This window comes from Felis catus, chromosome B1, assembly GCF_018350175.1.
Source record: "Felis catus isolate Fca126 chromosome B1, F.catus_Fca126_mat1.0, whole genome shotgun sequence".
Classification (NCBI taxonomy): Eukaryota; Metazoa; Chordata; class Mammalia; order Carnivora; family Felidae; genus Felis; species Felis catus.
Window position 1 is genome coordinate 40858121 of NC_058371.1, and position 565972 is coordinate 41424092.

Below are 565972 nucleotides of genomic sequence, written 5' to 3' on the forward strand. Positions count from 1 at the left end.
CCTTTGGAGTTTTTAGGGGAAATTCCATTGAAACCTATAGGGACTGTAATTCATTTAAGCAAAGAGAGGAAATATGGTCGCAATAACAAGTAGCTCCTAGAACTGGAACAAAGCTGTTTTTTCTCAGCTTACCTGATTATGATATAATCGAGGAAGATTTTGCCAGAAGCCAGGGTCTTGAACATTTATGATCTTCTCTGATGTTTTCCAAGCTGTTGTACTTGCCTCTCTTCATTTAGAATTTTGGATAGAAGGCAGACTCCAGAAACTTGGATTTGGCTTTGAGAAACTGATAGCTGGGGGTAGGGAGGTAAGGCGCAAGTTTTAGCTGCGACTCTTTGCTGAGTGAGGAATTCATGAAGTGTCCATGAACAGTACCTATAGCAGACATTTGTTCTTGATCTTAATGCCATTTAAGTTTATAGTTCTGTCATCTCCAGAAAAGAAATGATTTGTTTCCCTTGATTTCTTTGCCTGCTGAAGTAACTATAATTTGGACCCATTGCTGGCACTTGTACTATGCAATCATTAGTGGATTGTCTCCAAAACAAGCTTCTTTGTTCCTGCAGACTACCTGTTGTAAGTGAATTCAACAATACAGCGAGTCTGATTTTTTTACAAAGGAGATGTGACCACAGAATGTATTCTAGATTTTTTAAAGTGCTAACACTCCCACTATATTTAAATTACATTTAAATTATAATTTGAATAATACTACATTTATAGCCAACCCATGAATGATCTCACTAGAAGGAGGTACTCTGGTTTCTTTATGGTCCACCTTCTGACCTTTTCACTCTACATCAAAAGATAGATGTGGGAGGAAAATGATAATACACTTAATTCATGTATATTGCTGAGAGCCTTGGCCTACCAGTGTTAGACTCTATGGCCTTGCATTCAGTAACTAGGGTTCCAGGAAATCTATTCCTTTTGGGCCTCTCTGAGCATCTCAGGTAGTGCCTAGCTTCCTTTGTAGCATAGTGACAACTGTGGGTATTCCCTGAACTCCAGGGCCTGTCAGGTAGACAAGTCTAGCTCTTTAGGTGACCATTATTGTTTCAGATTCTTCATGTTACAACTGGGGCAGTGTATAGTGGGGTTTTGTCCTTCCTCTTAATGTGCAAGACGTACGTCAATGATGATGGAAAGGGAAAGGCATAGTGAAAAGAAATAAGGAAGAACTGTCCTTGGCAGAACAGAAGAAGCAAGATCATTATGACAGGTGGTGGGGAAACAAACTCCATATTCTCGGTGTGACTTTAAAGAAATCTAAAAATTCAAGTGGCCCATTTCTGTAAATGAACTCAGAAGACCACATAGAGTTAACATTTCTTAGGTTGGCAAATGTCTGGAATTCTTGAACGCAGTCATCCCAACAAAGCTGACAATCCCCAAAGTAAAACTCAACTCGTTTGTTAATAAATTTCTGGTAAGGGACAGGGTGGGTTTGTTACGTAAGCTGGTGTGGTCACCTAATGCAGTACAGACCAATGGATTTTTTTGCCAAAGTGACAGCTACAAATTGGGCTTAATGAGATTCCTTGCTGTATTAATAAGGAGACTAAATATTAGTATTGGTACCAATTACATAAATCCTCAAAAAGGTGGCAGATGTAATTTCTGCCCGGAATAAGGAAAACCCTGGGGCATCATGATGGGCTTTGGTGTTTTGAGATCTTTTAAAACACTAGGCAGAGACGTTCTCAGTGAATTGTTTTCTGGTGATTTTTCATGAATAAACTTTTAAGTGTGAGATAATATATTCTTGTCATCAAGAAAAAAACATTCCAACATTTAACTCTACTACACAGACATCTCTGAAAGCCACATTTAAGCGACATTCAAAAAAAAATGTTTAACATTCTCTGAGATGACATTTTTTTAACCAACCATTTTTAGTGTATATGTGTACAGAGATGAGCAAACAAAGACAAGTGGATAAACTGACATCAACTGGTCACCTGTACTTTAAAGCATGGAATGAGGGTCTGCTCATTGGCATTTCTGTGAATACACACTGAAAAACTGACATCTGGTTCATGTTGAAAGACACAAGCTGTTCAGATCACTTCTCAAGTTATTTAAGTTGGCCTTAGCTTTTTGAACCCCAGAATCTTCTTTTTTGAGAAATTTCGTATAAAACCTTTAAATTGGTTTCCCAAGATTAAAGTCTCTTATGAACAAAGTAAAGAAAAACATTCATACATAGAACTTCTATGCTAGGACTCAGGCTCTGCCCATGTACAAGTTCAAACTGTTTAATTGGTGTATTACATTTAATAAAGTTGACTGGCTCAATTTTCTTTAGAGGAAAATCAGAAAAGCAGTTGTAGTCAATTATGTCAAAATGATTGAATTTGATCCTAGTTTTCCAGAGAAAATGAAAACAGCAATATATTGAGTAGGAGGCAGCAAGGGTGGCTTTACTAAATGCAATGACCTCTTGGAAAATAGAATAATTACCCCATTTTTAAAAAAGTTTGTCTAGCTCCTATTTAAGAAAAATAACTAGAGTTGACCAGAACTCCTAACTTGACAGCCTCAAAGGACTCTTGATTGAAAGTTTTAAATCTGAAAACTGAGGAACGTGGAATATTGAAAGAACAACTTTATAGGGCCAAGGAAGTAATTCTGTTAAAGTTACAAAGGAAAACAAAGCAGACCCAAACCAGCCACTACAGTCTATCTTTGCTGAGTTACTTCGCTGGGGCTCCCAGGCTGTGGAATGGCGTTCATCAATTTGCTGCATCCTCCTTAGTGCAGCCACTTGGTCTTCAGCTGTCCTCCAGCTGCCTCCTGCACGGTTCCAGGCGTCCCATGGAAAGGTGAATATGCCCAGAGAAGAAGAGTGACTTGGTGGTTCTGTCTTCTTATGCCTGTTTTTATTGTGAAAATAGAGTCTACACAGAGTCCATTAAACACAGCTTCATGCGTCTGTTTAAAGTGAATAGCTTTGTACAACTAAATCTGTTCGAAAAGTAGAACAGCCGCCCAGAAATGTGAGGGCCCTTGTCTAATTGTAATCTTCTCTCCCAACCAAAGATAAGCACCAGACATATGTGTAAATACGTCTTTAATTTTTAAAAAAATTTTTGCAACTTAGGTGTGCACTTTTTTTTAATGTTTATTTTGAGAGAGTGTGGGGGGGGGGAAGGGCAGAGGGAGAGGGAGAGAGACAATCCCAAGCAGGCTCTGAGCTGTCAGCATAGAGCCAGATGCACCACTCCATCTCACAAACTGTGAGATCATGAGATGAAATCAAGAGTTGGACACTTAACTGACTGAGCCACCAGGTGCCCCTGGGTATGCATTCTGAAACACCGTAGTTTCATTTTGCCTGGTTTTGAACTTTATAAAAATGGAATCATGTAAAGCATAGGGAATATAGTCAATAATATTGGAACAATGTTGTTTGTATGGTGACCCATAGTGACTACACTCACGATGGTGAGCACTGCATAATGTATAGAATTGTCAAATCACTATGTTGTACATCTAAAACTAATGTAAAATTGTGTGTCAACTATACTTTGATAATGAATTTTTTAAAATGTTTATGTATTTTGAGAGAGAGAGGGTGCACATGAGCGGAGGAGAGGCAGAGAGAACCTCAAGCAGGCTCTGAGCTGTCAGTGCAGAGCCCGACCTGGGGCTCAGTTTCATGAACCATTGGATTGACCTGAGCCAAAGTCAAGAGTAGGATGTTTAACCAACTTGAGCCACTCAGGTGTTCCAATTTTTTTTTTTTTTAAAGAACACATTTTCACTCTAAGTTTATGGTACCTAAAATTTTAATTAAGACATCATACCCATCTCCTGAAGTTCAAAAATCTGTTTCAGAAATAAAATTGGGGGCCCCTGGGTGGCTTAGTCAGTTAAGCCTCTGACTCTTGATTTCAGCTCAGGTCATGATCTGGGGGGTTGAGGACTTGAGTCTCACATCTGGCTCCACACGCTGAGGGAGATTCTTCCTGTCCCTCTCTTTCTTCCCCTCTCTTGTGCATGCACACAGCAATGCACTTTCTCAAAACTAAAAGTAAACATTAAAAAAAAAAAAGAAAATTGGATAGTGAATTTTCAAAAAGCCTGTAACGCTGAAATGGAATAATTTACTAGAAGTTGAGATGGTTTAAAAATATTTGACAATTTTACAAACCTAAAAATGCATGTAATAAATCTTCAAAAAATGGAATTCTGCAGTTTGCATCTGGTTTCCCTCAAAATATTTGTGAGATTTGTTCCTGATGTTGCATGTCACTATAATTCTTTTATTTTCATGGCTGTATAATATTCTATTATAGAACTATACAAAATGTATTTATACATTTTAAGTTGACATAGATTTAGGTTGTTTCTGTTCTGGGTTATTACTGTGATATGGCTATGTTTAATCCTGTGTACGTCTCCTGCACACATTTGCAGACATTTCTCTTAGTATTCTCCTAGAAGGGGAATTGCTAGATGATAGGACGTAACTTCTGTACTAGACACTGCCAAAGAGTTCTCAAAAATAGCCATAATATTTCTTTTTGCTCCCATCAGCAGTATATGAGTGAGAGCTCCTGTTATACACATTCTCTCCAGTATTTGATATTTTCAATTATTTTATATTTTTGTCAACCCACAAGATATGTAGTGGAATCTCTTTGTGGTTATATTTTGCATTTTACTGAATTATTAATTAGATTGAGTACCTTTTCATATGCTTATTGGCTATTTGAAAACCCTCTTTTGTGAAGTGTCTGTTCAAGTCTTTTCCCTGTAATACTATTGAGTTGTCTTTTTCTTATTGACTTGTAGGAGTAGTTTATGCATTGTTGATGTCTTTCCGCCAGGTACATGTATTACAGATATCTTCTCCCATTCTGTAACTTGCCTCTCACTTTCTTAATGGTGTCATTTGATGAACTGAGTTCTTAATGTGATCCAGTTCAATAATATCTTCCTTTATGGGTAATTACTTTTTCTGCCTGGATTAAGAAGTCTTTTCCTACCCTATGATTATAATAGTATTCTCTGTAGAGTAACTTCTAATACCTTCACTGTTTTGCTTACAAAGTTAATTCTTTAATATCTCTAGAGTGATTTTTGTTTTTTAGCATGAGTTAGGGGAACAGTTTCACTTTCTTCCCATATAGATGTACAATTCCAGCACCACTTGCTTGTCCCTTCACCGCCGCTCTACATCAAGTGTCTATATGCATAGGTCTATTTATTGTTTCATTGGTCTGTATATCCATCCTGTCTTAATTACTGTAGCTTTATGAGAAGTCTTGACAGCATGTAAAGCAAGTCCTCCTAAGTTGTTTTTCTTCTTCCAGAGTGATTAACCCCTTCTAGATTTTTTGTATGTCCATATATTTTTAGAATTTGTTTACCAGATTCCTAAAAAGTTCCTACTGACATTTGATTGTGATTTCACTGATCCTCAAAATCATTTTGGCAAAAATTGACATCTTAACAGTATTAATAGTCCCACTCATTGAACATGATACATTTGTGTAAGACTTTAATTTTTTCTTTCTTTCTTTCTTTCTTTCTTTCTTTCTTTCTTTCTTTCTTTCTTTCTTTCTTTCTTTCTTTCTTTCTCTCTCTCTCTCTCTCTCTCTCTCTCTCTCTCTCTCTCTCTCTCTCTCTCTCTCTCTCTCTCTCTTTCTTGTTAGGACTGCCACTTTTTTTCTCAGAAAAATCCCAGGTATTTTTTTTCTTTTTTTAAAAATTTTATTTATTGGGGCACCTGGCTGGTTCAGTTGGTTGAGTCCACCTTCGGCTCAGGTCATGATCTCATGATTTGTGAGTTCGAGCCCCGCATCGGGCTCCGTACTGATAGCTTAGAGCCTGGAGCCCACTTTGGATTCTGTGTCTTCTTCTGTCTCTGCTCCTCCCTTGCTTGCACTCTGTCTCTCTCTCAAAAATAAACAAACATTAAAAATTATTTATTTATTCTAATTTACATCCAAGTTAGTTAGCATATAGTGCAATAATGCTTTCAGGAGTAGATTCCAGTGATTCAACCCCTATGTAGAACACCCAGTGCTCATCCCAACAAGTGTCTTCCTTAATGCTCCTTACCCATTTAGCCCATGCCCCCACCCACAACCCTTCTAGCAACCCTCAGTTTGTTCTCTGTATTTAAGAGTCTCATGTTTTGTCCCCCTCATTTTTATATTATTTTTTCTTCCCTTGCCTTGTGCTCATCTCTTTTGTATCTTAAATTCCACATATGAGTGAAGTCATATGATATTTGTCTTTCTCTGACTAATTTCACTTAACATAAGACCCTCTAGTTCCATCCATGTAGTTCCAAATAGCAAGATTTCATTCTTTTTGATTGCTGAGTAATACACCATTGTATATATATACCACTTCTTTATCATCTGTCGACAGACTTTTGGGTTCTTTCCATACTTTAGCTATTGTCAATAGTGCTGCTATAAACATGGGGTGCATGTGCCCCCTTTGAAACAGCACACCTGTATCCCTTGGTTAAATACCTAGTAGTGCAATTTCTGGGTCATAGGGTAGTTCTATTTTTAATTTTTTGAAGAACCTCCATACTGTTTTCCAGAGTGGCTGCACCAGTTTGCATCAGTGCAGAAGAGATCCTCTTTCTCTGCATCTTTGCCAACATCTGTTGTTGCCTGAATTGTTAATTTTAGCCATTCTGACTGGTGTGAGGTGATATCTCATTGTAGTTTTAATCTGTATTTCCTGTATGATGAGTGATGGTGAGCATTTTTTCATGTGTCGGTTTGCCACCTAGATGTCTTCTTTGGAAAAGTGTCTATTCATGTCTTTTGCCCATTTCTTCACTGGATTATTTGTTCTTTGGGTGTTGAGTTGGTAAGTTCTTTATAGATTTTGGATACTGACCCTTTATCTGATATGTCATTTGCAAATATCTTCTCCCATTCCATTGGTTGCCTTTTAGTTTTTCTGATTTTTCCTTTGCTGTGCAGCAGCTTTTTATCTTGATGAGGTTCCAATAGTTCATTTTTGCTTTTGTTTCCCTTGCTTCTGGAGACATGTTCAGTAAGAAGCTGCTGTGGCCAAGGTCAAAGAGGTTTTTGCCTGCTTTCTCCTTGAGGATTTTGATGGCTTCCTGTCTTATGTTTAGGTCTTTCGTGCATTTTGAGTTTATTTTTGTGTATGGTGTAAAAATGCATTCTTCTGCATGTTGCTGTCCAGTTTTCCCACCACCATTTGTTGAAGAGACTGTCTTTATTTCATTGGATATTCTTTCCTGTTCTGTCAAAGATTATTTCGCCATATGTTTGTGGGTCCATTTCTGGGTTCTCTATTCTGTTCCATTGATCTGAGTGTTTGTATTTGTGCCAGTGCCATACTGTTTTGATGATTAAATCTTTGTAATACATCTTGAAGTGTGGGATTGTGATGCCTCCAGCTTTGGTTTTCTTTTTCAGGATTGCTTTGACTATTCGGGGTCTTCTGTGGTTCCATACAAATTTTAGGATCATTTGTTCTAACTCTGTGAAGAATGCTTGTGTTATTTTGGTAAGGATTGCAAAACTTTAATTTCTAACAAAATTTTTATTGATTTCTGCAGAGGTTCTGTGCTTTGTTACTTTATTCTTGGGTGTTTATTATTTTTGAAACTATTAAAAATATTAACTTTAAAAAATTTATTTTCTGGGGTGCCTGGGTAGCTCAGTCAGTTAAGCGTCCAACTCTTGGTTTTGGCTCAGATCACAATCTCATGGTTTCATGAGTTTGAGCCCCTCATCGGGCTCCATGCTGATGGTGCAGAGCCTGCGTGGGATTTTCTGTCCCCTTCTCTCTCTGTCCCTCCCCTACTTGTGCTGTCTCTGTCTCTCTCAAAATAAATAAATTTATCAATTATTTCTTTCATGCTTTATGCCTTTAGGGTTGTATCTAAAAAGTCATAGCTGTACCCACAGTCATGTAGATTTCTTTTATGGTATCTTCTAGGAGTTTTAGTTTTACATCTTACATTTAGGTTTATGATGCATTTTGAGTTAATCCTTGTAAAAAGTTTAAGATCTGTGCCCAGAGTCATCTTTTTGAAATGTGAATGTCCAATTGTTGGAACATCATTTACTGAAAAGATAATATTTTCTTCATTATATTGCCTTTGCTTCTTTGTCAAAGATTAGTTGTCTATATTCATGTGGTACTATTTCTGGACTTTCTATTCTGTTCCATTACTCTATTTTTTTTTTACTTTTGTTTGTTTTTGGTTTTGTTTTTGCCAGTAGCATGCTGTCTTAAGTACTTTTTAGTTTTATAGTAAGTCTTGAAACTAGGTAGTGTCAGTCCTCTGATTTTGTTCTTCAGTATTGAGTTGACTTCTCTGCGTTGGTTTTTTTGTTTGTTTGTTTTTGTTTTTGTTTTGCTTCTCCATATAAACTTTAGAATGATTTTGTTGTAACTCACAAAATAACTTGCTGAAATTTTGATTTTTATTGCACTGACTCTATGGATCAAGTTGGGAAGAACTGACACGTTAAAGTATTGAGACTTATCTATGAACATGGAATATCTCTTCATGTATTTGGTTGTCCTTCCTATCTTTTATCAGAATTTTATAGTTTTATTAATATAAATCTACATATCTTGTTGGATTTATACATAGGTATTTAATTTGGGGGCAGCTAATGTAAATGGTAGTGTATGTTTAATTTTAAGTTCTACTTGTTCATTGTTGATAATATAGGAAAGCTCAGAGTGGGAGATTTTAAAAGACTTTTTAAAGTGAATGATGTAACTAGCAGATAGAAACCAGGCATGATATAAAGTAATTGAACAAGATTAACAAATTGTCCTCACGAACACATATAAAACACAGCATGCAAGAATAACAGAATATACATTTTTTTTAATTGCACATACTAAGCAATAAAGCATGGTTCAACAAATACTAAAGGACTGAAATCATACCAAGGAAGTCTTCTGACTGCTATATGATTATGCTAGAAGTCTGTAACAACAACAACAAAATAGAAAATCCCCATATGTTTAGATATTAATAAATATGCTTTTATATGGAGCTCCTGGGTGGCTCAGTTAAGTGTCCAACTCTATTTAAAAAAAATTTTTTTTTAACATTTATTTATTTTTGAGAGACAGAGAAGAAGTGGGAGAGGGGCAGAGAGAGAAGGAGACACAGAATCCAAAACAGGTTCCAGGCTCTGAGCTGTCAGCACAGAGCCCAATGCAGGGCTCAAACCCATGAACCATGAGATCATGACCTGAGCCGAAGTTGGACACTCAACCCATGAGCCACCCAGGCGCTCCATGTGTCCAACTCTTGATTTTAGCTCAGGTCATGATCTCATGGTCATGGGATCAAGCCCTACTTGGGTTTCGTGCTGAACGTGGAGCCTGCTTGGGATTCTCTCTCTCTCCCTTTCTCTCTCAAGCCCCTCTCCCACTTGAGCTTTCTCTCTCTCTTTCTCTCAAAACAAATAAGTCAACATTAAAACAATAACTTATTAAAGGGGCACCTGGGTGGCTCAGTGGTTAAGCATCTGACTTTGGCCAGGTCATGGTGTCACGGTTTGTGGGTTGAAGCCCCACATCGGGCTCCACGCTGGTAGTGTGGAGCCTGCTTGGGATTATCTCTCTCCCTCTCTTTGCCCCTTCCCCACTCATGCTTTCTCTCTATCAAAATAAATAAATACACTTAAAAAAAATTATTGGGTGGCTCAGTCGGTTGTGTCCGACTTTGGCTCAGGTTATGATCTCATGGCTCATGAGTTTGATCCCCACATTGGGCTCTGTGCTGACAGCTCAGAGCCTGAAGTCTGATTCAGATTCTGTGTCTCCCTCTCTCTCTGCCCCTCCCCCATTCATGCTCTGTCTCTCAAAAATAAGTAAACATTAACAATTTTTTAAATAAAAATTAAAAGATTATTAAAAAAAGAAATGCTTTTATAAAATTCATGGTCCAAGTTAGAAAGTATTTTCAGCTGAATTATTTGCAATCCATATGAAATAGAGGATCTAAACAAAGATCACCAAATGCTGCTAGCATCACAAAAAGAGAGACATCCAGGACATCATATGTTTTCACACTACCTATGAAAATATTCTTACCAAAAAATCAACCTGATTCTAAATAAACCTCAATCTGTCAGTTTACAGAAAATGTAAGGGATAGAAGAACATGTTAAACACCACTACAGGGATGCAACCAAAAAAACCTAGAATATGAGAAACATTACTGGATGAATGACCCAAATTTTCTCAACAGATAAATTGCAAGGAATAATAAAAGACTGGAGGTGAGGGAAAAAGTAATGTGGTGGTAATTTACAGATAAAGAGATTTAAGAGACATGTAAATGAAATGCTATGTGTGGACTTTGTTTGAATCCTGATTCTAAGCAATTAACTTAGAAATGTATTTATAACATATGAAAATTCAAACACTGCATATTTGATGATACTGGGAATTTCCTATTATTTAAGTGTGTTATACTATATATATATATATATATATGTATATATATACATATATATATAATTGTATATCTATACATACATATGTATATTTATTGTATATATATACATATATAATATATATATAATTGTATATATTATTGTATATATAATTGTATATATATACATACATATGTATATATGTATATATGTATATATTATATGTATATGTATATATGTATGTATTATATGTATGTATTATATGTATATGTATATATGTATATATGTATATATGTATATATTATATGTGTATACATGTATATATATATAATTTTTGGGTGCCTGGGTAGCTTAGTCGTGTAAGCATCCGACTTCAGCTCAGGTCATGATCTCACAGTTCCCAAGTTCAAACCCCACATCGGGCTTTGTGCTGACAGCTCAGAGCCTGGAGCCTGCTTCAGATTCTGTGTCTCACTCTCTTTCTGCCCCTCCCCCACTTGCTCTCCATCTCTGTCTCTGAAATTAAATAAATGTTAAAAAAATTTTTTAAAGATCACTTTCTTCTAGAGTTAAATGTTAAAGTATGTATAGATGAAAGAATATGCTGTTTGGAATTTGCTTCAAAACAATCCAGCACTAATGTGAATAAAATAATATTAGCAATGAGCTGACAATTGTTGAAACTGGCTAATGAGTACACGGAAGTTCATGATACTCTTCACATTTGAATACATTTAAAATTTTTCATGATAAAAGTGTCTTTAAAAATCACCACATGCAAATAAAGAAGTATTTTGTGAGGAATGTATGGCCTTAATTGAAATACATATATTTAAAAACAAGGGCTCATTCTAATCACTAAGTCTTTTTTATGTTCCTGTCTGTAGCTACTCCCAGAAGCTTGTAACCTAAAATTTCACTGTCAGTTCCGTGTTGTGGATCTTTTTTCACTCGTCTTGCTGGAGGTTTGATAACCCTTTAAACCTGCAAATTCATGTCCTTCTGTACCTGGTTTTTGGTTATTTTGTGGATGATCTCTCTCCCTCCCCCCGCACATTTTCTCTCTCCTTTTTTTTTGGAAGACCTGTTGTTCAAATATTGAACATTAGAGTGGTCTTTTAAATTTCCTATATTACCTCTCCTATTTTTAATCTCTCTGTCTTGTCTTTTTCTCTACTTTTTGGAATTTGCCCTCAACTTCATCGTCCAAGTGATATAAAGAATTTTCCATCGCCCTTCTCATTCTTTTAACTACAAGAGCTCTCTTTCTCTTTTTAACTTTTTTTTTTTTTTACAGCACATGATCATGTTTATTCCAGTTGTTTTTCTCTGTGTTTATTTTTGTCTTTATCTTTTGTCTTTAAGGATTTTCTTGATATTTCATAATTCTTGGCTATGATACTTTTTTTCTCAAATTTTTACTTAAATTCGAGTTAGTTAACATACAGTGCAATATTGGTTTTATTTGCTTATATTTTCAAATGAGAGGTTAAAACATTTTAAAAACTTGTCATTTGGGTGATGCTTGTCAACTTGAGATTTACTATATAGTAAAAATGGACCATAAGTAAACTGACTGAGGCATTTATTGAGAGAAATCAAAATATAACTTTTTAATTATTCTCATGAGGGTTTGTCATATTTCCTAGAGAAAAATATTCTAATATTCTGCTAAGAGGGAGGTTTGGGGGTTAGGAAGTTGTCTTTTTGCCTCATTTTCTTTGAGAATTGTTCTCTCTTTTGAAAAAAAATTTTTTTTTTACTTTAGATTGCATAAAGGTCAGGAGAGTGTAAAATTAAAGTGTTCTATTGTTGGGGTGCCTGGGTGGTACAGTCTGTGAAGGCTCCGATCTCAGGGTCATGAGTTCAAGCCCTGCGTTGGGCTCTGCACTGGGTGTGAAGCTACTTAAAAAAAAAAGGAAAGAAAAAAAAGTGTTCTATTATTATTTGTCTTCATATGTCCTTTTATTCACTCAACAAATAATTATTTGTTGTCCTACATATTAATATTGTTCTGGATGCTGAGGATACAGTGGTGAGAAAGGAAGACAGGACCATTGCCCTTATGGAGCCTATTTACATAAATAGGTTGTTACTGGGAAGAGATAAATAATAAAAAGTAAATAAATTTAAAAAAAGAAAAAAAAGAAAGGCTAAAAATGAATGATCACAATGTACTCACCAGATTGGTAAACATGAAAAGGATAAAAAATATATATAAACTATTGATGAGAATGTGAAGTACCTGGAACTCATAAACCACAGGTGGGAGTGTAAATTAGTTCAACTACTTTTAGAAACGTCTTGGTATTTTGTAGTACAGTTGAATTTTTTTTTTCAACGTTTATTTATTTTTGGGACAGAGAGAGACAGTGCATGAACGGGGGAGGGGCAGAGAGAGAGGGAGACACAGAATCGGAAACAGGCTCTAGGCTCTGAGCCATCAGCCCAGAGCCCGACGCGGGGCTCGAACTCACGGACCGCGAGATCGTGACCTGGCTGAAGTCGGACGCTTAACCGACTGCGCCACCCAGGCACCCCAAGTACAGTTGAATTTATATAGATCCTCTCACCCAGCAATTCCACTCTGTTGTAAACCTAGACAAGTACATGCACCTATGCCCTGGGATACACATACAAGAGTTTTCACAGCAGTAAAATTTGTAATGGCCAAGAACAATCCACATTTCCTCAACAATAAGATGGACATATTTTGAAGTATGTGCGTACAAAGGAATTCTATACACTACTGAAAATGAAAGGACTACAGTTACATGCAGTGAATGAATCTTAAGAGTAATGATGACCAAAGGAAGGCAAACAAAAAAATACTTAGGACCACAAAGACATGAACCATAAAATAAAATAATTGATAAATTGGATTTTATCAAAATAAAAATCTTCTCTTCAAAAGACACCATTAAGGGACTCCTGGATGGCTCAGTTGGTTGAGCATCCAGCTCTTGATTTCGGCTCAGGTCGTGATCTCAGCATGGAGCCTGCCTGAGATTCTCTGTCACCCCCTGCCCCTCCCCTGCTCATATGTGCTCGCTCGCTCTCTCTCTCTCTCAAAAAAAAAAAAAAAAAAAAAAAAAAAAAAGACACCATTAAAGTTTGGTCACAGGCCAGGAGATATATCTATTTGCAATGCATATACCTGACAAAGGATTTGTACCCAGAATATATAAACAATACTTATAAGTCAATAATAAGCAACCCAATTCTTAAAAACTAGGCAAGATACTTGAACAAACGCTTCGACAAGGAAGATATACAAATGACCAATAATGTGTGAATAGATGTTCAACATTGTTAGTTATCAAGGAGATGTAAATTGAAACCACAGTGAGATACCACCTCACACAACTGGAATGGACCTCACCACTAGAATGACCTTACCACGTGTTGATAAAGTTGTGCAGTGATTTAAGCTCTTGTACCCTGCTAGTGGGAATGGAAAATGATACAACCACTTTGAAAAAACAGTATGACAGTTTCTTATAAAGTTAAACACAAACTTACCACATACTTCTTCCACAAGCACACTAGGTATTTACCCAAGAGAAATGGAAGCTTCTGTCCCCCCAGGGATCTGTACATAACTATTTGGAGCAGCTTAAATCACAAATGCCCAATACTGGAAAGAACCCAGTGTTCATCAACTGCTGAATGGGTGAACAAACTTAGTATAGCTGTTCAATGGGATACTTGTTTTGCAATAAGGGAAAAACTAGTGACATATTATTGATAACATAGATGAATCTCAAAAACACGATGCTGAACAAGCCAGATTCAAAAGAGTGCTTTTTGTATCATTCCATGTATAAATAAAAGTAAAAAATTAACCTGTAGTGACAGAAAGCGGATCAGTGGTTGCCTACGGGTGGGGGAGGGACTGACTGCCCAGAGTCACAAGGGACTTCTTGAGGTGATGGAAATGTTCCATATCTAGACAGCACTGATCAAACTGCACATGTAAAATGGGTAAATTTTGTTGTATATAAATTATACCTTATTAAATCTGACTTAAAAACAAAAGGTATTTGTACATGTATGTTTATAGCAGCATTATTCACAATCGCTAAAAAGTTGAAGCAACCCAAGTGCCCACTGATGGATGAATGGATACACAAGTGTGCTACACACACACACACAATGTAAAACTGCTCAGCCTTAAGAAGGAAGAAACTGCTACAACACGGAGAAGACGTGAGGACATTACCCTGAGTGAAGTAAGCCAAACACAAAAGGACGAATGTTATATGATTCCACTCAAATGAGGTACTTCTAGTGGCCAAATTCATAGAAACAAAGAGTAGAATGGAGACTACCAGAGGCTGGGGGGACCGGGGAATGGGACGTTATTGTTTAATGGGTGCAGATGAAAACGTTCTGGAGATGGATGATGGTGATAGCTTCACAACAGTGTGAGTATACTTAATGCCACTGTATGTTTAAAATGCTTAACATGGTAAAATTCTGTTATAGGTATGTTATCACAATTTAAAAAGAGAGGGAGAAAGGAAAGAGCCAACAAAGGAGAGCCAGGAACCAATTTTTCTTCATGGGTCTTCTGAGAGATTGCCTTGAGTGTAAGTCTGGGGCTGTCACAAGGACCTGTGTGCCAGCAGGAAAGAGGGTCCACCACCTGGCACAGTGGCACCAAACGATGGACGGGAGAAGAGTTGGGAAGCCACTGACAGGCTCACGGGAAAGATGAATATGGAACAACGAGAAAGAAATAGAGCCATCTTAACCAGATTTACGCTGGCCCAGACATAAGTCCTTCATCTGGACTTCATCTGCCAGGAGATGACTGACGAGACAGATGCAGGGAAAATCCAGAGCAACCAAAGAACAGCCTAAAAATGCTGGTCTTAGCAGCAATTAACCACTAATTAATAGTAAAGAAAGTGGGGCACCTGGGTGGCTCAGTCGGTTAAGCGTCCGACTTCGGCTCAGGTCAGGATCTCACAGTTTGTGAGTTCGAGCCCCGCATCGGGCTCTGTGCTGACAGCTCAGGGCCTGGAGCCTGCTTCACATTCTGTGTCTCCCTCTCTCTCTGCCCCTTCCCTGCTCATGCTGTGTCTCTCTCTGTCTCAAAAGTAAATAAACATAAAAAAAATAGTAAAGAAAGTAAGACATCCACACGTTAAAGAATTAAAACTGCATAAAAGGGTATCCATGCGGTGAAAAGCTAAACCCCCCCTCTCCTCCCCAATTTCTTGTTCCCTTCCCCAAAGGCAGCCTTGTGAAGAATTCCCCTGTGTCTTTCAAGACACTTTCTCTGCATGTCTAAGCATAGATAGATATATTTGTCTGCAAATAAGCATGGGGCTCTCTCAAATAGCTCTACTCTTCTTCTTTTATTATCCAGGTAAACTGCTACCACCACTGCTGTTTTTCATCTTATTTTTATTTCACTTGCTGTATCTTGGAGAGATTTTGTGTATATTTCACTACCTTGAATGACCTCCTCCTTTTTAGTGGCTGCATAGTTTTCCATTGTGTAGCAACGTTCCATTACACCTATGGGCTAACTCACACTGCTTCTCACTTTTTCCTGTGGCCTGTAGGGTTTTCCTACTCAGTGGTCCAGCTGGAGTACAAGTGCTCAATGCCACAGACCTTTCCTCTGCACGGGGCTGTGCCACAGACATGCTCAGTACGAACTTGAATGAAGGGACCTCTGTGTGTGAAATCTCTTAAATTCCTGGGCCCTGAAAACCTCCCTGCCCTTCACTTTTGCTTTCATTCTGCTCCTTCTCACTTGTGTTTTTCCTCTTGTTCATTTTCTCTTTCTTTCACCCTACTCTGCTGCCTATGCACCCCAAGGGCCTTTCACCTTTTGCTGGATTCAAAACAAAATCAAACCTGTGTTTAGAGGTTAAAAAGAATCCTCAGCAGCTTGTGTTTAGACATCTTTGAAACTCTTCATGTTGATACATATGTTTCTATACATGTCTACTTTTAAAGTACTGGGCAGCTACATTTGGTCCTAGTAGATGAGAAAGTGATTTTTCATTTGTACAACTTTCTGGAAGCTGAGAACGTTCGAGGTGGAAGGGACCTTGCAGAGCGTCTCGTTTTAGAGATGAGGATGCTAAAACCCAGAGAGGTTAGGGGGTTTGCCTGTGGTCACACAACCTGATTGTCATTTTGAAGCTCTGTGGGATTGTGTATAGGGAAATACGTCTCACTCCTTTACTCAACAAGCATTTACTAAGTTCTATGCCAGACACCGGATTAGGCTGAAGGCAGAGCAGTGAAGGGACCAGAAAGACAGAATGAGCCACGCTCACACTTGCTGAGCCTCAGTGAGTCACAGAGCAGGTCCTTGGGCAGTGTGATGAGGAAACAGCTATTCTGAGTTGCTGCCTTGGCACTTGACAGTGTGACAGCCCTGCTGATGTTCCGAGTCTGGACATTTAGATGGGACCTGGGCTCAGGATTCACCCCCAAGTTCCCTCTGTGCTTTTCCCGGGGCCACCTTTACAATAACCACCTAGAGTTGAACCCATGAAAAGTTAGTGACCTTTGCCCCAACCACCTCCTAAGTAGTGGGTGCTTGCTTCTCTGCTCTCTGTCCCTTGCTCGCTGGTGACCCGGGATGGAAGACTGGCCTACCCTTGCTCACGGCCCACCCATCCTGCCAGGTTTCTAGAATCTGTTCGCCATAAATCTGGGACTTGACTTCCTTTGTGTGAGTGAATTGGAACTGTGCCTTCAATCGAAATGACCCTGGGGTTTTCACTTCCCCAAAGTGGGAGCTCAGATGCTGAGGGGGCTTACCATCCGACCCTACGGGGGTGGCTCATGCCTGCAGGCAGCAGATTATAATCTGCATGTTCTTTTTTTTTTTTTTAACTTAAAAAAATGTTTATTTATTTGAGAGAGAGAGAGAGCACAAGTGGGGGAAGGGGCAGCGAGAGAGCGAGAGAGAGAATCCCAAACAGGCTCTTCATTGTCAGCACAGAGCCCGACTTGGGGCTCGATCCCAGGAACCGTGAGATCATGACCTGAGCCGAAATCAGGAGTCAGATGCTTCACCAACAGAGCCACCCAGGTGCCCGCATTATCTGCATGTTCTTAATTTATTACACCAGCTCCAAGCCCCCCACGCAGGGTCACAGCCTCTCCCTCGGGACTCAGCCTGACCTGGGCAGGGTGCTCCCCTCTGCTCACTCACTGTGCCAGTGCTTTCACTCCTCATCCTTCCCCCGTGCTGGGGCCATCTCTAGTGCCCTTGACCAGGCCCCCTTGCAACCTCTGTCCTTCTCTGTTTCAGGCCAGGCCTTGTGCTGGAGCACCTAGTGAGGTGCACCCCAGCTGAGCTAAAAGTGCCTGTCAGCCATCAAACAACACACACTCTGGGCTGCATCCAGAGGTCTGTCTCCTCCCTTGAGCGTCACTCTCTGGAGACGCCAGCCCAGGATGTCTCAGGGAAACCTGGCCCTCCCTCCTGGTCCCTCAGGGCATCCCCTGGTGGCCTTGGGCAAGTCACACCCCCTCCCTGTGCCTCCGTTTCCTCCTCTGCAGGATGAGGGTGGGGGGACCTGAGAGGTGCCTTTTGGCTCTGACATCCAGTGATGCCATCAGGGGTTCTGGAGGTGGCCCTCCTTCATGACTTTGAAAACCTGATGGATAAGGGAGACTGTCTCTGAAATCTTGAAATCCCAGTCTGTGATTGCCTTTCCCCTGGGTCATAGGTGATATCAGAGGAGGCTGTGAGTGATATCCGGGCTGGGAGCAGTCGTGTGAAGCTGGTTTCCCTGCCCAGACTCCTCCACATGGCCCCATATCACCCTCCTGCTGCCCTGTTCTCACACAAGCCCTGATCCCAACACTGGGAGCCCAGAGCAGCCATTTAGAAATTCTAGGGAGAAGGAATAAAAAGGTTAAGAAAAGGTCTTTACCCCCAAAATGGCAGGACAGCTATATCTAACTCGATGCTGTACTGGTGCTCAAACTCGTTCTGTAGGAATGAAAATGTGTAAGCCTATCCACGTTTGGAAAGCACAGAGGAGAACCATCATTAAGGACATGCAAACTGAATCCTTAAAAGGAAAATAATTTTTTAAAAAAGAATCTTTTACTAAGGCATTGCCCCCTCCTTAAGTTTTGGCATCTTAAACTTTTCGTATATTGGGTCTTCTTAAAGCAGGGCCCCCAATTACAGAAAATTCACTGAAGGAAAAAAAGCTGCATTTATGCCTCTCAGAGTGTGTTTTTAAATACCAAACAGAAGGGCAAGAGGGAACAAAATTATAAGCTTTCTGGTTCCAAAAAGAGGTTAAGAACCAAAAAGGCTTTTTACAGTTGGATTGAGGGAAATGGTACCAGGGAGAAAACAGTCTGCTAATAAATGGGCAAGAGCATGTCATTAATGATGATGACAAATGTTTTAGATGAGAGTCCGTTTTCAAAGCTCATTTAAAAATCTTTAATAAAAATAATCAAAGAAAGAAATACGAGCGCCAGGATGCTCTAGAGGCCTTGCAAAAACAGTTGTGGCTTTAGTGAATTAAATATGTGAATTATGTTGTACTAGCATAGTACTTGCTGTATACCAGGCTCTGTGAGAGGCACTGCAGATAATGCAGTGAACAAAACAAAGTCCCCTGCCCACTCGGAGCTCATACCCCAGTGGAGGCGAGAGATGAGAACACACCATTACAACACATAGTGTGACAGATCAGTAAGTGCTGATGAGCAAAATACGAACAGGAGAAATGTAACGTGTGGGGTGGAAGGGGATGAAATTTTAGTAAAATGGTTGGGGAAGACTGTTACAGGCTGAATTTTGCATCATCCCCACCCCGTTCATATGTCGACATTTTAACCCTCAGCACCTCAGAGTATGACTATATTTGGAGATTGGGTCTTTAACAGTTCATTAAGTTAGGGGCGGTTGGGTGGCTCAGTCGGTTGAGCATCTGACTTTGGCTCAGGTCATGATCTCACAGTTCCTGAGTTCGAGCCCTGTGTTGGGCTCTGTGCTGACAGCTCAGAGCCTGGAGCTTGCTTTGGATTCTGTGTCTCCCTTTCTTTCTGCACCTCCCCCAATCATGCTCTGTCTCTCTGTCTCTGTCTCTCTCTCTCTCTCAAAGAATAAATAAACATTAAAAAAAAAGAGGTCATTAAGTTAAAATGAGATGATTATGGTGGGCCATAATCCCGTAGGACTGGTGACCTTAAAGAAGAGATTAGGACACAGGCAGAGGGAAGGCCATCTACAAGCCTAGGAGAGAGGGCTCAGAAGGAGTCAGCCCTGCAGACACCTTATTCTTGGACTTCCAGCCTCCAGAAGTATATTTCTCCAGAAAATAAATTTCTATTGTTGGAGTCACCCAGTCTTGGTACTTTGTTATGGCCATCTTAGCTAACACAAAGACCTCACTTTTTATTTTATTTTTTTATTTTTGTTAAAAAAATTTTTTTTAACGTTTATTTATTTTTGAGACAGAGAGAGACAGAGCATGAACGGGGGAGGGTCAGAGAGAGGGAGACACAGAATCTGAAACAGGCTCCAGGCTCTGAGCTGTCAGCACAGAGACCAACGTGGGGCTCGAACTCACGGACCGCGAGATCATGACCTGAGCTGAAGTCGGCCGCTCAACTGTCTGAGCCACCCAGGCACCCCTCACTTTTTATTTTTTGAATTTTAGAGAAAGAGTGGAAGCAAGGGACAAGGGCAGAGGGAGAAAGAGAGAGAGAGAGAGAGAGAGAGAGAGAGAGAGAGAGAGAATCTTAAGCAGACTCCATGCTCAGCATGGGCTGGATGGGGGGGGGGGGGGCGGGGCTGGATTCCATGGCTGTGGGATCACGACCTGAGCCAAAATTGAGAGTAGGACACTCAACCGAGTCACCCAGGCACCCGACTGAAAAAGAACTTTTGAGTAGAGATCAGAAGTGAGCCAAAGGATGAGCCAAGCAGGTAGGTGTTAAGGGGATGACGTGGACAGTGGGTACAGAAGCCTGATGCAGCGATGTGCCCTGTGTGTCTGGAACAGAGTAACGGGAGGTCAGGGAGGTGACAGAGTGTGTGAGAAAATGGGGGGTAGCGTTGGCTTTTCCTCTGAGATGGGAAACTGTTAGAGGGTTTTGAACAGAGAAGTGTGACACGATCTGACCTATATTTTGACAGAAGCATTCTGGCTGCTGACTTGAAAATAGATGTCAGACAAGGGAGCAGGGAAACCAGTGGAGAGACTTGGGTAGTGCTTCAGATGAGAGCTGATGGCGACTTGAACAAGGGTGAGGCAGAGGAGTGGGTAAAACGTGGTTGAATCCTGGATGTCTTTTGAAGGCAGAGCTGGTAGGAACAGCTGACAAATCATATGTGGAATGTTATGGAAAGAGGAGTCAAGAGAACTTCAGTGTTTTTATTCTGAGCATCTGGAGGAATGGAGTTGCCATGAAGTGGGACGAGCAAGCCAGTAGGAGGAGCAGGGAGTGGGGGAAATGTCAGGGGTTCCGCTCTGGGCATGTTAGAAGCCTCTGGGCTCAGAGCATCATGTTAGAAATCCAAAAGGAGATGTCGTGTCCAAAGCTGGACGCCGGACCTGCATTCAGGAGAGGGTGCAGCCTGAAGAAGTAAGAGTGGGAGCCATTGGCAGACACAGGTGGCTAAACCCACGAGACCATCGGGCGCCAGAGTGTGGGCAGATGAGCAGAGTGGCCCATGGAGAGAGTCCTGGGCCATCCAATAAGCAAAGGCAGGGAGGCGAGAGGGAGTGGCCAGAAAGGTCAGCGGGGAGGTGGCCGGCAGGTGCCCTGGGAGCCAAGGGTATTCCGTGACTGCGGAGGCAGGAGAGATCAGCTGTGTGGAATATCCCTGCTGGGGAAGGTCAGGTGGGACCAAGGGCTGCTCTGGAGCAGGGGTGGGGGGGGCGGTGGGATGAAGGTCAGGAGAGAGAAGGGGAGAGGAGCTGCAGATGGCAAAGGCTGAAAATTAGTGCAAGGAATGTCGAAAATCTGCAAAGGTCTTAAAATAGGGAAGGGCCCTAGATGTGAGTGGCGGTAAAGAGCTTGGCTTCTTTCTCTCCTTCACTCCCTGCTTCATCTGTCTTCATTCAGCAGACACTGACACGGGTTTCGGCCCAACACTGTGTGAGGTGCTCGGGTTGTGTGCATGAACAAGGCCCACTGGCAGTCCCTCCTGATTCCCAGCCCAACGTCCCTCACCTTCTACTGAGCCACTGGACCTAGTTCTGGTGATCGGGTCGCCTTCGCTCCTCAGGGCCATTCTTTCTTATCTCTTTTGCTGACTCATCTCCCTCTATCCATCTCCCTGTATCTCCAGGATCTTCTCCCTCTCTCACACCAGTCTCTTACCCCCTGCAATTGTATACAAAAAGATTTGTAGTGACACAGACAAACCACCAGGGTCCAGTTCTGGTGTCACTCAGGGTGAGGCAGGGACCAGTCTATCTGTGCTCTACACCACAATACCCCGGAGTGGCTGTGAGGATCCAGTGAGACAATGAACATGGCTCAGCACAGTGGCCGGTGCCCAGCAGGTGGTTAGTCTTTGCTTGAGGGTGAATAGGATGGGGTGAAGGTGTACTTGAGCTGAACTGAGAGTGGCCAGTAGGATGGAGGGACATGAACAGGTAGGGACAAAGTTTTGTGATTAGTCTTAACAGCAGTGTGCATAGAACCTGATGGAGCCTTCTGGGAAGGCTCTTCCAGGCCCACACCTGGATGGATGGCTGGAATTGTGTGAACAGAGGGAATGCCAGAAAGGAAAAGAAGGGCAGGACCATCCAGGCAGAGGGAAGCCAATTAGTGCCAACACAGAGCTGTGAGATTAGGGGATACTTTCCTCTGCTGGGGTCAGAATGAAGGGATGTGGAAGAATGGACTGGATGCCAAGGAGGGACCAAGCCAAGGGGAGCCCTGAGAGTCATCCTGAGGGAGCCTTTTCTTCATTTGGCAGGTGATAAGAAGGCAGCTGCTAAAGATTTTTAATAAAGGAATGAAGCGAGTGTTATGGGTTGAATTGTGTTTCCTAAAAAATGTTGCAGTCCTAATGCTCAGTACCCGTGAATGGGACCTTGAGGCTAGTCACTTAGCTGTGTGTGTAACATGTGACTATGTTATTTGGAAAAACGGTGGTTGCCAATGATTGAGTTAAGATGAGATCATTAGAAAAGTACAGCATAGAAAATATAGTCAATAATATAGTAATAATGTGTGGTGGCAGATGGTGACCACACTTACCTGGTGAGCATGTGCAGTGTATAGACTTGTCAAATCAGTATGCTGTGTACACCTGAAACTAATATTACCTTTATGTCAAGTGTATTTCAATTTTAAAAAGGAAGAAAGCAAGCCAGCCACACTGGCAAGACATGACATTTGATCTAATATCTGAAGCATAAGCATGGGTTAAACTGTTAAAAGAAGAAGAGGGAAGGATGACCTTTGTTCTGTCCTCTAAACTGTTCTAAATAGATTTGTTCTCCCTTCCACATGAAAGCCCCCAAATGCTACGCACATTTATCATTTAAAAAAAGATGAGGTCATTAGGGTGGACCCTAATCTGATATGACTAGTATCTTTATGAAAAGGGGAAATTGGGGCACAGGGGAAAGACAGTGTGAAGACACAAGGAGATCGCCATCTCCAGGCCGGGCAATGCATGAGCTTCAAAAACAGGAGACAGGGCTGGAACACTTCTCTCGAACGGTCCTCAGAAGGAAGCACCCCGGTGGGCACCTTCATCTCAGACCTCCAGTGATACATCTCTGTGGTGTAGGTGGCCCTGTCCACAGCACCTTGTTCCAGAAGCCCTCGGAAACACCAGCGTATGTGAGGAGGTGCTCTGCTCTCTCGCTGGAAAGGTTACACCCAAAACCCATGACAACGCCAAGTGCTGGTGAGGATGTGGACCAACCACAATTCTCTTACGTTGCTGGTGGGAACGTACATTGGTATATCTACTCTGGAGAAGCAAAGTATACGTATGCCGACTGACCCAGCAACTTCACTCCTGGGTATATACCCAATGCAGATGAGGGCTTCTGTCTCCCAGAAGAAATGTGATGGGTGCTACGTGCACACTGGCTTTATTCATGGTAGCCTCAGAGTGGAAACAAGCCACGTCCATCAACATGAGAAGAGATATGCAGTAACTGTGTTACTGAACAGTTTTCAGTAACAGAAAAGAACAAACGGCTGAAATACACAACACCATGGGTAAATCTCATAGACATAATGTTGAGTGAAAGAAGCCCTATATAGAGGGGTATGTGTTGTATGATTCCATCCATATGAAGTTAATCCAGGCAAAGTTAGTCTAAGGTGACAGAGGTCAGAAAAGTGCCTAACTCTGGGGGGCGAGGGGTGGGCACTGAGAGGGAGGAGGCAAGAAGGAGCACACTGGGGGCCAAAAGCATTGCCTGTCTCAGTGTAAGTGGTGATACACAGGGTGTATATATTGAAGTTGCTGTGTGCAGGGTGGGGCAGAGAATAGGGGCCATTGTTGCGAGCCATCCGTACCTACTGTACAAAAATATACATTTTAATAAGATCTCTAGGTGATTTGAATGCACATTCAAATTGAGCAGTAGTCTTTGAGAAAGACTGGAATCTAGTGGGTTGGGTGTGTAAAGGGAAGGAAGGGGGGAGCTTCATGGGACCCTGGGATTCTGGCTCAGGAGAACGGGTGAACGGTAATGCCATTAACTGGGAATAGAGATGCCAAGAGGGGTGATGATGGCTGTGACGTCTGATGGTGCTGTCTAGGAGGCCTTGTGTCTCAGTCATAGGAGAGAGGTCGAAGCTGGGTTAGAGGTTTGGCATCATTGTCAGGTGGGTGCTAGTTGAAGCCAAGCTGAGACCATGGAGGGAGAAGTGATAAATGGAAAAAGGGCCAGGCTGTAAATGTTTACTAATGAGCCCTGAAAAGAACATTCAGGAGATAGGAAAACGAGGGGCAGGGTCCCAGAAACTAGGGAAGTATGCAACCAGATCAAATGCTCCAGGGAGTTAAATTCAAGATGGGAATGAGACTATGGGTTCTGCAATGTGGGGACAGAATTCAGGGTGAGGAGTGAGTGGGGTAGAGGGGAAGCACTGATGTCTCCTTCTGGCATCCTGGCTGTGGAGGGAAGGGAGAGGGTCATAACAGTCATGATTTGTGGAGAGTCCACGGGCCGAGTGGAAGGAGCTGGTGGAGAGACATGTAATGAAGATTTGGGAGGGAAGGGATAATTCCTGGCCACATTTTCTGAAGAGGTGAGGGAGGATGAGATCCAGAGGATAAACCAAAGGAAAAGCATTGTCAAGAGGGTTGGTGTAGACAGGTACGAATGATGAGGATGGGGAGGAAGCTAAGGACAGTCAGCCTGGTTGCTTCCGTTTCTTCTGGGAAGTGGAAGACAACGGCCTCTGTTGAGAGTGACAAAGGACAGATGAGGGGGACATGTTTGAGGTGTAGTAAAGCAGACAGGAGAATAGCAGATGGGGTTACTGAATGAGACTGAGGGCCCAGGTCAGGTTGAGTGGATAAATGAATTTTATTCCAGCATTTTCCAAGAATCCAAATGTAAAATATCTTCCTATTTTTCCGTTTTCTCTGAACACCTTGGCTTAGAGCCTCTTTTATCTTTTCAAATTCCACCCTTGAAAATGCAATGATTAAAACAATATGTTGCCTTTATTTGTAAATTTTGGACAGGAAATCGGAATTCTTGAGCCCAATGTTCACCTTCGCTATGAACTCCTGACATTATTTTGGACAAGTATTATAGGGAAGAAGTGAAAGCTCTCCTCAAATATTTGAAGGGATATCACACAGAAGAAAGGTTTAAATAATTTCTGCGTCTTGACAGAGGGCAGAGCAGAGGTTAATGTCTATACGTTCTGGGAACATGGTTTGGACCCCCATGTGGAGCAGAGAAGCAGCCCTTTGGGGCAGGCTGCCTGGGGGGAGTGATTTGGTCTGGGAATGTGAGAGCAGCCGGAGGAATCCAGTTCTCCTATTGGCTGGGCAATGGAAACACCATTTCTTCAGATCCTGAGATTCTCATATCTTCCACTTGCCTCTTTGTTCCACCTTCAACATCCGTGCCTCATGGATGACATTTTCTGGTTCAACCTTGAGTTGAATGCCTGCAATGGCATTGTGCTGGGTGGTTGGGATCCACAGGTGAATGGGACAGCCGCTGTCCACAGAGGGCTCAGGCCTTGGTAGACACTTCCTGGCTCCTTCTTTCCTAAAAGGAATTATGGGTGCAGAGACAGAATAGGAGGGGCCTTCAAGGCCCAACCTCGACCTAGGACGGGAGCTCTAGCAGTGTAGTAAAAGCAGAGACTCTGAGATTCACTTTTTGGTTCAATCCTACGTCCCATGGCTAGTAAGTCTTGAAGAAGTTATTTTTTTTCTCTCAGCACCTCGGTTTCTTCATCTATAAAATAGTGATAATGATAATGGCATCTAACTCATAAAGTTGTTATTAGGGTTAAATAAGCTCAGAAGAATGTCTGGTGCATTCAGTGTGTTTTAGCTATTTATATTATTTAGTGCAGGAGGCAGCTTTTATCTTGGGAAGCTTTATTAATTATTAATAATGTTTCTTTTAAGAACACAAATCAGTCTAGTTGCATAAACACATAATAACAGAATGGGGTTGAGGGAACCAGTTGGAAATCTCAGGGAAGAAAGCAAAAATATAAAAATGGATCCCTCTCCTTTTACTTAACAGCTGAAGGGAGTAATACTCGTCACCAGGGAGAAAGAAAGAAGAGGAGCTTCTAGAGATTGTCTCCTGTGCTAGGGTTTCTGCTCACTTCCCACAGCCACATCTGAGCCCCACAGATGCCTGGTTGTCCCTCGGCTGCTTTCCCATACATCTGAGCGAGCAGCCGGTCCTCAGTGTGAGTGCACGCGGGATGCTGGGGCGCCAGAAGAAAAGGCAAGAAGGGCCTGAGGAGGGGGGTCACAGCTCTGTCATCAGCAGTTGTGTCAGTGACCACAGAGGGGCAGTCTCTGGTTGCTGCCCAGAGCATTTTGTTTCTACAACATCAGGAATAGGTTGGCCCTTCGGTTGCCTGCCTGGGGATATTATTGCATGCATCTAACTCAAGTAATTACTATTACTTCTGCACTGCAGGAGACCCCGCTGAGTCACTGGCAAAACCAGTCACCTAAGGTCAGACTTGGAGTTAGCTTGGGTCTGAATTCTGATTCCGCCCCATTAGACGTGTGACCTGGGAGTGGGGTGGGGTGGGGAGTCAGGTAAACACATTCAGCCTCTGCTTCCTCCTGTGGGAAGTAGGGGTGACAAGGCTTTTGTTATGAGAAAGAAATATTATGTAAACGACTTGCAGTGCCTTGGGCATAGCAACCTGTCCATAAATGGTGATCATTATTATTGTCTATGACATGAGGTCTGTAGATGCCCAACATTGTCTGTCCTCTGACTGGGAGGAAGGAAGGCCCTCCAGCTGATCAGATGTTCTGTCCCATGTCATCTGCTGTAGGAGCGCAGTGTGGTTGTGGCCCCCTCACCCCTCTGCCCTCATCCAGATCAGCCTGTGGGAGCAAATGCCTTCAGACAGCACAGTCCCATTTTCTCCTTCTTAGTCTGCAGTCGCTTAACATATACTAGGATCCAAGGGGACTACCTTACAAGTGAACCCTGACACGGACACATCTTTTTCCCTAATGGGTTTTTGGAAATTCAGGGCCAGGACTGCCACCATTAGGGGTGATTTGGGCCAGGGCCTTTGTACTCACCCCTCACTGTTCATTAATGATAAGGTTTCCCCTTTGTGTCTCAGAATTTCTTTTCTTTTTTTTTTTTCTTTTTTCTTTTCTTTTTTTTTTTTTTATCTTCAAAAGCTTCCCATGAGGATTTTGATATATAAGAGAAGTTGGGATTCTGGAGCTGAGAGGTAGCTTGGACACCAACTTGTCCAGTCTTGCATTCCTTGCTTTAAGAAAACTAAATCTCACAAAAAGTTAAAAATAAAAATACCGTATGATCTAGCAATTTCACTGCTGGTTATTTACCCAGAGAAAATGAAAACACGAATTTGGAAAGATAGATGCACTCTCATGTTTATTGCAGCATTGTTTATAGCCAAGATATGGTAGCAGCCCAAGTGCCCATCCACAGATGAATGGATAAAGAAGATGTGGTGTATACATACAAGGGAACATTAGCCATAAAGAAGAATGAGATCCTGTCATTTGAAACAATGTGGATAGACGGAGAGGGTGCTATGCCAAGTGAAATAAGTCAGGCAGAGAAAGACAAATACCATATGATTTCACTTATATGTGGAATCCATAAATGGAAACAAATGAATAAACAAACAAACAGACTCATAAATGCAGAGAACAAACTGGTGGTTGAGGGGCAGGGGGAGATGGGCAAAATGGATGAAGGGGAGTGAGAGACACAGGCTTCCAGATAAGGAAGGAATAATCATCAAGGCTGAAAGGCACAGTAGAGGACAGCCAGTGGTGTTGTAAAGTGCTGTATGGTGATAGATGGTAGCTATGCTTGTGGTGAGCACAGCATAACCTATAGGGCTGCTGAATCACCATGTTGTGCATTAATGTTGTGTGTCAACTATACTTCAATTAAAAAAAAAAGGAAACTGAAGCTCGATACAGCACTTTATGTTTTACCGAATCATTTCACATTCACTCTCTCCCCAGTTCCTCCCAAAAATCCTTTAAGGGAGGTACTACCAGTATCCTTGTTTGTAGGTAAGGAAATTACATAATTTAGTACAGCATAATGGTAAGAGTATGTGCTCCTGAGCCAGATGGGCAGGGTCAAATTCTGGCTCCACTGTTGACTAGCTTTGTGACCTTGAGGAAGTTACGTAACTTCCTTGTGCCCCATTTTCCCCATCTGTAAAGTGGAGACAGTGCCTGGTGCAATGGCAATGCTGGATACGTGTCAGCTAGTCTTATTGTCATTCCCCAAGCCAGTACACAGCAGACTAGTTGGTCCTTCCACGCGTGTTTACTGATCCCCTGCTATGTGCCAGTCACCGTGAAAGGTACCGAAGATACAAGGGTGAGCCGAACCAGACACTATCCCTTCCCTTATGGAGTTTAAAGTCTAGTAAGGGAGACATGCATCAATCAAAACGAACACACTAATGTAAAATTGTACTGACAGCAGGTGGCTGTGAAGGAGGCACAGATGGTGTTATAATGAGATGGTAGAGCTCATCTGGGGCTCCAGAAGAACCTCCTTGACGAAGTGAAGACCACCTTGATGTGGATGAGTGAGTTGGAATTAGCCAGATTGGGGACTGGTTGAGAGGACAGTTAGAATGGGGCAGAGCAGTCTGGGCAGGGGCAGTGAGGACAAAGTGGAGGGACAGCACTGACACGTTGAGCTGGAGCACTGAACCAGGGCACACCTGGGGTAAGGCCAGCAGGTAGTAGGAAAAGCCTGATCATTTGGGGCCTCGTAGGCCATGTAGAAGATTCTGATCTTTGTCCTAGAAGCCAAAAAGAAGGATGGTAAGCTGAGAAGTGACAATGATCAGATCTGTGTTTTGAAAAGATTAGTATGACTGCAGAGTGGGGATATAGATTGGCCTGTGGCAAGAAGGGATGCAGGCATGACAGGTAGGAGGCCTCGGGTGACAGGGACATGGGCCCACATGCAGAGGAGAGGTCTGTGCCAGAGGTAAAATGTGTATCTCCTTGGCAGGCTGATTATAGCCATGGCCATGGGTGAGCTGGCCTGGGGGGGTGGGGTGGGGAGACAGTCTAGAGCTGTGCCTTCCAATACAGGAACCACGAGTCACATACACCTCTTAAGCCACTAAAATGTGCCTGGTCTGAATTGACATGTGCTGTAAGTATAAAATACGCACTGAATTCTGAAGTATAAAATAATGTGAAATACCTCATTAATAATTTTCTATCGGTTGCATGTTGAAATGATAATATTTTGGATACATTGAATAAAATAAAATAAATAATTAAAAGTAATTTTACCAGTGTCTTTTAACTTTTTTTATGTAGCTACTTGAAAATGACATAGGGGACTTGTGGTTTCCAGTAAGGGGGAATTTGTGGTTCCCAGTAAGCTTCAGTTGGACAATGTTGATGTAGAGTCAGAAAGGAAGAGGGTCCAGAACCCAGTCCCAGGCAAAGAAGATGGTCAGCCAGCCCCTTAATTATTGACCACATCTAGGTGGAGCGGATTGCAGGGGGACTGGGGGCAGATAGGGAAATGGAGGGGGAGTAGGAGGTTGAGGGAGGAAAGGTTCCAGTAAGGGGAAAAAGCATGGAGTCTGGAGAGCAGGTGGGTGATTCAACCACTCCCCAAGTTTGTACCCTATGAGGTGGCTCAGCACAAAGCCGTTTGAGAGACATTTTGCCGTAGTACAGACGAGATTCCTACTTGCCAGGCTCGGCTCTGTGCTTGGTTAAATGTCTGCATCAAGCTCTCAGCTTAGGGCCGAAGGAAGCAGACTATTTCATAATAACTTGACTAATTCTTAAATATTATTTCCCACAAATCCACCTTTATCTTTATGTGGGCAAAAAGGTCCGTCCCACCTGATGGGGAAGGAGCGGCACCAGACCGACCAGGCAGTGGTTTCGAAGTTGGGGTCTTAGTTTTCGCACCCGTCAAGCGACGAGTGGGTAGATGAGCTTAAGGCCCCTCCCCCTCCCGCAGCCTGGGTTTGCGGCTGCGTGACCTAAACAGCTAGGTGTGTGGTTCTTTACAGCTGAACACGGGGAAAGGCGGCGTTGCCGAGTGAGGTTGTGTGTGTGAGAGTGTTGAGAATGGGGGTGAGGGTGGGGGTGGGCGGTGCCCGGTGCAAAAACCTAGTTCCACTCCCGTCAAAAGGAAATTCAAGGGAAAACTGCTCACTTCATCTTGGACACGTTTTCCAGCTATAATTGGGAAATATGCAAATGAAGGGCCCACACGGTCTGAAAGGGGCAAATCGCTATAAGCGAGGGACATGGGGAAACGGGGCTCTCCCCCGGGGAGCCTTGGCACCGCGCGCGCCCTTAAGTGGACACCCTCGGAGGAAAGGCAGCGGAGGCTGGGCGCCGGTGCGTCCCGGCCCCGCCGCGGCCACCGCCCGGGGGCGCCCCGAGGCCCGGCCCCCGCCCCGCCCCCGCCCCACCCCCACCCTTGCCGTGCGGTCGGGGGCTCAGCGACCCAGGGTGCTGTCTCTTCCGCCGCCGCCTCCAGGCGCGCTGGTCTGCGGGGTCTCCTCCGAGCGGGGCCCGCCGCCCGCCGCAGCCTCCCTTAGTCCCCTGGCGCTGCGAGGTGGCCCGCAGCAGTGTCCCCCAAGGCGCCCCAGTAGGTCGGGGTAGAGCGGCCGGCTTTGTTCCCTGAGACCCGACGGCACGGGGGCCCGTGCGTCTGGCGGCCGCGGCGGCGGCACTGCAGTGGTGGAAGCCCCGCCGGCCCGCCCGCCCGGAGCCGGGCGCTCGCAATGCACCAGCTCGGGCGCCGAGCGCGCCGAGCCTCGTCGGGCCGGCCAGGCCCCCTGGCCGAGAGCGTCCCCCGCGCCCTCCTGCGTTAACTGCTGGAGTCCGCCTCCTCCCCGGCCCGCTCGCCGCTCGCCGCAGTACAAGCCGCCTCCCCGCCCCCGCCCCCCGCGCCGCCGCCGCCGCCGCCGCAGGAGAGGGAGGGAGGGACGGAGGGAGGGAGGGAGGGAAGGAGGCGGCGGGGCCGAGCCCAGAGCCCGTCCCGGGCGCTGGTGAGCGAGCTCCGGCCGCGGCGGGAGGCGCCATCCGGGGGCCGCCGGGCAGCCGCGGCGCGCCTCGCCCTCTGATCGTCTCGCAGCTGCCTCCCCCGCCGACCCGGCCGCATCCTTCCCGCGGTGGGGAAAGAAGCTCCCCCCCCCCCCCCCCCACTCCGCGGAACAGAGACTCATTTTTTTTTCCTCCTCGGGAGGGTGTCGCCACCTGGATTGCCAAGTGTGAGGGGTCCGGGAGGCGGGGACCGGAGCACCGTGACCCGCCATGGCTCAAGCGGCTAAACAGCTGAAGAAAATCAAAGACATCGAGGCGCAGGCCCTCCAGGAGCAGAAGGAGAAGGAGGAATCCAACAGGAAGCGGAGGAACCGCTCCCGTGACCGAAAGAAGAAGGTAAGAGGGGGGCGGCGGCGACAGCCCAGCGGCAGAGGCGCCCTGGAGGTGGCCGCTGCGGGAAGGGGCTCGGCAGACCTAAGAACATGGTGGGGGCCCGGGGGCCCGGGCGCCGGCGGAGTTGATGCCGCTCGAGAGTGGAGGGCGCGGGGTGGGAGAGGAGGAGGGAAGAGGCTTCGGTGCGGCGGGGCAGAGGACAGGGCAAGAGGCTGGAAGGGCAGAGCGGGCGGCCAGGAGGCTGAGGGCGCGCAGAAGCCGGCCCTCCCGCCGGCCGCGAAGACCTTTCAGCACCTTGGACAGATGCCGGCAAGCTCGCCGCGCTCTGGGAGGAACTTTTCCGGCCTCCCGGCGGCGGGCGAGGGTGACTGGCTGCTCCGCTCCGTCTCGCCGCCTCTCCTGGTTTTGCAAGGAAGCTGGTGTAGGGAAATGCGGCTCTGGGCTCCGGAGGCTGCCCTGCCCGGCGCCTTCCCCGGTGATCCACACTCTGACAAGGAGAGCTTCGTTCCCAGATCTCTGAACGAGGGGTACTCCAGTCCTTCCTCGACCCTTCTCGAGCCTAGGAAGCGCCTTTCCTAACCCTCTAGGTCCGGCGGCTGAAGGCATGTCCCCGGGGCATTTGGCAACATCTTGTGTTCCGGTCACTCAAGATGAGCGACTGATGGCCAGGAGGGGAAGTTCCTTTGGAAGCCAGACACGGGTGCTGTCCAGCTTGGCCCAAGGGCCTGGTCAGAGAACAGGTCTGCCTTTTGTGAAGGAGTGCCACACAAGATATCTCCATGACCCAGACCCCTTAGGTCAACTGTCCGTGCGTTGAGCACTTCCCTTCTGGGTCTGGGGTCTCCCTACCCCTGACTCAAAGCACCTTTAGAAACACCTTTGGTGAGAAACACCTCTTAGTCTGAAACACCTTTGATTGTGAAGGGAGGGTGCATTTAACTGGGCAGAGGGCTCTGGCCCCCCTGAGAGGTGTTTTAGAGCCCCCCATATAGGAGGCCCAGAGTACACGGATGCAGTTCTGGGAACTGGAAGTAGGGCTGAACTCCAGTGTCAGGAGAGCCATTTTAACCCGAAGGAGTTGATGTGGGGCACAGCCTACAAGCCTCCTCACCAGGGAATGGGGCCCCCAGGGTTCCGGGGGCAGAAGCATTGGTCTTGATTGAGAAGGAAACATATTTTTTTTTCTTTCTTTTTGAAATTGTCTCACTCTGAGAAAGAAGTTTGGAGCCTTGGTTGACAGCAGAGTGTGGAGAACAGACTGCTTGTGGGTCACACTCCGCTTACCAGTTGGTCAGCAAGACGAACATGCAGCCTTTTTCCTAGAGAGGAGACACAGGGCCAGAGATGTTCTTGATTGTAACCAAAGTAACCATCCCACTCTAGGCGTCCCTGCACCCCTTCAAAAGCCAGCCCCTCTTCCCTCAAGGGATTTCCATCGTGTGTGTAAATAGTAGTTTCACAAAGGCACCACCCCTTTAGCAGGACCGAAAAAGAGGCCTTCCCCAAACCTATGGTGAATCAGAGTTTGGGTTGGTGCCACTTGGAGAATCTCAAGTCCTTCTGCTAGGGTCTGAAATACCAGAGCCCATCCTGTGAGTCAGGCAGGGGGAAGTCTGGTTATATCTGACAGTGTTCACCCACTTTCTTGGCATGAATGTAAACTTCTTGTTAGGAAAGCGTGCTCTCTATTTCCACTCCTGCCTATCGCTTTAGGAGCCAAGCCGATCCTCTCCCAAACTGCTCACTCAGTGTTTTTATCTCACTTCTTCCTCTGGAGCTTCTTCCTTGATGCTCCTGATACCTTAACTATTTTTTTTTTTTTGAGCAGTAGTCAAAAAAGAACTCTCCCTTCTTCTCTTCTTTGGTTCCTTTCCATCCTATGAAGCTCCCATCAATATAAGTCTGAATCCCGACTGTATATAATACACTCTCATAAAAGTGGCAAGGTCAATATTCTTTTTACTTCTTTGGTCCTAATCTTCATATTCTTATAAACTTTATGTCCATTTTGAGTGCTAGACGAAAGCATATTTCCCTCCTCCTGAGTTGTGTTGTTTTTACTAGCTGGTTGTAGCATACTGCGTCAGTGAGCATTCAGAAATCTTCCATACAGATATTCATTATTGTATGCAGCACCTTGGATGCTAGGATTGATACAACAATAATAAGGAAATCTTAATTTAATGTGATCGTGATGACATATGCTCTGAGAGCTGGTCTTTTGGGTGAGGATATGGCATGGGGTGAGCTGTGGGGTGCTTCATTTGTATTTTGTAACGATTGTGAGTACTCTGAGCTATTGGTGTGGTCTTGAGAGCCATCTCAGAGAATAGAGTTAAAATTTCTAGCAAAATACAAAATCACAAGAAGGTGGAAGGCCCTCAAGGGAAAGGTGAGGGAGGCAGGGCGATGCAGAAAGAGAGATTTAGAGAAGGCAGAGGAAGCTCCTGCAGGGGCTGGGAAGCAGATGGCCAGGGTTGAAGGTTCATATAAGGTGAAGTCCAACTTAGGCCCAATTTTTACAAATGAGGTGACGCTTTAAGGGAGGGATTCTTAAAACCAAGCAGCTGAGGACTTTACAGTTGGTCACCACACACTGGGGCTGCTGTGGAAATCATCCTTATCATCAGCACCAAAAGAGAACTTCATAAATGCAAGTGAACATTTTATTCCCGTGAACTGGTAATTCCTATGAATATACAGCTGAGCCAGGGGCATTCAGAATTTACTAAAAGGAAAGGTGTTTGTCCAGTGGGTAACCTACTTAGCAGGGACTGACTGAGCAGCACCAAATCCCTCCCCATTTGTAGAAATAATTGTGGTTGTAACTTCAACAGTGGTTGCAGTTTTTACAGTTGATGATATTGTGTGGGAAGGCACTTGCTGAGGGGTGCTGTGCAACGGTGGATGGAGGCTGATGTTGTGACGCACTGACTGACACAGATAGAAACCACCTCGACACAGGGAATTGAGCTAAAACTCTGGAGCTCTAAAAATGCCTGCATTCTTCTGGAGCTTCATTCAGTTTTCTGTTTGTGTCGCACGCATCCTTGTCAGATGCTGGCTGTTGGAGCTGCAGCTTTAAAAAAAAATCCAGAATTTATGACATTTACTGATAAGTCCCCCTGCTTCTGAAGGTTGGGATGGAAATAAATAAATCACAAAGCATGTGTAAAGTAGGCATTTGCATTGAGAATGAAAGGTTTCTAAGGCTGAGGATGCCTTGGGCACAAGAATGTGTGTGCTTTTTATGTTTACCCAGAGCTTGAGGTTAGGGGAGGAGGACAGGGAGGTTGGAGAGAGAGTGAGGCCCAGGATGGGTGAGGAGGAAGAGGGTCAGAATGAAATAAAGGAAGAGAGGATGAAGGGGGCTGGGGAATGGATGCGAAGAGAGGGGGGTGGGCATCTCAGCCCCACCGTAAGGGGTTACACTAATCCTGCTACCTGAATACTTGTGAGTTTGCTGGGATAGTGTTTACTGAGCTCTCTCCTTGTCCCTGGTCTGTCCACCTACTTCATCCTCTGGTTTTGGTAAGGAAAAGATCACACCCTATTATTCCTAGCTGTGTGCCCAGTACCTGACGCACATGGTCGCGCAGTAAATGTGTATGGGATGACTGATGGAACAAGCAGATTAATGCATTTGTCTCTGCTTGCCTTGGTGTTGTCTTGGTCATAGGTATGTGTTCAGGGGAACACTACACTCTTTGACGGTCTTTTGGGGGCATCTGAAGAAAGCCTGCTATTTCTTTCTTTTTTTTTCTAATCATTTGTAAAGCAATAGAGAGTCATAGGCAGGCGGTGGAACGATCTAATTTTTTGGTGCAGTGAATTCTACCACTGAGCATGGAGTTAGTTCCTTGCAGGGTCTTTGCTGCACTAAATGTCAAGTGGTTTTAGCCATTTGGAACAACAGTGGTTTGTACAGGGCCTCGAGAAGCCAAGAAGAAGGGGGCAGAAAAAAACTAAGCAAGCAGAGGAGTGGAAAGTGGCCTTCACCGCTTCACTGTGCAGCAGGGCCTGTCCATCCTTCCAGACTATGCAAGGCTCCCGAAGAGTGCTTGGCCTCCCTAGCACAGCAGGGCAAGCCCTAGCTCCTGGACTGCAGAGGTGTCTTTGTTTGGTCCTGCCATGGGACTTGCAGGGGACACCTGGGGTGACCTGCATGAATCTGAAGTGGTGAGGAAGGTGGGGGAGGGGTGAGCAAGAGTGGGATGAAGGGAAGGAAGATAAGCAGGAAGGTCTTGCCTCCTAATTGTCAGGAGCTTGAATGTAAATTTTTGTTGTTATCTGCAGGTGACTTTATACATTCAATCTGTGATAGAGCGGACAGGATCCAGAGAGACTGGTGTTCATCACATTATCTTGAAACCTAGGTTCTGATGCCACACCATATCGCTAGTCTATGTTGCAGTATGAATTGATATTTGTTTATAAAATTTCTATTTGGCTTTGGAATAGCATAATGATGGTACATTGCACGTTAATTATTAAACGTGCTAGAATATTAGTTGTGAGGCTTGAAAATACACCCCAACTTTGGTAACCCTGCTTTGGCAACTCTTCTTCTTTTAGTACCTCAGGACCCTCAAAAAAATGGAAGTAGCCTTGCCCTTCTAGAGCTCTGGGAGGTGCTGGCAGTGGCTGACGGTGTGGAAACTTTCCCAGCCTGCTCTATGTTCATCTCCAACCCAGCGCTTCCCTCCCTTTGCAAGGGCGATGGCGGCTGGAGCTGTTCCCTGTGTGGTCCTGTCACCCCTCAGCCATGTACTAGACTAGGAGAGCAGGATCTTGTGAGCACAGACACTATACCCTCAGTTATGTCCAGCATTATATGGTTTTCACATCTGTAAAAAAATTTTTTAATGTTTATTTATTAACATTAATGAGAGAGAGAGAGAGAGACAGAGTGTGAGTGGGGGAGGGGCAGAGAGAGAGGGAGACAGAATCAGAAGCAGGCTCCAGGCGCTGAGCTGTCAGCACAGAGCCTGATGTGGGGCTTGAACCCACGGACTGCAAGATCATGACCTGAGCCGAAGTCGGTTGCTTAAACGACTGAGCCACCCAGGTGCCCCTATGTTTTGCATGTCTTTTGCTCCTCACAGCCACTGCTCAAAGCAGGGGGGGCAGCAGACGAAATTCAGAGCCTGAACACAAATGGCTTCCCTGTGAAGGGGACCATGAGTTGGCCCGTGCGACCTGTCTCTCCTCTTGTTCACCCTAGCAAACTGCTTGCTCACTACTTCTGCTTGTCTCCTCTCAGTATGGCTTTTTCTTAAACTCAGTCCAAGGTTTCTTCCCTTTCCTTCCAATAAAAATGAATAGGCGTTAGCGAATGGTCACTATGTGCCAGGCACTTTGCATGTATGTTAACTCATCTCCGTGCTTTGCCTCCGTAATGCCTTTGTACAGGTGTGCCTCTCATGCATTTCTTCCTCCTTCAATGTCAAAGCCCATCACTGCATTCTTCAAGAAACCCTTCCTGAATGCCCCCTCCTCACCTCACCTCCATTAGTCTTTCTCTACCTTAAGTCGGCCTTTGTTCTGGGGTGTGTGTGTGTGTGTGTGTGTGTGCGTGCGCGTGTGTATGGCATGCATTCTTGTTTTAGCCTTTCAACTAAACTGTAAGCTCCTTGAAGCCAAAGCCTGAGTCTTTGGACATAACCATCCAATAAATATTTATGGCTTGAATTGATTCAGAAGCTACATTGAACTGGTCCAGATATTGTTTCTTGGTCTTTCTATTTGATTTTGGAAGAGTTGGCCCTGTAGAATTGGAACAAAGTAAGTCTATTTTTTCCCTGAATTATTCTGACTAAAGCAAAGTCATCAATGTTTGGTTTTTGAAAAAGGCAAATAAGCTTTGCTTGGCTCCGTATCTCCATCTCTGTTCCCGAAAACAGCTCAAAAGCCTCCCTCTGACAGAGTGCTAGGCTAGGAGTCAGATGCCTGGATCACACTTTCAGCTACACGTGCATGAATAAGCCTCTGAATTTCTCTGTGCCTCAGTTTGCTCATCTGTAAAATAGGGATGAGAATCGTGTGAGTGAGCTTTGTGAACTTTAAAACTCCCGTAATATTTAAAGGGTTATAGTTAATAACGTAATGATTATTAATTAAATTATTCTTTCTAATGCATCCAATGCCACAGCTTGCCTGGCCTTCCTGTGGTGGTGTGAAAGTTGGTGTGTGCCTGGGAAGGCCAGCACATTATTATTTCAGTGCTGGTACGTGAGAAAAGGGTGCTTTAAATCATATCTTCATTTCATTTTCAGGAAAGGAATGAATTTCCTATTTTGACAAGATTTATTATTGCAGACTTAGTTATCTCCATGGGTCCAGCCTCAAATTTTGAGATGGGCTTTATTAAAGTCCCACATGGCCATGGTAGCTGTATATCAAAAGGGGGAACATAAAAGTGGTTCCTAAATTTTCTGGGAATACCATCACTGATAGGGCCATAGCCGATAAATCTGGGGTGTGGAATATCACAGATAATGGAACACATGGTGTTACCGGCAGGCCAGACTCCTCCGGAGGGACTCTGCATCTTAGGAGCAGAACACATCCACCAAGAAAGGAGAATTTGCATTATGGCCATTCAAAGCTAAAGCAAAGATGATTTAATGGCCAGCCAATTAAACACACACACACACACACACACACACACACACACACACACATAAACTTTTTTTTCATTTGCTTAAATGTGACCAGAGGCTTCCCTTCAAAGAACATTTCTCTGTGTCTTTGCTAAGGTGATAATACATTTTCTGTTTCAGTTCGTACATTTTTGTCCATTTCAGAGCATCATTGACACTGATACTGCAACGCAAGCTGCTTTGTTTATCAAAGGAGGGGTCTGTATTCATTGAGAGCCTACACACCCTACAGGCGTTATCTCACTGGAGCCTTGCAGAGCGGGGCTCAGACCCCAGCCTGGCTTCAGAGCTTATTCACAGACCTCGGCACTACACTGCCTTTTTAGGTATTTGATGTACCCTCCGGATATTCAATTTGAGGCGGTGTGAGGCACTGAGAGGGGAGGCAGAGCTGATGATATTCCCCCTGCCTTCACAGGAAGGACTTGCAAATTAGTGGGAAAGCTGCCAGAGGAGGAAGTTAGCCCAGGCAGAATGGAGGCAGGTGATTTGGGCTTAGGACGGAAGTGCTGGCAGCCAGATTCCAGTTGGAACATGTGTGTCCGGAGGCCCCTCTGTAGGTCTCAGGAGCAGCACGTGTGATGGTAAGGAGTCTGCCCAGGCATTTGGATTAAGACAACAGGCCAAATAAAAGAGTGGATGAAAATCGAATCCTGGGGATTACCTGCTCTATTTCTGGCTCTTCTGCCTCACAAAATGGTTATTTGCCCTTTATTTTCTATTTTGGAGATTTCTCTACCTATCATATAATCAGCATCTTCTCTGTATCATGGCCTAATAATGTGTAGCTACAGAGTGCCCATATTTATGCCATTATCGTCTATTCTTTTCTTCCTATCTGGGACTTTTGCTAGTTATGTGGAGGAATCCCTGGACCTCTGGGGCCCTGGGCCTTCACATAAAGTGCTTGCCAGCAACTGGACTTGGTGTTAGGGGTGTGAGGCACAGTGGGGACAGGAGGTGAGCATGGCTTGGCTCTTGCCTGGAGTTCTCCCATCCACCCATCGCCAGGATGCCCATGGTTTCATTTGCTGCCCTGAAGAAGTCAAGTGGGTTAAGTAAGGCCCAGGGAGCAGAATGCAGTCAGGAAGAAGAGAGGCACAGGAGGTTAGAAGGCACCGAATGTCATTAAAGTAGCACTGGGAGAGGTGAGGGTGGTGCAAGAGGAAGCAATACAGGAAAAAGAAAGACGCTCCTAAAATCAGTTCTGAGATTGAAAGGACAGCCCCCAAACACTCAAGATGAGACCCACAGGAAAAGAGAGAAGAGATCGTGGGTCCAGTGACCCCTCAACTTTGCTAGTATCAGAACCAGCTAGGGGAGAGGCCTTCTTACACGCAGCTCCACCTGCAGAGTCTGACACTGGATGTGGGCGGGGCCAGGCACTTGTGGCCAGCGAGCTCCCCTCAGACAATGCTGGATGCTCATGCTCGAGTGGAGCAGACCCAGAGAGCCTTCATTCTGGTAGAGCCATAGGCTTACCTCTCCACAGCACTGACCACATGCTCAAGTCAACCCTTTACTTGCCCAGTTCCTTTGGGGAATTAGATACAGAATAAAATAATAAGTCAGTTCAAATCCTCCACTCCTTGCTTCTTTCCTTCGTCTCCTGGTTTGATCTTCCCTTAGTCTTGTCACAAACCATCATCTTGTTTCTGTAGCTCTCCTAGAACAAAGGGTCTCCGGTGTGCTTTTGGCAAGCTTCACCTGAGCGGGGGCTTGCAGGTGCCTGGTCCCACCCCACACCCACATCTGTCTCCAGTTCCCCATAAGAAGCAGGCAGGTAGAAGGTAGGCTTTAGCACTGTGCCCAGTCCGATGGGAGAAGTAAGCCTGGCCAGGGCCAGAGATGGGCTCGGGAAGAGGCCTGGGAGGCTTCCAGGGGTAGAGGCTGGGTCTTCAGTGGGGCAGGACATTCAGGTGAGATGATAGCAAGTGTGGAAGGTGAGCAAGAGAGTCTGGAGGGGGAGGTGGTCTGGGGACTGTGGGCCCAATAGCAGAAGCAGAGAAAGCAGCATGAGGGAGCCTTGGAAGAGGCTGCAGAGAAAAACTGAGGCAGGGCCCCAGGGTGTCCAAAGGGCAGAGGAGACCCTGAGGGGCTCCAGGCAGAAGTCCGAAAGGCTCCTGTGCCTTCACACAGAAACTCTGTGACATGCTGAGGTATAATTGAGCTGAAGGACAGGCCGGTTGGAGCTGGGGCAGCTCTTAGGGATGGAGAACATGTGGCAAGTGAGCTATTTGAGTGGTGGAGAAAGTTGGCCTTTGTGAGTAATAGAGTGGGTGCGAATACATAGTCAAGGATGATCTGTAGTAGGTTTCCTTTGACATATGTTAACGTATTTGCATATGTGTGTGATTAAATGTCCACGAGACCTCATTTCTGACTTGATGTTGGGGTAGTCAGTTGGTGATGCCTTTCACTGAGCTAGGAAAGAGGAGGGGAACAGGTTAGGAGGGAAATGATGGTCCTTCTGGGGACCTATCTTGCTTCCTGGAGCTCTCGGTTGATAGAAGGAGAGAGCTCACAGAAAAGGTTCTTAAATATCAGGGAGTCTGTCAGGCTGGTGGTGGAAAAGAGAGGTGTCAGTTCCAATCTGCGCTCTCCAGCAAGGCCCTGGAGTGCAGATCTTCTGAGTGATTTCTTTAACCAGGGCACATGCATGTGACAAAGCCTACTGGCCATGTAAAACTAAGAGATCTGACTGTGGGTACTAATGGGGGTGGGGTAGGGGGGAAAAGCAAGTCCCAGAGGTTGGGGCGGGCTGTAGGGAGGCAGCACTAACGTACTTTTCTACAAAGGACTTGAGCACCATCACCTATATAGCAAAATGCTAGGCATTCACTAAAAAATGATGCTTAAAAAGAATTTGTTTTTAAGAATATGTTTCTAATGAAGAAAGTGGGAATAGGTTTAAGATGTAACGTAATTAAAAATGCAATGTAATGAAATTAAAAGAAAAGACAGAGAATGCCCTGCTTGTCAGAAAGGGTAGCCGGCCTTCTCTGCCCATGTGTCTGGGATTTATAGATGACGTCACACTCCCAATGAAGAATTCCAAGGTGATGTGGACTAGAGCCAAGTAGGTAACAGAATGTACTGGCTCAAAATGGAGCTGGAGCGTGGTCCCAAAAGTCTGGGCAGTTGGGTCTTGGCATGTGAAGCCATCCATTGTAAACCAACTTGAAAATGTGTGTGTGTTGGGTCTAATCCTCCATTTTGCAGCCAGAGCGATCTTCCAAAAATGCAAATCAGATTTCGACACTCCTCCTTTAAGTCCTTCAGTGGCTTCCTAATTGCCCTTAGCATAAAGTCCAGGCTCATTACTCTGGGCTCCCTAGACTCCCTCCCCCCTCCATCTAGCCCATCACTGCTTTTTTCATTTCATCTCTTTTTTTTCTACATGCTGCACTCTGCTGGACTCTGAGCTTCTTCTAGGACTTTGGATATGTGTGCTTTCTCTGCCTTTAGATCTTGCCATCTGTTGAGTCTTCTTTCTTTAAGTAAGTTCTGCACCCAATGTGGGGCTTGAACTCCTGACCCCAAGATCAAGAATCACATGCTCTGCCTACTGAGCCAGCCAGATGCCCCTGTCTGCTGAGTGATTTGCCCCACACACTAATGCTAGCTCCTCTGTTAGAATTCAGTGTGAGAATTGCCTCCCTAGCCCTAGATGAGGTTAGGCTACCCTGCCGGGTAGTACTCCAGTATGCTCATGTGCAGGGTGACCAGAAGATGAAAAGGACTTCAGTGCATGTCAGGAAGTCATGTTTGATGGTGATATTGAAGCAGTGATGAAGACATGTGAGCTTTGGAATGAGATGGATTCTGAAGGTCCTATGTTGGTGTTCTGGCTCAGACGTGGACTGGCTAGGTGACTTTGGGCAAGTTGCTCAGTTACACTCCTTGAGTCTCACTTTTGCCATGTATAAGGTGGAGAAAATAATACGTACCACTAAACCATGCAGGGTTTATTGGGAGGATTGAATGAGTTAATATATATAAAGCACCCTGGGATATAGAAAGGACTCAATAATAAATGCCTGCTCCAAAGTCTGGTCCCACTTAGCAAAACTCTCACCTTGTATATAAATATGGTGAGTTCCTTTCCAGAGATGGCCGTCAAGATTACATCCCAGTGTTGGTAGTACTCATCTAGTATTGCTGCTGATTTCTTAAATGAATTAGGAAAGACTGTGGAGAAATGTGAAACTGATCTAAAAACTCCAATTAAAGCGAAGAAGAATCAGAAACAGCTCAAGTCAGAAAGGCTTCAAAGTCTGCAATGTCCGTAGAATTGTATTGAACTGATGGATGTGCTAGATCCTCCTGTGGCACATATTTTTGGCAAATTCACTTGAATGCCATTTGAAAGAGCAGCTTGGGTCTCTGCCACTCTGGAAACCAGCACGCTGCCCTGTTGGTCTTCAGTTCAGTGGTGCTGGTGGGCAGGGCAGGCCCCTTGCTCAGCTACCCCTGCCTTGGGGTGCCATGGGTGGGGCCAGCCCATGACAGATTCAGTCCCTGAGTCTTCTCTGCTTCGGGACAGCTGGAAGGGACCCAGTCCTATCTACTGACATTGAACAGTGTCTTTGGCACCAAGATGCTATGGCAGGGCTCTTGGGCAGGTGTGTTTCACTATCCTCTTTAGGTAGAACAAATCAAAGTCAAAGTTTGTCTTCTAACATCATCTTCTTGCTTGTCACCTGTGCCTTAGCCTTTGACCTTGTTCTTGAGCAGACCTGCATTTGAGGGACGTCCGGTCTACAAGCCACGTGGATGAGTCTTAGCACTTTAACCCCACATCAGTATCACCTCCGCACACGACAGAACTTAAAAAGGCAGCTGGAAAAAACGTTATGATTCTGTACTAAGGTAAAGCTATACCATCATTAGATTCTTCAGGAAGAACTTTTAAGGATGTTACCCATGAATCCTCCTTTCTCTGCCCTGTCTGTATCTCCACTGCTCTTGAGCACTTATCATTCCTACAATAACCTCCTCTAGTCTTGCCTTTCCGGTCTGGTCTTGACCTTAGAGCAAGAGTCATGCTTTTACAAAGACCATTTGCTAGCCGACACTCCCCTTCATGAGGACCTTTCAGTTACTTCCTGTTGCCATTAGGGTAAAGTCAAACTCTCTCCCACAGCTCCTGAAGCCATTCTTGATCTGCCTGCCACTGGGTCTTATCCCTCATCGCCTCCCAAGCTGCGCTCCTGGGGCTGGTGGTGCCTCTGCACCTTCACACGCCCTTCCCTCTCTGGAGGTCAGCCTACTCCCTACTCTACCTCAAGGGTCAGCTTCTCTTCCTGCGGGCAGCTCTCCTGAATCTGGGTCAGAGTTGCTATGGAAGGCGTGCCAGCCCTGAAAGGAGGCTGCTGAGGTGGTGGCCAGGATCCCTTCCCATTCAGCCACGATGTGTGGGTCCAGGGAGTTTCGCAAGCCTTTTAAAACTATTGACACTTTCAACTAAATCCTAGGACAACATGGGATTATGGACCCAGGCAGGAAATGAAACTGAATCATCACTTTGCATTTCTCAATTAATGGAGCCTCTCCTTCCTTCCATACCAGGCCTCTGATTTGGGAGCATTAACTATGTGTGGCTGTGGATGGAAAGAAGAGACCCTGGAGTTAAGAGAGCTGAATTCTACTTCTTTCCACTTTCTTATGTAGCTTTAGATGCCTCTTTGGGTCTCAGTTTCCCTTCCTCTAAAATAAGGGAAATGGGGTGCCTGCCTGGGTGGCTCAGTCAGTTGGGCATCCGACTTTGGCTCAGGTCATGGTCTCACGGCTCAGCCTGTGAGTTCACCCCTGCATCAGGCTCTCTGCTGTCAGCACAGAGCTGGCTTTGGATTCTTTGTCCAACTCCCCCCCCTCCCCCTCCCCAACCCTCTGTGCCCTCCCCTGCTCATGCATTCTCTCTCTCTCTAAATAAACATAATACAGTACAATACAATACAATACAATACAATACAATACAATACAATACAATAAGATGATTGATATAGAGATCTTCTAAAACTCTTCAGGGGGTATCTGCGATTCAGAGATTATGTGAATTTATGAGACCACAAGGCAAAATGGTTCCTAGATGCCTGCTGGCCTACCCTGGCCTAAGGTGTCCTGGCAGAGAAATCTGGCTGGAGGAGGCTGTCTTGTGTTGTGGTCCAGCTCTAATGGATACCAGACTGCAGGGCGTAGGAATGTTAGCAAAAGTGTGAAAGACCACTCAGCATAGGGTTCTGGTTCTCCTGGTTGATACTTGTCCCTTCCAGTCTATTATTTCTGACACTATTGTGGGCAGGTCAAGGAGAGAAGGGTGTGCTGATAAAGTGTGAGAGCCACTTGGGCTGTTGGAAGGTCGCCATGCTCAAGGTTAGCAGATCTGGTCCTTTGGGTGTATGTTTTTGGAGAGCCTATATAATCAGATTCCCCTGTGACTCTATAAACCTCACCCTGAGGCCAGTAAGGTAACTTCTTCTATGTTTGCAACAAAGAGTAACCTCTGAGAGAGCAGAGAGTACCTACCGCAGGTGAACAGAGAATTCAGGAGGCAGAGAGCCTTCTATTTTCAGTGCAAGGTGACTGGATCTGTCACACACCGAGTTGTTCTCAAGGTCATGCGCGAAGTGAGCCTCCTCCTCCCGTGGAGCTTGGAGGAGCCCAGGAGGCCCTGACTCCAATGGGGGAGGGGCTCTAGGAGCCTTGCTGCCTGTGTTTTCCTGGAAAGCAGACTCAGGCAAACCCATGGTCCGAAGAACAGGCAGTTCGCTGTTGGATACACCATGTGGTTTGCCAGACAATCATGGCTTTTTAGAGACTCCCTTTTAGAGATGAATTGCACATTTTTGGAAAATCCCAGCTTCATCACTGACTGAGTTTCCAAGGAGTCAGTATTATCAGGAGGGGTCAGTACTCCAGTTCAGCCCTAACTGAAGTCCTTTTTCGATTTCAGGTTGTGCCCCAGTGGCCCTGTCCTTCTCTGGAATGCAGGGCTCACGGGTTTTAATGGAAGCCCCCAGTACTGAAAACCTGTCACATTTTCTTCAGTGTCTGCTCGGCGGGGGCTGGGGACAGGCAGGAGAGGACTGTCTCCGGAAGGCGATGTCCAGTCCAGGCTATTGTTGAGCTAGAACCTTCTGCAGAGGTCGCATCTTTTGGGAGATGAGCCCCTCAATATTCAGGCCTCTGAGAGCCCTGGGAGCAGGGGAGCCAGTGCCTTGGGGACAGCGGCCGTTAGTACTCAGAGCATCCAGCACATTATTTCACTTGTGGAGAAGCAGGTAGCAGTTCTCCCATTTCACACAGGAGCAAAGAGAGGCTAAGGAAGATTACGTGTGTCACACAGTGCTAGTAGGTGCTGAGGCTGGGGCTGAAAGTCCTGGTTTTCCCTAATAAGCAGGCGGTAGCAGATGTGGGGGCGTGTGGATCGAGTCATGTCATTTTCTGTTTTTTTCCGTCTATCCATTGCCTGCCCAGCTACCAGTAGGAAAACAGTGAGGCCCAGCCATTGGTGGCTGGTGTTCGTCTGCTGAAGGAGAGAAGGGAAGGCAAGGGACCCCTCTGACCGGCCGCTCCTTACTCTTGTTCTGAGTGGAAATGGCCCCACAAGTAAAGGCAGCACAACAAGAACATGCAGAGATTGGATGTGCACTTTGGCACTGTGGGCCGAGGGGCTGCATTATTCAAGACCCACTGGATGCCCCTGCCAGGAGGAAGCTGCAGGGAGCCACCTTTGGGAGCAAAAGCCTGAGCCCTCTCTGGGCCTGGTGGAAGGAGAGGTGCCCCGGATAGATTATTCCAAACTGGTCCTCGTCCCACTGGCCTACTTAGCGTGCTTTGGTGCCGCGTGCTGCTCTGGGTGTGTTCAGGGCCTGATGCGCCGGCAGCCACGGTCTGGTGGGAACACCTGGTTTGTTCTGTGCATCTCCGGCCTTCGAGACACATTCGTCAATTCAACCTGCTCATTCTACAGATGGGACTTGAGGCCTGGCTGTGTGGAGTTACCTCCTCAAGGTGCATGGCTGAGCAGGGCCTAAGCCTGAGCCTTCTGAGTACTATTTGGATGCACGGTCTCGTTGCTCTTGAGTTAGCAAGTCTGCCTGTCTGTCTGTCTATCTAGGTATCTAGATACCTAGGTATCTATCTATCTATCTATCTATCTATCTATCTATCAGTGACTCCTCTACCTTAGTTACCTACTGTTTCACTGCTTCTTTCTTGAGGAAAGAGAGAATAAGTAAAGCTCCTTTGCAGGTACACTGAGCTCTTGATACTTGGCCTAAGCCTATCTTTTCAGCTTTATCTTTTCCCCTCCTTCTCCTCCTGTAAATAATGTGTGGGTCATTTCCTACATGCTGTCACGGCCCCCTCAGGCCTTGTTCATACTGGCGATGCTGAACACAAAGTCTGAGACTCCTCTCTGCCTGGCTACAAAATGAACTCCTATTGATCTTTCAAACCCAGAAGAAATGTCACCCCTTCCAGGAAGCCTTCTCTGATTTTACTGAGCAGAAATACCTCCTTTGTGTCCTGTTAGCACACTAATCTCAGTGTAACAGCCACTGGTGGCTGAAGTTAACTAATTGTTTTGTTTGTTAAAATCAGTGGCGGGCAAAATTTTACTGTAAAAGACCAGAGAGTAAATATTTTTTGGTCTCTCTTGCATGTATTCACCTCTGCCACTGTGGCACAGAAGCAGCCATAGCACGAACACATCAATGGACAAGCAATGGCTATATTCCAATAAAACTTGATTTATGGACACTGAAATTTGAATGTCATTTTATTTCCACAAGTCACAAAATACCATTCTTTCTCTCTCCCCCACCACTTAAAAATGTAAAAATCATTCTCAGCGTGTGGGGCTGTACACAAACTGGCAGCAGGCTGGACTGCCCGTTGGGTACAGCTTGCCCACCCCTGGGCTAAATGCTTGTTTTCCTTGTGAGACTGTGCACAGAGTTGTAGCTCGGTCGTCTCTGCCTCCCCAGAACCTATTGGTTGAATGAATGAATCTGGTGACGTACAGGAAACACACAGGATAACAATCCTTAACTTCTCTGACAACTCCTTGAGGGAGGGAGGCCAGTCAGGCATTACCCCTCCTATTTTACAGGCAGGACCACTGAGACTGTGGGACCCAGTGCACTGGGAGAGTCCCAGGGCTTCTGCTAACCGCTCCCGCAGGGGCATCCCTGTGTCTTTGGTCCTGGTGGGGAGGGGCTGCCTTGACTGCTGAGCCCTGCCTGTTTGCCGAGGGAAGGAAGCCTGAGGAGCTGGGCCAGCAGGATGCTCAGCTGCTGGGTGCAACAGAAACCAACCCGGGAGCGCGTCTTTCGGCTGTGAAAATAGAAACAATCTGGTGCCTGCCTGGGTAAGAGGCCGGTGTCAGAATGCTCTGGTTTCCTTCCTGCATCTCTCTGGCATTGCGCTCCTGGATGAGAGGCAGCAGTGTCTGTTCTGGTGAGGGGGAATTGTTACGCATAGCTAAAATTAGATGTTTTGTTTGAATTATGTTAATTTGACTTAATTGCTGGGGAATGTCAATGTTCTTCAGAAAGCCAAGTGCTCTGCCGGTCTTGGTGAATACTCCTTATGCTCCTGAAGTGTCTCACCATCCCCTGCGCCTCCACCTATGGTTGCTCACGGCGGCAGACCCGGGAGGGCAGCAGCCCCAGAGGACGCGATCCCCTGGACAAGGAGGCTGAGGCTCGGGGTGATGAAGTTCCATTCCCCAGGTCACACCAGGTCACATGCAGGTCTGACTTCTAGGTGGCTTCCATTCTGCTAGTGCTATAGCTTAAAAACTTTGTACACCCCCTCCCCCGCCGTATTTTTGAGGCTGGCTTCTTCCTGCGCAGGTAAGTAGTGCGCAGGAGGGCCCTATGCTTGCTTTAATGCCCTGCTGTGGCCATTTTGAAATGGCTCACTTTTTAACCTCACTTTCACTTTGCAGTGGGCTCTGCAAATTCCGTAGCCAGTCCTGGCCATAAGTTTGTCTTCAAGGGCTAGCACTTGTATTTGTCTATCTAATTAACCTTGGGTGTGATTTCATCTGGGCCGTGGCAGCTGGGATATCCGGATGTGCTTTTATTTTTTTTTCTTTTTACGTTTATTTGTTTTGAGAGAGAGAGAGAGGGCATGCACACGCATGTGTATGGGTGGAGGAGGCGCAGAGAGAGACAGAGAGAGGGAGAGAGAGAATCACAAGCAGGCTCCATGCTATCAGCTTGGAGCCCAACTCGGGGCTCAGTCTCATGAACCGTGAAATCATGACCTTAGCCCAAATCAAGAGTCAGATGCTTAACGGACTGAGCCACCCAGATGACCCCAGAGGTGCTTCTTTTTATATAAATAACTCCCCTAAACCTGTCTGAAGGTGAGATTCTGTGTGGCCTCTGTGAAGAAGGCCAGCAGGTCAGCCTCCAACCCCTCTTCCTTCCACCTTTGCCTCCAGGCTGTGGGGCAGGTGTGTGTATGTGTGCATGCCGGGGTTGGTTCTCACATCAGAGGTGAGGGTGAAGTGGCAAGAAGTGCCATTCTGTGGCCATTCTGTGGCTGGAACACCAGGCTAGATGGAGAATCAGTCTTTGGGTAGCATTTCCCCAGCAAGATTCAGAATTCAGAGCCACTCCTACGCCCTGGGTCTAGCGCAGGCTAAATCCTTTATTAGTTTTTGTCATTGCTGCGGATGGCATTCGGGATTATTTTATAGGTCTCATAATGGGTTTGAGGGGAGTGGGGGTCTGGTACCGCCATTGGACTCCACATCTTCCAGAATGCTAGTTTATGTGCTTCTTGTGGGTTGTGTTCTACGAGGAGTATTGATAGCCACGGGTCACTGACTACTGGCTGGCTGCAGGGCTGGGTGCCCTGGCCTCTCCGGTCTCGGTCCTCTCCTGCATGTGACTGTGGCAGCTGGCCTGGCCTGGCCTGTGTTCTGTCCTCAGACACACCTAACTTGTCTCACTCAGGGACCCTGCGCTTCAAGTTAGCTGTCCTCACTGCTCTGTCCAGGGCTAGCTAGCTTCTTTTCATCTGTCTCTGCTCACCCTTTACCTACATAACCCTGCATTCAGCTGCCCACCCACCACTCTGTCACCTCATTCTGTTTGTCTTTTTTTTTTTTTTAATTTTGTTTTTCAACATTTATTTATTTTTGGGACAGAGAGAGACAGAGCATGAACGGGGGAGGGGCAGAGAGAGAGGGAGACACAGAATTGGAAACAGGCTCCAGGCTCCGAGCCATCAGCCCAGAGCCTGACGCGGGGCTCGAACTCACAGACCGCGAGATCGTGACCTGGCTGAAGTCGGACGCTTAACCGACTGCGCCACCCAGGCGCCCCTCTGTTTGTCTTTATTATCTGGAACTATCCTATGTCTGGTTTATTACCCATCTCCCCCTGTCTGCATTCAAAAATACATTCTATGGGAACCTTGTCTGTTTCACTCACTACTCTATTTCCAGCATCTAGAAGAATCCCTGGCACACCGTGGGTGCTTAGTAGATCTATGTTGAACAAAATGATGCATCCTCACCACACTAGGCACCGGTAGCCTCATTTTATTGATGGGGAGACTGAGACCTTAGAGCAATTCAGTGACTTGCACAAAGTCTTGCAGCTTAGCAAGGAGGGATTTTGCTGGCTCTGCAGCATAGGTGTGCCACCAGGAACTCTCCTGCCTCTCCTGCCTCTCCTGCCTCTCTGCTCCTTGCCCCAGCCTGGAGTTCACTGGTCAGGAGGGTGTGTGTGCTTTGAACAGCGGTCTGGTGCCTGGTGATTCCTTTCCTGGGGTCCTTCTATAATAATGTGAAGTTCCACACGGTATCTTCGTTTATCTAAAAACTGGACACAGAAATGATTTTGATTTGCAATTTTTAAAAAAAGTTTATTTAGGGGCGCCTGGGTGGCGCAGTCGGTTAAGCGTCCGACTTCAGCCAGGTCACAATCTCGCGGTCCGTGAGTTCGAGCCCCGCATCAGGCTCTGGGCTGATGGCTCAGGGCCTGGAGCCTGTTTCCGATTCTGTGTCTCCCTCTCTCTCTGCCCCTCCCCCGTTCATGCTCTGTCTCTCTCTGTCCCCAAAATAAATAAACGTTGAAAAAAAAAATTTAAAAAAAAAGTTTATTTATTTTGAGAGAGAGAGAGAGAGAAAGAGAGAGAGAGAGACAGCATAAGCAGGGGAGGGACAGAGAGAGAGGGAGTGAGAATCCCAAGCAGGCTCCACGCTGTCAGCACAGAACCCAATGTGGGGTTTGAACCCATGAACCTTGAGATCATGACCTGAGCCAAAATCAAGAGTTGGACACTTAACCAACTGAGTGAGCCACCTAGGCGCCCCCTTGATTTGCAAATTTTTAAACACGACTCTTTCCACTAAATCACATTTAGTTTTACTAAATTTATCAATCAAGTGGCCTTTATTGAAAAGAAAAAAATCCGTGAAATTTGTCTGAACCCCCCATAGATTGTTACCAGAAACATGAGATGTCCTGTGCAAAACTACTTGGAAAGGTTAAGAATTGTACAGAAATGTGAGGAATTACCACCACCCAACAAATATTCCATCTTTGTTTTGTCATAAAATCACTCAATCCAATGAGGATTGGGTAGGGAATTTTAGCAGGTTCCCTTTGCATTCTTCAGCGTTCAGGTGGAGAGTCAAACCTTCTCCCCCATAAAGGAAAGAGCAGAGGTTTTGGTGTTAGGCCTCGGCTCAGATCTGAGTCTGCTTTCTTACCTGTAACACTGCTCACCAGTCTCTCTGCCACCTGTCTGGGTGGCAGCCAGGTTGAAAGGAAATGTTAAATGAGCCCCCTCCCCAGGTGCACGCACCACAGCAGCCCCTTTCCCAGGTCCGGGGCGAGGGCCATGGCCGCGGCAGGTGGCGCTGCGCAGCCAAAACAAGGCGTGAAGAGGGGGACGGCTGGCTGGGGTTGGGGGACAGGGGATCAGGGAAAGGAGTGTGTGTGTGGGGGGGGTTGGGTGCGCGTCCCCGCCTTGATGGCAGCGGCGTCGAGGACCCTCACAGGCAGGCCCCCGGCCATGCATTGCCGCACCCGCCCCTTGCGGGTGAGATCAGAATCCAGAATCTTCCCCAGGATCCCGCGGACAGTTGGAGGCCCTGGGCTGGGGCAGCTGGGCGCCGCATCTGTTGCGGGTGGAGGCGGCAGGGGTGGGGAGGGGAGGTTCCTGTCTGGTGGGAAAGACCCCGGAGGGCGCCAGGGCTACAGGCGGGCCAGGGAAGCGAACCTGCCTGCAAAGGCCTATCCTGGTGGCACCCGCCCCCCGGGGAGCTTTGAGAAAATGCCCTGGAGGTGTGCTTGAGCCTCGCTTTGCCCGGCTGCCTCCCAGCCGCTGGGACTTGCATTATCACCTGATCAAAAAGCAAAGCAAAAAGAACAAAAAAAGATGTTGCTGTCCCTCTGAGGGAGAGGGCGCCCTCGAGCTGGTGATGTGTGGGAATCAGCCCCAGCACCCTGGAAGGTATGTGTGTGCTTTTCTGCCTGGGGCTGCACTCCCCACGTGATTAGGAAGCAAGGCCAGTGGACTGATGGTAGGCAGTTATTGAAGATCTGGCCCAACACGGTGAACAAGAAGCGTCTGCTACTGTGTGTGCAGAGGTGTCTGACTATGGAGCCTTGGGGGTGAAGCTGAGTGGCCCCTTGGAAAGAGCTGGGGTTGGATGGATCTGGAGTCCAGGCTAGGCTCCACCCACCCAGGTCATTGTAGCTTTTCTCTTCTCACTTTGTTGGTTCTCCAGCGTCAGCACCTAGGCCATGCATCTAAGGCGTTTGTTTATTTTTGAGACAGAGGGAGACAGAGCGCGAGTGGGGGAGGGGCAGAGAGAGAGGGAAACACAGAATCCAAAACAGGCTCCAGGCTCTGAGCTGTCAGCACAGAGCCCGATGCGGGGCTCGAACGCACGAACCGTGAGATCATGACCCAAGCCAAAGTCGGACGCTCAACCGACTGAACCACCCAAGCACCCCGAGAAATGAGAAGTTTAAAAGCAGGAAGTTGTGACAGCAAACGGAAAGCCGAGTGGGATGAGAACAGAGCCAGAAAGCAAAATTCTGTTTTTCTTTCCTTTTTTTCCCCCCAAATATTTATGTATTTTCAGAGAGAGAGAGAGAGAGAGAGAGAGAGAGAGAGAGAGAGAAAGAGAGAGAACGTGAGCAGGGGAGAGGCAGAGAGAGAGGGAGACAAAAATCCCAAGCAGGCTCTGTGCTGTCACAGAGCCCCACACAGGGCTTGAATTCATGAACCTGTGAGATCATGACCTGAGCTGAAACCAAGCGTTGGATGCTCAACCGACTGAGCCACCCAGGTGCCCCCAAATTCTGGTTTTCTTTGCTGGGGCTAAAGAGAGGGGCAGCTGTGACAGAGGTACTCTAGGACTTTCTTGGCTATAGACCAGTCAGGGAGGGCTGAAGGCCTTGTTGTCACCTCCTTGTTAGCACACCCAGAGACAAAGAGAAAGGCAAAGGACCCCCCTTCTCCCCCGTACCTCATGACCCCTCTCCAGTACAGTCTGGGAGAGATGGGCACTCATCCACCTCCACAGAAGTCCTGGTGGGCCCGTGGCCCAGGTGTGCTGCAGAGGTGGGCAGCTGGACTTTGGGAAACTATTACTTTGCTAAACAATTCTTACCCTACCTTGTTGGCCTTTTCCTGGGCTCCGTGCCGCCTCTCAAATTAAATTTAGGAGAAACAAATTATGATGGCTGTGAGAAAAAACAAGACCTGAAACAGTGGCATTTCCAAGTTTCTGGCCGTTGATGAGGGCCAGTGGGCCTTTCTCTGAAAGCGGCCACGAAATGCTGTATTTCTGCAGGAGCTGCAGTTTAATGAAGGTGTTCCCTGACAGTTCAGGGTACAGTCCCCATGACTCGTCCACCGGAGCGTGCCCCTGCCCTACCACTTATGCAAGAGATGTCTAAATATCTGGGCTGTTCAAGACTCCACTCCTCCCTGCTTTGTGTCAAAAGGGTTAGCTTTTAGTATGTACAAGTGTGTGCGTGTGCGTATGTGTGCGTGTGTGCGTGCGTGTGTGTGTGTGTGTGTAGGGGGAGGGTAATGATGTTGAATTTGGCTAGGTCTCCTTGGCTCCTGGATGCACATGTCCAGCCAAGGTCTCTGGCCATGTTCTTTCCACCACCCTTTGGCTCAGCATATGAGTCAGAGGTGTTGCTGCTGTGCTGGTGGCCTATTTCCCCAAGAAAGACATGAGGTGCTTAAGGAAGAGGTGGCTGCCGTGTCCAGGGCCTCAGAGGTCCAGCACTGCTCAGCTTGCAGCAGGCAAGGCACAAGGCTCTACTCTACAGCTGCCTGATCTCGGAGGAGCCCCTCCCCACTCCTAGAACTATCACGAACCAACGATGTCTGCCAGTACAAAGATCTGAGCTATTTTATTTAATCTAGTCCCCTCTGGGTGCATCGTGATTCCAGCTCGGGTTTTGGAGTGAGGCTAGCTTGGATACAAATCCTGGCTCTACCGCTTGTAACCTCTTTAAACCGCCAGTTAACCTCTTTAAACCTCAGTTTCTTATCTGCAAAATGGGGATGAGACTAATAATGCCTGTCTTATTGGGTTACTGTGGAGATTAAGTGAGATCATGAATGTAACATGTCTGGTTCGTGGAAAACACTGAAGGTATAACTCCTGGACTTGATATTATCATCCTAATTTTACAAATGGGAAAATGAGCCCTGAAAGGAGAAGTTATCCCAAAGAGAAAGTGGCATCGCCAGGATTTGATGGCTCAAATATGATTTAAAAAACTGTTCTTATGAGGAGGCGCCCAAAACATGGTCAGAAATAATGATATTAAATGAAACTTTGAGGCAACGGGGAAGAAAACTTAGTCATTTATTTCTTTTTAAATTTTATTTTTATTATTTTTTAAAATCTTTAAGTAGTCCAAGCTCTGTGTCCAATGTGGGGCTTGAACTCATGACCCTGAGATCAAGAGTCAACCCCAAGATCAAGAGTCCCATGCTCTACTGAGCTAGCCAGGTGCCCCTAGTCATTCTTTCTTTACAGACAAAATCAATCAACTCTTTTAAATAGAATAGTGATTTTTTTTCCCCAAAAGGAAATGAAATACAATAGAGTAAGGAAGTCCTCAGGTAGAATGAACAGTCTCATAAAGCAAAGCCTTTTCCACATTGATAGCTTCAGGCTTCGACCCTGTGGAAGTGTGCACGCTTGGGGATCTTTCTTCCGGAGAAACAGATTGGTTTTGTGTTACCTGTGGTTCTGGCACAAAATCCCTGCCTTTGTCACCAGAGATGTGGGCCCTAAGAGTCCCCCATTATTGGGGGTAGATCATGGGGGAGGTGTGCCCTGAGACTTGGGGTCTTGGTGTTTCTAAGGTCAGGATAGTGGGGGGCCCTGCGGGAAGGGAGGGCCTCAGCTAGTCTCTTAAATACATTGCAGAGAAAGTCCTGGGGAAACCTCCTGTCTCTTAGAGGCCTTTCTGCAGGCATTTTACCTTTTTTTTTTAAGCCTTGAACTCCCCATTGTCAGTGCAGTGCCCGATGCAGGGCTTGAACCCACAAACCATGAGATCATGACCTGAGCTGAAATCAAGAGTCAGACGCTCAATTGACTGAGCCACCCAGGCACCCCTTCAACTCCCTTTCTAATCCAGGCTGAGGATTATGAAGCGAGTGCCCCCATCCTTCTTGGTACACATCCCAGTTGCACTGATCACGCATCCACAGCTGGATGCTCTCAGGTCTGTTGCTCTCTGGACCCTGGACCCTGGACCGTTGCTCTCACTGTCCCCTTTACCTGGAATGACTTCCAGAAATATGGCTTAGTTAGCAGGGAAATAGAATTCATCTGTTTGGAATTGGAGGTAGATTAGAATCCTGGCTTCAGATCACTCCCTGTGTGGCACGTTGTTGAACTTCTTCGGACCTGAGTTTCTTTATGTCTGAAATGGGGGAATAGCAGCATTGGTGAAGTCGATGGGATACTGTGTGCACAGAGGAATTGGTCCAGTGCCTGGCACAGAACAGCGGTGGCAGCATAGGCCGGGGCCTGGAGGGGCCGTGCGTGAGCTCAAAGAGGCCATGCTGCTCTTGACTCCTGTGTCTGGGCTCTGCTTGGAGGCACTGAACCCCCAGGGGGTCAGCTTCCCCCTACCCTCCCCGTGTTTAGCTTGAAGTCATCTTGCAGCCTCCTTTTGGGGGAAGGGTTTGTATGACTAAGACTACGAATCAGCTTGGGCAATGAATGCTGGGCTTGTCTGTTTCTGAAATATTAAAAACTCTTTCAAGTGAGTTAGACCAAAGTGATGATAGAAGCTTATAAATAATCAAGCCAGCCTGGGCTGCTGCAGCCCTGTCGTCTGGAACACAGAGCCCTCTCCTCCCAAGCCAGGATCCTTGGGAGGGGCTCCTGGGGTGCTCGTGCTGGCTTTACCAGGCCTCTGCCCTCTGCTCCATGGCAGGGGCCATGCGACTTCAGATTTCAAACACGCGTTTCTAGCCGGGCCCTTGAATGCATGGTGTGTTAGCTTGCGAGGACTGCCCAGAGCAGGGGACTTCAACAACAGAAACGGATTATCTCGCAGTTCTGGGGGCTGGAAGTCTGAGATCAGTGTGTCTCATGAGGGTTCCAAGGGATAATCCATTCCTATTCCAGTCCTCTTGGCTGGCTTCTGGTGGTTTTTTTTTTTCTTCTCCTGCAACCTTTCATGTTCCCTGGTTTCCAGATGCTTCACCCCAATCTCTGCCTTTGTGTTTACATGGTATTTTCCCTGTGTGCGTCTCTGGGTCTCGAGTGTCCCTTTGTGTAAGGACACCAGTCATATTGGGTTAGAGCCCACCCTAATGACCTCATTTTAACTTGATTACCTTTGTAAAGACCCTATTTCCAAATAAGGTCACATTCCATGGTACTGGGGGTTAGGACGCCAACATCTCTTTTTGTGGGGGACAAACAATTCAACCCAAAACCCATGAGTAGGTTGTGCCAAACTTGTGTGCCTGGAGGTGAGAAGCCGTGGACGGTGTCACCTAGAAACCCTTGACCATCCTTAGAGTCAGGTTCTGGCTCTGGAATCTCTGGACTCTCAGAGCTGTTAGGCACCTCCTCTCATCTACCAAGGAGGAAACACTCTCTGAAAAGGGGGAGCCCCTGCGGCAGACCACAAACCGTCTGAATCCCAGCCCATTGTGCTTGCCCTCACTCTCCGTGCCTCCCCTGGAAACTGGGGTGGGTCCATGTACTTCCTGGACTAGAGGAAAGGAAGGGAAGGGAAGGGGGAAGGAAACATTCAGTGTGTGCCAGATACTGTCACATCTTGTTTAATTTTTATGAGAACATCTATACTGGATATGACCATTCCCAGTTTTTTTCTTTTCTTTTTTTTTTTTTTTTGTTGTGGTAAAATACACGTAACATCAAAATTACTATCTTCATGATTTTTTAAAGTTTATTTATTTATTTTGAGAGATGGAGAGAGAGAGAGAGAGAGAGAGAGAGAAAATCCCAAGCAGGGGCACCATCTGTGGGATCATGACCTGAGCTAAAATCAAGAATCAGACCCTCAACCAACTGAGCCACCCAGGTACTCCTGTCTTCACAATTAAAAAAATTGTTTTTGAATGTTTATTTATTTTTGAGACAGAGAGAGACAGAGCATGAGCAGGGTGAGGGGCAGAGAGAGAGAGAGACACAGAATCCGAAGCAGGCTCTAGGCTCTGAACTGTCAGCACAGAGCCTGACGCAGGGCTTGAACCCACAAACCACGAGATCATGACCTGAGCTGAAGTTGGCCACTTAACCAACTGAGCCACCCAGCCGCCCCATGTCTTCACAATTTTTAAGTGTACAGGTTAAGTACCTTCTTGTTATGAAGCCATCACCACCATCATCCACAGAACTCTTGACATCTTACAAAGCTGAACTCTGTAGCCATTAAACAGTAATGCCCCATCCTCCTTCCAGCCCCTGGCAAAAACCATTCTTCTGTCTCTCTGTGGACTTGACTACTCCAGTTACCTCAGAAGTGGAATCCTACACTAAATTTGTCTTTTGTGTCTGACTTATTCCACTTAGTATAAGGTCTTCAAGGTTCATCCATGTTGGGGCATATGTCAGAATCTCCTTCTTTTCTAAGGCTGATTAGTAATCCATCGTATGTATCCACCACATCTTGTTTATTCATTCTTCCGTTGAATACACGTGGGTTGATTCCACATTTTGGCTGTTGCGAACATAATGTTGCTATATAATGGTGTACAAACACCTATTCAAGTCCTTGCTTTCAATTCCTTTATGTACACAGAGATGGAATTGCTGAATCATAGGGTAGTTCTATCCTTAAGTTTTAAAAATATTTATTTATTTATTTTTGAACGAGAAAGAGAGTGCACACAAGTGGGGGAGGGGTAGAGACAGTGGGAGACACAGAATCCAAGGCAGGCTTCAGGCTCCAAGCTGTGAGCACAGAGCCCGACGCGGGGCTCGAGCCCACAAACCATGAGATCAATGGCCTGAGCTGAAGCTGGAAGCTCAGCCAAGCACCTGGGCCACCCAGGTGCCCCTTAATTTTTTGAGGAAGTGCTATGCTGTTTTTCACAGTGGCTGCACCATTCCTGCCAGCAGTGCACAAGGGTTCCAAGTTTTCCACATCCTGGCCAATACTTGTTGTTTTCTGCTTTTTGGATAGAAGCCACCTGAAAGGGTGTGAGGTGGTATTTCATTGTACTTTCGATTTGCATTTCCCTAATAATTACTGATGTTGAACATCTTTTCATGCGCTTATTGGCCATATTTGGAGAAATGTCTATTCAAGTCCTTTGCTTATTTTTGAATTGGGTTCTTTGTTTTTTGTTTTTGAGTTTCCATCCTTATTTTAATGATAAGAAAATCAAGGCTCTGAGAAATCAGGTAACTGGTCAAAGATGGCACCACACGGGTAGTGGTAGAGCTGGAGTTAGGACCCCAGTCAGTCTACATAAAGTTCCCTCTCTTTCCACTTCCCACTGTGTGCTGCCTTAGAAGTGACTGCTTGTATCCAATGATTGGTTGGAAAGGGGAAGAGGAGCAAGTCAAATCAATAAGGATTTGCTGAAGTACCTACTGTGGACCTAGTTGTGCCTACATTCCATGGGGAGGTCAAGAAAGCATATCCATAGCCATGTCCTTCAGTGGCTTCCAGTTTCACTGGGGAGAGCAGAGCCAGATTCGTAAGTGAACCCGAGAACAATACAAAAGTTATGTTAAGGTCCATAGTGGTCTGAGTGGGCAAGTAATAGGCTCGATGGGGGTTCCTGGGGAGAGGGTGATGTCTGCAGGGGGCCCCCAAAGACTGGTGCCCTGTCTGGTGGGAGGGGCTGGTGTGTGTTCTGGGAGGAGAGAGATGGCCAGGGGGGCTGCAGAGAGATCCGCTTCTTGAGGACAGTGACTACATGGAACATGAGTTTGGAGGGCAATGAGAGAAAAGGATGGGAAAGGACAAATAATCATGATCACACAAGAGCTAGGAGGGCTAGGGAAGCAGCTTGTCCTCGATTCTGAAAGGGGCTTTTACCAAGCAGAGGCACTGACCCACTGCCCCCAGCTGTACCCATTTCCATGTGTTCACTGGGATGCGGAAACAGGTGCCCAGATCAGCTGATCGCCAACGCAAACAGAAGCTCTGTGGGTCTGAGCTTGGGCTGCCGCTGCTGGAGCCTGGGGATCCAGTTGGTGTGTGTGGCCAGCCCACCCCTGCCCGTCTCTTCCAGCTCACCTCAGGGTGGGCTCAGAATCTATTTATTTTGTTCTCTCTCTCTAGAACTGGTGTCTGCTCATCATCCCAAGAAATAGGCCTCTAAGCAGTGCTTTTGCTCAAGGCCACATGCTTCTTTGGCCCCCAGCAGCCTTGTTGAGGACCTTTCTTGTGCAGCTCTTTCCAAGACCCATGGAGCTAGGGGTTAGTGAGAGGCCACTGATATTGTGGGGTCAAGAATCCTTGAGTAACAGCAGTGAAGGCACAGGGAACTCTTCAGGATGGGAATGACACTTGTGTCTCCTGGGCCCAGCAGGGTGCAAGGCATGCAATTGGAACTCAGTACATGTGATTTGAATGAATAAAGCTGAGTCAGTGGTGGAGTAGTCTTGGGAAGGGACTGAGGGCACATTTCCATAAAGAGTGTGCCCATCAAAATCTATTTTGTTAGCAGACATTTTCTTCTTCCTCGTCTTCATTCACATAATCTCAGTGTCATTTGGTAACCTGGTCTCACAGGGTTGGGGTGACTCTCCATCTGGCTGGATTTCTCAGCCTCCCCCTTTCACAAAGGGCACAAAGAGATGGCCCTCTTATGTGGCTGTGCTGTATTTCTTACAGTGTGGTCTTTGGACAACTGCAAAGTTGTCTAGAGCTCTGTAAATACAGGGTCCTGCCCTCCTCAGTCGACCGGGTTGGATTCTTTAGGGGTAGACTTCAAGAAACTTTTGTGTTTTGGATCCTCTCTTCTTAGGTAAGCCTTATGTATGCTGAAGTTTGGGAGCTACTGCCCTAGGAGACCAACATTATTGCAAGATTATTGAACGTTGGAACTTGTGACAATATGGAGAATACACGTAACTCCTAGTTATGAGTTTGACTGAACACCAGCTTTTATGGGGTATGATGTCACCAAATTGAAATCTTGTGTGAGCTGCCTGGTACCTACACAGCTCCAGGTGTTAGAAGGTCTCCCCCCCACCCCCCCAGGCCTCTGTGGCTGCAGCCTCTGCGAGTTCTCAGGCTGCTTTTCCTACATAGCGCAGCACCTCTCAGCAGGGGCCTTCTTGTACCTCGGTCAGTGTGCAGGGCCCTTGGTAAACAGTGCAGCATCTGGGGCCTGCCTCAGAATGACTGAATTATGATCTCTGGGGGTGGGGTCCTTAGATCTGCATTTTGAGCAAGATCCCTGATGATTCTTCTGCTCAGTAAAGTTCAAGAACAACAGCCTTCACCCTTCTGCCTGAGACCTCAAAGATGCCATGGGCGTTCTGGAGGCTCCTGCTGTTCTTGAGATATGGAAGGGACTGTGGGAATAGTCTTGTCCAACCACACACTTTTCAAGATTAGGAACAATTCATTTCCTGATCTCTCCCACTCTGGATCTGTGATTCTTTGCCCGCATCCTCGGCACAGGAAGACTCACAAAGGAAACCATCGGGTATGGAGCTTCCCCTGTGTGCCATGCACTTTGCTAAGTACTTTGCTCCTGTCACTCGTTTAATGTCTCTACAGAACATGAAAGGTTCTTAGCCAATATCCCCCTGCCCCTTTGGATCAGGACGTGCTTTCACTTGGGTGCTAGAGTCCTGGCCATTCCTGTTCTTTCTCCCTTCTCTCAGCTGCAGCTGCCTCACCCCTCTGCCTTCTGTTAAATAGGGCTTGGGTGAAATTCCTTCCATCTGAATGTTTGAAGGGTCGTTATCAACTTTTGTTCCAGGGACTTGGCTCCCCTCCCTGCCAAACTTCCTAAGCTCTTTAAAAATTATTTTGAACATGGGGCGTCTGTGTGGCTCAGTCGGTTAAGCATCTGACTTCAGGTCATGATCTCACAGTTCGTATATTCGAGCCCCACATCGGGCTCTCTGCTGTCAGCACAGAGCCTGCTTGGGATCCTCTGTCTCCTTCTCTCTGTGCCCCTCTCCTTCTCACGCTCTCTCTCTCTCTCTCAAAAATAATAAATAAACATTAAAAAAATCTAAAACTTACTTTCAACAGAACGGTTTTGATGCTGCATTTCCTCACCTCAGGCTTTTGTGGTTTGTAAATAATGAATCAGACCAGGGTCGATATCTTATAGCAAGTGATTTAAGATTCCTACCAGATGATCTGGTGGAAGAGGTTCCCAGGTGCATTTCTTAATTATTCACAAGATGTATAAAGTTATAAATCATTCACGAGATGATAATAAATGTTGTGAATATTTCTGATGAGGTTTCTTACATTCTCTGGAATCTGCATTCAGGCCTTACACTTTCCAAAGTTCCCTGAGCGGACATACCTTACCTAAGTCATTGTGCATCATCTTGGTGTGGTGGCTGTGAATGGGGTTTCCCCTGCCCACCCACCAGGGGCTGATTGGCTAAGTCTAGAAACATTTAGGTTGCAACTGGCAGGAGGTCTGCTCCTGGCATCCGGTGGGTGGGGGTGGGTGGGGGAAGGTGGGAGCAGGGGCCGCTAGGCCTCCTGCAGTGCGCAGGCCAGTCCCCATGAGGAAGACTTCGCTGGCCCCAGTGTGAGTAGTGGCAAGGTTGAGGGGCCCTCTCTCAGTACTCTGGCCACTGCTGTGGCCATTGAAACGTGCTTTAGAGGGTGCCTGGGTGGCTCAGGAGGTGAGGCTTCTGATTTTGGCTCAGATCATGATCTCGCAGTTGGTGGGTTCTAGCCCCATGTCGGGGCTCTCTGCTGTTAGTGAGGAGTCTGCTTGGGATCCTGTCTCCCTCTCTCTCTGCCTCTCCCCGGCTCTCATGCGCACATGCCCTCTCTCTCTCTCAAAAATAAACAAACATTGAAAAAAAACTATATAAAGAAAACCTGCTTTAGAAATACCATTCACCCGTCCGGAAGTACCTGCAGAGCTTCAACTGTGGGATGGCAAACACTGGCGTTTAATAAAGGCAGACATAGTAGAGCAGGATGATGAAAAAGAAAACCAAGCAGCGCCCTGATGCAGACGTGGCGAGCTGCTTGGGGCATTAGAGGAGGCTGTAACCTAGCCGGGAGGGCCAGGAAGGCTTCCCTGAGGAAGTGGCACTTGAATGGAATCCTCCAGCAGAAGCAAGAGATCGATGGGTGGCTGCAGGGTGTGTGTGTGTGGGGGGTGCCCCAGGCAGGGGGAACAGCACATGCAAAGGCCTGGAGGGAGGGCGGGGCCTGTTTGGGGGCTGCAAGGCTGTTGCTGTGGTTGGAATGGAGAGCACTGGGGGTGGGGCATTGCTGCACCCAGAACCCCCCTTTTCAGAAGCTTTGTTCCTTAGGCCTGGCTTTTAGCATTTCAAGAGATTTTTATGGATGTTATGAAACCAGCTGGACACCATGGGAAAACAGCTCACACAGCTTCCACTCAGCTCTCCAGTGGCTTATTACGAGAAAAGTCTTCTCCCTTTGCAGTAGTTCATGGATGCTTCCCAGATGCTACCCCTTCAACAGGAACCAGCGCATCATAAGACAAGAAGACAGAGGAACATGATCGGACGTGTGGGGCTGGGCTGGCACTCACCCTTCTCTCAGAGACTCTTGTCCTCTGAGGTCTCTTTCTAGGGCCTCTTAATGAGCTGTTAGCAGCTCGCACCTGAGCTGCCTCTCCCAGGGCTGGGGTCTGTCCTCCCTCATGCTTGCAATCAGTGGTGGAAATGGATGTAAAATCGACATTAGGATGAAAAACAGTATGGTGGTCCCACAAAAGCTTAAATAGAGGGGCGCCTGGGTGGCTCAGTTGGGTTAAGTGTCTGACTTTTGATTTTGGCTCAGGTCATGATCTCACAGTTCGTGAGTTCAAGCCCTGTGTTAGGTTCTGTGCTGACAGCATGGAGCCTGCTTGGGATTCCCTCTGTCCCTCTCGCTCTGCCCCTCCCCTGTTTGCTCTCTCTTTCTCTCAAAATAAATAAGTAAACCTAAAAAAAAAAAAAAAAAGCTTAAATGGAATTACTGTAGGATCCAGCATTTCTGCTCCTGGTACACACCCAAAAGAATTGAAAACAGGAATTCAGGCAGATGTCCGTCCACCCATGTGCATAGCCAAAACAAGTCAAGTCAAGCGTTCATCAGTGGATGAGTGGATACATGAAATGTGGTACATCCATACAATAGAATTGTATTCAGCCTTAAAAAGGAAGGAAATTCTGACCCTACAGAATTGTTACAACTGGATGAACACGAGGACATTGTGTTAAGTGAAATAAGCCAGACACAAAAGGACAAATACTGTATGATTCCACTTATATGAGGTACCTAGAGTCGTTAAATTCATAGAAAGTGGAATGGTGGTTGCCAGGAGCTGGGGGGAGGGAGGAATGGGGAGTTACTGCAACGACCCTTGCAGACGCATCCAGCCTGAGGTGCCCGGGTCATTGGCTGTGGGAGCCAGTAGGGTATGGATTTGGCACCCAGGAGAAAGGACCTGGCCAGAGACATGGTTTTGGGAGACGTGGAAGCACAGATAATAGCTGGAGCAGTAAGGAATGAGGAAGCCATTCATTTATCCATTCAGTAAGAATTTGCTGAGCCCCAACTCGGAGTTGAACACATGCTGGGTGCAGCAGGGTGCAAACTTTCACTTCGAATGTGCCCACATGAGATTTGTTGAGTGCCTTGTACGGACCAGGCACCTCACTGGGAATAACAATGGAGGAAGGCTCAGCCCCAGCAGGCCCTGCAAACACAATTTGCTTCAAGAAAACCATCAACTTGGGGGCTCTTGGGTGGCTCAGTCGATTGGGTGTCCAACTTTGACTCGGGTCATGATCTCACAGTCCGTGGGTTCCAGCCCCACATCAGGCTCTGTGTTGGCGGCTCGGAGCTTGGAGCCTGCTTCAGATTCTGTGTCTCCCTCTCTCTCTGCCCCTCCCCCACTCACGCTCTGTCTCTCTCTCTCAAACAAAAATAAACATTAAATTTTTTTTTTTTTTTAAAAAAAGACCATCAACTTGACACAGTTGCTTAAAGTCCCTCCTGAGACTTGCTCAGACAAGGTAGGCCTGAGCTACTTGCGGAGTCAACAAAGCCCTTGAAAATGTGGGGTATATGGCAACTCCTTTTAGTGGCTCCTTCAGAATATACGATATTTTTCCTATAAAAGAGCAAAATTCTACGGGGCTCTTGGCCAAGTTTGTAATGTTTTAATCTACGGGAGTGAAATCTGCTAACCCTCCCAAGCATGGTGGCGTTCAGTTGCCTCGTGAGTTGGGCCTTTTTGCCAAGACTAAAATGGAAAGTTTGCTGCAGCTAACGCTAACTCAGCCGTTCGTGCACATGAAGCCATGCTGGATGCATCAGGCTGTCTGTGCCCATCGGTCTCAAACTTGGGAAGTCTTTGGGAGGCCAGAGGATCTTAGGAATACAGATCACGATTGCAGCCCCTCACGCTCGGAGACCTCAGGGTCGGCCACAGTTGGGTTGGCAGCTGTGGGACGATATTCTGGGTCCCTGAGGGGCCAAGCCTTCCAAAAGAGCTTGTGGATGAGGGAGGATTCTCTCCCTGTCTTCCTGTTACCGCGCTGATTCACACTCCACGCAGGAGATGCACCTTTCCTGGCAGGAGAAGCCGAGCTGCTGCAGCTGTGGAACGTTCACACAGAAACACTTTCTAAAACTCCAGGTATTGGGTTGCTGTGCACGCGGCTGGGCTCAGGGGAGCCGTGGGGCCCTGGAAGGAGGCGGAGAGATGGTGCACAGGTCGCCAGTCCTAGACTGTTCTGCACACACTTCTCAACCCAGGCGCTCCCTGACCTACCATAGTTATGCTGATGAAGTGGTCTGAGGGATCAGTTTCCCCTTTTGCTTCACCTTCTCTGTGCTAATCTCTCTTCAGGGCTCTGCGTTGCTTAAATTGTCCTGTTTATGTTATTTATGATGTGATAACTGTGGCAGAAACAGTTGCGGTTTGCTGTTGCTTACAACGCAGGCCGAGCGTGGTTACCAGGCGGTAAATCCTGTGCTCTCATGTGGGGCGATCTCACATGCAGCTGGGAGATATGGGCGGAGGAGGGCTGTGGAGGCTTAGGCAGGTTCCTTCAGAGCCACTGGAGCTAACCGGCTCCAATAGATCTCCCTGCACAGACGCTCGCATCTGTCCTCTGCTGAAGAGACTGTCCACGGCCCCATATGGCCACTGACAAGTGTCCCAGGCATTTAAATAAGGAAACCCTAGTTTAGGTTTTTCCATACATAATCCAATAGGAGAAATAATGTTCCATCTGGCTTGTGGAGGAAATGGTATCCTTACATTTAAAAGAAGCACTTAACACAAAGCTAACTCATTCTTTGTACCTAATGTTATTGTAATAAGAACCAAATACAACTGACTTTTAGAGCTTCTTCAGTCCCAGGACTCATAGGAACAGTCTGAAAGAAAGATTATTTGCTATTCCAGGAGGTAGGAGGCCTCAGCTCTGGGCCCCAGTTCACCTTTTACAACTTGTACGACATTTGTAAGGTGCCTTTCTGGACCTCCATTGCTTTATCTGCAAAATGGGCTAATAATACCTCATTGACAAAGGTGATGTTCAGAATAGTTATCAACTAGTAGTCTAGCCAGGGCCTTAACCCCCAAAAGCTAAGATTCTGTGAATATTATCAAAAGCAACCACTGTTAATGTCCATTTTATATTAATATGCATAATAAAATGCATGTGTTAATATGCATTAATAAAACAAATTACCAAGCAGTATATATTGTATCATGTCATTTTGATCAGAAAATAAATATTTACACACCAAAAATGCCTGGCAGGACAGTAACCAAGTTGTACATAGTTTTGAAATTACCTTTAGCTGGTGAGATTGTGATGGTTTCTAAGAAGCCTTGCTAATAAAGTAAAATACGAGTTTCCTTTAAGATTTAGCAAGGAGGGGCACCTGGGTGGCTCAGTCAGTTGAGTGTCCAACTTCGGCTCAGGTCATGATCTCACAGTTCATGAGTTTGAGCCCTACGTTGGGCTCTGTGCTGACAACTCAGAGCCTGGAGCCTGCTTTGGATTCTGTGTGTCTCCCTCTCTCTCTGTGCCTCCCCTGCTCATGTTCTGTCTCTCTGCCCCTCCCGCACTTTTGCTCTGTCTCTCTCACTCCAAAAAATAAATAAACATTAAAAAAAAAAAAAGATTTAGCAAGGAAAGCAGTAACCCTGGAAGAGGCCAGAAGCCTTATATCCCTCCAGCCCTTCTAAATGCCAGTTCTGGAGCATCTCCTCTGCATGGCTATGTGTCCAGAGGGCTTGGGTTTGCTCTGCATTCCTTTGTGCCATAGCGTCTGGCATAGGCTTGGCTGTCTCCAACAGACTCATGGTAGACCATGAACATGGAGTCCTGGAGACCAGAAAAGAAAAGCACTGAATTAACAGCTGAGTTAGCAGCAGAGTGGGGACTCCCAACCAGGCTTCTGCTATGGCAGAGCTCTCAACTGATATTACCAAAGTGCGTTCCGTGGTGTTCTACCAAAAAACAAAACAGTTCCATGCTCAAACAGGTTTGGCATTTCTTTACTACAGGGCTTGGTGCCTTTACTCTGTGCATTGCAAATGTACAATAGGGTTTATATTCCGCAGTGCCCCAAACACTTTGACCATGGAACCCTTTAATAGTGGAGCATGTTGTAGTACTAGTTTCCACGGAATATGCTTTGGGGATTGCTAATTTCTGGGATTATGGGAAAGGCTCTGTCAAACTCTGCATTCTGTAAAACATGATCGTCAGTTACTGCCTCACTGGAAGGAGAGCTTTATCCAGTGCACGTCATTGTCGTGCTTCTTGAGAACTAATTCCAGCCGAGGGTTGGTATCTGTCAGTCTGTCTCTTCCAGGAATACGTAGTAGCCCAGACAACCCTCTTCCTTGGCCGTGCCCAAGACCCTAGCTCCTGCTGATGTTTCCACTAAGCCGTGGTTTAAGGGATCTTGCTAGTATTTTGGTCACCCCTGACAGTGTTTCTAGGATGAAGCATTTGGAGGTTGTTAAAATGGCAGAGGGGTTTTCTGGAATCAGCATTTGCTCTGTCTGCAAACTGCTTGAGAATATTTGCCTCAGTTTACATAGCTTTTGTAGGCATCCTTGCAGCCTGGTTTTGGAAATCTGTTCTTTTGACCTTCGATGTTGCTCTAGGCACGTCAGAAGAGGGGCTCCAGGGGCCTGATCCGTCCCTTCCACAGCAACCCTAAGAGGGGTTCTCCACCTCCTGGAGACTGTTCTCACTTGTGGACTCCTCCACTTCCTTTATTTTCCCCATATTTGGGAGAGCATGCCTACCTGAAAAGCAACAATTCCTCTTGAATGCTTATTCAGTTCCAGACACTGTCCTGTGAATGTTCCCAGTATTAATCCTCACAATAGTCTTATGAAGTAGGTACTTTTATTACTCCCATTTTGCAGATGAGGAACCTGAGGTTCAGAGAAGTTAAGTAACCCTACTCATGTCACACAGCTAGAGTTCCCACCACAACTGGTGGCCTTAAGTAAGGCCCTTAGCATCTGAGTGTCTCATGAATGAACTCTTAGGGGTTCAGTGTTTTGTCTCGGCTACGCTTTCACAAACGATGTTAGATTTGGCCTTGACTCTTCCTTGACTGACCCATTTCCTTGGATAAGGTTGATGTGGCCCCTTTATAAATTGGGATGCTTTTTCCTGTGAACCCCAGCAATGGAGCTGGTCAAAGCCCTGTGAGAGTGCACTGCTCACTCAGGGACAGCATCCAGGCAGAGCAGCGCTATCCAGCGTGGAGCATAAATCTTGAGCTATTCTTGGCACACAAAGACAAGATTTTAATGATCTGGCTCCTCTGGGCTTTGGACTTAGCAGAATGTTAAAGCATCCATCTAGAATTTAGGCTTTCCTCCCCCCCTCCCCTGTCCCAGTTTGTCTCCTCCCTCTTTTATGTCATAAATGTTTGAGCAGATTCTGTCTGTATCTGTCTTGTCTTATTTTCTGATGGGAGGTGTCAGGAGGGAGGTGTCCTTGCTCCAGATCCTTCTGTCTGACCAACTCTACCTCCTCATTTCCCCTTGTTTATGAGATGAAGTCCTTGGTGGCAGAGGTCACTCAGAGGCATGGCAGTTTTCTAGAGAATCTGGGCTGTGGACACATCTATTCATCTAGTTGTTTGGGGCCAGAGTCACCTGTGAGGCTGCCTTTTTGTTGTTTCAGCCACCACTGAGCCCCTGCTTGGACTTGTGATGTTCTAGATCCTTAGAGGTAGGGAGACAGGCAGGCAGTTCATAACCCTGTGCTTGAAACACTGCACAAATAGTTTCATTCCTGGCAACATTAGCCAAGGAAGAAATCAATCAATCAATACGTGTTTATCGAGCACATGGTCTGTAACTGTCAAAAAAGTAGCCACTAAAGCAATATAGATTTAAGAAACTCAACTCTTGTCGGACGGCCAAGCCCCAAGAAAATTCCTGTAGGTGCTACTGGAATCCATTGTCTTCCTACCGCCCAGCCCCAGGGAGCTTACTTTCCAGCTGTGTACGCATGCCTACTCCTTGATTCTAGGTTCTATCGGTGCGTTTTGGGCCCTCAGCAAGCTCCATGTGGGACCACCTAGTCCTGCCCTCTTTGGATGGATAATTGATTCCCTTGGTTCCCTGTTCAAGGTCCTTCTCCTCTGGAGCACCATCTCTGAACATGGTGTCAGTGATGACAATGGGTGAGGTTGATAGGACCCTCTCTGCTCCTATTTCTGCTCTTCCTCCCTCTCTTCCTTCTTGTCCTGAATTCTCTCCATTCTTCATTGCCCATTATCACCCTCCTCTGGAAGCCCCCACACCCCATGCAAGTCATGAGAATGGCCTTAATTCATTCAATGCTCTACAATTTGCATCCTATGCTAGGCATTTTACATAAGCATGTCATTTCATCCACATAGCAACCCTATAAAGCAGGTTTTATTGTGGCTGTTCTTTGTTTTTTTGTTTTTTTTCAGACAAAGAGATGAACTAAATGAACTTGCCCTGTATTTCATAGGTGATATGTAGAAGGACCAGAATTTGAAGCTAGATCTGCCTGACATCTGATCCCGGGCTCTGGATCATCAGACTCTCAACGTCTACCCTCATTGTCTGAACGGCTGCCCTGGCACTCAGTATCCACGACCTGTGTCTTACTGTCTTTTTGTGGGATTACACTCATTTCTCCAGCGGGACCCCAAACAACTTGAGGAACATCCCCCAGTACCTCCCTGGTGGCTCACACATGGAATGAAGTGCTAAGCAAATGTTCCTTGACAGATAATGTAGGTGTTACCCCTGTTGGCTAGGTGGGTTTTTAACAGAGCCCATCAGTGTCTTAGCACAAAGGAATGAGTCACAGAGGAGATTCAAAGTATTGTGGGGTAAGAAGCTTTCTTGGGGAGTCTGTCCATTTTCATTAAGGGAAAGGAAAAAAGAGGGAAGGACAATAAAATAATATTAAACAATAAGGCATAATACATAGTAATCACTTTTCTGATTGTCTGAAAACCCCATGAAGTAGTATTATCATTCCTGTCTCCCAGGTAAGAAAATGATACTCAGAGAGATTGAGTGGCTTTGTCAAGGGCACAGCTATTAAATGAAGAATTGGGACAAATCCAGGTTCTTCTGATCATAACTCATGTGGTTTCCACTCTGCATAAAGCCTCTCTTCTCTGATTTCTAAGGCACATTTAGGCAAAAGAGTGAAAACAGCTCTTGGTGGTGGTAACACTAGATGAGGTGCAGTCATGTTTAGAAAACCAGAGCAAAAGGCTTAAAGCTGGCATTTTTATCAGAGATTATTAACCTAGAATTTCTGGACCTTAGAGACTCTATGAATAGCTCTCAAGAAGTTCCCTTGAAATCGAAAGCAAAAAGTGTGTTTATGTATGTTTTCCCTGAAAGTGGGGAGGGACTGTAGCTTTCATCAGTTTCCAAAAGGTGTCCATTGACTCTGAAAAAGGTTAAGGGCTTTCAATTTAGAGGTACAGAAAAGAGACTCCCATAGGAAATTTCATTCATGGACTTCTCATGGAGGAGGCTTTGTCCTGAGTTGTTGACATTAGAATTTCACATGCGTTCAGGAGGGAATCAGAGTCAAAAGACGTCTCAAAGTCCCTTTGAAGCTCTAGGTTTAGAATGTCCTGGCTCTAAATCCACAGAGAATGCAGTCCCCAGGCCTGTCCTCTAGTAGGTGATGAATTGGATGTGATAGAAGGTGGGCGGTACGGGAGCCAGGAGCTGGAGGACTTTTCACTTGGCAAGGGCAGGTTCTGAGTGAAGCTCTGCCCTCTTGGGTTAATGCATTCCAGCATTCTTGCTGATGCCAGGGGAAAGGAGGAGAAGGATATGTCCAGGCTGCAGAATGCACTCACAGCAAAGTCTAGATTCAGATAATCCAAAGTGTTGTCGTGTTCACTTTTATAAAAAGAGAGAGTCGGTTATCTTGGGTAGGCAGAGATCTTCCTCTGACTTCCTTAACTCAGAATGATTTGATTTCCAAATGGTTGAAAAACAAATGCATCACAGTAATCTGTTGGCTCCTCCATACATAAAGTAGCTTCCTTCATTGAATTGGAGTGTGAAAAATACTCTCAAAACATGACCCAGTGATTTGAAATGTTCACCACAGGAGGATGGATGGCTTCTGTTCTGGGGGTTGGCGGGGGTGGGGGGGGGCTGTTATATATCTTCCTCCACTCAAGTACATTCTAAAAGGGACTCATCAGGGTTTGCAGCCACTTTCTTCACCTTGAAATTTAAAAAGGGAAAGTGAATGAGCCTAAGGATGATGTGGATTCTAGTTGGTCCATATCTTTGTGACTTTGATCACTTAACATTTTTGTGTTTTATCACAATGCATCTCATTTATTTATTCAATTATTCATCTATCTATCATCTATCTACCTATCACCTATCATCTGTCATCTGTTCAACTAACATTTCTTGAGTATCAGCTGCTAACCAGCACTGCAATTTGGAAATACAGAGATGAACAACCCATAGTCTCTGAGTTCTAGATATTAGAGCAGTGCCCCTCAATGTTAATGTGCTCACGGATACCTGGGGATTTTGTTAAAATACAAATTCTGACTTGTAGGTCTAGGGTAGGGCTCAGAGTTCTCCATTTTCAAAACGCTCCAGGCAGTGCTGATGCTGCTGGCCCAAAAACCACATTTTAAGGAGGAAGTGACTCCAAGGTTCTTGCCACGTGTCCCCATCTTCTCAGCATTGTTGTGAGGATCCAGTGGGTGAATGTATATAAAGACACTTTAGGAAAGCAGAAGGTACTTGTCACACAGAATGCTTGTTTTTGCGATGTATCCTTTATGGGTCTCCAGACAATTAGGTAACATAGATAGTTTCTGCTGGAGTGTTATTTAGACTCCTGACTGGATCAGTGGAATTGGGGGCCAAGCTGAGTTAGAAGGATACCAGAAGAATCAGAGTTAGATCATGCAGTTATTTAAGCTAGGTCCCCTCTCCCTTCCTTCCTTTTCCTCCATTTCATGTGAACTTTTCTATGAACGATATTCTCTTTCTCCTGAGATTGCTCGGAGCCTGGCCTGGCCCAGTGGGGGAGCAGTGACCCTCTGTAGGGAGATGTGTTTTTGCCATTTAACTAATTGGCAAGATTGGAAGCCATAATAAATAGCCAAGTATTTAACCCAAGCTTAATTTCTAAATAAATACTATGAACCTGATAAGAGGAAAGCATTTCTTCCCTTTATGTGAAAGGGCCATGTTGTGTATTATGCCTGGGATGAGCATAGTAGCCTTTAATTGGCCAATACAACCCAAGGGAAGGTAACCTTGCATTTCGCGAATGCCCATCCTCTATAAGCGACTGTTACGAGGTGGTGGGGTGAGAGGGGATTGAATTTAGAGAAGGCAAGAAGCAGTTTACTCTAGTTTCATCATTTGGCCATCTCTAAGATATAAAAATTAAAATAAATTCGATTTTTAGAAAGAATGGTACATCGATATAACTTAGAACAAAATCAATAATAAAATTTCAAGTTGAAAAATGACCCAGGAGAAGAAAAACATTAAGTGTGCAGTCCCCAGAAGAAGGTAAAGTCTAAAATATATTTCATTGATCTTGTCAGAGCATTTTTAAGTTTGCTGGTTTTCCCTCCCTATTTTGCCTTTGCGATGCAGAAATTCCAAAAGTTTATTTGAACATTGCACTAAAGAGACATTGTAAGCAAAGTTGCCAGAACATTTTTATAGAGTAAATCATTTTTTAGCAAACCCTGACTCTCTTTGGCATGTCAGTACCAGGAGGAAAGCCAGGAAAGAGAACTGTTTTGTTCTCTTCTAAATTGACAATAGTCATGTTCCTGAAAAGTTGAGTGTCAAATGAATTTTGTAAATTGAGTCTTATTTTTGAATGTACTAAGGGAATCCCATAAAAACAAAGAAGACTTTTGGTTAAGCGAATGCTTTCTCTCTCTTCCGTTTCACAATTTTAAAGATTTTTTTCTAAGTCTGGATTTTTGTATACTTAGTCTGCTTAAAGCAGGGACCACCTGCTGACCAAGAGAAGGGAAGGAAGGATAATTAGTCCCGATCACAGACTGCAGGGTTCAGGCTGAGGGCTGGGAGAACATTTCTGAGACTTGGGCCAAGTGTGGGGAAGCCTTAGAACGTCCTTCTTGATAGACCTTCAGGAGCAGGAAAAATCCACGTGCTGCAATGGCCAGGGCATGAGGAAAGGAAAGATGGATGCTTTGGGCCCAGACTGACCTGGGTTGGGCTCCCAGTTCCCTACCCCCACCGGACACGCTTCTGCTGTAAGTCATTGGACCTCAGCGTGTAGCCATTCCTCTGCTCTGTGATAAGGCTGAGGCTGTTCCCCTAGAAAGTGCTTGAGGAATGAAACAAGATTGTGCCGGGGAAATGGGAGCTGCTCAATAAAGAGTAGCCACAGTGTGGAGTTGGGGGCTTTTGGTGCAGAGCCCTTTGATCAAACTGGAACATCCTGTGTGTGGTTTTTCTGTGTTTCCCATTCCTGACCCTATATTGGGATGCTCTCATAGACTACTACAGGTGATATTTTTTCCAATTAACTGTAGAGAACGCCATGACCAATTAGCAAGTGGTGACACCTAAATGTCACAGCTGCCATCTAGTTTTCATACCAAGCTACTGCCCCATGGTCCCTGCCACCAAACACCCAGACAAGGGCAGAATCTCAGGGTGGGCTGTTCCCTTGTACTGATCCATTTTCTGTTTCTTGGCTAATGACTTCAACAGCCCCTGGCCTCCTTGTGTAGTTCTGCCTCCTCCCTTCTACCCTAGAAGCCTCCCCAAGGCACCCTGTGCCTTTCTGCTTCCCCTTTAAGGCTCAGAACCCCTAACTTTGTCTTCTTCCCCCCACCCGAATTTTTGCTCCCAGGTAGGTGGCCAGGGCTCAACCACCTACTAGCTGTATGATCTTTAGACACTGCTTTTCATCCTAAAGCCTCTGTTTCCTTAGCTATAAAATGGGGATGATGATATCTGACTGAAAAAGTTTTGGTGATCAAGGATAATGTGCAGAAAGCCCCTTGTCATAGGTTACTATTGTGAAGTTTGAATGTAGGATTGGGGGCCAATGGCAGAAGAATGGAATAGCAGAGCCAGTTAACACATTTGCAGTTTAGCAGGTGTTTTGGGTATTTGCATGTGAAGGAGGCATCTCCAGAGGCAGAGCAGTGCTGAGGAAAGCTCTGGCCGGCAGGCAGGAGGGCAGGAGGGAATGAATGTTATCCAGCGCCTACTCTGTGCCAGGCACTGTGCGAGACCCTTTGTGTTGAGAACACTTTCCCTGCCTCTGGTTCCCCTGGGTCTAGATCTAGATCCAGTGGTGGCATGGTGGGCTCTGGCTTTCCAGCTGACCCCGCAGTATGCCATGGCTCCACCTCTCCCATGTTCTCTGCTATTCCCGGGCCTGGCGAAACTTTTGAGTGAGAATGAGAAAGGAAGAGAGAGGGAGTGAGAGAAAGAGAAGCAGCTGAGTAAGCTGCTGGCCACGCTGTGCTGTCCATATTGATCAAGATTTCATCAATTTCTCTCTGTGAACTCTGAAGCCCCAGTATTGATCTCTAAGCACTGAAATTGAATAGGAAGGCATCGTACTGTCAGAAACCAGGTGTCCTGGCCAGCTCAGATACTGGAGTGCATTTAGTGGGAGGACACAGGCAAAATTTCTGTAGAGGAATGTCTCTTCCAGAGACCATTGAAATCCCTTTAATGGGATTCCCTTGTGGTGGTGATTCATTACGCCTCCTTAAGAAAGAGGGTAAGGCAATGTGGCATGGCCATAGGCGCGTGGGCTGTGAAATGAGGCATACTGGGTTCAGTGGCATGGCCATAGGTGCGTGGGCTGTGAAATGAGGCATATTGGGTTCAGCCACTGACTTTACTAGCTGTGTAAAAAATGGTTATTGTTTTTCATTCAATAACCATTGAACACCTACCTATGAATGAGTTACAGCCGGAAGCTGTTTTGATAAAAGTTTTTTTGTTGTTGTTGCTTGAAGTAACTGTTTATTTTAAATGTTTAAGAAACATGTCAAATACACACAGAAGAAGGGTTTTCACTAAGCCCCAACTTAACCATCACTCAGTTTCAATAATTATGAAGCATTTCAAGAAGTTGCTGTGAGATCTCAAATAAGTTACTCAACCTCTCTAAGCTTCAGTTTCTTCAGCTGCAAAATGCATTTTTCCAATGCATTTACCTTATAGAACAGTATAGAGGATTAAATGATGTACTTCTTGTAGTGTGCTTCAGACAGTGCCCGCAAGATGGTGAAGACCTCAGACATGTGAGCAGTCATAGGGCTGTTAGGAGGATTCAATGAGAGAATTTCTGGGGAGCCTGTGGTGTGGGATGGTGATGGTGTGATGGAAACAGTAAGATGGGAACATGAGGATCATTGTTGTTATACTGGGTGCTTATAGCAAGTGTCTGGCCAGTAGTAGACACTTGCTAGATGACGACGATGATGATGGTGATGATGGTGATGATGGTGGTGGTGATGATAATGACAACGATGATGATGGTGATAATGGTAATGGTTATGATGATGATGGTGGTGGTGGTGGTGATGATAAGGGTGGTGGTGATGATAAAGGTGATGGTGGTGGTGGTGATGGTGATGAAGATGATGGTGATGGTGATGATGATAATGATGCTGATGGTAGTGATGGTCATGATGATGGTGATGATGGTGATGAAGATGATGATGGTGATGAAGCAAGTTTCTCATAAGTTTCACAGTTGGTGAAAAAGAGTTAAGAGCCTATAAGAACAAATTGTGATTGATGTGTGCTAATGAAAGGATATGAGATTATTTAGAAATCACATTATCCTGTTAGGTGAACATAAGAAAGTATTGAATATGAAAGTATTAAAATGCTGAAATGATATATGTCCCCTAGAGTGTGTTGAGCACTTTCTGTGTGTAAAACATTCGGCAGAGTTCTGTGGGGCTCACGGTCATGGTCAGGATCCTGCCTTTGCCTTCAAGGAGATTATCCTCTATTTGGGGATATGGGATAGAAACTCCTGATAAATTATGAAAGCAAATTATTTGAATAACAGCCCAGTGCCAAAGAAGAGTTGGCACAAGGTGAAGCTGATTGATTGATCCATTAATTGTACAGACATTAAGTGCTTGAGAGTTCAGATCACTTCAAGTGAAGACATCAGAACAACCTCACCTAGAAGTTGGGGTTTCCATTAGGTCTTTGAGGATGGGTAGGAGATATAAAGCAGGTCCCTACAAATGTAATTCAGAGATCAATAAAATAATGTTGAAGCTTGGTTCAAAGTTCATACAGTTGAGTGATTTTTGGATCATTTTTAGGTTTGGTTCAAATCCCTGGTGCCCTGTCTGGCACTAGAAAGTAGAAGCTTAATAAATAAAATCATGGGTTTTAGGGGCTTAAGGACAGGCCCCACTCAGGGTAATGGCCCTAGACTTGAGAAGGTGGGGTCTTGGGCAAGTGAAGGAATGGCTTGCATGCCGACCTTGATCAGTCTACCTCCCCACTTTGGACTTGAGGTATCCAACTGCGGAGTGTGGAACTAATATTTCTTCACAGCATTCCTCATACATCAATTATCAGGATTACATGAGATACCCTTAGGGTACAGTATATTCAACTATCCAGACTCAGGCTGTTTTCAAGTTGCTTTCATCTAGTCCCACTTTCAAAAAGGGTGGGTTTTTTCTTCACCCTCAGAAATCCATTCCCTCAGCCCCCAATATCCTTGGTGATTTGGTGAGAAATTGTCAACATCAGACAGAGTCTTAGGGTATAGATGAGCATGTCCTCAAACTGGGCAATAGGCCAAGGGCTGGCTGTTGGAGAAGAGAAGGCATCAGCCGTGTGCATAGTCTTTGTGCATCTGGCTCTAAGAGACCAACGATGTTGATCTAAGGTGCAAATGACCATTAGTGCCTCATAATTTACACTGGCCTTGTGAGGTATCTGAATTTTAGCCAAGACCTTCTAGAGACACTACCATATTCCAAAAGAATTATTCTCTGGTGGAAATCTGGGAGGCTGTATGATCTGGTGGAAAAAACACCAGATGTTTATAGGAGGTATGTGTTTGATTTTGTTGCATTGCTATGTATATAATACAGTTCTTTTTAAAGAAAATGATAAGTCAATTGGATAATCACTGTGGGTACATACATGCATATAAATGCATGTACAAAAAGATCCAGAAGGATACACATCAAACTGATAACAATGCTGAATTTGGGAGGGATCTGGGGTGGGAGATAGGATGGCCAAAAGGGATTATAATTTTCTCTATGTTCATCTTTGTCCAAGGAGAATGTATTCATATGTCAGAACAGGGGATTTGGACTCAGGGCTTTGGATTCTCTGAATCTCCTCATGCGAGAAAAGATGAGTGATATTCATTGGCTGTGTCATGGCGATTGAACGAAATGATTATATAGCTGCTGGTGCACTGCTCACCACATGGAACTCTGTGGATAAGAGTTAGTATCACTGTCCCCTCTGTGGCAGAAAGTGATTGGATGCCCCCTGTCCATTTCTTCTTCCTGGACCCACAGAAAGCCGACATCCCCCAGGCTCCCCTACCGTTAGCAGTCCCATGGCTAGTTCTGGCCAGTGAACTGTGTGCAAAAGTGATGTGTACCATCATTGGCCTCGCCATAGGTCCACCTGTGTCCTCCTCCTCACATTTGCCTCCCCAGGTAAATGTAGAAACAGAGGTGTCCCAGGATGGAAGGAATCTCCATCCCTGAGTGTCCCCTTGGAGGACAGCCACCCAGAAAGCCACCCAAGCTCACATGAGACTGTGATATGAGCAAGAGGTGATCATGTCAAGGCACTGAGATTTAGGGGTTATTGGTTGTCAACGCTGAGTGTCCTAATTATCTGAATGTATCTTCTCTCTCGGTTCTGAATCTGCAACTCTGTTCTACTCTCTAAATCTCAGTTTCTTCACTGTAAGGTGGAAAAAGTAACTTTTTTCTTTTCCTTTCTCGCCTGCCTCGGAGGGTGTGTAGAAAACCTGATGACAGATGGGTGGTGAAAGTGCTCTGTGGCTGCAACGGGCTGTGGCAGATGGGGATGGGGGGCTTAGGAGCTGTTGTGTTCTGGAGCCTTTGGGCATGTGGCACAGACCAGGCTAGCGGGTGAGGCCCCCAGGAAGGCAGGCCTGGCCTCGGACCACCTGAAGGGCTGGGATAAGTGGGGTCCAGGCAGAGCAGGTGGAAGAGGAGCAGCTGCAGAGAGGAGCCTTGTGGCTGGGGGTGGCTGTGGCAGCTTCTCCAGTTACAGTAGAATCCATGGGTCAGACAAGGATCAATTCCCAGGATCAATTCACTGCAGGTTGATAAGAGACTCAATGTGTTTTGGGGGATTGGCCATTGTCCAGGCCAGAGCAAAAACTTGCACCGTAAGCAGTAATTAAGAAGCGATTTGCCCTTGGCCTCTGTTCCTGGGACAAATGCCAGTCCCTGAGAGCCTTCGGAGCTGCTGGCTTCAGGAGCAGGCTCAGATGGGGACAGGTGACACATGCCTGCTCGCACCGAGGCCCATGGAGGCCTTGGTGGAACTCTGTCCGAGCTCCAGGCCCGGCTTATCTGGTGCTCCTCTTCTGTGGGTGAATACTGCCAGATAGGGGCTTTTAGGGCACAAAGGTGACTCTGCCTAATCTGCCAGTTTGCCAGTATAATGCATCAACGTGGTCTTGTGCAAGGAGCTCTGGACTCTGGTGAGGGCTTTGGTGGTATCCACAGCAAGCTGCATGAACCCAGTCACGCCACAGCCATGCCATCGCCTCAGTTTCCTCCTTTCTACAATGGTCAAGGGGGTCTTGTCTGTCCAGCCATAGACACATAAAACACGCTACCCTCAGTCTGCTTCACCACTCACATGCCCTTTTGGTTCAAAAATTCTTTGATTCTGTGGACAATGAACACAGAAATCTGAAGCATTCCATTTTGCAGAGAAGGCAGTGAAAATGATTTTGTGGATGAGGTGGGGGGAAACGGGAAAGGAAGCAGGACTTCTGGGTGACCCCAATGTGTAAGCATTCTGCAAATCTCTGTGTAATATATGCAGTGACGTGTACTTTTTGCTTGTGAAAGCTTAAAATCGTTTGGTATGTTTAAGAAAGTAGTGAGAGGGGAAGAAGAAAAACAGATGGGGAAGAGGAACAGAAAGGCACATTTCCTTTTGCCTTTACGCATACGCAGATTATTTCATAGGAAGGCATAGCTTCTGTACATGGATGCAAATGATCATGCAAATGAGCTTGCTTCCTAGAGTTAAATGCATCTCCTTTCCTCACTCACGAAATGAGTGGGGCCATAGCCCATAGCGGGAAGGGAGTGACTCACTGTTTCACCATCGAAACACCCCCAGGTCTCAAAGCCCTCACTCCTTTCCATCAGCTTCCCCTCCACCTCCTGGAGAGAACTTTGCAGGCATAGGCACCAGCTGGGAGGCCAATAAAGAAAGAGAGAGGAAGGGAATGAGGGGCTTAGGAATGACATCCTTGTAGGACCACACCGGCTGCCCAACTGTTTGGGGGGTGGGGTATCTCTGGAAAAATAAAAAACCAACTGTGTCAGTTAGCTGAGTAAAGACAACTTTTTCCTTCCTTGCATCCTGTGGCTGGTGCAGATTGAAACTTCGGGTTCTAGTCCCACCTGAGGCAGGTCCAGAAAGTTCTTCCCAGGGGACACTGTCGAGGCTCTTGCTTCTGACCTTTTCTCTTCCTACTCTGGACCTGCCCCCAATCACTCCTTCTTATTTCCTTGCATGAGGAAATCAGATTTTATATACAGCTGGCCCTTGCACAGCATGGATTTGACCTGCATGGGTCAGCTTGTACATGGATTTTTTTGATGAATATGGTACGGCACTGTAAGTGTATTTTCTCTTCCTTCTTTTATTTATTTTTTTAAATGTTTATTTACTTTTGAGAGAGAGAGAGACAGAGCACAAGCGGGGAAGGGGCAGAGAGAGAGGGAGACACAGAATCTGAAGCAGGCTCCGGGCTCTGAGCTGTCAGTACAGAGCCTGACGCAGGGCTCAAACCCACAAGCTGTGAGATCATGACCTGAGCTGAAGTCAGACGCTTAACTGGGCTGAGCCACCAGGCGCCCCACTCTTCCTTCTTTTCTTAATAAAATTTTCTTTTCTCTTGCTTCAATTACTGTAAGAATACAGTGTGTAAGACATATGACATAAAAATATGTTGTCATCAACTATTTATGTTTATCAGTAAGACTTCCAATCAAGGCCATTGGTAGTTACATTTGGGGGAGTCAGAAGTTATTTGTGGATTTTTGACTGTGCAGGAGGGTTGGTGCCCATAACCCCCTTGTTCAAGGGTCAGCTGTAACCTAAAGCACCACCGACCACTTAGTTAATAACAATAACAGCTCACAATTTCATAAACTGGTTTGCAATTTATATAGCTCTTTCACAGACTTGTTGTCTCCCGTCTGTCTTTGCCATAGCTCTCTGGAGGTAGGTCTGTGCGTATTGTTGTGGAAGCCTCAGATCAGGGATGTTAAATAGCGAGGCCGGGTCATTACTGACAGCTGGTGAGGCTGGAGCCCAGAGCCTCTAAATTATTCTGTGTTTGCCCCTCCACGGGAGTGTGTGTACATGTGTGCACATGTGTGTGTGTGTGTGTGGGTGGGATGCGGGGTGTTTGTAGTGGGGTGTGTCTGTGTGTGTTGGGGTGAGGCAAGGGGTGTTGCCCTGCTGATGAAGGTGGGGGAGACTCACCTGTACCGGCTCGTCCTGGGCCAGCAGGTGCAGAGGCCTATGGACCTGTCCATCGACTTTCCTGACCTGGGTCTGCCCGTGTAGCACAGCTTCAAAGCTGCGCCTGTGTCTGGCCATCCTTATTAGACCAGGTCACATATGGCTGTCCCTAGGTGGTACCAAGGTCTGGCAGAAAGAGGTTTGACAAGGTCAGGGCACAGCTGCCTTTTAAGGCTTCAACTTCAAATGGCCTCAGACGCTCCCAAGCCTCCTGGGCTCCTCTCAGTGGCAAATATATGGTTTCATGATATGAGATTTATGGCAGCCCTTCCTGACCTCCCTTGCTATGATTTCTAGCCTGCACCATATCTTGGCTTAGCAAGCTCCATACACTTATAAGCTGCTGTCAATTTGTTCTCAGATGGCCTGCAAACTTCAAGGGAGATCTGCTTGCTGTGGTGTGCTAAGGCTTGGTAAAATTAGTGTCCATCAGTCTCACTCGTTGAGATTTTCTGGACTCCCATCGTCGTCCCTTCAGTCTTCCCAGGAAGCCCCAGGGAATGCCTTGAGCGACAGATAGAATCTTCTGACTCTCAGGTCAGAGTACAGTTTGCACTCTTTGCTGTGCGCTCTGACACAGGGCTGAGAGCTTTACCTGCACGATCGCAATAAACATTTGAAATAAACATTTTTTTTGAAAGAGAGAGAAAGAGGAGTTCTAGTGGGGGAGGAGAAGAGAGAGAGAGAGAGAGAGAGAGAGAGAAAGAATCCCAAGCCGGCTCTGCACTGTCAGTACAGAGCCAGATGCGGGGCTCAAACTCACAAACCTTGAGATCATGACCTGAGCCGAACCCATGAGTCAGATGCTTAACCGACTGAGCCACTCACACGCCCTGCATGATCTCACTTTTAAACATGTTTTCCGTTATTCTATCCCAGTAATGGATGCACATGGTTAAATAAAAGCAACAATCCCTCCCCTCGTCCTTTCCAACCCCTGTCCCCAATCCCAAACACAGCTACTTTAGCTGTTTCTCCGTTTAGGTCTTTGAGTAGTTACCTTCATATCTAAATATTAACACATGTTTTCATTTCATCTTGACAGCAATCACAGGAGGTAGGTGTCTTATTATGTCCACTTTACAGTTGAAGAAACTGAGTCTTAAAGGGGACATGTGGTTTGCCCGCGGTCACTTGAGCTGGGAAAGGGTCAAGCTGGGCTTGACTGCAGACTTTACTTGGAAGCTGCAGCTCTGTGCAAGAAGTGACGCTGTGCTTGTCCGCTCCCACGTCCCCTGGAGCTCCCCCCTCCCACCAGATCATCACCTCCAATGTCATTCTCTGGCCTCCAGGGTAGTCTTGCTAGTGACTGGCACAGTGCCTTCTAGTTTCCTCCCAGCTCAGAGAACAGCTTCCTACCTGCTGAAAGGAGGCTGTCCCAGTCCAGCACCATCCCTGGCTTTGAACAAACCACTTGTAGCCTCAGCTCTGGGAACACAAAGGTATTTCTTCTGGAAGTGATGCTCCCGGTAAGACAGGGCTGGACTGACTGGAGGAGTCCTGAGCCCAGGGATGTGTGCTGCCCCTGTCTCACAGGATGGGCCTCCCTGTACCTGTGTGGGGTACAGGGGCCCTGGGTGTGGCAGGAAGGATCCCATTCTCTTTCTCCCTTTTTTCTTTCTTTCACAGTTTTACGGAAGCATAGTCAATATACAAAACATTACACACATTTGGTGTATATAATTAGATGAATTTAGGCTTAGGTATATACCCATGATAGTATCACCACAATCATGGCCATAAACATATCCATTGCCTCCAAAAGTTCTCTTGTGTCCTTTTGTGGTTTTGTTGTTGTTGTTGTGACTTTTGCTTCTGTTTTTTTTTTTTTTTGGTTTGTTTTGATTTTGTGGTAAGAACATTAACGTGACATCTACCTTCCTAAACTAAAAAAATTTTTTTTACTTTTTTTTATTTTTGAGAGAGACAGAGACAGAGCACGGCAGGGGAGGGGCAGAGAGAGGGAGAAACAGAATCCAAAGTAGGCTCCAGGTTCTGAGATGTCAGCACAGAGCCCGATGCGGGGCTCGAACCCACGAACCGCGAGATCATGACCTGAGCTGAAGTCGGACGCTTAACCAAATGAGTCACCCAGGTGCCCCGGTTCTTTATCAAATTTTTAAGTGCACGGTACTGTGTTGTTAACTATAGGCACAAAGTTGTACAGCAGAGCCTTGGAATGTACTTATCTGGTATAACCATAACTCTATACCCATCAAACAACACTCGCTCACTCCCCTTTCCCCTTAGCCCCTGGTAACTACCATTCTAGCATCTGCTTCTATAAGTTTGACTGTTTCAGATACTCCATATAAGTGGAATCATGCAGTATTTGTCCTTCTATGACTGACTTATTTCACATAACAGCATGTCTTCTGGATTGTCCATGTGGTCACAAATGGCAGGATATCTTTTTTGAAGGCTGAATATATTTCATTGTATATATACACCACATTTTCTCTATCCATTCATCTGTCAATGGGTTTCAGGCTGTTTCCATACTTTGGCTATTTTGGATACTGCTGCAAGGAACAAGGGAGTGCCAATAACTCCCTGTGATCCCAGTTTCAGTTTTTCTAGAGAGATACCTAGAAGTAGATTGCTGGATCCTAAGATAGTTCTATTTTTAATTTTTTGAAGAAACCCCACACTGTTTTCCAAAGCAGCTGTACCATTTTACATGCCTACCAACAGTGTCTAAGGATTCCACATCCTCACCACTATCTGTTGGTGCTTTTGCTTTTTGATGATAGCTACCCTGACAAGTGCGAGGTGATAGGAAGGAATACTTTAATTTTGAGTGGACTGCTTTTGTGGGGGGTGGAGGGGCATTCATACACTGTTGTTGAATTCAGCTGTGCTATGGACTGAGTGTGCCCTTCCAGAATCTATATATTGAAGCCATAACCCCTAATGTAATGGTGTTAGGAAGTGAGGCTCTGGGGAGGTGAATAGGTTTAGAACAGGTGGGGCTTTCGTTATGGGATTTGTGCCCTTGTACGCAGAAGAAAGGATACTAAAGATTATCAGTCATATTGAAGACGCAGCAGCAAGAAGGTAGCTGTCTGAAAGCCAGGAAGAGGGCCCTCATCAAGAATCAAATTTGCTGGCACCTTGATCTTGGACTTTATACCCTTTAGAACTGTAAGAAATAAATGTCTGGGGGCGCCTGGGTGGCTCAGTCGGTTGAGCGCCGACTTCGGCTCAGGTCACGATCTCACGGTTGGTGAGTTCGAGCCCCGCATCAGGCCCCTGTGCTGACTGCTCAGAGCCCGGAGCCTGTTTCAGATTCTGTGTCTCCCTCTCACTGACCCTCCCCTGTTCATGCTCTGTCTCTCTCTGTCTCAAAAATAAATAAATAAACGTTTAAAAAAAATTAAAAAAAAAAAGAAATAAATGTCTGTTTTTTAAGCCACCTGATTTTTGAGATTTTGTTATAAGCCAAGCTGACCGAGACAAATTGAAATGTGAAAAAGTAGTCACAGCTGTAAAATTAAGTAGTATCATTAATGAGTATATATTTTTTATGATACGCTTTTATTTTTAGAACAGCTTTAGATTTATAGAAAAATTACAGAGATAGTATAGAGAGTTCCCATATACCCCACATCCAGGTTCCCCTATAATTACCATCTTACATTAGTATGGTACATTAATGACCCAGTGTTGATAGTTTTATTAACTAAAAGTTTGTACTTTATTAAGATTTCCTTAGTCTGTTCCTAATGTCCTTTGTTCCAGGATGCCATCCAGGATGCCATACTACAATTCACCATCATGTGACTTTAGGCTCCTCTTGGCTGTGACAGTGTCCCAGGCCCCTTGCTTCCAATGACCTTGACAGTGCTGGGATCCCCTGGTTTTCTAGGGTTTCATTTTGGCTAATTTGGATATTATCAGTCGTTAGCAAAGGCAAGGCCCCGATCAAGGGTGCCCAAATATTATGTTGGGGAGGTCCTGCAGTGGATGAGAATATGGGGTGAAATACACCCCTTTCCTGGGCAATATTTAATCAAAGAATTCTCATTCCACTCATCTGTGCAAACCAGAGATGTAAAGCTTTCTCCGGGACCAGGGGGGAACCGAGGCAATTGTCTGCTGAGCACTGTTCACTTAATAGTCGTCTGGGGAGAAGGGTCCCAGCGCAGCTCAAGGAGGGAGCATACTGAGCTGTGCACAGAGGCTCTGGAACCCCAGAGCCTGGGTTTGCGTCCAGCTCAGCCACCTACAGCCCAGGTAACCCCGGCCAAGTGACCCTGTTTCCTCCAAGTGAGGGTAACAGTAGTACCCATTTAATTAATGTCTGCAAAGTGCTTAGAGCATTCCTGGCCCAGAGTCAGCACTAGTATTATATATAAAAGCACCAATTATAACTCGGGAAATCACTGACACATGGAGAAGACAGGTGAGTTCCTCAGCCACAGCGCCGTTCCTAGCTGACGCAGGTGGGACGGATGTTGTTATACTTTTGAGATTGCTTTAAGACACAGTGCAGAAGTGTGTGGCACGTAGTGCGTAACACACAGCAGCTGCTATTAGGATCGTTTGTAGCACCAGCACTCACTGCCTTGCCCAGACCCACCCTAGAGATTCAGGTCATTTACCCAGTGGTGAACCTGTGGGCTCTGCAGTCAGATGGACTAGCGTTCAAATCCTGGATGCTCTCACTGCCAGCTGTGTGATCTTGGGCAATTTACCAAAACTTTCTGTGCCTCGTCTTCCCCATCTGTAAGATGGGGATGACAATAGTGCCTCCCTATAGGCTTGCAGCGAGAATTTAGTGAGATTCTGGGTGTCAGCATATAGCAAGTGCTCTATCAAGGGGAGTGATTAACGTTATTAACATATCCATGGGCACTGCCTTTGTGGAAGGCATTGTTTAGGGGCTCAGGGAGGACCAATGGCAGAAGGGGGTGGATGTATGAAGGAGTCAACATCTGACTTCCCAGACCTGTTCCCTGGGGACTCAAGTTACCTGAGCTTTCCCTGAAGCCTCAATCTTTTTTTTTTTTTTTTTTATGTTTATTTACTTTAGAGAGAGAGAGAGAGACAGAGCATGAGATGGGGGGCGGGAAGCAGAGAGTGGAGACACAGGATCAGAAGTAGGCTCCAGGCTCTGAGCTGTCAGCACAGAGCCCGACCCAAGGCTTGAACCCACGAGCTGAGCTGTGAGATCATGAGCTGAGTCAAAGTCCGACACTTAACTGACTGAACCACCCAGGCGCCCCCTACAGCTTAAAAAAATTACCGTTTTTTTAAGATGAATGTGCTTTTGCTTCCTTACTATGTTTATCAGGGTGTCATCTGATTAACATTTTTAAGGTCTACCATTTGCCGTAGACCATGCTAAGTGCTTTCTTTCATGCACATTATTTCGTTCAATTTTCACAAACATTATCCCATTTTCCGGGTAAATAAATGATGACTGAGGTCATGAGACTGTTAACATTGGAATAGGAAGCCCCCGGGTTAATATGTTTGCTCCCTGCCTCTTCAGCACAACGATCCTGGCCTCGAGTAATAAAAACACGTCATCTTTATTAATGAAAAGTTACTTAAATCTCCATCAGGGTTGGGGCACCTGGGTGGCTCAGTCGGTTGGGCGTCCGATTTTGGCTCAGGTCATGATCTCCTGGTGTGTGAGTTTAAGCCCTGCGTCGGGCTCTGTGCTGACAGAGCCTGGAGGCTGCTTCAGATTCTGTGTCTTCCTCTCTCTCTGCCCCTCCCTGTCTTGCACTCTGTATCTCTCTCTCAAAAATAAATAAACATTAAAAACAAACAAACAAACAAACTCCATGAGGGCAAGGACTGCTTCTTGTCCCCTTGCACCCATGAACCTAGTCCACGAAGCAGCACCTAGAATGTGTTTAAGAAATGTTTGCTGAGTGACTGCATGACCATAGAGATTTATAGCTGTATGGCTCCACTGCCTCCTTTGTCTCATCTGAGCCTTGAAACTAACCTGTGAGAAAGGAGCTGGTGATGTGTCCTCCATGTTGGGGGGGTCAAAGAAATGTAAGGAAAATGAACATTCATTGAGGGCGTTCTGCAGGCAGACATTTTGCCAGGGCTATTTCATTGCATCCGTGTATAGAGTCTTGGAGGACTTGACACACAGCTGCTGAAGCCAGAGTCAGGACAGTGAGTGGCCCCCACACACTACCCGTGGCTCCTGCTACCTCTTACTCTCCTTTTCGGAGGCTTCGGCCTTCGTGGCCCCTAGAACAGGCCAAGTGGTCTCCAAGCACAGAGAACAGAGCTTGGCCTAGCACACCATGATACTTCAGGCTCCCGGGACCACCGCTACCGCTGTAAAGGCAGCAACCCTGCCCTCCCTGCTGACATCATGTTGGTAGAGGGCCTGGCATGTGAGGTGTGCTCACAGTGTGGTGACTCTTGTCATCAGGCATTCTTGTTCTTCAGTCACATGGTACCTGCTGTGGGAGACAGGAGACAGAGCAAGAAATTACCAGAGGGTGAAAATCTTGCTTCATTTATTTATGTTACGAATGACTTCCTCTCCTCTGAGAAGGAGCAGGAACTAAGGATTTTTTTTTTCTTCTTCGTTTTTTTTTTTTTTTTTTAATTTTGGTTAACAAAAGAACTGAACCGTCAGCAGGTTTTCCTTGTTGAGAAGGGATTTGCAGCATGAAAGGAGGTCATTTTGACAAGTCCTATGAGTTGCACTGGGCACAGGGGAACTTTCTGGCAAATCAGGGCCTACCAGAACTGCTGAAGTATTTTTCTCAGGCCTCAGAGAGTCATGTAATCCCTGACAAAGTTCCAAGGGGGAGCGTCAGCCCCCCTGTAAAACAGCTGTGCCAGCACAGGCCCAGAGAGAGCCTTGGGAATCAGCACATTTGAGCCGAACTGCTCTCCTTCTGCCTCCTTCTGACTCTCACTGACCCTTGGCAGACTGTGGGTCCTGTCCTCTCTCCCTGGTGGGGGCTATGAGGAGGCCGGCTGGGTCTTGTGCTGGATGTGAGGGTCCCCGGGGCTCAGGCAAGGCTTTCGTCTGAGGGACTTGGGGACGGCGTGACCCCCGATCAGCATCTCAGCGTGGAGAGACTTCCACTGCTGTCCAGTCCAGGAGTTGGCAAACTTCTGTAAAAGGCCAGATAGTGGATATTTTAGATTTTTGCAGACCATATGGTTTCTGTCACAACTCTTATTCTTCCTTTGATTTTTTTTCCCAACCATTTTAAAATATAAAAATCATTCTTTGCTTGTGAGCCGTACATAAACAGTCTGGCTGGATTTGGCTCGCGGGCCACAGCAGCCCACTTCGGGTCTAGTCTGTGCTCCCCGCCCTTGCCTCCAAGCCTCCCCATGACATGCTGGTTCTCTGGCCCCAGCCTGAACAGCTCTGCAACCGCACATCACCCATCACTCCTGCCACTGGATGTGCGGACTCACTGGTAGCGGGCCCTGCAGTCTCTAGAGCATCTCCTTCATTCTGGCTAATACCCCTGTGGCTGCGCTGACCCAGTTCCTAACCGCATTCTCTCTGCCTTCAGTTCAGACGTTCGGGTGTTGGGAATGAGCACCCCTCCCCGCCCTGGGGGGTCCTAGGTCCCGGCCCTGTCCTGGGAGAGTCCTCTGCGGAGTGGAGGTGTTCACTGGCGCTAAATGAGTGTAATGTCAGGATGAGAACAGTAGGCGGCAGCACTGAGCTGTATATACTCAGTTTCAACCTCCACAGGATCTTAGACCCAAGAGGACTGTGGCCTTTGCATGCTCATTAGTGGACAGCAAGGATGCGGAGCTCCAGAGGGCGGGGGCAGGTTACGGACTCCTTCTCAGGGGCTCCATTCCCCTCATTGCTTCCTCTATGATGGAGCCATATTCTTGTACTTTGGTTGACATCTTTGATGCCTTCAGGACATCATCATGGTGGCCACTAAAAGTCCACACGGGACCCTGATAACCTGTTTGTGCAGATAGATATGGGCCCAGCCACATCCATGAAACTAAGGCTGAAATGGTCAGGGAGAGGTTGGAATAGGCGGCAGATTGGAGAGCTGTGTTTGTAAGAACTTGTGTCATGGGGTTTGGGGATGGGGCTTGATTGGTCTGAGCAGGGAGCCTGGAGGTGTGCCTGGTTTGCTAGAACAAAACCACAGTGCTGCACCCTGGTGTCAAAATTCAGGTCATTTAAGTGATCATCGCCGGGTGACTGGTGTTTTGAACCTGAAGAACCATGGAATCCAGAAACCCAGAATTCACCTTCCTCTGCCTCCACCTCAACCTCCCACGTCCCATTAATCTCCACATCTGCTGATACATGGCCTCCTAAGTGCTTTTCAAATCTGCCTCCTGCTCCGTACTCCTACTGCCCTGGCCTGCTCCAGACATTGGTACCCCAACCCTGGATGTACCTGGAGTAGCCTTTGTGAGATGCTCCTTGGACATGGTCCCCTGACATGTTAAAAGCCCTCATGTCTGCTCAGGATAGAGTGAAAACCCCTGAACTTGTCATGCCAGCGCCCCCACCCCCACCCCCAGGCCCTCCATTCCTATCTCTTGCCCCTGATTTCCTGGCCCAGCATACTGTTGAATACACCCTGTGTGCTCTCAGCTTCTTGCCTCTGTGCCTTTGTCCCAGCCTCTGCTTGGAGTGCTATCTCTCTCCAATCTCCAAGCTGTGCCCCTCCTTTTTTGAGACCCAGCTCCAACCTGATCTCCAGAAAACCCAGCCCACAGGCCTGCTGCTGCCCCTCTGTGCCCCCATCACCCCCACATTCAGCTCTATTATCCTCTTGGCCTGTTGTGGTGGCGGTTGCCCCCAGAACGTGAGCTCCTGGAGTGCCAGCGCTGTTTTGTATCTTTGTAACCACAGCACTAGCACAGTGCCTGGAACGCAGAGGTGTTCAAGAAATGTTTGGTAACTGTGTGGACGGTGGACGGTGGGACCAGATGAGGACTTGAGACACCATCTGGACCCCTGCTGAGAATGCTAACCCATGTTTTAGACACCCAGGAACAGGGGACGATCCGCACCCACCTTTAGCTGTCTTTCTTCTCATGACTTGCCTCCTGATAGCTGATCTCACCCAAAGCCCTGGCACTTCAGCCTCACACCTGGAGAGTGGCTGCTGAGCACCTGCTGGAGCTTCTAACATAAATTCTGAAGAGATGTTTCCTTTGTGCTCCCAGAAAGGCAGCGCCACCTGCTTTTGTGGGGGGGGGGAGGCTGTGGGTGGCACCTCCCCCAGGCACCTGCTATAACCGCAGGGCTTTGGAAAGTGTAAAGACCGCTGTGAGTTGTCCAGGGGTGACTGCGGAAGACCCACAGGTGGGCTGTTTGCAGAGTCCGTCTGTGGGAGTCTTCTGGGGGTGAGCTGTGATATCCTTTGAGAGGATCTGATGTGTATGGGGGGGGGAGGCCTGGGAGGGCTTGGGTGCCCTCCCTCCAGCCCACTCATGAATAGATTCTCAGGCTAGGTTTGCCTTTTCCCTTTTGACCTTGGGGTCCAGTTTCTGGGAGGCAGTAGAAGTTGGAAAGGGTGTGCTATTTGCCTGGCCTTCCCTCCCCTTCCTTAGCACCTCTGTCTGCTTTGGGGCCAGGTTTCTAGAGAGATCTGCCTGACAGAGCTAGGTCTCTAAATCCCCAGGGGATGTGCTAGGAGATGAACAATATGGGTGTGTGAATCTAAATTGATGGAAGCGTAACAAATTTCCTTCTGATGTGTGGTAGGTGAGGCCACACCCCGGTGGACGGAGGACAGGATTGTCAGATTGAATAAATCAAAATACACACAAATATTGCACTGTACTTCTATCAGAACAGTCTTCTTTGTTTATTTGAAATTCAACTTTATTGGGCATCTCATATTTTCTCCAGCAGCCCTGGTGGAGAAGTCTCCCTTGAAGGAGGTGGGCATTTCTGATGTCAATCAGTCAAGAAGAATGGGCTCATTCAAGAGATTGGGCTGGGAAACTGGGCCTTTGTACCAATGTCGCTCCTCTTGGTTTTGCTTTCTTGAGTCTACAGGTCTTTGGCCAGCCTGGTAGTAGGAGAAGTGGCCTCTGGCTCAGTGACGTGGAACGGGAACCAGGCAGGTAGCCAGTGAATTGGGCATTACTCTCTGGGTTTATTTCCCCTTTCTTGGCCCTGAGACTTTAGACAAATTACATGACATGCTCTGGTCTGGTGTCTGATGGGCTGGAGCGTTGAAACAAGGGCATGGTTGGTACATGGGCAGCAGTGCCCAGTAAAGCCAATGGGAAGGGCGTAGGTGGCTCCTGGGAAACTGGAGTTGACATTGGGGTCACTTCTCTTTTTCCGTCTCTCTGTCTCTTCACTGGGGAGTTTTCCTCTCTTTTCAGACTTGGAGGATCTGGGCTTGAGTTTTAAAATGATTTTTAATATTTATTTTTTGAATTTAATTACAGTGAAGTTCACTCCTTATTTTGTTCCGTCCTGTGCGTCATGATGAATGCCTAGAATCATGTACTGCCACAATCAAGATACAAAACGATCCTATCACCCTCCTCCCAAATTCTCTTGTGCCGCCCTTTTGTAGTCAAGTTCTCCCCCACCCCCTCCCTGCAACTACAGTTCTGTTCTCCATCCTTATAGTTTTGCCTTTTCCAGAATATCATTTAAGGGATCGTGCAGTATGTAGCCTTTGTTTCTGGCTTCTGCTTAGCATAATGCATTTGAAATCCCTTCATGTTGTTGGGGCACCTGGGTGGCTCAGTCGGTTAAGTGTCCTACTCTTGATTTTGGCTCATGATCTTATGATCATGATCATGATTTCAGGTCATGATCTCACAGTTTGTGATTTGAGCCCCAGGTCAGGCTCTGTGCTGACAGCGTGGAGCCTGCTTGGGACTCTCCCTCTCCCTCTCCCTCTGTCTCTCCTCTGCTCATGTTCTCTCTTTCCCTCTCTACATAAATAAATAAACATTAAAACATTTAAAAGAAAAGAAATCCATTCATGTTGTTGTATCAATGGTTCGTTCCTGAGTGGTGATCCCACTGTATGGATGTGTCAATGTTAATTCACTCACCCACCAAGGATATTTGAGTTGATTCCAGTTTGGGGCATTTATAAATAAAGCTGTTATAAATATTTGCATACAGGTTTTTGTGCGAACATAGATTTTCATTTATCTTGGTTGTATACCGAGCTGTGGGATTGCCGGGTTGTGTGCTATGTATATGTTAAATGTTATAAGAAACTCTGGGCTTGACTGTTATCAGAGGGAACTGATGGGTTCCCACAGCCTCCCACACTTTTCAAATGAGAGCTGTTTGGATTTTTTATAGATGGGAAAATGGAGATCCAGAGGGATGATGGAGATCCAAATGACTTGTCCAGAGTTTCAAAGAGAGTCAATGTCAGGTTCCAAGCCAGAACCTGGGTGTCCTGCCTCTCAGATCCCTGTTTTGTATCTACAATTTCCTTCAGCAGCTTTTGATGCAACTTTATTTTCTTGGGAGACCCTTTCTGGGACACTCTGGGCACCACTACTGAGCTTCTCCATCCACTGATGAGGAATGTGACCAAAAGGATTGATCCATTTGGTGAAGAAAAACAAGTATGTAAGCACAGCTGTATCGATGAGCTGAATTACTCTTCAGGTGTTATGAGAGTACTTCAGACACAGGCCTTGCCTTGGTTATTTGACATGATGGAGTCGTTTGCAACCTTATTCTTGTCTGATTCATCTACAAAATTATTCTTCTGAGATCTTTTCAAGCAGAACGGACACACACTGGTTTTCTGTGTTTTTCCTTGGACACCGGATACTGTTTGCTTTGTCTTGTTCAGTTCTGACTACATCTGCCTTGCACCTGCCATTTGGGATTTCTGTCCTATCCCTGGAAGTTCTGATCTCAGAGAGGCCTTCCTTTATCTGCTCCAAGTTTACAGTCAAGACACCGGGTCCTGAGACTCCCTGGGAATCTTGGCTTTACCACAATCCCAGCTTTTGAGCATTTCAGTGGAGGATTGTTATTTGTGCTGTCATTGTTATGTAGGTCACTTTTTCTTTGGAGCCAGTTGATGGGGTTTTATTATCTGTGGAAAGCAGCCATATAGAATGGAGAATACTTCTGATTGTTGATTTTGCTTTAAAATAGTTTCCTATTTTAATAAGCCTCATCAGGAGCAAATGACCCCAGGGAGGAACTGCATGCTTATCTGCTAACCTATGTACTTTGTAGAAGTTTGTGTATTTTGAAGAAAAAGAGAGGGGTCTTTAGATGCCTGGTATGGGGGCATATATTGGGCTGTCCCAGCTTGACAGGCACATGACTGGAGATGAGTTGGGCAATGGCTGAGTGGATGTTTTCGGTTGGATTCGTAGAGGCACAAAATTAGAATCAACAAATATTTAGTACCCAGGGTGTGCCAGGCAAAATGCACTAGATACTTTCATTTATATCGCCTGGGGAATCTCTAGACAAAGAGAGGGAAACCTCACTTATAAAAGCAAAATAATTTGCCACATCAGATTTTTCTTGTAAAAAACCACTTAGGCGACGGCAGTCTTTTAAATGATCAGGTCCTCCAGGGCACATTGAACTGAGAATCCAAAAAGAGAATCTGAATTTTGGAAGACTATTTACTCTATCCTAGGGAACTGGAAGTGGCAGATCTTGTAGAATGGGGTGGACAAGGAGAAAGTAGAGCTTCATGGTGAAGATTGGGACTCCAGAGTCAAATGCCAGGGTTCAAATCCAGCTCTAGTCACTGCAGTGAAACCTCGAGCAAGTAACACTTAGCCTCTCTGAGCCTCAGTTTCTGCATCTGCCAAATGGGGGTAGTGCTAGCTTCACTCATGAGGTTGTAATGAGGATTAGGTGATGTATCTGTAGCCCCTCAGAAACACTGGCTAAGATCACAAAGCCACAAGAAGAAACCTCAGATTTATTTTTCTAGGAAATGAGACAGTTGAGGTTTTCCCTTGAAGCCTTGTGGAGGAAGCTTCTGAAAACCGACTCACAGATCCAGGAAGGTGCTTCCTCAAATGCCCCTGATGTGTAAACGGTGGTTCCCATAGAAAGTGAAGGAGGGTTCGGAGGTGACATCAGCAAGACAGTGGCAAGCTATGCAGTGAGCAGGGCTCACTCCCCACCACAACCCCTCACTAACTGTTCTAAATTTGGGTCAGAATATAATTTATTCTATTTTATTTTAAACACTGAGTTGCCCCAGCTTTTTGGTCACTGGGACCCAGATGGTCCAGTAGTCGCCAGGGGGCATTCTGGGGAGGGCAGGCAGAGTCGGGGTGAGCGGGGGCTCTGCCCTTGGACCAGAGAAGGGAAGGAGTGTCCCTGTGGGTCTCGGCAGGTAGCCAAGCCAATAGGGCTTCTGCTGGAGCCTGTCCTTGCCTGCTGTCTTCAGGGTTCCCCAGGGGATTAGCAGCCTGCCAGCACCTTCCCTCCCCCGCACTGATTTTATAGTGTCCACTGATGCTCTTATGCATGGTTTTCTCCAACCTTTTGTGGAACAACTTCAGGGAAATGAAAAGTAACTCCCCCAGCAAAGATGTAAAGGACTGTGAAGCGTGCAGGAGAAACAATGCCTATTTTTGTTACAAGTGCCCTCTCCCCGGCTCTGTCACTGCAGTGTGAGCAGGAATAATCCAATTAATGGTGGCACCCAAGGGCATACTGTGCTACTGTTTCAAGGACACAAGTGCCCTCTGTATCAGACTCACCACAGAGGAATAGACAAAATGTACTTGGAGCACAGAGGAGAAGACTCATTTATCTGGTGGTGTTGATGCTGATGCTGATGAGAATTACAAGGAAAGACAGGCTTCATGGAAGAAGTGACGCCAGGGCTGTTTAAGAGAAGGGAGGTCAGGCAGGAAATAGAGGCTGATGGCCGCACAGATGGAACCTGCCATCCCCCACCCCCATCGCACACCTTAGATTGGAACTTTCAAATTTGGAATATGGAGATGGTGAAGGTTAAGAAGGTATTTCACAGAATGTTGGACCGTGAGCTAAAAGGAGGCCACAGTGCATGTGCAAATGAGGAAAAGTGGCCCAGAGAGGTAAAGTGACTTGTCAAAGTCACATAGCTAAGCAAGTGCAGGGTCAGGGCTGGGGAGCAGTTTGCCGGGGGGGGGGGGGATGGTGGGGGCTCTGGAAGGAAGAGGGAGAGGGAGAGGCATCCAGACTTCCTGTCCCCTCTTCCTCCTCCAGCACCACAGCCTTTGATATGCAGTGAAGCATTAAACAGGAGGTGACAGAGGACTGGTAACTCCAAATGGATGGCCAGGGGCTGGGATTGGAATGTCCCCAGCAAGAGAGGGAGAAAGTGTCCTTTTCAGTTTCTGGGACCTTGGGACTGAACTGGATTCGTGAATGATCTCACTAAGCTATTAATAATAATAGGAAGCCACTCTTTCTTACTCCAGCTGGTGTGTGTGTGTGGGGGGGGGGTTTGTGTGTATGTGTGTGTGAGTGCATGTGTGTGCGTGTGTGTGAGTGTGTGTGTGTGTGTGTGTGTGCATTTATGTTTGGGAGCAGAGGGAATCGCCTTTGTAAAATGGGGCCAGAAAAATGCCACTTTAATGCTAGAAAATAACTGTCATGAATTTGCAATCTTTTCTAACCTACATTTTCTTTTAAAGACCTTTTAATTTTATTTATTTTTAAGTTGTGAAGGGTGTGAGGAGAGTTTGCCTCTTATTACTTCTTTTATTGACTCTCGAATCCTTCAGCTCCAGGGTGGCCCAGCCATGATACAAGTCCAGCCCGGGTCCAGGGCGGTTCTGGCCTTCCATCAATGCTCTTTAGGGAACCACACTATGTCTACACTAGCCAAGGGAAGGGTTGAATTATGAAGTTACAAGATGTGAGACTCATGTTTTTCTAGGAAGCACTTGACAAAAGTGCACCATGAGCTTGGTCTTTATTCCAGCTTCTGGCGGTTCTGAGAATTTCCACTTTTGCATAGAAACACCAACACCAAAGGGTGGGGGTGTGGGGGTGGAGGGTTGTGGGGGCGGGGGGAGGTCATGGACTCTGCAAAATAAGAAATGATCTGAAAATCAGCAAGTACCGTGTGAGACATGGTTGCTGACCTTTAGGGGCTTCCATTAATTCTAGGGACATAAGACCAATTCTCCAAGTTATTAGAAAAGACAAGACAATATATCAAGCACCGAATTATGCAATCTGTATAACGAAGGCTGAACATATTGACAGGAACAAAATTAGTACAGACTGAGATTATTAAGCAAGGCTATCAGGACAGGGAATTGAGGGTGGGGGGAAGGTTTAGGTGGTAGAGAGGACGGAACGATATGAGAAGAATGGCATGCCTGAGATACAGAAACGAGAATAAGAGGGATGTGTTTACTGTTGTAGTGAGGCTTGAAAAAAATGACAGAATACACACTATTATACATGGTGTAAATCCAATTTTGAAAAAATATGTTTTATTCATATGCCACGAAAAAAGACTGTAAGCAAATGTATCAAAATATAAATAATGTTTATCACATGGTGGAAGGATTTACGGGTAATTTTCAGTTTTCTTTTTGCTTGGTATCTTCTGTTTCCAGTGAAATGATTTATTAGTATAATGACAAAAAAAAAACCAAAGCCATTGCTCATTATTAAGAAAGGGGCGGGCTCGGGTGCCGGTGGAGCAGTGAGTACGCAGCCGCCCTGGGGAGGGTGTGCCTGGGGAGATACTCAGCCCAGCACCGGGCACTTCGGGGCCTGGAAAGGCCAGCTGCAGACAGCGGGAAGATAGGCCAGTGGGCGGGTGGGTTCCTTGGTGGAGCCCTGTCCAGCACTAGTGAGCAGGGAGAGCTGGGGAGGAAAGGGCTTGCTCCGAGGCTCTGACAAGAGTGAATGGTTCAGACTCCAGGGTGGGGCTCCAACCCTGGGCCCCAGCAGGGTCACAGATGGTAAGATGGGACAGAGAAACCTGCCTGGAAAACTAGGACAATCTCACAGGCAGGAAAGGGAGGATAAAGAATCTACCAAGGGACATATCAGGGGCCCTGAGAGGCCCTGAAATGACCTTTCCTATCTCTAGGATTGGATGCCCTCATCAGCACGCAGTTCTCAAGTTGGCAGGTTTCTTTGGATTGGGACTTCGAGGGATGAGCTGGTGATCTCCTGTGTATACTCACTAGTGGATAGGATAAGGGGTGAGGTGAGATCCCATTGCCCTGTCTAAAATCTCCACCTGTAAAGGTGGGGTTGTTCTCTAGTGCTGAGCATGTGCCTAGTGGCTCTCTGGGAAACTTGCCTCGGCCGACAGGAGCTAGTTCTCAGGGCAGCTGCCACACCGTGACACTGGGCATGGGGGCTGCATCCAGAGAGGGCCCTCTTGGGCATCGCATGGCTATTTCCAGGTATGAAAGAGGTACCACGGCCACATTTTGCTTAGGACAGAATCAGTACTAACACCACTGCTCACCTGACTGGGACACGTTTGCTCTACCAAGATGCATCCATCTAAAGGCCTAATAAAACACTGCATTTTAACAGGTAAAAATCACTCTGACCCATGTACAGTGGGTGCTGAAGGGTGGTTCTCCCACCCAGAATGGAGGCTCGATCAATGAGCATCACTGTCATGAGCATGATCAACGGGAAGGCGTGACCCAGAGGCTAATTCTAGGGGAAGGGCAGAGGCTGAGGGAGCTCCACAACTTACCAGCAGCTGCAATGAAAGAATAATGAAGTATTGATCATTCATATTCATAGAAGTGTTTTTATTTACCTAATCCAAAGGACAAGAACACCGTGAACTGGAAAATCTTTTTAGCCAGAAGCCTGTGTGACAGAAAATTGGAATGGCTGAAATGTCACATTGGGTTACTCTGCCTGTAATTTGTGAAATTTGCCTCACTTTCTTGCTGCACCCACCATAATCAGTGGGCAGCAAGAAGCCCTCACCCTTGAGTAGACAGCCTGCGTGGGGAACGCAGGCCCTGGAGCCAGATGGAGCGGTCTGAAGCCAGCCTTCCCCGCCAGCGGCTGTGTGTGGACAGAAACGTGAAGGCTTGCGGTCTCTTTAGCATGAACTCCTACGCGGATGCCTCCATAACTAAACTCCCTTGGATGGGACTCAAGGGCTCTGTTCTGAACGCTGTTGTCTAGAAAATAAGACCTATGAAGGTGGTGTTGAACTTCCCGCCTTTCCAACACATTCCATCCGCGGTCTCTGGGGAGAACTCAGGCGTTCGTGACTATGCCCCCACTCTGGAATCACAGTATCTGTCATTGCTGTGCCTCCTAACAGCTCAGTGAGTTTTCAGTGGAAATAGTGAAATGAAAGCAGTAAGAATTTGCAAGTCTGAAAACAATTCTGCAAAGGAATCATTTTTCATGTAGTTTGTGCTGACATCTTTCGAGGACTGGGAAGTGAGGGGATTTTCTTTTATATTACAATTAATCACTGCGCAGAAAGCATTGTATGTGTTTTATAAATACATGTTGCATGGATGAGTTAATGAACCAAAGTGATAATAGTTATGTAATAACATGACACAGTTTTTAAGTTTAAAAATACTCAAAATGAGAGCTTTCTGGGTGGCTCAGTCAGTTAAGTGTCTGACTTCAGCTCAGGTCATGATCTTGAGGTTTGTGAGTTCGAGTGCCGTGTTGGGCTCTGTGCTGACAGCTCAGAGCCTGGGTCCTGCTTCAGATTCTATGTCTCCCTCTCTCTGTGTCCCTCCCCCACTCATGCTCTGTCTCTCTCTCTCAAAAATAAATAAACATTAAAATAATTTAATAAAAAATACTCAAAATGATAATTTATTCTGCTTAGGGATACGTTATATACATATGTTATAAAGGTGTATAGAAGGGTGTGGAGTGATAAATACACAATATAATTGGGTGGGGAGGGAGGTGCAGAAGGCAGATTTAACAGTTTGCAATGTTTTATTTCTTGAGCTGAGTGCTAGCTACATAGCTGTGTATTGTATTTTTCTTTGTCCTTTTCTGTATGTCTTAAATATTGCATGATACATTTTAAATATAAATAAAACTACATTTAAAAATATCTCAAATATAAAGATCGCTTCACTGTAGGAAAAAGTGGAGGGCGGAAAAGTTAATATGTCTGTTTCTTCCCTAAGTTGGATGCTTTTTTTCTCATCTTGCTCATTAACGCCCACTCCCTTTCTTATCTATACCAACCATTCTCTCTCCCTAGATTGTCCCTTCCAGCGTTTCTAAGTAATTATATCTTCAACTACCTGCTAGAAGAAAAATACTTCCATGCATCAATATGGAGGCTCTTGATGAGATCCAAGTGGCGTTATTTCATGTAGTCACCATCTTCTAAGTAAAAGAGAAGGCACCCTACGGGAGAGGAGACGGACGTTGGTTGGGCACCAGTTCTGTGCCTCATTACACTCATTACACATATCACCTCATGTAATCCTCATAACGGCCTGAGATATAGGTATCAGGTTTCCTATTTTATATGAGCAATGGAGGCTCTGCAGTGCTCAGCAACTTGCCCAGGATTGGGTGCCCGTGGGAGGGGGATCCCCAATCACAGTCTATGGCAGAAAGGGGCTCACACCCAGATGGCCCTGTCCTCCCATGCTCTTTCTCTGTGCTTCTGATAAATGTGTGACCAGTGGCACACATTTGAGAGGTGTCTGGGGAGCTAAAGATACAAGCCCATGGTGGTTCCGTGTAGGGGAATTGGCTCATTACCCTGATGGTAAGCTTTGGTCCTGTGGTCTCCAAAGTGGGATCCATGTACCCCAGCGGTGTGCAAGAAGAGGTAGCAAGATGATATCTCATCTTTTTAAGATTTTCTATTTCATCATATGCTTTATAATGTACATAATATGTTCACAGTATTACTTGTATATGATTTATAGATAAATAATGCATATATTGAAGGTATATGCTCAAAAATATTTTTATTGATGGGAGTGTGCAGTTTAAAAAAAGTTTGGAGATTTTGCAGACTCCGCTCAGCTGAACTGATCCACCTTGTTTCAGACCAGCCATTGTGTTAGTACACAAGTGTTGAATGGGCTCAGGTCTCCTTGTCCAGACCATGTCCTTCCCGGTGCCTGGTAAACTTGGGCACGTGGCTGCAGAGACACTCTTGGAACTATTGGCAAAGTCCTAAAGAACTGCTGAGGAGATTGGAAGCAGGTTAGGTGTCTCTTCAAGAAAGCGGATTTCACAATGCCAAATTCCTGACAAAAATTTAGAATGGATTATTAAACAGATGGTCTCTGGCACCTAGCATGGGTTCACCAGGAATGAGTCATGCCAAAATAAACTCATTTGCTTTATAATGCCTGACAATAATTTATTGAGAGAAATCATTCATTCATTCATTTTTTGGGTGTGCATGCATACATTCATGGTCCACTTGACCAGTAATTACTGAGGATCTATTATGCTTAGAGCCCTGTGCTTGGATGACATCTAGCGATGAACGTATCGCAGTCTCTGTCTCCAAAGAGCTCTCCTTTTAATAAAGGAGACAAACATGTACACAGATAACAATAAAATAAAGTATTTCTTAAGTGCCACATGGTGGTTATATTATAAACAGAGTGACTATATTACAAACAAATGGCCCAGCATTCAGCAAAAGGAGACTACTGTAGGGACAGGGACTCCTGACAGCACTACCGTCCATTTAGCAAGGAAAGAAAACACGAGAGCTCTACTTATAGTTATCTTTTATATAAAATTTTGATTTTCTATTTTTTATATGTCTTATATTGGCAGAGTCTCTCATAATGTCTTTGTAGACAACATGAAAAAGAAGTTGAAGACATTTGGGTTGGGCGATAATAGTTAAGTGACTTGAACAACTAACTAGTTGGACACCTATACCCACAGTGGTGCATGGGCCCGTATCAACCCACAGAGGGTTCCAGTAATGTGCTGCTGGGCCCCTCTGCAGCCATGGACTAGTTAACCTTCCAGTTTACTGCTTGCTTGCAGACACAGCATATTTATTTAACTATGTGTGTGGGGGTAGAACATTAAATGTATTCAGACACGGAGATCATAACTGTGTTCTATCTGGTGTTAGCACGTATCTGGAGTGTTGCATCAGGATGTCCAGATGAAAGACCATGAGAAATGTGGACACGCTAAAAGTCTGCTTGGAGAAATGAGAATAGATAATAAAGACAGCCAGGTTTACTGAGCACATACTATGTGCAGGCACCATGGTGAGCACTGTCCATGCATGATCTCCTTTCGTCCTCCAGGTGGGAATACCCACCCTGGGCAGGGCCTGGGTTCTTGGTCTGTAAGGGAGGCCGTCTGAGGGATGTGGGGCAGCCACCGCCCTCTGTGGGGATTGAAGCCAAGAGGAAGGTGGTGGTGGGCAGAACCGGGACCAAAGGGAGGGAGCTCTTGTGTGCGAGGAAGGACCTTTTGAGCCTCTGGGACAATGTTGTTCTGGAAGGTCAAGGGGAGGCAGCCCCACTACCCGCCAGGGATGTCAGAAGGACTCCGGCACTAGATGACCTTTGAGGTCCGTTCCCACTTTGAGTTCTATGATCCTGTGTGAAACGAAGGGCCTGTAGTCCGTTTGCATGCAGACGGCGGGTTTGAGGGCCATTAGAGGGACACTGATCTGGCTTCAGGGTGGCCTCTGTGGAGGAGCTACAGATGGCTTCGCTGTGGAAAGCCAGTTCCTTTCCAGAGAGGCCAGGTCCGCGCCCCGAGGGAAGGGCGGAGCAAGTCTGAGCGGCTACAGCCTGGGACTTACCTTTCAGAGGAGAATAAAAACCAGCCTTCCACCTTCATACCTTCTAACGTGAAACTTTAGATTCGTTGATTATTCAGCTGAATTTTGAACAATCAGCATTTGTCCGGATGGCTGACTTCCTCCCCAAACACTGCCTCGTTTAGGAAATGCCAGACTATAAATAATCAGACTATCTGTGCCGCATCTGAAAGCATAAGCTGAAGAGTTTAAGAGTCTAAAATGCCTTCTGGGCTGCAGAATGACCCTGAGACAGAGTATTCAACTTTTAACATTATCATTAAATTTTGGGATTTTTTTTCTACATTTTATTTATTTTAGAGAGAGAGAGAGAGCACAAGTGGGGGAGAGGCAGAGAGGGAGACACAGAATCCGAAGCAGGCTCCAGGCCCTGAGCTGTCAGCACAGAGCCAACGCAGGGCTCGAACTCACAAACTGTGAGATCCTGACCTGAGCCGAAGTCGGACGCTCAACTGACTGAGCCACCCAGGGGCCCCAAACATTATTATCAGATAGGCAGTAAAGCTAGAATTTTAGGAAACCCAAAGCAAAATTCTCTCTCCCTCTCCCTCTCTCTGTTTCCCTCTTTCTCCTCCTCTTCTCTTCCAACCATCACCCCTCTACCCACATATCCATCAGATACCCAGTAGGAGAACTCTAGTGATCAATTCACCCTCAATAACATGGTTAATTTATGTTCACAAAGTGGCATGAGAATCTAGGATTTAGTCAGAAGAACAGACTCCAGCTTTAGTCATGGGCAACTCAGTACGATTTTCTGAGTTGCAGTTTCTCCCTTTGTAAAACAGAAATAATAATAAATATTTTAATTTTACTCATTTTTGAGAGAGAGAGAGAGAGAGAGAGAGAGCATGAGCAAGTGGGGGGAGGGGCAGAGAGAGAGGGAGATACAGAATCTGAAGCAGGCTCCAGGCTCTGAGCTGTCAGCACAGAGACTGATCCAGGGCTCGAACCTGTGAACTGTGAGATCATGACCTGAGCCGAAGTTGGATGCTTAACCGACTGAGCCACCCAGGTACCCCAGAAATAATAATTTTTAATGATAATAAAAATCCCAGGATTGTTTTGAGTATTACACATATAGTGTATGTCATTATGTTTGCAAGTTGCAAATTGCTCTACAAATGTACATTATTACCATGATTATCATAAGACGGAAACCTCCTGCTGGTTTGAAGGTTTTTTTACCGAGGTGCGTATTTGGTGTAAATGCACTGTTTGTTTTATGGATCCTCGAAGGACTGGGATAATTAGGTAAATAAATCTCTGCTAAGCCAGCATATGGAACGACCAAACCAGGTGGTCGTGTCTTTAACTCTCAATATGCACAAAGAAGATATAAGCTGTAAGGGAGGAGATCACAGTGGGGACTAAGAACTACTGTCCAGCTAAGGACAGTTCTTGAAAGGGTGTCATCAGGGGAGTGCAGGCCCCGGATGGAGCCACGTTGAGGTGGTCTGATGTCAGGCCCCCAGACCGCCAAGGCAGGAGACTCACAGGACAGGCCTAGCTGGGTGAGTGGTGTGGTATGGTAATCCTACAGTAAAAAGTCTGCTTATCAAAGAGTTAAAAAAATAATAATAACAAATACCCATGGCTAGCCAGGTGCGGGAAGTTGTATTTTTCTGGAGGAAAATCTGAAGTGCCCATGAAACCTCAAAAATGTTTATGAACTTGGATGTTAGCCAGTCTAGAAAAGTATCTGGGAAAGAACCTAAAGAAATAATAACAATATTAATAACATTAATGTTATTAATAATATTAATAATTACAATATTAACATTTACAATATTAATTGTAACATTATTCAAATCAGCCCCCCAAAATTGGGAAGAAACTAAGTGTTTAGCGATAGGGAACAGGTTAAATGAAATAGCAAACACCCTCAGGACGCCTTCTGCAGGCACTAAGAGATGTCACAGATGTGAATTTTTCTCAAGTGAAAAAACATGATATGCTGTTAACAAAAGCAGGTTATAAAATGTCATGACTCCTATTTTTGAAACCATAGGTATTCTTATGTGTATTATGTATGCATTTTTAAAAGTCTGCAGAGATAATCACTAGAAAAATAACAGCAGCTAACACTTCCTGAGCACTTGTTGTGGGGCAGGGCTTTACACATGTGTTACCCCCAGTTACTCCTCCCGCCCCCCCCCAACTCCCACATCTCCCACTGGAGGGAGCATTCATACTCTCTCTGGGACTGAGAGAAATTAGTAAGGTGCCCCAAGGTCATGTAGCTGCTAAGTGGCAGAACACAGGTCTGTCTGACTCCAAAGCCTGGGTTCATGACCCTGCTTCGATATAATCTTCCATTTGCAATAGTGGTTATATTCAGACAGTAAGATGACGAGTTATTTTATCATTTTTCCAAACTATCTGATTTAAAAAAAAACAAACCCTTTTATCTTATGATAAATTCCCATTTCCTGTGTATTTAAAGAAATAAGTGTGTTCCCCCCAATTGGCTAGGTTGGGGAAGTCAACCTGGGGAAATCCATGGATGCCCAAGGAGGTGAGTGGGCATGAGAGGCTACTGCAATTTTGGACACTGCCAGAAAAGCCCCCATCTTCGTGAAGTGTCAGGAACAAGGGAATACATAAATTAGGTCATTTGTCACTTTTGGCATATATTATCTAGAAGCATGATTATGGTGTAGGTTGATGATGGTAATAAAGTGCGTTTAGATGGAGCACTTATTGAGATCCTCACAAATATCCCGGGCAGCAGGCAGAGAAGGTATTTTTGTACCATTTTACGGATGAGGTGGACTGAGGCCCAGAAAGAGTAAGCAGCAGGTTCCGGGTTCTGTAGCCTGAGGTAACAAAGGCTCAGTTCAAATTGAGACGGTCTGACTCCTAGTCCAGTGTTTTCTTCATGACAAGGGGCTTTCAGGAAAGTTGTTCCAGCACTGAAACGACCCCATGGGAGTTTGGGTGGGACTGGAAGGTGCAGGGTGCAGGGTGGGTGGGTAGCAGAGAGCCACAGAGCACTGTGCTCAGAGCAGGCACTGATCCTCCCCTGCACTCATCCTCCCCTGCACTGATCCTCCCCTGCAGAAAACCCTTTATGGTCTGGCCTCAGGGTAGATGCTGCTGACCTGGGAAGCGGCCCCAACAAGCTCCTTCTCCAGAAAAGGGCTCCATTCCCCCTCCCTCCTTCTTCTCTCCCCCTCTCCTTTCCCCTCCTTTCTCCACCTTCTCCCCTTTCACTCCACCCCACCTTCTCCTAGAAAGAGAACCAGTGCTCCCTTTTTTCTCCTCCCCCTTGTAGAGAAGGAAATCTAATGATGCAAATCTGACTTTCCTTGGCTAGGGCCCTTGGAAGACCAGTGTTTTACCCTCAAATTTAAATATAAGAGGAAGTTAATGTCCTTAGATTTCCACCTCTTACCTCAGAGTCTTTTAGAGATGATCAGAGATGTTACTGGCCCTTCCCCTCCCCCAGGCTGTCATTGTCCTCATCACCATCGCCACCATCACCACTCGACCAGGTCTAGCACACAGCTGGCTCTAACCTGCCATTCCTGTCAAGTTGTGTAGCCACGTCCTGGCTCTTGGATGTAAGGTTACAGTGTTGGGTTAGGGGTTCAGGGAAGGAAGGTGAGAGAGTCAAAAGGGGTGGCGCAATAATGACTCAGTCTTCCATGCTGGACTCCAGGAGGCATAAATTCAGACAAACTACCAGTGGCTCACAGCCATTCTGGAGGCAATATACTATTGTGCTTACAGGGAACAGCTGCAGAGTTAGACCCAGATTCATTCACTAGCTCTGTGACCTCGGTAAGCACCGCTTCTGCCTCAGTGACTTCATCACTAAAATGGGCATTCTGACAGTGCCTACCACACCTATTGTTGGATTAATAAGTGAATAATGGATGTGAAGTGTTTGGACTGTGTCTGTTTTCTCTACCATTGTGTACGTTGTAACATGCCTGGCACATAACAGGTACTTGGTGAGTAGTGAAGGAAAGAAAGAAAGAAGAAAGAAAGGGAAGGAGGGAGGAAGGGAGGGAGGAAGGAAGGAGAGAGAGAGAGAAGGAGGGGAGAGACTAAAGAGGGAAGAAGGAAAGAAATAAAGAGTGAATGAATGAATGCATACACAAGTGCGTAGTAAGTGCTTAATAAATGCTATTATTATTATGGTCAAGTATTTAATTCTTCCAGCCCTCCTCTTAAAAGGATAAGAAGTACAGTTTTATTGATTTGAATTCGATGGCTTTTTCTCATGTCTCTTGGTGGTGGGACTGTCCGACTAAGACAAAGGTCAAATGCAGGCATAAACAAGGGACTTCTGAGGCAAAGAAGGGCCTGGAAGAGCCATCAGTTGGATCACCAGCACATAAAACCATCAGAAGTGGAGTCAGTGGTGGTCTGCTACCTTAGAACATTGACTTGCTGCTCTTCCTCTTCCTTTTCTTGATCTTCCTTCTGGTTTTTCCCCCTGTAGTGGAAAGAGCAGGGGACTCAAGGAACGTTGCTCTGCAACAACCCTGGACAAATCCCATTCTGTCGGGGGCTGCAGTTTCCCTTCCACAATGAGGACACAGGAGTCCTCGTCCAGTCTCTCATCCTCTGGGGCCGTGAGTCTCAGCATCAGAGAATATTTGAGTGCCGAAATCTGCAGTTTCAAAGGACTCAGGGAGCACCCCCAGGTCTTTCCAGAGGTCCTGAGGCTAAGATTGTCCTCACTCTTACTAAGATGTCATTTGGCCTCTCCCGTTCATTCTCTCATGGTGGAAAGAACATAAAAAGTTCAGTCGGTTAAGTGTCCAACTGGCTCGGGTCATGAACTCACAGTTCCTGAGATCAAGCCCCATGTGGGTCTCTGTGCTGAGAGCATGGAGCCTGCTTGGGATTCTCTCTCTCTCCCTCTTTCTCTACCCCTCCCCTGATTTGTGTGCATGTGTGCGTGCGTACTCTCTCTCTCTCCCTCTGAAAATAAATAAACTTTAAAAAAAAGTTCATTGATATTCGATGCGATTCACATTGCAACTAACCTTAAGAGAAGACTGACTGAGTTTTGGTGTACTAACAAGAATGTACACGATTAATAGAAAACACTGTGAAAACACCCTGCCCTTCCCTGACTACATATCTGAGTGAGGCCAGGTCCTTCCAGTACCTCAACCAAAACAACATATTGCAACACCTTAAATGCAGAAGCAGATATGAGAATTTAGCTGTCTTTTCTTAAGGTAGGCATTAAACAGATTTGCAAAAATGTAAGGCAATAATCCCCTTCTTAGTAAATTTCTGTTTTGCTTTGGAAAATGTAGTTTTTTTCATAAAAATTTTATCTATGTTAATGTGAAATGGGCTATGTGAAATGCTATGTCCAAATGAATTAGTAAATATTAGTTTTTAAAACTCTCAATTTTAACTTCTTTATATCTATATATCTTTGTAATGTTTATTTTGAGAGAGAGAGAGAGAGAGAGAGAGAGAGAGAGAGAGAGCACATGCACATGTGGGCAGGGGAGGGGCAGAGAGAGAGAGGGAGAGAGAATCCCAAGCACTGACAGTGCAGAGTCTGACATGGGGCTTGATCCCATGAACTGTGAGATCACGACCTGAACTGAAACAGAGTCAGACACTCAACCCACTGAGCCACCCAGGCACCCCAAAAGAGTGGTTCTTTTTTTTTTTTTAAGTAGGCTCCATGTCCCACATGGGGCTCGAATTCACTATCCTAAGATCAAGAGTCCTGTGTTCTACCCACTGAGCCAGCCAGCTGCCTGCCCATTTTAATTTCTAATATAGTAAATATTGATAAACATAGCCCACATTTACAAAAAGCTCTGTGGGGTCCTCAATTAAAGGGCTCCTAAGACCAAAACATTTGAGAGCTACTATCCTAAATTTACCAGAATAGGTGGGAGTCTACCATTGGGTTATCTTTTATTAACTAAGTGCTTATTATTTAACCTCTTTCACCTTTCAATTCCCCCAACTCTTCATCCTGAAGTGCTTGTTTAAAATAATGAGGTTGCTTCTCTATTTTACATTTTGCCTGAATGTGAGAATTTTCAGCACTTTAGGCCAGTGCTGAGTACATAAAGATGTGTGAGGTTTAAGAGAGTGAGAACAAAGTTTTCCTAGTCTGGAATATGTTCCCCAGATATCGATCTCTTAACAAGCTTGTAGCCTGAATACATGTATAACATTAAATCCAGCAAATCAGCAACCTCCCTCCCCGATAGTCACTATCTCTTTGAAAAAGACATGAGAACTAGATGATTTTGTAGGCAGCAATGAACGCCTCTCCTAGACAAACCATTGCAGAGGACACAAAAGAAAGAAAAGCTCCCCACCCCCAGCTCATTTATGAGTTTAGTGTAGATGGTAAGACAACTTAAGACAATATAAGAAAATAAAATAATAGGCCAATGTCATAGTTTTAAAATACGTCCACAAATTCTTTGATCTGCTTCCTTTGACCAATGCCCATGCCCTCAAGTGTGGGCTGGATTTTAGTGATTTGCTTCTAGGAAATAGAATATGGTAGAAGTGATGATGTGTGATGGCTTCCAGACTAGATCATCAATAGGCTTGTGGCTTCTGTCGTGCTCTCTTGAATCACTCTGGGGGAGGCCAGCTGCCATGTTATGAAGACACGTAAGTAGCCCTATGGATAGGTCCACGAGATGAGGAATTGAAGCTTTTTGCCAATAGCCATTTGAGTGAGCCACCTGAGGACTGTGGAAGTGGAGTCTGCAGTCCCAGTGAAGCGAGCAGATGACCGCAACCCTAGCTACAGGTTGACTGCAATTTCGTGAAAGACTCAGATAAGCTGGTCCTGAATTGCTGACCCCCAGAAGCTGTGAAGTAGGAAATTTGTGTGATTTTACATTTCTAAAAGATTGGAGTAATTTGTCATGCAGCAGTACCAAATTAATACAACCAGTATGATTTATGAATGCAAAAATCCTATATAAAAGTCACAACTCGGGGCGCCTGGGTGGCTCAGTCGGTTAAGCGTCCGACTTCAGCTCAGGTCATGATCTTGCGGTCCGTGAGTTCGAGCCCCGCGTCAGGCTCTGGGCTGATGGCTCAGAGCCTGGAGCCTGTTTCCGATTCTGTGTCTCCCTCTCTCTCTGCCCCTCCCCCATTCATGCTCTGTCTCTCTCTGTCCCAAAAATAAATAAACGTTAAAAAAAATTAAAAAAAAAAATAAAAGTCACAACTCTAATCAGTGGTGCTATATTAAAAGTAATATATTATGGCCAAGAGGAGTTTAACTCAGGAATACAAGGATAGTTTAGCATTAGAAAAATCTATTAATGCAATGCAACACCTTCACAGGAAAGGAAAACAAAAACTTTAATTTCAACATTCAATCCTGATTAAAAGCTTTTAATAAATTGGAACTAGAAAGTACCCTCCTTAACTAATAAATGGTATCCACAAAAACCTACACATCATCATGCTTAATGGTGAAGCTTTAAAAGCAGCCACATTTAAGTCAGTGACTAGATAAATATGCTGCCATCACTGCTTCTGTTCAACAGTGTACTGGATGTCTTACCCAATGTAATAAGACAAGAAAAGAAAATAAGGGGTATAAAAAGAGCAAAAGGGACCAAAATGTCCTCATTTATGAATAATAACTGTCTACAGAGAAAAATCAAAGAGAATTATGGACAGAAACTATTAGAACTAATAAAAGAACTCAACAAAACTGCTGGTTACAAGTTCAAGATACAAATTGATAATATTCCTATACACTGTAATAATAAAATAAAAATAGAATAAGAGATCTCACTTTTAACAGCATTAAAATGACCAGATCCCAGGGAATAAACCTAAAAAAATGGGAAAGATATTTTATGGAGAAAATTATAAGACATTAAAGACTTGAATGTGTATATAGATACACAGTATACAGAATTGAAAGATTCAATATCATAAAGTCACTTCTCTTGACATTGATAAACAAATTCTATGTAGTTGGAGTCAAAATCCCTAGAGAGTCTGTGTGTGTGTGTGTGTGTGTGTGTGTGTGTGTGGCATTTTCCTAAATGTATGTAGAAGAGCAAAGGGCCAAGAGAAGCTTTGATACTTTTAAAGAGGACTAAAGCAAGATGACATTAAGACTTATTACGAACAATATTAAACTTAAGATAAAGCAATAGCAATGAAGACAGCATGATACTGGCAATGAGATAGATGCACAGGCCAGAGGGTAATAGGAGAGAGCCCCCAACAGACCCGTGTACGTGGAGACACCACCATAATGGGCATGGTGCTGCACTTCAGTGGAGAAAGGACAGGTTATTCAATAAACGGTGCTAGGATAATCAAGGCTCTATAGGGAAAAAATAGAACTCTTAATTCATATTATGCACAAAAATAAGCCATGTGAGGGACGCCTGGGTGGCTCAGTTGGTTAAGCGTCCAACTTCCGCTCAGGCCATGATCTCATGGTTTGTGAGTTCAAGCCCTGCATGGGGCTCTGTGCTGACAGCTCAGAGCCTGGAGTCTGGTTCGGATTCTGTGTCTCCCTCTCTCTCGGCCCCTCCCCTGCTCGTGCTCTGTCTCTCAAAAATAAGTAAATGTTAAAATTTTTTTTTAAAAAAATAAGCCATGTGGATTGAAAGATCTAAATGTAACAATCAAAACTATAAAATATTTGCAATACAGGAAAATGTGCTTATGAGCTCAGGTTCGGGATGGAGTTCTCTCTCTCTCTCTTTTTAAATGTTTATTTATTTTTGAGAGAGAGAGCACAAGCCGGGGAGGGGCAGAGAGAGAGGGGGGCAGAAGATCCAAAGCAGGCCCTGTGCCGATGGCAGAGCACGATGCGGGGCTCCAACTCACGAACTGTGAGATTGTGACCTGAGTTGAAGTCGGACACTCAACATGACTGAGCCACTTAGCTGCCCCTAGGGTTGGATTTCTTAAACATGACAGAAAAAGCACCAGTCACAAAGGAAATGATTGTTATATTTAATTACATTAAAATTGACAACTTCTGTTCATTAAAAGATACTATTTTAAAAAGTAAAAAGATGAGCCACACACTGGGAGAAGATATTTGTATGCATGTGATTAATAAATGATTCCTATCCAGACTATAGAAAGAACTCCTCCACGTCAATAAGAGAAAGACAAACAACAGAACAGAAAAATGGGCAAAGGGCTGCTTAATAGTAATTTTGCAGAAGAGGAAAATTAGTGGCCAATACACATGTGCAAAGCTGCCCAACCACCTTAGTAATTAGGGAAATGCAAATTAAAACTGTAACGACATACCATTTTACACCTGCCAGTTTCACAAAAGTTTAAAAGTCTGACAAACTTTAGGAGCAACGGCACCACCTGCTATTAGGAGTACAAATTGAGCAGCCAGTTTCAAAAACAGCTCGGCGTTATCCAGTAAAAGTGAAGATGTATGTACATTACAGGGAAGGGATTCTGCTCCCGCCCATGTGCGCACTAGACAAATCTTGCACATGTGCAGCACGAAGCTCTTACAAGGATGCTTGTGGCGGTAATGTTTTAATAGCGAAAAGCTGAAGACAGTTCAGATTCCATTAGCAGTAAAATGGATAAATAATTCCTGGTGTTTGCATACAATGGAATACTGTACAGCAGTGAAAATTAATAAACCACTCCTGGCTGAATCTCAGGAACATCATGTTGCATAAGAAATGAAAATAGCTGGAGAAGCTATTCCATAATTCCACTTATTCAAAGTCAGAAAACATGCAAAATTAAACAATACATTGTTCAGAAGGATACATACAGAGGTGGCAAAACTAGAAAGAGGAGCAAGGGACTGATGAACACAAAGTTTGGGATGGTGTTGACAACTGTCTGGGGAGTGGTGGGGACATGAAGTAAAAGGAACCAGATGAAAGACTGTATGTTTTTCAATGAGGATGTCTTATTGGTTTCATAATAAAAACCTATTAAAACCTTTTTCTATTGACTTATTTATCATCTTTGAAAAATAGAACACCAACACAAGAAGGGCGCCTGGGTCGCTCAGTCGGTTGAACATCCTACTTTGTTTGGCTCAGGTCGTGAGCTCACGGTTCGTGTTTTCGAGCCCTGCCTCAGGCTTTGCCCTAACAGCGCAGAGACTGCTTAGGATTTCTCAGTCTCTCTCTGCCCCTGCCCTGCTCTTGCATTCTCTCTCTCTCAAAAATAAACATTACAGGGGAGCCTGGGTGGCTCAGTCGGTTGGGCGTCCGACTTCGGCTCAGGTCATGATCTCACAGTTCGTGGGTTAGAGCCCCGCGTCGGACTCTGTGCCGACAGCTCAGAGCCTGGAACCTGTTTCAGATTCTGTGTCTCCCTCTCTCTCTGCCCGTCCCCTGTTCACGCTCTGTTTCTGTCTCAAGAATAAATACACATTTTTAAAAAACTTAAAAAAAATAAACATTAAAAAATACTTGCAAAACAACAATACTTGCAACATTCAACAGTTGTTGAATTTTTATAGTATATACTTATTAGTAATGGAATGAATATATTAGTATTAAGAAAAATTAATTAATTGATAATTAATGAATAAAACATATTAATATTGATTAGTATGAAGGAAAATGGATTGGCAAACCATGAACAAAATTAAAGTGTTGATCCTAAAGCACAATAACCCAGTTGGTCTCCAGACCTTACATTCAGACTGCCTGGGCTGGAAGCTGGCTCTGCCTGTTCTTAAGTGGGTTTTTTGATTGCTCCATGCCTCAGTTTCCTCATCTATAAACTGGGCCTACTGATAGTAAATAATTCTTCACAAATGAATTGTAAGAATTATGTAAATGAATGTCAAGTGCTTGGAACAGTGCCTGCCACACAGTAAGCACTGGATATAAAGTCGTATGTAAATATATAAACCAAACAAAGAGAAGAGGGGCTTGTGAAAGACCTGGGGTGGTGGGGGGGGGAGGGCGGTGCTGAATTTTCAAGGCATCCTCCCAATCTCGAAATAGCCTGGGCTTGCACATCACGCGCTGGGACAGCTTTGTGGCTCCCTTTGAGAGACTGAAGAAAGAAAAAGGTATTACATGGCAGAGAGCTTGTGACAGTTCTTGAGAGAAGTCTGCTGACAAGGGAGTGACAATGTCACTTCAGCCCATATCACAAAAAGCACCCATCCCTGCCTGACTGACCCAGGGAACGCTGTTCCAGGTATGAATTCGGGGGGATCACGCATGTCGTGGCTCCACTTCTTTGAGACCCAGCTGCTGGTGTGGCGGGTCCTGATTCCTTGAGCCTGTTGTTAGTTTGCCCCACATGTGCCTGGCCTTCCCCCCAGCCCTTGGGGTATCCACGAGAGAAGAACCTTGGGTTGCCTGGGGGGGATGTGGTTCTGGGATTAAATTCTGAGGTGCCCCAGCTCCCCGAGTCACTCAGCTGCTGGAGCGTAGGGCTCAGAGACCTGTGGGGGACTGTCTTGCCACAGGAAGTACCACACGAGGACTTCACACAAAGCATCAAGCCTGCCTGACGGTCTACCCTTGCCAAAGATTTGACATTCGTTTCTACTTACAGGGCATTTTCTAAATTGTGTTATACTCCATGCTTCCTTGCTGGCCTTTTTTCCTCAGGGACTGGAAACTCTGAAGAGAAAAACAGTCTTTCCTCTTCTCTGGATGGTGAAATGGCTTCTTGCTCTTATCATGCTGCTGGTGACAACCATGGATTAATTCCAGAAACATTTACTGAGAATGTGCAATGTACCAATCCACACACGATCGATTCCAAACCCATTCCTACACCTAAGTGAGGTGCAGGGCAACACTCTGCATGGTGGACTAGGCTAGCCCAATATTTGTTGGCAAGTAAGACCATTTGTCCTGTGGTAGAGTTGGTTGAAGTCATGCCTAACATGACCGGCTTCTTTCACATCTTTTAGGCTTCTGGGCCCCTTAAAAAACAAAAGCCATTGTTTCTTATTATATGCTTCAAAAGACATCTGTAAGGACTTGTTCTATAATGATTGTGGTGGTTATTTTTAGTCAAAATGTGGCCCAGAACCTGCTCTGCCCTCCCCACACCACGTCAGGTGCTGGTCTGCTTGGAGACCAGCCTGCACTGGGGTGCTTTCCAGCTGCTGTGGAAAACAGAGGGTCATGGAGTGGCCCTCGGTCACGTTTTCCACGGCAGCTGTGCCCTCACAACAGGACCGTTTGGATCTGCAGAAAAGCTCCTAAGCCAGATGGTTGCCTGTCAGGGGACCTGGACCAGCCTCAGTCTAGTGGGAGGCTGAGAGGCATGTGAGCGAGGACAGAGTGAGCCTTCCTGGGCAGGACGACCACAGAGGTGTCAATATGCTTTTGAGAGGAAAACCAGGATACATCTCACATACATGGCAGCCCCATCTAGGTGAAGCCACTCCCAGGCCCCAGGGAAACTGCCATTCTCCAGGCCTTACAGCTCAGCTCCGATCCTTTGGGTCATCTGTCCCCTCTACCAGCCACCAACTACTACTCCAGGGCACAGTGTTCTCACGAATAAAGCCACTCTGGGACGATGCCACCTCATCCCACTGTGTGATGGACGGATGCTGCAAAAGAAGCCTTCCGAAGCGTCGCCTGCAGCAGCTTGGCCTGAGATGGGCCCGGCACCGGCTCTGTGGGCAGACCCCACCTCTTGGAAGCTGTGGTGTGGGGAGCTGCCTTGGCCCCCCTTCCCTCTAAGCGGCTGTTTGTGGTGACTCACCTCTGGTTCCCAGGAACCTTGTTATTTTGGGCCCTGATATTATTAAGGTTGTGCCCAGATTCCCTGCAAATCAGCAATTCAGGAACACAGGGGCCGTCCAGTGAAAGCATGTTAAAAACAGAGGGCCACAGCCGCAGGCTGCCCACCAGGGGCTGGTTAGCACAGAAGGCCAGCGGCTCCCCCAAAGTCTTCTGCCCATGCACGGAACGCTGCCCCCTCCTGGGGTCTTTGTCTCCTGGAGCCTCCTCTGGGAGGCCTTGCCTCTGGAGGACCCGCGCGGCCCGCCGGCCGGCCCGTGAGGGAGAGGTGGCGAGCAGATCCTCCCTTCGCCTCCTCCCTCCGGCGCACCTTTCGGAAGGGGGTGGCCGTCCCCGCTCGCGGCCTGGTGAGTTGGGCCTGGCGCCCAGGGTGGGGGAGCGGGAGCCGGCGAGGGTGCTGCCGTAATCTCCGAGCCCCAGGCGGGCTCCTCCCCTCTGCCCGAGAGCTGAGCTCCGGGGCAGCCCGATAGGGAGCCTCTGCTGCCGATAAGGCCGTCGGAGGGCCGCGCTCTGCGGCCACCTGGCTCCAGACGGCCCAGGCCCGGCACAGGCACGGCGCGTCCCGTCCCGAAGCCCCAGCTGTTCCCACAGCCGACCGCGACGGACCCCCGGAGGGATCCTGGTTAGGGACCGGCATGTCCTTAACGAGAGGCTTCCTCAAAGTGAGTGCCGCAGCTCGAAAGGGAGGAGTGGTGCTCGGGAAGGGCGAGGAGCCGGCCAGGGGGTGCCAGAGAGCAGAGCCGTCTGTGTGCTCATCTACGGGCACCCCCTGGGCTCCAGGCTTTGTAAGAGCGTCAGCACTCATTTGCTTGGTTGCTGATGGTGTCAGGTGGCCTCTGCTTGACTCAGTTAGTCCAGTTCATATGTTTTACAGCCCGAGGTTTGCTGTCAAATTGAGTTCCACCTACCTGGTTCTCTGAATTATGTTCTGCCCGCATTAGGGGTTGGGAAGAATAATCTTCAGATTATATTCCTTCTTTGGTCTATTGAGATTCTAGAAGCTTTCCTTTGACTCTGCTGAGCAGTGTATCTTTCAGGTGTGTTTTCACAGGCTGGTGGCCCTGAAGGACAATAGGGGCACCTGAGAATGTGGGCTGCTCTGAGGGAAGTGGGGGTGGGGGTTGGGTCACCCTCCTTGGGAAGGGGGCTTGCTTGTTTTCCTCAGTGACTCACAGAAGCCAGTCACCTCATTGTCACACGTTTATTGTTCTTGAAACACTGAACTTTGGATTTGTGTTGTTAACTTACTAGAGGGAGAAAAGCCTAAGAAAGAGGGGCAAAAGTCTTCAGAGTGGTTCTGGGAGCTAAGGTCTGATAGATACTCTTTAAACGGCAACGGAGCATTACAGGGAGCTATTCCCCCCCACCTCCAATTCTCCCTGTAGTGATAGGACATATCACCATCTAACAGCATGGCAGGTCTGCTGTCTTTAACGTGTCCTGTGTCACAGTGAGGTTGTTGGTTTTAGTGGGGGATTCAGAGGCCAGAGTTGGACCCTAGGCCACATCCTCAGAGGGAGCCCAGTATAATCGTCTGGGAGAACATGTCCCCTTCTAACTTGTGTAAGAGTCTTTGGGTACAGGGAAAACCATATTAAGTGGGAATATGTTTTTAGTGGTTGAGCATCTTTACAATTTGCCTTCCTGATGATAGATTTCCTTCCCCAGGAAGGGGAGGGTCTGTGGGGAACCAGGGGACTCCCACTTAGCCTCACCAGCAGCAAGAAGGAGCCAGGCTCAGTGCACCTGAGTCTTTTCCTTTCACTGGGCAACCCTAGACCACAGTTTCAAAGTGAGTCTTGGAGGCTGTTCCATAACAGACCTCAGAGCTTGGGGAGGTGACGGTGAGTGGCACATGAGCCGCAGGAACTGTCTTCAGACCCAAATGCGAGCACGGCGTCTTGCAGAATTAAGGAATGGGTTATGAACAAATGTTTGAAGGGAGCATGACTGCTTTCACCAACCAAATAGCCTTGGGAGAGCCACATTTTTTGTGTGTGTCAGTTTCTTTCTGGCTACTGGGTGGGCTGGGCAGCTGAATGTGAAAGCAGTAGGAAAGGAAACAAAAGCCTTGAGGGTTGTTTTTATAAGCAGGGTCACATAAACTCAGCTGACCCTGGACTTCAGTGGTCAATTATAATTAGTTTCTAAACCCAGGTTGTCACCCCTTACCCCAAAATGATGTGGCCAGTGTCTTTGCAAAATCAGCTGACTTATTCTGAGTTTCATCTAAGTGAAGCGTATTTAGAAAGGCAGGGTTTTTTTTTGTTTTGTTTTTTGGGGTTTTTTGGGGGTTGTTGTTGTTGCTGTTACCAAAAAAATAAAAGAGAAAGTAAGAAAGACAATAGGGTGCTTCCTAAAGGTAAAGTAACTGAAAATCTTTGTCCTCAAGGTCTGTTCAACATTTAATAAGCATTCATCAAGTACCTGCTTCTGTCAGGTGCTGTTGTCGGCACTGGGAATATAGCAGGGAACAGAATAGACACAAATCCCTGCCTTGTGGAGCTTACATTCCAGCCGCACAAGGAGACAGACTGAAAACAAAATAAATGAGTACTCCTTTACTGAAAGATGAGGAGTGCATGGGACAGGAACATGCAAGGGGATAGGAAGCCTGGGGAATTCTGCTGTGTAAATAAGGTGCTCAGAGAAAGTCTCAGTGAGGTTCACTTTGGCTGTTATGTTTCAAACTTAGATTCCACGTGGCCATTAATAAGGATTCTAGTTTGATGTCAAGAATCTTAAATACTAAACTTTGTTGATTATGAGAAGCTACAAATTTTTGAGTTAACATTCTCACTGTTGAGACAAATTACCTGTAGAATCCAAGAGAATTCATGATACTTGGGTATGCAGTTATCTGTGTCAGATTCTTATGGTATTGAGTTGGACACTTTTCTTTCTGGCTGGCCAAGTTGGTTTGATGACATTTGAATCAGACCTCTGCTGTTTGTGTGGCCAGCATTTCTTTTGTCAAACTGCTGATGATTGTATTTGTCCATTATGATTTGGGGGGGGGGAACTTTTGTAAAATGGCTAGTTAAATGTGTTATGGGCACTGACAAACATGATACTCTTGGCTAGCAGCATTCTTGAAAATAAAAAAAATATTGTTTTTTGTATGTCCTTAAAAAAAATGCCACTTGACCAAAGAATTGAAGGAGGTGGGGGAGAGAGAGCCATTCACAACTCTGGGGGAAATAGTAAATGCAAAGGTCCTGAGGCAGGCGTGTGCCATGGGAAGAACCAGGAGACCAGTGTGGCTGGGGCAGAGGGAGGAGGGCACTCTGAAGGAGTGAGGTCAGAGAGGTGATAGGAGGGAGAGATTAGTGAGGGGGCAGGGGTGCAGAACACCTAGGGTCTTGTATACATTGTAAGGACCTTGTTTTTACTTTGAGACAAGAAGCATTACACAATCTTGGGGGTAGACAAACAGTATGATTTGACTTCTTCCCCTACCTGTGACTTCCTAACGCCTTTGAAACCAAACTCCCAGGAATGGACTATGAAACAGAACTAGAGTGTGGCAGCGGAGTTATCACTGACCTCTAGTGCACTTGTTCTCAGCCTTTTTTCCTCTGGGATACACAGGACTGCTTGTTGACATAGTTACACATGATATATTTTACAGCCATACCTGGGTATTGATAATCCCCTTCTCCCTTACACTCTCCAATTTAATGAGAAAATAAATAGTGCCACAGATGCTCTTTACTTAAAAAATTGCCATGGGTAAAATTAAATAGAAAATGGAAGCCTCTACAAAATCACAATTCATACGCGGTACAGTAATTTGTAATCACAGCTGCTGATCCTTCCCTGTTTCCTTTGGACCTCCACACGGATAAAGCAGACGGTGGTTCTGGAACACTAGCTGTCAGGAAAGCTTATCGGGTGTGAGCATGTTGAAAGCAGAGTAGCCACAGAGGGGGAAGTTTGCATTTGCTCTAAGTTTTAAGAAGTGTGAATGAGGGACGCCTAGGTGACTCAGTTGGTTAAGCATCTCACTCTTGATTTCAGCTCAGGTCATGATCTCACGGTTTGTGAGATGGAGCCCCGAGTCGGGCTCTGCGCTAGCAGTGCTTGGGATTCTCTCTCTCCCCCTCTCTCTGCCCCTACCCCGCTGGTGCTCACCCGCACACGCTCTATCAAAATAAATAAATAAACATTTAAAAAATAAAAATTAGGGGCGCCTGGGTGGCTCAGTCGGGTGAGCGTCTGACTTCGGCTCAGGTCATGATCTCACAGTCTGTGAGTTCGAGCCCCACATCAGGCTCTGTGCTGATGGCTCAGAGCCTGGAGCCTGCTGCCGATTCTGTGTCTCCCTCTTTCTCTGCCCCTTCCCTGCTCATGCTCTGTCTCTCTCTGTCTCAAAAATAAATAAAAACATTAAGAAAAAAAATTTTTCTTAAAAAAAATAAAAATTAAAAAAAGTACAAATGGTCTTCCTCCAGGGGGTCTTGCCCTCCAGGACCCACCATTTTTTTTTTTTAATTTTTATTTATTTTTTTAAGTTTCAATTTAATTTCTTAAATTTTTAAAAAATTTTTTTCGGGGCCCACCCTTTACACACAACCTAGGTGATTTTGTAGAAAGGCAAATATCATCGCGTCACTCCCCTGCTTTAAATCTTCAGGGGCTTCGTGGTTTTTGGGATAGAATCCAGACTCCTTCATGACACCCCTCCTGTCTTGGCCTGCCCATCTTTGCCACTCTGCTTCCTACCTCTGACTCCATGAGAATTGCTCCAGGCACACCAAACAGGCTGCATGTGGAAATTTTCACATGATGTTCGTAAGCTTCTCCTGAGGGGACTTGCATTTGTCTTGTTCACTGTCGCATCCTCGGCAGGTTGCACAGCACCTGGCAAGTAGTAGGTGCTCATTAAATGTTGGTTACATTTAATTACTTGCAAAACCCCTCACAGCTGAGTCCTTCCTACTAGTGTGGTTGGTCACAAACCTGCAATCCCAAATCACTGCCCTAGTCGTTTCTGTATTGACCTTAAAAAAAATCCACAAGATCGTTTCTCCTTCCTCAGAACTCTCCTTGCACTTTCTTGGAACCTCCCTTAAGGCCCTTCTCATTTTCTCTCTCTTTACGCTTATTTACCTCTCATCCCCTACAAGTGGGGCTGCCAGGAGAGGAGGAGCAGCCCCAGCTGAGTCATGTTTGAGTCACATCTCCGACTTTCCCTGGCATCAACCATGGCCTTGAACATGGGGCTGAACTTGTCCAAACCACGAGTATCGACTGTTAGGAATATGTTGGGTCATTTATTTGGAAAACAAATCTCCAACAGGCCCTGTGAGAAGTCGGCAGCCCCAGCCTAATGCCCCAGCTGGCCAAGCGTCCCACTTCCTGGGACTGGCCCAGTGGGGACGGAGGCCCGTGTGAATCTGCTCAGGCCACATTTGGAGTTTGTCATCATTTTCTGACAGGCAGTGACAACCAATTAGAGATCTAGTGAGAACCAGAATTGTTTTCTCCCCTGCCTCCTGCTCACCCTTGACCACATCACCCCTCTGCGGCTTGCTCTCTGGGTAGAGGCTGATTTATCTCCCAAATTGACTGTCACGGCACAGGAAGGAAGGCATGTTAAGGGCGGAAGCGGTCCCACAGCTAATGGGCCTGGCCAACCAGCTGCTGAAATGAGCTTGGAGTGGAAAGTGGTCAGGGAAGGAGGCAGCAGGGATTGCTAGAAGGGAGGACTTGCTTAAGGACAGATTAGTACAAACAGAACAAGTAAACAACCCCACTCTCCCGCCTGGGGCTGGAACCCGAGCCCTCTCCTGAGAAAGCTGCAGGCACCAGTTGTCACTAGGACACGGAGGAGGCGGGGAATGGGGGTGGGGGGAGCCGGTCTCGCTCTCCCCAGGATGATCGAGGTCGGAAAACCACCCAGCCCTTTCCAGGAGCGGATTGTGAAGCATTATTTTGTAAGAGAGAGCACCTGGTTTCAATTTCCTTTGGGAAATTGCAAGTAAAAGCTGAAAAGAAACTGGCTTTGGTCCAGTCCTGTCCTCTGATGGCCCAGCCATTGATCAAGGGTGATGATGATTTGCAGACAATGGAGTGGATTTCAGCTCCTCGGAAAAGCCTCCTGGGGCCCCACGCTCTAGCCCATTCTAGCCACCTCTCCTCCCAGTGGGATGGGGTAAGGTGGGGTCATGCACCTGTGGTTTTCCTTTTCTCCAAGGGTGGGGGAGGGCTAGGGGTGTGTCACCTGCAAGCTGCACCTTGGGGCAGGTGAATGTTTCTGTCTGGTGGTATGACCCGAAGGTACCAGCAGAATACCTGTCTTCTAACACCATCACCCCAGGTCTGCAGTGAAGCCTGAAGTTCCAGCACTGGAGATTATTCGTTAGGTTCTTAAAAGGGGTTTTGAGCTCTACACCTTTTGTGTTAATTGCATACACTTAAGCCTTTGTAATAGGATCTTGAATGGTACAGATGCAGGGGAATAATTCTTATTTTCATGGGATTAGTTGAGGATTTAGGCAACAGCAAGGAGTGGGATTGAGGGCAGGCTCATGGAACAGGGGCCTGGAGAGGGGTGAGGTGCTGGAGGAGGGGGCATGAAGGAAGAAAAAGCTCACTCTCTTGCCTAGGACAGTGACTGGGCCCTAAGATTCCTTCCTAGGTATTTGTCTATCCCAAGATCTGGATCCAGGCAAGCTGCCCGTCACAATGTGGAGTGTGCGAGTTGATGAGTGCTGTCGGGCTGAAAGTGGCCGTAGGCACTGGTGATGGAGTTGCCAGATGTGAATACCTTTCTCGTGCACGCGCCATCCAGGTGGCAATGGGGTCAGCCTGGGAGCTGGCCAGGCTTCTTGGAACCGGTGCCAGGGCTGATAAAACTGTGCCCTTCCCCTCGACTTTTCAAACACTGTGTGGAATTGATGCCAAATGTGGCTGGTGAGCTCTCTAAGCAATAGAAATCGACGAGAGGCCAAAGGAGAGTTCCAGACAAGGTTTTATTGGGGTCTGTGCACAAGGGAGGGACACAAAATGTCCTCAGGCCGACTCCCCGAGGCAAGGTCAGGGAGAGTTTCTTAAACTTAGATGGGGAAAGGATGGTGTTGAAGCATGTAGAGGTGGGGTTTTTCTTGGCACTGGCGTATGTTAGAGATCATGCTTGTCCATGTATGTCTCGTTAGCATGTTAAGTCTCCACCCTGGGCATGAACTTTAGCATTTCAATAAGGGAAAGGTAACTTGAGGGTACTCCTGGCGGTCACTGTGCATACTGTAATGCCAGCTTCTGGGTCCATCTGCTGCAGACTGGTTTGATCTGGATCTCACTAGTTCTTTTGGGCGACTGGCTCCCTCTTTTAAGTTGATGTCCTGCTTTCTGCATTCCTATAGGATTTATTGCTCAAGAAACACAGATTCATGAGTTTACTTTTAAGGGAGTTTTTTCTTTATGGCATAGTCGCATTGCATTAGGGTTTGGGGAGAGGGCCCTGAGTCCTGTCCCTTTTCTCTCTCAGAATAATACCATTTTACAATATACCAAGTATAGCACTTTCTTTACATACTTTGTCTTAATGTGATATGCACATATATTTTTAAGATTATTCATTTTGAGAGAGCGAGAGAGAGAGCACATGTACCTGCTAGTGAGTAGAGCAGGGGCAGAGAGAGAGAGAGAGAGAGAGAGAAAATCTAAAGCAGGCTTCATGCTGGCAGCATGAGGGCTCAACATGAGGCTTGATCCTGGGAACCGTGAGATCATGACCTGAACCGAAATCAAGAGTTGGACTGAGCCACCCAGGTGCCCCTTAATGTGATGTTGAAGTTACCCTGCAAAGTAGGCATTATTATTGTCACTTTCCAGATGAGAAAACAGAGGCTGAGCAGCAAATTAACTGGTCCAAGCATCACAGCTGGGTTCCCAACTTTTGTCTGTCCCCTAACACTCTGTAGGTGGATGCTGACAGGTGCACATCTTTCTCACCTCAAGGACTGGTCACACTGAAATTATTGTTTTATGTGCCTGTTTCTCCCCCCACCACCCCCTAATCTGTATTCCCAGTGACCAACCTACATGGTGTAGGTGGTCTCACTCAAGCAGTGCTGAAGGCCTGTGGGCTCTACAGCCAGACCACCTAGGTTTGAATCCCTATTCTGCCACTTTCTAGCTGGTCCAAGGAGGCCAGCTATGGACCCTAATGCAACATGCTAAAAACTCTGGATATTTCTAGCTGGTCCAAGGAGGCCAGCTATGGTCCTTAATGCAACATGCTAAGAACTTCCTACCTTCAACACAGCTTCAATTCAGGTCAATAGAGTTTACAGAGTAGGAAACAGGAAAGGGTAAGTGCTCATTAGTGGATACTGGAATGGGGAAGAATTAATTCTGTTTGTCAGTTGAACAAGGGAGCTTGTCATGGAAACTTCGTAGAGGGAGAGGACTTTGAATGGCCTTGAAAAATCTGTAGAATTTCACAAAGCAGGGTTTGGGAGGATGTTGGCTGCAGAGAAAGCATGGCCAAAAGTATGGAAGGTATGGAGGTACCACGTGTGTCTGGGAAAGGTGCGTGGTCCAGGTGTTCAGAGACAGGTGGGTGGTGGGAGAAGAGGATGAAAGGTGGGCAGGGGCTAGACTGAGTTTCTGAACATCAGCCTGAGACTTTGGATTTTATTCTGCAGATGTTGGGGAATCAGCAAAGGGTTTTGAGCAGGAAAGTATCATGATCAGAACACTCCCTGTGGCAGGGTTCAGGAAGACGGGTCATTGGAGTGGCAGGGAGTGGAAACCAATTAGGAAAATACTGCTGCTCTCCAGGTGAGAATTGATGACATCCTAATTAAGGGGAGTGGCAGACAATTCACATTATCGAGTAGCTTCTGTGTACCAATCACCCTGCTATATTGTTTACACCCCTCCGCTCATTTAATGCTCACAGAAGCCACGTAGGAATTACCACCCATGTTACAGATAAGGAAACTGAGTCTTGTTGCAGTCAGGAGAAGAAATAAGGTTGTTGTCTGGGGGTGTCGACAGGCTGCTCATATGTGTGCCCCTGTGGTTTGGGACCTGGTCCTCAGCTTGTAGGCCGGGTTACTTGACTTTGAGGCACAGAGAGGCGGGTTTGGGAACTGACTTAATGCCAGTCCGACTCGTAGGACTTTGGTGTTGACGTCAGCCTGCCAGCTTTACAACTGGAGGTATGACGTCTCTGGTCCTCTGGTGTTCTTGTGTTCTTCTTTGCGTTCTCTGGTCAGTGAACTGCATCCCATTAAGAAATTCTACCCGGCAAGTCAGTTATAACAGTATTCTGGTAAGCACCAGAGAAATCAGCTGGGGGTGGGGTGTGGGGGGGGGGATGATCTTGAAGAATAGGTCATCAAGACTGTGTTAAGGCCTGATGAGCCATTCATACCCCACAGCCGAGAGCATCACGTTTGTTATAAATTGCTCATTAAACAACATAGGAATAGAAAATGAGTCTCGTTGCCTGTGTCGACACACCAGTGATTGGAAGCAGCTGCCTGAAATGCTGTATTCAGAAAGATTCTGAAGCCACTTGTAGGCTGATGGGCAAGAGTGTGATACATTAGCAGCCTCTGCCAGGGCGCCAAGTTGGGGGGAGGGCTGGTGTATTAGTGGGAGTGTTATTGTAGCCAGTATTGTTTGTCTTCTTTCTGTCTCTCTCTCTCTCTCTCTTTTTTTTTTCCACTTGAACTGCAATCAGATAAACTATGTTCTAATAGTTATTTGAGGGATACCCAGTCTTTCAAGGCTTCTGAAGCTAACTAGTGCTCTGCATTATGTGTTGATTTTGCTGGCTATCCCTCAGAAGGTAATATAGTATTACATATTAGAAAGTTCCTGGGGCGCCTGGGTGGCTCAGTCGATTAAGTGTGACTCTTGAGTTTGGCTCAGGTCATGATCTCATGCTTTGTGAGTTCGAGCCCCACGTCAGTGTGGAACCTGCTTGAGATTCTCTCTCCCCTCTCTCTGCCCCTCCTCTTCTTGCATGCATGTGCTGTCTCTCTCTCTCTCTCAAAATAAATAAATAAACTTAAAAAAAAAAGGAAGTTCCCCATCTCTCCTAGCTACCACTCTCAGGTTCTAGGGGGTTAAATTCAGGTCAGTGGCAGTGTGTACATTCAGACCTAGACTTGGAGGAGTGCAGCTCCTCCCCTCACACTGAAGCAGAGGCATTGTTGCTCTTTTCTTGGCCTAATGAGTGTGAATTGCTACTCGGTATCACCTGTTGGACTGCAGCTTCCCAGCCCAACTTGTCCAAGCTTTTAATCGAATCACCAACAAACCAGGACTGTGTGCCCCTCAGGCCGGACCTGCCCCTCCATCCCTATCTCTCTGTGCCAATCCAAACACCACCCCTCCTTTGGGCCAGAGAAGGCCCACTGTCCTCTGCAGGTGTTGGTTCCCTCTGCCCTTGGCACCCCTTAAAGTCATGACCCTTATCTAGCAGTTGGTCTATCTCTCCTTCACAATGTCTCTGGCACTAAATAAATACTGTGGAGTTAAAACAAAAAAAAAAAGAATGACCATTGAACTCTGACTTGTGTGTGTGTGTGTGTGTGTGTGTGTGTTGAAACGTGGAAATGTGGCAAGGTTGTTGCTTTGAATGATGGGTTAAATGGATTCTGCTCCAGCCCTGCCTTTATTCTTTTCCTTATGAAATCCCTTATAGAAACAGCAGTTTTTCTCAGTTTTTCTCAGATTTGGTTAAAACACATTTGCAGATGGAGTGATGAGCTGACTGGTTGGGAGGTTTGGATATTCAGTCTCCATCTAAATTGTCTTCCTTTGGGGTTTTGAAAAATCACTTGTGAATGCCCTTGCTTCTCTACCTGAAAAAATGCAGACAGTAGTACTTAACACTGGCGACCACAAGGAGTTTGGTGTTGGGTGCTGAGTTAGTATTAGCAGGTTGTTCTGAATGCCTCAGGCACGACTTGTTATTTAAACAGGTGTTCCAGGATTAGGACAACTGTGGTACCCAGTCCTGTTTCCCTAACTACATTCATTTGCTGCATGGCTGTTAGGAATTTTGTTTCTAGCCTTTGAATAGATGGGATTTTTGGAGCAAGAAGTGCATGGTGCAGAAAAAAAAAAAATGCATGGTGCAGCTTTAATTTGTTAATTAAGAGTCTTTGTTTGAATCTAATTTTGTTTGCATAAAATAAAAATGCATACAGATTAGGACCATCGCCTGATAACTGAACTGGGGGCGGGTTCCTGGAAGCTCTTTCAGGGCCCAGGGGCAGCAGGAGGGCTGCTTGAAGATCCCTTCCATGTTGCCTTTCACACAGGGAGGCCTTCCTCTGAAATGTTCCTAATTCCTTTAATCCCATCATGACTTGCTTTCACTCCTGTTCCTTCAGAGTCATGCCCCAGAGCATTCTCCAAGCTGATAAGTAATTACTGAGCACCTGAGATAGGATGGTCCTGTGGGGATGCAGACGTGAAATGAATGGGCTGTGGTGGCTGCCCTTAAAGCCCTCTCAGCTGGGAAGTAGGACACAAACCACTGTGATCCCAAGGAAGAAAGGAATCTACCGTCAGGGGTACAATGCTGTGGACATTCTAGGAGAGAATATTGCAAGCAGAGGCAATCGAGGGGAGGTCCATGAACATAGTGCCTTCAAGTGGGATGTAAGGGACAGATTTGATGCAGACAGTGGAGAATGGAGGAAGAGGGGAACGTGGAAGGGCGCCCCAGAGGGAGAAGCCACCGTGGGGAAAGATCCTGAGCGGTCAGTGGGTTTTTCTGTTAACCTGGGTAGAGAAAGAAGACAGGTATGAGATCAGGCTGGGAAGTTAGCTGGAAAGTAGATGAAGAAGGGCCCGCCAGGGTGTTCAAAGGACCTGGAGAACAGTGGGGAGGAGCGGAAGTGTTCTGAGCCGCAGGATCCTGGCTGTGGTTCAGGAAGCCGGCTCTTGCAGTACCGTGTAAAGTGGATGGGAGGGAGCCTGGCGGGGCGTGCTGAGTCGTCCAGGTGAGACATAGTGAAGTTCTGGTCTCAGTTTATTAAAATGGAAAGCCACGGATGGATGGGAGAGAGCAAACTGAGGGAAGGAAAACAAAAGAGACTCCTGAGCCCTGTGCCGGGTCCTGTTCTAAGAACCACACAGGTATTCACTCATTTAATCACTGTGGTGGCCCCCTATGAATTGTTGCGTGTCATAGGTCAGGAAACTGAGGCACGGAGGGATTTAATTTGCTCAGGGCTACGTAGCTAGGAAGTGTTGGAACTGTGATATGAAGCCAAGAAAGCTGGCCCTCAGATCCTGACTCCTTAACCCGTCCCTTTTTCTGCTCTCATATGAGGAGACTCAGGAAGAAAAGTGGAGGCTGGCTTCTCTCTTCCCTGACCACATGGTGGCATCTCATGTGGGACTCCCAGGAGCGCACTCCCCAGATGCTTCACTCGGGGGTGTATTTGGCCCTGTGGCAGGATCGTGGCAGACCCACGATCCTTCATATCATTCTACCACTCTCCCCATTCCTTCAACAAAGCCTCACCGTTCTCAGGCTCTCCCTTGTACTTTAAAAAGTACAAAGTAGAACTATGTCAGTAAGTGTGCAGACATCTAGACCCCAAAACAGACGCATCGCAGGATGTTTAATTTACAAAATTAAAATTAAAACCATTGGGTTCTGGGGGCGCCTGGGTGGCTCAGTAGGTTGAGCGTCCAGCTGTTGATTTTGGCTCAGGTCTTGATCTTGCAGGTTCGAGCGCCACTTCGGGCTCCACACTGACAGTGCAGAGCCTGCTTGGGATCCTCTCTCTCACCCTCTCTCTCTGCCCCTCCCCCCCCCAATAAATAAATAAACTTAAAAAAAAAGCGGGTCTTACTGAAGAGGTGAAACTGTAACATACCAAAGTTCACATGTACAAAACAGGAAAATTATGGAACTGGTTAATTATATCCCTAAAAGGTATCTTTCTTTAAGAAGGAATTCACTAACTACAGTTAGCTATTGCACTGAAGTTCTTCATGGGGTGAAAAAGAGTGGAGCAGAAAACTGTGAGGAAGTCTGGAAGGCTGAACTAGCTGGAGAGCAGTCAGAGTGAGAAAGACCAGCCTGTCCTGACGTGCTGTGTGGGAAAATAAAGAATTTTAGGGTCAGATACCACTGGGTCAGATATTAGTTGGTCAGGTTTTCTCCAAGGCTGTTCAGAGCTCTAACACGATCCCTTGTTTTGAAACCCTCTAAGGATAGAATTTGTGTTTCCTTGCCCAGAGCACCCTTTGCTCAGGGCTGGGGGGGGGGGTGGTGACATTGCACAGGGCTGGTGGTTCTGGGAACACACTTTGGGAGATGTAGAATCAGGCTACATTGAGAGGGTGGTGTTCAGATTGTCATTTTAGGGGAGACCCTTGGTAATTGGAGCACATTATATAGGCAGGCAATCACCAAGGAAAAGAGTCTGGAATGGTGTCTGGGAAGCCTTGAAGGAACAAGGAACAGAAAAGAACAGAGACTGGAAGAAAGTCCCTAATTGTCACGGGTGCCACTGGCAAGAGCAGAGACTCACCCCATGGTGTTTGCAAGGTCATTACCAGGTGAAAGGTGGGGTAGAGCCACAGGAAAGCAGATTCCAATCTTCCGTGAGGAAGGACTTACCAACAGTTGGAATTCTCCAGGGAGGGAAGTGATCAGAGGCCCGTCAAAATTTTCCAAGGAAGGACAGTGGTGTGGACGAGGAATAGGGTTTAGATGTCCTTGGAAAGGATAGCCTTGAATGATGTGACTGCAAGACAAACCACACAAAGAGGAAATGGGGTTTGGTGAACTGAATGTGTTGTATTCACTTCGATGCACAGTTACTTTTCTGAGGGTTGACTTACCTAAACGTTGTCTAGTTTCTTTCTCCTCCTGAGTCTGTGGGGCCTTAATAATTTGCATGGTTGGTTTAATAGCTCTCTGTGGAAATGAGAAAATGATTCAATCAGGCGAAATGGATTCTGGATGAGCAAAGGAGCTTTTTCTGGTGTAGATATTTTGGGAATGCCTATACTGTTTAGTACATACAACAGAAATCTTGGGACTTTCTGATCAGCTGGTGTCTAATGGTCAAGGCAATGAAATACTTGAAATTTTATAGGCTGAATAGGATGGAATTCTTTCGTAATTTGGGACCCAGATTTGCATCTTGTTTACTTAGATTTGCATAGGTGATTAGAGATGCCCTAACTCTAAATGTGTCAGATGGAATAAGAATTAATATATGCAATGTACTCTATTTTGATTCAAATAAAAGGCTTATTGTCTGATTCACCAAGAATCCAAGACCACCTGAGATGGTTCTCATAGGTGTCAGGAAATACCTGGGGAGCAGTGGGGCCTTACAGATATTTAGAGACAGGCCTACAGGATACTGAACTGACTCACTCAGTACGATGCCCCCACTGGATATACGGTCTCATTTTGTGGAGGTGGAAACTGGTGAACGGGATGTTAGGTGACTTGCTTGCAATCACTCACTGGTTGGTGGCAAACAGCTAGAGATTGGCAGAGGAAGCCTGAAGAAAAAAGCAGCCTTTTTTTCTCCCAGTTGGAAAAATTTACCCAAGACATGGCGGGCACATCCTCAGCCGGCACAGATGAGCTTCCCTACAACACACCCAATTCCTTTTTGGCCCTACGTCTTGGCTTTGCAAGTTTGCATGTTTGATTTCACAGCTGTCTATGGAAATATTCCTTCTTCTGGTGGGCAGTCCCATAGCAGGGGTACACAGTCCCAGAACTGGGGTGCGCTGGGGGACAAAACATTGGAAAGAAGAGGGCAGGACAGGCAGGTCCCCTTGCTGAAGGGTTCCTGTACCCTTAGGCTGGTGCTGGGGGGAGGGGTGGGGAGAAGGATGGGTAGGCAGGCATATGAACAGTCCAATCTCTCTAAACTCAAGAGAGTTTAAGGTCTCAGCAAGTAGTTACTAAGCTCCTGTTTTGTACCTAGCCGTATAAAATCCTGTTGATTTAAATCCTTGGGTTTACTAGCTGTATTCCTAGTTTGGCCAGGGGTTGTTTTGACTGCTCTGCCCTTGGCCTTAATTTAGATGGAGCCAGCCACCAGCTGGCAGCGTCAGGGAGGGAGTTGCAAACAGCCATGGATCCTTCCGCCCCTACTGAATTAGCTCCTTCACCCTCAGCACTTGTTCTCACCTCCCTAACCCTGGGCTCTGAGGTCAGACTTGAAGTTGACATCTGCCTCATGGCCTTGGAGACCTTCCGCCCTCCCCTGGCCCTCCACTTTCCTTCCTCCATTGGTTCTTGCCGTCTGTGTCCAGTAGGGGCAGGGAGAAGAGGCCACCCAAGCAGACTCCAGGGATGAGCTTGCGGAATATGCTGGACTAGAAGACAGAGGACTGGTCTGTGATTCTACCTCTGCCATGACCTATAACCCTGAGCCAGCCACTTCATCCTTCCAGACCTGGAGATGAGGGGTTGTTCCCAGGCCCTGAAGTCTGTGCCTTTCTGGCTGTACTCAGAGCACACAGCTCTGAGTTCAGTTTCTGATTTCAATTTCTGTTGGGTTTGGGAATGACTGCATGCTTCTTCTTTTGCAGAAGACAGCAGCAGTGTATGAGGGGAAATTGGAAGTGGACAGAGAGGTAGGAAGGGTGGTGAGATCAGTGTCTGAGCACCCAGGGCTCAGAGAGCCTGGGAAGGTGGGCCCTACTGAGCCCTCCACACCTGTGACCCATGGGATGTGGCACCCGAGCAGAAGGCACCTTGCACAGCTGCTGTCTGGGGGTGGCTCCTATGGGATCCATCTGAAAAGGGTCCCTCTGATTGCACAACACAGTGCCTTTTCAAGTAGGGGAGAGCCATGAGGCAGGGGTCTGCGGATGGTCCAAAGCTTGCTGACCATCTAGGAAAACTGCAGACGGCAGGGAAGGTTGAGGTGGCCGAGGAGATTTAGGGGTGAGGTACGAGGTCAGATGAATCCCCCTCCTCGTCACTGACAAAACATCTGACTGGTTTTCACTTCCTGTCTCACGCTTTCCAAATAGAGCCTCCAGTTCAGACCCAAAGTGGTGACTTTTTATTCCCAAAGAGGGAGACTTTCCACAAGAAGCAGAGGGCAGAGACAGTTCCCTTTAGCCTTTCTGGTTAAGGACTTCACCGGTTTCTTAGTGAGGCATGATTACAAGTTCAATGTCAAACCACTCTGGATTTTTTTTGTATGTGGCGTATTCTCTCCCCTCCCCCAACTGCCTGCACCCTCTTTAAGTACTCTGTCTGGTAAACTAGAATGTACCTGCTGGGGCACCTGGGTGGCTCAGTTGTTTGAGTGTCTGACTTCCGCTCAGGTCATGATCTCAAAGTTCATGAATTTGAGCCCCACATCAGGCTCTTTGCTGTCAACACAGAGCCTGCTTGGGATCCACTGTTCTCCTCTCTCTGTCCCTCACCTGCTCTCTCTCTCTCTCTCTCTCTCTGTCTCTCTCTCTGAAAAATAAACAACAACAACAAAATAGAATACACCATCCTGCAGAAAAAACAGTGCCCTCAGCTGTCCCCTGCCCTCCTAACCATCCTCTCTCCTCCCCCGCCTCCAGCCCCAGAGTCTAATGCCCTTGTGTCCATTGTTTGTCTCAGTGTCTGAAGCTGCCCACACAGGGACTGTCCATGTGCACACACACACACACGCACACACACACACACAGGCTCCCTCAGAGTGACCTGGGCGAGTTCTGAAGCCAACCAGGCTTTGGGCTCCAGGAAAACCATTACCCTGTGAGCCCGACAAGCATCAATCCGCTTGGGTGGTAAGAATCTAGAAGGAGAGGAGTCTGCTCCTCTCCCCTCCCCACTGGGTGGGGTGTAGGAGGATGTCTCATCCCCCAGGAAGAGAGGAGAATAAGCTGAATGCTATAATAATGAGTCACTCAGGTTAACTCAACAAACTCCTACAGGCATTTGAAAAATGTTAATGCTATTTATGAATTCAGTCAGAGTCCAAGAGGAAATAATTGAAAGTTACTGGTTAAAAATCGAGAGGAGGTGAACTTGGGCCTCCTATCCGGTCTGATTAGCCAGCTGTACTCCAGGGCATCCCCAGGGAGGCCCCCGGGGTCTGTTTCAGCTGTCTGTGGCTTCAGCTTCCCTGATTGGCCTCGGCACAGGGGAGGCACTTAGCAAATGCTAAATAATAATTAGAGTAAGTGGCCTGGACAAAGCACCGCTGTGGAATGCACCTCGCTGCCATTATAGAACAGAGACCTTCCCTGGCTTTCTCTCCTCTCTCTCTCAGCCAGAACTGACGTCTCGTTTATTTATGGCTTCCTCAGAGTTCCTGGGCTTTTCTATCCTTCCACAGTCTCATTGTCCACTAAAGCAGATTGCTTGCAAGAACAGGTTTGGCTCCAAATTGCTGAGTTCAAATCCTGACCCTACCACTTATATGCTGTGTGACCTTGGGCAAGTTTGTTAACCTCTCTGTGCTTCTGTTTTCCACTCATAAAATAAGGCCAGTTAGAGCATATACCTTCTAAAGTTGCTGTGAGGATTAAATGAGCTAGCACTTGTAAGATACTTAGAACAATGCTTACCACATAGTAAGCACCCCCAAATGTTACCTGTTACTGTTTCTTTCTTTTGGTTCTTCTACCAGTGAATGCTTCGAACTTCTTGTCCCATGGGTGTCAAAAGATGCATAGAATCTGTTGGTATAGAACAGGGCACTCCAGACCCAGCAAGAGGCGTGCCTCGGTGGTGGCAGAGACTCGGGTAGAGCACTAGAATATTCCTTGACTGTGTCAAGTGGACCTCTCACAACCTTTGCATTTCCAGATGCCACACACTCCATCTCTGTCTGCATTCAGGCCTCTGCTCCAGCATCACCTTCTCAGAGAGGCCTCCTGTGTCTAACACTGTATCCCATCTTACTCTCTGTCCGTTTCCTTGTGTGATTGTCCTTTGTGGCCCTTATCACTTCCCTGTAGGATCAATATCTCATTGCTTGTCCATCCACTTGCTCTCTCTCCAGTTAGAAAGTAAGATCGTCGAGGGCAGGACATTTGTCTCTCTGTTCAATGCTGTATCCTAAAGAGTGTCTGGCATCTAACAATCAAACAGATATATACGTTTCTTTAAATAAGCTCTACACCCAATGTGGGGCTTGAACTCACAACTCCGAGATCAAGAGTCACGCACTCTACTGACTGAGCCAGTCAGGTACCCCGATACAGATATTTAAAAAAATTTTTTTTAAGTTTATTTATTCATTTTGAGAGGGAGAGAGAGAGCACAAGTGGGGACGAGGCAGAGAGAGAGGGAGAGACAGAACCCCAAGCAAATTCTGCACCACCAGTACAGAACCCGATGTAGGGTTCAAGCTCACAAACCGTGAGATCATGACCTGAGCCAAAGTCGGATGCTTAACTGAATGAGTCACCCGGGTGCCCCTAGATGTTTTTCAAACGAATGAGTCCAATAACCATCATCTCATTTTCATGTTTGCATAAAACCTTTGTGAGAGATGGCAGCTCCCTTCAACCTCATGACAAGAGATGTTTAAAACGTTAAAAGCTGTACTATCATTTGGAATTAATTATTCTTTTACGTAATATTCATAGAGTTCCCCAGAGTACGCATATTTATTTTGTTGCCTTACTTATATATTTATATTTACAAATGTTTGTTTCTGGATCTGTGTGTTCTGTCTTCTATAACCAAACACCTGGGGCACAGGCTCCAAATTGAAATTGATCCCCATGACTTTCTAAAAACCGGCTGTCCTTATGTTTGGTTCAAGTCTCACTGCTGGACAAAAGGTTGCCCTGAGTGCTGTGGCCTCCTCTGACCTCAGCCTCTCCTTTGAACTCCTGGCATTTCTTGTTGGAACCTCTTGTTTGGTTTTAACCGTGCCATGGGGGCATCTCTTACTGAATCTTTACCCCTTTTGTTGTTCTATTTATTTTCTATATAACTATATCTTTATCTCTACTAGTTTGCCATCTTCCCAAGGGTAGCAACCATGGAATATACTTAATGTATGTCTTCCATTGGGTTCTTGGATTGCACGTGGCAATTCAACAGTTCATATCTGAATGGAAGAATAAAGGAATGAGAAGCAGACCTATCGGCACCACCAAGTCTTTTGTTGATCATTTATCTCTGTTAGCCTCACCCTAAAAGCATTTTAGGGACCAAAGGCTGATATGGATATTGGCAATGATTTTCCTCTGGGTGTGTTGATTGTCATCTTTGTATCTCATTTCAGAAATCCTGGAAATGTCTCTCTCTCTCTTTCTTTCTCTAAGAGGCTAAGAACTAGCTCAGTCATTACAGAAATGATAATGGGTTTTTTAGTGATACTTGGTTCACTGCCCATTTCTCTTATTCTTTCTCCAATACCTAATGTACCTTTATTTAGCAGTTCAAGGTCAGGGGTGCTGAGAAAGGTCATCTTGAAAAGCAGTTAATAGAAGAAGAAGTCAAGGTTGATTTTAGACTAGAAGTAGGGTATTCATAAAGTCATAAAATTTTAGATATGGAAAGCACATTAATGCTTCTATAACATTTTATTTCTTTAAAAAGATATGAAGCCAAAGTTTAGAAAAGGGACCATCTAGACATGCTTCATCACTGTACAGATTAGAAATGTCCAAACGAGTGACCTACCTTGGGATTCACCTACTGTAGGTGGGGATTTCTGCAGATAAGAGAGACAGAGAGAAATGCAGATGTGGCTGATGATTTGTAACTTATTTCCTCCCCTTTTATTTAAGTAATTATAAAGGGAGTGATATAAATACTGTATGAAAATATATCTCACAGAGAAGCCAGCCAGAATTCGCAAGAGGATTAAATAGAAAGATAATGGTCTCTATTCAATTATTAAGAATAATATGATGAGCCCCGTGTGAAATACTATGTGTGGCACCTGCTCTTATTGCCTTGGTAGGAGAGAGAAAAGAGGCCCCGGGAAGTAGAAGGCAGATACCAAGGTGTTCTTCAGTGTTAACTTGTAAGTGTCCTGTTGTGAAAGGAGCTTAAGAAGATCTTGCAGGAAGCTGTCGGGTTGTGAGGAATGGCAAAATTCAGGGGATGGTAGGCAGGCCAGGCACTGGTTTAATTGGGCTTAATTGCTTTGAAGTGTTTTGGCTCTAGGAAGAGAGAAGAAACTTCTTCAGTCAGCATTTGGCCAGCTGGGTCTGCCCCTGACCATCAGCGCCCTAAGGAAGGGGAAAGAAGTCAGTGCTACAGCAGGGGGTCCCTAAGGACTCCACCATCTCATTATCCCTCCCCAGGGCTAGCTGCAGAGGCTGTTTGCACCTGCTTCCTGGTGCTGCTTGCACCTGGTTCCAAGGGGGGTATTCCTGAAGTTACTGTGATAATTCTAGAGAACTCAGTGGGAGTAGACTGGGATTGTTTCAAGACTCTCCATTTCCCCAACCTTCTGGGAGAGACCATCTTGGCTCAGTCACCTGTCATTAATCCCTTTAGGGCCTAGGTCCTGTAAACATTTCTGCATTGAACGTGCCTCTGATCGGTGGCTGGCCTCCCTTCTGACCAGCGGGAATGTCCAAAATAATAAAGAGGCTCTTGGTTGCACTCAAATTTCCAAGACTGAGCCATTCTTCCTGGAGAATACTGAATTTCACTTTTTTATCTACCCTAAAAATCCCTTAGCTCATATAATCAAGCAAAAACCAGAGTGACTCTCTTCCCTCGGCTTCATGCATGGCCCAAAGCATGTGGTGCTCTTGGGTGACTTTGGGCAAATTACTAAATGTTTTTGTGCCATACCTTGCCTTCTGTGAGATGGGAATACTTCCATGGCAGCTTCTTTCTAGGGTAGTTGTGAGGATTCAATGTGTAGACATCTAACATACTTAGAACAGCACCTAGCTCTTAAATATGAACTGTTATTATTTTCAGATTCTTTCCCCCTCCTGCTCTTTTCTCTGTACCTCATTGTCACCAGAGTGAAGTATGATGGGCCAGAGGGCAGGGAAGCAGGGTCACAGGGCGTGATCTTCCCAGGCTCCAGTTCCTAGTGGAATCAACTCTGCCTCCCCCAAGCTGGGGAATCCTTGCTCCAGAGGCCAGGCAAAGTTTGGGGAGCACAGGCCCCTCTGGAATTCTTTAGGCAGGTCAGGCTGGTGACAGGCTACCCATTCTGGCTTTCTCTCCTTGGGGAGAATTGTTCAAATAAGGGAAAGGCCTGAGCAGATCTACCGGTCAGCCATGTAGGGCTCTCTGAACGGGCACTTGGACATCCCTTGGAAACTGAGCCATGGGGTTCGCTGCCAATAGCCAAGCCCATGTGAGCACGTCCAAATGTGAAGTGAGTTTCTTCTCCTAAGCAGCGGGCTGCAGAGGAAGGTTTCCATAACGTGTGGGAGCACTGGACAGAGTGCAGTAAACCAGGCCATTCTGGCAGCGTGTCTCGTACGTGTTTTCCAAAATGTGTGTAATTTCCGCCCTGAGTCTGGGCTCCCCAGTCAGCAGCCAGGCAATATGTTCTGAAGTGTCGGTTCTGAGCACAGCCAGAGCCCCGCACGGTGGCAAAAATGAACCATGGCAACGGGACATGGGCCAGCACACTTGATGAGGGCGATGCCTTTAGAATTATATTCATGGACCCCATGACCTGTCAACACCCTCTCACCCACAGCAGAGAGATGGGATCTGTTAAGGACCTATCTGCATGACCGCCTTGGGAGTGAGGAAGCCAACTTGCTTGTTCGGCCTGAGCTGGTAGTTTTGTGCTAATGGAAATTGGGGGGGAAAGCCTGGAGGTGCACACTGGGGTGCAGGATCCTTTCCTCCTGCACAACCCAGGGCTCTTCCCCGCCTATGAAGTGACTGGTTCCAAGGCTGTTTCCACAGGGGCCATGACAGCATGTGGGGAAATGAACAATTTGGCCAACAGCTTAGAACATCTGATTTTTTTTTTCATGGATGTGACTCATTTTAAAATCTGAATTGAATGAATTTCTTTGGATTCCAGTTGAGCTAATGTTTCCTGAGCCTCTGGTGTGTGGTCTGTATCATGCTAACACTCATGTATGTTGTTTTGACCCAGCCATTTGGCCCACTTGAGGAACATAATCCTGTTCCACTCGAGAGACATGTATTCGTGCTGCTTTGTGCTGGGTGTAGAGATGCTGAGATGTACAAATGTGAGGGGACCCCTCATCTCATACTTTTTTCCCTGCCTGGGTAGCCCTGAGTGGGTCCAGAACTGCTCGGCAGACAAAAGCCATTTGCTTATTTTTGAGGCATTGAGTTGTTTAGGAATTCCAGTTCTATTTCTTATCCAAAAACAGAAATGGATACTGAAGTTGAAATTTGTTATTGTACATAAAACATTCTGCTCTCTTCATCTGGTTATTGGCTGAGAGACAGTGACGTTTGGATGCCTGTTTGCTTCTTACTATTGGGAAAATAATCCTGTCCCTTGTAGACTTGCCACCGGGTCCGCTCCCCTCTTTTCCCTCCAGCACAGGGGCAGGGTTTCTGGGGCACTGGGCACAGAGACCACTGGGGAGGTCGGGCTTTGTTGGTCCTTCCCTTTGGCAAACTTGGCTTTGAGCTTGTCCATGTCGGGGGGGGGGGGGGGGGGGGGGGAGGAGTGCTCCAGAGCACATGATTTGAAAATCAGAGAGGGAGATAACAAATATATACTCAAAAGCACGTTGGTTTTTTTTTTTTCCACACCAGGAGTGGGGATATACCCAAAAAATCTCAATACTGAAAAAGCAACCCAGAGTGTAAAACCGTTTTCCAAGTTGAGGGTTCGTGAGGAGTCCGGTTCCACCGAGGCCGTGTCAGAGTGGGCTTACAGCTAAAAAGATCCCTTTGGAAGGACAGCCATTATCCAGTCCCAGGAATGAGGGGAACCCCTGTGGGTATATGAAGAGAAAATCCTAGATTCAGCTTTGCTGTCCCCCGCCTCCCCTGCAGTGATCTCGGGTTTAATGCTGGCCCTCTCTGGATTCCCTGTAGCACCTTTCTCATGGGTTTAAAAATAGACTCCGGGCCTGCCAACCCTCTTAAAAGGAACATGATAGAGATCAGTGCCAGTGCTATGGGACCTGATACCCAGCTCTGATCACCTCCCTAAATAGACCCCACACTTGGGATCCCTTGCTCCAGTGAGGGGGGGCGCCCAGGGCTATCCAGCTGGCCACTGGGTGCTCTCCACACAAAATTAAATAGCAAAACAACCCAGACTGTCTTTTCTCCTTTCCCTTTCTTCTCTCACTATTGAAAAGCTTAAGAAGGAATTACAAGGTCTGAGAGGAGTCAGACTGGACTTCTCAGTCCACCCAGTGTAATAGCTGCAGCCCATATTCTGTAAAGTTCCTTCCCAATTAATCAGTAGGTGGAGGGGGTGGGGCTAGTGCAGGGGGGTGCAATAGTGTCTGGATGAGGAATAACATTTTCCCAGCAGTGATGCTCTTGATGGTTTACACAGTCCCCGGGGTGGTTGATGGCTGGCTCTAGCAGCGATAAACGAGCCTGCCTTTCTCAGTAAAGGGTGGAGCTCCTGCTAGGCACCCTTATCCTCTGTTCCCAGAGTCTCCAGGAGCTGGGGCACCTCCCTGCGTGCATGAGGGGCTGGACAGATAGAAGAATGGTCGAGAGCAGAGTTGTACTTGTCAGCAGGCCGTGCTGCAGCCAGCAGCTGGGAAGCCGCAGGGGGAGCTGTCAGACCTGAGACTCGGCTGTACACACGACTCGAGACTCGTTTCTTCACTGCATTGAAATGGTGCATCAGAAGCCCAACTCCAGTCGTTGTAGCAGAGTGCTGGGGGCTCTTGGGGTCCTGTTCACAGCTGTGAATGTTTGACCTTGGCTAAGCTGTAACAAGGCTCTAATTTTCCAGAATAGAAACAAGATCAGCAACACTCTGGGCGGTGGGAAGGGTTAACCATTGACGGAAGCTTTAGTTGAGAAGAAGGGGAGGGGAGGAGGAAAAGAAGGGATGTTAGTTGTCACTTGTTGAGTACCTGCTGTGTGTCCTTAGTGGTGCTAGGCATTTACATTATTATTTTATTTTATTATATTATTGTTATTTTTTATTTTGAGAGAGGAGAGAGAGAGAGAGAGAGAGAGAGAGTACATGCAAGCAGGGGAGGGGCAGAGGGACAGGGAGGGAGAGAATCTTAAGCAGACTTCATCCTCAGCTCAGAGCCTGATGTGGGGTTTGATCCCATGACCCTGGGATCATGCCCTGAGCTGAAGTCAAGACTTGGACGTTTAACCAACTGAGCCACCCAGGTGCCCCTACATTATTTTCATAATACCTGGAGACGTGAGTCAAGTTATTTTTATTTTACTGATGAAGAAACCAATACTCAGAAAAGTTAATTCCCTTATCAAAATTTACACAGTGCAACTGCAGAGCAGCGGGCCTACTAACTTTGAGTGTTTGAAGGCTGCCCAGAGAAGCAAATAGTGCCATTGTTACTAAGTTAGTTCCATGTCTGAGTTGGAGGGGGATTAGACCAGAGGAGCAGGAGGGGCACATCTGTCCTTGAGTTAATTGAAGGGGGAGAGCAGTAGCTGCTGCCCAGGGCGTGAGGTGACAGGAGGCCTTTCTCTGGAATCCCAGGTCTGCCCTGAATGTCAGCTCTCACATTCCTTTAGACGGGAGCCAGCTTGTGTCCTGGCTGGCCACTGCCTGAAGCTGCCTGTTCCTGTCCCCCAAAACATTCTGGGGGAGGCACAGTCATCTGAGAATCCCATGCACCTTGGATCCTTTGCTCCAGGCTTTTGAGCAAAGAGACGTGTTCTCCCAGTTTGTGGAAGAGCTAGATTCTTGGAGGAATTCACTGCAGGGTCCCCATAGACTGTCCTGGGCTCCCACTCCACTCAGGGATTTTCTGTATTATACAATGAATTGCTTCCCTTTCTTCTCCTGCACTGTCTCCTCCTGACATAGCTGGATGTGGCCTAGAGGACAGGCTCCACAGCGGAAGCGTCTAGCATCTCATTATGCTCATCTGCCTAGGGAACTGCAGAGACAGTTGGTAAAGTATTTAGCAAGATTGGAAAAAAACATGTAGACCCTATGAACCTATAGGATGGAACAAGTGGTCTTATGTCCTTCCTGAGAACCTCTGGTTTTTTCTTTAGCTAATCAGTTCCTTTCTGTTGCTTTACTTCGGTTTCAGTGACTGTCACTGGCAGATCTCCTGATACATTCAATACCTGCAATAAAAAGTGCAGCCTTGGGGTGGCTCGGTCAGTTAAGCGTCTGACTTCGGCTCAGGTCATGATCTCATGGTTCATGGGTTCGAGCCCCACATTGGGCTCTGTGCTGACAGCTCAGAGCCTGGAGCCTGCTTCCTGCTTCCGATTCTGTGTCTCCCTCTCTCTTTGCCCCTCCCCCGCTCATGTCCTGTCTCTGTCTCTCAAAAATGAATGGAAACGTTAAAAAGAATTAAAAAAAAAAAGTGCAGCCTTCAGGTATGGAAAAAAAAGGAAACTGGCAGGGAGCAGGATGGTTATTTGTCATCTAAAGGTGTGGTGGTGATGGAGGGTGGAGAAGGGACAGTCAGCTCATGGAGAAAATAATAATCCCTTATCTTTCTGAATGCCTAGAGCCCAAAGACACCATGACAAGTCATTTAGTTTATCCTGCTTCTATATGCCATATCAAATGGTGAGTTATCTGTCTCTGCTATCCTGAAGGATTCCCAGCAAATATTCAGCCCTTTCTGAATAATGAGTTCTATTAAGTCATATCCCCAACAGCTGGAAAGTTCTTCCTGTCTAATGCCTAATGTAAATCTTCTCTACCTCAGTTTTCAACCCCATGACTTACCCTTTCCTTATGACGGTGGGTTTGCCCTTTGCAAACATTGGTAAGCAAGCATTTATTGGGCACCACTGCCCAGCACTGTGCTAATCACACAGGGGAGCAGATGGGGAAGGCGAGGGGAAGGGATTGGGAATACAGAACATTTGAACCAAGCTGCCTCTGCCTGTGAGAAGCTTATAATGGAATCATGGTCACCTGGCTACCACACTTGAGAGAGGCACCATATCATTAGGCCTGTGCTGAGATTCTAGTGTCAGAAGGAGGACTTTACATCTGAAGGGCCAAATCCTTTATTCTCCTTAGTGCCAGTCACCTCAGCTCCTTCATGTCTGACATTGTTTCCTTTCTTCTCCTCTTGGGCCTTGCCTCTTTGCATATTTAAGTTGTAAAGCCTCAACCTTAATGAGGTCATAGGTAACATCAAGAATTTGTAACAATCCTGGGGCACCTGGATGGCTCAGTCGGTTGAGCGTCCGACTTTGGCTCAGGTCACAATCTTGCCGTCCATGAGTTTGAATGCTGCATGGGGCTCTGTGCTGACAGCTCAGAGCCTGGAGCCTGCTTCCGATTTGTGTCTCCTTCTCTCTCTGCCCCTCCCCTGCTCGCACTCTGTCTCTCTCTCTCAAAATTAAATAAACATTTAAAAAAATATTTTTAAAGAATTCTTGCCAGTCCTGATCAGTTCCTCTGATAGTACCTCAGCATCTTTCTCATTACTCTCACAATGCTATGGATTGTATTCAGCTTCTGGTCCACTATAACTATCTCGTCCTTTTTCTTTGTGGTTGTGTAAAACCCATAGCATTGGACGGTACAAGGAACACGGGACTTAGGAGCTCTAATATCTGGGTACCAAAATTAGACTGGGGGTGTTTTCCTATTTTAACTTTGAATATTTCACTTTACTTGCAAGGTCTTAGTTTATCTCACTTTTAAAACAGATATTCTGGGTGCGCCTGGGTGGCTCAGTCGGTTAAGCGTGCGACTTCAACTCAGGTCATGATCTCACAGTTTGTGGGTTTGAACCCCATGTCAGGCTCTGCGCTGACAGCTTGGAGCCTGGAGCCTGCTTCCAATTTTGTGTCTCCCTCTCTCTTTGCTCCTCCCCCACTTGTGCTAACCCAGAAATAAAAAAAAAAATAAATAGTTACTCTGTATATAAAGAACTGTCAAAACTCAATAATAAAACAACCTGACTTAGAAATGGGCAAAAGGTTTGAACAGATATGATACCAAAGAAGATATGTGGATGGCAAGTAATCCTCTGAAAAGATGTTTAACACCATTAGCTATTAGACGAGTACAAATGAAAGCCACAGTGAAATACTACTGCACATCTACTAGGATTTCTAAATTAAGATTGGCCATACCAAGTATTGGCAGGGATGTGGACCTACTGGCACAAGGGAGGGATCATGATGTAGGAGGAAATTTTTGGAGGTGATTCTGGAGGTTCGTTATCATGACTGTATCATGATGGTTTTATGGGGGTATACATATACCAAAACTTACCAAATTGTACATTTTAAATACACTGTTTATGGTATGGTAATCAAACCTTAATATAGCTGCTAAAAAAGTGGTCTGTGTTTCATGGTGCAGTCAGTTGTATCGGTTTTTGAAAGTAGTCTGCATATTCTTTATCTTCCATTTGAGTAGGGCGTTTTCTCTCTCTCTAAATATTAATGTTGAGTGGTGCTTTAGAATCCCTTGAGATACTACACTGGGCTATGATCAGGGCTGTTCCAGTAACCATAATTTATTAATTGAAGCTCTCTATGTAGAGGATTTTAGCATATCTGAGAGACAGTTTTAAGAGGCACGGGACAAGAGACCTGTAGGGACCTGTGTGTTAACAACGTGTACATGGGGAGAGAAGGGCTGGGGTGACTTCCTATACTCAGACACCTTGCCCTTTGGTACAGCAGTGCAGGTGTTTTCCACCCCCCTTTCAGAGGTGGCCTATCCTGAGTTCATCCTCTAATGATGTTGAGGGCCTCAGACCTAGAAAGTTCTGATGCTGCAGTCTTCAAATACCAGTTTTTTTTCCCACTCACATGGAGAGGATTTGGTTGCATTATACACTTCAGATCCCTCTGTTTTGACAACATATGGACCTTTTCTCTTGATCTTTATTTATCCCACTTGTTTGGGACTTTTCTTTAATTGTTGAATGGCTTTGAAGAGCACTTTACTTTGGAAAACACTCTCAGAGTTTTTTCTAACCTTCAGGAGCATGCTGCACATTATCTATTCCTGGCCCTGAGTACACTTTTGTTAGGAATCTTGCCAGTGCTGTTAATGGAAGGGCTTTGGGTCAGCTGCACCCTCCATTTACTAGTGGGGACCATGGTCCTGACTCTACCTGTCTGGGCTCAGTTCCTTTATAAGCTAAAAGCATCGTCTACCTTATGGGGTGGCTGTGAGGATTAATTAAGGTAAGGCAATATGTCCATCACCTAATAGGTGCTCAGCGTGTTAATTCCTCACCAACACACACAGCTCGGCCATACCTATGTGTCAGGGCAGGAGGGGTGGAAAAAGAGCATTTAGTGTTATTTGAAGAGAACATGAAGCCGGGCTCATGATATAAAACATCCATGGTCTGAACAAGCAATCTTGCCCCGGGGGGCCAATTACCTGGCATTGCTTTTGCTGACCACTTCTAGTCACCTGTTCTTAATAATCTGCCGTAGCCCCCAAGGCTTGGCCACCTCCCCTCCCCGCCCCCCCCCCCCCACAGATGTTTTTGACATCTGCCCCTGAAATGACCTCAGGAAAAGGTGAAGATGGTCCCGGAACAGAAAACTGGGAGCTTACTCCAGCCGATGTTTCATTAACACCAGCAGACTTGAGGGATGAGGGAGATAGTAATAACAGATCTGTGTACTGCCTCTCAGCTTCATTTCGCATCGCGGCTCTCTGGCAGAATCTGGAATAGGCTGATTAACTGGTATCTCAGGACACGATGTAAGAGCTCAAAACATGCAAATTGGTTATGGGGCATAAATAGACTTTGCTGAGCTCACCCTGGCCGTCTTTGCAGGCTCCGGGACCCGTTCACTAGGGCAGTCGGGGCGGCAGGAGGCAGGGCGGGAGCGCCATGCAGCTTGGAGCTCCTCACCTCCATTGGACGTGTGTGCCTCCCTTCTGCAGCGGCAGGACGCTCGCTCCCCGCCCGGCCGGGCGGCACCTGCAGCTCGGGCCGCACCCCCACCCGCACCCTCCACGCACCCCCTCCTCCCGGCTTGGCAGCAGGTGCCTTCTCTCCGGAGATCGCTTCGCATTAACTTTCCCACCGGACATAATAATGGAGAGAAAATGAAGAGATCCCATTAGCGGCTGGCTGGCTGGCTGGAGGGCGGCCGGGCGGCCGGGCGCAGGGTCCGGGCGCCCGAGCCCGAGCCCGAGCCCGAACCCGAATCGAGCGGAGGGAGCCTGTATTTTTAGCCAGATGCCGCGTAACTTGCTGGCGCTCCCAGCGCCGCCGAGCAGATAACGGGGGAGGGGGAGCAGGGAGCCGGGCTCGGATTTCAGCGCGGGCGCCGGACGATGGCAGCGAGACAGGGCAGGTCCGGTCCAGACCCTGCGGTGAGTGGACGGCCTGCTCGCGGCCGCTCGGGCGGGGAGCTCGGCGCGCGTTGGGCGGCCGCCGTGCGGGGTCCGGGCCGCAGCGCCCCTGGCCGCCGGCTGCGGGTCCTGCCCGGCTCGGCGGGCGCCAACTTTCGGGCGGGTGCGGGGACGCGCCCCGGTGGCCCTTCTGCTGCCTCACGCCAGCCGGGCGCCGAGGCTTCTAGCAGGATCCAGAGGAAAATTCCTTTGGCCTGGAGGCTGCCGCCGCGCAGGGGCCGGTGGCGGGAGGCGGCCCCGACCTGTAGCCGGCCGGGGCGAGACGGCGCACGCGGGAGCACGGGGAGGAGACCGGGGCGCGCGGGGCCCTCGCCGATACCGTGTCCCCTCGCCCCGGAGGACCGTCCCGCCCAGCGGGTTCTGCTGCGGGGGGCTCCTCGCTGCCCCTCGCGGGGACCCACCCGCACCCGTGGGGATGCCACGGCCCTGGCCTCGGCTGGAGAAGCGGCCCCCTCGCCCTCCACACATCTGACCCCTCAACCTTAGAAACACTAGTGCCCAGAGGTCCAGAGACAGCGGGAAATGAATGGGGACGAGAGCGATGTTGTGTGCTGGGGAGCCCCTGCTTTCCCTGTACCCTGTCATCCTCCGGCCTCCCGGGCGGCTGTGTAACATCCTTGTTTTGGCAATGGGGAAACTGAGGTCTGGGAACTTGTGTGAGGCATAGCATCAAGTGGCAGAGTGAGGCTCACGCCAGGTCTTCCTAACATCAGGGTCCACTCTGGCTGCTCACACATCACTGCATCACCCAGGCTGTAAGGTCGGCCTTAGGAAGTGCCCAGGAATGGGCAGGGTTCTTCCCAAGGCCTGGCAGTTGTGTTGGGAGATTATAAGGGAACCAGGAGCCCCTGCTTGCACATTTTATTTCCTTAATGACACCTTTAATATGTTCATTCTATCTTTGCCAATGGCAGTCTATCTGACTGGGGCTCCTGGAGACAGTTTGTGAGGCTTTACCAGCACAACTTTTTGGAAAGAAAAATGAAAAACTTAATGAAAACACGCACTGTGGTCCAGGGTTCACTTCTGATGCTCCTAGTCAGGCCCAGGGTTCACATCTGATGCTCTGTAGTCAGTGGGATAAAGGCAGGGGCCACACAGGTGTGCGCACTGGCTGGTGCTGCCTTTTCTTCCTGAGAGGCCTAACAGGGGCCTGGGACTAGCCAGGTGCTGAGTAAGAAAGAACTGTCAGATGTGGAGGGCACTCCCCGAATATGAGCAGACAGTTCTGCATCTGGAACTTGGCCTCCCTTAGTCTTCTGGATGTGCTGCAGCAACCCCAGGAAGGGATCTAGAATCTGTTCCCAGGAGTCCTGACAGTGGCCTTGTTAAAAAACTGCATTTTGCTCAAACAAAACCCCTGGGGAACGATCCGTTATCTATATTATCTTATCAATGTTTACTGATAGTAGCTCAGTTTCCATTCATCTTTTTAGACATGAATGTTGCACTAAAAGGCCTTGAGAAAGTAATTCGTGATTTGTTCTGGGGAACCTTGGGCCACCTCCAGCCCCAGGGAAGGTATAAAGAGGCCCTGGGACTCTCTTACTTAACCTGAAACTCCACTTTGCTTGGCCTCTGGTGTTTTTGAAGCCCTCACTGCTCATGTGTTACAGGCATGCTGACATTTAGCAGTCTGCTTCCGGCCTCTCCCTCCCAGGACACTGGAGCCCCCTCGGCTACTTATCTATTGCTATATTCGTATCACCCCACTCAGGAAGTGCAAGTTTAATAATAGTCTCGGTGTCTCAGGTAACCAAGGGTTCACCTCCCTTTTCCGAGCAGCCCTTGATGAGAACTCGAGTCCCTTCCTTTCCCCTCCATTACTTCCTCTGAAGTGAGGGCCAAAGTGGGCTCTGAGTGCAGGTGGAAGGCTTCTTTCCTCCAAAGCTGAACTTGAGAGGAACATTATGAGCACTAAAAATGATTGGCCCATGAGGCAGTATAGCACAGGGGTGAAGAGAAAGACCTTAGAGTGTGGCTACTTGGATTCAACCCCTGGCCAAGCCATGTATTAACTGTGTGACTCTGGGTAAGTTACTTAACTTCTCTGTGACTCAATCACCTCACCTGTGCAAAGGAGACAATAAGTATACCTGCCTCATGGGATTATTGGGAGGAGCAAATGAATTAGTTTATGTAAAGTGTCTAAAATGTAGTAAGGCCTTTAGAAAGGTAAACTTACTTTGTTATGAAAGGAAGTTCAGGGACATCACATGGATTAACCAGCATGGATGTGGGCTGAGGGCACAACAAAAACCCCTTCCTGCCCTCAATGCAGGCATGAGCAATTTTCTCACAGGTAAAATTAGCTTGAAATGAAACTCAAGATGAGGAAGGGGTGAAGACACAAGCAGGCAGGCTTAGCGGGGTGCCCAGAGTTCCTCGGTGGTGATGCTGGGTTCAGGGCCCTTGTGGACTGGTTTTCTGGAACACGGTGAACAGCTTCTGCTAGGTCCTGTATCTAGTTCCCTCGAACAGAGAGGTCTCTCCGAGGCTGCCCCACATCCCAGGGACAGGTGGGACTTGGGGAGAGCCAGGAATTGTGCTCCAATTTATCAGAGCTCAGAGACAGTCTGGTTAGTATTCGGTCATTATCGCCATCATTATTTTCCTGGTTAGTATTTACACTGGTAAACATTCTAAATGGATCGTGTTGGATTCATTTGACTCTCTTTTCTGCCCTATTGGATTACACACACTGTTCCTGGATGCACCAGGAAATTGCACCTGGGACAGGTCATTGAATTGGAGGTAATTGAATTAGATGGATGAGCAGCGTGGGCTCAGAAGAACAAGATGGTGAGAATGGGCCTCATATTCCAACCCAGGGTCATTTGCTCTATAGGTTAAATATTCTCTGGCACCTGGGAAGTGTTCACTGAATGCTAGTGGAATGAATTAGTGAGTACGTGCATGCATGCATGAATGACCCCTTTATAACTCTGTCATTTGTTTTTCAAATCATGAAGGCAGGGACCTATATTCTTATTTTTTATTCTATTTCTCTTTGCCCTAGCAGAATCCTGGACTTGAAATAGGACCTCAGCAAATATATTGTACAATTAAACTGAGTGATACACAGAGGGAGTGACACCATTATCTATAATTCACCTGTAAGATACCCTGAGGATCCTGCTAATGTCCTGACTACTCTATGCCAGAGAAGACCAAACAGAAAATGAAAAGGCCTTAGCAATTGAACTTCACCTCTAACTGTATAGGTGACTTTAGCCAGTCACTTTATTCTCACCTTTGGTTTTATTATCCCCAAAAGGAAGGACTGGGACTAGATGATCCCATCCTAGAGGCCTGTCTTGGCCTTGACACAGCCCTCAGGGTTAGAGCTGGGGCCTGCCTGGGACCCTTCCCCTGCCATGGATTAACTGTTTGATTGGCCAAGGCATGTGGTTCCTTCCAGCCCCTACAATCTGTCAGGGCTGCCTGGACACCCCTTAGGCTTGAGATTGCTGAGAGTGCATCTCGGGATCAAGGGCAGTGGAAGGGTGTGGGCTTTCATCAGGGAGTCCTGGGCTGAATCCCCGACAGTTAATTGCAGAACTTGGGCAAGTTATTAACCTTTCCAAACCTCAGCTTCATTACCTCTTAAATGGGGATGATAATTATACATACCTCACCGGTTGTGATAAGGATGGAAAGATACCCTGTTGATAAGACGCCAGCTCAATGACTGGTGTTAATGCTATAATTTCACTATTATGTCACACAAGCTATACAAACTACTTCACCTTCCTCAGCCTCGTCTGGATTGGGCTTCCCTTCCCCTCTATTTATCTGCTTCTCTGTCTGTAATAAATATTCTGCCTCACTTCCCAGAGACAGTACTCTGAACAAACAGTGTCATTAGTGATATTGCATTGCTCTTACCCATCATGCTCAGGTTTTCATCCAAAGTCCTGTTATTCTGCTGCAGAAGATAGTTTGGGGAGGTGGGCTAGGTGGGAGACGTGTCTCTCAAACATTCTCATTCTTAGGGAGTAATTTAGTATTTTTCCTAATAGTTGAATCCAGACAGACTTTCTGATTCAGCAGGCACAAGTAGACTTCTCTCTGAGCTATTAAACCTTGAGTCTGATTTCTCTGGGAATCCAGCTTATGGGGAACCAACAGAACGATCCTCACTTCTGAAATATTTCCCCTACCACAGACGCCTAGCCGAGGAACCCTGGGGACATTAGGTGCCTTGTGTTTTAGGCCAAGGGAGATCTTGGCCTAGTAGACCATGCTTTGAAGGATTTCCAGAGAGGTATAAGATTTGGTCCCTGTCCCCAAGAAGCAAAAAATTTGGCTGGGGAGACAGAGAAAGATATATTTAAAATACATTTTTAAAATACAAAACCAAACTCCTGGGGCACTTGGGTGGCCCAGTTGGTTAAACGTCTGACCTCAGCTCACATCACGATCTCAGTTTGTGAGTTTGAGCCCCACATTGGGCTATCTGCTGTCAGCACAGAGCCCGCCTCAGATCCTCTGCCCACCACTGCCCCCCTCCCCCCGTCTCTCTCTCTCTCTCTCAAAAATAAATAAACAAAATTTTTTTTTTAAATCAAGCTTCTATTTCTAGATTTAAAGATGGTAAATATTGAGCATCCAAAGACAGCATCATAGAGGAGATAGGAGCTGATTTGGACCTGAATTGGAATTAGCAAACAAGAGTGTCAAAGGGCTTCAGGGTCCCATGAATAATCTGGGTGTGGGCCTGGAAGCTGACAGACTGGGAATGCCATGGGAAGACAGAGGAGAGAAGAGCAAGGGGCTCTTCTGCTGGCTATGTTGGGGGACTGTGAAATCCAAGCGTGTGTATGTTGTGAGTAGGTGAACACAGAACTTGGGTTTGAGCTTATATAAGGGGGTAGGGTGGGGGCATGTGGGGTCCTGGAATGTGGGAGGGTTGGCAGGAAATGGCGAGGCAGGGGTGGAGTGGGGTTGGCTGAGGGTCAGAGAAAGGAAGCAAGTCCTGGAGGCCTGAGGAGGCAAGATGGGAGGGACGGGGACAATCCCCCAGGGTGGAGGACCAGACCTATGGTGAAGGTAGTGTCTGTAAGGGTGGAGAGTCTTTTCTGCCATGGGTGAACTGTTTAATTGGCTAAGACATAGAGCCCTGATTTGGGGAGATGATCAAGGTTTCATTGTAGAATATTGTGTGAGATCGTATTTAGGGTGAGCTTCAGTAGTGTGTGTATCAGTGCGCTGTGGCTGCTGTAACAAATCACCGTAGACTTGCTGGCTTGAGACAGGTATTTCTTCTCTGGAAGCAAGAAGTCTGAAGTCAAGCTGACACAAGGCCATCCTCCTTCTGGAAACTTTCGGGGGAAATTGCCTCTTCCAGCTTCTGCCCGTTGGTGGCTTCCTTGGCTTGTGGCCACACCATTCTGACATCTGCTTCAGTCTTTCCATCAAATTTTCTTGTGGGCGTGTGCGTCTCCTCTTGTATCTTTTAGAAGGATACTTGTCAGTAGATTTAGGGCCAACCTAGGTAATCTAGAACAGTCTTATCTCAAGACCCATAACTTCATTGCATCTTCATAGCCTCTTTTTCCAAATAAGGTGACATTGCCAGGTTCCAGGGATTAGGGCACAGACATATCTGTTGGGGCCACCGTTCAATCCACTACAGCATGTGCTCTGAGGAGGGAGCATGAAGGAAGGAGACAGAGTACCCCCAAAGGAGAGGAAACCATGAGGTATGGGTGGGTCTCCTGGAGGACTGGCACCACGTGCTTCATGGATGGCCTGTCATGTGACAACACTTACACAATAAACTTGACCTGAGTGTGCACCGTGTGCCAAGCACAGAGCTCAGCACTTGTGCTGATGGGATAATTATAATAATCTATAATAATACATATTATTTCCTTTCAGCTTCACAGCAAAGGTATGAGAGAGGCTGTTGGGCTCCTGCTCTGAGCCAGCCTCTCACCCCGACAGAGCTCTTGCTCTGCACTTGTTTGCACTCACTGACTTTATTTGATTGTCCTCACCTCTCATGCTCTCTGGCTGTCATTCACCTTTAACACAAACAAATGTCCTGGTGGCGGGGTCTTGATGTGTGTGGGGTAGGTGGCTGGGCGACGGCTATGGCGGGGAACTGCTGTACTCTCACGCAGGAGAGCTCCTGAGAGACACCTGACAGCTAAAGCCCACGTTAAGTTGACAGCAGAAAAGGAGGTCGAGCTCATAGATTTCAGAGCCAGGCTGTGCTTCTTACCTGTCGTGTGACTTGGCCCAAGTCACTTCCGCTCTCTGTGCCTCGGTTCCTCGTCTGTAAAATGGGGACCACAATACCCGTTACTTCTTGGGGTTTTCAAAAATGATGATTAAATGCATGTCGATGTGGGTATGTAAACATATATTAAGTGTGAAGTGCTGGGAGTGGTTCTTAGTGCAGGGTAAGTAAGTGCTATGTGCTGTATACTTAACCAAAACCACAGAAGAGTGCCGAAATGCATGTGTTAGGTTCCTGTGATGCCAGCATCTGTGGCTCCCTGGGGTCAGGTGCTATATGATACAGGTTCCTCTGTGAGGACGAGGAGCCCTTGGGAACACTGACACAGGCAGTGCTGAGCCTTCGATGTTGGAACCGGGTCTCTCTCAAAGACTGGTCTGTCCTAGGTCCTAGCCAGGAGTGCTTGCTTGTAAGGATACCAAAGAGAAGGGACGGTCGCCTCGAAGGCAGCCTCACGTTCCAGATCTGAGAGCATTCCAGACAGGGACTCTAGGCCCATCTTACAGCTGGGTGCCATGGTGGGCACCAGGGTGCCGTAACAGGAGGGTGCAGTGACCTGGGCCCTTCTCGCAGCCCTGGGCTTGAATGGGATCTTCAGGTTGTTACCACAGAGCATGCTCACAGCCGGCTGTTTTTCCTCACAGGCCGATGCGGCTACCAGCTTTCTGAGAGCAGCAAGATCGGGTAACTTGGACAAAGCTTTGGATCACCTGCGGAATGGCGTAGACATTAACACCTGTAACCAGGTAAGTGGGATGGGGGCAAGCACGTGGTCTCTGGAGAGAGGCTCTTGTCTGATGCCATTTTCTGACAGCTTTAATCTGCCTCTATTAACCTTTTCCCAGTGGCCATAAAATTCCCCAAGGGCTTCGCCTGCTGAAGGCCCTGACCTTGGTGTTCACATCCCAGACGCAGTCCAGGGCCCTGCAGAGAAGGACCTGATGCCTGAACAGTGTGGGCCGGGCCCAGCCTCCATCCCCTGCTGCCTCTTCCCTCAGAAGTTGCCTTGGTCCCTGCTGTGGTCTTAGAATATGTGGCCTTTGAAAAGGGGCAGGAGGAAGGGCCTTTGAAGGATGTTGTATCAGTGGTGACATTCAATCTCCTTTGTCCACTAGCGGCCTTTGTGGGTTCTCGCTGAGCTTAGAAGGAAATAGTGATGACGCCTCCCTTGCTCTGTCAGGTGTTGATAAAAGCGAGTCTGGCTCAGGCTGAGAGCCAACGTGGCTTGAATGGATTCTCTGGAGGTTCCCAGTGCTATGCAATCGGTTCGGTTTCAGGACGGGGTAGTATGGAAACTTAATGTATTCAGGACAGATTGGAGGGCCAAAAATCAGGTTTTGGGCCAAATATTTAGGAATTGACTGAACAGAGAAGAAAGTATGGTCTAGAAAGAGAACAGGGGTACAGCTTGGTGTGTGGATTGGATGACTTTGGTGTGGTTTGTCTGGTTTGGCCAGCCAATTAAGTTGTTGGGGTACATGTGCTAATTCAGTTTCTAATGTAGAATAAATATATCAGTTATATATATATATATATATGTATATATATATATATATATTACCATTTTAACCATTAAATTGTTTTTAATTGTGGTGAAATACACGTAACATAGAATTGACCATCTTAACCATTTTTAAATGTACAGTTCAGTGGAACTGAGTGCGTTCACCTTGTGGTACAACCATGACCACCATCCATCCCCAGAACTCTCTTCATCTTGCAGAACAGAAACTCTGTATCTGTTAAACAGTAGCTTCCCATCCCTGCCTCCCCCAGACCCTCGCAGCCATGAATCTACCTTCTGTTTCTGTGAATCTGACTGCTCTAGGTCCCCCATGGAAGTGGCATCATGTGGTATTTGTCCTTTCATGACTGGTTCGTTTGGTTAGCGTCTTCGAGGCTCATCGTGTTGTAGGGGGCTAGATATGGCTTTTACAGGCCAGCAGGGCCAATTCCCAGGAGGCAGGTTAACTTTCCCAGGCAACGTGCCCCTCTCCCCCTGCCTTCTCAGCCGCTCTTCCCTGTCCCCTCCACCCTGCTTAAAATGCCATGTACCCCTTGCTCTTTCTCTCAGGGCAAGACCCCATTTGGATTCAGTTGGTTTTCTGTGATATAAATTCATTAGCCACAAGATCGGAGGGGATGCAGCAGGTGGTGTGTGATGGGAAGTAAAAATAGGTGTGATATGGGGCGCCTGGGTGGCTCGATCGGATGAGTGGCCGACTTTGGTTCAGGTCATGACCTCACTGTTCATGAGTTCAAGCCCCGCATTGGGCTCTCTGCTGTTAGCACAGACCCCACTTCGGATCCTCTGTCCCCCACCCTTTCCCCGCTAGTTCTCTCTCTATCTCAAAATAAATAATCAAACAAACAAAACAGTAGGTGTGATATGAAGCCCATGGCAGTGAACTTCAGAGGGGAGAGGAGCATGTGCCCTGGACTTGAGTCTGTGGATGGGGGAGGGGCAGCAAGCCCTCCCCCTCTTCTCCCATCCCTCCACCAGAGTGTACTGGCACACACTGAGGACATCGGCGGTGACTCTAACCAAACACACAGAGCCCAGGCTTGGCCTTTGGAAAACAGACTGAAACTGCGAACCCATTTCTTTCAAGGGAAGAGGATGTAGGTACAAAAGTGTGGGGGCAGGGAGCACATCCTGGGATCAGAGTGGCTCAGGAGAGGGGGCCCCTGTTTCAACACCACACCCTGGAAACAGCTGTAGCTGTGTTGCCCCAGCCCCTCCCCTCCCCTCCCATGGCCGAGGGGATTGCTCTCTCTCCCCACCTGGAAAGTTCTGAGGCTTTCTCTGTTCTGGCTACAGCAGCAGAAACACAGAGGAGGGTTTCTCCGCAGTGCAGTCCTGCCTGAGGAGCACCAAACCTTCAGAGACCTTCCAAGGGTTAAGATGCCAGCTCTCAGAGGAATCTAGCTAGCAGAAATGGGGACAACTGGATGCTCATCAGCCTTGAGCCAGGGCTCATTTTCGGTGTGAAATTGGAAGATTTTGATGACACCCAGGAAATGGCTTTGTCCTGATTGGTCTGCTGGTGAGGCCCTGGGCGTAACTGGCCTGTGCCCCTGCCGTCTCTTCTCAGAGTGCCTCCTGGGTTCATCTTGGGCTCGGAGAGCAGCCGGCCCTGAGGCATTGCACTTTACGGACACTATTTCAGATGGGCTCAGTGCCAGTGACAGGTAGCGCTTAGCCCCGTGAGGACTGAAGAGAAGGTCTAGTCTCAGACTGGTGTCTGCAGTCCTGGCTGTGCCCAGCCTCCCTGTTTCAAAGAGGAACCGGCTGCAGGCATGGAAGTGAATGTCAGAGAGGAGAAAAGGGGAGGATTCGAGGTCCTGCAAAGCCCCTCTTGGCTGGCTTGTCCCCAGGGCTCCTTTCCTCACTGCCCACATCCTGGACCCAGTAGGTCTTTGTCTCCTGCTGTGTGGCTGCTGCAGAGGCAGGAGGTGCAGACAGTGGTCTCTGGGAAGTGCCTGTGCTGCCAGCCTCGTTCTGGCTTTAGCAGGCAGTTCGGCCTGTGCTCCTGAGTAAAGGACAGGGAGTGGGGGAAGGATAATAGTGGCCGAACTGCCACCCTCATTAAACACATTAGTACAGCTATGGGGACAGTGCTGTTGCTTTATATTGTGCACAGGGACAGCGTCGTGATGGGACTAGAGCATTCTTCTCCTCGAAACATGCATTCATTGTTTTGAAATGATAAAACAGGCTCTTGTCCTGGGGTCATGGCTTGAGGATATGCTTTTGCTTGAATCTTTTGAGCCGGTGGACTGTGATAGCAGTAATTCATCCAATGCTAATTCTTATATAAGTAACACACTTTCAAACAGTATGTTTTGTGGAAAGAAGTGCTGCTCGCCATAATAGGAAGTAATTACGCTAAGTAGTGTAAAAAGAGGAACTGGCTTATGTAAGAGACATCTGAGTATTCAGGGCAGTTTCCTTAATGCATGGATTACATCTCCTAATTTGTATCATCATCATCATTATATTTCTAGAAAAGAACAAATTCACACGTAAGGGCACTCATGTGTGCACACACACATCAGTATCTTGAGATGAAGGCCTGATTCTTTCACTTATCCAAGCATTTAGACCCACGTGGCCAGTGTCTTCCTGTACCTCTCTACATGTGTACAGGAGTGCCAGGCTTTAGAGATTTAATAGTACAAAAAAAAAAAAAAGCCCTAGTCCTCATTTTCTCTGAATTGTAGTCTACTGGTAGTGAGAGCTATTAATCAAACAATCACATAAATAGACAGGTGTGTTCAGAACTGTGGAGGAATAGGATTTTTTTGAGAATATTTGAGACTAGACCTAAAGTTGGAAGTCAGAGAAGACTACCATGAGGAAGAAAAAGTTGAGCTAAGGGATGAGTAGAAGTTAATGATGTGAAGGATCGTAGTGCTCCTCTGTAGAGAACAGCCTGTGCAAAGTCCCTGAGGCAGGAAAAAACGTGGAAAGTTTAAGGAAGGCCAGAGTGGCTGCAGCGCAGAGGCAGGAGGGTCCAGATGAGGCTGGAGAGGTGACATTGGGATTGTGGTGGACCTTATAGGCAGGGGCAATAATCATAATAGCCAACAACTGGGACAGCGTGTCCCAGGGCCGGAGCAGTGTGTGTGTGTGTGTGTGTGTGTGTGTGTGTGTGTGTGTGTGTTAGCCTGCTGTGCCATGCTATAGTTGCTGATTGAGGAGAAGAATCTGGGGGAAGGGACAGAGTGGCCAGAGCAGCAGTGGTGGGAGGTACTTAAGAGCTTGAGACAATGGCTAGTGGAGGTATTTCAGCTAGTTGAGAGGAATGGAGGTATTTCAGCTTTTTAACAACTGGACAGCTGTTTCTGCACGTCCCGGGAGAATGTCCACCCTGCTTACAGAAGCCATGTTAAGGATTCTGATATTTATCCCAAGAGCAGAGGGAAGCGAGCCACAGATTCAAGCACAGGGGTGACGTGATCAGAGGTGTGCTTTGAAGGATCACACTGACTACTGTACAGAAGACAGATGGAAGGGCCCAGGGATGGAGTGGGGAGGCCGGTCATGAGACTGTCACACCCTTCTGGGAGAGAAATGTGAGTAGTTGCGATAAGGGTCAGGGCTGCGGAGACGGAACAAAGTGAGCAGGCCTGGGCAGTGAATGGTGTGGGCGAAAGCAGGGAAGGAGACTTGGAAAATGACCCTCAGATGTCTGCCTTGTGCAGGGGCTGAAGGGCGGCCCTGCTCACGGAGACCAGGAACACTGGGGTGGCCTCAGTGCATGGAAATAGGGCGAGGACACAAGGTCAGGGCTGTGCGGAGATCCTGCTGAGGAGTCTTTAAGGAATCTGAGTGAAGATATATAGTAAGCAATTGGATATTTAAGCCTGGAGCTCAGATAAGAGATCCAACCCAAAGATAGATATTTGGAAGTCATTCAGCCTTCGAGGAAGTCAAATTCTGGCGTTGGCTGATGTAAACAGGGACAGGGAGACATGTTGAATATAATCCCACCAGAGTCTTTGTGGGGGTTATTCCATGTGTGTTTGTTAAACACCTACTTTGTTCCAGGTGCTATTCTAGGCACTTGAACACGATAGACAAACTAGACAAAGTCTGTGCTCTTGTGACATTTAGATGCTGGTTAAAAAGAGTCACTAAGCAAGAAAATGAACAAATGCAGAATGTCTGCTAATGAGAGGTACCATGGAGGAGAAAAGTAAAGGTGCCTGTTTTAGATGGGGTCGTTAAGGAAGGCCTCGCTGAGGAGATGATTTTTGAGAGATTTAAAAGAAGGAGGAGAGAGTCACGTGGTTTCTGGGAAGAGCAGTCCTGGAAGAGGGGCAAAGAGGTACAAAGGCCCTGGGGGCAAGAGTAAGCTTGGTGTCTGGGGAACAGCAAAGACTGAATCTTGAAGGGCTTGAGGCCATCGTGAGGACTTGGATTTTCCTCCAAGGATGATGGGAAGCCATTGGAAGCTATTACATGAGAGACCCTCAATCCGATTTAGGTTTTTAAATGATCACCCTGGCTCCTGGGTGGAGTATAGACTTGAGGCACAGAGACCAAAGCAGGGAGGCTGGCCGGGAGTCCCATGCAATGGACCAGGTGGATCCACATGGTGGCTTGGAATAAGGGGAAGACAGGGGAGGTGTTGAAGCCAGAGGACTTGCCTCCCTAGCCTTGTGGAGTGTGGTTGCCCTGGTTTGTGGTCTCAGCGCATCAGCACAGGGGCCTGTAAGAGCCAAGGCCCACCTGCTCAGCCTAGGATCACGTGCCAATGTCAGTTTCATATGTCCAATTTCCAGAATTATTACTTACAGCAAGTCAAAACATTTTATTATAGAGGCCATAGCAATTACAAAACATCTTTTCTGGAATGAACTAATTGACTTTACATATTTACCAGTTAGCCAAATAAAAAGAAAACAAGAGGAGAGCGAGTCAGAGTCTGTGTTCTCCTGAATTCCTAGAATTGTTGGGTGAACATAGATGTACCACTGGGAACCACAAGCTGTAATTCCATAGGCAAAAAGCCTCACTGTTTGAGTTTTCTCTTCTGTTCTTATAACTCTAACAAACACTGGCTCCGTTGGCCTTCCTGATAGGAGAGAAAGTTACATGAGACCACAGGAGAAAGTTTCACACCCAAAAGAGAAGCCTTCTTGTCCACAGCACTGGCATAAGACAGCAAAGAGAGGTTTCCGGGAGCATTAGAGACAGCCTCTGTCCCCTTGACCTGTTTTATTTATCCCTGCGGTACTTAGTAACACCAGACTTACTATGCATCTACATGTCTCTTCATTTTTCCCTGTTTTCTCCACTAAAATGTAGGTACTCAAGGGGAGAGGACTTTGATTTACTTGGTGCTCCTTATCAAGATTCTGCCTGGAGTATAGTATGTGCTCTATAAATTCAGCCAGTAGATGTTAAATCTGCTGTATCCAGCAATGATTCAACCTATATATATATATTTTTTCAACATTTATTTATTTTTGGGACAGAGAGAGACAGAGCATGAACGGGGGAGGGGCAGAGAGAGAGGGAGACACAGAATCGGAAACAGGCTCCAGGCTCTGAGCCATCAGCCCAGAGCCCGACGTGGGGCTCGAACCCACAGACCGCGAGATCGTGACCTGGCTGAAGTCGGACGCTTAACCGACTGCGCCACCCAGGCGCCCCCAACCTATATATTTGACACTTAGCCCATCTGACTGCTGTCACTTTTAAGAGCATTGTGAAATAGTCGTGCTTAGGGATAATGACTCCCTTGCACGATGATGATTCAGATGCTGGCACCAGCCTCAACAGTTAAGTATGTGGTGATATTTGTTGAAGGATCAGAAGCAAGACCGTCTGAATGATCACGAAAACATAAACAAGTTCTAGTTCCCAAACACAGCCAACAAAAGCATGTGAAAATCTGCTAGTTCCATTGGTGTTCTCTGAATTTCCACATGTACCTTCCACATGTACAAGGCGATGTCCCATCGCTGCCGGGTACTGGTTTATCATGAAGGTAAAGGGTTTTAGGCGTTTCAAATAAATAGAGCACCTATACCAATAGTTTCTGCTACAGAGTGATCGTTTCTACAGTAGCCACATGCCAAGTCTTTTGATCAGGATTTGTTGGACTCTGGTGATCGTGGTGATTACTACCTTTCTAAATTAAAGGGCCTTAGAGCTAGAAGGAGGTCATGGCATTCAGCTCTCATTTTGTAACTCAGAAAGCTGGGGTCCAGAGGTTACCTGGAACATCTTCTGGGCTTTATGAGTTTTGATTCGGTGAGTTGGTGGTAAGAAGACAACCTGAAGTTTCTCTGCAACTTCATTGATTCCACAAACATGTATTGAGCACTTACAATGAGCCAAGTTCCTTGCTGGAGGCTAAATTCATTCATCCCCTTCTGTCGAAGAACTCAGAGGCAGGTAAAGAAGTCCAGCTTGTAAATAGAAGGTTATGAATTCAGGGTCCTAGGTGCCAGCCAGAACAAGCACAGGATGTTTTCATTGTTATTCATGCACTGAACAAACCTTTATTGAGCTTCTCTAACATGCCAGGTGCTGGCTTCTCAAAGGTGAGTGAGTCCCTGTGACTGCTGTCATTGTTGCCTCTGGTCTGGGGCAGAGACTAAAGTGCCAATGAGTTGGGGTGCCTGGGTGGCTCAGTCGGTTGTGTCCAACTCTTGATTTCGTCTCAGGCCATGATCTCACAGGTTTGTGAGATCAAGCCCCGCGTCAGGCTGTGCACTGACTGTGCAGAGACTGCTTGGGACTCCCTCTCCCTCTCTCTCTGCCCCTTCCCCACTTGTACTTTCTCACTTTTTCTCAAAATAAATAAATAAACTTAAGACCAATGAGTGAAAGAAAGACTTCGAAGAAAGAGTAGGAGTTTGCCAGGTAGAGAAGTGGAACGGGCAGTTGCAGTGTGAAGGAACAGCCAGGCAGCAGCAGGAGCGGTGGGGGGCACAGGGCAGCAGGGAGATCGGTGATGTTGGGGTAAATGAAATGGAAGAAGGTGAGGGTGGTGGTCGATCAGGCCAAGGGGGTTACGTCTAGATCAGTGTAGATACAGAGTCTGTTACTTTTCTCTGTCATCTTTTTCTTGCATTCAACTCCACAGTCCCCTAATGCTATGAGTAATCACCCCCAGTTCACACAGAGAGCCTTCCCATATGATGGTATGGGAATATCCAGCCTCTTAAAACTTGCCGCCAGGTTGCGGCTCTGGAATAGCAATGAAGAAACGAAGAGAATATATGATCACAGCCCCCACATGGGGAAGTGGTGTTCCGCAGTGTGTGGTTGAGCAAGAGAAGCAACCTGATTCCCCTATTCCTTCTAGAAAAGGCATTCGTGAAAGACAGGACTTGAAAACCCCACTCTCTGAGTTAATTTAAACAGCTCAATTCCCTTTGCATCTCAGCAGAAAGAAGCTATTTGATGTGCATCTGGGTAATTCTAATGACTAATTTGTAGTTTTAAAGTCAGTTGATTATCTGTCATGAGTCAGAGTGACCTACAGTGTTTAATAATCCCGGATCCCAGCTCTGCTGTGTCTTTGCTTTCCCTAGCCCTTTCCAACCCATGACCTCACTTCTCCCTTGTGGGGTGGGCAGAGAGACAAAGAGGTGGAGAGTCTTCCTGGACTAGGGCCAGGGTCTCCCAGCTCCCAGCCCCAGTATCTGCCCTTGCGCTCCCCATGTAGAGCTGAGCCGTTCAGCAGGGCTGGTTACTCCTCTGGGGAGACCTTCCCTGTGCTGGTTTCATTTTTAGTTTTCCTTTAGTTAAGGAAGAGTTAACCGACCAGTGACATTAACAGGTATATCTCTGGGATCCTAGAGACTAGGAAAAAGGTGAATGGCATCATTAAGAATGATCTAGAATGTATTTTAAGGAAAGTACACCCCCAAGCTCCACTTTAGACTTTGATTGCCGTAGATTTATGACGTGAAAAACAGTTGCAATATTCTTAGTCTTGAGAAACTGAGAGAAAAATGACAGCTCTGTGTGTGTGTCAGGTTGCATGAAGGGGCGTTCGATTCCACAAACCCTACGGAGCACACGCAATGGCCAAGGCCCCATGCTGGGACCTGTGGTCCAAAGGCAGGGAAACATCAGACCTCAGAATGTCCCACTTTGAGAGACACAGACACAAGAGCAGATGAAGGCAATTCCATGGGATGAGGGCTTTGATAGATTATTGTCCAGTGCCTTAGGAACATGGCTTATTGAACAATTCACTTCTGAAGGGTTGGAAACAGGGCATGGTGTGGCAAAGAGAAAGGGACAGGGTAAGTCACAGAGAAAAATAACATTTGATCTGGGCCTCGAAGGAGGATTTGCCTCTCTGGTTATTACAGGAAATGCTAAATACAATCCCAGTTCTTTCTCATTGGAATAGACTATGCATGTGAATTTGCCTGGGATTATTCTCCTTTGATTATGAACTTTTTACTATAAATGTTTATGTTGTTTTTGACAACTCGTATCCCTGATTTTCGTTGTGGTGTGATTTTTAATTTAGCAATACAATGAGTTCAGGGTAGCTGTTTCAAAATTTATGCTATACAGAAATATGTGAAGCCTTCTGTGAGGCTCCCCCCCCCCCCCGCCATTTCCCCACCTCCCCCCCAATCACTGTGAACAATTAGGTGTGAATCCTGTCATTCCTTTCTCTGTGCATCTCCCTACATGCATATCTTAACTGTTTTCTGATAGCTGTTACATTGTTTTACTGCAGAATTGTGAGTTAAGAGGAAGCCAGGGCATCAGAGCAATTCTACCATTTTGAAAATATGTAGACTGAGGCCTGAGAAGTGAGGTGACACACCAGGAGGACAGTTAAGGGCTTCAACTCCTTCTTCAGTGCTCTGTCCTCTGACCTTCCCACCTGCCCTGCCTCCCCCCCCCCCCCCCACTGCCCTTTTTTGGAAGGTCTGGCTCTTTTTAACTTTTTAAAGGAATGCCAAGGTCTCTGGCATAGAAATTCTTTCTAGTCCACAGTAGATATTCTTAGCTACTGAGCTGAATTGCAGAGTCCCTTTCTCTCATTAACTTGAGCTCACACTTCCTCCTCCAGGCTCCCAGAGGGCCTTCAGCCCCTGCAGCGGATCTGCTGCGGAGCCACAGGGCTGCTCAGCGCGGGGGCTGTTTGCCTTGTGTCCCGGGAGTAGAGAGAAGGTGATCTGGGTTGACTCATCTCCTTGCAAGGCTCTGAGTAGTGTGGGTTTCTTTCTTTTCTTTTTCTTTCCATTTTTTTTTTAAGATAATGAAAACCATTCAAGTGTTTTCCCTCCTCATGAATACCTATTTCACTGGATCACAGCTACCTGGGAGGAGAGCTAAATCTAGGCTGTAATGAAGCAGAGGAGGGGAAAGTGCTCAGAGCCAGTCTTGTTCCTTCCCATCTGTGCCACCTCTTTCTGAGTGTGCACCAGCCCTCAGTTTCTACTCCTAGTCTATCTTCCCTGTCCCAGGGACAAGGACAGGTTGACAAAGGACATGGGAGTGATTTTCTACCAGGCTTATGGCAGTTGCTTCAGCCCTCTTTGGCTTCTGATTGATTACATTCCAGGATCCTATATTTTTAGCAGACCTTTCCCACCAAGCAGTCTCTTGGGAGCCATTCAATATCTGGGTTAGACAGAGGCATCAGGTGGGGTGGCCCTGCCGGAGGTGATGCCTGCTCTCCGGAAGAGGCTTCCCCATCAGCTGGTTCCCATGTGGGGTTGCCATGGTTTGGCAGCACTCTGGGACTTCCATCTTGGAGTAATCTCAGACCTCCAGTAAAACTTGCACCTCTTGGGTTCTTTAGAAACAGGAGGGTGTGTGCACTCAGCTTCTAATGCGCCCGCCACCCTCTCCCACCATGGCCAGAGCCCAGAGTTCCCACTGCGCTGGTCCCTCCTCCCACAGCCTTTTTTTCTACCACTACTCCCTCCTACCTCCTGCTTTTCTTTCTGAAATTTTAAATGCTTTTGAACCTGTAAAAAAAAGTTACAAGAACAATACAAAGAACTCTCACATCTCTCTCACCTAGACTCTCTATTACCATTTTACTGCATTTGTTCTTCTTGTCTGTGTCTATCTATAGTATCTACTATATATGACATAATTCGCCATCATCCTAAACATTCCAGTGTGTGCCACCCAATAGTAAGGACACTTTCCCACATAACCACCCTCCAGGCCTTCAAATCAGGAAATCAGCATGGATGCCACACAACCATCTACAGACTCCATTAAAATTTTGCTGACTGCCCTGATAAGGAGAAATTGTTTTCCCTTTCCCTCACTCTTTTTCTCGCCCTCCTCCCCGCTGCCTTCCTTCCTGACTTTCCCCCAGTCTTCTTCTTTCTCTCCTTCCCTTCCCGCCTGCCCCCAGTCTTCCCCCTCTCTTTCTCTTTCTCTGTTCTAAGAGTCTTTCCAGACTGTATTTAGATGTCATTTCTCACCAGCCTCCTTCAGTCTGGAATGCTTCTCAAGTCCTTGCCTGTCTTGCATGTTTTCGACAGTTTCCATTCTGTAGTTTGAACCTGTGTCTGCTGGTGTTTCCTTATGGCCAGACCAGGGTGACGCATTGTTGGCAGGAGTACCATAGAAATCATCCTCCCTTTCCATCCCTGGTGATATTAACCTTGGTCATCTCTTGGTGTCATTGATTTTTCTGTTTGCAGTTGATCAGTATTTTGTGTGTGTGTGTGGGGGGGGGGAGGGATATTCTGATATAATGCCAATATCCTGTTCTTCATCAAACTTCCAGCCACCAACCTTGGCATACATTGATACCTTCTACTTGTATCAGCTACCACTATGATGGTTCCAGAGAGTGCTTCTCCATCTCTATCATTTCTTCTACATTGATTAGCTGGTATTCTACTAAAGGTTAAGCTTTTCCTCCTCCCCTACTCCCTCACTGATTCTTTCCATTCTTTTATACCTGTTCATACTCATGGGCTCCTATTTTATTTGATGGGTTATATGCCGATACTCTCATGGTTTACTTTGATGTTCAAATCTAAATGAGGCCAGTAGGAGTGCTTTCAATAGGCTGGCTTCTTTGTTCTTTAACATGTCCTCATCATGTCCTTCCTTTCTGGCACCTGTTTGTCCCAGGGTGATTTTGTACTTCCCCTGCCCCAACCTTGGATCAGCCATTTTTCCAAGGTTCCTTTTAGTGGAGGATGGTATTTAGACACCAAAATCTGGTCACTTGATGCACTCATTGCTACTGGTTGTCATGTGTCTGTACCTATACATCTATTTCTAGTTCTGCATCTATCTATGTATATATATTTTTAAATCCATGAGATCACATCAGTACTTCCAGGTTTAGTCCAACACCTCAGACTTCTATCTAGCCCTTCCTCTTCCCATGTTTGTAAATCCCTTCAGACAGTCAGGAACATGACTGCCACTAATTCCCATCATCCTCAGTCTGTTCACTTGTTTGCTCAGTGTAACAATCTTCCAATCACTCTAGCAGCCCCCTCCTCTTTCTCAGAGCAGACATGCTGCTATCAGCACATCTGTAAGGCACCCTTCTGGTTCACTGCCCTGCTTCCTCAGACAATGACATCTCTGAGCTGGGAGGGGAGGGAAGGGAAGAGGAAGAGAAGGGAAGGTAAGAAAACTCCCATTCACTTTTGATCTCATTTCTGTTTTGGCTGAAAATTTAATGCAGGCACTTTGGGGAAAGGAATCAAAATTTATAGTGTTCTAGTGATCTTTTTTTGCCAGCAGCTTAATTCATTTCCTCATATAGTCAGACTATAGCAATAGTCACTCCCTCTTTCCCATTCTACCACCTCTTTTTGGTCCTCATTGTCTCTGCCTTTGGTCTCCATAGTCTGCCTTTCTTTCTTCCCTTACTTGCTTTCTTGTCAGTCTCAGGATTTGGAGTAGAAATGGCAACCATTTCAATCCTTTTTTCTTTCCACAAGCCCTGTTTAGATTCTTATTTCCTGTTCTGTTTCAGGGCGGCAGACTTGCAAATATATAATGTCAGTTATCTTGCTCCACAAATGGGGACCAATAATAGAGCAAAGAGTACAGGCTTGGTGTTATTTGGAGATTTAAACTTCTGTGACATAGAGTCTGATCCTAATCTCCTCTGGACAGATGTAGCAAAATCATGGAGAACCCAGACTGAATAGGACAGTGGGACATTAAGTATAAAAACCTAAGTGTATGACCTTCTACGTATATATCCTTGCCCTTATGGGCAAGATCTTCTGATTAGTTCCTCACTGACCACAAGAGTAAAGTGGAGTGTTACAGGAAGGCAATGTTACATAGAATCCCCTCTCGCCTACCTCTCTTTTTGTTCTGGGGCCCTCAGACTTCTTGCCTTTCTCTGCCACTGCTCTTGGCTTGTTCTTCCCAAGATTCCAGTCCTTTCCTTCGCCATCAAAACTTTCCCTGGCCAGTGCTCCATTGCCTCTGGGCCTGGCTGGATGGCAGCTAAGTAATCTGATGAGCTGAACTAGTAGGTGTTCATGAATTAAAAAAAAAATCATGCTTCCTGGATACTATACATTAGCAGTTAGCTTAAGTCCTCTAGAAACACACTGCTTGGCTCAAAGAAAGAGGATGGGGGACTGAAACAGTAAGTTTCAGAACACATGGTGGGGTGGTGGGGGAGGTGGGCCTCAAAGTCCTCAGGACACAACTTGGGGCTGCCTGCTCTGGAGGGGCAGGGTCTAGCTATGTCTGTGGGTAAAATAAACAGCTGTGAGAAAAGGAGGTAGAAGGGTTGTGTGTCCACATGGGATAGTAAGCAGCCACTTTTGAGATGTTCTTGCAGTTTTAAAGAGATACAAGATCTCAGGACCCCACAGCTTTTCTATTTGAAACCACCTTCTGCATTGGACAGGATAAGAGTTAAATTTCTTGTGACATGTCAACTGTATTTGTACATTTAGAAATCAATTAGTGTAATTGGGGCAATCAGAGATGCTAAACAGAGGAACAGTTTACTGAGAACAAATGTCTGGAATTGTGTATTTTGCCAATGGAATTTCTCACAGTTGGTAAAAGAAAAATACTCCAAATTAAATCATTCAAGCTCAATGTGACTTTTTTTCCCCCTTTTTCTTCTTGTTAAAAATGTTAAAAGAAACACAGCCTGGCTGAGATCTCCTCTCCCTCCTGTTGGACAGATTGCCTCTCAGAAAAATCCTCTAAGTTGACATTTTACCTGAAAAAGAGCAAAGGCACATGAAAAACTCCAGGTGTGTGTGCTTGGCATGAATATTTTTTACCAAACAGGATCATAAAAGGGTTGTCTGCTCTATTAGGACCATGTGAAATGAGATCATATGGGGCCGGGTAGTCTTAGAGACTTAGTAAAGGGAGTATGTAGGATGTAAAAAGCTTCAAAAAACATTGTTCCTACTCCTACAATGAGATAAGCCTGGATAATATACAAAATTATAATTTGTCCTGAGCCCATCAGAGGGCTGAGACCACACTGTGCAACCAAGTTAACTGAATTCCAAAGAGGGATAAGCCCCTCCAAGGAAAGGGCCACCATTTTAGCTGCGGCAGAGTACGGGAGAAAGAAGCAGCACTGTACAAGCCAAATGTTAACAAATTCTTAAAGGTCAGTGTGAACTGCAGTGGGTCTGGAACCACATGCCTCCAATGGGTGCTCATGAGAAATATTGGGGAAAGTCAGGAGACCAGAGAGAGTCTCCCTCAGTGACACAGGAATACAGGAGACACTAGGTGGCTCTGGAGGCAGGGGTAGAGGCAGGAACAGACAGGTAGAGGCAGGAACAGACAGGCAGGGGTAGAGGCAGGAACAGACAGGGGTAGAGGCAGGAACAGACACCTTCCCTCAGGTGAAGCAAAAACAAACCCTCTCATCTTCAGATAATGGGCAAAAATCCATTCGTTGTGCAGAGGAATTGAAACAAACGACCTCTGCTCCTGGGGAGAGGTAAGAATATTTCCTACATCACAGACCCAGTGGTGCCACAGGAAAGGTAGAGCCCAAACCCCTGTACTCCTGGGGGGAGGGCAGGAGACCATCATCCTGGCCCAGTAACTGTCATGTGCCAATAATGAACAGAGAGGTCTATTACTGCTGAAGGAGGAGCAAGAGACTCCCACCCAAGCCCAAGTATAAAGATATGGTGTGTCTTGCTGCCACAGACAGGAGGGGAAAGAGTACTTACTTAAAACAAGAATCCTACCTTTGAGATCCAGGTGCAAGAGCTTTTGAGGTATTGGTTATAAGACTGGGGCTGGGCCAAGATGAAGGAGAACTTCCCTGCTGCCTCCCTGCCCCATGACAAGGAAAAGCATATTTTTGCTGGGAGGGGGGGCAGGAGCATGGAGAGAGACTCCAGCTGAGGTGCAGGCATGCAGGGCTGGCTGAGAGCTGAAGGGAAATCAGGAACTCAGGAATCCCTCCAACACCCCAGCTTCTACTCTAAGCTTAAGGTGACAGCAGCCTCCATCTAGAGGAATTTGAAGGCTGTGGTGCCCTGAAGGTAACAAGACTCAGACCTAAGTCAACTTCTGACTGATTGGCTCAGATCTCCCCACCCCATACTAACAACTTCACAGTAGAGGTAGGTCCACTTGAGGACCTTGAGGCATAAATGCTATTTACTTGAGCCTCTATTGCCTTTCTACACATAATGTCTGGCATTCAATTAAAAATTGCAACACACACACACACACACACACACACACACACACACACACAAGAAAGAAAGAAAGCCATTGTCAAGAGGCAAAGCAATAAACAGAACCAGACTCAGAGATGATCAGATGGCCTTTACAATAACTGTGATTAATGTGTTAAAGGATCTCATAGGGAAAGTGGATAGCATTCATGAAAAGATGAGGAATTAGAGAGATGGAAACTATAAGAAAGAATCAAATGAAATGCTAGAAATTTTAAAAGCCCCAGTGTTTTTGGCAGTAAGGCATTTCTTTAATAGAGTCATCAGTAGATTGGGCACAGATGAGGAAGGAATCAAAGAACTTGAAGATAAGTCCATAGAAATGATCAAAATAGACACAGAGAAAAAGGCAAAGAAAAAAAAGAACTGAGCAGCCAAGAGCTGTGGGAGAATCTCAGTTAATCGAATGTACATGTAATTGGAGACCAAGAAGGAGGAATCTAAGAAGAGGAGTATGGCAAGCTGGTGTTTTCCCAAGGAAGGCATGTGGTTCAAAAATGGCCACAAGATGGGGCACCTGGGTGGCTCAGTCGGTTGAGCATCTGACTTTGGCACAGGTCATGATCTCACAGTTTGTGAGTTCAAGCCCCCTGTTGGGCTCTGTGCTGACAGCTCAGAGCCTGGAGCCTGCTTTGGATTCTGTGTCTCCCTCTCTCTCTGCCCCTCCTCCACTCATGCTCTGTCTCTCTCTCTGTGTCAAAAATAAATAAACATTAAAAAAAGTTTTTTTTAATGGCCACAAGAAGTTATTGCTTTTGCAATCCAGCTTCTAATTTAATTGAGGCATTTATTCTCATACTCTTCTACCCCCTTCTTGCTTATCTTCTACACCCAGTTACTTGGAGTATGAGATACACGTTTTTCTCCATCATCCCCCTCAGCAGTCTGTCTGCCATTCTGCGTCAAGAGGAGGGGTGTAGCTAAAGTAGTGAAAAGATACAAGGCAAGATATAGCAGCCTGCCTTTTCCTTTTAGGAAACAACTTACACTTGATGTAACTAAAATAAAACACATGGATCCTGGTTTTGAAGAGCTGGTAGATTATGGCTCATCTCTGTCCATAGTTCTAGCTACGAACAAATAGCTCACATAATTTGTACCCCTACCCCTTTTGCATTTGAGCAATAAAAATAAATCTCTTTAAAGACCAAGAGTGTGTTGAGGCGCCTGGTGACTCAGTCAGCTAAGCATCCGACTCTTGATTAGGCTCAGGTCATGATCTCACAGTTTGTGGGTTCAAACCTGAGTCAGGGTGTGTACTGACAGCACAGAGTCTGCTTGGGATTTTCTCTTTCCCCTCTCTCCGCCCTCCCCACTTGCATGAGCTCTCTATCAAAATAAATAAAGCTAATAAAAAAAAGTGTTAAATATAGTATTTATCCAGGAAACACTCTTTTGAAATACTGGACGTGATCTATATTAGCTAGTAATGTATTTAATAAGACAGTTATACAATTCCTTAGTGTTTATGTGCCATAATTTAGTTTTCAAGCATTCAGTGACTTCAGCTGCTAGATGGTGACCAGCTATCCACCTGCTAAGGCCAGTTGCTGGAGAAAGCTTGCCTCTGTGGGTCTGGGTGTTTGTGCATCTCTTGAATTCAGTGCTTCCTGGAAGATGGAGGAAGGCGCTTGATGAGAAGGGCTGGGAGCATAGTCTCTAAAATGTTAGCTCCTGTGTTTAAAATGTAAATTCAGAGACAGCTTCTCATCTTGCCATTGTCGATGAACTTGTCACCCTGCCTGTGCACAGGCTGCCTTGCAAAGGCCTTTGGGAAGGCCTCATGACCCTCTTGGCAGAGCAACTTCTTTCTCCTCTGTGCTACTTCTAATCTCATGCCTGCCGTTTGGGGCATTTTCACATTATTTTGCATTTATTTTTTAGGCATCTATTTCCTCTAGTAAATTGAGATCTTCAAGGATAAGTGTCTGTGTCTTATTCATCTCTAGTGTGGTGCCAGGTACAGAATAGGTTCCCAGTAAATTTTTCCCAATTGGATTAAGTCAATGCTTGCATTAGGTAACTGCCGTGACTCTTATGTGTACTTGAGACAAATGTTTGGTCCAACCATGTTCCATATGTGATCTTGTTCTGTGATCAATGCTGGGCCTTCTTGCACATCATATGTGCATGCCGTAGGCACCTTGCACGTGACAGCTAGGCAAAGTGGGGCTAGGTTCTGTGGCTCTGATGAGGGCTTTGAGTTCAGATCACCACAATGATAGACTTGGACATAACTTAGGGTGATTATGTTGAAAGCAAACAAACAAAGTAAAAATAGAGTCAGAAAGCTACAAAGCCATAAAGAAGAAAGAGAACATTGAACCAGGATCTGGGGTAGAATCTAAGTAAACCAATTCAAGATACAGATCTATTCAGATGATCCCTTTTATGTGGTCACCTTCTGCCAAGAGTGTAGCTTTTGGGGGGGGGGGGCTATGATGCAGGGAGGGAAGCAGAGGGACTTGTATGGACCAGGGCAATGAATAAAATCCTGGATATCAAAATATAGTGGCCATGACCAGACCCTTATGGGTGATTGTGACTATTAGCTCTAAGCTGCCCGGTAATCAAAAAAAAAGGGGGAAATGGGGACAGCTGTTAAGTGTCCTGCTCTTGATTTTGGCTCAGGTTATGATCTCATGGTTCATGGGATTGAGCCCCACACTGGGTTCTGTGCTGACAGTGTGGAGCCTGCTTGGGATTCTTTCTCTCTCTCTCTCTGCCCCTCCCCTGCTCATGCTCTTTCTCTCTCTCTCAAAATAAATAAACATTTTTTTTTTAAAAAAAGGAGAAATGTACTTTATCATCTGATAAAAAGAAACATACTAGTTCCTAGGGGCAAAAAGAACAAAACAAAACCCAAATCCTTTTTTGGTGGCGGGGGCAAGGGAGGAATCCAGATTTGTTCTATATGTGGCTGTGCCCTAGAAAGGTTGTGTGACTCTAGCTAGTCATTTGACTACTCTGGACCTTGATTTCCTCAGCATTCGGGGATCTCTGACATCCTTTTCCACTCCAGCATTCCCCGGGCAGACAGTACTTCTAGAATCTCTCTGGATTGCGGTCCTGACACTGGGTCCAAAGGGCAGGGACAGCCACCCCAGAGCATTAGCAATAAACTTACGTGTTTTCCTTGTAGACTTGCCAACTTCCCAGCTTTGAGGTGTTCAGGATCAACGAATGCTCACGGAAAGGTACTTTGCTGCCCAAGTCAGCACTAAAGCCACAGCGATCATCACCGTGCTACCCTGGCTGCTGTCACAGCCGAGTCCCCTGCGGAAAGCTGACTGCAGCAGCTGCTGAGATTCCCACAGCCGCAAACACCATCACAGTTCCCGAGTGATCACTCGGGGAACCTTCCAGACACTGCTGGGTTTTTGGGAGGGGATTGCAGACCCCAGTGCTCCGGGAGGGAGGAGGGTGCAGACCTGCCCCAGGGCAGAGCTGAGGACACGGAGCTGAAGGGCGTGGCTCCAGGCTTCCAGAGCCCCAGTCACTGGACGAATTGCTTTTTAGTGAATTTGTGTTTTGTACATTGATTTGAGGGGAACTGGTTTACTGCCACCCAGTGTTCTTCTCCCTCCCCCAGGTTCCTGTTCTAACAGATTGCTGTCTCCCTTTCTGTTATCAAAACTGACTGGGACCCAGTCTTTATCTGATAAGCCCATTCACACCGGGGTGTGAATAATTAACACCACTCTGGACTCTGCATTTAATGGTGTACAAAATCTGCAAGAGGAAAGCATCCAACGGTGATTTCTAGGCATTTGCATGGGGAAATGTTTCGTGAAAGGGCCCTCCCATCACCCCCCACCCACACACACAGCTTGCCAAGGCTGGCAGTGCTAACGTGCAAAGATTTGGCCTACTTTGCTCTGCATGTCTGGGGTGCGGGGAGGGTCTGATTGAATGGAGATTAGGCAAAGTTCCCTTTGGAGCCCACTTTCTCTTTTTTTTCTGAGGCCTCGGGTACCTCTTGTATTTTCCCTGTTCAAGGCTCTGATGTAGAGTTTTAGATACCTTCCATTCTCCCATCATGAGATACCTGTCTTATGTCTCATTATTCCAGTATTTCCGCCTACTGCCTCTGCTAGTTTGAGCAACGCCAACAGAACTCACCTGTTAAGGATTAATGTGCTACCACTCCCAGATGGGATATTTGTATTTTTAATAGGAATCTCCTGATACTGACTGCGGGGACTCTGGTGCTAACGTGAGCAGCTGTGTCTTTTCCGTGAACATTCGCTGGTCCTGGATGCCCTGACACACAGGGAGAGTGGGGGTTTTGGAGACCCATGGTGGAGCTGTAGAGGTGTTTGGGGAGAAGTCACACCTTCAGGGGCCAAGTGCCTCCATCATGGTGGCAAGGGTCTTTTTTTATTAGCTAAAGTCTGCAGTGGCTCTGGGGCATCCCCTGAAAGGGAACATGCTAGAACAGAGTTGACTGAAACAGGAGACAGGAAGGAATGGGACAAGAGGGAGGGGTTGCGGGTGGGCAAGGAGGAAGAGAGAAAGAGAACACAAAAGTAGGGCATGGGGAGTGCTGATTGACTAACATCATTTTCCATATGGAGCCAAGATCTGCTCATCACCAGAAGTGAAATGAGTTCCATCATATTGTCAGAATTATTTGTGGTTCTAAGTAGTGCTCTTTGAAGTCAGCTTTTGCCAAAAAGTACTCAGGCATCCAAGTGCAAGGATCGGAAGACAGGATGTGCAAGAATGCAAAGTAAAACCTGAGCTAGGCAGCTTTCTCTCAAAGCTCACCAGGTACAGCGTAAACTTTCTGTGGTTGGTGAGAGATCTGCTTCCGTGGACGGATGATTGGGCATGGACAGTGTTGGTTCTTTTATTTTGTTTTTCCCCTACAATTGAACTGTCAGACCAGCTTTGGCCACATTTGAAATGGCAAGGTGGCCATGGGGCTATTTTACTACTGATTCTGATGTCGAACTCTTCTAGCTGGGTGACTGGCAGTATTTAGTTCTCAGAAGACCTCATTTCAGAGTTTGTTATTCTACCAAATATGTGTCTATCCTTACAAATGTCTAGGATGTACTGGTGTTGCCTCTTTGCCTTTACTGATTGCTGCCATGAAAATTAGCTGCATTGGGGGTTGAAGCTATATCACTTCAAGGAAGTGATTGCCTAAAGCCTGGCCAAGATCTAAACTTCAAGTAAGGTCACCCACTGGCTCTGTGAGAGTGTCTCCACACTTAATATGGATATGAATCTGGGGAGTGGTGGTCTCGCTCTTGCCCTGTTGTTCTGTCATCTGATGCTTCTATAGAAAAGTGCCCGGAGAGGCTGGGCCAGCCCCGCTCAGGGCCACCCCTTTTCTTCCCTTCTGGCTCTTCACACATCTCTTCACAGGGAAGGGGTGTCTGGAACAGAATGCATAGTCTCCTAACCACACTCTTCCTGCCTCTCTGCTCTTTACAGAATGGGCTGAACGGCTTGCACCTGGCCTCTAAAGAAGGCCATGTGAAGATGGTGGTTGAACTTCTGCACAAAGAAATCATTCTAGAAACGACAACCAAGGTACGTCTCTTAGGGAACGGGGAGCTTTTCATTGATAATTAAAATGTTCAGGTCCCTCGTGTATCATTCCAGACCCTGACATGGAAACCAGCCCTTTGTGAGAGAAAGCCAAGTGTGTTTCTGAATTTCTCTTGTGTTTCCAATCACTTCCTAGTTCTCTGAGTCCCCAAAGTCACCTGAAAGGCAGAGGACCCTGTTTCCACAAAAGTCAGTGGGCTTTTACTTTATTTTCATCATTAGGTTATAAATCTAGAAAGAGAACCCTTTTCGCTATGGCTTTATGTTTTCTTAGGGTCCTTGACTTGAGTGCAGGGTCTGAGAGCTCTAGCAGTTCTACAGTCAGGTGCCTTGGGTCCGGCTCCCAGCGGACGCAATGCACTCCGTATCTGAACAAGTTAGTTGGTGAGAACTCTCCATTTCCTCATCTGTAAAATGGGGACTGTAATACTTGGTTTCAGGATTCGTATGAAAACGAACTGAGATCGTGCGTGTCAAATGCCTGGCGCGAAGGAAGGAATTGGTAAATGTCGGTGACCGTGTTGCTATTGAGGCGTAGAGAAGAGAGCCAGACCCCTCTCATTTATCCTTCCCCAGTGAGTCTTCCTTGGTCAGCCGCACACTTACCTCCTCTCCTTACCAATTACCTTGAACAGCCTTCTCTTCTCCGAGGAGGCATTTGGCCAAGGCTGACGTCACACCTCCCACGCCAGCATGCTCTTCCCATAGCCATAGATTAGAAGTGCCAGTGACTTAAGTCCAGAAACCACAGTCATGAAATTATGCATCTGTAGGTTGTAAAATCAATTTTAATTCTTACATACATCCGCCTTGTTTATTTATTGAACAAGGTGTTGCCAGCATTTCAAAACAAAACTAAACCAAAAAACTCACCTCTCTCTACTAACTTGAGCACAGCGTTCTCTTCTCTTCCTTCCTGGTTACTTCCCATGGTTTTCCTCTTGGCTCTGTCTCTCCGGCCTCTTTCTTTTCGTTTGCTGTTTATTCAGCATGGTCTTATACCCAGCCTCGATTTCAGTTCTGTGCTGCAAACATTGGGCCTCCTCTCCAGCGGAGAACCAGAAGAACAATAAGTAGAGATATAATATGTAGTTGTGAAGTGCATTACCAAAATATTATGAAGGGACAATCATCCCTTGAGGTAAAATTCTGTAATTTTCATGTCACTTCCCGAAGGTGAAAAGATCTTGCTGGTAAAATAGACTGAGTTGCTCTTTCTGAATGTATGTGGGGCATTTTTTTCCCCTAACCCCATGACGAGTACCAGTGGTTTCCACCCTTCTTTGTGGATGAAGGGGATGCAATTATTTTTCCTTCTTGTGCTCTCACATACCTGGCTGCAAGCAGTGCGCCATCTGACAGGCTCCGTGTGGGCTGGGGTGGCTTTTCTTCCCCTGGCGCGTCCTCAAGAGCTGTGCAAACATGACGCTTCAGCATTTTTGCGCTCTCCGCATTTCCCCCTTTGATTGTTATTTTGTAAGCGAATGCTTGGTGTGTCTTTGTTATTTATAGACGTTTTATAAGCCAGCGTGGTTCCTGAATGCTGTACAGAGGGAGGAAAAAAGGTGAAGCAGAAACCGTGGGCTGAGCAACAGTCATAGCAGATTGGGGAATTATAATGGGTCTTGCGAGCATGAGAAAGATTAAAAAAAGAAAAGAGTAAAAAGCCAAAACCAGTAGAGTTTCCTAAATGTGCTTAAATGTTTTTAAAGCACAAAACAAAAGCATCTGTCCCCATCCTCCCTTCTCTGCCTCTTAGAGGCCTGTGATCAGCATCAATGCAGGTAGTGAGGGAGAAAGCCCTAATCTCTCTGCTTGCATCTACCGGGCTCCTGCTTCAATGAAGCCCCCTCCCCCTGCTTCCAGGAGCTCTAGGACTCCCTGCAAATTGGAGAAGGTGGGTCTTTGTGGATCAGATGTAGCTAAGAAATTTTTCTTGCTTCTTCCAGGCCATGTTCTTTCATGCAGAGGGAGGGGTAGAAAAAATAGAGGCCCCAGCTCCTTGCCCTGTGCCCCTGACCCAAGGCCAGAGGCCTTGAAGTTCGCAGCGTGTGCACGTGTGTCTAGGTGTGTGTGTTGGGGGGAGCGGTCTGGCTACCAGGGTCTCCCCTTTGCTCTTACCCCTCACCAGTGCTGCCCTCAGCCCAGATGCAGAAGGTGGCTTGGGCCAGGATCCACAGCCAGGGTTCCGCATGGGTCCAGCTGCCCCCCAATGCATTTCTATGGGGGAGAGCTCTGATGGAGTGTGATTTCGAGCAGAAAGAGGCAGATGGAAAGAAACAGTTGACGTTGCTTCTTGAGGTCAAGGAGCCCGAGTCTCAATCATCTCTGTACTCCCGTGCCGGGGCTGGTGCCTGACACACGTGTGCTCAGTGTGTAACAAACAAACGCATGAATGGGCACAGCACACTTGCTTCTAAATAGGGAGACTTGGAGTTCTGAGTCCTGATTTCTAGAGAAGGTTCTGTTGCCAACAGCCATGTTCCACTTAGTACAGTGAGTGAGTCGGACCCAGGTGCCAAGGCCTCTAAATGTAAGCTCTTTGGACTTCTATGAAAAATGATTAATTAGCCTCTATACATTCATTTCTGGCACTTATTCTCTGATGGATACTGGAGGAAGAACCCTTTTGTTTATCAGATGGGACTTCAGGAGAAATCAAAAAGACAACTTGGGAGGCAAGAAGCAGGTTACTCCTGCCTGATACGGGCCACACTTTGGAAACAGAGACCTGAACCCCCTGAAGCCCCCAGGAGCTTTCAGTGGGGCTTCCTCACCCACCTGTGGGTGCTTGGGACAGTGGTGGCTGGGGGGCCCAGAGCTCGGTGCCCGTGCTGCTCAGTTCCGCCTGGGTGAGGACACTTTTCTCCCAGTGACAGATGGCCCCAGTGCATAGATGGAGTTTGAAGTCCTGACTTGTTGGGGCTTGAGTTGTCTGAGATGGATTAGCAAGTGTTTCTGTAGTTTAGGTAAATTATATACCATATGAACTGCAAAAATACTGAGTTCATTTGAGGTCTGTGCTCCTTAAGTAGCAGGGGGGACAGATGGGCCCACATGGGTCCTGTTTTCTCCCACCTGCCCTATTTGACTGAAGCTGGCAGGTGGGGCCTGTCCTGCCTGCCACTCACTGAGCTGGGGGGCCAGTGGGGTCACGTAGGTAAGTCAGAGAATGTGCCTGTGTTCCAGCCCCAGGATATCCGGGAGGCAGGAAGGAGCCTGGCAGGAAGGCCGGCATCCTGAACAGAAGAAGCCTGCTAGACCTGAACCCCATCTAGCAATTGTTAAATACCTGGAATGAATCTGGACAAAGAAACCTCAGTATTCCAGTCACCTCCTCACAACCTGCCTGGTTTCTTAGTCCCTATTAAGGGTTTTAGCTTTGAAAAAGTTTACTTTACAATTTTTTTAATGTTTATTTTTATTGAGAGAGAGAGAGACAGAACACGAGCAGGGCCAGGGCAGAGAGAGAGGGAGACAGAGAATCTGAAGCAGGCTCCAGGCTCTGAGCTGTCAGCACAGAGCCCGACACGGGGCTCAAACTCACGAACCCTAAGATCATGACTTGGGCCAAAGTCGGATGCTTAACCGACTGAGCCATCCAGGTGCCCAAAAAAGTTGACTTTAAAACAATTGTGTACTATTCTCTCTCGCTTTTGTCTCCTCTCTAATCTGGAGAAGCCCTGGCTCATATGTATTTTACTGATTAATATGTCAAATAGTCTTTTTTTGTTTTTGTTTTTTTGTAGTAAGAATTCATTCCTATTTATTTTCCCCCTTTTAATTCCATATTCTTCTTCCCTTCCCTAGATGCATTATATACTTCATTTTATTACCCCCCCCCCCTTTACATACTGCTACCCTTAAATCTCTTTGCCTCTCCTCCCTCCGTCCCCAGGTTAAGGGTGCTGAGTCCACAGGTCCTGCTGGCCTCCTTCCCCAGAGCTCCAGGCCTCACGGCAGGGGGCTCTGTGTCATCCTGCAGAGTTACAGCTGGATGTGAGGAGCTGGAAGTCTGAGGAGGCCGGCTCGCCTGGCAAATCTGTCAGTGTGTGTCCTGAGGAATGCTGACGGGTCTGTCAGCTGATGACAGAATGCTACGTCTGCATGCAGCAGATTAGGTGTTGAGAAGTGGTTTTTTTATCCGTTAGCGTGAGGTGTTTTTTTTTTTTTGTTTTTTGTTTTTGTTTTTGGAGAGCAAGAATTTTCCTCCTTGGGCTTTCAGTACCATTTCAAGGTGTATAATGGGTCAGGCACACTCATGTGTGTTGTCTACCCATTTTGGGTCTAAAGAAAGCCCACTGTCCCCCACCCCAACCAGCACCCTTGTTAGTATACCTTTAACAGCGACTTTACCTTTGATGGTCACAATATTGTTGGCAGCCTGGTGGGAAATCTCTGCTTCCTCTCCCCATGTGTTTCAGAAAGGGAACACAGCTCTGCACATCGCCGCCCTCGCAGGTCAGGATGAGGTGGTCCGGGAGCTGGTCAACTATGGCGCCAATGTCAACGCCCAGTCGCAGGTGATGGCTCTCTCCCGGGTCCTGGGCCAGAGGGCATTGCCCTTCTTTTCCACCTGTATTTCTATTATGTAGTGGGTGCACTGAATAGCTTAATCGGCAATGTGTCTCTAAGCAATAACAAAGGCATCCCTTACTATTTGTTCATGCTTCTGTTATGCATTCTAAGCACGATGTGGTTGATCATGTGGACCCCATCTCTGTTCAGTGAAACCAGCCAAATAATATATCTAGCTATGGCTCCTTTGGGGAGAGAGACTGTGTTTAGGGGTGGGTAGGACATGGGACATAGGGGGTTCACAAAGAAGGGAGTGAAAATAGAGGGGGAGTGTGTTTGTAAGAGGCTGACTTCCATAGAGTGTCAACCCCCAGTTTGGTGCCCTTTTGTAATAAATTCCGCTAAGCCATTTCTTTTTATTTTTTTTAAATTTTTTAAATGTTTGTTTGTTTGTTTATTTTAAAAACATTTTTATTTTTTATTTTTGAGAGACAGAGACAGACAGAGCATGAGTGGGATGGGGCAGAGAGAGAGGAAGACACAGGATGGGAAGCATGCTCCAGGCTCTGAGCTGTCAGCACAGAGCCTGGCGCAGGGCTTGAACTCGGGAACCTCGAGATCATGACCTGAGCGGAAGTCGGACACTTAGCCTACTGAGCCACCCAGGCACCCCATAAATGTTTATTTATTTTTGAGAGAGAGAGAGAGACAGACAGACAGAACATGAGCAGGGTGTGGGCAGAGAGAGAGGGAGACACAGAATCTGAAGCAGGCTCCAGGCTCCAAGCTGTCAGCACAGAGCCTGATGTGGGGCTTGAATCAAGGACCGTGATATCATGACCTGAGCCGAGGTCGGTTGCTTGACTAAGTGAGCCACCCAGGCTCAATGCCCCCCTTCCCACCAACTAAGTCGTTTCAAAGTGTCCGTGAGTTTTTACAACAGGAGATACTGGTGGGGACATGGCCCTGTGAGCTAGCTGAAAATACAATGAAGAGAGAGTTGTCCTCCAGTTATGAGGATTTTGCCCCAGTTTTAGCATGTCTCCCTAATTTTGTGGGTAAATTCTAATGATGTTTTCTCTTGGTTTACAGAAAGGCTTTACACCTTTGTACATGGCAGCACAAGAGAATCACTTGGAAGTGGTTAAGTTTTTACTGGAAAATGGAGCTAATCAGAATGTAGCCACAGAAGTAAGTACCTTGGGCAAATGGCCTCACTGTGGGACATCTCCAGAGACAGGATGTTGCCGGGGGCGTGCATTCCTCGGACAAGGCTTAAGATGCTTCCTCAGTCACGATCCGCGTAAAGTGTCACAGAGTGCTCTCTGCCTTCTGATCACTGCACTCATCCTGGGTGCCATCGGGCTCTTCAAGGGAATGAGGGACAAAGTCATGGGTCTTGAGGAATGCCCAGACACATACCAGAGAAATGACATCAGAGTCAAGCTTGTCCTTCCCACATTAAGCACCACTGAAGGCTGGACCTTAATGAGAAAGGATCCTGCCATAAACCATGAGTCATTTCAGCTCTGATCCTGAGTTTTGTCATTGATGAAGTGATGAAATTGAACTAGATAGAGCCAACAATTACATGACTTTGTTCTCATTCTGCTTTGCCAGTCCACAGGGTCCTGTGCCCCTTAGCACACAACTGAGGGGATTAATGACAGTAGCTCACAATCAAATCCTCAGTGCCTGGCATAGTTTCTAGCATTTGGTAGGTGTTAATAATACTCATGAAATGAATAAATGAGTGATCTTCTGCCATGTTGAAGGCACTGGCCTGGCACCAGTGGATCGGGTGACAGAAAGGGTAGGCAGAGAAACAGAGGGCAGTGAAAAGCCCTCGGAGCATGCAGTGAGACTGGGAGCGAGTTACAAAGGAAAATTAGTGGCTGTAGGCTCTGTGGGATTACGGAGAAAGAAAGTGGGGCCAAGAAAGGCTTTAGGGACCAGGTGGCATTTAAACTGAGCTTGACAGATGAAGAGGGCTTTGAGTTGTAAGAAAGTCGTTTCAGGCTGAGGGCCCGTCATGAGCAAGAGCCCTGAGGTGTGAAAGCATGGGTCCTGGCTTGAGGACAGCAAGTGGTCAGATACGGTCAGAGCAAATGCATCTTTCCTCCTTTCCTTTGGCCAGGACGGCTTCACTCCTCTAGCCGTGGCTCTGCAGCAGGGCCATGAGAACGTGGTGGCACACCTCATCAACTACGGGACAAAGGGCAAGGTGCGCCTCCCTGCCCTGCACATCGCAGCCCGTAATGATGACACCCGGACAGCTGCGGTGCTTCTGCAGAATGACCCCAACCCGGACGTGCTTTCCAAGGTGAGGGCAGCCAGGCCCAGGAGGACCAGGAGAATTCTAGCACCTGGACCACGGAGCCGTATGGGTTACAGAGGCACTGTTAACTCCCAACAGCTCCCCAAGAATGAGCCGAGGCCAGAGGTGGTACCAGCCATGCACACTGAACACCAGCTCCCACAGGGCCTTCAGATTCCTGCTGGGACCCGTAGGAGCTACAGTGGACAGCCTCACTTTAAACCCCTGGTGAACACCAGGAGAGATGTGCTTGGTGTGGAGCAGGAATGGTTCTTGTTGCTCTAGGTCATCCAGAGGAGTCTCCAGGGCAGCTTGGGTCTCTGGCCGGAGTGAAACTTGGCAATCTAGTGGGTGGTGTTCTAGAATTATACCCCTCTTTTCCTGGTTGGCCCCTAGTGGAGGAAGGGAAGTGTCCACACATGGGGAGATGAGGACTGGGAGGGCTCCCCAGGGGCCTGGACAGCTAGCTGTCTGATGTTTTGAGGCACTACTGATCCACTATCTGTAAGTTTGGGCTGTTAATTACTTCTCTTGCAGTGGGAGTAGATTGCACTGAGCTATTCACATGGTCCCTCCAGCCCACGGTCACTGAGTTTTGTCTGAAAACTGCTGACCGGATTAGGCATGGTCTCAGGTTATAGGACAGAATAATGACAATGACCCGGAAGGGGTCCAAGGGCCGCCTTTGGCCAGCAGCTGAGTCACAACACCCCTTTAGAGGGCTGAAACAATCTTTAGAACTCAGATCATGGACCCCAGAGCACTTTTCATTCATTCATTCAAATCTCTTTGTAAATAACCATTCACGTGAGTGGGCCCTGCAGAGTTGCAGGTCATGCTAGTGCATGGTTTGTCCATGTGAACCACAGTACAAAGAACGTGGGTCCCTCAGAGGTAGGACCTAGCTTTGAATATGACTTGCCAGAAAGCATTCCTTGATCCCTTCAGCAAATGTTCTCATCAGTCAAAATCTTTCCACATCGGGTCCTCTGGCCCTGCCAACATTTCCAGAATCCCTGTGCTGATTCTGAGATGGAAAATGACAGTGCGAGGCTTGTGACAAGTTGTTTCCCCCTCTGTCGTGCTTCAGACGGGATTCACCCCCCTCCACATCGCAGCTCACTACGAGAACCTCAACGTGGCCCAGTTACTCCTCAACAGGGGCGCCAGTGTCAACTTCACGCCACAGGTAAGGTGTTCCGGCAGACCCCGCACTCAGGCCAGGGGTTTGTTTGGGCTTGTCTGGCCTCTGGGCTTCTGCCTCTCGCTTTGACGCCATGGATTTCCTCCTTATGGCACAAGTGACCATGGGTGGGACCACCTGGTGTTTATTGAGGCTGCTCATTGATGGGTTTCTTTTTTTTTAATGTTTATTTATTTATTTTTGAGAGAGAAAGAGAGGCAGAGAGGGGGAGAGACAGAGGATCCCAAGCAAGCTCCCCACTGTCAGCATGGGGCCCATTGCGGGGCTTGATCTCACAAACTGTGAGATCAGGACCTGAGCCGAAATCCAGAGTCGGACGCTTAACCCACTGAGTCACCCAGGTGCCCCTCATGGATGGGTTTCTGAGCACCTGCATATCAGTTTCTGTTTGCCCATTCTTGAGGTGGCAAGCCTGGAGGGCAGGGCTTTCTTCCAATCTGTTACAATGACTCTGGGAGACATAGCTCAGTCAGATTGGTGAGATTAACCACCATGCTGTCACATCCTCATAGATTTTGAAACCTTTCTTAGGTGAGAAATGGACTAATGGTAGGCTTAGCATGGCCTCTTATGTTGCTGCCGCTGTCGGGCTGAGGCTGGGATCCAGGGGGAGTGGGGAGCATAGCAGCGGCATTAGAGGGGGAGGTGCCAAACCCTCACTGGTTCCTGTTCCTCCCTTCCAGAACGGCATCACGCCACTGCACATCGCCTCCCGCAGGGGGAACGTGATCATGGTGCGGCTCCTGCTAGACCGCGGGGCCCAGATAGAAACAAGGACCAAGGTGGGTGCCAGCGAGCTCCGTGGCAAGGCCCAGGGATGGAGTTCTGCCTTCCAGAGTCACAGCTGGAGTGGTGGCTCTCAGGGACCAGCTAGTGATGGGCCTCCAGCATCCTGGACTAGCTCGCAGTGGGAGCCAGGATGCAGCAGGAGACATAGTGAGATGTGCTGAAGTTGAGGTGGTCTTTCAGGAAGCATCCCCGCTTCTGTGGCTGCAGTGATACTGCGGGCAGTTTTCCCTCCGGTGGCTCTGATAGGTGCCTTTGGGGCTTTCTCTTTTGGACCCTGTCTTTTAAAGGATGAATTGACACCTCTCCACTGTGCAGCTCGGAATGGGCACGTGCGAATCTCAGAGATCCTGCTGGACCACGGGGCACCCATCCAAGCTAAAACCAAGGTTTGTGCTTCCCTGCTTCCCTCCCATGAGGAACATCTTTTCCCCAGGGATCCAGATCAGGGGGACCCAGGATCAAATCCCACCTCTGAAAAACAGAGATGCTAATACTACTCGCAGAACCAGTGATGTGTGATGTGTACCCTGATGCCTGTCACACAGGAGACACTCAGTATAGCTCTAATTATTTTTTTAATGTTTATTTGATTTTATTTTTGAGAGAGAAAGCATGAGCCAGGGAGGGGCAGAGGGGAAAAGACAGAGGGAATCCCAAGCACGCTCCACATCACCAGCACAGAGCCCGATGTGGGGGTGGAACTCACAACTGTTGAGATCATAACCTGAGCCGAAATCAAGAATCGGACGCTTAAGTGACTGAGCCACCCAGGAGCCCCAGTATAGCTCTAACTATTATCTATTTCAGGCACGGCAAACTTTTTCCCTAAAGGGCCAGATAGACTTTGCAAGCCATGGTCTCTGTTGCAATGATTCCACTCCGCCATTGTTGTAGGAAAGCAGCCATGGATAATATGCAAACTAGCAGTCATGTTCCAATAAAACTTTATTTACAAAGACAGGCAGCAGACCAGATTTGACCCACGGACTGTCATTTGCCTGCTACAGCTCTAGATTAACCCTTGTGTCTTTTATCTTGGCTCCAAGAAAAGACAGACTCTAAGCACCCCAAGAAGTCTTTAGAGCCAGACTGAAGTGAAGTTAAAAAAGAAAACAGAATAGCTCCTCTCAAGGTCCACGAAGGGCCAGAGCAAAGGCCCCTCCTTCAGCTCTTGAGTCTTCTTGGGGCTAAAGCTGTCAGACCGCCTCGTACTGCTTATACCTCCCCTAGGCCTTCTGCCCACTTCGTTGGGGTGAATTTGGAAGGGTGTCAGAATAGAACAAGGGAGAAACCAGGCCCATTCACAGCCTCCCCAGAGGTCTTGTGTGGGCAGTTGCAGATAGCCCATAACCATGAAAGCCGTCCGTTCCGTGACAGATCATCATGGGAGTCTTTCTACACAGCTACCTGTAATTTGGGTCATGACCCACAACACCAAGCTGGCTTTGTGTGTGTACGTGTGTGTATTGGTCGGGGGCTGGGGGTGAGGCAGGATGTATCCTCTCCTAAACCAGTTTATTTCTCGTTTAAACCTCCATCCACGGCTGAGTTGCTGTGTGACTTTGAGTGTGTCCCTTAGTCTGTCTCTGCCTCTGTTTCCTCATCTGTAGAGCTCTACCCGTCTCTAGAGTCGTTGGGATGATCACATGAGATAATATAAAAGTAAAAATCCTCGGGTAAGTGAAGGTAGAACTGCTACCACCGATTCTGTTGTCAGATCAGGAAATTCTCAGCGTTTTCCCACAGGGGTCTTGTGTTTAAACTTACATAAAGGTTCCTAAGTTGGTAATGATTTTATATTACCCAGATTATGAGGATGGGGCTTAAAAAGGCAGTCATGAAAATTCTTCACTGAGAACTTCTGACTCTTCAACTGGGAAATAAGTTAGGACCTCCGTAAAACTCACTAAGTGGCAACGAGCTGTGTTGGTTTGCTGTCACAAAGTGCCACACGCTAGGTGGCCTGAACAACAGAGGCCCATCGCCTGACAGTTCTGGAAGCTGGAAATCTGAGATCAGTGTCAGCAGGGCTGGTACCTTTGGGAGCTGTGAAGGGGAATCTGTTCCAGGCCTGTCTCCTGGCTTCCCGTGGTTGCTCACAGTCTTTGACATTCCTTGGCTTGTAGATGCATCGCCCTGACCTCTGCCTTCAGAGGCATTCTCTCACTGTGTGAGGGGCCGTGTGCAAATTTCCCCCTTTTAGGAGGACACCAGTCATACTGGATCAGGGCCCACACTAACGACCTTATCTTAACTAACTACATCTGCAATGACCCAATTTCCAAATAAGATCATGTTCTGAGCTCCTGGGGTTAGGACTTCAACATATGGATTTTTCTTTTCTTTTCTTTTCTTTTCTTTTCTTTTCTTTTCTTTTCTTTTCTTTTCTTTTCTTTTTCTTTTCTTTTCTTTTCTTTCTTTCTTTCTTTCTTTCTTTCTTTCTTTCTTTCTTTCTTTCTCTCTTTCTCTCTTTCTCTCTTTCTCTCTTTCTCTCTTTCTTTCAGTTTATTTGTTTTGAGAGAGAGAGAGAGAGAGAGAGAGAGAGAGAGAGAATCCCAAGCCGATTCCACGCTCAGCATAGGGCCCAACACAGAACTCAATCTCACAAATGTGATATCATGAACTGAGCTGAAATCAAGAGTTGGCCATTCAACCAACTGAGCCACCCTGGCGCCACCAACATGTGGATTTTGAGGTGACACAGGGCAACCTAGTACACAAATACAAGCTGTCCTGCAGCCTGATTGTGTATCTCCCTTGCTGAAAATCCTCTTCTTAGAACTCACATCCCAGCTCCTGAGCTCATGGATTGTCATGATCCAGCTCCTGCCTGCCCCCCACCCAGCTCCAAGCCCCCATCACACTTTGTCCTCCTTTGGGATTTAACTGCATTGAGCTCCCTGAGTTCCCCAAGGATGGCTGCCTCTGTGGTATAGCTCACACTGCTCCCTTCACTGGCGGATTCTTCCCCTTTTGTCTTCCTGGCCAAGTCCTAGCTCAGGACCACCTCCTCCTGAAAGCCGTCTCTCCCCATCCTCCCTGCTGTGGACCTCTGTGCTTTGATCTTGCCTTTCCTGATGTTACCACACTGAACAGCAACAATGTATCTGTTTCCACTCTTTTACCTGACAGACTATAAGCTTCTTTAGGCCAGGGATTATGTCTGTTCTCTTTTGTTTCCTTGTCACTTAACCCATACCTGGTGCTCATTGATCGCTTAATAAATATTTGTTGAATTAATCTGTGAGTGAATGAGTGAAGAGACTCCTCTGTCTTTAATGTTTTTTAAAATAGATTGCCACCTAAGAAACCATGAGAGTCCTTAACAAAGTTTTTTAAGTGATACAGGTTTGTTAGGGGCAAAGAACAGAGGGATTTAGATGTGAGTTCCATGTTTGGCTCACTCATTCATTCATTCATTCATAACCACGTGAATTAAGGATCACTATGTGTGTTACATGCATATATGAGGATTGTGGGGCATATGAGAGATATGAAGCATAGTCACTGGTCTTAAGAGGCTGATAAGTAAGGAGAGAAGATACACACACCTGATAAGTTAGTTATAGATACAATTCAGCATATCTATGAGTAAGGTCTGAGTGACAGGTAAGAAAAGCCCACGGAAGTCTAGGGTAGTCAAGGAAGGCTTCCTGGGAGAGGTGGGCCTAGCTGGAGCTGGCTTGGAGGATTTGATGAGGTAGAAAGGAGAGTGTAGTCAGAGACCAGCATGACCACAGGGGACAGAGTGAACCAAACTCACTTAGGAGCTGCCTGGAAGCATCGTGTAGGGAAGAAGTAGGAAATGAGGTTGGAATTATCTCCTTGAATTTCTGTGTTCATTTCCTTTACAACTACTTCTCTTCCCTCTTCTCCTAGAATGGCCTGTCTCCAATTCACATGGCGGCTCAGGGAGACCACCTTGACTGTGTCCGACTTCTGTTGCAATACAACGCAGAGATAGACGACATCACCCTGGACCACCTGACCCCGCTCCACGTGGCAGCCCACTGCGGCCATCACAGAGTAGCCAAGGTCCTTTTGGATAAAGGAGCCAAACCAAATTCCAGAGCCCTGGTGAGTGGGAGCCTATTGGAGAAGGTGCCAGAGGGTCAAAGGCTGAGGGAGGTGGGACTGAGCTGTGTGGCTGAGCTTGGTGGGAAGGGCACCAGTTGGTGCCTGGAGGTACCCCCGAGATTCGGGGTCTGGATAGTGGCAGTGCCTGCTAGGACCCAGGAGGCAGGATGGTAACCCCCACACTCCCTGCCACATTCAGCTGGGTATCGCCTTCTGCACCCCGATGACCATGGCCCTGGTGACAGGCTGAGGTCAGGGGGTGGGTTTGGGTCCTGGAGATCTGACTAAGAAGCCGTGTCCATGGTATGTATGTGGGTTGGGGGAGCCACTCCATCTGAGACAGCCCAATGCTGAAGAACAGTGACTGCCTATAGACTGCCTGCTTTGGGTGGGGGGTGAGTGCAATGGGCTGTGCTAAGCATCCTTCCTCTGCTGACGGACTTAGAGTTTTCACAGTGCTGGTGAAAGTTCTCGCCTAAAGCCAATTGCCCCCTGGGACTATGGCTCCTCTTCCTCTTTCCCCAGGCCTGGCACTTTGAGGACACAGCATCAGGGATCTGGTGGGGCCAGAGCTCTGCACAGAGCATGGCCTTGACCACCATGTCCTCTCTGCCCACTCCCAGAGGGGAGAATTTAGAAGGCAGGAGAGCTTCCAGTCTGACAAGGATGGCTCCTTCATTCATTCAGAAAGCTTTCATGGAGCTTTTACCACATGCCAGGGACTATTTGGGGGTACTTGAGGGATTTCTGTGCTTCAGCACTATTGACATTCTGGGTCTGATATTCCTTGTTGTGGGGGGCTGGCTTGTGCCTGGTAGGATGTTTGGCAGTGTCCTTGGCCCCCACCCTCTACGTGCTAATATCCTCCTCTGGTTGTGACAACAGCAGTGTCTCCAGATGTTGCCAAGTGTCCCTGGGGTGGGTGGGACAAAGTCCCCTCCCCTCCCCTTACTTTGAGAACCACTGCCTAATAGAATAAAGCACTGGAAAAACAAACAAAAATAAACAAATAAAAATCCGTGCCCCTGTGGAATTTACATCTACAGCGGAGTTGCTATATGGAGATCCACTTTACTAAAAATGATTGGTGGTTTCAGGGGAGAGGGAACATGATTTGTTTCACAAAAGTACTCTTTATTGTCAGTCTCCCCTTAAGGAAATGTTAAACAGCAGGCTCTTTTTGTGCATTCAAAAATATGATTAAAATTTTTAAAAGGGTTGATAGACAACTTGTTCAGGAACATACATGGTGCAGAAGGCGAGAGCCGCCTGCCTCTTGCATGGTTCACAGTCACCGACGGTCTGGCCACTGGGAATCACTGATGGGTGGTCTGGGTGCTCCTTGGGCCAGTGTTGTAAGTTCCTGCTTGTCTGTCTCCCTATGTGCGGGGCTGCAGAATGGCTTTACCCCCTTGCACATCGCCTGCAAGAAGAACCACATCCGTGTCATGGAGCTGCTGCTGAAGACGGGAGCTTCCATTGATGCTGTCACCGAGGTAGGAGAATTCTGCAGATGGGCACATGGTCTCTGCCCCTGGTCTTCATCCAGAAGCTGTCTTGAGACTCGTTGTTCTTAGCCACATGTGTGTACAAGCCTGGGCTTCTTGAAGGGATCAGTTGGGTGACCAAATAAGAGAACATGTGTAGAGTTTCAGGGACCTTTCCCAGATCAGATGCAATTTTTTTTTTTTTTGAGTTGTAAAGCAGACAGAATGACCCTGCAGTGATTTTTTCTTCTGCCAGTCATTTTCCTGGAAGCAAACCCATCTCATTTAACTCCCCTTTCTTGGAAAACCATTCTGGAGCACCTAAAAGCAAGAAAGCATTAGATTCATCTGGCTCTCTTCTTTATAGGAGCAGAAAAGGCTCCTCTGTTCTCATTCCTCTCTTGTGTGTTCCAGTCTGGCTTGACACCTCTCCACGTGGCCTCCTTCATGGGGCACCTGCCCATCGTGAAGAACCTCTTGCAGCGGGGGGCATCACCCAACGTCTCCAACGTGGTAAGCCCGTGGGGAGGGCAAGGGCTCTTTCCTCTGGACCGAGAGCTCAGAGAGGAGCTTAGCTAGTGATCCTAAGATCTCCTCTCTGATGACAGAGCTAGAATTCTCAGAATAGGAGAGACTTCAGATTTGGGAAGAACATGTGTGTATATTGATGCGTTCCCAATTAAATTTATCACACATCTGTAAGTCCTAGGAGTTTTATGTTAGGCAGTAATTTTGGAACTTCCGTGTTATCTGGAAATACATTTATAATTTTTAACATTCATTAGCTCTGGGGTTTACCTTCAATTATACCTAGAAAACACACACACACACACACACACACACACACACACACACACACCAGTCATCAGCAGGCTAAAGGCCAACGGAGCTGCTTGCTGGGGCAACTCCACCTTTGGACAAAAGGCCACCAAGTTACTCCAGGCTGGCATTTTGGAACCGTGCATGTGTCCTTTTGGAAAGTCAGCACATATGAACATTTCTATAACTCTGTTATTTTACAGAAAGTGGAGACCCCACTGCACATGGCAGCCAGAGCTGGGCACACGGAAGTGGCCAAATATTTGCTCCAGAACAAAGCCAAAGTCAATGCCAAGGCCAAGGTGAGTTTTGGAGGTGGGAAGGATTCTGGAATGTAAGTAATTCAAGTGCATTGAAGAGAAATCCATCCTTGTTAGAGGCCTGGCTGTACTGCTTGTGGCACAAAGACTCCTTGTCATTCCCACATTGTCTGTGCTAACTGTTCAGATTCTGCTTTGCAGGGGTTCTGAGAAGACCAGACCTATGTTTCTTTTTCTTTTTAAAAAAAATGTTTTTTTTTGTTTTTTTTTTAAATGTTTATTTATTTATTTTGAGAGAAAGAAAGAGAGGGAGTGCGTGGAGGGGCAGAGAGAGGGAGAGAGAGGGAGAGAGAATCCCAAGCAGGATCTACACACAGAGCCCGACACGGGGCTTGATCCCACAAACTATGAGATCATGACCTGAGCTGAAATCAAGAATCAGACTCTCAACCGACTGAACCAGATCTATGTTTTTTTAGGATAATGAAAGTCTAAAGAACATGGCTAGGTTGCAGAGTTTTTTGAGCTGAAAGAGTTTCATGTTGGTGACAGTTGTGGCGTAAGAAAAGAAACAACTTTTTAAAAATGTTTACTTATTTAATTTTGAGAGAGAGAGAGAGAGAGAGAGAGAGAGAGAGAGAGAGAGAGAGCACAAGTGGGGGAGGGGCAGAGAGAGAGGGAGACACAGAATCCGAATCAGGCTCCAGGCTCCAAGCTGTCAGCGCAGAGCCCAGCTCAAACTCTCCCAAACCATGAGATCATGACCTGAGCTGAAGTCGGACACTTAACCGACTGAACCACCCAGGCACCCCGAGAAGCAACTTTTTGGAGACTATGTTGCCAATAAAAATCAGTCGGGAATTACTTGATCTAAAAATGGAAGATTCCCCCTTGTTGTAAAAGGTATTGTCAAGGAATCAGCTGAATGAGAGAAAGAATTGCTACTGAATTTGCAAGGTGATTGGCTTTGACCGAGATGGGGCTTGCCTACATCCCAGAAGACAGCGCCTGTGTTTACAGTTGGAACAGTGGTTTGTGCTTGGGCCACACGAGGAGTCTCCCAAATGGGCCCAAGAGCATAGAGACCTCACCCTTGAACCCCTTCAGTATCAGGGGAGGAGGAGGAACAGGGGTGGGAAAAGAAAGTCATCTTTCCCCTTCAGCCATTTAGACTTTCCCATGACCCCTTTCAAACAGAAAGGCAAACATCCACTCAGACATGACTTGGAAGACGGTAAGAACAAGTACAACATACTGAGTGCGTGTTTTGTGCCAAACACTGTGCAAAACATTTTCTAGGCACTACCTGCTTGATCCTCGCCATAGCCCAAGAGGTAGATATTACTGTTCCCATTTTACAGATGGGAAGGCTGAGCCTTTGGGCAATTCAGTAGAAATAACAGCTAAGTTGAAGGGTAGTTGTGAGGAGTCCACAAGAGAGCATATTTATTTCTGTAACTCAGAGACTTGATTTGAATCCCAGCTCTTCATCATACTAGCTGTGTGGCCTTGAGAAAGTCACTTACCCCCTCTGGGTCTCACCTTCCTTCTCTGTAAGGTGAGAAGTTGGATTAAGAAGCCTTCCCTGTTCTTTGGTTTCACTTTGGGTTCCAGGATGACCAGACCCCACTTCACTGTGCAGCTCGCATTGGCCACACAAACATGGTGAAGCTCCTGCTGGAAAATAACGCCAATCCCAACCTGGCCACGACCGCTGGGCACACCCCCCTGCACATCGCAGCCCGAGAGGGCCATGTGGAGACGGTCCTGGCCCTCCTGGAAAAGGAAGCGTCCCAGGCATGCATGACCAAGGTACAGCCTTCCTCCTCCTGTTCTCTGGAGGCAGCTGGCTACGGCGGGCCTGGGGTGTGGGCTGGGCGTTCCCTCCTGTTCCTCTGTGTTGCCTTGATAATGCTGAAAGCAGCCGGGAGGACCAGCACCCCCAGCCTGGCTGCCATCTGTGAGCCTGATGTGTCATCCTTCCCCAGAAAGGTGGTAAACTGTAGTTTCTCATCCACCCACCCAGCCTTCATCCCTTTATCATGAAATAGCTGTTTGGTCTGGACAAGTCTGGTTCTAGAATACAAGAAGGGCTAAGGCTCAACCGCTGCCCTCAACTTGCTAGTAGTCGAATAACAACAGCACAAGGTGGTTTTATGCTCCATCACGAGAGATGCAGGTGCAATCAGAGGAAGCCTGCTAATTTCTGGGGCCTTGGCCTCTTGAAAGGATCAGAAATTGCTGTGTCCTTTATTTGATCAGCGTTTCCACTTAAGGCGGGATACCTCCTTTGCCATCGGCCCTTTCTCTGGAGGGTGGGGGGGAGACAGCTCTGATGCCCCCTGGTTCGGACAGCCTGTGTTTCTCCTCAGAAAGGATTTACCCCTCTCCATGTGGCTGCCAAGTATGGGAAGGTTAGGGTGGCCGAGGTGCTGCTGGAACGGGACGCACATCCAAATGCTGCTGGAAAAGTGAGTTTGAACTCCACCACCACGCCCCCCCCCCCCCGCCCCTCTCTCACCTGAGAGGCCAGAGCAAAGGATAAACTTTGCTACTTGGGAATGACCTCTCTTACCCATGCCTATTGTGTCCCTCTTTTGAATGGGCCGCCATCTTGGGGGAAGGGGTTTTGGAAAGACTGTCTTTCTGACAAAGGCCTTGTCCCCTCAGGAAAACCTGGTGGCCTCCTCTGAGTGAGTGCGTTAATTGTGCTGCCCACCAGGCCCTGCAGGAACAGGGGGGAGGGTAGGAGGGAGGGAGGGGTAGCCCCGGGTCTGGCTGGTCTCTCGGGTGACTTCAGATCAAGACTGGCTTTGGAATGACTTTTTAACCAGATTGTAACTCTGTAAAAGAAGTGATACACATCCCAAAATGGTACCTCCTGTAGCTAAAGGGATCACTAGTAGAAAGCCAGTTGAGTGAAGGCTGTTCTCTTTATCCATCTTGCCCCCAGCAGAATGGCTTGACCCCTCTGCACGTGGCCGTCCATCACAACCACCTGGACATCGTCAGGCTGCTGCTTCCCCGGGGCGGCTCCCCACACAGCCCCGCTTGGGTAAGCCTGTCCGGGTCCGTATACTGGGCCCTGGCCCCGGACCTCCTCAGAGCCTGGGCCTCTGGAAGGCAGGCTGCCTGCCTCTCCTTCAGGAAGGGCTGTTCCAGGAGCAGCTGGAGGGTTTTCGTGTTTTGCTTTTATTTTTACCTCTGAAATCTCACCTCACTTACACAAATGTTACCTGCGGTAATTGCTACTATTTGGAGATCAGGAGTGGGGTGGAAAATGGGTAACACTTCTCAGCCACAGGTTCCCTCACAGAGGTGGGATTCGTTTTACACAACAAATGTGTTCCCCAAAGTGCTGTGTGTCAACTGAGTTTTGTCAGCTGGTGGTCACAAGTCAGCATGTCCAGGAATCTCCAGGAGCTGTGAGCCTTGTCAGGTTCTCACTCCATTTGGTGCTGGCAGCACAATGGCCACACCTGGCAAAATATTCAGGGCTGAGGGTGAAGCTTCCATAACCTTGAAGGAAGGGACCTGTTTCGGACGTGAATAGTCATCCCCAAATGTATTTCTCTCAGGAGTTCAGACTTGGAGATGGTGGTGTTTTAACAAGGCACAACCAGGTATGTTACGTGGTAGACATAAGTCCAGAGTGCCGGCCCCTGAAACATGCTGCTCAGAGTGGCAGGTTCACGGCCTCTCAAGGGAACCAAGTGAGGGACGCTGAGCGGGCTCTCTTATGTAAGATCAGACTGGGGGTGGGGGCAGGCAGTGCAAGGTGAAGGGATCAAGCTAGAAGTGAGGATCATTTTCGGGGACAGGCTGCCTGGTGTGGGACCAGAGGGTGCACAGTGTTTGTCTGTGAGGGGAGGGGGCTGATGGCCACGCAGGGGAGGAGGGGAGACGAGTGGGGGGAGGGGCAGGGCTCTGCTACAAAGGACAAACAAACCTATCAGGTTGCTCACTGATAGGGCAGCCAGGACTCGGAAAACAGGACCGTTTCTGAGAGAGCACACCCCGCCCGCCCGCCCGATGCTCAGCCACCCGGCAGGAGGCTCAGCGCTGCCACGGTGGAGGGAGCCACGGCAGAGGGAGCCACCAGGGCGGGTTGGTGTGTGATTATAGCTGACACCTGCTGACTGCAGCGGGAACAGAGCCGAGTCCGGGAAAATCCGTGCGGGCCTCAGTTTGTCTTTCCTCCTCAGAATGGATGCTCATCTGAATTTTACAGCCTCCCTTCCCTGGAGACACAGCGTCTCCCAGACACCTCTGTCTCCTTGGGCTCCTGTCCCTGCCGCTGTTGTAGCGAGCCCACGTCACTGTGCAGACGGAGCATGCGGCCCCGCTAAGATGTGACTTACTCCTGCCTCTAAAAATAAAAAGCTGGACTCCCCGCCTCCTCACTCCCCTCCTTATATAAAAGAAATTGGAGCCAGGTTCATGGTATTTAAAGAGAGCCTTATCCAAGCACAAACCTTGTACAGATGGGGTTTGTTTCCATGGCAAAAAATAGTTTCCCAAGTAGTCTGGCAATTTTGTAGAATTTCACATGCAAATCTCTCTGCACCCAAACCAAACCCTCCCCCTTCTCATTTTGATGCTAATGTTGTTTTAACATTTAGGCAGATTTCTCTCCAGTGTGCATTCTTTTGGATGAGCTCATTTCCTTGGGAAAAAAAGACCTTTCCGTGGCACATACCCCTCCCTAAACACTCCACCTAGCTGCCCCTTGTCCTTGTCACCTACAGAAGGTCATTCATCCCCCTTAGTCCTGCTTTCTGGGAAGCCCAGAGGGGTAGTCTCTGTTCCGAGACTGCCAGCTGCCCTTGTACGTCGGGTTGAACCAGGGATCACCTGGCCTGAGCTGCTGCCACAGTACGTGTGCCCTTTGAGAGGACAGGGTGCTGTGTTTGCCAGTATGGATGTGCCCAGCTGCCCAGGTGACCCGTACTCCTGATTAGACTGCCATGAGTATACTTCGACTTCCCTGGTACTGTCCTTTACCTATTGGAATTCCTAATAATCGTTGCTTTCCTGCTGTGAATACCTGCTATGGCCCGGGCCCTGGCTGGGTGCTCAGTTAGGTCATCCCACCCATCCTGGGGACAGCACTGAGAAGCAGACGTTCTCTGAGGCTCCCCTTACAGAGAGCCATCTCCTGTGGGGATAGCTCCAGATCCCAAGCTCCATCTAGCAAACCACACCTCTTTCTTTGCTTTCTGTTGATACAACACAAAAAGAGTTTTGTTTAATTAATATTATAATAAAAGTGTTGATCTTGTTGTGGGAACACAACCTAAAGCGGATGTATTCTCATAACATATTTTTTAAAAAAGGAACCCAGAAGTGAATTATCTTACATAATTATTCAATTGAATTGAATCTTTTTATTCAATTTAATTCTCTGGGTAAATTACAACTTCTCATTTTCCCCACGATATCCACCTTCCTAATGGCTCTTTCCCTGTCCTCCAATGTTAAGACCCTGGAATGTTACTATATTGCCAGCCCCCTTTTTTCCTCTTTCCTTTTCCTGATCAGTGATCCTGGCAGAATCAGAAATGTTGGTTTCCACAGTAAGGCAGTGGCTGGCGGGGAGGTTCAGATCTCTGGGAGAGACAGAGGAATGCTGGCCAAGGTGGGGAAACCGTATGTCTTATGCCATCTGCTCTGGGACTGGCGGGCATGTGCTAGGAAGTCATGGGTCCTGCTCAGAGGCCCTGAGGCCTGGCATCTCTTTTAGTCCTGAATGTGTGGAGGCCTTGCTACTCAAAGTGTGGTCCCTGGACCAGCAGCATCAGCATCATCTGGAAACTTGTTAGAAATGCAGAATCTGGGGCCTGCCAAGAACTTCTGAGTCAGAGTATACATTTTAACAAGATCCCGAGTGCTTTGTGTACACACCGTGGTTTGAGAAGCAATGTTCCAGATGAAAGGACCTGGGATCTGGAGTCTGAAGGCCAGCTTGGGTTATCTGTTGTTCATTTACTAGGTGACATTAGATAAGGCCCTTAACCTTGCCGAGAATTAACTTCTTTAAGCCACAAAATGAGACAATAATAAAAATGCCTGCCTTGTTTCCTGTACAAGGGATCATGTAGGTGAAAGTTGTTTCTAACAGTGATGACCAAAGTAAGCTGTCAGCTGTCTGCAGCACGATAAGGCACTTGCTCCATCCAACAGCTGTGAGAAAAGAACAAGTTAGATGTTATTATCCACTTTAAACAGCTTCAAAAAATATAAAAGGATGTCTCACAGACATTGAATATCTTGCCCTCAGTCACACAGCTAGTTCATGTGGAAAGAGGACTTGCCTCCCTGTCCTCAAGTTCCTTGCTGGGCTTGACCCTTCTTCCACCCCCTGCCTCAGCCCACAAGCCCGGGGAGGGTGGGGGTAACAGACAGGAGCCTTTCATTTATTTACCTAGCTTTCTAGTTCTTCTGTGAGCTGCTGGCTTTTGTGGTGACAGAGCACCTCCAGCAGAGCACTTTGTCATGCTGGCTGGGGGTGGGGGTGGGGGCTCCAAATCAAAGGGATTTGGTTTGTTTGTTTGTTGACTTAAATCACTCTCCTTGGTGACACCAGCTCTTCTCACTGAGTGTCGCTGAGTGTCCGGCAGGCCAAGAACCTGGCCTAACTCTCCCTCAGAGGATTTAAAATCTAAGGCATGTGTTCATATTGTCAACTCAGCATTCTTGTAACCGGGCTCCGGGTGGCTTCTTCTGTTTCAGAATGGCTACACCCCTCTGCACATTGCTGCCAAGCAGAACCAGATTGAGGTGGCCCGCAGCCTGCTGCAGTACGGGGGGTCAGCAAATGCAGAGTCGGTGCAAGGTGTGACACCCCTTCACCTGGCCGCCCAAGAGGGTCACGCAGAGATGGTGGCTCTGCTACTTTCGAAACAAGCCAATGGCAATCTGGGGAACAAGGTAAATATGGCTTCTCCAGATTTGCCCTGTAGTCGCGGTAATGTTTTAGTGGTAACTACGTAGATATTCTATCTGAATATGGAGTGCCTGCTGGGTGCTCAGGCACTGAGTTTAGGTGTGTGTGTGTGTGTGTGTGTGTGTGTGTGTGTGCACGTGCCCATGTGTGAGCATGTAATCCTTGCCACAGCCCTGTGTAGGTTTTATCTCAGTTTTATAAATGAATAAACAGATTCAGAAAAGTTGCTTGTTCCCAGGGTTGCATGACCCTGAGCCTACCTGACGCCAAAGCCTTTTCTAGATAGATTAGCTCAAAAATCTGCAAAAAGATCAATATTAAAATCCACAGTACACTTTCCCAAATATAGGCCAGTGGGTCTACATTCAGGAATGTAGTAAGTAATTTGGTACTAAACATTTGTTTTCTGTGGCAGAATATTTTTAAATGCCCACCCGTACGTTAAACTAGCAGTTCTCCATCCCGACTATTGGTGGAAGAATCTGGGTCCTTCCAAGATTGTAGACAGCATTTTGAGAGGATGGGCATATGAGTGTATTTCTAGGTGAAGTCTTCATAGTTCTCAAAGGAGCTTCTCAAAAGGAACACATGACCCAAGAAAGACCAAGAATCACTTATTTTTAAAAAATCATAGTTTTATTGAAATACAATTTACATACAATAAAATTCAGCCTTTTGAACTGTACTATTCAGTGGTTGTTAGTATATGTACAGAATTGGGCCACCATCACCACTATCTAATTTCCAGAACATTCTTATCACCTCAAAAGAAGCCTCATACCCATTAATGGCCACTTCCCATTTCCCCCAAATATCTCAGTCCCTGGCAATCACTAATCTACGGTCTCTGAATTTGCATATTCTGGATGTTTCATATAGTGAAATCAATACAAAGAGCCACTCCTTTAGATGATAAAGGAACAGTTTCAGAAAGGCAAGCATTTTAAGGATAAACAGATTTGTTAAAAGATTCATTGGTTCTTTTTTGCACAGGTGTGGACAAGTGATCCCCAGGAGGGACCTGTTAGGGCAGGACCATTATACTGAGTGGATTCTTGGTTTCTGCCTTGTGCCATTTCAAGCAGGCTCTGTGAGGAGCCATAGGGTGGTGGTGATTCTCAGTACTGGAGTCATCCTCACTCATCCCACATGGCACTACATGGGGCAAATTACTGTGTTATCCTAAGAATCAGGCGAGCGCCTGTGACGGACGTAGGACCTCTCCATGTCACAGCCTGTACTCGCCACCGCCCCACCCGCCCACCTGCTCAGGCCTTGCTGCGAGGGTTACTGCTCCTGGGCCTCTGGGCAGCCTGCCAGGAAGTGCAGAAGGCAGAGGAGGACAAGTGGAGTCCCTGGAGAGGGGACAGGCCCTGCCCCCCTGCCTCTGGCTGCAGAGGAATCACAGCTCTGTGGGTCCCACAGTTAGCAAAGCATATTGAGTAGGGGAGAGGGGAGAGAAGACTTTCCTGGCATTTTTGTGTGAGTGTGCACATATGAGATGACCCCTCCAGCGCATCACTGTCCTGAGAAAGCTGTGCTGAGAACTCCAAGAATATGGTGCTTTCGGACCCTGAAGGATCATCCATCCTTCGACAGTGCGGCACGGGCTGTGAGGTGCTAATAACATGCTACACTGAAGTGGCACGTCATGCTTTCCAGCGTGTTTTCATCAGTGTTTTCTCAACCTTACTTTGCCCTCAAGATATGTCAGTGGTAACCCCTATTTTCCAGATAAGGAAACCAGATAGGTTTAGGGTCTAGATAGGTCTAGATAAGGACTCTGAAGCTTGTCCCAAATTATGGAAATAATTTGGAATGTTATAAGTGGAAAGTTCCATAAAGTTTCTCTAGTTCACAGGTCAGCAAACTACGGCCCATGGGCCAAAACCGGCCCACCACTTGTTGGTGTAAATTAAGTTTTGTTGGAACATAGCCATGTCCGTTTGTTTCCATGTTGGCCATAGTTGCTTTCTCATTATAACTGACAGAGTTGGGAAGCTGTGACAGAGACATAAGCCTAAAATACTGACTGTCTGGCCCTTAGCAGAAAACATTGTTAACCTCTACTTTAGTTAAGCCACCTCATTTTTCAGATAAGGATAGAGGCCCAGAGCTGGAAGAGCTTTGTCCAAGGTCACACACCTGTTCGGTGGCTACAGAGCTAGGTTGGGCTCCCAAACCCCAGTGCTCTTTCTCTGTGGCTTGAAAATCTTTATTGGCTACAAGATGATGAACTTCTGTTTCCTTCCAGAGCGGACTCACCCCCCTCCATCTGGTAGCACAAGAAGGCCACGTTCCAGTGGCAGATGTGCTGATCAAACACGGTGTCATGGTGGATGCCACCACCCGGGTAAGGCAGGCAGTTAGTTTGTGCTTCTGCCCATGTGTGCTTCCCCACCCTTCTCCCCTATGTGCACCCCTAGCCCTGCCCCGAAGCCCTGCTGCTTACCCATTCTCACCTCTTGCTTTTCAGATGGGTTATACCCCACTCCACGTGGCCAGTCATTATGGAAATATCAAGCTGGTAAAGTTTCTGCTACAGCACCAGGCAGACGTCAATGCCAAGACGAAGGTACAGGAACACTTGAGAGCTGACTTCTATACTGTCACTTCTTAGGTGCCAAATTAGGGTGCAGTCAGAGTTAACCCTGGGGCACTTGGGGCTGTGCCACAATTTTAAGCTTTGACCCTAGAGGCGGAAATGGGGAAAATGCCTTTTTTGTCTTGCACATAGAAGCCAGGCTCTATAATATGTGGGCAGTTCTCTCTCTCTCATAGCTAGTTAATCCTGCCAAAATGTTACCTTGCTTTACAGCAAGGATACAGTCCCTTGCACCAGGCGGCCCAACAGGGACATACAGACATCGTGACACTGCTTCTCAAAAATGGTGCTTCCCCAAACGAGGTCAGCTCGGTAAGTACCCACCAGTTTCCCAATTTCGGAGAAGTGGTCCCAATGGGCAGTCCCGTGAGACCCCTATTCACCACAGAGGCTTGGTCTACCCTTGCTGCACATCCGGGGCCTGGACCATAAAGTCACAGCTGCGTCAGTAGCCCAGGGCATGGGTGCTGTGATTGATTTCTCTTTCTGGTGAACTCTAGGTTATCCTCTAAATGTCATTTACCCTCCCTCTTTACCTTTGTTTAAATAGTGCTGTTGAAACTCTCTCTGTGCATGTGTGACACCCCTTTTAGTAATAGTACAAGTAGCAAACCAAATGTCTTGCGTGGTTCATGATGTTTCAGGGCTTCGGGGTTGTCTTGAGCAATATGCTCAATCCTGAATAGGGGCTTCCTCATTTGACGATGGGCAGGTTTTCCTAGATTTTCTCCATGGCTGCTTCCAGCTCTGAAGGCATCTAGACCTTCGTAGATGTGGCTGCTAAACCTATAACTGGTTGGAGCTGAATGTGTATGGGGCCCAGAACACATCCCTGGGACTGGAGAACTTAAAAGAAAATAAAGCCTCAATATCACTCTACTTACACTTAGCTCTGTCTCTTCAAATCAAAGTAGAAAATATGCCCCTCCCCTGTTTCTGGTGGTGATTTGTGATTTCTAATTGGCCTAAACAGTTAACTGAAGTATGTATACATTATTTTGATTATTTTAGCACTCAGTAACGGATACCCAAAAGAACTGGTGTTGGGAGCAGTGAGCAGCACTGCCCTCCACTTTCCTATTCCAAAATTGCATATGGTGCCTTCCTGACCCATTCCTTCCAGTTGGTTTGGTTCCCTCTTGGCAGTTCTTGACTTGTCCTGGCAAGATTTCCCCTGTTCTCATTTCAAAACTCCCACATTCGGTGCTACAGACTTAAAGTATCACTGCCCTCCTCTCTCCCATACCCCATCTTTGCAAGCATTGTTCCTAACACCTGTCTGGGCTCACAAGTGTGCGGGGGTCTTGCTCTGGACTCTGAGGTGCAGTGTGCCCACCTACACTCTTCTAAACAATTAGAATGTGAGCTTGGTCTACATAAAGGGGGCAGTGCTTTCCCCCCAGACGCCATTCCCTTATCTGATCTCACTCTGTCTCTGCTAATTTTCCCAGAATGGAACCACACCTCTGGCAATAGCCAAGCGCTTAGGCTACATCTCTGTAACAGACGTGCTCAAGGTTGTCACGGATGAAACCAGTTTTGTGGTATGTCGGCTTCTCCGCTGCACCATCCACCCCAGATACACACAGACTGACAGGTTTGGCCCCTGTGGGTTACTCTGGGAAGAGGAGCACATTCTGGGATGGGATAGGAAGCACAGCACCAGTGGCCGGCTGGGGCCACAGGAAGAGGGTGTTCTCCTCTATCAGGCGGAGTTGTACTGCCACCTAGTGGTGAAAAGAGTTAGGGCTGTGACCAGACCTAAGGGGGCAAATAGCAAGCTGGGTGCTAGGCGGAGACATGGCAATAGGAAGCTGGCATTTCCTGTTTATCCCCTTGCCAGACAGCTTTCAGGCGGAAGGGCCTCTCAGCTTTGATTCTCTTCCTTTAAGACAAACCTCCTTTCCCACCTCCTTCCTGCTGAATCTGTGAAAGGGCCTACTGTTCTATTTGGGTTGAATTCTCTGCTTTTTCTTTTAGTTAGCCAGTGACAAGCACCGGTTGAGTTTCCCTGAGACGGTAGATGAGATCCTGGATGTCTCTGAAGATGAAGGTAATGTATGGGATTAACAAAAAGTCTGGGGAAAGTCAGTCCGAAGGGAGCACACCTGGGAGCCCTCTGTCCCTGGGTGCCTCCTGGCACCTGCCATAGTGCATTCAAGGGCCCTTCTTGCACACAGACACACACATGCACACACGTGTTCTGCGGGCCTGTATCAAAGTCAGAGAGAACTGCTTTTTAATGATGTTTTCCGTTATCAAAAATATTCCTTTAGTGTAATTTTAGGAGCAGGAAAAAAACCTACGTCTCAGAGTTAAAATACAAAATGCCTTGAACTTTCCTAAATATATGTGTGTTTGTCCTTTATACATGGAGTATGATTCTACTCAGATCAACTCTCAGAGCTGTTGAGAACTGCAATAAAATTCTGCCTGATACTTTCCTGTGCTTTGAACAAGTAACAAGCTGTTTATTTAAAATCTGTAAGAATTCTTTTTTTAATTAAGCTACTCTTTTGACCACATAGTGGGTCAGTAAGTTTGGGGGTGCAACCATTATTATGAAATCACTATAGTTTCAACTTCTGTGAGCCAGGGAGTGTTTGTAGTATATTTCCTGCCCCACATAAGCCTGTTTCCTCACTTAGGTCTGAGGGGAGCCCTTGTGATGTAAAATCACGGGGTTGGTCTGGATTATCTCTCTAGTTTCTGGTGTCTTAACCATGTCAGCGAGGTGATTAAAGCTCCTTTGTGTCCCCGTTAATAATATGCCTCTTGCATTAACTGACTTCAGTCCTGCCCTTTCTTTTTTTTTTTTTTTAATGTTTATTTATTTTTGAGAGAGACAGAGACAGAATGTGAGTGGGTTAGGGGCAGAGAGAGAGGAAGACACAGAATCCGAAGCAGGCTCCAGGCTCTGAGCTGTCAGCACAGAGCCCAATGTGGGGCTCAAACTCACAAGCTGTGAGAACATGACCTGAGCCTAAGTCAGATGCTCAACTGACTGAGCCACCCAGGTGCCCCTAAATAAGTGTTTGGTTTTTTTCTTTAAATTTATCCTTCCCTTTCTTAAACTTGGCTCTTCTTTGCTTTCCAGGAACTGCTCATATAACTATCATGGGTATGAAACACTTTCTGTTCCCTGTGGTCCTTTCTCACGAGTGCATTTCACCCTAAGCAATCCCAGCTCTCACTAATCCATTCCTGCTTTCCACCCTCCTCCAATGGCTAACAATCTGGAGCCAGGAGCTTCACTATAACAGGAGATTTACACCCATAAGATCCACGCCTGGGCAGGTAGCTCCTGCCTGTCCATTTCCGTGTCTGTGCCCATGCCACTGTGTTTGTGATCATAACTGCATGAGCTGTTGTTATTCCATTCTGTCAGCTCCAGATCACAGAGCCAGGATGCTCACTGCTAAGTGACAGTAAATGACACCGCAAGGTCGAGGGCTCCCGCTCGGTTCAAGCAAGGAAAGAGAAACAAAGAGGCAGTCGGGGCTGCAGACAGTTTGAACCACTTTGTAATGGACTTAGGAAATAATAAGGTTTCAGCTGCAATGATTATAAAAAAACGCTAGAGCCCTTCAAAATGAATGGGCTCAGTCCCATTGTAGTTTACTCTTCCATAGTGTGTGGTGTGGCAAAGGACAGAAACAACTCTTTTCTTTGGCGTCTGCGTCCCCAGCAAGAGCTGTTTTGAAGTGGAGCTTCTTCAGGCCAAAGAAGTCTCTTCTGGCTGTATTTTTTGTCTTCTGCAAAGACTGGTATAGACTAAGCTGTTGGGAGCTGGCTGGCTTGCTCTGTGCCACCAGGCTGGAGGAACGGAACGGGGCTGGCCCAAGACATTGTTAGTGGTCCCCTTGGAGCAGCAAGGGCCTTGCTCTGCCCCTCGGGGGCCAGCATTGAGAGGAGGAGCAGGAAAGCACTTTTTAAATAGAAAGAGGAAATCTCCATCCTGTCACTCATGTAGACTTGTGTGGTTTCAGGGGAAGAACTCGTCTCCAAGGCTGAGAAGCAGGATTCCAGGGATATCGATGAAGAGAAGGAGCTGCTGGATTTTGTGCCGAAGCTAGACCAAGTGTAAGGAGCATGCACACCGCGCATGGGCAGGCGGGCCCTGGAGCTCGGGGTGGAGGGGTTCCCCAGCAAGGAAAAGTCACAAGAAGGCCAGGCAGAGCGGGTGCTGCGGACAGGGAGAGAATGCTGGTTGGCTGGATTGTGCGCCCGGTACTTTAGGATCAGTGAGCCCTGTCCCCTGACCACCAGGCGGGGTCACGGGGGCCTCTCTCTGCCTCTGCCAGTGTCCCTGCTCCCTCTCTGTCTCCTCCTCACAGCCCCTCCCTCTCCTGCACTCCCAGCTTATCACCAGAAAAGTCCACTGAGGAAGATTCACATTAACAACTGTTGCCAAGCTGAGCTCATGCACTGACCATGGCTGTCTGCCAGCACGGCACCTTAGAGAAACCCACAAAGGGTTTGTGTCTGCCTGCAACACATTCCTCCCCCCACCACCTTGGGGTGCTGTGAATTATTCCCATGTGGGTACATCAGCACACAGAGAGATTTGGTGAATAAATCTAAACGTGACAATTGTAGAAACACCTAGTCCTCAGGGTTTCTGAAAAGACAAACATATGCCATCTTAGTCCCAGGGCTCATTCAAAACAGGGCAGTGGAACAGCAGGAAGTGAAGGCCCAAGGGTATTTCACCAGTGAGTATTCACTGTGTAAGATATGAATCTCCAAACTCAAAATCATTACTATTTACTGCATAGCAGTTAGAAAGAAGTACAAGACTTGGCCCCTCATGAAGAACCTACCAATTTATTTGGTGGGATCAAAACATACTCCAGGGGGTACCTGGGTGGCTCAGTCAGTTAGCATCCAACTTTGGCTCAGGTCATGATCTCATCGTTCCTGAGTTTGAGCCCCGTGTAGGGCTCTGTGCTGACAACTCAGAGCCTGGAGCCTGTTTCAGATTTTATGTCTCCCTCTCTTTCTCTCTCTCTCTCTGCTCCTCCCCCCCCCCCCCATACTCTCTATGTCTCTCTCTGTCTCTCTGTCTCAAAGATACATAAACATTTAAAACAATTAAAACACACACACACACACACACACACACACACACACACACCAAGAGGTCACAGAGCAGTGCAGGATAAGATGTTAAGGCCAGAGCGAGGATCCTATCAACAAGGGCTCCGAGGCTGAGAAGCGGGTGGTAAGTGTGAGGGAAGGCTTCATGTGGGAGGCAGCCCCTTCATCTGGCTTGTGAAGGACAGCTGGGCCCGAGGAAAGGCTTTGAGGTGAGGGGAAGAGGCTGGTCAGTGTGTGATGCTGAATTGTATTGCTTGTGTGATGTGCATGTCGGGTTGTGGCAAGGGGGGCAGGTGGGTTAGGTTATTATGGGGGTACGGAGGTGTTTCATTAGGCCTCCCATGGCAGCCAGGGGCTATTTAGAAGAATCATCCCTCTGATTTCCCCATGTTCTGGGTGTCTAGGGTGGAATCTCCAGCCATCCCGAGGATCCCATGTGTCACACCTGAGACAGTGGTGATTAGATCTGAGGAGCCAGAACAGGTAAGAAGCACCTTTTGTTTTTTTGTTCCCATCTGCAGAGAGTGGGTACCCCTGGGACAATGATGGTTTTGAAATGATCCACGGTATGATAGGAACTAAGAATTAAATGCCTGTAGCATTTACCAAGCCCTTCAATCCAGGCTTCCACGTGTACTTTGCAGTCCCCTGTGCTGCCAGAGTTCTTATTATCCCAGATATTAATGATACAAGTCTCAGAGAGCCCAAGGGTGTGTGAAATACCATTATGCTAGTCCGTCCAGTCACAAATGAGGCTGAGAACTGACGCCATAAATTCTGGCCCCAAAGCCCGTGTCCTCATGCCTCATGGCCACACTCCCTGTGCACAGGCTCTCTGCGTGCCCGGGACAGTGGGTCACAGTGCTGGAGAGGGAGCTGAGGTTGAGCTGCGGGCCCAGTCACCGAACTCCTTTATTTCACATCCATTAGAGAGGGGGACAGTTTCTGCCTCCCCTTCCTCCAGGGATTATCGAGAAGTTAAAATACCAACACAGAAAGGGATGTCAGAGAGAGCTGTTCCCAGGCGGCACTCTTGCTCATCATAGTCCCCTATTTTGTGGCTTCCCTGGGTGCCATCTGAATTTGTCCCCAAAAAAACGGTGAGATGGTTTCAAACAAGTTAATTCTCCTTAATTTAATTTTATGCTATCTGGCACCCCCCCCACCACTACCGCCACCAAGGGAAGGAGATTTTCTAGGATAAAAAGCAGTGTGATGTTTGGAGGTTGGAAATGATTGCCCTGAGGCCTGATAACTGAACTGGGCCTGGCCTGTTTTCCAGCTAAGGCTGGTCTTTTCCTCTGCCACCAAAGGGCTAGATGTCTGAAAGCAGCAGCCATAGCCCTGGACCCCAAGGGTGGCATGCAGGGACAAGCCAGCTGTGAAGTTGTCCAATCAGCCATCCATGCTAGTGCTGTGATACTGGAGTCACTCACTGGGAAGCCTTTGGGAGATATGGTGAAATATGGTCCTGGTACAGATGTGGCATATTCCCTGGATGCTGCCAACAACAATGAGAAAGTCACCGTGTCAACCTGTGTCCTGTTGTTCCTTGACCAACCCATTCTCTTCAGCTCCTTGCTTAAGTCATGCACTCAAGACACTGGGTTCTTACTGTGAGCCCTGTAGGAGGACTGTGAGACCCAAGCCTGACCCCTAAGAGCAGACGGACCAGCTGGGAAGGGTGGGCTCAGATATGTGAAGCCAGTTCTCACAGATTGCGGAAAGAATCAATGTCCCCCATGCCAGATCATGCTGTGTGAAGCCTTCTGGATTAGAGTAGTGGGAAAGCTTCATGTAGGAGGCAAGGTGTGATGGTGGGTGGAGCAGGCCAGTGAAGGAGAAGGACAGGGGTGTGAGGACCCATGGGAGCAAGAGGGGACTTGGGAGTAAACCCAGATTCAGACCCTGCTGGCTTTCATGGGTGCTTGTGATATGCAACGCCCCATGGGAGGCAGCCCCATGGCTCCGCAGCTATAGTGTCACTGAGGGGCAAGGACCATCCCTTTTGCAGATGAGGAAGGAAGTCCCCCAAGGTTAGGGTGTGCCCCGTTCACCTCCTGTACCTCAGATACCTGCAGGACGAGTTGCTGGCCCAGAGCTAAGCAGCTAGTAGGTGATGGTGCAGGGTTCCAGTACCAAGTCTGCGAAAACTGAGCTCCCTAGAGCAGAGGTTTCACACTGGAGAGGGGCTGGAGGAAAGAGCGGGTAGGTCTGCAGTTTGTGCGGTGGATGTTGGACCTAAAAGGAGCCAAGGAGCAGCCATGATGGTAGGAAGAAGTCTATGCCTCCTTTTAGACTCCAGAAAAGCCTTGTCCAGAAAGGGTCAGTAGTGAGTGTGCAGGATTTGGGTCACTTGCTTTCTGGCAACGAGACGCTCCTGAGCCTCCCCAGCCCAGAACGACACCAACCTGGCCAAGACTAGCTCCTGTGGCCCAGGAAGTGCTGGGACAGTTGGCCTTTCTCTCCTCCTCAGGCGTCTAAGGAGTATGATGAAGACTCACTCATCCCCAGCAGCCCGGCCACAGAGACCTCAGACAACATCAGCCCAGTGGCCAGCCCCGTCCACACAGGGTGAGTGACCCTGTGACTCATGGGTTATGGGCATGAGTCTCACTCTCCCTGTCTCAGAGAAGGCGTATAGAAGCCCAACATGGATCTGTCTGTGCCTTAGGTTTTTGGTGAGCTTCATGGTGGATGCCCGGGGAGGCTCCATGAGGGGGAGCCGTCACAATGGCCTGAGGGTGGTGATCCCGCCCCGGACATGTGCCGCCCCTACTCGTATCACCTGCCGCCTGGTCAAGCCCCAGAAGCTGAGCACGCCGCCCCCACTGGCCGAGGAGGAGGGCCTTGCCAGCAGGATCATCGCGCTGGGACCCGCCGGAGCCCAGTTCTTAAGGTGAGAAGTCACTCACATGGGATGCGACACATGTCCTTAACCTGCCCCTGCCCCTGCCCTGCCCCTGCCCCCATTGCTGCCACCTCAGCATCAACCACCCAGAACCACCCCAGCCACAGGGAAGAGGAAATGCCAAGTCCCAGAGCCCCATGCAATCTTGTTTGTCTGCTGTCCTGACAGAGTAACAGAACCAGGAACTTTTAGTCCCTGTCTCCCAGATACACTGAGGAGTCCACAGCCCCAGGGTGGAGCTTACTCCTCTCAAATCTTGTATGATACTAGAGAAGGGGACTGAAAAGACTGGGCTGGCTACCTTGGGGCCTTCAAGGGCTGAATTATTTAAACTTTAAGATGGTATTTCTAAAAGACAGCCCTACAGCATTGCCCCCAAGGACAAGATTGGTGGGCTTGAGAGTGAAGCAGAGTGGGGTTCTACCTGAGCTTTGTTGGGACAGGTGTGTCCAGGGAGGCCCGGCCTTCTTGCCTTTGTCCCCTGCCTGTCCCCACCTCTGAGCTTCCATCCACCCCTGGAAAGCAGCCTGCAGAGTGCTTTTGTGTTGCTTTTCCTTTTTTTTTTTTTTTAATTTTTTAACGTTTATTCATTTTTGAGAGACAGAGAGAGATGGAGCATGAGTGGGGGAGGGGCAGAGAGAGAGGAAGACAGAATCCAAAGCAGGCTCCAGGCTCTGAGCTGTCAGCACAGAGCCCAATGCGGGGCTTGAACTCACGAACCGCAAGATCATGACCTGAGCTGAAGTCGGACGCTCAACCGACTGAGCCACCCAGGCGCCCCGATTTTCCTTTTTAAATGTAGTCATCAAAGCCTCCCTCTGAAGGAAGTGGCTTTATCACCATTGGATAGAGGAGAAAGCTAAGGCTTGGTCCCCTGCCTAGGGATATCTAGGAATGGCTGGCAGGTTCTCGGGATCAGGTCCAAGGGCTGGGTTACTCAGCTGAGCGTCCACTACATGGCCATGGCAGGAGATCCCCCTGTGAGGTGAGATTGGGTCCTGTGCTTACTGTTCCTCCGGGGCCTGGCAGTGAGTGAGGGATGCTCGGAGCGTCTCAGGAACTCAAGGAGGGTCTGTTCCCCATCCGGACCTGCCCCAAGGTGGGGCCTCGCTCTGGCTGCAGGATCCCATCTTTCTCCAAGCAGGGACCGACTGCCCCCCCTTTCCCTGTTCTTTCCTCCCTGTGCACAGCCACCCGCCCACAGGCACCCATGCCCACATCTACACACCTTGCCCACCATCTGCTTTGTCCCCTCAGCCCTGTGATCGTGGAGATCCCCCACTTTGCCTCCCAAGGCCGTGGGGACCGTGAACTCGTGGTGCTGCGCAGTGAAAACGGCTCCGTGTGGAAGGAACACAAGAGCCGCTATGGAGAAAGCTACCTGGATCAGATCCTCAACGGGATGGACGAAGGTAACTGAGCCCCAGGGATCCCAGAGCAGGGTGCCCTCCTTCTGGAAGCTGGGACTTGAGCTTGCAATTTTGGGGTGGGTTGTTAGGACCGCCTGGAGTTTGGGAAGGCCAGAGAGACCGGGGATGGCCCCATCAGGTCCAGTCCCAGGTGCCTGGGGCACCTGAGGGGTGCTGCTAGGTGACTGGGGAGGGGACAAACATCGGGAGCCAGGGATGAGGAGGTTCTGGGGACACAGTGGTTGAGCCTGCATCTGGCACGACAGCATGACCGGGGTGGGTGGCATCGTACCATGTGATTACAGAGCTGGGGAGTCTGGAGGAGCTGGAGAAGAAGAGGGTCTGCCGCATCATCACCACCGACTTCCCCTTGTACTTTGTGATCATGTCACGGCTCTGCCAGGACTACGACACCATCGGCCCTGAAGGGGGCTTTCTGAAGAGCAAGCTGGTCCCCCTGGTGCAGGCAACGTTCCCAGAAAATGCTGTCACCAAGAGAGTGAAGCTGGCTCTGCAGGTGACACAGCCCTCCCTCCTCACCAGTTGCCCCCCCCCCACCCCGCCGTCCAACTCAGAGTTTATGGAAGGTGGGAGGAATTCAAGGCCCCCAGGAAGACTTCCCCAGCACATCCCCCACTTTTGTCCAATGCCTTAAAATCCCAGTTAGAGATGTGACCTTAAAGCTCAGAAGTCAGGTGAGTGGGGTAGGGCAGGCGCTCCCTGGTAAGTTGCAGAAAGCCCCAGATTACGCATTAAACCACGATGCCAGCATGCTCGCGTGCTCGACGTGAGAGAATTCCACAGGGCATCCTGGAGAGGTAACTAATGGTGAGCAAGGGTGGTGCCATCCACGGAATGGGAGCAGCAGGAGAGGGGGAGAAAGGGCTCCGGAAAGAGAGCTGAGCAGTGATATCAGCCCCAGGATGGGCTCCATGCCCAGCAAAACAGATCTGTGTGGTGCAACAGTGGAAGGACCGCTGCACCCCCTGGGAGCTTTGCCCTCTGTATAAACAGCCTGCTCTCCCTCTGGGGATGTGCTGGCCCTCATGAACAAGTCCCCCCTGCTGCTGGAGGCTCAGTGCCTGCCTTTGCTACCTTGCAGGCCCAGCCTGTACCAGATGAACTTGTCACCAAACTCCTGGGCAACCAGGCCACATTCAGCCCCATCGTCACCGTGGAGCCACGGCGCCGGAAGTTCTATCGCCCCATTGGCCTTCGGATCCCACTCCCTCCTTCCTGGACGGACAACCCGAGGGACAGCGGGGAGGGGGACACCACCAGTCTGCGCCTACTCTGCAGTGTCACTGGTGAGAGGTGCCCCTGTCCCATCTTCTGGGCAGCAGCAGCTCCTTCTGGCCACATGAAGGAGAGACAGAAGGGGAAGCCGGCCATCACCTTGCTTCGGCTTCCCTAGGCGATGTGCTCTTTGAAGGGAGGGAGGGGCAGTCCATCTGACTAGAGCCTCCATGGAATAGCTCGAGGAGGGGGAGGGCGTGAGAGAAGAGATGTGCTCAGGGCCACATAGATGTGCCCATCTCCGCCCTTTCATGCTCAGCCCTTGGCAGCTCGGCAAGCCGTGTGTGTGCCACCTGAACACTGTCCCCCAGCCCACCTGTGTTCCTGTTGCAGGAGGAACAGACCAAGCCCAGTGGGAAGACATAACGGGGACGACCAAACTCGTGTATGCCAACGAGTGTGCCGCCTTCACCACCAACGTCTCTGCCAGGTGAGCCCAGAAACCCCGGGCCCTGCACCGAGTGGTCAGCGCTGCCCTGATCATGGCTTATCCCCAGGCCTTGACCTGCCCACCCCGTGCTTAGGGCCCCCCGTTTCCCCTTTCCACACAGAAGCCCCCACCCTGACCACCAGGCTTTCTAGAGCAGCCATCCCCATGGCTTATGGGCTCCTTCTGTTTGCACAGGCATGAAGTGCTCCATCTGGCCCATAGAAACGTGCTTATAATCAGCCCTCTCTTTTTAGGTTTTGGCTGTCAGACTGTCCTCGCACTGCTGAAGCTGTGAACTTCGCCACCCTGCTGTACAAGGAGCTCACTGCGGTGCCCTACATGGCCAAGTTCGTCATTTTTGCCAAGATGAATGACCCCCGGGAAGGGCGTCTGCGCTGCTACTGCATGACAGACGATAAAGTGGACAAGACCCTGGAGCAGCATGAGAACTTCATTGAGGTGGCTCGGAGCAGGGACATAGAGGTACCGTGGCTGGATGTAGTGTGAAAGTGCTTGACTAGCATCATCTCCCTTGATCCTCATACCCGCGTGTGCTTTTATCATCCCCAGTTTACAGATGTGGGCACTGAGGCTGAGAGAGGTTAAGTAGTCTGCCCAAGGTCACATGACTAAGTAGAGGGTAGAGAAAAGATTTGTCCAAGTAGTCTGACACCAGAGCCCACAGTTTTACCCACTATGCCAGGGTTCTGGGAACGCCCTGATGCGGCAGGGAGGGCGGCTGGACAAATGAGGTGAGGAACAGGGACTAGATTTGAACCTATTACTGACCCTAGGAGACTCATCATGTTAAGACAAGTAAGAAGCCAGGACCTTTCCAAAAGTCTGGCCTTGGAGTCTGTTCTGAGCCTTCTTGGGGGGCTGAGGGCCCAGAAGGAAAAGCACAAGGCCGGAACTATGGAGCCCTACCCCTAATCCTGATTCAAGGACAAACTAGACAAAGGACTTACTCTCTTTGGGCCTCAATTTCCTTACCTATCAAATGGGGTCATGATAACTTCTCAGTCGAAAGCATTATATACACAATAGGGATTCTTATAATAATGGGTGAGATTATGCTATAACATGGTCCTTCCAACACTTCTCATAAACTAAACGTTGCAGAACAAGTGTGAAAAGAGATTCAGCTTTTGGGGGGAAGCCATATTTTGATACTTCAGTGGAGTTCTAGAGTACTCTGATAGCAACCCTGATCAGCCACCCAGGGATAGGTAAAGATTCCTGCTTGTTGTAAAATCCTCTGAAGTAAGGGGGCACCTGGGTGGCTCAGTTGGTTTGAGTGTCCAACTTTGGGTCAGGTCATGATCTCTCAGTCCATGAGTTCAATCCCCACGTCGGGCTCTGTGCTGACAGCTCAGAGCCTGGACCCTGCTTCGGATTCTGTGTCTCTCTGCCCCTCCCCCGCTCATGCTCTGCCTCTCTCTCTCTCTCTCTCTCTCTCTCTCTCTCTCTCTCTCAAAAATAAACATTTAAAAAAATTCCTCTGATGTAAGGAAGCATGCCTCCCTCATTTCAGCCTTGGGAACAAAACCTTTTTCAAAACAAATGGCGGGTTGTGTCTCATGCTGTAGAATGAGTATGATCTGGCAAAGAGATAACTAAAGCTGAAGGCAGGACATGACATTTGCTTTTCTCCTACAGGTTTTGGAAGGAATGCCCCTTTTCGCGGAACTCTTTGGGAACCTGGTGCCCGTCAAAAAAGCTGCCCAGCAACGGAGTTTCCTCTTCCAGTCGTTTCGGGAGAACCGTTTGGCCATACCTGTAAAGGTGCCAATCTCTCCTCTGGGTCTACAAGGTTCTGGGAGGCAGAAGTCTCTAAGCCAACCAGCCTGGTGGCCTCTGGAACAGCACCCCCCCGAATCTTGCTTTTGTGTGATTGAATTTAGGTGAGGGACAGCAGTCGAGAACCAGCAGGGTCCTTGTCATTTCTGCGCAAGGCGATGAAGTATGAGGACACCCAGCACATTCTCTGTCACCTGAACATCACCATGCCCCCCTGTACCAAGGTGAGCTGCCCTCCAATGAGGACCCTCGCCAGAGATGGGGTTCCCTGAGGAGGTCCTGAAACAGACGCAAGGTCGCGTGCTTCCCAAGGACCTCTTACCATCACAAAGCAGCCTTTGAAGGCTCTTTGCCGTCTTCTGGACAGTTGACGGTGGCCTGGCAGGGAGAGTGTGCCCTGGCCCTTTCTGCAAAGCTAGGACCAGATGCCAGTGTCAGACAGTGGTCTGCATGTTCTTACTGTGGGCCTTGAGCCCTCTAGGATGTTCCTTCTCAAAGGCTAGAAGGAGCCCAAAAGATGTCTACCTGAGCACCCCTCGTCTGGGCTCTCTGAGGCTTAGAACTGGGTGTCACATTGCTCAAGGTGACCCAGCTGTTTGATAGGCTTTTTCAGGCCTCCTTTTCATATACTTGCTTATCTTCCCCAGGGTGCCAGGCCCTCAGAGAAGGGAGCCCTGGTGTCTCAGCCACTGCAAACACCCAGATTTTTGAGCTCAGCAAAAGCGTCTTGACCAAGTATGTTGATTTATCCATACCTGTAAGAGCATCCGAGTCACCACTGCGCAAGGGACTTTGGAGGGATCATATGTCTCCATGTTCTTGTTGGTGTCGTTTGGCTGCTGCCATCGTTGTAATTGTCAGCCTTCCGTGCCCAACTAGGGAGAAAGCAAGGTTACATCCATATGTCGTGGCTCGATTTCTCTTTACTGTCTGGGGAGAGTATGAGTGCACTTCTCTTTCAAAAGAGGATTTCCTGCACCCAGAGCTAGCATCTGGGTGCTTCTCTGTAGGGCTGGAGTGCTAAGCCTCGGACTAGTGCCAAAAATAGGTCTTTTGAGTATAAAGGAACCCAGAAAGAAACACTGGTTTTTAAGTTCAAACCCCAGCTCCGCCACTCATTAGCTGAGCTGCCTTGGGCAAGTTACTTAACCCCTCTAGGCCTCAGTGTCCTCATGGATGAGATGGGAATAGTAATTGTACCTGCCCAGGGGCTGTTGTGTGCATCAAACAGGGCCTGTCATGTGGTAAAGGCCACGTGAGCTTGCCATTACTATTAGTGATAAAGTGTGTGACTCTCATCACTCCCTCTGGACCCCCACCTCTTCGCACACATCTGCTCTTTGTGTTGCGGCTCCAGAGACACAGACCTACTTACTGTTGGCCGGGATTGGCGTCATGCCCACCCCATAGCCCCCGGGCTCCGAGCACCTTCCCACCAAGGGGGTAACCCCAAGCCCAAAGCACCCTTTCCTCATCTTTCTTCTGCAGGGGAGCGGAGCTGATGACAGGAAGAGGACGTTGACTCCCCTGGCCCTGAGATACAGCATTCTCAGCGAATCGTCACTGGGTATGAACCCCTTCGTGATATGTGCTCACTGCCTTCCCAGGCGGTTGTGGGTCACATCACTCCCCCTCACTCCTGCAAGAGCTCTGCGTTGATGTGATTTCCTTAGCTTGTTATGAGCACAGCATGCGGAGCCTTTGGCCCCGGTCCCCACGGAATGCTTGCAGGCCAGCATACAGAGGTCCGCCAGGGGCCAGAACATCCGTCTGAGGTCATTTACCCATACCTGCCCATTCTGTGTCCTGCCAAGGCTGCTAAATGAAACCCGATGCTTCTCCCTAGGTTTTCTCAGTGGGACCGACCGAGCAGATATGAAGATGGCTATTATATCAGAGCACCTTGGCCTCAGCTGGGCGGGTAAGTCGGGGACTTGGGGGCAAAAGGCACCTTGCCAGTCTACACGTACCCCTCCAGCTTCTTGCCTCTTCCTACTGTCCTCGGTGCATCTGATGTGTGATTGTCTTGTGCAAGTCTGTTGCCCAAGCGGTGCCTTTGGGTATACCCATGGAAAGTAAGCTCCCACCCTCCTCCATTCCTGCCCGGTTTTTCTTTTTTTTCTGCCTGGGTTTACTTTATAAGAAAGAATTAACTTTTGAAATTACGAGAGACCTTAGAATTGATCTGGTTCACCTCATTTTACAGATGGGAAAATCGAGATCCAGCTGAATAGAGTGGCTCTAATTAGTGACAGAGCCCTGGAAAACCAGCCAACAAATAAGCACAGAAACAAAAAACTATGTCTCTATGACTGCCTTTCTCTTCCTCCCTGTACTCACATTGCCCTTTCTCAAAGGCTGAGGAAGGAAAGGAAGGAAAGGAAGGAAAGGCTGTTGAAGGAAAGGAAGGAAGAAAAGGAGATGGCTCAAAATTGTTCACTTGTAACCTCTGGCTGTACCTGAGGTCTACCAGAAGTCCCACAACAAAAGGGTAGATCACATCTGAAGTGACACTGTGTGTGGGAAAATACAAGTGAAAGCTCAAAATGCGTTTTATTCAGTCACAGGACCTATAACTTAACCACCCCCCCCCCCCGCCTTGTTATGTTAGCTTTTATATGAATGGACTGCCTTTACTCAGTCACCCTGTGGAGAGGACTTCAGAGAAACTCAGAAGCCTTAGCAATAAGGCTTGCTGAAAGGCTCTGTGACAAAAATTTACAACAGAAATTCAGGAGCTGTTCGTTCTTAAGCCAAAGAAGAATGCCTACTGCTGCTTCTTGGGGTGTGTGTGTGTGTGTGTGTGTGTGTGTGTGTGTGTGGGTACCTGTGCATTCTGATCCTTACCATCACTGTCCCCTCTGGTCTTCCTCATCCTTGAAATTAGACTCTGAGGCTGTTCTCCCTTCGAAAGCACCTGTGAGAAATAACAATAAAAATAATGAGAGGGTGGGGCACCTGGGTGACTCAGTCGGTTGAGCGTCCGACTTCAGCTCAGGTCATGACCTCATGGTCCATGGGTTTGAGCCCTGTGTCAGGCTCTGTGCTGACAGTTCTGAGCCTGGAGCCTGCTTCGGATTCTGTGTCTCCCTCCCTCCTGCCCTTCCCCCATTCATGCTCTGTCTCAGAAATAAATAAACATTAAAAATAATAATAATAATGGGAGGGAGAAAGCTAACATTCTGTGTTATTGCCTTGCATTTAGATGGGAGCTTATATTTTCATTTTAAATGTAATTAGTGCCTTTCCCTGAAGAAACGTAAATACAGAAAAGCATTCCCATGATAACTGCTTCCTGGTGGAAAGTTAGTGGCACAGACGGCACTGGAGTGGGCTTCCGCAGGCTCAGCCTGCTCCTGGCTCTGGTCTTAGCTTGTGCCATGACCTTGCATAAGCGTTAACCTTGCTGAGAGGCTCAGCCTTGTCCAATAATATGTGAATTGACGAAAGAAAGGAAAGATATTCCTTCATTCATTCATTCAATACCAATTTTTTGAGCATTCCTATCCCTGCCCTATTTTCTGGATGTCGGAAGATGTAAGTGTCTGTGTTCCCCTAGTTGCTTCCTGGTAAGAAGGAATACCAAAACCCAGGGGGCACTGTTCCTTGATTCCCGGTACTCCCTGCCAGACGCAAGGCACAGCACCTGCTGGGGGGACCGGAGGCGGGCTCACACCCAGTCTTGCTTCTCTGCCTGCAGAGCTGGCTCGGGAGCTTCAGTTCAGCGTGGAAGACATCAACAGGATCCGTGTGGAAAACCCCAACTCCTTGCTGGAGCAGAGTGCAGCCTTATTGAATCTCTGGGTCACCCGCGAAGGCAAAAATGCAAAGAGTCAGTACCGTTAAGCTAAGGAAGCATCCTCTGTCCAAAGCCCATGCAGGACCTCCCCTTCACCGGAGCCTTTCTGCCTTCCAGCTCCAGTTGCTGTCTTTGCCTTGGAGCCAATCCCTTTTGCTGTCTCTGTCTCTCTGCCCCTCACACACACACCTGTCAGGGTCCTGGGGTCCTCGGGGAGTCCTATCATAAGAGGATAGGATGGTCTTGGCCTTGGCCTTTTTCCCATCCCCCGAATAAGACAAGAGCCACACCAGAACGAGATGACAGCACAGGTGTAGGGTGTGTGACTTCTCACTGAGTTTCTCAAACAAATGAGGACTGTCCTCTCAGAACAGAGCAAATCCTGCCTGATGCAGGAACATCTTTTCCTCCAACCTGGAGGGAAGATCCGTCACCCTGTTTTCAGCCCTTTCTCAACTAAATTCCCATACTCAGAAACACTAAGAGGAAATTGGGTGTCTGCATTTGGATCTCAAATCAACTGGCGAGGACCAAGGATCTCAAAAGGACAGTATCCTCTTCTCACTCTCATTTCTTGCAGAATTCCTCTCAGATTAGAAAAAAAACAGTCTTCCCATGCTTTGCAGTTGACCACCCTTAGGGTTTGGAAAAGATCTGTCAAAGGATAACAAAAGCTTCCCTCCCACCCCCCAGAGGCAGGTAGTTTTGATTCTGACAAAGGAGGGGTGCTGAGAAAACAAATCATCCCCCACTTCCCTCCCTTCTCTACACCCCACAACATTCCCACACTGTCTATGAGGATTGGAGCCCCCTTGGCCAGCACCCCTTCTTCCCTTCTCCCCTTGCAGTGGACAATCTGTATGCAGCCCTGCGCAACATTGACCGAAGTGAGATCGTGAACATGCTGGAGGGCTCGGGCAGACAGAGCCGCAATCTGAAACCCGACCGGAGACACAGGGACCGGGACTACTCTTCGTCACCCTCCCAGATGAATGGTGAGTGTCTCCTGGAAGGAGGTGGGGCTGCGCTGGGCGCCACCTTCCAGGCACCAGCACAGGACACTTCATGAAACCATCTTTCCCTTTGGTGGGAGGTTTGGTCTCCTCGAACTCCCTCCCTGGTGGTGCTGAGAGCAGAGGCAAGCAAGAGAGACGGGAGCACTCCTGTGCAGAGGGGCTCCCGGGTGCTCCCCTAGGCTCCAGGCTCCTGCTGCAGTCCAGGGAAGAGCTGGAGTCACCCCTGCATGTTGCAGAGGCTCTCCATGGTTCTGTGCCACCAGTGGCCCCACCTCTTGGGGCCTGTGTCCCCATCTGTAAAACAGTCAGTGGTAGAGAAGCAAAGGGCATGGAGATTCTGGCCCAAGATCTGATGTGGTGAAGCTGGCAGGTGTTTTAGAAGTCCTATGAGGCTAAGTGGGCTTCTTTCCTTTGAGTCTAGTCTCTCTGTTTCTCTCCCTCCCTTTTTTCTCACCCCATCTCTTTCCTCTTATCCTTTTTAATGTGCTTCAGCATGGCACAGACCCCCAGTGTGACCAGGCCCTAGGGGAGGAAGCCCGGAGGCCCCTGACCTTTGCCCCCAGTACCCACACAGCAGCCTCCTGTGCACCAGTGTCCTTGCAACAGCAGTGAAATTAGCCACCTGCATGAAGGAGAGGGGATTGGGGGTCCCCCACCCCGTCCCCCTCACCTGCCCTCTCTCCAGCCACTGGGCACAGAAACAGCAGAGGCCCTGCTCTTTGGAGCTAATCCTCTTCTTTAGAGTCAGCAGGTTAGATCAGATTCCCAAGATTCCTTACAGACCTTGAAGAAACAATTTTAAGTCTATGAACTTTCTTCTTGTGGTGCCTAAATATGTCACCCTAGGCGGCGACATCGCGCTGTCTGTGCTTCCCAAGCGGCTAATTTACTGGCCATCCCTGGCCACACACTCACATGCACGCTGGGCAGTTGCCCGTGGCACGGGGGGGGGGGGGGGGGGACCTGCCATGAGCCGGTAAGTTCTAGGTCAGTCTGGGCAGGGGGCCTCCTTTTGCCAGGTGGGGCCTGTGCATGCCAAGCCCCTTACACGTTTCTCTCTCCCGTGTCCTGTGTCTCCTGAAACATGCTGGGTGCAGGGCTCCTCTGTTGATCACGTCCTGTCATCTTTCTCTTCTGCCTCTGACCTCACCTGGACCTCTAGTCCGCTCATTCTCTCGCACTGCCTATCTTCACTGTCTCCACCTCGGCCGGGTGTTCAGGAGCCGTCCGCCTCCACAGATGCATGTCGTGAAAAACTTCTAGCCCTTCCTCCCCACCAGTCTCATGGCCGTGTGCGAGGGCGTGTGTGTGCGCGTGCACGAGGGCCTACGAGTGCCTGAGGAGTTGTCTCTCACTCTTCAGACCCGGCATAAAGGCTTCAAGGCCGTGGTCCCCTCCCATGTCCCTTGGGGACCTGGCCGGAGCATTGTGGGGACTGCTGAGTAGACCAGCTCCCTTTCACAGAGGGAGAAAGGGAGGGCAGTTGAGGAAATGCTGAAAGCTTCAGGAAATCCAAGTGACAAAATGCGTCTCCTTTTCTCTGTGATATCTGATCACTTGGTTGGGTTTCTTAATATTCCCAGTGCTGTTTCTATCAAGTCAAATCTGCAAGTTTTTGTTTCTCTGTGCCCCAGTTATGTACCTAGAGGACACAGGCCCGTAGAATTACACGAGTATAAACAAGGAAGTTATGACCATTAAAAATACGTTAAGAAGGTGGATCCCCTGTTAAGTGTTCTTACTGCAGTTAAAAAAAAGAATCTCCCACTGGCCACAGGACTTACAACTCCAGTCAGGCCTAGAGAGCCCAATGCCTAACCAGAGTTCAGAATCCCTCTGTGGGACTGACTGGGTCTCTACATGCTCTGTGACAGGTGAAAGGGGCTCTGTTTTAGTTGGTCTGCTCATTTAGCAAGTACTTTTTGAGCACCTACCACAGGCCAGGCGCTGGTCTAGGCAGGGGAGATAAATCAGTTCTCAAGCACACACACACAAATCTCCCTTAACGCCCTGCCCTCGTGGAACTTACCTTCTGTTTGGAGAGTCAAGCAACTGCATAACTTGTGAGGGAAGCATCTAAAGTGCTAGCAGGGGGAGGGAGCAGGACCAGAGGTCAGAGGGCAACAGGAGGCCAGTTCTTACAGGCTACCCTAAGGACATTGGGTTTACTGGTAGCAAGCCGGAGAGCCACTGGAGGCTCTGGAGGGAAAGAGTAACATAATGTAACTTAAGTTTTCAAAGGATTCCTCTCCCTGCTTTGTTGATTTTTAGACCGTCACAAACTGAATGCTTCTGTGCTTCCTGGCTTCTCTGTGTGGCCCTGTCACCCCTTCAGAGACCCCCCTCCAACAGGTCTGCTGATGAACACAGGCTGTGTGCCCTGCGTGCATGCTCCCCACCATGGCCCAAGCAGACACTCATTAGCAGATGCCTAGCTCGGTCTACTCTTCCTTTTCTGGCACTAGAATTGGCTTCTATGTGTTTATCCTGCCCTCTTCTCTGTCCTGGGAAGATGGTTCTGGCCTGGAAAGAAGGAGCAGGAGTGACGAAAGGTAGAAGGGTAGGGAGGCAATAGCCTTCCATGGTTCCTCCAGTGTTCTCCTGGGCAGGGGCCCATGCTGGCTTGTCTGGGTGCCTGCCCGGCCCTCTGCACTGACGTCACAGCTGTACCTGGCCTTCTCTGCACCTGACCTCGCTTCTCTGCTTCTCTGAGCCTCCTGATGAAGCCATGGGGATGAAGGACAGTGCTTGAGTGCTCTGTGCTGTCAGGGAAACAGAAACTTGAGGTCTGTTTTCCTTCCTTCTTGACTCTTCCTGCCATATACACCTGGCTGGCCTGGTCAGAGCATAAGGGGGCTTAAGTTCAAAGGCCAGTTTTCTTCCCCTACACAAGAGGGAACTGCCCTGGGCCCTTGGGTAATATACATAAAGAAAACAATTGCCTATAAAGAAAAAAAAAAAAGAAAAGAAAGAATGAATGAAAAAGATGTTTCTAAAAGAGAAATCAGATTTCTCATATAAAAGGAAAAAAATGGACATCTCACATCCACACTTGTCAGGTCCATTGGTTTGATAAATTGGACACATAATAATGTCTTCTTAGAAAGAAAATGTGTTTTACTTCTGTCAGCTCCTGATCACAACTAGTGAGTATGGCTTTTGTCTGAGGCCAGGTTGGCTGCCCCTCCTTGTCTAGCTGGCTACTAACATTAAACTATGAGGGTGATCATTATGTCTTGGTTAGCAGAGACCCAGCAGGATAACCTGAGATGGAGACTTAGGGAGGAACTGCTGGCCTGTGCTCTGCCCCAAAGCAGTATGTATAGTTGCCTCTTACCTGATTTCCCCAAAATGCAACTCTGGAGAGGAGAGCTCTAGACTGAAGGGTGGGCTGGTGGCTCCCATGTGGCAGAGCCACGTGTGACTGTGAGAAAGACAGGCACTTCTAAAATTCAACAGGGGACACAGCAGACCTTATTATAGTCTGATCCATCCCAGATCTTGTGAGATAATCCTCATGACGATGTGCTCAGGCCTTATGAACATTGTTCTGACTTAATAGTAATCACCACTGGCACTGAGTATGACCATCTATGGTCTCAGATCCAAGCTTGTGAGGATGTGGATAGATCAGTGGGTGTCCTCTGGAGACTGAGAGGGAGAAGCAAGGCATACACCCTAAACATTATTACTAGAGGAGAGGCCCCAGAATAAAGAAAAGTCAGGAAGTCCTGGGAGCGGATGTGCATGCATTTTCTTCGTGGACACATTTCATTTGTGTGACATTCCATGAAGTGACCACCATGGAAGTTTTAAGGAGGATAAGTCCCAAAGGATACCCAAGAATGAGCCTCCAGTATTCTGTGGCCAGTAGAGCTACCCTCTCCTGGTCCTTATCAGGTCTTACTGAGATTCCCAAAAGTTACAGAATACTCACTTGGCTATTATTTGAGGGGCTATTTAAGATGCATTCCACTTCTGGGGTACCTGGCTGGCTCAATCAGTGGAGTGTGTGACTCTTGATCTCGGGGTCATGATTTCAAGCCCCACCGAGGGTGCTGAGGTTACTTAAATGAATTTTTAAAAAAGAGGATGCATTCCACTGCTGGCCAAAATGAGGTATTAAGGACTGAATATACCCTCCTGCTTAAAACAGCCAAAAAAAAAAAGGGGGGCCAAATATAGGAACTAATGGTTTTCAAGACTTTAGACACAGTAAACAAAAGGCAGTGATCTATGGGACCTAGGAAATAATTGAGGGAAACTCTGTAATTGCTAGTTTCTAGGTCATGACATAGGGCAGAGAAATCCAAGAAGTTTCCCTGGGTTGAGGAGACGTTGAGAATCCAGAGAGAAAGGAGCAGCTAGAGTTGCCAAGATATATATACAGTGCCAGAGAAAACATAGCTGCTTGAAGAATCCTGGAGCTCTTCAGAGGGTCCCCTGCAAGTTTTGGTTGAGTATTAATCAGCTATTCCTGACAGTCAGATGGATCATTCAGAAACATTGCATAGGAAACAAAAAAGGGCCTTACCTGGAAATGGAGAGTAACTAGTCCTACATTGATCAATGCTCCAGCCCTATCTAATCAACCTTGAAAGCAAACCTCAAAAGGATCAGACTGTTTCCAAGTTACTTAACTGCATAACAGAACAAAGCTCAAGAATGTTTATAGGAATACAGAAATATCCAACACCCACCAAGGTAAAATTTACAATGTCTGACATCCAGTTAAAGATTACCAGACATACAGAGAGACAGGAAAGTGTGACCCATAATAAAGAGAAAATCAATCGACACTAACTCTAAACTGAAACAGATGTTAGAATTAGCATACAAGAATGTTAAAACAGTTATTATAACTGTATTTAAGGTGTCCAAAAAGTTAAGGAGAGACAGAAAATATTTTTAAAAGATTCAAACCAGTCTTCTAGAGATGAAACTATAATGTGTAGGATGAAAAATACACTGAATGAGATTTGACATTACAGAAGAAAAGATTAAGGAATCTGACAACATAGCAATAAAAACTCTTCAAAATGAAACACAGAAAGAAAAGAATTTTTAATCTTTATTTTTGAGAGAAAGAGACAGAGCATGAGCAGGGGAGGGGCGGACAGAGAGGGAGACACAGAATCCAAAGCAGCTCCAGGCTCTGAGCTTTCAGCACAGAGCCCAATGTGGACCTCAAACCTACGAACCATGAGATCATGACCCGAGCCGAAGCTGGATGCTCAACCAACTGAGCCACCCAAGTGCCCCAAGAAAAAAAATTTTAAAGCATCAGTGAGCTATGGGACACTTTCAAGTGGCCTTATATATGTGGAAATAGTTTCCAACAGAGAATGGGTGAAAAAACATTTGAATAAATAAGGGTTGAAAAATGTCCAAATTTGTCAAAAACTAACTAATCCAAGAAGATTACACAAATCCAAGAAGTTCAGTGAACCACATGTACAAGAAAAATGGACACAATGATGCCAAGGCATATTTTAAGCAAATTGGTCAAACTAGTGATAAAGTCTTGAAAGCAGCCAAAGAAAAAGGGACATATTATGTATGAAAGAACAAAAGATAAGGATGACATCAGTGGTGCCTGGGTGGCTCAGTCAGTTGAGCATCTGACTCTTGATTTTGACCCAGGTCATGATCTCATGTTTGTGGGATTGAGACCTGTGTTGGACTTCATGCTGATGGCTTAGAGCCTGCTTGGGATTCTCTCCCTCCCTCTCTCTCTGCCCTTTCACTGCTCGCACTCTGTCTCTCAATAAATAAACGTAAAAAAGACTTTTTTAAAAGATAAGAATGACATCAAACTTCTTGTTGGAAACAATGCAAGTGCAAAGACAGTGGAGCAACATCTTTAAAGTAGACTAAATCTTTAAAGAGCATCTCTGACCTATAACTCTATGCCTAGCAAAAGTAGCTTTCAAAAATGAAAGCAAATTCATCCCCAGGAGACCCATGCTTCAAGCAATATTAAAAAAGAAACAATAGGGGCGCCTGGGTGGCTCAGTCGGTTAAGCGTCCGACTTCAGCCAGGTCACGATCTCGTGGTCCATGAGTTCGAGCCCCGTGTCGGGCTCTGGGCTGATGGCTCGGAGCCTGGAGCCTGCTTCCGATTCTGTGTCTCCCTCTCTCTCTTCCCCTGCCCCGTTCATGCTCTGTCTCTCTCTGTCTCAAAAATAAATAAAAAAATTTAAAAAAAAATTAAAAAAAAAAAGAAACAATAGGGGCATGTGGGTGGCTCAGTCAGTTAAGCATCCATCCAGCTCTTGATCTTAACTCAGGTCTTGAGCTCAGGGTCGTGAGTTTGAGCCCCACATTGGGCTCCACCCTGGACATGAAGACTACTTTAAAAATAAATAAACAAACAAATAAATAAATAAAATAATAAAAGTCTTTCAGGCCAAAGGAAAATGATATCAGACAGAAACATGGATCTACAAGAAAGAATTAACAATGCCAAAAACATTAACTGCAAGGATAAATACATAATTTTCTAATTAGTTACATTATTTCCTCATTATTGAAATCTCTTTAAAAGATAACTATGTAAACAAAAATAACAATGATATAATGTTGGGTTCATAACACATGTGAAAGTGAAATGTATGACAACAATAGTACAAAAGTCAAAAAGTCAAGAGGGGAAAAATAGAAGTGTACTATTGTAACGTGCTAATACTATATACCAAGTGGTATAATTTCACTTCAAAATAGACTATGATAGGTCAAGGATGTATATTATAAGCCTTAAAGCAGCTATTGAAATAATAAAACAAAGAATTGTACCTAATAATTCATCCAAGTAGATCAGATGGAGTCATAATAAATTTCAATTAATTCAAAAGACATAAAGGAAGAAAAAAGAGAAGAACAGATGGGACAAAGAAAGTAGAAATTAGCAAGTAATAGATTTAAACCTAAACACATTTTTAAATAAAGTTTATTTTGAGAGAGAGAACATGTGCACACAGGTGAGGGAGGGGCAGAGAGAGGGGGAGAAAGAGAATCCCAAGCAGGCTTCACACTGTCAGTGTAAAGCCCGACATGGGGCTTGATCTCATGAACCGCAAGATTACAACCTGAGCCACAATCAAGAGTTGGATGCATAACCAACTGAGTCACCCAGGCACCCCTAAACCTAACCATACTAACAATCTCATTAAATGTAAATGGTCTGAGTACCCCAATGAAAAGGCAGAGATCGTCATTATGAATATATAGGTAAATCTCAACTATCCTCTTCAAACACAAAGTCCTTAAAAGGATGAGAAAAGATAAATTGTGCTTACACTAATCAAAAGACAACTGGAATGGCTGTATTAATATCAAACAAGTGGGTTTTAGAACAAAGAGTATTACCAGAGATGAAGAAAATAATTTCATAAGTAGTTCAAGCACATAACAATCCTAAATACTTATGTACCTAGTAAGATAGCTTTCAAATACATGAAGCAAAACCTAGGAAAACTGCAATGACAAGTAGACAAAACCACAGTTATAATGGAGACTTTAGTACCTCTGTCTTAATAATTGATAGAACAAGTAGAAAAATCAGTAAACATATAGAAGATTTGAAAAACACTACCATCCAGCATGACCTTTATTGTTGACAGTTATAAATATTCCACTCCATAACAGTAGCATGCATATTCTTTTCAGTTGCATCTGGAACTTACACTAACATGGACCATATTATAGACCATAAAGTAAGTCTTAGATTTAAAAGCATTTGAGGTATACAAAGCATGTTCTCTGACCACAGTGAAATTAAATTAAAAAACAATAACAAAAAATCTGGAAAATCTTAAATATTTGGAAACCAAATAATACACTTCTAAATAACTCATGGGTCAAACAAGAGAGTAAAAGAGAAATTAGCACATATTCTGAAATGAATGTAAAGAAAAACACAAGATATCAAAATTTATAGGATTCCAGTTCTTGTGTGTTGGACTCAGCCTATCAATAGCTAATATTGTGGCTGGACCGGCCCATGTGGTTCTTGTTATGACTGCAAGATGCCCGTTAGCAATAACCACCAGGAAACTTCAGGGGGAAAAAATTTATTAGTTACAGAACCTGAAAATTACACAGCATACTTAGGGCCACACAGCACAATTGTCAGGGGAAAAAAAGAGAGAAGAGAACAAGCTCAGGGCTAGGGTTCTCTATTTAGGGGGTTGAAAGTGGAGGCCTAGGGTTTCATGGGCTCACTCTTTATTGGTAAATTCAAAACATAAGAGTGGGAATTTAAAGCATGAGAAAAGAAAAATCAAGTGGCCCAAATGGTCAGTCATTGAAATCAACTGAGGTCTCCATAACAAGGGAGATTCAGTGGGGAAGGGTGGCCTGGCCCTTTATCTAGTCATGTGGTTGGCAATGTGTTTATTTGAGGTAGCCATCTTTGAAGGGGAAATATAGGCAATCAAAGCTTAGGTCAGACACTTGCATTATAAAAAGGAAAAAAAAAAAAAAGGAAACAAAACCCACCAGTCAGGGCTTATCCTACACCAGTAAGGCAGTACTTAGGGGGGAATTTATGTCACTAACTGTCCACAAAAGAAAGGAGAAACATTCTCAAATCAATGACCTCAGCTTCTACCTTAAGATATTAGAAAGAGAACAAATTAAACCCAAAATGACCAGAAGAAAGGAAATAATAAAGGTCAGAGTAGATATCTCTGAAACTGAAAACAGAAAACAAACAAAAAACTGGGGAAAATCAATAAAATCAAACGTTGGTTCTTTGAAAAGATTGATAAAATTGACAGACCTTTAGCCAAACTGGTTAAGAAAAAGAGAAGACAAAAATTACCAATATCAGGAATAAGAGAGGTCATGTCACTACAAATTCTATAGATAGTAAAAAGATGATAAGGGATGGTTATGACAGTTTTATGCCAATAACTGAAAGCATAGATGAAATTGACAAATCTTTGAAAGATATGTTATCAAAGCTCATAGAAAGAAATAGGTGACCCTAATAGCCCTATAAACTAAATTAATGCTTAAAATTTCTACAAAGAAAACAGCAAGCCTAGATGGCATCACTGGTAAAATCCACCAAATATCTAAGGAAGAAATAATTCATGTAGAAAATGTAAAAGAATATAATACTTGCCCACTCATTCTATGAGGCCAGCATTACCGTAATATTAGGGGGGGGGGAAATATTATTAGAAAGCTATAGACCAATATCCTTCATGAACATTTATGCAAAAAATTTAAATTTTATCAAGTCAAATCCAACGGGATATGTAAAAGGATAATACATTATGACCGAGTGGGGTTTATCCAAGGAATGCAAGGGTGGTTTAACATTCTAAGATATATCAATATCTGCTTCTCCATGTAATGAGCTTGGAAGCTGCCACTCTATGTACTAACAAGTAAGAAGCTGAATAGACTGAAACATCAATTCTAGGATCTGTAAGAGAGGTAAGGGCACAAGGCAAATTTGCTGCCCCCAAAACTGGAGAGTCTGACGGGGGGATATGGAGAATATGAATTTACCAGAGCAGGGACTCATGAGTGGAAACCACCTCAGGAGCCCATGCTGGGGTAGGAAAACCAGAACTATAACTGACAAATTGCTGGAGGCTCAGTGTAGACAACTCTGAGAGTTTAAAAACTTCAGGGGGACTTGGTCTGGGGAGGGGGGCGGTGCATAATTTTGTGAGATTTACCTCCAGGAGGTTCAACCAGTTTCCCACAATAAATTATCAGGAAAATCCCCTTGTTCTTCCAGCAGGGGGAGGAGAAAAGGAACTATTTTTAATTATGCCAGAGCACTGTTGTTCTTAACAAGGCCTGCCTTCAGGGGAAACTACTTAAGGAGAGCTTAACACCCTGGGGTTACTCTCAGAGCCTAACTGATCTGGGGGGAGGGAACTACCCAACTCCAGTCAGCTAGCCTTCCTCTTGGGAGAAAGAAAATAAAATACCTAACTCCAGCCCATGCTAGCCATCTTTTCCCATCTAAAGTAAAGGGAAATTTTTGTAATACTTGTCAAGTTCACAGTCCAGAGGCATAGGCTTACTAAAGGTCTGAGACTTAATCATAGGACTATAGAATGCTTCCCCTTCCCCCACACTTCACCACTGCATCACTAAAGGCCTATTTACAGCAGTTCCTTTATCCAGGATATCATATCTGGATTTCAAGGAAAAGGTATAAGATGTACTAAAAGGCAAAAAAAAACCACAGTTTGAAGAGACAGAGCAAGCGTTAGAACCAGACATGGCAAGGGGTGTTGGAATTACCAGACTGGGAATTTAAAACAACTATGATTGGGGTGCCTGGGTGGCTCAGTCGATTAAGTGTCTGACTTTGGCTCAGGTCATGATCTTATGGTACGTGAGTTCAAACCCTGTGTCAGGCTCTGGGCAGACAGCTCAGAGCTAGGAACCTGCTTCACATTCTGTGTCTCCCTTTCTCTCTGCCCTCCCTGCTCATGCTCTATCTCTCTCTCAAAAAAAATAAATAAACATTTTAAAAAATAGGAAAAACCCCTGTGATGAATATGCTAGAGCTCTAATGGGTAAAGTAGAGAGCATGTAGGAACAGATGGGCTGAATGATGGAAATCCTAAAAAAGAACCAGCAAGAAATACTAGAGATAGCACTGTAACAGAAATGAAGAATGCCTTTGATGGGCTTACTAGTGCACTGGACACAGCTGAGGAAAGGATCTCCGAGCTTGAGGCTCTGTCAACAGGAACCTCCAAAACCAAAAAGTAAAGAGAACAAAGACAAAAAAAAAAAAAGAATAGAATATACAAGGAGTTTGGGGCAACTACAGAAGGTATAACATATGTATAATGGCAATACCAGATGGGGAAGAAAGAAAGGAATGAATAAATATTTGAAAAAATAATAATGACTGAGAATTTACCCCAAATTAGTATCAGACACCAACCCACAGATCCAGAAAGCTCAGAGAATACAGTAGGATAAATGCCCAAAACTATACTTTTCAACCTCATTTTCAAATCACACAAAGTCAAAGAGAAAGGAAAAAAATTCTGAGGGGGGGGGGAGGGGAGGATAGTGAAAAAAACCACCTTACCTATAAAGGAACAAAGATAATATTACATCTGACTTCTCCTAGAAGCCATGCGGACAAGAAGACAGTGGAGTGAAATATTTAGTGTTGAGAGGAAAAAACACCAACATAGAATTCTGTATCCTATAAAATTATACTTCAAAAGTGAAAGAGAAATAGACTTCCCAGACAACCAAAAATTGAGGGAATTTGTTGCCAGCAGACCTGCCTTGCAAAAAGTATTAAAAGAAGTTCTTTAGAGAGAAGGAAAACAATATAGGTGAGAAACCTGAACGTACATAAAGTTAGGAAGAGCATCAAAGAAAGATTAAGTGAAAATTAAATAAAAATTTAAGTTTTCTTGCTCTTAGTTGATCTACAGTTTGTTTAATAGCAATAATGTATTCAATTATGTATGCTTCTGTACGTATCTTATGCATGTACACATACACACACGCACATATATATGTGCTTATACATAAGTGAAATGAACAAGTGATAGCACAGCAATGGTAGAAGGGATGAGAGGGAGGAATTAAGATCATTTTGTTGTAAGGAACTCACACTACCTGTGCTATACTGCTATTTGAAAGTGGACTATAGAAGTGTATATTGCAAATTCTAGGACAACCACTAAAAAATTTTTTAAAGAAGCATAAATAATATGCTAAGAAAGGAGAAAAGATAGAATAATATAAAATGCTCAATTAAAACCACAAAAGGCAGAAAAAGAGTAGAAGACAAAAATAGGAACAAAGAACAAGGGCAACAAATAGAAAACAGTAATATGATAGATATTAATCCAACTATCAGTAAACACTTTGAGAGTCAGTGGTCTAAGTGTACCAATTAAAAGACTGTGAGAATGGATCAAAAAATACATCTTGTCTACATGAAACCCACTTTAAATATAAAGACACATGTAGATTAAAAGTAAATACATGGACAAAAATACATCATGTTAACACCAATCAAAAGAGTGTAGGAGAAGCTAGATTAATTTCATACAGAGCAGACTTCAAAGCAAAGAAAATTATCAGAGATAATGAGGAGCATTACATAATGATAAAGGGATCAATTCTCCAAGAAGACCTAATAATCCTTAACATGTATGTGCCTAACAACAGAGCATCAAACTATGAGAGGCAAAAACTGAGAGACCAAGAAGGAGAAATAGATGAATCCACTATCAGAGTTGGAAACTTCAACAACCCTGTATCAGAAATGGACAGACCCAGTAGGCAGAAAATTGGTCAACACCACCATCATCAGCTGGATGTAACTGGCATCTGTAGACTACTTCATCCAACAACAGCAGAATACACATTCTCCTCAAGCTCACATGGTACATTCACCAAAGTAGGCCATAATCTGGGCCATAAAACACACCTTAACAAATTTAAAAGAATATAAATGACAAATCAATGTAATTCATCAGATTAATAAACTAAAAAAGAAAAAGCGTATGATTACCACAATAGATGCAGAAAAAGTATTTAACAATTCCAACATCCATTCCTTGTTAGAAAACAAAAAGCTCCTAGCAAAGTAGGAATAGAAAGGAATTCATTCAACCTGATAAATCATATCTATAAAAAAACCTAAAGCTAACATTACATTAATGGTAAGAGACTCAATGATTATGAATTGATGAACTGAATGTTAAGTAGTAACAAGACAATGATGCCTACTCTCACTGCTTTTGTTCAACATTAGGGATGCTAACCTCTTTGGCCTCAGCCACAGCAACTTCTTACTAGATATGTCTCCAGAGGCAAGGGAAATAAAAGCAAACATGAACTATTGGGACCTCCTCAAGATAAAAACTTCTGCATAGCAAAGGAAATAACCAACAGAGCTAAAAGGCAACCAAATGGAAATGGGAGATGATATTTGCAAATGACATATCAGATAAAGGGTTAGTATCCAAAATCTATATAGAACTTATCAAACTCACACCTGAAAAAACAAATAATCCAGTGAAGAAATGAGCAAAAGACGGGAACAGACACTTTTCCAAAGAAGACATCCAGATGGCTCACAGACACATGAAAAGATGCTCAACATCACTCATCATCAGGAAAATACAAATCAAAACCACAATGAGATACCACCTCACACCTGTCAGAATGGCTAAAATTAACAACTCAGGAAACAACAGATGTTGGCAAGGATGCAGAGAAAGAGGAACACTTTTGCACTGCTGGTGGGAATGCAATCTGGTGCAGCCACTCTGGAAAACGGTATGGAGGTTTCTCAAAAAATTAAAAATAGAGCTTCCCTATGACTCAGAAATTGCACTACCGGGTTTTTATCCAAAAGATACAAAAATGCTGAATTGAAGGGTCATATGCATCCCAATGTTTATAGCAGTACCATCAACAATAGCCAAATTATGGAAAAAGCCCAAATTTCCATCGACTGATGAATGGATAAAGAAGATGTGGTACACACACACACACACACACGAATATTATTCGGTGATGAAAAAAATGAAATCTTGCCATTTGCAACAATGTGGATAGAGCTAGAATGTATTATGTTAAACAAAACAAGTCAGAGAAAGATAAATATATGATTCAGAGAAATTGTATTTTTCAGACAAAAATAAATATATGTGGAATTTAAGAAACAAAATAGATGAACATAGGGGAAGGAAAGGAAAAATAATATAAAAACAAGGAGGCAAACCATAGGAGACTCTTAAAATACAAAGAACAAACTGAGGGTTGCTTGAGGGGTGTTGGGTGGGGGGATGAGATAAATGGGTGATGGACATTAAGGAGGGCATTTGTTGAGATGAGCACTAGGTATTATATGCAAGCAATGAATCACTAAATTCTACTCCTGAAACCATTATTGCACTATATGTTAACTAACTTGGATTTAAGTAAAATTAAAAAAAAAATACAGATGCTAGCCAGTACAATAAGCAAGAGAAATATAAAGCAACCAGATTGGAAAGATAGAAGTAAACTGTCTCTATTCACAGACAATAAGATCACCAATATAAAAAATCTAATGGAATCTACAAAGTGATTAATAAGTGTGTTTAGTAAGGTTGCAGGATACAAGTTCAGTATCTAAAATCAATTGAATTTCTATATTCTTTATCCTAGCAGTGAACAATTTTAAATTGAAATTTTGAAAAGAATATCATTTACAATAACATTGAAAACATTGAAATACTTGGAGAAAAATCTGATAAAATGAAAGACTTATGCATTGGAAACTACAAAACATTGCTGAAAGCAGTTGAAGAAGACCTAAATACATGTAGAGGTGCACCTTGTTAATGGGTCAGAAGACTTGATATTGTCAGTTCTCCTTTAACGGATCTGTATGTTTGATGCAATCCCGATCAAAACCCCTGTAGGCTTTTTTTGTAAACAAAGTCGTTCTAAAATTCGTATGTAAAGGACCTAGAATATCCAAGACAACTTTGAAAATGAACAAAATTGGAGGACTCACACTACCTGACTTCAAGACTCATTACAAAGCTACAGTAATTATTACAGTTGTGGTACTGTCATAAAGATGAATGAATTAGTGGAACAGAATGGAGTCCAGAAACAGATCCATATATATATGTATATGAACAACTGATTTTCAACAAAAGTACAAAGGCAGTTTGGTGGATAAAGGATAATTTTTACAAGTGGGGCTGGAACAATTGGATATTCATAAGCAAAAATGAACTTGGGTTCCTACCTTGCATCAGCATATACAAAATTTAACTCAAAAGGGATGGTAGACTAAATGTACAACTGAACATAAAAACTTCTAGAAATAAACATAGAACTATAAAACTTCTAGAAGAAAACATGAAAGAAAACCTTAGAAATCTCGGGTAAGGCAAAGATTTCTTAGCCCCAACTCCATAAGTACAATCTGTAAAAGAACAAATTGGTAAATTGGGCTTCATCAGAAACAAAAACCTGCTTTTCAAAATACACTATTGTGAAAGTGAAAAGATAAGCTACGGTTTGGGAAAAAATACTGGAAATAATCATCTGATATAAGACTTGTATCCAGAATATGTAAAGAACTCTCAAAACTCAATAATAAGAAAACAAACAACCCAGTTTTTAGCAGAGCAGATTTGAACAGTTAACCCCGAAGATACAAAGATGGCAAAGAAACACATAAAAAGGTGTTCAACACTAATACCCATTAGGGAAATACAAGGAGATACCACTACACCCCTGTCAGAATGGCTAAAATGAAAAAGGTTGATCATACCAGGTGTCACTGAGGATAGGGAGGAACTGGCACTCTCATAACATTGCTGGTGGGAATGTAAAATGAAACAGCCAATTTGGAAAGCACTTTTGTTTCTTAAGACGTTAAAGTACACCTATCATATGATCCAGCCACGCTACTCCTAGGTGTGTATCCTAAAGAAACAAAGCATATGTTCACATAGACAAGCAGCTTTATTTGTAACAGCCCCGGACTGGAAGCAACTCAAATGTCGATTAATAGGTAAATGGATAAACTGTGGTGCATCTAATGGAATACAGCTCAGCAGTAACAATGGATAAATCATCAATACATCCAACAGCAAGGATGATACCCAAATAGGCCAAGTGAAAGAAGCCAGATTAAAAAAAAAAGTACATACTGTCTAATTCCATTTATGTAAAGTTCTGGGAAATGCAAACTAACGTATAGTGTCAGAAAGCAGATCAGTGGTTACCTGGGAACACGGACACAGAAGGAAGGATTATAAAGCATGAAGACACCTTTCAAGGGTGATGAATATCCCTCTTTTCATTGTGGTGATGGTTTCATGAAACTCATCAAATTATCTGCTTTAAATATGTGCTCTTACTGTATGTCAACTATACCTCAATAAAGCAATTTTAAAAGATACTAATGGCAAAATCTAGTAGACCAGACCACTCTTACTATGTGCCCTGAGCTAGTTGCTGTACCTCTAGTTCCCTAATCTATAAAGTAGGAGTGATATTGCCTTACTCGTAGGGTTGTTGTGACCATTAAAAATAACATATTTGGTATGTTCTATACAAAATGGATGCTCAATTAGTAACTGCAATAATACGATAATGCCTTCAAGAATAAGAAGAGAATAATCACTTGACTCTAAAATGTTCGGCTCACATATATTCCAGAGAGACTATTGTGGATGGTTTGAAGGCCCTTGGCCCTGGTTTCCCAATGGGTCATGGTTTCACATACAGTCACTTTGACTTAACATGGGAAGATCTGTTCTGCCCATTTTTCCTACTTTCCCACCTCCTCTTTGTTCCTCCTCTTTTGGCCAGAGCTGAAAGGGGAGTCCTTTAGTCTTGGCAAACGCAGCCCTGCCCTTCCAGCCACCCCACCACCTGATGGTCTCTTCGTCCTCCTTCTCATTTTGGGACCTGGAATCACATAGACTTGTAGAGATCAGTCAGCGAGAGAACTCTCCTGGGAAGATTAAGGGAGGCTGTATGTCAATCACACAGCATGGCTCCTGGCTCCTGGAACACATCTTTAAGTCAGCAGTTGTGGTTGTGGCTCCTGTACCCTCCTCACACTCTGGAGCGCTCTGGCCAACGGATTCCCAATCCTGTTCTAAGAAAGTGGGAGGAGGAGGGAGACACCACCCCTGCCCTCAAAGGGTGTACAGTCCCATGACCCAGCTCAGTGAGGGAACCTAGGATGGGCTCAGAGATTGCCAAAACAAGGTGAGCTGAAGTCTCAGGGAAAACGTCATGAAAAAAGAGGATGACGGGAGCCTGTCTTGTTTGTGTGCGTTGGTGTGTTTGTAATCCTCAGCCCTTCACACGGTACCTGGCACGTAAGCGGGCCTCAGTTCACACCTTTTGGCTGAACAAGTGAGTTAATGAGGAGAGCAGCAGATGGTATTGTGTCAAGTAGAGAAGAACTGGGAGAGCAGGAGCTGAGTTCCAGACTTGGGATAGGAGGGTCCATGTGGCCGGAAGAAAGGCCAGGCCCTGGGAAGAGCTGGATGTGGGGTGGTGAGGGGTGAATGGCGGGATGGAGAGTCAGGTTAGGGGCCTCTCTGGCACAGGGAGGTCCTTAGAGATGCTGTAGGGGCGGCCTCGCCCATCCCCAGGGGTCCTGCTCTAAACCCCGGTTCCCCAGACGGGCTGAGCTGACTGGAGAAGCTTGTGTTCCGGTCCCTTCTCCCACCCACAGATGGGTACCAGCTCTGAAGGGGAGGCAGAGGCCCTCTTTGCCTTATCCATGGACCCCCACTCCTGGCTGGAGGAGAGCAGAGGGGCCAACTGACAGAACGTGCCCTTTCAGCTCGCACTCAGATTCCTCATACACGTACACGTGCCACTCACCCAGGCTCCTAGTTGCTGCTGAACGTCAGGGAGCCAGTGCCAGAGCCAACCAGAAGACTAGCAGGGCCTCTTGTCTGAGCCAGTCTCAAGGAGCAGCCAGAGGAACAGGCTGTGGTGACCCTCGGGCCATGCATGCAGCGGCCTGAGCTGGCTGACTGCTGACCTGGAGCTGGTGTGAACTGAGCAGGGCCAGGAGCATCAGGGCAGATGTGCCGGGGCCTCCTGCTGCCCTCTGACCTGGCCTCCTATTTTGAATGCTTAGAACTCTCCCTTGTGCCACTTTAGAGCACTCAGCATTTCCAGAACCAGTCTGCAACTTGAGGAAAAGTTACTTCATCTGTAACCAAATGGTTTGCCATTTGACCAGCGCTCGGAGGGTGGGTGTTCGGTGCACCCCGTTAGACCCTCCCAAGGCAGCTTGGTTATTGCCCCCAGACCTGGGTGGGCAGTACCCTCCCTTGAAGGTACATTCCTGACTGATACCCCAAGGACTGTGCTAAAGGAATGTTTCAAGCAAAGAAAGAGCAACATTTCTTTCTGCCCAGACATCAAGAAGTGGGCTTTCCTCTGGTTAGACAGATTGGAGCACAAATCCTTTGACTCAAGGCTTCTTGATCTAGCGCTCTGAACTGGACAAGAAAGAATTCCAATCTCTTCTCTTTGCCATTCAGCAAAGGATCCCTCGTCTCCACCCCCTACTTCCTGGCTGTCCCCCACAGAGCCTTGTTTCTCCTGCCCTGGTGCCCCGGGCAGCAGCCACAAGCCTGAGCATTGGACACGGAGCTTGGAAAGCCCCCTCCCCGGAATGTGCATGCATTTTCAATGGCTGTGCCTGTGTGTGTGTGTGTGTGTGTGTGTGTGTGCGCGCGCGCACACGCACAGGCGTGTGCGTGTGTGTGGATTTGCACGTAAGTGTGTGTGACAAAAATCGCTTCTGGAGCATGTTGCCCTCTGTCTGCCCATCCAGGTTACTCCTCGCTGCAGGACGAGCTGCTGTCCCCTGCCTCCCTGCAGTACGCACTTCCCTCTCCGCTGCGTGCAGACCAGTACTGGAACGAGGTGGCTGTCATAGATGCCATCCCATTGGCGGCCACGGAGCATGACACCATGCTGGAGATGTCTGACATGCAGGTGTGGTCTGCGGGCCTCACACCCTCCCTGGTCACTGCTGAGGACTCCTCTCTGGAGTGCAGCAAGGCCGAGGACTCTGACGCCACCGGCCATGAGTGGAAGCTGGAAGGGGTGCTCTCCGAGGGACCCCAGGGCCCCATGCTGGGCTCTCTGGACCTTGTGGAGGATGACACAGTGGATTCAGATGCCACAAATGGCCTTATCGATTTGCTTGACCAGGAAGAAGGTCAGAGGTCAGAAGAGAAGCTGCCAGGTCATAAGAGTCAGGAGGACTCCACAGGTGTAGGTCAAGACTCAGAGAATGAAGTGTCTCTTGTTTCAGGCCAGCAGAGGGTGCAAGCCCACATCACAGAATCCCCCAGCGTGAGTCGGGTGATGGAGACCAGCCAGGACAGGTAAGGGCCGGGCTGCCATGACAGGATATGTTTCGTCTTCCTGGGCTTCGGGTGAGATGGTGCCTGACAGTGAGTACAGAGGGAATGCTCAGGTGCTGCCGCTGACCTTGACCCTGCGCTCTAACTGCCCAGGAGCAAAGCAGCTCAGCGTGGCGCCGGCTGGCCTGTGAAGTCATCCAGCCCTCTGTCCTGTAGGAGTGGAGCAGTGATCTGTAAAGGCCAGTCCTCGCCCAGGATGCCCCTGGGTGTGGCCAGCAGGGGAGAGGCCGGGGCGTTGGGACAGGGAAGGGTGCTAGGAGAGAGAGATTGTAAGGCTTGGTAGAGCCACCTCTCCAAAGTGCAGCTGAGGGTAGGTGCCCTGGGCCCTTTCTGTTGGGTGCTTGCTGTTGAAGACCATATTTAGAAACCCAGAAGCAGCAGGGCCCAGGGAAGTTATTCAGGCAGTCTCACACCCTGCGTGTGACCGAGCTGATAATGGCGCCCCCTTTGAAACTGTCCCCCTTTGAAAGTGTGAGGCTGGTGGGCTTATTGGGGCAGGACAGAGCTTTCATCTACTGAGAGATGGGTGATTCTCCTGGGCTGCTCCTGTGCCTATAGCGGGACAGCAGCTTGGATGGTTCAGGCAGAAGGGCCTTCTGCAGATGCTGTAGCAGCCACAGGCCTGACTCACGTCCATGGCAGTGGGCCCACCATACCCTAGGGCTGGGCAGAATGTGGAGGGTCACTTTGGCCTTCCTGGACTGGCATAGGAACTGGGCCACAGTGGCCCTTTCCTCCATATTACTTCCTAGATTTTCCCTAAAGCAAGGAGAGAGTTCACATGCTCCCTGAAGGCTGTGCACAGCCAGCACACCCAGGTTGCTCAGGTCTGGCCAGGCCGTGGGAAATCTGTTCTCACTTCCTCTTCCCACCCACATCCCCCCTCAGACCCTCTCAGAAGCCCAGTCTGACCGGGTCCATTCAGTGTGACCCAAGTACCGACGTAGGAGGGAAGAGAAAGCCATTTACAAAAGGAGACAGCAGGGATTTATTTTGTTTGGGTTTTGTTTCCTAAACGAATCCTTTGTTTAGTGGGGAGAATTGGACAGACTGAGTAGAGTGAAATACTGGCATGCCTGTGACAGAGGCCATCACCCAACAACCTGTGGTAACCATTCATTCAGCAGGCATTGAGGGCACACTATGTGCCAGCCGCTGCACCACTGTCCCAGCAGGGCCACCAAATGGGGAACCGGAAGGCCTGGTGCCAGTGCGGGGTGTGGTACAGCTTGGCTCTCTGTCCTTGGTCAGCCCTCCGGTGGGGACAGATGAATGTCATTCACTCACCCAACAGTATGTATTGCGTGCCTACTGTGTGCCAGGCACCTATAAACGTGCCTCGGTGCTGGAGATGTGGCATTGAACAAAACACAGAAAAGTCTCCCATCTGCAGAGAGTGAGTGGTCTAGTGAGGAAATGGACAATAAATGAGATAAAGCCAAATAAATGGAAAGTATTTAAAAGGGAAAAGTTAGATGATAGTGCTAAAAAGGAAAATAAAGGAGGGAAGAGTGTGGGATGCATACCTGTGTGGAGAGGGGATGGCCAAAATGAGGGATTGGGTAGCAGGGGAGGCCTGAGTCTGTGACGTTGGAGTGAAGACCAGAAGGAATTAAGGGGTGAACCATATGAATACCAGAGGGGACATATCCAGCAGAAGACCCAGCCAGTGCAAAGGTCTTGTGGTAGAACATGCATGGCCTAGTCGAGGACCAGTGAGAAGGTCACTGATCACAGCAGAGTGATGGAAGGAGCTAATGGGGCCAGACACGTCCAGCCTTGAGTTCCTAGAAAGACTTTGGCATTCATTGGGTGGGATGGTGAGCCACTGGAGGGTTTGGAGCAGAGGGAGTGAGGTGATGTGGCAGCTGCCTTGAGAACAGCCTGACAGGGCCAGGGGTCAGGCAGAGGCAGGGAGATGAGCCAGGAGGTAAGAGTTGCTACTAGTATGGACCAAGATGGCGGCAGTGCTGGTGGTAAGAAATGATTGTGTTCAGGTTATATGCTTGAAAGTTGAACAAACAAGAGGTTTGCTGACAAATAAGACATGGAGTGTGAGAGAGAGAAGTCTAAGAGTTCCCTAGTGTCCTTGACCTGACAACTGGAAGGATGAAGAGGCTATGTAGTGCAGGGTGGGGAAGACTGGGCAGAACAGGGTGGGGGGGAAGTCAGGACTATGGATTTGATCGTGCTATCCCTGAGATGCCTGTTAGAGCCCCCCAGAGCAAAGATGTTCAGGAGGCAGCTGGGCATATACATCTGCAGCTTGAGGAAGAGATTCTGTGTGCACACCTGGGCATCATGAGGACACAGGTGGGATGTGAAGCCATGGATTGAACGAGCTCACTTAGGAAGTAGATGTAGGTAGAGATGAGGTCTGAGAACTGAGCCCTGAGGTGGCCCAGTGCTCAGAAGTCAGAGAAATTAGGAGAAACTGACAAAGGACACTGAGAAGTGGTAGCCAGAGAGAGGGGAAAACCAGGCAAATGTGGTATCCAGAAGCCATAGAAGATTGTGTTTCCATGGGGAGAGAGTGGTCGCCTTATTGGATGAGCACTGGGATAAGGACTGTGGAGTGCAGGTGGCCTGGAGGGCTGGAGGGAGGCAGAGGAGGTGATGGGCATGGAGACCTGGGTGACAGCCATCAGTGTGAGCCAAGTGCCTCAGGAGCCCAGGGTGAAGAGCCAGCCACTTAAAGGGATGGGCCAGTGGCACTGGTACCCGTGGCCCTCTCCACCTGGACAGCAGGAATGGGCCACTTGTGCCTCTCTGGACAGGGCAGTCAGCTATGTGCTGACCATGTGTAATTGCTCATGCAGTCCCGTCCCTTGGGCGTGCAGTATGGGATGTGGAGCCAGCGCTCTGGAGGGGGAGGGTATTTGAGCGGCCAGAGACTGAAGGGCGACCCAGTGCCCTTTCTCTCTTCCTGGACCCCAGATTGCAGGACTGGGAGGAAGAAGGCTCCATTGTCTCATACCTACAAGATGCTGCACAAAGTTCCTGGCAAGAGGAGGTCGTACATGGCCCACACTCATTCCAGAGTACGGTCACCACCATCAAAGAGCTGGAGCCCAGTGGATCTCAGGAGTATGAGAAGGTCCTGATGTCTGCAACTGAGCACATTTGGGAGGAGCAACCAGAGGCTGAGAGCCTGCAGGCCGACAGGGAACGGAGACGACAAAGCCACCAGGAGTGGGTGCAGGAGGCTCGGAGCACTTTCTCCCAGATGGCAGAGGTGAGACGCCCACAGAGGCACCTGCTGATGCCTGCCAGCACTGGAGGGGCCTGAGGCCCAGGGCAGCCTCTCATTCCATCAAGCCCCGGGCCAAGCATGCTTCCTTTCTTTAAAAGTTGTGGCTGTGACTTCACTTTCTCTAGAAGCAAGGATACAAAGCCCCGGTCTCTGCTGAGGGAAGGAAGTAACATTCACGGGGCATCCCAGGCACACAGCCTATGATGTCATGCTCACACTGCCTCGAGTCTCTGTTGTCATTCCCATGTGGCAGCTGACGGTCGAGCTGCTTGTCCAAGGTCACAGGATGAGAGGCAGGCTTTGCAGTTAGGTCTGGCTGATTCCCAAGCCATGGTTTTTGTTTTCTTTTTCCGTGGTGTGTTTTAGGAAGGGTGTAGAGCAGAGAGACCTGAGTGTTAGACTGACTCTGGTCCCACCATGGTCAGTGTGGCCACGGACAAGCCACTCTCTTCTCGGCATCTGGGTTTCCTCATTGGTAAAAGAGGAGTAAATGGATTACCACCAAGGTGCACTGGCTCAGGAGTTCTGTGATCCTGTGGGGGGCTCCGCAGGTGGACCAGGAGAGGCCTGCTGGCCTCGCTCCTGACTTCTGGTCTCTGCCTACCTCAGGCCTCCCTCCTCTGTTTGGGTTTGCCCTGCTGTACTTACTATCTGTTTGCTTTAGCTTCACTCCCCTTTCACATTCTCTTGCCCCCCAACATTCCCACTCCCGTAGACATCCATTTTAATGTGTTTTTGGAAAAATTTTTTATTTTGAAAAATTGCAAATAAAGAATAGCATATTAATTTCCATGCACACTCCACCCAGGCTGTACAGTTACCCAGTTATGGCCAATCTTGTTTCATCTATACCTTCTCCACTTTTCTCTCCCCCAACGTATTATTTTGAAACAAAATACCCAGACACCTTATTAAGCTGTGCCTTTTTAATGTATGCTCTTTTATAAAATCTGCATGGCCATTCCGTGTATATGCGTTTTTAGCGTGTGCATAAATGATATGTTCTGCGTCTCATTTGGTTTCTTATGGTTCAGTCAGCACTGTTTCCTCATTTGGGAGCCCTTTCCTCTTCTCTCTCCCCTCTGCTGCTTTCTCTTCTCTCTCTGCCCTACCTGAACCTGAGCCCTAGCAGGCACCTTGGGGCCCCCACGACCAGGTTAGCTGCACGATAGTGCTGGGCTGCTGGCTGCAAAGAACTGCTAGGAATCCAATATGGTTTTATTTAGATACTTCCCTCCAAGTATGTGACTTGGACAAGATAGGCAGCTGTGTCCATTTTTAACCCCAGACCACCCTGTGCATTCTTGGCCATGAGGCTAGCCTTTGGCACTTCTACTGCTCCTAATAGCAAACACTGGGCTGAGAGCATGGGTGCTCTTAACCAGGTCTATGATCCTGAATCCTTGGGAAAGAGAAGGACGCCAGGAGCCTTCTTGTGCATGGCCCCTCTGCAGTCAGGCTTTGGTCATGGGAGGACTGGGGAAAAAGCAAGGGCACTCTAGGGGATCATGAGAGAAACCTTCTAGGTCATAGGGTCCAACTGCCTCATTTATCATTGAGGAAACTGAGGTTCCAGAGAAGCTTCTCCAGGGTCACACAGTGAACCAGTGTCAGGGCCAGGGGAGTCCGGATCCCGTTTCCCAGTCGGAATGAGTGGCTATGAAGGGCCCCCAGGCCTGATGCCTTCCAAATCTAGGACAGGATTGGATGTTGTGGGTGAGCTGTTGTCCTCGTCATCTGATGGGACCCCGGAGATGATAATGAGGCCCATTGAAGGCAAGGGTTTCCAAAGAGCCCATTTACTAGTATTTCCAGTAAGTCTCTGGAAACACTGACAGAGAGATGCCCTCCAATTTGGAGCCAGGAAGGCAAGCCTGAGATGACTATAGGACATTCTCCTCTGAGACCCCAGATGGAAATATCTGAAGTTGGACTCTTATCTGGGCTAACAGTGAATGCTCTCCAGTGCCCAGCTCCTTTGCATGTGCCATGGGCTTTTATTTTTTCCAGGTGCTTCCTTGTTGAAACAAGGCAGTATTGTGTAGTGATGAGAGTTTGAAACTTGAGTCATTTCCTTACTCTTTGACCAGGCAAGTTATTTAACCTCTCTGTGCCTCTATTTCCTCTGTGTAAAATGGAAAAATGGCAGGGTCGTCGGAAGGCTTAACTGGGTTAGTGTATGAAATGCACGTAGAATCCTGCCTGCCAGCAGTACTCACTCCTAGTCGTCCCTGTTTTACAGAAGGAGGAAACTGAGGCCCAGAGAAGGTACCTAGGTTTCCCAAGCCCTTACAGTGAGTGAGTTGCAGGGTCAGCTGGCTGTGTCCCAGATCTTTGTTCCCTGTTACTCAAAGAGGAACAGCTTGATCCTGAAAGTGAAATTCCTTTCTGCGGCAGCTGCTGCCCGCTGCATTTGTGAATCAGCTCTGTAAAGACAAGCTTAAAGCGCATGGTTCCTGCTCGTGGGCGTTGACAGCCCGGCATGGGAAGAGCCTTTGAGGACAGGCCTTAAATAGACACACCAGTTACACGCTTACGTTTAGGGTTGCTGTGCCCGGTAAAGGGGGCGGGGAGTGCAGAGGGCCCTCGGGGCTGATGGGAACTGCAAGGGCTTCCAGGGGGCCCCACCACCAGTGTGGACCCCACTGGGCTAATTTGGCTAGGCCTGAGCAAATCACTCATCCCAGGGCTATTTTTGAAAGAAACCCCTAACTGTCCAGGGTATTAGCCAGTCCCACCCCTGCGCATGGGGGTGAACTCCATTCTCATCACGGCAGTAACAGCCCAGGGAAACACACAAGTAGCCACATTCTCGAACAGCTTTCCTGGAGTCCCCGAAAGGGAACATGTTCCTGGGCAGCACTGCCTGTAGTTCGCATAGGCCTGGAGGGCAAGAGCACAGGGCGGGGCACCAGTCACTCACAGAGTGACTTTGACATGCGCTTTCAATGCCCAGGACAGGCGCACCTGCCAGCTCCCTTCTAGCCCAGTTGGACAGCCCCAGCAGCTGGTTTGGAGAGCTAAAATTATCGAGGCCTGATGTCACCCAGGCGTGAGGGCAGAGCCTAGGGCAGCTCAGCGGGAGGGCACTCAGCGGGGCAGTTGTGGTGAGGGGCCGTCCAGTCTCCTGCGGAGAGAGAATGGAAGGGGCCCCAGGGGCACTCAGGAGTCCCAGAAGAGAATGAGAGACTGGACCCCCACAGCGGCCGGACCCCTAGTCCTGCTAGTCCCTGGAGGGCCCAGCTGCTGAGGAGGTGAGGATGTGGACTTTCATCACCCAGCTCCTGGTCACCCTAGTGCTCCTGGGCTTCTTTCTGGTCAGCTGTCAGAACGTGATGCACATTGTCAAGGGCTCCCTGTGCTTTGTGCTGAAGCACATCCACCAGGAGCTGGACAAGGAGCTGGGGGAGAGCGAGGGCGTGAGTGACGACGAGGAGACCATCTCCACCAGGGTGGTCCGGCGTCGGGTTTTCCTGAAGGTAACCACCAGGCAGGAGGCAGGGCTGAGGGCACGGCACTGCCATGTGTGCGGGCAGCAGCTGGGGGGCGGTGCGGGACCCCACGTCAGGGGACGGGTGCAGATTCTGCACAGCCCACTGCGCTGCGGTTGCACTGGAGGCTCAGCTCCGGGACTTGGGAGGCCACACTCCCGGCCTCAGTGTCTGTGGAAGGGCTTTCTACACCGGAAAGTGCTGTCGAAATCGAAATTAGGTGCCTCGCTTCCCACCTCAGGGCCTCCTCTGTAAAACTTATGTAACCAGCCCAGTTTTGCCTGCTCCCTGTTGAGGGTATCAATCTCGAAAGCTTGGGGCTCCATCCCATCTTCGGGCCCCACGGCCCCCAGGGGCACCGCTCGCGCTTGGAGCTCTCGGTTTGTGTGCCACGACTTACTGAGTTGGAGTTTCCTGCCGCGGTGGGGATTTGTCCGTCTGTGGCTGCTGGCTCCCACTCTTTTCTTCATCCGCCACCTCTTTCCCAGACTACCCGCTTACTAATACTGAATTTTCTCCTTTTCTCCAATCCTAGGGGAATGAGTTTCAGAGTATTCCAGGGGAGCAGGTGACAGAAGAACAGTTCACAGATGAGCAGGGCAACATTGTCACCAAGAAGGTGGGTGCACAGAGTCCTCCTGAGCTGGAGAGACACAGGGGGGCTAGATGGTGCTGGACTCACCTCCCAGCTTCTCGCTGCTACCCTAACAGAGGGTAAACATGGCTACAAAGAGACAGGTTCAGGTGCCAGGAGCTCTGGTCTTCTGAGGTCCGGCATGACATTCCTCAAAGCTACTTTACTGATTCAGCCTGAATTCAGCTCCTGCTACTTGTTCCAGAAGGACCAGGCTCCATGGAACAGCCCAAACCTAGTCCAGCAACGTCTAGCCCTGAAAACAGCTGTAAGACAGAAAGGTGGTGGCCCCCGAACTACCATGGGCCTGCGAAACCAAAAGGGCTGTGGAGGTGCATTGAATGGGTAGCAGATTTTAGTTCAGTAGACCTGATTTTGCCTGTCAGGTTTTGGGCACCGTAATAGGCATGGGCAGAAGGGAGAGGAGGAGCAAAGGGAAGACCTTGTATGGGTTTCCACTGTGGTGCTGCTCCCGCTATTGAAGCAAGACCACTCAGGTGGCCATCTTTCCTCTTACAAAGTGTGCTTCATGCAGACAGGGACTGTGTCTTATTTTGTTTTCATCTCCCAGTCCCAGTACATGGGAGGTGCAGAGGAAACAGTGTTGGAATATTCAGGTGACTGAATAAGGGAACGTAATTGCATGGAATACCATAGATGAAAAGGAAATACGCTTTGCCCTCAGGAGCTCACAATGCACGGAAGACAGAGTGACCTTCCAACAATATGAAGAGGCAAACTCTGATCATTAATGAAATCAGCTAAGACCCATTTGCAAATTCTAGCCCCTCTGAGGCTGCCCAGAGCCTGTTTTCCACACAGTGATGGGGGGGGGGTGGTCACAGACCAGTCCCCATTCTTGGCCACTCATGGAAGGGCACCTTAGGACAAAGGACAAAGGCTGCCTGTCCCCCAGATCTCACTCCCGGGGACCTGCTCTTCTCATCCTCTGTTTCAATGGCTTCACGGGCCTTTTCTCCCTTCCCTCTCTCTTCCAGATCATTCGCAAAGTTGTTCGGCAGATAGACTCATCTGGTGCTGATGACACCCAGGAGCATGAGGAGGTGATTGCTGAGGGGCCCCTGGAGGACCCTAGTGAGATGGAAGCTGATATTGATTACTTTATGACACATGCCAAGGTACTGCGGCGGCTGCAGCCTCCCAGAGGCTCTCGCCCTTCTGAGCGCCTGTCACCTCTCCCAACTGCTCACCTGTGCACCCGCCCTCTCTGGGCTCCAGTCTGCACCATGCTCACCTCCTCTGGTCTCCCCTGTGCCTCTGTCCTCCATGGCAGGCAGGGTTTCCACGGCTGCCGGAAGTGCTGTCGTTCTCATGTCTACTTTCTGCCTGTCTCTCTGTGTGATCTGTCCTGCGTTCTGTCTCTGCTGCTGTCTCCAGGTGGAGCTGAGAGGGAGTAGCCTGCAGCCGGACCTGATAGACAGCAGGAAGGGGGCTCAGATAGTGAAGCGGGCCAGCCTGAAAAGGGGCAAGCAGTGATCTCTAGCCCCTCCCCTCAAATGGCCTCTTTGGAGGTAACACCGTCTTTCTGCATCCTTTCTGCATGGCCTGGTCCTCGTGGAGTGGCTGGTCCTGAGAATGGCTGCTCACTTGCTCATGTCTCCCCCTTCAGCAGGGGAGCTCACCCCTCGGCCACCCCCAGCATGATGCAGGAGGAACAGTGGTGCTGTGGCCTTGAGACACAGATTCTCGTTTCCCAACCTACTAACTGTGTCTCTGAATCCCTGTCCTCCTCAAGAAAACAGCAAACAATACCATCTGCTGATTACCTCTCTGGGGGTGCAAAAAATACAGATTTGAAAAAAATGCCTTGATGAGTGAAAGCACCCAGTAAATCTCAGTAGCTGATATTATCCTGAAAGCCAAGCTATGGGGATCTGGAGGAGGGGGGACAGGTCTTGGGGAGCACAGCAGAGTCTGCCTAGGCTATGCCATTTCAACGCAAGTCTGCAGGAAGAGCTCCAGCAGTGATAGACCTAGAACAACACTGACTCTTGAACCTGGAACCCGTCAAAAGTCCTGTGAACCCAAGGCACCAGTTCTCTGTGATGTTTCTTGAGACACGTCGCTCTGTTGCTTTCTAGGAAAGGGTGAAGCAAACAGGCCCAGGGGGTGGATGGCGATCTCCCAGCCAGTTAGGAGGGCTGTCAGGGATGGGTGCATGGCGTGCGTGAGCATGCGTGGCCGAGGAGCAGGGGTGTGCGGTGATTTGCAATGAGGGAGGGCCGTGAAGACGCTGCAGCAAAGGCTCTCCAGTGGGCCCGTGCGGTGCTGGGGGCTTCAGCGGCCAGCTCTGACCTCCGTCCTCCCTGAGGGATCCTGTACTGAGCTGCCCCGAGGCCGTTTGCTGTGCCCAGCTCGGGGCAGCTCAGTACAGGATGCATCGGGGTGGGAGTCGGCAGGAAGCAAGGAAGCGTTCTGGCCCCAGCACAGCCCTAACCAGCCTCTTGCCATTTCAACCCCCAGGGTGTGGTGGCTCTGGGCCAAGAGGAAAGCAGGCTCTGGCTTTCTGCATTCAGCAAAAAGCAGGGCCACTGCCTCCCAAGCCGCCAGAAGTGCTGGCTCTGGGCTTCCCAACACACCTCAGCACTTGGGCAAAAAAAGAGGACTACGGATCCAGTTATAGGATAAAATTAGACCTGACTTCTCAGCAGCTTAAGGAGGTCACAGTGTTAACCCTGGCCCTGCCGAGGGGGTCCCACCAGGCTGCTGGCTTAGTGGATTAACCGTGATGAGCCCCGGAAAGGATACAAAAGTACAAATAATTTGAAGGAGCGGAGAGTGGAAGGAAAAGTGTCCTCTTGCGCCTTGTTTTCTCTATGGTAGTGGCGGCAGCAGCGGCCTTACCTTTCAGCTTCTGTTTGGCTCCGGTTTTTAGGGGGAGGGGAGGAGCCTAAGATTTCTTCATTTTAATTTTCTGTACATGATCTGCAAGGGTGGCTGAAACTCCCAAAGGAGATACAGTTCTGTACCACTGCACGTGGGTGTCAGGAGACCCAGGCAGCCTGGCTCCAGCACAGTGCCGGGGCCTCTGCTAAGAACGGGCGAGGGAAGTTTGGGTGGGGACAGTGGGGAGGGAGCCAGTGTGGAGGCAGGCTCCTGCCCAGGTCCCAAGTGGCCTGCAGTGCCCCGCCCCCCCCCCCCCCCCCCACCGGCCCCAGCAAGACTAGGGCTGCAGAGCAGACGTTGAAGGGCAGATGGTCCTCTGACCCTCAGTACTTACTGCCACCCACTCACATGCATGTACCGTCAGCCCTTGGGACTCGTGGATTCCACACTGGCAAATTTGCCTACTGGCGAATATTTATGGCAACCTCCAAGCCCACACTCACGGTGCTTTCACGGTCGCTCACAGACACACACACCGTGGCAAGAAATTGGAGTCGCCCTGGCGCACGTTCCCAACTGAGGGCAAACAAGACGCCAGTCTGCCCCCCTAATGGAGCTCATGCTATGAACGGGTGTCCTTTTTGCAGGCTGTTGTTGAGTGCCATGTTTTTTGCATTTTTGTGCTTGTTGTTGATTTTGCTGTTTAAAATGGCTCCTAAGAGCTGTTTAAAATGGTCTTCCTAAGAGCAAGAAGGCTGTGATGTGCCCTACAGGGACAAAGACATACGTTAGATAGGATTCACTGGCCATGAGTTAGAGCACTGTTTTGGTGGTGGGTTCAACGTTAAGGAATCAACAATATGTATTAAATAAGGTGCCTATACAGAAGCATAAATCAAGGTTACGTATTCATTGTCTAACAAAGATGTGGCCACTAGAGGTTCACAGGAACCTAACTAGGCATTTTCCTTGAGAGTGGTGGATCAGTATTGGCAACTTTCTGGAACATGACCACTGCAAATGGCAAGAACTGACTCTTTGTTTCAGAGAGAGTGAAAGCTGGGACTTAGGAGTCTAGATTCACGGCCTGACTCATCCTTTTTCTCCAGATCCGATGCCTTGCATTAGTCATTTGTCCTGAGCCTCCACCCCCGTGAGGGAGATTGCACATAGTCCCTTTCACCTCAGTAGAAAGGTTTAGAAATAGTCATGGCAACTGGGCAGGCTGTCGTGAAGGGTGAAGGACACCTGCGCTCAGCGCAGATGGGACTGTAGCATGACGTAGCAGGTCAGCCGGTCTCGCCACGCCTTGGCTTCCTTAGCCATAGCATAGTAGTGATGCCACTCTTCTCTCGTAGGATGGTGACCATGATGGAAGGGGCCTTTCATGTTTGTGAAAGGCCATATACATTGTCAAATGTGCACCCAACCGTGTCTCAAAGTGTCATCGACATCCTGCGTCACCATCATCTGAGAGGCAGGTTAAAAGGCGCATTCCCAGTCCTGCCCCTGACCTACTGAATTAAAATCCTGGAACTCAGGATTCTGCGTCAAGCTTCTCAAGTAATTTTTATGTGTATGGAAGAATGAGATCTGACCAATTTTGGTTTTCCTTCCAAACCTCCTAGAGGTGATGCAGCACAGTTGTAGGTATGATATTGAAAAATGGGCCGAAAGGAATGATGGTTTATAGTTTGTTCAAAGATAGCAGAACACCCCCATTCCAGGTGAGACCTGAATCAACCCCCCTTACCCGTCTGATTCCTCCCAGTCACTCCCATCTTGAGAAGGATTCTGTATCTAAGGCCTGGCAGGTGGAGGGGGCTGCTTCCTGGAGGTGGGTAAGAAGCCACAGAACTGCTGTGGAGTTAAGGCCTGACTGTGCGTGACAATAGCAGCTAGTGGGTTTTGCTTTGTGCCCAAGTATGTAGGTCTAAGAATTGGGTGTCAGTTGTGCGAGAGCAACAGTGTGGCATGGGTGGCTGGAAGGCTGTGTGGGGGCAGCCTGTAGCACTCTGGGCTGCCCGCATCCTGGGCAGGCACCGGGCCTTGGCATTCCTCTGTGTCTGTGTGGCTGTACCTTCTGGGACTCTCAGGAAGCTGTGGCACACGGCTGCTGCTTTTTCTTGTTTTCCTTTTTTTTTTTTTTTTTTTAAGTTTATTCATTTTGAGAGAGTCAGCAGGGGAGGGGCAGAGAGAAAGGGAGAGAGAGAGAATCCCAGGCAGGCTCTGCACTGTCAGCACAGAGCCCGATGCAGGGCTCGAACCCACAAACAGATCATGACCAGAGCAGAAATCAAGAGTCGGATGCTTCACCGGCTGAGCCACCCAGGGTCCCCTCTTGTCTTCTTTTTTAAGAGACGCTTTCCATTCAGACACTGTGGTTGCAAGAACTTGTGTTAGCTCTGACAGTGGAGTGTTTTAGGAAGTTTAAAAGTTAAGCAATTAGTAATCTCAATGGCCAAAGGGGCAGGAAGGCAAGGGGTCATGTTTCATTTTGCTGTTTAACTTACAGTCCACCCTACTCCCTAGCCATTGCAGGGGTATGAGTCTGGGGCTGGGGAAGCTGGAGGGGAGGGCCACAGACACTGGGTAGGGTGGGGGCAGATGGACTGGGACAGGCACTGAGCAGCACTGTCACTGGGAGTGGGCAGGGGCTGTTTTCTGCACTCTAGAAGGTGAACCCTTTCCCTCGGGCACCCCTGGAACAAGAGGTGCAGGGTAGTGGAAGGTCCAGGGCAATCAGGAGACTTGCCTTCCAGTCCTACCATCTGCCACCACTGGGTACTCCCACTCGCCCCCTCACTGCTCCTCCCGGAGTCTCAGTTTACCCAAAGACGAGACAAGCATTTGCCATAGAATCATCTCTAAGGCCTCACCTGTCTCCCCTGCTCTGTGTCTGGGCAGAAAAGCGCAAGTGGTAAGCTCTTTTCCCTAGGCTCAAGACTTTAAGATGTCTCTTGTTTGAGGCGTGCTTAGCACTGGGGTGATGCTAGGGGACGAACCACTGGGAAGGGTAAGGCCTGGCCTTTATCCTCAGAGTGTTTCTACCCCAGCCAGAGAGATGCTGCAGTTGTGACCCAGGAAAGAGCACGAAGACGGCAGCATTTCCAGAGAGCCTAGTCAGGGTTGACATCCACATACACTGTCCCAAGCATTTTGTAGCTCTTTGAAACATCACCACAATCTAATGAGGTACATCCTATTATTGCCCTCATTTTATAGCAGAGGAAACTGAGTCACAGAGAGTGCAAGTAACATGACCAAGGAAATTGGCAGAGACAGGATATGAACTCAGGCAACCTGGCTGGCTTCAAAGTTCCTGCTCTTAACCACTACACCCTGTGATCTCTGAATAAAAGGTAGCAGCGGCAGCGGGGAGCTTCCAGAGCTGAGGGGAGAGAAATGAGAAGGCACTGGAGTTATCAGGGAGGCTCCCTGGAGGAGAGGTCTTGAAGGCGGTGAGCAGAGCTTCAGCAGAGAGGGAACTGGATGGCATCCATGAGCCTCGAACTAGGCAGGAAGCTGCAGGGCACTGTAGGTTTGGAGGGCTCCAAGGAGACCAGCTTGGCCGACAGGGAAGCCCAGGCAGTGATGGAAGAGTCTTGCCCTCCAGGGTGACAGTGCTTTTGAGCCACAACGTTAGAAGGCCTGTGTTCCGCTTTGTAGCAGCCTCTGGCATGGAACCTAGCACCACCCTCCAATCCCTGGAGAACCACTCAGGGTTGAGTTCACCTTGACCGCCTCCAGCTTCCTTCCTAACCACATCACCTGTAGGGCCCAGGGCAGCTCCCTGTCTGGGGACAGCTCTGCCGCAGAATGAGTTTCTGCCTTTCTCTGTCACTTCCTACCCTGCCCAGGAGATGGTCAGCTCCACCTTATTTATGTGTGCTCCTTTTCGCCATCCATCCCAAGGTCCCGCAGACAGAATCCTGAGTGGCCAGTCTTGGAAACACGGAGTTCTCACCCCAGGTTGGAGGAGGAGGCGCCATGGGGTGGCAGGAGTGGTGTCTCCTTGTGAATCCCAGGCTGCGGAATTGGGACTTCACTCTGCAGGCAGAGCTGCTGTCCACCAGCCTAAGATACATGATATCCTAGGGAGAACGCACCTGTTTTTTCAAAGATCTCTTTTGCCGCTGCAGAGCTGGTCCATCCGAGGGGCATGGGGAGTAGAGCCAGAGGCACCTGACAGTGAGAGCTTGTAGACTGTCGTCCCTTGGGGCCGTGAGCTCCTGAGGCTCACGTCTGCTCCATCTCTGGGTCCCCAGGACTGGCACTTACAGACATCAATGCGTGTTGGCTGAACTGAAAAAATGGAGGGCACGGCTCGCTACCCTCTTTAGCAGAAGCCCTGGCTTATGAATTTGGCCCCTTTCCTAGGGACAAGGATCTACTCATGGGGATTTCTCCCCAGGCGACTGTGGGCATGGGAGCCTTCTGCCTCCTCTCCGAGGCACAGAGCACACACACAGGAGGGCTTTCTGGGGAGGTCGCCCACTTGGCAGGGGACCAGGGCAGGCTTGGGCAACCACGCCTAAGAGGCAGCCTCTGGGCTGGGGAGTGGGAGTAGGCAGGCTGGTATTTCAGGAAGGTCAGGGGCTCTGAGCTCAATGCCTTTCACCGCATTGCCTTGCTGGGGGAGGCTGGCCGCTTCTCCTGAATCTGACCCTGCCTAAGCAGCCAGCACAATATTCAGCATTTGGGGGTTTTGCTGGGAGCTGCATCTTTACATTCTAAGTAACTCTTTCTCTCTTTGTGTCCCTCAGGATCACACCTCGACACCCAACCCTTGAACTTCACACACACTCTGCCATGCACACAAGAGGAGAGCTGGAGCAGAGGGCTGCAGGAGTGGCGCACTGTTCCTCTAGGCTAACGGCATGATCTCTGTAAGGGACTTCCTTTAGTCTCCTATTCGCATGAACGGCCGACTGTAGACGCATGACCTACAGTCCTCAATCCTGCCTCTAGCAACGATGGATCTCTGTTGGGAATCAGGACAAATGCCTCAAGAAGCGGGGGAGAGAGAGAGAGTGATAGAAAACGAGCTCGAGAGAGCACATGAACGCAAAAGTGAACAAGGGCTCTTTTGTGGCTGGGGATGATATATTTTTTTAAATCATTTTAATTTTGACTTGTTACAGGGTACTTTTTTTTTTCAACCTTATCTGTAGGAAATCCACGTGGGCTTCCTGGAAAGAAAAAAAAAAAAAAGGCACAAAATCAGTTTGGCACCTTAATCCCATGTCCCCACCTGCCAGCCTTCCCCACCGCCACACACCTCCATTCCACTTGTGACGTCCCCTCCGCCTCCCCAGGGGGCCGCTCCTCCCAGAAAGCTCTATATGACATTCAGGACACACACATAGGCACACACACACACGCACACAAGCACCTCTTCCCTCTCCTCAGTATACACACAGATTTTACTGTGACGTCCGAAGCTGTATAGACTCTCCTGTGGATAAACTGGAATTTTTTTTATGTTGTCTCTCTCTCTCTCTCTCTCTCTCTCTCTGCCAGTCTCAGTATTAATCATCTTCCAATGGAAAATCATTAATTTAAGAGTGCATTCAGGGTTCCTTGTGTTAGGGACTTAAGAATCAGAGGCGAGGACCCCCAGGCTTAGCTGTAGGGCTCAAAGGGAGCCAGTGCCCCATCTGCAAGGGTCTTCTCTCTCAGCTGGGGGCGGGCCGGTGGCTGTCCCAGGATTGCACCAGCATGTTCAATAGAGAGGAGGTTTTCTATATCTTCAAGCACTTATATCATAGTCTGTGTTCAAAGTGTAAACTGTACAGTAATCAGCCTTGTGTATATGAAAAACAATAAATACTATGCAAACCAATAGAAACACTTTAGCAGTATGTACAAAGCACTAACAGCTCAGCTCCTGAGGACTTCTCCAGGCTGCAGGAGAAGGAGCTACAGCCTGTCTTTCAGTGAAAGAGGAAGGGAGTAGGGCTAGTTGAATGTATCTGCCAGTTCTTAGAAGTCAGCCACCACCCCCAAGGTCTCCCAGAGCCAACTTGGTGCTCTAAGTCCAGGCAGCCCACAGGATGGGGGGCCTAGGCCGGACAGCCTCAGTGCCCCCACTCTGACCAAGCCCCTCTGTCCCACTCGGAGAGGTGGGCGAGGGGCCCACTCCTGACCACGGGCCCAGGGGGAGGAGAGCCGGAGGAGGAGAGAGCAGCTGGCCACCTGGAGGCCCCGGGCTAGGACGGAGCCCCTCCTAGGCCAGGCCCTCGGTCAGAGCAGGAAGGAAGCAGACAGCTGGCTGTTCCTCGCCTCGGTGCCACCAGGGAAGAGCCTTAAAGATACACTAGAGCCTCTGGCAGAGCGAGGCCCGAATCAGCACAATCCGCCCCGCCCTGCGCGGCGGGCGCCCTCTAGGGCCCGGAGAGAGACTGGCAGGCTCTTCTCGCTCACAAGAGCCTTTGTTTGTGGACGTCCTGTCACCTTCCTCCCTGCCTCTCCTCTGAGGTGTCCTCAGACACATCAAACCTTCCAAGTAGCACAGAAGCTCCCTCACGACCGAGCCCCCACGGCCCTGGTGCCTGTCACCAGCGCACAGGTCTCCCGGCGGAGGCCGCAGGCCCCACGCGCCCGGGGCCGGCCGAGGCACTCCGCTTGGACCGGGCGGCTTGCGCTTTGCTTTCGGGGGGGGGGGGGGGGGGCAGCCCGGGCGCAGGGGACGCCAAGCGTGCTCCGAGGGCTGTGTCCCGGTAGGCGCGGCCCCGGCCCCCCACGCCTTCGACCCTGCGGCGGGGCGCAGGAGCGCGGCGCTTCTCCGCGTTGGCCGGGCGCCCGCCCGCCCTGGGAAGACAGGCGCAGGGCTCGCCTCCCGTCCTCGATCCCGCGCCGTCCCCCGCAGGCCGCCGTCCCCCGTCCCCTGCCCCCCGTGGCCCCTCGTAGAGCCCAGCGTGGGCCCCGCGGCTCCAGGCTATGCTTTGGCACCTTCCGCTGCGTCTGGCATGGCTGCTTGGCCCGCCGGCCCCAGGCCCTCGGCGGCATGGCTGCGCGCTCCAGTTGCTAGTAGGAGCTGTTAGGGGAGGAGTTTGGGGTCTCCACACGATGCCTAGAGAATGCTGCAGTCTGCACATTAGACGCTTTTTAGAAGTTTTGGAATTACCTTGATTTTTTTAATTGTTATGAAAATGACTCTTTTCTTGACTCCCTCCCAAATGCTCTGTTATGGGGAGAGAACCCCCCCCCCCCCACTCTGATGTATAGACCATTCTCCCTACACCAGCTGAACAAATGTCAAAATTAATAAAGAAATTGACTCATGGCACAGGGCTCCATCTCTCCTTCCCGGTCGTCCTGGGGGAATTTGAGGTGCTGGGACAGGAGTGAAGCCTGGGTTGGGGCCCCGAAGGAGTCTGGGGGTGGGATCAGTCATCAGGGAGACCTGCATCTCGGGGAGGTGCCCACTTCCCGGATACCTGGGCAGCCCCTCCATCAGAACCGCCCACTCTGGGAGAAGCCCGGAGGCTTCAAACCCCTGGGGCTGAAAGAACAGAATTCTGTCTCCTAAGCATTACCCTGAGATGGGGGCAAGTCCAAGGTAGATGGAGGCGGGTACCACAAACTCCCAGGGTGCATGGCTGGCATACACTAAGGGGGACTCCCCCAGGACCCCCCTGTGAAGGGGTCTGGCCCCTGCCCTCAATGCCACCAAAGTTCAAGAGCTTTTAAGAAAATCGTCCTGTTCCTAACTAGTTCCTAACACTTCAAGCAAGGCTGGTCACCAAGCTGGCCTCAGTTTTCTCATCTGTCAAATGGGGGAATGGATTAAAAAAATTGCTAAAGTCTCTTCATTTTGTCATCCTGGGATTCCCAAACATGAAGCCTTTGGCAAGCTTGGCAATAAATAAGGATCAAATCGTTTGCTGTAGCTTTTCTTCCTCATACGTTCCCATCATTAGGGGGTGACCAAGTCACAGTCACAGGGTCCTAGGAGCACTGCCAGCCCTCGCTCTGAATCTGTAGCTTCTCTCTCAGTATCAGAAAAGCCACCCAGGCCAAGGGACCAGCCGACTGTGCCACCGCATCATCCAGAGGGTTTTCAAAATCACATTTTCAGGATCACGGTTGTCTGGGTGGGGCCAGGCGGCAACGCTGGGAATGGGAATTAAAGTTTCCCTGAACTCCAGGCAGCTTGGTAACACAGCCAACTCAGATGAATAACCTTGTTTCTTGTTTTTAGTCTAAACTTCCAGAGAAATAACCTCCACAGCCTGTGTGAGGTCTTTCTCGCATTAACCTACATCATTTACACTACAGAGAACATGGCCCAGAGCAGCCAGTTCTACCAGAGCAGATAACAGCAGCTCAGGGAGAGTGTGGCTCTGTGTGAGAGGAGAACACCACCACCCGGAGTTCTGGGTCCAGGAAAAGGCCCTCGTAGGCAGGTCCCACCTGCCAAAGTGGGACCAGGGGGTGGTGAGAGAACCAAGGAGCCCACGGCCTGATCAGGAAAGGATTTGGAACTGCCAGGCAGAGAAGGGACAGAAGTCTATCTAATCTATCTGGCAATCACTATTTTCCTGTCATTTTAAATGTTCAGACTAGTGGCATGTTAGTTTCTACTAAAAACAAACAAAAAACAAAACCACCACCACCACAAGGACCACAAGAAAGGATGCTGCCCCATACAGAAACAACTGGGTATTTACCCTGATTTCCCTGTTTGTACAATGCATGATAGCCCCCAGTAGAGCCTTGTGTATTATAAAAATTCATTAGAATAAAAGACATATAGGTGCTCTGCAACTCAGCCTAGTCCCATCCATCCAATAGTGACTGAGCACTAACAAAGTGCCTGCAACGGAGACCCGCCACTGAATCAACAGCCATCTCAGCCACCAAAGCTTTCCAACCCAGGTGCCAAGCCAGACAGAACATGGCCATAGCTCCAGCAGATGCACAGGTGATTCCTCGGAGGAGGAAGATGGGATGACAGAGGGAATCAGGGAAGGCTGCTCGGAGGCAGAGGTGGGAAGAGAATACACATGCAGTGCTGCTCCACTCCCACCGCCTGCCCCAATCTGCCTGGCAGACCCCCACTGCCAGGCTCTCAGGCGGGCCACAGAGCTTCACACCCCCACCCCCCCACCACCCCAGAGCCCAGCCTCCCCACTTACCCGTTCCAGCTCGGAGGAGGGAAGAGAAGCATCCACGCTCAGACTCCACACTCCGCAGTGGCTTGGGCATCTGCATGTAAAGGGGCCTGTGCACCCCAGGACAGCGACCCCTGAGCCTGGCCTCCTCACCCTCAGGGGAGCAGCTGCTGGAACTGGGATTTCCAGCTGCCTCAGGAGCCCCAGGCCCCCCACAGCCACTTTTTCCTAGAAGCTGGACTTGGGGGACCAGGAGCTGACTTGGGGGATCAGGAGCAGAAAGACCCTCTGAGAATGAACAGAGCTTCCAGAGCTCATTCTCTCTCTCTCTCTCTCTCTCTCTCTCTCTCTCTCTCACACACACACACACACACACACACACACCCTGGCTGATTTTACAGTCAATCTTTCAAAGTGCAATTTGTCTTGGAAAAGCCAATGTGAGGCCCGTGTGGGTTTCGACCAATGGCGCCGCGCCTCTCATAGCTCAGCCAGTCTCCGGTCTGTATTCTAATGGGCCATATCTTTATCAGGGAAATGTTGCTTCTCTGAACTTAAAACTTCTCATGGAGGGTCCCCAGACTCAGAGGCAGAGAAGGGGTCTGAGCTGAGGCGTGGGGAGCCGCCTTTCTCCAGGACAGACAGACAGAGAGGGAAGGGGCGCTGGTGAGGCCTCTCACCTGCCCCAGAAGCACCTGACTTCCGAGGAGCTGACGCAGGTGCCAGGTCCCCAGGCCAGGGCTGGGCCGGATATCTTAGGTGGGAGGGCAATCTGGGGCTCGGCCGCTTTTGACCCTTCAAACCTGCCATGGGCTTCTGGGTCAGAGCTTGGGGTCTCTGGCTTTAGGGGCCTGGATTTGGGCTTCTCACCTCCCCTTACCCCAACCCGAAGATCATGGAGTCCAACCTGCAGGGCACATTCCTGCTGAACAACACGCCACTGGCCCAGTTCTCGGAGATGAAGGCCCCCGTGTGCCAGTACTCGGTGCAGAACTCCTTCTACAAGCTCAGCCCTCCGGGGCTGGGCCCCCAGCTGGCCGCCGGGACCCCCCATGGGATCACAGACATCCTGAGCAGACCTGTGGCCACGCCGAACAGCGGCCTCCTCTCCAGCTACCCTCACGTGGCAGGCTTTGGTGGACTTGGCTCCCAGGGGGTCTACTATGGACCCCAGGTGGGGAATTTTCCCAAAGCTGGCAATGAGTACCCCACCCGGACCCGGAACTGCTGGGCGGACACGGGCCAGGACTGGCGAGGCGGGCGGCAGTGCGGCAACAGTGAGTACAGGGCAAGGCTCCACCCCCACCCCGGGCAGGCAGGCGGTGGGCACCGCAGGATCAGGGCAGGAGGAGGTGTGGGCAGGGAACACTCACAGGGTGGTCCATACCTGCCGTCCACCTCTCCTTAGCCGTCAGACACCTGGATCCACGTCCCAGCTCAGTGCAGGAATGACTTGTCCCCTCCCTGGCCCACCCCCTCCGGGAAGGCGCCACACCCCTCACCCCCCACCCTTACCAGCTGCTGTCTCAGCCGCCCTCCTAGGGAACCTGGGGGTCTCCAGGTCTGGAGAAGGCCAGATAGCCTACATTTGCCCTGTGCAGGGTCTGGCTGGTAGCTCATCTTCCTTCTCCCACTGGGAGCCCATGTCACTTCTTCATCCAAAGCAAGCAAGTACAGTCCCCAGTGAGAAGCTGCTGCAGCATCACCTTCCCAGAGAGCCCACGCATGCCCTGACACCATTCAGGGACACAGGCTGCACTCTGACCCCCTCTTGGTCTTGCCTGTGTTCAAGGAGGCCGGCTTCCCACCGTCCTCCACAGGGCTTATGTCAACAGGAGCAGCGACAACAGCCCAGACTCCAGGAACAGCCGCTGAGTCAAGCTAGACTTGGCTGTAGTTGTTGTGGGGGGTCTCCTTGCCCTGCCATCCGCAGACCTGTTTTCAGAGGACTGGTGCAGGGCCCCACGATGCCAGTCAGGGCCAGGAGGGGGAGGCAGGTCGTGCACAGGCAGGTGAGGCTCACCTGGCAGGCAGGGAGGGTGACGGTGGCTGAAGGAGCCATCTTTGGGCCACGGAGGCCCAGCCAGGATCAGGCAGGGGCAGAGGTGGAGGCAATCTGCACTTCTCTCTAACGCCGGGGCTGCCCCACTGCAGTAGAAGCTTGGGGCCCACCAAGGAACCCCCCTCCCCACCAAAGGGCACCGGCCTCCCCATCTGCTATGCCTCTCCAGGCGGTCACACTCCCTGACCGCCCACCGCTGACTCAACCTGAAACATGGCGAGTTCCATGCGGGCGAAGACCTCATCTCTTGGAAGTGGTTTCGGGGATACTTTAGGCCTCCGTCCCTCACACCTCCATCGTCCCCTCCCCCCACCACACACTCTCTCTCCACATCCCTACTCTTCAATCCCAAGTGCATAGCCCCACACAGGAAAATATCTGAGTCAGTGGTTGAATGAACACAAAGGAAGAGAGAACTGCAGATGATGGTCTCTTGGGAGGTCTCTTCCCCTTTTGGTGCCTCAGTTTCCCCACCTGTAACATGAGAAGACGTGACATGGGCTGTCGGGCTGCACTGAACAAGGCCCGGCAGGTGGGCCTTCTGCTTCCCCTGAGCACCGAAGCCCTCCAGCCCAGCTCCTGCCTGAACAGCTGCCCTAGCTAGGTGGGGTCAGGGGCTTGAGCCTCCTTACAAACTCTTCAGGTGTGGTTGAGGCCACATGACTTCTAGGCCTGGTGACAAGGGAGAGCAGTAACTTGGGGCTTAAGGCTTTGGTTTTCTCAGAAACCTAGAAAATGGGATCTCCAGAGCAGGGAATTAGGGAGTGAGGAATTCCCAGACCCCCTGGGGCCCCGATTGTTGGTGGAAGGTGCCTGGTCTCTTTCCTGGTGTCGCTGAGACTGGGAAGAAAGTCCTATTGAGTAGTGAAAACATTACACAGCAAGGAATGAGACCAGGGCAGGTTTTAAGCTCCCTCTGTCCCCTAAGATGCTATAGACTGGGGCAGGTGCCCTCTGGAGGTCCCTCTCCATCCAGACACAGCAGAGGCCACAGTCACTATTGTCAGAACGCCAGGAATGCTGCTTGGTTAGTGGTGTCACGACGCCCCCACAATCTCAGTGGCTTCTCTGCGAAGGAGCTTGCCCAGTGGGAGATTCAGGACAGGGCTGGGACCCCTGCTCATCCCGCTAACCACACACTTTCTCCCTCCCGCCAGCCCCGGACCCCCTGAGCGACAGCATCCACAAGAAAAAGCACACCCGGCCCACCTTCACGGGACATCAGATCTTTGCCCTGGAGAAGACCTTTGAACAGACCAAGTACCTGGCTGGCCCTGAGAGGGCACGGCTGGCATACTCACTGGGGATGACCGAGTCGCAGGTCAAGGTGAGTCTGTGCAGGAGAAGGTGTCTGCCTTGCAGGAAGCAGCCTGCCAGGACAGGATGCCACAGAGTGGAAGAGAGGCAGCCTCACTCTCCCAGCAACTCCTGGCTCTCCTGCTGTTTGGGCACTGCCTGCCCACCTAACCCTGGAGATGGTGATAATCACCATCACCAAAAAAAAAGGCTGTCAATACTGCTCTCTGTTATGAGAGCCTTGAGTGTAGGAGCCCATTTAATCCATAAAGCACCCTTGATGTAGGTTTTCTTACCCACTTTACACATGAAGAAACTGTCTCAGCTGAGCCTCTTGCTCAAGGTCACCTGGCTGTTAAGTGCAGAGTTGGGGATCAAGCCCAGATCCGAGGGGCGCCAACCTAATGCTTTCCCCTCCTCTGCACTGCATTGACCAGAAGAAATTTCAAGAGCTGATGGCAGCCTCTGGCCCATATCAGGAGTCAGCCTCTGAGCCATGTTAGGGCTGGATTTGGTCTTGCTGCATTGGCTAGCAGAAGGAGCTGGCCTTGGTTTGCCAATAAAGATAACGCCTCCTCCCAGGGCCACCCAAATGAAGCTCTGATAGGATATCTGGTGTAGGAAGCCTCCAAGCCGGATGCAGTGGCCATGCTCACAATACGTGCCACAGAGTCTGAAGTCAGCAAACAGGCTCCTGCCACCAGGGTCCCAGAGGGCAACTTTGATGTTAGATCTCTCCTGAGAGACTTTGGGTGGGGGCCCCCCCAAAAAGAAAGCTTTGAAGTATGTCACAACTGCTCCACGCTGACGAATTCAAGGGTAGAGGAGGGAAGTACAGGGCCAGGTCTGGGTTCCACTAGCATCTCCAGTCACCTACTTCTGCAGCCTCCTGGTCTGTTGAATGGAAGTGGAGAGAAAAATGTGGTCTTCTTGCGCATTTTTCTGCTTCTGTAGGTACTTTTTTGCACTCTTCAACTATTGTAAGCAATGAAAATATGTTATTTTTGTAATTAGAGAGAAATTATTCAGGAAGTTCAGTGAGGGTCTATGAAACTGAAGAAGGGATGACTTTTGAGCACCTACTGAATGCCTGGCCATTTCGGCTTCTTCCATCCAAGTGCCCCGCGTGGCAAAGGAGAAGGAAAATACACCGCAGGGAGGGCTAGAGCTTAGCAGAAAGGGCTGCTGCACTTACATTTTTTATTTTACCCTCTCCCCCAGAAAACGGTGTGAATATTACAACCTGTTCTTTTACTGAGCCATTTATTTTACTATACTATAAAAATAAGGATCGAGTGTCCTTGCCGCTGAGTGGAGTCACCTCCTGGAGGGGGACCCTGTGTGTGCTGTGTGCGCACGACGCTCGGGCTCCTTCTCCTCCCAGGTGTGGTTCCAGAACCGAAGGACCAAGTGGCGGAAGAAGAGCGCGCTGGAGCCCTCGTCCTCCACGCCTCGGGCCCCGGGCGGTGCAGGCGCGGGCGGGGAGCGCGCGGCCTCGGAGAACGATGACGACGAGTACAACAAGCCGCTGGACCCCGACTCGGACGACGAGAAGATCCGGCTGCTGCTGCGCAAGCACCGTGCCGCCTTCTCGGTGCTCAGCCTGGGCGCGCACAGCGTGTGACGCCCCCCTCGCCCGCCCCCACCCCCGCGTCTCAGCAGAGGCCCGACCGCAGCCCCTCCCCTGCCCTGCGGGTGGGGTGGGGGGTCCCAGGGCCGAGGGCTCCCCCGGCGCCGACGTGGAGGGAGGGAGGGAGGGAGAGAAGGGGGAGGACCGGGGACGGAGGTGGTGGTGAAGGGGGCCGGTCTAGCTGAGGGAGGAGGGAGGTACAAACGCGGCCAGAGCCCTGGCACCTCTGGGCCTTTCTGCACCTCTGGGGGCCCAGGCCTTGACCTGCCAGCCCCGCAAACTCGTGAGCGCACAGGTGGATGGAAGCGACCTGGCTCCAGAGCCAGGAAACTGGCTGTGGGGTCCCAGACGTGCCACTGTGATTTGGGGGGCGGGGCGGGGGGGGGGCACCCCCAGGGAGGCAGTCGGCCTGGGCAGAGGTCTCCCTTCCACCCTCGGAGTTGGGAGACCAGGGTGCTGGATCCAGATGGGCTACTGGCCGACTGCAGAAGAAAAGATAGCACGTCCGGGTTCCCTCCTCAGACCTTGGCACAGGAAGGATCCCACTTGAGAGGCCAGAACTAAATACAGGACCTGGACTGGAGGAAATCCACCTCCGGGAGGGGAAGTGGGTCCCAGCGAAGAAGAAACGCCTCTGACATCCTAACTCAAGGATCACACCCCTGGAGGGAAAGGTTCTCCTGGTCTCCTTTCTCCACTTTGCCCTCAGCGGGGATTCCCCCAGAAGAGGGAGCGACTAGAACCCCACCCCCCACCCCACCCCCACCACCCCGGCTGGGAAAGAGAGAGGAAGAGGCAGAGAAAAGTTGAGAGAATCCTAGGGGTCGGTGCTGCACCCCAGAGCCGCCCCCTTGGGCTGCCCTCGGTGCTGATACAAGGGCAAGATCACCCGGGGAGAGGGAAGGGATGGCAGGGCTGGAAGGGACTTCAGAACCCCCGGCTTCTCCAACTGGGGTACCCCACGCAGGAAGGGAGAGGCCCCTGCAGGAAGAGGCTGCAGGACCCCCACCTCTCCCCGGCCCCGGGCCCTTCCTTTCCTGAGACCGCCCCGCGGCAGGGGCTGGAGCCTGCGCAGTGGAGGGCACTGTCCAGCGGGGTGGTGTTTTTCAGCCCAGGTGATGCTGAGCAGCCGGCAGGTGGGAGGGGCTGGGGGAGGCGGGCGGGGAGGAGTGCAGCCCAAAAGGGACCGAGCGTTTTCCCATCTTTACTGGCTTTTAAAAAATAAAGAGTAAAAATTAAAGTCCCAGAAACCTCCCCGTGGCTCCTGTGCTTCTGTGAAACCGGCCGCGGAGTCCCAGCCAAGCCAGCTGTGAGGGGCCCTCCTCCCTGAAGGCAGGGCTGCCTGCTCCCTTGCACAACACCGGTCAATTGGGAATCTCATTGGTCAATGCCAGGCACTGTCATAGGTGCGGGGGTGGGGGGGGGGGAACCCAAGACTTTAATGGAGTTCCTGGCCTCCTGGAATTCATAGCCTCTCGGGGAGAAATGAACTGTTTGAGGAACTAGGTTCCATGAGGAAAAGATCAAGGGGAAGAGAACAGAAGCACTGACGTTAACTGAACACCTACCTACTAATTTCTCCCACATCGAAGGCCGGATTACATCATTTGCCCTCACAAGAAACCCAGGAAGTAGGCATTAGGGTAGCCTCATTACATGAATGAGGAAACTGAGGCTCAGAAGTGATCTAAGCCAAGTCACAGAAGGGGGACAAAGCAACCTGAGAGTTGATTCTAAGGCTGCCCCAGGAGCAGCCCTTCAAAGCCTTTTCTTTCACAAAGCCTGTAACGTGAGAGACTAAAACGAGGTGGGCTTTCAGGCCCCTTCCAACTTTAATGATCCATGCAAACACCCACAACTGCTCGGGTAGCTAGTCATCTGCCCCTCTGCAGTCCCAAGTCCCTTGGCCCCCCGGGGCCGGAGACTTTGGTTAGTGGAATCAGCTTGGAGTGGGAACGAGAATAGGAGGAAGACCTCAGCTAGGACCTCTGGGAAACTGAGGCTCTAACCTTTTGTAGTAACCCTAATGGACCCAGAGACCGGGTGTTACTGACAAGAACATGAACATGATGCTTTTAAGCTCTAACCCTCAGTCCAGAATGATGCCCACGCTCAGTGTCCCTCGACATAAGGTGGGAAGGAAGCCAGGCAGCTTCTAAGAACTGAGCACCATCTCTGTGTGCTCCTGGCCACAGGCTGCATTGAGGAGCCCTCCACTGGCACATGTGTCCTGAGTGGGGCCCTGCAGCCAGGCTGCGGCAGGCACGATGGCACCCTGGGAGGACCCGAGGATTCACTCAGCACAGACCCCAAAACGAAAACTGCCACGGACCCCAGGAGCCAGGCACTACACAGTTTCCTGAGCACTTTGAGGAGAGTGCGGGGCCTGCAGGCTGGAAGTGGCCGCCAACCTAATCCCGCTGCGAAGTCATGAAGCAGGTGGGGAGGAAGAAGCCAGTGACCCAAAACATTGTGCTGGTTTGCTTTTTTTGGTAAGCAAATTATAATCCTAACGGCTCTCTGATCGCTGTAATTCTTTCATGTCTGATTCAAATTGTCTGGGTTCAGTATTAAGTCAAGCCTGGGGAATGTGTTCCCTCCCTACCGCCCACCCCACCCCGCCCCTGCTGCCCCGGGAGACATTTGCTGAGCTAATCAAAATCTTCTCCAATCTCAAAGTTCTGGGACGCCTGCCATTGGAACTTTCTAGCTCAAAGCCTCCATCGTCCCAGCCGTCTCCCCTACCTCATTCCTGCTGCCGTGGGCCACCTGAGCACGGGCAGCAAGCCAGGCAGAGGTACTGCCAGGCAGAGGTATTGCTTTGAAATGGGAGAATAGCCCAAGCTGGATGGCCCGGATTCCTGAGGGGAATTTGGAATAAGTCTTGTCCTCTGCAGATGTGTGTGTGTGTGTGTGTGTGTGTGTGTGTGTGTGCGCGCGCGCGCGCGCTTGTGTGCACATGCCCGCGCATGTGTCTTGCTGGGGAGAACTCAAGGCTGTGGTACTTCATGTATCATAAAGAAATCCTAAGCCCTAGACACGTGATACCCAGTTACAAAAGGGATTTCTTGAACATCCTGAGTTAAACAAAAATCCAGTTATTTTAGAAATTCGTGTTTCTTGCATCAACATCACAAACTCTTCAGGGATGAGACAAGGAGAAAGAAATTAAATCCTATGCTCCCAATAGCCACAGAGCCCTGCTCTGATGGGCAGCCCAGTAGGTTCTAACAGGCAGGCACAGATTCTGCCACAGCCCTCCTACCTGTGGTCCCCAAAGTTAGAAGGACACATACAGGACATGTCTCAGCCGGGCTGGGTACAAGTAGCAGGGTGAGAGTGTCTTACCAGGTTGAGAATGGCCACATCCTGATCACTGTGATCAAAAACGAGATGGGGCCCTGGAATCCCACTCCTGGTAACCCCTCTTCATACTCCGGCCACCTGTGGGGCTGAGGCTGGACACCAGTTGACCTGACTCTTTTCTTGCAGCATAGCATAGGGGACTGTGTTCAGTTACATCTGGGCCCACATGCTGGCTCCACCACTCAATGTCATGGGGTGAGATGCTCAGCCTCTGGGCCTCTGTATACTCATCTGTGAGACAGGAATGATCATGCAGACCTTGCAGGGGCTCTGTGAGATCAGAGCTGATGAGTGTGACTCAACAGTACATGTTACATTATCCAAAGAGGGCTTTGGAAGCTGACGGTCCCCATGTCACCAACCAGTAGGTAGGTCATTGTGACTGAGTTAGTTAACCTCTTGAAACCCAGTTTCCTCATCTGTAAGGTGAGGCTGACAACCCACTCTGCAAGGCTGAGGAGATGATTAGAGGAAATCACATACAATGCACAGGACAGCCTGGGCACTGAAATAGGAGTCTGCTCATGCTCTCTCCTTCCTCCTCAAATTCATGCCTCCAGGGAGTGCCAGAGCCATCGCTAAGCAGGTCTTCTCAACAAGGGACCAGCTACATACTCCTGTCAGTCATCCAGCCCCAGCCGGTCACCTGCTATCTGGGCAGCTATGGAAGGACTCGTGTGTGATTAGATTCATTTACTGGCAAACTGCCTGAGATCTGGACTTCCGGGAAGGGTGCTACCGGAAGTGGAGGGCCAAATTCAGTTTGCAGATAGATGTGTTTCTTCAGGGACAGACAGTGCTTTTAGAGAAATGTTAGCTGGCCTCTAGGCAGAGCAAGCCTGGTGCGGTGAGGGATTCCCACCGCTTCCCAGGGCTTCTATGTGCCTGGGCTCCTGGTTACCTGGCCTGCCTATCTCCTGATGGGTCTGGATCTGTCAGTTCTGCTGGAAAGCCTTGGTCCTCTAAGACATGGTCTGAGCACCAGCAGCAGTCTCCCCTGGGAACTTGTTAGAAATGCAGACCCCTTCCAGAATCTGCATCTTTTCCAGATCCCCATATCTGGCTCCTATACACACCATGCACGCCACAGTGTGAGAGGGTCCAGAGTGGGTATGACTGTGGAATGTGTGTGCATAACACTTCTCTTCCCAGAGCAGAGTCTGGTCCAAATTGGGTGCTCCATAAAAGGTTGTTCAATGGATGTGGAGGAGTCTGGGTACAGTCACAGCACTTGTGACCCGATTGGGAGCAAAACTTTTCCGAAGTTCCAAGGACAAGGAAGTAGCTACCTGCGGGGGCTACCACCACCCTCCCAGGCAGGGCTGGAGCCCCTCAGCTGCACGACTAGAGCCGAGATGCAGGCTGGCAACTGTGAGAGCGGCTGACAAGGAGACACGGGATTTCAGAGCAGAGCCCTCTGTGGACATTAAACCCTACTTAGGTCCCAGGTCTTAGAAGACAGCACTGTGGTTCATGTTCATAACGATGTCCCAGAGCCATCAGAAGGATTAAGCTGTGTCCTTCTTGTTCTGCAGAATGTGGCCAGAAGAGCAGAATATTTTAGAAGAATTTTCACCGGGAAATTACTTTGCTTAGAACAGTTCACTCTCTGATGATGCCTGGATAAACAAAATGGTATCAAATAAAGATGTGCTGTTCTGATTATTGGATCATGTCTTTTCAAGTTGGTTCAGAGGGTGGGTTGGGAGTTTAAGGAGGAGTTTAGTACAAACCTGTGGTAGGAAGGACTTCTGTCATTCGGGAGGCAGAAGTCATGGGAATGAGGCTAAAGAAACCCCTGTGATCACCTTGTCCCCAGGCCAAGAGCATTGGCATCACACCAGGATGCCAAAGAGACATTTGTTTGTTCCCTATTCTGCAGAAGACTCCAGCACCTTCTATGAAAGGGACCCATTCTAAATGCTTTACTCACATCCCCTCATTTGTCTCCAACAGCCATGTATAATTTAGCATCCCCATTTTCCAGATGAAGAAACTGAGGCAGAGAAATGAACTGATAGATCCCAAGTCCATGGATACTCAGTAGTGATTCTACTCAATTTCAGCATCATGCTCTGCCTCTCACTGCACTGACCACATCCACCACTGCTCCCACGGTTGCTTCCTGCTAACATTCATTAAACATTCATGGTTCCATGAGCTGTTCCAGGGGCTTCTCTCATTTCATTGTCAAAAAAACAAACAAACAAAAACCCTCACATGAAATTAACACTGTTGCTGTACCCATTTTATAGCCAAGGACATTGGGACCCAGAGAAGTTAAGTAACTTGCCCTAGGTTACACAACGTGAGGCAGTCAGACTGACTCTGGAGCTTCCACTCTTAACTAACATAAAAGGGGAAAGAGAGAGGGGCCATTTGAATTAAGTCTGGGCTGTGAACTGTTTAAAAAGAAAACTAGGATTACATGTGTTATAAATTAAAGTCCATAAAGTCAACATTTGAGATCTGCTTTTTGCCTGGTACTGGGTTTGTTGCTGGGAATCCCAACAGGGGACAAGCCCCCTAGCCTCCTGATGCTCATTCTAGAAGAAGGAGACCAGCTGCTGAGAAAGAAAGGGAATGCAATGCTTTAGTGGTGTGAGGAATGTCTTCAAAGGAAAGAGGGACCCTGAGGAGGCAGCAGTTAAGGATTAGAGAGAGTTTACTTATTTATTTATTTAAAAATTTTTTATTATGTTTATCTATTTTGAGAGAGAGAGAGAGAGAGAGAGAGAGAGAGAGAGAGACAGGGTGAGAGTGGGGGAGGGGCAGAGAGAGAGGGAGACACAGAAACCGAAGCAGGCTCCAGGCTCTGAGCTATCAGCACAGAGCCTGATGTGGGGCTCCAACTCAGGAGTGTGAGATCATGACCTGAGCCGAAGTTGGATGCTCAACCAACTGAGCCGGCCAGGTGTCCCAGAGAGAATTTAATTAATGGCAATGTACATTAACAATAATGCAATTCTCTGTTGACCCATGAGACACCATATCTCATCAAAAGCATTATATCTTTTATCATATAAGAAGGAGCCCTAGTGGGGCATCTGAGTGGCTCAGTCAGTTGAGTGTCCGACTCTTGATTTTGGCTCAGGTCGTGATCCCAAGATCTTGGGACTGGCCCATGTGGGGTTCTGCATGGAGCATGGAGCCTGCTTCAGATTCCCCTCCCCTCTTTCTCTGCCCCTCTCCCCTCCACCTGCTGTATCTCTCTTTCTAAAAAAAAAAAAAAAAAAAAAAATTTTTTTTTTTAAAGAATCACTAGAATAAAGGCAACCCTCATTGGTAAGAATCACTCACTGAAACTATATGACCTAAAAATTAGAATTTATAGAATTTGAAAGGAAAACAATAACTGAATCCCCATTTGAAACAATAATACAATAATATCAAACTCACTATGGCATTCCATACAGTTGCACATACATTATTTCATTTGATTCTCTGATAGACTGGCCATCAGATTTTATCCCCATTTTGCATATGAGGAAACTGAGATCTATTCAAGATCAAAACTTCTTGTCTTCTAAGTGCAGGCTGTGTCTCCTCCTCAGTGTGTAAAGACCTGAAATCTATAGAGGACACAAAAGGACCAGATGAAGTCCTCTAATCAAAGACACACTGATCAAATGCATTGTAGTACACAACTACAGCAAACATCATTTTTCTTGGGGTGGTTTCTGCTGCTTCGCAATTGACTGCCAGTGCCTCTAGAAGGGGCAGATATGACACAGCCAGGGAAGATGTTCACTGAAGCAGTTTCCCAAGCTTGCCTGACATAGGATTTGTCAGGCATACAGATTCCCAGGACCCTTCTGGATCTTCTGACTCTGTTGGGAGAGGTGTGTCCCTGGGATGTGTCTGGAGAACAAATGCCCTGGGGCACTGGAGTGGACAAATTTGACAGATAGTGGTTTCAGAAGCCCAACTCGATTTAAACCCACATTTCAGCTCTCTCTACCCGCTTTGAAGTTATTCATAATGACCTGCATTGGGTTCTGTTGCGTTTCCTCTTTCCCAGTGACAAAGATTCAAATAGCTGGAGGCGGCAGGGATGGAAGGAAAGCTGCAAAGGGTCTGGATCTTCTTCACAACGAAAGAGGGAGAGATGGCAGGACCCGTCAGGCCTCCTGCTGCCGAATCGTTTCTGTGGCTGTGATACTTGCGAGAAGGTCTAACGTAATCAAACAGTCAAGGGTTCCTGGGAGAGACCCGGCTCTAACAAATTTCCTAAACCATTGCTGCTGTGTTCTGGAAAAGAAAGCTTGCAGTTCTAACACTGCTTTAGCTGGGGCCATCACATGCCAAGGTGGGAAGATCCAGGGCAAGAGTGATCGGTCGGCCAGGGGTAGGATAGCTGTAAAGCTCCGTGAATGGCAGCGTCTACGCTCACTGCCAGAAGTAAAAGGGCACAGCACTTCTGTGGTTTGGGCTTGCCTGGCACTGATCCTTGCCTTTTTCTGGTACTGTTTTCTGATGTTACTGCGGAAAAACAACCGTCCTGCCTTGTTTGATTGATCTAGTGTGGGCGGGCTGACCACACCTCCATCACCAGGCTCACGTATATGAGTGACACAGTCCTAAGCCAATCAGTGAAGGCCACCTCTCTGGTCATGTGATAGATTGGTTCCGGGATGGGCCTGAGGCTCAGTCCCAGCCAATGAGTAGGGACCCAGGTTGTTCTCAGATCTACCTGTCTCACCTCCCTACCTGGAGCTGTTTCTGGCTGCCGCGGCCATCTTGCCTCTGTGAGGGGGCACCCGCCTGAGAAGGGAGCCAACCCGGGGGAGAACTAGGGCTGAGAGTTGGCGGGAGAGCAGGACTGAATGGGTTTCACTGTGTCAGGCCCAAACTCGGCCAGGCCTCATCTGCCCCTAGCCTTTTCAGGAGACAATACGCTTTTGTCTTGAGTCTGGTTGAATTGGGTTTCTATAATTTATAACAGAAAGAACACTAACAGAGTAAAAAAAATTTTTTTTTCTTTTAATCCTGTGGTTTGCTTATAGGCTGGTCCTGCCAGAGGGCTGGCAACATGGACAAAGGGAGCTGCCTGGGTTCGAACTCTCGAGTTCCTTCCCTCTCACCTGTGGCCTGAGAGCTGGGTCCTACCCTTTTCCTCCCTTTCCTCCACAGCTTCCCCGTCTCAGCTCAGATGGCCATGCTGCAATGAATGGACCATCCTTAGAGACAGTACGGACTGGATTAAGCGATTCCTCCCCTCCTCAGTGTTTCTTAGTTCTGAGTCCTGCTCAAATTCCAGAAGACAGCAGCACCTGGCTCTCACAGGGACTGCCTCTCCCGCTTCTTGGAGGGTGAGTGGGCCAGGCTGCCTTAGCAGAGATGGACTGGTCTGCCCGCCCCACCCACAATGGTGAGGAAGTCTCCAGAGCCCCTGACAGTGCACGGATCTGCAGCAGCTTGGACAGGAGTGGCTCCACCCCAGCAGCCCCCCACGTTCACCCCCCGCCCCCATCTGCCTCGGTGTGCTGCCCAGAAGGGTCGAGCTGTAGGGCTTCTTCTTGCCCTATTTAAGCTGTGCTGAGTCTGCAGAGTCTCAGACAGAAGCTGCTCGGTTCCAGTCTAGTTACCACATCACTTACATAGCTCCCCTCGCGTCATCAGGCATCCTCTGTTTTCCTGATGCTCCTGTGCCTGCGGCCCCACCTCAGAGACCCTGTCCTGTCCTGTACTATCTGTTACTCTTCAGAGCAATGAGCCAAAGGCTGACCCTCCCTTTGACGACCCCCTTGGGTACAAATGGGGCAAGTGAGAAGAGAGCTTCAGGTGAAAGGCAGGGGAGGGGTGGGCTGACCCCAGACCCATGTGCAGGTCTGTTGAGAAGGTCTCCTTGTCAGTAATAACCCCATGACACAAATAGTTCCCATTTTTTAACCAATAATTTGCTCACCCCTTTTCTTCCAGGGGAAGGCACCAACACCCGGACAGGGACAACGATGCTGGATGTGGTGGAAGAGGCCGGATCATGCCTCTTTCCCCACAGCCAACCCAGAAGGCATGCGTTCCAAAGCCCCTCATTAGGGCCTCCCAGCAGGCAAACAAACATCATTAATCTTGGCAAAGTGAGTGAAAGCACATTCACCTGTCCAAGCCAGAGAATTAATGTTGTGTCAATAGGAAATTAGTGTTTACCTCTGGCCTTTACCTCTTCCCTTTGCTACAAAGAGCCCAGGGTGGACCAGCCCAAATGCAGGACCATAGTCAGAGGAAAGAAAAACAAAACCTCAAAACACAGGTGCCAGCCTGGGGCTGTGCTGGATGGGATGCTGGGAAGCCCAGCTGAGAGTGAGTTCTCAGGTGCAGGGAGAGCACAGGAGACGTTCCCAGCCTCAGACAAGGTGAGTGGTGACAGCAGTGCTTTGGCGGCAGAGATTCTCACAGGACTGTGAGCCTTACTGGACATGCTTCCCTCACCCTGCATGGACGAAGGCGGCCACAGGTGACTCCGTTTTCTCTCCCGTACACTGACATCAGGCAGTCAGCGCATGTAGGTTGAAGGGTGCAATGTTATTGGTCAAGGAGCTGCTGTTTATTGAGCACCTACTAAGTGCCAGCTACTGTGTGTGGTGATAGAGATTCTCTAAGAATCCTACAAAGAAGCTATTTGCCTTTTTCTCAGATAAAAATGATACTGCAATGCAGAAAAATTCAATAGGCTAGCCTCAAGGTCACATGATACAGGGAAGGGGCGAGGCAGATTTGAACCTGGGTCTGATTCCAAAGCCAGCGTTTTCCCTAATAATGGTCACGCACACTTTCACACCAGGCACTGCACGTGAGGTCAAGTGTAAAGACAGGAAATCTCTGAGAAAGTCTTCTGGGTCACTCTGTGTTCCTCCTATCCCCCAGGAATGCCTCACTGCTGGGGGGTGGGTCAGGGAGAGGCCGGGCTGGGCCGGGCCAACTGGAGAGTGTGAGGGTGTGTGCGTGCCTGTGTGCCCCAGGAAAAGGAACCAAACAAGCCGATAAGATCTCTTGTTTCCAGAGCAAAGCACCAATTAAACACAAGGCAGATGTGAGCAAATAAAGCTGTGGCGTCCAGAGAGAAAATCAATACTAGATTATATGCCCTAGTCCAATCATATACCAATTAATACAGAGCGGGTGGGGCTGGGTGCTGGGGGAAGATAAGGCGGGGGGCCAGCATGCAGGGGCTGACTGTGCCTGCCCCCACCGTCCCCACAACTTGGGGCTCATGCCCCTTCCCTCCTCAGGTGGGGGCTGCCGGCCCTGATTCTAAAGGGCTGTGCCTGAGGTCTCTGGGGGGCAGCTCGTGTGAGCGGTGCAGCGTGGGGAAGTGGGGGAGGGTAAAATGAGATGCCCTTTAGTCTCGGCGACTCGGAAGGAAGGAAGAAGAGCATAGAGATGCTTCTGGAGGGTGGCACCCACTGGGAAGGCACAGACAATTTGGAGCATGCAGACAGGCTGTTTGATGTTTGGTTTGCCACATAAAAAAATAAGGCACTCACTTTTGGAAAGTGCTAGAAAATCAAGCCAAAACGGGAAAACTGGAAACCAAATTTATATCCCTAACAAATGATATTGAAGCTGCTGGTTATTCTGTCCATGTTTTTATTTAATTCAGAAAGTACAGCCGAGAAGTTAATAAATGATTTTCAAGAGGGGTGATAAAAGATAAATGCCAAGGGTTTGCAGCACAGGACCAGGTGACTGTGGGGGTGGGGTGGTCTAGAACATTCCATGGAAAGACTTCACGTTCATCACCAGGGTGCCAGGGACAAGGCAGCGTGACACACAGAGCCACCTGCCAATGGAGAGTTTACCAAGTTTAGCAGGCCCCCTGCCTCAGGGAGGTGGCTTTGGCAACATCGGAAGGACAAATCAAAGGTGCCGACATCCCAGGGAGAGGAAATCTGGCTGTGGGCGGGGTGCCTGGCTGCAAGGACAGTCACAGACCGTGAATTCCTGCCCTTGTGGGGGTCAAGACACATGGCTGCAGAGCAAGTGCGCCCTTCCACAAAAATTCCCAGTGCTCTTGGGGAAAGGAGACCCAATGTTGTGTGGGAAGCAGAAAGCAGAAGTGGAAGGAAAGGTGACAAATTAGTGTTGAAAAGGGCACCTGCTTCCGTTTCTCCTGTAGGAGGCCCCTCTGGCCAGCGCCCCTCCTGTTCCCTGAATACTCAGGGATGCAAGCCCCAGAGGCAAGGGTCCTTTGCAAGTGGGAGTACTGTGGGCCAAGGACTGTTGCATGCCAAAGAAAAACGAAATTTGCTAGCCGAATATTTTTTAGACATTTTGCAAGATGCACGGCCTCCCTGACAATTTTTAATGTACTAACTGCCTGGTCCAGTGAGCTGATTAATTGGTGCTGGAGAGATCAATAAAAAACAGAAAATTAAAACAATTTTAAAGTGATTAAGTAGTTTAACACCTGTCTCCCGTCACGTCAGCGCAGGAAGAAAAATAAAGCAGGTGTCGAAGGGGCCTCCTGAAGCAAGAGAAAACAGCGCCTGCCTCGGAGAAATGACAAATCACAGCTGGCGGATCAATCTGAGTGCAGGCAGCCCTTCCCCAAGCCCACCTCGGCGGCAGGAACCAGAGACCCCCAGGAGGCTGGCACCTCCCCTGGTGGCTCCTTCAGCGCCACTTCTCAGCTAGGGAGGAACAAGTCTGTCCAGACCCTGAAAACAGGGCAGGAGGGAGTGAGGGAAGCTGAGGAACATCTTGGCCTAGAACTCTGGACGGGATGAGGTGAGAAGGCACCAGCTAACCTTCTCCTGACCTCCCTTCCAGCCAGTCAGAGCTGAGTCTGTGCTATGTGGAGGGGTTCAAAGGCAACGAAAATGCATTTGGAGAGCTGTGGGGTCAAGACAGGGAAACGCACAGTCAAAGCTCTCTAGGATTAGCTTCAGGGCTCCACCCTTACTCCCTCCAACCTCCACCTTCCCCTGGCCATATCTACAGGTGTGCAGATACCTGCTCTGATGGCTCAAATGTCCCTTGTAACTCCTCCGTGCCAGCCTCACTCTCTTTGCCCCCGTCAGCAGCTTCAATGGAAGCTGAGTCACTCCTATCCCATAGTTTACTGTATTTGACTCCGAATCACCAGAAATAAATTCACGGAGCTCAAGAAACCCTAAGATGGTTCTTCTCCAACTTCCCCACCAAAGTCCTAACAGCGGAGTAGAAAGAACGTGGACAGGAAAGTGAGGGGGAATTCACAAGTGGAGAGGTAAGCCCCCAAGCGAAACATTTCACAAGTCTCCTGTTTTACCTTGAAAGTGGACTTGAATTTTGCACACCCAAAATGCAGAATATACTAAATGATACTCGTGTTCTGGCGCACCACTACACCTCCCTGGAGGTTGGGCTCAAGCCTTAGGCTCAGGCTGTGAGCTCCTTGCGAGGGGAGCTAGACCAGCCTCCAGCACCTGGGGGCGGGATGGGCCACGCCCCTAAAAACCCACATTATTCTCACCTGCTTGCTGGGACGGTCACACGTTTGTTTTCTGCTCTCTAGCTTCCTGTTCGCCTTCAAGGTTCCCTTGAAGCTTTCCCCACCAAGACCAGGATGGAAAAGGAACTCGAAGCAACAAGAGAAACCTTGCAGCGCGTTCAAAACATTAAGTTTTAAACATGTTTAAGAGTGTGATCTAAACATTAAGTAACATAAAATGTTTAAGAACATCAAAGCCCTCAGCTGAACTTCTTACTAGCAATTCCCACTTTGTAAGCCTCCCTATTAACACCTGTCACACTAAATAGGAATGGAAAAGGAGTCACAGCAGTTAGAGGCCAGGGTCAAGGCGTTCCAACTGTGAGTTTTAAAGTGTTTTACTAGCCAGATTTTCCTCCTTTCCCCTACTTCCTTTTGGGCTGGGAGCTCTGCTTCTGTATTCAGTGTTTGGGCCTCTCTGTACACAACAATCCGTTTGGGGCCTCTCTGTACACAACAATCCGTTTGGAGCCGTCTTAGTCTCGAAGAAAACTTGTCAAACGCCATACAGCAAATTTTATGCCAATGACAAGTCCACACAAAGAGATTTTCAGTTGCTTCGGCTATTGGCCCGCTTTTAAAAATCATCCATACAGCCAAGATCTCCACAAGATATAAACTATCTCTCGGCACTTCCTGCCACACGCTGTGACTCTGGAGACCGGGCCGGGGATGGAAGCGAACAGTCCCCACCATCCAACTCTTCTCACAGATCCCAGATGCCCGCTTGCCAAGGGTGCCCCCTCCGGGTGTGGCTCTCAGCCGGAAGGGCCGAGTGCAGGGCTGGCCTGCGACACCGCCCAGGCTCGGTGCTACCCACAATGCCAGTGAAGGGCCCAGCCCAGGTACCTCACTGCTCTCGGAAGCAAGCACAAAGTTCTTGACGCGGCGCCCTCGGGCCTGCGGCTGCTCCCTGTAGAGTAAGGATCAGACTGACGAAGATAAAGTTTCCCCGGGCCCAAGTTCCAAACTCGGCTGTTTTGTTTCTGTTAAAATGCAATTGTTTTTCTCTGGAGTGTGCGGTGACTGCTCGGCGTCAGGAAGATGTATGAAAACCTCCACTTCAATTCAGCATCCCTTTTCTCCCAGACAAACACGGTCGGATTTTAATAAATCAAAGAGCCACACTGTTTAATAAAAATTTATTGACTTACAAGTGATTATTTATCAAAAGACCATTAATAGCAGGTGCTGAAATGATGTGTTACTGGGTGGTGCTGGGGAGACTAATAGGAAATCAATGCAGCTGGCCGGCCAGAATGCATATGAGAAGCCCACCCCCCCATCGGCTAGCGCAATTTCACCGGCAAAATACACCAGACGCTACCCCTGGTGCAATGAAAAGTTCCCCCTTTTTATTTATCGTTTACAAATGAAATGATCAATACTTTTAATCTAGAGCAAAATTTATTAACTTTCCCATCGGAGAGAGACATATTGACTGGGGGGGAGAGGAGGTGTTAGTGCAGTGGAAGATGGATGGCTGGATGGTCGTCTCTTAGCCTGTCCAAGAGCCAGTGTGCATGCAGCTGCCCTTCCAGCCCACAGGTCCCAGGCCACACGGGGCAAATGCGACTGGAGAAATCGAGTCTGGCCACCGAAGAGGCACAGCGGGCAGGCATGACCTGTGACACAGTGGACTCGTTCACATGTCACGGATGTGGGAAGCACCTGTCCCACAGACCACTGAGTTTCTGTGGTCAGTTTCGGGGAGGAACAGCAGGGTCTGCAGACCCAGAACACTTCTGCAGCACAGCAGGGTGAGATGCTGCTGTGAAGGGCTGGCACAGGATGGTGCCCGAGGACTGGTCGCTGGGCTGGGCTGGGCATTCAGGGCTCTGTGGAGCGCTCCCTGCTGCCTCACAGCCAGCCTTTTTTAATCTCTGAAGCGCTGCAATAGCGAGGGGTGGGGAGCTGACACAGTGAAGAACCAAGTTCCGAAAAGTTGGTTCTATCGTCCACGAGGTTGCCATCCCAAACCGCCCCATCAAGCTGAGCTTGCTATCTCCGGCGTGGCTGGCAGCCTTCTCCTGAGCTTCCTCTGACAGAGGAATTTTACTTGCCTGTTTTGAAAACTCCTTCTCTAACTAGCCGGGCGAGGGGGCGGGGGGATCTCATATTTGAGTGAAAACAGCTGATCTCCACATTCAAACCTGCCCGGCCTCACTTCACCCGGACACCAGTGCCCCTCTGATGGAGTCAAGTTTCACCAGCTCTGATGTTTTGGAGAAATCAAGTGGATACAAACAGACATATTTCTGAATTAGATGGCTTTAGAACTTAGAGCTAAAGTTTGAGCCATGGGTTTAAAACTTACAGACACTTGAGGTGGGAAGAGCTTTGGAGGCTGTCTAGCCCAAGCCCTTAATTGTGGATCAGGAACGCAAGAAAAAGAGAACGGCAAATGAGTAGCAGGTTAGGAAGTGGGATTAGAAGCTGGCCGGTGCTCACCCCACTAATTGATGCCGTTAGTTTTATGCCAGGGTCATCCTCATTGTTGCTAGGATCCTGAGGGCAAGAGTATTCTGGACTTGACATTGCCTTACATGTTCTTCCTAGGTGGTGTGAGGTTTTGCAACTCAAGACCCGGCCAGCCATCCCAGATGGAACTCCTTCCTGCCTTATGGATAATGCGGAGCCTGCGGGTCCCCAGTTAAAGAGGATGGTGTAGCCTGAGGCCTCTCCATGCTTGTGACAAGCACTAAATAAAGCTTTAGAGAGTGCTTTTTTTTGAGGTGTAATGCACATCTCTGCTCCTAGTAAAACAGTAGACTAATCCTAGCTTAGTTTCTGCTAGTATTTCTTTTACACAGCAGTGACTCTAACCCCAGCTTTTTAACACTCCGCCATGCCATCAGCAACAGATAGGCCTGATTTCGTAGTTTGTTTTCTCTCATTGTTTTCAGCACACCAATGAAAACCATGATGTAAATGTACTGAACAGCAGACAGCTTTTAAAAAAATAACTTTTAAAAAGGGAACTTGATCTTCAAGACCAATTTTAAAGATCATCCCAGATGGTTGTTAAACACTAAACACTATAAATATCGCCTCCTCTAAAGGCTGAAAACCACTGTTTACTCTTGGTAAAACAGTTCATAAGAGGCTGTTCCCTACAGTCAAAACAGTGTTTTTATTTGAGAGAAAAATAATCTTTCGCTGGCTAGCGAGGTGAAAGGTAAGAGGAAAGGGGAGGCTAGGAAGGGAGATAAAGGAACAGGAAGTAGGTAGGGCCAGAGTCAGACTAAGGGCAGAAAAGACAAAGTGCTATCACGTCAGTGGCTCAGGAGCAGGGCTGCCCTTCCACATCATCCCGTCACAGGCCAGAGGGTGGCCTCGGAGAGGCACCGCTTACCACAGCTGGTGCAAATCCTGAAAGGTGTCATGACCATGCTGGGGGGGCCAGGGGAAGGAGTGGGGATGGATGGATGGATGGATGGATGGATGGATGGGTGAATGCTGGGGATGAGGCAACTCTCTCTCGTTAGGTATGTGAAATTGGTAGACCCTAGAAGCCAGAACTGGTGAGGGTTGCTAGGCTTCAGACCTGCCCTCACAGTGACCGTGGGTGGATGCAGGGACCGCACGAGGCCTGCAGCTCTCCTCTGGCTGTGTGGGAGCCCACACGCAGCCAGAACCCACCTGGCCCCCTCACTAACCCTTCCAGAGCCTCCGTTCCTTCCTTGCCCCTATAGGTCCTTGTTGCTTTCCACCGTCCTTCCATCCAGACTGCCTGCCTCATCTGCTTTGTCCCCAACCCCAACAACCAGCGCCTCTTCATACGCCTCTAATCCCACTGCACCTATCTGCGCAGAAATCCACAGCTCATCTGTGCTGGAAATTCCAAGTTAACCAGACAGATATGCAAACATCCAACAGGAGCAGTAGCTCCTTCTGAATAATACTATTCCTCAGTCCAGAAGTCAAGTGGATTCCCTACAGTCTTGGGGTTATGGCCAAGTCAGAGACCTGTAACTGCTGTTAAGAGACATGTTACTTAGGGCTGCAGCCAGGGGAGACAGAGGGAAGGGAAAAACCCCTCGGATCATTGACCATCAGAGACAATTTTATTGACTCACAGAAACAAACCCAAAGCCCTCTGCAGCAGCTCTGAGCTCAGACCTTGTCCTGCCACGTTTCATGGACCTACACTTGTAACACTGAGCAACTTGTCCTTCAAAGTAGCACTTCAATCCCCACAACAACCCTGTGAGGTAGGTATCACCACCCTTCCCCTCCTGAGCCAGGTTACAGATGGGGAAACTGAGGCACGAGTTAACAGAGAGCAAGTCACATGGGAGTTCAGGGTCAGCACTGGAGCTGGAACACAAAATGACTCTTGGTTCCCACCACACGCTAGTCACCGATCACCTTGCTTCTCACCGTCCCCTCTGGTGACTGCCCATGGCAGCAGCACAGGAATGAAACCTCGCTTTGCTGAGAGCCCCTGCAGACAACAGTTTTCTTTCCATCCAGTCTGCAGAGCTCCGGGGTAGGGGGTGATGTTCAGGCCAAAGCAGGCCGCACCGCCTCGGCGCTGTCTCCTTGCGCACGGGTGGACCCCTTCCCCAGCAGAGCCCCTGGCACGTGGCACCCGCAACAGACCGAACACGGGCCCACGGCCGATTCTTCCCGACCACTCAGTCCCACACGTGTGCAGGTGGAGAGGGGACTTTAATGGCATTCCTCCAATGGACTCAAGAAGACAAGAAGGGTGTCCCATCCCGGGCAGCGGCCCCCAGCGGCGTCCGCTTCCGATGGCAAGCCCAGGGGTCCCCGGGGCGGTCCTGAAGAAGCTGGAGTCCTGGGCTCCAGGGCGGCCTAAGGAGCCCTGCAGGTGGCAAGGACGCAGCAGTGGGGGTGGCAGGGGGCGGTGGCAGCTCCAGCTGGCTCGCGGGTCAGGCCCGCGAGTGGTGGCTCCAGCCAGCGCGAGGCGCGGGCTCAGGACCGGCTCCTGTCCTCATGGTTCCCAACGATCATCTTGCTGTACAGCTTCTGCTGCTCCTCTTTGAACGTGTCCTTCACCTTCTCCCTCTTCAGACCACCATCCCTGATGGGAGAAAGGCTGGTGTAAGAGCAAAGGAGGCCTCCCGCCCACCCAGTCACAGCCAGCAGCAACACGCTGCTCCAAACCCGAGAAGAACCTGTCAGAAACAAAGGTACCCCGTGGCTCTCTCCCTCCCGAAGTGCCGTCAGTAGTGAGGCTGCACGCCCCAACTCCACCGTTTCTATTATAGCTCTCACTCTTGCCCTGGGGTCAGAACTCCCCATTCATGTTCAAGGCACTTTGTAATCACTTCAACCTACCAAGGAGTTTACAATTCTTTCTGCCAATTTGCCCTCACCTTACAAAAGATACAGGAGGTATTCTGGGATCATGGAACGTGAGCCAAGCTTTAAGAAATACTGAGACTATAATCAATCTGCACATCTGATCTGTGGGATAAAATCTGTAAATTCAGACCCAGGGATTCTGCAAATTCATGCCAACAACAACCAAGGGGAGCTGCCACTCCTGACTTCTTCTGTGCGTGAGGGACAGTGCTGCAAAGGAAACCAAGTCACTCTCAGGGTCCTGGGCTGACGACCCTGGCACCGCCCTCCAATATTTCCCAATCAATTCCTTATACTTGGATTTGGTTCTTCAAAGTCCCACTTCCATTCGTCACCCCAACTGCTCGCCTACACCCTAGAAGGAGCATCTCTCACCTTCAACAACTAATGGAAGCCCAAGTCCACCTTCAGGCTTTCCACTACAGCTTTTTTCCCCTTTGAGTTATGGAGGTGGCCGTGACAGAGAAAGTCTGGATGGACCTTACGCTGATGCCCTTACCATCTGCTGCCCATGACAAGCCATGGCAAAGGCAGTCACGCTGGTCGTTCTTAGGCCTCGCGGACAGGGCATGCGGGCAGTGGCAAACACTCCAGCTCCAGCAGCCTGTCAGACCGGAGTTCAAAGTCTGGCTCCACTGCTTGCTCTGTGACTCTGAAAACGGTTACCTGACCTGAGTGCGGGTGTCCTGTTTGTAAGATGGGAGTAACAATGCTCATACTGCAGGCACCTGCTGTGAGGACGGAGTGAGCTCGGCACCTAGAGCAGCCTCAGCACAGCGTCTGGCTGATGAGGAGTGTTCGATAAGGGAAGCAATTTTTAAAAGGCCATACCTGAGAGCCATGCCATCACCTAAGAATCCACATGTCAGTATCAAATTTGAATTTCTACATTCCTTCCCCGTAATGCCCACTTTAGTCAAATGCCCTATAGAACTCACCCTTGTGCTTAAAACAAAGGGTCCTCGGGCATGGAATGATTTCCCTGAACCAGCATTCCTCCCGATCACAGTCCTGTAATTTGGAGGCTAACTATCGCATATTCTGGCGTAAGGGTCCACAACTATGGCCCGTGGGCCGAATGCAGCCTGGTAACTGTCCTGATAAAGTCTTACTGGAACACAAGCATGCTCCTTTGTTCACACAGTCTCTGATTGCTGCCACACTACGATGGCACACTTAAGCTGTTACAACGGAGACCACATGATCCACAAAGTAAAAAATTTACTGACTCTACAGAGAAAGTTTGCCAACTGCTGCTCTAATAGGTAACAAGCCAAATACAATAAAGGAAACTTCTGTCTTTCCAAGGATAGTCCAGTTTTGCCAAATGTACAAGATCAGAGAGCCTAGTGCTTCTATGAAGTTTCCAGACCAGCATCAGGCCGGCCCTTCTGAAGGACCAGGACTGCCTGGTGTTCTGGTAGACTAACACAAACCCAGAAGGTACACAGAATCGACTGCTTCAGTCTAGTCATGCTGGGCTGTGTTCCCCAAAGTTAGGGCGGCATGGACTACTTCTGAGTTGACACCAGGAGAAAGGAGTCAAACTGTTCACTCTCCAAGGCTGACATGCTGAATTCTCTACAACAGGGAGAAGGCGGATTCTTTGTAAATGGAGTCAGCAATTCAGCTTCTGCTTCAGAAATTCCCATCCTGCTACACTCAGCTGATAAAACCCGGCTCTGACTCACCAAAGCAGGTCCACGAGCCCTCCCTGCCTGGCAATGGCCGATTTCACCCTATTTGCAAACTGGACGGCATCTTCATCAGTCTGTGAGAAAGAATAAATGAGACCACTCAACACAGGCTGATGTCACACAGATAGAAGTGAAGACTTCTGCATGGTGTGGGGACCCACCTCTCTGGTCATGGGAGGCAGGTACCAAACACTGCAGACAATGGCCCAGCTGGTCATCATTCTCAGCAGGTACGTTACCATCCCATATTTGCTGCTGTTCCAGAAGGCATCACCAAACTGAGGGTCATACTGAAAAAGAGTGGAAAATTGGATGGTAAGAAGTCAGTAGTTCAAACGAGGTGGGTTGTCAACAGCAACTTTTGTGAATACATCACCTGGGGCAGTATCAGTACCAGAAAGCCACACTCAGACCCCTCCATGAACACTTCTGAAATGATTCTACACCTGGGCACTATGACCTTTAGCAACACGAACCCCCTGATTGACTCAGATTTTGCTGTGGATCATTAGGGAGGACTCCCTGAACCACCTTCCCCCAACAAACGTCCTCCTTCTCTTTGATCCATTTCAGGTTTTACTCATTCATGGGTGTATGTAGTTATTAACATGTTTAAGCAGATCCAAAACCAGAGACGAGGATTAGACACTCCCATATCTCCACTCCCCAGATTCAAACATTACCAACATCCCACCATCCTTGCCCCCGCCATCCCGCACCCGCTCACAAACCCTATCTCCAACAATGGTGTCCTTCACTCCTCAATGCTTCTACATGTGCCTCACTCAAACAGAGATACCTTCTCACATCATTGCCAAGTTTTTAAGATCATTTCTGGTGCTCCGGACCAAGGAGAAGACAATTACAAAGCTTACGCTATGCTTCTGTAATTATACCTCTAACAAAGCTAATGATCTGTTTAAGCGGGAGGCTCTGCTCTGATCACATCGCCAGCATTCTAGAGGGAACAGGGGTGCGATGGCTCACGAGGCCACCACACGCGTGCTGCCCTCCCTGCCAAGCGGCAGGCTCAACAGACTTTCTTTTGCCAATGACTCCAGTGGAGGCTAAGGCTGTACTCCAGTGGTATCTCGTGGGAAAAGTGGCTGACACCATGACCCGCAGTCTCACCAACAGAAGAAGAATTTAAGCAGCAGGTAAGCAGGGTTGGGAGAGCTGTGCAAGCTATCGAAGCAGCAGCAAAAGGAACACAGTCTTTGAAGACAATGACCGAACCGAGTGTCCTGCAACTGCCAGCACGTGTCTGAAGGGCTCTCACAGACATGACACCAGACTGTAATTATAGTGCAAAGACGGGGACCAGAATGGGGAAAATTAGAAAGAGGCAGAATCTCAAGAGTTCTCCTACAGGACCTAGCTGCCACTGTGTCAGAAATGCCCTTTCTCTGCAGAAGCTCGAGAAGGAACACCAGCAGGGACGCTGTGGAGACTAAGGCACTTGACAGGCTGGGGCAGGATTTGGACTACACAATCTTTTTTAAGGCTCTCCAAGCCACTTTATGATTCTCAGAACAGAAATTGGATAATTATGCCTAGTTGTGGACCTGACTACAGGAAGGAACACATTTAGATTAAATTACAGACTCAACTAAGAAATTCAAATTTATAGAAAGCTTTGTGAGTTTATAGTATAATAGCAAAGGGAAATAAAGGAGAAGAACGAGTTTTAAATAGAAGCTAATGTTGAAAAACTGCACAGAGAAACGAAACTGTTCAAGCATAATTTTTTCCTCCATTTGAAACTGGCATCCCTTTGTATGGCCATCCATGATCTATTACTTATGGCTTGCAATTTATAAACAGAAAGAGTTACAAACCCCTGTTAGAATCTCTCTGCAGCACTATCACCAACAGCCAAATTAAGGAAAGAGCCCAAATGTCCTTCGATAGATAAATGGATGAAGAAGATGTGGTGTATACATATAATGGGGTACTCCTCACAATCAAAAAGAATGAAATCTTGCTAACCTGCAACATTGTGGATGGAATTGGAGGGTATTATTCTAAGCAAAATAAGTCAGAGAAAAGACAAATAGCATATGGTTTCATTCATGTTTGGAATTTAAGAAACACACCAGATGAACACAGGGAAGGGAAGGAAAAATAAGATAAAAAGAGGGAGGAAAAATAAGAGACTCTTAAATACAGAGAACAAACTGAGGGTTGCTGGCGGGGTGATGGTGGGGGATGGGCTAAAGAGCTGATGGGCATTAAGGAGGGCACTTGTTGGGATGAGCAGTGGGTGTTACATGGAAGTGATGAGTCACTGGGTTCTACTCCTGAAACCAATACTACACTGTATATTAACTCACTTGAATGTAAATAAGTTTTTAAAAAAAGAAAAAAAGAGAAGCTAATGTTTATGTTTTGAAGAAAGTGGTGTTACATTTTATAAGCACTATATGGATAAAATAGTTGATGTTATGTGTGCCAGCACTTTGTTTAGAGTTGATTTTCTGTTCCATGCTGGGCAGACACTGTTGAGAGAAAAACAAAGCAAAAACTCAAAATAGTAATAAATTTCTCGAAGTCAAATAATGGTTTAATTTTGATGCAAATGTAGTAAGAGTCTTGAAATTGCTAAGATTGTCCAAATTTGATTACCAATGAAGGCTTTATAACAACTAGCAAAGTTTTAGAGCAAAAGGTTTTTTTTTTTCTTTCTGTTTTTTGTTTTATTTGAGAGAGGAAGAAAGCTTGAGTTGGAGAGGGGCAGAGGAAGAGAGAATCTTAAACAGGCTCTACGCTCAGTGGGGAGCCCAACACGGGGGATCCATCCCACAAACCTGAGTTCATGACCTAAGCCAAAATCAAGTCGGATGCTCAAAGGACTCAGGCACCCCAAGCAGAAGTTTTTAATCATAAATGTTTGTTAATACATTTGGGGAGGGAATGAAATTATATGTAAAATTTACATGCCTTTTGGGGCACCTGAGTGGCCCAGTCGGTTAAGTGTCCGACTTCAGCTTGGGTCATGATCTTGCAGTTCGTGGGTTCGAGCCCTACACTGGGCTCGCTGCTGTCTGCACAGAGCCCGCTTTGGATCCTCTGTCCCCCTCTCTCTGCCCCTGCCCCATTTGTGCTCTCTCAAAAAATAAACGTTAAAAAAAAATTTTTTTTTTAATTTACATGCCTTTTTCTTTGGAGAAGAGCCATGACTGCCCAAAGGGTCCAGGTACCCAAACTTGTTAAGAACCACTGCTCCACAGCAGGGTTCCCAAACCAGCGCATCAGCAGCACCCAGAATGGGTTAGAAATGCAAGTTCAGAAAACACCCAGCAATCTGCATTTTCCCGGTCCTCCCAGGTGATGTTGACGCAGCTGTAAAGAACTGACGTTCCAGAGTGAGCAGGGACAGTGAGGAAGGGCCTCCTCTAGGAATTTGTTTCTTACGAGCATGTACAGAGCAGCCCAGGATCCCTAGTACATTCAAATGCAGGACGGCATGCACATGACACAAACACCGCTCCCCAGGTTCTTCCCCATAGCAGACACAGCTAATGGACTGTTTTCTTTCTTGAGTTCCCAGAGACAGCACCCTCAACAGGTGGCTTACGCAGCCCTGACCCATGGATCAGTTAGTTAGTTACCCTACAGCCACTGTTCATGTGCCTTTCCTGCACTGGAGCTCTGCCTCCCTAGTCAAGGGGAGGGCTGGTGAGTGTTCGCTTACCCAGGAGAAACCCCTCTTCCTCAACCGTGCGAGCTGTGCTGGCAAAGTGACAGTGATTCTTTCAAAAGAATGCTCTGCACACAACAAGCAGACCCTTGCAAAAGTATAGAGACTAAATTCTAAGTATAACTGACACAGATTTACTCATTGTTTCACCCTGATCTGAGATTTCAACGTCAATACTTTAAACATACTGACAACAGCCTGCGGTGTTTAGAAACCATAGTATTCTTTTAGAAATAGTACAATGTAAGTATTTATAAAATCAGATGGACGTGATGGGGGGGCAGGAAGGAGAAATTCTATCCTCCCAGGTAAGTCTGAGCAGTTAGAGGTACAAGCACCCGCAAGGTGGGGGAGCAGCCTAGACGAGCTCTTCGGGTGCATTTCATTTTCATAAGCTGTTCCTGGTACAGAAAATGACACCACAGCCCAAGCTGTGGAGCTGTCTCTTCCTTCAGTGTTAAGAACACATCTGTAGCCATCCGTGCTGGCCTCTCCACCAACTGTACAAATCCAGCCGGGCCACACCCTCAACTCCCTGCGGCAAGCCTCCTCTTCGAGTGGAGTACCTTGCATTCTGGGTAGGTTTAGGAAGAAAGATGTGATAAGTTGGGGGGGAGGGTGGCGACAAGCAAAGCTTGTGAAGGGTCCCCCACCTCCTGAATCTGGTGGTGGCAGCGAGGTGTGGGCTCCAATTGGCTGTTCCTCATTCAGCCCCTCCCCTGCCCCTTCTAATGGGCTGGAGACTGTGAACAATTCCACGGTCTCCTCCTCCAGCACACTCTACCCACACTAGCCAAGCCCAAGCTGCTCCTCTGGAGGATCAACCCACGAACCAGTGACACCAGCTTCTTCCTCCCCTTTCTCTTGCTGTGTCCCATTCATGGCATCTGCGGTAACAACCACATGTCCCCTCAGAGGTCTTGCTTGTACCTTGATAGCAACAGGGTAAACTGTGGCTCCAATCTCAAAACTTCCTTTTTTGAACATCATCACTGATGTATTATTGATGCAGGTTCCTAAAATACAGAAGAGAGTAAAACGCTATTTCTTTTGGTCCTTTACCTCAGAGACTAGGAGTTTAAGGACTAAATACAATAATAAAACCTCTTCTAATGGTTTTTCAAACAGGATAAATCTGTCATCTCCATAGCTTATGGATGAACACCTAAAAGGGATAAGCAAGACACTGTACTGTTTCTTACTCTAGTACAAGATCATTTTCCCAATTAACACACCCAGATTAGATAAAAGGCCAGAACCACTCAGTGGACTTGGGAGGTCTCAGTAAGAATCTACATGAAGCTGAGATCCCACTGACAATACTATAGAGGGGATTCCTGCATTGGGAAAGGTCACACTATGGCCCTCAGTCCAAATTCTGAACTTTCTTGAGTGTTCAGTCCCACAACAAATTTTGAGGGGAACCGAACATTATTCAGTGAAAACAGAGAACCCCTGCAAGGGTTGGGGGACTTGGTCTGGGGTGACAGCAGAGTCATCATCCTGCATGGCCTTCCCACCCTCCCCACCCAGAAACTCTTTGTAGTGATCGACCCCTTCTTACCCTCTGGGAAGATGAGGATGGGTAGCTTGCTTTTATCCTGCACATGCTCAGTCAGTCTTTAGAAGAGACAAATAGAACAAAGGTTCAGACAGCCTTATGTCCATCATCACCAAATGCACTTATAAAACAACCTATGCAGGGGCGCCTGGGTGGCGCAGTCGGTTAAGCGTCCGACTTCAGCCAGGTCATGATCTCGCGGTCCGTGAGTTCGAGCCCCGCGTCAGGCTCTGGGCTGATGGCTCCGAGCCTGGAGCCTGTTTCCGAGTCTGTGTCTCCCTCTCTCTCTGCCCCTCCCCCGTTCATGCTCTGTCTCTCTCTGTCCCAAAAATAAATAAAACGTTGAAAAAAAAAATTAAAAAAAAAAAATAAATAAAACAACCTATGCAGATGTCACAGGGGATGTCGTGTATGAGTTAACAAATACGACTATCTTTTACAGACCCACAGTCTAAATTGTATAAAGACAAAACTTATGAAGACACAGAAAATCAGATGACTACTATTTAACTCCTACAACTATCGAATGCAGTCTTAACATCTATGTAGAGGACACTGCTCAAACTTGGGGCTACTAAAAGAATGTGCCTGCCACAGGGCCTTGAGGACAGCACCCTCAATAAACACCTGTTACTGGACTTCTGGACTTCCTAACAGCCATGCTGGGTTGGACCTACAGTCCACCTGGCTTTACACCATCCCTGAGAGATGCGGTAAAGGGAGTCCAATGGCAGGTCCATTTGCCCTGTGGAATACCGCCTCACCTGAGTCTTGCTGCTCTCCATTCCCTGCAAAGCTCTCACCATTGCTTACACTACATCTACCTTTCTTTCAAACTTGAAAACAGAGAAGCACTTGGTTCCATTGCCTTAAGTTGGTTTTTATTTGTGATAATAAATTCACCTTGAGATTTCAGATAGCGTTAAAAGTTCATATGTTTAGGGGCACGTGGGTGGCTCAGTCGGTTAAGTGTCTGACTTCCGCTCAGGTCATGATCTTATAGTTGGTGGGTTGGAACCCCGCATTGGGCTCTGAGTTGTCAGCACAGAGCCTGCTTTGGATTCTGTGTTTCCCTCTTTCTCTGCCCTTCCCTTTTTCATGCTTTGTCTCTCAAAAAATGAATAAACATTAAAAAAAATTTTTTTTAAAGTTCATACGTTTATCACAGGGAATAAAAAAGGTTAATTAATAGACGTTACTAACTTGACAAATGATACTAGGCTTTCTATACTTTTTATATTCCGTATTTTAGGGAAAAAAATGTTTTACTATGAAAGCAGTCTAGGCTCAGTGTAGAAGACACTGTAATTCCACTGTGGAGGGATAACTACCCCTAAAATGCATACATTCTAACTGGTCTCATGGAGCAATGGCATTTCATTGATTTACCTTTTAGCCACCAGGTGGCGATCTTTCACTTCAGAACGCTCGAACCAGACGTGCGGGCAGGCCTTCACCATGGCTCTCTGAATCACACCCATGAGTCCCCCGTGCACTTGACCCACCTAACCTCACACAAAGAAATAACTGGGAGTGAAACCGTCCTCACACAAATCCCCCACTCTGTGGAGAAAGCCCCAGATCCCAAAAGGAAAGTACCGCAACCTCTCACCCTCTAACATTTTATTGATCAACACGTTTCTCACTATAAAGACACCATTGTTAGACTCCCTGAATCTTACATTCGCCTTTTAATCAGCCAAAGCAAAAATATGTAATTGAAAACACAGCTGAAAGCCCTAAAAAGAACTAACGGAGCTGAGCAATACCTTGTGTAAAAATGCTTTCCCTGGGCAGATTGTCCAATGCCCTTGAACCCAGTCCTTTCAAATCCTTCCCTGTCCTTCACCCCTTTCCGTGGTCTACCTAAACATCCAAAGTCTAATCTCCAACCACACTCAGTTACTCTGCTCAGAATACTTCCTATCAAAGTACCGAGGAGTTCTCAAAGCAATAGAAACAAAGGCTACAATCTATGTTGGGGCCCACATGTAAAAACATGGCTCCATGTTTACACCCTTAGGTAAGAGCTCTATGAAGGGACCAGAAGCGTCCTAGCCCTGAGCATTCTAAAGTTCTTACTTGCCCAAGAAAGCAACAGAAGAAGGTCTTACCATGGCATAGTAGCCATCACTGGCCAAAATGATGACATCAATGGGAGAGGTGTGATTGGCCACGCAGATGCCACCGTTTCGAGGCCTGTTTTCCCTGTGTTTAAAACATATGCAAAGCAACAAAAATTCATGGGAAACCATTCATGTGGAGCCTGCTGCCCCCTCCTCACCAGCTCCATCAGCTCTGAGAGCTCAGAAGAGCCCCCTGCGGGCCGGCTGCAGGTAGGTTGTGTTTTGCCAGTGACATTTCCCTCCACATCATACCAAGTGACCTCACCTGTCATGGTAGGTAATGATGGCTGTCAGGGCTCGCACGCAGATCCGGTAACACATTAAGTGAACATGTTTACTCAGGAACTCCTTAAACCTGATACAACAGGACAACGATTTTTGTTTTTATTTTACGCACGGGAAGGCAGGAAAGTTACTGACTCTAACAATGTAATTATCACTGCCTACAGTCCTTTATGACTGCTAAGTATTTTTATAAATATTGGTGGATATGATAAAACTACAATGTAATAGTGTCTTTATGCGTGCATATGAGGACACAAAGAAATGAGAATTGCTTAAATTCACCTAAGTTAATGGGTTTAGAATTTATAGCTCTCAAATGTCCACCACAGGTGAGTCTCCTCAATTCTCTTCCTTCCCAGCCAACACCTAGAGGCAGGGCAAAGGACAGAGGGTCTGACCTCACCAGCCCAGGGAAGAAGAGAGCCAGCTCTCGAACTTACAGATGAAACAAATTTCTCTTCAAAAAAAAAAAAAAAAAAAAAAAAAAAAAAAAAAAAAACACGAAAAAGCCCTACCTATATTTCTTATCCTCTTACCAATTTATCAACACAGCAGAATGCTCAAAAGTAAACAATGTGCTGTAGAATCTGCTGGCACTGAACTCCACGGCTGTGAGGTTCCTCCCTTCAACACTCTTCCCAGAGTGTGTCAGAGGGCAAAAGAACACAGTCACAGATCAAGACTGGTGAAAAAAACCAAAAAAAACCCCACAACCTTCATGCTGATGCCACTGTTATCACTGGCTTATCTTATCTATCGAAGATGCTGTGGATGTGGCTGTCCCCAAAGGAGTGGCCTGGCTGGAGCCACCATTTGTGGACATGGACTCACCTCCCGTTTGGCAGGTATCCCACCACGGTTGTGCCTACCACCAGAAGGCTAATCCCAGTGAAAGCAAGAGCTATCCTGTAAAGAAGAAGACCCATGAGAACACAGCACACAAATCCTTGCACTAAGGACAGAATCAAGAATGTGAAAATGAAAGTGGGCATCACAAAACCACCCCCAAGACCTGATCAGCCAGGACCCATCTAGATAAGAGCTCCATCTAGAAAGTGAGCAGGCCTATCATCACCAGAGAGCATCTGAATTCCAAGCTGCCAGTGAACTGTGGATTTGGCTCTCCGCTGACACGACCTCCTCAGGCATCAGGCTGCCAGAACGACGATGGAAAAGCCTACTGTTGGCTGCTGTGCCCTCAGGCACCTGCTGTCCTGCTGTCTTACCCTTCCCTTTGGCTCTGCACCCTGGCAGAAGCACAGCTTCTCTGTAGAGCAACAGGAAGTAGAGCCCGAAGGTACCAGGAGCCAGCAAGGCGTACTCAGAATAGTACACGGTACAGAAAAACGGAGAGATCAATGTTGCCTCTGTATTAGAGAGGCACGCTTGTAGGAAAGAATTGGCCGTGCCCAGGGAGCAGTAATCAGAGTACACCACGTTCCCTGGCCCTGTGTTTAGGCCTCGTAGGCGAGCAGTTTGATTTTAAGAAACCCAACTATTTCTGTCTGATATGCAGAGAATCCAAGGGCCTCTAAAGGATAATCACCAGTGTACCCTTCCAAGGGTCGGACGGACCGGCCAGTGACAGAATCATACCATGATCCTTTCTAAAACGGGAAAGCAAAGCAGGGCGACCCAGGTAGGTCAGTCACGCCTCGGGCTTAGAGGCAGCGGCTCAGGCCTTTTGTCCCCATGAGGCCTGCCCTCACCTGAGTGGCAGAAGGAAGCAATATCGAATCAGCACTCCTAATCCCCATAAGACCGTGAGCCGAAGGCTGATGTACTGGAAGTTATAGTTGGTTCTGCTCAGCAGGTTCCAGGACTCCAATTCCTCTGCTGAGAATCTCTTTGTCACCTCATCATCCATAATGGTCTCCATTCCTTTCCGGCAAAAGTAGAAGATGTCAGAGAGCTCAAACTCTGGAGTATTATCCAGAGCCTTACTACTACCACTTCGGCGGATTTCTTTGATCTCTTCTTCCAGCGAAGTGGGATCTTTTGCAATGATTCCTGCAAAAGAGAATACCCCTGTCAAGCAGCATGTTGGGAGGGAGCACGTTAAAAACATTCAGAGTCCACATCCTCCCTCTGATACAGTGAAGAGTACGTGTGGAATTACAAGCACTCAGGAACATAGACGGTTTGGGATAAGGAGTGAGAGCCAGGCTTACCATTCGTATAGGGCTTGTAAAGTTGGTGGTTCTTTTCCTTGGCGCCTCTCTCCATTCTCAAGGTGGCCCACTGTGGGGGGAAATGGCAACACAAGGAATGAGACCCTTCTTCACACAGTGAATGCCACCATTTCCATCCCGGAAAGTCCCCATCCTGGTCACCTGAGATGGGACTGTGGCTGAGGAAGCACCCGCTCTATAAGGAAAGTCAAAGCCTTCTCCTTCTAGAGCAGGCCCCTCCTTGATAACTAGGAGACAAAAGTTAAGTTATCTATAGCAAAGGCCTGAGGACACCTAGGTCTGTTTCTCAGGCCTAGGTTCTCTCTGAATCTTTGTCTCCAGGATACTGAAAGAATTCACCAACTGCTGGTACACAGACCTCTTGCATTTCCTCGTCACTGCCAAACAGCAGCTATTCACAAACAGCAAAATCAAGCATCCTTTAAGCGACTGCCTACCACCTGATGCTACCTACCTCCCAAATTATTCCAAAAGCCAGTTTTAGTTTTTGAATATTAAAAAAATCTGTATGTCTAGACTGTCCATCCACCTCTAAGTAGCCTTTTAATAGAAGGACCCCAAGACCTGACATAGAAGGGCCTGAGAGTGGTTTAGTATTAAACAAAATCACACAAAAACACTATTTGGAGGGGCGCTTGGGTGGCTCAGTCAGTTAAGTGACCAACTCTCGATTTCGGCTCGAGTCATGATGTGAGTTTGAGCCCCATGTCGGGCCCCCTGTTAACAGTGTGGAGCCTGCTTGGGATTCTCTCTCTCTGCTCCTCCCTCTCTCTCTCAAAATAAATAAATATACATTAAAAACAACAACAAAAACAACACTGCTTGGAGGTTTAAAGAAAATCTAGTTTGACACCTCTGCTAAGTCCTTTAATCACCTCACTCCACACTCTTTTCCATCTACAAAATAGGACTGATAGGATGTCAACCTCCTGCTTCATAGGGTCACTGGGATCAGATGAGATCAGGTATATGACAGAGGTTAGGAAACTGCAGACTGTCCTCATTGCTACTGAAATAATAGCGGATTCCAGAAACGATCTAGAAAAGAAGCCTCTTCCTAGAGCCTCCCTTCTTTAACATCCATCTAGCCAAAGTCAGCGAGCCAGGGTCTCTCCTGCCACCCTCATAACGAGAAGTGGCAACAAGCTCACTCTCCCTGCCTGGAATGTTAGTGCTACACAGAAAGCTATGCCCATGACCAAAGAAATAGAACAGATATTTTAAAAGGTGTCTTTTCAAACTTCAGTTTCCTCAGTTACGCAAGCTATCGTTCTGTGACACAGCAAAACCCACACGGCCTACAGCGCCTGGTGCGGACTCTGCTGGCAGAGCCACGCGTAGTAGGAAGGCTGTGCCGCACGGTCTAGCAGAGCCAAAGGCAGGACACGAGTTTCTTCGGTGATCTGACCTCATGTGGAAACTTCTTAGACAGCTTAGAGTCACCCACTCAAAGAGGGGTCTAAGGCAAGAAAACCCACATTACCCATTTTCTATACATCAGGTATTTAATTAGCACTGATGTTTTCTGGCTCTACGCATGGATGATCTTTTCTAGAAGAAAATGTAAATGAAGCTCCTAAAATGGAGGAAGGTGGATTCCACCTGTGAAGTCCATCTAGGGAGGAGGCGAATAAGGGCAAGAGAGCTTAGAACAAGACTGACATATACAGACACAGGTTGCTCAACCAGAATTTAGGCTTTTCCATTTTGGTCAAGACTGCATGAGTACAGCAAACATAGAATCAGAAAAACTTGGTTCTATAGGACAACTTTGGTATTTAGACAAGGTTGCAACAGGCAGGTAATATACGACATCAAGCCTCTTGAGCACTAGAATTGAAGTCTGTGAGGACTGCTTCACTATGCAAAATTCAAGCTTTCTGTGGTGTTTTAATGGGAAAGGTACAGGTCAAATGAGACTCTATGTCTCCCAGCTCTATCACAGAGCTGTCCTAAATATCGCCTTGCCCTCCTGCTTTGTACCTGTAGCTTTGCTTTGTCACACTTCAGGTACATTACAAAATGCTTCTGGGTTTAGAAGGGAACTGTGCAGTCACAAGAGTAGGAGGAAGGAGGGCAGGGCTAGAGGAACCTGGTTGTCGGCAGCGAAAAGCCTGTCACGGAGTGGGCCAATCCGTGAACTGGACTGCGTCAGCCTCGTGCAGAAGACTGAATGTAAGGGGTGACGCACAGGAGCAATGTCTGACAACCACACATCTGGCTTCTATGAGCTTTCACCTTATTAAAGAAGTACAGTGTTCAGAGACCCAGAATAAAACGGAGAATCCTAGGTTCAGAGTTCATTCCTATGAACCTCCTCTCCTTCCCCTGATGTGAGATGCCATCTACCGTGCTACTCAGTATCAGATTACCAAATCATTCCCTTCTCAGCTTCTCCCAGAGAAGAGACCATGTGAGGGCATTAACAATGCCACACGCTCAGGTAACATTAAACCCAAGGCAGACCTTGGCAGGTGAGGAGGTGCAGGCCCAGTCCCTAAAAAGGCAGACGGTTCACTGGTGCATTTTTGCTAGTTGCTCCTTCTACCGAATGCTACAATTTAGGAATTAATCACAAGTAATGTCTAATAGTCTTAGCAACACTAATCTCAGCAGTCAGCCCCCACTGCATTTTTCCACATATATATCCAAAGAATGAGGCCCTTAGAAAAACCAGGCTCCCATCATCCAGCACCTTTATTCTCCTGCAAACACTACCTCTTTTAATGTCTCTTTTCTTTCCCTGTTTCAGCTGTAACCTCCAAGTAGCTACTAGCAAATCTGCAAATCTTTACTTCACTGAAGTGCCAACCTCTATTCCTAATCGTCTGCTGGTCATCTCCACGTTCAAGTCCAGCTGGCTCTTAACAGCATGTGGCGAACTCAAAACAGCATACCTCCTCCCAATCCCAAAAGTGCTCCCCTCCCTGTGGCCCCAGGATCACTATCTCTCTGGTCATGCAAGCTTTCAAGCTTCCCATCTGTCACCAAGTCATAGCAATCCTCCCCTGAAATGGCACCCTTCCACAGCTGCCTCTTGTGTGATGTCATCACCTTTGTCCCTAGCCTATTCTCTTGCCTGTATTAATGCAAAGGCGATTCAATTGCTCTTTCCTCCCTTCATGCCACCCAAACACATGCTGCCAGTCTGATCATGTCACTTCCTTGCTCAAAAACCTTCAATCGTTCTCCACTAGATAAAGAAACACTTAGTTTTGGGGTGCCTGGCTGGCTCAGTCGGTTAAGCATCCGACTTCGGCTCAGATCATGATGTCACAGTTCGTGGGCTTGAGCCCTGCATCGGGGTCTGTGCTGACAGCTCAGAGCCTGGAGCCTACTTCCAATTCTGGGTTTCCCTCTCTGCCCTTCCCCGCTCACGCTCGCTCTCTCTCTCTCTCTCTCTCTCTCTCTAATAAACACTGAAAAAAAAAAAAAAGAAACACTTGGTTTTATAATCTACCTCACTCCCTCTGTGCATCCAATGTTTTTACTCCACTAAACTATGTACTGTCTGCACTTCTAGAATGCTTTTGCCTTTTTAAGATCCAGTTCAAATGCCAACCCTTATACAAAATATTAGTTAATTCCTGTGGAGTTCATCTCTGCCTGTGTATTTTAATTGGCATCTAATTGTAAATTGGTTCTGTATGCATATACTTGTCTTTCGTAGACTATGAACACCTTGAGAGGCAGGAGCCAGAACCTACCCATGTTCTCACTCCAGCAGAGTCTGACAGAGGAGAGGGCCCCGCACGTAGTAGGCAGTCAGTAAGGGCTGTATTTAATTAATCAACTCCCAGGATTTCTCTGCATCAAGGTCTCCGCATGAAAAGATGAGGGATGAAACCTAAAACTACTTCCCATCATCTTCCCCACCACAGTCACCTTCTCACCTCGTTCAGCTCATCCTTTCAGCCACTCAGGGTTATGTTACAATCACCCTTCTCACTGGGGTTGGGAGGGCAGACCTGACTGACACGACCTCGTTCACTATAGGCACATAAGGACCTGTTACTACTTCTGCTCTGTAGATGAGGAAGCACGTGGGAAAGCCTGATGACTGAAGTCAAGTTGCAGAGCTCGTGAGAAGAGCGCTGAATTTCAAGCTAAGGGCCACTGGACTGGAAAGCTCATGCCCATCCCACTATAATCCCACTGTACAGCCTCTTGGGTTTCCTCACAACCACCACTTGCTTTCTAGCACTCTCTGTCAGCCACTTCGGCTTTGGACTTCAATGTTAGATTACAACAGTCTCTGACCTGACCTGAGAAATCTCTAGCCTATGAGGGAAAATAACTCCAGTCATTTCTTTCCATCTATTTCTATACTTTCTACTTTCTCCTTTCCCAAATCATCTTCAACTCAGTGGGAAGTCCACTCCCAGGACTTCTACCCCAAATAATACCATCATCACTGTGTTTAGGGTATATGTGAAGCACCAACATTAAAACAAAACCACTTTTAAAGAACACTGCTGCCCTCTGCGCACGAAGACCTTCTGCAACTCAGCACTGACAAGACCTACACTGAGTTAAATCTTCCAGGACAGGGAACAGAGAAGGCACTGACCCACCCATATTCTCCCCTTGGCAGGTATACCAACATTCTTTTACAGACAAGGATGTACTAATTGTGGGAAATTACCTGTTAAGCCAGGGCTTACTTCGTTCTGCCAAAAGCACAGGTATCGCTACAGTATGGACCATGAGATATGCAGTTTTAATAATCCTTATGAAGATTACCCAGTAAAAGTGGCTGATAAAATCCCAAAACATGGATACAAAGTTATATACATATATATAAATACGTATTATATGTATAACATATGTAATATACAATATATATTACACATATTATACACATATTACGTACATTATACATACAATACATATATATAGTATTAACCACAACATGTGAATGCAGTTGCCGAAGACTAAAAGGTAACACACATACAAAACGTTAAAGGCACTATAAGCTGGGTAAACATCAACGAATGTTTAAAATTCTTTAATATTATATTATTTGTCTGGTTATCTACTGCTACATAACAAACCACCCCATAACTCAGAGGCTTAAAACACCACCACCAATTATTTTGCTCATGAATCTGCAAATTGTACCAGGTTTGACATCGGCCGGGTGGCTCAAAGGCTGAGGGCTGGGATCCTCTGCTGACTTGCTCACTCCTGTGTGTGGTAGTTGATGATGGTTGTCTGGGCCTCCTTGGGACTGAGAGCTGGAATACCTAATACACGGCCTGGCCTGGGCTTCCTCACAACATGGCAGCTAACTTCCAGGGACAAACAACCCAAGAGTCAGACAGAAGGTATATTGCCATTTTTAACCTAATCTCACATGTTACAAAGTAGAATTAACATCCACTACCTTCTATTTGTTAGAAACGAGTCATAAAGCACGCCCCTATTCATAAGGAAGTCAATCAGAATTCTACCTTTTGATGGCAGACATCAGAATCACTCGGGGAGTTTAAAAATACCCATCCAGACCAACTGAATCAGAATCTCTGGGAAGATTCTAGTACTCCCAAATAAGTAGTACTTTTAAAATGCTTCCCTAGGTAACTCAAATGTATAGTTGGGAGACTGAACCACAGAATTAAGATGATCTCTGAGCTTCCTTCCAGTTCCAAAATTCTAGATTATCAGCCCAATGTAAGAAAGGATGAAGGAGCTAAAAAAGGTAAAATAAAAAGTCTATTAAAAAAAAAAAACAAAAACAGGGGCGCCTGGGTGGCTCAGTCGGTTAAGTGTCTGACTTCGGTTCAGGTCATGATCTCATGGTCCGTGAGTTCGAGCCCTGTGTGGGGCTCTGTGCTGACAGCTCAGAGCCTGTTTCAGATTCTGTGTCTCCCTCTTTCTCTCTCCTCCCCCACTCATGCTCTGTCTCTCTCTTCTCAAAAATAAATAAACGTTAAAAAAAAAATAAAAAAAAAAACCACAAGCACAGATGTATTTTTAGATGTATACATGGATACACACATGTATACTTTCCAAGATCTATAACCAGTTTGGCCAAATCCAACTTGTGTCTAATACTAATGCTGATAAATACAGCAATCAGTTCTTACTGTCCATTAAGGTCAACTCCGAACAGTAATAGTGAGACAAGACCAGATACTCTTGCAGAGCCACCTATAACCTTGCTGGAATTTAGCAGGCCTTTCTAGCCCACCTGACTCTAGCTCACAGCCAATTTGTAATTACCCACATAGCTCCACAGGACAGTGCCAAGAGCACCCAGAGCCCTCTCAGCCCCTGGTACTACTGCTAGGAAATAAGAAGTGCAAATCTAGTTCCTGAAATCCTCAATCTTGAGGTCAAAACTGGATATACCTAAATATACACACATTATTTCCAGAAGCACTTCTAAATCACTGTGCCTCAAACTAGTGATTTTCAAGATGTGGTCAGCAAAGAAAGTTTCTGATGGCCAAGATTATCTATCCCATGGATTGGCCCAACAATATATATCTAATGAATTTTCCACTGTGTAATTATTATCTACATTAAAGTCACAAAAGCATACATTTAAAAATATAGTCACAATTAGAATGATTTTAACTGGCTATGAACTTTTAATATATTAATTTTGGGGGACATATTCAAATGGAAAAGGGAATATGTACAGATCCTAGGTCAGTTTAAAGTGGTTAATTTTATGTCAATCTCACCTCAAAATTTTTTAATGTAAAATCATAATTCTTACAGGAATATTAAATACTAAATCCCAATATTCAATAATATACATAAAAATATTTCCCACTATAAAGTAACATTTCATACAGCTTGCTTAATCTTTCAGAGTCTCTATTTTCCACTGATAAAATGTAGATGCCCTGTCCACTGAAGAATAAGTAACCAAAGGAAAATGACTGAATTTTTTATGAACCGTAAGATACCAGATGAACAAATAATTTCTCAAATTTTGCATTTCTCAAATTATATATGGTCTCAGCTATGAAAAAGAATACCTGAAGATTTGGTGACGACTGAAAACAGATATTGCTAACAAGTTATCAACTCTCTGGATAGATATTAAAAGTCCTGTGGCACAGATCAACTTTAGGAAATACTACTTCTCACCCATTTCCTTTACATTGTGGCCACTTTTGTTCAGGGTATAATTGGCTAGGTTCTGACATATGTTAAGAAATTTATTGTCCTTCTCTTCTATCTTTAGGAAAATAAACCAATTCATCAAATGACCTGCCATGTTAATTCTTTCTGTCCGAAATGCAAGAACCTACGGAAGATAAATGTAAGATAAATGTCTGAACTAGAGAAAGGTCTCTCCCACACGTATCAGTGAGGAAATACCTTAACAGGAGCTCTGTGTTTCAATATCTGTTACATAAGAAGAGGCAGAGTCTGGCAGTGATTTTTAATCCTAAGCTCCTCTTTTTTAAATAAATAGGCAAGGTGTGGAGATACAGAAGGTTCCTTTGCTCAGAGGAATCAAACATTCAAGTACTTTAGCTGGAAAAGAAAGTTTGCTGAAGGCTTTCACAAGTACACATTTTTTTTTTTAAACTCAAAATGTGACTTCCCAGTCTCTCAACTTTCTCTGTATGCAACAGAGAGATAATAATCTGCTAGACAAGAACAACTCTTTGCTAACAGCATTTCTTCCCTCCTCTGTGAAGCAACTATTTGTAAACGGCACAACTTACCGCAAAGATTTTTAACAAGGTTTTCATGTAGAGCTTTCGGATACCAAAGGAGACTCCAAAAATGGCAGGGACTATGATGAAAACGAGGAGGAGGGTGAAGAGGACGGTCAGGGAGATGCCCAGAAGGTTGACAATCAGGCTGTCAAAGGGGAGCAACAGGAACATGGTGGAGGATCCAGGCAGGGCCAGTGCCCTCCTCCCCAAGAACAAACCACTGTCTTCGGATGGTCCTATCAGACAGCACCAGCCTGGGAGAGAAAGCGAGTCCCCATAGGATAGCAAACCCTGTTCCAAGTTCACATCATTCGACTGCCTGGGGGTAGGAGGACCGTAAAAAAAGGCCGTAGGGGACAGCCCAAAAATGCCAGCTCTCTCCAGAACAGATGGACTCTGGAGGTGAATGAGGCAGGAGCGATCTTCAGCACAAGCATCTGAGTCCGGGAGCAGTTTCTGTGAAAGTGAGTAGCATGGGAGGGATCTCTGCCCTGCTCCCCTTATGCTCCTTTCCTTCTAGAAGTTTTACTTTTTCTTTCCTGCTCAAGAGCATTTAGCAGATAAATCTGTCCCGAAGATCTGTCATTGCCAGAAGTACCAAGAAGAGTTCAACTTGGTGCCAGAATAATCCTGATAACTTCTGTGGAGGGGGGTGACTGCTGGCACCTCACACAGAAGGCTATTATTGAACTTGAATATGTGGAAATTAAATAATTGTTTTACTTAAAACTCCTTCATAAGCTGAAAATTGTGTTCATTGTAGAAAGTTCATATCTGGCCCCATTCTTCCTCTGGAGAGACTCCTGGTGCGTGCTGCGTCCAGGACCCTCCAACCTGGAGAGCTACAGTCTTGGCCAGCAGGACACAGATGCTGGCACGGAATGTCTCATGCTGCTTGTGCGGAGTGCAACTCCAGACGCGTCTGGCATTGGTTTCCTCTGGATATTCTTCTCCCTGAGGCCCCCTTCTCAGCGGTGACCTGGGTTCTTGGCAAGAAGTTGCTTACATGCTGCCAAAGCTGGGGGTGGAAACAGAAACACCATCAGTCACACAAATCAAGAGGAGAAACATCGATATGCTTTGGCGGGGAGGGGAGCTGTTTTAGAGTAAGCCTAGATTCAGTGCCAGCTTCTCAAGTCATCAAGGTCAAAGGGAGTGGGCAGAACAACAGGTAGCAGACACATGTGGAATGAAAGCACAGAGATGTTCCATATAAGCTTTCGATTTCAATAATATCTGTGGCCAACTTTCTGAATAGAAAGTATATGGATATATGACACATTCTCAAAGAGGGGATACTGTGCAAAGTGTATTTCCCTCCTACTTGTCCCCCAGCTACCCAGAGTTCTTATCTGCAGAGGCAACCATGTTATCGGCCTCATATTCTTCCCAAGGAATTCTACGCTTATACAAGGAAATCACAATTGATCTTTTCTGCTCACCCCCCCTCAATCTGGCAACAATAATGATGCCATACTCAGCACACTGTTCTTCAACTTGGGTTTTTTTTTTTTGTTTTGTCTTTAGCTTATTATATCTTGCAAGAATATTCCATCAGTGCATACAGGGCTCCCTCACTCTTCACAGGTACACAGTTTTCAACTACTGTACCATAAGTTAGTTAACTGGTTTCCTGAGGTTGGACACTACATTTTTGTTGTTATAAATAATGTAATGAATAACCACGTGCATATGTGATTTAGCACACAAAATGCACATGCAAATACAAATATAAATATATTTTCAAGATAAATTCCTAGAAATGGAATTGCAGGGGAAAAGGAAGCAGAGTTTTAATTTTATAAGACATCATCCCAGGGTGCCTGGGTGGCTCAGTCACTTGAGCATCCAACTTCGGCTCAGGTCATAATGTCAGGGTTTGTGGGTTTGAGCCCTGTGTCAGGCTCTGTGCTGACAGTGCAGAGACCGCTTCAGAATCTCCATCTCCCTCTCTTGGCCCCTCCCCTGCTCACGCCCTCTCTCTCTCAAACATAAACATTTAAAAAAGAAAAAAAAAAAGATACTCTGTTTTCTCCAAGGAGATTAAACTCCTCTCTCTAGCTGTCTATCTCCCCACATTGGTCATTCTCTTTTGTTTTAAAGACTTCTTTGTAGACCAGTTTTGGGTTCATAGCAAAACTGAAAGGAAGATACAGAGATTTCCCATGTACCCTGTCCCTACATATATACAGCCACCCCCGTTATTAACATCCCCACCAGAAAAGTGCATTTGTTACAAGTGTTGCTGAACCTACACTGACACATCATAGTCACCCCAAGCGCACACTTACATCAGGGTTCACCCTTGGTGCTGTATGCTTTAGAAGCCTGCACAAATGCAAAGCACATGTATCCATCATTATACTATCACACAGTAGTTTTTCACTGCCCTAAAATCCCCTGTGCTCCAATTACTCATCCTTCCCTTTCCCGAACCCCTGGCCACCACTGATCTTTTACTGTCTCCACAGTTTTGCCTTTTCCAGAATGTCTTATAATTGGAATTATATTTTCGGATTGGCTTCTTCCACTTAACATGGCCACTCATAAACTCCACTATTTTAAATATCTTAACAAAAGTATTTCAATTTTAGGTTTCTTATTCCTTTAAAACAATTTTTTTAATGTTCTTATTTATTTTTGAGAGAGAGAATGTGAGTAAGGGAAGGGGCAAAGAGAAACGGAGACAGAATCTTAAGCAGGCTCTGAGCTGTCAGCACAGAGTCCAACGTGGGACTCGAACTCAGGAACCACGAGATCAAGACCTGGATGGAAGTTGGACGCTTAACTGACTGAGCCACCCGGGCGTCCCTTACATTACTTACTCCTAACCACAAGTTACCAGTGCAAGCCCTGCACTTGGGAGCACCTTTTCAAATCTCTGGCACACACCGGGGCTTTGCACCAGTCACCTCTGGCTCTGTTCCTATGCATTTACACGTTCAAGAAACTGAACAGACAGCAGGTTACAACCTTCACCTTAAACTGTGTCCAGTGCCTTTCTGCACAGAACTCTCAAAACCTTTCACATGTTCTCTCAGAACTTGTCAACAGTATTATTTCCACATCACCCATCATGAAATAAGCAAGACACAGACAGATCACCCTCTTCTGACTCCTAACCCAGTACTGCTCCCAGTACAGTCCTGTACATTTGGTGATTAAATGAAAAAGACATGCCATTTTGTGGCACCAAGTCACAAATACTAGTTCCTGTTTGGGATCCTCCAGTTCTTCCACTTTTGCACTATCATTATCACTGCTAACATACTGAATGCAACGTGACAGATCCTGAGCTAACCTCACAAACATTTTACATACCCTACCCTCACTTACGTCTCACAACAGCCCTGTGGTGGAGTTCTTATCATCACTGCTATTTTACAAAGGAGGAAATCAAGGCTTAGAGGATCAGGTAAGTTAAGGGAATCATACAGCTACTAAGTATCGGAGCACGAATTTGCACCAGTGGATGTGTCTCCTAGCCCAAGCTCTTTAACCATGCCCTCCTACCTCCCAAACTACCATCTTGCAATGAATGAACACTTCCTTCATGGCAGAGCTGCTCTACAGAACTTCTTGTGGTCAGAGAAAAACCACAAGGCAAATCTGGATTCATGTATCAGAATTTGGAGTTCTCAGAATCCAAGGTACAAACCTGCTCTTTCATTTTTATAAACTGGCTAAACTGACTGTACATGCCAGATTTTTAACAGCACACCAACAGAGGTTGAGGAAATTAGATAGATTTCTGAGACTTCATTTAATTTGCTGAGTCACTGTATTCTTTAAACCTGTCTCATTCCAGCCTAATTCTAGGGCCACATCTCTGTTCCACTCTTCTGTCCTTGTTCCCCTTGTCTAACACTCCCATGGGAAAGAAGGAACAAAACCCCTGTGCCCCACTGGTCAAGGTTACCCTGGGTTCCATGGACCCAAGATGACTGACACCAGGGTCCTTTGACTTCCCATGCCAGAGTTTAGATCTCTTTTCCTTGAATCACAATCAACTGAGAATTCCCAAGGTTATTCTGGGTTCATGTCCCCAAAACATTAAACACATTTAGCAATAAACTAATTTCTTCAGGGGTTGATGAACCATAGCCCAAAGGCTAAATCTGGCTTTGGCCTGTTTTTCTAAGCCAGGAGTGAGCTAGGAATGGTTTTTACATCTTTAAAGAGTTGTAAAAAATGAAGAATAATCTATGACACAGACCACAGCAAAACCTATTTACTATCTGACCCTACACACTTTGCCAACCCATGACCCAGCTGCTCCTTTTTCCTCTGAGAGGCACTGAACTCACGCCCCATCCCATGGTTCCACCCCACCCCTCGAGTTCATGTTTATGGGTGCCAGACTCCAGAACAGAGAACAGCAACGTAGCCAAACAAGTTATCTGGCCAAGACTAAACAATCCCCATGTAGATTCTCAGAAGTAAAGAGAAAGAGCAAGCAAACCACAGTTATCAAACAGAGTCCCAAATATCTTGCTGGATCAGCAGAGCAGCCATTAAATCCGGAAGACTGGTTGGTGTCTTAGGCCCCATAACACAAACTTTGATCTCTGAAATAGTATCAGAAAATCAGTCACTTCAGAGCTCCACCACACAATTCCCAGATGACTGTTCACTTAAGAGAAGATATCACTTTGCTTCACGTAAATATAACCATGACTCCACAAGCATGAGGTATTTACTCATTCTCCTGACTTCCACAGCTTTCAGCCAGACTCACTGAGAGTAATTTGGACCAAAGTTGCCCCAGGAACCCAAATGGTCCAGAGAAAAACAGAAGAACCAAGTAGTTCTGAGCCTTTTAGGAGGGAGGGTGGCTTCATCCTAGGAATGTGACAGAGCCCATCACTAAGTTACCTAAACTCTTCAAGCCACTGAACGGCAAATCTGGGACTTTAAGCCCCCAAATGACCCAGTTTCCAGGGCTCCTCAGATCTGAGAGTGATGAGTTCATTCATTCAACAAATACTCAATGGGCACATTACTATGTCTCACACATTATGTCAGGCATTATTTAGTGCCTAGAGACAAGTGTTAAGCAAATAAGCATACACAAAGTCATAATTTCACACTTTGATAATTGTTAGCAAGGCAAAGATAATTCTGGGAAAGAAAATAACAGAGGTAATTTAATATAGGTCATCTAAACCAATTTTGATCCAATCACAAGTCAGAGACTATTATGATTCCTAACTGCAAAACCAAATACAGCTGAAACTGGAATAACAATATGGGTTTGAACTACATGGGTCCACTTACATGTGGATTATTTTCTGATACAATACTGTATTTTCCCTTATGATTTTCCTAATAACATTTTCTTTTTCTAGCTTACTTTTTTCTTTAAAAAAATTTTTTTAATGCTTATTTTATTTTTGAGAGGGAGAGAGAGAGAGACAGAGTGTGAGCGGGGAAGGGGCAGGGAGAGAGGGAGACACAGAATCCGAAGCAGGCTCCAGGCTCTGAGCTGTCAGCACAGAGCCCACTGTAGGGCTTGAACTCATGATCTGTGAGATCATGACTGGAGCCAAAGTCAGATGCCTAACTGACTAAGCCACCCAGATGCCCCTAGCTTACTTTTTAATAAGAATAGAGTACATGATACATGAACAAAATATATATCAACCAACTATTTATCAGTAAGGCTTCAGGTCAACAGTAGGCTATAAGTTTGGGGAAGGTCGAAGTTACATGCAGATTTTGTCAGCGCCTCTACTGCCCAGGTTGTTCAAGGGTCAATTGCCCAGGAAACTTCCTACTTCAGGAGACCATGACTACCAGAATATACCCAGAGGGATGCCACCACATATCAACTCAAAGGAAAAAAACACAGGGTTAATACATTTTTCAAGCACAATGTCTGTCACATATTAGATCTCAATAAATGGTACGTACTACCCTTCCATTAGGGTCAGAAGAAACCCAGAGTATTGTCTTCGGTTACAAATGCTAAACTTTAAGAGGGCTACAGGGAGGAAAGCATTTCAAAGTATGTCCTAAAACCCACATGCCAAAAAATACTACCTGCCTAGCAAGTGCTAGGTGCTCAATAAAAAGGTTAGCTGTAAAGCATAGAAATGGGAATTAAAACTAGTGAGATGGCCAAAAAAACCCTCCAAAAAACAAAACCAAAAAAACCCCCAATTTCTTTTATAAACCACTGTATTGGTGAAAATGAGAAATTACCCTCAAATACTGCTTGTTGGAGTGTAAAAATGGTACATCCTCTATGGAGAACAACTCAGAAAATGCGATGAGAATTTTACACGCACATAACCTTAGCTCCAGCAATTCTACTTCTGAAAATTTATCCTCAAGATAAATTAGAACAGTAGTTCTCACCCAAAGGCCATTTTACGCCTGCCCACCTTCTCCCTCCCCCAAACATTTGGTTCACGTGCAGACGTTTTTAGTTGTCACAACTTGGGATGGGAGCTACTGGCAACTAGTACAGAGAGGTCAGGGATGCTGCTAAACATCCTGTAATGCACAGATCACCTCCTATGGGAAAGAATGATCCAGCCCCAAATGACAATGGTGCCAAGGTTGAGAAACCCTGTACTGATGCATATACAAAATGATGTGTGCAAGGTTACTGACTGTAGCACTGTTTGTAATATCAAAAGAAATGCCCAAGTCCATTAACAGAAGATACAATGGAACACTATTCATCTGTTAAAAGAAGAAAGACATTTACTTGTGTACAGATAAGAAACAATCTACTAGTTAGATGCAGAACAATGTTCAGAGTAAATACCAACTGTGAGAGAGGAAAAGGAAAAAATACATAGTTTGTATGTATTTGCCAAGATACAGATCTCTGGAAACATACACACAAAATGGCTACAGTTGCCGCCTCTAGGAGTGGAAGGGAGAGGTCACTTTATCTTTGTGCTATTTTTAAAATTGTATTTATCAGGGCGCCTGGGTGGCTCAAGTGAGCCACCGACTCTGCATTTCGACTCTGGATTTCAGCTCGGGTCATGATCTCATGGTTCTGAGAATGAGCTCTGTGCTATCAGAGCAGAACGTGCTTGGGATTCTCGCTCCTCTCTCTGCCCCTCCCCCACTCATGTGCGAGCTCGCACTCTCTCAAAATCAACAAACTTAAAAAATGAAAAAAACTTACAAAAAATAAAAATAAAATTGTATTTATCATTTTAAACAGGTAATAGTGCTGTGTGAATTTAATGTCAAATGTATTAGAGTAGTGGAGTACAAGAAATTTGCTTGAATAGTAAACTAGGGCCTAGGAGGAAATCTACAGTGTTTCCAAGGAAATAAGGCAGTGCTCAGAGCCACTATGCTGAAGTGAACCTGAAGTGCTAAAAAACCAAGAATACACATACAGCAGACATTAATCCTAGATAAAATAAATGGTTCAAAACAAAGCCAAGATACAGTTAAACGATAACTCAATTCACTAGAAAGAAGACAGTAATATATGGTCAGTTTCAGGGTCTTGGTCTTAAGTAAAGTTGTTATGACCTTAAGTACTTTCCCCTTGCCTACAAAGGGCTAACTTGAGTTGGAACTGGGTAACAAGTAACATCCTACCGAGTTCTCCCAAGGCAACATTAAGTCTTCCAAGCTGGAAAAGAAAAAAAAAAAAAAAAAAAAAAAAGAACAAAGTAAACAGGATATTTTGATATTCTGGGGCAATCAGCCTAAGAAAGAACAATGTGATTGCTGGGGTTTTATAACTAAGACGTCTCAGAACACTGCTCTGGGAGCTCATTTCAGAAATGGCACTTTTACATTTGAGTATTGTGTATGTAACTGGAAGCAACTTCCTTGCCTTTTGTTTTTTAAATCTTTTTGTCTGGTTTATTTCACTAGGCATAATTATTCTGAGGAATCACTCATGTTGCCGCACACATGTTGATTCCTTTTTACTGCTGAGCTACAGTCCAATGTATGGCTATACCACATTTGTTTATCCATTCACCTACTGACAGGCAACTGGGTTGTTCCCATTTGGGACTGTCACAAATAAAGCTGCTATCTACAAGTCTTTGTATGGATACACATTGTAATTTCTCTTGGTGAATAACCTAGGAGTCGAATGACTGAGTCTCAAGTAGGTGTGTATTTAGCTGCCACACTGCTTTCTAAGCTGGCTGTACCATTTTGCACCCTCACCAGCCATGTATGAAAGTTCCATTTGCTCCACAACCTTACTCACACTTGATAGGATCAGTCTTTTTAATTTTAGACATACTAATGGATGTGAGGTGGTAACTCATAACTTTAATTTGCCCTAAGGACCAATGACACTGAACATCTTTTGTGCTTATTTACCATCCATCTACCTTGGTGAAGTGTTGAATCTTTTGCCTATTTTTTATTAGGTTATTTTATTACTAAGTTTTGCTATGGGCTATTTTTTTAAAAAACCAAGCTTTCCCCACCCCTCACCCCCAAAAACTAAACAGTGTTATTTGAAATTAGAAGGTATTATTACCGGACTACACACTTAAACATTGTGAAGATGGTTTTAAAAAAAGAGAGAGAAGTTTGATCCCACAGACAAAAAATAAATAAAATAAATAAAAAATAAATAAAAAGAGAGAAAGCGTTTCATCACAAAGGTACAAAATTTGTGGACTGGCAGACTTCTTTGTTCAATGTGCCACAAATTTGAAACAATCCTAACTACACTAAAACATGAAACAAAAAAATGAATGACCACAACCACAAACTCTATTTTAACCTCAGAACAGAGTATTACTAAGAACCTAAAATGCTCCTTTCTCTTTATGTTCAGCTGACAGTGATCTGCACTGTCCCACACAGCAGCCACTAACCACACAGAACTCTTGAGCTCTTGAAATGTGGGTAGTCCAAACTGAAATGTGCTGTAAAGTACACACTAGATTTAAATGACGATGAAAAAAATGAATGTAAAAGACCTCATTAATAATCTGTATATTGATTATACATTGAAATGATATTCTGGATCATTTTGGTTAAATAAAATATATGATTATAATGATTTTCATGTGTTTCTTTGTTCTTTTTTTTAAAGTGGCTACTACAAAATTTAAAATTATGGGGGCGCCTGGGTGGCTCAGTCCATAAAGCATCCAACTTTGGCTCAGGTCATGATCTCACAGTTCGTGGGTATGAGCCCCGCACTGGGCTCTGTGCTGACAGCTAGAGCCTGGAGCCTGTTTCGGATTCTGTCTCCCTCTCCCTGCCCCTCCCCTGCTCATGCTCTCCCTCAAAAAAAACACAAAAAACATTTAAAAAATAATGCATGTGGTGTGTATTTTACTGGATAGCACTGATCAAAACTTTTAAGCAGACCCTGAAAATAAAATATGTCTAACTGGTAAAGAAAAAAATATATATACATATAATATTTTTTCCTTCCCCATTGCTTTGTGGTGTGAAGAAAATGGTAGAGTGGAGGAGCTTAGAACTGGAACTCAGGAGTCTTTCTGGCTAAGGGTTCAGGCACAGCTGTTACTATCTGGTCTGTAACTCATTCAGCTTCCATGGATTTAAATTTCCTCACCAGTTTTTTGGTATTTTAATTCAAAACGTCAACAGAAATTTATTAGGCTCCTTCTTACAAAGCATTATTCTAATACTGCAGATCTTAGGCTTACAGTCTAAAAGGAAGTGCAATCCAAATACACTAACAACTACTCCAGAAGGCAAATTAAAAGAGTGCCCAATGAAAGGAGACAAAACCCTGTGACTGGGTGACAGGTGTATATGTGTGCCTGTGTTTTAAAGGAGAGACAGCACCTTTAAAGAGTTAGGAAAAACTCCAATCTTTGTAACATTCCTACCAACTCTCAACTTCTGTGCTTTTAAAAAGCATTCTTCATGCTATAGTAAGTATTTTGTAGTTTGGTGATAACATGGAATTGATGATATTTGGTCAAGTCCTCCCTTGAGCATAATGATATAGAAAGAAGTAAATGACAGGCTATAATCAGGTTCTACTTTACTTGAAGAAACAATTTTACAATATATTTCAACCAGGGTCAAATCATCTCTAGCTTCTATCTCCAGAAAGCAAGAAATCTATAATAAGATGTAACATTTTGTGATGTGCACATAGATAAATGTTTTTTTCTTCAGCAAAAACCATTTTTACCAGGCTAGAATCCTAACTAACCACTGCACTTTCTGAAGCCACAAACACAAAAAAACCCCACACAAAACATGATTTCTCCCCACACCCATGTCTTTATGGGTAATGATTTACCAACACACCCAGATACTGCTATTTAACCGGTTATTTCCAAAACCTGGATGAGCATGACAACCACTGCATTTAGGTCACAAACTAACAAAAGTCCATCCTGAAAATAATTTATAAATAACTATGTCACATTACAGAACCTAAATTTATAAGCAAGCTCTATAGGACCTCTAAATACAAAGATTCCTTTATTCACAACATTCTTTGGAGGTACAATATCCCCTCCAACTTTAGGGTGGAGATTGGGGTACAAGTACTGAGTTTACCGGTCTTTCTGGAGATAAGAAAACTTAACAGCACAGAGTGTGCTAAGAAATACATACCATTGTTTTATTTATAAAAACAAAAACAAAAACAAAAAGTGCCTAATCCATGTTAGATCCAGCCTAGGATTCTTATCTGTTAATAGCAAGAAAGGATGCTTCCTGGAAGGGTGCTATCTTCTCTTTGTCATCAAGAGCAAAATTTCAGGATCGAATACCGAATCATCCCAGTTCCCCTTAGTTACCCTTTTCTTAAATAGCTGTGAATGTTGTCTACATCTTTTTTAAGGTTGTTTGTACTCTCAGTCTGGTATTCCCCTTCTAAGGTCAGAATTTTCCCATGCTTCCTAAAAGCTGTGATTAGAATTTCTCATCTGTCCCATATCTAAAGAAGTATTTACGTTTATTTATTTATTTATTTATTTGGAGAGAGAGAGACAGAGAGAAGGGGAGAGAGAGAAGACTCCCAAGCAGGCTCCATGCTGTCAGCACAGAGTCCAATGTGGGGCTAGAACACACAAACCATGAGATCACAACCTGAGCTGAAACCAAGAGTCAGCCACTCAACTAACTCAGCCACCCAGGTGCCCCTAGTTTAAGAAATATTTTAAGACAGATCCCCTAGTTTCATTATTCTGGAATTTGATGGAAAAGTTCATATTAACCCATCCAAACCCTTCATTGTAAGAGTTTTCAGTTACAGCCCTTCTACACGTTTTCCTCTCCTGAAAGATACAACTTTTAAAGGCAAGGACTATGGTACAGGAAAAAGGAGACTGAATGTGGAGTTGGGAGAGGTTTCCAGACTCAGGACTCTTATTCCTGTAGATCTGGACAAGTCACTGCACCTCTAGGGACTTTGAGGTGGCATCAGAAATGAAGAAGTTAGACAACATGATCTGGAAGTTCTCATCCAGATCTGAAAGACTTTTTGTTTCAACCTGTCCTCCAGCAGCTTCATCATTTTAGATACTCTTTTTTGGCCCCTCTCCAATGCTTATGTATTTCTTAGTCAAAGGACTTCCAATAGAATATGTCCCTAAAAAGTACATTATGACTTTATACAACAGTAAGATTTTTATTTTGAATCCCAAACTACTTTTGACATCAAGGATTTATCCCAGAGCTTGCCAGGTGCGGGGGGGATGGATAGGGATGTGGATGGGACAGACTTAACGTAAAGATCAACTGTTGGGGCTGGATGATGAATACATGCTGGTTTATTATTCAGCTATTTTTGTATGTCTGAAATTCTCCATAATACAAAGTTAGAAAAAAAAATCACTATCAAAGTGAGAGAAGAATGGCATTATTACAGAACTCTTTCCTACAGTCTCTGGCATAGGATAACTGCTTTCACACCATTTCCCTTGGGTTGAGACAGAATCGACAGGATACGAAACTAAGCAGAGAGGCACTCAAAGTTCAGCCAAAATTAAGGAAAATGAACCAGAAAAGGAATTGTTCTCAAGAAGGTTATCACTGAGAAGATCCATGGCACGGAGGGCACGAGCAGTGAGAGGCACTTAGATCTAGCACAGTAATGAACTTGTTTCCACAAAGCTATACCATATGTTTCATGCGGGAGATTTTCCCTAAACTTTTAAACAGCGAAAGTTAAAACCCTATGTGAAACGGAAGTGAGGAAATAAACCCTCTGGTAGGAGGATGCCTTGCAGGACATGAAATCAAAACGGAAAGGCAAGGGATTTCGGGGGTTAGGGAATTCTAAAGAAAGAAAAATGGGTTCCTTTGGAGAACAAGCGAGGAGAATATCAATCCCGGGGAAGCCAAAGTCCCTAAGAAAAGAAATCACAGGTGAAGGCGCTTCCTCGTGATCTCTACTATCCCCCACCCCCTTCAGCCCTCCCAGGCTCCACTCCTCCACGCTCGGGGTGCGGACTGCGGAGCACCTGGGATGCGGGCGAACCCCGAAGAGCCCATTCGGAGAGGAGCCTGCCGGAGCAGGGAGTGGAGGGACCAGCCCAGCACCGGCCTCTGGGAGGGCTGGGCGCGGGCTCCGGGGCGCTGTGGCGGGACTGCAAGGCGGCGCGGCCAGCGCCCGGGGAGGGGCGCGGACTGTTCCACTGCGGGCGAGGGGGCGGAACGTTCCTACCGGCTGGGAAACCCCAGGAAGCGGTAATGGTGCCTCCTGACGCCGGAGCGGCGTAGGGAGGGTGTCCCCGGCCCTCAGGCCCCTCGCTGGGCTCCTCGCCCCGAACCCCCCGGCCCGTTGTCGGCTCCCCTGGGGCCAGTGACCTTCAGGACGGGGGATAATTCGGTCATACTCACCGACCGCGAGGCTCCGGGGCTCCCAGTCCCTCCGTGAACGATCCCTCCCGCCCTTGGCCGCCGCCGCCGGCCGAGGCGTGCGTAAAGACGTGCGCGCGCCCGCCCTTTGTCTACGCCGCTTTGACGTGACCCCTCGCGTCCCATCCCCACCCCTCCCGCCGTTTAATCTCTCGCCCGGCACCCGAGCGCCGGGCGCGCGCCGGGCGGGGGCCCCGAGAGGCGGGGCGGGGGACAGGGCGCCTCGTCACCTGCCCACGGCCGGGCGAGCCCGGGACCGACAGAGGCGCCCCCTGGCGGGCCAGCTGCCGTTACCTCGGGCTGGCCCGGAGCCGCGGAGGCTGGTGCTGTGCTTCCAGGGTCCTGGTCGCCTGCCTCTCATTGTGGCGCGCATCCCCCAGGATTCCTGCTCTGATAAGGGTCTGCGCTTCCTAAAAGGGAGTCTCCACGTTTCTGAGCTGTGCCCGGGCCTGAATACTGGCTACTTTATTTCCCCGAGGTGCGCTCGTATAGATTCTAAAGAGAGTGAAATCAGCCCTGATCAGCAAGAAGAGGCTTGAGTCACTAAATTATCTTGTCATCTTGGGGCTGTTGGGAGTATTCGGTGAGATACAGTTCTGGATGTAAAGAACGTAGCCCGAGGCCTGGAATGCTCAAGAAACATTAGCTGCCATTACCGTCACTGCCAGCACCACCACCACCACCACCACCACCACCACCATCATCATCATCATCGCCATCATCAGTATCATCCCTGAGTCTCATCTGTCTTACTAGTGAAGCCAGGGAGTTCAAGGGGTTTGTAAGGACGATTTCCGTGTTCCCTCGCAGGTGTAACTCTCCAACGTCTACTTCAATTCGGAAGGGATCTCTCGGCTGAAGTCTAGCTCGTGCCTGCTGGACTTTGCCTGTGTATTTCAAACCATCTCTTGGACTTCAAATGCCTAACCCAAGTGTATCATCTTCCCTAAAGTGGATTCTTCTTAGAAAAAAAAATTAACCCTTCTTCTTTTTGCTCTTAAAATACATTTTTGCCTCCAAAAGCAGCACTCCCTCCCCCTACCCCTTCATTCTTTATACTATTGTCAGATTGCCATTCCCTGCTAAATAACCTGATAATAAATCTTCAGGATAAAGTCCACATCCTTAGACCTCAAAATCTGACTGTAAGAATGATGGCTGTGCTCCAAAAACACTCATCCCCACACCTGTTTGGGTCTTATCACATATTTGTGAACTCAATCATTTATCTGGTCATTTAACATACCTTCATTTGAGCCCTCCCTATATGGCCAGTTTTTGCCAGGGCCCCAATGATACAAAGTTGAATAATGCATGGCCATGTCAAATCTTCCACTAGATTAAATTCCATAAAAGAATACTGGACATCATACATTTTTGTGTCCTCCTCAGTGCCAGGGCTAGAGTTGTAAAGTGGCCACCACCATCTTAAGTGCTCTTGGGTTCTTATATCTGGTCTCCTTTCCTGCCCCCAGAACCGGTCAAAACTTGGAAGTAGTCTGTTATTTGTTCTGCTTTTGTGTATTCATGTTTACATTTTCTTACAATTCTTGCCATATATTACAGTTCTTTCTATACAATAATTTTGAAATTAAAAAATGTTTCACACATTTAGAGGCTCAACACAAATGGTATTGATTGATTCTTTGCCCAGCCAAATAGTAGACTCAGTTGTATCAACACACAAGAGCATGCACATATTCACTGGCACGTTCTTTAAACTTCAGTGCAGGAAGGCAATCAAACCTCCTTTTGAAGAGGGAGCCAATAAGAACTGGGTTAATATGGTTTCCTCAGTCTCCAGAGGTTTTTTTGCAGAGGTCAATGATCTGGGCACATCTCTATCTTACTCATTTCTAGGCAGAAGAGTACAAATGGGAGAGATAAAATGAGCAAGTAATGCTTGAAGAGTTAGACACAAAGTAGGTTTATCTATATGGAAAGCCCATTGCCTATACCATGACTAGACTTACATCCAACACTAAATTACTTGTCATGGTGAATTTGGACTGTCTTTAGATTGTTGAGGTATTTACTAGAATGAAAATACTCTTTTAATACAAAAACTAGGTGAGTAATCTTAAAAGCCTGATGAAGCTTGATAGTCCATTCAAAAAGAGGGACTACAGTGTTCAAGTTTTCAGTGAGAGTTTTAACAACCCCCGTGTCATTCTGACTTTGAGCTAATTTCCCAATATGTGGGACTTTTGATTTCAGCACAGGTCATGATCTCATGGTTCGTGAGATCAAGTCCTACATTAGGGTCTGCACTGACAACATGGAGCCTGCTTGGGATCTCTCTTCCTCTCTCTTCACTCCTCCCCCGTTTGCACGCACACACTCTCTTTCTTTCTCTCAGAATAAATAAACATTAAAAAAAAGATACTCTTGGGGCTCCTGGGTGGTGCAGTCGGTTAAGCGTCTGACTTCAGCCAGGTCACGATCTCGCGGTCCGTGAGTTTGAGTCCCGCGTCAGGCTCTGGGCTGATGGCTCAGAGCCTGGAGCCTGTTTCCGATTCTGTGTCTCCCTCTCTCTGCCCCACCCCCGTTCATGCTCTGTCTCTCTCTGTCCCCCAAAAAATAAATAAAAACGTTGAAAAAAAAAAAGATACTCTTTCCCCCAGTAGAATAATCCCATAAGTGTGCTGTATAACTTCTCTCCCTTCCATGGATACCTTTTCATGTAAAAGCCTTTGACATTAAGAGGTGAAACACAAATATTTACTAAACAATCAGCAAAATCAGTGCTCATTTCCAAGCACCAAGAGAAAAAGACAAATTAAGCAAAAGGTGTTTTCTTTTTAAAATTTGTTTTTAATCATAAAATACACCTAAAATATACCATCTTAACCATTTCTAAATGTCCAGTTCAGTAGTGTTAAGTATATTCACATTATTGTACAACCAATCTTTGCAAATTTTTCATCCTGAAAAACCAAAAATTATATCCATTATACAAAAACTCCCATTCCCTCTCTGCCCCAGCCCTAGGCAACCACCATTCTACTTCTGTTTCTGAGTTTGATTACTCATACCTCATACTCCTATCTAAGTGAAATCATACAATATTTGTCTTTTTGTGACTGGCATATTTTGCTTAGCATAATGCCTTTCAGGTTCATCCATGTGCATCAAAATTTCCTTTTTTTTTTTTTAAGTATTCAACCTTAAATGTCCTGTTGTATGTATATACAACATTTACTTTACCCACTCATCCATTGATGGGCATTTGTGTTGCTTCCACCTTTTGGCTATTATGAATAATGCTGCTGTGAATATGAATGTAAAAATATCTGAGATGCTGCCTTCAATTCTTTTGGACCTATTCCCCGAAGTGGGATTGCCAGATCATGTTGTAATTCTATTTTTAATTTTGGGGGGAACCACTACTTGTGATGCCCTTCTTTGCTATAGGAGTTGTGAAGTTGGGAGGAGAGATCCAGTGATATAAATCTGAGAGTCATCAGAATATGGCTGATACACATGCTGGATTAGATCAATACAAGAACATTCTGACTTAGGAAGCAGGGACTTTGCAGTTAAGAGCAAAATGAAGAAGAAAGAAGTTTTTCAGTCTGCGTCCACACTGTGGTCCTCAGCTTGAAAATTCACAGACCCAATGTTGCCAATTCACAGCAAGATAATCTGGTTCTGGGAACTGATTTGTGATAATCAAAGCTACAGGAGACACTGATGAAAGTGGCTCATTTATTAACTAGGTGGATAATTGAAAATGCCAAATTTACTGGAATAATAGAATCCATAGGTCAGTTCATACCCTTAGCAGTAGCACCGTCTACTTGGGAGACCAAATCAACATCAATAGGTTGATGATAAAGTTTTTTAAAAAAGGAAAAAGGAAATGTATTACTTTAAAGTCTTTGGTGACATTATATGCCCCCAAAGTTGTACTTGTATAGAGTTCTATCTGCCAAGCAACCGAAAACAGTTGGCCAAGCAGAACATCTCCTCCTCTTTGCCCAGCTCTCCATTTTCTAAAATCCACTCCCACTGGCCATTATCACCTCCATTAAAACAATGGCTACCGGGGCACCTGAGTGGCTCGGTCGGTCGGTTGAGGTTGAGCTTCCGACTTCGGCACAGGTCATAATCTCACAGTTTCTGAGTTTGAGCCCCACATCGAGCTCACTGCTGTCAGCGCAGAGCCCACTTCAGATCCTCTGTCCCCCTCTTTCTCTGCTCCTCTCTCATACTGTCTCTCTCAAAAATAAACATTTAAATAGAAAAAACAAAAAAAATAAATAAAAACAAAATAAAAAACAACAAACAAACAAACAAAACAATGGCTGCCTTCCTGAGCCTCCCAGGGAAAGAAAATGGGAGTTGCCAATTACTGTAACAATAATTCAAAAGCCTAGTGGAAATCGCATATATAAACAAGACCACTCAAGCTAACTGAAATGTAATTTTTGGCAAACCTCTAATCTTTTAGGTCCTCTCTTTAAAGGTGAATTCCAATAAGATGCTTTCTCTGATCTCTCCCTAGGGGCTCATTCTCCGTGTGTGTGTGTGTGTGTGTGTGTGTGTGTGTGTGTGTGTTTCCTTTTTTTCCCCTTCACATGTTTCTAACACTGTCTGGGTGCCTCTAACAGTATTTATTTTTATTGATTATCTGTATGTCTGGTTCCACTCACAGGACTGTGACTTTTGTTTTACTCATCTCTTTATCCCCCAAATTAACATGATGTCTGGCACATAGTGGTTGCTCAATAAATGTTTGCTGAATGAGTAAAAACTACATGATGACTACTATAAACTCAACAAATTATGCATGTGTGTAATAAAATCATGAAATGAATGAAGTAGTACTTAACACATGGAATTTGGTAGACAATACAGGGTGTGTGTGAGAAAAACAGTAAAATGGGGCACTGAATGGAAAAATTACCGACATAGGAAACGTTATCATAAATCAAACCAGTTTATGTTAGTCTGGATGTTTGAAAGGGCGAAAGAGTCCTGGGCCATTTTTGTTTTTCTGAGATTATCGTTACAAAAAAAACAAAAAAACAAAAAAAACCCCAAAAAACAAAAAACAAAACAAAAAAACCTTACAGGATTACAATTGTAGCATATAGTACATGTGTGTATTTCCAAAATTAACAATTTTAAAGAAAAAGGGGCAAAAAACCAGTTATGCTTTTTGTAAGATATGGCTTTATAAAAATATCAAATATTAATTCAGTAGAGTACTTGGTGATCTGGCAGTGAAAGATCTGATCAGCATCTTTTTTTCAAGCCTGTTAGCTGTCTCTGTGGTTGCAGGAGTAACAGCATTGGAGCTAATATCAAAAGTCTAGATTCCAGGCCCCCCACACTGTGAGAGACCTGACCCATCTGGTCCTCCAAGACTTCCCTACTCCAGGGGTAGACCCTGACTTCAGTTGTATTTTCTTAAAGGCTCATCAATAAGATTCCAGAAACCCTAGTTTCATGGGAACTATATTACATACAACACATTCAAGGGGTAAGTCACCTTTACAGCTGACTACTCATTTTTTCTGTTGATTCTTACCAGCTTTAATTTCAGAGACCCACCCCCAGTCTTGACAGCATACCCTGTGCGGATGGCCCACCCTCTTTGTGATCATCTCTTAATAAGCCAGACATAGAAGCCTGGGTACGGAGGGGGAGGAAACAGTGTCAATAGCGTCCCTTATCAGATGAGGAAGCTGCAGCTGTGTTCTCACTGCCCCAGGAAGCTTGGGGGTTGGCTCCTTCTATCTTTACCCCTTTAACCTCCTGGCTGGTTTAAAAAAATTTTTTTTTAATGTTTTATTTATTTTTGAGACAGAGAGAGTCCGAGCATGAGCAGGGGAGGGGCAGAGAGAGAGAGCGAGACACAGAATCTGAAGCAGGCTCCAGGCTCTGAGCTGTCAGCACAGAGCCCGACGCAGGGCTCAAATTCAGAGACTCAGGGCTGGAACTCACAGAGGCAGGGCTCCAACTCACAGAGCGAGAGATCATGACCTGAGCGGAAGTTGGATGCTCAACTGACTGAGCCACCCAGGCGCCCCAGACCACCTGGCTGTTTTACACAGAGGGCTTGGGGTTGGGGGAGGACCTCTAGGGACCAAAATAAACAAAGTCAATGTTGCTTGTTCAACCAAGAAGTCAAGGACAAAGGAGATAAAGATTTTTTTTTTTTAAAAACAACACTTTTATTTAAAATTTGTCATCTATGAATGATAATCTGAGAGAATGAACAATCTCTGAAAAGAGGGTAAAATCTTTCAAAGACTAAGGATCTCAGAACATTATGTAATGAAGCTGGGAACATACTTGGCACAAATATTCATTATTTCAACCCATATGTCTTGAGTGTCTCAGGGGTGGCCAACAATGTACCTGGCAGTCCTATCCCAGCCTTCCCAGGCCCTGAGGGAAGCAAGCAGTTCAGTAAGCAGCTTCAATACAGGGGGATAAAATACAACAGGGAAAGTGTGTGTGTAAGGGGGGTGGAGGCAAATAGGAACAAAAGTCTGGCAACTGGGTCTAGGTAAATTACACTTTAAAAATGTACTGAATAGTTCATAATGTCTGTTTTTTCAGTACATTTATTTTGAGGTAGACAGAGTTTCCCCAGACTCTTATCTGCTGGAGAGGGGGAAAGGTCAGGTGTTTAAGCGATGAACCGCGAAGATGCTTTAGCAAACATTTTTTTTGGGGGGGGGCAAAAGTTGAAGTTGCCAGACGATTTTGAGTTACCAGGAAAATAGCCACTTCTAGAATGAGAGAAAGTAAAAGCATATTTCTGTGCTGCATCTCTATCTTCAAGGTAAAGAACTCCTCCTGACCTCACCCACACACCCACGCAGTCCTTACAGACCCTCTCTGCCAGGCCTTTTAAAGAATGACATGTAAAAGCTTTATGTACGTTAATTCTGTTCCACACTCCAAAGGCTTTCTTCCCAGCAAAGGGTAAAGGGTGCCGTTGCCAGCATCTTCCTGAAGGAAATATCACTTCTGTGAGAAGTGAGCCTGCCAGGAGAGGATACAAAACATTCAAGGTCTGGGACAGGGGGAGGAGAAGAGAGGGCTAGGATTTGCCGCGGTCCTGTTTCCCCACTATGAATTCGGAAGCAAACAGTCTGGGTAAAGATCCTGGAGGGAGAGGAAACGCTCACAACCTGGGCAACAAAACCAAGCTTTGCCTGTGCAGAAAAAGTAATCGAGAGGGCTCAGCCTGTGGGTCCTCGGAGAGTTCAGCTTCATTCTGAGGAGCAGGACTGGGAGCTAGGCACCAAGCAATGGTTTTGGCCTTGGTTCTTGTCCCCCAAGAGCTTCCGAGCAAGCTCTAAGGAGAAGCAGACCCGGAGAGTGCCCTCAGGGCCCGGGGATCCAGCGGCCTCGCCATCTGGAAGGCGAAGCTGTCCGTCTGGCGTCTGCAAGGACCTGTCGTGTGAACACAGGACGCTTCTTGGAAGGAGTCCCAGGCGTCAAAAGTGCTGCTCACCTGCACTGGAAAGCCAGCGCGCGCGCGCACCGTGCCTCCTGGCAGCCCCCCGCCCCTTGCCCTGCGCCCTGCTCCCCGCACTCGCTCCCGGCCTGCGGGCGCCTCCGGAAGCTCCGAGAGCCGCCCAGACGCGCGGAGGCGTTGGGGGGGGGGGGTATTCAGGTGATTGGGGGCAGTGCGGGGCGCGGGAAGCTGGTGGCGCGACACGAACCCTCCTCGGAGTCTCCGCCTACAGCGTCCTCAAACACGAGCACGGATGTCAACGAAAGCCCCGCCGTGTCCGCAAACACCACTTGCTTCTTGGGGCTCTGCGGTTTAGGAGGTCTTGCCAGACAGGAGCGGAGGGACCGCGGGGGCCGCAGGGGCCGCAGGGGCCGCTGCTGGGAGGTGCTGTGGCTGAGGCGGAGGTGCATGGGGGCGGTACGCAGAAGCCAGGCCTGCCGCGCGGGGACCTTTGGCAAACCGGGAAGGACGTTCTGAGGACGGGGCAGAAGGCCCTGGCGTTCTCCACGGCAGCCCAGCCCGCCCTTCCTCCTCCCTGCCATGTCACTGCACCTCTTCTCCCTCGGGGTCCTCTGCCTGCAGATGTCTGCAGAAACCGGGTCGAAAGCAGCACCGGCAAGCAGTGGCAGTGGGCTGGGCGCCGAGGGAGAGCCGGTCGGTTCCTGGAGACAGGGGCACTTACCCTACGTAGCTCCAGGCAGCAGCTCCTTTTCTCTGAGACCACTTTCCCGGCAGGAGCTATTTATGTGCCCTTGACCCCTAGAGAGCCAGCAGGCCGGGGTGCACTGGCCCCTGGGAGGCAGCCAATCAGAAAGGCCTTTCACGTGGGACCCACTGGGGGAAATGAAAAGGATGTGACAACAAGTGTGACTCAGGCACTTTGCCCTGGGCCGCCAGCCCTCTGCCCCCGACCGGGCACCCTTAGGCGTAACGTCACGCTTGGGTTGTCTGTAGTTGTGGTCTGCGCTGAGGAGAGGCCGACCAGGAAGCAGACATACTCCAGGGAAGAGAGGGTTCCCACACGCTGCATGTCGTTTCCCCAGGGGGGTGGGGGTGGGAACAGACTGTGCCTCTCCCTCCGCACCTCTATGCAGTGACATACTGCCCACTTTGTGGCCTATCTTAGCCCCACGTCATGGTTTCTTCCCAGCCACACTTCTGCCACTGCCTTCTTTCTGTGTTTCTGTTTCTGTGTTCATTTATTGCTCTGTACCCCTGTGTGTGTGTGTGTGTGTGTGTGTGTGTGTGTGTGTGTGTGATCCAGAGAGAGAAGGGTCACTGGGTGGGGCACTCATTGGCCAAAATAGCTCCTACAGGGCCCTTGGGCTCAGACCTCTGGTTGGGTCAGTTGTGGACAGAGTGACAGGGTCACAGGACACAAAGCACCTCCGTAAGGAATCCCACCTGGTGTGCGTCCATGGCACTCCTGTGCTGGACGCGTTCCTGTTGTCTCAGGTGATGGACAGCTTTCCTCGTGTTCTTACCCCTAGCATCCTGCTCAGTCTCCTTTGCAGACCACTGTATTCTCTCTATCCCTTAAATCTTTTTTTTCAAAAATTTTAAAATGTTTATTTATTTTTGAGAGACAGCAAGAGAGAGAGAGAGAGAGAGAGAGAGAGAGAGAGAGAGAGCATGAGCCAGGGAGGAGCAGAGAGAGAGGGAGACACAGAATCCGAGGCAGACTCCAGGGTCCGTGCTCTGAACTGGCAGCCCAGAGCCGGCAGCAGGGTGGAACCCACCAACTGTGAGATCATGACCTGAGTGGAAGTCAGAGGCCCAACCCACTGGGCAAGCCAGGTGCCCCTCTATCCCTTAAATCTTAATTCACCCCAAGTCCTCAGCCCTCTGGATTTTCACTTTCCATAAAACCTTGGATTGTGAGTAACTTGTTCTGCGAGTATTCCTCAAGATGAATAAACATTTCTAATAAATTTTAACTTGATAAATGAGCAATGTCTTGCAGTACAAGTGGTACCTGACGCGGAAGTCCCATGATCACAACCGAGCCAATGGTTCTTGAAATTTGCTTTGATATGCAAGTGCTTTGGATTATAAGTATGTTTCTGGAACAAATTATGCTCACAAAGCAAGGTTTTACTGTATACCTTTTCCTTAGAGATCTTCATCCAATTTTGACAGTTATTCAATTACTTTCATATGCTAAATACCACATCTGTATATAGCTTAGACTCCCCCCACCCCTGTACACCAGACTCCTAGATAATGGTCCTACTTTTGATCTGGGTGGTGGGACCATAGGTGAGTTCCCTGTGTAATTTTCTGTACCTATGTTCTACTTCAATCAAAAGTTAAAAAAAAAAAAAAACTTCAAGAAGGTAAATTGTTAATTATATGGTGGTTTGGAGATTTGGTTCTTTCAAAAATGGCCTCGGAATGAATATATATAAAGGCAACATGTATTTTTCACTTAATATATACGGCAGTGAACCTGTTTTCATATTATAGATGTGACTCATTTTTCATCCATGGTACATGGTATTCCATTGTATGGGTCCACCATACTCTACTACACACATTTAGGTGATTCTCAATTTTTTTTTTTTTTTGCTAATAAAATGGTGCAGTTAAAACTCTTGCATACATACATTTGTGTACATGTGTGAGAATTTCTCCATGACAGATACTTAGAATGAGGACTGTTAGTTCAGAGGGTGCGTGCATTTAAAATTCTGCTGGTACCACCAAACTGCCTCCAGAAAGGCTGTGTAAGTTTCTAATTTTACCAGTAACCTTCAAGAGTTGCCCTATTTCCATATCTCCACCATCACTAAAATGATCACATTTTAAAATATTTTTCAATATGATAGGTGAAAAACAATATGTCATGATTGTTTTGATATTTTTAAAAGAAAATGACATGTAGTATTTTCATATATTTACTTGCCATTTCCAGTTCTTCTCAGTTAAGTGCATAGTCAAATCTTTTGCCAATTTTTACAGTAAGCCATTTGTATATTTTAAAATGAAGTAGTAGTTCTTGGGTTAATAACACTGGCACCGTGGGCTATCTATCTGGAAGAAAATAAAGGTAGACCGCTACTCCACACCAAACTAACTGAAGACGTTAATTTAAAAGTGATATAGGGGCGCCTTGGTGGCTCAGTTGGTTAAGCCTCTGACTCTTGGTTTCCGCTCAGGTCATGATCTCACAGTTTCAGGAATTGGAGCCCCGTATTCAGCTCCCTGCTGATAGCACAGAGCCTGCTGGAGAGTCTCTGTCTTTTCCCTCTCTGCCCCTCCCCCATTCATACTGTCTCTGTCTCTCTCAAAATAAATAAACATAAAAAATTAAAAAGAGGGCTATAAATTATAAGGAAGAGTTATAGGAGAGTATTGGTATATTTTGGGTAGGAGACATTCTGCATGGTTAAACCATAAGCAAAATCAACAAACAAGAGACTGGGAAAGTGTGTTTGTAAATATTGGACCACCCAAGGTCATGTTACTCCTTGTCTCAATTTTGATCATTTGTATTTTCTTTAAAAGTCAGCCATTTCCTGGGGCGCCTGGGTGGCGCAGTCGGTTAAGCGTCCGACTTCAACCAGGTCACGATCTCGCGGTCCGTGAGTTCGAGCCCTGCGTCAGGCTCTGGGCTGATGGCTCAGAGCCTGGAGCCTGTTTCCGATTCTGTGTCTCCCTCTCTCTCTGCCCCTCCCCCGTTCATGCTCTGTCTCTCTCTGTCCCAAAAATAAATAAACATTGAAAAAAAATTTTTTTTAAATCAGCCATTTCCTCTAAACTTGAAATTTAACAACATGAAGTTAAGCACGGTGTTCTCTCAATTTTTAAAAAACCTCCATGTTGTCTACAGTTCTTTTATTATTCCTAATACTCTGGTTGTGTTTTCTATTTTTTTCACGGTAAACCTGAGGTTTTCTTCTTTAGTTTGTTTGGCATATTGATTTTCTTGTTGTCTAGTCCATTATTTTCTGTTTTCACAGTATGGTTTCCCCCTTTTGTTTTTCCCCTTTATGTTTGTGCCTTTTTCAGTGGAATGCTTTTATTTCATTTATTTTCAATCTCTTGTGTTCTCTAAGAAATGCATTTAAGGGGCGCGTGGGTGCTCAGTCAGTTAAGTGTCCGACTTCGGCTCAGGTCATTATCTCACAGTCCATGAGTTGGAGGCCCGCGTCGGGCTCTGTGCTGACAGCTCAGAGCCTGGAGCCTGCTTCAGATTCTGTGTCTCCCTCTCTCTCTGACCCTCCCCCGTTCATGCTCTGTCTCTCTCTGTCTCAAAAATAAATAAACATTAAAAAAAATTCTTTTTAAGACATGCATTTAAGATCATACCTTTTCCACAAAGAAAACCCATATGCTTTTATACATAGTGCTCTTATTGTCATTTATTTCTAAATAGGTTCCAGTTTTTATTTTAGTTTTCTCTTTGGTGCAAGACTTATTATTATTATTTTTAAGATTTTGTTTTTAAGCAATCTCTACACCTGTCGTGGGGCTTAAACTTACAACCTTGAGATCAAAAGTCATATGCTACCGCTCTACCAATTGAGTCAGCCAGGCACCCCTGATATGAGAATTATTCTTAAGTGTGTTATTGAAATTTCTAAAGGATGATACTGGGGGAGGCTATGTTTTTCATCCTTTCTCCCTTATGCAACCAATACTCTGGATCCCTACAGCGTGGTAAGTGATGTGTTAGGTGCTGAGGTACAAAGGTGAACAGAAATAGCAAGGTTGCTGACCACATGGTTGTTTAATTCAGAAAATATTGTCTTTATTACCTTTATTTTGGGGAATTTATTGAGATTTGTTTTGTTGACTAATATGTGATCCAATTTTCTAAAAAAAAAAAAGTGTTTTCTCATTTTGTTAAATTAAAGTCCTTCCACTTGAATTTCAAATACCGAGAAATGAGTGTTCAAGTCTTCTATGATTGCATTTTTCTCAAATTCGTATATTCTCTGACAACTATGTTATATATTATTGCAATACTACCTTGTTTGGTGCGTGAAAGCTCAGTGCTATTGTATCTTCTTAGTGAGTCCTGAGCTGAAATCAAGAGTTGGATGCTCAACCAACTGAGCTGTCCAGGTGCCCCTGGACTGTTTTTTTTTAGATTTCTCTTCTTTTCATCTTGTTGGTCCTTTCAATAAGCTCTAGGTTGGAAGAACATATTGAAACAAAGTTGGAAGTGGAAAAGATCTACCACAAGCTGAGCAAGCTTGCTACCTAACACAGAACACAGAAAGTGGGCAGTGGGGTAGGCATTGCCTATGTCAGTGCTCTCTGAAGAGCTCAGAGCTAGAACAGATTCCTACTGGCCAAGCAGTGTGGGGTCAGGAAAGAGAACTGGCTTTCTGAGTCTGAAGTGCAAGGTTCCCATCTTGGATAAATCATTTCCTGGAAATTATGAGCAGCCATGACAGTCTACAAATGGGATAGGGATCTCTGTCCACATTAATGTATTGTAGAAGAAGACAACAATAAATGAACAACTTACATATGATTAATATTTTAGAATTTTCCAAACCTTTGAACACCTTTATTTCACTTTTTCCTTGCAACAACCCTGTAGGTTGGTGTTACCATTCTCCTTATTTTACAGATAAGGAAGTGATTTCTCCAAGGTTCCTGAGTTAGTAAAAATTCAGATTCAGGACTTGAACCTAGCTTTGACTCCAAATTTCAGCATCATCTCCTGGTAACCTGTTACTTGTGAAAACATTTTGAAAACCAGAAAGCACCTTGAAAATGTAGATTTAGTGTTAATTTTCTGAAAGAGGCACTTGTGGGACTGTGCACAAATCTGCAGGAGGCTGCTGGGCTGTAGGCAGATTGCAAACTGGAGGGCAACTTGAGAGATTTTCTAGTCCAATCCTTTGCAAGTGTGAGGCAGGTAATATTGAAAACTTACAGGAGCAGAAAAGTATCTATGACTCTTTTTGAATGTCCAAGACCATAGCTTCTACAACCTTCTTTGGTAGACCCTTTCAGTGTTTTGATACCTGCATGACAAAAAGCCTTCTCTTCATGACACCGTGTAGGTCTCTTTCCTCTTTGTAAAAAGTTCTAGGTTTGGCTTTCCTTGTCATTTGTCACTTTTCTGATTCTTTTTTCTTTATATATGCTTCTGAGTGTGCTGACTTATACTTTAGAAAAACAGCTTGGGGCGCCTGGGTGGCGCAGTCGGTTAAGTGTCCAACTTCAGCCAGGTCACGATCTCGCGGTCCCTGAGTTCGAGCCCCGCGTCAGGCTCTGGGCTGATGGCTCAGAGCCTGGAGCCTGTTTCCGATTCTGTGTCTCCCTCTCTCTCTGCCCCTCCCCCGTTCATGCTCTGTCTTTCTCTGTCCCAAAAATAAATAAACGTTGAAAAAAAAATTAAAAAAAAAAAAAAGAAAAACAGCTTGATTTTTACAAGACTCCATTTCTTTTCCATTGTTTTCCTCCTGCTAATCATAGTATTAGAGAATTTTGGTCCCTTTAACATTCATTTTTATTTAAACTGCTTAATTCCTTCCTTCTTCCTTTCAATTAAATAATTCCCTAACCATTTTCTCCTGCATTTTTTATCCCATAAAACTAATTGTCCCTTAAAAACCAAGATCAAATTGGTCATCAGGTCGAGTTTATGCCTCTAATTACCACATGCAAATTGATGGCTTCATCATTAGTCATCATGTCTAAACTACTATTTGTTCTGTTTAATTCACTAAAATTAAGCAGTTTCATTTAAAAAATTAATTCCAGTATAATTAACACACAGTGTTATATTAGTTTCAGGTGTACAGTATAGTGATTCAACAATTCTATACATTACTCGGTGCTCATCATGATACGTGTACTCCTTAATCCCCATCACCTGTTTCACCCATCCCTCCATCCACCTCCCCTCTGGTAACCATCAGTTTGTTCTCTAGTTAACAATCTGTTTTTTCGTTTGTCCCTTTTTTTCTTTGCTCTTTGTTTTTTTCTTTGTTTTGTTTCTTAAATTTCACACATGAGCGAAAGCATACAGCATTTATCTTAATCTGATTGACTTATTTCACTTAGCATTGTACCCTGTAGATCTATCCATATTGTTGCAAATAGCAAGATTTCATTCTTTTTGTGTTTGGGTAATATTTCATTGTGTGTATATATATATATATATATATATATGTATATAACCTCTTCTTTATCCATTCATCTATAGATGAACACTTGGGTTGCTTCCATAATTTGGTGATTGTAAATAATGCTGTTGTAAACATAGAGGTGCATATATCTTTAAAAAAAATTTTTTTTTTAATTTTTATTATTTATTTTTGAGAGAGAGAGACGGAGTGCAAGCAGAAGAGGGGCAGAGAGAAAGGAAGACACAGAAGCCGAAGCAGGCTTCAGGCTCTGAGCTGTCAGCATAGAGCCCAATGCGGGGCTCGAACCCATGAAACATGAGATCATGACCTGAGCCAAAGTCGGATGCTTAACCGACTGAGCCACCCAGGCGCCCCCATATATCTTTTTGAATTCGTGTTTTCATATTCTTTGGGTAAGTACCCAGTAGTGGAATTACTGGATCATATGGTAATTCTATTTTTAATATTTCGAGGAACTCTATACTGTTTTCTGCAGTAGCTACACCAGTTTGCATTCCCACCAACAGTGCACAAGCGTTCCTTTTCCTCCACATCCTCACCAACACTACTTTCTTGTGGTTTCGATTTTAGCCATTCTTACAGGTGTGAGGTGATATCTCATTGTGGTTTTGATTTGTATTTCCATGATGGTGAGTGATGTACAGCATCTTTTTATGTACCTGACCCATCTTTATGTCTGTTTGAAAAATGTCTGGGGGATCCCGGGTGGCTCAGTCGGTTGAGCGTCCAACTTCGACTCAGGTCATGATCTCGCGGTCCCTGAGTTCGAGCCCCGCGTCGGGCTCTGTGCTGACAGCTAGGAGCCTGGAGCCTGTTTCAGATTCTGTGTCTCCTTCTCTCTCTCTGACCCTCCCCCGTTCATGCTCTGTCTCTCTCTGTCCCAAAAATAAATAAACTTAAAACAACAACAACAACAAAAATTAAAAAAAAAAAAGAAAAGAAAAATGTCTGTTCATGTCTTCTGCCCATTTGTTAATTGGATTATTTGGATTTTTTTTGGTGTTGAGTTGTACAAATTCTTTATATATTTTAGATACTAATCCTTTATCAGATATGTCATTTGCAAATATCTTCTCTCATTCAGTAGGTTGTCTTTTAGTTTTGTTGATTGTTTCCTTTGCTGTGTGGAAGCTTTTTATTTTGATGTAGTCCCAATAGTTTATTTATTTTTTTTAAATTTTTTTTCAACGTTTATTTATTTTTGGGACAGAGAGAGACAGAGCATGAATGGGGGAGGGGCAGAGAGAGAGGGAGACACAGAATCGGAAACAGGCTCCAGGCTCTGAGCCATCAGCCCAGAGCCTGACGCGGGGCTCGAACTCAGGGACCGTGAGATCGTGACCTGGCTGAAGTCGGATGCTTAACCGACTGCGCCACCCAGGCGCCCCCCCAATAGTTTATTTTTTAAAATTTTTCTTTAAAAAATTTTTTAATGCTTATTTATTTATTTATTTATTTATTTTGAGAGAGAATGAGAGCGCACAAGCAGGGGAGGGGCAGAGAGAGAGAGAGAGGGAGAGGAAAATCCCAAACAGGCTCTGCACTATCAGCAAGGAGCCCGATGAGGGGATCATGAGATCATGACCTGAGCTGAAATTAAGAGTCAGATGCTTAACTGGCTGAGCCACCCAGGTGCCCCAAAAAGTTTCATTTTAAAGGTCACTGGAGTCTAAAGCATCTTGGTTGGCTATGAATCACAAGAAGTAAGGAAGTTTCAATTTCCCATTGACAGAGGACAGAGCTATTCCTTTCCCAGAGACTCTCAGGGATGGAAATTCCATGGTACTTTCGCTTGCTGTCTTAGTTCAGGCTGCTATAGAAAAATACCATCATCTGGGTGGTTTAAAAAATAGACAACTATTTCTCATAGGTCTGGGTCAAGATGCTAGCATGGATGGATTCTGGTGAGAACCCACTTCCTAACTTGTAGTTGGCTACCTCCTTGCTGTGTCCTCACATGGTGGAAAGGGAGGTATCTCTGACCTCCTCTACTCATAAGGGCACTAATCCCATCATTGAGCCCTCATCCTCATGACCTCACCTACACCTTATTACCTTTCAAAACCCCACCTCCAAATACCATCATCTTGGGGGATGGGACTTTAACACATGAATGCGTTAATTTGGAGTGGAGTAACATGAAGCCACCTGGAGCTCTATTTCCTGCCTTGAGGGGAAAACCCATCTGTAGGAGAGAATAAGGCCACAGGATATAGAGAAGCAGGAGAAAAGATAGAGACTGGGATAAACACACACACACACGCACACACACACACACACACACACACCTCTCAAAGTAGTGTTGGAATCTACGGACCTACTGGGTCATTGGGGACCAGCTACCACTTTCGGTTACAGGAGCCAGTAAATTCCTTTTCCTGAAGCTGACTCAGGTGGAGTTTATCTCTCGCAACCAGAATCCCTGATCTACAGAGCTCTCTTCATACCCTCTACACTTGTCCTTTGGTTATCTCATCTGCTCTTAGGACTTCAACTTCACCTGAGTACTGATGACTTCCTTGTTATATTCCATACCAGACCTCCTTCCTGAGCTCCAGCCAGATTCCTGCAGGAATTTCCACTTTCATGGCCATGAATACATTAAGCTCTGTAAGTCCATGACATCATCATTTTCTTTGCTTTGCTTCCAACTAACAAAATTCTTCTACATTCTCCTATACCAATTGATATGATTAGTGTTTTCACAGTTACCCAGATTGGATGTCATTCTAGACTTCTCTCCTACTGTAATTTGCACCCACCTCCAATCTAAGTGGTCATCCCCTTCTTTCAGACTTGCTCATTACTAACCTTTTGTTTTTCAAATCCACAATATTGTTTTATATTGCTTATAGTTCCTCACTGATGTTTGAGTTCATCTTTTATCCCCATGAATATGGTTGTTTTACAGCCTGTGCCTATTAATTCCACCTTTTGGAATACCTTACTTTCTGTTATCTGTTGCTTCTATTGCTTCTCATTCTTTTTCTCCTTATGTGCCTAGTTAACTTCATGCTGGGCATTTTATTTGCAAATTATTTCTAGAAATCATTTGATGCCTGGGGAGTCCTCTTTCTTCAGAGATGATTTTAGTTCTGTCCACCAGCAGTCTGGATTGCTTTAATCCAATTTACAAGCTTGAAATTTTCAGAATCATCCACATGATTAGAGGCTGACCTAAAATCTGTATGTGAGGGCTTGGTTTACTTCTAATTCTTTTTTACTCCCAGAGTCCTGACCCTAAAGGAGGGTGGTTTACCAGAACTCTCAACCTTCACAGTCATTGGACTCCAACTTTTGTGCCACTGGTTCCACCAGGCAAGAGATGTTTAACCATTTTTTGTCTGTTGGCAGTCTTATGGGTCTATGGACTCCTCAGAACAATGTTTTTAAAATCATAAAATAAATAGGTTTACAAAGGAAACCTATTATATTGAAATAAAGTCAGCAAAACACTGATTAAAAATTTGTGATACAGTGGCGGCAGCGTGGTTCACCCGGTTGGCTGCCTGATTCTTGATTTTGGCTCTGGTCGTGATCCCAGGGTGATCCCACTGAGCGGGGAGCTGCTTAAGATTTTCTCTCTCTCTCTCTCTCTGTCTCTGTCTCTGTCTCTCTCTCTGCCCCTTTCCTCTGCTTGCACTCTCTCTAAAATAAAATAAAAAGTTAATGGGGCCCCTGGGTGGCTCATTCAGTTGAATGTCTGACTTCAGCTCAGGTCCCAATCTCATGGTTCGTGAGTTCGAGCCCCGCATCAGGCTTGCTGCTGTCAGCACAGAGCCTTCTTTGGATCCTCTGTCTATCTCTCTCTCTGCCCCTACCCTGCTTGCACACACTCTCTCAAAAATAAGTAAACCTTTAAAACGATAAAATAAAATAACTTAAAAAAATGTGTGACACAGTAATGCATGTGCTTCTTTGTTAATGTGTTAGATAGAAAGTTCTAGCAGCAGGTCTAATACAAACCGTAATGTAGAATTACAGCACAGAGCCCGATGAGGGACTCGAACTCACAAACCATGAGTCCATGACCTGAGCCGAAGTCAGACACTGAGCCACCCAGGCACCCTCTTATTTTTTTTTTAAGTTTATTTATTTATTTTTGAGAAAGAGAGAAACTGTGAATGGGGAAGGGGCGGAGAGAGAGAGAGGGAGGGAGAGAGAGAATCCCAAGCAGGATCCACACTGTCAATGCAGAGCCTGATGTGGGGCTCGATCATGAGATCATGACCTGAGCCAAAGTTGGACACTTAACTGAACTGAGCCACCCAGATTCCCAAGATGTAATTTTTTCTTAATCAATGTCATAGTCCCCCCCACCCCCCGAATTGAATGGTGTGTGGACCCCAGATTTAGGATCACTGCATTTGGCTATTGGCAGTACCATTCAGTCTCTTGGCTAGCATCTGGACTAGCCAATGCTGGACTCATTTCTCTGGACTTCCGAGGTCTTGTTGACCTTGGTGTAACAATTCATCACTAGCTTGTTAGCAATTTGATGTCTTCAGAAAAATGTTTTTATATTTTATCCAATTTTTAAATTGTCTTCACTGTGAATTGACCCAAATTACTGGTTCTGCCATTACAGGAAGGAGAGTTGCCTGCCCATTGCCACGTCATCCGCACCTTTGTGTGCTACAGGCTCCTTATTTCTTCTCACTTGGATTGCCAGCACAGCCACTGATTTCAAATCTTGTAGTGAGGCCTCCATTCTCCACAGTCACCAGAAGGATTTTTCTAAATGCAAATTAGATTTTAAAATGTAAATCTAATCATTTCAGATCTTAGCTTCAAGTCCTCCAGTGGCTCCCAGATGTCTTCTAGGGGACCCTGTAAAGACAGGAAGCTGCCCTCCTCCCACACCCCACTCTCATCCTATGATCTTGCCATGCCCAGCTCCTTGGAGTGCCCACGATGCTGTATGTGCCCCATGGCTCTGTGCCTTTGCTCATGGTATTTCTACCCAAAATAGCCATCTTCTCTTTCCTCCTCAGCCTGGCTAATTTCTCTAGTGTTTCAAGTCTTGGCTAGGCCACCCTTTCCAGGAAGCTTTTGTGATTTCTTGTCTTTGGATTCCTTCCTGTGTTCTTTTGTACCACTCCATGCCCATTCCTACTTTTAAGAAAAGCATATTATTCCATGATTGTGTTCTTGTTCATCCCCCTCACTGGATGATACACTTTCTTCCTCTGATGCACGAGTTACATACAAGTTACACACCACAGTGTCTGACCTTAGAAGTTTGTTTACCAAATGGAGTGGAGTTATACTTGGCATACTACTATTTTTTTATTTTAATTTTTTAAACTTCACATCTTTTTTACTATTAAATTTAAATGAAGCACGCAGCATACTACTATTTTGTGTTGTGTAATGTATATGATCTGTTCACTTTCTGTCAAGTTCTAGAGTGACAGGACACTACAACTCTTGCCTTCATTACCTGTTTTGCTTATGTTCCTCACCTAGCAATTTGTATTTCATGAAATGGCTCATTCCTACATGTTTTAAATTCTGGGAACAGCAGGTTACTAGTATATGCCTAAGTTACTACTATGTACTACTCATTCATTCTTAATTCTCCTCAAGATTTGGGGTAGCTTTTTAAATTAAGACAAAATAGTAAAGTTATAGGTATAAAAAGATCAGAAACTATTTAAGGAAAGACCCAAGGCAATGTTATGGGAAACCATGGCGAGGCAATGAATACGGTAATTGGTTCCGAGCTCCATGGTAGGAAGGCTAAAAATGGGAACCAATAGGACTCCTCTGTCTGATACAATGAATCATAGAAGTCTGAAGAGGCACACTTTTGCTTGTACTAAATTCTGAGAAAAATTTCTTACATGGATTCTTATAAATAAAACAATAGGTAATATAGTTGAGAAAGTCCTCAACAATACTTTTTGGAAGACATGGAGGTGCGATTCACATGGCCATTTCGCTAAAATCAAGGAACAAATACATTCCCATTAGTCCAGGGGTACTGCCTTCTGGGATCAAGTTTGATGCAAAAATAAAAGTTGTGGGAACCAAGAGAAAGAGACTGATATGGCTTTTAGTATCTCTCTTGTTTCGTTTACTAAGCTGTTGACGGGCCATGGTTAGCAGTCTATTCTTCATGACTGAGTTCACCCAAGGGTCCACATGTGATCTTGTTGATGGAGATCAGAAAGCTTCAGATGCCGGGAGATGGCACAGTTGATGCTCTGTTATAAAAATGGAGGAGGTGGGCTGCAGTCTCCCCCAGACTGAGGGCCAGCTGCCGTGTCCGGAGGATGAGGGCAGCCATGCCTGCAAATGCAGCCAAGTGGGTGTGCACGCACCGTGTGTGCTAACGAATGAAGTAAAATGAGGCATATGCCATTTTGCATTGTATTATTTTCATGATCTATTCAGGAAATTAGATTGCAGTCATGCCTAAGTCATCTTGTTTGTTCCAGTGTTCCTAATAGAAAATTCTTTATACCTCCCTTAATTCCCCACAGAATTTTGGTGGGATGTTAATAAACATAAAATAGTAAAACTGTAAGCATAAAAAGAAGATTAGAAGCCATTTAGAGAAAGAGAAAGAGCAATTTAAGCAGGAAGACCCGAGAGGGTTGTTATGAGGATTACACAACGTAATTTGTGGAGAGCAATTCGTACACTGTCTTCACCCCAGATGCACACAAAAATATTAACCTCCTTTACCCCCTTCCTTTTCTGTAGACAGTGGGTAGCCACTGAAGCTTTTTGAGAGAGGCAATGAAATGGTCAGAATTACACTTAAGGAAAATTGCACCTTCAAAGATAACAGAAGCAGCAATTTGAAGCTTTAAAAAGTTCACATTTGAGCTGGGAACAACTTTGGGTCCCAAGGAATACCCCACTCAAGAGGCTTAAAACATTCTCTGATATACAAAGCTTTGAATCCAAGCAAATCATTTTTTTTTCAACCATCAGAGTCCTGGCTCTTAAGAATTTTTTCCCTGAGTTAAATAATCCTGTATTTTCAGATTTACACTTAGGGGGTTCTCTTAGGATTCATTGTAAATTCCTCAGGGGTAGAAATTGTCATTCACTTTTATTCTTTTTTTTTTTAATATTTATTTATTTTTGAGAGAGATAGAGACAGACTGTGAGTAGGTTAGGGGCAGAGAGAGAGAGGGAGACACAGAACCCGAAGCAGTCTCCAGGCTCCATGCTGTCAGCACAGAGCCTGACGCAGGGCTCGAACCCACAAACCATGAGATCATGACCTGATCTGAAGTCTGACGCTCAACCGACTGAGCCACCCAGGGGCCCCAATTCTTATTCTCATAGAACCTAGTAGAGCTGGACATGAAGCAAGGCTTGGGTAATTGTGTGAATTTATTTTGAATAGCTTTCCTTAACAAGTTAGAAGAATTTGTCAGCATTGTGATATGCAGAACAAGATCCGCTTAAAGCAGAGAGCACTCCTATGTTAAGGAAAATGCCACTACCTCTAAAATAATGTGAATGGCAGTGGTTACTCCCTCAAGGGCGTCTTTTTGGAAGACGTGAACTTACTCCAGTACAGCTATCATTTCTCAAAACATTTTTGGATCTTCTTTCCTTTTGTGGAGACGGTACTGCAAGGTATTAAGGGGCTGGACTCTGGTGCTCTAGGCTCACTGGGTTTTGAATCCATATCCTCTAATAGCTATGCAGCCTTCGCAGATTAGTGTGCTTTCTCATCTATCCAATGGGATTATCAGTGTTACCTATCTTCTAGTAAAAAAAATTAAAATATGTTAACAGGTATAAGGTAGGGACTGTTGCCTCTCAGACAGATGTAAAACAAACATATGGCAAAGGTTTTCTTTAACTCACTATTTAATGAGAGGACCAGGAAAATGTTAAAATCAGTTCAAGTGAGGATTTGACACTCTACAGGACAAAATTCATTTGCACTGCCATGGATAAGAATTCTTTGCTTCAACAGTCAGGAGATATTCACATTATCAGTTCTCTATAAATTAACTTCTACCTTCACAGAGTTGTAAAATAGCCCAAAGACATGGGCACACACTCTACGTACATCAGATATCCCACTTGCAGGATATCCAAGAATGTCTTTTGCTCATTTCAAAAATCTCAAGTTTTTCTTTTCAAAAGTTGCCGTGAAGGTTTACAAATTTATCCACTTAACATATAGAATAGTATGACTCATAGTAAATACTTGATAAACATATTATTATCATTGCATTCAGAATCTATACTACATTTCTTTGAATACCCTGTTAATCTTAAAAAAGTAAAAATAGTTATTTTACCAGCAAAAATGGGTTTACTCAAGAATGACAAGAGAATTATCATTTGGAACATGCAATCTATGGGAAAACCATAGGCATGTCTGACAAAGAAAGGAGAGGAATGTGGTATTATGGAGAAGGAGAAAGCTGGAAGGGGTTGTTTTGAACGAAAGTCTATTGGAGAAAAGCAAGAGTTCAGGGTGATGACAGTTCCTCGTCGGCTGAGTTGCAGGGGTAGATTTCTTGTGGGAGATGCAGTGTCCATCTTTCCCTATTGGGACTTGGAATTGATGATTCTTGCCTGTTGGGGACTCTTCTGTTGGTGTCTATGGTACTGCTCTTTTTCCTGGCCTCCCAACTCTGCTTCAGTGAGGTTTTCCTTTATTAATTTTCACAACACTCAGTAGTTTTTCAGCCATGGGAGAGATATTCACTTGAAACAGCTATGTTATTTGAAACCAAGCTGTTAAGTAAAGAATACTGATTTTGGTTTTTAAAAAATGAAGTTGTTTTGATAAGTGAGGGTATTTTCAGAACTAGTTTATTAGATACATTTAAAGAGATCAATCCTCAGAGCATTTCTGGGAAGATCGTGAAGTAGGAAGCACCAGGAAACTGTCTCTCTGCCTAGACAACTATTGCATGGGCAGAATGGGTCTTTTGTAACTATTTGGAACTCTGGGAACTATTGAAGGCTTGCAACTTCCAGGAGAAGACTCCGATGGTAAACTGCAGTTGATTTTGGTCAGTTTCAGTTCTTAGCTCAGTAGCAGCTACCCATCCTTCACTCCTAGTCATGTGGTAGGTGGCTGTACAAGTGTCCCTGGAGCAGCTTGCACTCAGCTGATGGGAGCTAGGATGGGCAAAAAGGACCCTGAAATCTAAATATAGGGGGCTCTGTGCTCTGATGGTGATTGGTTCTTCTGATCCCAGAGGTACAAAGAGGCAGGCAGCCATTACAGAACCTCCCCATATTGTTGCAAGCCCCTTTCCCTCTGGTTGAGGTGACTTTTCAGGGATTTAAAGGGCTGATACCTTTTCTTTCCCCTTTTATTTTTCACTTTTTCCCTGTTAAGGAGCCATACTTAAAGACTAGGGCATTAAAAACTAATTGCATATACAGGGAAGATTAGAAAGTGACCACACATGCCCAGGGGAAAGTTCAGAAAAGACCTGCGAAGACCTAAAGTTTACACCCCAGGGTGCTCCCTGGCACTGAGACAGCTTAAAACAAACAGAAAAGCAAAACCTATAAAAACAAACAATAACAAAACTAGCAAGCCTTGGGGAAAAGAGAGAGTCTGATTTACAGAGTTACCACATCTTTAGTTTCAAATGTCCAGTGTTCAACATGAAATCACAAGGTACACAAAGAAACAGGAAAGTATGACGTATTCAAAGGAAAAAATAAGTTAACAGAAACTGTCCCTGAAAAAGACCTAATGATAATCTAGCCAAAGACTTTAAAATTGTCTTAAAGGTGCTCAGAGAACTAGAAGAAGATGTGTGGAAAGTCAAGAAATGATGTGTGAACAAAATGGAAATATCAGAGAAACAGAAAACTTAAAAAGAAGGGTGCCTGGGTGGCTCAGTTGGTTAAGCCTCTGACTTTGGCTTAGGTCATGATATCATGGTTCGTGAGTTTAGCCCTGTGTCGGGCTCTGTGCTGACAGCTCAGAGCCTGGAGCCTACTTTGGATTATGTGTCTCCCTCTCTCTCTGCCCCTCCCCCACTTGTGCTCTGTCTCTCTCTCTCTTTTAAAAATAAATAAACTTAAAAAAAAAAAGAAAAGAAAACCTAAAAAGAAGCCAAAAAGAAACTCTGGAGCTGAAAATTTCAATAACTAAAACGAAAAATTAACTGGCAGATTCAAAGGCAGATTTGAACAGCAGAAGAAAGATTCAGTAAATTGAAGACAGGCCAATGGAAATTATTGAGGCCAAGGAAGAGGAAAAAAAATTGAAGGAAAGTGAACAAAACCTAAGGGACCTGTGGGACATGATGCCATTGAGAGGACCAATGTACATATCATGGGCATCCCAGAAAAAAAGAGACTGAAATGGAGAGAACATTTGAAGAAATAATGGCTGAAAACTTCCCAAATTTGATGAAAGGCATAAATATCAATATCCAAGAAGGTCAACAAACTCCAAGTAAGATGAATTTAAAGAGGCCCACACTAAGACTCATTCTAATTAAACTTTCAAAGGCCAAAGACAGAGACTCTTGAGAGGTGCAAAAGAGAAGCAAATCATCATATAACAAGGGATCTTCAATAAGATTATGAATAGATTTCTCATCAGAAATTTCAGAGCCAGAAGACAGTGGGTCAACATATTTAAAATGCTAAGAGAAAAAAAAAAATGTCAACCAATCCTATATCCAGCAAAACTGTTCTTCAAAAGTGAGGGAGAAATTGTGACACTCCCAGGTAAGCAAAAGCTGAGGGAGTTTGTGACCTCTAGACCTGCCTTGCAAGAAATGCTCAAGGGAGTCCTGCAAGGTGAAATGAAAGGACACTAGATAGTAACTCAAAACTACATGGAGAGATAAAAATCTAATAAAGGAAACATGGGCAATTATAAAAGCTAGTATTATTGTGATAATGGTTTATAACTGTACATTTTGTTTTCTACATGATATAAGAGATATATTTTAAGAGAAAACCTGAGTTAGGGGTGCCTGGGTGGCTCAGTTAAGTGTCCGACTTTGGCTCAGGTCATGATATCATGGCTCATGAGTTCAAGTCTCATGTTAGTCTCTGTGCTGACAGCTCAGAGCCTGGAGCCTGCTTCAAATTTTGTGTGTCCCCCTCTCTCTGCCCCTCCCATGTCCACGCTCTGTCTCTAAATAATAAATAAATGTTAAAAAAAAATAAAAAAACCCCTGAGTTCTAGTGTAAAAGCCGGTATTACTGTAACTTTGGTTTGTATCAACAAATCTTGCTTCCTACATAATTTAGGAGACTAATGAATTTAAATGAATTATGAGTTTATGTTTTTTGGCACACAGTGTATAAAGATGTAATTCTGTGACACCAACAACTGAAAGGGACGAGACAGAGCTGCAAATAAGCAAAGTTTTTATGTTATTGAAGTTAAACTGGTATGAATTAAAATTAGAGTATTTTAACTCTTGGATATTAAATGTAATCCACATGATGACCACAAAGTAGCTATAGAATATACACAAAAGGAAATAATAAAAGAATTTATTTGTTTTTAATGTTTATTTATGAGAGAGAGAGAGAGAGAGAGAAAGAGAGAGAGCATGAGTAGGGGAGGGGCAGAGAGAGAGGGAGACAGAATCCAAAGCAGGTTCCAGGCTCTGAGCTGTCAGCACAGAGCCCGATGCGGAACTCAAACTCACAAACCACGAGATCATGACCTGAGCTGAAGTCGGATGCTTAACTGACTGAGCCACCCAGGTGCCCCTAAAGGAATTCAAACATTTCATTGCAAAAATAAAAAAAAAAAATCAACTAAACACAAAAGAAGGACAGGAAATAAAGGACAAAATGGCTGCAGGGCATATAGAAAACAAACAGCACAATGATAGAACTAATCAGTAATTACTTTAAATTTGTAAATAGATTAAAACCTCCAATTGAAAGATTGGCAGAATGGATAAAAACACATGACCCCCAACTATATGCTGTCCAAGAGAAGCTCACTTGAGGTTCAAAGACATGAACAGGCTGGAAGGATAAGGATAGAAAAAGATATTCCATGTGAATACTAATCAAAAGGGAGCACAGGTGGCTATGGCAATATCAGACAAAATAGAGTATTTTTATATTTTTTGAGAGAGAGCACATACATACCCACAAGTCGGGGAGGGGGAAAGGGAGAGGGAGAAAGAGACTCTTAAGCAGGTTCTATGCTGGGCATGGAGCCTGACATGGGACTTGATCTCATGACCATGAGATCATGACCTGAACTGAAATCAAGAGCTGGGCACTTAATAGACTGAACCACCCAGGCGCCCCAAGACAAAACAGACTTTAAATCACAAAAGTTTATGAGAGACAAAGAAGAACATTATATATTAATAAAAGGTTCAATACAGCAAGAAGATGTAACAGTTAAAAATATTTGTACATCTAATGACTGACCATGAAAAATATATGAAGCAAGAATTGAAGGGAGAAACAGACAGTTTTACAATAACGGCTGAAGACTTCAGTGCCTCCCCCCACAATAATGAACAGAACAAACAGAAGTTATGTAAGGAAACAGAGGACTTAAACACAATAAACCAACTGGATCTAACAGACATATACAGAACACTCTACCCAACAGTAGCATACATATTCTTCTCAAGTACACATAAACATTTTCCAGAATAGACCACATTTTAGGCCACCAATTAAGTCTCATTAGATGTAAAAAGATGGATACCATACAAAGCATTTTCTCTGACCACAACAGGATAAAGTTATAAATCAATAACAAAAGTGAAGCTGAGGGGAGCCTGGGTGGCTCAGTCAGTTAAGCGGCCAACTCTTGACTTCAGCTTAGGTCATGATCTTATGGTTCTTGAGTTCAAGCCCTGCATTAGGCTCTGTGCTGTGAGACTCGGATCCTCTGTCTCCCTCTCTCTGCCCTTCTTGCACTCGCATTCTCTCTCTCTCTCTCTCTTTCTCTCAAAAATAAGTAAATGTTGAAAAGAAATTTTTTTAAAGTAAAGCTGAAAATTTCACAAAATTGTATAAGTTAAACAATACATGATTAAACAACAAATGGCTCGAATTAAAAATCATAAAGGAAATTAGAAAACAGATATAAGTGAAAAGTGAAAACACAACATACCAAAGATGAGATGTAGCAAGAGAAGTGCTAATGGGAAAATTTATAGCCATAAATGTTTACATTAAAAACAAAAAAGTTCTCAAATCAAAAACCTAACTTTACAACCTAGGAAACTAGGAAAAGAAGAACAAACTAAACCCAAAGCTGGCAAAAGGAAGGAAATAGTAAGGACTGGAGAAGAGAGAAATTAAATATAGAATAGAAAAACAACAGAGGAAATCAATAGAGCCAAAAGTTGGTTCTTCAAAAAGATCAATAAAATTGACAAATCTTTGCCTAGATGAGAGAGAGAGAGAGAAAAGACTCAGATTACTAAAATCAGAAAAAGAAGTGGGACATTACTACCGATTCTAGAAAAATAAAAAGGATTATAAGAGAGTACCTGAATAATTGTACACCAAAATTGGATAACCCAGATGAAATGGACACATTCTTAGAAACACAAAATCTACCAAGACTAAATCATGAAGAAATAGAAAACCTGAACCAACTTATAACTGGTAAGGTGACTGAATATGTAACAAAAAATCTTCAAATCAGAAAAAGTCCTGAACTTGATGGCTTCACTGGTGATTCCTACCAAACAATTAAAGAAAAATTAATACTGGGGTGCCTAGGTGTCTCTGTTGGTTGAGCATCCGACTTCAGCTCGGGTCATGATCTCGTGGTTCATGAGTTCAAGCCCCGCAGAGGGCTCTGTGCTCAGAGCCTGGAGCCTGCTTCAGATTCTGTCTCCCTCTCCCTCTGTCCCTCCCCTGCTCATGCTCTCTCTCTCCTTCTCTCTCTCAAAAAAAAAAAAGTAACACCAATCTTTACCAAATTTTTCCAAAATATGGAGGAGGAGAGAACATTTCCTTACTCATTCATTGAGGCTAGCATAACCTAAAGACACTACAAGAAAAGACAGACAAAGACACTACAAGACACTACAAGACAAAGACAGCCAGACAAAGACACTACGAGAAAAGTACAGACCAATGCTCCTTACAAACACTGATGCAAAAAGGATTATATACAATGACCAAGTGGAATTTATTCCTGGGATACAGGAATGGGTCAATATATGAACTTGATCATTGTAATAGGCCACACCAACAAAATGAAGTAAAAAAGCCATAAGATCATCTCAATTAATACAGAAAAAGCATTTGACAAAATTCAACACCCCTTCTGGATAAAAACACTCAACAAAACAGGAAGAGAAGTAAACTACCTCTGCATAATAAAAGCCACAGCAAACACCATATTAAATGGTGAAAGACTGAAAGCTTTTCCTCTAAGATCAGGAACTAGACAAGGATCACCGCTTCTACCGCTTGTATTTAACACAGTACTGGAAGTTCTAGCTGGAGCAATTAGGCAAGAAAAAGAAATAAATAAAAGGTAGCCAAATTGGAAAGGAAGAAGTCAAATGATCTCTCTTTGCAGATAATATGATATTATATGTAGAAAACCTTAGACTTCGCAAAAAAGCTGTTAGAACTGATACATGAATTCAGCAAAGTGCAGGATACAAAGTCAGACACACAAAAAAACAGTCACATTTCTATATGCAGACAATGAAAAGTTATAAAGACAGTTCCATTTACAATAGCATCATAAAGAATACAATACTTAGGAATTAACCAAGGAGATGAGAACCTTGTGTAATGAAAACTAAACAGCATTGCTGCAAGAAATTAAAGACATAAGTAAATGAAAACACACTCCACGTTCATGGACTTGAAGACTTAATATTGTTAAAATGTTAATACTACCTAACGTGATCTACAGATTCAATATAATCTCTATCAAAATCCCAACATTTTTTGCAAAAATAGAAAAAATACATCCAAAACTCATATGTAATCTCAAGAAAACCCCAAATAATGAAAACAGTCTTGAAAAAGAACAAAACTGAAGGATTCACACTTCTTTGATGTCTAAACTTACTATAAAGCTGTAGTAATCAAAATAGTGTGGTATTGGCATAAAGCCAGACATATAGACCAGTGGAACAGAATACAGAGCCCGGAAATCGACCCTCACATATATGGTCAAATGATTTTTTCCATTCAATGGGAAAAGGACAGTCTTTTCAATAAATGGTGGGGGGAAAACTGGATATCCACAAGCAAAAAAAAAAAAAAAAAAAAAAAAAAAAAAGAAGTTGAACCCTTACCTAACTCCATATATAGAAAATTGACTCAAAATAAATCAAGGACCTAAACATAATCCCTAAAACAATAAAACTCTGAAAACATACAAGAGAAGCTTCATGACATTGGATTTCACAATGATTTCTTGTATGTGACACCAAAGGCACAGGTAACAAAAGAAAAAATTGACAAAGTAGACCTCATGAAAATTTTAAAACTGTGTGCATCAAAAGACATTATTCACAGAGTAAAAAGGCAACCCATAGAATGGGAGAAAAAGTTTGCAAATCATATGTCTGATAAGGGGTTAATATCCAGAATACAGAGAGAACTCCTAAAACTCAGCAACAAAAAAAACCAACAACCCAATTAAAAAAATGGGTGAAGAGGGGTGCCTGGGTGGCTCATTTGGTTGAGAATCCAACTCTTGATTTTGGCTCAGGTCATGATCTCATGGTTTGTGGGTTTGAGCCCCTCGTCAAGCTCCATGCTGACAGTGCCAGCCTGCTTAGGATTCTCTCTCTCTCCCTCTCTCTCAAAATAAATAAATAAACTTAAAAAGTAAACTAAAAATAAATGGTTAGAGAACTTGAATAGCCATTTCTCTAGAGAAGATACAGGAATAGTACATGAAAAGATGCTCAACATCAACAACAATTAGGGAAATGCAAATCAAAACTATGAGATACCACTGCACACCCATTTGAATGGCCATTATAAAACAAAAATGGAGTGGTGCCCGGATGGCTCAGTCGTTTAAGTGTCACACTCTTGGTTTCAGCTCAGGGCATGATCTAGTGGCTCAAAGCCCCTCATCGGGCTCCACGCAGACAGTGTGGAGCTTGTTTGGGATTCTCTCTCTCTCTCTGCCCCTCCCCTGCTTGTTCTCTTTCTCTTTCTCTTTCTCTCCCTCTCTCAAAATAAATAAACTTAAAAAGATAAAACAAAAAATAAAACAAAAATGGAAAACAGCGTGAGGATGTAGAGAAAGTGGAAGTCTTCCACACTGTTGGTGGGAATGTAAAATAGTACAGCTGGTCTGGAAAGCAGCATAACATTTCCAAAGTGTTAAATAGAATTACCATATGATCCAGCAATTCAACTTCTGGGTATACAGAATTAAAAACAGGGTCTCAAAGAGATTAAAGAAAATTTTTTTTAATGGTTATTTTTGAGAGAGAGAGAGAGAGGGAGAGAGAGTGTGAACGGGGGAGGGGCAGAAAGGGAGAGAGAGACACAGAATCCGAAGCAGGCTCCAGGCTCTGAGCTGTCGGCACAGAGCCCGACATGGGGCTTGAGCTCATGAACCGCGAGATCATGACCTGAGCCGAAGTCAGACGCTTAACCAACTGAACCACCCAGTCACCCCTCAAAGAGATATTTGTACATCCGTGTTGTACAAATTGGCACAAAGTATAATGCAAAGTAGTACAAAGTAGAACGGTGGTTTTCAGGGGCTGGGGGGAAGGGGATAACAGGGAGCTATTGTTAAATAGGTATAGAGGTCCAGGTTTACAAGATAAAAAGTTAGAGATGAACAGTGGTGATGGCTGGACAATATAAATGGATTTAATGCACTGAGTGGTACACTTAGAAATAGCTAAGATGAGGGGCGCCTGGGTGGTGCAGTCGGTTAAGCGTCCAACTTCAGCCAGGTCACGATCTCGTGGTCCGTGAGTTCGAGCCCCGCGTCAGGCTCTGGGCTGATGGCTCGGAGCCTGGAGCCTGTTTCCGATTCTGTGTCTCCCTCTCTCTCTGCCCCTCCCCCGTTCATGCTCTGTCTCTTTCTGTCCCAAAAATAAATAAACGTTGAAAAAAAAAAAAAGAAATAGCTAAGATGGGAAATTGAATGTGTATTTTACAATATAGAAAAAAAGTGAATTTCTGAGGAAATCTAGATATTTGGAATTTTAGCCTCCCATGAAAAATTATATTAAAATTGCTATATAAGGTGCTTGCCTAACAATGTGCTCTGAAAGCTCTATGGTCAACTCGTGTACATCACAGAAGGAAGTTTGATGCATATACGAGGATGGCACTAAAGTCACGTTGCTGGCTGGGGCCTGCACACAGAGTAAATACAGCTGACCTCGTCTCAAGGTCACAGCTGAAGCATGAGTATTGCTGGCAAACTGGCTTTTCCTGAGAAGTGCCTGCAGATCTGTAGGCACTTCTCGGGAAAAGCCAGTTTGCTAACAACAAGCTTAGGATGAGGTATGATGCAATTATTTGAAGACAACACGTCATGCGTCCATGATGAGTTTTTATCAATAGAACAAAATACGAAGTGGAAAAGTTGAAGTCAATGTCACACTAAGCCACTTCACTTCCTTTGCTACTTGGTTTTGAAACCGAACTTCCCTTTACCTTCAAATGACTGATTTAAACCAGTCTTCCTTTAAAGAGGGGGCCTAGGAAATGGAGCAATTCACTCTGTGGCTTTCGTTGAGACCTTGAACTCCTCCGTGTGGCCTGGCACGTTCAGGGCAGGAGCCGGTGATGACGTAGAGCCCTGCTACTCAAAAGCACGGCTCCTGGATCAGTAGCAACAGCATAGCCTGTGAGCTGCTCAGGAAGGCAGAACTCCAGCCCCACCCCAGTCTTCCTGAATCGGAGTCGGCATCTAAAACGATCTCTGGGCAATTGGTGTTCATATTAAGACTCCGGAGGCACTGTTCTGGCTAATAGTGTCATAGCCCACATCCCTCTGTAGGCTGCTCAGTGCAAGGGAGGCCATGGGGAGTGAGCCTGCGTACATGTGATCAGGAGGGGCACATGGGTTCGTCTCAGACTTACCACTGAACATCCACTTTCCACCTATGACTTACTACCAGCCCGGTCTCCTTCTCAGGACTGCTGTGAGGGCCAACAGGGATCCTTGCTAACAAAGCCCTACATGATCTGGGCCCAGCCTGCTCCTCAGACCCTCCTGTGTACCATTTTCCATTTTGCCCATTGTGTTCTGGGCACACTGACTGCGGCCAGAGCTCATTTCTGCCTCAGAGCTTTTGTACAATCTATTTTCTCTGCTGGGAATGACCTTCCTTTTGATCTGCGTGTCTGGCTCCTTCTTGGTGTTCAGGTCTCAGCCTAATTCAGTGAGATTCACTGAATTCGGTGAGAACCTCTTAACCCCAATCTAGTTACTCTCTAGGGAGTCACCCTGTTCCAATCCTCTGCAAAGCACTTATCCCATGTGAACAGTGACAGCGACTGTCTTATTCTGGGTTGGAGCCTCAGTGCCTTGAACTGTGCTGGCACACTGTATGCTCAATACATATTTGTTTTATAAATGGCTGAAGAGGGTAAAGTCACTGTGGAAAAAACAAAGCACTGCATGAAATAGAAAATGTTTTTATTAATGAATAAAACCTTCCTTGCTTCCACTTTGTGATTTCTCTTGGAAACGATATCCATATTACATCGATTACTCTAAAAGCCTACATCATATAAATGAAAATCTGCTGCCTTCTCGTCAGCAAGAAAGGACTGGAATGCAGGTTCCTTTTTCTCATGTTTCAAGGAAAAGACGATTCATTCACTGTCTCTACATCCTCCCTTCAGGTATCCCTGTGACACTCACCCCTCATATTAGTTCAATTTCATCCACTTCCCTTGAGAAAGTAGAGCTAAAAACAGAAACGCTGCTGAGGTCACAAGATAGGATAGTTAATGTTGCTGTTAACATTCCTGGCCAAGAATGGCCAGATGGCCTGGAGCGTGGCTTGGCCAAGCTGCCTGAGATTCAGGGAAGGGCTGCAGCTTAGCAGCAGGGAGAACATCCTTCATTAGGCTACAAAATGAGAACTGCCCCGAGGCTCCTTCTGCCACAAAACAGAGTTTATTGGTTTAGTTGTGATTCTCAGTTAGCCAGGACAGAAACTATTATAAGTCCAACATGAGAGGTTTCAGAAGGTTACTTCACACAATCTAGTGAGATACCCTAGAAGATATTTTATCTTCTGTTGGAACAGGCGCATAAAGGGAGAATCTCCAGGTCCCTGCCCAGCACGTGGAATCAGCAGAGCGATGGCTCCATCTACTGACTGTGGCTAAAACAGCAGTCAGGTTGTGTGGCCAGGTAGGTCCTTGAGCTCCTTCTCAATGCCCAAGGGATCCACAGCACTGCGGAGGAGATCTGCTGTCCTGAGAGACAAAGTGGGAAGAAGTTTCTAAATATTTCCTTTAAGGTTCCAGCCCATCATTCTTGTTTATTTATTTTTGATTTTAAATCAACTGAACAGCTCCAGAAGCCACCAGAGGTGCAATGGTTTTATAACGGATCAAGTGCTGTGAGCCTTCCTCCAAGTCAATCACATAGTCCCTGAAAAAGAAGGAAAAAAATGTATCCACAGAGCTGAGCTGGTGCCCCAATGGAGTAAGATTTCCCATGGTCAAGGACTCACCTCTGCTCGTCTGTTTCTGGTTCTACCAGTATGTTTTCCTGTCGTTCTTTTACTCTCAGAAACACATATGAATCTAGATCTGGTTTGGGAACTGCCAGAAAAATGATAATGCAGTCAGAAAATGTTCAGCAGCTCACAAGATCAATATGGGAAAGTTGCTGGGATTAACTGTCCCGAACACTAAGGGACCCCTGATGTGAAAGCATTTTGGGGGAGGGGTAACTTTGAGGAGATATCTGGCTCTTTATGGAAACAGCACGCTTCCCATCCATGGTTTCACACAGCAACAGCTTGTGCAATAGATGACAATATGTAAAATGTGCTGGGAATCCCGCCACACACCATGGAAGACACAAGCAAGCGTAACACGTGGTCTCTTTGGAAAGGGCTACCAGCAGCATCTGATAAAGCCTCACAGTGGTGGCACATTCACTCAGGGAAGTGGGGAGAAAGGAGTCAATGCAGACTTAATGAGGGAAAGTGAGCCTGGGAGGTAATACCAAGGGCCAAGGTAGAAATATACATGACGTTCTGGGAGGACAGAGTGTATAAATCTAGGGAGCAATATTTTTATACAAGGGAGTGGGAGGAGGGAGAATGAAAAAGACTGGGTGATGGGATAGTCTTGAATGTCAGACTACGGAATACAGGCTTTCACCGTAAGTGGTCCTTCACTGGCTGATTACAGGGTAAGAGGCTGTTGCCTCTTCCACCCATCAGCCAACATTTCATGTAAGGAGGTGCCCTGTGCTGGGTCACTCGACAGCTCTTCACTTCCCAGAGCTCCATGTGTGCCCAGAGGACTCCCATCAGCTGCAGGTTCTGAGAACCTACTGGATAACTCTCAGTTCTAAGAGGCTAGCTCAGCATTCATGTTGCCCTTGATTCCCTCACCCACAGGTGGGGGTTCAGGATAATTGGCTCAAAGGTGTAAGGGGGTTCCCCAGGCCGCTCCACAGTTTGGGGCCTGCCAAAGAGACTCCAACTTCACAGGGTCAGTTGCCTCCACTGAGCAGCTACTCATTCTAGGGAACCCAGCTTAGATTTCAAAATGCCTTCCCCCACTCTGCCAGTGGGGTCTACGGTACTCCAGAGGTCTGAGGGGGACTCAGGGCACCTGGGCTAACTAAGCACGACTGATTTCACTGGGGCAGGCGGATCCCCCTGCAAGCTTCCAATTCCAGGGGGCCTGGCTCTAGTCCTTGGAAGGGATCTGGGGCAAGTGGCATGTGAGTGTTTTAGAATATGTCCGCCAGCAGTGAGTAGAATTCAGTTCAAGTCAGTTTCAGGAATTCAGAAGCATGCTCATGGCTGTTTGAATCAACTAGATGCGATAGCGCTGGGCAATGATTAGGGATACGGTCCTTGCTTCATTCCTATTCTTCCAAGGTGCAGACAAAAGTGGCCGAACTGGACACGGACTGGAGCTTTTGTCTTCCTCAGGCAGGTCCACCAACTGACCACTTCAGAGTTCCACAAATCTGCTATGGGTCTGCCTTGCTCCTGGTGTCATAGGCTGCACTGTGTCCCCTCAACACTCATTTGTTGAAGCCCTAAGCCCAGTCCTTCAGAATGGGAATGTATTTGGAAACAGCCTTTAAAGAGGTAATTAAGCTGAAATGAGACCATTAGGGTAGGCCTAGTCCAGGCTGACTGGTGTCCTTATAAGAGGAGGAGACATGAGGTGTTTGTGTGCACAGAGCGGCAGCCATGGGGGAGGCCCCAGAGGAAACCAAGCCTGCTAGCACCCCAATCGCAGGCTTCTGGCCTAGAGAAAACAAATGTTTTTTAAGCCCTCCAGTCTTTGTACTTCATTATAGCAGCCTGAGCTGACTGAGACGCCCGGGCAACCATCCTCCTGCCACAGGGGTCACAGAGTGGCCCCCAGCACAGGATGTGTGGGAGATGAATTCCCAGGGCTCAGTTGTACTTGAACTTGTGGCCTCAGCACATTACATGCAGGTTGTGAACAAGGTGGATCCCAGAGAACAGTTTCATTTGGCCTCGCAATTTTGCTGGATGAGGTTCTGCTGGGATATGTCAAGCTGCCAACAGCTGAGGGCCATGGACTTTAACCTACACGTCAGGGGTCCCCAACTGGCTGATCCAGGGTTGAGCGTGACTACCGTAACTCCCTTCCCTTGGCTCAGCAGGATGTTTGGGGGACTGTGCGAGATGAGCTTTGGCTGGGTTTCCCTTCTCCCGGCTGCCTTCCCTTTCTCCTCTCGCTCTCAGCCCTGCTCCCCTTTCCATGAGACACCCCACACAACAAAAAATACTGGGAGCCCTTCCTCTGGGTGGCTGGGAAGTGAGTGGCAATCACTGAAGGTCTGTTTAGCCTATTTAACTCCTCCTTGGTAGCTAGGCAGTCCCTGCATGGGTTGGAATCTGTGGAAAAGTGAGAGCCCCTGCCTCCTCAGTCTCAGAAGAGTGTAGCATGCTGTGGATGCCCAGCAGATACCGATTGAAGGAATGAATGACTGAACATGAGCAAGTCTACATTTTTAATGGCAGTCATAAGAATTTCAGCCTAAGCTGAAGACCACAAAAGTCATGCTGAAATGGCTACCCTTACACCTGCTTTTAATGATTTGTTTTTAACGCACAACACTTCCTCTCTTCCCTTTTCTGCTTATCTACAATACTTACTTTTCCAGGCTTGAGAGTAAACATGAAGATCTTATTCCAAGGCACCTGAAGCTATGTCTGAAAAGAGAGCGTTCTGCTCACCTGACCTCAAGAGGTCCACCATCTGTAAGTTAGGAGGCATATGCTTTAAGGCAACATTCTTGAGGTACGTCTCTGTGTTAGCCATGTACCTGAAAGACAGGAATCCAAATTGCTGTGACCACATGACTGGCAGGAGCTGCTGGGTTGGTGGACGCACACCAGTGGCCCAGCCATCGGATCCATGGAGACAACCACCAAAACTCATGCTCACAAGCCAGGGAAAGAAAGCAGTCCCCCTGTGTCCTGCTTACTCACTGTTTGGCAAAGACCAGCTCCTCTGGAGAAAGGCTAGATAGCTCCCCTTCGTGTGCTGTTTTCTCCTTTTCGAGGATATGAGGGAAAAACTTCTCTATCTGAGGATAAATAAAAATCGTGAAAATGTGTCAGGATTCAAGAGTCAAATATACTAGTTTTCTGAAATGGGTTGAGGTTAATCTAGAATTGACTTCAAAAAATGGCAAGTCTTGGGGAGCCTGGGTGGCTCAGTTAAGCATCTGGACTTCAGCTCAGGTCATGATCCTGTGGTTCGTGAGTTTGAGCCCCATGTTGGGCTCTCACGCCGTCAGCACAGAGCCCACTTCAGATCCTCTGTCCCCCTCTCTTTCTGCCCCTCCCCTGCTCACTCTCTCAAAAAATCAAATAAACACTTAAAAAAAAAAAAAAAAAAGCAAGTCTTCATGGTCAGGACCCTTTCTAGACTTTCAAGATTTCAAGAAGGCAGGTTTCAAAGAATTCCGAGCAAAGATAAGTGCTCTAAAAAGGAAGACCATTTAAAAAGGATGAGAGGAGGGGTGCCTGCGTGGCTCAGTCGGTTAAGCATACGACTTTGGCTCAGGTCATGATCTCGCGGTCCGTGAGTTCGAGCCCCGCATCGGGCTCTGTGCTGATAGCTCAGAGCCTGGAGCCTGCTTCGGATTCGGTGTCTCCCTCTCTCTCTGCCCCTCCCCTGTTCATGCTCTGTCTCTGTCTCAAAAATAATAAATAAACATTAAAAAAATAAATAAAAATAAATTAAAAGGATGAGAGGCTTTCATGAAAGAAAATATGAAAATACAATTGTAAATGATATTTATGAGGGAGACGGGATATCACTTAACATTTCTAGGTAACTGTAAAGGTTGTTTTCTATGAGATAGAACATAAAAAAGCTGGAAAGATGAATACAGAATGCACAAGCAGACAGAATAGTGACTCTTAATTATAAGAATATAACTAGCAAGGATGAAGTCCACAATGAGGCAAGCTTGGAAAAAATGTGGAAGGAAATGCAAGTAGGGAAATGACAATGGGAAGGACCTGGAGCTGAGATAAATGAGCGCTTATCTGTTAAAAGGAGTTTAAGTTTTGCAATTTCATTGCAAAGTTAGACGTAAGTTAGACGACCTCAGAACTATAGCTGAACGTCAAGTTATCAGGGTCAATTTGACACTGGCAACAAGATGGGTACAAAATAATTTCTGAAACTGGTTTTCCTTTGGTCATTATTCCCTGGCCAACTGATGCAAACGACTCCGCAGGACTGCCATGTTGTAATTCAACGGGGCACCATCCACACAGCTGATAAACAGACTATAAATGTGTCCTCAGAAGTGTGCAACACATGTTCCATTCATGCCTCTCCAGAATAATCTTTTGTCCTCTTTACTCTTTAGCTACCCTGATATTGGTCTTTGCCGCACCTTCAGGCCCTGGATTCTCCCAGGCCCCAGCCCAACTTCTCCCCCAAGACACTCAATCTATATTACAAACTGCACTGCCTTAACACCCACAGGCATCTCCATGTCAAACCTTCATGAGCCGACATCGCAAGTAGCTGCTAAGGACATAGCGGATCCTCTCCATCTCCATTCGATGGATACTGACCTTCAGGTCCCCTTTCTTGGCTCTCCTGAGATTTTCTTCCTGTTAAAAGAGAAAATGAAGTGTATAAAAAACATGATATTCAGACTAAGGACCTTCTTTGTTTAATCTGCACAATTCCACAGGGACTATCATCCCTGGCAGTGTTGAGGACTCAAAGACTACATTTAGGTCAAAGGAGAACCAAAAAACTCCTGAGAGTTCTCATTTGCATACACAAATAATATAGATGTGACTACAGGCTCATTATAAAAAGTTCAAACAATTCTCATTTACTTTTAGAAAACAACCATCTGAATCAAATCTGAATATGGTCAGTCAGAAGGGCCTAGAAGAATTCTGGTCTAATTGTAAAGGAGAGAGTATAGCAGAAAAAATGTCCAAGAGCAGTGTTAAATCACCAGTTGAGAAATGATAAAATACCAATGTTTTAAAGGTACTCTGAGGCTGATAAGGACTTAAGCTCAGCTCATGAAAGCCAAGGGCCACAAACTCAAGTGTCTGTGGGGGTCAGGCAGGCAAGGTATCTGAGAAAGGTGGGCAGTTAGGGACTGTGGGGAGCAGATAGCACATGAAAATGGGGGGTTGCCCTTACCCAGCTCTGGTCAGCTGTTCTCATATAGAAATGTGGGTCTGGTATTGACAGGGTTTTAGACTTTTCAGGGAGAGCTGATGTCTAGATATTCAAAGGAACACTCATGCTTTATAAATGTAGGTAACCAACTCAATATTAAAAACAAAACAAAACAAAACAAGGCTGGGCCAAACAAAAAAAGACTACAAACAAAACAGGTTACAACCTCTCACTATGCTGACAAATCCTTTTAAAGTTCTCTTCCTTTGTAACCCTGACATAAGCAATTCTTACCATGTGGTCTAGCTGTTCCAAGACACATTCTACAATTTCAGACTTGCTTTCCAGCAGCTCAGGGGCAAACTTTTCATTCATCCAGGCCTAAAAAACAATGCCCCCCCCCCCATATATATCAGTATCATTCACAATGGAGCAAAATAACCCTGTGAGTCTGTACATATCCCATGAAAACCACAGCTATTTCCGACAAAGAAAACTGTTTGCCTGTGAGTTGGAAATACTGGAAATGCTTTCAAAACAAGCTACGTTTATGATAGCTTTTCTATTTTTTTAGTAGGTAGGCTGTGTTTACAATCTTATAGTTAACCGACATTACAAAAAAAGAATAATCACTTCATTCCAAAAATGTTGTCAGTATGATACCTACTACCGAGAGTAACACCACCTGGTGTTCAAACTGTACCTTTCACCAAATAACAACACATTTCTACTTCTTCACCTGCTACTTCCCACCAGGGGGCACCAGCACCATTCTACTGTAAGAGATGAAGTAACACATAAATCCACACATCTCCTCATTCTTGAAGCTTAGAGCCAATTTACAAATACTTTTTCATTCATCACTATACCATCAGAGAGGAAATGGATACAGTTATCCTTATCTTATTAACGAGAAAACACAGATTATTTACTAACTGCCTAAAAGTATAGAGGATCACAATATAAAAGGATATTCATCTATTAAATAGTTTTGGAACAAGAGGTTAAATCCTTAATTTATGTATGACTCAGGCCCAGATGCTTGGTTCATTTCAGAAATTACCAAGGCTTAGAGAACTGAAATATCCGCAAGTGACTGAGGAAAACTAATCTTCTCTTTCAATTACAGGAAATTTAGTTTCAGCATAGCTCAGAATTACATGCCAATCAGGCTCACTTTATTCCTTTTGATGTCCTTGAGTCTCTGCATCTCCAATTATCACCATGAAGACACATTATTAAATACTAGGTACTGGTACTATCATAAAAATGTTTCTCACATGCTCAAGCACCTGCAACCAGTCTGTATTTTCTTTTTTTTTTTTAATTTTTTTTTAACATTTATTTATTTTTGAGACAGAGAGAGACAGAGCATGAACGGGGGAGGGTCAGAGTGAGGGAGACACAGAATCTGAAACAGGCTCCAGGCTCCGAGCTGTCAGCACAGAGCCCGACGCGGGGCTCGAACTCACGGACTGCAAGATCATGACCTGAGCTGAAGTCAGACGCTTAACCGACTGAGCCACCCAGGCTCCCCGACAGTCTGTATTTTCAAGTAGCATTATACGTGAGGAAAGCCCAAATTGTCATACAGGACTAATAAAGCAGGAGTTTTTCTTTTTAACTGATTTTATTAAATACTGAATAGGTACAGTAATATTTAGTACATACAACATGAATGGAAATATAAATACCTGTGTGCACAGAACTTCATTAACACGTATTATCATTACTTTAAAAGTCTCTGTGTCTCCCTCCCCCTTCAAAGGTATTCGTTAGCCTGACCTTAGTATTTAATTTTCTCCACAGTGTCACTACATTTGTTTGTATCTCTACATAACAATTCCCAATGATTTCAAAGAAAATGAAAGCACTTTCTGGGTATACACTGGGGTGAAATGGGGTAGATATGAGGGAGATTTCTCATTGACATTATGAGATTATTTTGATAAAAATGTATAAAACATTAGGAGAAAATCTACAGAAGTGTAAAACCTTCAAAAAAGTTTTTAATATATTTAGTGAGAAACTTACATTTAAATCCATGGGCTTTTTTTAACAATCAGGTTCTATGTTTGAAATAGCTGTATCTGGTTCCTGATCAAAAATTTTAATGACAAGCTGTTCATCATTATGGACTAAATTGTGTCCCCAATCCATATGTTCAAGTCCTAACTCCTAGCACCTCTGAATGTGCCTGTATTTGGAAATAAGGTCTTTACAGAGGCAATCAAGTTAAAATGAGGTCATTAGGTGAGCCCTAATCCAGTGACCTATGTCCTTACAAGAGGAGGAACTCTGAACACAGACACACATGGCAGATCATGTGAAAACACAGGGAGAAGATGGCCATCTACAGGCCCAGGAGAGAAGCCGCAGAAGAAACCTACAGTGCCATCACCTTGATTTCAGACTTCTGGCCTCCAGAGATGAGAAAATACAGGTCTGTTATTTAATCCACCCAATCTGTGGCACTTCATTATACAGCTTTAGCAAACTAATACAATCATTAAAATGAGAAAATCTGCACTGTAGGTAATAACTTTTAAATCATTTTTTAAACAGGTATTCATGAGTATCCTATACATGCTTCCGGAGCTGTGTTTATCAACGGCCCGTCAGGCTGCTCCTCAGGCCATGCTGTGCAGCCTCCGAGTCTGTGTCCGGCTCCGGCAGCTGTCCAGGTGGTGGACCCATGCCATGGCATACTCGGGGCACTGCAACGGAGCTTCAGGCCCGAGATGTGAGGCATGCTCACCTTCCGCCAACCAGGGCTGTGTTGTCAGACCCCACTATCCTCAGGCTTCCTTCCAAGGAGCCCCTCGTACCCAAAAGAGGCAACCAGCCTGGGTTGCCTGTGGCTGTCCCAGAGGGTAGATGGTCAACATGATGAGGCACGGCAGTGCACTAGTGTGTGCCACAAGCTTGGCCTCGAACAATAGTTTTGCAAATGGTGGAGCTTAACATAAATCGTTTCTTCAAAAACTTACTTTTTATTGTTCTACATTATTCTCTTGAGAGTGACCCATGTTGTCGCAGGAGCTACCTTTCACTCATTTTATTGCTGGTTTTTTTCCTGCTCTGTGTGTGTGTGTGTGTGTGTGTGTGTGTGTGTGTGTACACACACATATCTCATGATTTTTATTCATTCTATTGTTGATGGATATTTGGGCTATTTTTGGTTTTTAACTTTTGCAAGCAATACTATTAACGTTTTGTGCATGTCTCCTGGAAGTTTTCTCTAGGGTTGTCCCTGGGAGTAGAATGATTAGGACACAAGATATGTATGCTTTCAACCTGACAATACAAGAACAAATTATTTTCCAAAGTGCACCAATTCACCACAGCATATACAGGTGTGCAAATGGCCCTACGTCCTTGCTTTATATTATTCACCTTTTTCATTTCTGCCAATCTGACGGGTATGAAATGGTATCTCCTTGGGATTTAAATCTTCATGTTCCTGATCACTAAAAAGATTGAACATCTTTTTCAAGGTATTACTGGCCATCCGGGTTTCCACTTCTGGGAGATGCCTGTCCGGACTTCATTTTTTCTATTGAGTAGTTTGTAAAGTTTGTTTAGATACTGTGGATACTAACATTGTGAACAATTTTCTCCCAGTTTTGCAGCATGTCTTTTTACTGTCATCAAGATGTAAAAAAAAAAAAAAAAGTTTTTAATTTTAATGCAGTTGAATGTATCTGTTTTTTCCTTTATGCTTTGTGCTTTTGGACTTTTGTTTAATGAATCCTTTCCTAACAAACAGGGGCTCTTAAACTAGGTGGGCAGATTTCAGGGTGTCTGTGAATCTCCTGAAATTATATGTAAAATTTCTGCATGTGTGTGTATGCATATATTATTCTGGACAAAAGAGCCAGTTTTCACCAGATTTTCAAAAAGGTCTGTGATATAAAAACAAATTAAGAATTACTCCTTAATTATCATCACAGATTATCATATAAGGATACAGTTTTAAAATTATCCTTCTTTTGTCACTCATAACATGCATGGTAGGACAGAATGAATACTAAAGTAACAAACATGAGGCAGTTCTGGAAAGGGGCTGTTAAAGGGAGAAGACAAGAATAAGGCAACGAGTGTAGTAGATGAAGAGCACACATTTTGGAGTCAAAGAGACTTGATTCACATTGGACAGTAACACCTACATTATTGGATTATTGTTAAGATTACTACTCACAGCTAACATTGAGTGCTTATCTTGTGTCAAACAATATACTAAGTGTTTTACATATATCATTTCATTTAACCCTCACAGCAACTCTGTGAAATAACCACCTTTATTAATGCGTACCTGCTCCAGGTTTTCAATGAGCTCTGCAGGAGTCAGGACCACCTCTTCACTACCCCCATCAGAGTCCTGTGCTGTGGGGTCCAGTTCCTCTGTCATCTTCTCTGAAACCAGGAACCTAATGGGAATAAAAGAACCAATACCCTGCAATGTGTTTTCCATATATTTGCAATAATTGGCAACTGTATATCTACAACTGGTGTTATAGAGGCTCCTTGGCAGTGGCTAGTCAATTCATAGGCTTTGAATTTTTCCAACTCTTTGCCTCTTCTTTTGAACCTTAAGTCAGGTATCAGTTCCCCAAAGAGGTCACCCCTTAAAAAGTGTTTCCAGGTACATCTCGAATCAAGCATCTATCACACCAGGCAGTAACTGTTTGTCTTCCTGGTAGAAGTCCTTTCCTTCCGGGCTGTGTTCACTTCAGTTCAAATATAAATCACGCATCTGCTTTGTCCCCGGCACTTCTAAGTACCGGGACATCATTACCTGTGTACTCCTGCGCTTGGCGCCGTGCTTAACTCACAGCAGACACTTAAACCTGTTGGAAGAACTAATGAATGCTTAATTTCCTAGAGCCACAAGGCCCAGCAACATCAGACCAGTGATCCCAAAGGCTAAGACGGTGGGTGGCGGGGACGAGAGGATGCCCTCGGAGCATCCGGGAAAGTGAGCACATTCCTCTCGTCTCTCGGTGCCACAGGAGCACAGTTATCCCCTCCTCCAACACACACACACACACACACACACACATACACACACACACACCCAGATGTCCCACTCGCCCACTTGGATGCTCACCTGGGCACCGGGGAGGCAGAGAGGCACTCCGAGGTAGCAGGCGGTACTGGAAACTCTTGGGGAGCTGCCCCAGATTCCCAAGGAGCAACTGGCGGCGGAACGACAATCTCAAGGCCTTTCCCGGATGTAGCCGACCCTTCTCAACTCCCGCGCTCTTCTCCCAAACTTACCGCCCCCGCACGACGTCACCACGCTCGGGTGGCGCTGACCAATCACGGCCGGGGGCGGGGACTCGGCTCTCCGTGTCTAGCGCGCCCTGCGGCCTCAGGAAAGGAGGTGAGCCCCGCCCACCTCGCTCGGCCGCCTTCCTGTGCGTTCGCGTCTGACACCGCCCAGGGAAGGTCTGGAGGGGGCGCCTCGTGACTGCGGGAGTGCGTCGGAGGCAGCCTTCGGGTCCCTGGGATGCAATGCCCCGAGAGCACGCCCTGGCCAGCAGGGAGGCCATCAACAGAAACGGGCTTTGTTAAAATCAGGCCACTTCCGTCTCTTGGGTCATCTTCTCTGCCCACCGCTCTTGTGGCCCTCTGGTTCCTTCATTCTTGCCAGGGCTTCACTGTGGCCACTACGTCCAGGTCTAAAAACCTTGAGGCTAGTGGTTCTTAAAGGGTGGTACCAGACCACAAGCAGCAACATTGCCGGGAAACCCGTGAGAAATGCAGATTCTCAGGCCTGACCTAGACCTACTGAGTCAGAAATTCTGGGGGTGTTTCAACAGGCTCTCCAAGCAAAACTAACGCAGGTGAGGTTGGAGAACGCTGCTTTAGGCTATGCTTCTATCCTAGCTGCTTCACTCTCCAGGTTTTGACATTTACTGTACAGCTATGCCTTCTACATTTTTTAAAATGGTTATTTATTTATTTTGAGAGAGAGAGAGAGAGAGAGAGAGAGAGAGAGCACTCAGGGAGGGGCAGAGAAAGAATCCCAAGCAGGCTCCACGCTGTCAGTGCAGAGCCCGACATGGGGTTCAATCCCACCAAGGGTGAGATCATGACTTGACCCGAAATCAACAGTCCGTCCCTTAACCTGCTGAGACACCCAGGCGTCCCATCTACCTTTAATGTAGGACAAAAGCATATGTATGTATATATATATATTTTTTGCGTGATGTCAGGTTTTCTCTGAATTGCTGATTCTGTCCCTCTGCTCTGTTTTCTGTGCAAAGTGCCAGTCGCTGCTCCCCTGAAGTGTCACTTCCCCAGCAGTCAGAAGACTCTTTTCCTTGTGATGTTTCCTATGCCATACTCATATTAGAAAAAGAAGTTTGGCTAATTGACAGGTGGGTAGTACCTGCCTGATTACAACCATGTTTTGAAAATGGAATATACTGATTGGAAGAGTGGGAGTATTTACAAAGGGCTATAGAAGCTGGGGGGACATCAAAGAGGGATTCCAAAAGGAAGGGACATTTACATTTGAGCTTGTCTTCTCAGAATGAGTTTTGTTAGTGACAAATGGATGGCCTTTTCAAGGTCCCTTTCAACTCTGTTTCAATGGTTTGGTAGTCCAGTGGTTTTCAGTCGTTGTCGTTATGTTTTCCAAAGACAGATGCTCTGGTATAGATCTCATCCCATATACTCTTCTTACGATGTTGATGCTCTTCCACCGAGAGGTGGGGGTCTGTGTTCTTGCCTCTTAAATCTGGGAAGACCTTCTGAGACCACTATAGAAATGTAAAGATGGATGGAAATCAAGATGTAAACACTTCAGCAAGGCTTGACTTTCAACTGAACAAATTTTTCTTTTCCTAATTCTTGAAGCCTCCTCCTCCCCTTCACTTGTTTTTCTGTAGAATCCTTTGTTCCAGGAACTTGGTATTGATGCTGACATCTCACTGATCTCAGCGCATACTCAGAAATGAGACTGGGATGGCCAGTGCCAGTGCTAATCATGAGACCAGCTTGAGGGCATAATGAAGGTGGCTGGCAGCATGTACCAGATTCCTACTGAAACTACCTTGATCCTGTATTTTCTTGTGAAACCCTTCAGCCTTTTACTGTGGGTGGGCTTGCAGTCCTGGGGGACATTAGCCTGCTGCAGCCTCTATTCCCTGGCAGAGTAATAAACTATCTTCCTTCTTTGTACCCAAACTCTGTCTTCATGTTACATATTTTGGCTCTGGAGCCAAGAGGTCAGTTTTTGACAACACTTTGTAATTGTCTTGATCAGGAGAATGTGGCAGAAGTGATGCTGAATGACCTCCAGAGTTAAGTCACATATGGTTGTGCAGGCTCCACATGATTCTCTTTCTTGAGCTACATCCCTTGGGAGCAATGAGCTGATACACAAGCTTGGGTCTCCTGTAGCTGCCATGCTGAAAGGTCCACATGGAAAGGTCACATGGAGATAGAGACTGCTGTCTGACGAGCCACAGCAGTCCCATGTTCTGTCCTCCAGATGCCTGAGTTGAGTGACCCTTGAGATGATTCTAACTCTCAGACTGTGAGCAATCCCAGCTAACATGGAGAGATGAGCTGTCCCTGCAGAACTCTGCCTGGATTGCAGATTTGTGAGCCAAATATTGTTTTCAGCTCCTAAGTTTTGGGGTGGTTTATTGTGCAGATTTAGATGATTAAAACATTAGTCTTTGAGCTCAATCCCATTCTTCCATAATTTTCATTACTGCATAGCTTTTTAGTGTCATTACTAATATTCTTAAGTGTTGTAGATTTGAGTCCAAGCCCTGATAACTTTTCCACACAAGTACCAATTAATTAATTTACTGACCCAGAGACTTCCCTTCTCTGGTGCCAACTGCCTTGTCCAGTCTCCCTCTTCTCCTTAACTGGGGAGCAGGGGTCCAATTCCTGCTTCCTTACTCAGTAGAGGTGTAGCCATAAACAAGTCACTTCTCTAGGCTTTAATTGCACTGCCTGTTAAGTGAGAACAATAGGTGTCTTCCTGAAGTCACAGGGATAGATAAAAAATCGAGGGGCCCTCTTTCACTTCTAAGATCTTTGATTCCAACTAACATGCATCAGTATTAGTAAAATGAGTTTTCAGAGAAAGATTTATACTGCATCAAAAAGGAGAATTTAAGATGTCCAAAAAAGAATATATAGAACTACCTGGGGAGAAGCAGCACAAACAATGATGAAACCGTTGGTCACATGGCAATGTCAAGTTCAGGAAGGCAGGAGAAAAGACATGTCTTAAGTTACATTATGGACAATGAAGACAGCAATCAGGAACACCTGGTTCGTGTGCACCCATTGTCAAGAAATTAAAAAAAAAATGACTACATAACCATATAAATGGAATGCCATTCATTAAAACAATCACATGCAGAAGAGAATCACAGAGGCTATGATAGCAGTTGGGTGCAGTTTGATAAATGCAAGGCAAGTTCTGATGATTAAAGGGATTGAAGATGCACACGCTAACCTGGATTCAGACAAGTTCAACATGAAGCCACAAACATGGCAAAAGAAGGGAAAAGCTACTGCCCAAAGTTCCAGAAAATAGGACCCTGTACAACTGAAGAAACTGAAAAGTCCATGTAGTTTCTGGGTGTTGCTTAGTGAAGAAATTAGTTGCAGGTATAGACACAGCAAATAGAAATAGCCAAAATATTTGTGGATCGCTATGGAAATACACATTAATAAGTATGAATCTACTTTTTTTCAATCACCAAGGATAAGAGACAAAATATACATAATCAATACTATATGGCAAACCTTTTGGAGTCGGTTGCTTAACTGACAGAGCCACTCAGGTGCCCTGTTGTGTCTCTTGTTGAGTTCAACCATTCTGACAGGTGTGAGGTGATACCTCATTGTGGTTTTTATTTGCATTTCCCTGACGGTAAGTGATGACGAGCATCTTTTCACATGTCAGTGGCTTCTGCATGTCTTTTTTGGAAAAATGTCTGTTCATATCTTCTGCCATTTTTAAATTGGATTATTTGTTTTTTGGATGTTGAGTTGTCTCAGTTCTTTGTGTATTTTGAATACTAATTGTATATGTCATTTGCAAATACTTTCTCCCATTCATAGGTTGCCTTTTATTATTATCATTATTTTCTTTTGAGAGAGAGGGAAAGAGAGTGCATGCACATGTGCAAGTGCAAGTGGAGGAGGGGCAGAGAGAGAGGGAGACAGAATCCCAAGCAGGCTCTGTGCTCTGCACAGAGCCCGATGTGGGACTCGATCCTATGACCATGATATTATGACCTAAGCCCAAATCAAGAGTCTGATGCTTGACTGAGCCACCCGGGTGCCCTTTATAGGTTGTCTTTTAGTTTTATTGATTGTTTCCTTTGCTGTGCAGAAGCTCCTTATTTTGGTGTAGTCCCAATAGTTTATTTTTGCTTCAGTTTCCCTTTCTCTACAGATATATCTGGAAAGAAGTTGCTACGGCTGATGTCAAAGAAGTTATTGCCTGTACTCTTTTCTATAATCTTTATAGTTTCAGGTGTCACATTTAGGTCTTTAATCCATTTTGAATTTATTTTTGTGTGTGGTGACAGAAAGTTGTCCAGTTTCATTCTTTTCTGAGTGGCCATCTGATTTTCCCAGCACCATTTGTTGAAGAGACTTTTTCCCATTGCATATTCTTTCCTGCTTTGCTAAAGATTAACTGACCATAAAATTGTGAGTTTATTTCTAGGTTTCCTATTCTGCTATTTTACATGGTTAACATTTTCCTTAGAGGAGAGTGAACAGAACACCTGTAAGGCCAGCACCTCCTTGTGCTTAGGCCTAGACTCCCGCACTGGAGCAGGCTGTTGGAGGACAAAGTAGACTCCCTTGAGAGAAGCAGGGAGGCTAGCAGGTGCTGGTGTGATTTTAGTCATTCTCTTGGAAAACAGTGCTGCTGATTTTCTTGTAGGATAGGTCTTCCTCCCTTACACCCTCTTTGCTCCAGTCCTGTTGAACTACTCAAGGACACGAGGGATTTTGTCTCCTTTCTTTGCACATGCTGTTCCCTCTTTCCAGACTTTTCTCTTTTTATTTAACCTTGTCTGATGAACTCCTGTGCATCCTTCAAGACTCAGCCAAAGTAACTCTTCCTCTGTGACTGCATTCCTAACCTATCCACCCCTTCTTCAGGTCACCAATATACCTTACACTATTCTGGTATTACATTTATCATGCTACATTGCAGATTTAACATGTGTGTTTCTTCCAGTAGATTGTGAATTCCCCGAAGGTAGCCCTCAAATCCAGCACAGTGCCCATCATTCATGCACGCATTAGTTTCTTCATTCAACAAATATTTCTTGAGCATCTAGTGATATCTGAGTATCCGCTGTCAGGCTCTGTGTAGGTACTAAAGAAAAAGCAGTGAATAGGAAACACAGACTCTATGGTGGAAGACAGACAGTAAACAAATAATTATTTGTCAGGTGGTATAAAATAAAGCTGGGTAGCAGAACATTGAGGGTGGGAACATTTTAGAAGGTTGGAGTAGGCATCTGTTTCAGTCCATTTGGGCTGCTGTAATAAATTGCCATAGGTTATGTGTCTTATAAATAGCAGTGATTTGTTTTTCATAGTTCTGGAGACTGGGATGTCCAAGATCATGGTGCCCACAGAGTCAGTGTCTGGTGAGGGCCCACTTTCTTGAAAGCTGTCTTTTCACTGTAACCTCACATGGTAGAACAGGCAAAGGAGCTCTCTGGGCTGCTTTTATAAGGGCACTATTCTCATTCATGAGGGCTCTGAATTAGGGGTTAGGATTTCAATATGAATTTTGAATTTTAAGGGGACACAATCATTTAGCCTATAGCAGCTTCCCCGAGGAGGTAGCATGTGACACAGTTTGCAGAAAGAATGAATAAATTCTGAGAGGGATGAATGGGAAACACTGTGGTGAGATATAAAAACAGTACTGTCACGTGCTCATTGCAGAATACACAATGACCATGCCTTTTCCTTTCTTTATTTTATTTTTTATTAAAGTTTATTTATTTTGAGAGAGAGAGAAGGAGAGAGAGAGAGGCAGAGAGAGGGAGAGAGAGAGAATCCCAGGCAGGCTTCACACCATCAGCACAGCGCCCAACCTGGGGCTCAAACTCATGAACCATGAAATTGTGACCTGAGCCGAAGGTGGATGCTTAACTGGGCCACCCAGGTGTCCCACCTTTGCCTTTTTTTTTTTTTAAGCGATTTATCTTCTGAAAAATTATGGCCAATATACTACTTATCAGGTTACATAAAACTATTTTCTAAATTTCTGGATAAGAGTCTGCAAAGAGAAATGTCATCTTTCCATCAAAAAATTCATGTGATTGTAGGTCACGGGCATCTGATGAGAAGCTCATATGTGTAAGTGCTGTCAGGTCTTCATGTTTATTAGGGTCTATGTAATTAATTAATTAATTAATTAATTTATTATGAAATTTATTGTCAAATTGGTTTCCATACAACACCCGGTGCTCATCCCAACAGGTGCCCTCCTCAATGCCCATCACCCACTTTTCCCTCCCTCCTACCCCCCATCAGCCTTCAGTTTATTCTCAGTTTTAAAGAGTCACTCGTGGTTTGCCTCCTTCCCTCTCTGTAACTTTTTTTTTTTTCCTCTTCCCCTCCCCCATGGTCTTCTGTTAAGTTTCTCAGGATCCACATAAGAGTGAAAACATATGGTATCTGTCTTTCTCTGTATGACTTATTTCACTTAGCATAACACTTTCCAGTTCCATCCATGTTGCTACAAAAGGCCATATTTCATTCTTTCTCATTGCCAAGTAGTATTCCATTGTATATATAAACCACAACTTCCTTATCCATTCATCAGTTGATGGACATTTAGGCTCTTTCCATAATTTGGCTATTGTTGAAAGTGCTTCCATAAACATTGGGGTAAAAGTGTCCCTTTGCATCAGCACTCCTGTATCCCTTGGGTAAATTCCTAGCAGTGCTTTTCTGGGTCATAGGGTATATCTATTTTTAATTTTTTGAGAAACCTCTACACTGTTTTCCAGAGCGGCTGCACAAGTTTGCATTCCCACCAACAGTGCAAGAGGGTTCCCATTTTTCCACATCCTCTCCAGCATCTATAGTCTCCTGATTTGTTCATTTTAGCCACTCTGACTGGCATGAGATGATATCTCAGTGTGGTTTTGATTTGTAGTTCCCTGATGAGGAGTGATGTTGAGCATCTTTTCATGTGCCTGTTGGCCATCTGGATGTCTTCTTTAGAGAAGTGTCTATTCTAGGGTCTATGTATTTAGTGAATTATCTTTAGGTCTAAATGAAAACCAGGCCAAACTCAGTATTTCTAAATACAGCTTAGGACAGTGCACTTTTGTTTTTGTTTTTGTTTTTAAGTACGTAACCATAGGTAAAGGTTTGATGATAGTCATAGGAAGAGGTTTAAAAGGTAGCTTTGCTCGAGTGCACCTTGTATCAAAGTTCCGTTCATTGGTTTTTATTTGAATGCCTTACTTTTTTGCATGTTAGTGGATTATGGACATGGCACCATTTTGAGAACTTCATATGACTAATGAAATGGGTCATTCCACTTCAGAGTAAAGTTTATTGAAGTAATTTTTCTGTGTAGGGACAACTTTTAGAATACAAGTGAGACTCATCTGTATATATGTAATGGTTTTCCTGAGCTGACAAAATACATTAAGATTTATTTAAAATTTTTTTTAAGTTCCAAACTTTCTAGTTAGAGCTACAGAGATGAAGTTTTATTGTCATTATTACCATTTTATTTTATTTGTACATGGAACATTAATATTACACATCTCTGCAGATGTCAGTGCTTGAAATAATAAGGAATAAGAGCCTGGATAAATATAAAAGTGTGAAATTAAAAAATTTGTGACATCTTACAAACCTCTGGCATATGTCTAGGTTTCTTCATTTAAACACTTCTTATAGGGGTGCCTGGGTGGCTCAATTGGTTAAGCGTCTGACTTCAGCTCAGGTCATGATCTCATGGTTTGTGAGTTCGAGCCCTGCATTGGACTCTGTGCTGACATCTCAGAGCCTGGAGCCTGCTTCAGATTCTGTGTCTCCCTCTCTCTCTGCCCCTCCCCTGCTAGCACTCTGTCTCTCTGAAAAATAAATAAGCATTAAAAAAAAAGTTAAAAAACCCCACTTACAGGTTTCTTGTTGGAGCACTAAAGATTTTAATTGAGTGTTCATTAATTGAGTGTTCATCCTCTATCAGAAGGCTAAAGAATAGTGAATAACTGTATTCCATATCACAGAACATTATCTGGGTATTTTACTATTAAATTAGCTAGCAAAGATAATGTAAAAACTCCACCTTTAGAATAGTATCTCAGAGTGACAAAAACTGTTAAAATTTTCAGTTTCTGTTAGATCCAGTTCAGTTATAAATATTATCAGCTGAAAATACTGAAGTCTGGTCATGAAATTGTGTTAACTGTTGATATTAAAAATTCTTTTAAGTGTTTGTTTAGAGAGAGAGAGGCAGAATGTGAGAAGGGGAGGGGCAGAGAGAGAGGGAGACACAGAACCCAAAGAAGGTTCCAGGTTTTGAGCTGTCAGCACAGAGCCCCATCCAGGGGTTTGAACTCATGAACCCTGAGATTATGACCTGAGTTGAAGTCGGATGCTTAACCAGCTGAGCCACCCAGGTGCCCCAATGTTGATATTTTCTGAAACAAGACCCAGAAGCTTTGGGTCACTTGGTCTATTGCAGCTGGTGTTGCTGTGAGCACTGTCCTATGAGCTGCTAACTTGTTAGAATCAGTAAGCTTTGGATGTGACCCATGGAGCTCTGGGAAGGCTGCAGTAACTTTGGACTTGTCCCTCTTTATGGGGAAGTGAGATCATAAGTTTCCTCATCAGCCTCTCTTTCTTTCATCTTAGACATGTTTACATGAGAAATTCAGCTTAACCCTGAACTTCCTCAGCTATATACTGCTTCTAGGCTGGAAGTTTAATTCATTTATTTTAAAGAGCTCTTCACCTGTCTGTAAGCAGGAAAAAGCCATTTGTCCATACTTTTCACTTTTTGGGGGGGTATAATTAGAAGTAGCAGAACTCAGAGGCCCATGCTTCTTGACAATGAGACCAACAAGACAAATATGCTAGAATGTTTAGAGAAAATTGAAAATAGAGACCTAAGTGAAATCCCAGGGGGTGGTGGGTATTGTGTCCAAATTATCAAAGCCCATGGTGATATGAGGATGTTAGCTTGTGTGTATACATAGTCATTTGTATTGACAAATGTTGTTTTTGTAATAAAATTTACAAAATTTGTAAACGTATAGAAAATAATAAGCCATTTCACATTATAAATTCAATCTAAGCCCTATGCTCCTTTTTCATACCCCATTATCTTTCCTCCCTCTCTGTGGGTAACCACCAGCTTCAGTCAACTTAGTGTTTATTGTTCCCAGGCATATGGACATATTTTACCATATATGTGTGTATCCAAAAATAACATGGTAATGATGCATGAATTGTGTGTACATATATCAATTAGCATAACCTATGGAATGTCAGCATAAAGCAACTTTACTTTTGTCTCCAATATTATTTTTGTGCCTTTACATTGATTTGTTGGGTAAAGTTCTTCCCCTGCCCATGGATGAAAACTGAAGAAGATCCATGATTACTCTTGTCACTTTTGGTTGAAAAAAAAAAAAAAATCCCATGATCATTATAAGTCACAAAACACAATCCCAATTCAGTAATTAAAATGTCTAGGGGACACCTGGGTGGCTCAGTCAGTTGACATCTGACTCTCGTTTTCGGTCAGGTTGTGGGATCGAGCCCCATGTCGGGCTCTGCACCGAGTGTGGAGCCTGCTTAAGATTCTTTTTCTCTCTCCCTCTGCCCCTCCTCCCCATCTTAAAAAAAAAAAAAAAAAAGTCCAGTTTGTTATTGTCAGAACCCCCTCTGGAGAATAGTGCCCTGTTCGGGGCTTAGCATTGACCTCTGTTTGCCATTCAGGCACTCAGCAGTGGCAGTATCCAGATCAGTCACAATGAGAGGAAGTCTGTGTTGTTGAGTCATAGGTAACTTCCACCTGTGCCGCCATGATTAGTTTACATGGTCCCATGGTCCCAGGGGGCTGGGAAGAGGCTGACTGCCACCAAAGGACTCTCCACTTCCACAGTGAGAACCTCTTTGCAGTGGATGCTATATCTAGTGGGCATTTACATGGCATATGGATTTCTTCACACTCTGAGACCTTTCCTAGAGGTTCTTCCAGAGTGTTCCTCTACTCACCAGCCTTTCCACTTTTGTCTTCCTACATCCCCAAGCAGCTGGCCAAGTAGCCACCCCCACAAACCAGTGAACCATGCTCAGATTTCCTGCTCATTCATTCCTCTCATTGGAAGCCAAGAGAGCCTGGCTGATGGAGTCCACAGGGATCAGTTTTCTAGAACATAAAGGAGCACAAGGAGGAGAAAGAATCTAGAAGGGCAAAAGGAGACTCTCCAGCCCACCACACATGCTTGAGTCTGCATCTGGGTCTCTATTCTGTTCCATTGTTCTGTGAGTTTATGCTTGTAACAGTGTCCCATGCTAAGTACTGCAACTTAATAGATCTTGCTAGTTGTAGGGCATGTCTCACGTTTTCTAGAACCAGCATGTCACGTCCCATAAAAAAATCGTATTAGAACTTTGCCAGGCAAATAATTCTTTAAGTTCTTAATAAGCCTATCTTTGGAATGAATTGATTAGGCTAAATTTGTCCCTAAGTGCTCCCTCTAGTCCCAGAGGCAGTTTTCCTTTCTGTCTTTAACTGTTCCATATAGTTAATATGCAGCTGCATTGTTATCCTGACACCACACATTTCCTTGATAAATAGAAAGATTGTGGTGAATTCCAAGTCTACATAGAACTTGGGAATAGAAATCCGTGTATACAAGCAACTTTTTCTCCCTCCTCAGAGTTTTCTCACAGAATCTCTATCAAGGATGATATTTTTAATATGTAGCTCTTGCCGGCAGGGTTTGGTGAAGTTTCTGTCAATATGGGTTCTGTTGGGAATTCTGGTTACTTAAAAGGTGATTTCTCCTATCCTGATGTAGTCCCTCCATATCATTAGACATTAAGTGAAGATCTTTTTCTGCAGTGTTAAAAACCCACAACATGCTGTTAGGCCTTTCCTAATGGTTTAACTGAAGCATCACTCATTTTAAAAGTAGACAGCAACATCTATAATCATGTTGCTTTTTCAAGCACATAATCCTAAGAAATTAGGAATTAGACTAAGTACAACATTTGTACATCGTATGAGATACACAGAGATATGCAAATGTGCACACCAATCCTTTAATTGGAAAGAAAAGGTCACATTACATCTGTTTTTGAGTCCTTATATATCACAGAATCTAAGCCTCTACGGTTATGTTGTTTGGCATTTGGCTGTTCTCAGAAGACTAATTGCCAAAACGTTTTGAATACAAATTATGATGTTCATTTCCTAGCAATAAATGGCTCTGTGAAAATATGGGGTAAGAACATATATACATGGACAGAAACATTAAGATCAAGAGCAGATCTGGCAGCCAATGGACTAATTTTTTAGCTCCCCCCTGCCCACCTTCTTTTTTAAAAAAGAACTCTTTGTAATTGAAACAAAAAAATTCTTCAAAGACAGGTGATTTACGATTCTGAAGATTAAAGATTTCACTACCAAAGCAAAAAGTGGCAGTACAAAGTTAAATAAGTTTTTATAAGGTCAGTAAATACTTCTATTGCTCAGATGCTACTTTAAAAAATCAGAAAATTCTGCTGGCGTAAATTCATTTTAACTTGACAGTGACTCTTAACCAAAAATCATTGGTTGTGCCTGATTTATAAAATTATTTCTTTTTGCACAGTAGAGGCTTTTTTTTTTTTTTTTTTTTAAAGCAGACATTCAATTCCTACAGGGCTTCCTGGTTGTAGGTAGAATTTCATAGAACTTCACATCTGCACCATTTGAGATATATGGGAAGAACTTATGATACAATACAGAAGAGCTATAACCTTTATTAATAATTCTGTGTCTACTCATTTTGAAGCTAACGATCCTAGAACTTAGATGGTTAAAGAACCTACCTTTTGGCATTTATAATTCACAGCCCATGTTTGCTACCCTGTACACATTTCCAAGTTTTGAGTATTGTGGAGTACTGTTGTAAAACCACTTACTACAGCTTTGGTGGGAGGAAGAATAAAATCCCTCACACCTTACACATTTGCAGATTAAAGTTGGTTTTTGGGTAACGCTTATATTGTTTATCCTCCATCCAAACACAGATGAGGACGAGGATCACTTATTGGCATCATCAATGATACACAGAATAATAAAAAGGACAAAGTAGGAGTTGGTGGCTTATTCATTATTTACATACCACTGTACTTCAGATTTTTTTGAATGTAATTCCTTTCCTTTCCCTGGGAATTCTTATCTACAGGACACTGGAATCCTCAAGAGTAGTTATCTCTATGCAAGTCTACTCTGGTGGAGTTTAAGCCGCAGAGATCTTTCCAGTCTTAGAACTTTACAAGGGGAGTATACAAATCACTATATTATCAAGTCAAACACCTTACTAATCAAGATGTAGTGAAGTAACTCTGCTAATGACCAGTCAGCCTGTATCTTACTCACTTAACAAACTGTTAAATAGATGTAACACTCTGCATGATGATGCGTGGTTAGGGATAGATCCAAGGGTAGGTAGAAACCACTTCTGCCCTCATGGAGTCTGAAGGGTTAGGGTGGGGCAGGGAAGAGCAGTGTATAAATGAAATCTAGCACCAACACTCTGACCTCCCTTATATGGACTTAAAACAACAAAACAGGAAACAAAGCATGTTACTCTTGACAAACTATGACTTTAGGCTAGGAGCCAGGGCCAAGTGGAATACAGAAGGAACTTAATTCAGGTCTAATGACCTCCTTTCTGAATACTGGCTACCTGAGTACTATTTACTATTTATTAGTGTAATTGGGAAGCTGAAAATCTTATAAAGAAAAATAATTTCACAAAAATCAGAATATGGACTATATAAGCAGTTATACTCTACAAATGCACTTCATTTTAAAAACAGTCATCAGATGATCCAAGATAGCTAACAATACTGATTTTTTCCTAATGAAACATCCTAATCTTTAAATTTTTTAAATGTTTAATTTTGAGAGAGGGAGAGAGAGAGAGAGAGAGAGAGAGAGAGAGAGAGAGAGAGAGAGAGAGAGAGAGAGATACAGAATCCGAAGAAGGCTCCAGGCTCTGAGCTGTCAGCACAGAGCCCAACGTGGGGCCTGAACCCATGAACTGTGAGATCATGACCTGAGCCGAAGTTGGACGCTCAATCGACTGAGCCACCCAGGCACCCCAAACATCCTAATCTTTTATTTCCTTAATCAAATACATTTTTTACTATTAGGGACTATTTCTTGGTGTTTATATTTAGCTGAAATATCTGCCTCTTATGAGATAAAGCATATAAACTGAAAAGTGTGATGAATGTAAGGTGTTTAAAAATTGTCTACACAGATTCTACAAGTATTATTTATCTGCCAAATTTAATACCGTATCACTTTACAAATCACAACAAATACGACACAGAGACAATTTGTTTAAGAAAAGTTTTACTAATGTGTTATTATTTCAGCAAAGTTATTGCAACAGGTTTAAAAGGCAGAGAGATACACTATCACAGGCTATAAAGTAACAAAGGAATTTTATACAATTAAAATATTACACAGACTGATGGGATTTACTGAATAACAGATCCATAAAAGAAACTAAATCTGAAAGATTAAATCCAGTATTAGCACCTACAGTATCTCTGAAAGTAAAACTTTTAACTGTTTCATTCTTTCCTAATATATTTCTTAACTTTCTTGCAAATACAGTGCTCTCAAAACCCCGAAGATGAATGAAGGGCATAAGAAACCCTGACACTAAGAACATACAGCCAGAAGAACTATAAACACGAACTCGGACTTGAGAGTTTTAGTTGGAAATCACTGAACTTACTGTACTTGAACCAATCCTAAGATTTCTGTGCACTGAATACTGTATATGAGGAAAAGTCTATGAATCATAAGGTTTGCCAGTAGGGACAGTTAAAAATTAGCAATATACGGTATTATTCCTATCAAATTTTTTTCTCATAAGTTATATTTATAACAAAACTATAATTAAAATATTTATTATACTTGCTTATTACACATTCAGGGACACAGCAGGGACATTTATGTGTTTGATGGTTTAGCATCCACTTTATTGTGCTTACTTATTTTTGTAAGGAACACGCAACACATACTACATCTTCCCAACATTCAAGGTAATGCAATAACAAAATTCTCCAAAGAAAAATAACTGGAAATTGCATTAAATACTGTTTTAATTAGGAATAACTGTTATAATAGAACAAGTAACATTATACATTGTTTTTCCAATGAGCTTCCGTTGGAGAAACTGAACAGCAGAAATAGATCTTTAAGATTTTGGCCATGGCAAAACTGGTAGGTCTATGAGATCTGGGAGATGCGTTAGCAAAACCACAGACACGGCCTACCTTTCACCAAAATCCCGGAGAAAAGCATTTTCTGAATTTGGGGGAAATAAGACTGAACACTGGCTAAGATGGGACTCACCGAAGTCTCAAGCCACCTGGGAAGCTGGCCCCAGGAATGAGAGAACCACTGTCCTGGTGGCAGGTAAGAAATGAATTTTGTGTTGGGCTGACCAACGGCTTATTTTATTAACGGCTTTGAATAAAAAAAGTGAAATGCTTCATTGTGTTTTCTCAGAAACTAATCAAGAGATTACAGAGTCCTACACAATTTGGAGACACAAAGTGGATGCTGAGTGACCAGAGGTCACTCCAGGTGTGGAATTTTAGAAAGTTAGTCCTTGGAGTAAATGGCACCGTGGCTCTGGCAGCAGATACAAAGGAATGATGCTCTGGAGAGGAGGTAGGGGACACTCTGCGATCGGCCAGTGGATAGATGAGGGTCCCAGCTGGAGGAGGGATCTGTAGTTAGGAAAAGGAGGAGTTTTAGAAAGGGATGCTAAAAATAACCTCTAAAACAAGTCTCTCACACCAACTGATCAGAGGTCCTAATAAGTGCGCTACGGTCTATCTAACAGAATACTTGGATCTGTACTAATTGACTAAGCAAGTACATAGCCCAGCAGTCCAGAAATGCAAGCCCTGTATATTTCTTATTCTTTTTTTTAAGAAGGATGATTCTTTTTATTTATTTTGAGAGAGAGAGAGAGAGAGAAAACGAATGAACATGAATGGGGCAGAAAGCGAGGGAAAAAGAGAATCCCAAGCAGGCTCTGCACTGTTAGCATGGAGCCTGACATGGGGCTCGAACTCATGAACTGTGAGACCATGACCTGAGCCAAAACCAAGAGGCAGAAGCCTAATCAACTGAGTCACCCAGGCACCCCAAGCCCTCTATATTTCAATCTCTGACCAATCACGCCATAAAATATAGTACAGCACAGGATGAAGTAGCAAATCTGGGGCCAGGCTGCCTCAACTGCTGCCTACTAGTTTTTAGCTTTAGATAAGTAACTTAAGTTCTCTGTGCCTGAGTTTCCTCATCTGAAAAAACTGGGATAATACCACCTACTTTGTAGTGTTGTTGTGATGATTAAAATTAAGCATTTAGAATAGTGCAGGCACATAATAAACACCAACAAAAGTTAGCTATTTTTATCATCACTAATTTATTGTGACAGAATGATACATTCCAATTTTTTAAATAAAGAAGATAATCCAAAGAGAAAACACCATCAATCTTTAATAAAGATATTTTAAGTGTTTTTTTTTAATAAAGGCCATCTCCATGATTTGTGTATTTTCTTTTTTTTTGTTGTTGTTAAAATCATTAGCTCTCATATAATGCTTCAACCTGCAGAAAACTTAGAGACCTAAGAAAAATGGCAGAATCGAATTAATTATTCTTACAGTTTCTCCCCCTCCTCCAAGACCTCAGCCCATGCTAGATCCTGGCTTGAGGAACACACAGCTCTAAAAACTAAATTGAACAAAAATATTTGCATTCATGAAACTATCCAGAAGTTCCTAAAGTAAATCTTTCCCATTTCAAAATTCCACAGTTGCCTAACTATTGATAGATTAGTCTCTGGTGTGTAATTGCTCAAAACCCCACACCACCTCAGAAAGACATTTAGCAATAATAGCTGCAAAACGAGTCATGACAAATGGGTTGTGCCAAGTCAACACAGCTGCAATTGATAAAATAAACTTATTCCAATGGCACATAACAAAAACCACACTTTAAGGTTCCCGGTTGCTCAACTGAGAAATGCCAGTTTGGAAATTGTACACGAGAAAGTGTATGGATAAGTAACACTAAGTGTTCCCAAACAAGTCCTTTTTAAAAGAAATGAAACACATGGCAGAGGATGTCATTATTTAGATTTTCAGCTTTCAAAGTCAAAGAATTCAGGTGACAATTTCACTAGTGCTAAAAGGTGGCAGCCTTGGAATGCTGGTTGGTTTATAGGGTTTGATAAATTGTGCAGGGGCAGACAAAATGTATTTTTAAAGAAAGTCTTGAAAAAGAAAAGGGGAAGATAAACAATAATCTGATGAACTTTTGCCTTTCCCCATGTTTCTGCTGCTGCAAGTACTTATACGAAGTATGGTTTAAAAACTGGTTTTCCGGTCAATCAGGCTTGGGTTCATATCCCAAAACGTGTTAAACTGAATGATTTTGAGAACACCATTTAATCTATTTGTACCTTGGTTTGCTCATCCGTGAAATGGAGAAAATACTTTGCAGAATTCTTACAAGAATGAGAAATACCATTTGTATAATACCTGGCACAGAGCAGGTGCTCTCAAAGTGGCAGTTATTATTGTTGTTGCCCTGGAAGGAAGAGTATGTCTGCTTTGGTAGCATCTGTTTCTGTGCTGTGAGTTAGTGACACATACCTGCAAACGGCCAATCAGGAAAGTACGGTAGCAGAGCACTGTAGAAAGTGTATGTGACTGAAATCAGCAGAAACCATGAGGTACGATTTTCTGTTACTTAGAAGGCTATGCTCATGTACTATGGCTTCCACGTGATTTGCTTACAGACTCCCATCAGTATTAACTAATGTATTTCTCACTTATTCAGAGTCATTATATGGATATAGAAGAACATAAATATTCTAAACAAAAGAATTACATTTATGGTTCTACCCACTAGGGGTATGGTTTCTTCTACAGGGCAATGAAGCCACTTAAATAAATGAAATATTCAGAATCTCCCCCTCCACTCTGAAATGTTTCTTTGGTTATTAAAGCCATTCATCATATGGGCAGGGCAATCGCTGAAATGATTTTTATATGCAAAATCCAACTATTTGAATGTCTAGGATTGCCTTGAAATACTAAAACAAGAACTCCCCCCCCCCAAAAAAAAACAAAACATGCCCTAAAACAAAGTAAGAAAACCAGTCTGAAAATAGTACAGGGGGAAAAAAATCAGGATTAAATTCTAGATCACCAAACGGAATTTGGGCTAAATACACATTTTAAATATAAAGCCAATACAGGGAATATGCCATAATCTAAAGATTTATTTACCATGCAGGAAAGAAAATTCACGCATGCTACAAATGATAAAAACTGCATATACGTCATATAATTTTATTTTTACCTTTAATTCGATGGTTTATCTCCCACTGCTCATGCCTCTGTCTTCATAAATGGTGATTTCAATCTAAACAGCATGGCTGTTAAGAAAACACACTGTAGAGTGGAACATATAAAAGGGGACCATGGCAAGACAGTGTGTGTGATCTGTGCACTTTGCTGTCAATTCGCTTTGCTCATTTTTAAATTATTAAGGATTTCTCCTACCCAAGTTAAACATGATGCTTTCTCCATCTTGCCAAAATCTTCAAGAAATGTAACTGCCTGCAGTACTCCACATGTCCTCCCTCTCAAACACTGATTATTTATTTTTTGAAGAAAGAAAAAAAAAATTCTGGAAAAAGATGCTATAGTGTAGAAGCTAGAGGGTTCTTGGCTGAGAACTGAAGGAGGTAATGAATTCAGGGGTTCAAAATGCCCTGAAATTATTTGCTAACTTTTTCCTGGGAGAGGGTTCATGACCTCTAAAAGTTTAAGAACCACTGCTGTGGAAGATAATAAAACTGCTGAAATTATTATCAGCTGGAAGGCCTGGGATTATCTGACCTAGGTTTTTAAAAAAATTTATTTTACTCATTACTCCCGTTATCAAGTTAAATTAGTTTTCTTGCAATTTTATTTACCAAATTCACTTAGTGAGTTTCAAAGCTTACTGCCTCTAAAAATATGCACAGTATGTCAAAGGTAATGAAATGATACATCTGGCAGCTGTAACTGATTTCAACTAGTCAGATGAACCCCCATGGAACTGCAATTCATTTGGATGACAAGTCTCACCACACATTATGAGTTTATGCATTTCAAAGAGGCTATAGGTTCAGAGTTTCTGCAGCTGAAATGCATTACTCATACCACCCCCATTATTACTACAAGATGCCCTCAGAACCACCAAGAAAGACGGTAACCAGAATATTAAACAATCCAGAGACCTGCACAATTGCAAAGGAAGGAGACTTGCTTTAAGAAAAATGTTGGAGACAAGAGGCTTATGGTAGGTATGCAATTCACACAGAAGATTCCTAGGGCAAATAAACACATGAGAAAGGAGTTAAATTCTCTCCAGGTGATGCCCAAGAGTACTGTCAAAATTTTCCTTTTATAGATATTTAGACCTTATGATCTGGACTAAAAAGATACAACTCGAAGTCCTCTCTCAATGGGATCTGTCAGGAGGAGGCCTTGGGGAGCATATATCTTCTCATTCTGCTCTTGAATGTATTTGGACACTTTCTTCAGAACCTGACAGAAAAGAAACACCACAGCTTTTTATGTCATCATCAGATTTTACCTTAGGTAGCAGCTGGATCTCCAAATACTCAGGCAGTGGAATTAGTTTTCAAAACCAGAAATAGATATTCATATGGAGGGATACAGCTCTGAGTATGTGGCACACACCAGTTGTACACAACATTCAGCACAGTTTGATGGACTCGGCGAGTCACAAGTTATCTTCAATACGGTGAAAGTGCAAATGCACACAAAAGCATGAGTGCCGGCTCCTCCTCCCTGCCCCCTGTCGTCTCAATCCTGGATACAGAGAAATAAGTGGATGCTCACATACACAAAAGTTAGTTGTACTTTTCCCTTTCCCACTCATAATGTGTTGTCAGTGTGATACCTTCTAATACCAAGAGTAGTTCTTGGCCTTCCGTCCCCTTTAACACTGAAGAACTGCTGTTTCTCTTGTTTGTATGTTTTCATCAATTTTAAGTAATGATACAAAGTTGGCCCATAACAAAAGATAGAAGATAGCCCAGTTAGTTTAAAACGGAAAAGTTTATTTCCTTTGTAAAGCACGTGACTGTCAGTGGCTATGGAGTTTCTGATGACAAGTGTCTTCCATCATTTCCGTGTCTGCATATAGTGCTACTCTGTAGTTTGCTCTTGTGTCCTTGATGGGAACTTCAATTTATAAGTTTAGCATTAAGGTTGTAAAAGTCAAAGCAAATGCAGACAAAAACCAGATAGGATACAAAGGAACTTCTGGAAATTGCCAAATCTCCAGCTTTAATAAGGGCAATTTTGAGACCGATAAGCTAGGGGAAAATAAATCTTAAAAGTTATATACAAAATCAAAGAGTTACATGTTTTATTTCAGATTCAAAGTCATCATAATAACCCTTTTTTTGGCTCTAATGTTCAAAAAGGCTTTGATCCAGTTCTTTAATTACTATATATTTTCTTAAATTCATACTACCAGAATACAATAAAGTCACAGATAAGCGCAATCACAACATAAAGGGGAAAAAGAACTGTATGAAAATAGTTGGAAATTAAGAAACAATTTAAGAGTGGGTCTACAATGCACCGGGGCAAACTAACAAAATTAGGATGCTACAATTTAGGTACTTTCGTATAAATTGATTTAGAATTTAAAACACTAGGTAGTCTGTATAGTGGATTTTCTTACTGAAGGAAAGTGAAATTTAAATAAATTCATTCAAGTTACATCTTTGGGAATACTACAATCTCATGTTCTAAAAGAGCATGATATCATTAAAAGAGCAGTCTGCAGGGTTAAGTAGTGAATTAAGAATACCACCACTTCTGGGGCAGCTGGGTGGCTCAGTCGGTTAAGTGTCTGACTTCGGTTCAGGTCATGATCTTGCAGTTTGTGGGTTCGAGCCCTGCATCTGTCTCTGTGCTGACAACTCAGAGCCTGAAGCCTGCTTCACATTCTGTCTCCCTCACTCTCTGCCCCTCCACAACTCATGCTCTCTCTCAAAAAATAAACATTAAAAGAAAAAACTTAAAAAATACCACTTCTAAAGAATTTTTTTTTTTTTTTTTTTTTTTACCTAATTACCTGAAGTAATGCAAATATCATTCTATTTTCAACTCAAAAAGAACCTGAGTAATGCTTGGTCTTTATGGGCAAAAAAAAACTTAGGTACTTTTTATCAGTTTATCAATCATGCTAAAATAACAAATGTAAGGAAGTAGCCCATAAAGGTGCCCAAGTCAGGACTCTCAATCTTCTGTCCAATTTCTTTCCCAGCTTATCTGACAGAACTGGAAATTGGAGAGTCGGTGTACCCTGACTCCAGTACCTTTACACTAGGGGGTGGCAGTCAGAAAAGCGTCTGCATGGCTGGTTGCAAAGAAAGGATTCCTTCAGAACAGCTTTCCTCCCTCACTCCTTGGGCACAGGTTATGGGCAAAGAAATAGCATGCCTTTATTTGATTCAAGCATTAACTTTGATGTGCAAAGTTTTTACTTAAATTTTAATAACATTCATGTGCACTTAGGTATCAGTTCAGAAACAAAACAATGTCTTCTTTTTGCATAAGCTCCAAATCCTCTTAATATTGCTCTGGGGAAGGCAGGACTGTCTTAGTCTCTTCAGCAACAAGAAAGCTTTAACATGAGTAAACTCACACTGCGTCCCAGGCAGGACAAATCAGCATGCTCACTCCTAGGAAGCTTTATGTTGACATTTTGCTCACAGTTTATTATTTTTGGTAAATCAATGTCAAAACAAACAAGAATATTGGACAAAATTATCTGTTATCCTCAAGCCCTCAACAAAACCTCAATCTGTGTAATATTTACAAAGCTGAAGACAATCCAACCTCAGCAAAGACTATTTATTATCCTCCTTGAGAATATTAAACTGGAGAAAGCCTCAAGAAGAAATACAGACCTTTAAGAAAAACTATCCTAAGTGCGGCTAAGCAAGAACAGCAGGATCTTAGTATTTTCAGAAAATATCTAAGTTCCTTCTAATTTGTTCCTTTTACAGATTACAGCACATAAGCAGAAAGGATGTTATGAACCAGGCAGACAGCTACTGCGAGGAGAAGCTTCTACAAGCCCATTTGTTCCCCAATTATAATGGGCAGCAACAATAGAGAAATAACACTGAAGTCTTTATCTTCATTTTAAATCAATAAATAGCACATTACAGGGGAAAAAAAGCATGATTGTTCTAGTGAGTTTTAAAAGGCTTATTTACAATTTCAAAAAATTTAACCCACATGACAAAGCGTAAGTACTATTATATTAGGCTTTCTGTTTGTAGGTTAAAAATTTTAGCCTTTAAAACAATAAAGACTAAATGACTCAAGCCTGTCCTTTCATAAAGTAGAAAATAATAGCACAGAAATTCCTAAGGGACAAACTGGAGGGAGGGAGAAGGCAGCTTTTCTTACACTTTTATCATTTTATCAAAACTACAAATATACATTTAAAATTTTTCTTTTGAAAGTATAAATACATTATATCTTAATTAGGACCATTCCAGCTGTTCACTTTGCGTGATCTAGTTATTCATTGTCCAGTAAAATCACCTACTTAAAACATGTAGCCACACTTTAAATTTTGGTTTCTTGACTAATTTTATTTGGTCTTTACTTGCTTTATAAAACCCCGTAAAAAGAAACTTTGGTTAGACATATAAAGTAGTGCCTTCTATATTGCCTATGAACCTAAGTGAAAACATATATTAGGATCAATATATTTCCACTTTATTTCTGATACTGAGAACTGCCTTTCAAGACTAGTAATTAAAGGGATATATATATATATATATATATATATATATATATTAATTTTAATTAATTAATTTTTAGTAGGCTCTGCACCCAATGTGGGACTTGAACTCACAACCCTGAGATCAAGAGTTGCATGCTCTACCAACTGAGCCAGGCAGGTGCCCCCAGTCAAAGGGATTTTAATTAAAAGCTACCAAATGTTTTAGCAGCTAAATAAGCCAGCAGCTGCTAAAAAAGATTACTCATATTTGAAAAAAAATTGTATATGAGTTCACAAATACCTGATTAAATCATGTATGTGTGTATATATGTAAACACTTAAAGTTAGTGTATGTGTATATATGTAGATACACTAAATTCTCACTTATTTTAAAATTTTATTTTTATAATAATATCTCTATTTTTATTTTATTTTAGAGATAGAGAGCACATGCACACACTTGTGCAAGGGAGAGGGCCACAGGGAGAGAGGGAGAGAGAGAAAGAGAGAGAGAGAGAATGAGAGAATCTTAAGCCAACTCCACGTTCACTGCAGAGCTCAACCTGGGGCTCGATCCCACAACCCTAGGATCATGGTCTGAGCCAAAATCCAGAGTCAGATGCTCAACCGAGTCACCCGGGTACCTCTTAAAGATTTTATTTTTAAGTAATCTTCACACCCAACGTGGAGCTCGAACTCGCAGCCCCAAGATCAAGAGTCATTCGCTCTACTGACTGATCCAGCCAGGTGCCCCTTATATTTATCTTAAGAAAACACTATTTATTATTAAGCATCTACCATATGTAAGACAATACATTAATTCTAATACCCATTTTATAGTTGAAAGAATTCAGATTAATTTGTCCATGATCCTATAATTAGTGAATGACTTGGCTGGAACCCAATTACCCATTTCTTTTTACAACTGACATTAGAAGGAGGTTTCTGTATCTATTTCAGTAAATGCACATGGATAAATAAAAGTTAACTGAAATCGTATCAACAAATGTGAAATGTAGTGAAATGACAACTCTACTAGGCTTGAACAAAATACTCTCTCTGGAGGATGTAATTCTACTTTAAATTGGCAATATTACATACTTCTTTAAATGACCATCCCCGGATGACCTAGTTTCTATCCATATGAATTCAGCCTTACCCTCCCCTCCTACATCCAGCTTCTCATTCAATCTTGGTTCTACTATCAACATATTCCTTGAATTTGTTCACTTCCTTCTATCTCTACTGCTCTGTTCCCTGTCCAAGCTATCGTCATCTCTTGTCTGGATTTCTACGGAGCATTGTACCTGGTTTCCCTACTTCCACTTTTGTATCTTTTTTACCCTCCAGAGCAAAGAAATTGCTTTAAAATGAAAATCTGATCATATCACTCTCCTGCTTAAGACCTTGAAATAGCTTCCCCCCTGCACTGAAAATAAAGTCTGAACATCTTTCCATGGACTACACACTCCTACATGACACAGCTCCTTCCTTACCTCTCCAAATTCACCTACAGCCCCTCTCTTCCACACTGGCCTTCTTACAATTCCCAGGACCCATCATGCTCTCTGGGCCTTTTTATTTACCATCTCTCTGCCTGAATGGTCTGGACGATTTGTAGCCTTCACTTAGCAGCTTAAATGTTACCATTTCAGTGGCCTTTTCTGACCACACAATCTAAATTAGGTCTCTCCTATTATTTTCTATCATGGGAAAGTTTGTTTTCTTCAAGACGTTTATTGCCATTAATAATTTGGTTGGTTCTGTTTCCTTAACATCAGTTGTTACCACTAAATTATAAATACTACAAGGTCAGTAACCATGTTTGTCCTATTCCATTATATCCCCTGTGCATTGTTTAGCACGTAGTAGGCTTTCGATAAATATTTATCAAATGAATGAAACCCTTGTCCCTTCACTCAGCAAGTGTACTATTAAAGAGAAGCTGCTAAGACAAAACACAGACTGAAAGCTGATACTGATCCTTTACAACTTCTGATTTTGAATATTAAACAGGAATGAAAGTTGGCTGCTTCTCTGTATAATATGGAGAAAAATATAACAACTAATTAAGTTATTTAGATATACCCTTTTTAGTAACACTAACACAATTCATGTCAGGATGCTAATGAATATGGCAGCATCTCCAGCCAGTAACTCACAAAAATAATTTAGCTGCAACTCTCTGCTCTCTACTACACAGAGTGCAAGACAATCACGGGGACAGTTCTGTTGTGTGGGGTTTAGTACAGATACCTGTATAGCATTTCAGTTGCTAAACATGCTCAAAATTAAATGATGTATTAGGGGTTTACTCTGATTGGCTTAAATTCATTCAATACATATTCAGTGAGCACCTAATGCACCCAGGGCATGGTGTTATGCATGAAGAGGGACACAAAACAGTTAAGGCACTGTCCTTGACCTCAAGAAAAATACATACTTAAAGGGCAAATAAGAAAGCAAACTGCTACATTCAAAAGTCCAGAGAGGTAAGTGCCAGGAAAGAGACATAAATAAAATGCGGGGATACATAGGTCAGAAAGATACTAATTACAAGAGTAAGGAAAGGTTACAGGACAGAGGCACCTAAGGGTTTGGTGAGACTTGAACACAGGGAGAGTGGCACTATAGGTGGAGGAAAACCTAGTGGGGTATGCTTGGTGCCCAGCGAGGAAGCGGGTGTGGCCAAAAGATACAGTGAGAAAGGGGCGGGAGAAAGCTGGAAAGGGAGGCCTGAGGTCAGTTGGAGAAAGGGCTTGAGCTTTACTCACTGGCAGTGAATGGGAAGCCAGGAGAGGCCTCCGAATTTATAGGAGTGCTAGAGGAAGAAATGCAGTGTCCATGAAGGCAGCAATAGATGGTTTGGACAAGTAAAAGAATGGAAGAAATGAAACTCATCACACTATTTCGACAGTCTAAGAGGTAATAAGGGCGTACATTAGAAAAGTGGCAGAAGAAATCATGAAAAGTTAATGAATGGGAAAATGGCAGATATTTCAGTCTTTGACAACTGATAAATTTTTCCCTCTTCTTCATCCCCCACACCTAAAGATGGTACTGAAAAAGGAAGGGTGTTATTAAACAAAATGGGGAGGCGTGAGGTTTGCCTTTTGGACATCTACATTGAGAAGCTGGCACCTCCAGGTCTAGCAGGCAGTTGCAAAGAGAAGAGAAGAACTCAAGCTGGAGGATAAGACTGAAGACAGAGACTTGGGAAAAAAAGTAAAAGGATTCTCAAAAAGCTAGATAGAATGAGAATACAGATCTTCTACAATCTTAAGCGTAAGTCAATTTGAACATTGGTATGTCAACTCTATGTTAACAGATGAATTTTGACTGGTTTCTGAAGACTCAGGAATCTCTACTATGTGCTCTCTACACAGGAGCAATGACAGAATTTGAATTATTATTATAAATGCCCCTTGAAATTTTATGGCAACTGTTACCATGTAAACATGAATATATCAATTCACCCTTTTTATGATTTTAAGAGATTTTGTGAAAACAAAGGTTGGCTCACCTTCTCATAATGAGTTTCCATGCATAAGAAGATGGTGTAGGCTGTTAGGCAAGCCAAACAGCCTTCAAGATATGATTGGCCCCCAAGCTTCTCTGCTTCTGCATAAAGGTTATTTAGAGTTCGAACTGTTTCTTCAAACTGCTGCCTATCAATCTGTATGGAAAAAAGAATTTAAAGTAAGTTTTGGAAAAAAGATCAGCCACTCACTAATGCTGGCTATCACTAATTGATTCTGCTGTTCTGTCAACATTCTTATCTAATAGTTGGCAAACCTCCTGGATGATTAAATCAGGACCTATGTTACTGAAACTGCTTAGGTTTTTTTTTTTTTTTAAATCTTATCCGTCTTATGGACACTGGATATCTTCAAGGCTCAGTATGGTGTCTCTTTATTCTCTATACTGAGTTTCAAGTAACTTAATAAAATTATACAATCCTTCCATTTTCCATTCACTTATATTCACATTTACTGAGCACCTATCATCAGATGTTAGGACAGGCCTTTGAGGAAGATGAACAAGACACTCAGTCCTCCAGGAGTTGACAAGTCATGTAAGCAGAACAGGTATGTAAACATAAAGACATAATAAATTGACAAAGTACTACAGTGGGCACATATATAAAGTATGGCGGGAGCACAAAAGGAAGGAGAAGTTCTCTTTATCTGGAAAGAACAGGTAATCTTTTTATTGTTTTAAAGTTATTTTTAATCTAAATTCCAGTTAGTTAACATACAATGTAATATTGGTTTCCGGTGTACAACATAGTGATTCAACACTTCCATACATCACTTGGTGCTCATCACAAGTGCATTCCTTACTCTCCATCACCTGTAAGTTGGTTTGCCTCTCTAAGAGCAGGTAATCTTAAATTGAATCCCTAAACACCGGAATTTACTAAAAGCTCACACTGAACAAGGCAAAATCTCAAACTATCACACAATTCTTCACACCAAGTCATTCCTGTTACCCTTCTATTCAGTGACACCATTATCCTACATTGACCCTATTACTACCATTGTCTTCCATTTTCACTCTAATCATCTGCTTTCACTTTCTTCTGCTAACAGTACTTTCACATCTCAGTGCTCTACCCTAGGATTTTCATCCCATTAGTAGAGTATTTCATGCCACACTATCATTCTTGGCAACAAAGGACAACTTATCTGTCCTTACTATAGGGCCCCTCTCACACAAACTCCCTTATTCCTGAAACGAGTAGAGTAACTCCTTACATATGAATTCTCTCCTTTATGAAGTCTATACATATAGACTCAGAAAAAAGTCAAAGGACTTCAATATACAGTTTGAGACAAAACAGTCCCACGAACATAATTTTTTAAAATGTAAAACAATTTATGGTCATCATCCTTAAGCTATTAAAACCCTTTAGGTTAGAGGCAGTTGTGATCATTGTTTTGTTCTGCGTGTGGAAAAACTGTGAGGATGCGGTGAGCCAACGGCATGAAAAACTTTAATGTGAACTTTAAAATGGTGGTGGCTCTCCTGCTTTTTCAATAGGAACTACTTTTAATTTCCTAGAATATTAAGAGTTTCTGAAAAGGGCTGGATGGGCAGAGATGGTGCGGGAAGCCACCACTTGAAGAGCGGTCATTTGGAGAATTGACGTCAGAGTTCTCATTCCCTGAAAATGAATTCTATTCACTCTGCAAACAAGTATTTGTAACAAATTGTTATCTTTACCTAATTATGCCTAAAATAACACCTTCAGTTTGTCACATTAGCAAATCCACAAAAGTCTAAATAATTTCAAATACTCACAATTGATTTACTTAAATGTTATGATCTGATAAGGAAGGTTCCATGAATTATTTACATTTCTTTGGCTTTGTGATTCAAAACCATGGGCTCCAACCCAGAAACATCTTCTTTCAGATCAGAATTACTGATCATACTAGAAACATGAATTCTTAAAAAAGCTATTCCAAGACAGTAATGCTTTATAGGATGGAAACAAGTCATAGATCATTAAAGAAAAACAAACCAACCAACCCACCAACATGAAGGACTTTTTTAAAAGGTTAAAAAAGAAATTTAAAAAGTCAAGAATTTCTTTGAAAGATTACCAAAAAAGAAAAGGGGAAAAAAGGTAAACAGCATGGTAGACAGCAGCAAGGGCAAAGGACCTAACATATGAGGGTTCAACAGAACAAATGTGGGCATTTTTCTTTCACTCCCTTCACTATGAAAAATACCTTTCAGTATTCTCTCTTGAGTACCTGAAGACTGGTATAGATGCTATGACAAAATTGGGAGATTTGTGAAGTGGGAGCCCAACATAAATTTGGACTAATAAACACTGAAAATCAGAACGGAAATAGGAATCAGACTCCTTTTCCCAGAAATTTTGTTTCTTGTTGAATGATGTGGTAGAAAGCATGGGGCTGAAGCTTAAAGTGATCACAAGTCAAAGGTAATTTCTATGAACCAGACATAGACACATATTTTAAAGGTATGTAGGGGAACAAATGCTTAATTGTAGTTTACTCATTTCTCTCCTACCCAGACCCAGGGTGTCTAGATGTCTGTATTTTGGCTAAAGTGAGACTAAGGCTTTCTTTAAGAATTGTCCTGGCAACAAAGTACTTAAGCATCAAAGTATTACATTCTAACAGGCAACGGAAAAAAGTAAACTTGTTAACAGGCAGAACTGTGCCCTCACTCTCAGATTAAAGGGTACAAATGCCTGCGTGTGTGTGTGTGTGTGCGTGCGTGCGTGTGCGTGTGTGTGTGTTGCTTTAAAATAATACAAAACATTGTATATTAGTTTCTTCCTCTATTAAATTGCCAAGTGTGATGTTCTCACAAAAGGAAAATCAGCCCCAGTGGCAATCAGTACAATTTCTAGGGTAAGGAGTAGAGAAACAAAGACAGAAACCTTCCAATTTTCCATCAAACAAAGCAAGGAAAATTTAAACCTGTAATTTAAATTTGATTTCAACACATTAAAAGAAAAATCAAAAGCTCTCCCAAGCAGTTTAAAGCATAAACTAGTGTTTTAACCCAAACATTTAAAAAGAAAAAAAGAAGAAAAATCCCTCAAAGACACAATTGAACAGCACCAAATAACACTCCGTATAGTACTCAGAGTCATAAGCAGTTCTGGTCTATAATCTGAAGTCAAAGAAGTAAAAAGGCCTCCAGAATTTAGAAACATCAATTTTCTATAAAAATCAGTGGAGTACTGTGACTACATTGTGTTTCTGTATTCAGACTATAAAATAAAGGCTCTACCACACAGAGTGGAAGGCTAATGTGTTTCTGCATACATATATTTGGCTTAGTTATGAGTTAGAAGTTTGACTTTAAAACCTTTAAACAAAGAAATCTTGTAACATCCAAGTAAGTGTATAGTTTACACTCTGATTTGAAAGTACATAAATAGTGTACATCAGACTTTCCATAAAAGGCTTGCAAATAAAACATTTGATCCATTTCATACAAACCCTAACACAGAAAACATGTATGTTAACTGTGATGTTAAATTATTTAAAGAAAAAAAAAACATTTGGTAGCTCTAGCCAGCAGGCATTGTGCTCAATTTCTACCTCTTCAAACCACAGTGGAAATGTCCAGCCAGTGTCAAGCTGAGTTAACTCATAACATCGCAATGATAAACTGTAGCATTTATGTGGCATTTCACAGACAAACTAATATGAAACCTTCTTTAAAAGGCATATCTGATCTGGGGCACCTGGGTGGCTCAGTCTTATTAAGCGTCTTACTGCGGCTCAGGTCATATCTCGCAGTTTGTGGGTTCAAGCCCCGTGTGGGGCTCTGTGCAGACAGCTCAGAGCCTGGAAGCCGGGTTCCCATTTTGTGTCTCCCTCTCTCTCTCTGCCCCTCCTCTGCTCATGCTCTGTTTCTCTCTCTGTCTCTCAAAAATAAATAAACATTCAAAAAAAAAAAAAAAAGAAAGAAAGAAAGAAAAGAAAAGCATATCTGATCTTTCATTTGCATTTAAAGAAACATACTTGGGTCACTAACTTGACCACAGTGTTGAAGGACACTATAATTGATATACATTGATTTCCCAAACTTGGCAATCAGGTAGAACAACCTACCTTGTTACAAGCTGATTTTAAAGGACTGCTACACATTTCTCTAGCACAGACTCATCTACACCCACTTATCCCATGACCAGTATTTCTTACGCCCACACCCACAGCACACCTCATCACCTCAGTCGCTCACTTCCCAATCAAGGAGAAAAGAGCACAAAACTCTGCTCCCATCTTACCAGAAACTGACCTCTGAAAAGTAAACTGAATGTAAGGTAACATGGCTCAAGACCAAAAGATCTTTCTTTGGGTAGGTGAGCACATGCGCGCCCAAGAAAACACACAGTCACATATACTCACTTCATTGTACTTTTAAAATAAAATTCACTGATTTTTTTCCCCCTAACTCTTAAGAAAGAGGAAACAGTGCCTTCTTCCATTTCTGTGTGCAGAGTTGTCTGAGGGACCTATATCCTGAGGACAGTTTCAATATGCAAGCATCACAACGCAGGTGGCTCCCAGTGATCTTAACTGGGAACAACAAGTTGAAGGCCTTGTTCGGAGATATTTCCCTGTCCAGGCCGATCTACTGTTCTAGGTCTTTCAGGTTCCAAGAAAGCCTGTCTGTAACTGTCTGGCACAGCATTTAATAAACCCTTTCTGCTGAGCAGTGCGACCAGCACAATGGCCACAAACGCCAGTCACAAGAATGATGATGATTACTCTTGCGTGGCGAAGTAGGAGGTCACAATTTACAACATGCTGAGTTAGGTGGCTTGGAACCTCAGGAATTAGTTCCTCATCACTGTTGTCAATAACCCGGGTGGAGGTGTGGAGACGGCCGGGTAAGAAGACAGCTAGCTGGGTACAGATTCCCGGCACTCGGCACCACCGAGTTCTATAAGGCCATCACACTCAGGGGCTTGGCCTTATTCGTCCTCCTCCAAACACCGCATCTTGCTTAGTGGCCCTCCTTTGACCAAGGCACCTCCTTTGCCTGCCCCTCCTCAGAACCGCGAGGCAGGCATCAAACGGGTCTGGTGTCGGCCCATACTCCCTCCCGTCCCTGAAGAGCCCCCTCCCTCGCCCCAGAGCAGGTGTGGGGAGCCAGTCTGCGTACCCGGTTCTCCAGCTCCGCGGGGAACTTGGTCTGGAACTGGCAGCGTGTGCCACTGCTGTAGTCTCGCTGAATGAATACCTTCCCGGACACCGGCGCCTGCTGCGGCCTCATGGCGAGGACAGGACGGGCGCGCTGCGGGTTCGGGGAGACACCAACCACGGGTCAGATCCCCGGCCTGGACCAAAGACAGCCCCCCACCCTCCCTCCCACCGGCCAAAGCAGCCCAAGGCCTCTTCCGCCCCACTCCCCTTCACCCATGCTGTCACCGCGGGCCTTTAGCTACAGCCCCGGCCCAGGCCCCGCGCCCCCCACAGCCCGGTTCGGCCCGGGAAACACGAACCCGCCTCCTCTGCCCTCCAGCTGCAGTCGCACCGCCTACGCCGTCACTTACGTCTTGCCGCAAAAGACCTCTTTCCCCGCCCCTCAACTCGGCGTCCTGCCTCGAGGCGAGGACCCACCCTCTCCTCGGCCGTAAAGCGACTCTGGTGAGGCTGCGCGCTGCGGGGTGGAGGCGCGCTCAGAGGGCGGGGCCCAGGCTGACTCCGCCTCCCGCCCCTCCCGGAGGAGTCAATAAGGAAGGAAAAGCCTGGGCGGGGCGGGGAAGGGGAGAACTTTGGAGGGCGGTGTCTTGCCGACGGTTGCTGAGGTCTAAAACTCGGGATTTTCCCCGTTGTGTCATTTCCTTGTCACATTGTGTCATTTCCCTATTGATCGTCCAGGTAGTTTTTGATCACTGTTGTAAGGTGTTATTTTCACTCTTGATTGGATGTCCTAGCTTGCACGTGAGACACCACCCAACTCTATACCAAATAAACTGCTCACACAAATTTGTAAACAGAAAACAGAAGCCTAGGGACCCTTTTGGCAAAGGGGTGGGAGGAAGAGAGGACAAAGAACCTGCTTGGGCTTTGTCATCCAGCATCCTTCCTCCAATTCTCTGAGGTGTTACTGATCCTCCTACCCCAAGATTTTCATCCAGTACTACAGTCTACATCCTTCAGGTGGCCTGAGAGGACAAGCAGTTCTCATTTCCTTGACCACTGGGGCTCTCACTTAACTCAGCATACTTTTGCAAGGCAGCCAAGGAAACCCCACCTTAAACTTGTCTGCTGGTGCTGGCTGATGTAACTTGTTAGCACCACTATCTCATCCTGAATTTTATATATTTTAAGAATATTCTCTTACTGTATTTTTAAAAGTTTTATGGAAATATAAATAGCATACAATAAACGCAATGTATTTGAAGTGGACAATGTAATAAATTCTGACATATATATACAACCATGAAATCATCATCTCATCATATCAATCAAGATTGTGAACATTTATCTCCCTCAAAATTTGAGATTCCTTATGCTCCTTTGTAATCCCTCTGCCCTATCCTTACCCAGCTCCTTTTCCCCAGGCACTGATCTGCTTTCTGTCACTATATGTTAGTTTGCATTTCCTTAAATCTTATGTAAAATGAATCATACCATTTGCTGTCTTTCACATAGACAGTATTTTGAGATTCATCTGTTGTGTTATTATGAATTCATTCATTTTTGTTGCTGGATAGTATTGCATTGTATGGATTTCCTATTGTTTGTTTATTCATTCATCTGTTGATAGACTTTTGAGTTGCTTCCAGTTTGGGGCTATTACAAATAAAGCTGCTATTGGACATTCATATTCAAGTCTTTGTATGGACATATGATTTCATTTCTCTTGGCTAAATATCTAGTGTTTAACTTTTTAGGAAACTGTCGAACTATTTTCCAAAGTGGTTGTACCATTTTACATTCACACTGATAGTATATGAGGGTTGCCCCATGTTTGTATAGAGATATCCTCTTGTAGTTATACATTTCATTTTTCTGTGACTAATGATTTTCATGTACTTTTCATGAACTTTTCATGTACATCTTTCATGTACTTATTTGCCATTCCTATATCTTCTTTGATGAAGTATTTGCTCTAGTTTTTTTGCAATTTGTGTTTGTTTTCCAATTATTGAGTTTTGAGAGTTTTGTTGTATATTCTAGAGAATAGTCCTGTATCAGATATACAATTTGCAATCTGCCCCGCCCCCCCCCCCCCCATTCTGTGGCTTGACTTTTCACTCTCTTAACATATCCTTGGGTTTGGAACACATTAGGGTGCAGATATCTCGGGAAGGGCATTATTCTGCCTACCACAGGTATGGATTTAAGTTCATTTTTTCTCCACATATAATTATCCAGTTATTCCAGCATTATTTGTTGAAAAGGCTCTCCTTTCTCCACTTCATTGTCTTTATAGCTGTGTCAAAAATCAGTTTTTTTATATGTATATATGTGGCCATTTCTGGATTTTCTATTCTGTTCTATCATCTGACCCTGTTTTGCATTAAAGACTAGGGTTTGTCTCTGAAGTTGATACTTTTTTACTGATTCAGTAAGATCTCCTTGACCTCTAGCCCCTAGTAATCACCATTATACTGTCTGTTTCTGTGAGTTAGACTTTTTTTTTTTTAGAGTCCACGTATCACTGAGATCATACAATATTTGTCTTTTTGTTTGACTGATGTCACTTAGCATAATGTCCTCTAGATTCATTTTAGGTTGTTGTAAATGGTAGGGTTTTCTTTCTTATGGCTGAATAATATTCATATTATATATATATATATATATATATATATATATATATATAATTATATATGACATTTTCTTTACCCATCCATCTGACTATGGACATATAGGTTGTTTCCATATCATGGCTATTGTGACTAATGCTGCAATTAACATAGGAGCACAGTTTTGTCTTTGAGATACTGATTTCATTTCCTTTGGAAATGAAATACCCAGAAGAAGGATTGCTGGACCACATAGCAGTTCTATTTTTAATTTTTTGAGGCAACTCCATGCTGTTTTTCATAGTGGTTGTACCAATTTACATTCTCACCAACAGGGTGCAAGGGTTTCCTTTTGTCTACATCGCCCCCCCATCCCCCCACCCCAGCACTTGTTGTGTGTTGTCTTTTTGCTAAAAAGCCATGCTAACAGGTGTGCGGTGTTATATCATTGTGGTTTTGATTTGCATATCCTGGGTGATTACTGATGTTGAGCACCTTTTCATGTACCTGTTGGGCATTATGTGTCTTCTTTGGGAAAATGTCTATTCAGATCTTTTAATCCATTTTACAATTGGATTGTTTACTTATGCTTTGCTATTGTGCTGTATGAGTTCTTTATCTATTTTGAGTATTAAACCCTTATCAGATATGTGGTTTGCAAATATGTTCTCTTATTCTGCAGATTACTTTTTAAATATATTAATTGTTTTGTTTCGCTCTGCAGAAGCTCTCTAGTTGGATATAGTTCCACTTGTTTATTTTCGTTCTTCTTGCCTGTGCTTTTGTTGTCATGTTCAAGAAATCATTGCCAACACCTATGTCAAGGAGCTTCTCCCAGTGTTTTCTTCTAAGAGTTTTATGGTTTCAGGCCTTTCTTTCTTTGGCAGCATTCCATGCAACCGAGGAAGCTGGGCTCTCTTTCACATGCTCTCACTTTCCCTGAGGGAGAAATCACAGGCTGGGAATGTCTCTCTTGGCAATTAGTTGTGCATCTTTGGGGGAGAGGTGGTGCAGGTAAAGTGAAGCTGTTCCTTTTATCCTCTTCAATATGTCCAGTCTTGGATTCTTTCTTTCTTTCTTTCTTTTTCTTTCCTTTATTTTTTTTTTAATTTTTTTTTTCCAACGTTTATTTATTTTTGGGACAGAGAGAGACAGAGCATGAACGGGGGAGGGGCAGAGAGAGAGGGAGACACAGAATCGGAAACAGGCTCCAGGCTCTGAGCCATCAGCCCAGAGTCTGACGCGGGGCTTGAACTCACGGACCGCGAGATCGTGACCTGGCTGAAGTCGGACGCTTAACCGACTGCGCCACCCAGGCGCCCCTCTTTCTTTCCTTTAAAGGTGTGCTGGAACTTCTCCACTGGACTCCCAGACTTACCCAAAAACACTCTCATCCCTGGATGACTGTCAAAATTGGTGTTCTTTGGGGGAAAAGACAGTAGAAAACTCCTATTTTTCCATTTTGCTGATGTCACTCATTTCCTGTAGGTATTTTATTATTAAAAAAATTTTAAAACATTTTATTTATTTTTGACAGACAGAGACAGAGCAGGAGAAGAAAGGGGCAGAGAGAGACGGAGACAGAATCTGAAGCAGGCTCCAGGCTCCAAGCTGTCAGCGCAGAGCCTGATGCAGGGCTCAAACCCATGAACCGTGAGATCATGATCTAGGCCAAAACCAAAAGTCAGATGCACAACTGACTGAGCCACCCAGGCATCCTGAAACAAATTTCTTTAAAAGTATGGAGTAATATAATGGCAGACAAATCCTCTCTAACTAAACTGTATACTCTACCAAGAGTTTTCCTTCCTTTAAATTGCCCTGAGCACTTGTGAATACCATGTGTGCTACATAATCATGCACTCACTTTTGTGACTCCTTGAGATTGCTTTCTTAAAAAAAAAGTATATATATATATATATATATATATATATATATATATATATATACATATATATATACATATATATATATGTATATGTATAAAAGCTGTGAGAATGGATATTGTTATAGAAATAATTGAACTCTAGAGTGAGAAAGAAAATGTTAGATGTTACCTGCCTGTCTCCCATTTTGTGTGGAAATTCCTTCTACAACCTCTGTTTGAGTACTAATTCTAGAGACTGGTAGACTACAGCTGTTTGATCTGGGTCCACTTGTTTTGTTAGGAAGATAACCTCTTACCGATGGGAAATCCACTCCTGTGTAACTTCTGAGATGGTATGTTACAATGAAATTTAGAATTCCACCAAGCAGATGCTAAGAACAGTAGCTTAAGCTGGGTACTTGACTATCTATATGGACCTATTTAGGAAATTGAAAAACCTACCCTATCTGCATTAGCCCATCACCCATCTCTCTGTTACCCTTGAGAACCTTCTTTACTGAAGGATTAGTAGAGCGCTGTGGTATCTCCTATCAAACAAAACTAGAGGGGATTCAAGACACTTGAATTCAAGTCTAATATTCTGAGAGCTTTCAGTGTGTTCCCTGGCGTTTGAGGACGTCATTCCTGAAATGTTTAAAGGCTGGAGGCTGTGCCCGTAGCTGCCCCTTTCCAGTGACCTACTTGAAGAGGCTATGTTGGGAAGGAGTTTCACTTTCTCTGTTTTGGTGCAGCAAAGGTACGTATTTTCCAGGGGTCCAATGGTCATGTGGTAGGGAACTGGTCTGGGTTTCCTAAAAGAGATCCAATGGAAGAGGAACTTCTGGAAAGGCAAAGGGATCCCAGTAGACAGTGGTGGCCAGGGAAAACTGTAAGCCACTCATGGGAGGAGAGGCATTGACTCAGTCAAAGGGGCTCAGTGTGACACCTGAGGGGAAACCCCCAAGTGCTTGTGAAAGAAACATAATTGTCCGTCTGCCCCCAAGAGGGCACTACTACCAGATGTCACCTATATCTACCACTTTGCCCTTTGTCTCTAATCTCCTTTCCCCTTGGGTTTGCCCTGAAAGGAGGAAACATGGTGACTTGGCAATCTGGGGAAGGAGATGGAGCGAAGAAGAGAGACTAAGCCCCAAGCATCCGTCTCCAAATGTCCCGTTAGCTTCCACGTTGCAAAGGGAGAAGCCCTAAGTTTAGATGAGCTTGGAGAGTTGATGTTACACTGAAGGGATATTTTAGTTACTGAAACAAAACTGTTCAGTTGATCAAAAGGGCCCGAAAGCTAAGGGGTCTGCTGGAGATTTCACTGAGGGATGGGAAAGAACAAGCCCTGGAAGTAGCCTGGGAGAGGCAATGGGAGGAAGAATACCATAATTCATTCTTCCACCCAATAAAACTTCCAATCCCTGATCTGTATTTTCTCCCCAAAGTATCACAGAACCAATCTACTTTCTCTTCAACATTTTGACAAATCTTAGATATTGTAAGAGTTCACAGACTCGTGCCCCTCCCCATCCTCTCAGATTAAGTACTATCTCCTGTAACAGAGTTTTGGTGTGACATTGTTATCTCCCAGCTACGTGTGCAGGAGTAGTATTACTGCCTGGGGCTCGAACACCAGACCCTCATCATTGCAGGGCATCACATGGTTGATTTTTACTCAGTTTTGTTTCTTTAGACCCCTCTGAATTTTTCACATGAGCTGCTTTTAAGTCAAGACTTCCCTCTTGTTTGTGTATTTTTAAAAACTCAAATGCAGGACTTTATATGTTTTTTTTTTCCTGTGAAGTTTTATTTTAAAGATCAATAGATTTTGAGTCATGCCTGTTGAAAGTATTCTGGATCTTGATTCTGGCATCCATGGCAAGAAGTCATCCTTCCTGGCTTGGTGTCATTGGCCGATCTTAAAGGCAATCCTTCCCTGACTTCATGGAAATGATTGAGAGGGAAGATGTTGTGGTGGTCATGAAAATGGACTCTGGAGCCAGATTCCTTGAGTTGAATTCCTGGCTCTTTTAGCTATAATCTTGGCACATTACTAAACCCTTCTGGGCCTCAGTTTCTTCATATGTAAAATAGGAAACTAATAATAATACTCTATTATGATTGTACCTACCTGTGTCCTTTAGCTAACAAAGTACCTCGAAACTTAGTGGCCTATGACTACAATCATTTACTTAGTTTACAATTCTCAAGTTGGCAGTTTAAACTAGGCTCTGCTAGTCAGTTTTTCTGGTCCGAGGTAGGCTCCTTCATTTGTCTGGGGCGAGCTGCAGATTAAGTAGGAGGTCTGTTTTTGGGGGTGGGCTAGCCATTAGTTGAAATGTCTCAGCTCATTTTCCAGCAGGCCAGCTTGGGCCTGTTTTCATGACATGGAGAGGGAAATCATGGAGGGCCTCAAGACGATGGGAGAGGGAGGGGATGGTTATAAATTCTCTCTCTCTCTCTCTCTTTCCTTTTTTTTTCTTTCTTTCTGTCTGTCTTTTAAATACAGTGTTATATTAGCTTCAGGTGCATAACATAGTGATTCACAATTCTATAAATTATTCAGTGATCATCATGATAAGAGTACTCTTAATCCCCTTCACCTATTTCACTCATCTCCCTCATGAATTGGGACCATTTTTGTAATCAATCTTCCCTTTGCCTCATATGAGGTTAAGAAATAAATGTGTTAATATATATAAGGTGCTTAAATTGTGCTTGGCACATTGTAAGTGACATAGAAATATTAGCTATTATCAATAATATTCACTACTTGGCAAACAGTAAAAGAAAGAAAAAAAGGAAAGAAAAGAAAGAAAGAAAGAAAGAAAGAAAGAAAGAAAGAAAGAAAGAAAGAAAGAAAGAAAGAAAGAAAAAGAAAATCATCAGGGAACTCTTCATGTTGATATCAACATGCTGATTAGCATTCTTGGATGGCAAAAGATAAGCCAGCTGTAAATCTATGGAGCAGTCTGCATGTTAAGAACATGGGCTTTGGGGTCAGATAGACATGAGCTGGGATGTGAGTTCTGCACTTCACTAGCTTTGTGTCCTTGGCCAAGATGTGTAACCTCTCTACATCTCAGTTTCCTTACTGTAAATGAATGTAATAATTCCTACTGTATTAGTTTCCTAGGGTTACCATGGCATTACCACAAAATGGGTGGCTTAAAAAGCCAAAAATTTATTTTCTTACAGTCTGGAGGCTAAGAGTCTAAAATCAAGGTGTTAGCAGGAACTTGCTCCATTTGAAGGCTCTAGGGAAGGATCCTTCCTTGCTTCCTTTAGCTTCTTCTAGTTTCTGATTGTTGACTAGCCTGTTAACTTGAAACAGGTGCACCTCTTGGTGGATGTTGAGCCAGAAGACACAACCAAGCCAAAGAATGGGAAAAGGGAGTTGGGATGAGCACTGGGTGTTATATGTAAGTGATGAATCACAAAGTTCTATTCCTGAAATTATTATTACACTATGTATTAACTAACTTGGATTTAAATAAAACAAATAAATGATAAAAAACAAGAAAAGGGAGCGTTAAACTTGCAACAAGAAAAGGAGAACCCTAGGAATATTTCCCAAAACAGTGTATTCTTGAATAACAAAGCTGGGGAAGTTTTAAGCTAAGGGCACATACATGTTCATGAAGGGGCTTGTGCAATGGGGCATTCAGGATGGAACTGAGGTAAAAAATCATCCTAAGATGACAGTGTCCAGGTCTTAGTTGGTTAGAGTGCCAAGGGTTAGCAAAGGTCAGCATCAACAATTCTCTGGCTCCAGTTGGTCTGGTATCTGAGTGCTCAAAGGGGTTTAGATCCTGCAAAGATAACTCAAGAATGTATGTCAGCTCAATCTTTACTTTTGAATCAGCACTGGGAGTTCTCCACAATACGTTGTTCCTGATAGGATTAGGTTCTCTCCTGGCCCCATAATGGCTATTTGTTCTTACAGCCTTTTGTTCCCTTAAGGTAATTAACTAATGAGGTCTATTCTGCAGTTTCAACATGTCTTGGGAAGTTCTTGTAAGACACAGGCTTTGAGCAAGTCATGCTGGTGAGGCATACAGTACAAGATGGCCAAGTGGCCCAAAGTGACTTTTTTTGTGTCAAGAAAGCTATGTTTCATCTTTCTTTTTCTGGGGACCCCTAACTCCTTCTGCTTAGAATTCATGGCATTCCTTGGCTTGTGACCGCATGACTCCACTCTCTTTATGCAGACTTCTCCCTTTTGTCTCCTCCATGTCTTCAAATTTCTCCTTCTAGGACACCAATCATTGGATATAAGACCCACCTTAATCCAGTGTGACCTCGGTTTACCTTGATTACATTTGCAAAGACCCCATTTCCAAATAAGGTCACATTCCGAGGTTCCTGATGGACATGAATGTTTGGGGACGCTATTCAATCCAGTTTGCCTAATTGCAGGGTTTCAATATGACATTGTATGTAAAACACTTAGGATGTGTTTGTCACATGATAAATAAGAAGTAGTGGTCATTGTTTTTATGATTATTGCTGTTATATCACTAGAGTTAGTCAAATATCTTGCTGAAATCAACATAATATACCAATAGCTATCATTTATTGAGCTACTAGTGTCAAGAACTAGGTTGAGTAGCCTATACGCATGATCTCATATAATCCTTACTACATCTAGGAATCTAGTACCCCTGGCCAAAGAATGATAATAATATGAATCAGAGACTATCTGTGATCCATGAACCTGTGCTAGCTCCAAACAATCATCTTATTCTTTTATATGTTTTAAAAATCTTTTAAGATTTTAAGATGCTGAAGTCAATCTTTCACCAGTTAGACTCCAAGCAAGACCTGAGCTTTACTGCCCACCTGCTTGTACTCATAGACATTTGTCCCACAGTTTTTCTTAAGCTCTTCTTCCCAGCTTATCACTTAACTCAGGCAAATGGAAAGCAAAGCTGCCCTTCCAGCAAGTGATAGCAACTGCTCTGACAAGACCACCCGCTGGCCCAGACCACCCAGACCAGTTTGAGCTTGATACCTGACTCACACAGAGGCAGATGGACCATGGAGAGACCTCTAGAATGACTGATGACTATCTTTACCTAATTATACTAAAATCTCCACCCAAGGAAGAGCCTCGGCCTCATTTACATAACATACAATCCATAAGACACACGCGTGACCTCATGCTTGCCTCCATATGTGATGACAAGGCATCCCTATCTAAATTTTCATCATAACCCTAAGTGAAAGGAACTCATCCACCCTTGCTCAGAGAGTCATGGCTTTGGAAGTTATTCCCCATGATCTCCTTATTTGCTGCAAATAAAGTCTTCCTTGTGTGACAACTCCATCTGGTGCAGTTTCTGACTCACCAAGGAACAAACTCACATTGGTTCGGTTACAAAGCTACAGGTCTATAGTTTTAAAAATTCATTCTTTCCTCCCTGTTGGAATTTGAGTTCTTTGTATCTCATTTTTTTGAACCCTACATATTTATTACTCTGTTCATGATAGATTTTTAAGAAATGATTTGAAAGTAAATTCATTCAACAAATATTTATTAGGCACTTATTCATAACAGCTGGGAGTGAAAGGACAAATAAAGCCTGGAATAAGTCCAATCACATTCTCATGGGGGCCAGGAGGGTGGGGAGACACTCAGCCTCACTCACCAGGGAAATACTAATCGGAACCACAATGAAGTACCACCTCTAAAATCAACAACACAGGAAACAGCAGCAGTTGGCGAGGATGTAGAGAAAGGGGAACCCTCTTGCACTACTGGTGGGAATGCAAAATGATGCAGTCACTCTGGAGAATAGTACGGAGGTTCCTCAAAAAGTTAAAAGTAGAACTACCCTACAACCCAGCAATTACACTACTTGGTATTTAGCCAAAGAATACAAAAATACAGTTCAAAGAGGAACATGCACCTGGATGTTTATAGCAGCATTATCAACAATAGCCAAACTATTGAAAGAGCCCAAAAGCCCATCCACTAATGAATGGATAAAGAAGAAGTGGTATATATGAACAATGGAATATTAGCCATCAAAAAATGAAATCTTGCCACTTGCAATGATGTAGCTGGAGTTAGATTGTATTATGCTAAGTGAAATGAGTGAAATAAGTCAATCAGAGAAAGACAAGTACCATATTATTTCATGCATATGTGGAATTTAAGAAACAAAACAAGTAAGCAAAGGGGAAAAAAGAGAGAGAGGCAAATCAAGAAACAGACTCAACTATGGAAAACAAACTGATGGTTAACAGAGGTGAGGTGGAGGAAGGGTTAAATAGGTGATGAGGATGAAGGAGTTCACTTGTGTGATGAGCACTGGGTATTGTATGTAAGTGACGAATCACTAAATTCTACACCTGAAATTAATACTATACTGTGAGTTAACTAACTAGAATTTAAATAAAAACTTCAAAAAAAAAAAAAAGAATATGGGAGGGTACAGATTTGAAGGAGAAGACGGATTTTTAAAATGATTAAAAAATTTTTATTTTAGAGATAGAGAGTATGTGAGCAGGGGAGAGGCACTGAGGGAGAGAGAGAGAGAGAGAGAGAGAGAGAGAGAGAGAGAGAGAGAGAGAGAATCTTAAGTGATAAAGAGAATCTATGTGCTGAGAGTGGAGCCCTACGTGGGGCTCCATCTCGTGACCATGAGATCATGACCTGGGCTGAAATCAAGAGTTGGGTGTTTAACTGAGCCACCCAGGTACCTTGAGAAGAGGGTTTTTAATAGATGGGGAGGTAATTGGATATCCCAGACCCTGTGCCCAGGGAATAATGAGGATCTGCTATGATGGTTAAATTTATAAATTAACATGATTGGGCCAAGAGATGCCCAGATAGTTGGTGAAACGGTATTTCTCTCTCTCTCTCTCTCTCTCTCTCTCTCTCTCTCTCTCTCTCTCTCTCTCTGTGTGTGCGTGTGTGTGTGTGTGTGTGTGTGTGTGTGTGTGTGTTTGAGGATGTTTCCAGAGAGATTAGCATTTGAATTGGTGGGCTGAGTAAAGTTGATTGCTCTCTTCAATGTGGATGGGCATCACCCAATCCACAGAGGGCCTAAATAGAATAAAAAGGTGGAGGAAAATGGAATTTGCTCTCTGCCTGCCTGAGTTGAGACATTGATCTTTCCTGCTTGGAGTGATCCTGGTTCTCAAGCTTCCACACTTAGACTGGGTTCTATGCCATCAGCTCTCTGGCCTTCAGGCCTTCAAACTACACCACCAACTTTCCTGGGTCTCCAGCCTGCAGACTTTCTGGATCTCTGGAAAACCTTGACTAATATACCTGTAGTGACAGAGTTGGTGTCTGCTTGGGTGAAGGCAAGGTGGGGGTAGGGGTAAAAGATCTTCTTTTTTTTTTTAATAGTCTTTTTTTTTTTAAGTTTATTTATTTCAAAAGAAAGAGAAAGAGAGAGAGAGAGCAGTAGAGGGTCAGAGATGGGGAGAGAGAGATAATCCCAAGCAGGCTCCTCACTGTCAGTGTGGAGCCAATGTGGGGCTTGAACCCACGAACCATGAGATCATGACCTAAGCCGAAACTAAGAGTCAGATGCTCAACTGACTGAGCCACCCAGGGACCCCAAAGATCTTTAATAAAGAAGAGAGATAGTGATAAAATTGTAACGTCCTTTTACTTGCCCCTCTATTGTTTCTTCAATGTAGACGAGCCAGTTCTTTTTGTCTTGTATGGTAGGATCTCTTTTCCAAAGCTTCAGTCTTTTTGTAAGCCTCTCATAACTTTCTGGTGTTTAGAACTAAGATACAGAACTCCAATAACCACATTAATCTGTGCTGAATGTTATCGGAGACTGGCCTGTATTCCTTTCATTTAAAAAAAAAAATCTTTTTTTTTTTTCCTGATCAGAACAAAGCAAGCTTTTCAATGTAGGTCCCATTCTGCATCGCCGGCTCAGGTTCGGCTTGCAACCCAGAGATCATTTTCTGCCCTGCTTATGAACAGCGTTCCACGCTGCAGTTTATTTCTTCTCTGTAGCTCCTGTCCTTTCTGAGCTTTGTTCTATCTGTGTCCAACCACATCCTCCCAGGCCCTTCATAAAGGCTTAAACTGAAAGATGTACTTACACTAAAGAAATTTTAAGTGTTCTTGGCCGTGCTCACCAAGCCCCCTGTTTCATCTAACATTGCTTGTTTTGTTTATTGTTCTTTCCTTCCAGGGCATCAGAGCAGCACGGGATGGGCAGATCAGATCCATGTTCTTAGTTTTCATTTCTTGCTTCTAGGGTGTGCTCGCACAATGGACAGAACTCCAAAGGACCATCGCCTCTTCGTTTTCCTGCATTTGTTGGTAATTTGAAGTCTGCTTCTGTTTCAGAAGCTTGTATGTCTTTACTGCATTTTGAGTGAACACTGTTAGCATACCTGAGTAGACAGCATCTGTTCCTTCCTATTTCAGTCTCACCATCCAGAGCAACATGTGTCCCAATTTCAGGAAACAGGCTGAACAGATGTCCGAACTGTTGTACTGAACACTTCTCTCGGGAGAGCAGCTCTCGCCTGCATTTTTGTTTCTTTCGCTGTGAGTGAGGAGATTGGATTGAGCCATGTTGTTAATGGAGGTCCTTTGCCTTTATTGTCTGGGCTCATGTTGCAACCTTCTTGTGTCTGCAGTGGCTGGTGGCAGTGGAAGGTCTGGAGATTTGACTCTGCACCAGCACAGTCTTGTAGCTGGAAGCAAGTCCGGCTTTGAGGGCCTGAGGCCTGCAAGGTCTCACGGAGCCACCTCCAGGGGCCCCACGCTTGGCTTAATGTTCTGCTGTCATCATTTTGAAATTCTGAATTTCTGAACTTGGGGTCCGCATTTTCATTTTGCACTGGACCTCACAAATTACAGATGGGAAGAATGAGAGGGCCTCTGGTGAGGGCACACCATCGCTCTCTGGGATAGATGCCTAAGTTTCCATATCTCCACAGAACCTGGTTCAATGTGAATTTTGACAAAGTGAAAAAGAAAAACAAATCTCCCTTAGAATTGCATCTTTCTAGAGTTGGAAGTGCCTGTCAGGTGTGTGGTTCAGGCACCTGTCTTAGGCTAACAAGGGCACTATTTGAAGGATGACATGATTCCCTAAGAGGTCCTTTCAGGTTGACTCACATTTATTTATTTTTTGTGTGGTTTCGTTTTTTAAAAATTTTGCCAAATAAGGGTATTTACTTATTTTTCTTTTAAAATTTTTAGTTAAATTCTAGTTATTTAACATACAGTGTAATATTGGTTTCAGGAGTAGAATTCAGTGATTCATCACTTACATACAACACCCAGTGCTCCTCACAACAGATGCCCTCCTTAGTACCCATCACTCATCTAGCCCATCTGCCACCCACCTCCCTCCATCAACCCTCAGTTTGTTCTCCATCATTAAGAGTCTCTTAAAACATGGAAGAACTTTTAATCACAAAAATATCTTTACAGTAACATGTGTGCCGGGGCATTGGCAAAATAGGGATTGAGACTGTAAATTTAAGAAATTTTTTCCCCCTGAGAACTAGCCTGGAAGAAGGGATGCATATTTAGATCTTGGCTTTGGGGGAAGTAAAGTTGCTCTCCTCTGGACATTTGGCCATGGAGACATATTTACAGAGGGAAGGAGTTGGACAGCTCAGGGCTGGAAAAGAATCAGGAAGAATGAATGAAGTGAAGAACCCCCTGAAAAAGAACAGAGAAGATGGAAGGCCTTAAAGAGGATTTTTTATGAGAAGGTCACATCAGTGGCCATAGACTCAGAATTCTGTTTGGTATGTTCTAGAATCCTTTCTGCTTTCTAAACCATACATCCACATGTTATTGAACTCTTCTCTGTAGAAAGCACTGCGTGCTCACCCTTTGAGCCCCTTATACCTTTTCCTTCTGGGTGATATTGAACCATATGATCTCCATATTGTTTGTGGTATGTTTTTAGTTCTGATGTAAGATTTGCATCATGTCCCTTTTAAACTCTCTTTTACCCTTGACAATCAGTCTCATTTGTGGCTGGCCTAATTTAGGGAATCCCTACACTTAGTCAACAGGGTTTCTAATCCATCATTTAAGTCACTGATAGTCAGGGTCACTGAGTAATAGAGGTTAAAAAAAAATCATTGTGTAAGTGAAGAAATGGCCCAAGGCCCTCCTACCCAAAATACTCTATTAGATTTGCTTCTTTGATCTCAAACCTTTTAACCAGGAGCACACAATTGATGAATGTAAATTTCTTCCCCAGGTACATTTACGAGAGGAATGTGTTAGCTTAGATTGATTTCTTTCTTTTTTTTTTTTTTTTTAAATGATTTTGTATTTTTAACTAATCTCTACACCCAACACAGGCTCAAATTTACAACCCTGAGATTAAGAGTCACATGTTCTTTTGACTGAACCAGCCAGATGCCCCTGATTTCTCTTTTTCCTAGAAGCCTGGAGGACTTTAGAGGGTACAACAGGTTGTGAGTGAGTTTTCTTTCTGTGTAGAAGTGTTAAGGGGAATAGTTGGGGCACAGAGACTAACCCAAAGGAGTCTCCAGAGGGTTTCCTGAGCACCCCAAGACTGCCTAAAGGCTTATGGTGCCTGGGAGAAGGCATGAATAAGTGGTTGTGGGGGCTTATTTGGGGTGTAGCGCTCAGTAACAATTATTGCTGAAAGTTAGTCCAGGACAAGACATTTATTTATCCTGTAATGGCAGAGAAGTTACCTTTCTCCACTGTCCCTTAGTAGCTGTCAGATTAGTCAGTGACCACACAGGGCCATGGAGAATAGGACAAAGGTCAGGTGAGCCTGGACTAAGCAGAGGAAGAAGGGAGAGGTTTGAAGTAAGTGGGCTTCTGTGTGATAATCCTTAACAGGAAGGCAGGGAAAGGACTTGGCAAGGGAAAATGGGGGGTGGGTGCCCTCAAGACAAATTTTCCTACTCTTACTGGCATTGTTCTGCCATAAGAGATAGGATCCTTTTAAAAGTAAGCAGATTGTCAGAATCAACTGCTTCAAAATATAATGGAGTCGAGAAGGGGTGACCAGGTTTGCTGGTATTAAAAACCAGGTGTTCTCTGATATGTTGTATGTCCAGCCAGGTGAGGTACACCCTGTCCCTGAGAAAAATGGGCTCTTAATCCCATGCTTCTGAGGATGAGGGGGTCCTTCTCCGTGGTCCATCTCTAAGCAATACCTATTCCTTGAGATCTTTCTTCTTTCCTTCCTTCTTTATCTTTCTTTCTTCCTTATTTCCTTCCTTTCTTCCTTTCTTCCAATTCACCCAGCATGTTTTAATGGGCAAAAACTCTATACCCTTAATTTCCTTATGTGAAATCAGACACAATTAATTACTGGCCTCACAGGTTGTAATGAGGATGAAATGAGATAATTCAGGTCAAGTCTCTAACTCAGCTTCTGGTAAGTCACTGGACGTTAGTTTGGTTCCCCTTCTAGCATTACTTTTCATTCATTCTTTCACAAGTATTTGTTGAACACCTTTGGTGTGTCAGGCACTGTTTTGAATTCCTTTAAATAATATTGTCTTAAAAAAATCGATAGTACTAGATTACTTGTATTTCAGCTTGTATTGTCAATATTAACCGTATAACCAATTAGTAATATAATCATTAATCATCAAGAACATATGTCCATATAAAGACCTGCATATGGATATTTATAGCAGCTATATTCATAACTGCCAAAACTTGGAAGCTTTAGATTCTGTAGGATTCCAACTCTATGGCATTCTGGAAAAGGCAAAAACTATGGGTACAATGAAAAGATTAAGTGGTTGTCAGGAGTTAGAGGTCAGGGAGGGCTGAGTAGGCAGAGCAGAGAGGATTTTTAGGGCGGTGAAACTATCCTGCATGATGCTACAATGGTGGATACATGTCATACATTTGTCAAAATCCCACAGAATGTACACCACCACGAGGAATCCTAACGTGAGCTATGAATATGGGTGATGAGGGTGTGTTAGTGTATGTTCACCGGTTGTATCAAAGGCACCATATGGGGCAGGATGTTGATATTGGGGAGGTTGTGCATGTGTGGGGACAGAGGGCATATGGGAACTCTGTATTTTCTGTGAACCTAAACTGCCCTAAAATAATAAAGTTTATTGATTTAAAAGCTGAAACCACAACCCATGGGTAAATGTGAGTTATGGATAGGAACTGTCATCTGCTCCAGGTTTTGCTCCTCTTCCTCTCGTTCCCCATCCCCATGGATGACACTCCCAACCGTTTCCCCTATTTTACCTCTGGTTTCTGTTTGCTTATTTTCCTTACGTCTTTTTACTCTGTCAGAGTCCATGGAATGTCAATTTCCTATCATGACGTTTCTGCTAATGTCCAATTTCCATAGAAAATACCCTCTTGCTTTTCTGATGCCCAATAAACTTTAACTCCCTCCCCAAATCTCTCAAAGCATAGGCTTTCTGGTTCTTACCAGTCACTGGTTTAATTCTATTTAATTGGGTCTGTCCTTTATACATTGCCATATGGCTCCAATATGTACGTTGTCAGTATCTCCTAAAATGTTATCTCCTAGACCCAGAGCATTTATAAAGATGTCGCAAATGGAATTTAATTAAAAACAGATGGATCGTCTTTGAATGGCTTCCTTTTCAATTGACAATACCAGCTGTCTCACTAATGCAATCCTAGAAGAAAAAGAAACCATCTAATCCAACTCTCTCCTTTTATAGATGAAAAAACTAGAGACCAGAGATGTTTATGTGACTTTCCAAAGGTCACACAGCTAGATGGTGACAGCACTGTGCTTTGTCCCAGTTTCTATAAGCAGAGGCTGCTTTCCACTTGGGATGTGTGTTTACAGGGACCCCACTGTTGGGGCAGCGATGATCACAAGTAAGGAAGTTCATTCATTTTCTGCTGATTCTCTCTTTCTTCCTCCTCCTTCACCTTTTCTTTCTTTTCTCAGACAAATAAGACTTAAATGCATTTTTCAAGATCTTACATCTTTTCCTTAAAAAAAAAAATAAGAATACAAAGATCATTGTGAATATTTAAGAGGTGATTGAGTTTCAGCCTGTAGTTTTACAGATGAGAAAATGGAGGCTTAGAGAGTTGAGAAGACTTGCCTCAAGTCACACAGAGGGTGGGAAATCAGAAATTAGAACCCAATTTCACAGACTTCTAATGGAGTGCCTGTCCAGTGTCCCAGCACAGCCACATCTTGCAGAACTGCTTGCTTATTTATTTATTTATTTATTTATTTATTTATTTATTTATTTTTTAAACAAGCCATGGGTGGAAGGAGGGTTGGAAGCAACAAGGAAGGGGCACTTAGGAAAGATTTGGAAATATACCATCAATTAATTTTGTGTGAAGAGGAGCCAATGCTTCTAAAAACATGTCCCTGGGTCAGAGATAGCACTGTTGCACTGGACAGCCCAGAAGATGAAAAGCAGAAGTTTGTATTGGCACAGTCTCTTCAGCGCACGAAAAAGGAAACATATCCTTTTTTTTTTTTTTTTTTTTTTTTTGGTGCAGAAACTGCTTGGATGGTCCATTTCATTGTATTTTTCTAGGAATTTGAGACGGTGAGAACAGAGTGGCTTTCACTCGCACATTATTTCTCAGTTTATTTTGCTTATAAACATATTAGCATTTCCAGACTAATTAATCTTTGACCTCCAGAATCCTGCCTTCACAGGACACAAGCAAGATCAAAGGTTATTTTGTTCAATGAAACATTGGGATGGGTTGTTATGCCACCAACTCAGCTGCTCCAAAATGTGTTTCATTCCCCCTTCTTACACCTATCTTTAGAGGTTTCCTTGATAAAACCAAAGCTCATCAGATTTTTATAAATAGAGGCAATATTAATTACTTGTGAATTACAGCATTTTTTAAAATAATAAATTTCAACACAGATTTTCAGCCCTTGGGTTTATAAATAGCATTTCTCAGAAACTTTTCTGCACTAATAACCCCAAAGATATTTTGGATCTTAAAAAGCATTAAAAATGCTTAACTAATGCTTAACTTGAAAGCTTGGTCTTTGCTTCCTGATTACCTTGATTTTAGTCTAAATCAAGCAGCAATTTCAACACTGTGTGGTAGGGAGAGTATTACAAGATGAGTTGTGTGCCCCCCACGAACCAAATTCCTGTGTTGAAGTCCTAACCCCTAGTACCTTAGATGTCACTATGTTTAGCGACGGGGTCCTTAAAGAGGTCATTCAGTTAAAATGAGGTCATTAGGTGGGCTCTAATCCAATGACCGGTGTCCTTACAAGAAGAGGGACTTTGAGCACAGACACACATGGAAGAGCATGTGAAGACACAGGGAGAAGACCTCATCTGCAAGCCCTAATCCTTACAAGAAGAGGAGATTAGGACATAGTGGCGCCTAGTGGAAGGACCACATGAGGACATGGGGAGAGGTGGCCATGGACAAGCCCAGGAGAGAGGCCTCAGAAGAAAGCAGGCCTGCTGACAGGTCAAGTGCAGACTTCTGGTCTCCGGGACTTCGGGACAATCAACGTCTCTGTTTCAGCTGTCCAGCATGTGGCATTTGTTAAGGCAGCCTGAGCAGACTTCGATGAAGGGAGTTCTTAGAAGCACAAGAGGCCTTGTGTTCTCCCCCAGAGGGAGTAGATGTGGCTCTCACTTGCCTTCCAGGGCTGACAAGTGCCCTAGTGTGATAACGCATGTGAATTCGGTTAGAAAGTTGTAAATCCCTGCCTGGCTGTGCGACCTTGGGCAAGTCTCCTCTGCCTCTGGGAATCAGTCTCCTGTCTTGCAGAGTCTGTCGATGCTCTGACCTCTGTGCACCTTGCCACCCCCTCCAGCTGGGCCCCCGAGGGAGTTTGAGAAACACACAAATTCTTCAGCCTGCCTGAAGATCTCCTGGATCAGGATCTCTGCAAGTGGTACACAGGGATCTTTTCTTTCTTTCTTTCTTTCTTTCTTTCTTTCTTTCTTTCTTTCTTTCTTTCTTTCTTTCTTCCCAAAGTTTATTTATTTTGAGGGAGAGAGACAGAGAGTGTGAGTGGAGGAGGGACAGAGGGAGAGGGAGAGAGAAAGAATCTTAAGCAGGTTCTGCACTGTCAGCACAGAGACCAATGTGGGGCTTGAGCCCACGAACCAGATCATGACCTCAGCCCAAGTTAAGAGCCAGACGCTCAACCCGTGGAGACACCCAGGCGCCCCAGGAGTCTTTATTTTTAACAAACTTTCCAGCAGATATTGACAGAAAACCCAGTTTGGGAATCACTGGATACCAGCACCTCAAGCTTTCTCTGCTTGACATTGCCTTCTGTGCTCTGTGCAAAGGGTTTTGATTTCTGACCTCCAACAAAGAAGCTGGAACTTGGAAGAAAATGGGCAATGGGAACTTATCCCTATCCTACCCTGATTTTAGTCCCATTTTATTGCCTGCACACTTCCCTGCCAGTCTCAGAAGTCTCAGAAGAAAGTTCACAGGACAGCCTACTCAGTGAGGGGATCTCATGGGAAGGGGAGTTTGGGTTTGGGGGCCTGGCTGTTGACCTGCCGGCCTGCAGAATGGGGTTGGTTTTGAGTTCAGGTAAAAGGATCAGCTCTAGGTGTGGTGTGGAAAGAAGGCACTGTGAGGCCCAGGGCCATGGTAGCATATCGACAGATCTGTTGAATTGTTATTTTTTTAAAAGTTTTTTAATGTTTATTTATTTTTTGAGAGAGATAGAGAGGAGGAGGGTCAGAGAGAGAGGGAGACAGAGGATCTGAAGCACGCTCCAGGCTGAGCTGTGAGCACAGAGCCTGATGTGAGGCTTGAACTCACAAACAGTGAAATCATGACCTGAGCTGAAGAGGGCTACTTAACTGACTGAGCCACCCAGGCTCCCCATGGATAGGTTGAATTCTGTTCCCAGCTTTGTAATGTACTAGTTATGTGCCCTTGGCCAGGATAGTATGGACCTCAGTTTACTTACTGGCAAAATTCATTTATTTTCTGCTTTGCCTATCTTATGGGACTACTGGAATGATCAACTGAGATGATGATTATCGAAATGTCTTGAAAATAGAAATCCTAGGGGCACCTGGGTGGCTCAGTCAGTTAAGCATCTGACTTTGGCTCAGGTCATGATCTCGCAGTCTGTGGGTTTGAGCCCCACATCGGGCTGTATGCTGACAGCTCAGAGCCTGGAGCCTGCTTTGCATTCTGTGTCTTCCTCTTTTGCTGCCCCTCCCCTGCTCATGCTCTGTCTCTGTCTCTGTCTCTCTCTCAAAAAATAAACAAACATTAAAAAAAAATAGAAATCCTTTTCACCAGGCTCTGTTTCTGTCATTGGAATCTAGTAGTAATAATGAGCTAGGGCTGGACATGGCCAAAATCAGCAGTGTGGCTGGGCCACAGCATAGGTCTTTGGAAAGCTAGAAAGATGAACTGGCTAGTTTTTTTTTAAAGAAAAACTTTTAAGTTTCATTATTTATTTTGAGAGAGACAGAGAAAGAGAGAGAGAAAAGCATGAGTGGGGGGAGGGGCAGAGAGAGAGGGAGACAGAGAATCCCAAGCACCCAAGCAGGCTCCATACTGTCAGTGCAAAGCCTGATGTAGGGCTTGAACTCACATACCATGAGATTATGACCTGAGCTGAAGTCAGACGCTTAACCAACTGAGTCACCCAGGCACCCTGAACTGGCTAGTTTTTAAAAAAAAATTTTTTTTTAACGTTTATTTATTTTTGAGACAGAGAGAGACAGAGCATGAACAGGGGAGGGGCAGAGAGAGAGGGAGACACAGAATCGGAAGCAGGCTCCAGGCTCTGAGCCATCAGCCCAGAGCCTGACGCGGGGCTCGAACTCATGGACCGCGAGATCATGACCTGAGCCGAAGTCGGACGCTTAACCGACCGAGCCACCCAGGTGCCCCCTGAACTGGCTAGTTTTAAGCACACTTTCTGACATATATCTAATTAAACTATGCAGCTTTGGTTAGTGCCTAGTCAACGCTTGTAATAAAATAAAATGACTCTGAATCCAATACAGGAAGAATGGGTTTCTATATCAGACACTGGCCAAAAATACGGCAGAATTAGAATATACATCTAGGTATTCCTTCCCTACATGATGTCGCCTCTCCCTGAGTGTAAATGTTGTGCCACTGCTAGGGGTCTCACTCTGTAGTCATACCCCAGGATGGGCAAGTTCCAAAGAGAATCCAGCAAGAGCTGCCACTTTTATTAAATCCCTTCCATACACACACCCTGATTTGTGGAAGACCTGGCCTGGTTTCTCTGTACACCTCAGGCACATTGATATTTGCACATCTGGTTTTCAATGGTTTTCAGCCTTACAATATTTACAGATGCTAACTAGTGAGTCCTCGGAGAGCCCTCTGTGAGGCTGGCAGTTCTAATTTCAGTTTTACGAAAAGGGCAGTTGCAAAACAATGGGGTTTTCCCTAAGCTGCTATTGGTAGGGAACTTGAGTTTAGAAAACTGATTATTTTAGCCCAGGTTATACAAACTCATCTGGCATATCATCTAGCCCTTAGTTACCTCTCAGTTGGCTTTGGATCAGTTTATCTATTTTATTTAATTCTTTTTTTTTAATGTTTATTTATTTTTGAGCCAGAGAGAGAGAGAGAGAGAGAGAGAGCGAGCGAGCATGAGTGGGGGAGGGGCAGAGAAAGAGAGGGAGACGCAGAATCCAAAGGAGGCTCCAGCTCTGAGCCGTCAGCGCAGAGTCCTACGTGGGGCTCGAATTCACAGTCTGCAAGATCATGACCTGAGCTGAAGTTGGATGCTTAACCGACTGAGCCACCCAGGCACCCTATTTTATTTAATTCTTTCTCTCTTTCTGTGTGTGTGTGTGTGTGTGTGTGTGTGTGTGTACCCATGAGTATATATATCTACATACATATAAAAATAAAATTTTTAGGGGTGCCTGGGTAGCTTAGTCGGTTAAGCATCAGACTCTTGATTTTGGCTCAGGTCATGATCTCATGGTTTCAGGAGTTCAAGCCCCATGTCAGGTTCTGCATTGACAACGCTGAGCCTGCTTGGGATTCTCTCTCTCTCTCCCTCTCTCTCTGCCCCTCCCCCACTTGTGCTCTCTCTGTCTTTCTCTCTCTCTCTCAAAATAAATAAACTTTAAAAAATAAAATAAAGTAAGTTTTACAAACATACATTTTCCCTCACTTGTCCTAACAATGTCTTTTGTTGATTGTTTTTGAACCAAGATTTATAGGTTGCTTTTGGTTTTTAGTGCTGGCTAATCTAGAGCAGTGCCCTCACGTACTGACTTTTTCAGGATTCCAGTACAGATGTTTTTTATTTATTTTATTATTTTTTAATGTTTTTATTTTATTTTTGAGAGAGAGAGAGAGACAGAGACAGAGACAGAGAACAAGCAGGAGAGGGGCATAGAGAGAGGGAGACACAGAATCTGAAGCAAGCTCCAGGCTCTGAGCTGTCAGCGCAGATACTGACACGGGGCTCGAACTCACTGACCGTGAGATCCTGACCAGAGTAGAAGTTGGATGCTCAACCAAATGAGCCACCCTGGCACCCCTCCAGTACAGATGTTTTATAGAATATCCAATATTCTGGATTTGTCTGTCTTTTGATGGTGTTTTATTTTTTTTTTTAATTTTTTAACATTTTATTTATTTTTGAGACAGGGAGAGACAGCATGAACGGGGAGGGTCAGAGAGAGAGGGAGACACAGACTGAAACAGGCTCCAGGCTCTGAGCTGTCAGCACAGAGCCTGACGCGGGCTCGAACTCACGGACCATGAGATCATGACCTGAGCCGAAGTCGGACGCTTAACCGACTGAGCCACCCAGGCGCCCCTTGATGGTGTTTTAAACATGTTCCTCTGTCCCATGCATTTCCTGTAAAATGCAAATTATGACCCAGGCTTGATTAGACCCAATGCTGTGTCCCTCACATAGCGTCACATAGGGAAGCACACAGTAGCAGGTTGTGCCCAATCAGTGATGTGCGTGATCGCTTGGTTAAAGGTGCTAATAGACGTCTTGCAGTTGCGGGATCCATTTCCACCCTTGCAATCTGTGTGGTGATTCCTGGGCACCCTGGGAATCTCCTGTTCTCAACGTCTCACTAAATGGCTTTAGTACCTTGTGATGCTCCTGGCCTGACTCACTTGGTCCTTTGGAGGTTACAAAGCAGGGATTGCTAAGTATATCATTTCTCCAATATTCTCTGGCCTCTGTAAAGAAGAACTTTCCTTTGAGGCCACCCTCCTCTGCTTCTCTCTCTTTCTTTGAGGATCACTGTGGACACCTGTGTTGTATTTACTTAATATGTTCCATTAAGTTACTTAACATTTTTTAAATGTTTATTTATTTTTGAGAGAGAGAGAGAGAGAGAGAGAGAGAGCGAGTGCACGAGTGGTGGAAGGGCAGCGAGAGAGAGGGAGACACAGAATCCGAAGCAGGCTCCAGGCTGTGAGCTGTCAGCACAGAGCCCAATGCAAAGCTTGAACTCATGAACCATGAGATCATGACCTGAGCTGAATTTGGACACTGAACTGACTGAACCACCCAGGTGCCCCAAGTTACAATGCTTAAAATTTTGCCAAATTTAGACAGTGGGAGTGCTTTCAGGTTGGCTCCTGTATCCTTTGGATGTGACCTTAGTGGTCTTACAGTGCTGTCCTTGCTTTTGGGCACATCATGATATCTCAGTCTCCTTTATTCTCTTCTTACCTCAGGCCTGAAATTAGCTATTTCTCAACGAGCCCTGATTTCTCAATGGGAAAGACCATTAAAAACCAAGATCTGACTTATGAATACTGAACTGTACTCTCAAAAATGGTTAGTTAGGGGCACCTGTGTGTCTCAGTAGGTTAAGCATCTGACTTTGGCTTAGGTCACTATCTCACACTTTGTGGGTTTGAGCCCAGCATCAGACTCTGCTGACAGCTTGGAGCCTGGAGGCTGCTTTGGATTACAGGTCTCCCTCTCTCTCTTGCCCCTGTTCCCTGCTTGCTCTCTGTCTGTCAAAAAAAAAAAGTAATAAAAATAAAGCATTAAAAATGGTTAAGATAGTGAATGTTATGCTTTGTGTATTTTATCACAACTAAAAAAAAAAAAGTAGATTCTACCAACCACAATTCTGGTACCAGGTAGGTATGTTTATCACTACTGTCATAGTTTCTACATCCTTTCAGTGGACAGAGGTAGGAAAGAATGTTTTAAGAAATGAGTTTATGTTGATTGTTGATATTTCCAAATCTAATCTAACACTGTAGGTTTTTCTTTACTTATTTTATATAGGTATCTCTGCTTTCTTGTTCTGAAAATCTTGGTTTATAGAATAACTTATTTTAACTTATTCTTTTTAGTAATATCTATAAAATAACTTCATGATTATAATCACTATATTGCTATTAACAACAAATTTACCTAATAAGGTTTAGTGTTTCTTTGCAAGGCTTTTTGTTCTTAGAATATAGTCATACAGAGAGAATAGAGCCATTGAAGATGTACAGAGTACAGTATTCAAAAATTACTTGAAATAATCTCATGTTGTGCATTTGATAACCAGTTAAACTAATTTGTTTCTGTTTGTGTTCCATTGAAAGTTTTAGATTTTTTTCCCATTTTTGATTTAATTTTAGTTTTTGAATATATAAAATATTTGTAAGGTTTAAAGGTCAAAATAATATAAAAATTATATTTGGAAAATCCTTGATCCTGTTTCTACCCCCCCTCCTCATGCTGCACTCTACTCCCAGAGACAACCTTTTTCATTTTTTCTGGTTTATATTTCCTATATTTCTTTTTTGAAACAGCACTAATAATAACAATATATATATATATTTTTTCTCTTTCTTTCACACACAAAAAGTATGTTATACTTTCCTCTGTGTTTTTTCTTTCATAAAAAGAATAGGTAGTAAATATACCATTTACATTATTATTGACTTTTTCTTTAGTGAAGATCTTAGAAGTCATTCCATATCCATTTTTTAGAGATCTTCATTTCTTTAAGGTTACATAAAACCACAGTAGGTAGATGTACCGTAATTTATTTAATTGGTCTCCTTTTGATGGACATTTGGATTGTTTCCAGTCTTCTGCTGTTACCTTAGTCTCATAATGAGTAAATGTCTGTAGATGCCACATATGTATTTGTTGAGCTGTATCTTCAGCATAGATTCCTAAGAGGCTCAACTTTTCCCCTTCGCTTCTTTGCCACCCTTTAACTAACACCTCTTTGTTTCCTCCTTTAAGTGCTTTAGTGTGTCAAAATCAAAGCAAAAAGTCATATGGGATATAAGGATGGGGATTTTGGATACTTATCAGGGAGCACAGTAACTGAACAAAGAATTTTTAATGTTAAAGCCTCACAAGAACACACACTATCCTGCACAATCATTTGTATACCTTATAGTTCATACTTATAATTATCTTAGGGGGTTGAACTACAACGTAGGAATTGCAGTCCAATGGTATTTCCAATCTTGTCCTCTTTTTTGGCTTGTGTCCTCTTCCAATGCTTGGGTCTTTGCTATTCTGTGTTCATAAATTCTGACCACATCATAGAAACTGGATTTTATTATGTTTTTTAAAGTTTTACTCATAGTGGTTATACCTTAGGCAAATGTAGTTCCACTGAACAAAGTATGAAGTTTTACTAACTTGGGCAACTACCTTATTACCCAGGGTCACTGCTCAGGCATTCAATCATGTGCTCATGCTAACTCCTTGATCTCTTGGTAATTAAGATCTCTCTGCTTAGATATGAGTTGATAGTCTATAATCCCTTTACTCACATATGTCAATAATATTCATTAACTTAACCGACACCATGTTTAGAAACCATTGAACTATCACACATCCTTGTATTCTGAAGTAAACCTTACCTCTGTGCCCCATTCCTGATCCAATTTCTAAATCATAGAATTCTTCTATCATTTTTATAGCTGCTACTTCCTTCTCCCTGTGAACATTTAGTTTAGGGAACAATGTGATTGATTCCTCCACAGGGAACTAGTTAGTTGCTGTCTCCTCTGTGCTTGTACAATGTTTTGTACTTATGATTCATATCTCTTTTATAGTGCTTAGACACGTGGACACAAAATGATGGCAATCCAGTGTGAGATTTCCCCACTAGGCTGTGAGCTCTTCAGGGCTCACTTGAGACTGAAGTCTGCATGCTTATGCTGTCACAGTATGAGGACACAAATGAATAAATGATGATACCTTCCCCCTATTCCTCCTGTGACATTCATACTCGTCCACTGAGGTGATCTGTAACATTTTGTGACTACTCTGACGCAAAAGAGGACAATCAGCAAGGATCCAATCTGGATATCTGTGAGGAAATTGATGTGGGGGAAAAAAGCAAACTGTCATTTTGACAAATATGTGCCAAAGAAAGCATTCTGATCCAAATCATTAAGGGAATACTATAGAACCATAGGAATTGCAAAATGTAAGCTAGCCACCTCCATTCTATTTTCTATTCCTTTATAGGTGACCACAAATGAATCTTTGCCTGAGTCTTCCCAAATGTCCCCAATTATTCTAGGTTTCCTTTCCTTTTCCTTTACTATTTAAATACAGTCATCCTTTCCTTTACTATTTAAATAAAGTGATGTGGCCAATAAGAAATTTATAGCCTCCTGCAAGAACTAAGGAACTAAATCAAGCAAATGTCGTTTGAGAAGTTTTCTGGGCTGTCTTTCCTGTCATAGTGATTCAGTAATGGCGTGACTATTACAAGATCTGGGTGTCCTCCCTCTGGTATGGGGACATGGAGCTGGCCATACTGGGGCCCATCTCTCACCCCGTACACAGATTAGAGTTAGACTCTGTGTGAGTTCCTATTTGGGATGCCCAGACCCCACCCTTGAGGGCAGTTCTAGGTGGTCCTGGGATATGCAGATAAACACTGGGATTCCCTGCAGCCTACTATGTAAACTTCACCAAGAGAGCAGTAGTAGAGAGAATAAGAAAGCAACCGGCCTGACTTATGTGGGGGCTTTAGGATTGCCACTGGGGATGAGATTTTGGAATCTGAAATCTGTAGATCTAGAAGAGGCAGCAAAAAGGAAGGAAAGGGAGGTACAGAGGAGGACACGCCTATGAAGTCTGTTTCTCTGGTCTCTTCCTTTCCTCAAATGCTAAGGGGTTCAGAGAAGCAAACTGGCCAATTATGAGGGAAATGAACATGTAAAAAGGTAATAACAACACAAAGTAAAGAGTACAATGGGAGATGGCTGATTTCCACTGGCTAGAGAGGTCAGGAAATGTTATCCAAGCAGAATAGGGCTTGAACTAGGTCTTGTGGATAGCACAAACTTAGAGAAGCAGAGGGCTGGCCCTACCTGTAGTGGGAAGATGGGAGGCATGAAGCATGCTTGCGGAGTGTGGAGAAGGTCTGGCTGAGCTGGGGGGAGGGCTCGGGTGGAAGATGAGTTTTGAGAGGTGAGTTGAGCTTGGTTGGCAGAGTGCTTGAGTGTCCAGCTAAGGCCTTCACGTTGTACCCTAAAGGCAGGGGCAGATTCAGGTTTTGTGGCTTTTGAAGCTCATAGAATTTGGAGGTCACATTCTAAGAAAAAGAATACAAAACTATGAGAACAAAATTGCCAGGGCTCCTTCTAGGGGCCTTATGCAAATGACAGGCCAAAGGGATCAGGCTTCATTAGCTTCACTATAAATGAGGAGCCCTTGAATATTTTTGAGCCGTGGGTGTTTGGGGCTGGATGCAGATACGATTTTGGGGAGTGCCCAGATGGGTATTAGATGAGTTGGCAAGCTTCCGATGGGCTGTACTGGTTCCCTGGAGTTGCTGGGACAAATCACCACTAGGAGGCCAGAGTTCTGAATTCAAGGTGTCTAGGGCTGGTTCCTTCTGGAGGCTCTGAGGGAGAAACTCACCCCTGCCTCCCTCCTAGCTTCTGGTGGTTGTTGATAATCCTTGGCTTGTAGACCTATTACTCCAACTCAGCCTCCAACTTTACCTTGCCTTCTTCTCTGTGTCCTCCCCGATTCTCATGAGAACATCTGCCAGTGGATTTTGGACCCACCCCAAATCCAGGATAATCTCATTTCGAGATCTGCAAAATAAGGTTACATTCACTTGTACCAGCAGGTCAGGACTTGGATGTATCTTTTGGGGGGATGCTATTCAACCCACTACAGGAACTAACAAAAAGGAATGCACAATTTAGCACCCGTGTCTTTACCATGGCCCTAAGATCTCTTGCTGTCATGCACTCATATCCTGTCTGAGTCTTAACTGGGAGGCCTTGGGTGACTCACTCAACTCCCCAGACCTTAATTTGTTCAGCAGGAAAAGAGGCGATCAGCCTAGATTCTCACATGTTGCTTCACATTAGAATTTTAAAATCTTGTTCAGGCCACATGCCATATCAAAGAGAATCTCTTGGGGGTGGGGCCTAGGCATTAGTTTAAACAAACAAACAAACAAACAAACAACTCTTTAGGTGATTCCAATGCCCAGTGAATTTGAGACTAGTGCTTCTCAGGTGTAAATGTGCATGGGAAGAATTTCAATGGGGAGGATTTTGTGAAAATGTAGGTTCAGCAGGTTTGCAGAGGGACTTGAGACTGCATTTCTTTTTTTTTTTTTTATTTAAAAAAAATTTTTTTTTTAACGTTTTTATTTATTTTTGGGACAGAGAGAGACAGAGCATGAACGGGGTAGGGGCAGAGAGAGAGGGAGACACAGAATCGGAAACAGGCTCCAGGCTCCGAGCCATCAGCCCAGAGCCTGACGCGGGGCTCGAACCCACAGACCGCGAAATCGTGACCTGGCTGAAGTCGGATGCTTAACCGACTGCGCCACCCAGGCGCCCCAAGACTGCATTTCTAATAAGCTCCCAGGTGATGTACATGCTGCTGGTCCCAGGACCACACTGCGTGTTGAGGGCCTGCATGACCTCACAACACCCTCCCAGGTGCTTACAGTACCTGATTGGCTCCCCTGCTGTGGTACATTTCCAGTGTGTTGTGGAGTGAGGTGAAAACATCTGTTACAGGAAATAGCTTTTGCTGAGAGATCAGTTTGGAGGTGGTTTACATATTGGGAAAGCCTGGATGCTGCAGATAAATGGACTCTGAATCTAATGACATTATTTAGAAGCAGTTTAACGAAATGAAAGTAAGCAGCCAACCCTGTGTGCGATCTGTCCCCTGTCCGGAGTGCTCCTGTTTAGTATAACAAGCATTAATATGGCCTTCCCACAGCCTCTGAAAAGGGACAGTGCCCTTTCAGTAAACCAAATGCCAGAAAAGCAGTGGGAAGGATGATGTAAACAGTCTCCCACTTTAGATTTTAATCTGTCAAGTGTTGGTACTATAAAAACAAACCTCTCCTTAGCCCGGCTTTAGGGCCTGGGCTGTGTCAAATTTAAGTAACGCTGTGTAAGTGTTTATACACGTCACCCAGGGCAGGTGGGGAAGGGAGAGGTGAGCTCATGTTCCAAGGTTTTCTGCTCTGAACTAAGACCACCTGACCAGATCTGAGAGATGCTCACCTGTGCTGAGACTGGGCTTGGATACTCAGCAGTGAGCCTCACCTATGGCTGCATATTGGGGAAATCCAGATGCAACCCAGACCCACACCCTCCCCAGGCCAATTAATACCAGGTTTTCTGGGGGCGAGTCTTGGGCAAACGTATGTTTTAAATCTCTTCAGATGATTTCAGTGTGTACCAGAGATACTTACTGGTTTCTCTGGATGGCCAGGTTGTAGGAGACTGCACAATTTATCGGGCACATACTTTATAGTGCCCACACTATGTGTACTGTGCTCAGTATAGGGGATGTGACAGAGAACAAGATAGCTTCTATTCTAGCCTGGAAGGCAGATGGAAAACAACAGATATGGAACTGATAAATTTCCATTGTAATCAAGAGCTATCAAGGTGATGTACAGGATACTACAGGAACATATTATGGGAACATCCCAGTCTGAGAAGGCATCCTTGAAGAGGTGACATTTGAACAGAGTTCTGGAAGATGAGTAGGAATTATCTAGTAAAAGAATATGGAGGGGAGAATGCCCTGGGTCAAGGGACCAGCCCCAGGGATTGAAGGAACTGAGGAGGGAGAAACGTAGGAGGAGGGAGAGAGTCGACCACCTGAAGGTGGAGGGCCTGGGGCCTCTGAGACCATGGTAAGAATTCAGTGTTTACTGTTTTATTTTATTTTATTTTATTTATTTATTTATTTATTTATTTATTTAAGTTTATTTATTTATTTTGAGAGAGACAGAGACAGCTTGAGTGGGGGAGGGGAAGAGAGAAACAGAGAGAGAGAGAGAGAGACAGAGACAGAGACAGAGAGACAGAGAGAATCCCAAGCAGGCTTCCCACTTGGATGCTCAACCAACTGAGCCACCCAGGTGTTTATTGGTTTATAAATGCATAAATGTCTTCCAGAGGTTTTATGTTCACTCTTTCCCATGAAAACTCCTCCAGAACAAAGCGCTTGTGTCTTCTAAGTTTGTTCTTGAATCTTTTTTCTTTCTTCACCTTCTCCCACCACCTTTCATTGGTACCATCGCTAAAGTTCACAAAGAGCCCTCACCTACGTGTCATTCATTTAATTCTTACAAGGCTAAGAATAAATCATTGTTTCCAGAAGAGAGAGCTTTGATTTAGAGAAGTTCTACTTCTTGTCCAAGGTCGGAGGTGAGCAGAGACTCTTTCTATCCCCTCCCCCCTGGCCCTCCCTCCTTCTTTTCCTCCTCCCCCTTCTCTCTTTCTTCTTCCTTTTTCTCACTTTTCTTTCTTTTTTTTACAAAATGGAATTGGAGTATATACACTATTTTATAGCCTACCTTATTCATGTAACACAATCTCTCAGGATTTTATTCACATTCTTAAATATTCTTCAAGAATGGGATTTTAAAACATGACAGCATACTGTTCTGTTATTTGGATATGTAATAATCTAGTTTTTAAGTCCTGTGTTCCTGGAAATCTGTTTTCTCTGAATTTTCTAAATGTTCGTTGTTCTCTGCAATGAATATCCTTCTACATAAATCTTTGAGGACATTTTTGATCACTTAAGAAAAAAAATTATAGGTGAAAGTACTGGGTCAAAGGCTATGTGCAATCTAAAAGTTTCTTATATGTATTGCTAAATTGCCTCTCAGACTGATTGAACAGATTTATTTATTTATTTATTTTTTTCAAAATATGAAATTTATTGTCAAATTGGTTTCCATACAACACCCAGTGCTCATCCCAAAAGGTGCCCTTCTGATTGAACAGATTTAAATTTTCATCTGCAGTGTATGAGATTGACCTGGGGGAAAACATTTCAATTAAGCAAGGCCAGTTGTCTGCAGCACTTTGGTTGCTGAGAATATCTACCTATCATCTATCTATCATCTATCTATCTATCTAAAGCTTTATTTATTTTGAGAGAGAGAGAGAGACAGAGAGACAGAGAGACAGGGAGACAAAGGGAATCTGCAAGCCAGTGAGGGGTGGTGAGAGAGGGAGAGAAAGAGAATCCCAAGCAGGAGTCTATCACACTGTCAGTGTGGAACCCGATGTGGGGCTCAAACTTGCGAACTGTGAGATCATGACCTGAGCAGAAACCAAAAGTCGGATGCTTAATTAACCAAGGGATCTCTTTAAAAAAAAAACAAGTACTCCAAGATGAGCACTGAGTTATGTATAGAAATGTTGAATCATTATATTGTACATCTGAAACTCATATTAACACTGTATGTTAATTATACTTCAATAAAAAAAGAAATAGAGTTCTAAATACAGCTAATACAGCTGCTCTTCTGTAAGATTGTCTTGACTATTCTAGGCCCATTTATCTCCATATAAACTATGGAATAAAACTGTCCTAGGATTTTTTTTTAATGATTTTTTTTTTAACGTTTATTTATTTTTGAGACAGAGAGAGACAGAGCATGAACGGGGAGGGTCAGAGAGAGGGAGACAGAATCCGAAACAGGCTCCAGGCTCTGAGCTGTCAGCCCAGAGCCCGACGCGGGGCTCAAATTCACAGACTGTGAGATCATGACCTGAGCCGAAGTCGGCCGCTTAATCGACTGAGCCACCCAGGCGCCCCTAAACTGTCCTGTGACTTTTAAGGCTAATCCCCCTTTTTGGACATTTTCATCAATATTTCACTATCGTGATTCATGGTTTGAAAAATATTTTGTACATAAATACTCATGTACATTCTTTCTTAGTATAAATGTCTAGGAATTGTCTTCTGGAGCCAATGATTAGGCATATTTAAAGGCTTTTCAAACAAATTGTCAAAGTGTCCACCTTGAGTATATGAGAGTGCCCCGTTCCCTGCATTCTTGCCAACACTGGGTATTACTTTTAAATTCTTTTCTACAGCAGGACAGATATAAAATATTGTCCTATTATAGTTCTAATTTGCATTTTATTCTTACTACAGAAGTTGAAAATTTAATTATATGTTTATTGACTTTGAAAGTGGTTTGTGAATTGCTGGCCTATTCCTTTGCTCATTTTCGCATTTCTAAGTTCTCTTCATTGTTATACACATCACAAATATTATTTGCCCTGATTTTTCAATTTCATCTGTTCTTTTTTTTTTTTTTAAAGAATTGCAAACATTTTATTTAGTTATGTCTATTGGTCTTCTCCTTTTTTTTGGTGTTAAGCTTAGAAAAACTTCCTTTAAGACCACATCCATCTACTTTATATTTATGTGTTATTTTATAATAGATTGTGTAAATCCATTTTCTCCCAGTCATTTTTATGTGTAACTTTTTAATATGCTTGGAGTTTTGGATAAGTTATAAGGCAGAGCTCTATCTGTATTTTTTTGTTTCATGTTATCAACATGCTATCATGCTGTCAACATGACATAGCACTGGCAATGCAAAACTTGGTCACCTGGCCAAGGGAGAGTTTGCCAATTTTCTACCCAGTAAAGTTATTGTATTCCATTCCATCCTTTGTTCTGGGGAACCAAATCCCTAAGTCCAGCCACACTGAAGGAGATAGTGTTTGATTCTAATTAAATTAGAGTGTTTCTGGTGTTTTGCTCTTGGCTTGATACATTCTTTATTATGTTAGAGAAGTATCTACATGAGTATTAGCCACTTGAATGATACTTTAGAAAAAAAACTGAAAACATTGAGTAGAGGAGAAAAAAGAAGGGAATTGAAGATATTAAAACAATATTGAATGGAAAGAAACCCTACTGCCTCCATTAATTCAGAGGTGGCTCATATGATCTAGTCACAACTCTGATATATAGATACTGAAAGTAGTTGAATTTTAATTCAAATCAGGAAAACAAATGGTTGTCTCATGAAAGTCAAAGCTTCCTCAGTGAAGATCTGTGACTTATTCCTTCTTTGTTTCTACAGGGTCTAAAAGACTATACATTATGGGAGCTCAATGAATTTGTGGAATGTAATCAAATAAGCCAGTAAGTTTATTATCAATCTCTAGAAGAACTTCTTGATTTTCATGCCATGTAAAATGTATTCAAGCCAGAAACATACTGCCTGATACTTCTAAATTTTCTTTAAAAAGAAAGCCACATCCAGAGGATTTGAATAGACCTTTCTCCAAAGATACATAAAGGGTAAATATCCACATGAAAAGATGTTCAACATGATTGAGGAAGTGCATATTAAATCCACAGTGAGATACCATGTCATACCTTTAGGACAGATAGGGTAAAAAAAGGCAGATAACAACAAGTGTTGGTAAGAATGTGGACAAATTGAGATCCTATATGCTGTTGGCAGGAATACAAAATGGTGCAGCTACTTTGTAAAACAGTCTGGCAGTTCTTCTAAAATTTAAACACAGCATCCCCACATGACCCAGCAATTCCACTCTTAGGTATATACCCAAGAGAAATGCAAACATCTGTCCACACAAAACTTACACAAGAATATTCATAGCATCATTATTCATTGTAGACCAAAAGTGGAAATGATCTAAATGTCTATCAACTGATGAATGAATAAATAAAATGTGTCATAGCCATATAATGGAACATTGACTACAAGAAATAAAGTGTCAATACGTGCTATGAGATGGATGAATCTTGAAATCATTATGCTAAGTGAACGAAGCCAGTCATGAAAACCCACATATGGTATGATTTCATTTTATAAAGTATCTAGAATAAGCCAGTTCACAGGGACAGAACGAAGATTGTTGGTTGCCTAGGCCTGAGGAGGCTGGGGAGACGTGGGGAATGACGGCTGATGGTTGTGGGGGTTTCTCTTCAGAGTAATGAAAATGTTCCAAAATTGACTATGGTGATGATTGCACAACTCTGTAAACATACTAAAATCTGTTGAATAGTGCAATTTAAATGAGTGAATTGCATGAATTGTATCTCAATAAATCTGTTATTTAAACAAAGGAGAGAAAGCCAGATCTTGGAACATGGCTCCAATTTAGACACACAGTAAGAGCAGAAACCCAGGCCAGAAATTAAGTGAACAATACAGTGAGTGTGGGAGGTAGTTACAAAAACACATGACATCATAATACTCTAGGGCTAAGGGTCTGTTTTCACATATGGAGAAGAGAAATGACCTCCTTTGTGATGATTGGAGGGACCTAGCATTTAGACCTGAAATTCCATTATTATGTATCTGTTAGAAATTTATTTCTCTAGATTACAAGCTTGAAATAAATGCAGGTAGTCCAATAAACATCTTGTTGTAAATCAGTAGGTGAACTCTTTCTGATTAACAGCTAGAGAGAGCAGGTTCAGATGGGGAAGCAGACAAGCCTGGGAGACAGCCTGCTGTGACAGATGACAGCCTGGGGGTGTTTCAGGGAGCTGCTGGTGGGGAGGGCAGCTGAAAATAGAGGCCAGAAGAGGGTCTCACAATTTAGCCAGGGTGGGTCCTGAGGGTAATTTCCATTCTTGGTCTTTGCTCTAGTCATAACTCATAGCCTTTGGAATGAAGTCCTGTGGTTCAGTCCGTCTTGAGTATTCCCTATCAGTTATCACTGGGCCTCAAGTTTTTCATGTCTTTGGCTTATTTTAAAATTCCAGAATTTTTGCAGCCCTCTTGGAGGGATTAAATTTCACTGACTCTTATTGCCTTATCCTTTTGGCCACACTTCGGTACCATGCTGCTGTAAACACAACTGTTTCCTGCCTCCACTGTTCCTTGGAATTACTCCTCAGATAAAACTCTTGCAAGGTCCAGTCAACAGGTCACACTCCAGACTCTTAGTCAACTGCAAGTGGTGGCTGGTTCTATGCCTCGATGGGTGACTCTCTCAGCTCCATGACCCATCTAACAGGGATTTGCTGTCACAAAAATAGATCTTACGTGTTGATTCAAAATTGCTTACAAACACTTGGAGGTTGGCCACACACTGCTGTGTCACAGTACACTCACCCAGAACCACTGTGTTGCACAAAACACACATGTGCATACCCTGTAGAGGTGACCAGGATTAGATTCTCCTCTGTCTTATGTTAAATCTGTATTTATTCACATATGCAAGGCTGGAATTGGGTTTTCCAGCAAGTTCTCCTCCCTCTTCTGGACTACAGATTTTTTTTATCTTTTAAACAAAGGGACTGAGTCTCAGGTTTTTCTCCATGGATACCTTCCATGGACATGATTTAGGATGAGAAAGTCTGGTCTCTCTAATAAGAGTGCAGATTAGAGATGCTACATGTGTTTTAAAGGGTTTCCCCTTCTCAGTACCTAATAGTACTTGTCTATTACAGTTGAATATGGGAGGAAGGAAGAGAGTGTTTTCAAGCTACCTCTCACTTTCTAAAATTAAAAAAAATATCACTCTCCTGGTTGAGAACCCCCAATCTAGCTCTTCTTTAGGCCCAAAGGAAGTGCTCAATTGGGTGGCCATTGATTAAGTGATTACCTGTATTTTGACCCTGTATTATATTATTTGGCACTGTGCGCGCCTTAAAAGCATTCTTTGATAACTTTTTGGTTATGATCTCTGGCTATTACTTTCTATTTTGCATTAGAGAAATGGAGATCTCCCCCAAATATCCCTATTCTTCATTCTCCTTTCTCTTGGGGCAGCCTGAGATGCTGGCGGATACCTCCCTTTGGCCACTTGAGATTCTGGGATCCACTTAGGGCCCATTAGTGCACCAGCAGAAGAAAGTGATCTGGCATGCTGGCTGCAACCATATGTGTTTAATTGTGTAGGGATCACAGAGATCATGACCTCTCTAGTAATCATCGTGGGAGGGGTAGGAGAGTAAAGGCTTCCTTCTCCTTGGGCTCCTGCCCCCACCAAATTCCCTTTTGGTGAAGACAAGTCGGCCAGTCTCATGACACCCCATTTGTCTGACACATCCTCCCTTCCCTGCTTGCATGCTGCTGCTCCATCCTGAGGGCATGGGCTCATTCAATCTCTCCCGACACCAAGGCCAGGCAGAGAGATGGAAATCAGACAGTGGGACTAATGGCTTAGCTCCCCAAGCACCTGGACGGCAGCCAGGGATCTGGACACATTCCATGGTGAGGCCATTCATCTCCTTCAGGGGTGCTTTTGCTAACCCAAACATCTGAGCAAGGAGATTCATCTTAGCTCACTCCCAAAGACAGAGACTAGCTGGGGCACTGTTTCCACAATGCCATCTGGTAAGATCCAGCTGGGAGCTAATCACAAGGGGAGACCTAGGTGGGTAGGCAGCAGCAGCAGCAGCAGCAGCAGCAGCAGTAGCAGCAGCAAGTGAGTGAAGAAGTCTAATAGTCATGGAAATCTACTGTGTTATCTAGGTCACCCCCAAAAATCAGTCAAAACACCTACAGAAAACTTACTTTAGCCTCAGAGCTGTCCCCTCAACTCCAAACACCAAGGTCTATATTACACTCAGAGATACCATACTTTAGGAAATAGAGGGAGGATGTCAGGAAGAATAGGAGGCAGGTGCAGCTTGGTGGAAGGAGACGTACTTGCAGTCCCTTTCCCATGTCCCTCAATGGCAAGCCCTTGTCTAAGTGCATCTTTGGGACCCCTTGGTAATAAGGGCCAAACAGAGCCACAGGGTGTTCCTAGGATGTATGGGCTTCCTAGGGAGGTCTCCCTCCTTTCCTTCCTTTTCTCCTTCAACAGCTTACACTGGCTTTGGGGTGCAAACCAGGGGACACACTCCCTGTCCTTAAAGAACTCACTTTCCAAAAAGAAAGGAAAGAGACAACACAGCTAGGGAAAAACCATGGTCTTGGCATCAGAATACTTGAGTTCTGAGTCAAACCCCACCACTTAGGAGCTTTGTGTCTTAGAGCAAGTTACTTAATACTTCACTTCTCTGATCTGTGTCCTCAACAAAGTACTAGAGAATGAGAAGTAATTTGCGCATATATTATAGAGGAGTCCAACAAGTGATAGCTTCACTGTTATATAACTATATAGTTAGTTTGAGTACAAGCCAGACATGATAAAGGTGAGGTACTGACAAAGTGCTCTGTGGTCACACAGTCAGTGAGCAGTGAATCCTAATCTGAATGAGTGCATTCTAAAGCGTAAGGACTGTGGTCTTAGTTTTCAGAAGTCACATTGATCACTCAGATGGTAACCCTTTATGTTGAACAAGTCTCCTCTGCTTTTTTCTTTGAGAAATGCCACAAGGGGCCTGTTGCTCTTGGAGGATTGTGGATCCACAAATCTGTTCTGTGGCACTACCTTGCTAAATTCTAAACTTCTTTACTGAAGGAATTCAAGGCAGGACTTTTGTACTGATGAGGGGACTTGGGGCCCAAAGTATGAAATGAAGGCCAAACCTTTGTTGGGCCCTCTGGATGCCTGCTGGGGTTTATGAAAAGGCCCCCATTCCAGAAGAGCACAGGTACCTGGTGCTCACAGCAGGACCAGACACCAGACACCAAGGCTAGCCTGGTCTTTGTTGGCTGGGGCCCATGGAGGACTTGGTCAGAATGAAATTGGGACCAGGTAATGCTGAGCTTCCACTTTGAAGGCCCTGAGTAAGGATGGACAGCAAAGGTCCTCATCTCCAGGGATTTCCACGTGTTCTGCCTCTAAATAAAGTTACAGCTAGGAGTTGGATCTTGGACACCAAAACCAAGGTCAAGTCTTTTCCCTATAAGCAGCAGCTTTTGATACAACCAGAGTTGTATCAGTCTCAGAGACACTGAGAAAATGTGGACAGTCCCTTGGGGTTTTTTACAATAATATCCTGTAATGTTTGTGCAGAACTAAATAATTCATTGAGCTTCACAGTCCTCATCAGTGAGTCCTCACAAAGTCATTGGTCCTCCAACTTCCCTGTGAGAGCACAACAGAGGCAACACGATGAGGGTTGAAATAACCCAGGGATTGGTGCTGAGTGAACATGGGTCTGAATTCTCCTTCTAGATTTAATAGCTGTGACCTTGGTAAGTTATGAACTCTTCTTTTTTTTTTTTTTGAGTTTATTTATTTTGAGAGAGACAGAGACAGCATGAGCAGAAGAGGGGCAGAGATAGAAGGAGAGAGAGAGAATCCTAAGCAGGCTCCACCCTGTCAGTGCAGAACCCGAGGTGGGGTTCGAACTCACGAACTGTGAGATCATGACCTGAGCACAAATCAAGCGTTGGACATTTAACGAAGGGAGCCATCCAGGCGCCCCAGTTATCCATTTCCTTATCTGTACAGTGAGGATTATCCCCAAGTGGGGATTAAATGGCATCTGATACACCAAGTGCTTGCATAGCACCTGGCATAATGTGAGACTTTCCTCCCTTTCTGCTTCTGCCAACCTTGTTCCTGCTCTTTCAGTTCAATGCTACCTGGTACCTGAAATAAGGGTGACCCATTGGCGAAGCTTTCTGATTGTCTCCTTTGTCTGCAAGACCAGCTGTGGGCCTCTAGGAAAGGTCTGTGGTGGGGTCCAGGGAAGCTCAGGTCTCTGCTGCCCTCTGTCCCTCTGAGGTATAATGAAGGGATACCTGTAGTGTTCCTATCCTATAGGGACAAGAGGGTGGGCTATGGCGACAAGCTGGGGTCATTGTCAACTGTGAAGAGAGAGGTAGAAGTCACTTAGTATATATCTTTGTGACGAGGATCTACCGTGGCATGGGTGGGGTGGGGCAGGGCAGGCAGGCTGAGACTTGACTTGCATGGGATGGTGGTGGAGAAATATGGGAACAGAAAAATGGGTACAGAAAAGATGGCTGGAGCTCAAGCAGCCATATTGGACTATGAATTAGAAGCCACCTGTGGCAAATAATAAAATAACAAAAAAGAAGCCTGGATTCCTGATGTTGTAGAGCAATATTCCTGGATTGCTTATCTCTGGTATTATCTCTGGTATTTCTTTTTATGGGAGAGAATGAGCTTCTTGTTTAAGAAGCCATTTTGAGTTTTCTCTCCCTTGGCCGACTAACCTGATTCTAATAGAGAAAGAGCTATTGGGAAAGAGAACCACTGGACTTTTGAGGTGATAGAATGGAAGCCTGAAATTTGCTACCACATGGAAAAGGTTTCCTGAATGAAGCCAACATAGGCTTCAGGAAGCAGAATAAAAAGGGTGCCTCAGCCCTGCTGACATGGTTTAACCCCTTCTATCTGGCTGTGCTTGAAGCCTTTTAGCCTTTGCCTTTTTAGTTATATGTGTCACTATTTTGGTCTAAATGTATTGCATTAAAAATTTTTTTTTAAACATTTATTTATTTTTGAGAGAGGGAGAGAGAGACAGAGCATTAGCAGGGGACGGGCAGAGAGAGGGAAACACAAAATCCAAAGCAGCTCCAGGCTCTGAGCTGTCAGCACAGAGTCCGATGTGGGGCTCAAACCCACGAATCATCAGATCATGACCTGAACTGAAGTCAGATGCTCAAGTGACTGAGCCACCTAGGCGCCCCTTGGTCTAAATGTATTGTTGTATAAATTAGGGTCTCTGTCTTTTGCAATTAATAGAGTCCTATTGATACAAACAGCAAAACCACTTCTTTAAACAGAATCTTACTCAGAACCCCAATTGTGTTTCATACATGCAAGTGGAGACACTTGAGCTAAAGCAGGGCTGGGAGATGGATCTGGAGATCTCTTGAAACTCCATGTTCTCCTCACAGCACAGTCTGGGAGCCACTCAACTAGAGGATTCTGTAATTCTCTGGAAGAACACAGCTAATTCTATACCAAATGCCTACTACTTTTTCTAGAATCTCTGCAAAGGAGGTTATTATATCATTGCTCCTTTTCAACACCTTTTTCCCCTCCTTTGTTAGTAATGCTATTAATAGCAGTCACGTCGGTTGAGACAAACAAGTCCAGTCTTCCCCCAGATTTTCCAGCACATTCAGTATCCCAGTCTTGTGAGCTCATTCTGAATCAAGATTTGGCAATCAGGTCCGTTGGCCCTAAATAATTCACTTATATTTTAACTTGTGAGTCTTGGGTTTAGGATTAGCTAGACACACAGGGACATTAACCTCCTTCTAGTTAACTGCCACCACTTGGATCTTTGTGTTTGGGATTAGTCCATTTGTCTGCCCTCTAGAACCAAGTTTAATTTTCAAGTCCTTGGTGAGATCTTGGAAAGGTGTCAGATTCTAAACCTGGATCCCATGTTTCTGTTGTTGCAGGAGAGACTCTGAATATGGGACAAGACCAGCTGCCCCCTCTAGGGGGCCTTATGGGAGAAGAGGGCGCTTTTGTGTCAGCCTCTACTCCTTGTTCACCTCTTTGGAGCAGGCACACTTTACGATCTACACTGGATTGGGGAAAGGGAGTGTGTTCTTTCTCTCTGCCCAGCGAAGGGTGCCTCAGACCACCGCCGATCTATGGAATGCTGATGCTCCTTGCCAGTGGAATGAGCATTTTCCTCTTGATGTGAGCATTGTTGACATTTTCATCAGCAGCCCAGGCTCTAAAAGCCACATCTTGGCAAGAGAAGAGGTGAAAACTTACTCAAGCCTTTGCTCCAGGCGATCACTCTGGGATTCAGGGTTGAGTCTTTTCATCAGAGGCACAGAAGCACTGGGATCAATGTACATAATTCTTTCCAGCTTCAGGGAAGAAAGACGCAGCAATAATAAGCCTTTTTTTTTTTTTTTTTCCTTTTCCCAGGACTTATGCATGCCCTGGCTGTTGACCCAGGGAATTTTAGAACTAGACTCTGGTATCAGATCAGAGGCTTCATACAGTTTCCAGCTCCTCTTGTGAGAAAAGTGGCATCAACATAACCATCTTAAAAGCTGCTTCGGAGTTCTATCTAATCTGGTCAAACTCTTATTGCTTTTTCAGGAGTTGATGTTACACAAAAATGGTAAGTGCCTTAGTCCAAACCGGTCAGTCTTAAAGGGATCAGAGTTAGACCAGCACAAAGTGCTCCTCTCCTCAAATGCAGACAGATAATGTTTGTATTTATAATAGCCCTTGAGCTGACAAGCATAAGTACCCTTTTTATTGCTTGTAAGTTTCTTTGCTTCATCAATAACTATGCAAGTATTTACTGGGTACCCATTTTGTGCCTGGAACCATCCTTGGTACTGAGAAAGTCTGGAGGAAAATGGAGCATGTGGTCTCTGCTCCCCAGTGCCCCATGGTCTGGGGGAGTGGAATGTCTCTGCTATCTCGAATGGAGATACTGAGGTATTGAGAACCCCAGACCACAATGGATGTGGGAAAGAGGGTAGAGGCTTTAGTTATTTGAGGGTACAAGCACCACAGTGAGATTCACAATATCTCAAAATTTTATTCTAAGTTGGCACACTCTGGACATTGTTCCGTCTCTAAACAAAAGTTTGCCAGACTTTCTAGTAGGAATTTCAATTTTATGAGAACAGGATCTTTATCGGCCTTGTTCACTTATGCCTTCTGTGTCCAGTGAAATGCCTGAGGAGTGGTAGACCCTTGATAAATGTTTGCTAAGTGAGAGAATTAATGACAGATGGAAACGGACATCGGGATACTCCACTACTTTCCCATGGACTGCCTTTCCATTTATTTCTGAACAAGCCTTGGGGAGAAGATGACCTCTTTCTGCCATGTCTCTATGAACTGGGCAAAGCTTCCAGGGATGAGTAAAATGTGTCCCAGCATCTGGGAATGTATTGCCAGACACATTTCCTTCAGTTTCTCATCAGAAGGGCCTTCTGAGAGCTTTCCAGAAAACTCATGAGAGAGGTCCAGCATCCGCTTATCTTTGGGAGACATATGCATTCTTTTTCGTTGTCTCTAATGGTTGTTATCTGACAACTGTCTAGACTGTAGATTGCAACCAGGGTAAAGAGAAAGAGAATGAAATATTTCTTTACTTGGGGGTGGACACAGTGAAATATTCCCATTCCTGACCTTGAGGGCTGACTCCCCGCACAGTCAGCTAGAGGCCCCACAACTTGGAGAATGGGATTTATCAGTGTCTAAGTGATGTCCCATCACAAGGAGGCTATATATTGCTTGGCTTGCACAAAGAATTTTTGCAATAAACTTTTCCATTTGGGTGAAAGGGAGCAGGAAAAGCCTTTAATCTTGCCTTTTGCATGGTATCTGTGATGGGGTTAGGGCGATTACTCCCAACTGCTTAGAGAGCATGTTAGTGGGATGGTGGGAGGTAGACTCCAGCCCCCTTTTGGATCTGTCTCTCTCTTAAAAAAAAAATCTCCTTTTATCCCAAAGCTCATCATGCTAGCATGCAGCCAAAAGCGTATATTTTTTTGCAGTTTATTAAACATGTTGCCTCTTAGATCTTACATTAAAATCTATTTCCTTTCTGCAGGGGACAAGTTGAAACCAGAAAAGTTGCCTTGTAATTTTTTCCACTTTGATTCTGCAATTCACAAAGGGCACCTCCAGTTCTGCTGTTGTAGTAGGGAGTCGCTCTCTGGGGGAGGAAGGGAGTTAACTGTATGTTTGCTGCTCATGAGGGTGGGGGAGAGCACTTGCTGTCTGCCACTGCCACTGTGCCAGAGGGCCAGGCCCCTCCTCCCTGTGTAGCTTTGACTTGGCATCAGCAGAGTGAGTTAGAGGAGCACATCAGCTGAGAAAATTAATTTCAATCAAACTCTTCCTTAATTGATTCCATGAGCCAATGGAAACTGTTATCTACTATTGTAAGCCCATAGGGGTTCCCTCCACTCTGTGGGGTCTTCCAGCCTCCAGTGCTGTGTCCCGTGATCTCCTTGAGCATTAGTCTATAGCAGTGGACACTTAAAGGTCAGAAGGGACTTAACTACCTCACCTATGCCTGGAAAGCTCTGCTGAGAATAGACTTTTTCCCAAGACCACATTGCAGGCCTCACTCATTGTCAAGATGTTCTTCCTCATATGGGGTTGAAGTCTGTCCTGCTCCCATGCCTTGGTCTCTATTCTGATGGTTAGAGGGCCCCATTTAATCTAAGTCACTCTTCCATGAGGAATAATGGGGACACTGATTGGAGACTCTAGCATCGGAATTAAGAGCTCAAATGCTCCCAAAGTCCTGAAAAGAGAGCTGGCTGGGTGGAGGAAACTGGGTGGATGGTAAGCGGCCAGTGACAGACTTAGAGCTGGTGAGACAGGAGAGTGACATGCTCCATTCCCAAAAGGGAGAGCCACTCCTCAGTCAATCATTGCTGCATGGAAATGATGAAATGACTGCAACTTTTTAAGAGATCAAAATTCAGATTTTTAATGAAATTTCTCACCTTCTAAATCCTTAGCAAAGAAACAGCAAAGCCAAACAAATCAAGCCTCAGGGCAGGAGCTGGCCTTCACTTGGTGATGGAAAAAGGAAGAAGCGGGGCCGGGCGGGGGGGGGGGGGGGGGTGGTGGTGGTGGTGGTGGTGGGTGGCTGCAGGCAAGAGAGCAGTATACAGTTCAGAAATCTTTAAGGACCACCCCTCCCCACCTCCATTGTTACTTTTGCTGTTCTGTTTGCTAGGAATGATTAGCATGTGGCCCTTTTGCCCTTCGTGTTCACATTCAGGGATGGCGAGGAAGGGGAGAGGGACAGTGTCCCATCAGAAAGCAGGTGGTGGGAAGGGCAGCTTCACATTATGGTTTAGGTGGGAGGGCTGTAGGGTGAGAGAAAGCCGACAGAGAACCAGCTCCTCCAGCAGGGGGAAGAGAGGACAGTCTGCCTGGCTAGAGAAGAGAGAGGTCCCTGAGATTCCCTTACACTAGGGATCCCTGGGGCCCTCTGGAGTCTCATGAAAATGGAGCTCCCCATGGGAAGGGGAATTGCTTACCTTGTTGGGATGAACAGACAGGGGCTAACTGGGCAGAGCTCTGGGGAACGGGATAAAGAGGTAGGCTTCTTGGTCAGGTGGTGGGGGTAAAATGAGCTTACAGAGGAGATGGGAGGGCACTAATCAGGCTTCTCTGAATTCAGAGCCCAAGGGGCCCACTACATTATGAGGGCACGGGAACATTAATTTTTGTTTCCTTGCTGGTGCCTTGGTTAAGATCTCTCTCCTTCTCTATTTCTATTTCATGGATGTGTGAGCATTCCTATTTTAACTGTATACCCTGCACTAGTAAGCCCTGAAGGCATGTTTGATGAATGAATACACCTGCGCATGTGTACGCACGTTTGTCTTTGTGTCTAAAACGTGCATGTCATGTTCGTCACAGAGAAGGTCTGCACACCCTCCTCAGGAAATCTGGGGTGTCATTTCAGTCTCCCAAAAGTTCCACTTTCATGTCGGTGCACGGACCCCCTGGGAGACAGCTAAGAGCTGTTAGGCCTACGACCTTCTAAACAAACAGGAGAAACTATGGCCTTCCTTGCTTTAGCAGGGGGAAAGCAGACAGGAAGAGGTAACTGGGAAGTCATGGAATGACTATCACCTTTAGAGAGGGCTGAGAGCATGGCAGACACTTGCAGGCCATGGTGGGGACAATCTAATCCCTGGGGCATTTTCTGACATCCCCCAAAGCCTGGTTCTCTCAGCAGGCTTCAAGAGGTGCAATCACTAGGAAGGGCTTTGTTTGGCCTCCAAGCAGTGGACAGAGGTGGGTCGTGGGAGAAGAAGAGGCAATAACGGATATTTTCAGAAGCAGAAGGCCATCCTGCTGCCCAGAAGCCAGCTCTAGAGTTTCTGTGGCCTCACCATCTGGAGGCTGAGCCCAGACTCAAATTATGCTCAGGACACTTGTGAGTGGAAGAAACAGACATGTCTATTTCTATCTGACCATCTATTCACACATCCATATATTTATGTATTTATATATATTACACGCATAAAAGGAACATATTCAAAGTTCAAAATGGCCATGTCTATTTGCATGTGTATACTCAGAAATCATTTGATTGCATTCCAGAAAATGCTGGAGCGATGAGGCCCGGATTGAAAACATCTAGTGTTTTTCACTGACTTTGGGGTAATCCTTGGATTTCCTTAACTTCTTTTTTTCTTTGTAAGTTTATTTATTTTGAGAGAGAGAATGAGAGAGTGAGAGCGGGGGAGGGGCAGAGAGAGAGGGAGAGAGTGAGAATCCCAAGCAGGCTCTGCCCTGCCAGTGAGGAGCTCGAACTCACGAACGCTAAGACCTGAACTCACCAAAGACAAGACCATGGCTGCAGCCGAAATCAAGAGCCAGATGCCTACCCAACTGAGCCACCCAGGTGCACCAGGATTTCCTCAACTTCTGCTTCCCATTCTCTAATCAGTCTTCTTCCTCCTGAGAAAAAGGATCACTAAATTTGCAGTTCATTCTTAAATTGTTTTAATTTAAAAGAAGATGGTGTTAAAAGCAAGAGGGAAGGGCATTCCCTCACAGAAGCTATCAATCCCAGGGGCATTTGCAATAGATGTTGCCATTGAAATGTACTTACTGATATTGAACTGCGGCTTCTAATTCACATTGTTGGAGAAAGAGGGGGCTTCAGAACTGCTGGCCTGGCCTCAATCGAGTCAATGATTGGTCCCATGTGTTCACCTGCAGGGCCTGCTCACCTGGGGCACCGAGCAGACTGCTGTGGGGCCAGGGACAGGACCTTGGGAGGAGAGTCCTTCCCTGTCCTAGGGACAGCTGGTGGTGAGCACATCAGATCAGCCATGTTTGCTCTCTAAAACAGGGAAAAGGAATTCCTTCAGGAGGGAGCCATAGAAGTTGTGTAAAAGAAATCTCTAGCTGCAAGGGACCAGCGAGGCAGACCTCAACAAGATGTGGGGCTTGAAAAAAACAACCAACCCTCAAAAATGTAGTTTTGAGAATGTTGTTCACCAGTGACCCCACAAATTCCATAATCATATCTCTTCCCTGAGGCAAGAAATGGAAACTGTGAGATGAGGGAGTGATTTGCAGTCTTCCCAGACAGACGGGCATCTCCCAGTCCCTCCTCTTCCCCACAGCAGACAGCAGAGATCACCCCCATATTTTGGCATTTAATTCCAGCGTTTCAGACTATTCTCTAGTTGCTTTGTGCTCAGTTGTCTTGTCTTCCCAAATCACCTTGTGTCAGTTCTTCTCTGTTTTAATGTTGTCCCTAAAGGGTTCTTTCCGAAATCTTGACCCAGATCCAAGGAGAACCCTAGGTTGTAGGCCTCCAGCTGGTGTCTGGGGAGCATTGGGGGCCCTGGGAACCCAGATGAACTTCAGGGTCATGGCCAGGCTGGCAATCTGGTTCTATCTGGCTCCTGGCTTCTTCCACTGGGGTAGAGGCTGGTCTTACTAGTGCCTCACCCAGGTTACCACCCCACAACCTCATTCCTGCCAGCTTCTGCTTCACCTGATGCTCATTCTGGCCTTTTGCCTGGAGCTCCACAGGCCTTCACTTCCACATTTCTGCTGCTTTCCTGATGCTGAGAAGCACTACTCTGCTTTGGAGATGCTGCCATGTCAGTCTGCCCTGCTCTCTGGCATCTGACCTTTGGGCATCAACTCAACTCAGATCCAACTAGAGTTGACAGTGCTCAATGAACTTGGTATTTTGTTTTGTTTTTAATTTTTTTTTAATGTGTATTTATTCTTGAGAGAGAGAGAGAGACAGTGACAGAGCACGAGTGGGGGAGGGTGAGAGAGAGAGGGAGACACAGAATCTGAAGCAGGCTCCAGGCTCTGAGCTGTTAGCACAGAGCCCGACGCGGGGCTCTAACTCACAAACCGTGAGATCATGACCTGAGCCGAAGTTGGATGGCCAACTGACTGAGCCACCCAAGTGCCCCTGAACTTGGTGGTTTTGACTCAGGACCTACCTTGGCAAAGGTCAGACATCCTATTCTGGTTAATTCTCTCCTTCAGCTCTGCCCACACATGTCCTGGTCCTCTCTGGCCCTCCTTGGAGCTCTGAGGCTATTGTCCCGACTGTCATCTGTATGCAGCATCTTATAATTATTCCTAAAGGTCCCAGGTAAGTGCTGAGAAGTGAACAATATCTGTGAAATTAAACTGATGTCACCCACAACATGAGTGTTTTCAGAGTTAGATGACAGTAGGTTGGAGACAGTAGGTTAGATGACAGTAGGATTGCCACCAGGGAAAAACCCCATGTCAAGTCTCGAGGCTGGCAATGCGATGTGCAAAGTGGAATCTTCCCCAGAGGGGAGCCCAGTAGGCTTCTACCCCCTCCTAGAGATGATGAATGTCTCATCTGAGCCACACGGTGAAGTAGCAACAGTATGATTGTGTTTTGACCATCTGCAACCACAAATCATTTGGGGGTGGTCCAAGAAGTGCAAATGTGACCTGCTTCCCTTCCTTGTTGATCCAGGGAGTTTCTCTCAGATCAGAATTTTTATGTCCGCAGCTGAATTTGATACATTAGAAAAATTTGGAAGAGTAAAAAAAATGTTGAAAGAACGTTCTCTTGGTTTCTGTTCACTGAGAACTGAGAGACTACAGGAAGCATGGACCCTCAGCTCCCTGCTTCTGTATGAGGGAAGACCCCTCTTTCCCATCCATTCCCATGAGGCTGGAGGCCTGGAACCTCTGCCTTAAAAGCAAAACACAGCTTTTTACATACCTGAACTTACAGAAATGTGATTATTATTGTACTTGTTATTTTTAGTGCCCCCCCCCCCTTTTTCTTTTGCTTGGCTCTCTTCTTCCTACCCCTGCCCCAATCGCACCATGTCTCCCCAGAACAAGTTTATCCTTATCAATGACAATATCCTTCTATATTTTTCTCCCTACTCATATAATCACATGCATACACCACACACATACATACATGAAAATACATAAACTTTTTTATTGTTCTTTAGAGTTGGAATTATATGCAACTTTTCTTTTCTGCCTCTGACATTTCTTACTTAAAATATCTTGTGAAAATCTCTCTAAGTCCGTGAGTGTAGTTCCTGCATTCTCATTGGAGGTGATAGTGAACCCATGGGGGTGAAAATTGTGACCCCAAAGGGTGATAAAAAAATCATACCCTTTTTTTTGTACAAAGCACAGATACAGCAAATGAACAGAGATATACTGTATATCTGCGATATTAAAATTCCATGATACAGCTGTTAGGGAAAAATATCCCAAATGTCTCCGAAGGGTAAGGGTGATAATGAAAAAGAGGTTCAGAAACACTTTTGTTTATTTATTTATTTCATTTTTTTCATGCTTGCATCTTTTTCTCTGAGGAGGGTGTGTCATCTCTTACTGAAGGGAAGTCACTTGTTTCCAATTTTTCCCCCATTATGAATATGTTTCTAAACTAAATGCTTGTGCACATCCTTCACATTGTTGATTGTACTCCCATAGACTCAATCCCCATAAGTGGGACTGTGGATTGAAGGGATAGGTGTTTAAAAATTTTTAATTAAAAAAAATTAAAAAAAAGTTTTTAACGTTTATTTATTATTGAGAGACGGAGAGAGACAGAGCATGAGCAGGGGAATGACAGAGAGAGAGGGAGACACAGAATCCGAAGCAGGTTCTAGGCTTTGGGCTGTCAGCACAGAGCCCCACGCGGGGCTCGAACTCACAAACTGTGAGATCATGACCTAAGCTGAAGTCAGACACTTAACCGACTGAGCCACCCAGGCACCCCTAATTAAAAAAAAATGTTTAAGTTCATTTATTTATTTTGAGAGAGATAGAGACAGTGCAAGTGGGGGAGGGGCAGAGAGAGAGGGAGAGAGAGAATCCCAAGCAGGCTCCATGTTGCCAGTGCAGAGCCCATGTGATCAAAAACCGTAAGATCATGACCTGAGCAGAAACCAAGGGTCGGATGCTTAAACGACTGAGCCACCCAGGTGCCCCTAAATTAAAAAATTTAATTGTCAGATCGTTCTCCAAAAAGGCGATATAACACTTCATAATTCAAAACCTCCTTTTCCCTATATCCCTGCTAGCAGTAGGGATAAATTTTAAATTTTAAATTCTAAATAGTTTAAATTTTCCATAGTTTGATGGATATAACATAATATCCCATTGTTATTTTAGTTTGCCCTTCCCCGAGTGCTGGTGAATTTGAGCATCTTTTTATATGTTCATTGGTCACTTGGACTTGCTCTTCTCCAAACTGCCTATTCAAGTCCTTTGCCAACTTTAACAAATTGAGTAATTTGTCCTATTCTTATCGATTAGTAAGAGTTCTTTATACAAGATAAATATTAAAACTTTGTTTGTCATACATACTCTAAAAATTTTTGACAGACATATCATTGTTCTGTTGACTGTTTGCGATATCATTTGCCACAAAAATGCTTTAAGTTTTTATGTGGTCAAATGTGGCTAACTCTTCTTTTGCAGCTTCTAGGTTAGGAAGGTCTTCCCTTACCTAGTCTACTTGTAATCTAGATTTTCTTGCAAGATTTTTTCTTTTTTCACTTTTAAATAAACATTTTTTGAACTATAACATACATGTACACACACACACACATTAAAAGTACCAATTATAAGGGTACATCCAGATGAATGTTCACAAGTAAACACATCCATGTAACCCGGATCAAGATATAAACTTGAAGTCCGCCTCATGCTCCCTTCTGGTCACTACCTTTCCCCGAAGGTAATCTTTATGTTGACTTCAAATGCATTGGACTAATTTTACATGCAAGTCACTTATTTAACACATAAAATTTTCATCCATTTAAAATTTTTGAGTATGGTTTGAGATGAGATCCCATTTTTCCCCTATGTGGATATCCAGTTGTACCAACACAAATTATCACATAAGTCACACCTTTCCACTGGTTTTCAACGTTGTATTAAAAACATTTGAATCTACTGTGATTTGTTTCTAAATTCTCTATTCATTTTTATTGATATACTTTTTTCTTCCTATACCAAGGCCTTATTGATTTGAATACAGTGGTTATGTATTCTGCTGTCTGTTAAGGCTCTCAATACTCTGACTCTCCTCTCTATAACGCTGCCTTCTTTTTTATTTCTGGGATCCTATCAGGCATTTATTCTTCTAATTTTTTTTTGTGGTCAGGTAATCTGTTTCTGAAATATAAGCAAAGAAAATCCAGTATTAATTTCCTATTGAGTTCTGCTGGGAATTATATTAAATTCTCATATTACTTGGAGAAAATTGACATTTTTATATAATTATGTCTTCCCATGGAAAAAAATATTTGTATTCGATTTGATCTTTTTTGGTTCTACAATAAGGTTTGTAGTTTTTAAATGTAAATTCTGTGTCTTTCCTTTTAAAATTATCCCTAAGTATTTTTTTTTTCAACGTTTATTTATTTTTGGGACAGAGAGAGACAGAGCATGAACGGGCGAGGGGCAGAGAGAGAGGGAGACACAGAATCGGAAACAGGCTCCAGGCTCTGAGCCATCAGCCCAGAGCCCAACGCGGGGCTCGACGCGGGGCTCGAACTCACGGACCACGAGATCGTGACCTGGCGGAAGTCGGACGCTTAACCGACTGCGCCACCCAGGCGCCCCTCCCTAAGTATTTTTTTATTCCTAAGTATACTCAGAACTAATTTTATAATTTTTGTTGCTATTGTAAATAGAATCTTTTGCTCTATTTCTTCTTTTAGGTGCTTATTTCTAGAGTAGAGTAAAACTATAAAAAATGTATTTCTCTTGTCTTCTGCCTCTGTATTAGTCTGCTTGGGCTGCCATAACAAAACACCACAGGCTGAGTGGTATAAACAAGAGACATTTATTTTTGGATAGTTCTGGAAGCTGGAAGTCCATGATCAAGGTGCCTGCAAAGTCAGTTTTTGGTAAGACCTCTACTGGCTTGCAGATAGCCATTGTTTGCTATGTCTTCACATGGCCTCTCCTCTGTGCAGGAGAGGAGAGAGACAGATCTCCGGTGTCTCTTCTTCCTCTTCTTCTAAAAACACCAATCAAATTAGGGCCCACCCTTCTGACCTTACTTAACCTTAATTACCTCCCTGCAGACCCTGTCTCCAAAAAGAGTCACATTGGGAATTAGGGCTCCAATGAATATTGGGTGAACACAATTCAGTCCATAACATCCCCTTTTCCAAAATTATATTAAATCTTCTCACTGTTTTTTTTTTTTTTTCTTTGTTAAGATCCTTGGGTTTTCTAGGTTTACAATAGGATCTCTAGGAAAGATAGAAAACAAATTCAAATGTCTTTCTTCTTTTCCAATGTTATATGCATTATTTTCTATGTGTCTTAATATATTATCTATAATCTCTAAGACCTTGAGAAAATTAGTGGTGACAGTAGGCATTTCGATCCAGGTGGTTTTAATCTTTTGTCATTTAAGATAATATTTTCTGGTAGTTTTTAGTAAGCTGTCTTTGTTATATTTAAGTAATGTTCTTCCATTTCTATTATATGCAGTCTTCATTAGGATTTACTGCTGAATTTTACCAGGTATGGTTCCAGCATCTATTAATATAGCAAATTCTATCAGTCTCTCCTTATGACCCCTCAGTGCTCACCTCTTCATGCTAAAGGTTGTTTGCTGCAAACAACTGTGACTCTCTGCCTAACAGTTTTCTTTCTGGCCTTGAGAGCAGCAGGGCAAACATGAAGAGTCCAAGAATGAACACCCCTGAAGCAGTTCTCAACTAATGACAGATGGGGGTGGTGGTGTATCATCCTTTAGTTTCTTTGTCTCCTGAGAGAGAACACTCAATCGTGTTCTGTAATGTCTCTGCAAGTTCCCCACTTACCTGCAGTGGTAACTGGTCTGATAATGCATCCCATTGTTGCTTCCTCCCTTCTCTATCTCATGTACTCATTTCCTTATTGGTGTTTCCTGGATCACGTCCTTAATAAATGACTTCTATTTGAATCCATATCTCAGGGTATGCTTCCAGTAAAGCCTAAACCAAGATAACTCACATGCCCATATGATCTTCTCCATCAGCTTATTGATGTAATGCAGGTGGATAAACCATAGTCTGAGGGCCAGCTGCCTGTTTTGTCATAAAATTTTATTGGAACACAACCACACCTATTAATTTACTATTGTCTGAAGCTGCTTTTATGTTACAGGGGCAGTTGCAACAGAGACTACGTGGCCCCAAAGCCTTTACTGGCTGGCCCTTTAAGAAAGTTTTCCAATCCTATTATAATGGATTATTTGAACACATACTTCCTGAGTGCTCCATATATTTTAAAAATAAACTCTATTTGGTCCAAATGTGGTATTCTTTTGATATTTGCTAGAATTTTATTTTCTAATCTGTTTTTATTTTGCATTTGTATCTGCAAGTGAGATTAGTCTATAGCTTTTTCTTTTTTCTTTTCTCTTTCAGAATTTTATATTAAATGTGTTCTGGCTTCATACAAATTTTAAAACTTTCTATCCTTTTCTATGTAAATAATGTAAAGCATATTGGAATTACCTAGTTCTTATTTTCTTTTTTAAGTTTATTTATTTATTTATTTTGTGAGAGAGCAAATGGGGGAGGGGCAGAAAGAGACGGGGACAGAGGATTGGAAGTAGGCTCTGTGCTGACAAGAGACAGCCTGATGCAGGGCTTGAACTCACAAAACCAGGAGATCATGACCTGAACCAAAGTCAGAGGCTTAACTGAAAGAGCCACCCAGGTGGCCCTAGAATTACCTAATTTTTAAATGTTAGCTAAAAGGTCATGGAACATTTTGATAATAAATCTTAAACACCTTTCCATTGTCTTTTGAAGAAATTACTTTATTCAAATTTTCTATTTCTTCTTGCAACAATTTTTCAGAGTTTTTTTTTTTTTTTTTTTTAAATTTTTTTTTTTTTTCAACGTTTATTTATTTTTGGGACAGAGAGAGACAGAGCATGAACGGGGGAGGGGCAGAGAGAGGGAGACACAGAATCAGAAACAGGCTCCAGGCTCTGAGCCATCAGCCCAGAGCCGACGCGGGGCTCGAACTCCCGGACCGCGAGATCGTGACCTGGCTGAAGTCGGACGCTCAACCGACTGCGCCACCCAGGCGCCCCTCAGAGTTTTTATTTCCTTCAGGTTTTCACTTCTGCTATTACAGAGATGCATGTGCGATTTTCTTGTAATTCTTTTATTCTTGTTTACATCTGTGATTGTGCTTCACCTCCCATTCAGATCTTGTCCACTGGTGCTTCCTGTCTTTTTCCCTTGATTAGAATTGTGAGAGTTTAATCTACTTAACTGGCATTTTTCAATAGCCAACTCTGGGGAATTTTTTTTTTTTTATCATTTATGCTATTTTTCCTGCTTCATTCATTTTAAGCTTTTACTTTTATTACTTCTCTCTCCATAGATCCTTTTGGCTTATTTATTGTTATTTCCCCAACTTCTTTAGTTGAATACTGAATTCCAGTTTGCCCCAGGTTTTGTGGATCTTGAAACTTATATAATTTGGGGGAGCCTTGTTGAAGAAAAATATTACAAAATTATAAATATCAAATTAAGTACTGGAGTGTGTGTAGGTGAGGAAATCTGAATGACAGCTTATTTCATTTTTTCATAGGTTTCTGTGAATAATAAATGTATGTAATGTTATAATGTCTATTTTTTTATGTCCCATAAGCTTTTGTAAGAAGGCAGTAGGGGAACTCACACAGACGACTGAAAGAAGGGGCTTATAAGGAAGGATCCCACACTTAGCTAAGATATCATTCACCTGCTGGAAAAAAGTCTGTGCATAAACAAAAATTCATAGTCTATCATCCATATCATTGCACAAAAATATTGAGGAAAGATCCAGATAAAACAAAACAAGAAATAGATGTGAATCTCAAGGTGGAGGAGAACATACATACACACACACACACACACACACACACACACATGAATACCTTGTCTAGAACTGTGTAATATAATATAAGGACACGAGGGGTGCCTGGGTAGTTCAGTAAGTTGAGCGTCTTGACCTGGGCTCAGGTTATGATCTCATGGTTTGTGGGTTCAAGTCCTGCATGGGGCAATGCACTGACAGCGTGGAGCCTGCCTGGGATTCTCTCTCTCCCTCTCTCTGCCCATCCTCCACTTGTGTGCTCTCTCTCTCTCTCAAAATAAATAAATAAACTTAACAAAAATAAGGACATAAGAAAAATCTTAAAAAGAAAGTAGTAAGTTACTAACTTATCATAGCATATAGGATGGTTTCAAGGGGATGAGGGGGGTAAGGAAAAGCATTTCAAATGTTTTAAAAAGAGTTAGGAATGGAATGGGAATGGATTGTAATGGTTTCTTTTTTCTTGTTCTTTTTAGGTAGAGCTGGCAAGTTGAGGTTAAATGAGAAAAAGAGCCTAGTAGATAATAGAGCATAATTGTTACTTGCTTCTCCCTTCCTCCTCAAAGGTTACCACTCTCGAATATTATAATTACTGTTCCCTTTACTATAGTTTACCTATAAATGTATATCTAAAAATATATTGCTTAATTTTGCCTGTTTTTGAAATATATATCATTTAATATTTTTCAAAACATTTTCCATCTCATAATTATGTTTTTGAGATTTGTCAGTGTTAGTGCCATATTTCCCTAATTTTCATTCCTGTAAAATATCCCATTATATTATTTCACTACAGTTTTTATAATACATTTGGATATATATGTATATATATACATACATATTTGGTGTTTTTCAGATTTATTTTTCTTAATTTTTTTGATTTGATAATTTTACCATTTTTTCCTTTTTCCTTTTTTTGATTTAACTTTATTTTTTATTTTTTAAAATTTACATCCAAATTAGTATACAGTGAAGCAATGATTTCAGTAGATTCCTTAGTGTCCCTTACCCATTTAGCCCACCCCCCCTCCCACAACCCCTCCAGCAACCCTCAGTTTGTTCTCCATATTTATGAATCTCTTTTGTTTTGTCCCCCTCCCTGTTTTTATATTACTTTTGTTTTCCTTCCCTTATGTTCATCTGTTTTGTCTCTTAAAGTCCTCATATGAGTGAAGTCATGATTTTTGTCTTTCTCTGACTAATTTCACTTAGCTTAATACCCTCCAGTTCCATCCACATAGTTGCAAATGGCAAGATTTCATTCTTTTTGTTTGCTGAGTAATACTCCATATATATATATATATATATATATATATATATATATATACCACATTTTCTTTATCCATTCATCCATCAATGGACATTTGGGATCTTTCCATACTTTGGCTATTGTTGATAGTGCTGCTATAAACATCGGGATGCATGTGTCCCTTCGAAACAGCACACCTGTATCCCATGGATAAATGCCTAGTAGTGCAATTGCTGGGTCATAGGGTAGTTCTATTTTTAGTTTTTTGAGGAACCTCCATACTGTTTTCCAGAGTGGCTGCACCAGCTTACATTTCCACCAACAATGCAAAAGAGATCCTCTTTCTCCGCATCCTTGCCAACATCCGTTGTTGCCTGAGTTGTTAATGTTACCCATTCTGACAAGTGTAAGGTGGTATCTCATTGTGGTTTTGATTTCTATTTCCCTGATGATGAGTGATGTGGAGCATTTTTTCATGTGTCGGTTGGCCATCTAGATGTCTTCTTTGGAGAAGTGTCTATTCATGTCTTTTGCCCTTTTCTTCACTGGATTATTTGTTTTTTGGGTGTTGAGTGTGATAAGTTCTTTGTAGATTTTGGGTGCTAACCCTTTATCTGATATGTGATTTGCAAATAGCTTCTCCCATTCTGTCGGTTGCCTTTTAGTTTTGCTGATTGTTTCCTTTGCTGTGCAGAAGCTTTTTATTTTGATGAGGTTCCAGTAGTTCATTTTTGCTTTTGTTTCCCTTGTCTCCAGAGATGTGTTGAGTAAGAAATTGCTGCAGGCAAGATCAAAGAGGTTTTTGCCTGCTTTCCCCTCGAGGATTTTGATGGCTTCCTGTCTTACATTGAGGTCTTTCATCCATTTTGAGTTCATTTTTGTGTATGGTGTAAGAAAGTGGTGCAGGTTCATTCTTCTGCATGTCGCTGTCCAGTTGTCCCAGCGCCACTTGCTGAAGAGACTGTCTTTATTCCATTGGATATTCTTTCCTGCTTTGTCAAAAATTAGTTGGCCATACGTTTGTGGGTCTATTTCTGGTTTCTCTATTCTGTTCCATTGATCTGAGTGTCTGTTCTTGTGCCAGTACCATACTGTCTTGAGGATTACATATTTGTAGTATAGCTTGAAGTCTTGGGTTGTGATGCCTCCTGCTTTAGTTTTCTTTTTCAAAATTGTTTTGGCTATTCGAGGTCTTTTCTGGTTCCATACAAATTTTAGGATTATTTGTTCTAGCTCTGTGAAGAATGCTGGTGTTACTTTGATAGGGATCGCATTGAATATGTAGATTGCTTTGGGTAGTATCGACATTTTAACAATATTTGTTCTTCCTATCCAGGAGCATGGAATCTTTTTCCATTTCTTTGTGTCTTCTTCAATTTCTTTCATCAGCTTTCTATAGTTTTCAGTGTATAGATTTTTCACCTCTTTGGTTAGATTTATTCCTAGGTATTTTATGGTTTTGGGTGCAACTGTAAATGGGATCAATTCCTTGATTTCTCTGTCACTTCATTGTTGGTGTATAGGAATGCAACCTATTTCTGTGCATTGATTTTATATCCTGCCGCTTTGCTGAATTCATGAATCAGTTCTAGCAGTTTTTTGGTGAAATCTTTTGGGTTTTCCATATAGAGTATCATGTCATCTGTGAAGAGTGAAAGTTTGACCTCCTCCTGGACGATTTGGATGCCTTTTATTTCTTTGTGTTGTCTGATTGCAGAGGCTAAGGCTTCCAATACTATGTTGAATAACAGTGGCGAAAGTGGACATCCCTGTCTTGTTCCTGACCTTAGGGGGAAAGCTCTCAGTTTTTACCCATTGAGGATGATATTAGTGTTGGGTTGCTCATATATAGCTTTTATAATTTCGAGGTATGCTCCTTCTATCCCTACTTTCTTGAGGGTTTTTATCAAGAAAGGATGCTGTATTTTGTCAAATGCTTTCTCTGCATCTATTGAGAGGATCATATGGTTCTTGTCCTTTCTTTTATTGATGTGATGAATTATGTTAATTGTTTTGCGGATATTGAACCAGCCCTGCAGCCCACTTGGTTGTGGTGAATAATTTTTTTAATGTATTGTTGGATCTGGTTGGCTAATGTCTTGTTGAAGATTTTTGCATCCATGTTCATCAGGGAAATTGGTCTATAGTTCTCCTTTTTAGTGGGGTCTCTGTCTGGTTTTGGAATCAGGGTAATGCTGGCTTCATAGAAAGAGTTTGGAAGTTTTCCTTCCATTTCTATTTTTTGGAACAGTTTCAAGAGAATAGGTGTTAACTCTTCCTTAAATGTTTGGTAGAATTCCCCTGGAAAACCATCTGGCCCTGGACACTTGTTTTTTGGCAGATTTTTGATTACTAATTCGATTTCTTTACTGGTTATGGGTCTGTTCAAATTTTCTGTTTCTTCCTGTTTCGGTTTTGGTATTGTATATGTTTCTAGGAGTTTGTCCATTTCTTCCAGATTGCCCATTTTATTGGCATAAAATTGCTCATAATATTCTCTTATTATTGTTTTTTATTTCTGTTGTGTTTGTTGTGATTTCTCCTCTTTCATTCTTGATTTTACTTATTTGGGTCCTTTCCTTTTCCTTTTTGATGAAACTGGCTAGTGGTTTATCAGTTTTGTTAATTCTTTCAAAGAACCAGCTTCTTGTTTCATTGATCGGTTCTACTGTTTGTTTGTTTTTTTTTTTTTTTTTTTTTGGTTTCGATAGCATTAATTTCTGCTCTAATCTTTATTATTTCCTGTCTTCTGCTGGTTTTGGGTTTTATTTGCTGTTCTTTTTCCAGCTCCTTAAGGGGTAAGGTTAGGTTGTGTATCTGAGATCTTTCTTCCTTCTTAAGGAAGGCCTGGATTGCTATATACTTTCCTCTTATGACTGCCTTTGTTGCATCCCAGAGATTTTGGGTTTTGGTGCTATCATTTTCATTGACTTTCATATACTTTTTAATTTCTTCTTTAACTGCTTGGTTAGCCCATTCATTCTTTAGTAGGATATTCTTCAGTCTCCAAGTATTTGTTACCTTTCCAAATTTTTTCTTGTGGTTGATTTCGAGTTTCATAGCATTGTGGTCTGAAAATATGCACGGTATGATCTCGATCTTTTCGTACTTACTTAGGGCTGATTTGTGTCCCAGTATATAGTCTATTCTGGAGAACCATACATATTTGTTTTTTATGTCATTATGAATAAAGATGCTGTGAACATTATTATACATGTTTTGTGGGGCATATGTGCAATAATTTCTCTAGAGTACTTGTCTCACCATGGAGGGTATACACATCTTCAGCTCATCTAGGTAATTACAAACTATTTTCTAAAATGATTAAACCAATTTGTACTCCTATTGGCAGTGTATAACCGTTTAGATCCACACTCTCCCTAAATTCCAAATTACCACAAACTTGGTGGTTTTGAATAACAAAAATTTGTTCTCTTACAGTTCTGGAGGTCAGAAGTCTGCAATCCATTTCCTGGGGCTAGAGTCAAGGTGTGGACAGGCCTGCCACCTTCTGGAGGCTCTGAGAGGAGGGTCTGATTCCTTCAGCTTTACTGGCCTCCTGCACTCCTTGGCACGTGGCCCTTTTCTCCATCTTCAAAGTACATGGCTCCAAAATCTGCTTCCATTGTCAAGGCATCACCTTCTCTTCTGTAGTTGTATCTCCCTCTGCGTCCCTTTTGTAAGGACACTTGTGATTAAGTCATAAGGCCCACCTGGAGAACCCAACATAGTCTCTCCATTTTAAGATCCGTAACGTCACATCCACATGCAGTCTCTTTTTCCACATGAGGTGACATATTCACAGGGTCTGAGGATTGGGATGTGGACATCTTGGGGGACCATTATTAGGTCTACTGTACTCCTCACACTTGACATTATCTGACTTTTAATTTATTATTATTATTATTATTATTTACCAAAACAGTGGTTATAGAATTGTATCTAATTCTGGTTTTAATCTCCCCCCATACTAATATTTTTTGCTCATTGCATGTCCTGCTATTTAAAATGCCTGTTTATGTCTTTTGCCCATTGATACATTGGCTATTTGTCCTTTTTCAAAGTGATTTGTACAAGTTTTTTATGTATTCTGGACAAATCCTTTGTGGATTTCATATGTGGCAGATGTGTTCCTTTGGTTTTCACATGTATTTTCACTCTTTACCTTCTTCACAATGTCTTTTGTAGACCAGCCTTTCCTTTTGTTTTTAATGCTGTAAAAGTACCTATCTTTTGTATATTTTTGTCTTAAGAAAATGTGTACCATCTCAAGGTCATATTTTGTTATACATATATTTCAGGTCTTTTTTTTCCCTCAATATTTTATCATGAAATATTCTAAGCATGCAAAAAAGTTAAAAGGATTTTACTGCAAAAACTTGTGCACTCACTGCCAACTTCTCACTGTAAGCACTTTCCTATACTTGCTTTAATATACTTCATTCCAACTATCCATTCCCCTATCCATCCATTTCAGTGTTAACTGGAGACATCATTACACTGCCCCCATGTACATTAACATGCATATTATTAACTTGAGTTCAATGTTGAATTATAGTTTTTTTTAGCATAAAATTTAGATATAAGGAAGCATGCAATCTTAAGTGTCCATGTTGACAAATGCATAGTCCTGTATAATGCAAACCCTTGCAACATATGGAACATTCTCAGCACCTCAGAAAGTCTCTTTGTGCTCCTCCCTAGTTAATTCTTAACTCTATGTTCTCAGTGGTAACAACTGTTTTGATTTTTTTCTCCATTGTAGATTAGCTTTGACTTTTCTAGAATTTTCTATAGATAGACTCATACAGTATGTACTCTTTCGTGCAAGGTTTCTTTCTGTTAGCATAACAGTTTTGAGATCTAACCATGCTGTTGCATATATCAGCAGTTTATTCCAGATTCTCCTATTAGTGGGTGCCTGAGCTATTTCTATAGTTTGACTATTAAAGAAAACACTGTTGGGGAGCCTGGGTGGCTCATTTGGTTAAGCATCAGACTTTGGCTAAGGTCATGATCTTGCGGTTCATGGGTTCAAGCCCCACATCAGGCTCTGCCCTGGTAGTGTGGAGCCTGCTTGGAATTCTCTCTCTCTCTCTCTCTCTCTCTCTCTCTCTCTCTCTCTCTCTGACCTTTCCCCACTTGCTATCTTTCTCTCACAATATAAATAAACCTAAAAAAAATCTTAAAAAAAAGAACAATGCTGTTGTGAACATTCTTATACAAATGTTTGCATAAACATATATTCATTTCTCATTGCTGGGTCATAGGTAGATTTATGCTTAGTTTTATAAGAAGCTTCCAGGAATTTTTCAAAGTGTATTTTTTCAAAGTGGGTTTACCTTTTTACATCCCCTCCAATGATATGAGAGTTCCAGTTGCTCCACATCCACTCTAACATTTAGTGTTATCAGTCGTATAAATTTTGGCTGTTTAATTTTAACATGTAGTGATATCTTGTGGTTTTAACGTGCTTTCCCTTGATGACTAATGATACTGAGCACTTTCTCATGTGCTTATTGCCATTCATATATGTGTTCACATACAGATAAAAAAGTCTGTTAACATCTTTTACTTATATTTTAGGTGGGGTTGTTGTCTTTAGTTGAGTTACTGTTTTTTATACGTCCTGGTGCTATGGACTCAGTTGTGTCCCTTCAAAACTCATATTGAATCCATAAGCTCCACATGTGATGGTATTTGGAGATGAGGAATATGGAAGGTAATTCAGTTTAGATAAAGTCATGAAGGTAGGGACTTTGTAATGAGGTTAGTGCCTGTAGAGGAGACCCAGAAAGCTCTCTCTTTTGCTCTCTGTCTCCTCTGTCTCTGTCTCCCCCATGTGAGGATGCAGTGAGGAGGCCAGGAAGAGAGCCCTCACCAGGGAACTGAATCAGCCAATACTGTGATCTTGGACTTCCCAGCCTCCAGAATCATGAATAATAAATTTCTATTGTTAAGCCACCCAGGCAATGGTATTTTGTTATGGCAGCCCGATCTGACTAATATGCCTGGGTACCAGGCCTTGGTCAGATATTTGTTTCGTGAATATTTTCTCCCAGTCTGTGATGACTTGCCTATTTATTTCTTTAACCTGATCTTTGATGAGTAGAAGTTTTAAATTCTGATAAAGTCAATGTAACAGTATTTTCTTTTGTGAATAGTACTTTCAGTGTCCAAGAAATCTTTGCCTCTTGTCTTGGAGATAGTCTCTCTCTCTCTTTTCCAAAAGCTTTATGGTTTCAGCTTTTATATTTAGGTGTCTTGTCCATATTGAATTAATTTCTGGGTATAATGTGATGTAGGAACTGAGGTTTAATTTTTTTTTCCTCATATGAATATCCAGTTATCCCAGGACAATTTATTGAATAGACTTTCCTTTCCTTGTTGCTTTGGCATTTTTGTTGAAAATCAAATGGCTGTATAAGTGTGGTTCTACTTCTAGGAGCTTTATTCTTTTCCATTCATCTACTTGTCAATTCTTATGCCAGTACTTCTCTGTTTTGATTACAGTAACTTTATAATAAGTCTTCAAGTCAGGTTGTGTAAGCCCTTGTTCTTCTTTATTTTTTTAAGATGGCTTTGGCTCTTCTAGGCCTCTACAATTCCATATAAATTAAGAATAAGTTTGCTGACTTCTAAAAAAAAAGTTTCCTGGAATTATGCTTAGAATTGCATTAAATATATAGATAAATTTAGGGAGAATTGCAATGTGAAAGCATTCGATTTTCTAATGTTTAAGTGTGGCATATCCCTTATTTACTTAAGTCTTCTTTAATTTCCCTCAGCAACATGTAGTTTTCTTTTCTTTATTTTTTTAAATTTTAGAGAGAGAGAGTGTGAGTAGGGGGAGGGGGCAGAAGGAGAGAGAGAGAGTGAGAGAAAGAGAAAAAAAGAGAGAGAGGAAGAGAGAGAGAGAGAGAGAGAGAGAGAGAGAGAGAGAGAGAATGTTAAGCAGGATTCATGCTCAGTGTGGAGCCCAATGCGGGGCTCGATCCCATGGCCCTGAGATGATGACCTGAGCTGAAGTCAAGACTCAGATGCTCAACTGACTGAGTCACCCAGGTGTCCCAAATGTGTAGTTTTCAATGAAGAGGTCTTGCCCATCTTTTGTTAAATTTATTCCCAAGTATTTTATATTTCTTGGTGTGATTGTAAATGAAATTTAAAATTAAGAAATTTTCCTATTGATTGATGCTACTATATAAAAATACCATTGTTAGTCAACAGTATATTAAAATGTATCTGGAGTATGTAAGTCTGGGTCCAATCAGGAGAAAGCAACCACACAGTAATTTGAACAGGGACAGTTTAAGATAAAGAATTATTAACTATAACAAGGGATTATAACAATGAGGGATTGACTAGTAAGAAATAAAAAGAATTCTAAAGAATATAGGAATGAGAGTTAAAAGCAGCAATCACTAATCCTAGCCCTGACACAGAGCACCTAAAGAAGAGACTCTCTCCCTCCCCAGGGCAGAGATCCAGAACTTGCAGGTTAGGACATAGTTGCAGCACTGGATGGCAGAGAATTTGCTGGGAGCAGTGCTGGAAGACTTGCTGGAAATCCACTCTTTAGGGTACCAGGAGAGCTATTCAGTAGGAGGTATCTCATTGGCTACTCACTACAAAACTGCCAAGGGTTCTAGAGAAGCTGTGAGCCCCTCACTAGAGGCATTTTGCTGCAAAACTGTCAGAAGAGGAGTCACAGTGAGGTTACAGAGGAAGCTGCTGGCTGCTGAGGGCTGCTTGGCCCCTGCAAGAGAAGCTGTGTGTTTTAGCAGCCTGACGCTAGGGAAGCTGTACTCCTGATGAGAACGTGCCCAAGGAGCACACTGGAACCAGAAAACAAAACTCTTCTTCTTCTGTAATGTCTCTCCAGCACTCTCTACTGACAAAACTTCAGTACCAACTGTCATGGGGAAAAAAATACTTAAAAGGCCCAGATCTATTTTCACAGAGCAGGCTAAAAGGAAGAATTTGGAGATTAGAGGCAATAAACTGATAACAGGCATGCTATGACATTATTAAATTCACTTATTAGTTCTAGTAATTTTCTTTTGTAGGTTCCTTAGGATTTTCTACATAAACACTCATGTAATCCATACATAGGGACAATTTTACCTTTTCCTTTCCTTTTTAAGTACACAACATAACATTGTTGATCTGTATAGCAGATCCCTAGACCTAATTCATCTTGAATAACTAAAATTTTATATTTATTAAACAAAAATTTCCCATTTCCTCATACCCCCAGCCCCTGGTAACCACTGTTCTTTCCTCTGTTTCTATGATTTGACTATTTTAGGTACCATATGCAAGTGGAATCATGAAGTATTTATCTTGTGATTGGCTAATTTCACTTTGCATAGTGTCATCCGGGTTCATCTGTGTTGTCACAAATGCCAGAATTTTCTTATTTCTTTAAGGCTAAATAATATTTTATTGTATGTATATACCACATTCTCTTTATTCACTCATCTGTTGATGGACATTTGGGTTGTTTTGGTATTTTGGCTGTTATGAATAGGGTTGCCATTAACATAAGAGATTCTGATATCAATTCTTTTGGGTCTATACCCAGAAATGAGTTTGTTGGAACTTATGGTAGCTCTTTTTTTAATTTTATTGAGGCACCTCAGTACTATTTTCCATGGTGGCTGCACCATTTTACATTCTCACCAACAGTGTAGAAAGGTTCCAATTTCTCCAGATCTTCACTAACATTTATTTATGTGTTTTTAATGGTGGCCATCCTAACTAGTGTGAGCTGATATCTAATCGTGGTTTTGATTTGTGTTTCCCCGATGATTAGTGATGTTAAGCATCTTTTCATATATCTGTTGGCCATTTGTATGTCATATTTGGAGAAATACCTATTCAAATTTTTGCATATTTTTAAGTCTTTTTAAAATGTTTTGCTATTGAGTTGTAGGTGTTTCTTATATATTTTGGATTTTAGCTATCAGATATATGGTTGAAAATATTTTCTCTTAGTCCATAAATTGCCTTTTTCATCTGTTTATTGTTTCCTTTGCCATGCAGATGCTTTTTAGTTTGATGTAGTCCCACTTGTCTAATTTTGCTTTTATTGTTTGTACTTTTGGTATCTATCCAAGTGTCAAAATTTCCCCCTGTTTTCTTCTAGGAATTTTATAGTGTTAAGTTTTACATTTAAGTCTTTAATCCATTTTGAGCTTGTTTTTATGTATCGTGTAAGATAGAGGTCCAATTTTATTTTCTTTTTATATAGATATCCAGTTTTCCCAATGCTCTTTGTTGAAGGGACTATATTTTACCCATGTGTATTCTTGGCACCCTTTTGAAGACCAGTTGACTGTACATGTGTGGGTTTATCTGGGCTCTCTGTTCTGCTGCATTTGTCTACATGTCTGTCTTTATGCCAGTACCAGAGTGTTCTAATTACTTTATCTTTGTAATATATTTTGAGATTAGAAAGTGTGATGCCTCCAGCTTTGTTCTTTTTTCTCAAGATCACTTTTGCTATTCTGTATCTTTTGTGTTTCCATATGAACTTTAGGATTATTTTTCTTTATTTCTGTAAAAAATCTCATTAGGGTTTTGATAAGGATAGTATTGGATCTGTAGATTGCCTTCAATATTAAGTCTTCTAATCCACAAACATGGATGTCTTTCCATTTATTTGTCTTCTTTAAATTTCTTCCATTGATATATTATAGTTTTCAGTGTACACGTCTTTCACTTACTTGGTTAAATTTATTCCTAAATATTTTTTATGCTACAGTGGAGGGATTATTTCTTTGATTTCCCTTTCAGATGGTTCACATTAGTGTATATAAATGATTTTTCTATACTGAAAAAAAGTGATAGAAATGGATTTTTTTAAACAAAAATACAAGAAAATAAATCTACACCCTTATTTATTTATTTATTTATTTATTTATTTATTTGTTTATTTCCTTTTCAACTAATTTAAATCCTTGAGGAGTACAGCATCACACAGGTTCTGTGGCCAATGGCCTTAGTAGGAAGGTTTATTTGTAATTTGGCACAAACTATGCCACTGTTTCCATGAGCATGAGTTAATTTTCCCCAGATGACTCTGGTTTTGTTCAGTTTGCCACCAGGAGTCACTATGTTTTTCTTTGCTTTGTACACATAAGCACATCTCTTGCCTAGATAGAATTCAGTTTCATCTCAAGCATAAACACTGTCAATTTTAAGAAGAGCTGTGTGTTCCCTCTGGTTCCACAGACACTGCATATAGCCAGCAAAAATGGCTTTGGACCACAGCCTTCTAGACATATTTGTCATCATAGGAGTCCTGTTCCCAGCAGGCTTCCACAGGTTCCAAGATGGTGGAAAGAGTGATAGAAACTGATTTTTGAATGTTGATTTTGTATTCCACAACTGTACTGAATTTGTTAATTACTTCTAATATGTGTGTGTGTGTGTGTGTGTGTGTGTGTGTGTGTGTGTGTGTGAAGTCTTTAGGATTTTTTACATGTGAGATTATGTCATCTGGAAATATAATTTTGTTACTTCCTTTTCAATTTAGATGCCTTTTATTTCTTTTTCTTGCCTAATTGCTGTAGCTAGGACTTCCAGTATTAAATTGAATAGAAGTGGCAAGAGTCAGGAGTGGGCATTCTTATCTTGTTTTTGGTCTTTGTTTTTATTAAAAAAATTCTTTTTAATGTTTATTTATGTTTTGAGAAGAGAGAGAGAGAGACAGAGAGAGGGAATGAGCAGGGGAGGGGCAGAGAGAGAAGCAAACACAGAATCTGAAGCAGGCTCCAGGCTCTGAGCTGTCAGCATAAAGCCTGACATGGTGCTCAAACTCAGAGACTGCAAGATCATGACCTAAGCCAAAGTCAGATGCTTAACTGACTGAGCCACCCAGGCACCCTTTGTTCTTGGTCTTTAAAGGAAAATCTTTCAGTTTTTCACCTTTGAGTATGATGTAAGCTGTGGGATTTTTATATATGGCCTTTATTATATTGAGATACATTCCTTCCATACCTAGTTGAGAGTTTTTTCATGAATAGGTGTTGTCAAATACTTTTTCAACATCTATTGAGGTGAAAACTTTTTCCTTCATTCACATTAATGTGATGTATCACACTGAGTTTTTAATTTAAATTTTAGTTAGTTAACATACAATGCAATATTGGTTTCAGGAGTAGAATTCAGTGATTCATTACTTACATTCAACACCCAGTGCTCATTACAAAGACCCTCCTTAGTACCCATCACCCATCTAGACCATCCCCCCTCCCTCCCTCAACCCATAGTTTGTTCTCTATCATTAAGAGTCTCTTATGGTTTGTTTCCCTCTCTTCTCTCCCTCTCACCCTCCCCACATGTTCATCTGTTTCTTAAATTACACATACTAGTGAAATCATGGTATTTGTCTTTCTCTGATTACTTATTTTGCTTAGCATAATACATTCTAGCTCCATCCACATTATTGCAAATGGCAAGATTTTGTTCTTTTTGATGACTGGGTAATATTCCATTATATATACATATACCACATCTTCTTTATCCATTCATCAGTCAGTGAACATTTGGGCTCTCTCCATAGTTTGGCTATTGTTGATAATACCTAATAGTGCAATTGCTGGATCACAGGGTAGTTCTATTTTTAGTTTCTTGAGGAACTTCCATACTGTTCTCCAGAGTGGCTGCACCAGTTTGCATTCCCATCGACACTGCAAGAGGATTCCCTTTCTCTGCATCCTTGTCAAAACCTGTTGTTAATTTTAGCCATCCTGACAGGTGTGAGGTGGTATCTCATTGTGGTTTTGACTTGTATTTCCCTGATGATGAATGAAAATGTGTCTGTTAGCCATCTGGATGTCTTCTTTGGAAAAGTGTTGATTCATGGCTTTTGCCCATGTCTTCATGGGTTATTTGTTTTTTGAGTGTTGGGTTTGATAAGTTCTTTATAGATTTTGGAAAATAACCCTTTATCTCATATGTCATTTGCAAATATCTTTTTCCATTATGTAGGCTGCCTTTTAGTTTTGTTGATTGTTTCCTTTGTTGTGCAGCAGCTTTTTATCTTGATGAAATCCCAGTCGTTCATCACTGCTTTTGTTTTCCATGCCTTCAGCAACGTGTCTAGTAGGAAGTTGCTCCAGCCAGGGTCAAAGAGGTTGATGCCTGTGTTCTCCTTAGGATTTTGATGGTTTCCTGGCTCATATTTTAGGTCTTTCATCCATTTTGAATGTGTTTTTGTATATGGTGTAAGAAAGTTGTACAGTTTCATTCTTTTGTGTGTCCCCATCCCGTTTTCCCAAAACCATTTGTTGAAAAACCATCTTTTTTCCATGGGATATTCTTTCCTGTTTTGTCAAAGATGAGTTGACCATATAGTTGTGGGTCCATTTCTGGCTTTTCTATTCTGTTCCATTAATCTATGTGTCTGTTTTTGTGCCAGTACCATACTGTCTTGATAACTACAGCTTTGTAATATAGCTTGGAATCCAGAATCGTGATGCCTCTAATTTGTTTTTCTTTTTCATGGTTGCTTTGGCTATTTGGGGTCTTTTGTGGTTCCATACAAATCTTAGCATTATTTGTTCTAGCTCTGCAAAAAATGCTGGTCGTATTTTCATAAGGATTGCATTAAATGTATAGACTGCTTTGGGTGTATGGACATTTTAACAATGTTTGTTCTTCAAATCAATCAGCATTGTATGCTTTTCCATTTCTTTGTGTCCTCTTCAATTTCTTTCATAAGCTTCTATAGTTTTCAGAGTATAGACCTTTTACCTCTTTAGCTTAAAATTTTTTTTTTAAAGTTTATTTATTTACTTTGAAAGAAAGAGAAAGAGAGCATGAGTGGGGTAGGGACAGAAAGACAGGGAGAGAGAATTCTAAACAGGTTCTACACTGTCAGTGCAGAGCTCAACACAGGCTTACTCACAAACTGTGATATCATGACCTGAACCGAGATCAAATGTCGGCCTCTTAACCAACTATGCCACCCAGGCACCCCTACCTCTTTAGTTAGGTTTATCCCTAGGTATCTTATTGTTTTTGGTGCAATTGCAAATGGGATAGATTCCTTGATTTCTTTTTCTGCTGCTTCATTATTGGTGTATAAAAATGCAACAGATTTATGTATGTTCGTTTTACATCTTGTGACTTTGCTGAATTCATGTATTAGTTCTAGCAATTTTTTTGGTGGAGTCTTTCAGGTTTTCTACCTAGAGTGTCATGTTGTCTGCATATTGTGAAAGTTTGACTTCTTCCTTGCTGATTTGGATATTTTTTATTTCCTTTTTTTGTCTGATTGCTGAGGCTAATACTTCCAATACTATGTTAAATAGTAATGGTGAGAATGGACATCCTTGTCTTGTTCCTGACTGTAGGCTCTCAGTTTTTCCTCATTGAGGATTATATTAGATGTGGGTCTTTCACATGTGGTATTTATTATGTTCAGGTATGGTTCATCTATCCTTACTCTGTTGAGTGTTTTTTATCAAGATTGGATGCTGTATTCTGTCAAATGCTTTTTCTGCATCTATTGACAGGATCATATGGTTCTCATCCTTTTTTTTTCTTTTCTTTTTTTATTAATGCGGTGTATCACATTGATTGATTTGTGAATATTGAACCAGCCTTGCAACCCAGGAATAAATCCCACTTGATCATGGTGAATAATTCTTTTTATATACTGTTGAATTAGATTTGGTAATATCTTGTTGAGAATTCTCGCTTCCATATTCATCAGGAAAATTGATCTATAGTTCTCCTTTTTAGTGGGATCTTTGTCTGGTTTTGAAATCAAGGTAATGCTGGCTTCATAGAATGAGTTTGGAAGTTTTCCTTCCATTTCTATTTTTTGGAACAGTTTGAGAAGAATAGGTATTACTTCTTCTTTAAATGTCTGGTAGAAGTCCCCTGGGAAGCCATCTGGCTTAGGACTCCTGTTTGTTGGGAGATTTTTGATTACTGATTCAATTTCTTTGCTGGGTTTGACCTGTTCAAATTTTCTATTTCTTCCTGTTTCAATTTTGGTAGTTTGTGAGGAATTTGTCCATTTCTTCCAGATTGCCTTGTTTGTCGGTATATAATTTTTCATAGTATTCTCTTATAATTGTATTTTGGTGGTGTTGGTTGTGATCTCTCTTTCATTCATGATTTTGTCTATTTGGGTCCTTTCTTTTTTATTTTTGATAAGTCTGGCTAGGGGCTTATCAATTTTGTTAATTCTTTCAAAGAACCAGCTCTTAGTTTCATTGATCTGTTTTACTGTTTTGTTGTTGTTGTTGTTTGTTTGTATCTATATCATTTATTTCTGCTCTAATCTTTATTATTTCCCTTCTTTTGCTGGCTCTAGGCTTTATTTGCTGTTCATTTTCTAGCTACTTTAGGTGTAAGGGTAGGTTGTGTCTTTGGGACCTTTCTTGCTTCTTAAGATAGGCCTTAATTGCTATATACTTTCCTCTTAGGACTGCCTTTTCTGCATCCCAAAGGGTTTGGACTGTTGTGTTTTTATTTTCATTTGCTTCCATGTATTTTTTATTTCTTCTTTAATTTCTGGTTAACTCATTCATACTTTACTAGGATATTCTTTAACTTCCATGTATTTGAGGTCTTTCTAAATTTTTTCTTGTGGTTGACTTCAAGTTTCAGTGTTGTGAATTGAAAATATGCATGGTACAATCTTGACCTTTTTATACTTGTGTAGGGTTGATTTGTGACCCACTTTGTGATCTATTCTGGAGAATGTTTCATACGCACTCAAAAAAGAATGTGTATTCTGCTGCTTTAAGATGAAATGTTCTGAATATATCTGTTAAGTCCATCTGGTCCACTGTGTCATCCAATTCAAACCCATTTTTTCCTTGATGATATTCTGTTTAGGTGATCTGTCCATTGCTGTAAGTGGGTGTTAAAGTCGTCTACTATTATTGTATTATCAATGAGTTTCTTTATGTTTGTGATTAATTGATTTATATATTTGGGTTCTTTCAAGGTGGGGGCATAAATATTTACAATTGTTAGCTCTTTTTGATAACTAAACCCCTTATAATGATACAATGTTCTTCTTCATCTCTTGTTATAGTCTGTGTTTTAAAATCTAGTTTGTCTGATATAAGTATGGCTACTTCTGCTTTCTTTTGACCTCCATTAGCATGATAGATGGTTTCCCATTCCCTCACTTTATTAGCACCATGCTCTAACCAACTGAGCTCACTGGCCACCTGCTCCATTCCCTCACTTTAATCTGCAGGTGTATTTAGGTCTAAAATGAGTCTCTTGTTGGCAGCATATAGATGGGTTTTTTTTTTTATCTTTTGATTGAAGCATTTAGTCCATTTACATTCAGAGTGATTATTGAAAGATATGAATTTAGTGCCATTGTCTTGCCTGCAGAGTTGGTGTTTCTGTTGATGCTCTTTGGTCCTTTCTAGTCTTTGTTGCTTTTGGTCTTTTTTTTTTTTCCCTTCACTCAGAGAATTCCCCTTAAAACTTCTTGCAGGGTTGGCTTATTGGTCACAAACTCCTTTAATTTTTGTTTGTCTGGGAAACCATCTCTGTTTCTATTTTGAATGACAGCCTTGCTAGATAGAGTATTCTTGGCTGCATATTTTTTCCATTCAGCACGTTGAATATATCTTGCCACTCCTTTCTGGCTTGCCGAGTTTCTGCAGACAGATCTGCTACAAACCTGATCTGTCTTCCCTTGTAGGTTAAGGACATTCCCCCAACCCCCCCTGCTGCTTTCATAATTCTTTCCTTGTCTGTGTATTTTGTGAATTTGACTATGATATGTCTTGGTGATGGCTGGCTTTTGTTGAATTTCACAATATTCTCTGTGCTTCTTGGATTTTGATATCTGTGTCCTTACCCAGATTAGGGAAATTTTCAGCTACAATTTGCTCACATAAGCCTTCTGCCCCCTCTTCTCTCTCTTCATCTTATGAGACTCCTATGATACAAATGTTATTATATTTTAATAAATTGCTGAGTTCCTTAAATCTGCCTTTGTGATACCTGACCTATGTTTCCCTCTTCTTTTCAGCTTTATTATTTTCCATAATTTATCTTCTGTATTGCTAATTCATTCCTCTGCCTCGTCCGTCCTCATTTTTATTGTCTCCATTTGAGTTTGCATCTTGGCTACAGCATTTTTAATTTTCACCTGATTAGATTTTTGGTTCTTTTCTCTCTGCAGAAAAGGATCCTGTGGTGTTTTTTTCAAGCTATGCATTTTTTTTTTCAAGCTCAGCCAGTAACCTTATAATCATTGCTTTAAGTTCTAGTTCAGACATCTTATATCTGTGTTGACTAAATCCCTGGCCATCATTTCTTCCTGTTCTTTCTTTTGAGGTGAATTCTTCTGCCTTGTCATTTGGAGGAAGAAAAAAACAATAAGAATAATAGAATGAAATAAAAATTAAAAAAATTAAAAAAATCAAATAAAGGAAGCTAGATCCTAGGTGTGTTTTAGTCTTCTTGTTAAGAGAAGCTAGATACAAAGAAGAGAAAAGAGAAAAGAAGAGAGAAAAAAATTAAAAATTAAAAAATAAAAACAAATTTAAAAATGGGAAATATTGCTCCCTCTGTATCAAGAAACAACAGAAAAGAAAAACAACAACAACAAAAACAAAAGTAGAAGCAACAAAAATAAAAACAAATGAACAAGCAAACAAAAACCCAAATGAAGCTAGATCCAGTTTTCCCTAGAGGTGAAACTTTGTAGCAGTCACTAAGCTCATGGAAGGGATTTGTTCTGGTCTTCTGGGGGAGGAGCCTGCGGCTCTGATTCTCAGGCTTACTCACTCTAGTGGAGATGTGCCTGGAGGGCACAGTGGGGCAGGGCTTGGTGTAATAGCTTCATTCTCCAGTTGGTGGCACTGTTTAGCTCACTGGGGTCCATCAGTGTTGGTGGGCTAATGGTGAAAATGACTTCGCCCCACTCACTACTCTCCAGAGTGGGAAATTTGTGCCCTCACAAATGAGCAATCAGTCACCCCTCTTGTGTTCCCTGCTTCCAACAGCTCTCTGCCTTTCCCACGTCTGTGTCTGAGCTGTCTCCGTACTAGGTGGCACCTTTCTCCAGAGTTTTATCTCAGATGTGGCTGTGTTTCTAAACTCCACAGTTCAGAGACCCCCACAGTTTGGACCCTCCGTGATCTTCTGGGGGAGGGTCTTGCCACACTGTGACCAGGGCTGGCTTGTCCCAGGAAATGGTTGTGCAACCATGCAGAGGCAACAGCTCAGAGTTTATGGTAAATCACAGCACACAGCCAGTGCCAGGGTTTGCTGCCCTCAACCAGTGTCTTTTGTTCCTATATGGGTGAATGTGGTTGCTTGATGGTGCCCTCTGTCTTTTGCCTGCGGAGAGGCCATATCACCTCTACCAAATGCACTCTAAGTAGGGGAACCACTTCTCCCTGTGCAACCTAGGGGATCCTCACACTGTGTTGCCCCCTACTGGAGCTCCATCTTTATTCCTTACAGGAGCACCACCAGGGCCTGACCTCTGAAACTTTAGACTCTGTGCCCCACTGTTTATAAAAACTGGCAGTATTGAAACCCTCTCCTTTCCCCCCTGTTAATGGTTTTGGGGAACTGCTCTCTTTCCCCTTCTGTCTTTCTTCTCTCCATGAAAATGGCTCCCTCCCCTCTGTTCACCTCCGCCAATTCACCTCTGCACCGCACCATATACCTGCTGTGTTCTCTCCCTCAAATTATGCAGATTGTTCTGTTAATCCTCAGATTGATTTCCTAGGTATTCAAAATGGTTTCTTGTTGATCTAGCTGTGTTTGAGGGTCAAGACAAACACAGGGTCCTTTTACTACTCTGTCATCTTAACTCCTCCTCTCCATTAATTGATTTTTATGTGTTCAACCATTTTTGCTTTTCAGAGATAAAGTCAACTTGGTCATGGGATATGATTCTTTTAATGTGTGGTTAAGTTTAGTTTGCTAGTATTTTGTTGAGGGGTTTTTATATCTATGTTTATTAGAGTTATTGGACTATAGGTGTGTATGTGTGTGTGTATGCATGTGCGTGTGTGTGTGAGAGAGAGAGAGAGAGAGAGAGAGAGAGAGAGAGAGAGAGATATGTCTTTGGCTTTGGTAACAAGGTGCTAAAGCCTTCAAAAATTAATTTGGAAGTGTTTTTTCTTCAACATTTGGAACAGTTTAAGAAATATTGGCATTAATTCTTCTTTAAATGTTTGATAGAATTTACCAGTGAAGCCATCTGGTCCTGAGGTTTTCTTTGTTGGGAAATTTTGCATGACTAATTCAATCTCCTTACTGGTTATCGGTCTATTCAGATTTTCTATTTCTTCATGATTCAGTTCTTGTAGATCATGTGGTTCTAGGAATTTATCCATTTCTTCTAGGTTACCCAATTTGTTGTTCATAGTAATGTCTTATGATTCTTTTATTCCTGTGGCATCAGTTTTAATATTCCCTCTTTCATTTCTGATTTTATTTGAGTCTTTACTCCTTTTTCTTAGTCTAGCTAACTGTGAATTTTGTTTGTCTTTCTAAAAGACCATCTGTCAATTTCATTGATTTTTTAAATTGTTTTTCTAGTCTTTTTTTGCTCTTATCTTTATTCCCTTCCTTCTGCTGACTTTGGGCTTAGTGTGTCCCTTTTTTTCTAGTTCCTTGAGGATAAGTTTAGGCTATTTATTTAAAATCTTCCTTAGTGTAATCTTTCTTTTTTAATGTAAGCATTTATTGCAATAAAATTCTCTTTTAGTACTGCTTTTGTTGCATTCTATAGGTTTTGGTATATTGTATTTTCATTTTGTTTGTTTCAAGATATTTCCTAATTTCCCTTTTAATTCCTCCTTGACCTAATGATTGTTCAGGATTGTATTATTATTCAATTTCCACACTTTTGTGAATTTTCCAGTTTTCTTTCTGTTATTGACTTCCTTCCACTGTATTCAGAAAAGATACTGGGTGTGATTTCAAAATTCTTAAATTTGTTGACACTTTTTGTGTGTCCTAATGTGATATCTCATGAAGAATGTTTCATGTTTATTTGAGAAAAATGTGTTTTCTGGTTTTTTTGTGTGTTTTTTTTTGTTTTGTTTGTTTTTTTGGAGGGGGTGGAATGTTCTGTATAGGTCTGTTAGGAACATTCAGTCTGTAGTGTTGTTTGAGTCCTTTGTTTCCTTATTGACATTCTGTCTGGATGGTCTATCCATTGTTGAAAATGTAGTTGAAGTCTTCTACTATTATTGTGTTGCTATCTATTTCTCTCTTCAAATCTGTCAATATGTGCTTTATATGTTGAGGGGCTCTAGTATTGAGTGCATATATGTTTATAATTGTTATATTTTTGTTATGAATTAGCTTTTTAATTATATATCAACCTTTTTGTCGCTTGTAACAGTTTTTGATTTAAATTCTATTTTTTTCTGATATAAGTACAGCCATCTGTACTCTTTTGGTTACCATTTGCATGGATTATCTTTTGCATGGAATATTCACATTCAGTCTACATATGTCTTTAATTCTGAAGTGAATCTCTTGTAGGCAGCATATAGTTGGATCTTGTTTTTATTTTATCTATTTAGCCACTCTATTTCTTTTGATTGGAGAGTTTAATCTATATATTTTTATTTTATTAAATGTTTATTTATTGTTGAGAGAGAGAGAGAAAGAGAGAGAGAGAGAGAAAGAGAGGCAGAGAGAGAGGGAGAAAAAGATGATTTGAAGTGAGCTTTGCACTGACAGCAGAGAGTCCAACATGGGTTTTGAATTCATGAACCGTGAAATCATGACCTGAGCTGAAGTCAGATGTTTAACCTACTGAGCCCCCAGGTGCCCCGATATATTTATTTTTAAAGCAATTATTGATAGGTAAGAACTTACTATTACCATTTTGTTAATTTTTTTTCTGTTTGATTTGGGTTCTTTTGTCCCTTTTTTCCTACTTTACCATTTTCCTTTGTTATGGTGACTATAGTGATATGCTTTGATTCCTTTCTTTTTTTCTTCTATGTATCTACTATAGATATTTTCTTTGTGGTTATCACAAGGCTTACATAAAATATTTTATAGTTAAAACTGTCTATTTGAGCTGATAACAACTTAACTTCAATTGCATACAGAAACTCTACACTTTTACCTCTCTCCTCCAATTTATGCTTTATGGGTATTACAATTTACATATTTGTATATTGTGTATTTGTTAATACATTCTGTATTTATAGTTATTTTAGTACTATTTTCTTTTAACTTTTGTGCAAGAGTTAAAAGTGATTTACACAACCCCACTACAGTATTACATTATTCTGTATTTGTCTGCATATTTACTTTTGTTAATGAATTTTATACTTTTGCATGCCTTCAATGTTTATGTGTAATATATATATATATGTAGTTTCAACTTAAACAACTTCATTATTTATGTTTATGTGTTTTATATATATATATATAAATATATATATATATAAATGTATATATATATATATATATATATATATAGTTTCAACTTGAACAACTTCATTAACTCCATTTAGCATTTCTCATAAAGCAGAGTAGTAATGAACCCCCTCAGCTTTTATTGGTCTGGGAAAGTGTTTATTTCTTCTTCATTTCTAAAGGATGGTTTTGTTAGATACAGTTTTCTTGGTTATCAGTTTTTATCTTTCAGTACTTTTAATATATCAGCCCATTCTTTTCTTGCCTGAATTTTTCTCCTGAATAATTTACTGATTATCTTCTGGGGCCTCCCTTGTATATGAAGAGTTGCATTTCTCTTCCTGGTTTCAAAATCTTCTCTGTGTCCTTGACTTTTAACAATTTGATGTTAAAGTCTTTTAATGTAATCTTTGGATTCACCCTTTTTGGTTCTTTTAAGCTTTATGAATCTGGATGTCCATCTCCTTCCCAAGATTTGGGAAGTTTTCAGCCATTATTCCTTTAAGCCTTATGCTTCCTTCTTTCTTTATCTCTCTCTTTTCCTTCTGGGATTCTCATAACGTGTATCACAGTTTTATTGATAGTGTTTCATAATTCTCTTAAGCTTTGTTTTTCAGTTTTTTAAAAATCCTTTTTTCTTTTTTTCTTCTGAATGCATAATCTCAAATGATTTGTCTTCAAGTTCTCTGATTCTTTCTTCTGCTTGATCAATTCTGATGTTCAACTTCTCAGTGAATTTTTAAATTCAGTTATTGTATTCATCAGCTTTATGATTTCTGTTTGGTACTTTTCAGTATTTTTAAGTCTCTGTTGATATTCTCATTTTGTTAATGTATTGTTTTTCCAATTTTGTTTACTTGTCTATCTTTGTTCTCTGGTAAGTCATTGAACTTCTTTAAGATTTTTTTTCAGGCAAGGCATAGGTCTCCATTTCTTTAGAGTCAGTTACTTTCTGGGGGTTTATTTTGTTCTTTGATTATGTTGTGTTTCCTGATGCTTCATGTTTTCATAGTCTTGCATTGGTGTCTGCATATTTGAAGAAACAGCCAACTTTCCCAGTTTTTATAGACTGGTTTGACTGAGAAGACCAGTCTTCTCTGCCATCCTGGCTAGAGATTCTTGGCCTTTGTTTTTAGCTGCCCTAGGTGTCCAATCTTTCTTTTTCTTTCAAGAACCCATAATCTCTCTGTCTCTCTGGTGTCTGAGTATGTCACTTCCTTCAGAGCTCTGTGTGAGGTGAGGCAGGAACCAGCCCCTTGGGAAGTATGGGATGTTGGATTCAAACTCAAATCATCTCTCTCCTCTAGAGAAAAATCCTCTTTCATGTGCCTTTTCTGAACCTCATAGATCTGATCTGGCTGCAGGAAGATGCTTTTTGTTCTAGCTGACCCAGGGGTCTGAACTCTGCCAGTTCTTTCAGCAATCTCTGTGTGAAGTGAGACAGAAACCAGCTCTTGGAGAGTGCCCTGAAAGTCAGCAGTAATCTGGAAGCCTGGGGAAGTTGGATGTTCACCCCAATCTCTCACCGTTTTCCCAGGAAAGAGTAAGATCTCTCTTGGCACTGAGCTGTGCTTATTTAGGAGAAGAGCTGACCTGGGTAGAGTGAAATTTCTCTTGCCTATTTCAGTGTGTCTACTTTCATGTTTTACATATCTACATACTTCAATTTCTTAACTGGATTCTGGACTTCTTATAAAGGTATTTTGTTTCTTATACAGTTGTTAAATCAATGTTTCTGGTGGCGTGTGGGTGGGGGTGTGGATGAGAGCTAGGGCTCCTAGGACTCTCAGTTCCATTATTTTGCTGCTGCCACCTTCCCCCCTTTTATTTCTTGGCTTGTTTCACTGGTTAGCACCTCTACTATAATGTCAAATAAAAGGGGCAAAAATAAGCATCCTTTTCTTATATCTGATCTTAGGGAGAAAACATTAAGTGGAATGTTAGCTGGAGGTTTTTCATGCATGTCCTCTAGAAGTTTGAGGAAGTTCCCTTCTATTCCCAGTTTTCTAATGGTTGGGTTATTCTCCCTACTCACTAGTCCTTTAACAGCTGAACTTTGGGCTTCTTGCTTTGTATGAAGGTTCATGCTTGACTTGTCATTTAGTGCAGACCTTGATTTCTGCTTTTATGTGAGGCTTATTGCATCTGAATTTCTAGGGTTTTAGAGATGGGCAAGTGCCCTGAGGAAAACCTTGAGTTTGAGCACCTTTATAAAAAAACATTTTTGGATGGATCCTGGGAAGATGGTGGCGTAGGAGGACGCTGGGCTCACCGCGCGTCCTGCTGATCACTTAGATTCCACCTACACCTGCCTAAATAACCCAGAAAACCGCCAGAAGACTAGCAGAATGGAGTCTCTGGAGCCAAGCTCAGAGGAGAGGTCCATGGAAGAGGGTAGGAATGGCAGCGAGGCGGTGCACGGACTGGCGGGAGGGAGCCGGGGTAGAGGGGCGGCCCACTGGCCAAGCAGAGCCCCTGAGTCTGGCTTGCAAAAGTGGAGGGGCTGGACAGAGTGTGTTCCGACAGCAAGCGGGACTTGACATCTGGAAGGTTATAAGGTAACAGCTCTGCTTGGAGAATGGGAGGGCTGGAGGGCAACAGGAGGGAGAGTTGTTGAGCCCCGGACGACAGAGCTCAGCTTGTCAGGGAACAAGGGCGCTTGCCAGCACCATCTCCCTCTCCCATCCCCCAGCCAAAATCCCAAAGAGAACCAGTTCCTGCCAGGGAACTTGCTTGCACCATGCAAACACCCAATGCTGTGCTTCTGTGGATCCATCCCTCTGGCGGGTCTGATTCCCTCCTGGTGCTGCAGGCCCCTCCCAAAGCAGATCTCCAAAGGAAAAGTGAGCTGAGCCTGCCCCTCCCACCCCCGTGCACTTTGATGATCCACCCTAGCTAATACGCCAGATCCCCAGCACCACAAGCCTGGCAGTGTGCAAGTAGCCCAGACGGGTCACGCCACCTCACAGTGAATCCTGCCCCTAGGAGAGGGGAGGGAAGAGAAGGCACACACCAGTCTGACTGTGTCCCCAGCGGTGGGCTGGGGGCAGACATGGGGTCTGACTGCGGCCCCGCCCACCAATGCAAGTTATTCAAGACAGCACAGGGGAAGTGCCCCGCAGTCCCACACCACTCCAGGGACTATCCAAAATGACAAAATGGAAGAATTCCCCTCAAAAAAAGTCCAGGAAATAACAACAGCTAATGAACTGATCAAAAACGATTTAAACAATATAACAGAAAGTGAATTTAAAATAATAGTCATAAAATTAATCGCTGGGCTTGAAAACAGTATAAAGGACAGCAGAGAATCTATTGCTACAGAGATCAAGGGACTGAGGAACAGCCAGGAGGAGCTAAAAAATGCTATCAATGAGCTGCAAAATAAAATGGAGACAACCACGGCTTGGATTGAAGAGGCAGAGGAGAGAATAGGTGAACTAGAAGATAAAATTATGGAAAAAGAAGAAGCTGAGAAAAAGAGAGATAAAAAAATCCAGGAGTATCAGGGGAAAATTAGAGAACTAAGTGATGCACTAAAGAGAAATAACCTACGCATAATTGGTATTCCAGAGGAGGAAGAGAGAGGGAAAGATGCTGAAGGTGTACTTGAAGAAATAATAGCTGAGAACTTCCCTGATCTGGGGAAGGAAAAACGCATTGAAATCCAAGAGGCACAGAGAACTCCCTTCAAGTGTAACTTGAATCGATCTTTTGCACGACATATCATAGTGCCACTGGCAAAATACAAGGAAAAAGAAAATTCTGAAAGCAGCTAGAGATAAACGTGCTCTAACATATAAAGGGAGACCTATAAGACTCATGACCCATCTCTCTACTGAAACTTGGCAGGCCAGAAAGGAATGGCAGGAGATCTTCAATGTGATGAACAGAAAAAATATGCAGCTGAGAATCCTTTATCCAGCAAGTCTGTCATTTAGAATAGAAGGAGAGATAAAGGTCTTCCCAAACAAACAAAAACTGAGGGAATTCGTCACCACTAAACCAGCCCTACAAGCGATCCTAAGGGCGATCCTGTGAGACAAAGTACTAGAGACATCGCTACAAGCATGAAACCTATGGACATCACGATGACTCTAAACCCATATCTTTCTATAATAACACTGAATGTAAATGGACTAAGTGCACCAACCAAAAGACATAGGGTATCAGAATGGATAAAAAAACAAGACCCATCTATTTTCTGTCTACAAGAGACTCATTTTAGACCTGAGGACACCTTCAGATTGAGAGTGAAGGGATGGAGAACTATTTATCATGCCCCTGGAAGTCAAAAGAAAGCTGGAGTAGCCATACTTATATCAGACAAACTAGACTTTAAATTAAAGGCTGTAACAAGAGATGAAGAAGGGCATGTAATAATCACAGGGTCTATTCATCAGGAAGAGCTAACAATTATAAATGTCTATGCGCCTAATACAGGAGCCCCCAAATATATAAAACAATTACTTACAAACATAAGCAACCTTATTGATAAGAATGTGGTAATTGCAGGGGACTTTAACACTCCACTTACAGAAATGGTTAGATCATCTAGACACACAGTCAATAAAGAAACAAAGGCCCTGAAGGATACATTGGATCAGATAGACTTGACAGATATATTTAGAACTCTGTATTCCAAAGCAACAGAATATACTTTCTTCTTGAGTGCACATGGAACATTCTCCAAGATAGATCACATACTGAGTCACAAAACAGCCCTTCATAAGTATACAAGAATTGAAATCATACCATGCATACTTCCAGACCACAATGTTATGAAGCTTGAAATCAACCACAGGAAAAAGTCTGGAAAACCTCCAAAAGCATGGAGGTTAAAGAACACCATACCAAAGAATGAATGGGTCAACCAGACAATTAGAGAAGAAATTAAAAAATATATGGAAACAAACGAAAATGAAAATACAACAATCCAAACGCTTTGGGATGCAGCGAAGGCAGTCCTGCGAGGAAAATACACTGCAATCCAGGCCTATCTGAAGAAACAAGAAAAATCCCAAATACAAAATCTAACAGCACACCTAAAGGAAATAGAAGCAGAACAGCAAAGACAGCCTAAACCCAACAGAAGAAGAGAGATAATAAAGATCAGAGCAGAAATAAACAATATAGAATCTAAAAAAACTGTAGAGCAGATCAATGGAACCAAGAGTTGGTTTTTTGAAAAAATAAACAAAATTGATAAACCTCTAGCCAGGCTTCTCAAAAAGAAAAGGGAGATGACCCAAATAGATAAAATCATGAATGAAAATGGAATTATTATAACCAATCCCTCAGAGATACAAGCAATTATCAGGGAATACTATGAAAAATTATATGCCAACAAACTGGACAACCTGGAAGAAATGGACAAATTCCTAAACACCCACACCCTTCCAAAACTCAATCAGGAGGAAATAGAAAGCTTGAACAGACCCATAACCAGCGAAGAAATTGAATCATTCATCAAAAATCTCCCCAAAAATAAAGAGTCTAGGACCAGATGGCTTCCCAGGGGAGTTCTACCAGACGTTTAAAGCAGAGATAATACTTATCCTTCTCAAGCTATTCCAACAAATAGAAAGGGAAGGAAAACTTCCAGACTCATTCTATGAAGCCAGTATTACTTTGATTCCTAAACCAGAGACACAGTAAAAAAAGAGAACTACAGGCCAATATCCCTGATGAATATGGATGCAAAAATTCTCAATAAGATACTAACAAATCGAATTCAACAGCATATAAAAAGAATTATTCACCATGATCAAGTGGGATTCATTCCTGGGATGCAGGGCTGGTTCAACATTCGCAAATCAATCAATACAATACATCACATTAATAAAAGAAAAGATAAGAACCATATGATCCTCTCAATTGATGCAGAAAAGGCCTTTGACAAAATTCAGCAACTTTCTTAATAAAAACCCTCGAGAAAGCCGGGATAGAAGAAACATACTTAAAGATCATAAAAGCCATTTATGAAAAGCCCACAGCTAACATCATCCTCAATGGGGAAAAACTGAGCGCTTTTTCCCTGAGATCAGGAACACGACAAGGATGTCCGCTTTCACTGCTGTTGTTTAACATAGTATTGGAAGTGCTAGCATCAGCAATCAGACAACAAAAGGAAATCAAAAGCATCAAAATTGGCAAAGATGAAGTCAAGCTTTCACTTTTTGCAGATGACATGATATTATACATGGAAAATCCGATAGCCTCCACCAGAAGTCTGCTAGAACTGATACATGAATTTAGCAAAGTTGCAGGATACAAAATCAATGTACAGAAATCAGTTGCATTCTTATACACTAATAATGAAGCAACAGAAAGACAAATAAAGAAACTGATCCAATTCACAATTGCACCAAGAAGCATGAAATACCTAGGAATAAATCTAACCAAAGATGTAAAAGATCTGTATGCTGAAAACTATAGAAAGCTTATGAAGGAAATCGAAGAAGATATAAAGAAATGGAAAAACATTCCATGCTCATGGATTGGAAGAATAAATATTGTCAAAATGTCAATACTACCCAAAGCTATCTACACATTCAATGCAATCCCAATCAAAATTGCACGAGCATTCTTCTCAAAACTAGAATAAGCAATCCTAAAATTCATATGGAACCACAAAAGGCCCCGAGTAGCCAAAGTAATTTTGAAGAAGAAGAGCAAAGCAGGAGGCATCACAATCCAGACTTTAGCCTCTACTACAAAGCTGTAATCATCAAGACAGCATGGTATTGGTACAAAAACAGACACATAGACCAATGGAATAGAATAGAAACCCCACAACTAGACCCACAAATGTATGGCCAACTAATCTTTGACAAAGCAGGAAAGAACATCCAATGGAAAAAAGACAGTCTCTTTAACAAATGATGCTGGGAGAACTGGACAGCAACATGCAGAAGAATGAAACTAGACCACTTTCTCACACCATTCACAAAAATAAACTCAAAATGGATAAAGGACCTGAATGTGAGACAGGAAACCATCAAAACCCTAGAGGAGAAAGCAGGAAAAGAGCTCTCTGACCTCAGCTGTAGCAATCTCTTACTTGACACATCCCCAAAAGCAAGGGAATTAAAAGTAAAAATGAACTACTGGGACCTTATGAAGATAAAAAGCTTCTGTGCAGCAAAGGAAACAACCAACAAAACTAAAAGGCAACCAACGGAATGGGAAAAGACATTTGCAAATGACATATCGGACAAAGGGCTAGTATCCAAAATCTATAAAGAGCTCACCAAACTCCATACCTGAAAAACAAATAACCCAGTGAAGAAATGGGCAGGAAACATGAATAGACACTTCTCTAAATAAGACATCCGGATGGCCAACAGGCACATGAAAAGATGTTCAACGTCGCTCCTCATCAGGGAAATACAAATCAAAACCACACTCAGATATCACCTCACTCCAGAGTGGCCAAAATGAACAAATCAGGAGACTATAGATGCTGGAGAGGATGTGGAGAAACGGGAACCCTCTAGCACTGTTGGTGGGAATGCAAATTGGTGCAGCCACTCTGGAAAACAGTGTGGAGGTTCCTCAAAAATAGACCTACCCTATGACCCAGCAATAGCACTGCTAGGAATTTACCCAAGGGATACAGGAGTACGGATGCATAGGGGCACTTGTTCCCCAATGTTTATAGCAGCACTCTCAACAATAGCCAAATTATGGAAAGAACCTAAATGTCCATCAACTGATGAATGGATAAAGAAATTGTGGTTTATATACACAATGGAGTACTACGTGGCAATGAGAAAGAATGAAATATGGCCCTTTGTAGCAACATGGATGAAACTGGACAGTGTTATGCTAAGTGAAATAAGCCATACAGAGAAAGACAGATACCATATGTTTTCACTCTTATGTGGATCCTGAGAAACTTTACAGAAACCCATGGGGGAGGGGAAGGAAAAAAAAAAGAGGTTAGAGTGGGAGAGAGCCAAAGCATAAGAGACTCTTAAAAACTGAGAACAAACTGAGGGTTGATGGGGGGTGGGAGGGAGGAGTGGGTGGGTGATGGGTATTGAGGAGGGTACCTTTTGGGATGAGCACTGGGTGTTGTATGGAAGCCAATTTGACAATAAACTTCATATATTAAAAAAAAAGAAAAAAATTTTGTGTACTATATGTAATTTACATATATATGCATACATTTCCATATTTTTGAGATGTTTTTCATTAAACAATTTATCTTAGCTATGTTTCAGTGTCAGTATAGATCTACATTATCACTTTAAATGCTTTTGTATTATTTAATGTATGAATAAACAATAACTTATAATTTGAATTCCCTCTTTTTGAACATTTAAATTGTTTCAGAAATTTTAGTATTATAGGCAACACTGAAATGAACATTTTTATAACTGTTTTTGATCACTATTATTACTTGTTTTTTTTGTGGGGCTTGAACTCATGACCCTGAGATCAAGACCTGAGCTGAGATCAAGAGTCAGATGTGTAACTGACTGAGCCACCCAGGCACCCCACTTACTATCATTCCTTTAAAAAAATTCCTTGAAGATTTGTTGGGTCAAAAAATATGCACATTTTAATGTTTTAATTAAGTATTGCCAAATAATACTACAGAAAATGTGTACCATTTTATTCTTTCACTTGCAGCATGTGAAAGGGCATTTTCTTCACATTATGGAACATTGATGGGGATTTTTAAATTTTGCCAACAAAACAGGTGAATAGTAGTGTCTCCTTGTTATTTTAATTTTCATCTTTTTTATTAGTAGTGCAAGAGAGCATTTTTATATCTATTAGCCACTATAGGTTTTTAAAGTTGAAATGGCCTTTAAGGTTAATTTAATCAAATGGTTTATTTTATAGATTAGTAAATCAGGATCCTGAGATTTTATCTGAATTAATTTGATTCATCTGATGTCACATATTGTACAAGTGACAACAGCAGTTCTCTAAATTGAGGCTTCTGACTGCAAGTCCAGTGTTCTTTTTCCTACCTTAAAGGCCAACAAATTACAGCAAGAGGCCAATTTGGTTTGCCACCTGTCTTTACATGGTATGTGAGATAAAAATGGCACTTATATTTTTAAATGATTTTTAGAAACTTAAAAATAACATTTCAGGGTACATAAAAAGTATGCAGAATTAAAATTTCAACATCAATAAATAAGTCTTATTGGATTGCAGCCACACTTATTCATTTATGGTTGTCTGTGGCTGGTTTTGTGCTACAATGACAGATTAATTGCAACAGAAATTGTATGAACTCCAAATCCTAAAATATTTGCTATCTGGCCATGCACAGACAAATTGTGGACTCTTTTTCTATATCACACATTGTCTTCACTTTCAGTGAAGCCAAAAGAACAAATTCCTAATTGGGCCTCCAGAGGGAGACATTGAGGAGGGTCTTCAGTTAGGGTTCGGTTTGTTTTGAGTCATACCAGACACTAATGATTTTATATACAACTCATGTATATTTCAAAACTTACTTCTATATTCAAAGGCCATATAGCTCAAAATAAAATATCCATGAGAAACATGTGTAATGCTTTAGAAAAGCAGCTTAAAACCCCACTAAGATGATGGAAATCAGGCTGCATTGCTGTTTAACAGATGGAGAGGAGGAAGTGAGTTTGGGGTGTCATTGAGGGATGGTTTGTAGAATGTTATGATCAAGTTTTGGAGGTTGAGAACTTAAAGTCCACGTCTAGAATCAAGCTGATCTGGGTCTAATCCTGACGCTGCCATTTTAATACTTTGTGGTAGTAAATACACAGTTCCATTGAGCCTAATTTTTTCACATCAATAATATTCCATACATTTAAATATATAGGCCATCTGGAACATAAGGTGATTTTCTCATTTTACCAATAAAAAGATTTCTAAAAACTTGAGTATGTTTTTAGGAAAGTAAATGAAATAGTCAAATATCTACCTGTAATAGTTTATTAACATAGTTTCAGACATTTTAAATCTCCTATATTAGATATATTAATTCAAAAGTAGTACTTCATTAATTCTCACACTTTAAGAAAGAATTTTATTCAAAGTTTTCATAAATGGCTTTAATTTAATGGAATTGGCATCAACTAGAGTTATTTTTTGAGTTATCTAACACAGTTTTCAGGAGCATATACTCTTACTTTCATTATGTTGTTTGATATACAGTACCTTTGAATCTTAGTATGAAGCTGTTCTTGGAAATTTTTTCCAGGCTACAGTTTCTCATTCACATGCTAGGATGGTAGATGGTCCTTTACACGTTTGTGATTTCCGCCATCTAACTACTTGTTAGATTGTTTCCTATTTTTTTTTTTTTTTAATTTCTGTAGCTGGAGTGGAGGGCTACAACAGCACCTGGCTCAAAGGGACCCAAACCATCTCTGACAAAATTCAAAGGGCAGAGAGATGAGTGAAACCAGAAAGGAATGTATTTCTGTGAGGCCAACACCAAGAAGACAGTGAACTGATGTCTCAAAGACTGTCTCCAAAATGCTGAAAATACTTCCAGGTTTATATAAGAAAAATGTGGGACAAAGATCAGTGGGTACCAATGTGCAGGTGAGTAGTAAAGGTCAAGTTGATCACTGTCTTGGGGTCAATCACACAGGGTCTTGCTGGCTCAGGCAGTGCTTATTGCTTGAGGTGGCAGTTTGGTTCTCATCACCAGGATGCTCTGCCTGCAGGATATTTTGCCTGAGTTAAGAAACAAACTGGAAAGAAGAACTTACTCAGTTAGGAAGTACAGACTGAGGTCAAAATGGAGGTAGTTGAAATCCTCTTTCATTTAGCAATAATTGTATAGTTGCACACAGTTTTTAAAAATGATACAGAAGGATCCTGTGTCCCTTTACCCAGTTTCCTCCAAAATGGGAACACTTTGCAAAACTATGGTACAATATCATAATAAGAAAATTGACATTGATACAATCTACTGATCGTATTCAGATCTCCCAGTTACACGTATACTCATGTGTGTATGTGTGTTTACCTCTATACAATTTTATTACATATAAGGTGTGTGCCCACCATCATAGTCAAGCTACAGGACTGTTCCATCACCACAAGATTACTTCTGGTTGCTCTTTTATAGCCATGCCCACCTCCAACCACTCATCAGCTATTCTCTTTGGCAACCAATAATCTGCTATTTCCATAATTTTGTTACTTCAAGAATGTTACATAAATGTAAACGTACATATATAAACTTTTGGGGTTGACTTTTTTCCCACTCAACATAATTCCCTTGAGATTCATCAAAATAATTATCTGTATCATTAGTTCATCCCTTTCTACTGTATTTTTTTTTTTAAATTTTAAATGTTTTTTTATTTTTAAGAGAGAGAGAGACAGAGAGCAAATGGGGAAGGGGCAGAGAGAAGGAGACACAGAATCTGAAGCAGGCTCCAGTCTCTGAACTGTCAGCACAGAGTCTGACGCGGGGCTTGAAATCATGAACCGTGAGATCGTGACCTGAGCCAAAGTTGGCTGCTGAACCGACTGAGCAACCCAGGCACCCCTATTCCTTTTTACCATTGAGTTGCATTCTACAATATGGATTTATCACAGTTTATTTAACAATTCTTCCACTGAAGGACATCTGGGTCGTTTCCAAAATGTAGCTTTTATAAATAAATTTGCTCTGAACATTCATGATCCACTTTTGTCTAAAACAAGTTTTCATTTTAAAATGATCTTTAGGGGCTCCTGAGTGGTGCAGTTGGTTAAGCATCTGACTTTGGCTCAGGTCATGATCTTGTGGTTAGTGGGTTCGAGTCCTGCATCGGGCTCCGTGCTGACCCCTCAGAGCCTGGAGCTTGCTTCAGATTTGGCGTCTCACTGTCTCTCTGCCCCTCCCTTGCTTGCACTCTCTTTCTTTCTAAAAAATGAATAAACATTAAAAAATTAATAAAATGATATTTAGAAGGTTATTGACTACCAACATTTGCAATTTTGAGTTCATGTCCCCAAGGAATTTATTCATTAATTCCTCAAATATTTATTATTTTCTATGTGCCAGGTAGTGTTCTAGGTGCAGAATACATAGGTAAACAAAGTTCCTGTTTTCTTGGAGTTTACATTCTAGTGAAAAGTGACAAGCCACATATATGTATATAATTATTATAATTATAATTATAATTATTAAAAGGGTGCTACTTTTTTTGCTTCTCCTCCTCCTCCTTCTCCTCCTCCTCCTTCTTCTTCTTCTTCACCTGATCCTATCAGTTGACTTGTAGCCATCCACAACTAGTATTAGTTTGGTCTCTTCTGGCTCATGTGTCTTCTCTAAGCAGTAGTTTTTTATTCAAAATAAAGTTATTGAGAGAACACCAGGTAATGTGAGGGACTTCATAAGTTTAGTGAAGGCAACTTCCTTTTTTTTTTTCTGAGGGAAGCTTTGAGACAAAGTATTGCCTTATATTTAGGCTGATGCTGTCTTGTCTTGCAATATTACTATGATAGAACCCCATAGAGCTAATGCTGCTTTGGGGGATGAGAGTGTGTGTCTGTTGCTGTTGTCCCTATTTAAAGGAAATTGCTTTTGATCTTCCTTACTGCTAGGGTTTAAAAGATTGCACTTTAAATGCAACTTTTAAAAGTTACCAGAAGCCATGTTAATCTGTTCCAGTAAAGATATCATCAGTAGCTTTGATTAAGTCTACTAATTGGTTAAATTTACAATTTACAGTGTGTTGTCATCTGCTTTAATCCATCTGATTTCTATAGGGCCATATAAGTAAATTACACATGGATATGGCGACAACCACCTTTTTGTATCCTTATGTCTTTGGTGGTGATGCCAATCTCTGCAATTCTTTTTGACATGAAGTTTTGCCTTTGATTTACCTTCTTGGGAGGGGGACTCTAAGAGTGGGAACAGTTTTAAGAACTTATACTTGGTCCTTCTTAACAAAATGACCCTTACTTTACAGGACAGGGAAGCAACATGAGGGTCTTGTTAGTTTTGAATATACTCAATCACATTTATGCACTCAGTGGCCAAAGAACTAACCATAAGTTCCCTGTGAGATGAAACTGGCTGAGTGTTCCATATATCATCTGACATTCATAAGCTCCCACTCTGAATGGGAGGCCATAATGGTATTTTGTGTCCTTGGTATCTGTGCTGGCTCAGATGCTGTATTTAGTAGCCCTCTAAAGATTTGGTTATTCTCCTTTCTCATCTTTTGTGCTGTGGCCTTTTGTGTAACTCTGTTACCTTGATAATGAAATCCTGGGCTTGTGGTCTGTCCTGCAGCTACAGAAGATAAGGGTATCTTTAAACACTGCCAGGGCTGCTGTCTGACTTTCACAGGAAGACTTGAGTTGATAGACTAACCCGAACCTAACATTTTTTTCAAAACTTCTGACGTGTTTATAATAGTAAGCCAACTCTGCAACCATTATGAATACCAATCCCCATACCGTTTAAAAACTATTGTTTCTGCCTGTGTCAAAGAGTCACTGTCATCTGTGTTTCCTTTCAATCCACCAAAGGTGAAATTGTTAGTTATTGTGATGTTACTGCATGCCAGGCATTATCCACCTCACATTTTGTATCAACTGTCAACCTAGATTCTCTTTAGGTAGAAAGCATAGCCTGAGACAAGGGTTTGCATGTAGGTCGTTTGTTTTAGGAAGTGATGTCAGGGAGTAGAGTTGGAGGTCTTGGAGGAGGAAAGGAAGCCAATATAAGAGTATGCTATCAACTATCACCTTTATGGATAACTGGGACTCAGTACTGCTGTGACCCATTGATGAACTCTACATTCTTCAGAATTATCCTCCTAAGAGGCAGGGAGGGAGCACCGAATCCTGAATCCCTGCCAGTTAAGGATTGCTCCATGAGGTTATCTCCCTGCATTTGCATGTTTACACTCATGAATTATGGCTTTCCACAGACATCTCAAACATAGCTCAGAGAGGTGAGGGCAGAAAACAAGGATATGAATTTCAGTGAAGACAAGATACTTTTGATTAGTCATGTGTGAAGGTGGTTGTCACAGCAAAGACTGGGGATAAAGGTGGGCCAAGAGGATATAAGGGGGCAAAAGGTGCCCTTTTCATCACCTTGTCCCTTTTTGTCCTTTTTCCTCATTTTAATTCTTTGTAGGTGCCAAATAATGTTGGATATCTTGCACTGGCCTCCTAACTTTCAAGTGGCTGAACTTTCTACCATTAGATTTACACTGTTTGCTTTAGGTTATAATAGTCAGCATTCAGTAGGAATATTTGAGTGTATTGGGAAGGAGATCAAAACACATCAAGAACAGGGGCTTGTATACATGATTGGGCAGATTGGGACCAGACTGTGTAAATGTTTTCACTTATCCTAGGAAAATGAGAAAAATAAAGGCAATGGAGTTATTTACGCATGAAGTGAGAAATGAACAATTTAAAAGACCTGTACTTATCTTGAGATCATATCCTTAAGTATTTTGGGGGAGCCATGTCTGTTTTGAAAGATGAAATGATGTAAGTAAATATTTTTTAAAAAGCATTTTATATGACAAAATAGAAATTTGGAAACTGCAAGTCTGTCTCTTTGTTTTTCTTATCTTTAAAAATGTACTGGTCTGCAGGATCCCTAATTTGGACAATCCCTAATCTAGAGCATGGAGTCCCATCAGAGAGCAGGCCTGGAATTGGTCCCCAGGAAAAGGGAGAACTGGATAATTAGAGGTTGCTCTGGGAACAGTAAAGACTTGGCTGAGAGAGAGAGAGAGAGAGAGAGAGAGAGAGAGATCTTGTCCACTTTGTGTCCATGGCTAGCACTGGAGCCAGAATGGTAGATACACAAGAGAGGATGGGCCTAGAGTAATTCTGATGGAGATAGAGAACACTTCTTTTTCTCTTGCCTCAGCAAAAAAGGTATCAAGGTGCTAAAGAAAATCTCATTTCTTACCCAGCTGGGTGGCTGTGATCAGCAAAAGACTGAGATGGGCTAGAGAAATTGATGTCTATGTATATTTCAGTACCAGCTGGCTTTGTGTTTGAGTGAAAGACCTGGCCCTCAGACTAGGACTTCCAACACTATGTTGAATAACAGTGGTGGGAGTGGGACATCCTTGTCTGTTCCTGAACTTAGGGGGAAAGCTCTCAGTTTTTCCCCATTGAAGATGATATTAGCGGTGGGTCTTTTGTATATGGCTTTTATAATCTTGAGGTATGATCCTTCTATCCCTACTTTCTTGAGCGTTTTTATCAAGAAAGGATATTATATTTTGTCAAATGCTTCCTCTGCATCTATTGAGAAGATCTTTCTTTTATTTTAACGAAGGAATTTTAATAATCTTTCTTTTGTTAGTGTGATCTATCACATTGATTGACTTGCAGATATTGAACCAACCCAGCATCACAGGTATAAATCTCACTTGATATTTGGTGAATAATTCTTTTAATGTACTGTTGGATCCAGTTTGCTAGTACCAGAGAAATTGGTCTGTAGTTCTTCTTTGTAGGGGGGTCTTTGCCTGGTTTTGGAATCAAGGTAATGCTGGCCTCATAGAATGAGTTTGGAAGTTTTCCTTCCATTTCTATTTTTTGGAACAACTTCAAAAGAATAAATTTTAACTCTTGTTTAAATGTTTAGTTGAATTCTCATGGAAAGCCATCCAGCCCTGGACTGTCATTTTTGGGAGAGTTTTGACTACTTATTCAATTTCTTTGCTGGTTACGGGCCTGTCCAAATTTTCTATTTCTTCCCATTTCAGGTTTCTTCCTGTTAAACATAGAAACATAGTTTATATGTTTCTGGGAATTTGTCCATTTATTCCAGATTGTCCAATTTGTTGGCATATAATTGCTCATAATATTCTTTTATTATTGTTTCTATTTCTGTGGTGTTGGTTGTGATCTCTCCTCTTTCATGTGTAATTTTATTCATTTAGGTCCCTTACTTTTTCTTTTTGTCCAATCTGGCTAGGGATTTATCAATTTTTTTAATTCTTCCAAAGAGCCAGCTCCTGGTTTCATTGATCTGTTTTACTGTTTGTTTGTTTTTAATTTCAATATCATTGATTTCTGCTCTAACCTTCTATTCTTTTTTTTTTAATTTTTAAAAACGTTTTTTATTTATTTTTGAGACACAGAGAGACAGAGCATGAGCAGGGGAGGGGCAGAGAGAGAGGGAGACACAGAATCTGAAGCAGGCTCTAGGCTCTGAGCTGTCAGCACAGAGCCCAATGTGGGGCTTGAATTCACAGAGTGTGAGATCATGATCTGAGGTGAAGCTGGATGCTCAACCGACTGAGCCACCCAGGTGCCCCTGCTCTAACCTTTATTATTTCCCTTCTTTTTCTGGTTTGGGCTTTTTTTGCTGTTCTTTTCCCAGTTCAATTTGGTGTAAGGTTAGGTTGTGTATTTGAGACCTTTCATCCTTCTTTAGGAAGGCCTGGATTGCTATACACTTGCTTTTTAGGACTGCCTTTGCTGCATCCCAAAGGTTTTTGACTGTTGTGTTTTCATCTTTATTGGTTTCCATGTACTTTTTAATTTCCTCTTTAATTTACCAGTTAACCCATTCATTCTTTAGTAGGACATTCTTTAATCTTCCAGTATTCCTGGTCTTTCTAAATTTTTTCTTGTGGTTGATTTTAAGTTTCATAACGTTGCGGTCTGAAAATATGCATGGTATGATCTTGATCTTTTTGTACTTGTTGAGGGATGATTTTTATGTAATCTATTCTGGAGAATGTTCCAAGTATACTCAAGAAGAATGTGTATTTTGCTGCTTTAGGATTAAATGTTCTGAATATATCTGAATATATCTGTTAAGTCCATCTAGTCCAGTGTGTCATTCAAAGCCCTTGTTTCCTTGTTAGCATGATAGATGGCTCTCCATCCCCTTTCAATTTGCAGGTGTCTTTAGGTCTAAAATGAGTCTCTCTAAAAATAAGCTACATATAGATGGGCCTTGTTTTCTTACCCATTCTGATACCTTATGTCTTTTGATTGGAGTGTTTAGTCCACTGATACTTAGAGTGAATACAGAAAGATATGAATTTAGTGCCATCGTGTTGCCTGAAGGGTTGGTGTTTCTGGTGATGTTGTCTAGTCCTTTCTAGTCTTTGTTGCTTTTGGTCTTTTTTGTTTTGTGTTATCTTTTCTCCACTCAAAGAGTTCCCCTTAAAATTTCTTGCAAGGCTGGTTTAGTGGTCACAAACTCCTTTAGTTTTTGTTTGTCTGGGAAACTCTCTATCTCCGCTTCCATTTTGAATAGCAACCTTGCTGGATAAAGTAATCTTGGCTGTATATTTTTCTGATTCAACACATTGAATATACCCTGCCACTCCTTTCTGGCCTGCCTAATTTCTGTGGCTAGATCTGCTGCAAACCTAATCTATCTTCCCTTATCGGTTAAGGAATTTTTTCTCTTGCTGCTTTCATAATTCTTTCCTTCAAATTTTGTGAATTTGACCATGCTATGCCTTGGTGATGGTCAGTTTTTGTTGAATCTAATGGGAGTCTCTGTGCTCCTTGGGTTTTGATGTTTGTGTCCTTCCCCAGATTAGGAAAATTTTCTGTTATAATTTGCTCGTGTAAATCTTCTTCCCTCTTTCCTCTCTCTTCATCTTCTGGGACTCCTATGATTCAGATGTTATTCCTTTTTTAAAAAGTCACTGAGTTCTCTAAGTCTTGTATCATGCTCTTTTGCCTTTGTTTCCCTCTTTTATTCTGCTTCATTATTCTCCATAATTTTATCTTCTAAATCGCTGATTTGTTGCTCTGCTTCATCCATCCTTGCTGTTGTGGAATTATTCAAGATTGCATCTCAGTTATAGCATTTTTGATATTGGTATGACTAGATTTTATTTCTTTTATCTCCACAGAAAGGGATTCTCTGGTGTCTTCTAAGCTTTTATTCAACCCCAGCTAGTAGTCTTATTATCGTGGTTCTAGTTCAGACATCGTACTTTTATTTGTGTTGGTTAAGTCCCTGGCTGTCATTTCTTCCTGTTCTTTCCTTTTGGGTGAATTCCTTTGTTTTGTCATTTTGGAGGAAGAAAAAAATTAATACAATTAAAATTAAAATTAAGAAATTAAAATCAAAACAAAAAATCAAATAAAGGAAGCTAGATCCTAGGTGTGTTTTGGTGTGCTTGTTGAAAGAAGCTTGATAGAATAGAAAAAAAAAAAGAGAAAGGAAAGAAATAAAGTTAAGAAAAAATTTAATAATTAAAAACAATTTTTAAAATTTATATAATAAAATAGAATAAAATAAAATAAAGAAAATGAAATAGAATAGTAAATTTTAAAAAAAGTAAAAAAAATTTTTTTCTCTTTCTGTATCCAAGAAAGAGCAAGAAGAGAAATCAAGAAAAAAGAAAACGATTTAAGTAAAAACAGAAGCAAAGAAAATGAACAAATAAGTGACCAGCAAACAGAATGAAACCTGAATGAAGTTACATCCATTTTCCCCTAGAATTGGAACTATGAAGCCTTCTATAATCTGTACACTAAGCAGGTGGAGTGACTTATGCTCATCTTCTGGGGGATGTGCTTGGAATGCTCAGTTGGGCAGTGCTCCATTCTCCACTAGGTGGCACTGCTTAGCTTCCTGGGGTGGATCAGTGTGTGTGCATGCATGTGGGGAGAGGTGGAAATGGCTTTACCCAGCTCCCTAGTCTCTGGTGCAGGAACTTCACACTCTTACCTGCGATCAAGCATCCCTCCTTTGGCTCAGGCCTCTGTCCACTCCCCACCTCTACCCTGTCTGTGTCCAAGCTGTCCGCCTGCAAGGCAGCACTTCACTCCAGAGTGTGTTTCAAAATCCCACACTGCAAAGACCCCTGTGCTGGACCTGTGCTGACTCTCTGGGGGAGGGTCTCAGCAATGGCTGGTGCCAGCTTGCCCAAGAAAAATGGTTTGGTGCTGACCTACCTGCATTTCAGAGATGAGACAAGCTCAGAGTCTCCATGCTACTTTCCCATCTTAACTCCTTCCTCAGAAGTCACACACTTTAGGGACACCTAGGTAGCTCAGTTGGTTGAGCATCTGAATCTTGATCTCAGCTCAGGTCATTATCTCATGGTTTGTAAGTTTGAGACCCATGTCAGGCTCTGTGCTGACAGTGGGGGCCCTCCTTGGGATTCTTTCTCTCTCTTCCTCTTTCTCTGTCCCTCTCTGGGTGGCTCTCTTTCTCTCTTAAAGTAAATAAATAAACTAAAAAAAAAAAGAATTCACACATTTTAGGTTAATCATCTTCCCAATGTTTAACATTTTTATTACCAATGGATTTACAGCTTACTGACCTTTAAATTAGCTATACTTTCTTGTTTGCTTTTAATTTTTAAAAAATCATATGGATAAATTATTTTTTCTGGCTTGAAAAAAGTTTCCTATAAAAAAGTTTTCCTAAAGATTGCAAAAACAGTTGTTATATTTTGGGAATTTTAGCATTTCTCACAATGTCAAGTACGTTAAGAAAGCTTTCATATTTAGAAAGGGAACTGAAAAAAGAAAGAGAAGCTACTTATAATTCTTTCTTCTATTTTATTGAGTTCAACTTTTGACACGTTTTATCTGATATGTCTCATTTCTCAGATATCACAATCAGTAGTTTCTCTTCTCTGAAGCTTAGTTTTTATTTTGCCATTAAGCTTCTTCAAACAGATTGGTATGATTTTTTAATTTTTAAAATCCTAGATTATCTGTCTTTATCTCCAAGTTATCTATGAGTATTGCAAACACAGATAAGCTTTTTTCCCCCACACAATTCAGATGATGGAGAAATGCAAAGCCATGGAAAGATAAGGAAGAGTATGTGACACACAAAAGGTACAAGGCAGAAAGAACAAGTTTATCAGAATCTCAGCCTTAGATCACTCATGTGAAAATGTTCTCAATTTAAAAATACAGAAGCGTCTTCTCCAACATCAAGTTCTTTGTGTTCTGTCGTGTATAGTAGTTTTGATAACAAAATGTTTCTTGGATAGAACAAAAGAAATCCCCATCAAATAATTTTGTTTTCTTTATTAATCTAGTTTTTTGTCTTAAAAAATAATTATAAATGAAGCAACCTTTGGTCTTTGTAGGCAAAGATGCCTCAGACATTGAGAAACTGTAGAAACTTTACAATAAAAAAGATTACTGATAACGGACACTTACAGGTTTTGTTTCTATGAAGAACCTTGACTAAGATTTTGGTAATGAAAGAGGTTCTAGAGGAACAAAATTTTAAGAATGGATTTTCTGAATTGGTTCTGGAGTTTATGGAATTGATTCTCCAATCTGATTAGATTTAAAGATGCTAATGATTCTATTTCTAGTAGTAAAGGGAGCATAGCATAGTCCATGCTATGATCTGGCTTTTGAGATATACAAAATAGCTCCATTGGCCACTCCTAATCACTCACAATAAACAACAATCTGGATGACTGTGTATATGATACTTCCAAACATTTTTGTTAAACTAATGAATATAATGAGATTGGTTGTTTGCTCCTATTGTCACTGGACAAAGTGGGGAAAGAAAAGAATGCGCTCAGAGATTTGAAGCTCAGCTCATGTGCCACATAAGTGACCTGAAAGCTTCTATATGTACCCAGAAGGAGACATTTATCTTCTGTAGCTGCAGGGCTGAAATTGCTGAAAGTCAAATCCAGGATCTTATCTTGCAACTGACTGAATTACAAGGAAAATGGAACTCCTAGCTTTGCAGTTTGTCTACTGTTAAAGTGATGGCATTGTTAGGGAAGAAATGGGATCTTAAAAGTTGGAATGGGAATATGTGGGAAGACCCTGATAAAGCTGGGGATATTGAGTAAACTCTAGTAAGTTTTCTTTATCAGTGGAAGCAGCTTCTCCACTCCCCATAGAAGTGGCCTCTCTACCCCAGTAGAGGGAATTAAGCTTGCATTGCCTAAGGAAATGGTAATGGACTTCCCTGATACAGTGGCCATTCAAGACCATGCTGTTGCCCTCACTGTTTTTTTTTTTTTTTAATTTTTTTTTCAATGTTTATTTATTTTTTGGGACAGAGAGAGAGAGACAGAGCATGAACGGGGGAGGGGCAGAGAGAGAGGGAGACACAGAATGGGAAACAGGCTCCAGGCTCTGAGCCATCAGCCCAGAGCCTGACGCGGGGCTCGAAGTCCCGGACCGCGAGATCGTGACCTGGCTGAAGTCGGACGCTTAACCGACTGCGCCACCCAGGCGCCCCAACCCTCACTGTTTTTTTTTTGTTTCACAACCTGTAACTAGACCTCAAGTCCCAGCAGGTCTCTAAAGGTGAGGTACAAAGTATGACCTATGAGGAGGTGCACTACACTCCAAAAGAACTACTTGAATTTCCTAATTGGAATGAACAGAAATCTGGAAGACATGTGGGAGAACAGATATGAAGGGTGTGGAATAATGGTGGAAGGAAAAATATGTTGGTTCAGGGGAATTTATTGATACGGGCTCACAAACAGATTCTGCATTTAATGTTGCAGAACAGGGAATTAGAAGGGGCTCCAACTGTTTGTAAGATTGGCTGGCTGAAACACAAACCAAAAGGTGGCCACAATGAGCAAGTTAGAAATGCTGGGCCTGCCCTTGGTCTTATGTAGAGGAAAGGAATCAAAGGCTTAGGGAAATTGGAATGTTATAGTGGACTTGTCATGTAAGACCTACTCACCCACACAGGGAGGGTCCAGAAGACACATCTTTCTCCCTATGAGAAATATATTTGTAAGGGAGACCAGAATCCTAATGAGCTCTGTGATCATTCTTCTATGTAGGCCACCTTACAGTGGGAACTATGGTCACTGAATTGAGATACCTAAATGCAATGGGAATCACTGAATCTCAGGATGCAGGGGCTGGGTGGTGGCACACAATACCAAAGGCAAGGTGAACATGGCTGTCATCACGGACAACAGCATCAAAGCAGCAATCAGAACAATGTGACTCACACCCAGACCTATGGAATTGCCTAAGTACAACTAGAAGATGTAAGAGGTCTACTAAGTTCCTACTTGGTTTGTATATGCAGACAAGTTATAGGTCAAGTGAACAAAGGTTTAATCTGAATTGTATAAATGGAGTCATGGCCCCTCAATCAATTCTGACTTAAGCCAGCTTACAAACCCAGAACCCCTTGAAGGAGGGGAGGCCAGGTTCCCTTGAGGAAAGATGCTGCTACACTGTCAAAGACTTATATTGTTCATCTTTCTCTTAGTTTTTCCAAATGGGACCTATGAGCTTTTACCAGGGTAACTGTGAATTAAGGAAAAGTAAAATAATCAGAACTTTCAGGGATTACTGGACACTGGCTCTGAATCAACACTGATTTCAAGAGACCCAAAACATCATGGTAGCCTATCAGAGTAGGGAGTTATGGAGTTCAGGTAATCAATGGAGTTTTAGCTCAGGTCTACCTCACTGTGGGTCCAATGGGTCCCCGAACCCATTGTGGTTATTTCCCCAGTTCCAGAACCATGAATAGAACAGACATAATCGGCAGCTGGTAGAATCCCTCACTGGTTCCCTGACATATGAAGTGAGGGCCATTATGGTAAAAACATCAAGTGGAAGCTATAGAACTGCCTCTACCTAGGAAAATAGTAAAGCAAATGCAATATCACATTCGTGGAAGGATTGCAGAGATTAGTGCCACCATCAAGGACTTGAAAGTTGCAGGGATGGTTACCCTATCACATCCTCATTCAACTCACTTATTTGGCCTGGGTCTTAGAGAATGACAGTGGAATATCATAAGCTTAACCAGGTGGTGACTCCAGTTGCAGCTGCTGTACCAGATGTGGTTTCATTTCTCTAGCAAATGAACCACATGTCCTGGTACCTGGTATGCAGCTATTGATATGGCAAATTATTTTTCCTCTATACCTGATAACATAGACCACCAGGAGCAGTTTGCTTTCAGCTGCCAAGGCCAGTGATACACCTTCCTGAGGGGTGTATCAATTCTCCAGCATCATGTCATAATTTGCCTTTCTCTTCCACAAGACATCATACTGGTCCATTACATTGATAACATGCTGATTGGAACTAGTGAATAAGTAGCAACTACTCTGTATTTATTGGTAAGATATTTGTGTGTCAAAGAGTAGAAAATAAATCTGACAAAAATTCAGAAGACTTCTACCTCAGTGAAATATCTAGGGATTCAGTGGTGTGGGGCATGTTAAAACATCTTTTCTATGGTGAAGGATAAATTGTTGCATCTGGCCCCTCCTGCAGCCATAAGAGGCACAGTTCTTAGTAAGCATCTTTGGATTTTGGAGACATGTTTCTCATTTGGGTGTGTTACTCTGGCCCACTTACCAAGTGACCTGAAAAGCTTCTGGTTTTGAGTGAGGCCCAGAACAAGAAAAGGCTCTGCAATAGATCCAGGCTGCAATGCAAGCTGCTTTGCTGGTGCAGACAGATGATCCAACAGATCCAGTTGTGCTTGAACTGTCAGTGGCAGATAGGGATGCTGTTTGGAGCCATTGAGAGCTCTCCATAGGTGAATCACAGCACAGATTTTTAGGATTTTTTAAACAAAGGCCCACCGTCTTTCTTTTGAGAAAGAGCTCTTGGCTTGCTATCTGGGATTTTATAGAGACTGAACACTGATCTATGAGCTACTGAGTTACCATATGACCTAAGCTGCCAATCATAAACTTGGTGTTATCTGACCCACCATGCTATAAATTTAGGCATGCACAACAACACTCCATCATCAAGTGAAGATTGTATATACATGATTGGGCCCAAGCTGGTCCTGAAGTGAATGGCCCACTCAAATGCCCATGGCCTGCACTACTGCGACACTGCCTTGTCTCTCCCAGCCTTCACTTATCACCTCATGGGGAAGTTCCTACTTAATTGACAAAGAGAAGACTCAGACCATTTTTATGGGTGATTCTGCATGATAAGCAGACTTTACCCTAAAGTGGACAGCCCCTTTGTGGGACATTTCTGAAGCACCATGGTGAAGGGAGATCCTCCCAGTGGACAGAACTTTGAGTAGTGCACTGGTTGTACACTTTGCATTGAAGAAGAAATGGCCAGATGTGTAATTACATACCAATTCATCGACTGTGGCTACTGGTTTGGCTGAATGGTCTGGGACTTGAAAGGAACATGATTGGAAAATTGGTGGCGAGGAAATTTGGGGAATAGGTATGTGAATATACCTACCTAAATGGGCAAAAAACTTGAATATATTTATGTCCCATGTGACTGTTTACCAAAGGGTGACCTTAGTAGAGGAGAGTTTTAACAATTAAGTGGATACCAGTCAGTTTTTTCCCAGCTCCCCCTATCATCACCTAATGGGTTCATGAATTATGTGGCCTTGGTGGGAGTGATAGAGGTTATGCATATACTCAGAAACATAGACTCGTATTCACTAGACTGACTTGACTATGGAACTGCTGAGTGCCCAATATGCCAGCAGCAGAGAGCAAAACCAAGTCCCTACTATGACACTATTCCCTGGAATGATCAGCTCCTACCTGGGCAGGTTGATTACATTGGACTGCTTCCATCATGGAAGGGCAGCATTTTATTCTTATTGGAGTACACACTTGCTCTGGATATGAATTTTCTTTCCCTGCATAAAATGCTTCTGCCAACTTTATCATCCATGGACTTACAGAATGTTTTATCCACTGTCATGGTATTCCACACAGCATTGCTTCTGATCAAGGAACTCAATTCATAGCAAATGAAGTGTAGCAATGGGCTCATGCACATGGAATTCATTGGTCTGAGCATGTTCTCCATCATCTGGAAGCAGCTGGCTTGATAGAACAATGAAACAGCCATTTGAAGACTCAATTACAGCACCAGCTATGTGGCAAAACCTTCATAAAAATTGACCAAAATGAAAAAAGTAGAGCTTTTATAGGACATATTCATTATCATGAAGCAATGAAATTAGAAATAAGCATAAAAAAGGGACTAACAAATCATAACTACTTAGAAATAAGAACCACAGTCCTAGATAACACCAGAATCAGAGAGGACGTATAAAAAAAATTACTATCTAGAAACAAAAAATGGAGAATTACTGAAATGTAAAACCAACAAAAAAAGCAGAAGACCAAAGAATCTCACCAGTGAATTAGAGAAAAACCATCTGAACATAATAATGCCAGAAAGGCATTGGATTAAATTTATCAGTCATTCTTTTCTTTTTTTTTTTTAAATTTATATTCAAGTTAGTTAACGTACAGTGTAGTCTTAGCTTCAGGAGTAGAACCTAGTGATTCATCTCTTACATATGACACTCAGTGCTCATCTCGAAAAGTGCCCTCCTTAATGCCCATCACCCATTTAACCCACCCCCCTGACCACCCCACCACAGCAACCTTCAGTTTGTTCTCAGTATTTAAGTTTCTTATGTTAATATAAATAGAAGAAAACTCTGGAATATGAAAATGACTAAAAACCAACAGCAAATATTACCCTAAAGTGAAAGGCACTAAGACAATTTCAGTTACAGTAAAAAACTGGAGAGAAGGATGCCTACAATCACCATTATTATTTGTCATTTTGAAGGTGTTAGCAAATGTAGTAAGGTACGAAAATGAAATAATGGGCATAAATATTGGAAGAATAGGTAAAATCACCTCTTCTTGCTACTAATAAGATTATACCAAGACAATCTGAGGAATCATGGGGAAAAACTTACTGGATTTAATAAATAAATTTGGATGCAAGATAATTATATAAAAAAACAAGAAATTTTCCCTACTCTGACAAGTAATGGAAAAGGAAAAATTATATCATTTAAAATGACATTAAAAGTGGCAAAATTATTTAATAGTAAAGACACAGAATCTATATAAAGAGACCTGAGATATCTTACTAAAAGACATAAGATCTGAATAAATGGAGAGACACCTTATGTTTTTGGATGGGTAATATAATAAAAATAATAAATCTCCCAAATTGATATATAAAAATTGCCATTTCAATTTAAATTCTTAGTGGGGTTTTTCTTAGAACTGGATGCAAATACCTTAAATTCCATATGGTAAAATGCTTAAGAATAACTAAGATTATTATGAGGAAGGAGAACAATGAGGCATGACTTGCCTCCTATACAATATATACAAAAAAGCTTTTATAATAAAATCAATATGGCATTTATATAAGAATAGACAAGTAGGTCAGTGGAACAGAATTAACAGTGCAGAATTTGTTGGACAACATAGGAATTTAACGTAAGACAAGTGAGGTAGTTCAATTCAGAGGAAGAATAATGTACTCTTTCATAAATGATGCTGACATAACTGCATATCCATCTGGAAGAAAAAAATAGATTCCATTCTTATATCAAAAACAAAAATAAATTCCAGATGGATTAAAGACAATTGTAAAAAAAATAGAGCTGCAAGAAAATGTAGAGTTAGAGAGATTCTACCAACCAAGATTGGAAACCCAGAAGTAATAAAAGAAAAGACTTACTTAGCTATGTAAAAATGTAAAGTTTTTGGATAGAAAACGTTTCCATATACAAAGTCTATAGATTAATAATAGACCCGGGAAAATATTTGTAATGCAGATGTCAAAGAGTCAATTTCTATAATATACAAACAGCTCTAACAAATTGTTGAAAGACATAGCAATCATCAGAAAACTAAGTAGTGTGTTTGGAAAGACACTTTATAGAATGAACAGTAAAAGACTATATGAAAAGATGCTCAAATTCATCAGTAATCAGGAAAATGCAAAGTAAAACAATAAAGTACCATTTTACACCTATTAGGCAAGGAACTCTTAAACTCATTTTTTTCAGGTGTGTGTGTATGACACTTATACTTATGAAAATGTAAAGTGTTATATTTGGAAAGTAACTGGGACAATCTATCAAAATTTAAACTATCACACACCTTTTGAGAATGAGCATTACACTTCCAGGAATTTACTGCATAAAAACAAGTGTACACAATTCATGAAGGCATATATGTTTGCTAATTGCAGTATTGTTTGCAGTGGCCAAGAACTGGAAAAAAAAGGGAATTTCTTGTCGATAGGGATGTGACTGAATAAATAACGATACAGCCATACAATGAAATATTGTGCAACCATAAAAAAAATTAGAGTCACATCAAATGACTTGGAATTATTTCTCTAAGGAAATGTTTGAGTGAATAGTGCAAGAGGCAGAAAACTGCAATAGAGCAAATGATGCTAGAAAAAAGTCTTGTGAATATGAATGTGCTTGTGAGCATGCTCGTGCACAGTGTGCATGTGTGAGTGTGTATGTAGGATTATCTGTGAAGAAAAGTACAGAAAAACACCCATACATTTTTTTCAGTAGGCTTCACGCCCAGCATGGAGCCCAACATGGGGCTTGAACTCATGCCCTTGAGATCAACATTGGAATTGAGATCAACAGTTGGGTGCTTAATGCACTGAGCCACCCTGGTGCCCCAACTCCCATAAATTTTTAAACGCAGCTTATGTGGGGCATGGGGAATGGGGAATGGGGTGTGAGATGCAGAGAAGGCGAGGAGGGGTCCAGGAAAAGGTATCAAGGAAAAATGGCATATATATTATTTTCCTAATTGTGTAAAATTATCTAAGATTCAGTGGCAACAGATCAAAGTGAGGACACAGTTCTGATATGCACGAGTGTCATATGCATATGTATGCAAAATGTAAATGCTTTCCCATGAAACAAAATGCAATGAATAGTGAAGAAACTTCTGAAGAAAATGTTACAACTCTTTGAAAAGATCACTGGACTGTATGATCCATAAAGGCAGGTACCAGGTCAATTTTGATGATCATTTTGTCTCCAACATGTAGTATGAGGGTGGCATTTGGTTTTTGTTGGATAATATTGTTGAATAAAATGAAAAAAATTGTAACTACCATTATTTTTGCCTCTCCAGTTGGTAATGATTAAAAATTACAATATTTAGAGATATGGGCATGCATGGAAGGGGCTGATGGATGTGTAAATCAGCTGATTACTTCTGAAGGGTGAGTTCTTCCAGACTTTCAAGGAATGAAAAAATTCCCATGATATGTAATCTCCAGAGTTTAGAAAATCTATTCACTAACTTTATGAAACTCCTTTTAGGAGCCCTTTCTTATAAGTCCTGCTGTTTTCCTTCATGCCCTTTACCATAATTTTTAACTTTATTTAAAAGATCTATATACTGAACTATACTGTACTATTCTATTTTGTGTTATATCATAGTATATTATTCAATACCATACTATACTATACTATACTATACTATACTCAGAGAGATGAAATCACCATTCATTCATTTATTCCTTCCTTCATTAAAAATTCATGGAGGGGTGCCTGGGTGGCTCAGTCAGTAGAGCATGAGACTCTTGATCTCAGGGTCATAAGTTCAAGCCCCATGTTGGGCATAGAGCCCTTACTATGTGACATGCCTTATTCTAGGTGTTTACATATATTATCTCATTTAGTTTATGGTTAACTCACACCCAGTGCTGTACTGATCTATATTAGAACTAAAACAAAAGGAAAAATCAGTAATACCCACCCTATTTTGTTCATCATGGATCTCTTTGCATTAATTTTATTTAAAAATATTGCATTAAAATGTTATTTATCTTGATTATTCTGCTTTTTGGTACCCCTTTAAATTTTGTGTCTGAGGCAAATGCCTCACTCACCTCCCCCTGGTCTTAGCTCTGCTTATAATCCTGTGAGGTAGGTATCATCCTAATCATGTTACAGAAAAAGAAATTTCAGCTCAGGGATATTAACCAACTTGCCCAAGTTTACAAAATAATAAGCAGTAAAATAATAATTTAGATCCAGTTCTATGTGACTTTATGCCACTACAGGAAAAGTCCTTTAAAATCTAGAAAATGCTATTTAGTATTGCCACTCTAAAGCTTACTTATACTCTGTGTGTTTTGTTTAGAATAAAATGCTCCTATAATTTAGAGACCCTCATTTTCTTTGTATGGCACGGCATTATATACAGATAGGAATGTGATTAATGTCAATTACATATGTATCATCTACAGTGTGCTTCCACTCATATTAGCTGTTTGTTCTTCACAAGCCAGTGAAATAGAATAGATGGATATATTTCTCCATTTATTGGATGAGGAAGCTGAGGTTTACCAGGAATCAATGACTTACAGAATTCCACACTTACCTCCCTTTTTAAAAATTTTGTTATCATAACAGGTCAATAGGTGGGTAAAGTGATTATCCTCATGCTATTTTTGGAGAAACTGGGGCCAGAGAGATGTGCCTTGCCTGAGGTCACAGAGCTGCAAGTGGAGAGGGAAATTTGGATGCAGGTCTCTCTGGCTCCAGAGCCCAAAGGCCCATCTCCACCATCTACCTGGTATTAGCTGAAGAATTGGGCAGTGTGGCTGAAGGAGGAGGGGAGTTCTGACTCCTGCTTCCCTTGTCTCCCAGACAGATGAGAAGGTGAGTGTGTGTCATTCTGGGGCTGTGGGGAGCCACCATGGACAGGGAGTAGTGTGTGTCGGGGAGTGTACTGAGGGGTAGAGAACCCATCCTGGCCATGCTAACTCCTAGCAGGAAACACTTTTGTTTATTCAGCCAGGCTGCGGGCAGAGGGTAGCAGTGTGGGGTACCCACTGACACAAGCTGGAGATGGTGATTAAGGGCAGAGGGTAAATAATTGCCCCGGTTACTTGGGTGTGCACCTGGGGTGATGGGTCAGCTCTAGAATATTCTGGGATGGTATATAGTCTCTGCAATGTTTTTTTAAATTTTTTTTTATTTTTGGATGCTAATAATGGCAGGCGTCTCCACAGTTCTAGAGTGGGAAACCCTAGGAACAAACTTAGTACATTAAATCAACAGTGAGATGATACTGTAAGAGTCTGAACCTTCATGGAGATTCATGTCAACCTGTTATTCATAATCACAGAACCCCCTGACACATAGCAGATCTGAGGAACTTCCTGTGGATTAGTACTCTCTGGAAACTTCTCAGAGACAACTTGCAGCTGGAAAATGGGGTGTTTATTCTAAGTGTGCACAGTATTATTATCACCCTCATCAAGAATCCCTTCACCAGGGAGGAGGAAAGAATGTGTCTTGTCTTTGCCCACATCTTTCAAGTTGTGTGGTGTGTGAAGCTCCAGACCAGTAGAGGGCACTCCTGCCAGTTGGCAAACCACTCACTTGTTGACATGCCCCATGAATCTAAGAGGAGTTATTTCATGAATACCAGCCCCAGTCTTATGAAGGTCAGCAATGTGACACTGTCTTTGGGCACAGATCTAACTAGAGTTTGAAGACGGAAATCACCACAACCTCCTCTGTGGTCTGTGTCCAATTTTACTCTTCCAAACTCATTCTCCAAACCATAGCTAGAATGATCTTGGTCTACTTCAACGTTTTCTCTTCCCACTTTCCCTTAGATAAAATCCAAACCAGAATGGCTCTTTACAAATATTTACAACCCCATTTCTTACAGCCCTCATCCTCACATGTTATGATTCAACAATTTGGAGCCATTTTCAAAAACCCGAATTCACTGACCTGTCTCTTCGAGAGCTGTGCACGGGTTATATTTTCCGCCTAGGTTCTCTGTCCCTGGGACACCTTTTGCTTGGCTAACTTCTCATCAGCTCCTAGGTTAGATGTTATATTGTCTGGAAAACCTTTTCTGTCCCCTAAGATGGGATGATTGGGAGCTTCTCACATGTTCCCATGCCCCCTGCCTTGCCCAGGTGTGGCACTCCTGTGTCATAATCATGCATTTCTCTGACCCCTCCACTCAACTGTGAACTCTGGGGTCTTCCAAACCACCAGTCTTCATGTTCCTTGGTTACCTCTCCTCTAGTGCTCTACCGTATTTCAGCTGCTTACTCTCACGAGTATCCCTTATGGCTTTTTACCCTGTACCTTCTGCATAGTAGAACTCACCTGAGGCTATTCAGTGAGTGAAATGTTTATTAAACAATTTGTTCTACAGCACCTTCCTAATGTGTCATTCATATCTTCAATTGTTATGATGTAGATCCTTGGACACCACTCTCAGAGATTCTGTTAGATATGGGGTGGGGCCCAAGAGTGTATTTTAACAGATTTCTAGGTGACTCTTACGCATATTGAAAAGTAAGAACAACTGTTCTCGTTTTGTTAATGATGGAGAAAATCCTTCTGTGTTTGTTGCCACCGACACAGTCAAACCCACATCCAACAATCTCTTAGACTATGGATCTCCTTCAGTAGAGGGTGAATGTGATCTGGTGGCCTCTCCAGGACAATTTCTCCATTCTGTCTGATCCTCCTCACTGGAGACCCCATCCTCCAAACAGAAATGCCCTTGCATTTAGTGGACGGTTCCCATCAGGTATGGGCATGACCATGGTATGGGCATGACCATGGCTTTGTTCTTTTAGGGAGAAGGGCCTCCCTTGGTGGGAGCCAGCCTATTGGCTAACATGTTGACTCTCCCTCTCCAGATTATTTCTCCCTGTGTGTGCTAAGCACTTTGTAAATGTGATAATGAGGGGTTCAATTTGCTGTGCTTACAGATAAAACAGGGGAGTTGAGCAGCAGGGTTCTCTGGGAAAGCAAATATCTTGCTCATATTATTCCCTCATTTCCCCCTGCCTTTGCTACCCACCCCTCAGCTTGAACTAATCAGGCCACTAGCACTTTATAATGAATGTTAATAAACACCCAATGGATAGTCTTGAACAAATAAGCCTTAAGGGCTAGAGAAAAACCTAGGCTCCCCATCTCTGTGCTCCTTGGGAATTAGGCCCCTGCTGGGAGCCAGGACAGGTGAAATGACTCAGAAGCTCCTCAGGCACCTGAGGCCAGAGTCTGGGCCATGGGAACAATATGACCAATATGACTGTCCCTTTCTTTGCTCAGCCTTAGAGGATATGCCAGTATAGCCAAGGCTCTTGTATTGGCCAGACCTTAGTTTGGAGAGAGAGACAGAAAAACAGCCACCCCTCCATGTGCGACCATCTCCCCTGCCCACCCCCATGTCACCTGATAACAGGAGTTGGGAGAGGGCAGTGTCAAACTCACCCTCCCCCACCCAGGCTCTCTTTTGTGCTCTCAGAATAATCGAGTTTCAAAGAAGAGAACAGATGGATTGCATTTTCCTAACTTTTAGCTGGTTCCAATGTGCAAACGGTTAAGATCATAATGTTAACATTTTCTCGATGTTTTATGTGCATATAAAATATTCCTGAAGAATGTGCTTTTGAATGCAAAGTTTGATCCAATTACAATTTTATAGAGTTTATAAAAACATAAAAAGTATGTTTTCTGGGTGTCTGAGACCCTTTTGGCCTTTACAGTAAACTTGGAAGCTTGCAGGGAAACATAATTGCCACCATGTCAGAGAGGGCCCTATGGAGCTTAAAATGATGAGCCCATTATGTAAATATGGAAACATCCCATAGTCTCTTGGGGTGAATGAGATACTGATGAATGGAATTAAAAACAATCCTGTGGTCTTGGATCAGATTGGAAATGGTTGTTGTTTTCTGTCTTTGAAGAGCCGTTTAAAAAAAAAAAAGGAAAAAGAATCTTGCAAACTTAACTTCTGTGGTTTAGAAAACATAAGGTGGCTCCGTGCAAAATCAGGCAGCTTCCCCATTCATGGGGCAGAAGAAACAGCCCCATAGCAAAAAGCACAGACCAGAAGACCCTTTTCAGCATGAACTCAAATGTCTGCAGAACGTGCAGAAAGCTTACACTTGAGGACGAAGTGTAAGCGGATGCTCCTGGGAATAGAGACAAGCTCTTTCCAGTCTCATTGTCACTGTACCTGGGCAAATAACTCCAGCAATCTGAGCCTTGACACTTTGCTTGTGAAAAGAAAAGGTTGGGTTTGAGGATCTCTCTTCAAGCTCCAAACGCTGTGATTACTTACCACCGCACCCCCGCCCCAAAGTAATTACAAGCTGTTGGGATACATGAGACAATCAGCAGCAGCATGTCTGGAGGAGGAGTCCATTAACGAATGTCCAAAACTGAGTCCCCAATCAGAAGACTCGGTTCCTGGAAAATATAGTTGCATAACAATCCTGTGTCTGAGTTGATTTGCTTGCTGTATTTTCTGGTTCCATATGTAAGTAGTTCATAACGTTTCCAGACTGTTCCCATTCTGAGATGTTGATTAGGAAAAGCTCTTGATACCCATAGTGAGAGCATGCACAAGATTGTAAAGAATAGTTTTGTTAAGCAAATGTGGACTGGATTTTGTTCCAGGGACTGGTCCAGCTCCAGCAGCTTCCCTGTGGCATTCAGGTGCCTTACAAGGGTGAGAATTTTTCCAATGCAAACATCTGGGGCAGGTCTTCTAGCTCTGGAGAAAACCAAGGTCATCTAATGAGAATTGCCCTCAGTGTATGGACCTGAGTCTATATCATTTATTAGTAATAGTTGCAGCTTTCAGAAAGAAATCTAGATAATGTCATGCCTTGTACATAAGGAAAATGTATGAAGCTTAGAGAGGTCAAGAGACTTGGGCAAAGTCACACAGGATCTCTCTGCCATTTTGATATAATACTGTTGGCATCTTTCACATCCATATGGGGCATTTGAGGAACCCCATATAACTGGAACTCAATGAAGGAGGGAGAGTGTGTGAGTTTCATAGTGCTGCCATTAGAAATTGTCATCAACTTGGTGGCTTAAAACAATGGAAATTTATTCTTTCACAGATCTGAAGGTGAGAAGTCTGAAATCAAGGTATCATCAAGGCCGTGCTCCCTCTGAAGACTCTAGGAAGGAATCCTTCCTTATCTCTTCCAGCAAGCATGGACCCACGCATTCCTTGGCTTAGGCAGTATATATAACTCAACCTCTGTCCACCCCTGTTTTCACATGGCTGCCTTCTCTGTCTCTGTGTGAGTATTCTTTTCTTCTTCTAAGGATATTAGTCATTGGATTTAGGGACCACCCTAATCCATTACAGTCCCATTTCTATGCTTAACTCATTACATCAGGCTATTTCCAATAAGGTCACATTCTTAGGTTCTGGGTCAATAAGAATTTTGGGGAACAGTATTCAACCCACTATAAGTGAGTGGTAGGAAAGGAAGTCTGAGAGAAGAGCAGGATCCTAGCTATTTCTGGGACATGCCAAGTGCATTCTCTCCTCACAGCTTTTGTACTAGATGTCTTTCTCCAGACATCAGCGTGGCATGCTCCCTCACTTCCTTCAGATCATCCCCTTCTTCACTTCATTCAAGCCTTCTTGATGAGGTCGAGTCTTATAGGCCACTTGTAACAATTTTATTAACCTTTATTCTATGAGATGAGGAGAACTTTGAAGATTTTGAGCAAAAGAGTCCCATTATCTGACATGTTTTGTAAGATTCATTTTGGTTGGAAAATTGGCTATAGGAGGTTAGGGTAAAAGGAGAGAGAGAGAATGATATGGTTTCTCTGTAGATTAGGGGAAAGATGCTCAGAGTTGGAAGTGGTGGGAATGTAGGATGTGATTAGATTCTAAATATATTTTGAAGGTATAGTTGGAGTTTTGGTCATTAGTGTTTGAGATGCCTATAGACATCCAAATGGAGATGTTGATTAAGCAGCTGGATTTATAAGTCTGGAATTAAGGGGGAGAGGTATGCATTAGAGATAAATATTTGGGAATCACAGCAGTTAGATGGTATTTAAAGCCATGTCACAAGAGGAGCTTACCTGAGGGGTCAAATGAAGATAAAGGAAAAAGAAATCTGAGGTTTGTGTGTTGGGAATCTGCATCATTTCGAGGTTAGAAATATGAGGAGGATTCAGCAAAGGAAACAGACTACGTGACCAGTGAGAGACGATGAGAACAAGAGAAAGGGGTGCCTTGCAAGCCAGGTGGAGGAAGGTTTCAAAACGGAGGGAGTCATCACGTGTGTCAAGATTGGTTGACAGGTCAAAGAGGATGAGGCCTCAGGACAGTGGGGGTCGGTGCTGACTTTTGCGTGAGAGAGGTGTGATGAGGATAAAAGCATAATTAAATGGCTGCCCTGCCAGACTTCTGGGTCAGGTGGAAAATTACTGTCACAGAATCCACCCCTCCTACTCCAGGGGTGGATCCAGAGCTGCCTTGCCCATCAGCAGTCTCACTGCACTCACCAGTGAGGTTAGAGGCCATGTGACCTAACACTGCACAATGAGACCAGAGGGGAAGTTGGCTGAGGGGATCAGGTGAAAATGTGTACTCATGTCTAGAAAGGACTAGCCAGAAGACAGACACTCTTTCTCTTTGTGGAGATGACACATGGATGAGCAGAGCCCAGGCCTGTGGAGGGGTTCCTTTTCCGTCTGAGCACAGAGAGGCTGACACGCTCTCTCCTTTCACCTCCCAGACTTCTCTGAGGAAGGAGGCCAGAGCAGAAGGTAACCCAGGCCTGATAATTTTGTCTCCTACATTTTGAGCATCATTGCATGGCTACAGCTTCCCTTCTGGTGTCTGTCCCAGTCTCCTCCAGTCTCGAGCATCCAACCAGCTCATGTCCTCATTCACAGACACTCCATTCCTGCCTCGGTAGGACTTGCTCCTCAGAACCCCTTTGCAGTTTAAGAAGGGGGTTCCTGAAGTTGGAAAAATCTTGCCACAACATTGATATCAGAATTGAAGATTCCTATGCCTCCAGGTGGCCCCCAGGAGATTCATTCTGGAGCTGACAGGTTCATCCAAGGGGCCTCAAACACATCACACAGAGGGAGCAAGCCACTTCATTTTCTTCAGACCTTTCTGTCTCCCAGGCAGACTCCCCCGGGGTTCTTCAGACCAAAGTACTTCACAGGAAGCTAGAAAAGGAGTTCTTGGAAACATACAGAGGCCAACTACGTGGGGGTGAGCAAGAGGTAAAAGATTTTTGCTCCAAAGGGAGGAAGCCTAGTGGAGGATGCTTTCATTTAGCCTGTGATGACAAGATAAGGAATTAATAGCTTTAAGCTGCATTGAGGAACGCAGAGATAACAGTGGGCGATAAACCTCCCAACCAGATGGTGCTCCAGACAACACGGGAGGGTCCCTGGGCTCCAGCCCAGCTTTCCTCAGAGTTACAAGACTTTTAGAGCATTCACAAGGCCAGCTCATGGCCTTGGGAGTGTGTGGGAAATAACAAAGCAACCTGTAGAGACCTGGAAAAGAAACACATGCAATAAGGAAGGTTCTGTTCCAGCCTAGGGAAGCACAGGGGTAAGCCAAGACTGACCTTGTGCAGGAGATTTGCTTATACCCTTCAGGAGACTAAAAATTTCCCAGGTTCCACACTAAGAATCCAGGATCCCCCAAAGTGAATTTCCAGGGAAGTGATACAATTTATTAGAAGTCTAATAAATTAGGGCACTTGGGTGGCTCAGTCGGTTAAGTGTCTAACTCTGGATTTCAGCTCAGGTCATGATCTCACGGTTATAAGATCAGTCCCGAGTCTGGCTCTGTGCTGGGCACGGAGCCTGCTTAAGATTCTTAATCTCCCTCTCCTTTTGCCCTTCGCCTTCTCTCTCTCTCTAAAAAAAAAAAAAAAAAAAAAAAAAAAAAAAAAAAAAAAAGGAAAGTCTGTGGAATTGCACACTTGGTCTTGATATTTATGGGATCAGTGGGAAAAAGGAAGGTGGAGAGAGTTCCGCTCTCTGAAGCTGGACATGTGCAGCCTCCAATTCAACTGTCTTATGAGCAGAACTTAGCAAAAGTGTGTATCTTCTCTCTAGAAGCAAGGATGGGGAGTCCATTTTGGACTGCTCAGTAATTTTAGGAAACAAATTCTGGCCACCATGGCACTCACTCTTGTGATTCACTTCTCCTATCTAGAATGGATCATATTGTCTAAACGTCAGGCTTATCCTTTGCACCCCACCAAAAAAAGAAAAGAAAAAAGAAAGGAAGAGCCAAACCAATGCAGCAAGTGGATTTACAGGATGCATTTGGGCAGCAGCCAGCGTCTCGAGAAGCTGTCAAAGCAAGTGTCTCCACGGTACAGAGCAGACCCTGTTGGGGCCAGAGCGACTCACCAGCATTCTTTTTCACCTATTGTTCTGGGAGAGGGAAGCTCCCTACTCCAGATGCTCTTTCTTACTCTCTTGATCAGATTCAGGCTCCCATTCCCCAACCATCAACCATCACCCCCACCTGAGTCTTCCTTCATCACTACTATTCTGTCCTCACAATGCATTACCCTACAGTTTGCAGGGGTGGGAGGTGATGAGAACAGAGAGGCATCTTCCTTTCTCTCACTCTGTCCATTAACTCTTCTGAGGCCCACCCCAAAACCCCCACGCTGAGCTCTGGAACACTAGGGTAATTTGAACCTGCATCTGTGGATAGCTTCGTCTGTGTTTACAGATAGAAGACAAGCTGCAAGAAACAGGATTGGATTTGTTATTTGTAAGTCAAACCAGCTGTGATCTCCTGTCTGTGGCTGCTTCCTTTGCAAATGCCAAATGTCACTTGTGGTTGGAGACACTTTTCTTCCCAGGGAGTTGTTTTCCCCTCCTGTAGCCAGCTCTCCTCCTGTGCCTCTTCCTCTGCCAGCTGCTCTTCTGCAAGGTGTGTGGAGCCAGCCTGTGCACCACCCCCAGCTGGCTCCTGAGAGAATTCTATGGCTCAAGAGTTCCAGCACCTTTTGAAAGTCTGCTTAGCTGGGTGGGAGTGGGGTACTAGGCTGGATTAGACTAACTCCTTTCCAGAGTCTTTCTTTCCCCTCCACATTTTAGAAGTCAACTTGAAGTGTATCTCCATGGAGTTCTAAGCTAAGAATCACTTTGCGGGGGGGGGGGGGGGGGAGAAACACTTGGCCTAACTTACCCCCCTAGGAGGGAGCATCAGAGTGAGTTTATATGTGTTTGGGGACAACTGCTTTTCAAATTGGTAATATTTAAATCATCAACAAAAAGAAACTTTTGCATTTAAGTTGGTCAGTATCCATCCTCTGGATGCAAGCTTCTTGGGAACAGGGACATGGTCATGTTATCTAGGGAGTTCCATATACAGATCTCCATTCAGCATTTGTTGAATACCTACCGGGTACTCAGCTTATGCTGTTAAAGAGCACACAATCTACAAGGTAGAAGAAAAGTATATAGCCATGGGAAAAGGTTTGTTTTATTCCCTTGCACTATTAACCAAGGGCTAGTTGAGGCTTATAGGCATACAATGCAATGGGAGTTTAGTGTGGGGAACGATAGTAGGCTGGGGGTGATCAGGGAAGGTTTCATGGAGGAGGGAGGGCTTAAACTGAGGCCCAAAGGAGTGACTCCATGTTTATAATAAAGGGATGTGTTGGAGCATCTGGGTGGCTCAGTTGGTTAAGTGTCCGACTTTGGCTCAGGTCATGATCTCATATTTCGTGAGTTGAAGACCTGTGTGGGGCTTTGTGTTGACAGCACGGAGCCTGGAGCCTGCTTTGGATTCTGTTTCTGCCTCTCTCCCTGCCCCACCCCTGCTCGCACTCTCTCTCTCTCAAAACAAACAAACAAACAAACAAACGTTAAAAAAAAGATGTGGAAAAATGGGGTTGGGGGAGTGTGGTTAAAGTTCAACAACTAGCTCCCTTCAACCTTGCATAAAAAGACATAATTCCCAGTGTTGGCCAATTTCCATTGTGTAAATATACCCAGCATGGCTAATTTCATGGCCAATTTCAAGGTACTAATGTGAAGTCACTGAACAATGAGTCAGGAAAACATGCATAGCAGAGCACCATTAAGTAGCACTTTTGCCATACAGATACAATAAAAGTAAATCATGATGTGAATAAAATGCAGTAAAATAATTAGGAAGTGATGGGTTTTGAGCATTTATTACTTTTGCTTTAAAAAAATTTTTTTTTCAGTGTTTATGTATTTTTGACAGAGAGAGAGAGAGACAGAGCATGAGCAGGGGAGGGGCAGAGAGGGAGGGAAACAGAATCAGAAGCAGGCTCCAGGCTCCGAGCTTCTAGCACAGAGCCCAATGCAGGGCTTGAACTCACAGACGGCGAGATCATGACCTGAGCTGAAGTCTGACGCTCAACTGACTGAGGCACCCAGGCGCCCCTACCTTTGCTTTTAACTTCAAGTTTATATAACTTACTTTTTTAAAAATGTTTATTTGTTTTGACAGAGAGAGAAATAGAGAGTGAGCAAGTGGGGGAAGGGGCAGAGAGAGCAATAATCCCAAGTAGGCTCTGTGCTGTCAGCTTGGAGCCCAACATGGGGCTCAATCCCATGAACTGTGAGATTATAACCTGAACCAAAACCAAGAGTTGGGTGCTTTAATGACTGAGCCACCCAGGATCCCCCAATATATAACTTACTTTTTAAATGATGGTTGGGCTTAACAATAAGATCACAAATTCTGGAATATTTTAATGGTTGGCTCTCATGAGTCACTATGAGCCAGCTCCAGCACACCACTGGTACAGTACAGATAGAAGTATGGAATGGAGATTGATATGGGGTGTTTGGTGGATGTTGTACCAGTGAAAGGCTTTGCTAACACTAGTGATGATTAGTCTAGCTTTGGTGTTCCTGTTCACATTCTATTCTCTTCTCATGTAGATCTAATCTAAATTAGACTAATCTAAATTATTTTCTAATCTTAAGAGACTCAAACTGCTAGGAATTCCAGCTGCCTGTCTCTAAAGCTCCAGAGAAAAATCTTATGACTAGAATTAAAAAAAACATTTTTTTAAAGTTTATTTATTTTTGAGAGAGAGAGAGAGAGAGAACAGCGGAGGGGAAGAGAGAAAGGGAAATCCGGAGCAGGCTCCAGGCTCTGAGCTGTCAGTGCAGAGCCTGATGTGGGGCTTGAACTCACGAACTGTGAGATTATGACCTGAGCTGAAGTCAGATACTCAATTGACTGAACCACCCGGGTGCCCCTGAACAGAATTTCTTTCTTTTCTTTTCTTTTTTTTTTTTTCTGTTTGAGACTCCATGAAAGAACGCTATTGAAGCACCCATTGGTCAAAAGTCACTCACTCTTTTGGACAAGTAGGACTTCCCCAGGGAAAATGCCAAACATTTCTGCCTCCTTTTGCTTTCCTCCCATGGCTTACTATGCTTGGGCCTATTCACAGAACAGCTGAAAGAAAGGATCACCACATTCCATGAAAGACCCTTTTTGGAAGGCGTTTGAACGAGGGAAAGAGAGATCCCAAGGGAGGCTGCTTTCACTTTTCTCTGGGAAGGGTGGCCTTAGATGTGTTTAAGACTTGTGCATATGCTGGTTTTTAAAATGATTTCTGGACATCAATATATGATTGTTAGCTCAAGAATGATGATTATTTATGTATTTATGTATTTATTTATTTTAATGTTTATTTATTTGAGAGACAGAGAGACAGAGCACAAGTGGGGGAGGGGCAGAGAGAGAGGGAGACACAGAATTGGAAGCAGGCTCTAGGCTCTGAGCAGTCAGCACAGAGCCTGACACTGGGCACGAACCCATGAACCATGAGATCATTACCTGAGCTGAAGTTGGACACTTAACTGACTGAGCCACCCAGGTGTCCCAGGAATGATGATACTTTAAAGGAAAGTAAGAGAATCAATGAGTCTGTTAGACATTAACCTACGAGTTGTTTCCATGTCTCAGTTGCTGAACAAATCTTTCTTTTTTTTTCCTGGGACAGGATGGGATGTTAATTGAAATGATTTGAGTGGGTGACCACCCCACACTTGAAATCCCATCTGCCAGAGTTTTCTTCTAGAATTCTATAGGCCTCTCATCTCAAGTTCCTCTGCAGCCCCTTAGAATTGAGTTTATAGGTACTGATGACATTTGTCCTTGTGGTATAATGTTTTATTTCCCCCTGCTCTTTTTTTCCAATTGCAGTGGTGGGGGAAGAACCAGCACTGGATTCTAGTGTTATAAAGAAAAGTGTAGGTAACGTAGAGAAGAGGTCTGAGCCTGAGCTCTAGGGCTGATGAGAAAGATCCCACAAAGAGACTTAGGTGTGGCCCATGACCCAGAGGAAAACTATGGGAGACTAATACCTGAAAACACGGACAGAACATTTTTTTCCTTTCAGTTTCATTGGGACATAATTGGCATATAGCACTGTACACATTTAAGGTATAATGACTTACATATATTGCTAAATGACCACCAAAGTAACTTTAGTTAATATTCATCACCTCCTGTAGATGCAACAAACAAACAAACAAACAAACCAAAAAACAAAAACAAACCCAAAACTTTCTTTCCTAGAGATGAAAACTTTTTTGGATCTCCTCTCATTGCAACTTTTGAGTATACCTTACAGCAGAAGCACAAAACATTTTCGAAGAAAGAGGATGTGATTCATTTGTGTCAAATGTTGGTAAAAGTTGTAAGAAGAGTGCTGAGAATTCATCATTGGATTTGGTGAAGGTCCCTCATGACCTTGTGTGTTGTGTTAGGGCTTTCCAGAGGACCAGAACCAATGGCATGTGGGATGTGCATATATCTATAGAAAGAGATTTATTTCAAGGAATTGGCTTAGACGATTATGGAGGCTGGGTAGTACAAATCTTCAGGATGAGTCTGTAGGTTGGAGACCCAGAGAAGAGCTGATGCTATGGATCAAGACTGAAGTCCATCTGCTGGAATATTCTTTTTTCCTCAGGGGAGGTAGGTCTGTTTGATTAGATGAGGCCCCTCATGTTATAGAGGCAATCTGCTTTCCTCAAAGTCCACAGTATTAAATGTTAATCTCATCCAAAAACACTCTCACAGAAACATCCAGAATAATGTTTGACCAAACATTTGGGCACCATGGTTCAGCTATGCTGACACATAAAATCAAGCATCACGCTTTGACAATAGCAGTTTTGGTGATGGGGTGGGAACAGAGGCCTTATTAGAGTGGGTTCCAGAGATAATGGAAGGAAAAGAAGGAAGACAGTGAGTAGAAATCACTTTTTGAAGAATTTTTGCCATAAAGGGATATAGAGAAATGAAGCAGTAACAGTGGGGAGACATGAGATTTCTTAAATTTTTTTTTTCAACGTTTATTTATTTTTGGGACAGAGAGAGACAGAGCATGAACGGGGGAGGGGCAGAGAGAGAGGGAGACACAGAATCGGAAACAGGCTCCAGGCTCTGAGCCATCAGCCCAGAGCCCAACGCGGGGCTCGAACTCACAGAGCGCGAGATCGTGACCTGGCTGAAGTCGGACGCTCAACCGACTGCGCCACCCAGGCGCCCCGAGATTTCTTTTTAAAGAGGAGAGATATTGTAGGATATTTTCATATTGATGAGAATTATCCAGTAGGAAGTAAAAAATGTTGGAAAAAAGAGAGGGGACAATTGTAAGAAAAGAGTCTTTGATCAGATAAGAAGCAACAAGATCCTGTATACAGCTGGAGGGGTGGCCTTATGGACAGATTTGGTAGAGGGGGCATGTGGAAGATCTCTTCTGATTGCTTTAGTTTTCTCATTGAAATAAAAATAAAAGTTATTATTTAAGGATGGGGTAAGGGAAGGGGCTATTATAGTATGGAAAGTGATAGCAGAGACTAGGTTGCAAGCTCAGGAAAAATGATGTTTATTTGGAATTACACTGAGACCTCTCGTTGTAGCTTTCTCAAAGGAAGGAGAAGGAGGCAGGAGAGAAGAGGTGAAGAAAAGTTCAAGTATTTCTTCTTTACGTGGGGAAATCTTGAGTATGTCGGTAGGCTAAGAGGGGGGTGGTGTGGGGAGACTGATGTTCTTTAAGACGATGATTAATTACACAGGTTCTAGATTGTTGAAGTCATTTCCTATTCACTTTTGTAGTCAACAGGTAACTTGTCTAATGTCCTAATTATTATAGATTCTTAAAATTTTCAGCAAATGTTTAGATTAGTTTCCTCATTTAGTAAGTGACAGAGGAGAGATTTTTCATCTAATCCATTTCATTTATTCACTGCCTGCTATGTATCAAAGGCCATGGACTCAGAGAAGCCCTAAAACTGAGTTAGATATATGCAAACATTTCTTTGATTTTTCAAGCATAGCTGATTTTTTCATTCTACCTTATCTTTTATTCACAAAAACGACTCTGTTTTTAGTCTTGCAGGAATTTAAAAAAACGTGTAGCCTGACAATCAGAAAGTGCTTCTTTAATTTTTAGGTTTCAGTAGAGGCTCAAAATGTGGCTCTTAATTTATGTGAAGGATGGTATGAGAAGATTGGGGAAGAGGTAGTAGGGTAGGGGATTTCATGCAGGCAAGTAAGGGATGCTTTCAATTCTCATCATGATCTCCATTTGGTCAACCCACTCAATATTTTTACATCTTAATTTGGCTTAACTTCTTAGCAGCATAGGTATTAATGACCCCTCTTCCTTTTCAGGCTCAAAGCCCTCTGCATTGTCCTAAATGTCTGACATCTTCAAAGCTTTTCCACTATGCCTGCTACTCTTCTTGATGTCCACTCTTTCACTAGGCCATCTCCTCCACACAAATACTAGCTGTAGGCACATTAATATATTCAACCCAGATATCTCTTTGGATCTTCAGACCCATAAATTGAAATGCCTACTTGGTATGCCTTTGGAGGTTTCCAAAATACCTCAAAATCAAGTCTCAACCAGCCTTGATGACCCAAGTTAAAATACTTAGTCCTTCCTTTCTGTTGCCACTACATCTTATTGCAATTATATGTATACCTGTGATCATTACTATCAGCCTGGGAGTGCCTAGAGAAAGAAGCTTTGTTTATCAGTGAATCCCTAGCTCTGGCTCCAGTGCTTGGCATAGGGTGGATAGATGAAAGAATGAATAAATGAATGAATGATTTTCTGTCAGTGAAAGACCCTGTGATTTTTTTGAAATTTCAAACATAAATAGTTGAGGAGTACATACTATTTGGTTTCCATCTTCATTATTTCACTGAAACTGTTCCTGTCAAAGTCACCAATAACCTCTATATAACTAAGTTCTGTGGACATTTCTTTCTTAACAATTCATTTTTTACACTAATTTTTTTTCTTTTAGAGAGAGAGCAAGTCGGGGAGAGGGGCAGAGAGAGAGAGAGAGAGAGAAAGAGAGAGAGACTCTTAAGCAGACTCCATGCTCAGCACAGAACTCAAAATGGGGATCCACAGCCCTGGATCATGATCTAAGCTGAAATCAAGAGTTGGATGCTCAACTACCCAGGTGCCCCTCTGTGGACATTTCTCTAGTCTCATCTTATGTGGCTTCTCACTATCATTCCACATGATTTATCCTTCCTCTTGGCTTTCATGGTATTGTATACTCCTGGTATTCTGTCACTGGGTACTCCTTTAAAAAAACTTAAAAAAATGTTTTATTTATTTATTTATTTATTGATAGAAAGAGAGAGAGAGAGAGAGAGAGAGAGAGAGAGAGAGAGCATGAGCAAGGGAAGGACAGTGAGATAGGGGGAGAGAAAGAATCCCAAGCAGGCTCCATGCTGTGAGTGCAAAGCCCAATGCAGGGCTCCATCCCAGGAACCATGAGATCATGACCCAAGCCGAAATCAAGAGTCAGCTGCTTAACCGACTGAGCTACTCAGGTACCCCTAAAAACACTTTTTAATTTAATTTAATTTAATTTAATTTAATTTAGTTTTATTGTGTGTAATTGACAAATAGAAATTTTACAAATTTTAGGTATGCAACTTGATGTTGTGATATATGTATACAGTAGTCTCCCCTTTTCCATTTCCATGGGGAATATTGTCCAAGACCTCCAGCTGATGACTGACACTGCAGATAGCACTGAACCCTATATATACTGTGTTTTCCTACACATACATACCTATGATAAAGTTTGATTTATAAATTAGGCACAGTAAGATATTAACAACAACTAATAATATAATAGAACAATTGTAGCAATAGATTCTAATAAAAATTGTGTGAATACGGTCTCTCTCTCTCAAAATATCTTGTACTATACACTCACCTTTCTTGTGATGATGTGAGATGACAAATTTCCTACATAGTGAGATGAAGTGAGGTGAATGATGTAGGCATTGTGATGTAGTGTTAGGCTACAGTCTAACAGGGGTGGAAGGTTAGGGAGAGGGCCAGTCTACATTGTGAGATAATCACCAGAATCAGGCTAGTTAACATATCCATTACCTCATATAGTTACTTTTTTGGGTGTGTGTGTGATGAGAGTTCTTAAGATCTACCCTTTTAGCAAATTTCAAGTATACAATATAAGAAATATTAACTAGTCACCATTGGTACATTAGATCTCCAGAACTTATTTATCTTGCATAACTGAAATTTTGTACCCCTTGACCAACATCTCCTCCCCATTTTCCCCGCTTCTACCCCCTGGTAACCACCATTCTACTCTGTGTGTCTATGAGTTCAACAATGGTAGAATCCGTGGATACTTCTTTTGAATCTTCTGGGCTCGATCCTCTTCTCTTTGGTCTCTAGATCTTGGTTGGCCTCTAAGTCTTGTAGTGTCACAAGATTGTAATGTAGGCCTCATTGTCTTCTTTCTCCACATTTTTCTCCTAAGTGATCTTATTTAGTTCCATGACTTTAACAATGATTGTCTTAATGCTTTTTAATTTTTATCTCTGATGACATTTTAAAACATTAGGTTTATATTCTACTGCTTGCTGATAACACCATTAGAATGGTAAATATCTCAAATGTATCCTGGATAAAATGAAATTATTAATTTCCTATCTTTTTCCCATCTCACATGTTTCTCCTAGTCTTCCCCAATTCATTATGTGGCTTTCCTATTTATTAAGCCAAACCCTAAGAAGGGGCCTTGATTTCATTCTAATTTACCTCCCACATTCAGTTTTTCTCTATAATACAGTGCTTTGCACAGAGTAGTAATAAAACATATTCATTAAGTGAATATTTTATAATTTAATACATAATAAAACGCATCCCCAGTTCTAAACAATTAATAAATGAAGTTTGGAAAAATAACGTTGCTGTTAGTTTTTGGCCTTTTCGTTTTAGACATGGCTTATTTATTTACTTAGGGTCTTCCTTATTGATATGTCATTCCTTGTCATGTTAGTCTTTCCATTTATCCTGTTGAGTGTTTATTTTCCAAGGATTGCTGGCTCCTTCTTTCGAGAATGGAATTGGTAATTCAGATCCGGGCACTAGGTGTGTTCATTGCTAGTGTAGTATTGTTATTTCTAGGCCTTCTCAGTTGAAAAAGCAAGGGAATATAAATGAGTATACTAACTATTTTATATACACATATCTTTAAATATTTCTATATGGAACCATGTAACCTATATTAAGCTAAACAGGAGTACACATTGATGTCTCCAACTCCAATCCATCACCACATGGATCATGGATCATTTTGGCTTCCTCCCCTTGCTTATCTGTAATTCCCTCTCATATAATGAAAAAAATGGCTCCCACCACTCACCATACATTTACTTATTTGTTCAATTCCAGTATACATGTATTGTAGCAGTATCAGAATTGTTAACCCATACCCCTGTGGAAAACAAGTTTATTAACTAGAGTACAGTGTTTATGTAAACTTCCTTTTCCTATTAGGTTTACAGACTCCATTCATTTCTAAAGTTAGTTAGGTTCAATAATATCTCTTCCTTTCAGTAAGATTGTTTTGTACATATATTTTTAAATTATTTTAATATTTATTTATTTATTGAGAGAGACAGACAGAGGCAGAGCATGAGTGGGGAAGGGGCAGACAGAGAGGGAGACACAGAATCCAAAGCAGGCTCCAGGCTCTGAGCTGTCAGCACAGAGCCCGATATGGGGCTCAAACTCACGGACTGTGAGATCATGACCTGAGCTGAAGTCAGACACTTAACCAACAAGTCGGCACCCCGTTTTGTACATATTTAATACCTGAGATCCTTTGACCTCCCAAATGATTTAATTTTTTTAAGTTTATTTATTTATTTTGAGAGAGAGAGAGAGAAGAAGTAGGGGAGGGGCAGAGAGAGAGGCAGAGAGAGAATCCCAAGCAGGCTCTGCACTTTCAGCACAGAGCCTGATCCCGGCTCAATCTCACAAACCATTAGATCATGACCTGAACCAAAATCAAAAGCCAGGCACTCAACTGACTGAGCCACCCAGGAGCCCAATGATTTAATTTTTTTAAAATTTTGCATACATTCAGGTTGGCTTTTTGTGGAATAAAATTCTATTGCTTTTAACAAATGCATATCATGTATACACATTACAGAATCCCACAAAATAGTTTTGTTGCCCTAAAAATCCTCTGTGATTCACCTACTCAAACCCTGTCCCCATCCCCCTGGCAGCCACTTATCTTTTTACTGTCTCTATAGTATTGTCTTTTGCAGAATGTTATATAATTGAATTATCTAGTATGCGACTTTTCCAGACTACCACCTTTCACTTAGTGATATGCATTTAAGGTTCACCCATGACTTCCTGTGGCTTGATTGCTCATTTAAAAAAAATCATGAAATAATATTGCATTATGTTAATGTACCACAGTTCATCCATTCGTATACTAAAGGATATCTTGGTTGCTTCTAGTTTGTGGGATTATGAGTAAAGCTGCTAAAACATTCATGCTAAAATATTTCTGTGTGGTCAAAAGTTTTCAAATCAGTTGGGCAATAGGGAGATAGAGAGCCAGGAAGAGATTACCCGCCCAGTGTTACCTTTCAGACATAAAAACCCAACTTCTCTTGTTTGTGTCTCTAAGACAGCTTCAGAGAATACACTTAGAATTTCAAGAATAAAATTCTGTCTTGGGGCACCTGGGTGGCTCAGCTGATTAAGTGTCCGACTCTTGGTTTTAACTCAGATCATGATCTCATGCTTTATGAGATTGATCCCCTTGTCTGGCTCCATGTTGACAGCATGAGGCCTGCTTGAGATTTTCTCTCCCTCTCTCTTTGCCCCCCCCCCACCTTGTACATTGATCTCTCTCTCTCAAAATAAATAAATAAACTTTAAAAAATCCGCCTCTACTGCGCTTCAAGGACTGTCATCTGGGGCACTGGGTCGGCATTGAGTGAGACTCACCAAATGATCTCTGATCAGTCAGCCAGGAATGAAGACAAAGTTGGCAAAGGTGCTCACTTGAGAGATCTGGGGTGGGGGTGGGACCAATGATAAATTGGATTTGACTGATGGCATTATAAATGCTGAAGAAATAAATTGTTTATGATACTTGTTAAAGATTATAAGGAAAATTTTATTCAGAGGGAGCTAACACAATGGGGTTTTGTAGTAAGGGAGAGAGATTGGGTCAAATATGAATGTGACAAAGAAAAGTAAAGATTTACAGCCAAGGATTCATAGAAGCAGGGTTCTAGTAAGTGAAAAATTACTAATAGATAGCATAATTCTTTGCTAAATTGACCTAACAGGATTTTGGCTGACGGCAGCCAAGAGGATAAGATACACAGGGTAGGGAATGAAAAATCTGATCAGATATCAAGGGATATTAGGCCAAAGTTGGGTATTTTCACTTAAGTAATTCAGTGAGATTCTTACTAAAACTTGAGTAGGTGGACCAAGGACAAGAGCCCAAGGTTGAGGCTTAGTCAGAAAGATGACTCCAAGGAGCCTGATTCAAGTTTGGTCAAAAGAGAGTATTGTCACTTAATAAGTGATGGAAAGAAGGTAAGAAGGAAGGAAGGAAGGAAGGAAGGAAGGAAGGAAGGAAGGAAAAAATAAGTATATGTTAGTGTCTACAGACACACACACACACACACATAAGTTGATAATGGAGGTTAGCCCAGTGTATGAGACACAGAGGCAGTGGGATTAAGCCTGCCTGAAGGAGTCAGGAATGATTTTAGAGAGGAGGTGACAGAAGCTTGGGCTAATTCTTGAAGGAAAGCATTTGTCCTGGTATGGGAAGGAATGTTGTACTTCAGACTGGAGGAGAGAGTACTTGTTGGAATGGAGGGGGGTTAGAGGTGTGCTGTGGGGAGATGATGCTAGGAAGTGAGTTTCAATAGGTTAGCAGAGGGGTTGATGCCAAAAAGAGACAGGAAAGCCTGCAAATGAGATTAGTTTGTGTCCTGTGGATAGAGGGACAAGGGAGCCTGGGCATTCAAAATGTGACTCAGGTATAAACAGCATCTCCATCACCTGGGAGCTTGTCAGACACGAAACTCTTGGCCCCCACTCCAGATCTACTGAATCAGAATCTGAACTTGAACAAGATCCCAGGGGACTCTTAGACACCTCAAGGTTTGAGAATTACTTCTCTAAGAGTTCTGTGCAGGGATTACTGTGGCTAGAATTGAATTTTGAAATTCTTTCATCTGTGACAATTAAATTTTTCTAGTGCAAACTCATCCAGTTTCTTGTGTGGAGGGCATATACCTGGCAGCAAGTGTTCCGGGAGCTGTGTCCTCAGCTCAATATTCAGTCTTTAATTTAATCTGTCTGCTTTCAGCATCATGCCTCATCCCTACCATCTGGATATTATTTTGCACAATCTTGACCCTCTTCTGAGAATAAACTTCTGGTTTCTTGAATAGGGTGAGTGTGGATATTGTTTGGTGGGGGAAAGAATCCAGGGGTCCAATTGTATTTATTTATCAGTATCCTTACTCTCAGCCCCACACCTCATTGTCTGTAGTGCTTCCACATTCAGAAGGATAAATTGGCTTATTTCTCAAGGGACCACCACTCTCCAGGATTGTACCTTGCTCTACTGAGAGAGAGGCGATACTTCTCTATCCACTTTACTATTTCCTAAAATTCTCCTGAATTCTCACAAGCACTATTACTGTCTGTCTTTTTTGTACTTGAAGATTTATATTCCTTTAGTGACTCTTCAGTTGAGTTTGGGAGAAAAAAGACGATTCTTCCACATTTAACGGAAAATTTTCGAGATTATGCTCTAATTTCTTTTTTTTTTTGAAGTAACTTGACTTTAAACAAATCTATACATATAATAAAATGCACCGATTTAAGCATACTCCCTGATGAGTTTTTATTCTCAATCAAGATGTACAATATTTCCATCAACTCATAAATTTCTTTCCTGCAGCAGGCAGCTTCTAAAAAAGGCTCGTATTGATTGCTACCTCCTAGTACTCTTTCCCTTGTGTAATTCCCTCCCATTGAAGGTGAACTGCACCTAGGGACTTGATTCTAATGAATAGAATATGGGAAATGTGATGAGATATTGCTTCTGAGATTAGGTTACAAAAGATTGTGACTTCCATCTTGCTGCCATTCTCTTGCCCTTTGTCCTCTTGCCAGCTTTCTCTGGCAAAACCAGTTTCAATATTGTGAGTTTTCCTGTGAAGGAGCCACCATGTCAAAGAACTGGGGGCATAATCTGGTCAACAGTTTATGAAGAATTGAGGCCCTCAATCCAACAACTGGTAAGGAACTGAATCCTGCCAATAACCACCTGAATGAGCTGAGAAGTAGATTCATTCTAAATTGAGCCTTAAGAAGATTATAAACCCAGCGGACAACACTGATTGCAGCCTGTAAGACATCCAGAGCCAGAGGAACCAGTTAAGCCATGCCCAGATTACTGGCCCACAGAAACTGAGAGATAATAAATGTGTTAAACTTTTAGTTTGGGGGTAATTTATTAATAGATAACTAATATGCCTCCTGACTGTTTGCAAATGGTCAGTCAAGTATCCACTGATCAGCAGATTACTTCAACACTGTAGATTTGTCTTCCTCTTCTAGAATTTCAGATAATATAGTATGTATTTTTGTGATCTACCCATGTTGCATATATTAGGTTTTGGTTCATTTTTATTGAATAATATTCCGTTGTATGGATATAACAAAATTTGTTCTCCCATTCGTCTATTGTTGAACATTTGTGTTGCTGCTAGATTTTGGTTATTGTGAATAAAGCTGCTACAAGCATTCATGTATAATCTGTATGTGAAATATGCTCTATTTCTCTTGGGTAAATACAATTGCTGGATCATATGGTAAGTGAAGCCTTGTATATTGTTCTTTTTAAGATCTGTTTCTTAAAGTGTTTGTAACTTTTTCAAGATCCCTTTTTCTCTTGGGCTTTCAGCAGTTGACAGTTATGCACCTTTGTGTGGTTTTCTTTGTATTTGTCATATTTGGGAGCATCAAGTTTCTTGGACTTTTAAGTTAATACTTTCTTTTCATAATTTGGAAAACTTCTCTGCTCTTTATTTAAATATTTTTGTGTTCTTTTCTTTCTGGGACTCCAATTACACATTGGTTAGACTGGTAGGCTACATATCTACAGGCTTTAGCCTGTAGGCTACATATCTTGTAGGCTCTTTTAATATTCAAATCTATTATTTGCACTAGATAATTTCTACTGATTTATTTGCAAGTTCATGGATTCTTCCCCCATCTTTATTCTACTGTTGAACTCATCTAGTAAAGTTTTCATTTCAGTTGTTATGCCTTTTGGTTATAGAATTTCTCTTAATTTCCATTTCTCTATTTAAATTCTGTTTTATCATTAGAACTACATTTTCCTTTAATTATTAGTTCTTATTTTTCTTTAATACTTTAAACATATTTATAAAAATGATTTTAAATCTTTGTCTGCCAAATCCAACATCTTGGGCCACTCAGAGTCAATTTCTATTGACTACTTTACTTTCTTATTTCTTTATATCTAGTATTTTTTTTTGAAGTTTATTTTTATTTATTTTGAGAAAGAGAGAGAGATCAAGTGGGGGAGTGATAGAGAGAGAGGGAGACAAAATCCCAAGCAGACTCCTTGCTGTCAGCACAGAACCCAAATGGGGTTTGAACTCATGAATCATGAGATTATGACCTGAGTTGAAGTCGAGTTGGACGCTTAACTGACTGAGCCACCCACGTGCCCCTGTATCTAGTAATTTTTGGTTGAAAATTAAGTAGCATAGTACAATGTTGTAGTGGTTCTAGGTTCTATTATATTCTTCTAAGAGTTTTTGTTGTTATTGGTGTCGTTCTGATAGTTAACTGTCTTAACTCAGACTGAAAATTCTGCTTCTTCCATGGTGTGCAGTAATTAATATAACTGCTCAGTTCTTTTAGTTTCCAGTTGCTGTGTTTTTTACCCTGGCCTCCCGAGTGGGTTTTTTTTCCCCCAGGTGCTTTGCCTCCTCCCCACACATGCGTAATTTTGTGCTCATTGAGGACTTTAGGGCATAGTTTGCATACACATTTTTAGTCCCACATTTTCTATAGTTCTTTTGCCCCCAGGATTTTAACCCTAAATTTCTACTTCTCTGCCACTGCTAAACTTTTTCTTCTGAAACTTTGAATTGGCAAGCCTCGTTAAAAAAAAAAAAAAACAAACTTTCATAGCCATGAGGATTGGAGAGTGCTCTGAGGCAAAAACAAACAAACAAACAAACTAAAAACAAAATAAAAAACAACAAAAATAAAACACAGAGACCCCAAAGACAAAAACCCATAAACTTGTAATTCTCACCTGAAGCAGTTGTAGTCTTTCCAGAATAAGGTCTTCTCTGATTTACCAGTTTCTTTAAATAACTGATTATTAAAAAAAAATAATTGTCCACATTTTATTATTACTACCTAGGAAAGGATCCACCAACTACTTCACTTCATCATTATTAGAAGCAGGTTTATATAGTAGCACTACAGCCTTTGTTGTAATAGTTTGTAATAGTTTTCCTGTCTTCTGCATGACTTTAGAAGTTTTTCTGCTGCATAAAAGGACTCTCCAGAGGGGCGCCTGGGTGGCTCAGTCGGTTAAGTGTCCAACTTAGGCTCAAGTCATGATCTCACGGCCTGTGAGTTTGAGCCCCGCGTCAGGCTCTGTGCTGACAGCTCAGAGCCTGGAGCCTGCTTCAAATTCTGTGTCTCCCTCTCTCTCTGCCCCTCCCCTACTCATACTCTGTCTCACTCTGTCTCAAAAATAAATAAATTAAAAAAAAATTAAAAAGGACTCTCCAGAGCCTACTCCATGATCCTCCTCCAAATCTCCTCCTCTTTCTCTCCTTCAGTCCCTGCTGGGCACTCATGAAACTCAGTGACTTGATTTTTCATTTTATAAATGATATTTCTTCACATAAAGAAGACTTACACTTTGATATAGTAATTTTTGATCTTTTTCTTTGTTTTCTTTTGCCTTAATTCCTTCTCAAACCTTAGGTTGTATATTTACCTGTATATTCATCAATTTTTGACATAATATCTTTCCATTTAATACTTAAGCAATAGATAATTTATTTGAGTGTATGGCATGAGGTAGGACTTGAACTTCGTTCTTTTTTCACTTGTTAATCAGTGTTCCCAGCACCATTTTATTGATTAATGTGTCCTCTTCCCATGAAAGCAAAATGTTGCATGATAGGGAATAGTTCTTCCCCATTTTAGATGTTTTTACCTTTAGGTGCAGGAAGTCTATTAGTGTGATACTTTTGATATCTTTCTATCTCTCTCCTCATTCCACTCCTGAGAAAGTTGAGTGACTTCTCTATTTAATAAATCTTCAAAAAAATAAAAAAGAAAAAAGAAAAGAGTCAAGCATATTTAGTTTGTTTTTGTCTTTTCTGTTGGAATCAAGGTGTCCATAGGGAACAGTCTTTCGGTGTTAAATGTTTTTGACCTATGCACCTACCATGGGATTTCTGAAGGGCATTTCTCTTATCCACAGGAATTCTGAAAAAATTGAGATGATAGAAGCCATTCTTTATTACTGATAAAGGTTAAGTTGGAAGATGCAGTTTATTATGAGAGCCAAATGTGCTTGTTGACTGAATCTTGGGTTGGGCAGCTGGACTCACTCAGTGCATGGAAATACTAGACCACAGCAGCCCTTCCTGCATGAAGGAAGATCCTGCTCCTGGAATTAGAGGAGAATGCCTGCCCTTTGTGGATAGCCCAGTCCCAAATGAAGCATTCCCTCTATTTTCTTCTATATTTATAATTGAAGTGCTTTCAGGCACAGATACACACAGATTTATTTCTGAGCTTTCTTTTAGGTTTTGTTGGTTTGTTAATCTGTTATTAAGTCAGAGCCACTCTTTGAAAGTATTAGAGCTTTATAACACTTGTTAATGTTTGGCAAAGTGAGTCACTCTTTATTACTTTTATTTTGGTAATTATTGGTGATTACTTGGTATTTCTTGATTATTTTTGAAAGTTATTTTTTAGAATAATTTTGTTAAGTGAAACATCTTGTTATTTTTTACATTGAAAATGTGTTAGGGGCACCTGGGTGACTCAGTCAGTTAAGCATCCAACTTTGCCTCAGGTTATGATCTCACAGTCCGTGAGTTCAAGCCCTGCATAGGGCTCTCTTCTTTCAGCACAGAGCCCCCCTCAGATCCTCTGTTCTTCTCTCTCTGCCCCTCCCCTATGCATAAATTGAAAATGTGTTATATTAATTGAAGAAATAATGACATATTTTTAGTATGAATTTCTCATTTAGGAATGTGTATTTCTCTTGAGGTTTATGATTTTTAAAAATTTCCAATAAAATATTATAGTTTTACATATAGATAACCTGTATATATTTTCTATTTAAAGCAATTGAGAGAGATCTGATTTTTTTCATTATGAGCACATTTAATGAAATCAGTGGAGATTTCAGTGTTCCTCAGGGTAGCTTTTGTGTATAGAAAAAGATTATATGCAGGATGTTAATGTTAATATTTGATTTATTCAAATTATAAATTTAGAAAACTAGGTTTTCCTTAATCATCTTTGTCCACATTACAAACCTTATTATTCTATTAATAAAATTAGCAATATACAAAAAATTACTTTTCCTTTGATTAAAGTTTAATTAATGTAAAATGAATAGAACATATCCCCTTAAACAATCAGCCCCATTTACAACTCTGTTAATTAAATTCCTTCAATCATGAAAGCTGTATTTATTAAGTTTAACATAGTTGAATGCCTCTAAGCAGCATTGCTGAACAGCTCTATTAAGTCTGATAGAACAAACTGATAAATATGGCAAATCTTTAAAAACATTCCAGTGCTGTTTAGAAACTTAGCTAAAGTCTCTTACACCTTTCAACTTACAACTATAAAATCGAATACCTAATTGCATGTTGTAAAATGGAATCACAACTTTAATCTGTTAGATTCTTTCATATACCCAAAACTCTTAAACCCTGCGATTACTGTAAATACCAAATACACACAGATTGTTCCAATGATTATGAAAACCTGTTTTTGAATGTAACACAAAAGTATTAATATCATTGAGTTATTTACTCAATTTGTATTTAATTCTAAACCTTCTCAGAATTAAAAAGACATCCCATAACATCCAAAAGACAATAACAAAAGTTATTATCCCAGTCAAATGGGGGAGAGATTTTAGCAGAATAAATTTGCTTCTGGGCCAGAGATTTTTGGCCAGTTACTAGATCTGATTCTCCTGGAGTCACTCAGCAACACATCAATTCAGTTTTTTGTTTTTTTTTTTTTTAAGAGAGAGAGAGAGAGAGAGAGAGAAGGGTGTGTGTGCTCATGAGTGTGTGAGGAAGAGAGGGAATCCCAAGCAGGCTCCATGCCCAGTGTGGAGACTGACATGGGGCTCCATCTCACGATGGTGAGATCATGACCTGAGCTGAAATCAAGAGTTGGATGCTTAACTGAATGAGCTATCCAGGCACTCAACTCAGTTTTTAATAGTCACTGAAAAACAGGGGTTCTGAGTCTATAACCTTTGGAAGAGATTGATCTTTTCTGAGTTTAAGATATACCATTACTTAGCTACTGTTGGGTGTTAAGTCTGCAACAGCCCATCCAGTTTGCTTCACCACATGTTTAGGTCCAATAAATCAATTTCTGCATGATTTCATTCCATATTCCTTTCAGTCCTTTCTGTATGCCTCAGTCACACTTTCATAGCTGTTAATTACACCCTGTTGAATTCAGCATACACTCCCTATTTGGTTCACTTCCTTCCCAGGACTGAAGTCATCCTCACCGCAATAGAGACTATTACATAAACATACTTTTGCTCATCACTCAGCCTTTTCAAATCTTTAATTTTTTGTTATGTTTGCTTCAAGTTTTAAAAAAACATTAAAACATTTCAGATGCAGTGGGAGCCTCCAGTGTACTCTTTCTTAATTTTGTGTTTTCCTTCCTCAGAGGAACACTCTCCTGAATTTTTTGTTTAGAATTTCCAGTGGAGATATAAATTATTAATTTTAGAATGTTAGTGATGTCTCTTATCAGTTATAATAGTTTGTAGTATTCTAGATTGGTTTTTCATGTATAAAAACATCATCTGGGGATAAGGACAGTTTAAAAATTTTTTTCCCAATAATTATTTGTTTTATTCTTCTGTTTTATTGTATTGACCAGGACCTCCTCTGTAATGTTGAATGTAAGAAATGATGGTGGGTATATTTGTCTCACTCCTGACTTTATTGGTAATGCTTCTCAAGTTGTACCATTAATTATGATATTTAATAAGTCTTTTGTATAATGTTTGATAATATAGGTTATGAGATTAAGGAAATCAGCTCATATTTCAAATTACTTGGGATTTAAAAATTTATTTTTATTTTTATTTTGTGATGTTTATTAGAGAGAGAGAGAACAGGAGTGGGAGAGGGACAGAAAGAGAGAGACAGAGGGTCCGAAGAGGGCTCTGTGCTGACAGTAGAGACCTGAGAGAAAGTCAGACACTTAACAGACTGAGTCACCCCTTTTGAGATTTTTTTTAAAGAATAAATTGACTTTTATCAAATGTTTTCAACATCTTTTGAAATGATTGCGTATTTTTCTGTTTTAATCCATTAATTTACTTATACTACTAGTATTCTGATATCAAATCATATTTTCATTCCATTTAGTTAATACTAATGGTTATACTATACCAGAGTAAAATGCATTAGGTAGTCTTCTTTTTCTTTTCAATTTTGTAAAAGAGTTCCTTGAACGTTTTGGAAAATTCACCTATAAAACATTCTAGCCTTGGTGCCTTTTGTAGGGAAAGGCTTTTGATTACCAATAAAATTGCTTTAACCTGGGTTTTTGTTGAGGTTTTCTATTTCTTAAGTTGATCTTGGTAATTAATTGTGTTTCTAGAAATATATATAATTCATCACATTTTCAAATCTGTTAGCATTTAATTCATATTATTATCTTATGATTTTTAAAACTACTGTTCTGAGATTATCTTCCTCTTTCTGTTTTAAACATTGTTGACTTGTGTCTTTTCTCTTGGCAGTCTTACTGCAGATTTGTTTTATTAATTTTTATAAAGCCCACCTTTCATTATTATTTATACTATGATTTGTGTTCTATTTAATTAATTAAAATTTTTTTTAATGTTTATTTTTTAAGAGAGAGAGACAGCGAGCGAGTGAGGAAGGGGCAGAGAGAGAGGGAGATGCAGAATCAGAAGCAGGCTCCAGGCTCTGAGCTGTCAGCACAGAGCCCGACGAGGGGCTCAAACCCATGAGCTGTGAGATCATGACCTGAGCCGAAGTCGGATGCTTAACCGACTGAGCCACTCAGGTGCCCCTCTATTTAATTCATTTTAGCTATTAACTTAATTCTTTCCCTCTTCTATTTTCTTTGATATAAGATGTTGTGTCCTGTTTTGCTTTGTGAGTTGAGTATTTAGTTATTATCTTCAAGCATTTTTTACTGAATGACTTTATAACTACAGTTTTGGTACAGCTGCACCACACTAGTTTTCCTATGTACCACTTTTATTGTTATTCAGTTCTAATATTTAACATTTCCATTTTAATGTTGTCTTCATTTTGTGAGTTATTTCAGAGTTCATCTAGAAATTTCCAAACATACATTTCTTAAAAACTATCTTATCATTGTTTTCTAGTTAATTTGACTGAGATTAAAGAACATAGTTTGTGTCATTGATTCTTTGAAATCACTTGAAATTTTCTTTGACATCTAAGATATGTTCAATTTTTGTAAAAATTTCATGTGTAATTTAAAAATTGGAGTGCCTGGATGGCTCAGTCAGTTAAGCATTGACTTCGGCTCAGGTCATGATCTCATGGTTTCTGAGTTTGAGCCCCACGTCAGCTCTGTGCTGATAGTTCAGAGCCTGGAGCCTGCTTTGGATTGTGTGTTTCCCTCTCTCTCTGCCCCTCTGCTACTTGCACTCTGTCTCTCTCAAAAATAAATAAACATTTAAAAAAAATTAAAAATTTTTTTTTCCCACTTCTGGGGTAGAAAGTCCCTCTTATATGTATTTCAAAGAAAGTTGAATTTAGTAGTTGAGATTACAATTTTTGTAATTACAGTTACTGACAATTGTGACTTATTTCTACCACCTTTTTTTTCCTTTTAATCATCCTTTTCTTGCCTTTTTTTGTACCCCATATTTCCTTCTTTTGATGTATTGATAAAAATTTCTATACCTGCCCATTTTCCTTTCTCAGATGGTTTGGAAGCTCTGGATGATATTTCTATTCTTTTGACATGTTCATACTTAAGTGTAATTTTTTTTTTTTGTAACAAAGCCTACAGTTACTTAGTGTGCTTTTTTTCTTAAACATGAGAGAGAACTTATCAGTGGTTGACAACTCATTAAAAAAATCCTCTGTCTTCTGCCTTGCCACTCCATCATTTTGAAATTGCTATCTAAAAAGTGCTGAGAGTCACATAGGTAATATAAAATTTTCTTGTAGTCAATTAAAAAAAGGAAAAAAAATAGTGAAAATAATTTCAATAATGTTTTCTTTAATTCATATCCCAAATACTATCATTTTAATATGCAATCATTTAATATGCAATCAAAACCATTAATGACATATTTTAAATTATTTTTCATACTAAATCATTAAAATGCAGTGTATATGTTAAACTTCATCATACTTCAATACAGATAAGCCAGATTTTAAGTACTCAGTGCTCACATATAGCTAGTGGCTACCATATTGGACAGCTCAGTTCTAGAATTTTCATTTTTACCATATTCCAAACATAAAAATTACCTATAATTATTAATTATAGTATATATACACATATATAATATATTATATGTTATATAGTATATGTTTATATATATATATAGTATAGATATGTTAACTTTACCAACAAATCTATTTATTTTTAGTTCTTACTATCATTTCTTCTATACCATGTTTTCCCTCTGTATTTGCTTTTCTTTCTGTTGAATCACATGATTTGTAGTTCTTTTAGTGAGGGACTGTTAGATATAAAAATTGTAACATTTATAGATCTGAAATGTTCTGTTTTGGCCTCACTCTTGAATAATGGTTTAGTTGGTTATAACACTATGTTGACAATCATTTTTCCTTGTGGTTTTAAAAATATTACTCCACTGTCTCCAGGCTTCAACAGTGAGCCTAGCTATTTTCCCTTTTCTTGGAAAGAGTACTTTAAGTGCCCTTTGTCATTAAGGAGCTGAATTCTGGACCAATTGGCTTGCTCCTGGATGAAAGCCTTGCAGGCCCATAGTTTTGAATTTATTTATTCCCTTGTACTTCTCTTCAGTTTCTCAACTGTGGTGATGTTTATTTTATTTTTGAATTAGCTATGGTTTTCTAATATTCTGTTTTACATTTCTTCTGTCATTGACAAGGGGTGTGTCAAAGCATGAGCTAATAGAACCATCTTGTTCAGAAATCAACAACTTTGCTAAAATGGTATTGATTGTTTTCTTGCATCTGTAGTATCTTTGCCTTTATAATTTCTATTTTTTTTTTTTTTTTTTTGCTTCATGGTGTTCAGGAAAAATATTGATTTCCGTACACATATTTGTAATCACACACCTTCCTTTCTAATTGTTCTGCTTATTTTTTCAGTTGATTTTGTAGGCAAAAGGTAACATAACTTGCAAATAATTTATTATATCTTCCTCTGTTTGACATGATTTATATGATTTCTTTTTCTTATTTTATTGCATGGGTCAGAACTTCCATGTTAGTTAACAGTGGTGATAGCTAATATGCAGATATTGTCTCTAACTTTAAAAAAGATTTAATCTAATGTTTCATCATTAAGAGTAATAGTGGAACTTGATCCAAAATAAATATTCTTGATTAGGTTAAGTAGTATCCTTGTAATTCTAGTTATCCAGTTATCTTTAAAATAAATCAGAAATGACTGTAAAATTCTTCTAAATACCTTTTACTTTCCCTCAAGATATTCATATGCTTTGACTTATTATTGTGTTAATGTATATTGATTTTAAAATATTGAATCATTCTTCATTCCTGGAATAAATCTTATTTGGACATGGAGTACAATTCTTCTAACATACTGCTGGATTCCATTGCTAATATTTTAGTTAGACTTTTAGATTAAAATAACAAGAGAGATTAGCCTGTAGTTTTCCTTTTTGTGCTTAGGTTTTGATTGGAGAGTTATGACGACTTTGTAAAATTAACTGGGAAGGTTTCCATCTTTTCATATGCTCTGAGAAAGTTTAAATAGCATAGGAATTATCTGTTCCTTGAAAGTTTGAAAGAATTCATCTGTGAAACCATCAGATTATTGTTTCTGAATTGTTATTTTTACATTATGTATCTTCTGTTTCAGAAGTTATTTTTTAACATTTGCAATTAATTAGTTAACCAGACTTGCAGCAGCTATTCCTACTTAACTGTTTGGTGCAATTGCTCACTGTCATTTTATACCATAACTACTCCATTCTTAGGCTTTCATTTAGCTAAGTGATATTTTAAGATTTAAAAAAAATGTTTATTTTGAGAGAGAGAGAATGAGAGCATGCGAGAGAGAGAGAGAGAGAGAGAGAGAGAATATGAGTGGGGGAGTGGCAGAGAAAGGGAGAGAGAGAATGCCAGGCAGGCTCCACGCTGTCAGTACAGAGCCTGACGCAGGGCTCAATCCCATGAACCATGAGATCATGACTTGAGTTGAAATCAAGAGTTGGATGCTCAACTGACTGAGCCACCCAGGTGCCCATGATTCTTTAAGGAAGATTATGTATATTTGGATCCGTTGTTCATATGATTTTTACACATGAAGGATAATTTCCCTGAAAACAATTCTTGGGCCACAACCTTTTCTTCTCAAAACCGTGTAGACTTTCACCTGATATTTAGTATGGTGGTACAGAATTCTAAAATAGTCTAATGTTTATTCCTTTGAAGATAAGAAATTTTTTCAAAAATATATTATTCCTGGATCTTAGGGAATTTTTATCTGTAACTGATGATTTAAAAATTCCAAGATATGCATAGACTTGCATCATTGCTTATTGGTTTATGTTTAGAATGTAGTTTATTCTTTCAATATGCATTCCCCCCCTTTTTTCTTTTTTCTTTTTAATTTATTTTACTTACATGTATTTTATGTACACATAAAGCTGTTGCTTTAGTTCCAGTTCTCATTTTTTTATGAAGAATAATCCCTAGGCTTGATTATTTATTTATATTCCAGATATTTGAGAATTTATTTTGCAGTAGGGTCTGATCTAGGTACATATGGGCAATTTCTCTCATAAATTTCTTTGCTGAGATTTTCCTCTATATTCTGATTTGGTTTCTTCATATTTTGAAAATATCAATCATATTTCTTTTCACTTAATCTTGTTATCCTTTCATCTTTTCATATTTTATTTTTAAGAATACTTGCCTCTGTTTTTACATTATTTTGAGAATACCAAAAAGTTTTATGAATTAGTTTCCTAAATCTTGCATTAAATAATTTTCAAAAGTATGTTCTGTCCCTGCATCTTTGGATCAAGTTTCCTTTCCTCTCATTCTGCTATACTTTTTTTTCATAGACTCCATTTACTTTATTTATTTATTTATTTTTTATTTTTTTATTCTGGAATCTCTATGAATAATAGCTGTGCTGACTCAGAGCTTGCCAAAAGATTTTGAGAATTGCTTCTAGCATTCACCACATTCCCTCTTCAGGTCTACTGTTAGATGTATTCAGTTCTCATCTGTGGTAAGCATCTATTATTTTCCCTTCTCATTGCCCCACTTCTTTTAGGAACTGCTCACCCCTCTTTTGGGAGCTGCTCCACCTGCAATTCTAGGTTTATGCCACATTACCCCATCTCTGAGGCACTTTTAGGGTACTTGACTGAGACTAGGCCATTCACTCTTTCATAGGAATTTTGAAATTAGAAAGACAAGGAAATATCTGGTTTTCCCTGGTTCACTGAAGTTGTAGCTCAAAAGTTAGAAACTATTTGCAACCATATATGTGTATATGTATACTTTTCTATCATGGTATTTTTCTATCATGTGGACTGGAGAAGTGGAAAATGCTGCTATATAGAGAGAAAAAGATGAATAAAGCAGATAAACAGGGAGAAAAGGAGATGATAAGAGTCATAAGTATGGAAAGGGGTGTTGGACTGGAATCCAACACTGAGGTGTTGGATTGGAATTTGGAAGTATCATGAATTCATGGATTAATTTTTTGCATTTTTTAGCCTGTGTTCTGAAATATCATGATGATGTGTCCTTTTTTTTTTAAGTTGAGGTAGAGAGGAGAGAGAGAGAGAGAGAGAGAGAGAGAGAGAGAGAGAGAATGAGCAGCAGAGAGGCAGAGGGAGAAAGAGAATCTCAATTAGGATCCATGCTCAGTGAGAGCCCAATACAGGATTCAATATCACGACCCCAGGATCATGACCTGGGCTGAGTTGGATGCTCAACTGACTGAGCCACCCAGGTGCCCCCATGATGTTATATCTTAAGGTAAATCTACTTTCAACCACTTTTTGGGGCACTTTGTGGGACCTTTCAAAAAAAGTTTTTTTAATGTTTATTTATTTTTGAGAGAAAGAGACAGAACATGAGTAGGAGAGGGGCAGAGAGAGAGAAAAAGGGAGACACAGAATCTGAAGCCAGGCTCCAGGCTCTGAGCTGTCAGCACAGAGACTGATGTGGGGCTTGAACCCAGGAACCATGAGATCATGACCTGAAGTGAAATCAGTTGCTTAACTGAGACACCCAGGCACCCATGTGGGACCTTTCAACATGAAAGCTCAACTTTCTAGAATATTTCTTTGAAGTTTTCCTTTCTTTGTTTTCTCTGTTCTATCAGATTTTGGACCTAATTATAAAATTCTTTTCTCTCTGATTTCTTATTTGCACTGCAAATTCTTCTGTCTCCAACTTCCTGTTGGCTTTTTAAAAATAAGCTTTTTGATTTCAGTCCAAGGTGGTGACAGAGGAAGCTCCTGAACTCACATTCTGCCATGAACACACTGAATCTACAACTACATATGGATCAATTCCCTCTTAAAGAAATCCAGAAGATATCTGGGCAATTCCTATACATCAGATGAATGAGAAATTACCCATACTGAAATGGGTAGGAAAGGCTGAGTCACATGTTCACCATAAATCCCACCCCTGTTATAGTGATTACAATCAGGAGGAAACTCCCAGCTCCCAGCTTCTTCCTAAGGAGTGAAGGGCTTAGATCCAACATCTACCATCCCAACTTTTAAGATTTCTGCCTGATGAATGGGCCCTCAAAGTACCTAGCTCTGAAGGCCAATGGGACTTGCATCCATAAGACTCACAAGACTGTAGTGAACAAAGAAATAGTTCTTAATGGGCTTACTAGTACCCTCAGTGAATTTCACCTTAAGGCTCAAGGCAGAAATTAGCAGGCAGAAATGACCATCTCCCAGTCTTTCCCTATAGAGGCTTATTTGCATACTTTAAGTGCTGCTACCTGTGGATCAGGCTTCTAAATTAGCAAAAATCTATGGGCTGACTGCAGTCCTCCCCAGAGATGTGGGGAGGCTGGAGGATGTTGTCTCTACATTCTCACTTTGGTCCAGTCCAGGTTGCTACTATCTCCCTGAAAGGAACTTATGCACATGTGTGGCACTTAAGGTTTTTTGGCCACCATCCAGAGGACAAACACCTTGAATGTCTAGCTCTGGTGGCCAGTGGGACTTGTGCTTGTGGTCTCTCACAGAACTGTAACAAACAAACAAACAAACACCCCAGTTCTTAGCTGGCTATTCCTCCACTACTCAATACAGAGGGAGTAGACAGGAGTGTTCATCTCCCAGTCTTTCCCTGAAAGAGGCCTATGTGCCATACTTTAAAAGTTGCTGCCTGATAGCCTGAACTTCCAATCACCTGTTTGTAGGTCTTCCTCTTTGAGACGCTAACAGGTCTTGGCACATTTTCAACTGCTGGAAACCACTAAGAAAAAATAAGGTGGCTTGGACAATCATAAAGGTTTGAGACACAACCAAGAGCTTGGGCTGGTCTGTAGTTTTATCTTCTACATGAGACATCTCTGTCAAGACTGGGAGAAGTGGCTGTTTTATGCAGAAAATAACACGAAAATTCAAGGAAGATGAAATAAAAAACCACACACAACAGAGCAATATGTTCCAAACAAACAAACAAACAAACAAACAAACAAAAACAAGGTAAAATTCCAGAAACAGACCTTAATGAGACTGAAATAAGTGATTTTCAATAAGTGATTTTCATGATAAAGAGTTCAAAATAATGGTCATGAAGATGCTTACTGAAGTCAGGAGAATAATGCATTAACTAGGTGAAAAATTCAACAGAGATAGAGAATATTAAAAAGTACCAAACAGAAATCATAGAGCTGAAGCATGTAATAATTAAAATGAATAATTCAATGGAGGGGTCAACATCAGACTAGATGAAGTGGAAGAAAGGATCAGTGAACTCCAAGACACAGCAGTGGAATTCATCCAATCAGTGGAACAAAAAGAAAAAAGAAGGAAAAAGGAGTGAAGAAACCTTAAGGGACCCATGAGATACCATCAAGTGGACTAATATTTGTATTATAGGGGTCATAGAAGGAGAACAAAGAGAGTAAAAGGCAGAAAACTTATTAAAAAAAATAATAGGTGAGAACTTCCCTAACTGGGGGATAGAAACAGATATCCAGATACAGGAAATTTAGAGAGTTTCAAATGAGAGGATCCAAAGAGATCCACACAGGGACACATTATAATTACATTTTTAGCATTTTCTTCTTCTTTTTTTAAAGCAGTCTTCATGTCTAGTGCAGAGCCTAACACAGAACTTAAACTCATGACCCTAAGATCCAGACCTGAGTTGATATAAAGAGTTGGATGCTTAACTGACTGTGCCACCTAGGTGCCCTATCCTTAAAAATTTTTAAGTCAAAAACAAAGAGATTCTTAAAAACAGCAAGAGAAAATCAACTTGTTATGTACACAAACACCTCCAGAAGAAATTTTGCAAGTCAGAGGGGTTGGATGATACCTTCAAAGTGCTGAAAGAAAAAACTGCCAACTAAGAATACTCTACTAGGTAACAATGTCCTTCAAAATTGAGGAAGACATAAAGAGTTTTTGGACAAGCAAAAGCTGAAAGAATTCATCACTACTAGACCAGTCTTATAAGAAATGCTAAAGGAATCCCTTCAAGGTGAAACAAAAGGATGCTAATTAACAGGAAAACATACAAAAGTATAAATCTCATTGATAAATATATAGTTAAATTGAAAACATTCTAATGTAATAGTGGTGGGTAAATCATTTATAAATCTAGTATGAATGTTAAAAGACAAAAGTATTTTAAAAAGCCTTATAACTACAATAATTTATTAATGGATACACAAGGTAGAAAGATGTAAATTGCGACATCAAAAACATAAAATTTGGGGGGAGAGGACTAAACATGTAGAACTTTAGTATGCATTGGAAGTTAAGTTGTTATCAGGTTAAAATAGACTGTTATGACGGTGAGATATTTTATGTAAACCTCATGGTAACCACAAAGCAAAAATCTATAGTAGATATACAGAAGATAAAAAGAAAAGAATATAAGCACTACAGAAAATCAACAAATCATAAAGGAAGGAAATGAAAGTAGAAGAAAGGAACAAAGAAATTAGAAAATCACCAAAAACAAAACAAAACAAAACCAAACCATAATAATAAATCTCTACCTATAAATAATCACTTTAAGTGTAAATGGACTAAATTCTCCAATCAAAAGACAAATAGTTGTTGAATGGATAGCCAAAGACAAACAGACAAACAAACAAACAAAACCCCCCAAAACGAAAAAACCAAAAAACACAAGACCCAATTATACGCTGCCTACAAGAGACTCACTTCAGCTTCAAGGATTGAAAATAAAGAGATAGAAAAAGATAATCCATGTAAATGGAAATAAAAAAAAAAAGGAAAGCACAAATAGCTAGACTTATATGAGATAAAATAGACTTTAAGCCAAAGACTCTAATATAAGACAAAGAAGTGATATATATATATAGTGATAATGGGGTCAGTTCAACAAGAGGATATAAGGTTTGTAAATATTTGCACACCAAACATAGAAGCACCTAAATATATGAAGCAAATTAACAGACCTGAAGAGAAAAATAGGCAATAATACAATAACCATAGGGAACTTTAGTGCAATTGCCATCCAAATTTCAATGGCAGTTTCACAGAAATAGAACAAGGAATCCTAAAATTTGTATAGAACCACAAAAACACTGAATAGCTAAGGCAAACTTGATAAAGGCATCATACCTCCTTACTTCAAACTATTTGACAAATTATAGTAAGCTATAAATTATAGTAAGCAAGGTAGTATGGTACTGCATAAAAACAGACCTATTGATTAATGGAACAGAATCGACAGCCCAGAAATAAGCTCATGCATATATAGTCAGTTAATTTACAATAAAGGAGCTAAGAATATATTATGGGGAATGATAGTCCCTTCAATATATGGTGTTGGGAAAACTGGGAGCTACATGTAAAAGAATGAAACTGGATCCCTATCTTATACCATACACAAAATCAACTCAAAATGGATTAAATATTTGAATATAAGATCTGAAACCATAAACTGCTGGATGAAAACACAGGGGGTAAGTCCTTGACATTTGCCTTTTTTTTTTTTTGATTTGACACCAAAAGCAAAAAAAACAAAGGCAAAAATAAACATGTGGGACTATATCAAACTAAAACCTTCTGCACAGCAAAGGAAACCATCAACAAAATGAAAAGAAAATATTTGCAAGTCACACATCTGATAAGAGGTTAATATCCAAAATATATAAAGAACTCATACAACTCAATAGCAAAAAAATTCCCAAAATAAAAAACAAATAAACAACAACAAAAATCCAAAAACAACAACAAAAAACCCACAACCAAATGAACAAATAATTGAATAAAAAATTAGCAAAGGAACTGAGTTGACATTTTCCAAAAAAAGACATACAAATGGCCACAGATACATGTAAAGGTACTCAATAGCATTAGAGAATGCAAATCAAGACTATAATGACATATTGCTCTACACCTGTGAGAGTGGCTATCACTTAAAAGGCAAGAGATAAGTGTTGGAAAGGATGTGGAGAAAAGGGGATTCTTCTGCACTGTTGATAGAATGTAAATCGGTACACAATTATGGAAAACAGAATGGAAGTTCCTCAAAAAATTAAAAAGGGAACTGTCATATGATCCAACAGTCTCATTTCTGAGTGTATGTCAAAGGAAATAAAAACAGGATATCAAAGTGATAAATAACAGCACTCCTATGTTCATTGCAGCATTCTTAATGATAGCCAAGATACAGAAACAACCCAAGTGTCCATCAGTGTATGAATGGGTAAAGATGTGATGTATATATCCAATGGAAATTTATTCAGTCATAAGGAATGAGGAAATTATGCCATTTGCAGCAACATGGATGGAGCTTGAGGGCATTATGCTATGTGAAATAACCCAGGCAAAGACAAATACTGTTTGATATCACTTATATATGCAATCTCAAAAGAAAAAAAAAACCTGTCTATCATATAGAAACCGTAGAAAAGTGGTTTCCAGGGGATGAGGAGTAGGGGGAATAGAGTTTGGTAAAAAGATACAACTTTAAGTTATATGATGAATAAGGTCTAATGTAAAACATAGTGACTATACTTCATAACACTGCATTTTATCATTGAAATCTGCTAAGAGAGTAGAACTTAAATGCTCTCACCAGAAAAAACAAACAAAAAAACCAAAACACCCTCAAAACTGAGGATAAATATGTGAGGTGATTGATATATTAATTAACTACATGCAATGACTCCTTTCACAATGTATATCAAATCACCATGATGTACACTTTGAATATATCACAATTTTGTCACTTGTACCTCAATAAAGCTTAAAATAATAAACTTTTAATATTAGAATATGTTTATATTTACAGAAAATTAACAATTGTGCAGAGAATTCCATACATTCCACATCCAATTTTCCCCTGTTATGGACATTTGTATGGTACATTTGTCCCAATTAATGAACCAATACTGACACCTTATGATTAACTAAGGTCCACAACTTATTCACATTTCCTTGATGTTCACTTAATGTCCTTTTTGTGTTCCAAGAGCTTAATCAGGATTCAACACTGCACTTAGTTGTCATACGTCCTTAGATCCCTCTTAGCTATTCTAGTTTCTCAAAAACTCTTCTTGTTTTTAATGACCTTAACAGTTTTGAATGTCTCTCAGTTGGGAGTTTGATAGTTTTCTCATGGTTAGACTGGTGTTATGTATTTTGGGGAGGAAGACCACAAAAGTAAAGCACTTTTCTCATATCATCTCAAGAGGACATACTAATTATCATCCTGACTTATCACTGTTGACATTAACCTTGATCACCTAGCTGAGGTAGTGCTTGAGGGGTTTCTTCACTGTAAAGTTATTGACCCCCCCTTTCTTACTGTATTCTTTGGAAGGAAGTTTCTAGTGCAGAAACACATTTAAGGAGGGGGAATTATGCTCCACGTTCTTGAGGGTGGAATATCTACAGAAATTATTTGGAAATTTTTTACATGGTCTCTTTGTCTTTTTGGTCAACTTTTGAGGAAAAGTCCTCAAGTTTGTATTTCAGTTCTTATACTGAGTTTTTCGTTTCTAGCATTATATTTTTAATTTCCAGTATCTGCCTTTTTATTCTTAGAATGTTGCTTTTTAGGATTACCTGTTCTTATTTTATGGATGCAACTATTCAAGTTGCTTTCAGCTGTTTGTTTTGTCACCTATCTTTCACATTATAGATCTTTCTCTAAGACCTTCCCATACTTGGCTATCCCATCACACTTAAAAGCAGCTCACTATAAGGCCACAGAAGCCCAGGGTGACAGGGCAGAGTTTGTTTACTGTGACTTTTACTTTAAGTTGTTTTGGTTATGTTGCTTCATTTGGGAGCTCCCAAAGTTGGTAATGTCAGGCCCTGTCTCTTGTTCTGATTGGATTTCCCAGAGAAGTCTTTTCTAATTTCCTTCCTGAAGAGTTATATGCCTGCTTATCAGGAATCTGGATGCCAAGATGGAGAAGAAAGACAAGACTTTCAATATTAAGAACCTAAATTTCTACTTTAAGCCTTATTTTCAGAACTCTCCTACCTCCAATCTGTGCTGTGGTGTTCCATGGTCCAGAGACCCAAAGTTTTACTTTCTTCAGGAAACAAATCTTGAATTTTCTGCCAGAGAAAGGGAAAAAGAAATTACTCATAACATCTAGAGATCCCAGGGTCTCAGACTTTTCCCCCTAATTTTAGCTCCACCTTTACTCCTACTTCCAGAGGTATCTGGTGCTATTAGGTGTGCCATAATGTACACTGGTTGTTTCTATTTCTCCACTTTTCTCTTAGTATTCAATTTTCTACAGACTGCTCAGTCAGTTACACATTCCTCCATTTGCTTTCCAGCTTCCAACATTTTGTTGTTCTATTTCTCTCTAGGTCTCCTGTCTTATTGGGGAAGAAGAAGAGAACAATGTATATGTTCAGTCCTCCATTTTTAACTGGAAGTCTTCAAGATCTGCATTCTCTAGTTCATACATCCTTCCATAGAGAAAGAAAGCCTGTGCATATGTACAGGTTTAAACACAACGTAAGAAGGCAGCATTTGTTTGAGTAAGGTTGACCATTGCCACCATTGTATGATTTCTTCTGGGGGAGCCAGGAGCTCAGTGAGCCAAGTGGTGAGCTCTGTGGCACAGATTAAGAATTAAAGTCACTTTATTATTGTGAAATATATTTCATTAATTGTAAATATTTCGTTAGATATTTCTAAGGCCCTATTTTGAAAGAAAGTAAATGCATATTTTTATTAAAGTAAGAGGTGACATTTTTCTGAGCCTGGATTATATTATAAGAGCTACCTGCTACTTGTAAATGGTTCTATCTTTCTTCTCCTGGAGGTATGGCATTACCTATAAATAGCATCTTTTAAATTCTCCAGTATACAAGGAGAGAGATTTCTGGTCAACTTTACCATAATAATAACTAAACGTGCTACATAATATAACCACATAATTTAGCATGTTTCTCCAAGGGGGGTTTTGCTCTCTTGAAGTGTGACTGTGTCTTATCTCACTATCTGGTTTTTGGTTAGACGAGACCAACAGAATAGTTGGAGAGAAATAATCTCTTGTGAGCCCTTCCAGCTGGGGATCTCCCATTTTGTCCTATCCCTACAACAAATTACTTACAGAGACCATACCTCCCATGATGCAGCAGAGCATTTCCCAAGTTCCCATGCTGTTGACTTCCCAAGCCTTGATGTCCCTCTGAATGGATATAGAAAGTTTGGGAAGGAGGGTTGGGATGAATGGGAACAGGATCCATCCAAAAACCAACCAAAGTAGACCTCACTTTAAAGTTAAAGAATTACTATTTCATTTCCTGGATGTTAGGAATCAGAAGGAAAGCAATGAGGGTTGATATATATGAAGTTTTCCAAATTCCTTTCAGGAGGTTTTTATTTTATAAAGCAAAATTTAGGATCGGGGTGTTGGAAGTTCTTTGAAAAATATGGGTCATCATCTATGTGTATGTGTGAAATACATTTTTAGTCAAAATATTTATTTAAACATTTCAACTGATAATTTGTTCCTTTTGGAAAGAATTGTTTTGCTGCATGTGAACCTCGTGGGAAAAGATGTTGAAAAACTGAGTTCATTTTACACATTTCCAGCTCACATTTTGCCTCCCTCATCCACATGCTATTATTTCTATTGAAAACTCTCTTTACACCTTCATTTGAGACAGAAACTGATACACAACACTAAAACAATTTCAACAGATGTCAATACCAAAGTCAAGAATAAGTACACTCGGTATATTTTCTGAATCAATAAAAATGTTATTATTAATAAAAGACATTCGCAGTTTGTAAATTTTCATTTTGCAGAGCAGAAAGCCAAAGTTCTGGATAATTAGTTTAATACAGAACACTTGGAAGCTGGCTTGGGAAGGAAGGTTTGCCTCATTCCAGACTGAGCCAGGGACCTTCAGTGAGCTCCTTTCTGGTGCTGTTTCTCAGTGTCTTCATTGTGAAGGGACTGGGGGTTGCAAGAGCTGCTCTTTGCTCTCCCCTGGGCAGCACCATGAGAGGTGAGGCCAAGAAAAGGCTATTTAGGCACTGGAGGGCTCTCTAACCATTGCTGAGTGTAAGCAACCTTAAAGTACTGATCTCTGTTTGCCTCAGCTGGGGTGAATTAAGTTACTTAAAGGCTTTCCTACTCTTTTTCAGGTTGTCAGATTCAGAGGTTTGAGTATTTTGTTTTAAAAAGCATTTCATCTGTAAGACTCCTTTTTAAAAGGTGGTATTGAAATAGCAGTTTTCTGCCCAAGATTAATTGGTGAATCCTCTCCCCAATTAACTAAGGCAAACTTCAAATTTGCATTACTGCTGCCCTTTTCAGAATCCAACAGCACTTCTAAAAAAAGCATTCAATGGCTCATTTCAGCTCTACCTAAACATCCTTACAGCACAAATGTTATTTTTGGCTCAGGGTATATTCTTTCGGCTATCTCTCCAAAGCGTCCCCGCCCAGCCTGCGGAAACTCAGCTGTGCTGAGTGTATTCAGGCCCCTTCACATTTGCATGTCTATCATTGCTCGTTCACTGCCCCAAGGCCCCAACATGTATTTTCCAATGGCGGCTTTGTTCTTCAGAACCACCGCAAATCGGGACTTCTAACTTCCTTTCTGTCTTGCTGCTTCAAGTGTGGTTGAAACACCTGTTTCCAATGGATTCCTGAAACCTTTGCCTTCTACTTATAGGAGTTTCACCTTCACTACTTGCTGAGATGGCCATTTGTAGGGGCAGTGCTTGAATTTTCCTCTTGGCAAAGTCATCAGAAGCTACCTCAAGTTTTAGGTGATATTATTTGATTTAGCACTCCTTCCTACCTCATTAAAAAAAAAGGCTGGATTGCCACGTGGATGGGGGAATAAAAAATACTTGTCTCGTTAGCTTTCTCTTTATAAATTTAAAATTTGTCCAAAGTCTACATGTAAATTGATTGATAATATTGTGAAACCAATTTTCAGCTCAGACTGTAAAACATCACCATGTTTAAGGAGATGAATTAAAGTCTACTGCAATTATTTATTCCACATTTTGACAGGTCCACTTACAAAAGCGTTGGGGAAGACTCAATGTGAGTAGATATGTTTGTTCTGACTTGTGTGGTTATATATATGTGATATATGTGTCTGTATGTATACGTATATTACAAATGTTATATGTATGTATATATATTTGAACACATGCACATTCATGATTACTTATATTCATTGAAGACCAAAAAAAAAAAAATCTTTCATTTGTTCTTTAAAATCTCTATTTAGGGTCCACACTTAGGTTGACTCATCTGCAGATCTACAAAGTGCATACGTGAATTTGATGCTTCAGACCTGAGAATAAGACAACCCATTACTTTTATTTCCATGTTAATGAATGAATTTTTATCTTTATCATTAATAACTTCTTTATCATTCAACTACTTGGAAGCAGACCCAGGCTTTGTGTCTTCTGGCTTTTCCTGCCCTTGTCTCCTTGTTCCCAGCTTGGTGGCAACCCCACCCCAAAGCTGTGATCATTTTTCATGATATATATATATATATATATATATATATATATATGTATATATATACACACACACACGTATATATATATATACGTATATATATATAATTTTCATTGAGTTAGAATTTTAATAACAAGAAGATAATTGTGAAGCAAATTATAAAATTCAGTTAATGTAGGTAATATTTAGATGTAAAAACAGTTTAAAATGGCTTATACTTATTGAGTTCAGTGAACTTAAATGTGTTGTAAAATTTTGGATTCCTGCTTTTTCAATGATTTTCCTTCATCACCCAAGAAGCTTTATTCACTTTATTCACTTTTTCTCAGAAGGGTGGCAAATTTGTATTTGGGCTAGTTTCAGCAAATCACTTTTGGGTTTCTGGGTAAACTGTATGTAAAATATTTACTCTATGGAGTCACCCAAGAGAAATGGTACACATTACCATTTTTGGACATTTTGTGATTATAGCCAGAGAAAGTGAAAATGAGTAGTCTAAGGAAAAATTTTAAAGCCTCTACTACCCACATGAATGTGACATTCAGGCATTCAGACTGGAGATCCCCCAGTTCCCTGGCATCTCTGGGATGCCCAGAGGGACGCCAGTGCACATATTCAAAGTTTGACCTAATTTCCCCTGGGTGCCCCTTTCCTTTTCCTTCTGGATAGCAAGATTTTCTCTTTAGGGTGGCTCTAGTCCCTGAATTCACCACACTAGACAGTTATCACTCTCTCCAAATATATATATATATATATATATATATATTTTTTTTTTTTTTTTTTTTTTTTTTCCCCTAGGCTTAGAGGGAGGTGGGCTGTGGGAAGGAAGAGTTAGGACTATCTAAAGGCAGAATGAGAGAGCCAAGCAATCTGCTGGAAAGACTATGTTCCTAAGAGAATTGGCCATGCCTGCAATAGCTCCTTGGGAAATGCTTCTAAACCATGCGGGGGCCGGAGATGGGATTAGACACAGCCTCGGCCTGTGGCTGCACAGAATGTTCATTCAGTTCAGGGTTATTTCTGCCCCCTTTTCTCTGGGGAGTGACCAGGAGAGAGGGCAACGTGTCACCGTGTTTCCCAAGGAGCAAACAGTGGAGGTTGCGAGAGGTGAAAGGTTAAACACTGGTGTCAATAAAGTGAAGGGGATTTTTTGGGAGGAGGAGCAGGTCAGCAGGGAGGTTGGAGAGAAGAAGGTGGGGGGAGGTGAGGGCCTTGGCATGCCTGTCCCAGAGTTGAGAGAAAACAGACTGACCGTTCCTCCCTCCCCCCCCCCCCAACTTTAGACTCTACCTTTGTTCACTAGTGGTTGTGATTCCATCCGCGCCTTGCCTTCTTCTGCTTCATGGTTTGACATGGCCTCAATGCCATAGCATTATACATAGGATGTTCACAGAGATGCCTGCTAAACTATCCTGACCCGGCCTAGACTTTGGATCCTCTGGAAACATTCTGCTTTCGGAATTGCTTTCAGTATTGGGGCATAGTTTTTCGTATTGCCCTGGTGATTGCTAATTTTCCTATATTAAAGACAGGGTTGATTTTTTGGAAGAAGCCCCAAAATGATCAGTTATAAAATCTGAAAAAAATGGAGAATGAAGCTGTGGCTTATTGAAAATGAACTACCTTCTTGAAAATCTGGGTTATTAAAAATTAATATTTTTTGTGCTTCTCATACATATTATTTTCTGAAAACATTCCAAAATAATGTCGCTAATTGTTAGTATATTTGGGGTAAGTGTATAGCTTCTCTAAGTGAGTGGTCATTCTGTGGGGACCAGTTAACTTTCCGAGTATTTGTTTAGAAAGAAAGACTGTTTTCTTTTCCTAGCATCATATCCCTCATCATGGACTCTTCCTGGAGAGCCGAAGAGAGGCTCTGCTCAGAGCTTATGTGAAAAACAAACGAACGAACAAACAAACAAACAAAACAAAACCCAGTTACCTCTAGGACCATATCCAGCTTGGTTGGCAGAATCCTTTTTTTAAAGTTTTTAATGTTTATTTATTTTTGAAAGCACGACAGAGCTTGAGCAGGGGAGAGGCAGAGAGAGAGGGAGACATAGAATCTGAAGCAGGCTCCAGGCTCTGAGCCATCAGCACAGAGCCCGATATGGGGATTGAACTCATGAACCATGAGATCATGACCTGAGCTGAAGTCAGATGCTTGACCAACTGAGCCACCCAGGTGCTCCCAGAATCCTTTCTCAGAGAGATCTGCCACATAAGTCAAGTGGAGAAAAGTGCACTGTGTTCTGGTGGTGAGATGGAGGCAGAAATCCCCATTAGGGGACCTGGCTGGGCTTGGGTCTACCTAGGGGCTAATTACTGATTTATATATTTGGCAATGTCAATTCGATGTTCTGACTGAATGTAAGACCTCCCCACTTTGGGTTAGATTCTTTTACTCTAAAGTAGAAAAAAAAAAAGGATGATTTCTCTCCTAGTGCTGTGGGGATGGCTGTGAGATTCTTTGGGCTCAAAGAGGAAAAAGAAAGAAGCAAACAGAAAATCATTAGGAAGGATAAAAGAGAGGAAAACAATACAAAGGGCTGGCAGGGAAAAGGTGGGAAAGGAAACTGATGGGAAAGGGAAAGGAGAGGAGAGAAAAGAGAGGAAGAAAGTGAAAAAGAGGGATGGAAGCAAAAAGAAAGAGCAAAATGGAAAGGATGATCTCATCAGATAAGAGGTCAGCGTCAGCCTGAAGATCTCAAAAGCACTGGAGTAGATAGAGGGAGATTTGGTTTGAAAATCTTCAGGGATCTATTTTCTAAACTGTCCTGGGACAAAACCCCAATGACTGGAAGACACCAGTGCATGTTCTCTTTTGGTGTTGGGTCCTGGGACTAGAAGGAGGGGAAAGAAACTCTCTGCAGAAGCAGAAGTAATGGATTCCAGCCTAAGGCTTCCTGTGTGAACATGAAACCTGGGGCTGGGGGGGGGGGGGGCAGGTGGTGAAGGTGGCAGGAGGGGACAGATTCCCAGGTGGAGGGAAAATTTGTGTCCAAAGTGGAATAAAACTCCAAGGTGCCTGAAATCACACACACACACACACACACACACACACACACACACACATTTAAATTTTGAAACACATTAATTTTATTTACGATAGGGCAATGTTTTTAAAAATCCCTATAAAAACAATCAAGATAGAAATACCATTTCATAGAAATACCTTATATTACCGTGATGAACCCATATGTGTCTATGCCTGGCTCTCACCTTCAAAATGTGTAAGCCACTCTGTGTGTGTGGACCCTGGTGAACCATAGAGGGTCTTTTGACTTTGTTTGTTGCCAACACACCGTCTCATAGCAACCTTCTATTCCCAACCCCAAATGAAGACATGCAGCTTCTACATGGTCTGATACCCTGACACTGGGATGGAGCATTTAAAGTGAGACTGTCCTGGGAAATCAAGGAATGTATAGACTTCTCCATTTAGGTCTTAGTGATTCAGCCACAAACCTACTTCCTTCCTTCCAGAGAGGAGGCACAGGTGCTCTCACTGAGAAGGAGGTCTGGTTCCCTCACAGAGAGGAGCCCCCTGTCCTCTTACAAGGAGGAGGTCTGGTCCCCTCATGAGAAGGAGGCCCCTGTCCTTTCCCAGAGAGGAGGTCCAGGTTCTCTCACTAAGAAGGAAGTCTGGTCCCCTTACAGGGAGGAGGCCCCTGTCCCCTCACAGTAAAGGAGGTTCCCATCTCCTCACAGTGAAAGAGGTCTAGTCCCCTCACAGGAGCTGACAATTTCTGGTCTGTGTACAAATGGAAGCTAGGGTTGACCCCAAGGGACCATGGGTCCTCAGAACAGATTTCCTTTTCCTTTATTTCTCCAAGTAAGGAATCGGAAGAACCTGGAAGGGAACTTCCCCTAAGAGCTTCCACTGGATGGCTGGGTGTGGAGCTTCCCTCTGTTTGCACAGACCTAAGGAAGGCAAAGGAGAGGCGGAGAAGCCGGCTGGTTGGCCTGAACTCAGGAAGCACTAACAAGATGCAAACATCTCCCTGCCCCCCTCGTGCCCCCACTTCCCACCCCTTGCACCACCCCCATCCTGCTGGTAACGCAGGGTGTAATCTTGCCTCTAAACACAGAATTACAGAGACCAGGGGGAAAAAGCCCCGAAAGGAATAATTAATTTCTGCTTCCTCATGCAAATCCTTTGGCCAGTCATTTAAGGTTCAGAGCAGGACCAATTCAGCTCCTTGTGCAAATTCCAAGCTGAAGGCATTTAGAAAAGACTAGAGAGTGAGAGGAGAGAAATTGAATGGATTTACTTTTCTAAGAACCAGAATTAACAAAGGTTCCATTTTCCATGGTTATGGGTCTGGCTAGACAGCCCTCACTGACAAGCTCTCCAAACACATGTGGTGGCCTGTTGAAAAGGCCTCAGTGTTGACTGACAGATAATTGAAGTGACAAATTGTTTCATTGTATTTGGCAGGGAGAGTGCTGTATTAGATAATTATGGGGAACAGAGGAGCTCTGGGGTCTCAGGTCACAAGACATGCCTGACCCTATTTTCTGAAAACTCTGAATGGAGTTCTCGGTCCCAGAGGACCTGAGTGTGAGGCTGTCTCTCTTTTTGTTGGTGTTGAGTTTTTTTTCTTCCCTTTACCTCCCCCTCCGCCTCCAGGCCCCGCCCCTTCCCCCTTTTCCGATCTAATGATTAAGAGCTACAGAATACAGAGACCTCCAGAGCTGAGGGAACAGGGCCCGCTCTCGCCCCCACCCCACCCGCCCCAGCTCCTTGCCTTTCAGGGAGACAGCTTGTGGATTTTATCCATGGCAGCAAGTTTGCAAACTCTTCTTCTTATGGGCTGCCCACGGTGGCCGCTCCTGGAGGGAAGGTGGCTGGGAACAAATGGATCACTTTCAGGTGGCTGCGGGGCTGGAGCTGCTTCTGGGCAGGGTAAGGGGAGCAGAACTGTTCTGCGTGCAGTCTGGCCACATGGGGTTTCCTGTGTCCTTACTTCTTCCTGACCTTAGTTTTCCTGAAGGAAAATCTGGGGACAGGAGAGACCTCAAGATTACTGGGTAGTGCAAGCATCTCCTTTCCCATCTGAGCCCCGGAGGTCCGTGCTGTTTGTTAGTGGAGAAAGACGGCAAAACTTGAGTTGTGGAACTCCCCATCCGGTGCTCTTTTCTCTGAACCACGGTGCCACCTGGGAGGTAATTTTGAAAATGTATGAGAGTAGGGGCGCCTGGGTGATTCAGTCGGTTAAGTGTCCGACTCTGGCTCAGGTCATGGTCTCATAGTTCTTGAGTTTGAGCCCCGTGTCTGGCTCTGTGCTTACAGCTTGGACAGCCTGGAGCCTGCTTTGGAGTCTATGTCTCCCTCTCTCTCTCTGCCCCTCCCCTGCTTGTGGTCTCCTCTCTCTCTCTCTCTCTCAAAAGTAAATAAACATTAAAAACAAAACAAAACAAAATAAGAAAATGTACTAGAGTAAAATACAAATAACAATGTCCCCCCTGCCTTCCTAACTTCCCTTTCTGGGAATTATCCTTCAAGAGATTGGAAGCGGCTTCACACCAACAATATTTAGCCTCAGGTATGGCTAGTGTGGAGTGGGGACAGAGCTTGCCCTGTGTCACACCACCTCCCCCACCCCAAACCCTCAGGGCAGTTATTCTTAGGGGCAGGGGGGAGAGACCCTCAGAATATAGAGGTCCCTGGATGATTCAGTGTGGAGCCAGAGCAGTCTAGACAGGTTGGGTAAGGAGCCTCCTATGTCCTCTTATAGGGGAAAGTGAATGCAAGGTTTCTGCCACTGGCACCATAGCCTTTGGTGGGAGAGGGAGACCATAGGAGATTGGGGTGTGAGGGGTTTTAGTACAAACCTCCTTTGTTTGCTACAGAGCCTTGATGCTTCAGAAGACTCACTTTCCTTCCAGACAGCAAGGTTTCAGAATTATGTAAACTCTCAAAATTCATTATTTTCAGTTGAATTTTCATTGCCCCCCCCCATGACCCTTTTTTCTTTCTTTCTTTTGACTTTCCATTCTTCAGTATTAATCCAGAGAATAATCTCAGAATGTGGTTTGGTTTCTTAAAAAGAAATTGTGGGGGCACCTGAAAATTTCTGCAGTGTGTGTGATAGAGTTGAAACCCATGGACTTTCTGTTTTAGAGACACAATTACTTAAAAAAAAAAAAAAAAAGCTCCTTAGTGGTTTTAAGGCAGCCATTCTCTGAGCCAAAACCTAACATGCTCAATTCAGGACTGGTTTTATGAAGAAAGCTTTCTTTATAAACCCCTTTTATTGACTTGCCGAAGATATGTTCCTAAGAGAATGCATTAATTAGAGGGATCATGAGTTTGAGGGGAAGGGAATAAAGGCAGTACAGGGTCAGAGATGAATAAAATGGTTGTAGACTCGTGGAATAAGAGAAGGATATGATACAACTCTGTGTTAGAGAGTTTACAAACATGGCTGCCATCACTTCCCTGCTTCCCTGTACATGCATTTCTCACCTTAGCAAGAGGTGGAATTCAATTACCCTTCTCTTGAATCTAGATTGACCTCAGTGCTTTGCCTGAACAACAGGACAGGGTGGAAGTGACTTTCAGGGACTTCTAGAGATAGATCTTAAGCACCTGTGCAGCTTCAGTCTGGGTCTCTTAGAAGGCTAGCTTTTTGGCACACTCCTTTTTGGGGCCTGATTACTGTGCTGGGAGAAGCCATATGGAGAAGCCACATGAAGGTGCTCTGCTTGACAACCACAGCTGATCTCCAGTTGACAATCAGTATCCACTGCCAGCCATTGAGTGAGCCATCTTGGATGTTTAGTATAGTCTAGCTTTCAGGTAATTCCAGCCTTGGAGATCCAGATAGGGATCTGTCCTATTACCACTCTATGAGAGATCTTAAAGGAGAACTGCCCAGCTGATCCAGTCAACAGATGCATAAGAGATGGTAATAATAATAAATGACTATTTTACACCACTAAGTTTTACAGTAGTTTGTTAAGCAGCAAGTTGGCCAGAACAAAAAATGAGGCTTTTGTCTCTAAAGCTTTGCTCTGGGAAGGTGCTACAGAGAGAAGGAGAAAATGAACACAATCTCCTAGAAGTAGATAAAACAAAGACCTCGGAGAATGTGACACAGGAATTCTAGGGAGCTGAAGGATATTGCCCAGCAACTTATGCAGGATGCACAGCTGGCCCCAAATGTTTTGAAGTACTAGGGAAAAGTCTTCATTTTTCTCTCCTTCCTACTACAAGGATACTTTTCCTCATGAAATAGCTGTGAAGGATTCATTATGGTAGGAAGCCCCCACCCCTTATTACCTGTGGAATTAAGTCTTAACAGACTCAAAGGAAAGGGATATAATTTATGAAGTACTCAGTTCAGGGTGAGTAGAAACTAAAGACATCTTTATGGACAAAAGGTTGTGAGTGACGCTTTGCAACCAGAAGCCGGAGAGAATTGCAGAAATCCAAGGTCATCAGGAAAACAAGCTGACAGGGTACCTGTCACTCTATTCTTGGTTCTTTTAGTGTACCTGGCCCAACACAGAGCTGGATGCAGGAGCAGGTACTAGTCAGCAATATCAAAGGCCCTTGTTTTGGAGTTTCAATCTCTCCTGCTCAATGGACTTACTTCCTCTTTCCTTTTCTCTACCACTCCTCCCATCGCATCCTCTGACATAGACCCTCCCTCATGACTTAAAGACTTTTTTTGAGGACTGATTATGATCTCAGCCTTTTCTCTTTTACTAAACCTTCCTTGTGAAGCTAGGCTCCCATATGAACCCACATGTGACTCTGGCTAACAGGCATGCCCTTTTGAGGCCTCAGCTGTGGTCTCTGTGTCTCAGGAAGGAGACTGCATACAATCCACTTGCCACTAATTGTGTTCTGAAAGAAGAACAAAGAAGAGATGAATATTCTTTAAGAACACTTGATACAAAAAAATTCAGATTTGATAGTAGGTAGAGTACTATTCATGTTGCAGGAGGTTTTCCTTTAAATGTCCACTAGTGCATTTAAGTATAATTTTATTTAAAAAATAACCAAGGCAGCATTTCTTTAGGCCATATTTACCATGTAAAGTAAGAGGGGCAGATGTTTATAAGAAGGGGATCTAGCAGAATGTGCCTCAGTCTAAAGACAAAGGGGGTTCTTGATTGACTTCTCACAGGGGGAGACATCTTTCCACCTTCTGAAGTTAAAAACAAACAGCTAAAGAGGTGAACAAGTCCAGGCTTTCTGCAGTCAATTCACTTCACCAAATACTTTTTTTTAAGAACCCATGTGATCCCAGTGGAATATGCCAAACAGAGAGTTTCAAATTGGTAGAGCAGGTTAGAAGAAAAGCCATCTTCAAAACTATTAACAGGGTGATACAAATTTTACTATTTTAAAATGGTGTAAGATGAGATGGTATTCTTTCATTCTTTACTCCATACCATTTCTAGAATAATAGGCTGATAATCTTAGATCTCAGGAATGAAAAATGAATTTTGCCAAATTTGCTAGGGAGAAATGTCTGGATCTGGAAAGATCTTTGCATTCTAAGTTAAACTCCTGCCTCAGGCAAATTCATTCTCAGGGTAAGGCAAAATCAAACCAAACAACCAAAATAAATAAATTAACCAGAAGAAAACCCCAAAAACAAAATCTACCACCAACAAAAACAAAAGTGAAAAAAAAAAAAGACTTTGTGGAAAGAAACTATAAGTAGAGTGCGGGGGGGGGGGGGGCACGAAATGGGAAGGTAATTCAACTTAATTCCATTCATTTCAACCCAAACCAATCTGAACCAGTCCAGCCTAACCCAACCCAACCCAACCCAACCCAACCCAACCCAACCCAACTCAACTCAATTCAACCCTACCCAACCTAACTCAATCCAGTCCAATCCAATGTAATCTCATTCCATCTAATCCATTGAATATTTATTGAGTGCCTAGTATGTGCTGGCAGGGTGTTAGATTCCATAGATTTAGAGATGGGTGAGACATAGTCTCTGCTCCTAAGAAGCTCAGTTTCCAGCATCTGCAGAACACCAGACATGCATTCATACATTAGAAAAGGGCCTGGGCTAGCCCACTGCTTCCTGGCCCTCTGGGAAAGCCCTGCCCTTATGACCCCACCTCTGTGCTGTCAGGTTCAGCATGGTGCCTTCTCATCTCTGCATGGAGGGGGATGCCACTGCTCTGTGTGCATGGTTGTGGGGGGCAGTGGTGGCTAATCAGGTATACCCATCTTTTCCAGCACATCTGCTAGTGCTTGAATTTCATTAAGATCCCCTTTTTCTCTTCTCACTGTCAGTATAGCACAAAAAATAATTATTAAAGTCCCTTGCCCACTATCGAAATAAAATACAGCCAGAGAGCTAAAAACACAGCCAGCCCATTGAGAGCCGACTGAAGCTGGGTAAGACCAATAATTCAAAACAGATGAATGGTACAGCAAATACTATGGGCTCAGTATCCCAGGCTGACCCGACCTTTGAAACTTGCTGAAAGTTATCCTTGAAATTCCCCAGAACTCCTTGAATAACTTCTGTAAAAAGGCTTATTTATCACAAAGTCATAAATAATATTTGCTAGGTATTTGCTTCATTTATCTAGAAAATGAATTAGGTTAGAAGACGTAAGTTCAGGGGCTGAGCAGGGTGGGGGTGGGGTAGCCAGGGTTGTGGCGTGACTGCTCACAGTTCTGGGAAGGAACAAGGAGAAGCTGCAGAGTTCCATCTTCCATGCATGGGGGTTGGGGGTGTAAAGATAGGGCTGTTCAAGGAATCTGGTTCAATACAGCAGATTTTAATTTCGTTGCTTCTATACAGAGGTGGCTGTAGACGGCTGTCAAGAGACATAGCTCTGGTAAATAATTCAAGCGATACTTTTACAATCACCAAATGGTTTCTGTGCAAGAATCCCAAACTCCCTACCCAAAGAGTTATAGATGTTTTGTGATTGGCTTCTGTGAAAGCTGGAGGTGTCATTCATTCATTCATTCATTCATTCAACAAATCTATCCAAAGGCATTGTCTTGGTTCTGTAGGAGATATAGAAATACAAAAGACTGGGGCTCCTGGGGGCTCAGGTGGTTAAGTGTCCGACTTTGGCTGAGGTCATGATCTAATGTTTCGTGAGTTTGAGCCCTGAATCGGGCTCTGTGCTGACAGTGCAGAGCCTGCTTGCAATTCTCTCTCTGCCCCTCCCGCCTCTCTAAAAAAAAAAAAAAAATATATATATGTAAATATATATAATATATATTTAATATATAAATAATATATTATATAAATATATAAATTATATATATATATATATATATATATATATATATATATATAGGACTTAAGTTACATCTTTCAAGGAATCTTTGTCAGCAGGGAGACAGGAAAATACATGTGTAAGTGACTAAATACATGATGAAAGAAAGGAAGGAGCGAATGAACAAAGAGTGAGTGATGTAGGTCTAACACTCAAAGTACCTAAAAAACCATTGAGATCCTCAGTCAGGCCTGGAGAAAGTTCTGGAGTTTTGAGAGGAAGCATAAGAAAGACACACAGCAGGGTGTCTGGGTGGCTCAGTTGGTTAAGCCTTGATTTCTTGGGCTCAGGTCATGAGCTGGGTTCATGAGCTTGAGCCCTGCTTCTCTCTCTCTCCCTCCTTCTCTGCCCTTCACGGGATTCTCTCTCTCTCTGCCCCTCACTCACTTGTGCTCTCTCTTTCTCAAAAAAGGAAGGAAAGAGGGAAGGAAGGAAGGAAGGAAGGAAGGAAGGAAGGAAGAAAAAGAAAGAAAGAAAGAAAAAGAAGGAAATAAAGAATGAAAGAAAGACAGCTTTTTAAGGTACAAAATCATTAAGGAACATTCTGTTTAAAGAGAAAAGTCTTATGGGTGCAGTGAGAGGAAACTGAACTAAAAACCCAAAAGCCCTAACTCCTCAAATTTTCTTTCTTCTCTAATCATAATGTAATTGGTTAATTTCCTCACTTTGTTATTTCAACAAATATCTAGGATACAATGTAGAAAGTGATAAAGCATCTTAGGATAGGTATAGAGAGAGCTGTAGAAACTCAGAAGGTAGAGAGATAACTTCCAGTTCATAGAGAGTGGGATGGTAAGAGGGGGCAGGATGAGAGGATTTCTGGAGGAGGCCCCTCTGAGCAGAATCTTGAAGTAGGATTCTGAGTAGGGCAGAAGTGAATCCTTCTGGGCTGAAGGGAGTGTGAGGGGATCAAATATAGACATGTACAAGCCTTGGCCCCACATAGGCTATGAATTTAAAAAGTTGGTGGTGAATAGGGAGAGGTGGAGAAACTAGGGCTGGAAGACTCTGAATGATAGTGTTATAAGATGTAAGGAAGATTGTGTTCATAGGAATGAAGAGAAAGGGATGATCCATAGCTATTATGGAGGGTGATAGAAGTTTACAACTAATTGTGTGGGGATTGGGGATAGGAAGGAAAATGAAGGAATCCTCAAACAATAATGTTAAGATCATTTCCCATCTTGAGTGTGTGATGCTATTAAAGATAAACCTCAGTTTGAGCCTGCATGCTAGGAATTGGGGAAGGGTAGGGAAGTTAGGAAGAAGTGCCTGCTTGGATGGTATCATGAAAGGTAACAATATCTTAAGCTGCTGACAAATGGGGACAAAGAAAGACACTGGGGTGTTTGCAGGGGAAGGGGAAGGAGCCAGTAGGGAGAGAGGCTGAATGTAAGGGAGTGTATGTGTATGCTACACATATTTGAGGTGTAAGAAAAAGGATACGTGAACCTGCAGAAGGAAGGAATGAGATATGATGAGTGAATGTCCAGAAAGATTTCGGCAGGGAGAGGGGGAAGTTGAGAGTGCCAGTCCTCATCCTGATGAAGTCAGTGGGCAGAAAGATCTTAGGAAGTGGTGGATGCTACCCACAGGTTGGCAGGGAGTGGGGGTCAAAACCTGTGTAATGTTTTGCCTCTGTTTTTATTCTGTACATAAGGGCAACAGGTTCATCTGGGGCTGTGGCTCTGCCAATTGTCCCCTGGAGTATGGAACTCTGAATTAGGCGATGGAGTTGTTTGTCTTTACCAGGGAAGCAGGGCTTTGTGATAGGATGATGGCTAAATATTGAGAAGGCAGGTTTCTGTTTGGCCAAGAAGCTCTGCCTTGGGGTGCTCTGAAGATCCTGTCTTGTGTTTCTGTTTTTCTTCATGGCTTTCCTGTGTTAAATACCAGTGAACATCTGCTTTCTGCCTGGCTTAGGATTCTTGGTGGTGATGGATGACATCACTCAGGTGCTTCTTGTGGTTCCCATTCTTACTCTACAGCTGTAGAGCTACAAGGAAGCTTAGAGGTCAGTGGTTCTCAACCTGTCAATCCAGAAAACCACATCCAGGTCTAGTCTCCCGGCAGCTCCCAGCCAGAGAAGCCCTCCAGGTTCATGAGGGGAGCAGAGTGGTTCAACCTGACTGGTGCTTCTCCTCTCCAGCACAGATGGTGATGCTGGGCTTCAGAGAAAGAGTAGGGGAAGTGTGCCCCCAAAAAGGTCTGGAACTACTCATTTGGGGCAACCTCCAACTGGCAAAGTCATAAGTCTAGGGCTCCTGCATAGCACAGAGTAAAAGCTCAATAAATATTTGTTGAAATAACAAAGTGAGGAAATTAACCAATTACATTATGATTAGAGAAGAAAGAAAATTTGAGGAGTTAGGGCTTTTGGGTTTTTAGTTCAGTTTCCTCTCACTGCACCCATAAGACTTTTCTCTTTAAACAGAATGTTCCTTAATGATTTTGTACCTTAAAAAGCTGTCTTTCTTTCATTCTTTATTTCCTTCTTTTTCTTTCTTTCTTTTTCTTCCTTCCTTCCTTCCTTCCTTCCTTCCTTCCTTCCCTCTTTCCTTCCTTTTTTGAGAAAGAGAGAGCACAAGTGAGTGAGGGGCAGAGAGAGAGAGAATCCCGTGAAGGGCAGAGAAGGAGGGAGAGAGAGAGAAGCAGGGCTCAAGCTCATGAACCCAGCTCATGACCTGAGCCCAAGAAATCAAGGCTTAACCAACTGAGCCACCCAGACACCCTGCTGTGTGTCTTTCTTATGCTTCCTCTCAAAACTCCAGAACTTTCTCCAGGCCTGACTGAGGATCTCAATGGTTTTTTAGGTACTTTGAGTGTTAGACCTACATCACTCACTCTTTGTTCATTCGCTCCTTCCTTTCTTTCATCATGTATTTAGTCACTTACACATCCAGTAAATATTGATTGGCCATCTATGATAAATCATGTAAAGAGGAGATATTCTTGATGCTCTTGTAAGAGGAATGAATTAGTAAAAGCTAGTTTGCCTAGTGTTTCCTTTAACCATTGAGGTAATTTGCAATAAGGGCCACAAGGTTATCTCCTCCCTGGGTTTATACCCTCTTGCATCTTAGCTCGGACTCTTTTCCCACTCAAAGTCTGGGCTTTGTCACATGACTTGCTTTGTCTTCTGTGAAACCAGCAGAGGCTGAAAAGCGTATGTGCAGTGGGACTTGTATTCTCTTGCTGTTTTTGGAGCCCTGGTACTGCCATTCATTGGAGAAACCTGGGCTAGCTCTGGTGATGTGAGCCATGTGGCACAGCTGCCTCTGTTGTCCCAGCCCACCTGCCCACAACCAGACATATGAGCAACACCACCTAACTTTTACACTCATTTGTTTTATGGCAATAGCTAACTGATAAAGCACTCCTCCTCATTATCCTTGAAGAGACTATGAGTAGTGAAGACCTAGTATCTTTCCAGCCAAAAATTCATTCAAGCACCGAGGCATGCCATAATTACAGCCCCGAAATAATTCTGCAGGGGGCAGCTATAGATTTTTTTTTTTTTCCTATCATGTTCATACTTTCCTGAAAACCACTTGCTCTCTTACAATCTCTGGGCATGAAATCAACAATAAATGCTTATTGGATTCCCAGTCACAGATAAGACAAAATGCAAGGTGGAAGCAGGCATTACCAGATTCTCAGATCTGATGGGAGTGGCTAGCTACACCAGAGGCAGGGATGAGTATTTAAGGGAGCACATTCTGAGACCCTTATCAGGGAGCAGAGGAGACCTGTTGCTTCAACGAAGGAGCTTTACAGAGACTCCATTCTGGCCAACTCAGGGCACCTCTGTGGGTCACCCTGCCCCCCCCCCCCCCCCCAGGAACTTTTATCCTTAAAGGGCCAGACACTACTATCCAGCTAAAGACACTGAGGGGAAATATCTCTGTTTGCCCCTTCAGAAGTCTTCACTGGGTGAGAGCAGGCTCTCAGCCTCCAGGGCATGAGGGCCCAGCTGAGGAGTCTGTGCTTTGTTGTACAGAGAGAACAGTTCCAGAGGGTGAGGCTGATGCTTGCTTGTGAAGTGCTGTGTGACGCTGTGGTCCCTGCATTAGTGAAGGAGAGACGTACAGGGGTAGGAAAGGCTCAACACTGTGCTTGGTACTGGAGAGAATGTAAAGCGGATAAGGAAATGATGTTGACACATAAATAAATGGTATTGATGATGATGATAGCAATACTGTGATAATAGGAGCCTCAGTTGGAATTATCACATAACCAGCTCTGTTAGTGTACGTGCTAGCGCTCACAGCACTTCAAAGCTGGGTTTGCACATGTCCCGCCTTGGGTCAGCCTACATCAAGGAAATGTGGAATTTATGTTCGGCGCCCCTTTCTCTGGGTTCTCCCTCCTCCATCCTTCAGTCACCCCAGTCACCCTGACAAGCCCCTTGAATGTCCACCACCCCCTGTCCTCAAATCGCAGTGTCCCTATCCTCTGTCATAATCCTTATGGGCTCTGTTCTCTACCAGCAGACAGTTCAGTCCAGATAAAGGCAGGCCCGCTAATCTGTTGGCTCACGTGGTCCCTGTCCCGGATAACATAACTCATTACCATAGATACTTTGCAGGGTTTGTGGAGAAGGCCCCGGAGCAGCAAGGCTTGGGCTGGAATTCAGTTTGTACCTGGGGGTCATGGAGAAGAACCTGAACAGACGGGGTCTCATTAGCTCTCCAATGGTCACAAAGGTGGCCATTTAGGCTTCTTCCGTGTGTCTGACACTGTCCCCTGGGGGCAGGCAGTCTGATCTGATGCAGCTGAAAAGTCACAGGCCTTGGCCTCTTGTAAGCTCTGTGACTTAACAGTTTGCTTATATCTCTGGACCTCAGTATTGCTCAACTTGAAAAATGGGAAGATCACATCTACTGTGCAGACTTGCTGTGAGCATTAGAAAGAATAGACGAAAAATGTTGACCCACTGTGGATCTTCTAGAGGCAGCCCTGGGAATTGGGGGGGTCTTATTTAAAAACTTGGGGTACAAAGATGCAGAGCACCTCAAGGTACAAGGCTGCAGACCTGACTCTGGAGCCGGAACCTGTGGGCTCAAATGCTGGTTCCTCTACTCACTAGATGTTCTATGAGAAAGATACTCTTCGGGGCCCCCATTTTCTCTTCTGTAAGGGGCAGTGGCAGTCCCTATGTCATAGGGATTACATGAGGTATTTCAGGCATGTGATGGAGCTGGCACTGTGCCCAAAGGAAGGGGATGCTCAGAGGGGACAGGCACTGGGGGTGAGGTGAGGACTTATGGCCTGGCTATTTGCCTCCCTCCTTCTCAAGTTCCTTTGGAGCTGCTGCTCTGGGCAGGGGCACTGAGGAGCATGCTGGGGGGCCTGGGTTCCTCCGCACCTGCCCCATACTCTTCAGCTCCATGAGGCAATGTCTGGGATGTTCTCAGGGTCTGATGGGTCCAAATGGATCTCCTCAGGAGCCAGAGCAACAGCCTGAGGCCTGAGAACTGCCAGGACACCTCTCCAGGAGCAGTGACCAAGGCTCAGAGAGAGGTTTGGGATGCAGAGGAAGGCCAGGGGACTCGCCAATTGCTTGGCTCCTACTGTGTGCCCGCGGCTGCACTAGACAGTTTAGTAAACAATATCTCCATGTATCCTCCCAGCCACCCACTGGCGGGGGGGCTCATCCCTGCTGTATAGATGAGGAACCCAGCACATGCTACATCCACTGTAGCAACCAGAATCCTTTCTTGGGTGGTGTGGTCTTGCAATGGCCTGGGGGTGGCTTTAGTCAGTTACCAGGGAGAGGAAAATAGGCGGTATGAAACTTGGTTACCTGGGATCCTCTGGGGTGCGGTTTTGTGAATCGGGTCAATCAATCAACAAATACAGGCAAACTCTGACTTGCAGAACAGGTCGAGGGAAGCCTGGAATTGAGAATTGCTGTGTTTGCTGATTTGGGGCAGAGTCACTAGCACTGCCTTTAGTAAAATTGCTACTGAGACCCCGGATGTTTAAGCACCCCTCCTATCTTTTTTCCTGGAAGTCTTTTTCTTTAATTAAAAAAAATTTTTTTTTTTAAATTTTATATATAGAGAGAGTGCAGGAGAGGGGCCAGAGGGACAGAGAGAGAGTCTTAAGCATGCTCCACATATGTGGAGCCCAACTTGGGGCTTGATCCCACGACTGTGGGATCATGACCTGAGCCAAAATCAAGAGTCTGATAATCAACTGAGCCACCCCTTCCCGGAACTCTTTTTGATCACAATTCTAATGTCAGTTTGTTTTCTTGGATTGTGTCTCTTTTTCCTCCAGAAAGGGTACAAAGATCTGAACAGACAAACAAACAAAAACCGAAATATACAACCAAAACCTGAGTGAAATGCGAATCTCAGCGATTGTAGTTCTGGTTAACTGAAGCACCACTGTTGAATGTGGCTTTTCTTGTTGGTCCTGGGCATTGGCTTTTGTGTGTCTGTGCAGCATGGAGAATTTGTCACTGCCAGTGACAACCGGGGACTTGCTGGCTGAGGCGATTGTGTCTCCTGCTGTGTGTGGTCACAGTTAGCTTCCGGGGTGTCTGGGCTGTGGGATAAAGAGGCCCAGCATGTTGGTCTGTCCCTCAGTGATTTCCTGTGGGGGCAGTGGCCCTTGAAGAAGAGGATTTCACGGGGCAGGGCCACCCTTGCTCTGCCTTTGCATATTTTTTCCTCAATGAGCCCAGACCTGTGTGATGAATACCACAGAAAGGAGGCCCCAGGCAGAGGAAGAGGGGAACTTTCACCATCCCGTCTTCAGTAGCCAGGCCTCTGGGTACTAAATAGGATGCTGGTGGATCCCCAGGGCAAAGGGCCTTTAGTTTATTCATTTATTCCTTGTTTCTTCCTTTTTTCCTCTTCCTTCCTCTTGCCCTCCTTCCCTCCATTCTTCTTTCCTTCCTTCCTCTCTTCTTTCCTTCTCTCCTTCCTTCCTTCTTTCCTTCCATCCTTGCAACCAACCAACTATCCATGCTATTGTGCAAGAATTGTGGGGAAAACAGGTAAGACCAGGCCCTTGCTCTTTAAGAGCCTCCAACCTAGAAAGATGAATGAGAAAAACATACACACAAAGCAAGGTAGAAATACAGCAGGGCCACATAGCAGAGTATCAATTGCCATAAGCATCAAGAAAGAAGTCTAACTGATGGGGGTCAGCAAGGTGGGTGATTGAGTTGAACTTGGAGGAGGGGATAGATGAGGCGATTTCAAATGATGGGGGGGACAAGATTAGATTCTCAAGAAACAGGAACAGAAAAGGGAAAGGTTGGAAGGTGGGAAGCCCATGGGTGTTCAGGGAAAGGTGAGCTTGTTTGGTTTGGCCAGGGAGCAGGAGAGAGTGGGAGGTAGAGCCAGAGGGATAGTTGTGCACCAGTGCAGAGGGCCCTGAAGTTAAGCCTGGTGCAGTAGGCAGTCAGAATCCACTCTAGGCTTGTGGATAAGGATGTACCATGTACAGAGTGGTGCTTTGGGATGGCAGAGACAACGGCATCAGGAGATATTCTTTAAGGCTCTCCTGAGATGTGCAATGGGTGAGACCACACTACGCTCACTCCTTGACCTTGTGACCAGCCAGCCACTCCCCTTCCCAGTCGACATTCTCCCTTCCTGTCCCAGCACTTTGGCAGTGGCCAGTCAGCGCCACACGTGTTTAGGTGTGAATCCAATGAGAAGGCACTGCCTGCCAGGCATGACGAGATGAGTAAGAGATGGGCAGCCAGTATGGACAAGAAACGCTGGCCAGAAAAACTTTTCAAAGTCTCTAGCAGGAAGGGTTTGAGGCAATTCAACTTTTCCAGTGACAAAGAGAGGCACCTCTTGGTGGGTGTGACTGTTCCAGTCATGTCTGTCCTTTTCAATGAGAGGTTAGCTTACTTCTTATGGTATGTTTTAATGAGTTAAATAGTTGTCCATAATAATTATCCCTCTCCTCCAATGCTTTAAATGGGCTCCATTAAGCATGCTTTTGGTTTAAGGAATACAAGTCTCCCAGCATATAAATTCTGTATCTTGGGAGGTTAACACACTGAGAAATGTTGAGCCCTAAGACCTCAATCCAAATGGATTCCTTAGGTTAGCGAATCTGGATGCTACCAGCTTCTGAGTGATCGGCACCCAGAACTGAATGGATATGGATATTTTTTTAAAACAAACATTTAACAAGCATCTATTATGTGCAAAGCTCTAAGCTGGAGCTAGGGCTGGGGGCATAAAGATAATTGCACGGTAGTCACTGTGCTGGGGACACTAAGAGGGGCCTGTGAGTCAGTGAAGAAGAACAAACATCGCTAACATTTTGCAGGTGATGGGGATTATTTGGCAGGCATTATTATGCTTTTAAATGCACTATCTCATTTGGGGCGCCTGGGTGGCTCAGTAGGTTAAGTAGCCGACTTTGGCTCAGGTCATGATATCACGGTTTGTGGGTTTGAGCCCCCATCGGGCTCTGTGCTGACAGCTCAGAGGCTGGAACATACTTCAGATTCTGTGTCTCCCTCTCTCTCTGCTCCTCCCTCACTCGTGCTCTGTCTCTCTGTCTCTCTCAAAAATAAATAAACATTAAAAAAATTAAATATAAATGCACTATCTCATTTAAATGCATTAACACATCCCTATAAGATCGCTAGTAGGATTTATTACCATTTTAGGCTGAGGAAGCATGCTCAAAAACATATGTAAATAGTGTGAAGAATCAAATGATGGAGGGCTCGGGAGGAAGAGAGCAAAACAGATGGGTGGCAGATCCCAAGTGTGGAATCAGGGAGGGTGGTTCGCCATAGGACGGACTTGATCACCTAGCATCCCCAAGCTGGCATGGTGTTTGGTGCATGAGAGGTACTCAGTCCCTGCTTGCTAGATTTGCTCTTCTTTTCTCAACAGTAAATTTAGGGAGCTGGACCAAAAGAAGCAACTGTGGAGGCCTACTAGGTTTGTAGGGTTAACTGAATGAGACTGGACCCAGGTCTCCTGCCCAGATGGGACCTGCCAGCTCTTAGACATAATCGAGGATCAATGTAATTCTTCCACTTGGATGCCATGATAAATTTTGATGCAGCCTTAAAGCTGGGTTGAGATTAAATGCCTCTCTTGGTGGATTCTAGGAGGATGCTACCATGAGAGTGCATGTGTGTATATTTGTGTGTGTGTGTGTGTGTGTGTGTGTGCGCACATATGCTCAACCAAGCTTTCTTAGCCCCATGCAAACATGGAGGGCTTCCTTTACTTGGAAGGTCTGTGACAGCCCAGCCTTCCATTCACAGGTTGGAGAAAGGGCATTAATCTTCTTGACATGGCATTGGTAGGGGGAGGGGTGTTGGGGGCTGGAATTCCTCAAACTGGGACATCCCTGTGAGCAGAGAGATCATTGTCTTCCTTGGCTGTGTGAATAAGCTTTAGTTCATAAGCCCAGGGCATAAAAATGTCAGGAGGGCTAGAAGAAAATCAAGTAGCATCATAAAAAGCAAATATCATTTCCCCTTTTTCTTCTTACTGCTCTTGTGGGAGTGGAGCAGACGTGGACGGGACTCTGTGCTTGTGGAGGAACTTTGAAGTGTTTTCTGGGAACAGACTCCCATGTTCTCAGCAGGAGGTTCCACAGTGGGCAGGGTGTGAGGGGAAATTCATGTGGCAGAGAGGGCAGGTCTGGTGAAGTTTAAACTTGTGAGCAGAACATAATTTGTACAGCCAAAGCTTTTTCACACTCCTGGCAAGCTGGTGAGGCCATCACCTCTCTCTCAGGGAGTCCTCTTTCCCTGAATGTTCCTCCCATGTGATTCCTCTGTGTTCAGCTGGGCTCCACAGCCACAGAGTGGGGGGGTTAACCAAGAAGAATCCAGAGGCTAAACAGGCCCACAGAGGTTGTTCCTCCGGAATGAGGTCCCATACATCTGGAATGAGAAGGGCAGGGTTGGGAGTGAGGAAAAGTGAAGATGGTCAGGCACCCAGATACATCAGTTACAGAAACTTAGGACAAAGGGGTAGGTGATGATTACATGATCTGCCTGCACCCCTCACTGTCTCATGAGTAGGCTGTGTTCTTTCCTCACTCCAGCCTTCCCCCGCCTGGAACACTCTGCGACCTCTTCTCCAGCTGGCCCTCCTGAAACCTCTAGCCAAGTCCAGCTAAGAGTCACCCCACATAACTCCATGCCTACCTGTTCCCGGATTGTTTCACATGTCATAGTCCTTGCCTCTGAGGCCTTTACCCTCTTGTGGAGGAGTTGGGTCTGTCCTATACTCGCAATTTAGGTCTCAAGGGAAATGTCACTTCCTCTGAGAGACCTTCCCTGATCTGAGCCCTCCAGATAGAATCGTCCTGTTTGAATTTTTCCATATCACTTCACATTTTCTTGACACCTTGTGTGTGTGTGTGTGTGTGTGTGTGTGTGTGTGTGTGTGTGTTTATTCTCTCACTCCACTTAGAAAGTAAGGCAAGAATGCAACTTTTCTGCCTCCTTCACCACTATGGCTTTGGCTCCTGGCACATTGTAGACCTTCCAAAAAAGTCCGCATTGAATAAACTAACAAAAGAATGCATCCTCTTTCTCCCTAGGAGGATAACCAGCATGTGTCTGCTAATAGAGTGGATAAGTGACTCACAAGAAAGAGCTAATGGTGGCATGGCGAGGAAAGCAAAGGAGGGAGCAGAACAGAGGGGTCCAGGAGCAGATCTAAGACTAGGATGTGGGGTTCTTAAATCCATCCTGTGCACGACTCTGGGTAGGTGGCTGGATGACACTCCCAGTGCGTCTCCCTATGATTCTAGAGCTCTGGAGGTGAGAATGTGTGAACACTCTGCTTGGCCATCGGACCTGCCTGGGCAGCCTGAGCCCTGTATACAGGGAAGTGCTGGTGTGCCTGGGGCTGCCAGCATCTTTATGGAGCCACTGGAGCAGGCCTCGTTAGTGAGGAGAGGAAAAGGGAACAAAGAGCAACCTTCCCAATTATTAATAAGGCAGCAACCCCATCCATCTTAATGAGACAGGGCGGAAAAAATCAGCGGCCAGGCAGCCAGTACACAATAGGATACAATAGAGACCCTGCTTTCTTTTTTAAAAAGAGAAAAGAAAGAGAGACAGACAGAAAGGAAAGAGCTGTGCAGATTGGAAAGCCGTTCCAAATGCCCACCTCCATGCACTTTGTAGAAGGTGTCACCCTGCTCTGCAGCGACAGCTACCTGAAAAAAATGCAGAGGGTGTGGTGGTCCTCCGCTGCTCCCTCCCCTTGTCTGGTGGGGATGGGACAACTTCTCTGGCAAGCAGGGAGTTGAGTGGCACCCATCCTAGCAAGAGCCTTTGCTCCCTGGGTGCAGTGTGGCCAGGATGAAAGTGAAGGTCTCTGGCCTGGTGACACAGGACCTGATACATTAAATGGGGGCTCAAGAAGGTTTGTTAACCTTTTCAGTTAGTAGCCTCCCACCTCCATCTCCTACTTTCATGTCCTATCAAAGATTTTCTGCGCCCTGGATCTCAGTCTTCTACTTGCCAAATGTGTGGTTTCTGGCAAATTGTTTAACATGTCACCCTCCGTTTCTTCCAAACTGTCTTGCCTCCTGGGCTCATTGAGATTTTATTGTGCTAACATACCTACAAATGATGGCCAAAATGGCTGACACAAAGAAGGCATTCAGTGACTCTTGACGGAATCAGAATATGATTCTTATTTCAGCTTGGGGACGGGAGAGTGAGGTCTTCTCCAGGAGGCTAGAAACATTTTGAGGGTGGGTCTGTCTCCTGTTTACTTTGCTTCCCCCAGCTGAGCCCAGGGCCCAGCACAGGGTAGCTGAATGAATGACGGAAAGGCAGGAACTATAACCACTTTATCAAGATGAGACGCTGATCAAATGTTGGTCATTCCCTGTAAGGTGGAGAATTGTCCTTCATTCTGGAGATATTCCCTAAGTGTGGAAGACCTGCCAGCCCCAGGGATCCCTCCCTCCCCACACAGCAGGTCCCCATGTTGCCAGGTCCAGCTGGGAGCACCAGCAATGATGTTCCACTTCTGGCTGATACTCTCTACCTGCATCAGGGATGGGCCTGGGAAGATGGAGGCACCATGCATGGTCTGAGGTCTAATCAGAGCCCCAAGAGGTGGGTGGCACAGAGACTGGGCTGGAGCCCTGAAGCACACAGCTGGGGCTGCACAGAAGGAGAGAAGCTGGTCCCTCCTGGCTGTCTCTGCTTAGGTTGAGGCTTCATTGGGGTTATTCCATGGGGACATCTAAAGCATTGTGGGGCAAGTGGAGGGCAGAGGAGCCATTGGTGAGCCTAGTGACATGCTATACAAGGTGTCTCAGATCTGCACCCTACACCAGGGTACAGAGGTGGTGCAGGAAAGCTTCTGAGGAGAACAAGGCTCTTCACTCACAAGCTGATGCCCTCCAGTAAAGCCAAGGTTGGATCGCAATTAGAGCAAGGATTCCTGCCAGTGACAGTGGAGCTCTGCCAGGACCCTCATTAGTTTGGCGGGAAATCCTTGCAAGCCTTCCTGGATCCTACCACATGCCCAGACACGCTCCCCGACGTTCGAACCACCAGGCTCTCTACCTCCTCTCTTTCATTGGATGACACATGGTTTGTCCAGCATTTCCTCAGAACAAACACCCCCAGGCCTCTGCACACTCGGGTGCTCTCTGTGGTACTCAAGGAGGCATTTTTACTATCCCTCCCGTCTTGGGACAGGGTCCAGTGCAAACGGGATAAGTGTGTTTTGTGTGGCAAGTTATTACAGGATGAATTCCAGCGGTCCGGAAAGGACGGCTGCCAAGCACTCCCCTGGTATGACAGGTATATGACCTTCAAAGTCTCCCCTCCTGGCATGACTGTCTCATGGGTGGATTATGCCAGGGAGCCCTTGTTCCACACTCAGTATGGCTGCAGGGTGGAGGGACCCGAGACAAGTGGCTTGGCATCCACAGATAACCCACTATATGACCTCAAGCAGACTGTTTAACTTCTCTGAGCCTGTTTCTGACCTTCTTATGCCCCGTGTTCATAGTTAGAGGAAGTGGAGGAAGCTCAGAATGTCTTCTCTTAGGATGATGCATGGTGCAATGATCAGATGCCCAGACTGGACCTGTGCTGCCCTGGGAGGACGAGGGGCCCAAGATTGCAAGATTCAGATGGGGCAAGATGACAGGGAGCAGTTGAAGATGGTATGTGTAAGAGGGTGGTAGAATGCATATCAAGTACAGACCTTTGCACATAGTAGGCACTCATTAAATATATGTTGATTGATTGCTGGCCCAAGAGTTCTGATTCCATACTTCGCTTCTGTGTGGTCCGGAAGAAAGATGTAGAATATGACTGCAAACGCATCCTGACCTGGACAATGGGGGCAATTATCCAGAAATGTGAGCCATCGCTCACTCCCCCTCCCACACTAAGTCTTTTGCAATAATTGCCTGACATTTCAAATGAGGCAGGATTTTTAAGAACCTATGTAATTGAAACTGGTATTAGAGACTCACATTGTTCCTTGTGCTATCATTTATGCTATCCACCTGTCTTCTCTTCTTTAAAATTAATATTTATATTTTTACCTTTTTTTCAAAAATTATGATTATTGTAGAAATTTTGGAAAATGAGGAAAAACAAAAAGAAGACAGTTTAAACTGCCCATAATTCCAACAAGCAGAGATAATTAACGTTTCAGTGTACCTATTTCCAGGCTTTTTAGCTTCTTTCCTTCCTTCCCTGCCTCCCTGCCTCCTCTTTCTACTATTCTTTCCACAAAATCTCAATGATACTACATATATGTTTTTATTCTATATTCTCTGTCATTCATTCATTCATTCATTCATTCATTCATTATTCAGCAAGCTTTTATGAATCGAGTGCTTACCAGGAATACCAGGGCACTGCTCTATAGGATACAGTTGTGAACAAAACTGATGCAAATCTCTGTCCTTGGGAAGCTTACATTTTGATAGTGGTGGTGGTGAGACAGACAATAAAATAAATGAGCAAAACATGTGCTTTGTTAGAAAATCATAAGAAGTAGGTAGGGAAATAAAGTAGGAGAATGGACTAGGGTTTGGTGGAAAAGGGAATAGGGAGAAGCTGGGTGCAATTTAACTAGGAAAGACCACCCTGAGTGGCTGATGTCTGAGTCTGAACCAGCAGGGCAATATTCTCTCCGAAGATCCCCCATTTTCAGGTTCCAAACTTCAGCATGACTTTTTCAGGTGTATAAAAAATCTAGGCAAAATTCGTGTATCAGTAATGCAATAGCTAAGGAGAAAAATGCCAAGAAAAGTGCTCAAAGCCTATGACCAAGTCCTGGGTCGTCTCCTCGGGGTGATCTGAGTATGTCCAAGGCAGGAAAGAGCACTCTGTGGGGGAAAGAGGGTTTGGTTTGGGGGGGGGGCATTGCTGGTACCTGCTGGTCACAGCTATGCCAACATGTCGGCTCTCTGTCGCCTCCCCTCTTGGATAAGCCTGTTTAGGAATAAAAAAAAAATCACATCACAACAGCTCCATTTTGGGTGCTGGCATTGTTTTTTTCACAGTGATTTTTGCCAATGGTCATAATTACCACTAACATTTCTATTGCACTCTACAGTTTTCCAAGCTCTGGTGTTTCTGGAGTTCCTGATGCAGTATGGGATAGTAAAGTGAAGGAAGTGTGGTCAGAGTTTGTGTTTCCCATGAAATTTGAAAGTTTGAATGGGTCTAGAGCCTCTCAGCTCCTCTTCTTCATAAATTAAGGACCTGAGGCTCAGAGAAGTGAAGAGATTGAAAACATCACTCAGGACCTCAGGCTGGAAAACTTTTTAGCTCAATGTTGCATCCACGAAAACAGGTGTCTCACATAGGGTTGATGTTATACAGCATCATTCCCTTCTAGCAGCCAAGTTGATTTTTCTGATGTAAAATTCCAAACGATCAAGATTGTTTTGGAATCAGCCACCGGTACCAGGGTCCTCAAATTAAAAAATGAAACCTGTCTTGCCTGTTTTAAGTAGCAGTTTCTTTGCCTGCCTCTGGGCCCATGTGGGCTCTGTCTAGGGATGGGCCTGGGTGGCTGGTGTCAGCCTCAAGTATCATTTCTGGGTTGCTTTGAGTGGTGGTGGGGGGGGGCAGGGGGGGCGGGGGGGGGGGGGGGGCAGGGGGGGCGGGGGGGTTCCAGGAAGTCACCTGGTGCTGGTGCCCCAGTACCCATTAGCCAACCCTGTATGAAGTCCTGAATATGGACTTTGTCTGGTGAGCTCCACTGAGCTCCGAATGGACTAAAGCCAGTCATTTGGCAAAAATCAGCTCAGTTGCCGCCATTGTTCTTAAAGAGGCAGTGCTGAATGGGCTGTGGACTAATGTATTCTATTATGCCCCTCAGGCTGGCCTCTGAGTGTTGGGGAGAGGGCTGCATTCCACACGCGCTCCCTCCCTCCCCTGCACTCTGCTCTCCAGCCCTGCACTGGCCCCAGGGAGGAGCTGCTCAGACAGCCCCGGGGCCCTGGGTATCTCACCTCCCAGGAAGAGCGCTTGATAATCAGCTGTGGGGAAGATGCCCCATCTGTAACCCCTGCAGTAGTAGCAAAGGGTGTTGAGAGTGGCCAAGAGTCCAGTAAGAGAGCCAGGAATGGGCATAGAAAGGCTTGGCTGCTGAGAGGAGCAGGCATGTTGCCCCACATCCCTCCCCCACATCCACCCATCATGCAGCCTGTGTCTGCCGCCCCCTTTCTCCTGAAGCCCATTGACTATCAGGAACATCCTTAATCTGGAGAACATGATGGCTCATGGCATATATTTCAAGCAGCCTGCAGATCTTTCATTCCAGGGTCAGTTATGCCCAAACCAGGAGAAATATGATGTGTGAAAGACAAGGGGAGAGGATTTGGAGACAAAGAGCCTGGGCTCACACATTTATCATATATGCCCTTTTAAGCACAAAGGAGAGGCTTATATGAGTCTTGGGACACTACCTCTTGCTCCTTGTGTTTTGCAAAGCTAGGTCTCTATCCAGGATTTCCCTTCACCTTGGAGAGCTGGAGGGGACCTCAGCCAGAGGAGTGAGGACAGAAGCCAGCGTGTGGCCAGCTGGTTTAGGTGTCCTCCCTAACCAGATGGAAGTTTGGAAGTGTGAACTTCCTGGCTCCAGGACTGGGTGAGCTCGTTCTTCAGAGCCTTCTCTCCTTTCTGGACCTTCACACTCTTCCTCCCCAGCACCCTAGTTAATCTGCCACAGGTGTACTTATTCTCACTGACAATAGCTACCCCATCTTTGGAAAGCTATCAGAAGGCTGAGAGCCTACTTGTTTAGGATAGTTTGGGTGAGGCTGGGGCTGAGGAGGTGGACAAAATGATGGGGAGAGAGAGAACTGTCAGCCAGTCTGACAGAGTCATTAGACCTGAGAACTATGGGGACCTGCATATGCTTAATGCCACAGTGAGGTAGGTTCCTGGTCACTTGTTCTGGGGCCATGGCCCTAGCATGGCCGTTGGCTGCTCTGAATTGCTGGGCAGTGAGTGGGCAGATGAATGCTCCCAGATGAAGTATGCTGTCCTGACTGAATGTGACATCTCAGCCCGAGCTCTTCACACCTCCCCTCTCCCCAACCCTCTCTTCTGCACTCAATCCTGCTTGGTTGCTTTGATGTGTGTCTTTCTTACCTCTATGCTTTTTGGGTTTTGGGAATACAATAAAACCTTGGTTTGTGAGCATGATTCATTCCAGAAATATGCCTGTAGTCCAAAGCACTCATGTATTGAAGTGAATTTTAAGAACCATTGGCTCATTTGTGATCATGTGACATTCAGTGTCATGTACTACTTGCATTGCAAGACATTGCTAGTTTATCAAGTTAGAATTTATTAGAAATGTTTGCTCGCCTTGTGGAACATTCACAGAACAAGTTACTCGCAATCCAAGGTTTTACTGTACATCTTAGATGGCTTCTCTTTCTCATGTGACTCAGTCCAGGCAGAGGTTATGGTCAGGAGAAAAGAGAGAATAGAATAAACTCTAATCTGAAGTCCCTGCTAATTGCAAGGAGGCAATTTCCTTGGAGAGGGGATGGAAATAAAAAATCTGGGAATGTGGGTGATTTAAAATGGTGTAGGATGTAGAACACTTCATCCTCCAGAAAGAGTAATTTATTCTCCTGTCAAGGCGCCAATGACAATGGCAATAAAAGAAAACATAAGTGATGGTGGTAAGGATTATGTGGCAATTTAGGAAGGAGCCAGTTATATATTTATGGACCAAAATGGCTGGAAACCCTTCACACCCGAGGAGTTAATGCAGAACTTGGGAAGTGCTCCAAGGCTGAGTGGCTCTACTTGGGAAGTTGTTATTTATGGAGCTTTAAACGGGGTATTCAGTAATTTGGTGGTCTAGACTATAGTTAAAAATAAAGAACAAAGGGTTTGATGGACAAATTATGCTTTCCTGAGGGGTGGGGGCTATGGCTTTCTTATAACACTCTGAGTGTTAGAAGGATTGATAAAAGGCAATGTTTGTATAGTGACAGATATTAAATATGATAAAGTGTGGAACTGCTGGAAGATTACAGAAGCCTCCAGATATACAGCTGCTTAAAATACAGTGCGTGGGAAGAACACAGGGTCTGTTCGCTCCTGGCTGCTGTAGTCAGCTTCAGAGGGGTCAAGGGATGGCCCTTCTTTGCTGCCTAATCTTTACTTGCTAACACCTCTGCAGTGTGGCTTCCTGAAGAAAGAGGGTTGCCTGTCCACCCTTTCTGTTGGAAAACCTAATTTTGTTATTAAAGAGCTGTCTGAGGGGCACCTGGCTGGCTCAGTTGGTTGAACGACCCACTTCAGCTCAGGTCATGATCTCATGGTTTGTGAGTTCGAGCTCTGTGCCAGGCTCTGTGTTGATGGAACAGAGTATGCTTTGGATTCTCTGTCTCTCTCTCTCTGCCCCTCCTCTGCTTGTGCACGCTCTCTCTTTCTCTCTCTCTCTCTCTCTCTCTCTCTCTCTCTCTCTCTCAAAAACAAATAAACATTAAAAAAAAGAGAGAGAGAATTGTCTGAATGCTCTATACTTGCGGTGGCTGAGGAGCTTGTCTGTGACTTAGTTTCCTATTCAGAAAAGTGGGCCCTTCGAGTGGGATGCTAAATCTAGGGATACAGACACATGCGATTCATGTTGTGAGACAAATCCCGCGACGCTTTGAAATAGGGTGCTTTGCAGCTATAGGAATCAAAACAAGAGAAAAGCAGGCATCTGGAAGAATTTCTTAGGATGGTGCTTCTCAGTCTTAACTATGCATACAACTCACCTAGGAATCTTGTTAGAATGCAAATTCTGATTGGACATGTCCGGGGTGGAGCCTGAGATTTTGTGTTTGCTACAAGTTCCCAGAAGATACCGATGCTGTCAGTCTGGGGACCAAACTTTGAATAGTAGAGTCCTAGGAGACAAGCAAAAATTAGAACTTGAAGCCTTTGAGTTTTCTGTCTGCTTGGAGAGTCCCTAAACTATAGATCTGTGCTAGTTAGGTTTATTTCCAGCTGTAAGAAAGAGAAAACCAAAATGATTTTGTATTTGAAAAAGTGAGACAGAGATTGTAGGTCTCACCTGACAAGCATTCCAGGGCAGGCCTTTGGGTCATTCCTTACAGACCAGGTTCTTTCCATCTTCCTGCTCCTCCACCATAGCGTGTGGGCATTTATCTTCATGTGTGTGGTCTCATGGTTGCCAGCTTGCTGCTGTATCTCTTGGGATCCCACCTGAATTCTGGGCAGGAAGAAGAGGGAAAGGTCAAGGTGCATGCCTTCTAAGGCCGACTATTTTAAAATGCTTTCCGGGGTGCCCCACTTACCAACCTGCACTTAATTCTCAATGCTTAGAGCTGGGTTATAGGACCGATCTCATTTGGTGACCACAGGCCCGCTGCACACCTAGTGTGTGGCAGGCACTGGGCTAAGTCCTGGAGATATGAGGCCAGAACAGATATAGTTTCTGTCCTCAGGAAGCTTCTAGAGGAACTCTGGACATGTAAACAGGCAAGGGGTGTTTGAGGAGAGGTGCTCAGATAGCCTTGGTACCCAGGGGCAGACACATGCCTTCCTTGACCCCTTCTAGCTGAGAGGCTGTGAAGAGTGGCTGGCCAAGAGAAGGTGGAGAGCTGAGTCTTGGACAGGGGCAGGGCATCAGCATTACCTTAGGCACAGAGGCACAAGGCAGCATGGTGCATTCTGGGAACTGCATATCCACTCACACCACTGTTGGCATTGTCCCAGTGTCCCAGTAGGATCCAGCCAGTACACACCTGTAGGGCTGAACAGGTGATTTTCATCAGACATACAATCTTACCAGTCATGCCATCCCAGATTTTAAATAATTTAAATATCACCGCTGGAATCATCATGGAACTCTGAAAACGTCTAGGCCCTAGAGAGGACCATAAGTAGGACTCCTGCCTTAGCAGGACACCCTAGATTAGCTTTTGTATAGTCTCCTCTTTCCATCTTTCTCTCAAGGGTATACAGTGAGCCCTTTATCTCTTGGCATGGTCTTTTCTCCCTTGGAGTCTTTCTTTTGGGCATCCACATGATGGCAGGCCAGCTATGCATGCTTTATGGGCAGCTGCCAGCACAGAACACTGGGGTCACCTCTGCAACCCTGGCCAGGCCAGGGCACCCATTCTTGCAGCATTCCCCCCCCCCCCCCCCACACACACACTTCTGACGCCTGTATGTACTCACTACTCTATCCAATTCTTTTTCTGTCCTGGGATCCCATAGGAAAACACCCCATGTACTTGTCCAGACCTTCAGACCTCTATCTCCATCCTCCCTCTCTTTCAATGCCATCTTTTCCTTCTAGCTGGCCTCTTGGAAGAGTCCAATAAATGAATTCATGATAAGACATTAAGGACAGCCGAAGGCTCTGCAGGCCTTTTTCCCAAGGATGAACACTGAGCAAAGGCAATTCAGCCTAATGCAGAGTCAACAGAATTGGAATCCAAAGATCTGTGTTCCTGACTTGAGTCTGTCCTGCACCAGAGCGCAGTGGTGGGTGGACTGGTGGAAAGGGGCCCATCACTTGGAGCCTCTGGGTCTTTTATAAAATGGGAATAATGAGCTTCTCTGCCAGCTGTGAGGCTTTGTGTGAGGTTCAAAGGTGATAAGGCAGGAAGGGTGCAAACGGAGAAAGCCTGAAGGAAGACAGCTTACTCTACTGGGCGGGCACTGTGCCTTAGCCAGCGGAGGCCAGCCTGGTACAGGAGGCTGCCCCCTGCCCGGATGGAGGCCCCGGATGATCACTTTCCCAGCCATCCCTGGACTGGAGCTGGGAGTGAAGCTCTCCGGAGGAGGGGAGGAATGCAGGAGTGTGATGATGTCTCTCTCCCACTCTTCCCCCCTCAGCCCCTCATTCATATCCCAGCTGCTGTTGAGAAAGGTGGCGGAGCTGACTGGTGTGCCCGCCAGGAAGGATTAAATCAATACACACAGGGCTCCTTGGGGAATGTGTCCTGCCTCTGGGCCACTGCCCTCCCTGGAGAAATCTGGGCAGATTTCTGGGCTTGCAGTCATGGAAGCATGTGCCAGTTCGCCTTCACAGGGAGAGGGGGAGGGGTCCCTAAAGACTCATTTTTCCTTCCCAGTGAAGCCTTGAGCTCTGAAGCCAGAACCTCGCACCACGTGTTACAGAGCCAGAGCCCCTACCAGTGTCTCCTGCCCACTCCACTTCCAGGTGTTGTCAGAGGCTTCTGGAAACCTGGCTTTCCAGGTACCAGCCCTTGTTTTTAAGAGGATTGCCTTAAGAGGCTGGGGCTCAGTGTTCACTGCAGCGTCAGTCCCTGCAGGACTTACTGGAAGCTCTGCCCTCTTCCTGAAACAGCCCACTGCATTCATTAGCCCACCCGCTGGCTGCCCATCATTTAGAGCAGCCTACTCTGTGTATGCCCTGGGGAGAGAGAGGTGAGTCTGCGAGCATCTGTGCAGCAGGTCAGCTCTGACGTAGACCAGGGGAGGGTCAATACAAAAGCCCCATACCCTCTTTACAGTCTTTGTGTAAGGGGCTCATGATCATTTCCTTTAGAATTCAGATCTAGGGAAGATTTTTCTTTCCTGCAGACAAGGACAGCCACATGAGTTATTCATGCTTGCTTTTTACCTTGGTTCTTGGGAAACGCAGTGCAAAATCAATGCTCAGGCATAATACCTCCCTTAGATTGGGTATTTCACATACCTGCCTCCTTCTACTATATATTGATGCACTTTTTGTGACGGTGGGCTTCACCAAGCACTGGCTGTGTGCCTGGAACAGTGATAGATGCTGGGGATGCCCATGTGAGACAAAATATGACAAGATTCTGGCCTTCCAAGGGCTCACAGTCATGTAGTAGATACCCCAAAGCAAACGGTTTGAAAACATCCACGTGAGTGCTATAACAAAGTGTGCACAAGTGCGCTGGGTGCAGGGCAGAGAGAGTAGTTCATCCGACTAAGGGTGGAGAAGGCAGGTGATGGACTGAGAGGAGGTCAGGCAAGGCTGCTGGGAGGAGGTGATGCCCGAAGGATGGGTAGTGGGTTTGCCAGATAAAATACAGGACACAGGAGTTCAGTTTAAATTTCACATAAACAAGGAATACCTTATAGTATAGGTATGTCCCATGCTCTATATGGGGCATACTTATACTAAAAAACTATTAAAAAGCATGTACTGTATTTTATTTTCCAGAGTAGTGGGACAGGCATTAATAGTTCTGTTTTACAGATGAGAACTCTAGGGCCAGAGGGATAACGTGCGAGCCATTCAGCCCGTGAAGAGCAGAACACAGGCATTACTCCATATTTCCTGACTCGGGGCCAGAATGCTGTCCTCTGCATTGTACCAGACCCACAAGCACCCAGCCATAGACAGGACACTCTCTTGCCCTGGATAATGGAGAGGATGCTGAGTGTATCTTTGGAGTGTCCGAAAAACCACGGACAAATGATAATGGAGCAGAATAGGAGGAAGAGGCTGAGGCTGAAAAGCAACCCCCACCTTCCCCCCTTTTTCTAGGAATGGGCAGGAAGGAGCTGTGTGTGTAAGAAGAGGCCACCAGGTAGGCACCTGGGAAGCCCCTGCGTGGTCCTGCTTGGCCCCAACATTCAGCTTTGGGCAATGGGAAGACTGAAGAATGCCTCCTTAAGCTGGTGTTATGAAGCAACAAGGAACACATTTCCAACTTTCATGTATGGGCAACTGGCAGTATGGGAAAATCAAAACTTTTTTGAGATGAAAAACACATTTCAAGTAGTATTTTGCTCCTGATCATTTAAACCGTTCAAGGAAAGGAGGTGTGCTTCCTGGCTCACAGCTCTCATATTTCAAAACCCTGGTTTCTGGGAGCTCTGTCACATCAATAGCATGTTTAAAAAATCTTTGTTCTAGAACTTTCTCCTCTACATACACAAATGCTTGCTATTAGGAAAAGAGAGACTGGACTTTGAAGCGCCAAGTTTTGATAGTGTGAATAAGGACAAAAACCTGTATGCACCTCTAAAGTACAGTTTTCAGGTTGTTCTGCCTGGTGCTATTATACGATATGTGAACTGATTGGCAGTGGGCAGTCACTCTCCAAAATCCCAGGTGCAGGTTCTGGTCCGTCAGTGGTACTGAGACTGAGTCCTTCCTTTCCAGCTGGGTCTTTGGAGGAGCCAGAAATGTACTGGGTTTAGGATTCTGGGTTCTTAGTCATACCAACACTCCCTGTCTGTCCTCAAGATGACTGTGTCCTTGGCACAGCCCAAGAGGCCTCTCTCCCAAGCAGTAAGACAGGGTGGAGGGTGGGGGTTGGGGTGATCAAAGTCCACAAGGAACAACTAGGTGCAGCCTAGGTCCTCTCATCAGTGGGACTGTGAGATTTTCTCCTTGAGACCCTCTGAGACTGGTGGAGGTCTACTACTGAAAGTAGCTATCACCCGGGCTACTTTCCAGAATTTTAATGGTGGAAAGACATAAGTTCCCACCATTTGGGGAAACTGCAAACATGAGTGAGAGGTCAGCTAAGCGTGGATTCAGAGATGAGAGGATGTTATCTACAAACACAACTCTTTCCAGTGCGTGAGTAAACAGACACATTTGGTTTGGAACTGAGGGCCTGGCTGTAGGAAAGAAAAGGACCCCCTACCAAACAGCATTTTTCTCTAAATGCCCCTTGAATTGAGAAACAGTTGCCCAGTCTCCTGCAGTCTATTCTCTGTGAGGAATGTCTTCCCCGGCTTCTTGGGCTGAGCATCACCAATTGTTTGGGGATTAACCCTTGGCCATCCAAAGTCTTGCTCTATCTCTCTCATCTCTTTCCCTCCATTCTGCCTGTCTTTCTTTGCTGCACCTTTCATGAGCTGAGAAATGACAGAGAGGATGACCGTGCAGCTGCTTCCAATGTGGACGGCTGAATCACAATCGCTGGATGGCCACGACTGCTTTAAGAACAGAGCCTTACTTCTTCATGAACTCTGGTAGTTGTACTTGGAATCCGTCCATCAAGAAATTAGGTCTGCAGCGTCCAAAGCAAGCTTCCCCAGAGCTTTACAAACAAGCTGGCCCAGCAAGACAACACCACCTACAGTGCCTGCCTTGAGCTCTGAGATCTGTGGCCCATTTGCCACATGCAGTAGTGTCACACTGCTCAGATGTGGGTTTTCAGCATCCTTGGCTTCCCTCCACCCACACTTCAAGATGCAGGCAGCGTAGAGACCTAGCAAACTTCACGAGATGTTTGTGGTTGTCACCTGTCTCCAGGGGTCAGTCATGGTCACACTCTCAGCTCTCTGGAGATTGACCCTTCCTCTCAGGGTAATGTTAGAAATATACAAAAAAATTCCCAGAGACTCCGAGGGCAGGGAGACTTCTGTTTCCTTGGGGGAGGGGTTGCCTTTAGAGAGGGCCTGCTGTATATCTACTGATACACTCTTTTTGCCTTCTGCCTTAATGGGGACCCTGGGTTTTGACCCGAGGTTCCTGGGCCAGCTCTGAATGTAGCATGTGAGCCTGAGTGATGGACTTGATGTTTACACAAGCCACACTGATAAGTGCACATGTGTTTTTAATGTTTTGGCTTTCTACACCACAAACATGTCAATGTGTATTTGCGGGCACACACAAGACTTGCTGTCAGGCTGGGACTTGAGTATGTCTTTTCTTTTCTCCTTTCCTTTCTTCTTCTGTCCTCCTAAAGCTAACACCTCTGTGAGAAATATTTCCTCCCACCCTGAGCAACATTGGGACAGTTACCTACTGCCTCCGGTGTTGTCTGAGGTTGGCCACTGGCCGGTTGTCCCACCTGGAAGGGTGCTGCATTTTTAAACCGGCAAGCGGCTGAAAGGTTTAAACCTTCCCCTTTGGGTTTGCACGAACCGAGCCTGGACACCTGGACGGCTGGGGATTTAAAAGCAGACCTCTCTTGGTTCAGCCTTCCTAAGCCCGGGTTTGTCTGAAATGGTCTGTCTTTGTACTGCAACTACAGAGGACAAAACCGGGGAGGTGGGCTGCTTGTCTGGTGGGCTGCTGCTTGAAATTAGGAAAAATTGTATTAAAAAAAGGGGGGGGTCTTCAGTATGTCACGGGTTTGCAAGTACTGTTAAGGTTCCTGGCTTTTCATCAAGCCTACTCAAGTTGACC

General features: G+C 44.3%; 6 protein-coding genes, 6 long non-coding RNA genes and 1 pseudogene across 40 annotated transcripts; 5 read left to right on the forward strand and 8 right to left on the reverse strand.

Annotated features, from left to right (window-relative positions):
* The first annotated feature begins 31137 nt into the window (after positions 1-31137).
* ANK1 (ankyrin 1) lies at positions 31138-250252 on the forward strand. Of its 23 annotated transcripts, none has more exons than XM_045055489.1 (45): positions 31139-31527; positions 149916-150017; positions 170899-170997; positions 175440-175538; positions 176626-176724; positions 177671-177856; positions 178941-179039; positions 179738-179836; positions 180131-180229; positions 183723-183920; positions 185318-185416; positions 185822-185920; positions 186430-186528; positions 188101-188298; positions 188859-188957; positions 189440-189541; positions 193219-193416; positions 195687-195785; positions 195909-196007; positions 196251-196349; positions 197489-197581; positions 198018-198090; positions 199135-199158; positions 200027-200120; positions 201542-201620; positions 203614-203711; positions 203812-204036; positions 205306-205460; positions 205763-205974; positions 206560-206764; positions 207087-207183; positions 207438-207666; positions 208843-208968; positions 209088-209207; positions 210472-210550; positions 210830-210904; positions 212684-212815; positions 213631-213777; positions 216070-216150; positions 232139-232697; positions 235674-235971; positions 240016-240099; positions 241113-241253; positions 241513-241646; positions 247728-250252. In XM_045055489.1, the coding sequence occupies exons 1-44, from the start codon at positions 31402-31404 to the stop codon at positions 241609-241611; spliced, it is 5922 nt and encodes a 1973-aa protein (XP_044911424.1). In that variant the 5' UTR covers positions 31139-31401; the 3' UTR covers positions 241612-241646; positions 247728-250252. The 23 variants fall into 23 exon arrangements, with proteins under 23 accessions (XP_044911426.1, XP_044911432.1, XP_023108339.2 ...); XM_045055490.1 differs by having other exon boundaries at positions 189443-189541; XM_045055492.1 differs by having other exon boundaries at positions 31141-31527; positions 241113-241178.
* Positions 105021-114023, reverse strand: LOC123384834. Its single transcript, XR_006596500.1, has 3 exons — positions 113582-114023; positions 112410-112542; positions 105021-105350 (listed from the first exon to the last, which is right to left on the reverse strand). It is a non-coding gene; the product is annotated as an uncharacterized LOC123384834 (long non-coding RNA).
* Positions 123663-142531, reverse strand: LOC102902516. The gene is made up of 4 exons (XR_440075.3): positions 142424-142531; positions 127456-127531; positions 127232-127358; positions 123663-125376 (listed from the first exon to the last, which is right to left on the reverse strand). It is a non-coding gene; the product is annotated as an uncharacterized LOC102902516 (long non-coding RNA).
* A 2195-nt stretch (positions 250253-252447) lies between the features above and the next one.
* NKX6-3 (NK6 homeobox 3) lies at positions 252448-257079 on the forward strand. The gene is made up of 3 exons (XM_003984760.5): positions 252448-253357; positions 255300-255469; positions 256823-257079. The coding sequence occupies exons 1-3, from the start codon at positions 252976-252978 to the stop codon at positions 257060-257062; spliced, it is 792 nt and encodes a 263-aa protein (XP_003984809.1). The 5' UTR covers positions 252448-252975; the 3' UTR covers positions 257063-257079.
* LOC109498837 lies at positions 253597-260740 on the reverse strand. Its single transcript, XM_045055513.1, has 4 exons — positions 260417-260740; positions 256316-256413; positions 255444-255512; positions 253597-254616 (listed from the first exon to the last, which is right to left on the reverse strand). The coding sequence occupies exons 2-4, from the start codon at positions 256374-256376 to the stop codon at positions 253904-253906; spliced, it is 843 nt and encodes a 280-aa protein (XP_044911448.1). The 5' UTR covers positions 256377-256413; positions 260417-260740; the 3' UTR covers positions 253597-253903.
* Positions 260741-265053: 4313 nt separating this feature from the next.
* Positions 265054-266515, forward strand: LOC123384835. 2 transcript variants are annotated; one of them, XR_006596502.1, is made up of 3 exons: positions 265054-265182; positions 265568-265746; positions 266357-266515. It is a non-coding gene; the product is annotated as an uncharacterized LOC123384835 (long non-coding RNA). The 2 variants fall into 2 exon arrangements; XR_006596501.1 differs by having other exon boundaries at positions 265062-265746.
* Positions 266516-267638: 1123 nt separating this feature from the next.
* Positions 267639-272214, forward strand: LOC123384836. The gene is made up of 2 exons (XR_006596503.1): positions 267639-269645; positions 269934-272214. It is a non-coding gene; the product is annotated as an uncharacterized LOC123384836 (long non-coding RNA).
* Positions 272215-273957: 1743 nt separating this feature from the next.
* On the reverse strand, positions 273958-294990 carry GPAT4 (glycerol-3-phosphate acyltransferase 4). Of its 2 annotated transcripts, XM_003984761.6 has the most exons (12): positions 294496-294990; positions 286784-286853; positions 286322-286622; positions 285444-285518; positions 284593-284682; positions 284316-284409; positions 283591-283706; positions 282205-282260; positions 281571-281656; positions 277102-277230; positions 276935-277014; positions 273958-274959 (listed from the first exon to the last, which is right to left on the reverse strand). In XM_003984761.6, exons 1-12 carry the CDS (start codon positions 294658-294660, stop codon positions 274851-274853), a joined length of 1371 nt encoding a protein of 456 aa, XP_003984810.1. In that variant the 5' UTR covers positions 294661-294990; the 3' UTR covers positions 273958-274850. The 2 variants fall into 2 exon arrangements, with proteins under 2 accessions (XP_003984810.1, XP_019684077.1); XM_019828518.3 differs by lacking the exon at positions 276935-277014 and having other exon boundaries at positions 294496-294804.
* Positions 294991-295437: 447 nt separating this feature from the next.
* LOC111560122 lies at positions 295438-307649 on the reverse strand. Its single transcript, XR_002741697.2, has 2 exons — positions 307282-307649; positions 295438-295507 (listed from the first exon to the last, which is right to left on the reverse strand). It is a non-coding gene; the product is annotated as an uncharacterized LOC111560122 (long non-coding RNA).
* Positions 307650-340439: 32790 nt separating this feature from the next.
* GINS4 (GINS complex subunit 4) lies at positions 340440-351954 on the reverse strand. 2 transcript variants are annotated; one of them, XM_003984762.5, is made up of 8 exons: positions 351782-351953; positions 350987-351101; positions 346966-347052; positions 346026-346139; positions 344493-344590; positions 344238-344326; positions 341508-341598; positions 340440-341425 (listed from the first exon to the last, which is right to left on the reverse strand). In XM_003984762.5, the coding sequence occupies exons 2-8, from the start codon at positions 351080-351082 to the stop codon at positions 341329-341331; spliced, it is 672 nt and encodes a 223-aa protein (XP_003984811.1). In that variant the 5' UTR covers positions 351083-351101; positions 351782-351953; the 3' UTR covers positions 340440-341328. The 2 variants fall into 2 exon arrangements, with proteins under 2 accessions (XP_003984811.1, XP_023108340.1); XM_023252572.2 differs by lacking the exon at positions 346966-347052 and having other exon boundaries at positions 351782-351954.
* An 8283-nt stretch (positions 351955-360237) lies between these two features.
* On the forward strand, positions 360238-364881 carry LOC109498838. The gene is made up of 3 exons (XR_002155797.3): positions 360238-361824; positions 361977-362208; positions 364122-364881. It is a non-coding gene; the product is annotated as an uncharacterized LOC109498838 (long non-coding RNA).
* Positions 364882-365282: 401 nt separating this feature from the next.
* On the reverse strand, positions 365283-382975 carry GOLGA7 (golgin A7). Of its 4 annotated transcripts, none has more exons than XM_006930700.5 (6): positions 382821-382950; positions 382481-382612; positions 377340-377492; positions 370480-370581; positions 369347-369414; positions 365283-366693 (listed from the first exon to the last, which is right to left on the reverse strand). In XM_006930700.5, the coding sequence occupies exons 2-5, from the start codon at positions 382589-382591 to the stop codon at positions 369376-369378; spliced, it is 405 nt and encodes a 134-aa protein (XP_006930762.1). In that variant the 5' UTR covers positions 382592-382612; positions 382821-382950; the 3' UTR covers positions 365283-366693; positions 369347-369375. The 4 variants fall into 4 exon arrangements, with proteins under 4 accessions (XP_006930762.1, XP_003984812.1, XP_019684079.1 ...); XM_003984763.6 differs by having other exon boundaries at positions 369347-369409; positions 382821-382949; XM_019828520.2 differs by lacking the exons at positions 369347-369414; positions 370480-370581 and having other exon boundaries at positions 382872-382975.
* A 65092-nt stretch (positions 382976-448067) lies between these two features.
* LOC109499394 lies at positions 448068-448400 on the reverse strand (annotated as a pseudogene).
* Between the last annotated feature and the right edge of the window lie 117572 nt (positions 448401-565972).

Excerpts from the sequence above, each read along its gene's own strand:
- GINS4 (XM_003984762.5), bottom strand. The coding sequence starts at position 351,082 with ATGACAGAGGAACTGGACCCCACAGCACAGGACTCTGATGGGGGTAGT. Across the intron at positions 347,053-350,986 it reads TCATTGAAAACCTGGAGCAG|GCCTGGATGAATGAAAAGTT; the intron begins GTACGCATTAAT and ends ATTGTTTTTTAG. Across the intron at positions 341,426-341,507 it reads CCAGAAACAGACGAGCAGAG|GGACTATGTGATTGACTTGG; the intron begins GTGAGTCCTTGA and ends CTTCTTTTTCAG.
- LOC109498837 (XM_045055513.1), bottom strand. The coding sequence starts at position 256,376 with ATGCGCAAGAAGACCACATTTTTCTCTCCACTTCCATTCAACAGACCA. Across the intron at positions 255,513-256,315 it reads CAGACCAGGAGGCTGCAGAA|GCTGCTTCCTGCAAGGCAGA; the intron begins GTAGGTGACTGG and ends CTGTCCTGGCAG. Across the intron at positions 254,617-255,443 it reads CTGCGACTCGGTCATCCCCA|GTGGGGAAACTGAGGCACCA; the intron begins GTGAGTATGCCA and ends CTCATGTTACAG.
- GPAT4 (XM_003984761.6), bottom strand. The coding sequence starts at position 294,660 with ATGTTCCTGTTGCTCCCCTTTGACAGCCTGATTGTCAACCTTCTGGGC. Across the intron at positions 286,854-294,495 it reads CCTTGTTAAAAATCTTTGCG|TGGGCCACCTTGAGAATGGA; the intron begins GTAAGTTGTGCC and ends TTCCCCCCACAG. Across the intron at positions 286,623-286,783 it reads TTACAAGCCCTATACGAATG|GAATCATTGCAAAAGATCCC; the intron begins GTAAGCCTGGCT and ends TCTCTTTTGCAG.
- ANK1 (XM_045055489.1), top strand. The coding sequence starts at position 31,402 with ATGGCTCAAGCGGCTAAACAGCTGAAGAAAATCAAAGACATCGAGGCG. Across the intron at positions 31,528-149,915 it reads CCCGTGACCGAAAGAAGAAG|GCCGATGCGGCTACCAGCTT; the intron begins GTAAGAGGGGGG and ends TTTTCCTCACAG. Across the intron at positions 204,037-205,305 it reads GCCGGAGCCCAGTTCTTAAG|CCCTGTGATCGTGGAGATCC; the intron begins GTGAGAAGTCAC and ends TTGTCCCCTCAG.
- NKX6-3 (XM_003984760.5), top strand. The coding sequence starts at position 252,976 with ATGGAGTCCAACCTGCAGGGCACATTCCTGCTGAACAACACGCCACTG. Across the intron at positions 253,358-255,299 it reads CGGGCGGCAGTGCGGCAACA|CCCCGGACCCCCTGAGCGAC; the intron begins GTGAGTACAGGG and ends CCCTCCCGCCAG. Across the intron at positions 255,470-256,822 it reads TGACCGAGTCGCAGGTCAAG|GTGTGGTTCCAGAACCGAAG; the intron begins GTGAGTCTGTGC and ends TTCTCCTCCCAG.
- GOLGA7 (XM_019828520.2), bottom strand. The coding sequence starts at position 382,591 with ATGAGGCCGCAGCAGGCGCCGGTGTCCGGGAAGGTATTCATTCAGCGA. Across the intron at positions 377,493-382,480 it reads CCGCGGAGCTGGAGAACCGG|ATTGATAGGCAGCAGTTTGA; the intron begins GTACGCAGACTG and ends TTTTCCATACAG. Across the intron at positions 366,694-377,339 it reads TGGAAACTCATTATGAGAAG|ATCCCTCCTCCAGCTGGGAC; the intron begins GTGAGCCAACCT and ends TCCTAACTACAG.